Consider the following 553,188-nt stretch of genomic DNA (forward strand, 5'->3'; position numbering starts at 1 on the left):
GCAGTGGCATGACCTCAGTTCACTGCAACTTCCACCTCACGGGTTCAAGCGATTCTCTTGCCTTAGCCTCCTGAGTAGCTGGGACTACAGGCCTATGCCACCACACTTGGTTAATTTTTGCATTTTTAGTAGAGACAGCGTTTTGCCATGTTGGCCAGGCCGATGTGAAACTCTTGACCTCAAGTGATCCAACTACCTAGGCCTCCCAAAGTGCTAGGATTATAAGCATGAGCCACCGCACCTAGCCTTTTATTGATAATTTTTTAATTACTATTTCAATCTCACTGCTTATTATTGGTCTGTTCAGGGTGTCTAATTCTTCCGGATTTAAGCTAGGAAGGTTGTATTTTTTCAGGAATTTATCCATCTCCTCTAGATTTTCTAGTTTATGTGCATAAAGGTGTTCATAGTAACCTTGAATAATTTTTTATATTTCAGTGGTGCCAGTTTTAATATCTCCTGTTTCATTTCTCAGTGATGTTATTTAGATTTTCTCTCTTCTTTTCTTGGTTAATCTTGCTAATAGCCTATCAATCATATTTAGCTTTTTAAAGAACCAGCTTTTCGTTTCATTTATCTTTTGTGATTTCTCTGTTTCAATTTATTAATTCTGCTCTGATCTTGGTTATATCCTTTCTTCTGCTGGGTTTGGGTTTGGTTCTTGTTTCTCTAGATCCTTGAGGTGGGAACTTAGATTGTCTGTGCTTCTTCCAACTTTTCGATGTAGGCATTTACAGCTATGAACTTTCCTCTTAGCAAGCCTTAGCTGTATCCCAGCAGTTTTGATGGGTTATTTATTGTCATTCAGTTCGAAGAATTTTTTAATTTCCATCTTGATTTTGTTTTTGATCCAATGATCATTCAGGAGCAAGTTATTTAATTTCCATGTATTTGCATGGTTTTGAAAGTTCCTTTTGGAATTGATTTCCAGTTTTATTCCACTGTGGTCTAATAAATTACTTAATTTCAATTTTCTTAAATGTATTGAGGCCCATTTTATGGCCTATCATGTGGTCTATCTTGTAGAAAGTTCCACGCACTGTTGAATAGAATGTGTATTCTGCGGATGTTAGATGAAATATTCTGTATATATCTGTTAAGTCCATTTGTTCTAGGGTATAGTTAAAATCCATTGTTTCTTTGTTGACTTCCTGTCTTGATGACCTCTCTGGTGCTATTAGTGGAGTATTGAAAGTCCCCTGCTATTATGGTGTTGCTGTCTATCTCATTTATTAGGTTTATTAGTAATTATTTTATAAATTCGGGAGCTCTCCAGTGTTAGGTGCATATTTGTTTAGGAAGTGCAGCATTTAGGAAATTTACATTCAGTGTTAGTATTGAAATGTGAAGTACCATTGCATTCATATTCTTTGTTGCCTGTGTATTTTTGTTTGTTTTTGTTTTGTTTTTTAACTTGTATTTTTATTATCTAGGTCTTGTGTGATTTATGCTTTAATGAGATTTTTTTAAATGTGTTTCCAGGATTTGTCTCAACATTTAGAGCTCCTTTTAGCAGTTCTTGTAGTGGTGGCTTGGTAATGGCAAATTCTCTCAGCATTTGTTTGTTTGAAAATGGCTGTATCTTTCCTTCATATATGATTCTTAGGTTTGCTGGATGCAAAATTCTTGGCTGATACAAGTTTTGTTTGAGGAGATTGAAGATAGGACCCCCCATCCCTTCTAGCTTGTAGGGTTTCTGTGGAGAAGTGTGCTGTTAATCTGACAGGTTTCCCTCTATAGGTTACCTGGTCCTCTGTCTCACAGGTCTTAAGAATCTTTCCTTCATCTTAACTTTGGATAACCTGATGACAGTGTGCCTAGGCAAAGATCTTTTTGTGAAGAATTTCCCAGGTGTTCATTGTACTTCTTGTATTTGCATGTGTAGGTCTCCAGCAAGGCCAGGGAAGTTTTCCTGGATTATTCCCCCAAATATGTTTTCCAAGCTTTTATAATTGTCTTCTTCCTCAGGAACACTGATTATTCTTAAGTTTGGTCATTTAACATAATCCCAGACTTCTTGGAGGCTTTGTTCATATTTTGTTATTTTTTCTTTGTCTCCATTGGATTGGGTTAATCAGAAGGCCTTGTCTTCGAGCTCTGAATTTCTTTATTCTACTTGATCAATTCTATCGCTGAAACTTTCCAGAGCATTTTGCATTTCTAAAAGTGTGTCCAAAGTTTCCTGAAATTTTTATTGTTTTTTTCTTTAAGCTATCTATTTCATTGAATATTTCTCCCTTCACTTTTTGTATCATTTTTTGGATTTCCTTGCATTGGGCTTCACCTTTCTCTGGTCCCTCCTGATTAGCTTAATAACTAACCTCCTGAATTCTTTTTCAGGTAAATCAGGGATTTCTTCTTGGTTTGGATCCATTGCGGTGAACTAACGTGATTTTTGGGAGGGGTGCTGACAAGCCTTGTTCTGTCATATTACCAGGGTTGTTTTTTTAGTTCCTTCTTATTTGGGTAGGCTCTGTCAGAGGGAAGTTCTAGGGCTGAAGGCTATTGTTCAAATTTTTTGTCCCTCAGGGTGTTCCCCTGATGTAGTACTCTCCCCCTTTTGCTATGGATGTGGCCTCCTGTGAGCCTATCTGCAGTGATTGTTGTCTCTCTTCTGGGTCTAGCCACCCAGTCAGTCTACCTGGATCCGGGCTGGTACTGGGGGTTTCTGCACAGAGTCCTGTGATGTGAACTGTCTATGGGTCTCTCAGCCATGGATACCACCACTTGTTCTGGTGGAGGTGGCAGAGGGTACAATAGACTCTGGGGGGTCCTTAGGTTTGGTGGTTTAATGCTCTATTTTTGTGCTGGTTGGCCTCCTGCCAGAAGGTGGCACTTTTCCGAAAGCACCAGCTATAGTAGTGTGGAGAGGAACTGGCAGTGGCAGTGGCCATGGCCCTACAACTCAAAAGATTATGTCCTTTGTCTTCCACTACCAGGGTGGTTAGGGAAGGACCATCAGGTGGGGGCGGGGCTAGGTGTGTCTAAGCTCAGACTCTGCTTGGGCGGGTCTTGCTTGTGGTGGAGGGGGTGAGATTCCTATGTCACTGGAGTTGTGTACCTAGGAGGATTATGGCTGCCTCTGCTGAGTGATGCAGGTTGTCAGGGAAGTGAGGGAAAGTTGGTAGTCGTTGGCCTCACCCAGCTCCCACACAAACCAAAAGGCCATTCTTACTCCCACCATACCCCCCACCAACAGCCCCAAGTCTGTTTCCAGGTGGAGGGCAAGTCAGGCTTGAAAACTTGACCAAGGCTTTTGGCCTCCCAGCTGCAAAAGAAAAGGGCTTTAGTTCTTTCCTTGCCTGTGAAGTGTGCAAGCCGTATTCACGCCCTCCCCCGAGTTCTGGCAAGGAGGCTTCTGGCCCCATTCAAATTGTTACAAAGTTCAGCTAGAGAAGTCCTTCACCCTGTGGAGTCTTACCCCCTGCTCCTCTGGCTTCCCTCCTGATGGAACCCTGTGGTGCCAGGCAGGAATGGGCTGCTTGGGGATCCAGTGTGCCCCCAGTGCCTTTCTGCTGCTTCCTCTATCCCTGTATTTCGCTCGGCTCAGCCCTCTAACTTGACTCAGTTCCAGGCAAGGTCAGGAACTTCTCCCACAAACAGACCTTCAGCTTCTCCCAGTGGGGGGAAGGGGGTGTCCAGGAGAGAATGGTCTCCCTTTCCCACTTCTGAGGTTGGGGCACTCACAGTATTTGCAGTGTCTCTTGGGTCCTGCAGGAGCAGTCTGCTTCCTTCTGAGGACCTCAGGATTGCTGGTCTGTTCTTACAGTCAATCTGGAGCTAAAACTCACAATGCACACCTTCGCATGCTGCTCTTCCATAGCTGCAATCTAGTCCTGCATGCTGGCCGCCATGATCCACCCACTGAGTCCGTATATTTTAAATGGAAGATTTAATCCATTTATATTCTCGGTTATTATTGACAGGTGAGGACTTACTCCTGTCATTTTATTGATTGTTTTCCGGTTGTTTTGTATATGCTTTGTCCCTTACTTCCTCTTATTTACTTTTGTGGGTAGGTGGTTTTCTATAGTAATAAGGTTTGATTCCTTTTTCTTTTCTGTGTATTGGCTCTACTGATGAGTTTGCTAGTTTTGCATGTTTTTATTTTTTTTCCTGTAAAAAAAATAAAATGACTATTTGTTCACTTAATGGTATTCTGTAAATCCTATAGGCTTTCTTCATTCTTTTTTGTCTGCCTGTATTATTTCAAAATACTTGTCTTGAAGTTTAGAAATTCTTTAATTCTTCTGCTTGGTTTAGTCTGTTGTTGCAGCTCTCAATTGCATCTTTATTTCATTCATTGACTCCTTCAGCTGCAGGATTCATTTGATTCTATACCTCTTCGTTGGATTTCTCAAATCATGAATTGTTTTCCTGATTTTGTTGAATTATCTGTCTGTATTCTCTTGAAGCTGAGTTTCCTTAGGATTATTATTTTGATTTTGTTTGGCATTTCCTATATTTTGTTATAATTGGGGTTGGTTACTGGAGAATTGTTTTCCTTTGAAGGTGTCATGTTTCCTTGCTTTTTCACATTTGATATGTCCCTACATTGATTTCTATGCATCTGGTGGAAAAGTCAGCTCTTCTATCAGATGCATAGTAATTTTATGGAATAGGGTTCATAGGGAAAGACTTATTTGTATGAATGAGTTGTGGGGTGTCAGTTCAGTGGAGTGCATTTGCCTTAGTTCCAGCTGGATGGAGTAGTGTACTATCTATAACGTTTCTTCAGCTGCAATCCACATTAGTGATGTTTCTCAGGAGCCTAGGCTGAGAGTTTGTGGTGATTGGAGTGGGCTCACCAGGCTATTTTGCAAGTTGAGGCCAGATGCATGCACACGGTTAATTAGCCAGCTTGGAGTCTGGCTTGCTGGAGTTGGAACCACAGAGCTTTTACTTAGCTAGGAACACGGGCATGTGGTTGTTCAGTCAGCCAAGGGATGTGTCTGCCAGGGGCAGCCCATGGGGCTGTTTCTCAGAACTAGAATGCAGGCACAAGGCTGTATAGCTGGCCTGGGGGCACATTTGCTGAGAGTGGCCCACAGGGCTGTTTATCAGGCCTAGGGCACAGGTGCAAGTCTGCTTGGCAGGCCTGGATGTGTGCCTATGAGGGGTAGCCCATGGGGCTGTTTTTCAAGCATGGTATGCAGACCCACAGCTGCTCAGCTGTCCTGGAGTCATGTTGGGTAGGGCCAACTCCTAGGGCTGTTTGTTTCTCAGGCCTGGGACATGGTCACACAGCATCTCAGCTGGCCTGGGTATGTGTCTGCTGCAGGTGGTTCCACGGGACTGTTTCTCTGGCTCAGGACACAGGCACATAGCTCCTCAGCCTGCCTGGGGACAAACCATTGCGCTCCTTCTCAAGCCCAGGATGTGGGTGCAAGGCTACTCAGCTAACCTGGGATCATGTGTATTAGAGGTAGCCCATGGGGCTATTTCTCAGGTCCAGTTCATGGGCACACAGCTGCTCAGCCAGCTTGGGGGTATATTATTTGCCAGGGGTGGGCACAGGACTATTTCTCAAGCCCATGATGTCGCTGCCTATTTAGCTGAACCAGGGGTGTTTCTGGAGGGAAGGGGGTCAAAGTATCTTTATTTCCTACTGGTAGCTGTTAGGAATTTTATTTCCCAACTCTGGGAGTGAGAAATATTCTATCTCTTTATTTTACTAAACATCTGCTCCAAGTCCCAATCCTGCCAGATTCAAAACTCTATCAGTCCTAAATCTAACCTGATTGCTTGGTGAGTCATTATAAAGCAATTACTTGGGAGTGCCTTTGATAATAATACTACATACTTAACACAGTTGCTGTACTGTAGGTATTAGTAACCTCATTAGGGATTCAAAAATACACACATAGGAAGTTTGAACAACCTAAGAATGGAAAAATATCACAAAGGGAGGGATGCATAAATATTACAATGCATGCTACTGGCTCAGAAGGAAGATGGCACCATATGCTAGAATGGCCTGGATGGCAGTCAGAACTGTTTATCTGACCCTTAAGCGTGAATGAGATTTTGACATAGAAGAGGGAATCGAGGTCTTAGGAGGGAAATAACCTAACCAAGGCTTGGAACTAAGACAAGAATTGTGTTCAAGGCCCAGATAACTGGCCTGGCTAGAAGAAAATGTTCATATTGTACAGGGCAGGAATTTGGGACTTCAGAGGTGATTATCTGGTAATTTACTCTAGGTAGTGAATAGTGAACTGCTAATGTTAAGGAGTTTGAATTTTATCCTATAATGAATGGGAAGTTATTGAAGGATTATGAGCAGAGTGACCAGATCAAACTAGTGTTTATCTCAAGTATGTTTCAGATAAATTTAGACCTTAGGGAGCAACTAAAACAATCCAGGTATGCAAAGAAATGAATGAAAGCAGGGATTGAAAGATAATGACCTTATCAAGAGAAAGAATCAGGATTGCATTGATTTGGCGCCAAGATTTTGAGTATTGATGGCCATGAAGTATTTGACCAAAAAGGGTAATTAATTCATTCTATGGCCGGGTGTGGTGGCTCACGCCTGTAATTTCAGTACTTTGGGAGGCTGAGGATCACCAGGTCAAGGGATTGAGACCATCCTGGCCAACATGGTAAAACCCTGTCTCTACTAAAAATTCAAAAATTAGCTGGGTATAGTGGCGCAACCCTGTAGTCCCAGCTACTCGGGAGGCTGAGGCAGAAGAATTGCTTGAACCTGGGAGGCAGAGGTTGCAGTGAGCCGAGATTGTACCACTGCACTCCAGCCTGTCGACAAAGCAAGACTCTGTCTCAAAAAAAAAAAAAAAAAAAAAGACGGGGAGGGGGGCGTAAATTCTGTAAGAGAGGACAATTAATGATGATTTTTTAGACAGGAAGTTGAATGATCATACCAGCTAATGATATTTATAATCATTAAAATCTCACGAGTTCAGTCTGAAGACAGAAAAGCAAAGGGTTGTGGGCTGACCTTGGGCTGCAACTCTATTATTTTATGGGTCAGAATGAAATCACTATAGAGAAGCGGAAGAAAAGTGTTCATTGATTGATTCATGATTCTTGGCTTTCATAAAAAGACTACATTCAAAAAATGGAAAGTCAGGCCAAAACTTTGTTTTCAGGTTTTTTAATGACAAAATATTCCTAAATCAAACTTTTATAAATATAAAAAAATTAAATACATTTCATCTGAATACACAAAGACAAACCCTGCTGTAAATACTACGTACAAATTATTCTGTGCTGGACATGGTAAATTTATTTAGCACAAATTCAGTTTTTAAAAGGAACCTCTTTCTAAATAGTGTTCTTACGCAACATTTAATTTTTCTGCTTATTATTTCAATGACACACCTAGCTTTTGCTTTTCTAAGCACTGTTCCCTACATTTTTAAAGCATATTTTATTTCAGAGTAGGAAGAGCATCGTTGATGCCACTGTATGCCTGCTTAGGCCATTTATCATTTCTCTACACTTGATTGCTCAATGGCTATTCAAAATTGGAACGTGGTACAGCAGTTACAGTTCTGTCTCAACAAGAACCAAACTGAAAATCAGATGGCTAAATAATTTCTTATTTTTGTTACCAATTTTAAATATTGCTAAAGAATTCTCTATAGGAGTAAGGTTAATGAGCAAGATTAAATAGCAGCAGCAGATCCAATTGCATTTTCTTTTTCATAAGCCTAAAAGCATTGTGGTGTGTTTCAGAGCTGCTTCCTCTACAAATTTTGCATCCACATTGTCCTGTTGTTCAAAAGGATACAGGGCTGGAAAAAAATAGGGAGGGGGCAGGGAAAAAGGGTTACTACCGAGCCATGAAACATTTATAACTTTGTACTCACAGCTTATTAAAATCTTAATTATATTTTAGTAAAATGATTTTCTTTGAGAATGTGTTCTTAAAATTAAATTTCAGCACCAAGAACATGTGCATCACCCAAATGGGCTTTAAACCTCTTAACTCTTAAAACTTCGGAGGTGATTATTTGGTAATTTAGGTAGTAAACTGTGTGCTGCTAATGTAAACCAATTGCTATAAGGACCTACTTGTATGTTAAAAGGATTTTGGGAAGAAAACAGTTTACAGAAGTGAATAGGGAAGGAAGGACTGATGATGTCAAGACAAAAGTGGGAGGACCCTGAGAACAGTGGGGTAAATTACCTTGATTGGTGGACTCTATATCTGTTAGAATTTCAATGAAGTAGTTCAGAGGCAGAAATTCTATACTGAACGATGATTTGTCAATCATAGAATTCCGAGGCTAAAAGGGAAACCACTTCTGGTTTAAGCTGATTCTCCACAATAAGCACAGTTTTATAATAAAGTGTAAGAATTATAATTTTTGTCCATATAGATATGTTGTCGCGGGCAAATAGGATCCTAAAAAACATTTACTTGGCTGTGCTTTCAGAGAAACTCACCTGTTTCTTATAGTTCTGAAGCAGTCGCATCACATGGTTCCGTGAAATGATGTTAGAACTCATAGGATGATCCCAAAGTCTACAAATCTTCTGACCAATAAGCTATTATGCAAATTGAAAAATATGTAGAAAATATACTGAATGCTGCATTAAGTAAGCGTAAGCATACTTGTATCTATTCATAATTTTGAAAGTATTATTCCAAAGTAGCTGGTTAGTCTAAAAGACAGGCACTTAAGGACCCCTGGAGAAATGCCATGTTCCTATGAAGTTTCTAGGAGCAAATACTCCCTCAAATGCTACAATGAGGAAAGTGGTTATATATTGATGTTGCCAAACCCTTTTACTGAAATGGAGTTTGTCCACTGCCCTTCAAAACCGGAGATGGGCATGCAAACTCCGTGCTGTTTTCACAGGAAACCAAAGGGTGGAGGCATGTTTATATCAACTTCTCTGCCATTGTCTTGCCTAGAAAATTTCAGTTCCCAAGAGTGTTGGGGAAATAATCAAATTGGGAGACCCAACTAAATATTCAGCGATGTTCCCCAGAGAGATCTAGCTATGGAAAATATGCTTTGTTTTCTATTCTTGCCTTTGCTTCAGTAAGCCTGTGAGGGGGAAGGGCTATTACAGAGCAGGGTGATTAGGTCCAGAAAGGCAACAAGATCTCTGTGGTGAGAGGACCGTGCCAGAGGTGCAAATGAGCAAGGCGTGTAAACAGCAGATGGAGCTGGCTGAGGCTATTCAGGTCAGGAAATTTGCAGAGTTAGAGGCTTGGAAGATCTTGCTGTGGAATTTCATATTTTCATCATATCTCTGACTCTGAGAGTTAATATTCCCTCACACACACACACAAAGTGAGTGCCTTTAAAACTCTTTCCCTCCTGTTTCTCATTCTTCCTTTGACCTAGGAATGTTTTTCTACTATAGTAGAAATGCAGTAAGGGGAAATACAGTTCTAGAACCTTCTTTCCTCACCTGTATTCAAATGTATCTGTTTAAATGCCAACAGCATGTTTCCCCTCTCCCTCCTCTGAGACTTAGATGTAAATATTAGTGTGGTTTCCTAAGAAGCGAAAATGGCTTAATGTTCTTACTGGACTGTGCCAAGGCAGTGCAGAGCCAGAGGAGCAAGTGTTTTGTAGGCCCAGTGGGAACCAGCTGACAGAGTGCTGGGGACGGGTGGGATTCCTTGGAAGCATTGAAAAGTCAAACGATTCAACTGACTTTAACCCAAAGTAAGTAAATGCTCTTCTTGCAAGAAGGAATTGAAGGAAGGTCATGCCAAAGCTTAGGGAAAAACTAAAATCTAATTCAGGATTACCGGAGGAAGCCGCATAATGATACTGAATTTCAGTTTTTCATTTTTCTCTGTATTGTCCAGATCTACAAGAAAGTTAGAGATTGGCAAATTAAACAAATACCCATTTTGATACTTCAGCAAGTTAATACTTGAGTGGTTCATCTTGACACAATATATATCCCAACTTTGTAGCCTCAAGCTAATCTAACAACATTTTGGAAATTTTACTCTGTGACTCTCTGAATAAAAATAGATTTTTCTGTAACAGGCTGCCGGGTGCAAAGCAATTTTATTGACTAACAACAGAAGGTACCTTGAGGAATGACAAATGCTTTCAAATATTAAGAAAAATCATCTGAAAATATCATAATTGAATAATTTGAATGATTATACTACAGAACTTAAAGTTCAAATTCATATAAGCATTGCTTCTCTCAACAATTTTCTTGCATTTCTAGTCTAACCTTGAGATGACAGAGTTAATCAGCTGAAAGTAACCCATTTCATGACATTTTCTTGAGAAATGAACCTGCGGAGGCTCCTAACCTCAAGTGCCCTCTTGCACAGAAAAGGAATCTAATAGTTATATGTTGATGGAAAAGTCCCTTGGGACCTCTTGAAGGGCTAAGACACTTTAAATTGGCCCAAAGAAATATTACTAAGAATTTCAAGATGTAATACAGCATTAAACTGAGCAGGAGATTCTTCTGAGTACAGTCGGGCTCTTTGTGACCGCACAGGTTGCACACCCAAGAAGCTAGCCTTGGTGGTGCACAAACTGGAACTAACACTCTGGCAAACTCAGGGCCTCTTACCTTTTTTTTTTTTTTTTTGAAAACCAAGGTTTTAAATAGAAGATGGTAACAGAAAGTTATATCTATTTCATATTTTATTTTTTTTAAAAAGAAAGCAAAAAAGAAAAGAAGAGGAAGAAAAAGGAAGAGAAAGAGAGAGAGAGAATGGGAGTATTGCTTTCTTGCCCAGGCTAGAATGCAATTTAGTAATGGGTATTGAAAACCACTTTTATACCAATAATTATACTTAATGATGTAGACAGGAAGGAATAAGGGAAGAAAATAACAAACAAGCAGCCAACCAATATTTCATTTAAACCTGTGAAATGCTATGCGATTACTGAGGAGTGATTTACTTCCAATTATGTAGTCACTTTTGGAATAGGTGTGAGGTGGTAATGTATGTTATGTGTATTTGGAGAGTTCTGTAAATGTTTATTAAGTTTACTTGTTCCGGGTCTGAGTTCAAGTCCTGGATGTCCTTGTTAATTTTCTGTCTGGTTGATCTATAGAATCGTTAGCTCTTCTTGTTACATTGATCCTTATGCCATTATGTAATGTCCTTCTTTGCCTCTTTTGATCTTTGTTGCTTTAAAGTCTACTTTATCAGAGGCGAGAATTGCTTCTCCTGCTTTTTGTTTATTTGTTTATTTTTACTCTCTGTTTGGATGGCAAATCTTCCTCCTTCTCTTTGTTTTGAGTCTTTGTGTATTGTTGTATGTGAGATGGGTCTGGATGCAGCATACCGATGGGTTTTGGCTTTTTATCCAATTAGAATATATGTAAGTTTAATACTGCAATTTGATGCTAGCTGGCTGTTTTGCCCATTAGTTGGTGTACATTTTTCATTGTGTTAATGCTCTTTGCTTTTTGATATATTTTTGGAAAGGCTGATATTGGTTGTTCCTTTTTATGTATAGCGCTTCTTTCAGAAGCTCTTGTAAAGCAGGCCTGGTGGAGGTGAAGTCTAGAGCCTCTTACCTTTCATGAGCCTTGTGACCGCTGTTTCGGTGAGAAGCAGCACTCCACTGTCAATGCAATGCAGCAGGTTATGCAAAGGGAGACAGTGGACCCCGAGGATGGTGTGCAGAGTATTAAAACCTAGGATGAGAGATCCGGAGGGTAAATGCAGTCAGCCAACATCTCCAGCAGCCCCCAGGGAATGGATTAGATCATGTTAATAAAGCACTTAGTTCAGTGCTTGGTGCCTGGAACCAACTAAATTTCTTGAAAACAAGGTCCAAGTTTCATTCTCTGTATTATTCATAACTAAATATCGTGCTGGGTCTATAGAAAGTTTCTGGTACGTGTATATTCCCTTCTTCTTGGGTCCCTTCCTATGCAAAAAGAGAGCAAGGCCTGCTCAGTGAAAAATGGTTTTAGAGGTTGATATGTTTGTGATTCTACAGTAAGATAGCAAAAGAGTACAGAAGCACTTCAGACTTCATAGGTCCAGACTAAAAGGTTGTTGAGATGAGGACCATTTTGCTGAAGGGAAACAAATTTGGACCAGAAGGGAATTAGTTCATATGGCTGATCTCTGGGTATAGAGAAAGGCTTTTAGAGTCTACTTGGACTAAAGTATAGAAAAGAAATAATTAAAACAATATGGCCAAATAGCAAATTTATAGGAATTCAGTTGAAAGGTAGGCACTCTCTCAAGCCTGTCTCATGGGCAGAGCTACCCACACAGACCCTGATTTCTAAGTGTACTACTACTGACAAAAACAGCATGCATGGGAGACAGTATCAGACCAGGAGAGAATCAGAACAGCTCTTTTGGAAGTGATGGCATTTGTGGGGAGTTTCAAAGGATAGATGCAATTCTTATGAGTGGGGACAGCAGAAAAAGCCAGGTTTGGCATGAGCAGCCCTAGGCCAGAATCCTGCTGTATTACTCACCAGCTGCAGGCAGCTCAGCCTTTCTGAGCCTCCATTGCTTCATCTCTAAAATGAAACCCCCGGTACCTTTCTCACAGGATACTCTCTAGTTCTCATATTCCTTTGAGAACTAGAGCCAAGTCTGTGAAGAGCCTAGCATGCAATGTAACAATAGCAACCCATACTGGACATGTACTAAGGCTTTCAAGCTGTGTGCTGGCTCATTTGATCCTCATACAAAACTACAGAGTGGAAATTATCAGATTCCCATTTCATAAATGGAAAAGCCAAAAGCCAAGATTCACAGGAGCTAAGAAAGTTGCCCAGGATCATATAAATAGTAAGTTATTATAGATTGAAATTTGCATCAATTGTATGATCATAGTGCAGGCTTTTAACCATAACATCACTGTTAATAATTCACAGCTATATTAATAGAACATGAACAGATGCCCAAAGATGAGAAAGCATAGGGCACATTCAAAAAACAGTAAATGATCTAGTTGGGCTGGAATCATATTAGAGGAGAATGATTAAGAGGTAAGATTGGAAATGCTAATTTACTCAGCACATCCCTTCCACACACCTGGCAAGGGGCTGGGAGTACAAAAATAAGCAAAATAGGCACAAGTGCTGCTTCTGTACACCTTGCAGTCTGGTGGGGGAGGCAGATAATTATAAAAAACAAATACACATTTTTAAAAATGTGACTAGTTGTATGCTATGAGTTCAGGTGACAGGGTTTGAATGCTTAATGACAGGAATCTTAATTTGAGAGACTTTAGGGAGGCAATAGAAGTTTTTAAGCAGGACAGAAAGAAGATTTATCATTGGGAAATTAATACGGCAACAGGCAGAGAATGAGCTGGAGTAACAATTTGCTACAGAGGTATGAAGAACTATAGAGAAGCTATTGCCTGAACATGTATAAGAGGTAATGGAGGCACTGAATCAGGAGACCTGGTAACATGTACAGGCTTTGCAACTGATTGAATGTGGGAATGACAGAAGAATCATAGCCTACTTTTGGGAAGATACATGACAGAAGGATGATGCCCAATGAGCAGGGCTTGGATTCAGAGAAATCATGGGATTTACTCTAAACACATGAATCACAAGCCATGGGGCACAGTCCTAAGTCCTTGTAACATCAAGGGTCAGATGAAGTACAGGCTCTGCCCACAAGCATGTGTTAATGGGCTGACAACAGGATGAGTGCACTAGCTTCCCTGAGTCCAAAAAAACTCCACTATTTTACTAGTTAATTAACAACATGATTTTTCAAATGGATTTAGAAATTCTTCACAAAACTATTAGTAAAACAAAGTTACAAAATTATTTCTGAAGAAAAGTTTATACTAGATTATTGATCCTATTAATTTTCTGGATTCAAATTTCCCTCTCCAGCCCTGTGTTCATATCCTAAAGATCCCTGATGACTCTTCATCCTCTATCCCCAGGGCACAGTCTCAAGTTCAGGGACCCGTTCTTGGCCTCTGTACATCAGCGCTGAGCAACTGAGCAAATTGGCTATAATTAGTCATCAGCTCCACCCAACTTTAGTCCTCATCTTCCAGGGCTCCTGGCCTCCTCTAGCCAGCAGGTGCAATACAGTTCCTTTTTTTAAAAAGCAAATGCCCTAGCTCTAAACCATGACATCCTTCTTATGGTCCTCTTAACTTTAACCAATTCACGTTACAAGCCTCTGACACTTGTAACTCAAATAGTCCTCATTAGTCCAATAGGCCTGGAAAGCAAGCACACTTACACATGTGCATGTAGAAACACCCTAAATTCATACGCACAGGCATGCACATGCACACACATGATCCAGTGTCACTTCCCCCCTGTATTTCCATGTCACATAATGGAAATAAATATTTAAGAGCAAAGGAGAGAGAAACAGCTTTTCCTTACCTGATCCACAGACACGAACCCTAAGTCTACTTACAATAATTCTCAATCACTATGGATAACATTTTTCTATGTTTTCCTTCCTTATCCCTGTGAAGGAATGTGAGCTGGGTAGGAAGTGGATTTTATGATCTCCAGGCATAAAAATGTCCACAGTAAGTCAGTTTCATTTATTTTCAAAAGGAGCTTGAATACCCATAATGAACAAATCTGAAACTGTCCATCCATTTCCCTACCAACTTTTTTGTGTTAACAACAATTAAGAATTTAAGCCACAAAAGTAGTTTTCCTAAAATCCTTCACTCTTTCTAGGGTATATTTTATAACTCATATTCCACTGGGATAATTTTAAACCATCCATTCTCCTCATGAATGGTCACTTTCAACTCCTTTTGTACTGCCGCTACAGAGAGACATTAAATAAGGTGATAGATGGAGGAAGAAAGAAGGATTCCAAATCGTATCAGATATATCATAAATACAGAAAAGCATACGCTGTAGGGATTCTTTGGCCCATAAATAGCCCATATTTCAACATCAACTAATTCAACTGGAATATAAAATTCAAGAAGCAGCATGGATTTTGGAGTCAGACTGCCTGGATTTGAATATCAGCTCTGTCACTTAATAGCCATGTGACTTTAGGCAAATTACTTAATCTTTCTGGCCTCAGTTTCACCATCTATAAAATGGGAATAATGTTAAGTTGAACTACATGTGCCATTTTTGCTGGCTAAAAAATGGTGAGATACTGACAATTTAATGCGGTCCAATTTGTTTCTACCAGTTATGAATGTTATGAAAATTAAGTGTGCGAATTTGTGTGTACTTTGAACAGTACCTGGCACAAAATGGTTATCATATATATGTTGGCCTAAAATGAATGAACTAATGATGAATGGATGGATATATATGAAGTAACTAAAAATCAGCTGATATGTAATTACAGCAATCAAAGTTTAACATTCATTAGAACTTATATGCAATAATACACCCATTCATATATAGGCAGCTAATCTTCAAAAGCACCAAGAACACATAATGGGGAAAGGATCACGTCTCTGATAAATGGTGTTGGAAAAGCTGACTATCCACATGCAAAAGAATGAAATGGGACCTTTATCTTAACGATAAACAAAATTCAACTCAAAATGCACTATAATGTTAAACATAAGACCCAAAGCTGAGAAACCCCCTAGAAGAAACATAGAGGGAAATCTTGACACTGGTCTTGGCAATGATTCCTTGAATATGACATCCAAAGCACAAACAATGAAAGCAAAAATATGTAAGTGGGACTACACCAAACAAAACACTTATATGAAAATATGCTCAACGTCACTAATCATCGGGGAAATGCAAATCAAAACCACAGTGAGATGTCACCTCAGATTGGCTATTAGCAAAAACCCACAATCTAAGTGTTGTCAAGAATGTAGAGAAATCGGACCCTTATACACTATTGGTGGGAATATAAAGTGGTATAGCCACTGTGGCAAATGGTACAGAGGTTCCTCAAAAAAATCCAAAAAAAAATAATATATGATCCAGTAATCTCATTTCTGGGTAAATATCCATAAGAACTGAAATCAGGATCCTGAAGGGATATGTATATACTCCCATGTTTATCACAACATTATTCACAATAGCCAAGATAGGGAAACAACCTAAATGTCCACTGACAGATGAAGAAAATGTAGAATATACAATGGACTATTACTCAACCTTAAACAATGAAATCCTGCTCCATGTGACAACATGGATGAAGCTGCAGGTCATTATGCTCAGTGAAGCAAGCCAGTCACAAAAGGGCAAATACTGCATGATTCCACTTACATATGGTATCTAAAGTAGTCAGACTCTTAGACACAGAGGGTAGAACAGTGCTTGCCAAGTAGCTGGGGTATAGGGGGACAGGGAATTGCTGTTCAACAGGTATAAAGTTTCAGCTGTCAAAGATGAGTAAGTTCTAAAGATCTGCTCTACAATGTTGTACCTATATTTAACAATACTGTATTGTGCATTTAAAAATTTGTTAAGAGGGTAGGTCTCATGTTAAGTGTTGTTACACAATAAAAACTGAACTGATACATAATGAGCACAAGATAGTTTACAGCTAATGAGCTTATTTCTCATAATGGATACTGATTTCTATGTACATCCCAACTAGTCTCTTCCTAATCTTTGTGCTCTAATTTCTAGCACATTACCTCTCGTGTCATAGTTGCTCAACAAATGTTTGTTGACTAAATGAACACATGACCAATTGAATGAATGCATATACATCTCCCAAGGATGTTTTGTGGCCTGACTTGATCCTATTTAAAAATTCTAAGGGGAAATTTTTACCTTCCAAATGCATAAGAATCAGTTCAATTCTTGGCATCGAGCCAGACCCACTTCCTAGTGTTCACCTTCAGATATCTCAATCAGATAACCTAGGCCTGGAGACATCAGAGATAGAGCTCTATAAATTAGTTCTGCCAGTTCAGAATATCCTAGAAAGCTGCATGGTGTTAAGCCTAGGTTCCCTAAAGTTAGTAATAAGCTACAGCACAGTGTAGTAGTCAGAGGCGCTCTGGTCAGCAGAGACCAACCTAAGGGCCCATCACTCACAGCGATAGCAGACACACAATTTCTCATATACAAGTCTCATCATCAAACTTATAATGTACCAAGGACAAGGGCCCATATGAAGAAGAAATAAATTTATTACACCAAAGGACAAAAGAGCCAACACTTACCAGGAGGCAGAGGTAAAAACAAACTGTTTGTAGCTTCCAAAATCCTGGTCATGATATGAAAAACTGCAAATTCAGCAGCACTGCCACGACTATTGTTGGGTTTAAAAAAAAAAAAAAAAAAAAGTAACAAGCATGTCAGCCAAGGAGGTCATCTGTGACACCCCAAGCAGTGGCTTTGAGCACTTCACAAGGGTTTACGCTAATCACGAAATGCTACGCCCTGCAGATAGCCCCATAAATGACTGTGACCATCAGCCTAATGCCTAGAATTTAACAAGAGAGTAGGCACATATGTTATATACACTGTACCAAGTGTACAACTGCCTTCTTGGCAGTATTGGGCTCATTTGTCCCTCTCTCATCACCAAGCATGTGCCAGGGAAAGACGATGGGTAGAGTAACAGGGGCATACTTTTAATTTTTATTGGACATTAAAGGGTACACATGCAAGGGGGCATAACTTTAAGTGCTGAGTATAAAATTAAGCTAGATGGTGTTGAAGCTGGTGAGAACTGATTTGAGCTAGTACATTTCAAAAGGGTTTTACTAAAACAGAGTTGTTTCCACTCTTTGTACACCATGATAAAAGCGAGAAATACTTGCGTACAAGTGGAGAAGCGAGGAATGAAGATTATGTTTCCTCCAACTGGCTTCTAGGATGTGGCAAATGAGATCCAGCTGGAGGGTGAAGACAGTCCATTAACCATTACTTCATTCCTTCCCTCACAGCTAGGCCTCCACAGCTCAGATAAGCATTCAGGGCAGCTGGCATTCAGGCTGTGCCCAGAAACACAACTAGCCTTTCTGAGGTCAATTCTGAAGCACTGAACCCCAAATGGAAAGACTGAAAATGTGCACCAGAATGTAACAGAGCATCCTCTGTCTGTGCGGCCAGTGCCCTGGCTCAGCCTCCCCAGCCCAGCTAACTGGCCCCACCACTCACACTTACAGACCCTCATCCATCAGTGAAGGTCAATGCCACAGGGTTTGCTCTAGGCCTGTCACAATGCAAGGGCCAACAGCGGACAGCAGAAAAGAGACACAGAATGGAAGTCATGAGCGTGAACTGTGGAGTAAAACTGATATCAAGTCCAGATTCTATATGTTCCTAGTTGTGTAACCCTATGCAAGTTACACACTCTCTCCAAATTGCAGTGTCCTCAACGTGTAAAATGAGGGGAAATATTTAGTAGGATTGTTGTAAGAATTGGTTAGCACACTGACTAAAACTAATCAACCAAAGTAGGTAGCCTTCTTCGTCTTAGAGCTTTATCCAAAAACCCATTCTAACTCTGCAACACGTTTGCCAGCAGAAGAGTAATCCCCATGGAGCTGTTATCAGCCATGAATCCACACATTGTGTGGGCCAAGAACAGGGGGCAAAGCAGAAGGCTCTCCATAGACTCACGGGCAAATGCTATCCTCATTGATACAGATCCTTAGTTTCTCTTTGGCTGAAATCAAGTAAGTTAACATGTAACCAATATAATCAGGTTCTGCAGCAACTTCCTTGGATATGTTTTAGAAGGGATATCCGCCACTCTCCTTAGAGGGAAACAAAAGGCATGACTAGTGGCTGCTGGGGAGGGACAGGGAGATGTGGCCTTAATCAGTGACTGCTGAGTCAAAGTCGGGGACATGAGTTTTCTGAAACTTCATATGTATCATTCTGGGCCTATTAGTTCTACAGGCTATTAACACAAACTAGTGTTAAAACTTAAGTGATTATGGAGAAAAATAAGGCTTGAATGGAAACCCTTCTTAGCACTATAGGAAGTAAGATTTCAAGTCAACCTAAATAAAGGTGACAGGTAGATGTGTTAAATTACTGTGTGTTGTGAGTTTAAAAAAAAATAAAGCAAGTTAATGTCAACATGGGGAGGATCAGTAACACATTCATAAAGTGAGCTCCTTGGTACAGTTCTATTGAGGAGACTTAAAGATTCAATGTCCTGATGATAAATGTAAGTACATGAGAATACTAACCTCTCCTAATATATTAAAAACTATGAAACTCAAACATTAGTATAGAAATTCAAATTTATCGTGTAGAAGAAACACTAATGAATGCAATAAAGGCAGAAAACTTGAAAATTAAACCTGAAATAATTAACAAATCTTCCAGAGTTCAATGGAAAAATGTATGTTCACACCCTGGTTTATCTGCATGCTGGTCTTACACACATTGGGAGAAATAAGGGAGTGTTCTTTCTTTCTGTGCAAATGTTTTTTGGATTTGTTCAACATTATTTCTAGATTCTGAGCAACTCTATATGCTTTTTGAAAGACTCAAGACAGCCTCAAAATTCAATCTAGTCATACCACTGCTATTTACACACAGAGTGGCGTTACTAATCTGAGTCACAAAATTTCAGTGAGTGGCTACCAGGTAAGGAACTGCCAATCTCGGTCTCATGTGGTAGTATTCATAGAAGTGAGCTAGAATCTGGCCTAGTTGGGCCACTGGAACTAATTAAGATTTGAGGTTCAAGTTCTCTCATGTCTGCATAAACCTCCATGTAGAGAAATCATCACTTACTGTTTAATAAGGAGCTGGAAGTTGCCAAGATGAGATATCAGCATCTGGCAACCACACTAAATTCACTGTCCTATGCTTCCATGCGTGTATAATCATTGTTTGAAGGGAGGGCAGTAAACCACTTTCCAAACCAAATGCTCTTTGCTTATGGTCCTTATTTCTCTTTTGTCAAATCCATAGCACCAAATACTGGTTTAAGAACAGGAGATCTCCAAAAATCTAGTTTGAAAAACACACAAATGGGTTCACTGAACCACAACTTGACAACTATATGGGGAGTGGGGTGAGGGGGGGTACAAGGAGAACAAAAAGCAAGACCAACCAGTTTTGAAATGTAGTCCAAAACCATCTGTTCAATTTTCTTCTTTTCTACACCCTGTAGGTGTCTCAAAAAATGGTCTTTTAGCTCAGACACCATCTGAAAACAGCATATGCATTAGATAAGTCACAGCCTATCCATTCATACCTGCTTGGTTTGAATTAGATCCACTTCTTAACATTCCTGATCAATATAAAAATATTGGATCTGAAGGTCCCAGCAACAGAAATGCATAACTCTCAATAGTTCTCTGGTGAGCATAAAAAAGTGGTCCCCAACATTTGCCCCAAAAAAGTATTACTTATGATTCACCCGAAGCCCAGTGAGCAACTGTGAGTAAGGCTCTAACTCTGATGACAATCCTCCAAAGACAACAGTGAAAGTCACCAACTTAGAAGTCACAGGCTTTGGGATCTACCAAAGGATTGAAGTCTACTGCTCCTGGAGCCCTTGGGGATTAACAGAAACAACTCTATACACAGAATGACGGAGCCAATGTGGGCAACAGTTTTGGGTGTTTGGAAGGACAGAGGCATGAGTAAACGGGAAATAATCAGGTACTTCCCTCTACACAGTGGCCACAGACCCTCAACACAGCCCTTGCCTCCAAATAGGCTTGTTTCTATACTCACTTTGACCATCCTTAGGCCTCCCCACTAGGCCAACCATTAGCATTCCCAGCCCTCCCCACCTTTGCTTTTCTCCCTCCTCTTCTCTCTTTTGCCTAGACATCGTATTCAGCAAGAGCAAGATGCCAGGGCAATGTTTGTGCCAATAAACATCCCAAGGGAGTTGTACAGCTTCTATCATCCATGCACACATCTTCTATTTTAGCAGATTCACATCACAGTACCCCAAGTAAAAACTAGTCTACAACCTTCAGGGCCAAGACACAGTGGTACCTTATTTCAATTCACTCTCATGCATGTGCCAATTAATTTGCCTTTAAATAAAAGATGTTTTTTGTATAATAAATAATGCATACTTTGTGCTTTTCAATTTTTCCATGAAGATAAAAATTAAAATCACCCATAATCCTACCACCCACATTAATAATTAGGGATTATTTTTTTCTTTTTCCTGGTATGCACACCCATTCTAATGTTGTATGTTTGTCATATAAACATTGTTTTCCATACTTTTTTTTTTTTTTGACAGTCTTGCTCTGTCGCCCAGGCTGGAGTGCAGTGGTGTGATATCAGCTCACTGCAACCTCCGCCTCCTGAGTTCAAGGGATTCTCATGCCTCAGCCTCCCAAGTAGCTGGGATTATAGGTGCATGCTACCACACCCAGCTAATTTTTATATTTTTAGTAGAGATGGGGTTTCACCATGTTGGCCAGGCTGGTCTTGAACTCCTGACCTCAAGTGATACACCCAACCTCAGCCTCCCAAGGTGCTGGGATTACAGGCATGAGCCACTGTGCCTGGCCTGTTCTGTTGTATTTTAAACCCCAAATACAAATGCCACAAAGATGCAACTCTTTCCTTTTTTAAAGCACTCTCAATGGTATACACTCCTTATAATGGTTTGTAAATTACATATGTACTGGTATGATTCATGTGTGTCTTCTCCCTTGACTACATGTTCCAAGAGGGCAAAAATCGTATGGGTTGCTTACCACTGGACACACAGGGTCCATAATGCTGGCAAAAAGTATTTGTTTAAAGAATAAAGAATAAGATTAGAATGAGAAGCCCACTTTAGCCTTTTCCCCTCATCTTAGGGTCCCTTGTTTGCCAGCCCCTAAAAAACCCACATATTACTTACCAGCCCCATGAGCAGCCGCTGGTGGCTGTCCTCCTCCTGCAGGAGGGGCGTCAGTCTTGGCTCTGAAAGGAAACAGAGCAACAGTCAGGCTCCCAGCGTTTTTCAGGAGATGGATTAGGACAGAGAAGAATCAGCCTGGGTTTCCCTTCTCTGAGTCATTGGGAAAACACACTTCCCTGACAGGATGAAAAGTTTTTATCACCTAAGTGTGACCTAGAACTTATCACTGAGGTGACACAGAAAGGAATGTGAACACATGAGGAAGGACCAAGAAAACAACACATTCCTCAACCCACCCCAATAGGCTCTAACTTTGCTTTTTGTTCAACACTAAAACTCACTGCTAAGAACCTCTGCTCCACTGGAAACAGAGGGACTTGGGCCTTCTCTTAACCCTTCTGGGGTCATAAACTGAGAGATCGGGGCTCGGTGGAAGGGAGTTGCATGGCTCCCTTCTACTTTATGACCCCTGTAGTTCAGTGGCTTTGGGAGTTACTGAGCTGAGGGGACCAGTCAATTAACTGTGGCAAATAATACTAACTGGTACAAGTTTTCAGACTGCAAAGGTAGCTAGGACACAGTGGAAAAGTAATAAGTTAAATCAAATCGTACTTTCTCCACCATGATTTGCAATGCATGAGCAATCCACAATAGAGTGTAGTAGCCCCAGGGGCAGGTAAACCCAGTCTTGCTGGAAAATCTACCCCAAAGTGCTTCTAACATCTTCGTATTCAATTCTTTTCTCCTTAAATACTTGAGATCCAGTGCCAGGCAAGAGGGCAGAGCCGCCCTGCTCAGTGGGCTGGCAACTCCTTCTGGGAGGGCGTGGATTATCTCCTGACCACCTGTAATAAATCCTCCCTGCATCCCACACAACCCTCATGATTGATATGAAACGATTTAAAATGTGACTCCAACAGCCCTGCATGTGACAGAACGTTCTGTTTCAGGCAGTGACGTTCTTCACGGGGAACTAGTACAAACAAAGCACGTGTAAGGAAAGGGAAGAGTTTTCCTAAAGTGCGTTAAGAGAGACTGATTAGTTAACAGAATGCAAATGGCCCTGACACACAGAGTAACTCCATAAGCAGGGCAGGAACCTCGACCAGACCAGCAACATTCCCTGTGTTGCAAAACCCCCAGCAATGCAAGGACAGTAAGTCTGAATCACATGCATGCATGCCCTGAGCTTCAGTCATTGATGGCCTGGTAAGGCAGAGGCTGATTCCTCCCGGGCTGCTCAGTGAGCCCAGATTCTGTCAGCCTGAGCTGGATGACAGGTGCACTGTCACAGTTCACTGGGCTGCGTGCACAGCTGCAGGATGTGCAACAATGCACTGTATAAACTAGTTTCCATTACAGTCACCCAACATCCAAGCCCATAAAACATGAGTGGGATATAAAAACAACAGCTTATTTAATGAAGGCTGACCTTCAGGAGGCATGAAAGTGTTCTTCCGGCAACTACAAATAAGCCTGTGCCTGAATATGCTCAGCATTCTCCTCCCCTGGTTTCACCTGGCCAAGTCCTCCTAGTTTATCAAGACTTAATTCACGTCACCCCTGTGGGGAGCCTCTTCCAACCTCCCTCCCTCCTCCAGCCATCCCTGCTCCTGACCTATCCTCACTCCCTGATACACGGGTCACATAATACCTGTCACTTGGTGTAGAAGCCACACATTAACATTTCTTCCTTGCACACTAAGGATAAAGCAGCCACCTCAGAAACCTGCATGCACTAAGCACTGTGCTAGGTGCTATCTGCATTACCCAGTTAGTATCATTTTCTCCTCACTCCCCTGAGCAGGACGGTGCACAAAATGGATGAGTGACTTGCCCAGGAGCACATGGTTCTTATGTGGTCATGCTGGAATCTAAGTCCAGCTCTGTCTAGCTCTCAAGACTGTGCTCTTTCTCCAGAACCACATTTTTATGCCTCTAGAACCTGTGTGCCCAATTTTTGACCAAAATGAGAGGCACATACAAGGCAAGACCCAGTAGGATCAGACAGCTGGAAAGCAAGCAGCGCCAAGCCAAGGGAATTGCTAAAATGCATCCTGTGGGCACAGCCAGAGGGCAATAAAGAGAACCACAGGGCCATCACCCAGGGACTCCCACAGCAAAAGCACATTCAGCAACTGTCCCCGGAGGTCCTGGTGCCCAGACAGACATGGGAAGAGCTGTGTGGCCACTCTAAGAGGAAGAAATTAAAGAAAATCACTTCCACACTACTGGAAGTGATTTTCTTGCCAATCCACAGTGGTAGGAAGAACAGCACTACAAACAAAACACTGACTGAAACCCAGAAGGCTTTATTACAGATCTTTTCTTACCCAAATTTCTTGCTTCTAGGTTAGAAATCACCCTACAAAGAAATTAGCCATGTTATTCACAGAGCATTGCTTTTAAAAAATTTAAAGCCACATCGTACAAAGATATCCTCCTTTAAAATTTCATAAAAACCACTGTGAAAACTATTCTCAGGCTGTTGAAACCTCAAAAACTTTGATCAATGTATTGAAAACCACATTAGGCAATTATAAAATCTCAAAACCCTTTAGTGCCAACAACGGCAATAATTTAGAACAATTGTAGCTCTCAGTTACTGAAAATAATGGGGAGAGAAAACAGAACACAGGTTGGAATGGAGCCTATACTTTTAGCATTCTGAAATGACTCATATATCCTGAAAATGGGCTTTCAAAATAAGAGCAAGCTCACTAACCCACTGACACTTCAAAAAAAAAAAAAAAACAACAACCTATTTTCCTTTCTCTCCTAAAACACTCACTAACAGGAAATTTACCACTTATCCATTGTAAACATCTATCCACAGGTTACAAGTCTACAAGGTTTAATATATAAGCTTTTCCCACTAGAAATTCCAGCACCAAATTCCAGAATAGGATCCAAGTGGCTGCATGCATGAAGCTGAAAAAATCATTTTTCTGGGGATATGCAACAAAGCAAGCTATTTCTATAAAAGGTAGTCAACAAAATAAAGTAATTCTAACTGTTAATCATCTTACAGATAGTGTACCATCTAATTTCACTTACTTTATAGCATTATCAAGAATATTCCTCACATATGCCGTGGACCTTCTTTTTCCTGTTTTCTATGAGTGAGAATACATCAGGAATGGGGAAGGTAAAGGTTTTAATGGGTGACTTTTCACATCAAAGATATAATGCAATACAGTTAAGAACATCAAAGAGAAGAAATATATTTTCCAGACAATCGGAACACCTAGATTTTTAAAAATATTTTTAAGAAACTTTTTATTCTGAAACAATTACAGATTCACAGGAAACTGTGAGTCAGCTATACACTATAGACAACACTAATCTACATTCAGCGATACTACAGAGAGAGATCCAACGTACCCTCCATCCGGTCTCCTTCAGTGCTTCTATTTTACATAACTAGAGCACAGTATCAAAAGCAAAAATTGACATTGGCACAATGTATGTGTGTCATTCTATGTCATTTTATCATGTTTAGATTCATGTCCCAACATACCACCACAATCAAGATACAGAATTCTTTGATCACCCCCAAAGATTTCCATGTCACCCCTGGATAGTGAGTCACATCCACTGTTCTCCCTCCAACTACCCCCAACCCCTAACAACCACTAATTTGGGAACATCTAGATTTTTTTAAATCAAATTTTAACTACTTAAGTAATCTGGGAACACAGCTGAGAGGTGGATATTAATCGTACTTCTACTATGAATGCGCGGTGTGTCCCTTAACCCTTCTGCCCTTCAGTTTCCTCCCTGGGAGAACAGAGATTGTAGAAACACCTCCACCTATTGAGATCAGTAATGACAATGTTCAAGTCCCTGGCAACTGGGAAGAGGGCTGCACATGGAAGCCAGTCTTATGATTTAAGGGCATCGCCTGGATCCAGCCCCCTATGCCTGGCTGCTGGCTTTGTTCTCACTGACCCACTCATACCTCTTCAGAGATCAGGTTGTGCCACTCTCTCCTGACCACACTGTTGTTATAGTGGAAGTGTGGCTTGGCATACTTCACATATTCTAGGTTGGAGTTCAATTTTTCCCAGTAGCCCTTAAAGCTGTGCACCTGTAGGAGACAAAAACATCAGTGGTCTTCAGAAGCAGGCCTGGTTGTCCAAACTACCCAGTGAGTATCACACAAGGCTTATTTCCCCAGCTCTCAAGGCCCACATTTCTAAGTGAATACTTTCAACAGAGGATGGCATTCTAGACCCAATAGGGATTCTAAAATAGACTTAAAGAATCTTGTTTTCCCACTTTATTTTCTGTCTTTTTTGTATGGTCTTTTTAAACCACTTAGAGAAATGCTGCTCACTTCCCAAAACCAACAGGACTTCCCTGAGTTGAAGCTTAGCGGGGAAACCTGTATTAAACTATCGAGTCATTTCCTCCCTAGAGACCCATTTTTGTGACTTAGGTGGTGTCAACAGTGCCATATTCACTAAAAGAAAGTTCATAACATTTGGATAAGTGGAGTAGGTGCACTTTCCTGCTAAACTTATTTACTCCCAAGGACATTTTTCAAAACCTAAGAATCAAAAAAGGATGAAATAAACTAATTTACATTCGGTTGTCACATACTCCAAAACAGAATTAGTCAGCATTCTATCTAGGTTTTTGAATTATTGATATAATTGCACTACCCCGAAGCAAGAATGTATCCATTATATTCATTTTTAAATAATAAAATGCAATGTTAATACATTCTTAGTGTTGAAGGATATACTGACACAAATTGGTTTTAAACCAATAGACTTTTGATACTTTTTGCCAAAATATCTACATTTACAAATGATGTGACTGGGGCCAGAGATGTAATGTGTGGTCATGAAACCAAGTGAGCTACTGCCTGCCAAAGTGACAGACTTGGCTGAACTGCAAGAAAAAATAGGAAAACTTTAAAAACTACACCTTGACCAAGAAAAATGCCCTGATGTTAAATTATAGCACATTATTAACATTTTTATTCAAAGGATAGTCATAATTGGCTTGAAATGTATTTTGTAATATCAGTAAGGTGAGCAACATAATATTAAAACTTGTTCATTCAGAGGCCTGAAATACCTATCCAGCCAACATCCCTCCTCCCAGAGACAGAAAAACTCTTCCCAAGAAAGTCTCACTTCCAGGAGAAAACACGAATTAGATCCCACTCCTCACTTGACCCCCCTCACTTGTCTTTTCTTTTTCTTTCCATTTATTTATAATGAATGTATGCTTATCCACCCTTTGGGTCTTCTTTGTATTTAAGGAAAAAAAAAAAAGAAAGACAAGACAAATCCTGCAGACGTTTGGCAGAATTAGGTCCCTGACTGGAAGTCACTACAGCTTTCCTGCTGTCCTAATCTGGGCTCAGGCACAGGAGTGCCAAAAGTCAGAAAACTAATTGGCGTTGCGCTGACATCTAGTGGTCAAGTGAGCTATTAACTCCACCTGCTTAGCAACAGGAATCCCACCAGTCAGTTCACCCACAACTTTGTCCAGGACAGGATAAGGGAGGGGAGAAACTCAGGTGCCCTCTACCTGTCATCTGGCCCCATCCCCTCAAGTCAATTGCTATCCTGTTGTTAGAAGGCGCCACTCACACTGCAGCTCCTAAGAAAAGATCTCTCCCACATTACCTTCCTTCTCACTCCATTTAAAAAATCCCTTTCCTCATAACATTCTGGGGAGGTAGGCACATTTCTCATAGGTGTTTTATTTAAAATTAACAAATAATAATTGTATATATTTATATATTTATGGGTTGCAATGTGGTGTTTTAATACATGCATACCTTGTGGAATTATCGAATCAGGCTAATTAGCATAGCCATCTGTCTGCTAAGAAGAAACAGATCAAACAGAGCTCACCACATGTCTGTGGACAGGCTTTAGAGGGGTTCCAGCACCCACTGCCTGAATGTAAAATAGAGCATGTGTTTGTATAAGCACCCTTCTGAGGAGATGGTCTGTAGCTTGCACCAGATTTCCAATGAAATCCATGGTCTAAAATAGACTAGAGTTAAAAGCAAAAGGATCTGAATTTAAAACAAAAATTAAAACTTACATTTAAGTAACAAATACTGTTAGCCAAACATGCCAAAAATATTTTCACATGAAGTTACATGTTTTTCAGTGAGGTCACTGGCCTATTTATTATAGACATTAAATATATCTATACTATCTTACAGATATTAAGATGATAACAGAAAAAAACTACATATGTCACTATTTGGTATCCACTAGAAAAGTGCTATATATTTTTGTCAGTTAAGAAATGCACAGAAATCATTCTAAATTGGAAAGTCTATTTGGAAACCTGGCAAACAGACATGGCACAGGGGAGGGAAATGGATTTGAGTCACTGAAGGACAAGGAAAGGATGTTCTAGGTGGGACTCATAGTGTGTGAGCAAAGACAGAGACTAGATCATGGAATTGGGGCTCATATCTGAGGCAGAGCATTAGAGACAACAGCACATCACTCTCTGTGGTGAACACAACAACCTCCAACGTGTGCCACGCCCAGCCTCTGCTGCCCATTGGAACTACCTGGGTCCCATCCCCAATTTGATTTAGTTGGCCTGAGGTATGCCTGAGCCTTATGAGTTTTACAAGCTCCCCCAAGTGATCCTAATGTTCAGCCAGGACTGAGAACACTGTTTGAACATGTTCAAGTAATCCCTGGCACCCCACCCTCAAATACTTTACTAAATCTATATACCTTTGGCTTAAAGGCTATATAAATCACCAACTGTCTAAAGACTTGTGATTGTGTGGTTTTAAAATAGGAGATATAAAGAGGTAGTTAGGGCCAAATCTTTGAGGGATTCTAAATGCCAAGGTAACACCGGCATGCTCATTATCCCAGAGAATAAAAGGATCTCCCACATAACATTTTAGATGTTGTAACCCAGAATGGAGGGGAGGGAAAGGGAGAGTCGAATCTGCACAATCCCATGCTAAGAGCCAAGACACACCATCACACCGCTATGCTCTAGGATGAGCCTGGTCAAGAAACAAGAGATGCTGGTGAGGCTGTGGAGAAACAGAAATGCTTTTACACTGTTGGTAGGAATGTAAATTAGTTCGACCATTCAACCATTGTGGAAGACAGTATGGAGATTCCGCAAAGACCTAGAACCAGAAGTATTATACCGTTTGACCTAGCAATCCCAACACTGGGTATATGCTCAAAGGAATATAAATCCTTCTATTATAAAGCTACAGGCACGTGTATGTTCTCTGCAGCACTATTCACAATAACAAAGACAGAATCAACCCAAATGCCCATTAATGATAGACTGGATAAAGAAAATGTGGTACATATATATCATGGAATACTATGCAGCCATAAAAAGGAACAAGATCATGTCCTTTGCAGGGACATGGATGGAGCTGGAAGCCATTATCCTTAGCAAACTAACACAGGAAGGGAAAACCAAACACTATATGTTCTCACTCAGAAGTGGGAGCTGAACGATGAGAGCACATGGTCACAGGGAGGAGAACAACATACACCGGGGCCTGTTGGCAGCAGTGGGGAAGGATACCATCAGGACAAATAGCTAATGCATGCTGGCCTTAATACCTAGGTGATGGGTTGACAGATGCAGCAAACCAACATGCCACATGTTTACCTATGTAACAGACCTGTATGTCCTGCACACGTATCCTGGAACTTAAATTTAAAAAGAAAAAAAAAAAACGGCCGAGAGATCCAAGATGGCCGATGACTAGCAGCTCGGGCATGTACCTCCCAGTGAAAGTGCAAAGAACAAGAGGACATCACACTTTCAGACGAATATTTGTTGCTCACGGACCAGGAGATTCCCAGTGGAGGAGCCCCACGGGTCGCCATGGCGACTCTTGTGGCCGGCGCGGCAGTTTTGCTGGTGCCTCAGCGTGCCAATTCTAGGTGCAGAGTCCGGAGATTCCCGGGCAGAAAAGCACCATCAATCTTAACACCGCTGTTTTGGCCGGCGCAGTGGATTGCTCAGATTTCGGCGCTGTGAATCAACAAGTTGGACGTCAGAGACCTAGTTAGAAAGTCGGCAATTACAAAGACGACAGACGGATAAATATATAATGAAGGGAAGAAACCAGCGTAAAAAGGTAGAGAACACTCAAAATCAGAATGCCTCTCCCTCTACAGGGGATTGCAATTCCCCATCAGTAATGGAACAAGGCTTAATAGATTACACGTGTGTTCTAATAACAGAAGCAGGCTTCAAAACGTGGGTGATAAGAAACTTCTGTGAATTAAAAGAACTTGTTCTAACCCAATGCAAAGAAACTAAGAACCTTGAAAAAAGGTTTGACGAAATGTTAACGAGAATGGACAAGATAGAGAAGAATATAAGTGAATTGATGGAGCTGAAAAACACAACACGAGAACTTCGCGAAGCATGCACAAGTTTAAACAGTCGAATTGATCAAGCAGAAGAAAGGATATCAGAAGTCGAGGACCAGCTCAGTGAAATGAAACGAGAAGACAAGAATGGAGAAAAAAGGATGAAAAGGAATGAGCAAAGTCTCCAGGAAATATGGGACTATGTGAAAAGACCTAATCTACGTTTGATAGGTGTACCTGAATGTGATGAAGAGAATGAATCCAAGTTGGAAAATACTCTTCAGGATATCATTCAGGAAAACTTTCCCAATCTGGCAAGGAAGGGTGATATTCAACTCCAGGTAATACAGAGAACACCACAAAGATATTCTTCAAGAAGACCAACCCCAAGGCACATAATCGCCAGATTTATTAGGGTTGAAATGAAGGAGAAAATACTAAGGGCAGCCAGAGAGAAAGGTCAGGTTACCCATAAAGGGAAATCTATCAGACTTACAGCAGATCTCTCAGCAGAAACCCTACAAGCCAGAAAAGAGTGGGGATCAATATTTAACATCCTTAAAGAAAAGAACTTTCAACCCAGAATTTCCTATCCAGCCAAACTAAGCTTTATGAGCGAAGGAAAAATTAAATCTTTTGCGAACAAACAAGTACTTAGAGACTTCACCACCACCAGGCCTGCTTTACAAGAGCTTCTGAAAGAAGCACTATACATATAAAGGAACAACCAGTATCAGCCTTTCCAAAAATATATCAAAAAGCAAAGAACATTAACATAATGAAAAATTTACATCAACTAATGGGCAAAACAGCCAGCTAGCATCAAACGCCAGTATTAAACTTATATATATTTTAATTGGATAAAAAGCCAAAACCCATTGGTATGCTGCATCCAGACCCATCTTACATGCAACAATACACAAAGACACAGAGAGGAGGAGGAAGATTTACCAACCAAACAGAGAGTAAAAATAAACTAATAAACAAAAAGCAGGAGATGCAATTCTCGCCTCTGATAAAGTAGACTTTAAAGCAACAAAGATCAAAAGAGGCAAAGAAGGATATTACATAATGGTAAAAGGATCAATGTAACAAGAAGAGCTAACGATTCTATAGATCAACGAGATAGAAAATTAACAAGGACATCCAGGACTTGAACTCAGACCCGGAACAAGTAAACTTAATAAACATATATAGAACTCTCCACTTCAAATACACAAAACATACATTACCACCTCACACCTATTAGAAAAGTGACTATATAATTGGAAGTAAATCACTCCTCAGTAATCGCACAGCATTTCATAGGTTTAAATGAAATATTGGTTGGCTGTTTGTTATCTTCTTCCCTTATTCCTTCCTGATTACATCATTAAGTATAATTACAGGTGTGAGCCACCTTTATAAAAGAGGTTTTTAATAACCATTACTAAATTGCGTTCTAGCCTGGGCAAGAAAGCAATACTCCCAGTCTCTCTCCCTCTTTCTTTTCCTTTTTCCTCCTCCCCATTCTCTCTCTCTCTTTCTCTTCCTTTTTCCACCTCCCCATTCTCTCTCTCTCTTTCTTTTTTCTTCCTCCTTTTCAAAAAAAAAAAAAAACCATGAGGCTGGGTGTGGTGGCTCACACCTGTAATCCCAGCACTTTGGGAGGCTAAGGTAGGCGGATCACGAGGTCAGGAGATAAAGACCATTCGGGCCAACATGGTGAAACCCTGTCTCCACTAAAAATACAAAAAAAATTAGCTGGGTGTGGCAGTGCACACCTGTAGTCCCAGCTACTCGGGAGGCTGAGGCAGGATAATTGCTTGAACCCAGGAGGCAGAGATTGCAGTAAGCCGAGGTTGTGCCACTGCACTACAGCCTGGGTGACAATGTGAGACTCTGTCTCAAAAAAAAAAAAAAAAAAAAAGGATGAACCTGGAGCACAGGAAATCACTGTTTGTCAGCTAGCACTTATTCAACAAGGCAAATACTGTCCTCATCCAGAACAATAGCACCACAAAATGAAAGTCACAACTGCCCAGGAAGCCCATCAACAGCTACTTGCAAAGAGCTAATAAAGCTTTAAAAATAATACACAAAAAAATGCTGTATAAGTAACTTAACATGTCGGGTACAGTGGCTCACACCTGCAATCCCAGCACTTTGGGAGGCCGAGATGGGTGGATCACTTGAGCTCAGGAGTTCGAGACCAGCCTGGGCAACATGACAAAACCCCGGCTCTACTTAGAAATGTAAAAAGTTAGCTGGGCGTGGTGGCATGCGCCTGAAGTCCCATCTACTCCGAAGGCTGGATGGGAGGACTGCTTGAACCTGGGAAGGTGGAGACTGCAGTAAGCCAAGATCATGCCAATGCATTCCAGCCTGGATGACAGAGTGAGACACTATCTCAAAAAAAGAAAAGAAAAATATCCCTGAATTAGAGACAATGTTAGAAGCAATCAGATCCTCAAGAAACGACCTGGAAGCATTTTCCTACATAAAGGGGAGTTTTTTTTTCTCTTACGATGACCTGAAATAATTGCCAAACACAGCCCATCACTATTCATTGAACAAAAGAACCAGTGGGTTACATTAAGGAACTGTTTCCCATTTATGATTTGGATTGCCCGTTGATTCAAAAACAAACAAACAAAAAAAGCCCTGGGGTACTGGCTCATCTGCAAATTACTGTGAGAAAAACACATCTGCCTTTCATTTCTAAAAGGCCCTCTGGCTTTGGTCCTACTTCTGCTGATTAACCAGCATCTTCTTACAGAGGAGGCAGCCAACTCAAAGAGAACCCTTTCCTCTGTGTGCCAGGACTCAACTAGCACAGCTAAGGCATCATCCAATTTAGCTCTTCAGTGGATCCCATCTCAGTATCAGCTTTTACTTATAGCCCAGAGAAACACTGTGACCCATTACCTCTAAGCATTGACAGAATAAAGAGAAAAAGTCTGTGTGTACATAAAGCTATGAAGGCACTAAACTAAGATACTCTAAACAGGAACACTCATTCACAGGGCAAGTGACCAGAAATCCTGAGGCTGCCCACTTAGGGAGACGCATGCTGCAAGTTCAAGGTCTTCTAAATATAAATGGGTTTGCTCCATCTTCCCCCATATCTAGCAAAAATTTCTACTTAACTGCCCAGGTGGGTAGTTCTATTAGCCATTTTTAACAGGTTTAATTTTTTTCTAAAAATGGAATCACTAAATATGGCTTTAAACTATCCCATCTCACGGTCAACTTATGCCCTGAGAAAGTCAATGCTAATAAGCTCTTTCCCTCCTCTCAGTCTTGAGAATTAAAAACATTATGTCTCCAACCAAAACTGAGTAAGAGCAGCACAGCATAGTGGGTGGTAGAAGAGGAAAACAAGAATCCTCCATTCTGGGTCTGTTCCTCAACTTCGTCATCTAAGAAGTAACGTGAAGACACCCCCATTGCTACAGAAACGACAGGAATCACTAGCCTCAAGCTTTTTTTCTTTTTCTTAAGACGGAGTCTCTGTCTCCCAGGCTGGAGTGCAATGGCACAATCTTGGCTCACTCAACATTTGCCTCCTAGGTTCAAGCGATTCTCCTGCCTCAGCCTCCCAAGTAGCTGAGATTACAGGTGCCACCACCATACCCAACTAATTTTTGTATTTTTAGTAGAGATGGGTTTCACCATGTTGGCCAGGCTGGTCTTGAACTCCTGATCTCAGGTGATCCACCCTCCTCAGCCTCCCAAGTGATGGGATTACAGGCATGAGCCACCATGCCCGGAAATGCTGTTTCTAATTAATATTTCTTTGTTGCATCATAAAATTAAGGTTTATGGTATCCACTGGCCTCACTATAACTAACTGTCCTAGAAAATATGTGCAAACTGAACTTTGGGAAATTAGTATTTCCCACATAACCAACAAACACTGCTATTGATACATCTTTGTCAAAGCAACAATTCTTATTTTTAAAAATTGTAAACTATTACATTGTAATTGTACTAATACTTCAGATCTCTAAAAAACTTTATTTAAGTGATCCTGGTTGTCTCTACTGTGGGGATCAAGGAGAAAAGTATCTTTTGTGCTTCACTAAGCAATTAATTACATTCATGCTCTGCCCAATTAAAACTTTGTGTGTGTTTGTTTTGTCTTGTTGAGGTGGAGTCTTGCTTTGTCACCCAGGCTGGAGTGCAGTGGTGCAATCTTACTCACTGCAACCTCCACCCCCCAGGTTCAAGTGATTCTCTTTCCTCAGCCTCCTGAGCAGCTGGGGTTACAGGCATTCACCACCACGCCTGGCTAATTTTTGTATTTTTTGTACAGACAGGGTTTCACCATGCTTGCCAGGCTGGTCTCGAACTCCTGGCCTCAAGTGATCCACCCACCTCTGCCTCCCAAAGTACTAGGATTATAGGTGTAAGCCACCACACCCAGCCTAAAACATATTAAGACCAGTGAAGAGGCAGATAAGTCTCTAAATAAAGAGAGCCCAGATGTAAACTAGTCTTCTCCCAGTTGCTCAGGGACATCAGACCACAGATAGACATTGGCACACCCTCGTATCTGAGTGGCCATAAGTAGAAAGTATGAAAAACATACAAAGAAAAACATACAAAATATGTTTTTGTTCTTCTCAGTCTCTGAGTCAGGTAATTAACAATCTCTAAAATGATTAAATACATTACAGATGTCCGACTTAAAGACTGTGGTAAAATATCTTATTTCTCCCTTTGTAGCATGCTCATCTTTTATCTTTATGCTTATGTTCCACTTTTAAAACTCCATACATGCTTCCTGTGGTTGAATAGTTTTAATGATTTCTCTTCTCATAAAATCAAGGGCAGGCCAGGTGTGGTGGCTCATGTGTGTAATGCCAGCATTTTGGAAGCTGAGGTGGGATAATCCCTCGAGGCCAGGAGTTTGAGACTAGACTCAGCAACATACCAAGACCCTGTCTCTACATAAAAAAAAAAAAATTAGCCAGGCTTGGTGGCATGTGCCTGTGGTCCCAAATACTTGGGAGTCTGAGGTGGGAAGATCGCTTAAGCCCAGGAGGTCGAGGCTGCAGGTAGCCACTATGGCACCACTGCACTCCATCCTGGGTGACAGAAGGAGACCCTATCTCAATCAATCAAAATTAAAAAATAAAAATAAAGGGCAATTTTAACCTTTTTTGAAAGTTGTCATTTGCCTAGAGCAATCTGTAGTTTACAAAGGGATAAAATCATTCTTAGGAAGGATACTCTTAATGGCATTCCTTTTAAGGCAAGCACCTTGTTTCAATATATTTCCTGTTTAGTGTTTTTAAAATGACTTTGAGAACTATTTATAAGATGAGGAAGCCTTTTGTCTCTCAGGATGATTTTCTGATTTAACTGGTTTATCCTGTCCAACATGCTCATATAGGTCTTAGTCTGTTATAGCAGCTATACCAAAATATCATGAACTGGTATTTTGTATCAACAAATTTATTTCTTCAGACTGGACTTCTCAAAGTCAGGGTGTGGGCAAATGTGGTGTCTGATGAGGGCCCACTTCTAGACTGACATGTGTTCACTGTAACCTCATGTGGCGGGAGGGACAAGTTGGCTCTGTGGGGTCTCTTTTATGAGGACACTAATCGCAATCACCAGGGCTCTGCCCTCACGAACTAATCACCTCCCAAAGGCACCACCACCACCTAAAACCATCACCTTGGAGGTCAGGACTTCAACACATAAATTCTGAAGGGATGTAAACATTCAGACCATAGCAATATATTAAACATTTTTATAATGTTCAACTTTACACTAAAAGGAAGTGCTTCAGAATGCAGAGAGAACAGGAGGAAAGTACATATCTCATTCCCACACACACACACACACCCCCTTCCTCCTTATCAGAGCACTCATCTACCAAGAATTGAAATAAATGTGGTCGGAGTAAATAGGGGTCCCTTGGGCCTCAAAGAAAGAATGTGGTAGCAAGCACAAACTAACGTAATTTGTGATTCAGGTCATGAGTGTCCAGAGCCACCTCCTATCGGGGAGGTATGGCAAGAACAGTCACATAACTGAGACTAGGGAGAGAGGAGCAGAGGGTGGGACACACTCCTGCAACCAGCTCCATCCCTCTATAATTAAATTGGGACTTGGAGTAAAAGAAATAGGTTAAAGGTGAAGACAGCAGCTTGGTGTGAGTGAGCGGTATTACGCAAGCAGAGATGAGGAAACAAATGAGAGATAGAGGACCAGGTGTACTGGGAATGAGAATCTCCTGAATAGAGTCTCCCATGCTGAGCATTTGGGGTGGGACGAGTTGGTCAAACCAAACCCAATACTATCTTCTCCCAAGTCCAAGGCCAGTCCCAGCGATACACCTCTGCCTTCCCTGATGGATCATGGCTGTGTGCAGAGGGTTGTAGAGAGATCTACAATGCCTCAAACTTGCCCTAGGTATTAATAACTACCAGCAGAGGAATACACGTGGAACCAAAAGAGCTCCCAAGCATCTATGGGAATGGTGAATGGGAAACAACTGTCTGCAGAGCCAAATGGGGAAGCTATGGGGAGAGGAGAAAAATGTAAGGAGAAAGAGGGAATGTAAAAGGAGGACATAAACACACGGAGGACATAAAATAACCCATTTTACACACACCCACACACGGAAAACAAGCCAATGCAAAAAGAAGCAACTTTGTTCCTAAGCAAAGCTAAATCATATTCTACGAAAACCTAACAGGTAAAAGTTAATAGGACCTTTCCATGACTCTTTTATACTTTTTTAAAATGAAAATACTCAATGTTGGTAAGGTTATAGTAAAACTGGTAAACTCATAAATCCCTGAAAATGTAAATTATTCCTGGTTGAATATCAATTTATCATAAGAATCAAAAGCTATAGAAATTCTCATAGCCTTTCACTCAATATTACTTCTGGGCTCTTAGGGGAATAAAACTCAAGAAAAACTGTTTATATAAAAATACTCACTTTGGGAGGCCAAGACAGGCGGATCACCTGAGGTCAGGAGTTAGACACCAGCCTGGCCAACATGGTGAAACCAAGTCTCTATTAAAACTACAAAAATTACCCAAGCTACTCAGGAGGCTGAAGCAGGAGAACTGCTTGAACCTGGGAGGCAGAGGTTGCGGTGAGTCAAGATGGTACCACTGCATGGCAAAAAAAAAAAAACAAACATTTTTCACTGGTGGCTTGGGACAAACTAAACGTTCAAAAAAAAAAAAAAAAAAACAACAGAAGAACAACTGAGTTAGGGCACTGCAACCCAGCAGGGCATGGTGCCTCATGCCTGTAATACCAACACTTTGGGAGGCTGAGTTGGGAGAAAAGCTTTAGCTTAGGAGTTTGAAACTAGCTTGGGCAACATAGTAAGACCCTGTCTTTACAAAAAAAAAAATTGTTTTAATTAACCAGACATGACATGCACCTGTAGTTCTAGCTACTCAGGAGGCTGAAGCAGGAGGACCACTTGAGCCCAGGAGTTCAAGGCTGCAGTGAGCCATGACACTGTCACTGTACTCCAGCCTGGGCAACAGAGTGAGACTCTGCCAAACACACAAAAAAAGTATGACATATTTAGTGTGGTATTTCATATGCATTAATTTTCATCCACCCATTCCTGGTTCATAATGCCCATAGACTTTGTTACAGCCTGCTGTTATAATACTGGGTGTTTTAGGCTTAGGGGCGGGGGCTGGTCTCAGGAAACACTCTCTCCTGCCTTCATTTCATCTGCCCTAAGGCAGGACTCTACTCCAACCCTTCCCCCCGACCAACACCCCCCACACCGTCCCCCTGCCTTTCTGATTGTGGATCTTAAGAATGTACCTGAGAGGGTCCACCTCATACCCTGGAGGGAAGGAATGCTTCCATAAAAACCCCAGAAGACTGCGTTGGGAAAGTTTCCCCATAGCTGAACAGGTGGAGGTTCCTGGAGGGTGGTGAGTTTAAGGAGGGCATGGAAGCTCCACGCCCCTTCCCCCACACCTCACCCTATGTGTCTCTTCATCTGTATCATTTGCAATAGCCTTTATAATAGGCCAGTAAACATGTTTCTCTGAGTTCTGTGAGCCACTCCAGCAAATTAATCAAACCTAAAGAGCTGTCATTGGAACCCCAACTTGAAGCCAGCTGGTCAGAATTTCCACAGGTCTGGACTTTCAACTGGTGTCTGGGGGAGTGGAGGGTAGTCTTGAGGACTGTGCCCCTCAATCTGTGGAATCTGACGCTCTCTGGGTAGGTAGTGTCAGAAATGAATTAGAGGACGCCCAGCTGGTGTGTGCTGCTTGGTGCACGGGGAAAGAATTCCCACACATTTGGTAACTGTTTTTATATTGTTTTTCTGTGTTGGTGATTATTGTTGCAGTGTGAGAGAGAGGGAAAACATACTTTGGATAGTTTTTCCTCAGACACTTTTTAATTTAAAATAATAAAAATAAAAATAAGACACTGCCACCCAGTGGAATCCTATGGAGTCATTAGAAATTATAATTAAGTTTACGTAGCAACATGAAAAAATATTTGCAATAACAATTTCTAATATTCATCAAATATCTCTAGATCATAATTACAACTGGGTAAAATACGCATACCTATAACAAAAGCCAAGAGGAAATGGGGTAGAAGAGACAGTTGATATGTTAGGAACTGTAGAATTGTGGGTGATATTTCTTTCAAAATTTTTCTTCACTGATTTGTGGTCCATTAAAAAAATTATGAGGTCCGGCATGGTGGCTCGCACCTAGAAACCTAGCACTCCAAGAGGCTAAGGCAGGATGATGACTGGAGGCCAGGAGATTGAGATCAGCCTGGCAACATGATGAGACCCCATCTCTCCAAAAAAAAAAATAAGGAATTGGATGGGCAGGGTGGTTCCTGACTGTACTACCAGCTACTCAGGAGGCTGAGGTGGGAGGATTACTTGAGCCCATGAATCAGAGGTTACAGTGAGCTATGATCATGCCACTGCACTACAGCCTGGGCAACAAAGAGAAACCCCATCTCTACAAATAAAACAAAATAAACACACATTATGGATTTGCTAAGACTAGTGGAAAAGGCAGAAACAAAAATAAATAAAATGAAAGGGTGGAATCTCTTTAAACCTCTTTTAAACAATTAATAAAACCTTTCTTTTCTCTTCATCTTCCTACATTACTAGGACTTCACAGCAGTCCCACGCTTCTGCCTGGAAACACAGCCCATCAGTTTATTTTTAAGGTATACTTCTTAGGACCAAAACCTAGAACCACTAACTTGGCCCCCAATCTGCCCTCTTGCTCCCAGTGAATAACTGTGACCTTAAACACGACAGCCTTTCCCCAGCTACCCAGGCCTGGCCTGCCCTTCACAGATACAAAAGAATCAAATGGAAATTAAAGGTGGCAGCACCTTCATCTCCCTGCTGCTGGAAGCTGAGATTTCCCAGTCTACACCAAGCTATGATTAACAGGCAGCAATGCCAAAAACAACAAAGGAGCTTCAAGGAAACTGTGCTAAAATATTCCCCCCAGTTTTAACTACATACATACTCTTTTCTACTCACCCCACCCCATTCTCCCTTTGTACTCCAAAACTCTTCTGAAGCTACCAGGTTGCATAAAGACACTAACAGCTACAGCTTAATGTTCAGAGGTTAATGGAGACCACAGAGTGGGCCAATACAGATCACTCTTCAGAAACAAAAAAGCTGTTTTCAGAACCAGAAGGAAATTAGATAATCCCAGCTCACATTACTTAATGGTTTTAAGACTGGAAATTCTGTGTGTGTGTGTATGTGTGCTCATTTTGAGTGATAGTGCAAAAAAAGTAAAAGCAGCTCTCAGCCTCTCTAAAGATCATCTGCAAGACCTCCCCCAGTGCAGCCTGCTCTGAGGCACAGCGCCAAGTGCTAGTTCTGGGAGGTTTAAGTTGAGCACCGTAACTCTCTCCTATCTTCAGGTAACTTCCTTCTTCAAAGAGCATTCCTTAGAATTGCCATAGTATCATACTCAGTGATCACTTACCCATGTAGGAAAGATTCTCCAGTAAACCCACCCTACTGCCTTGCCCTCCCCTCCCCTCCCCTGCCAATTTGCAATCCCTTTTGGAACCACCGTAATGCTTGGGCAGCAGATCTTTAGTCATGTGTCTGTGCTTTTGTTTCTCACTGTAAAGGACTTACCTTCATAAGAGGCAATGGAGTGTCTTCTGTTATAAGAGTTATTCCAGGAATTTCCTATAGTGGGGAAAACACACACACAGCTGCTTAATGTGTGAACTACCACTAGCTCAAGCTTTCAGGAAGTGTTTTCTGCACAGACAGAAGCTGAGGGCAGCTTCCAGTTTCTAACCTCTACTTTAAATAAACCTTGGAGCACACAAATAACAGTGAATATAGCCTATCTCTTGCCTCAGGAAGGGACATATTCTTTAAAGTCACAATAGTTGACAGGGTCTCTAAAGGAAAGGAGAAGACTATTATGAAGAAATAGAGAGCCATAGGGTACTTTTATTCATTTCTATTAAAGAACAAATGAGGCAAATTATGTTTGTACCAAATGTGATAAAGGGGAAAAGTTTCATTATCAATATCCTTCCTCTCTCTTCTTTCACTTAAATGTATTATAGTTAGCCCCTACCTCACTAGAAGGAACCAAGACTAACTGGATTCTTGCATGACTTGACTGGATAATTTTTCTGTACCTCATTGTCCTCTGTAATTTCAGAGGTAAGAGCTCCCTATAAAAAGTTTCTGCAACAGCTAGGTGCAGTGGCTCATGCCTGTTATCGCAGCACTTTGGGAAGCCAAGGCTGGCAGATCACTTTAGATCAGGAGTTCAAGACCAGCCTGGCCAACATGGTGAAACCCCATCTCTACTAAAAAAACAAAAAAATTAGCCAGGCATGGTGGTGGGTGCCTGTATTTCCAGCTACTAAGGAGGCTGAAGCAGGAAAATCACTAGAACCTGGCAGGCGGAGGTTGCAGTGAACTGAGATTGCACCATTGCACTCCAGCCTGGACGACAGAGTGAGACTCTGTCTCCAAAGGAAAAAAAAATTTCTGCAGCACTATCATCATAGCAAATCTGAAAGGTGAACAATTCATTTCAGGAAGGGCAAATGATAGCATTCTGCTAACTAGTGAGCATTAAAACAGAAATTTAATAAAAATAAAAAACTAATAAATGTTCAAGATGGCCCTTTATTCACTATTTCGAAAATTTATCTGTATGTTAATTATGTAATTAGCTTCTCATCTGGTCAAATCAGCTTTCATTTCCTTAAAAAAAAGTAGGTAATGTGTAAGAAAATATTTCAGGAGATGTAATGAAGAAATAAAAATTAGTATTTGTCTAGAACTTAAATGACCTGGATTTTACTGATATAGAATATTCCTGCGAAAAATGGTATCATAGTGACAGAGAAAAATGTTCAGAACATGCAAACAACTGAGTTCTTCACTGTGACAGTAGAAAACTGTGATATGAATCTATTGTGAGCTTCATTTATCATTACGGAGGATACCTCAAAAAAATTAAAATTTATTATGGTTTTAGGTTATAAATAGCATTTTAAATGCGGTAGTATAGTTGTTTGCAAAACATAATTCAAGATTATCTATGTGTAAGGGCATCATATTTTCTACTATCTTAAAAAATCCAGTTGTCTCCTACAAAAGTGTAAAATCCATGTTTTCTCCTGTGGCAACTTTTTATTAAGGCTGTAGCATTAAGAACATTTGCAGATTAGATTAAGAGAAAAATAAATTATACCATAGCTGATGATAAGAATAGACTCAGATTTTCAAGATTACAAGAGACCTTTAAGGTAACCTAGTCCAACCACTACAAGAAGTTTAAAGCAACATGGCAAACCTCAAGATTAGTTCAGTACAGGGAGGTTATAACCGCAGGTTTATGTCGCACTTCCTGTGGGACTTCCTAATGTCACCCTGTGCCTGTTCATGACAGCTGCTCCGCCCTGCAGAATCTTGAGAAGTGCAAAAGGGAAGCATTGCCCTCAGGGTGATATTCTCACAACACATCCAATTAACATGTGGCTCAATCTTTTAACACAACCCTGGGAACTAGTAGTCCCAGGTGCCTCCTGGACACTTTGAACACAGGACATAACAGCAGGGGGTTGGCAGGGGAGGGAGCGGAGATGTGCATTTCCTGACTCCAGGGTGGTGTAACCTGCAGACTTCCTGCCATGACCACAGGGTCTGAATGTCTATTCTCATGTGCTCTGAAAGAAAAATGGGGGTGCCTAGAGAGGAAACAAGCTCAGGCCTTTCCCTTAGAATTCTAAGGTGAGGCATAAAAATCTAATAACCATGACAGTAAAAAACAAAGAAAGGGCCTTTAGGAAAGCACTGCCACTGTGCATACCAAAAATTTAGAAATCAGTCAAACACATTTGATACATCTTTTTTAAGGACTATATTTAGACAGTCTAAACATAAAAGCCATCATTTATCCTAGTACATAGTTTCCTATGATTGTGTTATTTAAATTCAATTTATTTTTCTAAATACCTTTTTGATATAAACTTCTGCCTCAAAAGCAAGCATGTAGTTCTAGTATCTAAGTAAGAAACAAGAGGCACAACTTTTTCAGGTACAGCCTATGCATAGTTTTCACTTGCTGGGCCAGCAAAGGTCTGCCTACTGCATCACACTCAAGAGAAAATGAGCAGTGTTTTAGGTCAGCACGTCCTCATTTAAAAGGAGGCAGTCCAAACAGACAGGAAGGAAAGGTCAAATGATGTTAGTGTGCCTAAGATTGCTGACTTTTACTGATCCTGAAACTCTAGAGTTATTACAGATTTTTAATGGGGCTGAAAAGAGGGTTCATGAAGGTCGTTATCTACCAAATATAATAGCAGCGATCCAGCCATTCCTCACATATATAAACTAGTACATATTTCAATCCAGTCTAGTCACTTAGAAAATAAAAATACCACAATAGAGGTTTAGTTCTGCCTGGTAGTAGAAAGAATAATAAATACCCTGTGTGCCTGCTCCTTCGGTTTTACTGTTTTTATACAAATGCTCTTGGCCAATGGCAGGGATTCGCTATTACTTTTATGCCAAAAAAAAATCCAACTCAGTTCTTTATCGGTGAAAACAGTAGTGAAATCATGACCTTGATGACTATAAGGATGTCCAACAACTAACCCACAATTGTGAATTGATTTTATTTGCAGATAGCATACACAGTGTTAACTTACTGTATTCCAAGTGAGCACTGAGGAATGTGGCAATAGTTTGTCCACGTTACTTGTCTCTGAATATACACTCCAATATGAAGAAGCTGCATAGATTTTTAAAAAGGGAGGGGGGAGATATGGTTTAATATGACAAAGACAGTCAGCATTGTAATTCAACCAAAACAAGCAAACCAACCAAGTTTTCATTGTCTTATCCCTCATCCTCAAAAAGGTAACCATTATGATTTTAGCTACTGACTAAAATGTTCGGGTTCTGCTTTTTACAATGAGAACAATAATTTAGTACTATATCTAATCAAATGACATTGTATCACTTCATACAAAACCAGCCAACACAAAACTGGGCTAAGAAAGTCACATCTTACTGGAAAAAAAAAAATCACTAATAAGGTTATAGAATCGAGATCCTATTTTGTATCTCATCAATCTCTGTACAGCCATAGCTTCTTAGAAAACCACAAGAGAATGAAATTTAATTAGCTGCTGACTGCAATAGCATTTAAAAAAAAAATGTTCTCCTAAGCAGCATTTGGACAGGTTGAGGCATTCATTATCAATTTACTGCTTTCCCTCAAGCAAAAAGGTCAACTATTCAACTTAAGGTGCAACATCAGCAACACTTACCAATTATAAATTCCTGAATGAGGTCAAATGAATGGCAGGCAGAGACATTCTCAGAAATCCATTGAATAATCTTTAAAAAGTCAGACAGAACTCTGTTGGTATTTAAATCTGCTCTCTGCCTCCACTACCAAAGAAGTACAAATATATATGAATCTTTTGCATTCTATATCTATTTTGGAATTGCCTAAGAATACACTCACTTCTACACTATCTTCAAGATACATAATGCAATCCTGGGTAGAAAAACAGTATGTAAGTGAGATCCTTTTTATACATCTTTTTAATAAATGTCCTTGGCGGGGATCCAAATAAACGTTCTTCAACCTAATGCTTGTATTAGAATAGGTCATGTTATACCAAATCACTAGTGGAAAGAGCTGTGGGATACAGGAAAAAAGGGCAAAACAAAACCACTAGGCTTGGAAGCAGCAGAGCTGGGTGTGATTTCCAGCTGGGCCCTCCGTTATGAATAGGGACACAGCAGTTAACCTTTGTGAGCATGGCTGTACTGCCTCCTGAGGGAGGGATAACCTCTGCTATACCATCAACTCTCTCATCTCCATAATCATCCTCACCTGCTAGAGGAATGTTTGCCATCTCAGAACTGACAGATATTATAAGGCACGCCAAGTCATGGTGCATACTTGCACTTCTGCTACTACCAGTAAGCTGTTTTATTCAAAACCTATTTATGTTTTTGTACTTATTTTCAAAATTAGGTAATTTAATACGATATTACTATAGACAAGTAAAATGTGGATGCAGAGAGTATTGTTGGGTCAGTAAAAGTTGAATGCTTTGGAAAGACTCAAAGGCATGTCTCTAAAACACTAAAAAATTAGGTCTAGGGGAAACAATTATAAAAGATTGTTTAAAAAAAAAATGCCTGATACACAGATTGCCTTGTAAGGGTCTTTAAATTACTATATCCTTAGAAATAAAAAATTTTAAAAAGTAACAGGAAGTTAGAGATAACTCATTACTAATGCTTTTATGCAAAAAAAAAAAAAAAAAAAAAAAAAAAGATGCTGAACTTCAATTAGCAGATGCCCAAAGAAAGGCTTGAGTCAAAACCTGAGTGAATAATGTGCATTTTTATGTTTTAGGTTAAAATAAAACATCTAATGTCTTTTTTAATTTTTTTGTAGTTAACCAGCTTCTCATTGATCTTAACCACATCTGATAAGGTAATCTCTCTGACTTCACAGGATAGCTGTAAAATAAAATAACACAGAATGTGCGTGGAGGTACTTAATAAACTCTAATGTGAAATACAAATGTAAGCTATCTTTATCAAAAATGTAATAAATATCTGCCACCAGATTTTAGTCCTTTTGATAATTATAGATCAAATACAGACCAGAAGAAAAAGTAGATATTTAAGAAACTCATTATTTACTGAGCTCTTCATTGGAATGTTACTGATACAGCTAAACATTTATTGCCAATACGGAAAAGGGAGTACCCAAAAGAACAGAAACACCCTAAGTCTGAGACCTGGTAGGGATCTGTTACAAAGCAGCACAAAAGACAACGATGTTCAAGTCAGCAGAAAGGCCATACACTTCAATTATTACTAAATAAAAATAACTCCTGACCATTTTCAACCACAAAATAAGTATGTTCAGTGTTGTCTATCTGCCCATTTTGAAACACGAACTATCTTCTCACCTGGCCTTCCAGGAACTGCGCGCCTTGACCACAGGAGAGCGCACAGTGCAACGTGGCCATCTTCTCACAGTCTAAGCGGGTGTTCTGCAGGAGCTGTAATAAAGACGACTGGCTGAGCATCACTCTATACAGCTTTCCAGAACAACAATCCAGTACCAGGGACCCTGACAGTGACTGTAAAGGGCTATGAGGTAGCATATCAATCATTTCATTATTTCCTGGCAAAGAAAAAAAAAGTAGATCAGCAAATAAAGAAACTCCTTTCACCCAAACATAGATATTAAAGTCAAAACAAATTCAAATAGGCCACCTCTACAAGAGAAAAACTACAGCCATACCTGTCAGAAAGAGATTGTGGCAGATCAGGTCTGGATGTTGAACATTAAGTAGGTGGAAGAAATGACCAGGTAAGTAAACAGCCACATAATAGTCTATAGAAGAGAAAGATTTAAGTCATCTACATGTGGTAAGAGCTGCACAGGTACAGAACGTCACATTATCTCTACTTTTCTCTGAGTATCTCAAAAGACAAAAGTTTTACCAGTGTAATAACAAGTTATCTAATGACAGTCCATTTCTTTTTTTTTCCTTTTCTTTCTTTTCGAGACAGGGGTCCCACTCTGTCACCCAGGCTGGAGTGCAGTAGAGTGATCTCGGTTCACTGCAGCCTCAAACTCCTGGGCTCAAGTGATCCTCTCCACCTCAGCCTCTCAAATAGCTGGAACTACAGGCATGCATCCACAACACCCCACTAATATATTTTATTTTTATAGAGCTGGAGTCTCGCCATGTTGCCCAGGCTGGTCTTGAACTCCTGGGCTCAAGCAATCCTCCTGCCTCGGCCTCCCAAAGTGCTGGGACTGCAGGCATGAGTCACCATGCCCAGCCACATCTCTCTTACTAGCCAAGCCTCATTTATTCCTATCTATGGCTAATTTTCTTCAGATATTTAGCTATGGTTATCTTAATTTATACCTGCAGTTTTGTTTCTAAGTGTTTTGTGGCTTTATGTGAATCTAAATGATCTCAGAGCAAATTAGAATAAAAAACATTAAGTAACACGAATTACTCCTTAATCTGATAGGCTGGAAATAGCTTATATTGGGAATTTTCTTCATAATTTCTGCCAGTTTGGAGAAGCTCTAAAATTTGGTTGCCCATGTTCATCCACTGATCATCATCGTCATCAGTTGCAGGAGCATTTTGTTTAGAGAAACTTAAAATCGATATTCATCAGAACAATCTCTGCAGACACACTGACACTTGGTAAAGTACTAATTTATTTCCTTGCATATCAAGCTGACTAGAATTCACACCTTCAGTCCCTGCACTAGATATTTTTGTACCAAGAACATTTGCACTCAGATGGAGACAAGGTATAAAAAATAGGTTTCTGGAGAATGGAAGGGTAGAAGTATCCCTTGCCAATACTTTTTCTAGGATCTTAAAAAAACAGAAATTCACACAGTAGTAATTTTATATATGAGACATTTAGATTATAAGTGAGCTAGCTAGACTGCTTTTCCTAAGAAGTAAAAGAACACATGCTAATCATTTGCATAGAAGGCGTTCTGTGGAAAGAAAAGGAAAGAGGATATAAAACTCAAACCAGTTGACTTATAAGTGTCCTTTCAGTCAACGTGGATTAAATGATGCTAAAGTGCTTAGCCCAAATTCATCTTATTATGGAAACACTTTACTAGAGAAACACAAACACCAATACGGTGGGACATAGAAAGGGTGTCAGCATCAGATAACCTAGTTAACGCCTCACGGTACCACTTAACCAGTTAATTAGGATGGCACTATGTCCCTGGCAAGGTGGCATTTGGAAATACATGACAGTGATTTGGGTCGTCACATCATTAAGCAAGGGATGGGGAGATTCCTACTTGGCATTTGGTGAGTGGGCTCCAGGGATGGATGTTCAGTCCCTCAATGAGCAGGGAATTATTGTCTCACCAAAAGGGTCAATAGTATCTGTGGCAAGCTGAATGATGGCGCCTGAAGATATTCATGGGCTAATACCCAGAGCCTGTGAACAGGGTAAGAGAGACCTTGAAGATGTGACTAGGATCTTGAGATGGGGAGACTATTCTGAAATATCCAGGCAGACCCAGGTAGGCAAAAAAGTCCTGATGAGAGAGATTTGTCTAGAGAAGAGAAGACAACCAACCGTGCGATGAGGACAGTAGTTGGAATGAAGTGGCCACAAGTCAAGAAATACTAGCCTCTAGTCAGGGATGTCCAACCTTTTGGCTTCTCTGAGCCACAATGGGAAGAAGAAAAATTATCTTAGGCCACACGTAAAATACACTAATGACAGCTGATTAGCTTAAAAACAATAAATGTTCTACAACAGTTTACAGATTTGTGTTGGGCCACATTCAAAGCCATCCTGGGCCATATGCAGCTCACGGACCACAGGTTGGACAAGCTTGCTCTAGAGGCTAGAGGGAGGATGCAGGGAACAAATTCTTTCCTGGAGCCTCCAGAAGGCACCAGTCCTGCCCACACTTTGGTTTAGCCCTTTCAAGACTCATTTCAAACTTCCGACTTTACAGAACTGTAAGAGAACGTTTGTGGTGTTTGAAGCTCCAAGTTTGCAGTAATTTGTTACAGCAGCAATAATAAACTAATAAAGGATATGCTAACTAGCCAGATTGATCATTCCACAATGTATATAGGTATCAAAACACCACATTTTACTCCATAAATATATACAATTACTATGTGTCACTTAAAAACAAAATAAGGTGGGGTATTGCTTATTGACTGTGTGCGGTGGCTCATGCCTGTAATCCTTGCACTTTCGGAGACTGAGGCAGGGGGATCACCTGACATCAAGAGTTAGAGACCAGCCTGGCCAACATGGCAAAACCCCATCTCCACGAAAACCATAAGAAATTAGCTGGGCGTGGTGGCATGCGCCTATAATCCCAGCTACTCGGAGACTGAGGTGGGGGGATAGTTTCATTCCAGGAGGCAGAGGTTGCAGTAAGCCAAGATCATACCACTGCCTCCAGCCTGGGCGACAGAGAAAGATTCTGTCTCAAACAAACAAACAAACAAACAAACAAAGTTTGCTAGGAAGATTTGATGAAAGAACTCCATATAAATTTGTTATATTTTATTTGCTGACTTTTCTAATAAAGATCTTATATGGAGAAGAAAAGGTACTACACATAAGCAGAGGCTATAGGTACAGTCATACACATGTAAAATGGATATTTTAATTCTTATAATTTCAAGAAAATACTTTAGTCACCCATATTTAGTTAAAACTTTAATGTTTTAAAACATTTAGACTGAAGCTTTATATTTTAAAAATATAGGACTACTGAATCAAAAAATGCTATAAGATAAAAATCAAATTCTATGAATAAATATTTTTAAATTACATACTCTAGGATTGTACCACTGACAACACTAATTATCTTTTCTAGTTTGAGCAGTTATGTAGCATACCATTTGGGTGACTTACAGGATCATTTCACTTCATTTTCTCTCAGTTTATTCTGGACTGCATTAGAGAAAAATACTAAAACAACACCTCTAAACAAAATACTTGATGAAGTTTTAGTTGAAATAAAATGCTAAGAAAACAAAATAACAAAATGTTTAAAGAAACTATTAATAATCTAGTGTCCCTGATAAAAGACACTGAAATACACCTGAGCACACAGCTCACTCTGAGCCTCCGTATCATTATCTGTAAAATGGGGATAACATCACCAATCAGAATTGCTGTAGGGAGCAAAATAACAAGTAAAATATACTTAACATATAGTATTCATTAAATAAATAGTAGCTTATTTATAAATGTATCTTTTAATCAAAGTGCTTGGGGTTCATGAAAAAATTCAAAAAATTTTTCTTTAATATTTTAATCAATATAAACCCATTTTAATAGAATGACAGTCTATGGAAATTGCATGTAATTAATATCAAAAAATGTATTACTGAAAAAGCAATACTGTTATCATAAAAACTACCTGTAGAACAGCTTTAAACTGGGGTATGATTTTCTGTCTATAAAATATGCTTAAGAAGGAAAGACAACGTATGTAAGACAGCCTATCTTTATAAACCTTGTATTACTGGCCTCTCCACATGCTGAAGACCACAGATTAAATCTTTCCTGCCCTTTGCAAGTCATTCCCAGGGGTAAAAAAAGGAAGGATACCTTTGCCCTCACAAAACACTGTTTTCTTAGTGGAAAGTTTCCCATATCACTCTTGAGATGGGATGTTGATAAAGCATTGCTGATAAGAATCAAGTCCCAGACCCAGGAAACCTTCTATAATATTTATCTCTCTTATCACAGGAAGCAGTGGAACCAGGCTTCCCTAAGGCAATTTCCCACAGATTCAGAGATCATGTTAAAATCTGCCCATTACTAGCCCACTCAGCCTAAGTATCCAACATCATCAATAGTATCATTCAAAATAAAAATCACTTTGCTCAGTTTCCTCACATTGTACTCTCCCAAACCTGGGTCATGACAGTGGATGGACTATGGAATAGGGGTGGAAAAAGATATCAAAGAATTTTGTGCTCTAAACCCAAAGCTCCTTTTTTAAAGGAAATGTTCCATATACCATGTTCCATATGTAAGCAAGTAAACAATTACTTAGTCTTGTGCTAAACTGTTTGTGCCCCACATCCCAACTGGCATGGAAAAGCAGCTTTCAGGAGGGAGATACAAAAAAACCCTTTCTTTATTTCTTCATTATCCTCAGGTTCCCTTCGCCATATTTACTGAATGAAAACAACTCACTCAAGCTGATCCATAAATCATTAATGGGATTTGGAAGCATTTCAAGATTAGCAACAAGAAATAGACAATTTCCCAGAGGCCCCTGTCCACAACATGATATATTATTTCTCATGGGCTATTCGGGAATATCTCATACAAGTCATTTTTATGCTAACAAGTGACTTTTTAGACTGCTACCGAAAACATAAGAAAGCTCACAGCCTAGGTTCTCTAAAAAGGGAAGACACCTCCCCCAATCCTTTCAAGCAAAAGACTAAGGAGTACAGAGGGAAGGGTGTGTTCCAGAGAAAATCTCTGGTAAGACTTCAAGTGGGTCATTGATTGTCATCACAATCCAAGTCTCAAAGAGGCATGAGAAATGGGATAGCATAGAAGGCTGAGGTATACCATACCCAGGAAGAAGGGTTCAGAGCAGAGGGTGTGATCTCTCCATCACTCACCAAGGTTGAGAAAAGTAATGCCCTTTGTCATGTGTGAGCCAACATTCTTGAGAGAAGTGGTGAAGGTCTTGGTATGTCCTGCAGAGAGAACATGAAGCCAGAGAATGTTAAACAAAGAACTGGAACTCCACCTAAGGCAGTGACTATGTAACACTCTATAAATTTTCAGCGACCATGAAACTGGTAAGCAGGCATCTTCTGACTTCTAGATATCATGGTTCCCCTCACTCTCCAAAAACCAGCATTGAAGGCAGATCATCTGAGTGCAGTCAAACTCCAGTAGTTGTTCTGGGCTTATTATAATCTTAGACCATGACAGGTGAATTTGTTCAGGGAGCAGAGGATCTGAAGGAATTTACTTAAGGATCCAAGAGATAGAGATGACCAGATGGCTCATTGGCCATCATTCCTCAAGGCTCACTGTCACACACATGCAGTCATTAAGACCCTCTGAGGCTTCTCCAAATCATTTACAAATCCCACTTTTAGGTAGGAAGGGAATTAGTCGAGCTAATAACCTCAGTGTATTGGGCTTTCTTCTCTACTTTTCTAACTCTTACTCTTCAGAAAAGTTTTATTTTATTTACTGCCTTTGATCACTAGATTAACCATTAGAAAAATGTGTGAAAATTTTCCACAAAAACCTCAAACTTAGACAATTTAAGTATGAGTAGTATATATGTTAGTTCTAAAGTTACTTTAAAACTTTTTTACCTTGATCTCCAACCTTGGGAGGCAATATTAGGTCCATCTATAGAATAAGCAGCTCTGATATGGCTTGGCATTTTTTTTTAATATTGAAAATTTTTCAACTTAAAAATATTTAAATACACCCACAGTATGTACTACACACACTCACTTTAAATAACTAAACAAACAAAACAACTACTCCTTAGCATTGTTCAAACTAAAACTATTACAGGGCACACTGTGCTCAACTACAGAATCAGGCGATATTAGGCATCTGACTGCTGCTCCACAGACTGTTTATCAGTATCTTGGGCTATAGATGTGTGAAATGGAATAAATGTAACTTAGATCTAAAACCTGTTGAGGTCTGAGATCATGGACACCTTTAACTAAAACCGTACATAACTCTGTAAGTTAAATCTATAGCTACTTTCCAATAAGCAGTAACTAAAAAGAAAACACATTTTTGGCAAATACCTCCCTTAGGATTGGTCCACAAGCCCAGAAAAAGATATAGGCCAGGATAAAAATATATGATATATAAAAATAACTAGCTAACTTGATATCCACCATTGGTGACTTTCTTTAGGAAACATGTATTCTATAAGTATACAGGTATAGAATGAACTGATAAAAATTGATTAAAAGGTAATAATACTCTCAGCTGGGCATGGTGGCTCATGCCTGTAATCACCACACTTTGGGAAGCTGAGGCGGGTGGATCACTTGAGCTCAGAAGTTCAAGACCAGCCTGGGAAACATGGTGAAACCCCATTTCTACAAAAAGTACAAAAATCAGCTAGGCATGATGGTACATGCCTGTAGTCCCAGCTACTTCATGGGCTGAGGAGGGAGGATCAGCTGAAACCTTGAGGTCAAGGGTACAGTGAGCAGTGTTCATGCCACTACATTCCAGCCTGGGTGACAAAGGGAGACCCTGTCTCCAAAAAATTACTAATAACATCACTGTTAAGAGCTATCTAACTTGCTATTTGGAAAAAGTTATCATGTAAAAGTAACAAAGAAGACATGAAAAGTACCTTTGTGAATGTAAAATACTGAATACGTGATTTGTTCCCAAGCAGCACACTTCGGGCTGTAACATACACACAAACTTCCTAGAAGAAAGAAGGTATTTAGTAGAGTTTAACAGAATCTATGTCACAAATAGTTTCCTAAACCACTTAGCCTTACTTCTCTTCCTTTAGATGTCCTGCCTCATCCTACCTCATAGATTATTCCCAAATCCTAGAAGTGGTCTGTTAACAAGTTGCTAAGAAATTTAAAAGCAGTAATTCTTTAGTGCACACTATAAGCAATGTATTGTGACAGGCTATTGAAGGATAAGAAAATAAACAGAGATACACTCCTGCATATATGAAATCATAGGATTCTAGACAGTTTCCAAAGCTTCATGAGATTCTCCTAGTATGCGTGTATCGTCCTGCCTTCTTATCCAGCTTGTCACCTTCAAATTATTACTAACGGCTATGAACACCAGTGTATCAAAAATGTGTTCTCTTCACAGAAAGTTTCCAGTCTCTAGTTTAGCTTGATTGAAAGGCAAAATATGATCTATATTATGGGTCAGTGAGAACAAATGTGGTGAGTCCGTATCCATCCATAATTGAGTTACTGAAGGCATTGGCCCCAGGCCAAAGGAGAGCTCTTGGTATAGAGTGGCCTTTCCAGGTGAGTCTTGACCCCCTTCACTTACCCCATCACTCCAGAACACCCTCAGCCTTCCCTACCTCTCTCAATGCGTGAAACTGTACATTATCTCTAGCAGCTGCTGCTGTATGGATAGACTAATGTCCATCAGTGACCTACATATAGATGAGGGACATTATGCTTAAACAGATACGTCTATTCTAATGCATTTATGTGATTAACTGAAATAGGAGATTGCCAGGTAGAAAGTAACTTAACAAGGAGTCAGGAAACCTGAGTTCTAGTCCCAGAGCTAATGTTAACTAGCTGTGTGAATTCAATTGCCACTATACTTCAGGGGATTTCAACATTTCCTCTACTTTACTCCATTAGCTTCTTTATCAAAGAATCATGGTAGAAAAAAAGAAGTCAATTTCCCCTAAGAGGGCTATTCAAGGACATTTATAAGCATTCTGTTGTAATACTTATCAATTGTGACTATTTTTAATGACATTTAACACTGCAATATATTGCCATCAGTACATTTTATTGAAATATCCTAAACACAAAACAGCAGAAAAGAATAACTTCATCAGATAACATGGTAACAATTCTATTAGATGTAAAATGACTGTTATGGTTACTGAGCACACAATAACAACTTTTCTTTACAATTACAGCTAGCTTATTGAGAATAAAAGTAATCTATCACTAAACCATAAACAAAATAGTAAAAGTTACAAAAGTCTCATATACTACTTGGACTGCTTTCATACAGTAAACATTATCTGTAAAAAACTACTGGTTTATCCATTCTGTTATGAACTATAATCACAAGGAACATGAATTGTTTTTTTAAAAAGACACACTTTAGACTCTCTAGTAATAAATAAAAGTTAAAACAAAGCACCATAATTTTCCTTTAAAAGTAGTTTTTTAAATAATGAATACTGTCAAGGGAACATGTTCTTCTTACACAATTCTCAAATAGTAGTGATTAAGTCAACTAATTTCACAGAGGGTTAAATATATTCATACTTATTCACCCACTAATTCTTTTAGGATTTTATCCTGGGAAATGAACATGACAACATAGATCATAACCTCCATTCTAGCAAATTATCTGCACACCACCCTTTAGAGAATAAAAGTTGTTTTTTCTCATTTTGAAAACAGTGAGATGTAGAATAAATGTACCTAATTACATATTTTAAGAACCATAACCAGAACTTATAAGCAAGTATTTCCAAATTGTTATGCTTAGTTGCGCCACTCAATCCCAAAGGGAAAAAAAGACACAGCAAGGTGAAATGGTATGTACACAGGCTCTCTGAAGCTATCCAAAAGAACTTGCTTTGACAATGGAAATGTTCTATACCTGGTAAAGTCCAACATGGTGGCAACTAGCCACATGCAGTTACTGAGCACTCAAAATGTAGATAGTATGACTGACATACTATTTATTTATTTGAGACAGAGTCTCACTCTGTTGTCCAGGCTGGAGTTCAGTGGTGCAGATATGGCTCACTGCACCCTTGACGTCCCAGGCTCAAGTAATCCTCCCATCTCAGCCTTCCAAATAGCTGGGACCACAGTCGTGCATCACCTTGCCTGGCTAATTTTTTTATTTTATTTTTTTAGAGTTGGAGTCTCACTGTGTTGCCCAGGGTGATCTTGAATTCCTGGGCTCAAGTGATCCTACTTTGGCCTCCCAAAAAGCTGGTATTACAGGATTTTTTTAAATTTTAGGTTCAGGGGTACATGTGAAGGTTTGTTATATGGATAAACTCATCATCACAGGGGTTTACATATTTATTTATTTATTTATTTATTTTGAGACAGAGTCTTGCTCTGTCCCCAGTCTGGAGTGCAGTAGCGCGATCTCAGCTCAATGCAACCTTTGCTTCCCGGGTTCAAACAATTCTCGTGCCTCAGCCTCCCGAGTAAACTGGGACTACAGGCATGTGCCACCACGCCCAGCTAATGTTGTATTTTTAGTAGAGATGGGGTTTCACCATGTTGGCCAGGCTGGTCTCAAACTCCAGACCTCAGGTGATCCACTCGCCTTGGCCTCCCAAAGTGCTAACAGGCATGAGCCACCGTACCTGGCCCACAGGGGTTTATTTTTACAGATACTTTCATCATCCAGGAATTAAGCCTGATACCCAATAGTTATTTTTTCTGCTCCACTTCCTCCTCCCACCCTCCATCCTCAAGAAGATCCCAGTGTTTGTTGTTCCCTTGTGCTCTTGAGTTCTCATCACTTAGCTCCTATTTTTAAGTGAGAACATGAGATATTTCATTTTACTGTTCCTGCGTTAGTCTGCTAAGGATAACAGCTTCTACTCCATCCATGTTCCCACAAAAGACATGATCTCACTCCTTTTTATGGCTGCACAGTATTCCATGGTATATATGTACCTTTTCTTTATCCAATCTGTCACTGATGGGCATTTAGGTTGATTCCACGTCTTTGCTATTGAGTCATGCTGCAATGGACATTTAGGTACATATGTCTTTATGGTAGAATGATTTTTATTCCTCTAGGTATAGACCCTGTAATCAGTTTGCTGGACCCAGTGGTAGTTCTGCTGTTAGCCTTTGAGGAATCTCCATACTGCTTTCCACAATGGTTGAACTAATTTACACTCCCATCAAAAGTGTATGTCTTCCCTTTTCTCTGCAACCTTGTGGCATCTGTTATTTTCTTTTTACTTTTTAATAATAGCCATTCTGACTGGTATGAGATGGTATCTCATTGTGGTTTCGATTTGTATTTCTCTAATCCTCAGTGATGCTGAGTTTTTCATATGCTTGCTAGCCGCATGTCTTTTTTTTCATGCCCTTTGCCCACTTTTTAATGGAGTTGTTTTTGTCTTATAATGTAAGTATACCTTGCAGATGCTTGATATGCCTTTGTCAGATGCATAGTTTGCAATTATTTTCTCCCAATTCTGTAGGTCTTTTGGTTTACTCCATTAGTTTGTTTTGCTGTGCAGAAGCTCTCAAGTTTAATTAGATTCCATTTGTCAGTTTTTGCTTCTGTTGGGATTACTTTTGATGTCTTTGTTATGAAATCTTTGCCCATTCCTATGTCTAGGATGGTATTGCCTAGGTTTTCTTCTAGAATTTTTATGAATTTTGGGTTTTACATTTAAGTCTTTAATCCATCTTGAGTTGATTTTTGTGTATGCTGTAAGGAAGGGGTCCAGTTTCAATTTTCTACACATGGCTAGCCAGTTATCCCATCACCATTTATTGAATAGTGAATCTTTTCCCCATTGCTTTTGTCAGCTTTGTTGAAGATCAGGTATTCATAGGTGTGCATCCTTATTTTTGAGTTCTCTGTTCTATTGGTCTATGTGCCTGTTTTTGTACCAGTATCAGACTGTTTTGGTTACTGTAGCTCAGCAGTATAGTTTGAAGTTGGGTAACGTGATATCTCCAGCTTTGTTCTTTTTGCTTAGGACTTCCTTGGCTACTCAGGTTTTTTGGTTCCATATGAATTTTAAGATAGTTTTTTCTAGTTCTGTGAAAAATGTTGTTGGTAGTTTGATAGGAATAGCATTCAATCTGCAAATTGCTTTGGACAGTATGGCTATTTTAATGATACTGATTCTTCCTATCCATGACCATGTTTTTCTGTTTGTTTTTATCTTCTGATTTCTTTGATTGGTGTTTTGTAATTCTCATTGCAGAAATCTTTCACTTCCCCTCCCTGGTTAGCTGTATTCCTAGGTATTTTATTCTTTCTGTGGCAATTGTGAATGGGATTGCCTTTCTAATTTGGCTCTTATTGGTATAAAGAAATGCTAGTGCTTTCTGTACACTGATTTTGTATCCTGAAAGTCTGCTGATATTATCAGTTGAAGGAGCTTCTGGGCCGAGACTATGGAGTTTTCTATAGAATCATGTTATCTGCAAACAGGGATAGAATGACTTCCTCTCTTCCTATTTGGGATGCTCTTTCTCTTGCCTGATTACTTTGGCTAGGACTTCCAATACTATATTGGATAGGAGTGGTAAAAGACAGCATCCTTGTCTTGTGCCAGTTTTCAAGGGAAATACTACCAGCTTTTGCCCATTCAGTATGATGTTGACTGTGGGTTTGTCGTAGATGGCTCTTATTATTTTGAAGTTTTCCTTCAATATCTAGTATATTTAGAGTTTTTAACATCAAGGGGTATTGAGTTTGCATCAATTGAGATAAACATGTGGTTTTTGTCTTTAATTCTGTTTATATGATGAGTCACATTTATTGATTTGCATATGTTGAACCAACCTTGCATCCCAGGGATGAAGCCTACTTGGTTGTGGTAGATTAGCTTTTTGACATGCTATTGGATTTGGTTTCCATGTATTTTGGTGATTTTTGCATCAATGTTCATCAAGAATATTGGCCTGAAGTTTTCTTTTGTTCCTATGTCTCTGACAGGTTTTTAGTATCAAGATGATGCTGGCCTCACAGAATGAATTGGGGAAGAGTTCCTCCTCAATGTTTTGAAAGGGTTTCAGTAGGAACGGTACCAGCTCTTTGTATATCCAGTAGAATTCAGTTGTGAATCCATCAGGTACTGAGCTTTTTTCAGTTGGTAGGCTATATATTACTGATTCAATATGGGAGATTATTGGCCAGTTCCGGGAATCAGTTTCTTCCTGGTTCAGCTTTGGGAGGCTGTATGCGTCCAGGAATTTGTCTTTTCTAGGTTTCCAGTTTGTGTATAGAGATGTTCTTAGTAGTTTCTGATGTTTATTTTTATTTCTGTGGGGTCAGTGGTAACATCCCATTTGTCGTTTCTAATTGTGCTTATTTGGAACTTCTCTCTTTTCTTCTTTATTAGTCAAGCATGGGTTTCTGGGGTCACACATTTACTCACCACTTCCCTGGGCAGCAGAGGTTCCTCTGACTCTGTGTCACTCCTGGGTGGGCTGTTATCCTGCCTTGCTTTATGCCATTCTCCATGGGTCAAGTTGTTTCCTTGATTAGTCCCAATGTGAACACCTGAATGATTCAGTTGAAGGTGCTGTATTTACTGGCCACTTTTGTTCTTCCCTGTGATAGTGGCTCACATTAGCGTCTTCTAGTCAGCCCAGGTTTTTAAAATTTTAATTCATTTAAATTTAAATAGCCGCATGTGGCTAGTGGCTACCATACTGGACAACACAGCTTTAGATCACTGGTTCTTAACCCCGACAGCATATTAAACTTAGTTGGGATCAAAGATACTGAGGCTCCACCTCAGAACAATTAAGCCAGAATCTCTGGGGGTGAGACTCAAACATTTGTATTTTTTAAAGCTCACTAAATGATTCTAATGTGAACCCAGGTTGAGAACCACTTTTGAAATCAGCAGATTTGGATGTGAATCCTGCTTTTGGCTAAGTATATTGCCTCAGGCAAGTTAATTAAATTACCTAAGCCTCAATTTCCTCATCTGTAAATAAAGAAAATATAGAACCTACTTCATAGGGTTCTTATGAGATAACCAAATAAGATATTGTGTATAAAGAGATTGTTAGATTGTTCATTGCAAAGAAGTTATACCTGGCTACAAAGGTTAGCTGGTATACTATTATTCCATAACAATCTTGCTGCTATTTACAAGCTGGGGGAAGTCACAGTTTGAAAAAAATAAAGGATGCTCTTAAGAGTGTAACCAGATATTCATCAATGATGAAGATAACATCTCAACATTGGCTAGCCTTGGGGAAACCATTTGGACAATGAAAACTACTGTGGACAAAGTTTTCCAAGGGAAATTATCTCACTGGAGCAATTATTGAAAAGCTCTATAAAGTGCTAAAACATAGGCCTAATTCAGGAACTTGTGAAGAGCAACTCTTGCAGTAATATGAATAGGAAGGAGAATTTACACACTTCCCTACTCACTACCTCCCAGTAGGTGGTGCACAAGAAAGAATTACAGCCACTGACTTAAAACACACAAGAGCACTACAGTTTCAGAGTTGACTATCAGACAGGGAAATAGTAAGATATGCTTTCAATGCTTAGAAAGTCTGATTTATCCGTTTTATTAGAAAAATCTATATAAACTTATAATGTCAAATAATACACAAGTGGCCTGACAGCAGCAGTGACAGCAGCACTTTTGCCCACCACCAATCTCATGAGCATGCCCCTCACCCAGATTGTAACCTCTAGTTCCTTGGAAGACAGCTGTCTTTACTTCTTAGGGCAGGGAAATTCAGGACAAATGCTTTCAAGAATATAAAATGTAATGCTGAAAGGACAAAATAGTTTCTGATTACCATAATGTGATAGTGAAATGTCAAACATTATCACATCATCATCATTAATGGAAATAGTTGAAGTAAGTTTGTATAAGGGCCTAAGTCTATCAGCATTCCTTTCATGAACCACAGTTTCTGGCCTCCATGCCAGTGGAGGATTCAGCTTTCTAGTATAGAGGGAGTCACATTTAAATTAGACTCTTTGTTTCCTTCTCCAGTCCTATTTTGTTGGAGTCGATTTTAACAACAAAGGTAAAAAACCACTTTTGAAGACTATTATGGGAAACACATGAACAATTTATTATTCAAAAACCAAAAGCTTGCTTCTCTGGCTTGTTTCATCTTAAACCTGGAAGCATCTCATTTGAAACGGGTTTTTTTTCAAAGCCGATTGTGAAGAGTGAAGCTTATTGTCTACCCTTCCAGACACTGCTGAGAAGGGGAAAAACAGATTTTTCCACATTTTTTGTCAGATAAACCTAACATTTTATTAAATATGTCATAACTAGCCCCATTTATAACTTACAACTAGTAATGGTCATGAAAAATTCCTGTGAAAATATAAAAAGGAATAAAAAGTTTCACAAGATTAAAGCCTAAGGTGATTGTTCATATGCAACAGATTTAAAGCAAAGTACCAGGGGCCAGGTGTGGTGGCTGATGCCTGTAATCCCAGAACTTTGGGAGGCTGAGGCGGGTGGACTACCTCAGGTCAGGAGTTCGAGACCAGCTTGGCTAACATGGCGAAACCCCATCTCTACTAAAAATACAAAAAAAAAATTAGCCAGGCATGGTGGTGTGTGCCTGTAATCCCAACTACTTGGGCAGCTGAGGCAAGAGAATTGCTTGAACTCAAGGAGGCAGAGGTTGCAGGGAGCCAAGATCGTGCCACTGTACTCCAGCCAGGGCGACAAAGCAGAGCAGGACTCCGTCTCATTCACAAATAAATTAATAAAGCAAAGTAATAGGGATGAACCTACCCTGCTCCCTCCATGTGAGCTCTGGATCCCATCCTGCCTTCTAAGCAAATTCACTGTACCAGTTATTCCTTTCTGCCAAGTACTGTCCTGTTTCCTCTCCACTAAATATACGCTGTAAGCATTCAAACATCCTAGAGTCTCTACTGTCTTAAAATATTCCCTAAATCCTATTTCCCTTTCCAGATGGTCCCTCTCTCATGTCTACACATGCTGCTATGATTTTTCAATTTCCATATGCCACTTAACCCAGCATAGTCAAGATTTCACCTCAGTTCCCCAACACAAACAGCTCCCAGTAATCTTCATGCTACTAGACACAGCAGACTCTACCTCTTACTATCTATTCAGTCAATTCTTTGTGAAAGTACCCTGTGCCTTCAGCTACTGTAATACCATACTTGTTCTGATTTTCTTTCTTTCTTTCTCTCTCTCTCCAGATATTCTTTTTTCCTTTTCCTTTGGATGTTCAGCCTAACCTTTATATATTTATGTTCCCAGATCTTATTAGCGTCTTCCCTCCTGACCAGATACTCCCCCATGGCTTCAAATGCCAGCTATGGCCTTACAACTTCCACATTTATTCACTGTCAGTTCTGAACCCTCTTCTAAGCTCCAGATCTTTTAGTCAAAATGTCCAAAACAAAACTCACAATCTTACTAAGCTCCACCAAAACCCCTATACCTCAGTAAATGGCACCACTGTTCACTCATTTGCTGATGCCAGAAACCTGAGAACCACTCCTCTTCAATGTAAATTATAGCAAATTATCTCAATTTCGTCTCTAAAATGCATCTCAAACCCATCTAGTTCTCTCTACCTGTACTGCCTATCCTAGTTCACCCTTATTTCAAATGCAGAACTAGACTTCATCTTAACTGTTCATCTTCCCACTTTTTCTCTTGCCTCCTCCAATCCGTCCTCCATACAGCAGCCACAGTGATCATTTGAAAATACACATCCAATCACATGACTGCCTGCATAGACACTTCAGTGAAGGAGTATCAGTGAATCTTCAAACTGACAGGTGAAAAGCTGTTAGAGAATAGAATAGTCACATGGTGACAAAGCACTGTCCTACAAATTACTAATTCAGAGGTTAAAATGTGCCTTCACAAGGAAGACATACAGTGGCTACCACTTAACCAAATGACCAGACTTAGCATCACTAACAGTAGGACATCCTGACATTACAGACCCCTGATCTGATAAAAAACGAAGTTTACAACATCACCTATGAAGTATTCTCACTAAAAACACTTAACATGTCTAACTATGCTGTTGCTCAGTTGCATGTAGCTTCCACTTTACAGGAAATGTATAGAGGAAAAAGTTAAATGTTTATGTAAGTAAACAATTAGATAAATCCAGAATGTGGATCATTCCTTAAGACAAATGGCCTGGACTCTTCAATATGTCAATGAAAAGAAAAGAAAGGCAGGGAAGACATGAAAATTGCTGTACATTAACAGAGACTACGAAGATTTAAATGACCAAATGTAATGCATTAATCTTGATGGAATCCTGACTTTACAGTTATATACATATATATTTATTTATATATACACACACATTTTTGAAAAAATTATGAAAATATGAATAAAGTTTATTGATTAATGTGATTAATTTATTTCAGTAATGAGGGAACAGAGATTATGTAGAAGAGTGTCCTTAGTCAAAGGAGGTATGTGCTGAATTACCTAGTGGTTAGGTGTTATGATGTCTGCAACCTATTTTGAATGACTTTGTCAAAAAAGAAGAAAATGATACCTATATAAAGTGAGAATGATAAAGTAAATACCATAAATGATATGATTGTTTGAGTAAAAAGTACATGGATGTTTATTGTATTTTTGAACTTTTCAGTGAGCTTGCATATTCTCAAAATAAATTGTACAGTAACAAAAAATATCTTTCAATGAGTTCTCATCACTCTTAGGATAAAGTCTAAAATCCTCCCATGATCCACAAGGTCCTACATAGCCTGGCCCCTGCCTACCTTTCCAGCTTTCTCTATCTCTCACTCACTTTACTGCAGTGACATGCTCTTAGCTTATATACATCCTTCAAGTCTCCACTGAAATACCACTCTCTTGAGTGCCCCAGGACTAGTATATGAAGGGATGAGTACAGCTGAGGGAGACCTGGGGGGACAGTCCTGGAGGGACAAAAAGGGGAACGGATTATGTAGGAGTGAAGTGGAAAGGGGGCAATTTTTAGGACTAAGAACGGGATGGGATGGAGTATATTGGAGGTGTAAGGCCGGCTGCCTCGCTAAAGAGCCAAATGGACACACTTATCTCTCTGTACTGGCTCCCCACACCTGCTCCTATCTGGTTTCTCCATGCAGGCTCCACACGCCCACTCCTGCATTCCTCACTCAACCCTTTCAAAATTTAAAAAGCCCGCGGAAAATTTGTCCAATGGCAGTTTAACATTAACCTCCCCAGCCAGTCAGCCTACCAATGAAACTGTCTGCTCTTTGTTTCCCTAACAATCAATCAAATCTCCTTACCAATGAAATTGTCTGCTCTTTGTTTCCCAATGACCAATCAACTACCTCCACTTCTTATAAAACCCCATGCCCTGAGAAGCCCATTGCGACTTCTCTGGCCCCTTCCTGGACCACAGAACCTCGCCCAGGAGCTGAATAAATTGGATTCTCATTTTTTCTCGCTGGCCTCAGTTTCCTCATTTTAACTCGGCAATATACCTTACAGGAGGGAGGCAGAAATGAGGATGAACTGGCTGAATTAGAACATGGTTGAAGATATTAGTATCTTCTATTAAACCTCCATTGTAAGTTTTCATTTCTTCCTATAATTTAGCTCATTCATAATATGATTCCATTTAAATATTATGTGTGCACCTATGTAATGTATAAAATCTGCACCAAATAGTAACTTTTATGATAATAAAGATTAGGGCAGTTTTACTTATCATCACATCCCCAACACCTAGCAAACAGTAAGTGCTGGATAAAGGTTGGCCTAATGGGTGAATAACCTGTAATAATTTGGCTTCAAAGGAATACAATTTTAGTCCAAATGCTACTTAACTCGAGTAAATGTCCACTAAAGTTGAGATATTAAAAATGGCTATTATATGTCGTTATAGAGCTGATTATTTAGATGACTAAGGTTAATGAGCATTTTTTTCACCAGATTTATTGAATGTAATCATATTCATCTCTCATTTTTAGGTATTCTTCACCTCTGTATTTTTCTATCTATAAAAACTAAAATTAAGGAACAAAATATTTCACATTACTAACTTAATGTCAAGCTCTAATTGTTACATCGGTAGGCTGCAGCATGGCTCTTAAAGCTAGGTACATAAGTTTAGAACCAAACACGTCAGGAATCCTGACACAGAAAGCATAGCCTTTGCTGGTTGCCATTTGTTAAAAGATGGAGCAGGTGAGAAAATGTAGACTGATTAAATACAAATCCATCTCCTCTATTAAAATCATACAAATAATAACTACTAGTAGAATAACTCTGCTGTTAAGAATAACTGTGGCAGCTGGGCGCGGTGGCTCATGCCTGTAATCCCAGAACTTTGGAAGGCCAAAGCGGGTGGATCACGAGGTCAGGAGATCGAGACCATCCTGGCCAACATGGTGAAACACTGTCTCTACTAAAAATACAAAAATTAGCTAGGCGTGGTGGCAGGCACCTGTAATACCACTACCTGGGAGGCTGAAGCAGGAGAATCGCTCAAACCTGGGAGGCAGAGGTTGCAGTGAGCTGAGATCGCACTACTGCACTCCAACCTGACAAAAGAGCCAGATTTTGTCTCAAAAAAAATAAAATAAAATAACTATGGCTATCTTGATACAGACAGTGTATATTTAAAATTAATAAAGAAGATGACTTGTTATTTGACAATCCATATGATCACCAATATAAAAATGTAGCTCTATTATATTTTCAGACTACATACAGCTAAATGATAAGTAAATTTTGTCTAGAACTCAAGGACAATCGAATAAACTGATAAATACAACCATAGTTTACCTGTATGGTTGGTAAAAACACACAGACTTAGGTGTTTGGATAATTTTTCTCGGTCTTGATGATAATCACATCCAAAGTTGACAAGTCTAAGAACATAGAATGAGAAGTTCATTTAAAAATACATCCCTTCATAAAGGATGTGAGTAACCACTAAATAATATACCCAGAGAAGCAGAAACACATTCCCCAGAAATTTAAGTAGATAACTTTTTTTTGGTTAATAAATTCTGTAGTTTTTTTCAAAATACATGGTATATAATATGACATCAGCCTGGTAATAAGTAAAAAATATTACTTTCATCTTACATTTTTATAAATTTTCTGATATAAAGTAATGCATATACTAGTTTGAAAATAAGCACAACTAAATGTTCATATATGATAAAGTAAAGCTAGTGAAATACTTAACAGTTCAGGATTATCATTACTCTAATTTAGAAAGATTTTCATTTCTTCTGCATATTGATGGACTTATGCTTATTTTTTCAGAAGTGTCTCATGTTTTTACTACATGTAAAATAGAGTGGAAAAAGGAAAAAACCTTGTCTTTTGTGCAAAAAGGAGAACAGAAAAAAGCCAACTCAGCTGAGCTACAAGTAGATTGAGCTCTGACATCCTCTTTGATGGCAACAAAAAGTGTTTTGATGTTTGCTTCTCAATGTAACTCTCTCTGACCCAATGAATCCTTCTATTTAATCATAGGGAGAAGAGTATATCCATACATCAAAATAAATGGAGATGCGCTACAGAAATAAATGGCTAAGAAAATCAATACAATTGACTTTATATGTAAAATTCTGGGTTCATGTTTGATAAAGTTGTTTATATTTGCTATGGAGAATGGGAATACAAAAAAAGGATGTACACAGAGTATCAAACTCTTATCTGCATAGAATAAAGTAGGAATAAATATAATCATTTTGCCCACAAGTATCTATAAAAATTAGTAACACCCTATGAATAACTTACTTAAATCCTGAGTTGCTTAATGATATGTCCAAGGGTACTTCGAACTGTCAAAAAAAAAAAATCAGAAGAAAATGAACCCAAAATGACAGTAAGTGATGACAGTTCTGAAAACCAGAGCAGACCCAAGTAAACCAGAAAAATACTGTGCTTACCTAATAATAGAAAGCCCATTTAACCATTATTATCTTCAGAGGTTACATTCCAAATCCATTGGACAGAAAGTCCACTAAGAATACTCTGAAGTTTACATACAATTATGAGCTTGATGTATATTTATTTCCTAAAGGGCTAATGCTCGACAAACTTTGTCTTAGATTTGAATATCAAAAACAGGTTGTACATAGGCCAATTGGAAGCAACCACCTTTTACAAGACACAGATGACAGTGTAAGGAAGGAAGGATTGTGTGTCCTTAGATGTCCTTAGAAGGAGAGCAGATGAGCCAACAGAAGGGGCAGGAGGGGTAAGTGCAATTCTTCCAATGGCGTAACAGTCTGTATTAGATAGCAACATTGGTCCTGGTCAAGAAGAATAGGCCAGGCACTGTGGCTCATACTTTGGGATGTCAAAGTGGGTGGTCTGCTTGAGGTCAGGAGTTTGAGACCAGCCTGGCTAACATGGTAAAACTCTGTCTCTACTAAAACACAAAAATTAATTGGGTGTGGAAGCGGGCACCTGTAATCCCAGCTACTAGGGAGGCTGACGCAGAGGAATTGCTTGAACCTAGGAAGCGGAGGTTGCAATGAGCAGAGACCATGCCACTGCACTCCAGCCTGGGCAACAGAGTGAGACTCCATCTCAAAAGAAACAAAAACAAACAAAACAAACAAAAAAAAAAAGTACTGTCCATTGCAAAGATATTAATGACTCTGCACCACAATGCTATCTTTTTTTTAATTTTTATTTTTTAAAATTCAAATTCTTAAAATTTAAGTTTTCCTATTTTTAAAAGTTTTTCTTCACTGATGCAACACAATGCTAACATTCTAAATAGCTTTTTCAGGGGTAATACTAGATTTTGGTTAAACTATATGTTGTCATTGACTTTTCTCTATATTCTCAAATCCACCATCCTCACAAGTCCTTTTGGGTCAAATAAAGTGCAACCCCTTAAAGCTATCGCTTACAGACCACACCAATTATTAGATTGGTGCAAAAGTAATTGTAGTTCTTCCCATTATTTTGAATGATTAAAAATCGCAATTACTTTTGCACCAACCTAGTATCTTCTACTAATCCCCACTCATGTGTGTTTCTTTGATGTAGAGCATTCAGCTAGCGGACGTTTCTGGTGTTGAAGCCTGAAAACGGCAAGAACTATTTTACTTGCTCATACAAGTGACTAACACAACCATCAAGAATGCTAAAGTGTTGTTTATGATAACAAAAGAGTAATGCATCATAAAATTTCCTGTAGTGTGATCATTTTCTGAACTTACCATTAAGTTGTAGCTCTCATCAGCATAAAACTGGATACATTTTAAGATACTCTTTGATTTCTAAAACAGTAAACAGAATGACATATTAAAAAACACTAGGAGAAAAAAAGGAAGCAGTCAAGAAGCAAACAATAATGAAAATCTTTTCATTATATTTAAAACTTAATTGACAATTTCCATCAATGAAAATGTAGTGATTAATGAACGACAGTAATGATAATGTCAAAATCAAATCATTCTTATAAAAAGGTGCTGGGGCCACGCACTATGACTCATGCCTGTAATCTATGTTTTAGGAGCCTGAGGCAGGAGGATCACTTGATCCCAGGAATTCAAGGCTGCAGTGAGCTATGATCACACCACTGCACTCCAGCCTCAGCAACAGAGCAAGACCCTATCTCTAAAAAAAATATAATTTTTGAAAAAAAAAAAAGAGTGGCCACAAACTAGTTTTTTTACCTTCAGGTCAATGAAGTATAATCTCTGTTCTGACATATCCCACTGAGCCCAAATGAAATCCTCAGCTATTCTGTCTCTTGGAAGATGGCCAGAATTTTTAATCACCTAAAAATGCAACAACAACAAAAAAAATGAATTAATAACTTTTAAAGGACAACATATCTGGAATTCATAATTATTTTCCATGTCTACCTTTATGATACATGTAAATATTTCCACAGTTCACGGTTAGAAGCTCCCCACCCCTAGCACACAGTCTTTCCAGAAATGTTTTAAGACATCATTTCATTGCCTCCTCCTCTTCCCACCCTATAACATATAATTTTATTCTTGTTCTTAGTTTAGCAGACAGGCTGAGGCTGTTGAAGGCAAGACCATACCTCCCACAAATCAATAGCTGCATTAATAGAAGATTCAGAACTTACTGTTCTATACCTAACTCTCTCAAGTCAAGCCTCTGCAGACAAGAAGCCTCCACTACCAAAGATAGAGGCTGTGATGCCAAGAAAAAGCTCAGGCCTGGCAGTGGGAAGTAATAGACAATGACCCCAGTTTGGCCATAAACCAACCATGCAGCTTTGGGCATGCCTCTCACCTTTATGTCTTCCATGATGAGTATGATGTTATTGCCCATCTCTCAGCAATACTTAACTACTCATTCGTCAAGACCTGACTTACACATTGTGTTCCACACAAAGCCTTCCCTCCCATCCCCCAGATGTAGTACAATCCTCACCTGTTTTCCTATGGTGCACTGGCATACTTCTATGACAATTACATTTTAATTAATGAGCATGCACTCTTCTACAACACGTTTCTATTACCAATTCCCTGATTATTTCTAGCATGTAACAGTGCTCAAGGAATGTTTTTTCAGAAGGCAGAAAATGGGCCAGGCATGGCTCACACCTGTAATCCCAACACTTTGGGAGGCCGAGGCAGGTGGATCACCTGAGGTCAGGAGTTTGAGACCAGCCTGGCCAACATGGTGAAACCCCTTCTCTACTAAAAAAAAAACCACAAAAATTAGCCAGGCATGGTGGCACACACCTGTAATCCCAGCTACTTGGGAGGCTGAGGCAGGAGAATCACTTGAACCTGGGAGGCAGAGGTTGCAGTGAGCCGAGATCACGCCACTGCACTCCAGCCTGGGTGACAGAGCAAGCCTCCATCTCAAAAAAAAAAAAGAGGCAGAAAATGAAATAAGGTGTGCAAGAGAAAATTGCCAAAGATATTACAGGTATAAAACATCTGTTTACTAAGTAACAAAGTCAGAACTATGGAACTTTAAAATAAGGAGATTCTAGAAACCATCCAATTCAATCCCATAACAGGTAAGAAAACTGAGGCCCAGAGCAGTTAGATTAGGCTGCATAGTTAGTTCAGCAAGGTCTGGAATCCATGTCCTGGAATCCTCTCATTGCCCTTTCAGTCCATCAGCTGACCTCAAAATAATTTAACAGAAGCAGTTAAGAATTAATGTTCTTCAAAATGCTTATTAACCAAAAGTAACCCACATTGAGATAGATGAGTAAAGAATAAAGACAGGTTGGGGTAGAAGAAGTGAGGAAAAAAAGGAAACACCAGAATGGTCCATATTCATGCCTAAACTCTCCCTAATCCTAACAGGGATTTTTCCACCCAGGCTAACCTGCAACTTAAGGGAGCCATGTGGCATAAAGAGATGTAAACCACTATTTCCTGCCTGCCCTGTCCATTATAGTCAGACAAAAGGAAAGTGATGCCAGAGAAAAGATCCAAGAGGACCTGTCTGTCTCTAAACCTTGGGCAATCATTTTTTTGAAATTTGTTGAGCTGGAGTAGATTTGAGAACCGTTCCAGATAAAGGTATGCACTAACAAGAACATGAATGTCCGACTGTGGCATAAACAGGTTCAAATCTCAATTTTGTTCCTCTCTAGAGTCACCTCATCTCTGTGAATCCTGGTTGCTATCTTCTCTGTAAAAATAGGGATAAGCATAATACCATCTCTATCATGCAGGGATGTTGTGAAGAATATGTGGAATTGCATATACTTCGTAACATCCCTGCATCATAGAGATGTTATCATACTTATGCTGTATGAAGCTGTCCTCTAAGTCTTTAAGAATGAGGGCAGAAGTACTTCTTGGAAGAACACATTTGAATTAAGGAATGCTAAAGCTGCACCATCCTGAATGGCAGAATCTTTTCTGGGCTGCTGACAGATGTCCCCTTCATTGCCAGTGTGTGTCTGTTTCTGCCCTCTCCCCTCTCAAGCCCTCTTCTCATCAGCCAGTCCCCTGATCTATGCTCATTCCCAGTTACTGACCCCAACTTGCTTATTTAACTCTTCTCAACTCTGATCACTGGCTTTGGGATTCAGCCTTTATCTTTCCTCTGAAGCTTGACTCTCTTCTGACCCCTGGCCCATGTCTGTCATTGTGCTCCCATCCACTTAGCCCCTGCGGGACAATGGTAGCCCAGAGCTCTAGCGACACACTTTCTCCTGGCAATTTTCCAGGCAGGCTTCTTGATTTGAGTCTTTCAATAGCTGATACACAATTAGTAAGTGCCATTTTCTGTTTCAATTGTTCATTTAACTTTACAATCTTTAGAGAAATGTTAAGATCTTCAGAGACAATTTTGATGCAGACTAAATATTGAAGAAAATCATTTTTAATATCAATAACGTATTAAGATCCTATGCAAATTATCAAGAAAAAGACAATCCAGTAGGAAAATAGATAAGGATACAACTAAACAATTTTCAAAAAAGCAAATCAAATAGCCACAAGCTTTGGAGAAGATGCTGAAATACATTAATATTAAGGGAGATACAGACTAAGATAATAAGCTATCAACTTACACTCATCAAATTGGAAATTTTTTAAAAGGTAAATATACCTTTTCATGATAAGAATTGAGGGAACACGTACTCTTAAATTTTGCTTATAAAACTGTCAATTGGGGCCAGGTGCGGTGGCTCACGCCTGTAATCCCAGCACTTTGGGAGGCCGAGGCGGGTGGATCACGAGGTCAAGAGATCAAGACCATCCTGGTCAACACGGTGAAACCCCGTCTCTACTAAAAATACAAAAAATTAGCTGGGCATAGTGGCGCATGCCTGTAATCCCAGCTACTCAGGAGGCTGAGGCAGGAGAATTGCCTGAACCCAGGAGGCAGACGTTGCGGCAAGCCGAGATCGCACCATTGCACTCCAGCCTGGGTAACAAGAGCGAAACTCTGTCTCAAAAAAAAAAAAAAAAAAAAAAACTGTCAATTGTTAGAGGTTTTTTAGAAAGCAATCTGGAAAAAATCTGTTGGAATTTATTAAATGTACCTATCAAACCAACAATCCATCCCTGAAATATAGCTCAAAGAAATATATGTACCAGTACATAAAGCTATAGGAATAAAAAAGTTTGAGATGATTTATAATTCAAAAACAAAAACAAAAAATTGGCAATTTAGTGAATGTCTATCCACACCAGGGACTATTATCTACTTCTAAAGAGACTGAATTGGAGCTATTCTAGTTTACTGGTAGGTAATTCCACAAAGCTGAATGAGTAAGAAATGAATAATAAAACCCTGGGTGGGTCAGAGGTGGGGGTAGGAGATGACTATTAGTGTGGAGAAAAGGATGCAAGGATACATACCAGGTTTAAAAAAAGATTTTTTTAAAAAGTACTTGTGGAAGACAAGAAAAAATAATTACACTCAATGAAACCCATTTATGGTATGATATACAGTATGATTTTATACATGGTATAAATATATGGTATGATCCCATTATAATGTGTGTGTGTGTGTGTGTGTGTGTGTGTGTGTGTATATATATATAAATTAGAATAAATAACCAGTTAGTTATATCTCTATTTTAGTAACCCATAGGGATACTCCTGATCTCTTTTTACCTGCTAAGCAAAAGCAAACATAAAAGCAGTAGGTAAATGTATTATGATGCTACTTTAATAAAAACAATTAAATCCCCACATACATGCATCTAACCTTGCATAGGTTTGCATGAGCAAGGTAAAAGCTGTGGGAAGACTCATACAGGCTGTTATTAGCTACCTCAGGATACTGAGATTGAGGGTTGAGGTAGAGAAAAGGGATAATTAACTTCATGTATATTTGTAGCATTTTACACATTAAAACAAAAAGACTATACTTCAAAAGACATCAAATAAAGAAAAAATCATGTATCAGTAACATTATCTTTAACAATCTAGGAATGTAGTTCTTTGTGGAAAAAACTATGAAGCAAAAAGGTTTTCAAATCTTTACCACTCTATTTCCATCTTCTTGGGCGACACGGACACGAAATTTTTCAATATCTTTAAAAAAAAAAAAAGATAATTTAACCTTAAGGAAATATGAGTACTATTTTTACATAACACTTGTAAAAACATTGTTATAAAAGCAATGCAGGGCTGGGCGCAGTGGCTCATGCCTGTAATCCCAGCACTTTTGGAGGCTGAGGTGGGCGAATCACGAGGTCAGGAGATCGAGACCATTCTGGTCATGGTGAAACCCCATCTCTATTAAAATACAAAAAATTAGCTGGGCATGGTGGCGCGTGCCTGTAGTCCCAGCTGCTCAGGAAGTTGAGGCAGGGGAATCATTTGAACCCGGGAGACAGAGGTTGTAGTGAGCCGAGATTGTGCCACTGCACGCCAGCCTGGCGACAGAGCAAGACTCCGTCTCAAAAAAAAAGCAATGCAAATTGAACAACTGGCCACAAAACAATATTATTACAAACTGTAATCTCACAATAGAGGTTCAAAAACTTTTTAAAACCCACTTTTCTCCATCCTCCCTTTACAGTTAATTTCAAGTCCTGCATTTATTCTGTTCCTCAATATCAACAACACATGAAGCATTTAGCTCTCCTGCTTCCCTGGGTTCCCTCAACAAGTACTTGACTCCCCTATACCATCAGTCTTGTATAGAGCTAACAAGGGCTTACTTGGCAGAGTTTATCTTCAATTTCCAAATCCCAAACACTTGTTTGTATGAACATACCAGACAGAAAACTCATCATACGAGACATTCTGGGGAAGCATTTTAATAGGGGTCAATTTCACATGAACAAAACCCTGAACACTAAAGTCGATCTGTGTAGATGGTCCCTTTCTAACAGTAACAATTTAAATTCAGCCATATTTACCTTCTGCTGATTCAAGTTACAAAACTGAACAAGAGCTTAGAGACCGAACACAGCCTTACCCCTCAAGCCTGTCCTTCCAACTACAAACACTATAAACTAGCAGTTTCATCTTGTAATGTGAAAGACCGCTTACTAGATAAGTTCCATCAGTAAATTTTGTCCTTCCTCCCCCTCTCCTAACTTGAAATCATCATGGAAGGAAGGACATAACCTTTTACGCCCTAAACTTATTTGCCTCTACCTGAATTTGTCTAAGTTAGTGTGCATCCTCAAGTTCTGCCATGGGATTCTTCTAGCTACTTCCCCTCTCTCCATCCAAACATCTCTTTTATAGTATAGTTATCCATTGTGACAGACATCCAAAAGACAAATGAACTAAAGAAGACAAAAATGACCTGTGCAACTGTTCTACAAACATTCTACCAGAGGACAAAATTGCAAATCCATGTATGCAAGAGTCCATCATTCCCAGGATGAGAAAGCTGAGCAGAACTAAGGGAAACAACACTTGGGGGGCAAAGGAAAAGCCCTTCCCAAGGAATTCCAGGTCTCATATGGACAGCAAAGGTCAGTGGACCCTTGACAATGGCAGATGGATATCTAGAAGATTCAATCATGTCCCATGCTAGGAGGCCATATGCCATTCATGAAATCCACACATTCCAACTAAAGATACACTTACATTTCTCTTCTGAAATCAGTAACAGATGGTTCTCTGGAAGAGGATGACTTTCAACATGTGGGTACAGAAACTGTAAAAAAGAAATTAATCATAATTATAATTAAGTATCTTGCTCGAACAAGTATTTCCAAAGTTGTGTTTGATGACTGTACTATTACATTCCATTGAAGAAACTGGGAATCACAGAAGAGTTTAGGGGAATCACCTATACACACACATATCACAAGCCAAAGCAAGCAAGAAAAGGAAACACCTTCAGGACCTCAGTTTTCCAGAGGGAAATTGATTTCAAGTACAACACTATCCTCACTTATTTAAATAGTAAGGCTCCTGGCTAGGCACAGTGACTCACACCTGTAACTCCAACACTTTGGAGAAGTCAAGACAGGTGAATCGCTTCACCTCAGGAGTTCAAGACCAGCCTGGGCAACAATGGCAAGATCCCGTCTCTACAAAAAAATACAAAAGCTTAGCCAAGTGTGGTGGCACGTGCCTGTAGTCCCAGATACTCAGGAGGTTGAGGTGGGAGTATCACTTGAGCCTAGGAGGTGGAAGTTGCAGTGAGCCAAGATCGTGCCACTACACTGTAGCCTGGGTGAAAGAGTGAGACTCTGTCTAAAAACAAATAAAGTAAAATAAACAGTGACGCTAAAGTTGAAGTTATTTCTAGGGATGGTATTTCCTATTTGGAATATATGATTCTGAAACCAATCAAAAACAATGCAAACAACATTTATACAGAATGTTCTATTTCACACACACACACACACACACACACACACACAGAGCAGTCAATATAGTTGTGCAACTCAACCTAGTATATAACTTGAGAGCCAAGTCAACATATTCCCCACAAGAACTTCCAAAGTCCCACATCCAAGAGACAAAGCGCAATATAACCAGAACATGTCAAGAAAGAACACTGAGTCATGGTGTCACATGGGTTGATGATTTACAAGCCTGAAAGCATAGAATGACTGTCACTGGGAAGAAAAGGCTTAAATCCACCCCATTTCTCTTTCTCCATGCTCTCCCATATGAACCCACCACTATGTGTCTATCTACAGGACAAAGCAGGCTGCCAGCAACCAAGTCCTGACCTGTCAGCTGTGACAATGAGGAAAAATTGGTCACAGGATGACTCAAAAGGGAAACTGTAAATAAGCTGTTTTATTTGTGGCATGAAAGACCAGAGAATTTTGCTATTTTCCTTACCCAAAGCTTGAAAGTAATATGAAAGGGCCTAACTTTTGTGTCCCAATCTCCCAATCATTAGTCTCACTAAAATTTAGGATGATTTTTTATTACTTCCTAGTGTCCTAACTTTTCATAATATCAGAATAAAAATAGGACTAGGCAACTTTTGGAACATGTATAGTTGAGTTCTCTTTTAGAAATGAAAAGCAAAACACATGCATCACAGCAATAAAGTCAAAATTATAAAATAGCAATGAAAAATTCAGCTACAAAAATAATACAATAATTGTCTCATGATTTGTAAAATGTCACACATCAAACAAGATACTTTGTATACTAGCGTTGAGGAAAAGCAGAGATGAATGACACTACATATATGACAGAAGAAAAAATGTTCAGTGCCTCAAATATGGAGATGCTCCTACTCCAGGTCTACAGAGGTGTCCAGGGCATGCCTGCTTAGGAACGTGACATGGACTGAGGTGCTGAAGAGGTGTAACTGCCAACCTCTAAACCTTTACCTAGTCTTCCTGTAACAATCAGGGAGAATGTTATTTTAAAAGTCCCATTTAGGTAGGGGTTTTTTTTTTCTTTCTATTGTAAGGTGGTCCTAGAGTAAGGCCTAGATGCCAACAACAGACAGGCTTCAGACACAGCTCTACAAAAGCATTCAAGGTGGCTTTTTGTATTTTAACTAGGACTCTATGGAGATTATATTTCCTTAGGAAAATTTATCTTCACAAATATGGAGCTAGACTTCGAATGAATATTGGTCTTTGGAAATGTGTAGTCTAGGTGTGTAGAGGGTGTGTAATTACCCACTGGAACTGTCTGGAAGACACACCTCATGGTGGAAGGGAACACCCAAAGGGTCCCGGATTGGGATCCAAGCCCCACCCGCCACTGTCCTGCTGAAGCTCCTCTGTGTAGGTGGTCAAGACTACACATGCAGTTAGAGAAATGTGCTACTGGAGATCACCATGGATGTTTTTGTAAGAAAAAGGAAATAGATTCCAGGGCAAGACCAACTCAATGGACAGTAAATGTTATTTCTCCAGAGGGCAAAGATGGGGATTTGCCACTGAGGTTTGGAGGAATTTCTCTCTCCAGAGGCATAGACATGGGAGCAGGAGGCAGGGTTAGGAACTGAAATAGGTCCAAAGAATGGGTACAGGTTTTACTTTGTTTGAGTGGGGACTTTTTCTTTGGCCTATAGATGCTGTCCTGTTCCACATACTTTTAACTCTTTTTTTTTGACTTGGAGTTTCACTCTGTTGCCCAGGCTGGCATGCAATGGCATGATCTTGACTTACTGCAACCTCCACCTCCCGGGTTTCAAGTAATTCTCCTACCTCAGACTCTTGAGAAGCTGGGATTACATCACCATGCATGGCTAATTTTTATATTTTAAGTAGAGATGGGGTTTCGCCATGCTGGCCAGGCTGGTCTCGAACTCCTGAGCTCAGGCAATTCAACCACCTTGGCCTCCCAAAGTGCTAAGATTACAGGCATGAGCCACTGCACCCAGCCATTTTTAACTTGTAAAAATTGAGTTCACATAAAATTTAACATTTTAACCATTTTTATATATATATATGTAGTTTTTAATATATTCACAATGTATACAACCAGTTGCTTTTAAAAACTTTTCCCCTTTCTATGCTCCAATTGCCTTTAGTTACCCCAATCCTTCAGTCATGTCTCCAGCATCTATACAGCCCTAACTAGAGATGCTGAGGAAGTCAAAGAGCAGAACAGAAAAGGAAAGTGTGCTCTGTCCCTCAGCTGCCCCCACACTGATGACAGTGTAGACAGAGTAGCTTCCTGAGGTAGCAGAATGTACCTTGGGAGCTTCAGGCCAGGCCCCTGTCTGGAATTGAGAAGTGACCCACAGTGCAATCAGGAATGGTGGGGAAACGCGCAGCTGAAAGGACTGGCTGACAGTGGCGGACCCTGAGCAGAGAGAGACAACCCTCTCTTCTAACACACCAGAATAGGGAGGCCCATAGGCTGGAGGCTGGTAGTAGCTTGGGAGACAAAGAGGTAGATACTTTGGGTGGTGCAAATTGACTCCAGCTAGACCAAAAGAAATATTTTGACCCTGTAATAAAATGTAAAATTAGATGAAATTCTGCTGCAGCACTGCATGAACATATACTTTAGATTCAATGTATTTTCAGTAGTTAAGTTTTGTAAAGTCACCACAAATGTTGTATACTGAATACTGAACCATCATTCCCAGGGAAGATACAAAGGGAGTTGATCATAATCCTGAAAGACAGAATCCCCAATGCCATAATCCTAAATACTGAAATCCCAAAAGATCAAAATCCCAAAAATTTAATTCTAGAAGAAAATAATTTTTAAAAATATTTAAAGCTGTATTGACATTTTTAGAAGGAGAATTATCTGAGAAGCAAAACACAAAAGCACACTTCATAGTCCACTTTATACAATAGGCAAATAATAACATAAACAGTTTTGAAAGTATAGACACTCGTGTATACTAACTATCCTGTGATCGTGACTTTTGGGACTTTAGACATTAGGGATTTTGACCTTTCAGGATTTCGACATTCATGATTATGGTGTTCGGGATTGTCTTTTCAGATTACGATCCAAACTCATACAAGGATAAATTCTTTTAAGCCTCTACTCACATGTTTGTCAACAGATCAGTATATAACCTTGTTTTGTGTGTTTCTATTTAAAGACACTCCTTAAACTTGTGGCTTAGTAACTCATGCCTAAATGAAGCTTATCTGAAACACATGTTTTCTCTGTAAGGCATCTGACAGCCTTCTTGCACTTAGGAACACTGGACAGTGCCTCAGAGCTATGCCTGGAGGCCCTTTAAACAGTGAAATTGCCAGGAAAAGGCACAAAAATTTGAAAGATGAAAACAACAGTCGTTTTAGTATGAGAGCTAAAACAAAAAAGGCAGGGCATCACCGTATTCAACCTCAATTGTGAATGTGCATGTTGGGTGACAAATTCTTTCACCACTCAGCATACATCTGCAAATAACTAACCAAGTACTATGAGTGTATGATTTAAGGGTTACAAACAAATTTTAGGAGTAGGAGAATTTGCAAATACGAACTCTGCAAATAATGAGTACTGACTAGTCCACATTATACATGCAGTTTCTGCATCAACTCATGAAGTTGATAAATTCAGGGATTAAATCATTTAATCATAGATATTTAATCTGTCAACCACATAAATACATTACATAGACCATTTAAACCTTACTTTAAATGTGTGGGGGTTTTTTTTTTGTTTTGTTTTGTTTTGAAATGGAGTGGTGGGGAAATGTGCAGCTGAAAGGACTGGCTGACAATGGAGAACCTCTCTCTTGCTCTGTCTCCCTGTCACTAGGCTGGAGTACAGTGGCATGATCTAGGCTCACTGCAACCTCCGCCTCCTGGGTTCAAGCAATTCTCCTGCCTCAGCCCGCCCCCATGCCCCCAAGTAGCTGGGATTACAGGCATACGTGACCACACCCAGCTAATTTTTGTATTTTTAGTAGAGATGGGGTTTTACCATGTTGGCCAGGATGGTTTTAATCTCCTGACTTCGTGATCTGCCCACCTCAGCTTCCCGAAGTGCTGGAAATACAGGCGTGACCTACCCCACCCTGGCCTTAAATGTGCTTTAATATTTGAAATTTTATCATGAGAAATTACATCACTATGAAACAAATGATAGTTTAACAGAGTCAGAGGAGCTAGCTTTGAGTTAATTTCCATGCTTGCAAAGAAAGAACGGAAGATACTTCCAGCTGTAGTAGTCTACAAGATTGCTCTGAGGATTAAATATGATAATGATAGTGTGAAAGCACTTTGTAAACACCAATTCGCCTAGGTTGCATGTCTTTTGATTAATGAGTAAGTGATGATTGTATGCTTACTTACCTGAACCCAAATATAGCCATCCACAGCTTTCAGAACCTTCACATTGTTAACAGGGTGGATTTCAACCAACAAAGTTAAGCACTTTGATCCTACAGAGAAAGGTGGCTTTTAGTAACAAAGCTTAGAATATCACATATTATTTTTTCCAAAGCAAGGAGGAAGAGTAATTTCTGGTAAATCCTACAACAACGACTATAAACTAACAAAACAATTCTACCATCATAAGGTCCCGCAAGAAGACTTAAACTGTACATTTGTTTCCAGTTCCACTCTCTAGGATGTATGGTGGCTCCAGGACCCCAAAAGAGCAATCAGCCCAGCAAAGGACCTGCCTTCCACACCCTCAGGAGCCCTGAAGAAGCTGCATTTTATTATGAAAACCACAGGATACTCAAGAAATGCAAATATGAAAAGGGAAGTCTTTGAAAAGCCCCGGAAACAACAGTAGATACAAGGGAGACAAATTTCAGATTATAATAATTCTGTATTTGTAAAAAAGCATCACATTAAAAACAAGTGGCTTCTGAAATAGGAGATTCCTGTAAATCACTTTGCACTCTCATCAGCAACATATGAGAGGGTCTGACAAACTGGGTTCTACTGGGTATCAATTTTTCCAATTATCACAGTTCTATCATTTGCTAAAGCAGACATATCTGAACTTTCTGAAAATATAAATATACTACTGTATTAGTTATTCTACAGGGGGGTAAAAGGTAATTTTCTTAAAGTTTAACACTTTAAAGTTTGACTTTGACCCTTCTACAAATCCAAGAGGGATTCAGAAAACATCCCAAGAGAGAAATCAATGTGCTGGGAGTGAGGAAGTTGTTCGCACTCACTCCATGCCATTTTTTTTTTTAATAATTTCACTTAATGTTTACCCAATCTCCACTTTTTTCATAAGTTAATACCTATGAAATTTATGTAATCTGTTTACTCTAGCTTACTGATAACCTAATATTCAATGAACTTCCTGACATTTGTGTTCTAATTTGGGTCATACCAGAAAGCTCTACACGTGCAGGTATTCAAATATTGTAAAACTTTGGTGCATTGTTATTTAGTAGCTGTGATCAGTAATTTTAGATTTTCACTGTATATCATGGTATCTTAATGATGTATATAATTGCCCTCAATCCCCTTCTCACCCCACCCTCTGCACCTCCCCAACCAGCAACAGGGGCTTATTTCAGTTGAGTAAAGCATGGTGCTAAAGGACCAGGGTCACAGTTTCAAAACTTGAACAATCCAGTTAGTATCACAGAGAAAGAAATTCTTCCACATTTGCTCATTGCACCAGTAACTCCAGTTAGTAATTTTGCTGGGTGCCTGCCGTTAGCCCTGACAGGAGGCACAGCAGCCAGCAGCTAGGGGAGAGCATGACTTTCAGTAAACTGAACTGGGCCAACTGCACATCCACAGAGAAAACATGATCCCTGACTCAAACCTCAGCGCTGATGCAGATAAATCTAGGCCGGCCACGTGGACAAAGCCTTTGCAGGGCAGAGCTGTGAGGCCCAGTGGTTGAAGTAAGAGCCGGCGCCATGTCCAGAGTGCCCAGGCCGAGCTGTAGGAGGGAGAGAAGGACGCGCCACACTGGTCCACTGGAAGCACAGCCACACTCCAAGACATTTTTAGCCTAACTTCACAAGCCTTCTAGACTTTTAAGTCTAAACAAACACAATTCAATTCTATGTCACTCCAGTTCTGCAGGACTATGGCAAATACTGTTTGTGTAGGAAAATAAGATATTTCTGATACATGAACATGTTAAGGCTGACAGTACTTATCAGTAGGACACAGACTGGGTTTCCCTCAGGGAAAGTAGTACAGCACTGATAATGACCCACTTATTTCGTTAGTGTCACAGCTGAGCAAATATCATAGAAGACAGCAATTAGGAGGAAGTCCATGGATACAGGCTAGAATGGAGTTACCACAGATATCTAAATTTAGGTCAAAGATCCCCTCACCCAAGATTAACCTTAGAAAAGAAGGACTGGCCTTATATTTGAGCTCTTACAGAGACTCGATCCAATGCCTCTCAGTGACTTTACTGTGAAAAATAATGTATAATTTGGGGATGGTACAGATGCATGAAATTTAATATGTACTACAGAACAAATGAAAATCCAAAGTTTGGTAAATGGGTACTTGTGGCTTAGGATGAAAACACTAGTGACAGGATCTTACAACCAAGGTAAGGGTGAGGTACTTTAGGAATCTGCTTGATGACTCAAAAAATGGCTTCAGGAATAAGGAAGACATTGGTGTCAAATATATTTATGAAGAAAAATAGAATAGAAATGCTCTGTGAGGGGAAAAAATCAATTTTTCTTATTGTTATTTTAAATATGTGTGACTATATTAGTATAATAGTACAAGCTGACTTTTTTGTCCTAAAAGCTTATATATGTAAGCTTAGATGTGTGTATATATATATATATATATATATATATATATATATATATACACATACATACACATATCTGGCCAAAAAAGTCCTTTTGGGGGAGAGAGGGAAATTTTTCTCATTAGAAAAATAATCACAGCCAGGCACGGTAGCTCACATCTGTAATCCCAGCACTTTGGGAGGCTGAGGCAGGTGGGTCATGAAGTCAGGAAATCAAGTCCATCCTAAACGAACACAGTGAAACCCTATCTCTACTAAAAATATAAAAAAAATAGCTAGGTGTGGTGGCATGCACCTGTAGTCCAAGCTACTGAGGAGGCTGAGGCAGGAGAATCGCTTGAACCTGGGAGGTGGAGGTTGCAGTGAGCTGAGATTGCACTACTGCACACCAGCCTGGGCAACAGAGTGAGCCTCCGTTTCAAAAAATAAAGAAAGAAAGAAAAATAATCACCATATATTTGGCCTTTTTTAAAGCAGGAATTACCCAAATGAGATAGCCAGCTGACATGTCAGCTAGATTTTCTCACCTTTAAAATGGGAAGATCTTTAAAGGCAGAAAACATCTTTCTACATTAATTTTTCCTTCTGGAGTGCAACCCAGACATTTGACTAATATTACTAGCATAATGACAAGAGTAAACCTTTGCAAATTGTAATTTCTCGCAGTAATATACCATGTGCTTTCACAGTGAATAAGGAAGCATTCTGAATTAAGATTCTAGAGACATCAGTTCCAGTTTCAATTCTGTCATTATCAAGGTATTTATTTCTCAGAAAATCACTCAGCTTTCCTAGGCCTCAATGCTTCATTATTAAACATAATAAAACGTGCAGGGCAAGGTGCTCATGCCTGTAATCCTAACACTTTTGGAGGCCAAGACAGGAGGATCACTTGAGTCCAGGAGTTTGAGACCAGCCTGGGCAACATAGTGAAACCCTGTCTCTACAAAATAAAATGAAAAAAATATTAAGAACTAGCTGGGCATGGTGGTGTGTGCCTACAGTCCCAGGTACTCAGGACGTTGAAGTGAGAAGATCACTTGGGCTGGGGGGGGGTCAAGGCTGCAGGGAGCCATGTTAATATCAGTGCACTCCATCCTAGGCAAGAGAGCAAGACCCTGTTTCAAAAATAATAATCATAATAAAATGAAAGACTAAAGAACCAGATTATTTCTACAATCCCTTTCAGCCATAAAATCCCAGTGTTCCATGAAGTGCTAAACTAAGAATTTTGATGGCTGGGTGCAGTGGCTCATGCCTGTAATCCTAACACCTTAGGTGGCTGAGGCAGATGGAACAACTGAGGTCGGGAGTTCAAGACCAGCTGGCCAACATGGGGAAACCCCATCTCTACTAAAAATACAAAAATTAGCCAGGCATGGTGGCAGTGCCGGTAGTCCCAGTTACTAGGGAGGCTGAGGAAGGGGAATCGCTTGAACCTGGGAGGCAGAGATTACAGTGAGCCAAGATCACACCACTGCACTCCAGCCTGGGCAACAGAGCAAGACTCTGTCTTGGGGAAAAAAAAAAAAAAAGAACTTTGAGAATCAAGTTATCAGTGGAGACCAGACACAGTGGATCATGCCTGTAATCCTAACACTTTGGGAGGCTGAAGTGGGTGGATTGCCTGAGCTCAGCAATTCGAGACCAGCCTGGACAACATGACTAAACTCCCTTACTACTAAAAATACAAAAAATTAGCCAGGTGTGGCTTTGCACACTTGTAATCCCAGCTACTCAGGAGACTGAGGCAGGAGAAACACTTGAACCCAGGAGGCCGAAGTTGCAGTGAGCCAAGATCACACCACTGCACTCCAGCCTGGGTGACAGAGCAAGACACTGTCTCAAAAAGATTATCAGTGTTATCAGTGGAGACTGGGAGACCATCACTGAAGGGTAAGACAGGTTCTGGATACCACAAGAAGGAGAGAGGAGAGACAGCAGGATCAAGCAGAGGGATAGATATGACATAAGGAGAATGGAGGTGGGCAAAAGAATGTGGTGTGATGCAGGCACATGCTGTGAAATGGTGACAAGGATGGGGGAGTTCAATATGGCCTGATTCTGAAGGAGCTCTGGTTATTTGAGCTCTTCAGCCGAATCACAGCTTTGCAGAGCATCTGTGACACTTGAATGTCTATGATGATAGGAGGGCTCTGGAGAATCTCAGTGGCAATGGGGCCCCCAAACCATGTGGTCACCCCAAATGCTGCCCCGTGGGAATCTGTGGTGACTTGTGGCAAATGCAACTCCACAGGGGAGGATAAAGGGAGCAGCCAGAGCCTGGTTTCCTATGGAAGGCCATTTTCTCAGTAAAACATTTACTCTGCCATCTCTACAGCCAAGAATAGGAGCACTATTGATTAAAAAAAAAAAAAAATTGTAAAATATGTGGATCAAAGAACCTTGGTTTGTTTACATAAAAGATGGTACAATTTGTCTCATCTACAGTGGAAAAATCTCATTTTAAGCAACAGTGTTATGTACCACGAGAGAAAAACCACATCTTGTAATCAAATGGCTTGTAAGGCCATTTCATGGACCAACAAAATAAACCTTTCCAAAATATTCGTTCGAATAAAACATTCCAATAAATCCTATAGTGCTTTCTGGTTACAGCATCTGAAATCTTTACCAAACAAAATGAAACCCTCCCATGATGAGCAATAACTTTCATAAACTGATGACTCCTGAATGCGTCTCTCCAACCCCGACCATTACCTGGACTTCTAACTCATCTCCAAACTCCTACCTCACATCTCCATCGGGATGTCTATTAGGCATGTCAAACTGATCAAGTCCAAAATCAAACTCTTCTTTCCTGCCCCTCCCATACACATACACCCACACACACGCGCTTCTACCTGTTCTGGCCAAAAAACCTTAGAGTGAGTCACTCTTGACTTATCTCTTTTTCTCACATTCCCATCAAATCCAGCAGCCAATCTTTTTTTTTCTCTTTTTTTAGATGGAGTCTCACTCTGTCGCCCAGGCTGGAGTGCAGTGGCGCAATCTCGGCTCACTGCAACCTCTATTTCCATTTCCCCGGTTCAAGCAATTTTCTTGCCTCAGCCTCCCAAGTAGCTGGAATTACAGGCATGTGCAGTCACATCCAGCTAATTTTTGTATTTTTAGTAGAGACAGGGTTTCACCATGTTGGCCAGGCTGGTCTCGAACTCCTAACCTCAGGTGATCCACCTGCCTCAGTCTCCCAAAATGCTAGGATTACAGGCATGAGCCACCGCACCCAGCCAAGCAGCCAATCTTAACAAGTCGATCTTTTGAATACATCCAAACACAGCTACCTAGCCCTTGCTCCACTTCACCAGCCCAAGCCACTAGTCTATAATAGCTGTCCAACCAGCTCTCCCCTTGCCCTCCTATAGTCCATTGTCCACAGAGCAGCTACAGCAATCCTTTTATGGAGCAAGTCAGATCACGCCCCTGCTCAAAATCTGTATCACTTCCCATTTTACTAGGAGTGAGGGCCACACCTTTACAATGGCCTCCTTGGGTCTGTGTGATCTGTCTGCATCTCACTTCCTTTTTCCCTTTGCCCTCAGTTCCTACCACTCTGCCCCTTGTTCACTCCACTTGTCTCACTGATCTCCTCACTCTCCTTGAACAGCAAGTCTACCAAGTACAGTCCTATGCTGACTGATCTGTCAGAAATGTGCTCTCCCCATAGCTTCATGCTTGTTCCCTCCCTACCTTCAGGTCTCTGTTTAAACATTCCCCTAATGGCCTTTCCTAGTATCATTCCCCAAATAAATTAACTGCACTCAAACCCTGCTTCAGGCACTAGTTATGGGGAAATTCACACTAAGACAAGAACTTATCTCAGGAAACAACATTACTCTAGGATCACTCTAGCCAGGGTTGGCGAAAGGGACTGAGAAGAGTGAAATAGGAAAGAAAAATACACCAGTAAATGGGGTATTATCAAATTAGTGACCACCCTGGATTTTAAGCTGCTTAGAGTACACCTCACAATTACCCACTTTAAAGACGGAAAGGAAGACCATTTATCTTTCAGCTCCTTGCCGTCATTGGTCACAGGTTATTCTCCTGGGCATCATGCCCAATCATACTTCCAAGCTGTACATGTGCAGGGAGTAAACAGATTTTCCCAATGGCCCTGGGCAGAAGGCAAGAAGCACGTTGGGCAGCTGAGATGAGGCACTGTCAAATTACAGCTGGGCAGAGCTGGTTCTCGCCACAGTGCCTGGCTTCAAAGGTAAGCTGTGAGGTATCCAATACAGTAACTAATAATGTTCATTCCAATGTTTTTAAAGATGCAAGTAGATAATCTCACTACAAGTGCATCAAACTAACAAGACTGAGCAAGCATCCCTGAATAGACTTTAATGTTGTAATCAAATAAAGTTTAAAGTTGGCCTGAAAGTAAATTTTATAATCTATGTATGACTACTTCTGTGTGACAGTCAAGCATAGATGGTGAATAAACAGATGTAAAAAAACATAGTTACTACTGAGTTTCCCAACATAATAAAGAATTTTTAAGGCTAAAAAAATAAGGTACAAGAAGAACTGGGAGGCACAGGAGCCAACCCAAGGTTCTATACAGATGCCCACCCTCACCATCTCCTGAAACACAGCAGCTAGGCCGTTCCTCTTAGAGAAAGGGGTCTATTAGCTGAAAGGTTGGGGCCATATCGTGGGGTTTTACCCACACCCTTGTTTTAAGGGTCAGGACACCTATGTCCCAGATCATATTTCACTCAAGCTATTCCAGTTCCATCTCCTCTGAAGCAAGCCTTGCATCTAATTCTAAAAAGAGCAGAGACTGATGATGGTACTGGGAAAAGGAGGATACGGCATAGAAGAACGAAGGTGTTGTTGTTCTCAGTATATCATGGCAGGGGAAGGTAGGAATGAGCATTACAAATGATGAGATTTCAGGTGAGCCTCCTGCCCACCAAATCACCCATAAACAATTTTACTGAGGCTCCCAAGAATGTCCCATCCAGACTTGGCTCTGGAGAAATGTGTATCATGAGAAGTCTGGGAGTGCCTCACAAGCCTCATGTGGAAAGTAAGTATAAAGGGTTTTTCCACCACATGCAACTGCAGGAAAATACATGTGAGTGGGAACTATGCTAACAAAAGAAGGAATTTAAGTGTCAGATAAACAGAACGGGTGGAAAGTACCCGGAAGCAGAATAGTAAGAGACTGATAGGAGACTCACTAGGCCAGAAGTTGAAAAATGGTAGTCACAGGCTGGCTCCAGCCCACAGGTGGTTATTATTGCCCCAAGTAGGATTTTAATATAGTCAAGACAACATTTACAAATTCGATCTTTACAAAAAACTCTAGACTTCCCTTGATAAATTGAAATGCCAGTTCCGCTGAACTTGCTAGTGACAAAAAGCTAGGGCTCAGTAGTAACTTCTCCTCTTGAAAGTCTCCCATAGGGCACCCCCACCCCACTACTAGTCCCTACAGCTCTTGAATTTTTTTCTTTTCACTAAAGAAAAAATGATATTTATTGGTTTCTATGTTAAAAATGGAGAAAAACAAAGACATTCTGTCGGTCACTAGATTTTTTTCTTACACTCAATCTGCTTCACTTATTTATATGGTCTCTCTGGCCAATGTATACATTTGCAATTGAAACCCAGGACTAGACTGAAAGCTCCAAGAGGATAGATGCTATACCTCTCTTACACACCACTGTATCCCCAGCACCATGCATAGTGCTTGACCCACAGCAGGCACTCAATACCGTTGAGTTATAGACAGAGGGATGACTTACAACACTTTAAAAAGTGCTGAGGAGGGGCAAGGGAGCATCCCATAGCTGTAAAACTATAAAGTCAAGGCCTTGGTAAATGAGTAGAATTATATTTAGTATTAGTGTACCACTTACAATGTGTATTAATTAATCAATAGTTAACCAGATATAAGAAAAGATACATTCTTGACTTTCCCAATCTTTTACACCAACATCTGACTATAGGTTTCTACTTCAGCATTTATTTAGCCTACAGGTATTAATTACCATCTTAACAATTCTGCTAGTCACTGTTAGATCACTGTCTGTACTTATCTGTTTGCTTGAAAAAAATACTTTTTAAAAGTCTTGTTCATACTTGACATGACCTTTGCCTTTTATTCTGAGATACAATAAGGCTATTTCTAAAGATGCTTGAAATTTTATTTAGTGGTACAAAAAAATCATCTACCAATAACCTTCATCTACCCATAAATACCAAAAAGTATAATTTCATTACCTGGTTGAAGTTCATTCCTTTTTCCTTCTTTAGTAGACTGAATTAAACTTGCAGCTAATGGAAAAAAAAAAAAATCCATTAGCAATTGATCCATGTGGTGGCTTATTAAAGTTTACCATTTTACACCTGAAATAGATGGGGGCCCAAAGGATATATCAATGGAAGATTAGGGCAGAACACAAAGCATTCTTTTTTGTAGGTATGCTCCCATATTCTTTATTTCAAACTTAACTTCCCAAGAACATTTCTTTCTTAGAAAATCATTGTTATAGAGTAATTTAATACTGCAAAAACCTAATACTTTGAAACTCTTAAAAGATGTAGTTCAGTTCTTGACATGCAGCAATAAGAGTTCAACTTACCAAGCAAAGTTCTTTCACTGTTGACAGAGCAACTGAAAACTTCCAAGTCTTTCTCAAAGGCATACAGAAGCTATTAAAACAAAAGTATTTTTTAATTTAGAGTTTCACATATTACATAATAATTGTATTAATGTAAATTCCCATTAAGCTCTGTGCTAAGTACTACTGGAGCAAAATACTTTAGTAAAGAATCAAACTAGTTTAGCTGTGCTGACAGACCACTCTTTACCAAAACCAGGCCACTCTTAGCAAAAAAAACTTTGCTATCATAAGCCATGTTTGGCACTGGTATTTAGCCATGAGACAATCAAGTATAGTGGTTAAGAGCATAGATGTTAGAGCCCTGCTGGACTCAGGTTCAAATCCTGACTCTGTCACTTACTAGCTGTGTGACCTTGGATAAATTATTCAGCTTCTCTTTCCCCTCATCAGTAAAATAGCAATCATAACATCTACTCATGGGATTGTTAGGAGGATCAAGCGAGATAATCTATATGAAGCACTTAGTGCAATAAGCACTCAAATATTAGCTATTGTAATTACTGAGGTAATTAATTACAAAATAATCATTAGTTATCTTAGCCACTGTCACAAGTACATCTCCCATAGGGCTTTCATCTTTAGAGAACTGGGAAGGTAGTCTTCTATCTTTAATTTTTTTGTTGTTGTTGCTGTTTAAAATGTTCAAAATGTTGCAAGATTCCATTTCCTTGAATATTAAAGAAAATGAAAATGCCCATGCAGTAAGATGTGACATGGAGATTGAGGAACTAGAGGACACCAGTTCTATTACGCAGTCTCTCTTAAAGAACACCCAAGGGATAAGTGAAACAGACTGTCTTAGACCTCAGAAGAGAACAGACTAAGTCAAACAGTAAATAGCTTAAGTATTAAGAAGGTTACTGGTATCTGTACACTAAAAAATATCAAGAACACACCAGATCCCTATAGCTAGAAGTCAATGGGAAAAGCTGGGGAAGTTAGGGAACAACTGAGTACAGAAAGGGAATTTTCAGTTAATAAGGTACTGAATTCATGTGAGAATTTTCCATTTCCTTTGACTGTTGCTCTAACTGAGGAATTCTAAATTATTATTAAGAAGAATCTAATTCTAAATTATTACTAAGAAGAATCTAATTCCAAATTATAACTAAGAAGAATGGGAACATATACTTAATTTTTAATGTATTATGTTTTAATTATAAAATAATGTAAATATAGTCTGTGTTTAAAAATGCAAACACTATGGCCAGGTGCGGTGGCTCACGTGTGTAATCCCAGCACTTTGGGAGGCCAAGGTGGGTGGATCACAACGTCAAGAGATTGAGACTATCCTGGTCAACATGGTGAAATTCCATCTTCACTAAAACTACAAAAATCAGCTGGGCATGGTGGCACACACCTGTAGTCCCAGCTACTTGGGAGGCTGAGGCAGGAGAATCACTTGAACCCCGGAAGCCGAGGTTGCAGTGAGCCGAGATTATGCCACTGCACTCCAGCCTGACAACAGAGTGAGACTCCGTCTCAAAAAAAAAAAAAAAAGCAAACACTATCAGATAAAAAGTCAAAGCCAGCCTGGATAACATGACAAAATCCTGTCTTTCCACAAGTTTTTTTTAAAAATTAGGCAGGAGTGGTGGCATGCCTATAGTCCTAGCTACTTGGGAGGCTGAGATGGAAGGATTACTTGAGCCCAGGAGGTCAAGACTGCTGTGAACTGTAATTGTGCCACCGCACTCCAGCCCAAGTGACAGAGCAAGACTCCATCTCAAACAATAAAAAAGGTCAAAAGATATAAACAGTCCATTATACTCAGCCAATCCCAACCTCCTTCCAAAAGGAAGCATGTTTACAAATTTTCTGTAGTTATGTACTTACATTAGAGTGACAGTGCAAGTTTTTTCAAAACATAACTGCCATGTATTATTCTGACAACTTGCTTTTTTCATGTAACAATGTTTTGAAGAGCCTTCTGTACCAGTACATTTATAGACTTCTTAATCCTTTAATAGCTATATCGATTTCCAAAAACTTACTGATGGGCTTTTAGTTTGCCTCCTACATTTAGGTAGTATAATAATCCAATGAACTTCCTTTTACATACACCTATGTGAATTTGTACAGATATTTCTGTAGAATCAAAACCTCAAAGTGGAATTTCTAAGTCAATAGGTATACAAGTATCAGAAGTCTTTAACTGCAAGCATCAAAAAATCTTCCCCAAACTAGCTTAGACAAAAAGACAATTAGTGGCTCATGAAATTGAACAGAACAGGGTGTTACTTCAGTATTGGCTTGACCCAGAGCTGGAAATACCCACTCTCCTAGCTTTCCAGGTTCAATATATTTGTTAGCCTCCACACAATAGAACTCTAAGCTCTAGTCCCCAAAGCCACAGCAGTTCCAACCCACTGAATTCACTTATTACCAAGCCCAGTGGAAAAGAGAAGAGTCCATGTCCCAAATTCCCAGCCAAGTATTCACTTGTATGCAACCAGTTTAGTTCATGTCCACTCTTGTATGCACTACCAGGGAAGGCCTACATGACAGGAGGTGGGAGAAAGAGGTGGAAGAGGTGAGGAAGGAAACATTGGGAGTGTACCTAATTGTGCATAAGTAATACACTGCTTCCCATTTGGATATTGCAGGGTATGACCATTCACTTAAAACTTGAGAGGAAGGGGCAAAGTGTAGTCAACTCACTTGTCCCTACTGCTCCTGCCAAGTACAGTTTTAAAACCCTGGACATGTATTTTTTAAAAAACCAAAGATAACTGAAATGCAGAGAGAAGGCAGGGGATTCTTTAGGGACCTCAGGTCCTGATGAATGACATAGTAGTGAGTTCCCTGGGTTTTCCTTTTGGGTCATATAGCCTACATTCAGAGCTAAAGAGGAGAAAACAACAGAAATACTGATGGAAGCAGACAAAAACGAACACACACCCATTCTCTCTAGCCAAAGGAGCTGGAAAGGGGAAACATAGCAAGAGAGAAACTTTTTTTTTTTTTTACTATAACCACCCTAACTCCAGCCAAACACCACAAAAGAAAATGCAACCCCACTCCCTCCTCTACCAGCAAAGGCTGTATGGGGAGCTTAGACTCCCACCTTTGCCCAGCTATAACAAGGCACCCTTCCCCCTTCTGTGAGAAGAGTATCAAAGAAGACCAAGTAGGGCCGGGCGCGGTGGCTCACGCCTGTAATCCCAGCACTTTGGGAGGCCAAGGCGGGTGGATCACGAGGTCAAGAGAACGAGACCATCCTGGTCAACATGGTGAAACCCCGTCTCTACTAAAAATACAAAAAATTAGCTGGGCATGGTGGTGCGTGTCTGTAATCCCAGCTACTCAGGAGGCTGAGGCAGGAGAATTGCCTGAACCCAGGAGGCGGAGGTTGCAATGAGCCAAGATCGCGCCATTGCACTCCAGCCTGGGTAACAAGAGCGAAACTCCGTCTCAACAACAACAAAAAAGACCAAGTAGGAAATCAAGACTTTCATCCATTCCCAGTGGTAATGAGCTTTCCCCACCAAGAATGCCAGCAAAGTCACGTGGATCTTGGACTCCGACCCAGACCCAGCAGTAAAGAGGTCCCCTTCCACCTCCTCACTGGGATGGTGTCTGAGGTGGCTGAATGGGAAGCCAGAACTTTCACTACCACCAGATGATAATGAGGCCTTCATCTACCTTTCTCCCATCCTGTTCCTCTGCTGTGGTATCGGCGGAGGCCAAGTGGGGAGAGTGAAATCCTACCTCTGTCTACCCGCAACAAGGCACTTCTCCCCACTGGGGTGTCCAAGTAGGCCAAGTGGGAAACCTGGACCTTCCCCCCACCACAACCTAGCAATAGTGAGGTTGTACCCCCACCCTGCTAATTCCCCAACAGGTATATTATCAGAGGAGGCATGCTAAAGAGAAGACTTAAATAAGATCCAGAGTTTCCTAATGTAGTACTTGAAATGTCTGACATACAATAGAAAATCTCACATCATACCAAGAACCAGGAAGATCTCAAGCTGAACAAGAAAATAATAGGCACAAGCACTGAGATAATGCAGATACTGGAATTTTCTGACAAAGATTTTAAAACCATCACCATAAAAATGCTTCAACAGGTCGGGGGCAGTGGCTCATGCCTGTAATCCCAGCACTTTGGGAGGCTGAGGCAGGCGGATCACAAGGTCAAGAGATCGAGACCATCCTGGTCAACACGGTGAAACCCCGTCTCTACTAAAAATACAAAAATTAGCTGGGCGTGGTGGTGTGCACCCGTAGTCCCAGCTACTTGGGAGACTGAAGCAGGAGAATCACTTGAACCTGGGAGGTGAAAGTTGCAGTAAGCCGAGATTGCATCATCATATTTCAACCTGGGCAACAAGAGCGAAACTCCATCTTAAAAAAAAAAAAGTTTCAATAAGTAATTACAAGCATCCTTGAAACAAATGAAAATCTCAGCAAGCTATAGAATATATAAAGAGAAATACTGATGGAAATGTCACAACTGAAAAATCACCAATTTTTTTTTTAACAAAACCTCTATGGGTAGGCTCAACAATATAGTGGAGAGGACAGAAGAATCAGTGAACTTGAAAACAATAGAAGTTGCCTAATTTAAAACATAGACAGAAATCCAAGAAATAAAGGAAACAGGGCCAGACACCGTGACTCACACCTGTAATTCCAGCACTGTGGCAGGCTGAGGCGGGCAGATCACAAAGTCAGGAGATTGAAACCATCCTGGCCAACATGGTGAAACCCTGTCTCTACTAAAAATACAAAAAAATTAGCTGGGAGTCGTAGCTAATGCCTGTAGTCCCAGCTACTTGGGAGGCTGAGGCAGGAGAATTACTTGAACCCAGGAGGCGGAGATTGCAGTGAGCCAAGACTGCACCACTGCACTACAGGCCGGGTGACAGTGTGAGACTCCGCCTCAGGAAAAAAAAGGAAACAGAACCTCAGAGATCTGTGAGACTGTAACAAAAGATCTACCATTTGTGTAAGCAGAGTCCATAAAAAGAGAAGAGAAACAGAGAGGAATTTTAAGTAAAGTATTGGAAGAAATACTAGTTAATGACTAAAAATGTTCCAAATTTGGCAAGAGACTACAGATTCAGTAAGCTGAGTAAACCCCAAACAGGGAAAATCCAAACAAATCCACACCAAGACACAGTATAATCAAACTTCAGAAAACTAAGGAGAAAGAAAAAAGTTTTTTCAAAAAACAGCAAAAAAAAAAAGTGACATCTTACCTATATAGGGAACGAACAATTCAGAAAACAGCAGATTTCTCACGAGAAACCAGAGAGCCCAGAAGAAATGGCACGTTTTTCAAGAGAGGAACAAAAAGAACTATGAGTCCTGAATTCTATACTTGGCAAAATTATCCTTCAGGAATGAAAGGAAAAAAACACATTCTCAGATGAAGAAACTATGAGAATTTGTCATCAGCATACCTACCTTAAAAAAATGGCTTAAAAAAGTTCTTGAAAGAGAAAGGAAATGATAAAAGAGGAATCTTAGAAGATCAGAAAGCCAGAAAGAACCATAGAAAGAGCAAATATACAGGTAAACACAATAGACTTTCCTTCTCCTTTCGTGTTTTCTCAATTACATTCAACAATCGGGGCCAAGAGTATAACACCGCCTGAGAACGTATAGGAAATATCAAAGACAATCAAAACACAGAAAGGTAAAGAGACTTAAAAGGAGGTAAGAGTTCTACACTTCGTTGAACTAGTAAAATTCCAACAAAGTAGATCTTGTGGTGATGGAATAATTCTTTTTCTTTATTGCAGTGGTAATTACAGGAATCTACACAAGTGATGAAATAGCATAGAACTATATGCACACATTCTACCGACATTAATTTATTGGTTTTAATATATTATCCTATAGTTACACAAGACGTAACAATTGAGAGAAACTGAGTGAAGAGTACACAGGACATTGCTGTACTAGTTTTTCAAATTAAAAAAATAAAAACTTGGGGCCGGGTGCGGTGGCTCACGCCTGTAATCCCAGCACTTTGGGAGGCCGAGGCGGGGGGATCACGAGGTCAAGAAATCGAGACCATCCTGGTCAACATGGTGAAACCCCGTCTCTACTAAAAATACAAAAAATTAGCTGGGCATGGTGGCGCGTGCCTGTAGTCCCAGCTACTCGGGAGGCTGGGGCAGGAGAATTGCCTGAACCCAGGAGGCGGAGGTTGCGGTGAGCCGAGATCGCGCCATTGCACTCCAGCCTGGGTAACAAGAGCGAAACTCCGTCTCGGAAAAAAATAAATAAATAAATAAAAATAAAAAATAAAAAAATAAAAATAAAAACTTGGCCAGGCACGGTGGCTCACGCCTGTAATCCCAGCACTTTGGGAGGCCGAGGCGGGCAGATCACGAGGTTGAGAGATCGAGACCATCCTGACCAACGTGGTGAAACCCCGTCTCTACTAAAACATACAAAAATTGGCTGGGCATGGTGGTGCGCACCTGTAGTCCCAGCTACCTGGGAGGCTGAGGCAGGAGAATTGCTTGAACCCAGGAGGCAGAGGTTGCAGTGAACCAAGATCGTGGTACTGCACTCCAGCCTGGCGCCTGGCGACAGAGCGATACTCCGTCTCAAAAAAAATAAAATGAAATCAATAAATAAAATAAATAAAAACTTTGAGAGAAGGATGGGTAAGCATTAAGACTCAGACACCATTATCCCACCCTGAAGCTCAGTTACCAAGAAAAAGATTTTTTTCTCTTGATGGCACCATCTTTCTCTGGTGGCACCCTTCCAAGGAAAAATACGGTACTTGAAAAGAATTTTTAAAGCCTATCTAGATTTCGCATACAAATCCATTCCTTCAGTAAAACATCAATAGGTCAGTCCAAAAAAAAAAAAAAAAGAAAAAAAGGAAACAACTTATGGGCTGTAAGGGTTGTGCTTATGTGGAAAAGAGATGGGATAGGGGAGGGTTTGTTTAGTGACTATGGTTCAGAAGCAAAATTTGCCTGTTTACAAAGCTAGTTTGAATTTCTGACTAATTCATCCTTTCTGCCATTTTTTTTTCTGGACTAATTTTCACATTTTGGAATTCAAAGCAGCTTTGTCACTGGAAAATTTTTGAAAAACAGCCACTCTGGAGGGAACCTATCACTATGGATCCATTGAAAAACTTTACTGCACTCCTATCACTTACAGGCTTGGTAAGCTAAAGGTTACAGAGATAAAACACATTTGGATGCAAAATGCTCCTTCCTGTCAAGTGCTCACAGTCTTGGGAAAGAGGAATGTAACCACAAAAGATAGCAGCAGTCACCACAAATGGATTGACAGAAGACAGACTGATGTCTCCTCTCAACCCATCTTTTTAGAATACATGCCACACAGAAACTAAGCTGAGGATTGCACTGAAAACTGGAGATTTTATTGTCTGTCTCTAGACAGCATATTGTGAGTTTATGTTGATCATCACTGTGTCCCTAGCACCTGACAGGGAAAACACTCAATCCTTATTTGTTCAATCAATGAATGAGTGAGTGAGTGAGTGAATGAAGGAAAAAAAGGTGAAAGGGGTACACGAAGGGAAAAGAGAATTAACCAAGCAGCATACTGGAACCCTGAAGACTAAGGTGACCTGTGAGAAATTTGTAATGGATAAAGGACATTTAAGTTCAATGATGTGTCTAATATTCAATTCTAAATTATTTTTACACAGGCACAAAATGACTCCCTCCCATTTGCCCTCAGAATTAGACAAAACCTGTCACATCAACCAACACCTTATGTGAGTAATTTGGGGGAAAAACAAGGAAAGAGAGCTGAGTTCCATGTCTAGATCATTAAGAAATAATGAGAAACAAGACACATGAAGGTTAAGCAGAAGTAGAAAGAACCAGAGGTCATTATATGATCACCTGGGAGTACACAAATCTTGAGGAGGGCAATGGACCTCCTTCTTTCTTACAGGATACCGGATAATTTATTTAAGCCTACTTTACTTAAATCTAAAAGGTCTAAGAGACTTCACCTCACTTTTTGGTCCAATAGTCCGTGCATTTTTTGTTTAAGACAATAGGACCAAGAGATAGTTAAGGGACAAGAAAAGGAAAGCAAAGAAATATAAATTTTTAGAAAATAAAGTTGGTATTTCCACTCCTAGATATGCACACAAAAGAATTAAAAAACAAATCGCTATGTATACAACAGTGTTCATAATAGACAATTATTACAAATAAGTGCCCATCAACAAATAAACTGTTGCATATACTGTGAAAACTGATTACATGAATTGGAGTTATTGTCATACTCAATTCAGTTAAATCAAGAGATCAGGAGCGGAAAAGAGAAGCACATGGGGCACAAGTGCCTGCCCAGGTATTATCCTGCAAGCCAGCTGCCAAAATGACCAAATGCCATAAACTTAAAGAACAGCTTTACCTAGTAGCTGCTGTAACAAACTGCCATGGCTCTAAAACTAGTTTTACCTACTGCTATCACACACCAATTAGATCTTGCCAGCCCCTGGAAACTTTCCTATTGCCAATTAGTGTTCTTTCAAAGCCATATGCAACATTTCTCTTTCTGATAAAACCCCCAACCTTTCTTTGTTCTTTGGACATACCAAAGACTACCCTGGTCTGTGTATATGCCTCAAATTGCAATTCTGTTTTTTCAAATAAAATGTTTAGAAAAAGGAGAAAATTAAGTTATAATTTATATCTAGAAAAAGGAGGTGACAAATAAAAAAACTCTAAAGGCAGTAAAGTAATCAATGAGTAATCTATGATTTATGGTGATTTTTACCTCATTTTGTCTGGTTTGGCAATCGTATAATCCAAAGACGACATTTCCCTTATCATCCTAAAAAAAATTAACCAGATGTTTATTAAATGTCATTGTTTAGGAAGTTAGAATGTTACTAGTTTTCAAACCAACCTGCAATAACTCAATCTTAGCAGTAAGCAGTCTAAAAGATGCTTTCTGTACCTGTCAGAGGGGGACTGAATCCGATTCAGGTAGTCATTTGGGCTCAAAGAATGAAACAGATCAAAACAGCATAGAGCTCAGTGAGTTTGGGGAACTGTTTAGTAGGACTGAGCATGGTGAAGGAGTAAATCTTTATAGCCTTCCATTTATGTCTCTGAAAATACACACATGATAGATAATAGGGATGACTAGGACAAGTTCATAATGCTCTTATAAGTAAAACACAGTGACTCACACAATTCCTTAAAGGTAACATTCTAAGACACAACTTACAGTAATTATTTTTACTATAAAAAAGTACAGTGATATAACTGTGCAAAGCAAACTGGCTGTTTGAATTATTCATGTGTACTTACTAAAGTTAAATTTTTATTAGAACACTGACATTGAAAACACACTGCTAAATAACAATGCTACATGTGCCTGTAGTCCTAGCAGCTGGGGAGGTTGAGGCAGGAGCTCAAGGAACCCACTTGAGCCCAGGAGTTTGAGACTGCAGTGAGCCATGACTGTGCCACTACACCCCAGCCTGGGTGACAGAGCAATACCCTGTTTCTAAAAATAATGCTTCAAAAGTCCTAACATATCTACATCTGAAGAGAGTAATCATATTTAATATTTTCTCCAAGGATAAAATTTTAACATATTAATTAGGTTTAAACATCTTGTACTTGGTATTTTTTGTCTGGAAAATGAAATTATTCATTGATTCAAAAACTTTGAGGATGATGTCAGATGTGCTTGTTTAGTTTTATTTAAAAATGAAGCAACATTTAATAATACTAAATCTCTTTTTTTTTTTTTTTAAACAGGATCTCGCTCTGTCACCCAGGCTGGATGCAATGCAGTGGTACAATCTTGGCTCGCTGCGACCTCCACCTCCTGGGTTCAGTCTTGTATCTCAGCCTCCTAAGTAGCGGGAATCACCATCCCCAGCTTATTTTTGTATTTTTTGGTAGAAATGGGGTTTTGTTATATTGGCAAGGCCAGTCTTGAACTCGTGAACTCAAATGATCTGCCCGCTTCAGTCTTCCAAATTGTTAGGATTACAGTTGTGAGCTATCATGCCAAGCCTAATACTACCAAATTTCAATCACTTTATTCAATCTCACACAAAGTCATATGTTAAGATTAAAAGCCAACAAGTTTATTCATTACCCCTCAATAAGACACAGTATAGAATTCTGTAAAAAGAGAAAATAAATGATTAAAAACAGTAAATTTACATTTTATCACAATAAAAAAATACAGACATACCTTATAGGTATATATGATATTTCCATTTCTTTCCATGTTTAATACACGTAAGCTCTCATAATCATTTTCTAAAACATCTGAAATGGTAACAGTAGGTTAATACTCAGCAGCAGATGGTTAGAAACATATTTAACCAATATATTAGTGAAGGAAGCCAAATATATACTAGTAATTCTATTATATAAAATTTAAAAACAGGCAAAACTAATTTATTTCATTAGAGGCACAAACAGTAGTGACCTTTAAGGAAGGGGAAAGCCATAGTGATTGAGAAGTATCTCAAGTGAGCCTTCTTAGGTGTTGGTAATGTTAAATGTCTTAGGTATACTGATATACTCTGTAATAACGCATGGAGATGTACTCTTCTCTGTGTGAATGTTATACAATAAATTTCAAGTATCAGTTTTTGCTTTATGCATTTTGAGGCTACATCACTAAGGGCATATGAATTTGGAATTGTTATAGCCTCCAGGAGTATTAACCACTGTTAGGCTCTAAGCTGAGCTGCCAGATGTCTGAGTAGTCAATTAAAACAGTAAGATTTAAAAGTTAATATTAACTTTTTAACAGTCAAGCTTTTAATCACTTATTGTGATGCTATAAAGCAAGAGGCTAAACAAGAGTAAGTGCTAATGTCCCTGTTCCATTTTCTCCTCATGAAATGGTGCTATTGGCCAAGGGTCAGGTCAATCAGCAAAATATGGTGCTCTCTTCACTATCAAGGGAGCTTCCCAAAAAGGTTCCTGCAGTATCATGGATCCAGTAGCCAAGGGTAAGTAGGAGAAGAAGAGCTAGGAGTGGGAAAGTATTTTGCTGGAGAAAAAGCAGTCTTCAAAGCTCCCCTCGTACCCCTGCTGAGGTGGTTTTAGTGGTTTAGAGGCACCTGAGAAAGGTCTCTGCTGAAGGCCTCCAAATGAAGAACCTGGGCTAGGAATGCAGCTATCTATAAGGGTGTGGCTGGCCAGTCGGACCTGAGTCACAACCACTACTCATTTCCAGGACTACAGTGCACTGGCCATACACCAAGTTAGATTGAGGGAGGGCAGCTTTCTCAAGTTAGGCCTGTCAGATAAAGCCTTTGTAACTGCATATGGTTGGGTCTGAAAAATTACACATAAGGTTTTAAACTAGGAGCTGGACTAGCAACCCTTTATTCATTAAACAATATCCTTTATTTCTAATAATTATTTTTACTTTATGTCTTTGTCTGATGTTAATGTAACTACATGAGCTGGGTTAGTGCTTGCATGATACAGCTTGTTATTATTAATCTGCTTGTGTCCTTATATTGAAGATATGTTTTATAAGCAGTATCTACTTGAGATTTTCTTCCCCAATCTGACATTCTTAATCTTTTAATTGGGGTATGTAGTCTATTTACATTTAATGCAATTACTAACATATTAGGTTGATATTTATCATAGTATCACCTGTTTTACTATTCTTCTGGACTAAGTTTATTTCATTCTATTACCTACTAACTTGTCAGTTATATGTTTTTGCTATTCTTTTATTAGTTATACTAAAAGTTATAACGTGCATCCTTGACTTACTAAGTTTTAGTATTATGTGATGCCAAAAAATGTAAAGCAACTGAAACGCTCATGCATTGTTAATGGGAGTATAATTCAGAAAACTGGCAGTATCTAATGAAGCTGAACACATGACTCGGCAATTGCACTTGTACATACATCCTCAAGAGAAATATATACATATATTTAGCAAGGGACACATAAGAATGTCTATAGTACTATAGTACAGTATTGCCCAACCCAGAAACCCAAACTATCCATTAAGTAAAGAATGAATAAATTGTGTTATATCCAAACAATGGAATAGTACAAAACAATAAATTAACATTCCACAATAACACACATGAAACTGAGCAAAAAGCTGGGCATGGTGGCACATGCCTGTGATCTCAACACTTTGGGAGGTCAAGGCAGGTGGATCATCAGGTCAGGAGTTCCAGACAAGCCTGGCCAAGATGTTGAAACCCCATCTCTACTAAAACTACAAAAATTAGCCAGGTGTGGTGGCAGGCGCCTGTAATCCCAGCTACTCAGGAGGCTGAGGTAGGGAACTGCTTGAACCTGGGAGGCAAAGGCTGCAGTGAGCCAAGATGGCACCAATGCACTACAACCTGGGTGACAGAGTAAGACTCTGCCTCAAAAAAAAAAAAGAAAGAAAAAAACTGAGCAAAAGAACGTCCCTCGCCACCAAAAAAAGGTAACAAATTGTATGTTTCAATTCACATACAAGTTTTCAGTAACACATACAACTAATCTACAGTGTTAGATAAGTGACTGCTAGAAAGGATCATGAAGGACTTCAGAGGGTTTATTAATGTTTTCCTTCCTGTTCTGAGTCTTAGTTGCATTAGTGTGTTCCACCTTGTGAAAATTAACGGAGCTGGGAACTTGTAATTTGTGTGCTTATCTGTATGAAAGCCATATTTTGCTGAAGGACATATAGACTCTTTACACAAAACGTTTAACTTATAAGTTAACTGACCATCTTCCTTCTAAAATTTTAGGGTATTTCTCCTAATTCTACAGATAAAGGATTTGAACATTGGTAGATACAGCATTGTAATCATTACTAATTGAGCAGAAGTGTGTATTTTCCTAACTTCCTCAAAAGTTATCCAAAATTATGGTACAATGGCTCATGCCTGTAATCCCAGCACTTTGGAAGACTGAGACAGGCAGATCACTTAAGGCCAGGAGTTCAAGTCCAGCCTGACCAACATGGTGAAACCCAATCTCTACTAAAAAATACAGAAAATTAGCTGGGCATGGTGGCATGGACCCATAATCCCAGCTACTCAGGAGGCTGAGACAGGAGAATCGCTTCAGCCCAGGAGGTAGAGGTTGCAGTGAGCAGAGATTGAGCCATTGCATTTCAGAGCAAGACTCTGTCTCAAAAAAACAAAAAGATAAATTGCTTAAATTTGACTCATTTTTTCCCATACAGAAACAGTTTATGTGTTAATTACATTGATTATGACAAATTTTAATATTCAGACAAAACATATGCAAAATAGCTAAAACTCAACAAATTTTCATTTGTATTCCTAATAAAAAAAGACAAGACAAGGTAAAAAATAAGGGCAATTGTTGAGCTAGACACCTGCACTGGAGCTGGAGGTGGGAAACATTCAAAGAGAAGAAGAGCAGGTTTCACTGAGAACTTAGACATCATCCTGAGATCTCTCTTCCCCACCCCTCACAAGAAACAGCTTCCAGATCTCCCAGGGGCAGGGCAAAGGGACAGGGCAAAGTGTTTTCTATACATGGGTATATATGTTTGTCAATAGATAGACATGTATACGGAGCTGTCAGACTCACTTCACATTGAAGGATAATAAGGATAATAATTTGGCCTCTTAGGAGACTAGGATTTAATCAGTTTATGAGCCAAGCATTATGGCTCTTGCCTGTAATCCCAGCAATTTGGGAGGTTGAGGTAGAAGGATGGCTTGAGCTCAGGAGTTCAAGACCAACCTGGGCAACACAGCAAGACCCTGTCTCATAATAATAATAATAAGCTTATAGTTAAGTAGCACTTCACAATTTAGAGAGTTCTCATTTCTATCTCATCTGCATTGTATAAGGTATTCCAGGCTTACTATACTTTTCAATGAAATAATGATACCTGACCAATTTGCAGTGAAAAGGTGGCATAAACTGATCTCAAACCTAGAAAAAGGTAAACAGAACAATGGGCTGAGTGTCCTGTATGAAGCTTACAACGACAAAATGGGTAATTACTGAAAAGCCCTTTGAAAGGTAGATATTGTAGACATCTAAAGATAATTTCAGTGAGTTTTTCATCCTGTACATGACTCAAAACTTCTGGAATGCAATGTGTCAATATTTTGAGAAGTATTTTTTTCTTTCAAGATTATAAGTATGCTAGGAGAGACTGCTGCAAAAGTACATTTAAAAGGTTTCGGCTGGCTGGGCACAATGGCTCACGCCTGTAATCCCAGGACTTTGTGAGGCCGAGGCGGGTGGATCATGAGGTCAGGAGTTCTAGACTAGCTTGGCCATCATGGTGAAACCCTGTCTCCACTAAAAATACAAAAAATTAGCCGGGCATGGTGGTGCACACCTGTAATCCCAGCTACTTGGGAGGCTGAGGCAGGAGAATTGCTTGAACTGGGGAGGTGGAGGTTGCAGTGAGCTGAGATAACATCACTGCATTCCAGCCTCAGTGACAGAGCGAGACATCGTCTCAAAAAAAAAAAAAAAAGAAAAGAAAAAAGGTTTTGGCTGAGATAAGAAACTCCTTTACAAGAAATCTTGCTAAATCCAATTTGCTTGCAAAACCGTATCTATTTTCAGATTACTATAATATGAAGAGAAAAAAATTCTCCAACAAATGCACATTGCAAGAACTGGTACATGCTTATCCCATTAAACTAGTGGTTCTCAACTCTGGCTGTTTTAGAATCCATAGGGGAGCTTTTTAAAAGAACACCGATGCCCCAAGTCATACCCAAGATACTCTGATTTTACTGAGCTGTTGTGGAGCCCACTCTCTGGTGTATATGTATGTGTTTTAAGTTCCCTGGATGACTCTAATGTGCAGCCAGGGTTGAGAACCACTGAACTACAAATTTACATTACATATTACGCAATATTCATTACAGGGCATAACTTGGACCATCTTATAATGTAATCATGGTAAACAGAGTTAAAAGAAATAAAAATAATGCTTTCATGGGAACATTATGTAATAACTGCAGGGCTGAATAACACTGCAGTTAAGTACATGGTTCACACTTCAAGGACATTTGAAACACACAAATTTGGTAATGTTGGAAATCCAGAAGCCAATGTCTCACCGCACGCTATTAAGCCATTGGCTCTTCCTCCCTGGACTAGTTGCCCATGTCTTAACAAACCTTTATAAAAGAAGTATTCAGTAACCTCTTTGCTTAATCATTCTGACTTTTCTCCCAGTAGTTCATCACTGGAAAGTCCAGAGGAAGAAGTTTAGCAATTTCAAATGAGGAAATGTTTAATTTTGTAGTTTAGTATACTCAGTGCTCATGAAGAGAACAACGTAGCATTTTGATAGATAAGATACTTGCATAGGTAAACCTACAAAAGAGAGTACCTAGATATTAAAGGTATTGTCAAGTCATAGCTGTTATAAAACAAAAGGTAGTTGGCCAGATATTCTCATTCATTTCAATCTATTCTTTGCCAAACAAAAGTGATTTCACTTTACAGGAAGAGGTTTGTCAAATGTTTTCATTTTATCCCAAACTGCTATGAGACAAAAAAATCAAAGTATTTGTCTTTCTAATGACCATACTTAAGGAGAAAAATGTCATGCAGCCTTATACAAAAATTTGAACTAGTTCCTAATACATACATCAAGAGGTGATCAAATATGACTATACCTATAACATGACTATTCTACAAATAAGTCATATAAATCCTTAGGCTTAAGATGATAAGTTACAATTCCTAAACCTATGAAGTAAACATGATGTGATTCACATTTCATATTCTGAGTAAAATAAGAAGCAAGAGAGAGATGAGAATTAGAAAAGAAGACTAAGAATTAGCAGAAAGAAAAGTAAAAAGGAAAGATAGTGGCAAGAAAATAGTTTAAAGAAAAAAAAACAGTGAAAACAAAGTGACTAAGGTGACCCTCTGGCCCCCAAATCAATCCAGGAATACATAGGAGGCAACAACAAAAAAAGGCATTACACTTGAATCAGTCATTTGGTAAAATATACAACTTCCCTGGCAAAGATTACAACACATGAAAGACAAGTCAATCTGGTGTATCACAAATCCAAGACTAATAAAAGCAGACAAGAAAATCTACATCCTTTTCAGTCTTAAATATTGACATTTAAATGTTAGAAAACTTACATATTGCAGATCTCATTTTCTTGAAGATGTGATCAATCCCAACAAGGAATTAAGCACTGGATACAAAAATCAACATGTAAGATCTATTGTGGGCTGGGTGCAGTGGCTCACATCTGTAATCCCAACACTTTGGGAGCCCAAGGCGGGGGGAACACGAGGTCAGGAGTTCAAGACCAGCCTGGCCAACATGGTGAAACCCCGTTTCTACTAAAAACACACAAAAAATTAGCCAGGCATTGTGGCGTATGCCTGTAATCCCAGCTATTTAGGAGGCTGAGGCAGGAGAATTGCTTGAACCTAGGAGGCGGAGGTCACAGTGAGCCAAGATTGCGCCATTGCACTTCAGCCTGGGCGACAGAGCAAGACTCCATCTCAAGAGGGGGAAAAAAAAAAAAACTGTTACAGTGCTATATTCCGCCAATAGTTAGAATATGTCATGTTTTTAAGTGTGCTAGTTATGAGATCAACAAAAAAAAGCCTACAATGAAATCAAGCAAAACGTGCAGAACCTTAATGGAGAAAATTCTAAGACTTATTGAGAGTCATTAAAAAGGATCTAAATAAATAACAAGCTATACCTTGTTCATAGTTGGGAAGATCTAGTATTGTAAAGATACCTATTCTCCCCAAGCTGATCTATAGAGGCAATGCAACTACAGGAAATCCAAATCAACTTTCTGGTGAAATCTGACAGGCAGATTGAAAAATATATATGAAAAAGCAAAGGGCATACAATAGCTAAGACACTCATGAAGAATACTAAGTAAGGGGACTTACCTACCAGTTATCAATACTTATCATAAAGCATAGTTATTAAGATATTATTGTCACGTCAAGGTGAGATAATGGAACAAAATGAACTCAGAAAAGGAGACCTGCATAAAGAAGCTTGATATGACAGAACTAGCTTTGTTGTGGGAACTGAAACGACTAAAATAACCAATATTATTTGGTTAATAAAATTGAAACAACTAGCTATTAATTTTTTCAAAAAATTTGGACTCCTATATATCACATAAAAATAAATTCTAGGTGGATTAAAATAAAAATGTGAAAAAGAAACCCACAAAGCTTCTAAAAGTAAATATTAAAAATGTCTTCATGACTTCAAAATAGGGAGGATTTCTTTAAGATACCTAAAAGGGCACAAACTATAAAGAAAAACCCGTAATTTAGACTACATTAAAATTAAGAACTCTTGTTTATCAAAGGCACCATCACAAAGTGAAACAAAATGACAGATTGAGAGAAGAATATTTGCAACACACGATAAAGAACTAGGATCCCAAAAACATAACCCCTAAAAAAAAAAATCAATTAAAAAACTAGGAAAGTGGAAAAAAGGGTGAATAGACATTTCACAGACAGGGAAATTCGAATTGTCAGTAAATATACAGAGATGCTCAACCTCAGACCACAAAGAAATAATTAGTCCCACCAGTTCGACCAAAAAAATTTAAAATCTTGAACTGTCAAGGGCTTGTGAGGATAGAGAGTATCAGAAATGTTTCCACATCACATACAGAGGTGTTAATAAGAACAACACTTTGGAAAACAATTTGGCACTGCCCAGGAAAGATGAAGATGTGCACAGTCTATGACTCAGCAACTCCACTTTTAGACATACATTCTAGAGAAACCTATGCCTGTGCGCCAGGTGGTTAGAGTATTGACCGTATAGGAATACTCTAACAAAAAGTATTGACAAAAGTCACCTACTGGAAAAATAAATTGGGTTCCTTAGGAAGCACTCTGAGACAGAGTTTAGTACCCAGTATGTTCATCAGGGAGTGCTCAGGAAAGTGGGATTAACACCTGTAAAAGGAATGAGAAAGGGCAGGGCTCTGTGACTCACACCTGTAATCCCAGCACTTTGGGAGGCCAAGATCGGAGGATCACCTGAGGTCAAGAGTTCGAGACCAGCCTGGCCAACATGGTGAAACCCTGTCTCTACTAAAAATAAAAAAGTAGCTGGGTGTGGTGGCATGCACCTATAGTCCCAGCTACTGGAGGCTGAGGCAGAAGAATCACTTGAACCTGGGAGGCGGAGGTTGCAGTAGGCCAAGATTGCACCACTGCACTCCAGCCTGGGCAACAGAGTGAGACTCCGTGCACACCACCCAAAAAAAAGAGGAAGGAAAAGGAAATAAGCCCTGGTAGGGTGAGAAGCCCAGCAGCAATGCAGGCCAAATATCCTTGGGTGACCTTAGGTCCCCCACAGAGGAAGCTTCAGAACTGAAATGGAATTGTCCCATGTTAATTCAAAATGGTCAGGCCTTTAAAGCCCCTCCATCTCATGTGGGCCACACCCAAAAGGAAGTGAAGTAGGGTAGGGCAGCCCTCTGCCAGGCAATCCCTGAAGGGGCTGACAGCTGAAGACTGCCTCCCAAGTATACTACAGCACCTGGGACAAGATCTTCTTTGAAAGAATAATCCAAGCAGTGCATCTCCATGTCCACCATCTTGTTGAATTCGCATGATGGAACACTATACAGCAGTGAAAATTAATGACCTGTAGCTAGCCAGTCAACATGGATAAGTCTCACAATATTGAGAAAAAAATAATAAAAAAGAATACATACAGTATGCTTTCATTTACTTAAAGTTCACAGCCAAGCAAAATATTTTGCCTAGGGAGATATATATATGGGTTAAAACTACAAATAAAGTCACAGTACTGTTAGTATAAAAATGTAAATGGTTGCTAACCTAGGAAGTGAGGATGAGAGAAAAATAGAATCAGAAAGGGCACATAAGAGCCTTCAAGAGTCTTGACATTGCTCTATTTCTAAGCTGGGGAGTGGGTATGTGGTTGTGCTTTATTATTTACAGCTACATGTTAAAATATTATTTTATGTAGTTGTTCTGATTTTTAACAAATATAGTCTTTTATTTCAGGAGAAACCATTTGTTCAACCCCAGAACCAGAAGCAAATGCAGTAGCCAAATCTGTTCTCCTTCCTCCTTGACCCCTTGTTAACCAAAATGTTATATTGTAGGCACAGAATTTCCACAGCTGACTTAGCTCAGCTCTGTTTTGCCAAGAATGTGTCATACATATTTCATGAGAGTTACTTAGCACCTCTAAGAAAACTTCAATTGTATTTGTTGATGTAAAAATATTAAGGCTTCAAATTTAGAAAGCAAGTATGCATAGAGGCGGCATTACAATGGTATAATTATTCATAATTTACATTTGAAAAGCTAGAACTTTGAAAGGATAATCAATTGCACAAATGTGTGTAACTGCTGTGCTAGAAATGAGACAGAATTCCAGATTTCCCTGCCACTGCTATAAATTACAGTAGAACAGGAATTAATTTGTGTGGGGTATTTTTGAGCTACCACCCACTGGTGATAATCAGAGGTAATAATTCTCTTAGTATAACAGGGCTAATATCTTGCCAAGATATTTTCACTGAAAGAGCAAAATACTACCAACATCAGAAAAGTTAGTATTTCCAGAAAGTTTACCTCCTGAGGACCCAGGGCTACCTGCTGTTTAGTGGAACAAAATTATATTTTGTCAATACACAAATTTATATTTCTTCAGAGATGAGCGAAAGATACAAGGAAACGAAGTCCAAGTGGGTCACAGACAGCTTTGCAAGTGCAACACACATTACTGAAACATAAGACTGTGGCATTTCACACTTCATCTAACTTTTCATTTGCAGACAACTGCCATTGAGCAAAATAAAGTGGGAGTTCAGAAAAAGGAGTACCTTGTGGTACAAGACAGAGCTGTTTCAAAAAGTTAAGCCTCTAAAAACTTTTCAGACATTTTAGCGACTTTTTTTTTTTGTTACAGAGTCTCATTCTGTTCCCCAAGCTGGAGGGCAGTGGCGCAATCTCGGCTCACCGCAGCCTCCACCTCCCAGGTTCAAGCGATTCTCCTGCCTCAGCCTCCCGAGTAGCTAAGATTACAGACAGGCATGTGCCACCGCACCTAGCTAATTTCTGTATAAAATCCTTGACCACCATCCCCCACCTCGAAAAAAAGTAAAAGCCTTACTAATCATGACACTAATGCAAACTCAATGAATATGCTACACAAGCATACAACTCCTTTTTGGAACTAATAATTAACATTCCAAGCCAAGAAAACCTCAAATAATTCCGCTATAGTCACAGGAGAATGTGAAGATACAAGATAGCAACTTGATATATAACTTACATCAAGAAAACTTTCACCAGCATTTAGGGGAAAGGAGCTGTAGATGTAGGTAATTTAATACCCACTTCGGATAAACGTCCTCCAAAGTCTACAGTTAAAGGAAAACGAAAGGGGAAAAGGGGGGAAACTCACTGAGATGGACAGCGCTCTATGAACAAGGTGAGACCCACAGGCATCATTGCTTTGAAGATGCATTTAAGCTCTGAGGCGCCAACATTTACAGAAAACTTTAAAAACTTGGTGAGAAATGACAAAGTTCCCTTCTTTAAAGGAGATCAGTGCTGGGAAGTCTCAAAAGTCACTTTCGTTCCCTCACCGAATCATCAGAACGCCACCGCTGCGGGCAGTGGATTCCCATTCGCCCCGAGTCGGCGGGGCCGGGAGCCGAGCAACAAGCGCGCAGCCGCAGCCTGCACAGGTGCGGAGCTCTGGGCGGCTGGGGGCTCTCGCTCCGTCGCGCGCAGCCTGCCGGCGGCCCCTGTCGCACCTCACCGCCGGGCTGCGTGTCCCCTGAGCCACGGACACGGTTTGCAGAAACACGTCTCGCACATGTGGGGACACACTGCTTCACTGATAGGTATAGGTGATTTGCTTGATGGCTACAGATTCTTTCTCAAAACGCGAATCTTCCAGGAGTCCACCCCACCCCCGCCCGCCTTGGCAGAGCCCTGTACCGCCGATGAACCCTCCAGGAGGCAGGAGGCGACTGCTGACAAGAGCACGACCTTCTACCCTCGCCATGAGTTGATGCTGAGGGAACCAACAGCGTCCCGGCCTTTCTACCAAGGGCGAATTCCCGCGGGCTGGCAGCGAGCCAGGCGTCTCGGGCTTCCCCCGCGGCTGGGTGAGGGTGGCAAAGTCAAAACAGCCCTTTGAGGAGGCGAGCGGCACCCTCGCACCAGCCTTCCCAGGGCGGCGGGGCCCAGGCTGCTCCCTGCCAGGTCCGAGCCCCCGGGGGTATGAGGGACTCCCACTCCCCGCCCCCACCGCGCCCCGGGCACCTGCACCGCCGCCTCCGGCCCCGGGGGCCTCGGACGCCGCCCTCTGCGCCCGCAGCCACGGGAGCACGTCCTTCCCGAGCTCGAAGTCGGCGACCAGGCGGAGAGCCATCGCCCGGACGCAGCCACCGGGTGGCTCTGAGGCCCCGCGCTGCGGGCATTCCCGGGCCCGCGTGGCCGCCTCGCCCTCGCGTCCCCGCGCCCGCCCCCTCCTTCCTCTCCCCCGCCCCCCGCTGCTTTCGGTTCTGCGGCGCCCTGGCCTGAGAAGCCCCGGCACCGCCTCCTCCCGGCCCGCGGCCCTCAGCCGGTACCTGCGCCCGAGCCAGGCACAGTGGGTAGGGGCGGGGCGGGGAGGACCGGGCGCCAGGACCAGGCCGCCAGGGCGGGAGGCCTCCGCGAGCACCCTCGGGCTGAGGACTAAGCGCGCAGGGACGTGGGCGCTTCAGGGCCCTGGCGAGGCGGCTAGCTCAGCGGCTTCCAAACCTGGAGAGTAGGCCTATTTTCTTTATTCCCCAAGTGACTCCACTGTGCAGCAAAGTGTGGAAACCGACTTTCCTTGACAGAGCTGGGCCTCCTGGAGAGGTTCGGGGTCACCACAGAAGTAGGCCGTCTTTTGGGCGTTTTCGCCCCAGCTTTGAGGTGGTGGTGCTTTTAGTGTTAAGGTAATAAGTTGCAGCTGGGAGCGTGTGACGACGGTGATTCCACTGTAAGAGAAACATTAAAAAGGGTTAATCCGCTTCGTTAAACAGCTTCCTCTTTGCCTTTTAATTCCCTGCACTGGTTCCAGGAAGCTGAATTACGTAGGATTCCCTCCGCGGAGATGTCTTTAAAAAGTGCTCTCATCTTCCAAGGGCAGCTGTCATCTTGGGTGCCTTCTCACCTCCTTCCTTCTCCCTACAAATGAGTTCAGTATTTTCATAATCTCGCCACTCCTCAGCGTTCTCTTCGTTCAAGTGCACACCACTGGTAACACTGGTCGCCATGCCTTTGCAACTGCCAGATCCAATTCATCCTTAACATCAACGCCAGGTTATTACTCTCCCCCAAACCGAGCTTCCTCCTCTCTCTATGCAGATCTAGAGTAACAGCTCACTGCCTCGAGATAATGTGTCTCCTCTTTACCAGAGCCTTCACTTCTTTTCATTTAGAAGTTCAAGTCTAGGCTGACTTGGCTTAAGCAACTCTTGACTCCAGCCTCCTTCCTTCTAGAAAAACCTCCAGGTCCTTCTAGCCTAGCTCCACAGAGCCTTCTCCTCCCAACTGCAGCCCACAGGGACCCCCCTTCAACCCTAAACTTCTAGGGTAACGTTGCTAGTGCACCTCATTTGATACTACTGCCTTAAGACATGAAAACTGAATCTTGAGTCTCCACACAAACCCTCTGTCCTTTGCCTCCCACCAAGGGCTAACAGCACTCTGGAAGGTGCTCGACAATTACTGAAGAGTGAATACAGTAATAATGAATGCTTTTTCACGTTTCTCGAAGTTAAGGTCTGAAAACTACTTGCATTGACATCATCTGGGGCACTTTTTACAATCCAGACCCTCGGTCTCTAGTCTAAACCTGGGCAAGACCCAGGAATATGCATTTTACCCCATGCCTCGGGTGATTTTTAGGCTAAGTTTGAAAACTACTCCAACTAAATGTCAAAGAAAGTCTTGATTTTTTTTCCCTCTAGAGACATGTTTCTCCAACTGATGTAGTGGATGACTTCAGGTAGAACTCCATTACTCACCACCATATACAGATGAAAGTCCTTCCACCTGGGAAGTGCATGCAGATATAGGATAAATGCCTAATGAAGTTGCTAATACTGTCAGTGAATAAAAGGAAGGCCACTGGAGCCCCCCGAGGAGCTACTGAAACTAATATTTCATATCAAATAAGCTTGTTGCCTTTGTCATACAAAAACATTGTTTGCCAATTTTTAAAATTCAGTAAGTTTCCATTGTTTTTATTTTTGCAGTTCTATTTTTGCCAGGCAGGACTGATTTTATAGTCAAGCAGTGATGATATAAAAAATTCTCTTCAAATTAGTGAAAAAGCCAATGTAGAGGTGAGAAATAATAAGATAATAATAGAAAGATGTGGCCAAAATCATGAGGGTGCTATATGAAGACACGTGTATCCGTCAGGATTAGATTCACCAGAAGTTAATAAGAACTCAGATTAACAGTAAATTAAACACACAGATTCTATTCTGTCACCTGTCTGGAGGTAGGCAGAATAAGGCTCTTATGGCAGGTTCCTGAATTTATCAGGGACCCAGGCTCCTTCCAGTTCTTTGCTCCACCTGATCTTGAGTGTACCCTTGTTCTCATGATCCAAGAGGATTGCAGAAGCTTAAGCCATCATGTTTACATTCCAGAAATCAGAATGGGAGAAGAGGAATAAAAAGAGAATGCTACCTCTTTTAAGGATACTTCCCAGAAGTTCTACACAACATTTCTACGTATGTTTCACTCACCAGAATTTAGTCACCTGACCAAATGTAGCTTTCAAGGGAGGCAAGGAAATACACCTGGCCAGTGATGTGCCCAGATAAAAACCAGGAGAGTATTACTAAAGAAGGTGGGGAAATTGGATATTCAAAAGCAATTAGAGATCTCTGTCAGAGTGTGATACCCAATTCTGGCCACTGAGTTGTAAGGAAACCTCTGCTACGACAGATTTTTCTATTCTTAAAACAAGAGACATGGGAAAAGATGGTCCCTTTCAGTCTTTAGGTATTTTGAGGTCTGGATATGATTGCTGGAATTTTAGCCATCTAACTAGCACACTTAAAATGGAGCCGTTGGAGTCAGGGAGAGTCCAGAGGACTGCAGAGAAGAGGAACCTTGGTATATTATTTTTGGAGCCATCCTCTGCCCTTTCTGGTATTAGAGATGATAAATTTCCTATAGTTTAAATGATATTGAGTCAGACCTTTACTTGCAACCAAGGATTTCAATTTTAAGGACTGATATTTCAAAATTTAGGACACAGGCCAAAGAGCACTATGATAATATGTTTTTGTTTGAACACTTATTAGAACACATTCTATATTTTGTATTGTTTTATTAACATAAAATGAAGTTATGTTGAAGGAGTAGGCTTACAGGAAAAAGTTCAGGTAAGCAAAAAGAGTTGGTTCCAGAGCCCTGATAACCTAAGGGCCTCTGGATTAGATCACCTGAAAGTCATTCTATGTATTATGTAGGCCAGTTTGAGTTGGGGTTTCTGTTATTTGTGTTAAAAGCTTCCTAAATCAGGGATTTTAGAACTTTTTTTTTTAAGACTGAATCTTGCTGTCGCCCAGGCTGGAGTCCAGTGGCACAATCTCGGCTCACTGCAACCTCTGCCTCCCTGGTTCAAGCAATTTTCCTGCCTCAGCCTCCTGAGTAACTGGGATTACAGGCGTGCACCACCACACCCAACTAATTTTTGTATTTTTAGTAGAGATGGGGTTTCACCAGATTGGTCAGGCCCACCTCAAACTCCTGACCTCGCGATCCGCCCACCTTGACCTCCCAAAGTGCTGGGATTACAGGTGTGAGCCACCACGACTGGCCCATGATTTTCAAACTTTAATGAGCATTCAAATCACCTAAAGATCTTGATAAAAGTTAGATTCCAATTCAGCAGGGTGAGGTGGTGCTGAAGAGTCTACATTTTATCAAGTTTCCAGGTCATGCCAAGGCTGCTGGTCCACAGATGACATTTTGAATGGAACATTCTGCTACTGAAAGTGAGGCTCTTTCCATCTTTATATTGCTGCCTTACCGTCCACCATAGAGAGGGCCAGGTGAGGATATGCATGGAAGGGCTAGCTTTGAAGATATACCAGAGCTGAAGGGCTCTATCTGGAGAGAAATCTAAAATGGAGGTGAATACTGATTTTAGAAATTTGAACCATGCCATGGGTCCCAAGTTCTAGTAGCAAACCACAGAGAACCAGTAAACTAAAGGGAGGAGATAAAGGTGCTTACACTATGGTAGAGATGCGAGCACAAGGCAAGAAAAGAGATGAAGTAATGCAGTGAGTCAGAATCTGCAAGATGATGATTCTTGTGCACATTGCAGTTTAGGAAGCACTGGTCTAGCTATCTGGTGCTTTAAATGGGGGGTATTTTCTTTCTTTCTCTTTGTGACTGGATTACTGAGTTTTAAGCCTGTGTTGATTTGCTCCAGAGACCTCAAGATGCAATAGGGAAGAGGGTTAAGGAATATGAGTCCTCCAAAACATACCTACTGTGTGCACAGCACAACACAGTTATCCTAATAAATAGGCATCCTAAATCAAGATGCTCAACTTTATGTATGTTTGCTAATTTTTCAGTGTTTTACTTAGTATAATTTCAGGAATAGTATTAAAGAATTTTTAAAACTCCATAGGATGTTCAAGATGAATAATTCCTGAATCGCCAATTCCAAGTGCCGTTATAATAAAGATGTCTTTGCAGTCATTTCATAGTCGTTTTTAATTCCATCCTAAAAATGAAACACATTGAAACCCTACATATTTTCTTCATCTAACAGTTTTATTTAGATATGTTTTAAAATAGAAGACATAGTCCTATTTCTACTTTTTTTTTTCTTTTTCCTTCTTCCTGGACATCTTGGTATATGTGACATAGTCCTATTTCTTACCAGTTACGAATGGAATTCCAAAGACTATCCCAACTCCCAACTGTTACCAATAGTTTTCTGTGGGAAATGTAACTCAGTGAAGGTTGTTTTTGTTTTGTTTAACCTTAGGCACATGTTAGTTTTCAATTTTAAAAGCTAGCTTAATTTTTAAAAATGTATCTTCACTCTGATTTTGACTATAAAATTATTGTTCAGTCTTTAAGGGACCATCTTCCTGACAACTTATGCTAATTTTTGTCCTGTGTAGTTACATAGATGGCTACATGCTCAGGGCCATCATATATTGTTGGTTTTTGTTTTTTGTTTTTTTGAGACAGGGTCTCACTCAGTCACCCAGGCTTGAGTGCAGTGGCATGATCTCAGCTCACTGTAACCTCCGCCTCCTAGGTTCAAGTGATTCTCCTGCATCAGTGACCTGAGTACCTGGGATTACAGGTGCACACCACCATGCCCAGTTAATTTTTGTATTTTTTAGTAGAGACAGAGTTTCGCCATTTTGGTCAGGCTGGTCATGAAGTAATATATTGTTTTTATTTTTTTTCTTATAAAGCTGACACTGAGTTTAGCAATGATTAATAGAATAACTCTTTAAATCTGCTTGGTTACTATTATATAAGAGTGATAGCACTCATCCTGAAATTTGAAAAGAAGACTGGCACATATTTTTTTAAGGAAATGTTCTATGGAATTATAGCCCTATGACTTGGCAGGAAAGAAGGAACTGCCATTTAACAAGATGAGCTAGACAACAATTCAGATATTCTAAAGGAACTATATCTGATTTAATCAAAGGAACAGGGAATAATGGAGGCGAAAATAGAGTACTAAACACTTCTGAGAGCAAGAATGCTTTACCAAGTTCCTTTTAAAATTTTGTTGATGAACAAATAATATTAATTGTGTGGAATTACTGCATCTCAAATGGAACAATGGAATATAAATCATCTGAGAAATACATAATCATATGAAAGTTATGTTGCCATCTATGATAACTCATAGGATAAATGAATACATGGATTTTAATATTATTTGTAATGATCAAGAAAGAAAGGATGTTACATTCTCTATCAATCAAAAAACACTCCATTTTAAGTGGCTTCTTTGACTCTTCTCTTATTAAAACTGTATCATTTTCAAACAGAAACTTAATCTTGTGATTTCCAAATGTTCTTCCCCTTTCCTCCTTCTCCTTCCTACTTTTCACCCTTTATTCCCTCCCCCTCCCCTTCTAAATGATTCCATCCTAAAACTACCAGATTAGACAAAGAAAAGCAAGCCTCTGCACAGGGGGTTGGAGCAAGGTGTTGACCAAAATTTGGATGTCAGAACTCAAGCAAGAAAAAGGGGTTAACCTTGGGGGATGGTGTGGAGACCAGGGAATGGTCACCTAGCATGAGATGTCAGAGTCTAAGTAGGGTGAGAAGGACAGCTGTGTGGGCCATGTGGGTGGATGGATGGGCAAGGAGTGGTTGTCCAGCCTGGGGTATCAGATTTCAAGTGGCTTAGAGAGGGCATCTGCACAGGGATGTGAGTGGCAGTTAAGACAAGACTGAATTATTTAAGTGAATATATTAAGAATAATGTGAGCCATGTCTCTCACTGGCAGGCAAAAGAGTCACAAAAAAAAAAAAAAGCTAAAACTCTGTAGTGTTGGATTGGAATTGTAAGTATTGAGGTGAACATAGTTTTTAATACACAGATGATAAGGAGACAAAGGGGTAGATATCATAATATATATGCAAATGTGTATATACACATATACACAAATATTCTCTAGTTCTGTCCACTGAACATCTGGGAGCAGCAATGCCCCTATATCAATCAACACACCTGGCACAAAGAAAGATGAACCTGGAACACCTTGTAGTGCCAGAAAGCAAGAACATGCTCAAAGAACCATGAGGACATGTCAGAAGGACACAGGAGCCAGTGTGAATGAAACCCCTGTTGCAAAATTTATAACAGTGAGAAAATTATGACAGTGAAAGAGATCTGACCTAACCAACTCCATCTTGTTTCAAACCTCCAAGCTGTCCTTGTTCATTCCTGGATGTAGGACGAACTAACTTTGGGAAGAACTTATCTAACTTTGAAACAAAGATGATAACAGCCTTTTCCCAAAACAAACCCCCTTCTTGTCTAGGGACCAGATTGCCTTTGTAGGACTAACAAGATAGATACAAGATCAGAAATTATGGTTTAAGAGTCATGTCCTAGAGACCCCAAGATCACTAACCTCCCCAATTGCTCCTATAGATAATGTTAGTATTATAAAACCCAATATTGGTGTTTGAGGTCTTTTTCAGACCTTGTACTCCATGGATCAGCTGGTCCCACCCAGATCAATAAACTGACTCATCTGGTTTTGTGGCCCCCACCCAGGAACTGACTCTGCACCAGAGGACTCCCTATGACTTCATCCAACTTGACCAAGCAGCACACCCCACTCCCTGTCCCCCTACCTACCAAATTATCCCTAAAAAACTCAAGTCCCTGAATTTTCAGGGAGACTGATTGAATAATAATAAAACTCTGGTTTTCTGTTCAGCAGGCTCTACATGAGTTAAATTCTTTATTGCAATTCCTCTCTCTTGATAAATTGGCTCTATCTGGGCAGGGCAAAATGAACCCATTGGGCAGTTACATGAGGGAGCTTCCAGCTGGCCAAATCTGGGACAACTTGAACATCAAAATACACAATGATTAAATAAAGTAGTATAACCTATTAAGATAGAAAATGAATCCATAGGAATATAGATACATATATATGTATATGCATATATCTGTACATATACAGATATGTATTAAAATACATGTAATATATGTATTAAAAATACATGTAAACATACATTGAAACTTTGAGGAACAGGATATCTAGTTTCCGAATACTATCCCACAAAATACTTATTAGCCTGCTACATATCTTTTTTTTTTGAGACAGTCTCACTCTGTCTCTCAGGCTGGAGTGCAGTGGCATGATCTCGGCTCACTTCAACCTCTACCTCCTGGGTACAAGCAATTCTCCTCCCTCAGCCTCCTGAGTAGCTGGGATGATAGGCGCATGCCACCATGCCTGGCTAATTGTTTGTATTTCTAGTAGAGACGGTGTTTCACCATATCAGTCAGGATGGTCTTGATCTCCTGACTTCATGATCCACCCACCTCGACCTCCTAAAGTGCTGGGATGACAGGCATGAGCCACCGCACCCGGCCTGCTATATACCTCTTTAATTAAGTGAACATTATCAGTAATAGGACAAATGGAAATCATAGGATACAACCAATTCCACTTAATCTAATCATGAGGAAACAGCAGACAAAGCCAATTGAAGGACACTCTACAAAATAACTCAACTGTAATCTCTGAAAGTGTCAAGGTCATGAAAGCCACTGAAAGACTGAAGAACCATTCCAGAAAGGAGACTAAGGGACATGGCAGCCAAATGTTCCACATTTTCCTGTCCTGGGTTCTTTTCCCAAAAGGGAAGGGGTCTGAGGATTAGGTGCTAGTACTGAATCAAGGTTCATTCCCTGATTTTGATGTTTGTACTGTGGTTATATAGGAGGACTGTGGAGGGAAATTTACAAAGAATTTTTTTAATAGTTTTTCATGTCAGATGGGTAATGTCCCAACGTTGTACCAAGATTCGAGGGTGGCACATGTCATACATGAGCACATGAACACCCAATCATCACACTTATGAACTACAAAAGGATTGGAGAATGTTCCTGTTTGTACAAAATACATCCTAAAGTATCTGGGAGTAATGGGACATCAGATCAGCAATTACTCTAAAATAGTTCAGAAAAAAATGTTGGCTCTATCAAACTCCCAACTTTTCTGTAAGTTCGTGATTGTTTCAAAATAAAAAAGAAAAAATGTTTAAGACAGGGTCTCTTTTTGTGCAATGGCACAATCACAGCTAACTGCAACCTCCACCTCCTGGGCTCAAGCAATTCTCCCACCTCAGCCTCCAGAGTAGCTGGGGCTACAGGTGTGTACCACCACACTCAGCTAATTTTTTAATCTTTTTGTAGAGACAGGGTGTCAATATCTTGGCAGGCTAGTGTTGAATTCCTGGGCTCAACTGATCTTCCCACCAGGGCCTCCCAAAGTGTTGGAATTACAGGCATGAGCCACTGTGCCTGGCCCCCCAAAATTTTTTTTAATCATAAATGTTATCAGAAGGACTGGTATTTCCAAAGCCTCATAAAGTTCCCCCCAGCCCGCCAACATAAGGAACTATCATATCCAATTGTGCTGTAGGCAAACTTGAGTGACATGGGTAAGTTTGATTTAAAACACTGAATTAGAAGATGCAAAGGCTTTAAATTAGATTGCATTTTCCCCACTGTACTACAAACCCCTAATGAAATTAACTGCACTTATTGGCCTTGTGCTGCATGAATTTAATTCTGCAAAACTGGCTGAATTAAGCCATAGTCAAATAACAGGAGAAGCTTAATGAAAAATGTTATTTTTACCTTTTAAGTGACTGTCCTTTTCTCTACAATAAGAAACTTCCATTAACTGGTTTCAGGAAAAAAGATTACTAAAATTAAACTTGTTTTTTTTGTTTTTTGCAAAACAATCATATGACTTAATTTCACAAGGAAATTAATGACAAAAAAATACTATCTGTTACAGAAATATTTTCATTAAAATATACACACTGACTTTCTGAAATTCTTTGTGAATTTCATGAGTAGCACTGAGCCATTTTAAAAGAAATGTATGACAGATATTTGTGTATGTGGCAGATTTTTAATGTCCAACTACCATGTGTTCTGTGCATAGATTTTTTTCCCTCAAATTTCTAAACACAGTGGAAGCCACTAGAGAGAATATCTGAAGCAATTCATTAAAATCTTGGCAGCCAGACGCCAGCTCCCACTTTCCCTGAAAACTGCCTTGACTGAAGGTGAACACTGTCCCAGCAATTCCCTCCACAGAAGACTATCACCACCTCTGGAGGGGCAATTCCTGGAGGAACCAAGTCAGCTATTCGAGGGTCCTGAATAAGCAAAAACTAAGTACATAAATTACCATCTTGAAAGTGATGGGTTAGTGTGCTCTTTTGAATGCCCCCTAGGAAAATAAATTTGATTAAAACTAAATATTTTGTTGTAAGATATAATGCTCAAATTCAGGAGATTCTGGTGTCCCTCTGGAGAGTGTCAGTTGTGGGGGGAGGAGGGAAATGCCAGCTGTCCTATGGCTGTTAAATCCAAAGAACTTATTTTCTTTGTTAGGATTTTACTTTGAAAATATATTGTAGGTGATCATACGTGAAGGATGTGTCTCCTTCCTAAGAACATTACATTTTCTGCATTTTTCACCTTTTTGTGGCTCTGCATCTTGCCTTTTTTCACTGCTGTTCCCTCCAGCCGGCTTCGATAATGAGGGCTGGGAAATTTTTCCTGATTCCAGTGCTCCATGGGAGCCTCTTCCCTCCTTCCAGCCTCTGCCCAGTGGCTATCTCTTTGGTGTCTTTGTTCTCAGCACAAAATAGTCCCTGCTAGCATTGATCAAAGTTCTGTGAATACACACTGACTCATTAGCTACTTAAAGATCTTCTTTAAGCAGCTTCTTTTTAAAAATTTCAATCATGGTTTATTTTTTATTTATCTTACCATGAATCACAATATACAAAAGAAGCATGACTTAACATGAGGTATAAAAGAATTACCATATGATAGAAAATTGTTTTGAAAAAGATTATACTGTGCCCCCTGGAAAAAAAATTAAACCTCTGAACCTTTCTTTACATGAATGCTAATAATATAGATGAATTTGGAGAAACTGAAACTAGCCCCTTTTGATCCAAGCAGTTCATTACCAAAATTGCCATGGCATAGTACTCTTAAAACCCGTTATTTTCTGTGGAAATATTGAGATTCATAGGTAATCTTTTTTTTTTTTGAGACAGAATCTCACTCTGTCACCCAGGCTGCAGTGCAGTGGCACAATCTCAGCTCACTGCAACCTTCGCCCCCCCCAAGGTTCAAGTGATTCTCCTGCCTCAGCCTCCCTCCCCAGTAGCTGGGACTACACACATGCACCACCACGCCCGGATAGTTTTGGATTTTTAGTAGAGACAGGGTTTCACCAACTTGGCCAGGCTGGTCTTGAACTCCTGACCTCGTGATTCACCTGCCTCGGCCTCCCAAAGTGCTGGGATTACAGACATGAGCCACGACGCCTGTAGGTAATCTTTTAAGGATTTTATGAAGGATTCCATTAGTTTCCCTCTTATGTTTAATTTTTTGAACTATGTTTAATTTAAACCCTCTTCAGTCTCAAAAATCTACATCTATTCCAGATTTTAAAAGAGACTACCTCCTCCACCACAGAATTTTTCTTTAAAAAGACAATCAGCATGGCTGTCTTTTTTTTTTTTTTTTTTGAGACAGAGTTTCGCTCTTGTTACCCAGGCTGGAGTGCAATGGCGCGATCTCGGCTCACCGCAACCTCCGCCTCCTGGGTTCAGGCAATTCTCCTGCCTCAGCCTCCTGAGTAGCTGGGATTACAGGCACGCGCCACCATGCCCAGCTAATTTTTTGTATTTTTAGTAGAGACGGGGTTTCACCATGTTGACCAGGATGGTCTCGATCTCTTGACCTCGTGATCCACCCGCCTCGGCCTCCCAAAGTGCTGGGATTACAGGCTTGAGCCACCGCGCCCAGCCATGGCTGTCTTTTTAGTCAATATCCATCTCTGGGTCTGCTAGAAGAGAGACTATGAGACAAATTAGAGCCCCATGGGAAAGTGATACCTCTATCCCCTGAGTGGAAGCAGCATGCCATCAGAATGCTTAGTGTTAATGGCAACCTGAACCCTTCTCTTTCTCTTTCTCTTTCTCTTTCTCTTTCTCTTCAGGGCCTCCTGTGTCACCTTTCTCTTCAGGGCCTCCAGTTTTCCAAATGTCCATCTAATCTGTGTCCACCCCTGGGAGCAGACAGTACAGTTTCCTGTCCGGGTGTTCTTTGATAGTATCAAAACTTTGTCACTTAAGAGAAAAGCCTGATATTTACAGCCAGTTGGCCAAATGCTATGCTCAGTCTCAAGAGGGTAAAGAATTTCAGACATTAAGAAAAAAGAAAGAAAGAAAGAAAAAAGGCCAGCAAGAGTCATGTATTTAGTACTTGACTCAGAGTTAAGAGGCCTGGATTCTTGAGGCAGCTCTGGCATCAACTGGCTCTGTGACTTTAGGCAAATTGCTTACCTTTCTGGACTTAGTTTTCTCATTTGTAAAATAAAAGAAATTGAACTATGATTCCCTAAGTCCCCTTTTGCTTATCAACAGTGCTGATTCTTAACTATAGTAGCAATAAGATCATCAAAAAAATTCATTTCCTAATCCCTGTCATCAAGTTCATATGCGGAGAGAGAGAGGCTTAGGAGAAAACTGCAACCTAGTAACCAAGGAAACATGAAAATTTTGACAGTAAAAGACATCCTGTGTGGCAAATTCTACAAACCAGGAAAATATAATTAAGGATTAAGAAATGGTAGGGAGTTTTCAGAAACCCTCTTCTACTCCCCAACTCACCCTTGAAAATCAAATTGTAGGTTTTCCCATAGATCATTGGAAAAATGCTTGATAGTTCTCTGGGGTAAACTCTTCTATTCAATCTAAAATTCAGGTAATGTTAACTTTTGCTTCAAATGCCTTAGTCAAGATTTCTTTTAGTGTTAGAAAAGTCCTAACTCCTTACATACAGATTATACGCAATCTAGACAAGCCAAGCCTTCCGCCCTCTATCTGCCATTCAGAAGTCTCTTTCATGTATGTAACTAAAGAGTAATCTCATAAATCAATATTGGAATGAATAAAGACCCAGATGTCTCAGGTTGTTCCATCCACTCAATTTCCTCTTTCTCCTTCATATATTTACATATTAATTTTAAGTCACAGGTGAAAATTAAAGCCTGCTCTCTCCCAGTCTCCCTTTGATATTGCAAAGAAACATTACAAAGCTTCCTAAGGGAAGGTTTCTTGCAGGAAATAGTGACTCCAAGTATCATTAGTCCCCAAATCTGCCTGCTAGGCTGAGTGAGGAGGACTGAAATGCTCTGTGGGTCACAAGGTCATAAACCTCAGGAAGTTGGCTATACTGTCAGGCACTGTCCCCGCCAAAGACTAGGGGATGTGGGTTCCTATCAGAAGCCAGGTCACCACTAGCTGAAATTGAAACATACATCATAGTCACATCCTGTTTAAGTGAAAGCCAACTTCTGTTTCCTGGAATTGCTTTTTGTCTGAGGAGAAGGAGTGATTGGGGTGTAGTTAAGGGTAGCTAAGATGCAACTCATCCCTTGGAATGGGGAGCATGCAGGTTACTGGGGGATGTGGGGGACTGCCCTGGAGCATCCTGTCTCTCAGCCATCTCTAGCACATTTCTCACCCTCCCTTGTTCACCTCTCCCAAGTTCACAAGTGAGCATTCTGGGCACAGGGAGGTCAGGAGGAAAAGCGGAGAAAGTAGTGGGAAGAGTAGGTGAGATGACAGATGGTAACAGGGATCAAATCCTTTTTAGGCCTCCTGTTCCTTGTTTCTCCATCTTGGAGAGAAGCTCAAGCTCCAAAATGGAGGGCTACAAGAGCAATAGAGAGCAGCTTTGTTTTCATGGCTGGCACAGAGTATGAACCACAAGTTAGAATATCTCCTATCTGAGCACTTTATCTAGAATGAGCTCTGAATCCCAGAGGAGGAGTTCTTCCTCCAAAATACAAGTTCTGAGCTAGATCAGAAGAGGAGCACCCTCTAATGAGTTGGAGGGATAAGCTTTGCGCTCTTCGTGATCAATGACTCCCCATACTGCCCGTAGTCTGGCCTGCCCGTCCCTCACCTTGCTATCACCCTGCGAAATGCCAATTCTAAGAGGCACATGTGCAGAGGGCTTGTTAAAACACAGATTGCTGGGCTCCACCCCACAGCTTCTGATTTGCATCTCTAACAAGTTCCCAGGTGATGCTGATGTTGCTGGTCTGGGGAACCACACTTGAGAACCACTATCGCAGCACATAAGTAGGCATTTAACAAACATCTGTTATTCATTTTCATAATGGGATGTCAGGGATGAGTGTTGTGGAACAGAAGAAAATAGGAATCATCTCATTCTGGATCTCTAAGTTTATAAGTATTTGTTGTATGTTTCCTGTTTCCTACACTGTTCATGCAATTTTAGCAATTTTCAGGAAACAGCTGTTGCTCTCCACCTTGAAAGACAATGAAAGGTTGATAACAGATAAAATGATATTTTGGAAGAAACTAATGTACCTTATATATCTGGGACAACCTTGCCTCTTACATAATTGACAGTAGAACTGTAGGGATTATGTAAATTGACTTGATTTTCTTTTAAATCTTTAGGAAAAGACATCATTTAAAGAGGTCTAAGTGATTTGCCAAGCTTTACACAAAAACTTTTTTTTTTTTGTCAAAAACATTTCTGACCTGAAAATTTTTTTTCTGACTCAAGTAATCACTTTTGGATCATGAGTCAGAAAAATATTGAGGCAATGTGGAGTTTAGGATTGCTGCTTACTCATGTCATTTCTTCAGCTCATCTCGTTTAGCTTCAAGTCTAAACGTAAATTAGTTAAAAGGGAATGGATTACTTAAAACTTACATTTGTGGCTCATTTTCTATTCTCCAAATTCTCTCCTCCTTCCTCTTAGACAGGCGCACTTTGGGAAAACCTCACAAAGCATGAAGAGCCAGCTTTTTTTTTTTTTTTTTTTTGACACAGTCTTGTTCTGTCACCAGGCCAGAGTGCAGTGGCAGGATCTCAGCTCACTGCAACCTCCGCCTCTCAGGTTCAAATGATTCTTGTGCCTCAGCCTCCCCAGTAGCTGGGATTACGGGCACACCCCACCACATCTGGCTAATTTTTGTATTTTTAGTAGAGATGAGGTTTTGCCATGTTGGCCAGGCTGATCTCAAACTCCTATAGCCTCAAGTGGTCTGCCTGCCTCAGCCTCCCAAAGTGCTGGGATTACAGGCCTAAGCCACCATGCCCAGCTTTTATTTAATGAAACTGAATAATGCATATTCATCAAAACAGCAATGACTGGAATTAATATATCCAAGGACCACTGAAACAACAAAATATATTCTTGGAATTATACTTCTCCATGCTCAAAAAGCTTTATAGACTTTCAAAATGAATGTCTGTAACATCCCTCTGAAGTAAATGAGGAACAGGTGTAATTATCTTCTCTTCACAGATGGACAGGCAGACACAAAGGAATGGACTGAATCAGCCAGGAAGGGAATCAAGCTAAGGACCCAAATAACTCTAATACAATCTGTCTGTCCTGTCAGTGCTGTTTGCCTTTGATGCATGAAAATCTGTGTTGTGGGAAACTCTGAAGGCATTGTTTTTGTATTCTTTAGTGATGTAAGAAACAAAACTCTGTACAGACATCTAAAGAGAGGAAGTCATGGGACTGGTAAATATGGGTGGCAGCAGGGCAGGTCTATAAAAACCAAAGTTAATTTTGCTGGATAATATAATCAAGACCCTTCAATGCTGGATTCCATCAGCATCTGATCAGCCAGCAGCATGCTGTTATTTACATAAAAGCAGGCAGAGGAGGGGTAATATTAAACTAATAGACGTTATTGCATGGCTACAAACCTCTAAAAGTATTCAACATTTGGGAAGTACTAAGCAACTGGAAATTTTTTCAGTGACAATAGATTTCAGTGCAACAGGCTTAGAAATCTGCTGTCTCTGGCCCGAAGCCAGATTGCTGACACAAAACAGCAGAACCACAGACCCCAGGGAGAGGAGACTAACAGCAGACCCAAAACTGGTACTACTAACCGTTCCTGTTTCATATTATGCTGTTTTGTGAAGAAGAAATTCATGCTACAAAAACAGGGTTGTTTAGGAATTATAAGTTTTAGTAATCTTACCTTTTAAGCAATGGACACATTGACAGGATCATCAACCAGAAGGCATGGAAGAGTCTCCACGCTGCTGCCTTCCGTGAGTCCCCTCCACAACCCCCAGCATCTGAGGTCGTCTGGCAGCAAAAGCCCCAGCTCAGCAGAGACCTCATTATTCCTGTCCCTCAGAAAGAGTAACCTCCTCAAGGCCAGCAACCTCCCTGAAAGCTCTCCTGCCCAGATGCCTCCATCCCAGAGATCCTGAGACTGCAGGAAATGAAAGGCTGCAGCAGGGAGAGGCCTCAAACTACAATGGTTTGAGGTCTTCCTTTTCTATAACACTGTTCTTTACCAAGTAGAGTACATTTTGAAGTGCAGAATTCAATTCAAGGATAGGGCAGAAATACATACAGTTCTCAAGAGAGGAAGAGATTATAATATGAGTAAACTGCTATTCTAAAAGGTATTAGGGGCCAGGTGTGGTGGCTTATGCCTGTAATCCCAACACTTTAGGAGGCCAAGGTGGGTGGATCACTTGAATCCAGGAGTTTGAGACCAGCCTGGGCAATATAGAGACCATCTCTGTAAAAATACAATAAATGAAGCTGGTGAGGTGGTGCACACCTATAATCTCAGCTACTCGGGAGGCTGAGGTGGGAGGATCGCTTGAGCCTGGGAGACAGAGGTGGCAGTGAGCCCAGATCATGCCACTGCACTCTAGCCTGGGCAAAAGAATGAGACCTTGTCTCAAAAATTAAACATTAAAAAAATAATGAAAGGTATTAGCCTTAAAATTCAAACAATAAATAAAGGAAGGTCCTTATCTATGCAGTTCCTTCTAACATTTTGAGGTGGAGAAGGTAACATAATACATATACAACTACCTATGAAGACTGATTATGTAAAGATATAAATACATATTTAGAGGAAGGAAAGTTACTGTCCTAATAAAACAAAACTTACAGCTTAATCAGATACATCTGATGTTATATTTAGTTCTTTGTGTTACATGATAATAAAATACAGCAGTAAGGAGATCACGGAAATGACTATAATTAGGGCTATTTCACACTGCCTTAAGTTTTTTCAGGGGTTTTGTTGTTGTTACGTTGATAGTTGAGAATCTTTACACCACCAATATTATTCATCCATCAATCAATAATACCAGTTTTCCATAATACCATAAGTGTTTTTGATTATCATCATTCACATAGATACATTCACATGGTGGTAGGGGAAACAGGGTTGGATCCAATTCCTTTTCACCCAGAGATTTCCTTGTTCCTCCCCCACAACTTCTGTCCATGTGCCTCATGTGTCTTCACTCTGCCAGCTCTATGTACATTAGCAATTTTTCTTAAAGTTGTCAGGTCAAAAAAAAAAAATCTGAAGAAAAAACAAACAACTTTCAGGGCCATTCAATTAGCTAAATCAGAATCTTCAATAGAAAGTCTTAGAAAATCTGTATATTTAAAGAACAGCACAGGTAATTTTTATTAAGTGAGTTTGGGCAATATTCTACTATAGGGTCCATATTTTCCAAGTCAAAATCAGAGCTGATGGATTTTTTTTAACTGGTTAGTGAACTTATTTACAAAACAATGTCTTAAGATATACTTACCTCAAACACTTTTATAAATGAGATGGAATACAAATAAATGGTTTAAAGATGATAGACATTAAATTGCATTTTGGCATATTTTATAAAATTTCTTTTTTCCCCCCAAAAGTAGAAGATGGCTCTACCTGAAATGAGAACCATCTTGATTGTATGGCCCCTTTCTGGCCAGGAGTTCTGAAGCAGCAGGGATCAATGCTCAGAATTCCCCAGGGGAGCTGGGTACTAGTAGGTGAGACAGTCAATCCTGAGCAAGTGGGTGTGGGGCTGGGGGTGTCACGGGAAAGAGCAGGCCAGAACGGTGGCACAGAAACAAGGAAAGGGAATGAAAACAGATTGGATCCCAGGCATGTGAGAGAGAAAGGAATAAAACATGTCAAAATTAAGGAAAGGGCTAAGAATATGTTGGTGGTGGTGCAATCACCATTGGGTATTCACCACCTTCCACAGAATATGCCTCTGAAGCTGTGTCTACTGTCATTTATCCAGTATACCTTTTGGATACAGAATAGAGTTAGAGAAGACAAACACCATGTCTGCAGTTTCTTCCTTCCCTAAAAACAACCAAAGCATATTTATTTTCAGAGCCACCTAAGACATAATTGGCTATCAAAACAGCAAGATGGACTATGCCCAAAGAAATGTACATTCCCCTAGGAAGGAAGAAAATATTATTTATTATGTACTTGTTCTATGTCAAGTACTGTGGAAGGTACTCTGATGTGTGGGTCTGATATTCGTTCACTCATTCATTCATTCATTCATTCATTCATTCATTTAGAGACGGAGTCCTGCTTTGTCGTCCAGGCTGGAGTGCAGTGGCTTAATCTCGGCTCACTGGATCGTCAGCCTCCCAGGTTCAAGTAATTCTCTTGCCTCAGCTTCCCGAGTAGCTAGGACTACAGGTGCCTCGGCCTCCCAAAGTACCCTGATTACAGGTGTGAGCCACTGGCGCCCGGCCAACTCAGCCTCTTTCACTATAAAAACATAAGTATTCAAAGTTCTCCTCCTCCTTCTGTTTCCCTTTTTTGTGAAGATGGCCCAATTTCCCCCAGAAAGCCTCTATCATCAGGGCACAAGGGGCTTCTATGGTGTGGTTGTCCACTTGGCCCTTGCTGGATCACATACGTGCATCAGCTGAGGTGCAGTTTATCACAAGTGGTATCTGGCATCCGCTGCTGGTATCCATGGTCCCTGCCATTGCGTCCAGCCTCAAGGGCCACACATGCAGTCTTTCCTGGTTCCATGAACACCTCAGCATTCTTCCACTACCCTCAAATCTCTCAGGGGCTCAGAACCTTTCAACACTTTCCTCACACTATCCAGGAATGTGCAGAGTTCTGTAACGCTGTCCTCAGCCATCTGCCAGAATTCTCCCAGTCCTTACAGCCCAGATGTCCTATTGGCTGGGTACTAATTCAAACTTGAGATGCTCCTAAATAATTGTGGATATTACAGTTACCTTTTTGCCCCAGCAGGAAACAGGGTGCCAGGGGCTTCTCTCTATTATCTACTAACATTTATACTCTCACCTCTTCTGAATCTCTTCTTATCTCTTTGGAGGACTGACCACAGTGTTAATACAACAAGATTATGAAATGAAGAAATAGCCCCAGCCTCACTTAAGGATGAGAATCAAGTAAAGAATGGCATACATATGGGATAACCCTGGCCCAGGAACTTAGTTCTTCATCCCAGGGGTGGAGAAAAGGAGAAAGAAGAATTGAATTTGACTTAGTGCTTAATCACAACAGAAAAAGCTCTCATATGGAAATGAGTATCACAAATTGTCAAATATATATTTTCCTATTCCCAGCTGGAAACCATGGCTTGTGGTGTTATACAGAACTCCCTTATGCATAAACTTACATTCATGCACTCCTGACTTTTCTGACTATAAAAATGTCAAAGTTGGCTATAGTTACAAATTCTGAAAATTGCTGGGAAGGAAAAGTAGAGGATATTATGAAAAAATATAGCAAGAGGTCCAATTTAGATTAGAGAACAGGAAGGGACTGGGGCAAGAGAGACAACATTTCTCAGGCTGATAGCAGCTAACCCAGTCACAGCACCCACAGGCAGCTGGGATCCACCAGAAATGCTGGTTTCTCTGACTTCCAGTTATCATTAGTGTCCAAAATTAACTAGCAAAATTAAGTGAAATCTGATAATAATATGCATGAACATTTCCTTTAATGTTTCAAGCTGGCTTGTAACTACACCATGGGCATGAAAGCAGCAAATTCAGACTGCAAGGAAAGCTACAGATCAAAAATCTATTTTCTTCAACAAATCAATTACAAGGAGAATAGAGAAAGAAGTAACATGTAGACCAAGGAGAAATCATCCCAATGTGTGGCACTGGAGCCTGATTTTCTTTAAAGTAACTTTAAAAGTTGGTGTTTTTAAAACAATGGGAAAATTAAATACTGATGGCCTATTTGATGATGGTATGGAATTTGCATTACAATTTTAGGTATGATAATTAATCTTGTGGTTATGTTTTTTAATCTTCTAGAGAAAGATGCTTAAATGACCAGGCATGGTAGCTCACACCTGTAATCCCAGCACTTTGGGAAGCTGAGGCGGGCAGATCGCTTGAGCTCAGGGGTTCGAGACCAGCCTGGCCAACACGGTGAAACCCCGTCTCTACTAAAAATACAAATGCTAGCCTGGCATGGTGGCAGGTGCCTGTAATCCCAGCTACTGAGGAAGCTGAAGCAAGAAAATCGCTCAGACCTGGGAGGCGGAGGTTGCAGTGTGCGAAGATCGGCCGAGATCATATCACTGCACTCCAGCCTGTCTCAAAAAAAAAAAAAAATAGAGAGAGGGAGAGAGAGAGAAAGAAATATGCTTCAAATATGTAAACATGAAAGGATATGATGTCTGTCAGTTGCATCAAAATAATACCAATAATGGAGTGGATGAGGGGAGGAATAAGAGAGGATTGGACTCAGGTTGATGGGGCTGAGTGGTGGCTACACAGGAATTAATAATGTTAGTCTGTTTACTTTTCTGTGTATTTGAAATCCTCCACAATTAAAAATTAAAAAACAAAAAAGTCAAAAATAGAATCTGCCCTGTAATTCTACCCTTCACACATGACTACATGAATAGACAATTACCACTAGGCATGTTATGCCAGTGGAAAATAGCTGTCATTTTTCTTTATGACTATGTATTAATATATACCCACATATGCATTTAGCCTCACATACACTTACTGCCTGCCATCAGTCCAGTGTCATTAAACGGACCTAGATTCTGGGCTTTGCTTTACTGCTTCCGTATTTGTGTGTCTTCAAGCATGTAGTTCATGTTTCTCACTTTTAACTCCAAATGGTGACATTGTCTACTTTTAGGGTGGTATTGGGAAAACTGGTGATGAAACATTTAAAATAGTTTAGCATTATGCAGTATAATGGAAGGATGTTAGGGACCAGGGCTGGTTTCAGATCTGTTATTAGACCTGGCTCAGCCACTGGTTGGTCATGTGAAGGTGCAAGTTGGACAGCTCCTTTCACTTGCTTAGTTCTCAGTTTCTTTACCTGTAAATGAAGAGCTGAGCCTGCTCTCCAAGGTCCTTTAAGCTCCAGTACTCCATGATTCATTAAATTTTATTATAGAATGCTGTAAAAGCTTATCATATAAAATATATTGCTTTTTCTGCTCATAAAGGAGATCATGATATATATAGATAGCCTGAACAGCATAGGTTAAATATATGCTTTTTTTGTTTTGGTTTTGGTAGAAAGTGATTCTTAGTCTTCTATAAATAAAGAAAACAGAATAAATAATATTTAACAATAACTTACAGTAAAAGTTAAGTTTATATCACACTGTAAGCTAATCAGACTTATGACGGGTTTTGAGACTATAAAATTATAAGGGAACACAGAAATTAAATTATTCATATTAATCTCCATAAACACTAGAAAAAAGTAAAGGAAACATTTTTAAAAATAAAACAACATAATTGGTTAAAACTGAAAGAAGTGATGATAGCAGCATTAATAATAATTGTGGTAGCAAATTTTTATTTCACTCTTGCAGTAATATAGCAAGCACTATTTTAAGCAGTTTGCATGCATTCAACTTGTTTAATTTTCATAACGATCTTAGGAGTGGTTATTATCTTCCTCATCTCTAAAGGGAGGACCCTTGCCCAAAGTCAGAATCGGTTTACCTGCAGGGTGTTTTGTGACTATCAGATAATATTTGTGAAATACTGTATATGAACATGCTTTATAAGCTGGGCATGGTGGCACATGCCTGTAGTCCCAGCTACTCGGGAGGCTAAGACAGGAGCATCACTTGAGGCCAGGAGTTTGAGGCCATCACGAGCTATGATAAAATCTGTGAATAGCCACTGCAATCCAGCCTAGGCAACACAGCAAGACTATGTCCCTTAAAAAAAAATGCTTTGTAAGGTGTTACATGCCAAACCAGATGTTAATTACCATTAACAGAATTAGGGGGAAGTTTAAATGTTTTAAATATGTTTAATAACATATGATAAAAAAACTTTAAAACATTGGAAGATCTCATTGCAAAAAGAGATAAGACATGCCTAATGAAATAATAGACTAGGTAATGATCATCAATGGCAGCCAAGACAACCAGGTGAAAAGACAAAGGAAACTTTATAATGAATGCATCAGGGTGAAAACTCTTAAACCCACTGATAAATGTTAACATCAAAAGGAGAGATAACCAGACATTATGCCTTCTGATGGAGATACGCAACCACACCCTTTGATGAAAAACCAAAACCTGAATCTGATCAAGATCCTAGACCTACCTCTAGTTTGCAGGAAATACTGGGGGCAGAAGTATACGAAACTGTCACACAAACCAGAAGAACAGAATCAGCCAAATCCAGAATATGAGAAACATTACAGGACAAATGTCCTGGTTTCTTCAACAAATAAATTCCGAGGGGAGAAAAGCCTTGTTGTTTTAAAAATATTTAAGAGGTATGTGTAAAATAGCCCTTATGTGGATCTTTTCAGTTTTAAGTTTTTATTTGTTTGTTTGTTTTGTTTTGTTTTGTTTGAGACAGAGTCTCACTCTGTTGCCCAGACTGGAGTACAGTGGCAGGATCTCAGCTCATTGCAACCCCCGCCTTCCAGGTTCAAGCAATTCTTTGCCTTACCCTTTCGGGTAGCTGGGATTGCTAGTGCCCGCCACCAGGTCTGGCTAATTTTCTTTCTTTTTTTTTTTTGAGATGGAGTTTTGCTCTTGCTGCCCAGGCTAGAGTGCAATGGCACGACCTTGGCTAACTGCAACCTCCGCTTCCCGGGTTCAAGCAATTCTCCTGCCTCAGCCTCCCGAATAGCTGGGATTACAGGCATGAGCCACCACACCTGGTTAATTTTGTATTTTTAGTAGAGACGGAGTTTCTCGATGTTGGTCAGGTTGGTCTCGAACTCCTGACCTCAGGTGATCCACCTGCCTCGGCCTCCCAAAGTGCTAGGATTACAGGTGTGAGCCACCACACCCAGCCCATTTTTAAGTTTGTTAATGGTGTTTTCTGAGTATTGTAAACCACTTCATTGGGGGTATGATTGGCATATAAAATACTGTACACAATTAATGTATACAGCTTGATGAGCGTGGAGATAAGTATATACCTGTGAAACCATCACCACAATCTAGGCCATACACATATCCATCACCTCCAAAAGTTTCCTGCTGCCTTCTTTATTGTGTGTGTGTGTGTGTGTGTGTGTGTGATAAAAACACTTAGACCTCATTTGGATCTTGATTTGAACAAACCAACTGTTTACAAAACCATGGGAAATTTAAATACTAACTGGATTATTTGGTGATACTAAGGAATTATTGTTATTTTAAAATGAGTTATAGTATTGTAGTGCATTTTGAGGCAGGGCCTTACCTATTGGTGTTACAGACATATGTACATATAAAATAATATGTTTATTTTAGCTTCAAGAAATATAGTGTGGGAGGGAGATAAGTATATGGATTTTTAAAGACTAGGCATGAGTCAATTATTGTTGAAGCTAGGTAATATGTGCATGAGATTTCATTATAATAGCCTGTTCATTTTCATATATATATTAATTTTTCTATAATAAAAAGACAAAAATAAAAAGAGAAACAAGATGAAATGGTTAAAAATAGTCCATAGAAGCAGAAATGAACATTATTATTTTGAAATTGAAGATGCTGCAGCTGAATTTCACTTTCTGTATGTGAAGTGGGAAACTGCATTGCAAAGTACTCTTTAAAAAAAGACAGAACCGTTAGGGATTTGTCAATTTTGTTTCCCTTTCTTTGTTTAATTTAGGAATTGAGAATTTTTTTAAAAGACTACATAAATCTATTATTTAAAGACATTCCCTGAGCACACACTAAATGCCAGACTCTTGTCTTACTGTATATAGTTGAGGAGTTTTAGTTACAGTGTGAAATCCAGCTGGGGATGCCAAGACAACACCCACAAAGCAATTAGAAATCAGTACAGGACAACATTGTAACAAAGACAGCTAGCTACTGCCCAGATTTGTGCTTCCCTTCCATAGACAAGAGTAGTTCCAGGGATACAGACACACAGCTGGGGGGTACATTTCCCAGCACAAGGTGGAGCCCTGTGCCTAGTTCTCACCAGCAGAAGGGTTATGACATGTCACTTCTGGACTAAGGTGGCAAAAAGCAGATAGACTCTCCTTCTTTCCAGCTTCCAGCAAACACCAATGCCTGGGGCGACTCTGGGAGCTTGAAGATGGCAGAGCCTCCATCACCCTGAGTCTCCAAATGGCTGCAAAAAACACAGTGCTCCTTTTCCCCATCCCTGCCCCCAATGCACCATTACTTATAAACTCTCACCAGTGAACAGCAAGCATAACTTCTATGGTGTTAAGCCACTGAGATTTTGGGTTTTTATCTCATATGGAGGTTAGTTCATGTATCAATTGCTAAGTGGGATGCTGCAGCGTATATATGGAGAATAAGAAATCACTGTAGTTGGCTGGGTACGGTGGCTCACGCCTGTAATCCCAACACTTTGGGAGGCCGAGGCGGGTGGATCACGAAGTTAGGAGTTCAAGACCAGCCTGGCCAATATAGTGAAACCCCATCTCTACTAAATACAAAATTAGCTGAGCGTGTTGGCACACGCCTACAGTGCCAGCTGCTCAGGAGGCTGAGGCGGGAAAATTGCCCGAACCCGAGAGGCAGAGGTTACAGTGAGACAAGATCATGCCATTGCACTCCAGCCTGGGTGACAGAGGGAGACTCTGTGTCAAAAAAAAAAAAAAAAAAAAGAAATCACTGTAGTTGAAAAGATAATTAAAAAATGTTTCATGGAGAAGGTGGTGCTTGAGGTGGATTTTTGTTGTTGTTGAGACAGGGTCTTGCTCTGTCGCTCAGGCTGGAGTGCAGTGGTGCGATCTCAGCTCAGCTCACTGCAGCCTCTGCCTCCCAGGTTCAAGTAATTCTTGTGCCTCAGCCTCCTGAGTAGATGGGACTACAGGCATGCACTACCACACCCAGGTAAGTTTTGTATTTTTAGTAGAGATGGGGTTTCACCATGTTGCCCAGGCTGGTCTCAAACTCTGGATCTCAAGTGATCTGCCTCCCAAAGTGCTGGGATTACAGGCATGAGCTGCTAGGCCCGGCCTTGAGCTGGATTTTCAACAATGAGTTGAAAGTGACTAAATGGAGTGGGCGGGTACCAGGATAAGGAACCAACTTAGGAACTACAGCAGTAATTCACATGCAGCTAGAGGAGAGTGAGACCATCTTGATGAGCAGGTACAGTTGGGAAACAAGAGAAATAGGATGAAGAGGCAGGATGGAATCAGAGCATGGAGATCCTTGAGAATTCAGGACCTAATTCAATGACGACCACTTCTGGAATAAAAGGATGATTTATGAAAGGTCTATATTAGCAAAATTAGTGACACAAAATAAAGTAGATGGATCTGAGAGAAAAAAGATTAGGCTAGATGACTAGGTAAAAGGATGTTGCAACAATCCAGTTCTGATACAATTAGAGACCATATTGGCAAACTCAGTAGAAAGGAAGGGTGAATGTAATCATCATCTTAACGAACAGATCCACAGGGATCGACAACAGAGGAAAAAACATGAACTCAAACATTTATTCAACCAGAACTGTGTCTAGTTCTAACACCCAAAATTGTGAGTTCTATTATTTTGGTTATTATTTAATCTCATTGAGTTTGTGTCTTCTGTCAAATGAGGAAAGAACCAAATGATCCCAAAGTTCTTTTCACCTGTAGAAGCTTATGGCTATAAAGTCATGAGTTAAAAAGAATAAATAAATAAACGTAAATGACATATTCAGTAGGAGAAGGCAAAGAAGGGGGAGTATACCGATGTATGACTGAAACATAATTTATTTGAGCTGGAACTGGTCCTCTATTGTGGATGTTTGAATTGTTGCCAATCTTTTGTATTACAAACAGTGTAGCAATGAATGATGCAAAAGAACTTTAACTCTCCTAGATTTTCAATTACTCTTTGGTTTTAAGAACTAAGCCCTGGGCTGGGCAAGGTGGCTCACATGTGTAATCCCAGCACTTTGGCAGATCAAGGAAGATTGCTTGAGCCCAGGAGTTAGAGGCCAGCCCGTTAATACGGCAAAACCCCATCTCTACAAAAAGTACAAAAAATTGGCTAGGCATGGTGGCGTGTGCCTGCAGCCCCAGCTACCCGGCAGGCTGAGATGGGAGGATCACCTGAGCCTGGGAGGTCAAGCCTGCAGTGAACTGTGATCTGTGGGTGACACAGTGAGACCCTGTCTCAAAACAAAAACTAAAACTAAAAACTAAACCCTGAATATGATAACTTGCCGCAACAGTTACACTAGATGCAGCATTAATTCCCTCTTAGAGATGAAGATAACTAAAGTTTACTTCCTAATTATAAGGATAAAAAAATGTATAAGGATAAAAAAAGTATTTGGGGAAAAAAATGAAGACCACAAATGTAAAGTATTGACATCAACTTTGTTATTACCATAAAGCACAGATAACACTAGCTACTTTTTTCCCTAGACAACTATGTATAAAGTAGCACTAAAAAGTGTTTTGGGGTTGGCACAGTGGCTCATGGCTATAATCCCAGCACTTTGGGAGGCCAAGGCAAGCAGATCACTTGAGCCCAGGAGTTTGAGATCAGCATGTGCAACATATCAAAACCCTGTCTCTACCAAAAAAATGCACAGATTAGCCGAGCATGGTGGCATGCACCTGTAGTCCCAGCTACTCAGAAGGCTGAGGTGGGAGGATCGCTTGACCCCAGGAGGATGGGGCTGCGGTGAGCTGAGATCACACCACTGCACTTCAGCCTGGGTGACAGCAAGACCCTGTCTCAAAAAAAAAAGTTTTAGTTTTCTTTTTCACAATTACTCTTAGACTTGTTTCATTTTGTATTATTTTATAAACAGACCCCTAGAGGAAACTGTTTTTAAAAGTAAACTAAGACAGTGAGCACTACTTTCCATCCTGAAAATAACAACTGATAAGAACAAATAGAAAGTACAGTCCCTGACACTCAACAGTTTTCTGGCACTCCACCATTGCCTTGCTGTGTATCAGAGAAAGATACCACCTAGCAGGTATGTATTTCACAAACTTGTAAGGATCTTGAGACAAGCTATATAAACAGTGCTAGACAAGGGTTCGATTTTACTACAGAATGAAGGCTGAGATGGATGAAATCAAAGAAGAAATTGGTTCACAAACATATATTGGACAAGAGACTGGTATCTAGGGTACATAAAAAACTTCTCTAACTCAATAACAAAAACGTAAAGCATCCACTACAAAGTGGGCAAATATTTTGAACAGACACTTCACAAAGAATGGCCGATAAGCGTATGAAAAGTGCTCCACATCATTATTCATCAGGAAACGCCAATTAATACCACAATGAGATACCATCATGCACCCACCAAAACAGTGAAAATTCAAGACTGACAGCACCAAATGTTGGCAAGAATGTGAAGCAACCAGAATGTTCAGACATTGCTGGCAGAAGTGTAAAGTGGCATACCCATTTTGGAGACAGGCCTGGTAGCTTCTTATAATATTAAGCACACACATATTCTATGACCCAGCAATTTCACTCCTAAATATTCAAGAGAAATAAAAAAATACTTGTATGATAATGCTCTCAGAAGCTTCATGCATCACAGCCAAGATCCAGAAACCACTCAGGTGTTCAACAACAGGAAGATGGACAAACCAACTGTGGTATAGTCAGATAACAGAATATTACTCAACAACAAAAAGGAACCATTGATGCATACAAAAACATGGATGGACTGTAAAAACATTATGCTGAATGAACGAAGTCTTACCCATAAAAGCACATACTTTATGATTCAAATTATATGAAATTCTATAACAGGCACAACTAATCTATCATGGGAAAAAATTAGAACACTGTTTGCCTGGGGTTAGGGGAGGGTAAGAGAGGATTAACTGCAAAGGGGCAGGGGAAACTTTCTGAAGTGCTAGTAACATTCTATGTCTTGAGAGGGTGTTAGGATACACAGGTGTATACATTTATCAAAACTTGGCCAGGCACAGTGGCTCATGCCTGTAATCCCAGCACTTTCAGAGGCAGAGGTGGGAGGATCACTTGAGCCCAGGAGTTTGAGACCAACCTGGGCAACATAGTGAGATCTCTACTCTACAAAACTTTAAAAAATTAGCCAGGGGTGGTGGCACATGCCTATAGTCCCAGCTACTCAGGAGGCTGAGTTGGGGAGGATCACTTGAGCCCAGAAGGTCAAGGTTGCAGTGAGCTGTGATTGTACTACTGCACTCCAGCCTGTGAAACCTTGTCTCAAAACAAAAACAAAAACAAAAATAAAACAAAATCGGTGACTAGTAAGCTTAATATTTATACAGATCATATTACTTGAAGATAAAAAAAAGAGAACTATAAAGCAATACAAAAATCTAGTTAATACACATACTGAATGCTTTGTAGATTAAGTATACCACTATCCACAACTTACTGCATCAAAAAATTAAAATGGATTGAAGGATGGATAAATTAGTATCTGGGTAATAAAACAAATACAGCAAAATGCTCACTGTAGAATATGTATGGGTGGGTATGTAGATGTTCACTGTACAATGATTTCAACTTTTCTGTATGTTTGAAATTTATCAAAATAAAATGTTGGTAAGTGAAAGAAAAAAATGGGCTATCTTCAGTTGTATTTCTTATGATGCTTGATCAGAAGATAACAATTAAAACAAATGTTAAAACAACGGGAAAAGAGGGATTTGGAAATAAAATAAGGTTAGCTGACATTTATTAAGCTTCTGATTCCCTAAGGTGTACCTGGCTTTTAGTCAAAAATATTAAATTTAATAAAGGTGTTAAAATTTGGACACTGATATCAGATATCCATCATTCAAGGGATTTGTCAAAAGAAACAGTGGGGGTGGGTGGAGAAAACTAACAAAAAGAACAAAGGAAATAAAACTCAATTAAAAATAATAGAGAAATAGAGAATGAGTAGAACAAAATGTATATTTTCATTTTGACCAATTTCTTAAGAAACCAGAATGGCCAATTTTGAACTTCATAGAATCATAGGAGTGATGTTTTTGTTCACACATTTCTGGTTCCTAGTTACGTGTTTCAGTGAAGTGTACTATTTGGTTCAACTCCTGGCCTCAAAGCGATCCTCCCACCTTGGCCTCCCAAAGTGCTATGATTACAGGCCTGAACCACCACGCCAGGCCTGAGATGTACTATTTGAATACTTCTAACCAAAATGTTGCAATAGACAAATAAGCACATTGATCCTTATTTTTAGTATCTGTTCAAACAGTAAGCAAGATAAACAGACCATATCAAAACAAATGGGAGGAAATTTTTTCTTTTTTTTTGAGATGGAGTATCTCTCTTGTTGCCCAGGCTTGAGTGCAATGGCATGATCTCTGCTCACTGCAACCTCAGCCTCCTGGTTCAAGTGATTCTCCAGGCTCAGCCTCCTGAGTAGCTGGGATTACAGGCGCCCACCACCATGCCTTGCTAATTTTTGTATTTTTAGTAGAGATGGGGTTTCACCATGTTGGCCAGGCTGGTCTCAAACTCCTGACCTCAGGTGATCTGCTCACCTCAGCCTCCCAAAGTGCTGGGATTACAGGTGTGAGCCACCAAGCCTGGCTGAGGGGAGGAAAGTTTTAAAAACTCCGTTGGTAGGATCGAGGTTGGTAGAGAAAAAAGGTGTTATTGGGTAATAGCAATAATGCCTCTGAGACTAAGGATAAAGATACCATCATTAGTGGGATATATAACTGTCCATAATGAAGTATTTGTCTCATACATTTCTCAGAATAGATTTTCTTTGAGCCTTAAACCCTGAACTGTGCTATGTCCCTTAGGATATCAGAGAATGGCCTATTTTTACTAGTTAATCCCAGACCCAAATACTAATCTTTTCTCTCACCTGTTAGAGGATAATATAAATTAGCTTTATTGATTGCAGAACTAGACATGTATTAATATGTCTTTTATTGCCCCTGACATAGCAGAGCATGAGAAGTATCTGAAGTATGAAATAAATGCAGACTGCCACTGGTAAAAGGTTTAAACCACAAGTGTAAGTTTGGTTTAGTTTCTATTTTGTAGTTTCTGTTAATTCTACAAAGAAAATGACTGCAATATTGAATCACAATTGTCTGCAGTCTGTAAACATAAGGAATTTTAAATCAAAGGACTTACTCAATTCAGTACATTTCCATTTCTTTTTCGAGATGGAAATTCAATATCCCACCGTTACAATTACTTGACTGCAGTCTTGACATACAGGCTGCAATCTTTTAAAAGGCAATGCTACAATTTCACCTAGTTAACCTCATTTTGAATGTATTTAAATTTTTTAATTTCTGAATTAATTGGTTTTCATGTTATTAAAAATTGTCGGCCAGGCGCGGTGGTTCACGCCTGTAATCCCAGAGCTTTGGGAGGACGAGGCAGATCACTTGAGGTCAGGAGTTCAAAACCAGCCTGACCAACAAAGTGAAACCCCGTCTCTACTAAAAAAACAAAAATTAGCTGGGTGTGGTGGCACGTGCCTGTAATCCCAGCTACTCGGGAAGCTGAGGTAGAAGAATGGCTTGAACTCGGGAGGCGGAGGTTGCGACGAGCGGAGATCGCGCCGCTGCACTCCAGCCTGGGCGATAGAGCGAGACTCTGTCTCAAAAACAACAAAAACAACAAAAATTGTCAAAATATGAAACAAAATTCTGCAAAAAAAAATCTTTAATCCAGAAAAGCGTCGGACATGAGGATCTGAAAAATGATTTTACTTACCACATAAAGCATGAATATAACTTGCCTTCTGCAGTCTCACTGGGCTGGACTGGCCCAGACTGGCCCTACACGGTGACCCGGACCTGGAGTCGGCGTGGGGAGCTGGAAGGTAACCGGGCCTGCCTGTGGGTGGCGCACAGGCTCTGTGCACGTGCGCCTGCGCGTGCGGTCTGACTGCTCAGGGGCTTCCGCGGGATACGCCTCAGACCCGCGTCCAGACGCTTCAAACATCTAGGAGAACAGCGGATGGCTTTCTCCCTACTCCTCTACCCTTAGAGTATGCAGTGGAATGAATTACTGGGCCACTTGGTATCAGGGAGTGGGTATAGGAAGGAAGACGATATTTCCAAACACAGAATGAAAACATCTTCTCTTTCAGTTACTAATGGCGTTGGTCTGGCTTTACCTGGTCACCCAGGCTGTAGTGAGAGCTGCACAAAAAATGGATTTTTTCCTAGTAAAGGGGATGGGGGCAGGAAAGGCGTAAGAGGACAGAGGCCTCAAGCCACGTAGGAGGTACAGGACCACCGGAATGAGATAACAGCTATTAGGAAGGGCACTGTTAAATACACATACACCTCAACAGTCACAACCACTTTATGAAGTAGTTATTTTTATTACCTCTTTTGCACAGATAAGGAAGTTGAATGTTGGTTAACCTTTGCCTAAGACCACCAGGAAGTCAGTAGTGGAACCTGGACTCAAACTCAAGACCACAAACCCCTGCATTTAGCCTTTACAGTACAGAAATGAGCCTGAGTGCCTAGGAAAACGTCCCAGAGGAATTAGAACTTAGGATGGGTAGTAAAAGATTGGATAAACACGCAGAAAAGGGGAGACCTTTCTAAAAAGGGAAGAACAGAAGCAAACGGACAGGAGGAATGCTTGGTAGAACAGTAAGAGAACAGACCTGACTGGGTTAACAGATTTATTCTATGATGAATAACACCACAGAACTTAAAGCCCATTCGTATACTGCTCATGGGTGATCAGAATAATCCTTTTAATAAGAGAGAAGGTATTATAATGCTTCTTTGCACATGCAGAAATTAAAGATCTAATATGATAAGTGATACCTCCCTCACATGTACCTCCCAGAACGAGGCCTTTAAACATATTGCGCCTTCTCCCTTGAAAGCACTTCCTCTCCTCTTCAGCGTCTTAAATACTGCCTATCCATCAGCTTTGACCTGCTAAGAGAGCCTTAGCTGAATTTGCTTCTCTGGACAAAATCCCTACCTAGTGTATGCACTCACTAAACCATGCACCTCTCCATTGTAGCATGTATTATCATGATTGTATTATTCTAATTATTAGTGGGAATAAGTCAAGAATAATAAATAATTGAATAAACAAATGAACAGAACCCAGATTTGCCTAGGGCTGTTGCTCATGTTTTCCACAAGAATATACTATCGTCAAAAGGTACAGTTGAAAGATCTGAGGCTATATTACCTGGAAAAAGAAAAATTAGGGAAGAAGATATGACAGCTGTCTTTAAATATTTGAAAACCTGTCAAGTTGAAGAAGGATTAGACATATTCTGCATAGCTCCAGAGAGCCAAAGACAGTGAAAGTCCAGGGAGGCATATTTCATTGCAGTATAAAGAAGTGAAATATGTAACAATAAGACCTGTCCAATATGGAGTGGCCTGTCTGTTAAGGAGGTGAGCAAACAAAAGCCGGAGGAACACCTGTCAGAAGTGTCGTAGAGGAAATTCCTATTCTGATCAGGAAATTGTTAGCCACTTAGGCCTTTCCAAGCCTAATTGGCTCCTCTAGCTCTGGGAGGGACTTGAAAACAAAAATTAATTTGATTTGAAGTGACTTGAAGGAGAGAGAGCTGCAATGAATAATTGTTCTTATGATGCCCAATATCACTGGGCTCTCTAAAAAATGTGCCTGCATTTGTGGGTGTCCACTTCTGTGCCTGATGATGAGGTCTCTGAGAGGCAGCATTTAAATGGAGTTAGGGCTGTGCAGCTGCCACTGTGACTAAACAGCAGAGAACACTGCAACGTACAAGGGAGCAATTTCAGGCTCATTCCGCCCCTCCAAGCAGAATCTTTCCCATTCCCCAACCCCAAGCCAACCTCCAGTACACATAAACACAAACACATTTGTACACTGGGAGCTACTACTGTGTGCTGAGATCTCAGTGTGTGCTGAAAGATGTCCTTCCATACTGCAATTGAAAGCTGTCGCATTTCCCAGCTACTAAAGGCTACCCCTTACGCTGAGCACAACTTCACAGTAATATTTCTCTCTTCTCATAACAAAATGTCAGATAACCAAAAAGACATTGAAAGAGAAGAAAACTAAAAATTGTCTTTTTAATACATTATTTCTACCTTAAACTCACAAAAATAAAACCCTTAAAAATTATGCGAAGACTGAAAACTAGGGATCCTGATCTGGAAACTGAGGTCTAACGTTGCCAATATTTGGAGATGAGCTTGCACAAGATCTATAAATTGTTACTTTTAGCAGGTGCAGGCCTGAACCAATAATGACAGTTTTTCTATGGAGAAATATAACCTGATTGTCAAATTACCAGTTTGCAAATTTTGGAATACAACCCATTTGTGAGCACTCTAATTCAATAAATTGTAAAGTTAAAATTACAAGATAGATTATCATTTATATTTCAAACCAGTGTCCATTTTGCTGTATATTTGGCAAACTAATCATTAAATGTTTGTTGAGCATTTACTATGTGTCAAGCACTATGCTAGGCACTAGGTATAGGGAAGTAAACAAAATGGACATGATCTCTTATGTTATAGGATTTATTATCTAATCTAGATAAAATAAACACCAAATTAATACATAATTAGAAATTCTGACAACTGATAATGAAGGGAAAGGGTCAATAAGAGAGACTCCTAAAATCATAGCAGACTTTTCTGAGACATTTAGCTGAGAAATTAAGAATAAATGAGAATTAACCTCATCAAGGGTTAGGGAAAAGACATTCCTAACAAAGGGCATTTCCCAAAGCCTTGGAGTAGGAAAGAATGCCGTTCCTTCAAGAACTGAAAGAAAGCCAATCTAAGCCAAGGGGAGAAGCCCAAGATGATGTTGGGGGAAAAAGCAGGGACAGACTCTACAGAGCTATGGAGAACATGTGAAGGAAACTGCAGGTTCTAATAAATGAGATGGGAAGACCAAAAAGAGGGAGTAATGTCATTTACATTCTTAAAGCCATCTTTCAAAAGGCTGGACATGGAGAATGGATTAAATGGAGAAAGAGAATCATGTCTCTTTCTCTGTAAGCTCCCCATTCAGAAAAATGACAACTTCCAATTTACAACCATGTTAAAGTAGCATACTTAAAGTTATTTCTTTTAAATAATTATAAAAATTTAACATCCCACACATTTTTTGCTTACTAGGCAACTCACTACCAAGGAAATACACTACCACTAAATGAGTGAAAACTGAAATCTTTTATATTTGGGCAATATAAATTCTAATATACATTGAGAATGAAGATAAATTACCATTTTCAAGGCAGAGGAAGAGGTACAAATAAATGCCTTTTTATGTGACATTACATTCAGAATATTATCTCTATTTTATAATCAGAGAAAACTCTGCATTTCATTGAAGGTACTGGGATAGAAACAGCCAGAATTACATATTCTAGATTCTTGACTTTATTCAGTTTTTGTTGCCCAGTACCATTTCTTCCTGTGGAGCATATAGGAGCAGCAGCCAGTCCTTTTCATCATTCTCATCAAATTTGAATGTAGACTCCTGGCAAAGTGAGGATATGTGTAACTGGGTAATATAATACTTTTTTTTTCCATTTTGTGGAGAACGGGATCTTAATATATTGCCCAGGCAGGTTTCGAACTCCTGGGCTTAAGCTATCCTGCCTCTGCCTCCCTAAGACCTGGGATTACAGGCATGAGCCACCATGCTCGGCTTCCAATACTTTGAAAATAATATGGTCTCCTCTTACTGCTCTGAGAACAAGCTCCTTGACATGCTATTCATTTTGGGGGAGGGGACTGAAAATAATCATATCTTAAGAAATACAAAGACAAAAGAAATACTCAACTTCTTGCATTCAAAATAGGATCATGTAACAATCTAGGCTATTTTCCAAATACCTTATTTCCTCCCCTCTCCCTGACCAAACCCACAAGGCTCATTCTCACTGCTTTTTTGTTTGTTGACTTGTTTTGTCTGATGTTGATATAAGGGTTCATGCTTTATGGAAGTATCACACTAGTTTAGGGGAAGCAAAAGAAAAGCTTGCTCCTCTCGAGTCCCAGGAAATTGTGAAAAGAAGAAAGAAAAATAGCAAGAGAGCAAAAGAAAGGAAGAGTTAGTCAGACACATATTCTGATTTCACCTAAATCAGGGGTGGATTATTCATGTCTCACCTTTTTAGACCACGTAGGGTAACTTCCTGATGTTGCCATGGCATTTGTAAACCCTCATGGTGGGAGTATAGCAGAGAGGATGAGCAGAGGTCACTCTCATGGCCATCTTGGTTTTGGTTGGTTTTAGCTGGCTTCTTTATTGTAACCTGTTTTATCAGGAAGGTCTTTATGACCTGTATCTTGTGCCAACCTCCTATCTCATCCTATGACTTAGAATGCCTGACCATCTGGAAATGCAGCCCAGTAGGTTTCAGCCTTATTTTACCCAGCCCTGATTCAAGATGGGGTTGTTCTTGTTCAAATGCCTCTGACAAATCCAGTTGACATAGTAGTGAGCCATTTTGAGCAGTGTGGATGATGAAGACAACACCTTCCAAATGGTAACACCACACTTAGAAGGAGCCTTGAGTCCAGAATGTGCCAAACCACCTTCCAGACCTTGGACTTTTACTTGTTTAAGTCATTGTATGTTGGTCCTATTTGATACAGCAGTGTAATCTGTATCTCAGTCAGATCAAATGGAATGAGAGGCATAACATATGAAACTAATGCGTGAAGTCATTGCAGTGCTTAAGATTATAACACCCTTTTCCTATGTTATACTCTTTTCCTTTTTTTTTTTTTTTTTTTTTTTTTGAGATAGAGTCTCACTGTGTCACCCAGGTTGGAGTGAAGTGGCACAATCTCAACTCACTGCAGCCTCTGCCTCCCGGCCGGGTTCAAGCATTTCTCCTGCCTCAGCTTCCTGAGTAGCTGGGATTACAGGCGTGTGCCACCATGCCCAGCTAATTTTTGTATTTTTAGTAGAAACAGGGTCTCACTATGTTGGCCAGGCTGGTCTCGAACTCCTGACCTCAGGTGATCCGCCCACCTCGACCTACCAAAGTGCTGGGATTACCGGTGTGAGCCCCTGTGCCCAGCCTTACTATGTCATACTGTTATTCACTGAATCTCTCCAGGGCTTCAGATCCATCCTTTGATATTTCACTCTTCTTCTCATTTCCAATTATTCTTCCTTTTCTTTCTTGACTACTGTTAGTCTATCATCATTGCATTTTCTTGGATCTAGTGATCTGTATAATTTTACCTCATGTTTTAATAGCATTTCTTCTACAACTGACTTAAGAGTTGTTTCAAATAGCTTAGGCATTTTTTTTACAGCTGTTAATACTTTGGAATATCAGAAATAATAATCAAAATAGTACACTTTTTAAAGATTTTCATTATCAACCTTTCACTTATAAGTTAACATTTATGAATTAGCAGGTATGATTTGATTAAGATAATAATGCAAAAATTATATCCATAGAATCTTGAGCCAACATACCAAAGAATAAATAAATAAGTAGATTTGTGTATGTGTGTATATACCTGAAATTTTAATTTATATTTGTATACATATATATATAATAGACACAGGTGATTTTTATTGAATAAAAAATCTCATATAATAGATACAGGCTCACATTCTTATGCATTTAGTTCTCAAATATTTTAATCAAGTTGGTTCCTTTGTGAACTCAATATGCAGTCATATTATGTTAAATATTCTCAAAATTTCTATTTGTTTTCCAAAATAAAGTATTCTTTGTAATGAAAATTACCTCCCAGACGTTGGCACTATATAGGACAATATATCAATGCTAAGATTCAGTTCCGAATAAATGCCAATTTTGAAATATTTTTTACTGAACAAGTCACATCTTTCAGAATATGTCACCAGTAAGTGCTCCAAATTCCTTTCTGAACTGTCACATCGCTGATTTAGTTAGGCCAAGAATAAAACAATTTGAGAAACAAATATACATCATGTTTTATCTCCTCCCTCAGCCAAAAATGTAATATGGTTTTCGTATCTCCTTCCATTCAAAGCACTAATAGCCAGAGAGTCCTCTTTCCAAAAGAACATACAAACAAATACAGCTTTAAAAGTAAAATAAGTACTTATAGCATCATCAGTACAAAATCATAAAAACAGAGCAAATTTCATTTCAAACATTTTAGAGTGCTTTTAAATAGTGTTTCAGAAGAAGGAAATAAGTGTATGTATTCTACTAAGCTCTAGTGCTTCAGGAACCCACAAAATAATTATTTTATCACCCTAGCCGGCTACTGATCATAGAGATGGGATCAGAAGCCATGATAGAGACCAAAACAATGAACCACCTTTGTGGCCAGCTACAGGACTAAGCAAACCCAGAGACATTGACATTGCCTGGAAACCAGTGCTCAAGACAGAGCCAGTAGTTAGAAGCCAAAAGAGCCTTCATGAGTTATGGAACACACACATCTAGGAGTTCAGAGCAAATCTTGAATTACATGGATAACAAAGACCAAAACAAAGCATAGAATCAAAACAAGAAGGGCCGGGTGTGGTGGCTCACACCTGTAATCCCAGCACTTTGAGAGGCCAGATAGGTGAATCACGAGGTCAGGAGTTCGAGACCAGCCTGGCCAACATGGTGAAACCCCATCTCTACTTAAAATATAAAAAATTAGCTGGGCATGGTGGCAGACGCCTGTAATCCCAGCTACTTGGGAGACTGAGGCAGGAGAATCACTTGAACCCCCGTGAGGCAGAGGTTGCAGTGAGCGGAGATCACGCCACTGCACTCCAGCCTGGGCAAGTGTCGCAGACTCTGTCTCACAAAAAAAAAAAAAAAAAGACAAGAATTCAGAACCATACATATGAAGCCCTACACTGACTGTCCTGTCCATTAGTCATTTGAGTGAATATAGCTGCAGCAAGAATAGTATGTGTTAGCTGCAGATAAATTAGTCCCAGCCATTCCTTCCATCCTAGTGGTCTTCCCAGACATTGGGAACTACATATGCCATTTATTTTTCCCACTATCCACAGTTAAGAATTCAGGAGGAAAGCCAGATTGGTTATAATCTAAATAAAGAATTTATATTTTATCTTCATGTCTAAGTTGCAGTGTGAGTCAAATTCTCACCCTGATACATTAGCTATTAGCTGGACTTCAAATAGAATCAAAGGACAAAGTAAGTCTGAAATTTGGCATGGGAATCTCCAGCTAGCCAGAAAAGTACCAGGAGACAAAATTACATATAAAGAATATTCCCATCCTTTTAATTTTTTACAGCTTTATTGCAATATAATTCACAGACTCTACAATTCACCCACTTAAAGTGTACAACTTGATGGCCTTTAGTATATTCACAGGTTTATACATCTATCACCACAATCAATTTTACAACATTTTCATTACCCCAGAAAGAAGCTCCACTTCCCCCACCATCATTGCAGGCAACTGCTAATCTATTTTCTGTCTGTATAGAGTTACCTATATGGGCACTTCTTATAAACAGAATCACACAACATATAGTCCTTTGTGACTAGTTTCTTTTACTTAACTTGTTTTCAAGGTTCATCTATATTGTAGCATTTATCAGCATTTCATTTCTTTTAATTCATGAATAATATTCTATTTTATGGACATACAACATCCATCCATCCAGTTGATGGAAATTTAGGTTGCTTACTCTTTGGCTACTATGAATATCACTACTATGAGCATTCATGTACAAACTCTTGTATGGACATATGTTTTAATTTCTCTGGAGTATACCTAAGAATGGAATTGCTTGATCGTATGGCAACTCTATGTTTAACTATTTGAAGAACTGCCAGACTGTTTTCCAAAGTGGCTGCACCATTTTTCACCCTACCAGCAGTGTATGAGGGTTCCAGTTTCTCCACATTCTCATCAAAATTTGTTATAATCTGTCTTTTAAATTGGTCATTGAACTAGTTTCCTTGTTAGAAAAGCCCACTTAGAAAAGTCAAAATACTGAGCACATTCTTGCCTAATGCACAAGCAGGAAAGAAAAGGCCAGAGCTGGCAAAATGTCTGGGGGAAAAAAGGGGATGAAGAATACATAAAGCAACACCCAGTTGCCTCTGAATATAAACACAAAAGAGGCCTGGCATTGCAGCTGCTTCTACCTGAACTCATTCCAGGAATAGCTAGGGCAGGATATGTAGGTAAGAAAAGATGAGCAAGAGTTGGAACATCACTCAAATTAACTGGAGAGGGAATATGGAGCCAACGTTAAGCTCAAACTATTACTATTCTCTCCCCAACTCCTATTTGGTATTTTTTCACCAAAGAGCACATACTGAAACGTTTGGGGGTCTCTCCTACCTTTAAAGTTCAATAATTTCATAATTTTTTTCCTGTAAGTATACTTTAAGTTAATTATGCAGTGTACCCCTTATATTCCGTTTAGGAGACTGTCTCAATAAGATTCCATTTAAATGTTTTTAATGAATTTTTAAAAATATTTTTTACTTTTAATGTTTCCTGAAGCTTGTTGTAATACTGTAACTCTGTCTGTAGCACTGGTATTTCCCAGAGGTCACTAAAAGTTCCTGAATGTCCAACTGACAGAAAAGATGGATTTGATCAAAAGGAAAAAATACAGAAGACAGTCCTTGGAAAGTATGCTGATTCATTATTTAGCCAGTTAGAGAACTGTGCTGTTTTGCTCTTGAGAATTGTACCATGGAATAAAATAATTTTGTTGAATTACAATATAATTACAACATCTGAAAATATAGGAAAAGATGAATTAGAAAGATGGAGGTTCAAAATAAGGAGGATCGATTCCAAACAAAATACCAAGCAATCAAATTAGAAGATATTAGAAGGTGTTACATACACTCTTCCTGATTTAATGTGGAAGGAAATTGCAAGTAGTATTGCACTAATAAGGCACTTCATGGGCCCTAAAGTTACCAGTTCTTCAATTCAACAAATATTTTTTGTGCAACCACTATAAGCCGGGAACTTTGCTTGTCTCTGAGGCTACCAAAATAAATAAGACAGTCTCTGCCAGAGAAGAGCAACAGAGGGCCCACCCTCTGCCAGGCAAATGAAAACTTGTTATCCAGCTGTAAATACCCTGAGCTCATTCTACAGCTATGATAGGAAAGAATGAGAGTTGAAATTGTGAAAAGGAATGATCTATAGTTACCTAAGCTGGGAGTGAGAGGAGGACCTGGAGAGGGGTGGCAAGGGAATTGGAGGGAGAGGACCTGATTCATGAACTCCACCTTGTAAAGAACTAGCAGGATTTCACCCAGCAGAGACAGGCAACAGGCATTTGTGGAAAGCATTGTAGTGTCACAGCAAAGGTTTTGGAGATTTATAAGTTCACCATATGAAACTATCAATAACCAACAATTTTTTGGCCTGCAAAAATAGCACATTCATATGGTTCAATGTAATACAAAATAATCCCCTTGAGTTGCCAAGTGAATGTTTAGAACCTGTAGGAGAATTAGTTAGAAAAGTAGTTGGAGTCAGAGTCAGAAGAGTCTTGAATTGAAGTTTTCACCTTTATCCTATAGGTGATGGAGAAGGCAATTCACAAAATAACTTTTAACAAATAACCAATAAATGTATGTTTAAATGGTTAAATAATTTCAAGTTTAAGAGAAAACTATGTATCATTTTCAGTGCCATAAAGGAAAACAATTTAATGTTAACATGCAATGTTAATAAGGACTCAATAAAACAGGGTGTTTCCATCCATGGCTAGATGTGTAAATTGGAATAAACTTTCAGGAAGGCAATTTGAATATACTGTGACCTAGCATTCCACTTTGAAGACTTTATCCCAGAGAAAAAGTCATAGATGTTAAAAAAGAAAAAGAAAAAAAGAAAGAAAGAAAGAGAAAGAAAAACTTGGAGGCTGAGGCAGGTGTATCTCTCGAGGTCAGGAGTTCAAGACAAGCTGGCCCAAAATGGCAAAACCTGATTGCTACTAAAAATACAAAAGTTAGCTGGGTGTGGTGGCATGCACCTGTAGCCTCAGCTACTCAGGAGGCTGTGGCAGGAGAATTGCTTGAATTTGAGAGGCAGAGGTTGCAGTGAGCCAAAATCATACCACTGCACTCCAGCCTGAGCAACAGAGCAAGATTCCGTCTCAAAAAAAGTTTAGCCACCAGGATGTCCTTACTACAGTAGAGAGTTATGTAAACAAATCTTTAATCATCCTTATAACTGAACATTACACAGCTACTTTAAATGCTTAAATAAATGTTTAATGATATGGAAATGCTCATGGAATTTTGTTACATGAAAAAATTAGGTTGCCAAACAGTACATGAATCAGTCAAGACTTTTAAGAACTAGATCAGACTGACTAGGTTTGAGTTTCAGAGGTACCATTTATAGTCATGGGACCTTGGAGAAGTAACATAATCTCTCTATAACTCAGTTTTATCTGTAAAAGGGGGATAACACCACTCCATACCTCATTGGAGTTTTGTAAAAGATTAAATGAGTTAATATACATAAAATACTTAGAAATTTGCCTGGCACTACATAAAAGTCAGTTATTGTTAATATCATTAGTATTTGTTACCAGTGTATTAAGTCAACTTTGAAGCTAATGTAAGAAGCAAAGGTGGGAAGAGAACCATCAAGGCAAGAACCATACCCAAAGCATTCTGCAGAGCTGATCCATGAAGTCACCACTCAATCTGCCAAGCACTGACCCATGGCTTGCACTGCCAAGTCTTTGGGAGCTGGACACTGCACATTGCCTCAGAACAGCTGTGTCGGCTGCCACTGGAAACCGGATGCAGCTGCTATTGCTGCTGTAGCCCTGGCCAGAGCGGATTCTGCATCATCCCTGCTGCTTTGAGTCACCAGCCCATGAATCAAAGTCAACAGAGGATTCATCTGTTTGGCTGCACCAAGTCCCCAAGCAGCCAAGGAGGTTGAGAAAAAACAGCATTGGGTGTTTTTATTCTACAGAAAAGTCAAATTCTGGCTAGGCATAGTGTTTCATGCCTGAATTCCTAGCACACTGGGAGGCTGAGGCAGGCTTGAGCTCAGGAGTTCAAGACAGCCTGGGAAACATGGTGAAGCTCCATCTCTAAAAAATACAAAACTTAGCTGGGTGCGATGGTGCACACATGTAGTCCCAGCTACTCAGGAGGCTGAGGTGGGGGGATTGCTTGAGCCTGAGAGGTTGAGGCTGCAGTGAACCATGATTGCACCACTGCACACCAGCCTGGGAAACAGTGAGACCCTCTCTTAAAAAAAAAAAAAAGAAAGAAAGAAAGAAAGAAAAGAAAAGGCAGATTTTACTTTGTAAGATGGGGAAGTCAACAAACTTAGAAAGCAAATTTATGAATTGGATAATAAAAAAGATAAATTATCCCTTTTTGGTTTTCAAAGTACAGATATAACGTGAATGTGTATTTTCATGCAAATAAAGAAAGGACTAAAAACATAGACATCAAACTGCTCATGATTAATTCTGAATTGACCATTATGGCTGATTTGAATGTTTCATCTTGTCTCTAACTTTCCAAATCTTTTGTGACATACAAAAAAACAAGACTGAGCAATATCAGATCTCTGTTTTTGAAAGAGAATTGAGTCTTTCTTAGATATAGTTGTGGAATAGAAAGTGGAAGACTAGGTTCAGATGGACATTGTTATCTTAGAGCAGGACCTTGCTCCTCCAAGTTTAGTCAAGGGACCAGAAACATTAGCTTGACACAGAAACATATTAAAAATGCAGAATCTCAGGCCCTGTCACAAATCTACTGAAAGCAAAGAAGTAAATGAATCAGCAGATATTCGAGAAGTATAAACAACAAGGCTCGACAATGTGAAGAAACTCATAAAAGATTACAAGCCTTAAAAACATGTCCAAATTTAGAAGAAGGCAGGGTCATTAACAGAAACGAATTACTGGAACAGAAGCCAGTGTTTTGTTTTTGTTTTTGTTTTTGAGACAAGATCTCAGTCTGTCTCCCATCTGGAATGCCATGGCACAATCACAATCACAGCTCACTGAGGCCTCGACCTCCAGGGCTCAAGAGACCCTCCTACCTCAGCCTCCTGAGTAGCTGAGGCCATAGGCATGTACCACCACGCCCAGATGATTTTTCAATTTTTTGTAGAGACGGGGTCTTCCTATATTGCCCAGGCTGGTCTCGAACTCCTGAGCTCAAATGATCTTCCCAAAGTGCTGGGATTACAGCTGTGAGCCACTGTGCACAGTTGGTTTAGACATAAAAGGTTTGAGAACTCAAAAGATGGCCCAGCCAGGGAAACATAAAATCGGGGCCAATAAGAAATGTCAAAATTAGGCTTATAAATATGAGTATAATCTAAGACATAATAGTGGATATGATTTCTGACGGAGAACATGCAAAACAAGGTAAGAAATCCAAGCAAGATCCTTTGGTAATATGTATATTTTGGAGGTGGGGGAGAAAGAGAAGTCAGAAAATGAATGACCAAAACTAAGATCAAGAGATTAAAGTGTCAAAGAAAACAAAGGACAAATATTTCATTATTATTCAATTCTTTCCTCCTTTCATGACAAATTATGAGTGGTTTACACAATTATACTTACACTAAAAAGGACAATAATGGATTAAAAGAGATCTCAATTCTAGAAACATAGAATGGCCAAAATATTTGGGAGGGGGAGGATATGGAAGAGAAGGACACTAATACACTGGATGTTATAATAGGTCTCATCATCGGAAGATATCAAAAATGTCAAAGCTTTTTTTTGTTTTGATGAAAATTTCACTATTTTTCAATGTTGCAAATCAAATAAGACCATGACTTACCTTTGTTTCATTCATTCATTCATTCAGCTAACATTTATCGAACACTTGCTATAAGCCAGGCACTCTTTGGGGTGCTGAGGATACAGCAGTTAACAAAACAGGTAAGACCCCTTGCCCTCATGGGCTTACATTCTAGAGGGGCAGACAGACAATAAACAAAAGAAATAAGTAAACATATTGTGTGTCGGATGGTAATAAGCACCATAGAGGAAGGGATAAAAGGTGGAGTGAGAGCTGCCATTTTAAAAGATGGGACAGAGAAGACCACTGAGGAGATGAATAGACTTGAAGGAGCTGAAGATGCCATTCATGCACCTATCTGAGGGCAGAGCATTTCGCAGCAAGCCTCCGAGGCTGACGTGGCCCTGATGTGGTCAAGGATGCCAGTATGGCTGGACTGAAGGAGTGAGGGGTGGGCAGGAAAAGAGGATAGAGGAGAAAAGGCCTTTGGAGATTTTTGAGCAGATATGGATTTTATCATTCTGGCTGAATCTATTCATCTATCTATCTATCTGTCTATCTATCTGTATCTATGAATGATACATCTATATCTATATTGATATAGATTTAGATGTGTTTTCTTGAGACAGAGTCTTACTCTGTTGTGCAGTGGGGTAATCTTGGCTTACTGTAGCCTCAACCTCCCAGGCTCAAATGATCCTCCCACCTCAGCCTCCCAAGTAGCTGGGACTACAGGCACATACCACCACACTCAGCTAATTTTTTTTTTCTTATAGAGACAGGGTCTTACTATGTTGCCCACACTGGTCTCAAACTCCTGAACTCAAGCGATCCTCCCACCTCAGCCTCCCAAAGTACTGGGATTGCAGGTGTGAGCCACCATGCCCATTGGTTGCTATTTTAAGAAAGATTGAAGTAGAAAAACCAGATAGGAGACTGTTGTAAATATATAGCCAAGAGTAATGGTGACTTGGACCAGGTACCTTTGATAGTTTTATCTTTTTCAGATAGGTACCTCTTTTTGTTTTTCCTCTAGTATATCCTAAGAAAGTGGGATGGGAAGAGGGATGAGAGATTGTGTGTAGCAAAGACAGGAGTGCAGAACTCTCAGCTCTTCTAGTTACATAATTCTATGTATTTTGCAATTATCCTCAGCCATACAGAATAAAATGTATAAGTAATTTAAACATTTAATATGCCTAAATATTTAAATCTTCTACATTATCACAGCTTAAAGGAAATGTTAAAAACAAAAACTAAAAGCCATCATCATCACTATGTCAATAAATGTATAGTTAGGCCAAGGTAACAATAAAAGAACCTGATCATTTATTTTAAAGACATGAGCAATATATCTGAAATGTAGAGTCACTGAATAATGAGTAGTTCTGAAAGGTGTAATTTTAAACCTTCCACTCTTTCAATGTTATAATTAAACAAAAATGAAAGCAAAATCTAGAGAGTCCACACACAGACTTGGATTACATCAGGAGATAGAATTTGCTTTTTCTGTGGATCCGAGACCAAAGGCTTCATTTATTTGCTAAAGATTAAAAGGATAAACCATTATTTCTCATTCTAAAGTACACAGACAACCAAGTCAAGTTAAATGTTGATTCAGAGAAGAGTTGTCAACACTGTATTAATATTACCCTAGTTCTGTAGGGTGCTTTATTGTTTACAAAGCACTTTACCATTATCTCATTTGAACCTCACAATAGACGCATTAATATCATAATTTTTAATGTACAGATGAAGAAACCCAGTCTCAGGAAGGTTAAGAGACTTACCCAAGGGCATCCAAGTCACTAGCAAGAGCCAGAGCTGGAAACAGAACCCTCACTTCCTAGTCCACTGCTTTTTATACTGTACCAACCTGCATTCTTTTCCAGATACAGAAGAGGCTACAGTAGGAGAATGGTTTTCTTTGTGTGGGAATTAGCCAGGTCTGCAAGACCAAAGGTAGAGAGCAGTACCTATGGAAAGGTAACAGGTTGGGAATGATGGTCTTACGGTAAATACTGTTGTGTCCGTTTAATATTGGAAAAAACAAGGAACAGAGGTTTGTTCTAGGTAAACAGTGGCTCTTCAATTATTTAGGAGTGGTTTGCCATTTATACTTACCTTGATCTTTTTCACTATTCTCCTTTATGGCTCTTGCTTGTCTCCTGGCCTGCTCGTTAGCACCTCCACCAGAGGGCAGGCAGAGCAGGAAGAGCAGCATTTGTAACCTGTTTGATCAAAGAGTTGCAAGAAGAAAACTTACGTCATTATTTTAATTCAGGCTTTGGAGTCTTTCTAGATTTCAGTTACTAACGTGACCTTTGCCAACATTGTCCTAGATAAATCTAGAATAAACAATGCAGTAAAATGATTTCCTATAAATAAAAATCAACCACTTCTAATTATATTGTTGAATACAATATTACATATATTGAACCTTATAGAACATTTAAATTTATTTAGAACTCATTACATGCACTAACTTTCTATAACATTTTAAACTTGTTTGGAATTGGTGTGAATGTCTCCAAAGACATATCAAATGCTCTGGAGCTTAGAAAATAAAATCTATCCTGGCCAGGTATGGTGGCTCACGCCTGTAATCACAGCACTTTGGGAAGCTAAGGCAGGTGGATCACCAAAGCCTGGCCAATATGGTGAAATCCTTGTCTCTACTAAAAACACAAACATTAGCAGTGGAGTGGCACTTGGACCCAGGAGGCAGAGGTTGCAGTGAGCCAAGATTGCGCCACTGCCCTCCAGCCTGGGCGACAGAGTCAGACTTTGTCTCAAAAATAAAAAAATAAAAAGAAAGAAAGAAAAAGAAGAAAAGTCTCTTCCACAGCAACTTCCTCAGCATTTCAAACAGCAATCAGGGACTTTTTGTTGTTGTTGTTAAGAGTGGTCTTCTAGGCTTCAAGCAGCAACAGATTTTCTCTTCTTTATGACTTTGAAGGTTGTCAGTTTGCATTTATCAGAAGTGCAAAGGTATACTGAAATGAAAAACAGCACATTTAGAATTAAGGAAAGTCTGGATCATTTAGTGCTCTGATTCCAGGTGACATCCTGCACCCATTACAAGTGCCACTTATGCTGTCAGGTATCTTAAAGGTACCAGGTATCCAACAATAATATGTTCCCTGGGGCTTTTTAAACATCCAGCTCAGATCTGCAGGCTCCTGCACACCCTGGAAGATGGGAAGAGGAGAGGTGTAACAGACAAGGGTACCTGTGCTTTACTCTGCATGGAGAGAAAGTGCTGGAGTGAAAGTCTGGCCCTGGAGGTGCAAGAAGGTGCCCTACTGTGCTGCTTCTGCCTGACAGAGGCTTTAGGGGCCAAGGGTGTGGTTTTTGCATCCCTGTGGAGTTGATTCAGGCTGACCTCAATTGCGTGAAGTACCTCTACACAATGAGTACAGACTGGAGTACTTGATAAATCTTTGTGGTATGGATTTTGCTATTCAAACCAACCTGGAAATTGTCAAGAAGCTCACGTTATTAATGGGTGGAAACAACCTGGAAACTGAGAGGATGCTAGTCAGTAAGGAAGAAAGGTAGAAAAGGGGGTATGCAGTTATTAATGGAAAGCTGACAAACATGGGGACTGTGAAGATGTGTCCTTCACTAGAAACACCTCTTTTTTCAGGCAGTGCCTATTTTCTGGTCAGTAGGGAGGACGTGGGGTATATGCTAGATGATGAAAACATTTAAAAGTTTATGGAGTGGGCCCAAGACACATACAACAAGTACCTCTGGGCCACTGTCCCAAGGATTCCTGAAGTCCCCAGCTCATTCTCCTGAAGCCATAAGTACAACTTGTCTGATATGCACGCAGTTTCTACGTTTGTCAATGGCAGTACCTTGAGGCACTCCTTACCCACCTGCCAAAGGGTCCATGTGCTCTCAGTGTGCATTTTCAGAGCTGGCACCTTGAACTGGATGCTGCGCAAGCACTACTTGTTTGCCAATAAGCGTGACACGGACATTGACCTCTTTGCCATCTAGTGTTTAGATAAGCATCTGAGACATAAAGCTTTGGAGGCTTTAAAACACTGGCCACTACAGGCAATTTTAAGAAGAAGAAGAAGAATGCACAAAATTGACACTATCTGGTTCCTCTTCCTTGTCGATAAACATCAGGAAAATTGTATAGGGCCCTCTTTGGAGCAAGGACCCTAAGTCTTCATGTCAGAGAAGCTGCCTGGTTTCTGCAGAGCACAATTGGCTAGAAAGGTTAGAGCATTAAATGTTCATCTAGAGTTAATGTGAGGGGGAAGTATAATAAAAGTAGTTGTGAAGCCAGGGCAGGTAGCAAGGCATTCTGAAGAGAACAGGCTGAGGCAGCTAGAGAAGAGGCTGACACAAAACAATCAACCTGTGGAAGGAGCTCAGGGGCTGGATGCAGTGGCTCACCCTTGCAATATCAGCACTTTGGGAGGCTGAGGCAGGAGGACTGCTTGCCCCCAGGAGTTCTAGACCAGCCTGGGCAACATAGGGAGACCCTATCTCTACAAAAAATAATTGTAAAAAATTAACCGGGCATGGTGATGCATGCCTGTAGTCCCAGCTACTCAGGAGGCTGAGGTGAGAGGATCACTTGAGCCCAGCAGGTTGAGGTATCAGTGAGCAGTGATCATGCCATGGCACTCCAGCCTGGGTAACAGAGACCCTGTCTTAAAAAAGAAAAGAAAAATAAAAAGAGCTCAGGGACTTAACAAAATTAGAAGATTTCACCTGTGCCAAAATTATTTAGATAATTTTAAATATGACAATTTTCCTGGTATGAATAAATTTATAGCAACAAATAATCATAAAGATACAATTCATTTCATATATTTGTTAAAATGGAGATTTGATTTTACTCTAAATAATCCTTTTAAATAATTTCTTTTCTGCTAAAACAGTGTGCTATGTAGTGTGTCTCTGTATGTGACCTTATAAAGCTTAAAATGGGCTTGATTTAACAGTAAGGAATTTTTTAATTAAAAAAAATTTGAACTAACAATTGTCATGACTAATCTCATTTTAAAGTTAGTTCATGTTGAACTTTTCTGGACTATTTATGCATTGATTGTTTTAGCATGCATTTACAGAACGCCTACCGTGTGCTGGCATTATAGGAAGTGCTGAGGGAAAAAGATAAGGAAGACACAGACCTTCCCTCTAGAAGGTCTCAGTCTAGAGAAAGACAGACAATTGCATTACAGAGCAGTGATGAAGTAAGATTTAGAGTAAGACGAAGAATGCAATGGTGTATGCATCAGAATATGCAACAGACATATTGGCTTAACACCAAACTGGAGGAGTGGGTACAAATCAAGAAAGGAGATGGTGGCTGAGTAACGGATGAATAAGAGTTTCCCACATGAAGAACTCAGGAAAGTCAGTCCAAGAAAGAGGTGCAGTAAGTATCTGCAGAGTTATGAAAGTGTGATGACAAAGCGGGGTGAGTTTAGGGAAGTAAAACTGGTTCTGCATGATGAAGAAGTTATATTGGGCCAGCACAGTGGCTCATGCCTATAATCCCAGCACTTTGGGAGGCCGAGGCAGGCAGATCACCCGAGGTCAGAAGTTTGAAACCAGCCTGGGCCACATAGTGAAACTCAGTCTCTACCAAAAATACAAAAATTATTCCTGTGTGGTGATGAACAATTGTCTCAGCTATTTGGGAGGCTAAGGCACAAGACTTGCTTGAACCCAGGAGGCAGAGGTTGCAGTGAGCTGAGATCACACCACTGCACTCCATCCTGGACGAAAGAGTGAGACTCCATCTCACTCAAAAAAAAAAAAAAAAAAATTACATTGGAGCAAGGAAGCATGCTGGCAGATAAGGCTGAACAGAAGGGCAGATGTCAGATGATAAAGAACCTTTTATGTCATGCTAAAGGTTTGAATTTTGTTCTGAAGGCAATGGGAATTCACTGAAGGTGTTTTAACAGAAGAAGGCCATGATCAGATTTGTGTTTTAGAAGGTCAATTTGTTGGCAGACTAGAGAATCAATATTGGAAACAGGGAAACTAGTTAACAAGCTGGTGCAGAAACAGGTAAGAAATCACAATGGCCAGGACTTTCTGGTCATGGTCATTATAAATGCTTGTGAAAATGTTTAATCTCCTTCACTGGAGTAAAATTCAGATTAAAATAAATAATACTTATTCTTATTTTTGAGTCCTAACATTTTAAGTTGAACTCTTCCCACCCTTTTGAAAGAAAAAGATTCTGATAGTCTCATCTCAATATTCAGCACATCTTATTCCGAATCATAAAACCACCATTTGTTAAGAAGGTAACAAAAAAAATGGGGATGTGGTTCTTTAAAATTACAGCAATTTCACATATCTGCACCACAATTTACTACACCTGTTCATACACCCACCTCCTGTCATTATTAATAGTCTTTTGCTTTTTCAATTTTCCATCCAAACCTGATTTTTTTTAAAAAAAGGTGACCACCAAATTGGATGAGTCACTTTTACAGTCAATTCTTATGGTTGGTAGAATTTCAGTTCTCAGTTTTATTTTTAAATAGTACGAGTTATCCTAAGGGTCCAAAAATGTAGTTGAGTAGTATCATCAACCTTCTTAAGCATATCAGAAGAAGGCCAGGGAATTTTAATGCAGTATGAATTCAAATTTAGGACTTGAGTTGTATACTCCGATAGGTGTGATTTGAAGTAAAATGTACTCATGAATGTCAATTCGCATAAGTTTGAATCAAATGGGAAAGGCACAACTCAACAGACTGTATGAAGAGAAGTTGTAAAACGATACTGGATTAGTGGGATACTTCTGCAAGTTTATGAAGTTCCTTATCAAGATATGTTTAGGCATGCTTTTAACTTAAACCTTTAGTTTTCTCCATATGCCTTGAATTTAATGCTAAATTACTGTTGTCATAATAAATATTTATAAGTCTATTACCAGTGGCACTTCATGGTAAAACTAAGAAATGATGAGAAATAGAGTTTGGGAAATACCTCACTCCACTAACTTCATAAGGAGAGATTCAGAATTTCCAAGACAGAAATTTGGGCCTTGGTTTATATAATAGATGAGTTCCTGTAATTTGAATATACAGAAAAACCCCTGGAGATTATTTTGCTCAACTCCCTAATATTGAGGAAGTGAGGATTAGAGAATTCTCTGATGCAATCAGTGTAACAAAACTTTTTGGTAACTCCCTAGAATTGAGGACAGAGGTCTTCCCAAGCACCCCTGCCTATTTTTTCCATGATCTTATATCACCAACCAAGTTAAATCAGAGAATTCCTCCTAAAGAAAGAATTTTGTTTTTAAAGTTAATAATCAGCCTCTAAATTATACTATATTTTATATAAATTGTGACAATAATACCTCTATTTAGGATACCCATGAGAAAATGTATTCAAGCAATTTACTCGCCAAATTTGAAATAAAAAGGTTTGGAGGTTGTGTGGAGACATAACTTGATCGATCAAAAGAGTTAAACTAAAAACAATTCGGAAGAATTTTTTTTTTTTTTTTTGTGAATAGCAATGAGACTAAGCTTATCATGTCTCATTCATAGACATTAGAGATGCCATTTTAATAACTGAATGGGGGTAATGGGTAATCAATCAGACGTCTAAGCTGAGTTGTTCTATTTTGCCCTGCCTCAAAAGGGTCTAAAGCCCAGTCACTTCTAATTTGTGATTTTGGAAGTTCTAATTTGGTATTACTTTAATTATTAAAAATTTCCAGCAAAGGTAAAGTGGAGGCCTCACAGTAAACTGCACCAGAGGCTTCCAGTGGAGCCCCGAACAGGAACATTCTCTGTCTCATCTTCTTCCATCATCATGGACTGTAAAAAGAAGTGGGGAGATCATCATGCTAAGGACATGACATACAAGAGTCCTCGGGCTTATTCAGAGTCTTGGTCTCCACACACAATATTCAATTAAAATAGGAAACATTTGGCTGCTCAGTGGCATTCATTTTCATATGGGCTGGGTGGGGCCCCTCATGCCAAGGGAAGTCTAAGCCATAAAACAATTACTCACCCCCTTGTGGGTAAGCCATTATTATCCAAGAATCAGGCTATTCATTAAAGAAAAACTGCCTTCTGAGTCCTAGTCACACTAAAAATCCCTTTCATTAAAGTGGTGGCGACTCCTCAACAATAAGGGAAGGGAACTGACATTTGCACACCTGCAATATGTTTTACATGTTTCCTCATTCTCACAATAGCGCTGTCAGACATGTGTTACCAAACTTGGCAAATGAAAAAACAAATTCTGAGAAAGGAAGAAAGTGACTCCAGGTCACTTTCATAAGACTGAACTGTCTGAACTCTAGATCAGAAGATTGATCTGTCTGAACTCAGAGTTCAAGTCCATTCCACCATGCTCTGCTCTTTACCTGATCTAACAAGAGCCAGAGAATCCCAAAACCTCCATTCAGAGTGAAGATACATTGTAAAATCCCATATCCTTTAGGTGTGAAGACAGTTGACCTTGCTATGATGCCATATTATACCCTGTGCTTTTTTTTCTGCAAAATTTGCTGGCTATCTTGACTTCAAAGAGCCAGAATACATTTCCAGCTATGATTAACTCACTCTAGGGTGGGTGCTTAAGAAATACAATTTGATAATGCCGGGAACATTTGTTTCACAGCCATCCAACCAAACCTAACCCCAGCTTCATTGTATTAAGATTGTCAGGTGCCAAAAGTAGTGATGACAAGGGGTCAAGGCAGATGTTATAACAAATTAACAAGGGATTTGCAGGCCAGGAAAGAGTTGTAAGTGTTTGAGGCATATGTTCAAGTTATCTAACCTTGTTTACTAAAAACAGGCTGTCCAAAAGTAAAAAGCCACAGAGACAAGACAGCTGAGCTCCCAGCAGTATCTGGCTTTATCATCAGCATCTTCACGGCTGTCTGGCTAAGCATTTGGGCTGGCTTTCCCATGCAATAGAATCATGTAAGATGGAACATTAGGTCATGCCCAGTTTATTAGAGCCAGTCAAGTGTGTTCTACATTTAGAAAAAGAGGATCTCTGGGCCCCGCCCCCTTAAAAGACCACAGAACAGCCCTCCTAGGGTCAATTAGAATGACAATGTCTTGTTTTTGTTTACCCTACATACACCAGAAAACTGTCTCTAGCACTACATAGGCTTACAGGCTTATTTTTATATTACTCAACTTGGAATAATAACAATAGTAGGGTATTTTTTCATCATATTCACAAAGATAAATATTACAGACCTGTGTAATTCATATACATTAGGTACATTTTATCAGAGGGGATTACCTCCAAAATATGCCTACTATGATGTAATGGTGTATTAAAGGGTCTTCTGAATAAATGTGTTAAGATATAAATATGTAAAAACTGAGAAACTTTTACTAAAAACCAAGGGATGTGCAAACAGCATTCTTAGATGGAAAAAAAAATGTTCACCATCACATTGATTAAAAAAAAAATGTGCAAAACAAAATTTCAATGAGGTCTTTTTTTTTTTTTTTGCTTCTAATATTTAGAAAATTACAGTATTCAAAGCAAGAAATAGTATGATGAGAACAGGCTTTCTTATACTCAACTAATAAAAATATAAATTGCTGGCCGGGCACTGTGGCTCACGCCTGTAATCCCAGCACTTTGGGAGGCCAAGGCGGGTGGATCACGAGGTCAAAAGATAGAGACCATCCTGGCCAACATGGTGAAACCCTGTCTCTACTAAAAAAAAAAAAATACAAAAACTAGCTGGGTGTAGTGGTGCACACCTGTAGTCCCAGCTACTCGAGAGGCTGAGGCAGGAAAATTGTTTGAACCTGTAGGCAGAGGTTCCAGTGAGCCTAGTTCGCGCCACTGCACTCCAGCCTGGTGCCTAGCGACACAGCGAGACTGTCTCAAAAAAAAAGAAAAAATATATATATATACATATATACACACAAATATACATATATAAATTGCCATGAGCTCTCCAGAAAGAAATTTACCAGTATATTTCAAAAGCCTTAAAATGTTCATACTGCCTCTGAAAGTACAATAATATTAGAAACTCTGGGGTGGGTCCAAGCAACGTGTGTTTTAACAAACTATCCAAGTGATTTTGTTGCACATTTGGTTTGAGAATGATTGCTCTAGGACTCTTACCCAGTCCCATGGCTTAATGGCTATCTGCTACAGATTGAATGTTTATGTCCCCCAAAAATTTATATATTGAAACCTAATCCGCAACGTGATGTTTTTAGACATGGGGACTTTAGGAGGTGATTAGGTCATCATGGTGGAGCACTCATGGCACTAATCTCTTATAAAAGGGACCTCAGAAATGGGAGATTACAGTGAGAAAGCACAGTCTATGAACCAGGAGGCGGGCCCTCACTAGACACCAAATCTGCTGGTGCCTTGATCTTGGACTTCTCAGTCTCCAGAACAGCGAGAAATAGATTTCTGTTGATTATAAGCCAGGCAGTCTATGGTATTCTTTTACAGCAGCATGAACAGACTAAGATATCTCTAGGTCGAAGGATCCTAAATCAACATCTGTACCTCATATATTTTTTCTGAATTCCAGGCCCAAATAACCAATTACCCACTTAATATTTCCATTTTGATATGTAACAAATACTTCAAAATAAACATGTTTAACATTAAGTTCAGATATTTCTCCCTAAAATCTTCTATACCTCCAGTGATCCCAGTCTCCACAAATGGCACTATCAATTCTGCTTAAGTCAGAAACCTCGGTGTTATCCTTGACTCATCTCTCTTTTCTTTCACCTCATCCCTATATCCAATCAAGCACAGTCTCCTAAAGATTATATAGACCAAACTGTGTTGTCCCAAAATTCATATATTGAAGCCCTAAGCCCTAATATAACCCTATCAGTCATCTTTAGGATATCATATAATCAGGTCAAAGGGTGGGGCCCTAATCCCATAGGACTATGACCTTATAAGAGGAAGAGATCTCTCTCTCTCTCTCTTTTGCTTTCTCCCTGCCATGTGTAGACACAGCAAGAAGACATCTGAAAGCCAAGAAGAGAGCCCTCATCAAAGACTGACCCTGCCAGATGTTAATCTGGGACTTCCAGACTGGGAGAAAATGAATTTCTATTGTTTTGCCACCAGTCTATGGTATTTATTATGGTAGCCTAAGAAGACAAAGACAGATATCTATAAGCTGTCCATTTCTGTTCATCTCTACTGCTACCATCCTATAGATGGAAACTTCATAGTTTCCTCTAGATCAGTCTCACACTCTTCAAATCATTCTCTATACCCAGCTAGAGGGATATCAAGTCGGGTTTCTGTTTAAAATCCTCCAGTGGCTTTCCATTGTGTTTCAAATACAGACAAATACTTAACATAGATATGTCAGGATGATATAAGAAATATTAAGTGGTGGTCCCCAACCCCACTGTAGTACACACTGATCCCTTATCTCTCCTCCTCTAAACACTTGCTGCTCTTGATATTTGTATCACTTCATCAGCACCATCTTGGTCAGCCTGCTCTTAGTTGGAAAATATATGGCTGCTCTCCCCAGCCCACCTGGGATCATCTTTATCTGTGAGACTATGCTCAGGTCCAACTCTCAGGCACCTATGCAGGTCCTGTACTATAATGTTACTCAGTGAGTATACTGTCAAAATTTTTCAAATGTCTAGCTTGTTAATTTGGCTTAAACTTAAAAGCTAAGAATTTTAAGTTTTTGTTCTTGGCTTTCTTTGCAACACTTTCTTTGCCTCTTAGGGAAAAATACCCCTTGGCTTATAGCCCAAGTGGTGAAGGGTTGAAAGTTTAAAAAGTTCTGGGATTAAAAACACATCACTTAGGGCTGGGCACAGTGACTCATGCCTGTAATACCAGTGCTTTGGGAGGCTGAGGCAGGAGGATCACTTGAGGCCAGGAGTTCAAGACCAGCTTGAGCAACATAACAAGACTCTGTATCTACAAAAAATTTAAAAATTAACTATTCACAGTAGCAAAGACAGGGAATCAATCTTGGTGCCCATCCATAGTGGACTGAAGGATAAAAAATGTGGTACATATATACTGTGGAGTACTATACAGCCGTAAAAACATGCACACACCATTGGCTGGGTGCAGGGGCTCACATCTGTAATCCTAGCACTTTGGGAGGCTGAAGCGGATGGATCACTTGAGGTCAGGAGTTCAAGACCAGCTTGGTCAACATGGTGAAACCCCATTTCTGCTAAAAATACAAAAATTAGCCAGGCATGGTGGTGCATGCCTGTAATCCCAGCTACTTGGGAGGCTGAGGCAGAAGAATCGCTTGAACCCAGGAGGTGGAGGTTGCAGTGAAGCAAGATTGTGCCACTACACTCCAGCCTAGGTGACAGAGCAAGACTCTATGTCAAAAGAAAAGAAAAAAAAGGACAAAATCATGTTCTTTGCAGCAACATAGATTCAGTTGGAGGCCATTATCCTAAGCGAATTAATGCAGAAACAGAAAACTAAATACCATACGTTCTCATATGTGAGAGCTAGACATTGGGTGTATATGGACATAAAGAGGGAAACAACAGACACTGGGGACTACAAGAGTGGGGAGGAAATGGAGCAAGGGCTGAGAAACTACCTGTTGGGTACTATACTCACTACCTAGGTGATGTGTTCAATCATACCCCAAACTTCAGCATCATGCAATATACTCTTGTAACAAACCTGTGCATGTACCCCTTGAACCTAAAAGTTGTAAAAAAAAAAAAAAAAAGAAGAAGTACAAAAAAATTAGTTGGTCATGGTGATAGCCTGTAGTCTGAGCTACTTGGGAGGCTGAAGTGAGAGGATTGCTTGAGCCTAGAAATGTGAGGCTGCAATGAGCTATGCAGGGAGCCACTGCACTTTAGCCTGGGCGATAGAGTGAGATTCAGTCTCTTAAAAAAACCTGTCAGTTAGCACTCTACAAATTACCTTAATGCATTGACTAAAATATCCTATACTATTTGACCTCTATGCACAGCTCACCACTCTCTTCAGCTTTACTGGGGGAAAGCCATGTGGACTTTTACTTCCTCGATTAGACTGTGCTCTCTCCCACTTTTTGGCCTTCACACATACTGACCATCTACCTGGAATACGTTTTTCCCCTTATCTCTGCCGGTTTACTTTCCACGTCTCCATCTAAATATCATTTCCTTAGGAAGAACATCTTTGACCACATATATATAAGATTAGGTCCCCTGTCAAACATTCCCAGGATACTTACAATTTCTTTCAACCTGCAGTTTATGCACTTATTATTACTTACAATTATTTGTAAGTAATAATATTTAATGTCTATCTGCCTATGTTTAATGGAACTTAAGCTAGAAATTCCATGTGTCTGTTTTGTTCTCTAATATAATTTCGGTGTCTAAAATATACTAAGTGTTCAGTGAATATCTATGAGTAACACCAAGGTTAAATTATTTTTGCATAGATTTCAGAATTAGGGTTCTCATACCATATCTGTTTATCTGCAGAATCCTAAGATTGAAAAATAAGTTGTTTAAAAAAAAGTTGCATTTGCAACTACTTTGCAAATGCAAAGTGTCCTGAATGGATCAGAATTTTATCAATATCATGCAACCAACACAAATTGAAAACAAATGTTTGCTTACATATATTACCCACATACCCTAGTTTTACACTTTCATCTACGTCAAAATAATCTTGTTGTTCTCATGGAACTCAGGCAACAACTTTAGAATAAGTAAATGGTGTATATATTTGAACTTGATCAAGTACAGGTACAGTAATAAAATACTATTTCTGCATAAGATTTTACTTGAAAAGAGAGCTTGAAAGGTACTTTAAACAGTGGCTTTAACTCCTAGAGAAAGCAGAAACAGGACCTTTACAATAAGGTTGGAAGAAGAGTATAGAGTTCTCCTTTACACAAAGACCTGTGAGACATCTACAGGAGCATCATTATTTTACCTGAGCTGGTTTGTGGCCAGCTGACACATTTACAATAATATTCCTAGTCTTAGTTTTTATTCTTCTCTAATTACTCTTATTCTATATAATCTTTCCTTCTCCAATTTACACAACCAAGATACATTTCTTAGTGGGCTGGAGGAAAGGAGAGGAAGGAATAAGGGAGAGGGGAAGGAGAGCCCTAAGGGAAAGGGCTGGGCCACAAGCATCTCCCAGCAACCTATAACACGGATTTTCCTGCCACCAGTCTTTTCACTCTTCCGCTTTACAACCCAGTAAGAAATATAAAATATATTTGATTCCATGTCATATTGGAAATGATACTAGGTTGGTTTGTTTGTTTTTCGAGACAGAGTCTTGCTCTGTCACCGAGGCTAGAGAGCAGTGGTGCGATCTTGGCTCATTGCAACCTCTGCCTCCTGGGTTCAAGCAGTTCTCCTGCCTCAGCCTCCTGAGTAGCTGGGATTACAGGTACAGGCCACAATGCCCGGTTAATTTTTGTATTTTTAGTAAAGACAGGGTTTCACCATGTTGGCCAGGCTGGTCTTGAACTCTTGGCATGATCCCCTCACCGCAGCTTCCCAAAGTGCTGGGATTACAGGCGTGAACCACCGCACCCAGCCATGATACTAGATTTATATCATCTTCAGGACAACCATGGTTTGTATCACATTAATGAAACAATTTAGCTACAGCAGTGATTCTCTGAAGTCTCAACAGAGAATCCATCACTAATCAACTTCCAGGCTTGAGTCATCAAATCCATTACAGCTGCCAACAGTATAACATCTTCACTTGGCTATCAAATCCAACCTGTCTCAAATGGAACTCATTATCTTACTCCACAGACTGGTTTCCCTTTTTAATTTCTCCCTGTGTGAACCAGTGCTATGGTCATTATCCCAGTCAGGCAAGCTTACAACCTAGGAGCTATTTTTAACCTCTCTCTTTTCCCATTCTCACAGTACAGGGAAGAGGGAGGGATGGAATTAGGAACTGCTGTCTGTTCCACCCACTAACACGGGCTAGACACTGACATCAGAGAGTTGTCAAGGTGTAGTCCAAGGTCTTTGTGGGTCAGAATGCCCTGTGGCACTTGTTAAAAATGTGGACTTCCCACCACACCTCAAACCCACTCAATCAGGGTTGGGTGGGGGAATTGACATTTTAAATTAGACTCCCAGGAAACTTTTAAGGCCAACTAAAGAGATTCAGTGCTCTAGAGGAAATGACCCAGTTACAGAGAGACACATGTGGAGGAGCAGCAACGTGAATAAAGCACCCTGTCCAAAGGGCACAATAGAGATTCAAGGGGAAGCCATCGCGTCCCAAGCAGATGGTGAAACATAGAAGCAGAAAATTGGTGGGTAAGAGGTCAGTACTTCTAAGCTCACATTTACATCTGTTTGTGAATAGCCTTTGCCAAGATAGGGCAGGAGAGATTCTAGTTCTCCAAAAGTTGGAGCAGTCAGAACAAGTCATGCCAGAGCCTAGTTCTGAGCATTAAAGCACACAGGGGAGTAACAGGAGCAACTCAAGTAACCCTGGCACTCCAGGGTTATCACTGGCTGGTTGGATCCCAGCTCTCTTTGACAAGAAAGAGACTTAGGGAATAATACAGGAGGCAGGAGGTTCGAAGGAATCATTGAGGGTTTCATCTGTATCAGCCAGGATTTGGTTGCCAATAAAAGAAACCATTTTAGCTACTTTAAACTTACAGGGATTTAATATAATGAATTAGGAGCTTTCAAAATTATTGGAAAGGCTGGGGAAACAGGCTCCAGGCTGAGCTTCCATGAATAATTGCCAGAAGTGCCTACCGCGGTAGCTCTTTCTCAGAAAACTGCCATCCTCAGAAAACTGAGGACTGATCAGAAAGCTGGGGAATAAGGAGACAGCTGCCCCCACTGCTGGCACACTGCCTCAGTCCAGATCTAAGCAAGCAAAATGGATATCCTTGGCATCCACAGAAGTAGGCAGCCAGGCCTCTGCCACATTGCCATATAAAAACTTGGAGCCTCCACATTACAGCTTGCTAGTGGAAACATCAGAAATGGTGTTACTGGAAAGAGGTCCAATCCAGACCACAGGAGAGGGTTCTTGGACTTCACACTAGAAAAAATTCAGGGCAAGTCCATAAAATGAAAGGAAGTTTATTAAGAAAGTAAGGCCCAGGACCAGACGGGTCATAGCCAAATTCTACCACAGGTACAAAGAGGAGCTGGTATCACTCCTTCTAAAACTATTCCAAACAATACAAAAAGAGGGAATCCTCCTTAACTCATTTTATGAGACCAACATCATCCTGACACCAAAACCTGGCAGAGACACAACTAAAAAAGAAAATTTTAGGCCAATATTTATGATGAACATTAATGCAAAAATCCTCAATAAAATACTGGCAAATCAAATCCAATAGCACATGAAAAAGCTTACCTATCACAATCAAGTCAGCCTCATCCCTGGGATGCAAGGCTGGTTCAACATACACAAGTCTATAATCCATCACATAAACAGAACCAAAGACAAAAACCACATGATTATCTCAATAGATGCAGAGAAGGCCTTAGGCAAAATTCAACAGCCTTTTATGCTAAAAACTCTCAATAAACTAGGTATCAATGAAAAGTATCTCAAAATAGTAAGAGCTATTTATGACAAACCCATAGCCAATATCATACTGAATGGGGAAAACTGGAAGCATTCCCTTTGAAAACTGGCACAAGACAAGGATGCCCTCTCTCACCACTCCTATCCAACATAGTATTAGTTGACAGGTTGCCCTGTCCAGAGCTTCTTTTCAGTTAGGAAAAAAGGAAGTCAAATTGTCTCTATTTGCAGATGACAGGATTGTATATTTAGAAGACCCCATCGTCTCAGCCCAAAATCTCCTTAAGCAGATAAGCAACTTCAGCAAAGTCTCAGGATACAAAATCAATGTGCAAAAATCACAAGCATTCCTATACACCAATAACAGACACACAGAGAGCCAAATCATGAGTGAACTCCCATTCACAATTGCTACAAAGAGAATAAAATACCTGGGAATATAACTAACAAGGAATGTGAAGAACCTCTTCAAGGAGAACTACAAAGCACTGCTCAAGGAAATAAGAGAGGACACAAACAGATGGAAAAATGTTCCATACTCATGGTTAGGAAGAATCAATATCGTGAAAATGACCATACTGCCCAAAGTAATTTATTGATTCAATGCTATTCCATCAAGCTACCATTCACCTTCTTCACAGAATTGGAAAAAAACCACCTTACACTTCATATGGAACAAAAAAACAGCCTGCATACCCAAGACAATCCTAAGCAAAAACAAAACAAAAAAACAAAAACAAAAACACAAAGCTGGAGGCATCACACTACCTGACTTCAAACTATACTACAAGGCTACAGTAATCAAAACAGCATGATACTGGTATCAAAACAGAGATATAGACCAATGGAACAGAACAGAAGCCTCAGAAATAACACCACACATCAACAACTATCTGATCTTTGACAAATCTAACAAAAACGAGCAATGGGAAAAGGATTCCCTATTTAATAAAAGGTGTTGGGATAACTGGCTACCCATATGCAGAAAGCCGAAACTGGATCCCTTCCTTACACCTTATACAAAAATTAACTCCAGATGAATTCAAGATCTAAATATAAGACCTAACACCATAAAAACTCTAGAAGAAAACGTAGGCAATATCATTCAGGATGTAGGCATAGGCAAGGACTTCATGACTAAAATACCAAAAGCAATGGCAACAAAAGCCAAAATAGACAAACAGGATCTAATTAAACTCCAGAGCTTCTGCACAGCAAAATAAACTATCATTAGAGTGAACCAGCAACCAACAGAATGGGAAAAAAATTTTGTAATCTACACATCTGACAAAGGACTAATATCCAGAATCTACAAAGAACATAAGCAAATGTACAAGAAAAAAACAACCCCATCAAAAAGTGGGCAAAGGATATGAACAGGCACTTCTCAAAGAAGACATTTATGCAGCCAACAAACATGAAAAAAAGCTCATCATCACAGGTCATTAGAGAAATGCAAATCAAAACCACGCTGAGGTTCCATCTCATGCCAGTTAGAATGGCAATCATTAAAAAATCAGGAAAAAACAGATGCTGGAGAGGATGTGGAGAAATAGGAATGCTTTTACACTGTTGGTGGGAATGTAAATTAGTTCAACCGTTGTGGAAGACAGTGTGGCCATTCCTCAAGAATCTAGAAGTAAAAATACCATTTGACCCAGCAATCCCATTACTGGGCATATACCCAAAGAATTATAAATCATTCTATTATAAAGACACAGGCGTATGTATGTTTATTGTGGCACTGTTCACAATGGCAAAGACTTGGAACCAACCCAAATGCCCATCAATGATAGACTGGAAAAAGAAAATGTGGCACATATACACCATGGAATACTATGCAGCCATAAAAAAGGATGAGTTCATGTCTTTTGCAGGGATGTAAATGAAGCTGGAAGCCATCGTCTTCAGCAAACTAACACAATAACAGAAAACCAAACACTGTATGTTATCACTCATAAGTGGATATTGAGCAATGAGAACACATGGACACGAGGAGGGGAACATTACACGCCAGGGCATGTTGGGGGGATGGGGAGCTAGGGGAGGGATAGCATTAGGAGAAATACCTAATGTAGATGACGGGGTGATGAATGCAGCAAACCACTATGGCACATTTATACCTATGTAGCAAACCTGCATGTTCTGCACATGTACCTGAGAACTTAGAATATATATAAAAAAAGAAAGTAAAGAAATAAAAGAATGCCTACTCTATAGACAGAGCAGCAGCATGGGCTGCTTGACAAGAGTATACTTATAGTTATCTCTTGAATATATGCTAAAAAAGGGGTGGGTTATTCATGAGTTTTCCAGGAAAGGGGTGGAGATTTCCCAGAACTGAGGGTCCCTCCCCTTTTTAGACTATATAGGGTAACTTCTAGATGTTGCCATGGCATTTGTAAATTGTCATGGCGCTGGACATGCAATTATAACATAATGCATTATAACATAATGAGCAGCAAGGACGACCAGAGGTCACTTTCCTTACCATCTTGGTTTCGGTGGACCTAGGCTTCCCAAAGTGTTGGGATTACATCTCATTTTATCAGCAGGGTCTTTGTGACCTCTATCTTGTGCTGACCTCCTATCTCATCCTCTAACTAAGAATGCCTAAACTCTTGGAATGCAGCCAGTAGGTCTCAGCTTTATTTTACCCAGCCTCTCTTCAAGATGGAGTTCCTCTGGTTCAAACAACTCTCACAGTGTCACCTTTGTATTACTTTACTTGTCCAAATATCAATTTCATACATCTGTTTGGCAAAGGCTAGGTCACATATGGAATCTGATGGAGTCTGAGAAATGAAGGCTGCAACTCTGTCCTGTAGCACGCTACAAAGGGGAGAGGGGTAGAGTTGTATAGGCCCTATATGATATCTCTCTAGGCATCTAGTCGGCTGTAAGCTTCTCCACTAGAATGAAAGTTATCAGAAGCCAGGGATCTATTGTTTACCATTTCAGGGGCCCCAGCACTTCACAAAATGTCCGACGAATAGTCGGGGTGTTGTGGGGGTGGAGAAGGAAAGAAGGAAGCAAGGAAGGAAAGAAGTTCAAGACTAGGTCAAGGCAGAGTCTACAGGCAGAAAACAGGAAACTCAGTTTTAATGGTATTTAAAACCTAAAATGAAGCAGGGACGGATACTAATAATTATTATTTCCTAGTAGTGTTTGCTTTTAGTCTATTTCTCTTCATTTCCATGCTGATGAACTTAATACAGTTGACATTCCTTAAGTCTGGAAAAAATCAATTGTCTCCTAACTGGTACCTTGCCCAATTTATTCCCAGTCTTTCCCATGCTAATATATGCTGCACGCCAATCTCTGGACTAGGTTTACTAAAACATGGTCTTCCAACTTTTTACTTGCAAACACTTCCAAAAGAATTTCTTAAAGCTTGTATCCTCTTGCACATTTTTAAGCTGACATCTAAAATTCTTCATTCCATGTTAAAATAGTTGCAAAGGATGTAACTTCCAATGTTCTGTAAATATTGTCATTTTAAAATAAAAATATTATCACACTTTAAAAAATATATCTAATAGAATCTAAATACCACATCATCCATTTTTTTAAAAATACATGAACAAGCTATTCTTTAATAATCAGAAATTTTGTATTTTTCCTTTTTCTCCTTGAACTCATATTTCTGTTCTGCTTCCACCAAAGAATTGTATCCTAATATGACATATTTATTCCTAAAAGTCTTTTTATCAATTACCTTAATTACCACAATAAAAGTATATATGTTGAAATTACTTCCTGTAACCATGAAGTTATCTTTAAGAATTATTCTGGATTGAATTATCATCTCAATTATTATTATAATACTATTGACAAAACAACATGAATATATTACAACTTCTGATAAGTAATTATTAAACAGAAAAAGTAAATTTTTAAAAATTATTATTATTATTTTTTTGAGATGAAATCTCCCTCTGTCACCAAGCTGGAGTGCAGTGGCACGGCTCACTGCAACCTCCACCTCCCGGGTTCAAGAGATTCTCCTGCCTGAGCCTCCCGAGTAGCTGGAACTACAGGCATGTACCATCAAGCCCAGCTAATTTTTGTATTTTTAATAGAGACGTGGTTTCACTATGTTGGCTGGGCTGCTCTTGTACTCCTGACCTTGTGATCCAGCTGCCTCAGCCTTCCAAAGTATTAAGGGCATGAGCCACCGAGTAAATTTTTATTTAAATCTATCTCTTAACTAGCTGGATGGAGCCTGGTTGGTTTTGCTAAAATTAGGTCAGGTATCATGGATAATAATTACTTAGTGGGGCCAGGCCTGGTGGCTCGCACCTGTAATCTCAGCACTTTGGGAGGCCGAGACTGGCAGATCACTTCAAATCAGGAGTTCTAGACCAGCCTGACCAACATGGAGAAACTCCATCTCTACTCAAAATACAAAATTAGCCAGGCATGGTTGTGCATGCCTGTAACCCCAGCTACTCGGGAGGCTGAGGCAGGAGAATTGCTTGAATCTGGGAGGCAGAGGTTGTGGTGAGCCAAGATTACACCATTGCACTCCAGCCTGGGCAAAAAGAACGAAACTCCGTCTCAAAAAAAAAAAAATTACTTATTGCTATATTAAGACATGGTTCAATCTGTTTCATTCCCCCTACCTTTTTCTGTTTTATTATTAATGTAAATGCTGAGAAAAGTTATTTGTATAAATAAATCGGTAGGAATAGAAACAATGCTCTCAATTCTTTGCAGTCTGTCAGAATCATGTCAAAAATCTTGGGGCAATCTAACTTCAAAAATTATTTTTTAATGATCTATCAGGTGACAACTCAATTGCAGACCTTCCTACAAAGATCTATAAATTGCTTATTAATAGCAAACTAGGAAACCATCTAATTGCAAAAGAATTTGTTAGGCATTTATTAATGTGACACCAAACATGGATGGAACTGGAAGCAATTATCCTAAGTGAAATAACTCGGAAACAGAAAATTAAATATTCATGTTCTCAGTTACAAGTGCAAGCTAAATAGTGGGTACACATGGACATATGGTGTGGAATAATAGACACTGGAGACTACAAAAGTGGGAGGGTGGGAGGAGGATAAGGCTTATTACCTATTGGTAATAACCAATGGGTAAATGAGGTACACATCACTTCAAGTTTTATCCTTTCTTTGTGTTGCAAACATTCCAATTACACTCTTTTAGTTATTTTTAAATGTACATTAAATTATGGTTGACTGTAGTCACCCTGTTGTGCTAACAAATACCAGATATTCATTCTATCTAACTATATTTTTGTACTCATTAACCACCTCCATTTCCCCACCCCCTGCAACTCCCACTACCCTTCCCAATCTCTGGTAACCATCATTCTACTCTCTATCTCCATGAGTTCAATTGTTTTAATTTTAAGCTCCCACAATTGAATGAGAACATGCAAAGTTGGTCTTTCTGTGCCTGGTTTATTTCACTTAACATAATTACCTCCAGTTCCATCCACGTTGTTGCAAATGACAGAATCTCAAGGAATCTACTTTTTAACAAGCACTCCAACTGATTCAGATGCAGGTGGTCCTTAGGTTCTACCTGGGAAACATTCACCTAAAGGGGAAGCATCCTGGAAAATGTATAAGGTGAAATTTGCAGAGGTGATTTATAAAATGAAAAAATTAACAACTAGGGTGTATTAATTAAGCTGGATTTGGGGCAAGGAGAACCATTACAAAGTGTATATGTATGAATTCAGTGTCGACTTAAACAGAAGCACAACCTTGCCTATGGTAATTATTCATCTCCAAGGGATCTCTGAGGTCCAAAGGTGAGCTCACCCTATGCTCTTGAGTCTGTGTGCTCTCGAGGGGAAAAAGAGGACCCACTGAGTCACCTTACATTCTTGTAACAAAACATTTTATAAGCTGAGGAAGGGCTGAAGACATCACACTATATAAGCTACTTTACAGGCCAAACAATTTGAATTAAAGACAAACCTGATTTTAGCAAGATCTTTACTGTCCCAGAATGCCTGGAATTCTTAAAAAATAATTTTTTTTTTAACAGGAGGAGTGGGGGTGCTATAAAGAAAATGAATCAATATTAAGTGATACATTGTAACAGAGAGGAAAACATTTCTACATTTACATTTGTTAGTATTTATTCTTTTGCTTTTTGAGGGGTGGTGGGATGGAGTCTCACTCTCTCACCCAGGTTGGAGTGCAGTGGCGTGATCTTGGCTGACTGCAACCTCCATCTCCTGGGTTCAAGCAATCCTACTGCCTCAGCCTCCCAAGTAGCTGGGATTACAGGTGTGCACCAGCATGCCCAGCTAAGTTTTATATTTTAGTAGAGATGGGGTTTCACCATGTTGACCAGGCTGGTCTTGAACTCCTGACCTCAGGTCATCTGCCTGCCTCGGCCTTGAAAAGTGCTGAGATTACAGGGGTGAGCCACCATGCCTGGCCACATTTGGTAGTATTTATTCACTAGTGTTCGTAATAAAGTTGTGCTGTAAAATAAAAAACAGTAACAGGCTGAAATAAGAAGTGATAAACTCTTTCGGGGTTAAAGAATTTCTGGTAAACATTAACTTATTAGATTTGTAGTATATGTTTAGTTGTCTACTTACCTTTAGAATTCCCAAAATATTATTTATCTACATATGAATATATATTAAAATTTTTTTACAGGAAAGGTATAAGGTCTTTATAAACCATTCAAATTCCCCTAACCTATGGAGGGGATAATAAACTGATTATTTTTTGTTTTGTTTTGTTTTTCAGAGCTGGGGTCTTGCTGTGTTGCCCAGGCTAGAGTGCAGTGGCATGATCATGGCCTCAGTCTCCTGAGTAGCTGGGACTACAGGCATGTGCCACTAAGTCTAGCTAATTTGAACATCTCACTAAGTTGCCCAGGTTGGTCTTGAACTTCTGGGCTCAAGTGATCCTTCCACCTAGGCCTTCCAAAGTGTTGGCATTACATGTATGAGCCACTGCATCCGGCCTAGGTGATTTTTTTAAAACTTTTTGTCATTAAACATTTCAAACATATGCAAAAATATACTAATACAATGAAACTGCTCTGGTTTTCAATTCTCTATTTCTTCTGACACTGGGGATTTTTTTTCTTTTTTTTTTCCAAATTCAGCTGTGTATACATTTTTGTTTGTTATATTTTATCCAACATTTCTAGCTATATGCTGGGAAGTCTATCTATATATGTCTAATATTATTTTATCTGCACTCCCCCCATTGCCCTCTCCTCCCCTCACTGGATTATGTTAAAGCAAGTCTCTCATCATTTTATCCTTATTATTTTCGTATATATCTCCAAAAGGTGACTTTCTAAAAAACATAACCACAGCATCATTATCATACCTAAAAAATTAACAATATGTGACTATTTAAAAATATCTTAGAGCTGGCCAGGTGCAGTGGCTCATGCCTGTAATCCCAGCACCTTGGGAGGCCAAGGTGGGTGGATCATGAAGTCAGGAGATAGAGACCATCCTGGCCAACATGGTGAAACCCCATCTCTAAAATAAATAAATAAATAAATAAAATAAAAAATAAAAAATAAAAAAAATGCCTTAGAGCTTGCACATCCAAAGGAAGAGGGTTCTCTTCAAAGGATCATCTTAAAAGGCTATAATTTCTCAAGGCATTTTTGGATACCTCTCAGGATTACTTTCAGGACTAGTAATATATTCTTTTAAGTATTCCAAATGGTGACAAATCTTCACTCTTCAAGGATAGATTTGACTTGAAAATAGCCAAAAGTCTTTAGGAATAAACCTTTATAAATGTTTAGAGTAATAAGACTGGTTTTGCTAGAACGTAATATACACAGAGGCACAAGATGTGTCCATTTCATGGAAGAAGTCTGATGCTTGTAAACTAGCTCAGAAATTACCTACTGGATGACCAGAGATGTTAGGTGAGAGAAAGAGTCCTATTGCATCAGGAGCTGAGGCAGGAGTGGATCCTAAGAGGAGAATGTGAGAGGCAGCTGAGAGCCAGCCAACTGGCAAGAGGGAGTTATGCTTAATCTTTATACCCTAAATTCCAGTGATTCCAGGCCACTTTCTGGGTTTATCATGCATTTCAGACCTCCATACTTTTGCAAACAATGTTCCCTGTGATTGGAATGCCTACTCCCACTGAATAAACCCACTGGATGAATCTCTAGTCATCCTTTAAGGTCTTGATCAAATATTACCACATTATTTGACTCTCTCTGGCAAAATTAGTTGTTCCATTTTCTGGCCCAGTTGTACTGTAGGTGTCTATTTTAATATCTCTGTGACTGTTTTATATTATTGAGATATGTATATATACCCCCAATAAGACTAGGAGTTTCATTTTTTTATCTTTGGCATATATACAGTGACTGGGACATAGTGGGCCTTCAGTAATCATTTGTTTATTACATAGATATGATTAATAATCTGTATATCTTTATTTTTTTTGAGACAGTCTTGCTCTGTTGCCCAGGCTGTAGTGCAGTGGCACAATTTCAACTCACGGCATCCTCCACCAGGTTCAAGTGATTCTCCTGCCTCAGCCTCCTGAGTAGCTGGGACTACAGGTGCGCACCACCACGCCCAGCTAATTTTTTTGTATTTTAGTAGAGACAGGGTTTCACCATGTTGGTCAGGATGGTCTCAATCGCCTGACCTAGTGATCTGCCTGCCTTGGCCTCCCAAAGTGCTAGGATTACAGGCATGAGCCACCACGCCTGATCAATCTGTGTATCTTTATATGGGTTAGATCCTGAAATATCCTCATAACAAAGCAGTTGCAGGCTATGAACATTATAGCCTGAGATATCCAAGATGGCTGATCACTAGCAGCTGGGGATTGTAGCTCTCAGTGAAAGTGCAGAGAATGAGAGGATGCCACACTTTCAGACGAATTTCTGTTGCTCACGGACCAGGAGATTCCCAGCGGAGGAACCCCAGGGGTCACCAGCGCGACTCTTGTGGCTGGCGCAGCGGTTCTTGTTGCAGAGTCAATGGGACTGGGTCCCCTTTTGGCCGATGTTTGGAGCTCCGGGAAGGCAGAGTCGCCTATTCAGCTGATTGAAGGACAGACTCAAGAAGGGAGCCAGATGGGAGATTCCCAGGCAGAAAAGCACCATCAATCTTAACACCGCTGTTTTGGCCAGCGCAATGGATTGCTGAGATTTTGGCGCTGGGAATCAACAAGTTGGATGTCCACTCAGAGACCTAATTAGAAAGTCGGTAATTACAAAGATGACAGATGAATAAATTTATAATGAAGGGAAGAAACCAGCCTAAAAAGGCAGAGAATATTCAAAATCAGAACGCCTCTCCCTCTATAGGGGATCACCGTTCCTCATCAGCAATGGAACAAGGCCTGATGGAGAACGAGTGTGTTCCATTAACAGAAGTAGGCTTCAAAAGGTGGATGATAAGAAACTTCTGTGAATTAAAAGAACAAGTTCTAACCCAATGCAAAGAAACTAAGAACTTTGAAAAAAGGTTTGATGAAATGCTAACGAGAATAGACAATTTAGAAAGGAATATAAGTGAATTAATGGAGCTGAAAAACACAATACGAGAACTTCGCAAAGCATGCACAAGTTTTAACAGTCGAATTGATCAAGCAGAAGAAAGGATATCAGAGGTCGAAGACCAACTTAATGAAATAAAACAAGAAGACAAGATTAGAGAAAAAAGGATAAAAAGGAATGAGGAAAGTCTCCAAGAAAAATGGGACTATGTGAAAAGACCTAATCTACGTTTGATAGGTGTACCTGAATGTGATGAAGAGAATGAATCCAAGTTGGAAAATACTCTTCAGGATATTATTCAGGAAAACTTTCCCAACCTAGTAAGGCAGGACAATATTCAACTCCAGGTAATACAGAGAACACCACAAAGATATTCCTCAAGAAGACCAAACTCAAGGCACATAATCATCAGATTCATTAGGGTTGAAATGAAGGAGAAAATACTAAGGGCAGCCAGAGAGAAAGGTCAGGTTACCCACAAAGGGAAGCCTATCAGACTTACAGCAGATCTCTCAGCAGAAACCCTACAAGCCAGAAAAGAGTGGGGGCCAATATTCAACATCCTTAAAGTAAAGAACTTTCAACCCATAATTTCATATCCAGCCAAACTAAGCTTAACAAGTGAAGGAAAAATAAAATCTTTTGTGAACAAGCAAGTACTTAGAGATGTCAGCACCACCAGGTCTGCTTTACAAGAGCTTCTGAAAGAAGCACTACACATATAAAGGAACAACCAGTATCAGCCTTTCCAAAAATATACCAAAAAGTAAACAGCATCAACATAACAAAGAATTTACAGCAACTAATGGGCAAAACAGCCAGCTAGCATCAAATGGCAGTATTAAACTCACATATATTATTATTAATCCTAAATTTAAATCAACTACATCCCCCAATCAAAAGATACAGACAGGCAAATTGGATAAAAAGCCAAAACTCATCAGCATGCTGCATCCAGACCCATCTCACATGCAATGATACACAAAGAGTCAAAACAAAGGGATGGAGGAAGATTTACCAACCAAACCGAGAGCAAAAATAAATAAATAAATAAAAAGCAGGAGTTGCAATTCTTGCCTCTGATAAAATAGACTTTAAAGCAACAAAGATCAAAAGAGGCAAAGAAGGACATTACATAATGGTAAAAGGATCAATGCAACAAGAAGAGCTAACGATCCTAAATATATATGCACCAAATACAGGAGCACCCAGATACATAAGAAAAGTTCTTAATGACTTATAAAGAGACTTAGACTCCCACACAATAATAGTGGGAGTGGGAGACTGCAACATCACATTGTCAATATTAGACAGATCAATGAGACAGAAAATTAACAAGGATATCTAGGACTTGAACTCAGATCCTGAACAAGTAAACTTAATAAATATTTATAGAACTCTCCACTTCAAATACATAAAACATACATTCTTATCAGTACCACATCACACCTATTCCAAAAGTGACTACATAATTGGTAGTAAATCACTCCTCAGTAATTGCATAGCATTTCATAGGTTTAAATGAAATATTGGTTGACTGTTGTTTGTTATTTTCTTCCCTTATTCCTTCCTGTCTCCATTGTTAAGCACAATTATTGGCATAAAAGAGGTTTTCAATACCCATTTCTAGACTGCATTCTAGCCTGGGCAGTAAAGCAATACTCCTGTTCTCTCTCCCTCTTTCTCTTCCTTTTTCTTCCTCTCCTTCATTCTTTTTTTTTCTTTCTTTCTTTCTTCCTTAAAAAAAAAAATTTATAAAAGGTAGAGGTTTAATAGACTTACAGCTCCACATGGCTGGGGAAGCTTCACTATCATGACAGAAGTTGAAGAAGGAACAGTCACATCTCACATGGTGACAGGCAGAGAGTGTGTACAAGGGAACTCCCCTATATAAATCTATTAGATCTTGTGAGACTTACTCGTGATCACAAGAACAGCATGTGAAAGACCTGTCCCCATGATTCAATTACCTCCCACTAGGTCCCTCCTAGACATAAGGGAATTACAGGAGCTAAAATTCAAGATGAGATTTGGGTGGGGACACAGCCAAACCATATCACCAAGATTACACAATCTCTCTAAGAACTTGCCACTTTCTAGAAGGAAGCAGGGAGTCTATCTTTCCCTCCTATCTCTCTGACCTCTTAAGTCTCTTTTTCGCTCTTCTCATTTTCTATGTTGATTTTGACATTCCTTATGATTTTGTCTTTTTGGCCCTCATCCCATGCTGTACAATCTCCTTAAGGTCATTCTGACTCATGGCTACATGCTAATGAACTCTTATCCAGGATGTACCACACACACCTCAAACTCAAAAGGTTCCCAACTGAACTTCTCAACCCAAACGGGTTCTTCCTTTGTTTAAAAAAAAAAAATTATAGAACAAAGCAAAGAAGAAATACCTTATGCAAGAGCAGTTTTTGCAACAGAATCCCTAGAAATTTCAGATCTTGACAGTGGAAAATTATAGCATGGAACTGCCCAAAGATATGTTGACAATTTCTTTCCCTCTCTTTTTAAAAATACATTTTCCAAATCATTTTCTTTAGATCAGACTCATTTTATTTTTCTTCGAGAGGTTAATATTTGAAAAGCTAGTGAATTAAGACTGGGCACAGTGGCTTGCACCTGTAATCCCAGCACTTTGTGAGGCCGAGGTGGGCGGATCACAAGGTCAGTAGTTTGAGGCCAATCTGGCCAACATGAAGAAACCCCATTTCGACTAAAAATACAAAAATTAGCGGGAAATGGTGGTGGGCATCTGTAATCCCAGCTACTCAGGAGGCTGAGGAAGGAGAATGGCTTGAACCTGGGAGGTAAAGGTTGCAGTGAGCCGAGATGGTGCCATTGCACTGTAGCCTGGGTGACAAAAGTGAAACTTCGCCTCAAAAAAATAAAAATAAAGGCCTGGTGTTGTGGCTCACGCCTGTATTCCCAGCACTTTGGTAGGCCAAGGCAGGCAGATCACGAGGTCAAGAAATCGAGACCATCCTGGCCAACATTGTGAAACCCTGTCTCTACTAAAAAATACAAAAATTAGCTGGGTGTGGTGGTGCACGCCTGTAGTCCCAGCTACTTGGGAGCCTGAGGCAGGAGAATTGCTGGAACCAGGAGGCGAAGGTTGCAGTGAGCCGAGATCAAACCACTGCACTCCAGCCTAGTGACAGAACAAGATTCGGTATCAAAAATAAATAAATAAATTAAAATAAATAAATAAAAATTAAAAAAGAAAAGTTAGTGAATTAAGTACAAATTAAAATTGAGTTTGAACTTAGTTGATTCACATTTTTCTCAAAATAGATTTAGAAGGCAGAACACAAAGCATAAAAATGAATCATCTACTTCAGAGGAAACAGATGACTATCAGTCATTGTGTAAAAACTACAGAAACTTGATACAGTTCAAGCTAACACTTAATATGCCCTCCTGTCAGGACCATTCATATACTCCTCTTTCTCTCCCATCTTCTGCCCCAGATGAAGAACAACCTCATTCACTCCTAATCAAATGACCAACTTGGCCTTTGGCCTTAGTAGGAAGTAAAAGCACCTCTTCCAGCATTGTATCAGCAGTATGTGACACATCTACCAGACCTGCAGCATAGTCTTAGAATGAGGAAGAAGTTTGTGGGTAGCCCAGGTGGGTAGAAAGGAGACAGAGAGAGCCACCTGTAAAGAACAATTGCATCTGATGTCACCTGTTCTTGGCTGAACCTGAATTTTATCAAGATCATAAAGTCCTCTGAGCCCTAGCTGGCTCACAACATATTTTCAAACTGGTTTGTTTTTCTTTAATCACTAAGTCCACAAAAATTTTTACAACCCTTCTTGTCTGGTGGTAAATATTCTGTTAAACAATGTTTGTATGGAAATAACCTAATTTGGACATAGAAGAAACAGAACTGAATTAGTTGAACAACAGGTTTGCTTGGTTCTCACGGTTGCATTGCACAACTTGGGCAAGGCATATCATGACATAAAAGATTGTTATAATTCTACCCGGAAACCCGGCTAGACCACCTAGGTACTTACAAAAGAAGTTCAGCCTCTACAACATAGGAATGATTTCTCTGACTTCAGGACACATGGCCTCTTGGATTCCATAACCATTTCTCAACTGGAGAATATATTAAATAAATTAGCACTTGCTTTTTGGTAGTTTTATAAAGAAAATTTATTGTTTTTTAAATAAAACAGAGTCCAAAATCATAGCTTAAAAAGAATGCATGCACACAAAGTTGAGAACACAGAAATGATCCAACAAGTAACAGTATCATTTGTATTTTGTTTGAAAAATAGCATATTTTAATTATTACATATAAAAATTTTACATTCCTAATAGAGTAAAAGTGAAACATTCAAGACCTCCTTTTACCTTTTTTTTTTCTTTTTGAGACAGGTTCTCTCACTCTGTCACACAGACTGGAGTGCAGTAGCATGATCACAGCTCACTGAGACCCCACCTCCCAGACTCAAGCAATCCTCTCATCTCAGCCTCCCAAGTAGCGGGAACTACAGTCAGGTCCCACCATATCTGAGTAATTTTTAAATTTTTTTGAGACGGAGTTTCATTCTCGTTGTCCAGGCTGGAGTGCAAAGACACTGTCTCAGCTTACTGCAACTTCTGCCTCCAGAGTTCAAGTGATTCTCGTCTATGTCTCCCAAGTAGCTGGGATTTCAGGCACCCGCCACCACATCCAGCTAATTTTTTTGTATTTTTAGAAGAGACAGTTTTTCACCATGTTGGCCAGGCTACCCTTGAACTCCTGATCTCAGGTGATCTGCCTGCCTCGGCCTCCCAAAGTCCTGGGATTACAGGTATGAGACACCACGCCCGGCCTGTGAAACCCCTTCTCTACTAAAAATACAAAAATTAGCTGAGAGTGGTGGCTCACCTTCATAGTCCCAGCTACTCAGGAGGCTGAGGCAGGAGAACCACTGGAACCAGAATCTCAGAGTGAGCCATCACACCACTGCACTCCAGCCTGGGAGACAGTGAGACTCCATCTCAAACAAAACAAAACAAAACAAAACAAAAACAGAAATGAAATGAGTCAGGAAAGTAGCATATTTAAAAATGAGTCTAACATTGTTATATAGGAATAATATAAAATTTACTAATCATGAGGTTATCTTTCCTCGGTTCTCAGTATTTGTTAAGATTTAGTTGTAGCAATGTTTCTACTTTGACTTTTCACATTTAAAAATACACACATTTCACAGAAATATAAGAAAAATAAAAGCTTATAGATACAGTACAAATTAATCGGAGATTCCAGGAAAAAGCAACCAAAATCTTTAAAGGACATATAATCAGACCTATAAGAACAAATTTTAAAAACTGAGCTTACTGTTCTACTCTGCATTTCAGAACTATTAGCATGAACTGTAATAAAACAGAAAACTTTTCAGATGAAGCCATGCAAATATTGTTTATATAATCAAAGATAATTTGCACTATAGTATCTAATGCTAAAATATCTAATACTAATAATAGATAGAATTTGCTTTATGAATATAATCTGCTAAACCCTTTATTATTACTTCTAAATTTATTTCCTTTGTTTTGTTAGTTTTTCAAAATTTACTTTAGATTCAGGGGGTACATGTGCAGGTTGGTTCCTGGATATATTGCATGATGCTGAGGTTTGGGGAACGAATGATCCCATCACCCAGGAACCTCCACCTCCAGAGTTCCAGCAATTCTTCTGCCTCAGCCTCCTGAGTAGCTGGGACTACAGGCACGTGTCACCATGCCTGGCTATTTTTGTATTTTTACAAAATACAAAATTTCACCATATTGGCCAGGCTGGTCTCAAACTCCTGACCTTGTGATCCACCAGCCTCGGCCTCCCAAAGTGCTGGGACTGCAGTATGTGGTTTTCTACTCCTGTATTAATTTGCTTAGGATGATCTCCGGTTCCACTCATGTTGCTGCAAAGGACATGATGTTGTTCTTTTTAATTGCACTGTAGTATTCCACAATGTATATGTACATTTTCTTTCTCCAATTCACTGTGGATGAGCACCTAGAATGATTTCATGTCTTTGATATTGTGAATAGTGCTGTGATGAACAAGTGAGACACATTGTATACAATGATTTGTTTTCTTTTGGATATATGACCAGTAAAGGAATTGCTGGGTTGAGTGTTAATTCACTTTTGAGTTCTTTGAGAATTCTCCAAACTGCTTTCCACAGTGGCTGAACTAATTTACATACCCACCAAAAGTGTATAAGCATTCCCTTTTCTCCACAGCCTCACCAGCATCTGTTACCTTTTTAACTTTTTAATAACAGCCATTCTGATTGGTGTGAGATGGTATCTCATTGTGGTTTTTGTGTGTGTCTGTGTATTTGAGATAGTTTCACTCTGTCACTCAAGCTGAAGTACGGTGGCACAGTCTTGGCTCACTGCAACCTCCTCCTCCTGAGTTCAAGCAATTCTCCTGCCTCAACCTCCTAAGTAGGTGGGATTACAGGCACACACCACCACACTGGGCTAATTTTTTTGTATTTTTAGTAGAGATGGGGTTTTATTTATTTATTTATTTATTTATTTTTTCACATTTAAATGAGGGTTTAATACTCTTAATTTTCTACCAGAAGTAGATTACGATGCATGAAGATCTCATAAAATGAACTTCATTTCTCAGCATCACAAACATTTGGAATACAAAAAGTCCAGGGATGGATATTAGAAGAAAGATACAAAAGAAGTTTGCTTAAAAATAACAAAAAATTTAAAAAACTGATTCCCTGCTCCCCCAAATCCAAATAATCATGGTCTAGGTAACCATCAGGGTAAATGCTTCATTTGCTCACTCTTGTAATAAGAATGAGCTCACATAGAACTGTATGTCCAAGTGTATATACCAGAGACACTCACATGCATCATACACACAAGCACATACACCCACAGGGGCAGACGCACAGCCAGGTTTTGGTTGTTCTATGCACTTCATATCCACATTCTTAAGTCTGCCACCTTCCCATTACATTTGACAAGTTACTTCTTTGGTGGCAGGATGTTTTCTTCAAAGAAGCCCTGGTTGACAACATTCCCTGCTGGGAAGTATCTAGCCAACACAAAGGAGGACCCATCACTTGCGGATGCCTTCCCCACTCCCATCTTCTTTGTGTTCTTCCATACTGTGGCCATGAAGTGTCCAGTCCCCAAGGTGAAGCCAGGCTGCTGGAAGTTATAGTTCTTGATTTCACTGTACCATCTATCAGCCACCTCCTTTCCTGCCTGATCGTAGGATGCCCATGCAAGGTTCTCCCCACACTGGCCACGGCTGGACTCTGGGCTATGCTTGAGGATCCTCGTACTGGCCAGGGCCTCAGAATACTGTTGAGCCTCCCGGTTGAGCTTCTTGCAGAGCTTCAGTTGGGAGGGACGCGGTGCTTCTGCCGGTACTCATTGTGGGCCTTCAGGACTCATTATGAAACTGTTTGGAAACTGACTTGCCCATGGCCAGCTCTGCGCGCTCCTCACTCCCAGCACAAGATGGGGTTTTAACATGTTGGTCAGGCTAGTCTCAAACTCCTGACCTCAGATGATCCACCTACCTTGGCCTCCCAAAGTGCTTTGGTATTACAGGCAGAACCACCATGCCCGGCCCTCACTGTGGTTTTGATTTGCATTTCTCTAATGATCAGTGACGTGGAACATTTTTTCATGTTTGTTGGCCACTTGTCTGTCTTCTTTTAGATGTGTCTGCTCATGTCTTTTGCCCATTTTTCAATAAGGTTTTTTGTTTGTTAAGTTCCTTACAGATTCTGGATATTAGAACTTTGTTGGATGCATAATTTGTGAATTATGCCTGTTTACTCTGGTGTTGTTTCTTTTGCTGTGCATAATAAGCTCTTTAGTTTAATTAGATCCCACTTGTCAATTTTTTTGTTGCAAGTGCTTTTGAGGACTTAATCATAAGTTCTTTCCCAAGATCTATGTCCAGAATAGACATTATAAACTATTTTATAATAGTTGTTTCTATTTCTGTGAAAAATGACATTGGTAGTTTCACAGGAATAGCATTGAATCTACAGATTGTTTTGGGCAGTATGGCCATTTAAATGATATTAACGCTTCTAATCCATGAGCATGAATTGTCATTTCCATTTGTTTGTGTGTGACCTGTGATTTCTCTCTTTCTTTCTTTCTCTCTTTCTTTTTTTTTTTTTTTTTTTTTGAGATGGAGTCTTGCTCTGTTGCCCAGGCTGGAGTGCAATGGTGTGATCTCAGATCACTGCAACCTCCACCTCCCGAGTTCAAGCTATTCTCCTGCCTCAGCCTCCAGAGTAGCTGGGACTATAGGTGCACACCACCACGCCTGGCTACTTTTTGTATTTTTTAAGTAGAGATGGGGTTTCACCATGTTGGCCAGGCTGTTCTCAAACTCCTGACCTCAGGTGATCCGCCTGCCTTGGCCTCCCAAAATGCTGGGATTACAGGCGTGAGCCACCGCATCTGGCCCTGTGATTTCTTGCAGCAGAGTTTTGTAGCTCTCCTTGCAGAGACCGTTCACCTCCTTGGGTGTACTCTGAGGTATTTTATTCTTTTGTGGATATTGTAAATGGGATTTTACTCTTGAGTTGGCACTAATTTTGAACATAATAGTTGTATAGAAATGCTACTGATTTTTGTACATTTAATCTTATATCCTGAAACTTTACTAAAGCAATTTTTCCAGGGGACTTTTAGCAGAGTCTTTAGGGTTTTCTAGGTATAGAATCATATCATCTGCAAAGTGAGATAGTTTGACTTTTTCTTTTCCTATCTGGATGTCTTTTCTTTCTTTCTCTTGCCTGACTGCTCTGGCTAGCATTTCCAGTATTATGCTGAATAGGAGTGGTGAGAGTGGGTATCTTTGTCTTGTTCTAGTTCTCAAGGGGAATGCTTCCAGCTTTTGCCTGTTCAGCATGATGTTGGCTGTGGGTGTCTCAGAGATGGTTCATTACTTTAATGTATGTTCCTTTGGTGCCTCTAGTCTGTTGAGGGTTTTTTTCTTTTTTTATCATGAAAGGCTGTTAGATTTTATCAAAGTTTTTCCATGTCTAATGAGATGATCATATGGTTTTTGTTTTCAATTCTGTTTATGTGGTGAATCACATTTATTGATCTGTGTATATTGAGCCAACCATGCATCACAGGAATGAAGCCTACTTGATCATGGTGAATTAACTTTTTGATGTGGTATTGGATTTGGTTGCTAGTATTTTGTTGAGGATTTTTGCGTCTATGTTTATTAGGAATACTGGCCTGTAGTTTTCTTGTTTCCTTATGTTTTTGCCAGGTTTTGGTATCAAGGTGGTGCTGGTTTCATAGAATGTGTTAGGAGGGAGTCCCTCCTCCTCAATTATTTGTAATACTTTCAGTAGAATTCATAATAAGCCCTTCTTTGTACATCTGGAGAATTCAGCTGTGAATCCATCTGGTCCTGGGCTTTTTGTTGATTGGTAGACTTTTTATTACTGTTTCAATATTGAAACTCAATATTGATCTGTTTGGGGTTTCAATTTCTTCCTGATTCAATCTTGGGAGGTTGTGTGTTCCAAGAATTTATCAATTTCTTCTAGATTTTCTAGTTTATGTGAGTAGAGCTGTTCACAGGAGTCTCTGAGAATCTTTTGTATTTCTTTGGGATCAGTTGTAATGGCACCTTATAGTTTCTGATTATGCTCATTCTAAACTTATTTCTAAACAGGCCTGAAAGGAGGCAATATTAGCCCCAACTGCTAATACTGTTCAGTAAAAAGCATTTTATTCTTTAATCAGTAGGTGCTTACTTTAAAAAGTAAATACTTGAGAAAAAAGTCTTTTTAAAATTATTCATACTTAAATGAAAAATATTTAATTAGATAATCACTTTTCTCCACTCTTAATAGCTAATAAGTAGTTATTTTGATGGGGAATGTGAGGAAGAGGGATAAAATAAATTGGGAGTACTAAAATTTCCAGGAGTGGCCAGCCTGAGCTGGGCATCAGAGTGGGATTACTGTCACTTAAAGGGCATGGTGGGCACATTACAATTTGTTCTGGCACTTCACATGGCAGTAGCCATTCCCTTGACAGTTTGGTAAGGCTCCCTAGTAACTGAAATTTGTCTAGCCTGTCCCAGTGGCACAGCAGGCAGAGCCAGGAGAAATATAATAGGATTATACATGGTAAATGCAGAGATGAACTTCCTGATTATAAGGATGAGAAACACTGAAACCAGCTCCTTACAGAGAGGGAGTTTGTGGAATCTGCAACCTGAAAGAGCCTCTCTCATAGGAAAAGTTCTCTGATAGAAGGCAGCTTTGTGGAGTGTGTACACTTAACTGGACATGGCTGAAGACAGTAGGGGAGAATGAGCTTTGCTTTGAATGAGAGGCAAAGGAGTTGTCTTTTTAAAAATTAAATACCGGGCCGGGAGCAGTGGCTCAAGCCTGTAATCCCAGCACTTTGGGAGGCCGAGGCGGGTGGATCACGAGGTCAAGAGATCGAGACCATCCTGGTCAACATGGTGAAACCCCGTCTCCACTAAAAATACAAAAAAAAAATTAGCTGGCCATGGTGGCGCGTGCCTGTAATCCCAGCTACTCAGGAGGCTGAGGCAGGAGAATTGCCTGAACCCAGGAGGCGGAGGTTGCGGTGAGCCGAGATCGCGCCATTGCACTCCAGCCTGGGTAACAAGAAGGAAATTCCGTCTCAATAAATAAATAAATAAATACATAAATACCATGAGTAAAGTATTCATTTCTGTCCAAAGCAAAAAAAGACTCTATGACATTACAAATGGTTTTTATTCTGCAAGAGATCTAGTAAACAGACCATCTAGAGAACCTTACAGTTCAGGCTTACAGATCTATTGATATTTCCTTTTAATGAGCAACTTCTTGTAATTGTTTTAGATAACAAAAGTACTTCCAAATGGAAACTGGTAAAGAATAGGCTAATTTTGGGGAACTTCATACTCTTAAGATATACCTTTATGATTTCTCTAAACTCCCAGGGTGCCCTCAACAGTTTTTAAGCATATAAAAATAGGGGAACAGAGAGAGATGTGGGTGGGGAGCCCAGGAAAGCACAAACACCTGGATCTTGTTTACTTTATTCACTGATGATTAGCCCACTGCCAGCGACATCCTTCTCTCCAGGCATTACCACAGCACCCTCTCCTTTACTTACTAAAATGTGAATGCCTACAACACACTCAGCAAAAAATTCAATTCAACTAATAATTTCACATCTTATCCTCATTTGAAAGCACATTAATATTATTGTACTTCACCATCAAGGCATGTGTATACCTATGTAACAATCCTGCACAATCTGCACATGTACCCCAGAACTTAAAGTATAATTAAAAAAAATTACTGTACTTCAGTTTCTACATCTGTAAAATTGGTGTGCTGGAGTAGTTGAACAAACTAGATGATCTGTGAAGTCTATTTCAATTCTAAGATTAGAAGTTTCTGTGGTCTCTCCAGGCTGACAGTGCTGCTTTTGGACTACGGAGTTAGATCCTGGCTCTGCCACTTTCCTAGTGAGCGACTTTGGGGAGGTTGCCTAACTCCCTTTGGAAACAGCTTCCTCATGTCATTGCTATCATTACCACACTCACTTGGTGCACTTTGTTGGCCAAGTTACTTGAGTCTGTTTCCTCACATATGAGGTGCTGTGAATGGGATTAAGAACACATAAAGATTCAGCATCCCTAATTTGAAATCCAAAATGCTCCAAAGTTTGAAACACCTGACCCCAAGTGATGAACTGCAGTAAAAATTCAGGCATATAAGGCAGAGTTTATTCAGCATCTCCAGGGGGAAAAAAGACCCTTCCCTCCCACTTCAGCTGCAATATATATTTTCTGTGCATGCCCAAATTCCTCCATGAAAGCACATCCATAAAATGTAATAAAATGACACGTGTAGGCTGGATGTGCCAATAGCAGTTTCCCCAAAATGCTCTACATGTGGTAAAGATCTATCTGCATTACTCCCTGTGTTTTCTTGCTTAGTCTCTATTCTGTGGTGTAAAGATATTGTTGAAAAGTGTTCAAAAGGCCTGCAGATACCAGAAAAAGAGGAAGCATTTATGTTTATAGTATAGCACAGAAAGTCAAGCTGTTGGAGAAACTTGACAGTGGTGCAGATGTGAAACATCGTGTGCTAGAAGAGTAAGGTGTTAGAATGACCACCATATATGACCTGAAACAACAGAAGGATAAACTATTGGAGTTCTATGCTAAAAATGATGATTAAAAATTGGCAAAAAACAGAAAACCACTGCATAAAACTAATGATTTTGATCGTGTATTGAAAGATTGGATCCATCAGCAATGCAGTGAACACTTGCCACTTAAAATGTCATGTGATCATGTAAAATTGAAGGGAACTGTGAATATTCAATGTATCTGGCTGCATTCACTTAAGAAAAGATACATTAATTTTTTTACAATTCGAGGTGATAAAGCATCTGCTGATCATAAAGCAGCAATGATTGATGAGCGTGCCAAAGTTATTGCTGATGAAAATCTGACACCAGAACAAGTCTATAAGGTTTATAAAACATCACTGTTTTGTGTTACTGCCCCAGGAAGACACTGACTACAGCTGATGAGATGACCCCTGTAGGAATTAAGGATGCCAAAGACAGAATAACTGTGCTGGGATGTCCTAATGCAGCATGCACACACATTGTAAACTTGCTGTGACAGGCAAAAGTTTGTGTCCCTCCTACTTTAAAGGAGTGGATTTCCTAACAGATCATTACGCTAACTGAAGTGCACAGATCACGAGGGACATATTTTCCGATTGGTTTCCCAACGTTTTGTACCAGAGACTCAAGCTTTCTTCAGGGAAGCTGAACTAGATGATGACCACAAGATTTTGTTATTCATGACAACTGTTCTATTCATCCTCGTGCTGAAATTCTCATCAAAAATGTTTATGCCATCTACGATCCTCAACATGTGACTATTAATTCAGCCATGTGGCCAGGGTATCCTTAGATCAACAAAGAGTAAATATGAAAACACCTTCCTGAACAGTATTCTAGCAGCAGTGAAGACAGAGATGTGTGGGTGTGGAAGGTTTGCAAAACGAGTTTAGCATGAAAGATTCCATACATGCTATTGCCAATGCTTGGAAGACAGTGACTAAAGATACAGTTTTGCAGGAGAAGATCCAAGATGGCCACTTAGGAGCAGCTCAGGATTGCAGCTCCCAGTGAAAACACAGAGGGTGAGTGGACACCGCATTTCCAGATGGATTTTTATTGCCCACAGACCAGGAGAATCCCAGGCGGAGGAGCCCCATGGGTCACCAGCTTGGCTGTTTTGGCCCATGCGGCTGTTTTGGCCGGCTTAGCTGTTTTGCCGGCGCTCCGGCAAGGCAGTTCTCCATACAAAACACACTGATCTGGGTCTGGCAAGTGGAGGTCCGGGAAGCCACAGTTGCCCATTCATCTGATTAAAAAAGGGGACTGAAACAGGGAGCCAGGCCAGGAGATTCCCAGGCGAAAAAAAAAAGCACCACGAATCTCAGCGCTCCTGTTTCAGCCAGCTCAGTGAGTCGCCGCACAGGAAAGCACACAGATCCCGGCACCTTTTCAGCAGGCGAGAGTTGACTGTTCAACTAAAAGACAAAAAAAGGCTCTGAGACAGGGAGCCAGGTGATCAGGCTCAGCTGGTCCCATCCCCCAGCTACACACACACACAAAACAGCAATTGGAAACACTCTGGGTTAAGAGCTTCACAGCAAGCACAACTGAACCTGGGACGGTCCAGCTCTGTGGGGGAGGGGCGTACACCATTACCGAGGTACTCCACCACTACGGAGGAGTCTGACTTTGCTGAGGCAGCCTGCCATTGCCGAGGCAACCCACCATTACAGAGAGAGTACACCATTACAGAGGTGGGCCACCATTGCCAAGGCAGTTCTAACTACACCCATATAAACGGGACTGCAGGGAAGTTCACATGGCAGCTGGGCGGAGCCCACAGCAGCTCAGCAAAGCCTCTGCAGGCAGACAGTGACTAGCCTGCCTCCTTGCTGGGCAGGGCAGCCCTGAAAAAAAGGCAGCAGAATAACGGAAATTCCTAAATAAAGCCCTAACTCCCCAGGACAGAGCACCTGGGGGAAAAAAAAGGGGTGTATGAGTTCAGCTGCAGCAGACTTAAACGTACCTGCCCAGCAGCTCTGAATGAACAATGGAGCTCACAGCTCAGTGTCTGAGCCCCTATAAAGGACAGTCTGTCTCCTCAAACAGCTCCCTGACTCCCGTATATACAAAGAGTCACCTCACAAAGGAGAGATCAGACTGACATTTGGCGGGCATCCTTCTGGGAGAAAGATAGCAGAAGAAGAAACTGGTAGCAACCCTTACTGTTCTGCAGCTGCTGCAGATGACCCCAGGCAAGCAGGGCCTGGAGTGAACCTCAGCAGTCCTACAGCAGAGGGGCCAGACTATTAGAAGGAAAATTAAGCAACAGAAATAACTTCATCATCAGCAAACTAGACGTCCACTCAGAGACCCAATCTAAAAGTCAGCAATGACAAAGACCACAGGTGGATAAATCCACAAACATGGGAAGAAACCAGTGCAAAAAGGATGAAAACACCCAAAACCAGAACAGCTCTTCTTCTACAAAGGATCACAACTCCTCGCCAGCAAGAGAACAAGGCTGGATGGAGAAAGAGTGTGATGAAATGACAGAATCAGGCTTCAGAAGGTGGGTAATAAGAAACTTCTGTGAGCTAAAAGAACATGTTCTAACCCAATGCAAAGAAATCAAGAACGTTGAAAAAGATTTGAGGAAATGCTAATGAGAATGGACAACTTAGAGAGGAATATAAATGAATTGATGGAGCTGAAAAACACAACATGAGAACTTCGCGAAGCATGTACAAGTTTCAACAGCCGAATCGACCAAGCAGAAGAAAGGATAATAGAGGTCGAAGATCAACTCAATGAAATAAAACGAGAAGGCAAGATTAGAGAAAACAGGGTAAAAAGGAATGAACAAAGTCAACAAGAAATATGGGACTATGTGAAAAGACCTAATCTACGTTGGATAGGTGTACCTGAATGTGACGAAGAGAAAGAATCCAAGCTGGAAAATACTCTTCAGGATTTTATCCTGAAGATAACTTCAGGAAGTTATCCAGGAAAACTTCCCCAACCTAGAAAGGCAGGCCAATATTCAAGTCCAGGAAATACAGAGAACACCACAAAGATATTCCTCAAGAAGAGCAACCCCAAGGAACATAATCGTCAGATTCACCAGGGTTGAAATGAAGGAGAAAATGCTAAGGGGAGCCAGAGAGAAAGGTCAGGTTACGCACAAAGGGAAGCCCATCAGACTCACAGCAGATCTCTCAGCAGAAACCCTACAAGCCAGAAGACAGTGGGGGCCAATATTCAACATCCTTAAAGAAAAGAACTTTCAACCCATAATTTCATATCCAGCCAAACTAAGCTCCATAAGTGAAGAAGAAATAAAATCCTTTGCGAACAAGCAAATACTCAGAGATTTCACCACCACCAGGCCTGCTTTACAAGAGCTCCTGAAAGAGGCACTACACATAGAAAAGAACAACCAGTACCAGCCACTCCAAAAACATACCAAATGGTAAAGAGCACCAATACAATGAAGAATCTGCATCAACTAACGGGCAAAACAGCCAGCTAGCATCAAAATGGCAGTATTAAATTCACACATAACAATATTAACCCTAAATGTAAATGGACTAAATGCCCCAATCAAAAGACACAGAATGGCAAATTGGATAAAAAGCCAAAACCCATCGGTGTGCTGTATCATGGAAACGCATCTCACATGCAAGGATACACAAAGGCTCAAAATAAAGGGATAGAGAAAGATTTACCAAGCAAACGGAGAGCAAAAGAAAAGCAGGAGTTGCAATTCTCATCCCTGATAAAACAGACTTTAAAGCAACAAAGATCAAAAGAGACAAAGAAGGACATTACATAATGGTAAAAGGATCAATGCAACAAGAAGAGCTAACCATCCAAAATATATATGCACCTAATACAGGAGCACCCAGATACATAAGGCAAGTTCTAAATGACTTACAAAGAGACTTAGACTCCCACACAATAACAATGGGAGACTTTAACATCGCATTGTCAATATTAGACAGATCAACGAGACAGAAAATTAACAAGGATATCCAGGACTTGAACTCAGACCTGGACCAAGCAAACCTAATAGACATTTACAGAACTCTCCACCCCAAATCCACAGAATATACATTCTTCTCAGCACCACATCACACCTACTCTAAAATTGACCACATAATTCAAAGTAAATCACTCCTCAGCAAATGCAAAATAATGGAAATCATAACAAACAGTCTCTCAGACCACAGTGCAATCAAGTTAGAACTCAGAATTCAGAAACTAACTCAGAACTGCACAGCTTCATGGAAACTGAACAACTGGCTCTTGAATGTTGACTGGATAAACAATGAAATGAAGGCAGAAATAAAGATGTTCTTCAAAACCAACGAGAACAAAGACACAACATACCAGAATCTCTGGGACACATTTAAAGCAGTCTCTAGAGGAAAATATATAGCACTAAGTGCCCACAAGAGAAGCAAGGAGAGATCTAAAATTGACACCCTATCAGCAAAATTGAAAGAACTAGAGGAGCAAGATCAAAAAAACTCAAAACGTAGCAGAAGAGAAGAAATAACTAAGATCAGAGCAGAACTGAAGGAGACAGAGACACAAAATACCCTTCAAAAAATCAATAAATCCAGGAGCTGGTTTTTTGAAAAGGCCAACAAAATAGACCACTAACCAGATTAATAAAAAAGAAAGAGAGAATAATCAAATAGGTACAATAAAAAACGATAAAGGGGATATCACCACAGATTCCACAGAAATTCAAACCATCATCAGAGATTATTACAAGCAACTCTATGTGCATAAACTAGTAAACCTGGAAGAAATGGATAAATTCCTGGACACTTGCCTTCTCCCAAGCCTAAACCAGCAAGACGCCGAAACCCTGAATAGACCAATAACAAGGTCTGAAGTTGAGGCAGCAATTAAGAGCCTACCATCCAAAAAAAGCCCAGTTCCAGATGGGCTCACAGCCAAATTCTACCAGACATACAAAGAGGAGCTGGTACCATTCCTTCTGAAACTATTCCAAATAATCCAAAAAGAGGGAGTCCTTCCCAAATCATTTTATAAGACCAACATCATCCTGATACCAAAACCCAGCAGAGACTCAACAAGAAAAGAAAACTTCAGGCCAATATCCATGAACATAGATGCAAAAATCTTCAATAAAATACTGGCAAGCCGATTGCAACAGCACATCAAAAAGCTTATCCACCACGATCAAGTAGGATTCTTCATCCCGGGGATGCAAGGCTGGTTCAACATACACAAGTCTATAAACGTAATTCACCACATAAACAGAATCAAAGACAAAAACCACATGATTATCTCAATTGATGCAGAGAAGACCTTTGACAAAATTCAACAGCACTTTATGCTAATAACCCTCAATAAACTAGTTATTGATGGAACGTATCTCAAAATAATAAAAGCTATTTACAACAAAGCAACAGCCAATATCATACTGAATGGGCAAAAACTGGAAGCGTTCCCTTTGAAATCTGGCACTAGACAAGGATGCCCTCTCTCACCACTCCTATTCAATATAGTACTGGAAGTTCTAGCCAGAGCAATCAGGCAAGAAAAAGAAATAAAGCGTATTCGATTAGGAAAGGAGGAAGTCAAATTGTCTCTATTTGCAGACGACATGATTGTATATCTAGAAGACCCCATTGTCTCAGCCCAAAATCTCCTGAAACTGATAAGCAACTTCAGCAAAGTCTCAGGATACAAAATCAATGTGCAAAAATCACAAGCATTCCTATACACCAATAACAGACTTAAAGAGAGCCAAATCAAGAACCAACTGCCATTCACAATTGCTACAAAGAGTATAAAATACCTAAAAATACAACTAACATGGAACATAAAGGACCTCTTCAAGGAGAACTACAAACCACTGCTCAACGAAATAAGAGAGGACACAAACAGATGGAGAATCATTGTTTGGAAGGTATAACCAAGCAGCTCATGGTTAGGAAGAATCATTATCATGAAAATGGCCATACTGCCCAAAGTAATTTACAGATTCAACGCTATCCCCATCAAGCTACCAATGATCTTCTTCACAGAACTGGAAAAAACCACCTTAAACTTCATATGGAACCAAAAGGGAGCCTGCACAGCCAAGTCAATTCTAAGCAAAAAGAACAAAGTGGGAGGCATCACACTACCGGACTTCAAACTATACTACAAGGCTACAGTAATCAAAACAGCATGGCACTGGTACCAAAACAGAGATATAGATCAATGTAACAGAACAGAGGCCTCGGAGGCAACACAACATATCTACAACCATCCGATCTTTGACAAACCTGACAAAAACAAGCAGTGGGGAAAGGATTCCCTGTTAAATAAATGGTGTTGGGAAAACTGGCTAGCCATGTGCAGAAAGCAGAAATTGGACCCCTTCCTGACACCTTACACTAACATTAACTCCAGATGGATTAAAGACTGAAACATAAGACCTAACACCATAAAAACCCTAGAAGAAAATCTAGGCAAAACCATTCAGGACATAGGCGTAGGCAAGGACTTCATGACCAAAACACCGAAAGCATTGACAACAAAAGCCAAAATAGACAAATGGGACCCGATCAAACTCCACAGCTTCTGCATGGCAAAAGAAACAGTCATTAGAGTGAATTGGCAAACAACAGAATGGGAAAAAATTTTCGCAGTTTACCCATCTGACAAAGGACTGATATCCAGAATTTACCACGAACTAAAGCAGATTTACAAGACAAAAACAAACAAGCCCATTCAAAAGTGTGTGAAGGATATGAACAGACACTTTACAAAAGAAGACATACATGAGGCCAACAAGCATATGAAAAAATGCTCATCATCACTGGTCATTAGAGAAATGCAAATCAAAACTACATTGAGATACTATCTCATGCCAGTTAGAATGGCGATCATTAAAAAATCTGGAGACAACAGATGCTGGAGAGGATGTGGAGAAATAGGAACACTTTTACACTGTTGGTGGGAGTGTAAATTAGTTCAACCACTGTGGAAGACAGTGTGGCGATTCCTCAAGGACCTAGAAATAGAAATTCCATTTGACCCAGCAATTCCATTACTGGGTATATATCCAAAGGATTATAAATCATTCTACTATAAGGACACATGCACACGAATGTTCATTGCAGCACAGTTTACAATAGCAAAGACCTGGAACCAACCCAAATGCCCATCTATGATAGACTGGACAGGGAAAATGTGGCACATATACACCATGGAATACTATGCAGTCATAAAAAACGATGAGTTCATGTCCTTTGTAGGGACATGGATGAAGCTGGAAACCATCATTCTCAGCAAACTGACACAAGAACACAAAATCAAACACCGCATGTTCTCACTCATAGGCGGGTGTTGAACAATCAGAACACATGGACACAGGGAGGGGAGCACTACACACTGGGGTCTGTTGGGGGAAATAGGGGAGGGGACAGCGGGGGGGTGGGGAGTAGGGGAGAGATATCATGGAGAAAAATGCCAGATATAGGTGAAGGGGAGGAAGGCAGCAAATCACAGTGCCACATGTGTACCTATGCAACAATCTTGCATGTTCTTCACATGTACCCCAAAACCTAAAATACAATAAAAAAAAAAAGATACAATTTTGCATGCCTGCAATCTCTAACCTGTGACTATATGCAGTGAAGATGATGAACAAAGTAGTTACTTTGAGGGATTTCATATGTCAAGTTAGGACAAAATGGATGTCTGACCTCCTTATGTATGCAAAATAATATACCTTCAGAATTCATCAGCAAGCTGAGAGAAGTAGATATCAAAGAAGCTTTTAACATTGACAGTGAGCCTCCAGTTGTTCACTGACCAATGTTGAAATAGCTGAAATGGTTCTGGATCAAGATGATCACAGTAATAGTGATGATGAAGATGATGTCATTAACGCCAAAGAAAAGATGCCTATAGAAGGCATAGTTAAAATGTATGATGGATTATTGAAGGACTAGAGCAGTATACATTCATAATTGAACAAGAAGTCATATCAGTTTATAAAATGAAAGAGAAAATTCTAAGACAAAAACCATTGTTTATGAGGCAGATAACTCTGGAGGAAATTTTTTAAAAAGCCATTTAGCAGATTACCTAATCATCCCTAGAGCACCCACTTCCTGGTCCTTCAGGTGCTTCTAATGTTTCTTCTCACCTAAAAAAATAAAATGAAATACAGTGTACAGTCACCTTTTAATCAAAACACAGCATCATAGATGGAGATGGTAAGCCTGCTGTTGCTTGTGGTTGCTGTTATTTAGCAGCCAGTACAGGTATTCTGGTGATACTACTGTGCTGCTTAGTCATCCTGAACACATTATTTTACTGTATTAATGGCAGGTCATATATTTTTACTGTTAAGCATTTACATGTGGATAAGTGTAAGAAAATGATGGCTCTTTGGTAGCAAATACATTCAGAGTCAGGAATGCTGGTGATGACAAACAACCACATATTTCCACATGAGTGGCTGAGATAGTGACACCTTTACTTTCTCATGGTTCAATGTATACTAACTTTGTTCATGCACAAAACTATTTAAAATACTGTATAAAATTACCTTTAGGCTATATATATATATATAAGGTGTATATGAAACATAAATGAATTTCGTGTTTACACTGGGTCCTATCCCCAAAATATCCCAATTATGTATATGCAAGTATTTAGAAATCTGAAAAAATTCAAAATCGGAAACATTTCTGGTCCTAAGCATTTTGGATAAGGGATATTCAACATGTAAAATCTATTACAAATGTCCACATAATGCCTCATACTGTCTCTCATAGGAGAGCCTCTATAAAGTTAATGTCATCCTTTTTGCTTACTGTCTTTGGAGAGGTTCCTTATATATTTCAAACTAATATCACACAAAGTTTCCCACTAAAACAAAGGACAGGAGTTGAGAAAATAGTTAGGTTTATGCTTTGGAGTTAAATATAGGTCTTGCATTTCAACATTTTACTTTTCATTTTTTTTACCCATTATGATTAAAACCACCTGGCACATATGTTAGCTGTCTGGGCTCCCAAAGCCAATGTTCAAAATAAATACATATTAACTTGACCAGAAACACCTGCTTTTATCAGAAATACAAATGGCTGGTTTAAATAGCCAGATAAATTTTATAAGAGTCTGAAACTTTTTCTAGATATTTTAAATTCCTTGACTATTAACAATATAAAATGTTTGTATTACTAGAAATATAAAATGTTCTTCTAAAACTAGACTCATGTAGTTTTCCTTTTATTTAGACAACAAATATTTATTGAACAACTATAGTATGAAAACAATGACAATAAACATGCACATGAAGACCTCATTATGAACAAGCATGCAAAAAAAGGAAAGATCATTTTGTGACCAATTATTGTGGTCACAAAATAACTGTGACCAATTATTGTAGGCACAAAATAGTTGTAACCAGTTATGTTATTGTGATCAATTATTTTGGAATTAGGATGTGTATTTAAAGAAATAAAATGTGTGTGAATAATTCTGAGATGAGAAGTTAGGGAAAATGTGACTATAATTCATACCTATAACTTTACAAACTGCATTATTCCTGTTGCCTCTTAAAATGAATGCTGTGCACTTATTTCCATCTGACAGGCATGGATGGATACTGGCCAAACATGCATTCACTCCAAATATAGCTTGCTAGTTACAAAAATAATTTTAAAGAATAATTTAGAAAACATACAAGTACTATACTTCACAAAAAATCTTTCTCAATGAGTATTTGAATAAATAGTAAAAAAAAATCTGCCCCAAAGTTAATTATGTTTTCAAAACAAAAAAATAATGTTTTAAAATGCTAGAGCAAAGAGGAAAAGAAGGGCCTTCATGGAGCTCTCAAGCTCTCTATTAGAGTCTCTCTGCAGGAAGAGCCATTCTACTAAAATGGCAGCCTAAACCATTCCACAAAATTCTCATTTTCACTACCATGTTTTAATTTTCTCCATAAAATTTATCACAGCTGGCATAATATATATGGTAGCTGATATGGTTTGGCTGTGCACCCACCCAAATCTCATCCTGAACTGTAATTCCCACAATTCCAATGTGTCTTGGTAGGACCCCGGTGGGAAGTAATTGAATTATAGGGCGGGTCTTTCCTGTGCTGTTCTCATAATAGTGAGTAAGTCTCACAAGATCTGTTGGCTTTAAAAACAAAGCTTTGCTCGCACAAGTTCTCTCTTTGCCTGCTGCCATCCATGTAAGATGTGACTTGCTCCTCCTTGCCTTCCACTATGGTTGTGAGGCATCCCCAGCCATGTGGAACTCTAAGTCCAATAAACCTCTTTCTTTTGTAAATTGCCCAGTCTCGGTATGTCTTTATCAGCAGCATGAAAATGGAGTAATAAGGTAAATTGATACCAATAGAGTGGGGTGCTACTGAAAAGATACCAGAAAATGTGGAAGCAACTTTGGAACTGGGTGATAGGCAGAGGTTGGAACAGCTTGGAGGGCTCAGAATAAGACAGGAAAATGTGGGAAAGTTTGGAACTCCCTAGAGACTTGTTGAATGGCTTTGACCAAAATGCTGATAATGATATGGACAATAAAATCCAGGCTGAGGTGGTCTTAGATGGAGGTGAGGAACTTGTTGGGTACTGGAGCAAAGGTGACTCTTGATGTTTTGGCAAAGAGACTGGCAGCATTTTGCCCCTGCCCTAGAGATTTGTGGAGCTTTGAACTTGAGAGAGATGATTTAGGGTATCTGGCAGAAGAAATTTCTAAGCAGCAAAGCATTCATGATGTGACTTGGGTGCTGTTAAAGGCATTCAGTTTTATAAGGGAAGCAGAGCATAAAAGTTTGGAAAATTTGCAGGCTGACAATATGATAGAAAGGAAAATCCCATTTTCGGAGGAGAAATTCAAGCCAGGTGCAGAAATTAGAGGGTTCAAGCAGATAAATGAAGTTATGTGACTTATAAAAGGATCATTGGACACTCTGTGGCGAATAGATAGTACTGAGGCAAAGGTAGAATGAGAAGACCAAGCAAAAAATGGTATAATCAAGAGGTGATGATTATTTGAAGCTGGCAGTGGAAGTGGAAGTAGCAGGCAGTGGATTTCAATCTTTAGCATCTGAGGCAAAGACAACAGACAGCATTATAGAGAATGTTCAACCAGCTCCCACAATTACAGAAAGTCAGATCCCTGTAACAAATCCCTTTCTTAATAAATAGAAGGAGAGAGTAGTGCGGGGGGACAGGAATAGAATATGGGGAGGGAGAGGGAATATTTATAATACACATTATATGTATTATGTATGTATCTCTCCTCATAGTTCTACTCTCTGATTGGATCCTGAATGATACAGGAAGTGAGGTAATAAAATAAAGATAATCTAATCACTGACTTGCTGGGAGTAGAGAAGTCTAAAGGAGATGGAAGAACTAAGCATGACTGGATTGGATGACTGGATGGATGATGGTGGCATTCATGACTCATGTAGTTTTGTTGAAGCTTTTTACTTTTTAACTGCATATCTTCACCTTGCTATAGGTAAAAATTATCTATAGATTTCATGAAAATTTTAGTTGAATATAGAATTTAATATGTATATACTCAGAGGGTTAATTAATAGTAAGTATAACCCTTCCTTAGGTGGATATTCACATTATATATAAACACTTAGGGATCATCTAAAGATGCAATAAATTCATGAAAATTCTAGGGCATGTACAGAATAGGCATATATGTCATAACATCAGTAAATACTTGCTGAATAAATGAAAATCAGAGATTTCAGAAGGTTTGTGAGTCTTAAAAATGTGTTGCATTCAATATTTTTGTTTGTTTACTATGTGGGATACTTTAAGAGGCACAGAAATTACTAAGTCTATTACTAGTCACATTACCATTACCCCAAAATGACAAAGTCCATTTACATTTCTTCAGCTTTCATAGAAATCTATTGAACATTATGTTCTCAAACTTTTGCCAAAAGCCTATGTGGAAATGACCAAGTAAGGAATGTTTTGGTATTTTTTATTAAATTGCAATTTGATAATTGTGTTTGTTCAATGTCCTTAACAGGATCTGTGTGGTAAATCGTTCTTAAACTTCAATGCTAGGCAATATTTATTTCTTCTTATCAATTAGTATGTTTCATTTTAGTAGTTGATAAGAACTATGCAATTTAAATTTATCTTTTTACCAGAAGTTAAGAGTTAAGTATGCTACAATTTTTTTTTTAGCTGAAGTCTCGCTTTGTCACCCAGGCTGGAGTACAATGGTGTAATCTCGGCTGACTGCAATCTTCGCCTCCTGGATTCAAGCGATTCTTCCTGCCTCAGCCTCCCAAGTAGATGGGATTACAGGCACCCGCCACCACACCTGGCTAATTTTTGAATTTTTGGTACAGATGGGGTTTCACCATGTTGGCCAGGCTGGTCTTGAACTCCTGACCTCAGGTGATCCACCCGCCTTGGCCTCCCAAGGTTTTCTACTAAATTTTAACAGCTATTCATGCTTAAGATTTCAGGTTAGTAATTCACTATCCCTACACCTTCCAGTTCCACCATTCCATTCATAAACTAAATGTTGTTCTTTTCCCATTTTTTTTTAAAAACATACATCTCTATACTTCATTATAAACTACTTCAAATCTTTTTAGAATGAATACAGATAAATAATTACAGATTGTGAAACTTAATCTAAATTAAAATTTTCTTAATTTAGCAATTTAGTAATAAAAGCTAAAATGTCTGGGTACATAATGTCAAAGCTTGAATATGAAGAAAACTCTTGATAAACAATACTCTAACAGAAGAGGTAAATGCTAGGAATGTGTGTTTATTTAATAATCTACTGTCACACTGTAGTGGGAGCATAATGGTTATTAACTTCAAACATGTCAAACAACTCCAAATGGAAATATGTACACCATTAATTAATAGGATGCCATGTATTCCAAATACTCAAGAAAATTTCTTTAGTTATTACTATGAATCATTTTGTTTTACACCAAACTTTTCAAAAATCTTATTTTTTCCCTGGATTTATAATAGAAAAAAAATAAATCTGATGTATTTCTGGGTGTGGTCTCTGAAATTTTTATCTGGATGTAGTCTTGTGAGTTTGATTTTGATTAACTGAATATTTGAAGCCATCTTGAAATATGATCCTTCTCTGTCCAAGAGCTATATTTTTGTTGTCCTTGAGAAAACCCTAATGATCACTTTATTGGAGCATTCTCCTCAACTCAGCATAGTGACATGCATGTGTCAGAAGGGCTTTAGGTACAGAAGACACTGTATAAGAATCAGAGCACCTTTGTAGCCACACATAGACATTTCCATGATACTCTTTGGTTCTAATAAAGTTAGAAGCCAAATCTTCTAATCACATCATCTGTGAACTCTGAACTGGCTACATATGAGTAAGAGAATATCAAGCATTAATATCAATGGTGGAACATATAAATGCAAGAAGAAAAATGAGAAGACAGTGCCTTCTGAGTGCTGACACCAGATCATTTTTGGCCTCTCTTAAATTAGCTAAGCCTCTTCCCGGTCAGTTCCAAGTACACCATGAAAGAAGGCCAATGAATACTCTGCTGATCATTTAATCATTTCATAAAAATTGAATCAAGTGATTGAAAATAAATGAATTACCTTCTTTTTCTCTTTGGCTTTCTATTCAGGAACCCATGTTATTTAAGCAACTCTATTCTTGCAAAAGGAAGTCAATCATACCCCTGACTTATAAAGTAATTTAAACATGTATATGTGCTGAGAGAAGCAAGCTGGTGAGGAATATCTGAAGGACATGATATCAATTCATTCCTTTAGATAAGCAGTCACAGACATGGATCAGTTTAGCCCATGGAATTATTTTGTTTGACCCACAGAGTATTTAAAAAAATTTTAGCCAACACTGAAAAATTGAGATGTCAGACGTAGAAGATCTGGCAACATTGTACTGGTATCCCCATATGGCAACATCTGCTAGGGCTGAAAAATGGCTGCTGCTCCATTTAACTAGGGCTGGGGTTTTCCAGTGGTCATAGTCCACACACACAAACACACATACAAACACACACACACACTCTCTCTCTCTCTCTCATTTGCACATGTACACCATCATCTCATAGACACAGGCTTTGCTCATTAAATTACCTGCCTGGCCCCTGTAGTCATCTGCATTTATGATTCCAACAAATATCCTAGTCAGTCAGACCAGCAGAGGACTTCATGCCAGGATCATATCATGCTGTTGTCATTTGTGTATTATTTTTACTGATTTCACCCTGGTGGTTTTCATCAGCTTATATTTAGGTATATTAGAAAACCTTAAAAACCCTGTATTCAGCTATAGATAGCGTAGATGGCATGTTCTTTATAAAGCAGTATCTTCTGTGAGAACCCTTCTGTGAGAACCTTTAGAAGAAATTTTCTTCTGGCTTTATTAAGACTACTAGCTACGCTTGTCCAAAGCAATTTGTTTGCTTTTCTCTCATAAAATGTGTATCTTGCGTATCTCAACACCTTAGTCTCTTCTAACAGATTACTACAAAGTCCAGAGGCAAATTTGCAGCCCATTCTTAGCAAGTGTATAGTGCTCAATGGTATATGTGCACTCTTGGCTGCATTTTATAATAACTGTTATTCTTCACTTCAGTCTTTTCTCTTACTATATTTAGAAAGTAACATCATATTTTAATAGAGGAAAATAAAAAGAAAAAAAAAGAGAAAAACCTAGGTAATTCCTTTTACTATTTAGTTTTTAAAGAAAAGTAATACATAGCAATAGTTAGAAGATTCAAATAGTATAGAGAATAAATTAAAAATCTTTCCCCTCCCCTCCGTTCCTTTTTCACAAAGGTAACCACTTGCAGGCAGACACACACACACACACACACACACACACACACACTTATATTTACATATCAAAGTATAGATACATCATCAAAGGAGCAAAAGAAGTTCTCTTTCACATTTTTAGCATTATATGAGAAATAGTTTAGGTATATTTTTAGAAATACTATTTTCTTGCTGTGAATACCATATTTTCTAATAATTCACAGTACTAGATTTTTTTTCAAGTGAAAGATTTCACAAAAATACTATTTATAGGACAATTAGGAAAATATGAATATTTGATAATACTAAAAAGTTACTCTTGTTTTTTGGATCTACAAAATGACACTATGATTATGTTTCAACAGCAGAGTCCTTATCTTTTAGATAAATGTAATAAACATTTTCAGATAAAATATGCTACTTAGGACTCAAATAATCTGAAGTACAGCAAAAACAAAATTAGTTGATAATTGTTGAAGCAGAACAATATATGTATGGGCTTTATTATACTATTGTAGCAGAGTATATGTTTGAAATCTTCCACAATAAAAAGCTTAAAAACTTCATAGGTATGTTAAATTTATTTGAAATGTGATAAAATTGAGTTCTTAAAATATCATCTATAACTTCTCTGAATATATATTTTTCACACCACCCAAGAAAAAAAGTTTTTCAAATTATAGAAGGTACTAGTTTACAATCCCAGAATACATTTTTTAAATAACTGTTTTGTTGAACTATAACTCACATACCATGAAAAATGCACCCTTTCAAAGTGTATCTCCAGTGGTTTTTAGTATTTACAGAGTTATGCAACCATCACCACAATTTAATTTTAGAGTATTTTCATCAAACCAGAAAGAAACCCCATGCCCATTGGTAGCCAGCACTGCAATTTAATTGCAATGTCACTGCACTGTCATCTGACTTTTTTTTTTCAAGTGGCAATACAAATAAAGCCTCTACTCTTCCGCACTGATATCTAATTATCTTTAAAGCACTTGTCCTATCAGAAGAGTAAGATCTCAACTGTGGCAATTCCTTTCTTCTTACCTCCTCATCACACCCACAACATAAGAAATACAGTCACCTATAGTAGGCTGCAGTGAGTGCTTCCAAGTATAGGCTTCCTAAAAGAGGATTATGTAGGGTGTGGCCCTATGTCATGCACTGGCCCGTAGAGTGTGAGCAGACATGATACACAACATGTCTGAGCAGTAGTTTTATAAGACATTGTGAGTTTTTACTAGCCCTCTTACTTTCATTTGGTTAAAATGTCAACCTTAATTTCACTTGTGAACGTGGTTATCCATTGGTGGCAGCCTGGTTATTCAGTTGCTTGATTTTTTGGGTGGGAAAGGAATAGGAGTGTGAGGTGAGGGTGTCTGCTATGCTTTTCTCATTGAAAAAATAAAGGAAGTCATGCTTTTATCCTGGTCCCACTTTCTGTTTATAGGCTAAAGATGAAATTGTCACTATGCTGTGGAAATGCTTATATATTCTTTTCCTTCCACTCTTTCATGAACAGCATATGTCATAGAGGGATTTTTGCTTAGTTCTGGGATGTTAGAATGTTTACATATGAACAACTATAATCAAAACTGAATTTCAGGGTAAGCTGGTATGGCTTTTGTGGAAGGCAATTTGGTAGTATTTAAAAAAAAAATTTAAGTTATTCTTTAACATAAATTATAGAAATTTATTCTATAGAAACTTTTACATTTATTCAAACATCTATAAATAAGAATATTCACCAAAATGAAAAGATTTAAATGTCTTTCAATAAGGGTATGGTTGAATAAGTTATGGTACATTCATATTGTGAAATACTGTATGGTCTATTATTTTGAAAAAGACATAGATTTATATATGCTGAAACATTTTTCAAACCCTGTATCATTTTCATATATTTACACAAATATGTGTTCACATATATATACATATGTGTGCATGTGCATATATATGTAGAGAGAGACATATATATAACATTTATAAATGTCATTTTGAAAACTGATTAAAAAGTATCTGGAAAAATCATATTAAAGCAGAATTGGGCCAGGTATGGTGGCTCACACCTGTAATCCCAGAACTCTGGAGGCTGAGGCGGGCAGATCACCTGAGGTGGGCAGATCACCTGAGGTCAGTAGTTCAAGACCAGCCTGGCCAACATGGTGAAACCCTGTCAGTACTAAAAATACAAAAATTAGTCAGGTGTGGTGGCAGGCACCTATAATCCCAGCTAGCTGGGAGGCTGAAGCAGAAGAATCTCTTGAATCTGGGAGGCAAAGGTTGCAGTGAGCCAAGATAGCACCACTGCACTCTAGCCTAGGATACAGAGTGAGACCCCGTCTCAAATACAAAACAAAACAAAACAAAATTGAAGGAGAGGTTAAGAGAGATTTTCACGTTTGTGTATTTTATTTATTTATTTTTAAGACAGGGTCTCACTCTGTTGCCCAGGCTGGAGTGCAGTCGTCCAAACACACCTCACTGTAGCCTCGACCTCCTAGGCTCAAGCGATCCTCCCACCTCAGCCTCTCAAGTAGCTGGCACTATAGGTGTGTGCCACCATGCCTGGCTACTTTTTTTAAAAAATTATTTTTTGTAGAGGCGGGGTTTCCCTATTTTGCCCACGATGGTTTCAAATTCCTGGGCTCATGCGATCCTCCTTCCTTACCCTTCCAAAGTGTTGGCATTACAGGCATTAATCACCATGCTCAGCCTTTACATTCTTTAAAAAACTATTTATGGCCGGGTGCAGTGGCTCAAGCCTGTAATCCCAGCACTTTGGGAGGCCGAGGTGGGAGGATCACGAGGTCAAGAGATGGAGACCAACCTAGTCAACATGGTGAAACCCTGTTTCTACGAAAAATACAAAAAAATTAGCTGGGCGTGGTGGCACGCACCTGTGGTCCCAGCTATTCGGGAGGCTGAGGCAGAAGAATCGCTTGAACCCAGGAGGCGGAGGTTGCAGTGAGCCAAGATCGCGCCATTGCACTCCAGCCTGGGTAACAAGAGCGAAACTCTGTCTCAAAAAAAAGGAAAAAAAACCAAAAAACAAAAAACTATAATGAGTGTATTTTACTTAATTTTGTTCATTGAAAATACATGTAGAAAGTGAATGACCACTGGCATGATCTGAGTGGGCTAAAAGCTCTAAAGAAGAATTCTTTTGTCTAAAGCAAAAGAGTTAATTATAAATCAAGAAGCTATATAGAATGCAAGAAATTCTGAGGACAGAGTCTTAAGATTTTTTTCCTGGAAAGAACTATGAATGTTATATTGTAAGAGGTATTTGTATGGAGGTTAAGAGCACCAGTTGTGAACCCCAACTGCCAGTTTGAATTTCCACCTTTGCCACTTAAAACACGTATTATCAGCCAGGCTTGGTTACTCAGGCCTGTAATCTCAGCACTTCAAGAGGCCGGGGAGGGCAGATCACAATGTCAGGAGATAGAGTCCATCCTGGCCAACATGGTGAAAACCTGTCTCTACTAAAAACACAAAACTTAGCTGGGCGTGGTGGTGTCCACCTGTAGTCCCAGTTACTCAGGAGGCTGAGGCAGGAGAATTACTTAAACCCGGGAGGCAGAGGTTGCAGTAAGCCGAGATGGCACCACTGCACTCCAGCCTGGCAATGGAGGCAGACTCTGCCTCAAAAAACAAACAAAACAAAACCAAAAAACATGTATTATCTTGACTTCTCTGTGCCTCAGACACAGAGATGATATCATCTCTAAAAGGGAGATGATAATAGTAGTACCTATCTCATAGAGTTCTTGGGAAGATTAAATAAGTTAACACAATAAAGTACTTAACACAGCCCTTGGTCAAGCTATGTTTTGTATATAATATATATACATATGTGTGTTATACATTGTAAGTAGCATTTATAATATTTATAATTATATATTATAGAACAATATACATATTATAATAAGTATGTTGTAAGTGGACTCAGTACAAACACTGTAAGGAAATTGTACTCAAAGTCAGCTGGCTCTGACATAGTGATGACTCCAGAATTTACGTAGAAGAGAGAGACATAAAAACAGCAATATGGGCTGGGCACGGTGGCTCGACCCCTGTAATCCCAGCATTTTGGGAGGCCAAGATGGGTGCATCACCTGAGGTCAGGAGTTTGAGACCACCCTGACCAATACAGAGAAACCCTGTCTCAACTAAAATCACAAAAATTAGCCGAGCGTGGTGGTGTGTGACTGTAGTTCGTGCTACTCAGGAGGCTGAGACAGGAGAATTGCTTGAACCTGGGAGGCAGAGGTTCCAGTGGGCTGAGGTCGCTCCATTGCACTCCAGCCTGGGTGACAGAGCGAGACTCCATCTAAACAACAACAACAACAACAACAAAAACAGTAACATGATTCTATGATTGCACACAAACACACTGTTTTTATCTAAGTAAATCTGAAATGATTAAGTGATCTGGGGGGATTCTAATAGATTTTAGGGTCTTCAAGTTTTATTACATAGCAAGCTCATTTCTATTTAGATAGTATGTTTACTTCTATTTTTTTTTTTTTTTTTTGAGACGGTGTTTCGCTCTTGTTACCCAGGCTGGAGTGCAATGGCACGATCTCGGCTCACCGCAACCTCCGCCTCCTGGGTTCAGGCAATTCTCCTGCCTCAGCCTCCTGAGTAGCTGGGATTACAGGCACGCGCCACCATGCCCAGCTAATTTTTTGTATTTTTAGTAGAGACGAGGTTTCACTATGTTGATCAGGATGGTCTCGATCTCTTGACCTCGTGATCCACCCGCCTCGGCCTCCCAAAGTGCTGGGATTACAGGCATGAGCCACTGCGCCCGGCAGTATGTTTACTTCTTTAGACAGTATTATGTTTAATATGGCTGGGTGAGGGCTGGCAGTAGGAAGGCCTCCTCCAGCCACTCCTTGGCACTACCTTGTCACATTGGGCAAATTATTTTAATTTCCTGAAGCCTCAGTTTCCTCATCTGTAAAACGATGTTGGACTATATAATTTTAAGAAGTTTCATCCAGCTTTCAGATTCTATAATTCTGGTATTTTGTGACATCCAAAACTCAAATGAGAAAAACATTAGTTAGAGGGGCATGGTTATTAATTATGATTTGTAAATGCAATACATATAAATTCTGGATTTTAAAGATGCTATTAATTTTACCTTTCCATTAATAGAAGGGAATAGTATTGTGAATCATCCAGAAAAGCATATTTTAAAAGTCATTTATACTTAGCTTTAGACTATCTTAAAGTATCAGATAATTTCTGAGCAAATATAATTTTTATTATCTTTTATTTCAATATTAAAATGATTCTCCATTCTCTAAGTGACATTGCAGGCAATATGATAAACCTGTAAGTGTTTTGCATAAAATAAAAAAATGTAGAAAGCTAAAAGTTGACTTAACCTAGAAATTACCAAAATTGCAAATATCTTGTTCATTGTTGAAAAATAACCATGAATATACAGGCAGCACTTCATGGTGATTAACAGCATCAATTTTACTGTCAGGCAAACCTGAAGTTACCTTGTGTAAGTTATTTAAGTTCTTTGAATTTCAGTTGCCATATCTATAAAATGGGACTGAAAAATCAAACCTATTTCGTAGGAGGTGATTTGTAAGGTGATTTGAAAATTAAATGAGATAATAAGACTGGGTGCAGTGGCTCACCCCTGTAACCCCAGTACTTTGGGAGGCCAAGGTGGGTCAATCACCTGAGGTTGGGAGCTGGAGACCAGTCTGGCCAACATGATGAAACCCTGTCTCTACTAAAACTACAGAAAGTAGCCAGGCACAGTGGCACGCACCTGTAGTCCCAGCTACTTGGGAGGCTGAGGCAGAAGAATCGCTTGAACCTGGGAGGTGGAGGCTGCAGTCAACTGACATCCTATCACTTCACTCCAGCCTGGGCAACAGAGTAAGACTCTGCCTCAAATAATAAATCAATGAGCTAATATAAGGAAAGCACGCAGCAGTGTCTGGCATATAGTGTTTGCTCAAAACAGCTGATTTCTTTTTCTTTTTTTTGTCCTTAAACACAATATTTACTTGACGCTTCACTTACAAATAATATACTGGTATATTATTTAGTATATGTTGTAAATTGAAGGTGTCATAGGCTTATGATTAAGAATTCAGTTCATTGCGGCACTGTTTACAATAGCAAAGACCTGGAACCAACCCACATGTCCATCAACGATAGACTGGATGAAGAAAATGCGGCACATATACACCATGGGATACTACGCAGCCATAAAAAACGATGAGTTTGTGTCCTTCATAGGGACATGGATGAATCTGGAAACCATCATACTCAGCAAGCTGACACAAGAAGAAAACCGAACACCGCATGTTATCACTCATAGGCGGGTGTTGAACAATTAGAACACGTGGACACAGGAAGGGGAGCATCACATACTGGCATCAGTCGGGGTGGCTAGGTGAGGGACAGCAGGGGGTGGGGAGCATGGGGAGGGATAACAAGGGGAGAAATACCAGATATAGGTGATGGGGGGATAAAGGAGCAAACCACCTTGCCATGTGTGTACCTATGCAACAATCCTGCATCATCTGCACATGTACCCCAGAACCTAAGGTACAATCCAAAAAAAAAAAAAAGAGTTCAGATTCTAAAATTTAAATGCCTGTGTTCAAATGTCAACTCTGCCACTTACATGCTATGTGACCTTGGGTATTTGTAAATTAGAATGAATAGCTAATTCATAGAGTTGTTATATGCATTAATTCAAATGAAATAATGCATATAAAGGATCAAAAATGTTAACTACTATTACCATTCATTAACTATAAAACTCAATCATCTAACATTGCATTTAGTGGCAGACCAAAATAAAAGAGGCATTGTTCTCTTTCTACTTCTTCATCACTCCTGCCTTATTTTAATTGGTCTGCAAAATATCCTAAGGTGGAGGTACATCTTCATTAGGCCATGTATATCAAATACAGAATAATCTATTCATTCATTATTCTTTTCTTATAACCTGTATTATGTTAATAGATTCCTACCCATTCTTCAAAGCACAGCTAAGATATTATCCCCCCTCTGAGACTGGCACCAATATTTCTTCCATTTCCCAGAAAGAACCAGTCTCTCCCTCCATTTTTACTTAAATAGTAACTCAGAATTAGCAGTATTTATTTATACAGGACTTAACATCAACAATCATTTCCTTGTTTGTTTGTTTTCTCCTGTTGGGATAGAGCTTACAAAGGATGTCTTATTCTGCAGCATATTCTCTGTATTTAGTTTTGGTCCAACTGACTTCTATTTTGTGCTTGGCCTGCCCTCTTTTGTGGAGTCCACGCTTTTCTCATTTGGGATATCTTTCACTATTTTGAAAGAAAGATTGAACCTACAACTTGGCTTCTTGACTCTGTCAATTACATAGCTTATTCATTTTCTAAACTCATCTTGCTTCTTAGCACACACTTATTTTACATGGTGACTTTTTTTTTTTTTTTTGAGACAGGGTCTTGTTCTGTTGCCCAGGCTGGAGTGCAGTGGTGTCACAGCTCACTGCAGCCCCGACCTCCTGGGCTCAAGCAATCTTTCCACCTCAGCCTTTTTGAGTAGCTAGGACTACAGGTGTATACCATCATACCTGGCTAATTTTTTTATTTTTATTTTTGTAGAGATGGGTTTTACTCTGTTGCCCAGACTGTTCTCAAATTCCTGGGCTCAAGCAACCCACCCACCTCAGCCTCCCAAAGTTCTGGGATTACAAGTGTGAGCCACCACGCCTGGCCTGATGGTGACATTTTTTTTTTTTTTTTTTTTGAGACGGAGTCTCATTCTGTCGCTAGGCTGGAGTACAGTGGTGTGATCTTGGCTCACTACAACCTCTGGTTCCCTGGTTCAAGCCATTCTCCTACCTCGGCCTCCCGAGTAGCTGGGACTACAGATGTGGGCCACCATGCCCAACTAATTTTTGTATTTTTTTAGTAGAGTCGGGATTTCACCATGTTGGCCAGCATGGTCTCCATATCTTGACCTCGTAATTTGCCCACCTTGGCCTCCCAAAGTGCTGGGATTACAGGCATGAGCTGCCGCACCCAGCCAATGGTGACATTTTTAAAGGCCTCTTGGCTTTAGTTTGGAGATTGAGGAAGAAATGGTTAGTTGACTCTTATTCTCCCTCCCTCCCATGACAACAGAAACCCCAATTTTCAGTGAGCACATGATGACCCAAGTTAAAGACTACTTTTCTCAGCAACTCCTGCAAATGAGTATGACCCTATAGTTAATTTATTACCAATGATAGATGTGTGTCAATGCCCTCCACCCAAAACCACAGGAGTATGCTAGTGGTTAAATAAGGTGGGTTTACTGCTTGGAGAGAACACATACCATGGGGAACTATGGGTGTCTCCGTAAAGAGAGTACAAGAAAGGCTTTACATAACATTTGCCTTGCTTTAGGTGATTTTAGGAAGGGCTGAAGGAACCACAGCTTTACTCTGGATTGGATGCCATCAGGAGGCAAGGGCAATTCCATGATTGGATATGTTAAATATTATCAGGGAAATGAAACACAGTTAAAGCTATAATTGGTAACAAACCATATTAGGTAAAATACGGAGATGTTTGGTCACTTTGCAGTTTGGACGATGTTCATGTTTTTGTCTGTATGCAGGCATAATTATGGTATAGTTTTGTGTTTATATTGATCCACTATGGTCACAGAATGGCTTTGTCAAATGTTGGTATTCTTTGCAATTGCATATATTTAATAGGAAAACACCAAGTTTTACTGTGACTGCTAGGGCAGCTCTTAGATGTCAGGTGCTGTTTCTCTTTTTTTCTTCTTTCTTTCTTTTTTTGAGATACAGTCTTGTTCTGTTGCCCAGGCTATAGTGCAGTGGCACGATCTTGGCTCACGGCATCCCCCACCACCTAGGTTCAAGTGATTCCCCTGCCTCAGCCTCCTGAGCACCTCGGACTACAGGTACATACCACCATGCCTGGCTAATTATTTTGTATTTTAGTGGAGACAGAGTTTCACTATGTTGGCCAGGCTGGTCTCAAACTCCTGACCTCATGACCTGCTCGCCTCAGCCTTGCAAAGTGCTGGAATTATAGGCGTGAGCCACCGTGCCCAGTAGAGAAAAGCAAATCAAAATCCAGACCACCGTGAGATACCATCTCACACCAGTCAAAATGGCTATTTTTTTTTGAGATGGAATGTTACTCTATCAATAGGCTGGAATGCAGTGGTGTGATCTCAGCTCACTGCAACCTCTGCCTCCCAAGTTCAAGCAATTCTCCTGCCTCAGCCTTCCAGGTAGCTGGGACTACAGGCACGTGCCACCACGCCTGGCTAATTTTTTGTATTTTTAGTAGAGACGGAGTTTCACTGTGTTAGCCAGGATGGTCTTGATCTACAGACCTCGTGATCCGCCTGCTTCGTTCCCCCAAAGTGCTGGGATTACAGGAGTGAGCCACCGTGTCTGGCCCAAAATGGCTATTTTTAAAAAGTCAAAAAATAACATGTTGGTGAGATTGTCAAGAATAGAGAATGCTTATACATTGCTGGTGGGAATGTAAAATGAGTTCTGCCACTATGGAAAGTAGTTTGGAGATTTCTCAAAGAACTTAAAACAGAACTACCATTCAAACCAGCAATCACATTGCTGGGTATATATCCAAAGGAATATAAATTATTCTACCATAAAGACACATTCCCTATCTCAAAACAACAACAACAACAACAACAACAAAGAGACATGCATTCACATATACTTTGCAGCAATTTTCACAATAGCTAAGATATGGAATCAACCTAGATGCCCATCGACAGTGGACTGGATTAAAAAAATGTGGTATGCATACACCATGGAACACTACACAGCCATAAGAAAGAATGAAATCATGTTCCTTGCAGCATGGATGCAAGTGGAGGCCATTATCCTAAGCAAATTAATGCAGGAACAGAAAACCAAACCTCAAATGTTCTCACTTATAAGTGGGAGCTAAACAATGAGTATACATGGACACAAAGAGGGAGAAAATAAGACACTGGGGTTTACCTAAGAGTGAAGGATGGGAGGAGGGTGAGAAGTGAAAAACTACCTATCAGATACTATGCTCACCACTTGGGTGAGGAAATTATTTGTACCCCAAACCCCAGTGACACACAATTTACCCATGTAACAAACCTCCATGTGTACCCCCTGCACCTGAAAGAAAAGTCTGAAGAAAAAAAATTTGCTCTTGCATTGTAAGCCTTGAAATATTTCCTTTACTTATTTTTATTCCTTTCTGTGCTTATATTTTAGAGGTCAAGCTTCTTTCATTATATTGAAAATGTCAATTTTTTGTGAAATTTTTTCTTATCTATCTCTAATAAATTCATAGATATGAGAAAAAAACTGTTGTTTGACATCACATAGTAGCTTATCTTTTTCATGAATGTGCCTTATTTCTTCTATTAAGTATTAAACGCCTGAAGGAAATCATGTCTTATACATCTTTGTATTCTACATAGTATCCCACTCAATATTTTTGGGTTAATTGTGTTTCCAAAGTTTTGTGAAACTTTGTGACAATTATTTCAAGCATTAAATCAATTTATCAAGCACTGTAAAAAATGTAACACATTAGTATGTATGGAATAACAGGAAGACATTGCCACGCTGTGGTTTTCCTTCTTATATGTACTCTTTACTTCGATGCTAGATACTTTACAGATTGCAGAGCTGATTTTCCTGAAGCTTTGATTATTCAGTGCCTGAGTATACAATTTGAAGACTACCTATATTTCTCCTGTTTCCTGTCTTTTTAATATTATATTTCCCATTAATACCTCCAGTGAATGTCAGCTGGGAAAATGAGAGGAAACTCAAGTCAGTTGATGGAGGCCTCCTATTAACAGCTCTGTAGAAAAGTATGGTAGGAAGTTTGAAATTATTATTAAAGATGAAAATAATGAAATAACCTATAGATTGATTAGCTGTACCTGAGACATGTTTATTTAAACATGCACATCCTAACGATAGTATTTTTATTCAGAGAGATCTTTGATTAAAGATAACCCAGATGAGATAACAAAGTAATTTTTATATCCAGTGACCATACACTCCAGATTTTTCAGAACAGTTCCCATTTTTTTTTTTTTTAAAGAGAAAGAGAGAGAGAATGGGGAGGAGGAAAAAGGAAGAGAAAGAGAGAGAGAGAATGGGGAGGAGGAAAAAGGAAAAGAAAGAGGGACAGAGAATGGGAATATTGCTTTCTTGTCCAAGCTAGAATGCAATTTAGTAATGGGTATTGAAAACCTCTTGTATACTGATAATTATACTTAATGATGTAGTCAGGAAGGAATAAGGGAAGAAGATAACAAACAAACAGCCAACCAATATTTCATTTAAACCTATGAAATGCTATGCGATTACTGAGGAGTGATTTACTTCCAATTATATAGTCACTTTTGGAATAGGTGTGAGGTGGTAATGTATGTTTTGTGTATTTGAAGTGGAGAGTTCTATAAATGTTTATTAAGTTTACTTGTTCCGGGTCTGAGTTCAAGTCCTGAATATCCTTGTTAATTTTCTATCTCGTTGATCTATAGAATCGTTAGCTATTCTTGTTACATTGATCCTTTTACCATTATGTAATGTCCTTCTTTGCCTCTTTTGATCTTTGTTGCTTTAAAGTCTACTTTATCAGAGGCGAGAATTGCATCTCCTGCTTTTTGTTTATTTGTTTATTTTTACTCTCTGGTTGGTAAATCTTCCTCCTTCTCTTTGAGTCTTTGTGTATTGTTGCATGTAAGATGGGTCTGGATGCAACATACCGATGGGTTTTGGCTTTTTATCCAATTGAAATATATATAAGTTTAATACTGGCGTTTGATGCTAGCTGGCTGTTTTGCCCATTAGTTGATGTAAATTTTTCATTGTATTAATGTTCTTTGCTTTTTGATATATTTTTGGAAAGACTGATATTGGTTGTTCCTTTATATGTATAGTGCTTCTTTCAGAAGCTCTTGTAAAGCAGGCCTGGTGGTGGTGAACTCTCTAAGTACTTGTTTGTTCACAAAAAATTTAATTTTTCCTTCGCTCATAAAGCTTAGTTTGGCTGGATAGGAAATTCTGGGTTGAAAGTTCTTTTCTTTAATGATGTTAAATATTGGTCCCCACTCTTTTCTGGCTTGTAGGGTTTCTGCTGAGAGATCTGCTGTGAGTCTGATAGATTTCCCTTTGTGGGTAACCTGACCTTTCTCTCTGGCTGCCCTTAGTATTTTCTCCTTCATTTCAACCCTAATAAATCTGGCGATTATGTGCCTTGGGGTTGGTCTTCTTGAAGAATATCTTTGTGGTGTTCTCTGTATTACCTGGAGTTGAATATTACCTTGCCTTGCTAGGTTGGGAAAGTTTTCCTGAATGATATCCTGAAGAGTATTTTCCAACTTGGATTCATTCTCTTCATCACATTCAGGTACACCTATCAAACGTAGATTAGGTCTTTTCACATAGTCCCATATTTCTTGGAGACTTTGCTCATTCCTTTTTATCCTTTTTTCTCCAATCTTGTCTTCTCGTTTCATTTCACTGAGCTGGTCCTCGACTTCTGATATCCTTTCTTCCGCTTGATCAATTCGACTGCTTAAGCTTGTGCGTGCTTCGCGAAGTTCTCGTGTTGTGCTTTTCAGCTCCATCAATTCACTTATATTCCTCTCTAAATTGTCCATTCTCGTTAGCATTTCGTCAAACCTTTTTTTAAGGTTCTTAGTTTCTTTGCATTGGGTTAGAACAAGTTCTTTTAATTCACAGAAGTTTCTCATCACCCACATTTTGAAACCTGCTTCTGTTATTGGAACACACTCGTTCTCCATTAAGCCTTGTTCCGTTACTGATGAGGAATTGCGATCCCCTGTAGAGGGAGAGGCATTCTGATTTTGAGTATTCTCTGCCTTTTTAGGCTGCTTTCTTCCCTTGATTATATATTTATCCATCTGTCGTCTTTGTAATTACCGACTTTCTAACTAGGTCTCTGAGCGGACGTCCAACTTTTTGATTCCCAGCGCCGAAATCTGAGCAATCCACTGCGCCGGCCAAGACAGAGGTGTTAAGGTTGATGGTGCCTTTCTGCCCAGGAATCTCTGGACTCTGCACCAAGAACTGCCGCTTTAAGGCGCCAGCAAAACCGCCGCGCCGGCCACAAGAGTCGTTCTGGCGACCCGTGGAGCTCGTCCGCTGGGAATCTCCTGGTCCATGAGCTACAAATATTCGTCTGAAAGTGTGGCGTCCTCTCGTTCTCTGCGCTTTCACTGGGAGCTACGTGCCTGAGCTGTTAGTGATCAGCCATCTTGGCTCTCTCTCCCCTATTTTAAATATTATGTCTTACTGTTATCATCAATGCCCAACAGGTCCTACCATGTATCCTGATTCATGACACAACTATGTCACAATATTTATAGGAACATTTAAGACACTTTTGAAGTCTCCTGGTGAACTTCATCTAGGTACTTCCAATAGACATTAAGCAGACTTTAGCAATTGCTCCACAATCCTTCCCAAGAAATTTTAAAACTTCATATAAACTCCCACCTCTATCCCCACCCCACCCCCATCCCCATCTCTCATAAGACTGCTATCCTGGTGACTATAACATATTATTATATCTACTTGTTACTTATTTATAGTCCTATTAAATCAAAAATTCCTTAAAATTAGTGGCTATCCCTTATATATCCTTGTATTTCTAGATCCATGCTTAGTGCATATAGCTGCTTAATAAATATTGGCTGAATAAATTAAGGATTACTTCTAATGATTACCTGCAAGTCGCTTGTTCTCTTAAATATGTTGATCATCTTTATGTAATCATATTTATATCACCGATCTGCTTTTATTCAGGGATTCTACAAAAGTAAACATTTAGCTCAGTTCAAGCAAATTAACTCAATTTTTGAAACAGGAGTTCAAATCAATGACATGAATTTGTAATAATAATGTTTCCTCAGTTTTATTCTTAGAAATATATCATATATTGCCCCTAATACCTGGGGGCAATATGATAATTTTATAATTTAGGCTATTATACCAAATGTAGGAGACATATCAGTGTGACTTATGGGTATGGCTTATAAATAACCTCTTAATGAAGAAAAGAATATAATAGAACTAGGCTGGGTGCGATGGCTCATGCCTGTAATCCCAGCACTTTGGGAGCCTGAGGCGGGCAGATCACCTGAGGCTATTTCGTAACCAGCCTAGCCAACCTGGTGAAACCCCGTCTCTACTAAAAATATAATAATTAGCCAGGTGTGGTGGTGCATGCCTATAATCGGAGCTACTTGGGAGACTGAGGCAGGAGAATTGCTTGAACCTCCAAAGTGGAGGTTGTAGTGAGCCGAGATTGTGCCACTGCACTCCAGCCTGGCCTGGGCAATAGAGTGAGACTCAAAAAAAAAAAAAAAAAGAATACAATGGAAACTTTAAATAACCAATCATGAATCAACCAACTTTTACAGCGTAAGAAAGAGTAAACGGCACTTCTCCAAATAATACACTTTGTATTATTCTCTGGAAAACCACAGTAATATAAAGTCAAAGGAATTTAAATCTTCAAACTTTCAGATTAAATCACATACCAAAAAAAAACGCTCTTGGGAGTTTTAAAGATACTTATTCATTAATAAAAATATATTAAGTACCTAATATGTGCTAGGCACTGTTTTAAACTCTAGGGATGCTACTGCCTTTTTAAACAGGCTGAAGAGATAAGGGAAGCCAGTACAATATACCAGGCTGGAAAACATGAAAGGGAGACCAGGGTTGATTATGTAGCATGTCAAAACAAATGTCATGGCCAGGTGCTGTGGCTCATGCCTGTAATCCCAGCCCTTTGGGAGGCCGAGGTGAGTGGATTATGAGGTCAGGAGTTCGAGACCAGCCTGACCAACATGGTGAAACCCTGTCTCTACTAAAAATACAAAAATTAGCCAGGTGTGGTGGCATGTGCCTATAATCCCAGCTACTCAGGAGGCTGAGGCAGGAGAACTGCTTGAACCCAGAAGGCAAAAGTTGCAGTGAGCCAATATCCTGCCATTGCACTCCAGCCTGGGCAACAGACTAAAACTCCATCTCAAAACAAACAAACAAACAAAAACAAATGTCATTTTGCTGAGGAATTGGACAATTTTTTTTCACAAGTACCAACCCATATGTGGCAGCCCTGTTCATGAAGTTTAAATTTTAGTGTGTCTGTAGAGGTGAGGTAAAGGGCAGATCAACAGGCAACCAAAAAATAAGCAGCTGTCCAGGGATCAGTGAGTTCCCTGAGAAAAATAAGACGGGGAAGAGATATGAGGAGTACTGCGGAACAGAGGTACAATTTGAAATTGGGTGGTTAGGTAAAGCCTCACTGAGCAGGTGGCATTTAAGCAAAGAGCTGAAGTAGGGGAGGGAGTGAGCATGTGGACACCTCACAGAAGAGTGTTCCACAGAGAAAACAAGCAGCAGATGCAAACAGAGGTCGTGGGATGGGCTCCAGCAAGGGGAGAATATCAAGAAGGAATGGTATTCACTGAAGAGGGTCAAATGCTGCAAAAGGGTTAAGAACGATATAAACTAAGAGGTCATGAGATCTGGGAAGTAGGAGGTCCTTTAGGAGAAATATGCCAATAGTCAGACTGTTGTGGGTTGCATGAGACGGGCAGTAGTTTGTGGGAGTCGAGCATTTTGTAGGATAAGGAGAGTCACTGAAAGGGAAAAGACTGATGATAAAGTAGAGGAGATATTTGTAAATCAAGAGCAGGAAGAGACAGAAGAGGGTAGAGAGGGTCAACAGAATCCCAATAGTGGAGAGAAACGAGTAAGTTATAGGGGTAAATTTGTGATTTCCCAATTTCAATTGCAAAGAAGAAACTGAGTTAAAACTTGATAACTCCTATTTTTTCTAAGCATGAAGAGGCAGGGTGTAGGGCTTGAAGAGAGTGGTGAAGCCATGGGAGTAGACCAAAAATGAATAAAAGGGCTGTCTGAGCAGCTTTGAGGGCTTTACTAGAAACCATAAATATCTCCCTCACACACACAAACCCACAATTAAAAAGTTCAACTGTTAAAGGTATTGCATGATTAATAGTATGTCTCACAAATTGCTCATTAAAAAAAAAAAAAAACCACTGCCTACACTCATCTGTATGACACATGATACTGGATTTGTGAAATATTATTAATATACTTAAAACAGTATTTATGTAACACATCACAGAAAGATCAGTCAGTGAGAACTACAGAAAGAGAGCAAATTGGAATCTACTGAAGAAACATTAAATACAAAACACTCAGCTAGAAAAAGAAATGAAAAATCTCTAGGAGACAAGTTACTACTGAAGAAAGATATAAGTAAATATTTCGCCAGAATTTTGAAATAATGGTATTTAAAAATTGCCAAAGAGGGCAGTTAATGATTGTCTTGATAAATTACATAGCTAATTATTTTTTAAAAAAAGGATATATCTAAAGTTTAAAATAAACTTTTAAAAGTATATTTTGAAAAAGCAACCGGTAGAGCATATTAAATGGAAATTTAAAGTAAGTTTAAACCATAAAATGCTTGCTAATTGAAAACTAAGACTAATGAGTAGAACTAGCCATTAATAGTAAATAACTTTTAACAAATTTTCAACTACTGAGCTAGGTGCTGTGGCTCATGCCTGTAATCCTAGCACTTTGAGAGGCCTATGCAGGCGGATTGCTTGAGCTCAGGAGTCTGAAACCAGCCTGGGCCACATGGTGAAACTCTTTGCAAAAAATACAAAAATTAGCTGGGTGTGGTGGTGTGCACCTGTGGTCTTGGCTACTTGGGAGGCTGAGGTGTGTGGATCACTTGAGCCCAGGAGGTCAAGGCTGCAGTGGGCCATAACTGTGCCCCTGCATTCCAACCTGGGTGACAGAGTGAGACCCTGTCTTAAAACAAAACAAAAAACAAATTTTCAACTACTGTATGAACTTGAATATGACTAAAAAATAGGCATCTTGAAACATAACATTAACTAAGAAGGTGAGGTAACCATCAAATGATTTCACTGAATAGAACATAATATGAACATTAGGTGCCTCGTAGAATTCTATGGGCATTAGAAGATTTTTGCATAATATTATAGTGAATCTTGGAAATGAAATTTCCCTCTACAGATTTTAGTTTAGACTCGTATAGCTCCTAAGACCAATTATTTGTTTGACTATAGGTTAAATAACAGAGTTGAAAGAAATCTCTGCTAGTTACCAACACAGAAACATGAAGTGCAAGGTTTTCACAGAATAGTGAATATGATAAAAATATAAAATCATATTGGAACTTTAAATACAATTTTTTAACTGCAGTACAATATACCTAACATAAAATTTATCATTTTAACCACTTTTAAGTGGTTAAAAACAATTTTATAGTTCAGTAACATTAAGTACATTAACATTGTTGTGCACCGTTACCACTACCATTTTTTTAAATCATTTCAAACTATATATTTTGTTTATTTATATTGTGGTGAAAAACACATAGATGTGCCATCTTAACCATTTTTAAGTGCACAGTTTAATAAAGTATACTTGTATTCACATTGTTGTGAAACAGATCTCCAGAACCTTTTCATCTTGCAAATCTGAAAATCGTATCCATTAAACTCCTTTTCCCTCTGGCCCCTGGCCCCTGGTAACCACCATTCTATTTTGTTTCTATGAATTTAACCACTTTAGATACCTCAAATAAGTGGAATCATACACACATATATATTTTTTTAATTTAAAATATTAGTGGTCACTGAAGAAAAGGGATTTTTTGCTTGTTTGGTTTTGCTGATAGTTTGGCCTGACCTCAATCAATAAAGTGAATGAATTTTATATGGCACAGTCATATTTCATAAGCCTCGTTAATGATCCCTTCCTGAATACAGAAACCAATGTCTTCATGTTGAAAAACCACTAATTAGATGCTCAGGTAGTATTTGGCTTTGAAGTTATTTATACAATTTTAATTTTTCTTTGAATGTTAAATGAAACAGCACAGGAAGTATGAGAAGAAAAGTTAGAGAACAGGGTGGATTTAATAACTGTATTCTCTTGCAGTTAGCATTTATTATTACTGTATGTAGCCTTTGTTGTGTAACACTCTTAAGTTTTCATTGAGTGGGGAATCACCTGGGTTTTGGTTCTAGTTCTGCCATCTATGTGACCTTGGGCAAATACTTTAATTTCTCTAAAGTTATGCATTATTATCCTTAATAGTATTCTAATGCATATATGAAGAATATAGGGTCGAGTGCGGTGGCTCATGCCTGTAATCCCAACATTTTGGGAGGCTGAGGCAGGAGACTTACTTGAATCCTGGAGGTGGAGGTTGTGGTGAGCCGAATTTACACCACTGCACTCCAGCCTGGGGGACAAAGGGAGACTCCTTCTCAAAAAAAAAAAAAAAAAGAATATAATAATACCTGACCTACTTATGAGGAAGTAATATATGAAAAAGCTCTGAAATATTAAGGTTTGAATCTATATCAAATATTAGAGAAATTTCATTTCTTCCAAACTTCTCTCCATTTTTATGTGTCTTCTGAAAATTTTATGCTACCCTAGGAGACTAAAAAGTTATACTCCCTTATTGCCAGTTTCCTATTTATTAAATGGCACATTTCAACAAAAAACTCAGATTAAAAAATGGTCAGCATTTGCTGTGACTAGGGCTAGAAAGAAGGAATAAAAAGGATACCAGGATAAACAAGAATTTTCCTAACTTCTCTTTCATTCTCTCCTAAATTCCTACCCAAAAGTCCATCTTAAATATAGTTTAAGAGTATGGAGAGGACTGAGGGATGTAGAATGAAAGGACAGGTTAATATTAGAAATGCCACTGTGGGAGACTCTCAGGAAAGGTTTCAATCTTCACCTGCAGTTTCACTTAAATCACACCAGGTAAAGAATAATTGTGACTCAGTGGTTTATGCAACAATCTGGAAACTCAGGACCTGTAAGCTTTGGCCATATGTCTGACATTTGTTTTCCACAAGTGAGCTAATTATGTTCACTCACTGTTCTTTATTTAGCTTTCATCTATTAATGAAGAAAATGACATGAAATTACTTCCCAGGCTTGTGGGGGAAAAAAAAAAAGAACAGAACTCACAAAGAGCTATATAAAATGCTGTGAAAGCCATAACAAAGGTAGCTTTTATGAGTATAGATGTGAACATACCCCAAAAGTTAAAATTTCCACACATATTTAAAGCATTAATTTTACCTGAGCTAAAGGGAAATAAGGTACTATGAACATGAAATAAGCAGATCACCCTGAAAACTCTTTTGGATTATTAGTTTTAAATTCCTTTCTACTCATATTTTCACAAAAGTAGTTAGAGAGATTTTTAAAAGAATGAAATTTAGCTTTCTTCTCATTCCTCCTTTACTTACCCAGAGTGATGTAGTTAGTGAGTAGAAAAAAGGCCTAAAGAGATGAAGCAGGAGGTAAAAAAGTACAATACCCAGAAATCATTAACTCTATTTAACTAGTTATTTTGTGTTTTGTTTTTCTTCTTTTTGAGACAGAATCTTGCTTAATGTTGCCCAGGGTGGAATGCAGTGGCATCAGGGCTCATTGCAGCTTCAACCTCCCAGGTTCAAGCAATCCTCCCACCTCAGCCTCCCAAGTAGCTGGGACTACAGGTGTGCAACACCACACCTGGGTAATTTTCAAAATTTTTTTTGTAGAGATTGGGTCTCACCATGTTGCCCAGGTTGGTCTCAAACTCCTGGTCTCAAGCAATTCTCCTGTCTCAGCTTCCCACAGTGCTGGGACTGCAGGTGTGAGCCACTGTGCCTGGGCTATTTTGTGTTTTTTATGAGCAAGTATATCGTACACCACTGCTGAAACATTATCTCATTAAGCTAGCAACAAGTGGCTTTCCTAGAAGAGGAAACTGATGCTTAAACAGGTTAAGTAACTTAACCTGAACAAGAAATGGAGCAGGTTTTTAAACCTTCATTTCTCTGACTTCAGAGCCCATGCTCTTTATTACTACTGTATTCTGTTTCAAGAAAAGCAGAGTTGGCCGGGTATGGTGGCTCACACCTATAATCCCAGCACTTTGGGACGCCAAGGCAGGCAGATCACAAGATCAAGAAATACAGACCATCCCGGCCAACATGGTAAAACCCCATCTCTACTAAAAATACGAAAATTAGCTGGGCGTGGTGGCACACACCTGTAGTTCCAGCTATTTGGGAGGCTGAGGCAGGAGGATCGCTTGAACGTGGAAGGCAGAGGTTGCAGTGGGCTGAGATCACACCATTGCACTCCAGCCTGGTGACAGAGCAAGATTTCATCTCTAAATAAATAAATGAATAGAAAGAAAGAAAGAAAGAAAGAAAGAAAGAGCAGAATTTACTTATGGAATAACTGTCAACTGAACCTCTCCTGAAAGTTTATCAGAAGTCAGGTTACTCTGGAGATTCTCCCCATTTCCCCCATTGCTATATGGGTTATGTTGTGACATATCCACATATTGCTGCCTGTCTGCTTAATGTTCTTTTCTTTCCTTTAAAATAATTTTTTTTTAATTTCATAGATATGGGGTTTTGCCATGTTGGCCAGGCTGCTCTTGAACTCCTGGCCTTAAGTGACCCGACCGCCTCAGCCTCCCAAAGTGCTGGGCTTACAGGCATGAGCCACTGAGCCCATTCCAATGTTCCTTTCTTGACCAATCAGATCTTTACACTTTCTACTCTCTCTCAAGGCTTCAAATAGCTAATTCTACTCCATGGCATACATTCAGCTTTTGCCCTTGCTCCATAATAACTTACTATTTCTAGGTTTCCAAATTCAGATTCCTAGGAGTGCGAAATGATTGGCCCAGGCCATCTTCTTATACCAGGATATAGATTGCTGGCCACCCTGTATGGACTGATTAACTTAATTGCCCAAACACTTGGCTGTGACAGACGATGGGCAGAGCAGTAAATTTCCCTGAGAACTAAGGTGTAGGTAGGTGAGCTTTCTATAGTTTGACCTACCATGTGCCATTAAAAAAAAATATCCCAAACAAGATCTGCCTCCTTCCCCCTAGCTTTTTTTTTTTTTTCTCTCTGAGATAGGTCTTGCTCTGTTGCCCAAGGTAGAGTGCAGTGGTACAATCATGGCTCACTGCAACTTGGAACTCCTGGGCTTAAGCAATCCTCCCCACTCAACCTTCTGAGTAGCTGGGACTACAGGTGCATCCCACCACACCTGGCTAATTATTTTATTTCATAGAAACGGAGTCTCACTATGTTGCACAGTCTAATCTTGAACTCCCAGGCTCAAGTAATCCTCCAGCCTTGGCCTCCAAAAGAGCTGGAATTACAGGTGTGAGCCACTGCACCTGGCCTCCTTTTCCTTTGATTTGCCTGTTTCTATTAAAGATATTGCCATTCTTCCCACAACCTCAGTTGAAATTCTAAAATAATTTTTAAATTCAGTAGATTTAATTTTGTGGAAAAAGTAATGCATGCACATGGTAAAATATTCATAATATAAGAGTATACAGGTTAGAAATTGTCTCCTTTCTACCAAAGATTCTGAAGACTCTCCTGGAGGCAACCATAGCTAAGTTTTTAAAGTACTCTTCAGAAAAATTCTATGTATGTTCAATTTAAATTATTCTCATTTAAATATTATATAACTGGAAGAATAATATAAACACAATGTGTGCCTTGCTTTTCTCATTTACAATATCTTTGGTCCTAGTCCATGTTAGCATATATAGATTTTTCCTCCTTTTTTTTTTTTTTGAGACAGGGTCTCTCTCTGTCACCCAGGCTGGAATGTAGTGGTGTGATCATGGATCACTGCAGCCTTGAACTCCTTGGCTCAAGTGATCCTCCCACCCCAACCTCCCAAGCAGCTGGGACCACAGGCACATGCCACCTTGCCCAGCTATTTTCTTTTTATTTTTGTAGAGATGAGGTCTCGCTATGTTGCCCAGGCTGGTTTCAAATTCCTGGGCTCAAGTGATCCTCCTGCCTCAGCCTCCCAAAGTGTTGGGTTTACAGGTATGAACCACGGTGTCTGGCCTTCAACCTTCTTTCCTATTCTGTTAGAAAGTCACCCTCCAGTTCTATGAGTTCTTTCAAAGTCTCACTCACTTCCATCTGTGTCTTTGTATTTGCATTTGTTACTTTTTTTTTTTTTTTTTTTTGAGAGAGTCTTGCTCTGATGCCTAGGCTGGAGTGCAGTGGTGCAATCTCGGCTCACTGCAACCTCTGTCTCCCAGGTTAAAGTGATTCTCCTGCCTCAGTCTCCCAAGTAGCTGGGATTACAGGCGCCTGTCACCACTCCTGGATAATTTTTGTATTTTTAGTAGAGATGGGGTTTCACCATATTGGCCAAGATTGGTCTCGAACTCCTGACCTGAAGTGATCTGCCTGCCTTGGCCTCCCAAAGTGCTGGGATTATAGGTGTGAGCCAGGGCACCTGGCCTGCACTTCTTACTTTTATTTTTGTTGCTCCATGTATTGGCTCCTGATATCTCTCATTCCCTTCTCTCTCCTTATTAATTTACAATTTATCAAAAAAGTACCAGATTAATATTTTCCTCATTTCCATAATTTTGCTCCTATCCTCAGAAACCTCTTGTGGCTCCCATGCCTACAGTCTCAACATTCTCCAGGCCCTAGTCTACTTTGGAGCTTGCACATCTATACAAATGTTCTACTTCAAACTTCTGCTTTGCCAACTTACATGCTTTTTTATCAATTCTCTTGCCTGAGCTTTCGACTTCCTGTTCAAACTTCTGTGACCATGTCATGCTGACAGCCCAGTCCACAATTCCCTCTCCTCAGAATTGTTAAACTACTCATTATCTGTATCACTCTTTGACATTTGTTAACTTAAAGTAACTAAGAATTTATTGTTTATCCTGTCTCCTGAACTAAATGTTCATGCCTTAGGAGAATGATCTATCTCTAAAACATTTTTGTATCTAACACACATAGCATAAACCCTCATATGCTGATATGTTCAAAAACCATCTCTAGATTAAAACAAGACCTAAATGTAAGAAAAAGAAGAAAAAGCTAGCCAGATGCCAAGGAAAGCACTGCTAAACCTTTCCAAAGAGTTGAAAACCTGGCCTGGAGCAGTGGCTCACCCCTGCAATCCCAGAACTTTGGGAGGCCCAGGTGGGTGAATCATTTGAGGTCAGGGATTCGAGATTAGCCTGTCCAACATGGTGAAACCCCGTATCTACTAAAAATTCAAAAAAATTAGCTGGGCATAGTGGTGGGGGCCTGTAATCCCAGTAATGGGAGGCTGAGGCAGGAGAATCGCTTGAACCCAAGAGGCGGAGACTGCAGTGAACCGAGATCAAGCCACTGCACTGCAGCCCGGGCAATTGAGCGAGACTCCGTCTCAAAAAAAAAAAAAAAAAAAAGAAATTCCTGGAGATACTTTACATAAATTTTCCCAAACCTAGCAGCAGATGCCAAAGGTAGCTGGTGATAACTCAAGAAACTCTCAAATGTTGCAAGAAAGAGAGAGAAGCTTGCCAATAAGAGGAAACATTTTAAAAAAGACTAAAAACACCAGCCAAAATAGGACTCAATACCTTAAACAAGTAACACTTCTCATCCAACATTATAGCACACCATACTAGACTGCTACACAACTTGTCCAGCATATAATCTTTACCGATCACTGTCTGGTTGGTACATTCTTTTGACCTATCAAAAGTGGAGGCACTCCTGATCATCTATTCATTTATCTTCCTACAGTTGAATTTCTCTTACATTTCTGAGGGTCATTACAGTGAGCATGATCAAGCCCTGATTCTGGCCTTTTCTCACATCCCATGAAACTTGAGTCTCAGTATCTAGTTAAAGTAAAACACGCAGACCCTTTTTTCAAATAAAGTTTACCTTAGAAATTAAACTATTCCTCTAAGTGAATTTTTGAAATACAGAGCAAAACTGTATCTTTTTGCATGCACACACACATATAAAGGCATAGGAAAAGATTTGGAAAGGCATAACTTGAAGTGCTTCTTTTCTTTCTTTCTTTCATTTAAAGTGCTTATTTCTTTTTTTCTCTCTCTTTTTTTTTTTTTTTTGAGATGGAGTTTCGCTCTTGTTGCCCAGGCTGGAGGGCAACAGTGCGATCTCGGCTCAATGCAACCTCCGTCTCCCGAGTTTAAGCGATTCTCCTGCTTTAGCCTCCCGAGTAGCTGGGATTACAGGCATGCACCACCATGCCAGGCTAATTTTTTGTATTTTTAGTTGAAACGGGGTTTCACCATGATGGCCAGGCTGGTCTCGAACTCCTGACCTCTCAGGTGATCTGCCCGCCTCAGCTTCCCAAAGTGCTGGGATTAACAGGCGTGAGCCATAGTGCCCGGCCTTTTTAGACGGAGTCTCGCTTCGTTGCCCAGGCTGGAGTGCAGCGGCGCTATCTCGGCTCACTGAAATCTCTTATTTCCATTTCCCCGGTTCAAGCAATTCTGCCTCAGCCTCCGGAGTAGCTGGGACTACAGGAATGTCCCATCACACCCACCTATTTCTTGTATTTTTAGTAGAGACAGGGTCTGAAGGGCATAGTTCTGGGATGGATACATTAGTTGGATTACTTTAAGAGAAATATATTTTTTTTTTAAGAAGTAAATAAATAGTATCCTGTTACTCACACCTATTTTCTTTTCTTTTTTTTTTTTTTGAGACAGGCCTCACTCCTGTCTCCCAGATTGGATCACCATCACGGCTCACTGCAGCCTCTGCCCCCAGGTTCAGATGATCCTCACATCTCAGCCTTCCAAAGTCCTGGAATTACAGGTGTGAGCCACCACGCCCGGCCTACACCTATTTTCTTCAAGGAGTTTTTCATTAAATTCCATGGTGTTCCTATCTTTCATCTGAGAAAGTATTCTACTACTGATATTTCCTATTATAACCAAATTCCCTGACCATTGTGCTCTGTAAAAAAAAGTTTGTGGGTATAAATAACCCGTCAGTTCACAGATCAAAACTTTCAGTTGTCACACTGTGAGAGGTCACTGTTGTTAAAGTAAAATAACTTGTGTTCTAGTTACGGCTCAGCTAAGAATATGCTGGGGGATGTCAGGAAGCCATTTTATTTGTAAAATGATGAGTTAGACCAGAATATATTCTCTGACAGAAGTTTACAAGGATGAATAAAGATTTATAGGCCAGGCGCAGCGGCTCACGCCTATAATCCCAACAATTTCAGAAGTCGAAGGGTGAGGATCCCTTGAGCACAGGAGTTCGACAACATTCTGGGCAACCTAGTGAGATCCCCTTCTCTACCAAAAATAAAAATATAAATTTTAAAAATATATTAGCTGGACTTGGTTATGTACTGAGGCAGGAGGATCCCTTGAGCCCAGGTGTTCAAGGATGCAGGGAGCCGTGATCATAGCACTGCACTTCAGCCTGGGCGACAGAGCAAGACCTTGGCTGGCTCTAAAAAAAAAAAAAAAAAAAGAAAGAAAAAGAAAAAGATTTATAAAGATTTAATGGATTTACAAAGTCTATTCTACGGGGGAAAGTTTCCCATTCAGTTCTGAACTGCTGTGAACCTAAAGGCAGTTCTGAACTGCTGTGAACCTAAAAGGGACCAGTTCGGCAAACACGGAGTTCTCACTACCGCATCGTCTGTGAAGAAGGCACTCCGAACCTCAGGCGCTCAGACGCCAGGTTTTAGAGAATGCGCAGAGTAAAAGTGTTTCACCCAGGAAGCGTTTCGCTTCCCTTCGCTGGAGCCACGCTCAAGGTGCCAAAGCCTAATTGCTGTCCACTCTCAGCAATCTGTTAGCAAAATGAGCACCTACCTGCTGCGAACGTGGCGGAGACACTACTACAGTTCCCAGCCTGCCTCCTGCCCGCCCCGCTTCCGTCCCTGCTCCCGGACGCCACAGGCCGCGACTTGTAGTCCCAGCCTACGGCTGGCGGCGGCGAGGGACTCCTGAAAACTGCCTTTCCTCCTTAGTAGGCGGTGAGACCGCAAATTCCAGCAGAATCCTACTCTGACAGACTAAGGCTTGCCCCGCTCAGAGTCGCATTCCCTTCTCTGGGGGAACCATCTCACCTCCCAACGATACTCCGACTTCTGAGCACCCCGAACGGGGCCACGCCCCGGAAATGGAGTCAGGTCTCCAGGCTGCCCGCAGAAGCGCCTTCCAGCCACTCCAAGCGGGGCTGGGGCCCGCGGGGTGGGGTTGGGGGCGTGGCCGGGAGGCAGGCAGGGGTGGATCGGCGGGCGCAGCGCTTGGGGCGGAGCCGCAGCGCGAGCCCGCGCATCTGGGTGGCGGCGGGGACGCGCCCGTGGGGAGAGGCGGCTGCGGCTGCGGCTGCGGCTGCTGGCGGGGGGTGGGGGGGAGGAAGAACCGGGAAGGGGGGGCAGGGCGAGCGGAGAGCTGTGTTCCTGAGGTGGCGGCGGCGGCGTCTCCGACGGAGGAGGAGGAGGGCGGGGAAGGAGGATGGAGCAAACTGGGGGTTGGGGTTGGCGCTAGCCGCAGCGGCTTGTCTCGTACTGTGGGAGAGCGGCGGCTGCTTCTGGAAGTTGTGGTGTCGGGAGCCCAGCCGGTGCCGCCGCAGCCGCCGCCTAGGGCGGTGGGAAGGAGGAGGGAGCCGCGGGGCTTGGCGGGGGTCGGGAGGGAGGGACGTGCTGGGGGAGCGAGCTGGGGAAGGCGGAGCGGGCTCTGCGCCGGGCGGGCGGGCGGCGGGGGGGCCAGCGACCGCAACCGGGGGGACGCGGGAGGATGGAGCAAGTGGAGATCCTGAGGAAATTCATCCAGAGGGTCCAGGCCATGAAGAGTCCCGACCACAATGGGGAGGACAACTTCGCTCGGGACTTCATGGTGAGTCTCTCCCCTCGCTGTCGTCTTGTCTCGCCGGCGCCGGAGCCCATCGCCGCCTCTCCCAGCCGGGCCGCCAGTGCTTTGTGTACCTCTGTGAGGAGAGGGGCGGAGGGGGCGCGCACCAACCCGGCGGTACGGGTGGACTCGGAAGCCGGCGGGAGGCGAGACCTCCTGTTTCCCTCGGCCTCCTTTCTTCTCCCGTGTTCGCGACCCACGCGCGGGCGCCCGGGACGCGAAGGGAGCGGCCGCGCGGCCGAGCCCGCAGCCTGCGCCGCGGCTCGCGACCACCTATTGTTTACCCGGTCGGGAGCCGGAGGCTAGTGAGGTGCAGGCCGGCGGGGCGGAGGGGGCTAGCGTTTCTACACCTCTTCGCTCAGTCCGCTCCTCCCTGGAGGGTCGAGGCAGGGTATCTGGCTGTGACCCGGAGGAGTGCAGATCGCGGCTGACAGAGGAACGGGGGACGGGGGGGATTGAGGTTAGCACTATCTCCTGGGGTCCCTTTGCTGCAGCTGGTCTCAAAGCGGGCGAGGTAGGATTTCTGCCGTTTCTGGGGGTGCAGTCAGGATCTCCAACGCTTGGGAAAGGATTGTCCATAAGGAATCTCATGGGTTTACCTAATTTGCATTTACCCGCGTCTCCTCTCCTGAGACCCAGGTTTGAAGTAGCCTTGGGGTCCGTGTGACTATAGGTTCGGGGGTAAGTGTGGGTGGGGGGATTATCCTGAAGGAAGCTGACTTCGGACTCCCCAGGGGATGTTGCCGAAGGCGGAGGGGATGTGACTATCACTTCCTATCCGGGGTGGGGGTGGGGAACTTGGGAACAATAGTCCTGGTGGGGCGGAGGCAACGCTACGGGCCGAAGCCCTGAACTGGGAGATAACCTTCCCGGGGCCCCCCCTCCACTCCCCGCCCCTCACTTTCCGCCCTCTGCTTGTGCAAGCAGGCTTGAGAGGAGGTGAAGGTTAAAAATCTTATTCGGTCTAGATAAAGCTATTGCTCCAACTCACTATGAAGGGGTCAGATCCGAAGGCGTGGGACCAGAAGTCGACTTCCTACATTACCGACCCCCCACCCCCGCCTCTTTTATTTTTCTGCTGGACAATGTTCCCTCTAGGGTTGTTTCCCGGCTTAGGAGGCGGTGGTTGCGGCTGCTGCTCCTACGGATATTGCGCAAGACTGGGGCGTTGGAAACCCTGTAGGTCTGGGGAATGGAAAAGGAAGTGGGACTTTGGGAAGTGGTTGTTCCTTAGCCTTGGTGGGGGTTGGGAATGGGAAAACAGCTAGGGAAAATTTTTATTCTGGGTAAGGTAAACCTCCAAGAATAATGACTTAACTCTGAAATTTGATTATGAAAAGGATACACAGTTAATATCTATAAAATGTATGGGCAGCAAACATTGGCTAGTTTTTATTTAAAAGTACAGTAGTTTTTATGGTGCAGCTGATATGACTTAGTAGTGAAATACTTTTTCACGTTTTAAAGAGATTTCGGTCTAGTAAAGCTTTAGCGTTAAATTTTTAACAGCTTATAAAATAGGTCCTTGACCTTACACTATATTATAGTAGTATCGTTGAGCTTTGTGATTCCTGCCTCCCTAGACCAATAATATAGGATGGAAGTAAAGTTCTCTCAGTATCTTTTGAAGATTGAAAATATAACTTAAATAATCTGACTTATTCCTTATTAAAAATAAAAATATTCCTTATATTTAAACATTTGCTGTTGATATTTACCGTATTTTTGAAAAATTACTTTTTGATCTGAAAGGGTTAAGAGGGCATTTTCCCTTTTTACTATTGAGAGTTTTTATTGCGTTGATATCTTTTGAATGGTGTCATTTATGGTAATTGGATGGCGTCTCCTTTTTACCACTTTCTAGCAAAAGTAGAAGAAAATAGTTTGAGCATTTAAGACTTTTAAAACTAGTTTTTGTTGTTTTTTTGAGAGGGGGTCTCATTCTGCGCTCTGCCACTCAGGCTGGTGTGCAGTGGTACAATCCCAGCTCACTGCAACCTCCGCCTCCCAGGTTCAAGCATTCTCCTGCCTCAGCCTCCCAGGTAGCTGGGATTACAGGTGGCAAGTTACCATGCCTCGCTAATTTTTGTATTTTTAGTAGAGATGGGGTTTTGCCATATTGGCCAGGCTGGTCTGGAACTCCTGATCTCAAGTGATCCACCTGCCTTGGCCATCCAAAGTGCTTGGATTTACAGGCATGAGCAACCACACCTGGCCTAAAACTAGTTTTTTACCATCTTATTTTGGTTATGGAAGAAGAGATGATGTGGTCCCTGGTCATTTCTTGTTTGCATGCTAGTTATCTTGTTATCCCTAGGCATATCCTATCAGGAAGGAGCATTGTTTGGTGATGCAGGCCATCAGGACAGGTGCCCAACCTCTGAACTCCTGTACTGGGGAAGTAGCCTTAGGGTTCATGCTTTGTGGATGAGTCAGGGATTCCTATTGGAGAGTTCATTTCTTTTTTTTTTTTTTTTTTGAGAAGGAGTCTCACACTGTGTCACCCAGGCTGGAGTGCAGTGGTGCAACCTCGGCTTGTCTGCCTCCTAGGTTCAAGGGATTCTCCTGCCTCAGCTTCCTAAGTAGCTGAGATTACGCACTTGCCACCATGCCTGGCTAATTTTTGTATTTTTAGGGGAGATGGGATTTCGCCATATTGGCTAGGCTGGTCTCGAACTCCTGAACTCGTGATCCGCCCTCTTTGGCCTCCCAAATTGCTAGGATTACAGGCCACCACTCCCGGCCGAGAGTTCATTTCTCAAAGACTAAATGAGTTTCTTTTTTTTCCTGTAATACCTAGGTATAGCTAGGTGATTCTGCATTGGAGATTTGATGACTAAAGCTATTCTTTTATAGGGCTTTTTTTTTTTTTTTAAATTTTCTGGCTTGATAAGCAATAGCTGTAATTAAGGCTGCCAGTGGTTGGTGCTGCTTTTTCCCCTGACTGGAAGGCTAGAGAGGAACTATGTTCCTCTGGCATGGAAAGAGAAAAAAAAGATCAGCTGATAGATTCTAACTATTCTTAAATTCTGATGTGGACTAGAAATGCATTTTAAAATCTTGACATTTTACGACTGAGCTTTAGAGATAATGTAGCTGATATACCTGTTCCATTTATAAAGTAATAATGTTTATTCCAAATTTGGAAATTAATAGAATACTAATAATGCCTATGCTTAGACCACAGTTCTAATGAACACTCCACTTTCCTGACTCCAGTAACGATGCTCTTTACACTCTATCTAGCCGTCCTATGGTGTCATCATTCAAAGACTACCTCTTAATTTTTTGTTGTTGTTGTTTTGTTTTTGAGATGGGGTCTCACTCTGTTACTCAGGCTGGAGTGCATTACTACGGTCCTGCCTGACTGCAGTGTCAGCCTCCCTGGGCTCAGGTGATCCTCTCACCTCAGTCTCCAGAGTAGCTGGGTCTACAAGCCCCCATCACCAAGCCCACCTAATTTTTGTGTTTTTTGTAGAGACAGGGTTTTTCTCTATGTTGCCCATGCTGGTCTTGAACTCCTGGGCTCAAGCAATCCATCTGCCTTAGCCTCAAAGTGCTGGAGTTACAGGTGTGAGCCACCATGGCCGGCCTACTACCTGGTGACTATTTTATATCTTAATTCTGTTTCTTTATGGTTGAGTATTTAGGCCATTTTACTTTCCGTTGTTACATATAATAATTCTGTGATTAACATTTATGCTGAAACTTTTACGTTTTTCACTGTTGTGTAAGATAGCTTCCCAGTATTACTAGGTAGAAGTATATAAACATTTAATATATGTTCATAAACTTGAAAAAGTTTTGTCAATTTATACAAGTCAGTAATGTATGAACGTTCGTATAATTATCTTGATCTTTATTTGATGGTTGAAAACTGGTATCTTGTTTTAATTTGAATTTCTTGATTACTATTGAAATAGGATAGAAATTTTCCACTTGCCATTAACTACTCTATGAGTGTCTACTCCTGGCCTTGGTTGTGCCCCATACTGTGAAAGAGGAGACAATAAGGTACCCAGATTGTGTAAAACTGTGTTGGCCAGATGGTTGTTTGCATGTTGAAAACATGCTAATTTGTGGCTGATCCAGAACTTGATTTTAATTATCTCTACTTTTAGTATTTGCAAAATGAGAGATAAATGTATAAAGTAGGGTGTTGTACATTCATGTTTGACAGACACCTAGGTTTTATTCCACCAGACTCCCTCTGATGGCTGGGGGTTGGGGAGGTGGTCCTGGACCATATTTTGAGAACCAGTGGGCTAATACGTAGTAAATGATAAAGGTGATACTGGGAAAGTTAGGTAGAGGTCTTTTTGTGAATGATCTTACATCTATGCTATATGTAGATTTTATTCTACAGACCGATCGGCATTGTAACTCCTAGAGTCATGGAGAAACTAAGGCGGTGTTAAGAAAATAGACACGGTGGCCCACTCCAGAGTCATTCCCCCACTCTCACCTTCTCCAGCCTGCTCCTTGAGTTGTACTCTGAACCTTCACTTAATCACAAATGTTCTGGTAGAAAATGTAAGAATCATTGGTCTGGGTATTCTGGAGCACTGCTCAGTCTTTTAAGAAAGGTAAACAGTCATTTGTGTTTTACAAAGTTGATTCTGATGGCAGTATGAAGGGTGGCATTTTGGAAGCTGTTGAAATATAAGAAATGAGATAGGGAAATACAGATACAACATATCTGATAAGAATTAAGAAAAGAGTTTTAATGATTCATTAGATGTGGGTAGTAAAGAAGAAAAGAGTATGGTATTACGACTCCCAAAATGTCTAGTTTGGTCTCTGTCACCCAAGCTAAAGAATACTATTTGGTAGAGTAAGGAGTGAGGGAGGAGACAAAAGTAGAGGAGACCAAACAATGTTGTAGGAGGAAGTTTCAAGGGAGAAGAGGATAAATTTAATTTTCGACATGTTAAAACTGAGGTGCCTATGAGACATGCAGTAGAAATGTAGAGCTCAAGATTTCTGACAGGATGGAGTTAAAGATGTAGGCATCATCATATAAGCATGTAAGAAGAGAGAGTTGACAGCATGGGAGTGAGTGAGGTTATTCCAACAAACTTGTAGAGTGACCAGCTGTAGGTTGAAGAACATCAGTTTTAAAAGAACAGCCAAAAGAAGGATGTACTAGTGTTCGTTCCTGAAAAATGTGGTCAAGGAGGAGGCAGGAGAACCAAAGATGTCAGAAAAGCCAAGGAGAGTCTCAAGAAAGGAGTTAGTACCAGAGTCAAATAATTCTGGGAGGACCGGTAAGGTGAGGTTGAGAAAGTACCCTTTCCATTTGGCACGTAGGAGTGCTTTGGTGACTGGAAAAAGCAGTATGGTTTGGGGTATGGGAAGAAGCCAGATTACAGTGGCTTGAGAAGACAATAGGTGAAGGGTGGGTTTAGTGTCTTTCTGTTTCTTTTAACATTTTGAAAGTAGATGGTGGGAGCTGGAGGAAGACCGAAGGAGAGTGCCCCTCGCACTGCCTTTTTTTTTGTTTTAAAGAGAGAAATAGAGAGTATTTTTAATATTATTTCTTGTCTATGTGTATATCCTCTTGTCTTTTTTTTTTTTTTTTTTTTTTTTTTGAGACAGAGTCTTGTTGTGTCACCAGGCGCCAGGCTGGAGTGCAGTGGCGTGATCTCAACTCACTGCAACCTCCACCTCCTGGGTTCAAGCAAGTCTCCTGCCTCAGCCTCCCGGGTAGCTGGGACTAGAGGTGCACACCACCACGCCCAGCTAATAGTAGAGATGGGGTTTCACCATGTTTGCCAGGATGGTCTCAATCTCTTGACTTTGTGATCCCCCCACCTCGGTCTCCCAAAGTGCTGGGATTACAGGCTTGAGCCACCGTGCCCAGCGATGTGTATACCCTCTTTAGCTTGAAAAGATCTTATGCTACAGTCTGGATAAGTATAAACATTTTTTTCATTGTTTGTTTAACTATTCAGTGTTGTGGCTTGTAGGTTTAAAAAAATTATTAACAGCTTTACTGAGATATAAGTACCTACCATAAGATTTATTCATTTAAAGTATATTATTCATTAGTTTTTTATTATATTGATGAAGTTATGTAACAATCACCACAATCAATTTTAGGACATTTTCTTCACTTTCTGTACCCATTAACAATCCCTCCCCACCTTCCCACCAGCCCCAGGCAACCACAAATCTACCTTCTGTTTCCATAGATTTAAGTATTTGGGACATTTTATATAAATGGAATCATATAATATGTGCTATTTTGTGACTGACTCCACCTAACATGATGATTTCAAGTTTCATCTATGTAGTAGTATTGATCAGTAGTACTTTTGGCCTTTTTATGGCTGAATAATATTCTATGGTATAGATACCACATTTTGTTTATCCATTCATCATGTTGATGGGCATTTGAGTTGTTTCTACTTTTTGGCTAATATGAATAATGCTACTGTGAATATTTGTGTACAAGTTTCTGTGTGGACATGTTTTCCGTTATCTTGGGTATATATCTAAGTGTGGAATTGCTGAGTCACGTGATAATTCTATGTTTAACATTTTGAGGAACTACCAGACTGTTATCCAAAGCTGCTACACATTTTACATTCCAACTAGGAGTGTATGAGGGTTCCAGTTTCTCTATATCTTCACCAATACTTGTTACTTTATATTATAGGCATCCTACTGGGTGTGAAGTGGTATCTTCTTGTGATTAGCTTATAAGATTTTGTATGTGTTAATTTGTCTTTCAAAGCTAGAGTGATAGGAAATATTTTCCAGTCCTTGCATTTGAGCCGATCTTAGTGCTTTCCTGGTGCCACTGGTTTAGTTATGGTTTTCTTATCCATCCTTTGATGAATATTCACCTAAACATATTTATATTTTAACTAACTTATTACTTTATATTATAGGCATCCTACTGGGTGTGAAGTGGTATCTTCTTGTGATTAGCTTATAAGATTTTGTATGTGTTAATTTGTCTTTCAAAGCTAGAGTGATAGGAAGTATTTTCCAGTCCTTGCATTTGAGCCGATCTTAGTGCTTTCCTGGTGCCACTGGTTTAGTTATGGTTTTCTTATCCATCCTTTGATGAATATTCACCTAAACATATTTATATTTTAACTAACATCAGAAGTGGAAGTGAACTTTTAAGTAACTCTCCAGACATGGTTCACTGAGACAGTAAACTAAAAATTTACTTTGAGCGTTCTCAAGAAAGTTTTACTGTGTTTACTTTCAAAATATATTAGCTTTTTTCCATCGATATTTGACATTTAGCTTGGAAAAAGAATTTTTAAAGGATGAAATTGAAAGTAAGACATTAACATTTAGATGTAGGTTTTTTGTTCGTATGTTAAATACTTCTGTGTTTTTATAGTGCTCAGTTCATTAGATTCATAAATATTTACATTTCTGTCTTCCCCAGACTGAAAACCTCCAAGGCTAGAGACTGGGACTTAATTATTTCTCTATCCCCATTGCTTAATATAGTGCTTGGCATTTAATAGGCACTAATGTCCATTGCATGTACAGAAATTGTAGACGAGCTTAATGCTGTAAGACAGATTTATTATTCAGGTGAATTCTTCAGTGGTTCAAGGGTTTGTCTTTTGGACCAGCATGAAAGCTGCTTCTCCCCCTCCTACACAGATGTGTTCATGTAACTCTAGTTGTATTTTCAGTATCTACTGAAAAAGAAAATATATTATAAGAGCTACATTGAATTAAAATATTTAAAATAAATACTATTTTATTAGCTGCAGTTTCTTAAGGTAGCTTCTCTACTTGTGCATCCCACACCCCCTGAATCATACTTCGTTGACATTATCTTAGGGTATTAATTTCAACACAATGTCTAATTTTAAACTTTTGGCTTTGGACTTAATAAAATCAGATATTGTGTCATTGGTATCTCTTCAGAAATAGTGAATTTGTGAGTATTTAGACAGTGACTACAAGTGATACCTGTTTTCTCTCCTTGCCTCTGGTTTCTTTCCTCATCCAGTCCATTCCACATATCATACTCACTTTCCTAAAATACTGCTTTCAAGTAGTGGCATCAGGAGATGTGGGCTGCACTGGAAGCATGATTTAATTTTTATTATAAAAAATAAAAGTTAAAAAAACGCATTGCTCCCTTTGATGACCATTACAATTATTGGACATTTTAAATGTGTGTTTTGAAAGTCAATTCAAAGCATCTGATCCAAGTGCTGCTTTTTTTTCAAACTGTAATTATATGTCTCTCTTTCTAATTTTGATTCCCTGATTTTTCCCTTCTCAGCTCCCCCCAGTTATATATATTACATATATTTTTAATAATAATAAAAAAAACTTCACCTGGAAGCTTCCCCCAATTTTGTAATTTTGCTCCTAGTTGAGAATCACCAGGCCTGTAGGATAAAGTCTTTACTTTTTAGTTTGGCATTGCAGAGCCTTCTTTTTCGTTGTTGTTTATTTTTATTTTATTTTTTCTTCCAGAGCCTTCTTAACATGTCACATTACCTTCCCAGTGTTAAACTCCTATACTCTGTGGTATGTATCCTCTCTTCCCTTTGAAGTAAGCTATTCTTGGTCCTTGAGCATACCTACTAAATGAATGAAATCTTGCTTATCTTTGGTTGTACTATTGAACATACTTTTTCCCTTAGAAGGCTTCCTTTTTATTTTATAAACCAGTACTTGGAAGATGAGAAAGCTAAAAATTTAAAATGACTTTACCATGTTCACCAAAAACTCAGAAGCAAAAATGTGATTCTTACTTTTTAGAATAAATATTTTAGTGCAGTTTATCTTAAAGCACTTGTTCTTCTTTGTAAAATTTGATCTTTAATACCATAAGAAAAAAAGCCTTTCATTAGATTTGAATTGAAAACTTGAAAAGGTAAATCAGGTGATACGCAATTTCTAAACCACTAGTCTTTTCCAAATATGAGTTGAACAGCATTTTTTATTTCCTGTCGTATTTAAGTTTTTTTTGGATTCGTGCGGTCAGACCTTGACAATTATCTCCTTCCTTCTGAAATCACGCAAAAATCTTATTTTCATTTGTATGGTATTGTAGGGTCTGTGGCTGGCTTATGGCAGATAAAAGAAACAAGAAACAAACAGTAGTTGCTCCCTAAAAGTTTATTTTGAAGAAAGTGGAATGTGGACTGTATTAGTCCATTTTCACACTGCTATGAAGAACTGGCTGAGACTGGATAATTTATAAAGGAAAGAGGTTTAATTAACTTACAGTTCATCATGGCTGGTGAGGCCTCAGGAAACTTACAATCATGGTAGAAGACGAAGGGAAAGCAAGACACCTTTCATCACAAGGCAGCAGGAAGGAGAATGAACGCAGGGGGAACTATCAAACACTTAAAAAAAACCATTAGATCTCGTGGGAACTCACTGTCATGAGAACAACATGGGTGATTATAATTCAAGATGAGATGTGAGGATACAGAGTCTAATCATATCATGGACCATATTAATCTCAGAGGCTTTGGAAAGTGTGCTAATACCTACATTTCCTGTAATTGTTTTTTAGATTTAATTGGCATTTAAAAAGCTATTTTAACAACATTTGTGTGACTACCCTGATAGGCTCTGAAGGAATGCAAAGATTTGTCTCTGTTGTCACAGACTTGTGAGAAGCAGCAAGGACTTTTTCTGGGGGCAGGGGGTAGGCTTCGGGGGAATCCTTGAACCCTTTTAAATTATATATAATATTTTGTATGTGTAAGCCCATTTTGGGGGAAGAAAGTTCATAGCTCTTAGTTTCTCAAGGGGTTTGGGTACCAAAAGCCTTAGAACGTATAGACTTGTGGGAAGATATAGGAGCTATACAGGCATTAATTTCTATCCTGGTCCTGCTGTGATTCTGAGCAGATTACCTAGAGAAGTTGGAGCTCTAATACATACCTGGAAGACCAAGATAATACATGTAAAGTTTCTAGCATAGTACATAGAAGTTAGTCGAAGGAATTAGAGATGTAATATTGCTCCATTGGAAGTATATTCAGAATTTAAACCAGAGAGACAGGAGAGCCTAAATCTGCCTGAATAGATCATGGATAATTTCCACAAAGATGCCACATTTGAGCTGGTTTTTGAGGGAAGAGTTTGTTAGGTGAACTAGGTGAGTAAGAGGCAGCAGCACTTTCAAAGACCTGGAGATAAATGGAGATAATAACTGTGAGTTTTAGATGGGAAGAACAGGGTGAATGTTTATAAAATAAGCAAAGCTCATGTACCCAAATAATTGGATTTCCAAAGGAATATCAACTTCAGTGCTGAGTTTAATATGAAATTGGCCTCTGTGTTCCTGAGTGTTTTGATGAGGAGTGCTTGAATGTTCCATTATTATGGCACAGTTTTTTAATCTTACTGTAGGACCTTTTTAAGATTGAGTCTTTGTCACATGGTCAGTGTTCTTAAATCTGGTAATTTTACTTTATCTCAGGTATGTAAAGTAGTACTCTGTTTACATAGTTCTTAGATGACTAGATTAGTGTTTTTCATTGGTGTCTATCAAATCTGTTAAAAGTGCCCTGTAGAAAGAAATTATATTTAAAAAGCATTGAGGACTAAGACAGCTTATTTATGATGGTGAGTCTCTTGCTTAGTTTGGATTCCTCAGCAAATTGAGTTTTCCATAAGATCACTCTGAAGAGGTTTTGAGACCAAGCATTTGTGACTAGAACCAACGTGAAAAGGGAGTTCTAGGTCACATGTTACAAAAACAGGAAGAATAGCTTTTCTAGACACCTTCTTTCCCATTGTGTATGTTAGTTTTACTCCTGACATAACATCTTAGTGTTAGAAGGAACATTAAAAACTGTTTAGAAATTAAGGAACTTGTTACTGGTCTTGCTGTTAGAAAGGTGGCAGAACTGGGTTTGACCCCAGTTAGGAAAGCAGATGCTTTTTCTATGACATGGTGCTGCTTAGGCCAACATTTGGATTCATAGTTAGAGAAAAAGTCAATAAAGCCCTACCCCTGCCCTCCTAGAGTAGAGCATAAATATCCTGAACATTTTTAAAAGTTTTCTGTCAGTATAGATTTTTTGTTGCAGCTTACTTCCAAAGCAGCTTAAGTGAAGAAAGAATTTATTGCAATGGAATACTGCCCTTGAGCAGGTTGAAGCATAAGAACCAAGAAGTAGAGAACCTGGGTGATTCTTCTCTCCATGCCAGTCTCTGTGTCTTTCTATGGTTTTCTAGTTTCTCTTTCTCTGGGCTGCTTGGATACTTCTCTTTGCTTCTGTGCTGCACACCTGCTTTACTCTTACCTCTCTCTGCATTTTGACTTTCACTGTTTTGGTGTTTTGGCCTTCACGTGCTGAATAAAGAGATCCCTTATGGTAATCTAACCTGTCCCATTCACTTTTATCTCAGATTACGGGAAGAGCTCAGAATGACTAGAATTGCTGCATCTTGTTTTCAGCTTCCTGAAGAAAATAACCAACTTGCCAGTGAGATTGGTGTTGTATAAGGTTGTGAGCTTATTCATATGTGTATAGAAGGAAGGAACTTTTTTTAGAGAAAGGAAGGGATGGCTTGATAACTAGGCAGGCAGCCCAAAGAGTGTCTAGTAGACAATCCTTCAAGCAAAATTGAAAAAAAATTTACTATTTTAAGGTTTCAGCTCCATATGAACTCCACCCACCTTCTTTCAGAGAAGGAAAAAGAAGCACAAAGAGTCCTTGTGACTTGAGAGAACATTTTGTTGGCTCTGGCAGAGCATGATTTCACATTTACAGTTAGACATTAAACAGGCAAAATTTTAAGGTTTCTGCGTAGCAAACTAAAATTAAGATTATCTATAAGCTGCTTATTTATGGTACCTAAGATTTAAATTATAATTTTTCCAACATTAAAATATGAAACCTTCTTGCAAGACAATACTGTTTTAAAGTTTGGGGTTTTGTTTTTGTTTTTATCTTAAAAGATAGGGTCCTGCTTTGTCACATAGGCTGGAGTGCAGTAGTGTAATCATAGCTCACTGCAACCTTGACCTCCTGGGCTCAAGTGGTCCTCTCGTCTAACCCCTGAGTAGCTAGGACTACAGGCATGCGCCACCATACCCTACTATTTTTTTTACCTCTTTTATAGAGATAAAGTCTTACTCTGTTGCCCCGGCTGGTCTCAAACTCGTGTCCTAAAGTGATCGTTCCATCTTGGCTCCCAAAGTGCTGGGATTATAGGTGTAAGCCACTGCTCCTGGCCCTAAAGATCATTTTTATCAAAGTAGTCACTATGATTTACTCCCTGAACATATATCAGAAATATATCAATATCTGAAAAACTAACATATTTTCTTCACTATAGATTTTGCATTATTAACATTAACCTAACTATAGTTCTTTTAGTTCATGAATTATCTAAAATTTATGTGTTATAATATTCATTATGTTTGCCTGGCTATTAGTGTGCCTGTCTTTGTGCCTGTGTATCTATCTGCCTGCCTGCCTGCCTTTGTGCCTCCCTTTGAAATTTTATTTGCCTACTCACCTTTCTGTACCTACTCTGTCAGTTGGTTGTCTGTGCCTAAGATTTATTAATGTGTGTTAAAAATGGATAGTAGAGATAGACTGGAAGGTACTTTGTAGTTTAGAAATGTCCTGTAATTTACACCTAGTTGTTTGTAATTCATCTAATACAGTAAATAGATTATACAAGGGGACTTCAAAAAGCTCATGGAAAACTGGAATTAAATAAATAACTTATTTCTAAATAAGTTTATAAATAGATAAAAATTAAAAATATAAAATTTACTTCTCAGCATAAACTCCATCAAGATACTTTTCTAAGTCATGATACACTAACCATTTAGTTTATCCCTAAGAACTAAGGGTCCTGTGTAAAAAACTCCCATGTCAATGCAGTTTTTTACATTATTAACTGAAGAGTAATGAGTACCCTTTAAAGACTTTTTGAGATTAGGAAACAAAAAGAAAGCAGAAGAAGCCAAATCAGGACTGTAAGGTGGATACCTGATGATTTCCCGTCTGAACTCTCACAAAATTGCCCTTGTTTGATCAGAGGAATGAGCAAGAGGCATTGTTGTGGGTAGAGAAGGACTCTAATGATGCTTTCTGAGGTGTTTTTTTGCTAAAGCTTTGGCTGACTTTCTTGAAACACTCTCATAATAAGCAGATGTTGTTATTCCTTGGCCCTCCAGAAAATCAACATGCAAAATGCCTTGAGCATCCCCAAAAACTTACCATGACCTTTGCTCTTGACTAGTCCACTTTTGCTTTGACTAGACCACTGTAATCTCTTGGTAGTCATTGCTTTGATTGAATATGTCTTCAGGGTTATACTGGTAAAGCCATGTTTCATCTTCTGTTACAGTCCTTTTTGTGAATGCTTCAGGATCTTGATCCTACTTGTTTGTTTATTTTTTATCATTCATGCTGGAGTGCGTGAATGATCGGCTCACTGCAACTTCCACTTCCTGGGTTCAGGTGATTCTCCTGCCTCAGCCTCCTGAGTAGCTGGGATTATAGGTGCATGCCACCACTCCTGGCTAATTTTTCTATTTTTAGTAGAGATAGGCTTTCGCCATCTTGGCCAGGCTGGTCTTGGACTCCTGACCTCAGGTGATCCACCCACCTTGGCCTCCCAAAGTTCTGGGATTATAGGCGTGATTGTTTAAAACTTCTGTTGAAAGCTCTGCTCTTGCCTGTAGCTGATCTGGGTGCAATGGTTTTGGCACGGATTAAGTGGAAAGTTTGTTCAACTTTTAATTTTTCAGTCAGAATAGCGTAAGCTGAACAACTTAAGATGTCTATGGGCCGGGCGCGGTGGCTCACGCCTGTAATCCCAGCACTTTGGGAGACCGAGGCGGGTGGATCACGAGGTCAAGAGATCGAGACCATCCTGGTCAACATGGTGAAACCCCGTCTCTACTAAAAATACAAAAAATTAGCTGGGCATGGTGGCGCGTGCCTGTAATCCCAGCTACTCAGGAGGCTGAGGCAGGAGAATTGCCTGAACCCAGGAGGCGGAGGTGGCGGTGAGCCGAGATAGCGCCATTGCACTCCAGCCTGGGTAACAAAAGCGAAACTCCGTCTCAAAAAAAAAAAAAAAAAAAAAAAAGATGTCTATGGTGTTGACTATTGTTTGTGCTGTTAATTGCAGGTTCTCTTCAGTTATGGCACAAACAAGATGAATTTTTCCTCAAAAATCAATATGGATGGTCTGCTGCTACAGCTTCATCTTCAGTATCACCTTGTTCTTTCTTAAAAAGAGGCATCCATTTGTAAACTGCTGATATTTGGGGCATTCTTCCCATAAACTTTGTTTCACCATTCTTCCATCCAAGCTTCACCATAAATTTGATGTTTTGTTGTTGATTCAGTTTTTTAGCAGAATTCATGTTGCTCTGATAGGGGCTCTTTTCAGACTGATATCTTAATACTTCTTAGTTCAAATGAGATCCTGGTCATCAGACATGTTATAACAAGGTAGTATGAGTTTATGTTGGTGCAAAAAAATTGAAATCCATGCATATTTTTTTCATGATACATATTGTCCATGAACTTTTTGAAGACCCCTTATATGAATGTCCAGGAGTAACATGGGGTAGGTGGATATCAGTAATAGTATTTTGCGACTGGAATCATTAAACATGTTCAAATATTTATCTCCACACCCATTCACTGACATTATTCGATGGTGCATAAAAGTAAAAAGTTTAGTTTTTAAAATTACTTTATAATTTAGATAGAAGATTATTAAAATTTATTTTAAAGAGAACTTAATTTAAAGAGAGTGCAGTGGCACAATCACAACTTACTGTAGCCTCAAACTCCTGGGTTCAGTGGATCCTCCTGCCTTAGCCTCCTTAGTAGATAGGACTATAAGTATGTGCCACCATGTCTGGCTTTTTTATTTTTATTTTTTGGTAGAGACAGGGTCTTGCCATGTTTTCCCACCTGGTCCTGAATTCCTGGACTCAACTGATTCTCCTGCCTCAGCTTCTCAAAGTGCTTGGGATTGCCGGTATGAGCCACTGCTCCCTGGTAAATTACTTTTAAAGTTTTTTTTTTTTTTTTTGAAAATGGAACTTAATCTAAACTAGAAGTACAAGATAAATATTTAACCAATACATTTAAATTCTTGCCATTTCTTTATTATATGCTGTTTTTGTATTGTTTACAAGGTCTCAGCATCATATGTATGATATTTTCAAATATGTTCTAAAATGACCTCATCATTTATTTCTGTAGTTGTTAGAGAAGGCATAGAGGTTTTATTTTATTTTTTTTAAATAGGGTGTAGGTTGAATTAGATCTATAAATTATTATTTTACCTTTAAAAAAGGTTGTAGATAGAAGAGGGAAAGCTAATCTAGTGATAATACTGGGCAGGAATCTCAATTATTTATAGAGGGTGTAAAGGAAGGAATGTATAGATAGGCAGGAAAGAAAAGACTTGATAGAAGTAACATGTCTTTGTCATGTTTGATTTTAGGAATTCGAGTGCCTAGCATTATAGTGGACAGTCTAATGGTATGGGTCACATACATATGTATTAGACCTGGCCATTACTTAACTGTAACATTGAGTAAGTATAAGTGATTTGAACCACTCTCAATCTTAGCTCCTTATCTTTAAAACAAGCAGTTTGTAATGTTAGAATTCATAATAGTAGGAATAAAGGACGCAGTGTCAGATGTTGTTGTAAATGATAGGAAGGAAGCATGATTAGGGCGTTAAGTGAGAAGTTAAATAAATGGGAGGGGGAAAAAAGCAACCCCTTGATCTTTTTCTGTTTTGGACCTTTTTGGTGACAGAGACAAAAAGAATGTGTCTAGTGTATTTAATTATTTGAAAATACAGAGTTGAGCACCCCTAATCTGAAGTTTGAAATGCCCCTAAATCCAAAATTTTTTCAGTGCCGACATAACACCGCAAGTAGAAAATTTCACACCTGATTTCACGTGATAGGTCACAATCGAAACTTTGCTTCATGCACAAAATTAAAAAAAAATCTTATTACGTTCAGGCTATATGTATAAGGTATATATGAAACATATGAATTTTGTGTTTAGACATGGGTCCCATCCCCAAGATACCTCATGTATGTGTAAATATTTGAAAATCCTAAATGTGAACCACTTCTGATGGGTTCCAAGTATTTTGGATAAGGGATACTCAACTTGTATAATTGGCGGTAGGTACGTATGCCCAAGCAAGTTTTCAGTTTTTGACCTCAACCCTATTTAAGAAATACATTGTGTATGGTGATTTAGAAATACACATAGTGAAACAAAAGCTTCATCTAACAGTTCTTACCTTAACTCCTTGCAGTGTGCTCCTATTTTCTATTCTCATTAATTAAAAGAAAATGTTTATTGCTGTATCCTAAATTAATTTCACTGCCCACTAATGGATCACATGGTTTGAAAACATTGCTTTAACTTACCATGTTGCTCTGATAGCAACGTAAGAAGATTTGTGTGGCACTATTAGGAGAGCAGTAGTAACGGGATTGTTATTTTAATATTTAGGAAGCTTTGACTAATACATTATTAAAGTGACAATCAATTTAATCAATACCTTAGCAGCTTCAGTTTGCTATGGTATATGCAGAGATAACTTAAAAGATCTAGACTGACCTTAAGTGGTTTCTCATTGGGTTTTGAGGATTAAATGAGGTAATGTTCATGATGCTGATGTTAAATGGAAATATGATATAAACCCAAATATATAATGTTAGTAAATAGCAACACTGTAGTAGTTATTTATAACTATAACTAACAGTTCCAGTTAGTGCCTTAAAATGACAGTGATTTGTTATTTCTCACAATTCTGTGGGTTGACTGGATGGGTGCTTATGTTTGTCTTGCCCTGGACTCTGGCATCATGCAGCTACTTTTAGTTCGAGGCTGAATATTCTGTAATGACTTCGCTCATGTATCTGGGGCTTCCGCTAGAATGGCTAGGACCTCTAGCCTCTAGTCCTTTCTGTATTTGTTCTTCCACATCAGGTTTTTCATAGCTTGGTAGTCTCAGAGGTCTAAGAAATTGCCGAGTCTCTTAGAGGCCTACACTCTATAACCCACATGGTGTCACTTCTTTAGCATTCTACTGGACAAAGCATGTCACAAGGCTAGCCCAGATTTAAGAGCTTCCTAGCACTTTCATAATTTGTAATTACATATACTTTGTTTATTTTACTTGTAGTGCTTGTCTCTCACACAGTTACTTCCTTGAACAAATAAATTAATATTTTAAAATACTGGCTGGACACAGTGGCTTATACCTGTAATACTAGCAGTTTGGGAGGCCAAGGTGGGCCTGAGGTCAGGGGTTCGAGACCAGCCTGGCCAACATGGTAAAACCCTGTGTCTACTAAAAATAAAAAATTAGGTGTGATGGTACATGCCTATAACTCAGCTACTCGGGAGGCTGAGGGAGGAGAATCCAGGAGGCAGAGGTTGTAATGAGCCAAGATTGCATCATTGCACTTCAGCCTGGGCGACAAGAATAAGACTCTGTCTCTAAAAATAAAATAAAATAAAATAAAATCAAAGACTAGAAATAAACTTATATATCTTGTGGTATAATGATTACCTTTTTTCCCCCTTGAGGCAGGGTCTTAGTCTTAAGCCGAGTCTGGAGTATGGTGGTACAATCAGTCATGGATCACTGCATCATTGAACTCCTGGGCTCAAGTAATCCTCCTCCCTCAGCCTCCCAGAAGCTGGGACTACAGATGCACACCTCCACACCCACCTACTTTTTAATTTTTTGTAGAGACAGAGTCTCGCTTTGTTGCCCAGGCTGGTCTTGAACTATTAGTTTCAAGCAATGCTCCCACCTCAGCCTCCTACAGCACAGAGATTACAGGAGTGAGCCACTGTGTCTGGCCATATTGACCTTTTAATGTTGGATTTCTGGATAATTTTTCTGTACAGTTTTTTTTTCTGTTTGTATAGTGAACATGCTTTGTTTTAGAAATTGGGAGGAAATTTTCAGTGAATCTTTCCTTTTCAAAAAAGATGTAAAAATGCCTACTTCAGAGTAGAGACATAGCAATGTAGTTTGCCCTCCTCCATCTTGTTAACTTGGCTGTTCTTTGAAATAGAGTAACTTGAAAATAATTATCGATAATACGTTTCTTATACCAAATATTTTCAGTACCCTACACCATTTCTCATATGACAGATCAAACACTTTCTAATTTTTTACTGTCCCTTAAACTATGTCATCTAAAAATTTAGAGTACTAGTTGAGATCTTACATCTAAAGAAGTATACTGGTTGTGATCTGAAAAAAAGAATATGTCTTCTGTTTTTGTTTGTTTTTTTTTTTTTTTTTGAGATGGAGTTTCGCTCTTGTTGCCCAGGCTGGAGTGTGATGGTGCAATCTCGGCTCACCGCAACCTCTGTCTCCCGGGTTCAGGCAATTCTCCTGCCTCAGCCTCCCTGGTAGCAGGGACTACAGGTGTGTGCCACCATGCCCAGCTAATTTTTGTATTTTTAGTAGAGACGAGGTTTCACCATGTTGACCAGGATGGTCTCAATCTCTTGACCTTGTGATACACCAACCTCAGCCTCCCAAAGTGCTGGGATTACAGGCGTGAGCCACCGTGTCTGGCCTGATATTTTTTAAAATAATATTTTTGCTTTTGGCTTACAATAAGTTTATTATTCTATAATAGTTTAAAGTTTTAGAGTTCTGACATTTTAAATTAATTTTATTAGCAAGTAACCCTGTGAAGAATAAGTGCTGTTGATTTTATTTTATAATTTGGGAACATGCTGAAAGAGGATCCCATCAGGTAGTGAAGTTGGGGCTTGATCCTCAAACCCATGCTTTTTCATCTACTCTACTTAGAAACTTGTCAAGTTACTTTTTATGAAGGAAAGTTATTGTTAGTTTCAGAGGGCAGAATGGGATCAAGGTTAAAAGAAGAAAGCAGAGCAAGGCTCGGTGGCTAATGCCTATAATCCCAGCACTTTGGGAGGCTGAGGTAGGAGGATGACTTGAGCACAGGAGTTCAAGACTAGCTTGAGTAACATAGGGACACCCCACCTCGACAAAAAAATTTCTTTAAAAATTAAGTGGGCATGGTGATATACTCCTGTTGTCCCAGCTACTTGGGAGGCTGAGATGGGAGGATTGCTGGATCCCAGGAGGTCAAGGCTGTAGTGAGCTGTGATCGTGCCAGTGCACTCTAGTCTGGACACAGAGTGACACCATGTCTTTAAAAAAAATTAAAAAGAAGAAAGCAGATTCACTATGAGGAATAATTTGCTGAGAAGACTAGAGAAAAGGAGAGAAGAAAGCTCATATTTTTTAAGCATGTAGTATGTGTTTTACATAGTTGTTAACATTTTCTTTTACCCCTCCAAATTTTATTAGAAAGCACAAGAAATTGTCTGACTTTTTCCAGCTCCCCCCCGAAATTCCTCTAGCATATTTAAAGTAATTCATAAACATTATTTTCAGAAGGTCCTATCTGTAACATGAAGCAGGACGTAACTGTTCCTTTTGGATTTATTAAGTAATATTCAAAGTCACCATTAAAAAACAATTGTTGCCTGGTTCAGCGGCTCATGCCTGTAATCCCAGCACTTTGGGAGACCGAGGCAAGCAGATCACTTGAGGCCAGAGGATCACTTGAACCCAGGAGGTGGAGCTTGCAGTGAGCTGAGATCACAAGACTCAGCCTAAAAAAAAAAAAACTTTGGAGAGGTACAAGAGAAAGGGAATAAAGATGCTAACTATGTAAAACACCTACATACTGTGTGCTTAATAAATGTGAGCTTTCTTCTTTCCTTTTCTTTATTCTTTTCAGCAAGTTCTTCCTCATGGTGAATCATAAACTGCTTTCATCTTTTAACTCTTGATCGCATTCTGCCCTCTGAAACTAATAGTAGGTGTTTTCTGGGCAGTCAGTACTTTTTTAAAATTCTAAGCAATTATTGTGGTTGCAGTATTCTTGTTATCATTCTGTCACAAGTATTTATTAAGTGCTTCTTATATGCTAGATATTCTTTTAGAATACTGAGAATATTTTAGTGAATTAAATAGAGTATTGCACTCATGGTATAGTTGATTTAGTAAGAGTTTGGGAGGAGAGAGAAATGGATTTATGCAAACAGTTACGGTAAGTGACGTTGGAAATACTAAGGTAATACTTCTTGGCCACTTATGTACTAGACGATATACTGAACACTTTGCTTTAATTATGTCAAACAGTCCTCACAAAGACTGCATAAAATATTCTTATTTTACTAGTTAAAGATAGGGAGAAAAGTACATGCTAGACCAAAAATCTTGACAAACATATCCCTTTTGATTGGGGCCCATGCTCTTTTAAAACATGGAAAGTACAAGCAATGTATAAAAAATACTGTTTTATTTTGGGAAAGGTTGTGTGCTTTGACTATAAGTGTATGTAACATGATCTGCATAGCATGTTTTCCTACATTATTACCCTTAAGTATTGGCTTTAGCTTAAAGTAACTGTTCATTCCAGATCCATGATTTGTATCTCCCACCCATTAGAGAGTGCTAAGTTCAGAATGTCAGGTACATTCTTCTGCCTCTTGGCTTTGAGATTATTAGTTTCTTTTCTCTCCCAGCTTTCTCTTTTATTAATTACTAATAGAAGTCCTGACAGAGAAAGTATGTCATTGAGAGTTGTTATAAACACCTGTGTTTTTTAGTTAGTTTTTGTTTTTTGTGCTTTTTTTAAAGACAGGGTCTCACTCTGTTGCTGAGGCTGGTGTGCAGTGGCATGATCTCAGCTCACTTGCAACCTCCACCTCCCACGCTCAAGTGATTCTCCTGTCTCAGCCTCGTGAGTAGCTGGGACTGCAAGTGCATGCCACCATGCCTGGCTAAATTTTATTTATTTATTTATTTATTTATTTATTTATTTAGAGACGGGGTTTTTCCATATTGCCCAGGCTGGTCTCAAGCAATCTGCCTGCCTCAGCCTTCCAAACTGCTGAGATTACAGGCGTGAGCCATTGCGCCCAGCCATCATGCTCATTTTTATTCAGTCAATTGAATGCCTTCTACGTGTTAGGTACCATCATAGACCTTGAATAATACAACTCCTTATGGAGCTTACATTCTATTGACAAGAGTCATAATCTAATAAACAAGTAAATATGTGTATCATAGAACAATAAAGCAGAATAGGGAGGAAAGTGAGTACAATGTATCAGTTATCTATTGCCACAATAATGTTACAACAGTCATAAAACCTAAGTAGCATACAGTAACAAATACTTTTACATATTGTGGATAGTCAGCTAGGTAGCTTTGCCTATATTGACTGGGTTCATTCACTTTTCTGGGGACTGGCTAGCCATCAGCAGATCTAGCCCAGCTGCGACTGGGATGACTGGAGTTACTTGGCAGTCCCTGCTTCACATGTTTCTCATTCCCCATTAAACTAACCCAGGAACTCTCATGGCTGTAGCAGAAGTGCAAAAGCAAGTGACGGGAAATATATAAGGCCTGTCTAGGCTTGGAACTGGCATATTGTCACTTCTGTTGCATTCTGTTCGTCAAAGCAAGTTATAATGCCAGCCCAACTTCAAGGGCTAGGGAAGTAGTTTCTACATTTTAAGTCAGAAGAACTGCAGAGGCACATGTGGCTTTCATATAAGGAGGATTGAAAAATAGGCTATTACTATGATTAATCTACCATATGTCAGGGATAGGAGATATTATTACATTGGGTGGTTAGAACACTGAACCTAGACTTGAGAGAGTGAGGCATGCGTTTATTATGTATAGGAAGAGCATTCCAAAAAAAGAATAATGAGTGCCCAAAAACGTGAGGTTCTGAAGGAATATCAGGGAAGTCAGTGTGCTTGAGCAGAATGAGCAAGGAAGAGAACAGTAGATTTGTGGTGTGGTTTGTTGTGGCAGACATTCTAGGTTCTTGTAGGCCATCCTAAGGACTTAGTGAGATGAGGACATTTTGGGTTTATTCTGAGCTATGATGTTGTCTTACTTTTATTTTAACAGGAACACCCTGACTGCCCTGTAGAGAACAGACTGGAGGGGTATGGACAGAAGCACAGACCACTTAGAAACCTATTCCAATAGTTTCACCAGGAGGGTCTAAAGGCAATGACAAGTGAATATGAAGAAAAGGGGTGAATTTTGAAAGCATTTCTGAGATAGCATTAACAACACTTGGTGATAATTGAGTGTGAGGACAAACTTATCCAAGCTGACTTGGACACTTAATGGTAATGATAAGATAGGGAATAGAGGAGGAAAGATGAGTTTGAGAAATTAAGTAATTAATTATAGAGGTCTTGAGTTTGAGTTCTCTGGAAGAGAGTGAGAAGGAGATATTGAGGCGGTAGTAATGAATTTAGCTCTCCAATGAATTTAGTGTCAGGATTGTCCCTATAGTTCTAGAATTTTTTGTGATCATCTTAGATTCATGGAAGGTGAGATTTGTGAGATAAAGAACATATACTGAGAAAAACAGAGAGAAACGCAGAACCTATCAGGGATATTTAAGGTTCTGGCTGAGGATGATACTGCTCTCAGTGCTGAAGAGTTAGGAGCAGAACCTGGAGGTAGTATAGAGGCCAAGTGGATTGAGCTGGAAAGAGAATTTGGATTTAAACCAGAATTTGACAGCTAGAAGGTGTCAAAAGCACTGAGAAATGGGTAGGGCAATTGTTATGTTTTTGTTTTCAGAAAAACAAAAGTCTTTTCTTGAAAATAGGAAGATATTATTACTAAGAGAACTTGGAGTGGTTTGGAGGTGAGAATGGGTTTTTGAAATTTATTTATGTATTTAAAAGTAGTGGGAGAATTGCCCTTCTCATGAAATCCTGTCACATATATGAGTTGTCCTGAAAGGTAACCTGCTGTAGTAGTTTTAGAGAATAGAGAAGCTGGAAAGTGGCAAGGGGACTGGTCAAAAAGCTGGTCTGTTTTAGTTTATTGTGTAAACCAAAAGGTATCTGAGATAGGTCTCAACAATTTAGAAAGTTTATTTTTCCCGGGTTAAAGATGCTTCTGTGACACAGCCTCAGGAAGTCCTGATAACATGTGCTCAAGGTGGTCGTGGTACAGCTTTCTTTTATACATTTTGGTGAGACCAGAGACATAATTTAGGCCAACCTTAGGTGGGGCTTCTAGGTCATAAGTAGATAAGAGACAAAAGGTTACTTACTTTGTTTTGATAGCCTTTCACTGAATACACAATTTAAAATGGCTCTGTGAATCTGCATTTTTAAATAAACAATAGGACAGGAAATAATTAGATACACATTTGTCTCAGTTGAGCCTTAGAGGAATGGCTTTGAGTTCTGTCTGTCCTTTGTCCACAAGGAATTTCCTGGTGGGCAAATTGTTAGGGAGGTATATAGCTCTTTATCTTTGTAGCTATCTTATTATTAATAAAATGGGAGGCAGGTTTGCCTGACATAGTTCCCAGCTTGACTTTTCCCTCGGCTTAGTGATTTGGGGGTTCTGAGATTTATTTTCTTTCACAATTGTCATTCTCTCCTTTTCTTTTGGCCCTAGATCTCTTCTCTCATTTCTCTATGATCTGTGCTGCCACCCTTATACTACTGGTGTATCATAAGCATATGCTTTTGGGCAGGGTGAGTGTGGAATCATTAAATGATAACATATGATATGGCAGAAAACTGTTGATTAAATAAATTAGGATTGACAGAGTAAAGATACTACATATCTTTTCTCCTTTTTTGAAAACTGTCTCTATTGTATTTACCATATCATATTGTAGTTATATATTTTTCTGTGTCTTGTACTAGGTTGTGAGGTTTTTAGTGCCCAGGACCGGGTCTTACTTGTCTTTATAAATTGAGTGCTTATCCAGTGGTCACATGATAGGTGCTTTGTGAAAATTTTTTTTTTTTTTTTGAGACAGGATCACACCCTGTTGCCCAGACTGTAGTACAATAGTGCAATCTCGACTTACTGCAGCTTCAGCCTCCCAGGCTCAAGTAGTCTTCCCACCACGACCTCCTGAGTAATAGGTAATACAGGCATGCTCCACATCACCTGGCTAATTTTTGTATTTTTTTGTAGAGACAGGGTTCTGCCATATTGCCCAGGCTGGTCTTGAACTCCTGGGCTCAAGTGATCTCCCTGCCTCAATTTCCCAAAGTGCTGAGACTGTGAACGTGAGTCACCACACCAAGATCTTCTTTTCTAATGTATATATTCAGTACTGTTAATTTCCCTTTAAGCAGTGCTTTCCCACAAATTTTGGAAAGTTGTAGTTTGGAATTTTCCAGCTTTCTGTTACTGATGGCGAGTTTAATTCCATTACCGTCTTACAGCAAACACTTTGTATGGTTGCTGTTTTAAATTTGTTGAAGTGTGTTTTATGGCCCAGAATTTAGTCTCTCTTGGTGAATGTTTCGTGTAAACTTGAGAAGAATATGTATTCTGTGATTGTTGTTTTAGTCTGTAGATGTGCATTATATATCCAGTTGATTGATGGTACTGGTAAGTTCAACTGTGTCCTTACTCATTTCCTGCTTGCTTCATCTGTCCCTTTCTGATAGAGGGGTATGGAAGTCTCCAACTATAATAGTGGATTCAAATGTTTCTCCTTGCAGTCCTGTCGGTTTTGCCCACATGTTTTTATGCACAGTTGTTAGACACATACAAATTAAGGATTATATAATGTCTTCTTGAAGAATTGACCCCTTTATCATGACGTAAAGCCACCCTATTCCTGATAACTTTACTTGCCATGAAATCTGCTTTATCTGAAATTAATAATATAACTACTTTCACTTTCTTTTTGTGTTATATATATTTTTTCCACCCATTTTCTTTTAATCTATATATGTCTGTATATTTAAAGTGGATCTTTTGTAAACAACATATAGATTTGGGTCTTGTTTTTTTTTTTTTTTTTTTTTTTTTTTTTTTTTTTTTTTCCACAAAAGTATACGTGTTCACCATAGAAAGTTAGAAAATATAAACAAAGGTGAAGATGAAAATATAAAATCACTCATAATTTCACCACCTGGTGCTAATTCTTTTTTTTTTTTTTTTTTTTTCTTTGAGAGGAAAATAGGGAGGAGGAAAAAGGAAGAGAAAGAGAGAGACAGAATGGGGAGGAGGGAGAAGGAAAAGAAAGAGGGAGAGAGAATGGGAGTATTGATTTCTTGCCCAGGCTAGAATGCAATTTAGTAATGGGTATTGAAAACCTCTTTTATACTGATAATTATACTTAATGATGTAGTCAGGAAGGAATAAGGGAAGAAGATAACAAACAGCCAACCAATATTTAATTTAAACCTATGAAATGCTATGCGATTACTGAGGAGTGATTTACTTCCAATTATATAGTCACCTTTGGAATAGGTGTGAGGTGGTAATGTATGTTTTGTGTATTTGAAGGGTCTTGGTTTTTAATCTGTTCTGATAGTCTTTTAGTTGGTATATTTAGACCATTGACATTCAAAGTGATTATTGATGGCACTGGATTAATATCTACCATATTTGCTACTATTTTCTATTCTTTGTTTTTTTTGTTTGTTTGTTTGTTTGTTTTTTTGGTCCGCCACTCTTTTTCTGCCTTTTACAGTTTTAATTCAACATATTATATGACTGTCCTTTCTTAGCATATCAGTTTTACTTTTGTTGTTGTTGTTGTTTTTCAAAAGAGACAAGGTGTTGCTTAGTTGCCTAGGCTGGAGTGCAATGGCATGATCATAGCCCACTGCAACCTCAAACTCTTGGGCTCACGTGATCTTCCTGCCTTAGCCTCCCAAGTAGCCAGTATTTACAAGTGTGTGCCACCAACCCTCAACTAATGTTTTTTATTTTTTGTAAAGGCAAGGTCTTACGATGTTGCCCAGGCTGTCTCAACTCCTGGCCTCAAGCAATCCTCCTGCCTTGGCTTCCCAAAATATTGGGATTGTAGGTATGAGCCACTGTGCCCAGCTACTTTTTTTTAACTTTTTAAAATGGTTGCTCTGGCATTTGCAGTCTATGTTTCCAGCAAATCCAAGTCCATTTCAGATAACATTGTACCACTTTATGGATGATGAGATTTTGCTGAACTAGTTACTGAACTATGTCTTGGAACCTCACCAGGATTCAAGCCAGGAAGGCTTCAATGACCTATATTTGGGTATTTCACTTACCTCAGTTCAATAAGGCTGTGCTAAAACCCCAGCAGGTTAGGTTCAGGTTAAATTGTTTCTTCATAGGGCAACCCTGTTAAGAAGAATGGAGTATTCTGGTGTGTTGCATAATGGCTCCCCTTTCTCCCCCGCTGCTGGAAGCATGAAGGGATTTTTCTCTGATACTTACTGTGAGGACCTGGTAGAGCTCCTGGAGGCAAAACTCACAGAAGTGTGGGGGCCTCTCTCTGATTGGGTCCACTTGGAGGTTTTTTGTTTGTTTTTTAAGAGAGGTCTTGCTGTTGTCTAGGTTGGAGTGCAGTAGCACAACCTTGGCACACTGCAGCTACAACCTCCTTGGCTCATGTGATCCTCCCACTTCAGCCTCCCTCGTAGCTGGGACTGCAGATGTACGCCACCACACCTAGCTAATTTTTAAACTTTTTGTAGAGGTGAGGTCTCACTGTGTTTGCCTAGACTGGTCTTGAACCCCTGGGCTCAAGAGTTCCTCCCGCTTCCACCTCCCAAAGTACTTGGATTACAAGTATGAGCCATTGCACCCAGCCTCCTCTGGAGATTTTAACCCTCACTGTTGTTCACATGGAGCCTCTAGCAATTCATCATTTATAGTTCAGGTTTCTTATGGAGGTTTGCTGTGTGAGTGTTTCTGCTCTGATTAGTTGTGATTCTCTGTATTCACCTTCTGTCTCTACAGTTTGGGGGCAACCGTTTCACCTGTGACTTAACTTGTCTTATGCATCTGAGAAAAAGTTGTTGACTTTTCAGTTTGTTTAGCTTCTTACTTGTTCTTAAGATGGAGTGACAAATTTTTTTGCACCTTTGTTTTATTGTGATAGAATGTATTAATACAAAACATTTATCACTTAAGTGTATAGTTCTGTGGCATTAGGTACATTCACAATGGGCAATTAGGAATCTTAAAAGAGAAAAGTCATATACTGTTAGAAGGGCAATTAGGAATCTTAAAAGGGAAAAGTCATATACTGTTAGAAGGTTCATACAGGCTTTATAGAAAGGATTTTTAAGATGAGCTTCTATATAGCAATTAAAAGAGCATTTCAGTAGAAACATGGGCATATGATACGATAATTACTAGAAGAAAAAAGCAAATAAGTGTTGAACACAGGAAAAAAAATCACCAACCTCTCCAATAATGAGAAAAATTGAAGTTAATCAACATTAACTTTTGGGGGAATATCTACCAGATTTGCTAAAAACTCAAAAATTACATTAATTCAGAAGTTGAGAATAGTGGCCAGGCACAGTGGCTCACACCTGTAATCCCAGCATTTTGGGAGGCTGAGGCGGGTAGATCCCCTGAGCCTCAGGAGTTTGAGACCAGCCTGGCCAACATGGTGAAACCTCATCTTTACTAAAAATAAAAAAATTAGCCAGGACTGGTGGTGGATGCTTGTAATTCCAGCTACTTGGGAAGCTGAGGTAGGAGAATAGCTTGACCCCATGAGGTGGAGGTTGTAGCACAGCCGAGATCACACCACTGCACTCCAACCTGGGCAGCAGAGCAAGACTCCATCTCAGGAAACAAAAAAAAGAAATAGAGAATAGCAAATGTTGGTAAGGATATAGAGACTAGAGTTTCTGGGTCTGTTAAGGGGAGGGTAAACTGGTGAAGCCAGTTTGAAAGGCAGTTTGGCCACTTCTAATAGAAGTGATAATGTACATACATCTTTACCCAGTATGTCGACTTAAGGGATCCTTCCTAAAAAATACTTGCATATGTGCATAAAATAGTTATGTCCAAGTATACAAAAATTTTTGTGAGACAATCTAAAATAGCTATTAGTAAGAAGAATTAACATAACTGGCCACCTAAAAGGAAATGGATGTGAATGGGGGGGAGAGAGAGAGAAGTTTTGCTTTTTCATCTTATACCTGTATGCAGAAAAGAGTAACATAGCAGGCTTAAGACTGCTATCCTTAAAAAGGTCTGGTTACAAGGTTATCTCTTGGCTGGTGTTTGGGAACTTAGACTTTTGGGAGGATTTATCATTTATCACTCTCGTCAGGGGATAATCCTGATAAGAGTGGTTCACTGTTACCAAATTGTACAAACAATGTGGTTTATGGGCTGGGCCTATGGCTCAATCATGTAATCTCAGTGCTTTGGGAGGCCAAGGCAGGAGGATTCCTTGAGCCTAGGAGTTTGAGACTAGCTTGTGCCACATAGTGAGACCTCATCTCTACAAAATATTTTGTTGCGGTGAGCTGTGATCATGCCATTGCACTCCAGCACAGGTAACAGAACAAGACTCTTTCTCTGAAACACAAAAATAAAAAATAATATGGTTTGTGTTGATTGAACATCTACTTTTTTTCTGGGAGTCTGGAATTTTAGTATATCATTAGGCAGAGTGCCTGTGTAACCAGCTTCCAATGAAAGCCCTAGGCACTTTTGTTCGAATGCACTTCCCTTGTGGACAATGTTTCACACATGTTGTCACAACTTATTTCTGCAGGAATTAAGTGGGTCCTGTGTAATTTCATCAGAAGAGAATTTTTGAAAGCTTATGCCTAGTTTCTTCTGGACTTTACCTCCTTTTTTTTTTTTTGAGATGGACTTTCGCTCTTGTTACCCAGGCTGGAGTGCAATGGCGCAATCTCAGCTCACCGCAACCTCTGCCTCCTGGGTTCAGGCAATTCTCCTGCCTCAGCCTCCCGAGTAGCTGGGATTACATGCACGCGCCACCATGCCCAGCTAATTTTTGTATTTTTTAGTAGAGACAGGGTTTCACCATGTTGACCAGGATGGTCTCGATCTCTTGACCTCATGATCCACCCGCCTCGGCCTCCCAAAGTGCTGGGATTATAGGCGTGAGCCACCGTGCCCGGCCCTGGACTTTACCTCTTATACCTTTCTCTTTGCTTTCATTTTGTATCCTTTAGCAGCAATAAGTCCGAGCTCTGTGTATGGTTATATGCAATACGTTGGATCACTTGACATGTTGAGTTTTTTATAGGTGTGTATTATCTGACCCCTTTATTGTGCACATTTTCCCTTGATGGTAAAAGACTGAAAGCGTTCCTTGATAACATTGTAGATGATATAATAAAGAAGTGAATCAAAAAGTAAGTGTCTTTAGGTATGTTATTTAGGACAAGGAGATACTACTTTAGGTAAATTATTTTAAGTTACACTTTGGTTTTTTATTACCTTCATATGTCAATATGATTGTTACCCACAGATATTAAATTTCAAATAGCGTTTTAAGTTTATGTTCTCTAGTTTTACAAATTATATTACATAAACTTATTGAACTGAATGTGAAAATAGGGTGCCACTTCACTATGTGGGGTTCTGAATGGGTTATCAGTGCCTATTATGTCTAACAGACTTGCCCTGCTTTATTGAATATATATTTGGAAGACACTAGGCTCTGTGGGGGAAGAAAAAGAAATAGATTATTGTCTGTGAGGCAGTGAATTATAATCTCGGGCAGTAGCAGCATTAGCAGTGATGGGATAAAATGTGTAAACTTGATGGATATAAAAGGCAAGAATGACAAGTACTATATGACTAGGATTTATTTTTGGAATATATGCCACATTAGAGCAGGGGCTTTGTCCTATTCACCTCTGTATCGGTAGCACCTAAAACAGTCCCTGGGCATAGGATAGGTTAGAAGTTGATGTGAATCCAGTCATCATAAAAGTGGTAATTGAGTCTGAAGAGGAAGCTTTTTTTATTATAAATTTCTGAATCCAATATGTCAGCAAATTTAAAAGTATTTTTTGGGAAAATCATAAGTTAATTCATGAGTTGGTCAGGGCTTTCTAATGTTGTATGAATATTATGTGACCTGGTCGTCTGAGATACTTTAATGTCACTTGCCTGCAACTAGCTGTTCTTTTTGATACTGGATAGGATATTTAATTGTATACCAACAACTACAAAGGATTTCTTTCCCTTTCAAAAAATCTTTTTTTAAAATTGTGGTAAAATACATGTAACATAAAGCCTATCATCTAAACGATTTTTAAGTGTACAGTTCAGTAGTGTTAAGTACGTTTACATTGTTATATAACCAATCTCTAGAACTCTTCTCATCTTGCGGAGCTAAAACTCTGTTCCATTAAACCAACCTCTTTATTCCAAACTTATTCTTCTCCTTCCCCCATCCCCTAGCACCATTCTATTACACTTTCTGTCTATATGGATTTGACAATTATAGATACCTCATATAATTAGGATTATATAATACTATCTTTTGTGACTGGTGTATTTCAGTTAGTATAATGTCCTCTTGGTTCATCCAGGTTGTAGTATGTGTCAAAATCTTCCTTTTTAAAGGGTTGAATAATACTGCATTGTATGTATATGCTACATTTTGTTTATACATTTGCTCATTGCATGACACTTGGGTTGCTTCCACCTTTTGGCTATTGTGAATGATGCTGCTATGAACATGGGTGTACAAATATCTGTTCGAGACCCTGCTTTCCGTTATTTGAGGTATGTACCCAAAAGTGGAATTGCTGAATCATCTGGTAATTCTACTTTTACTTTTTGAGGAGCCACCATACTATTTCCTATAGTAACTGCATCATTTTACAACAGAGCACAAGGGTTCCAGTTTCTCCACATCCTTGCCAATACCCATTATTCTGGCTTGTTTTTTGTTTGTTTTGTTTTTATAGAGATGAGGTTTTGCCATGTTGCCCAGGCTGGTCTTGAAGTCCCCAAGTGGCTCCTCAAGCTGCTGAAATGATCCTCCTGCCACGGCCTCCCAAAGTGCTTGGGTTATAGGTGTGAGCCACTGTGCCCAGCCTATTCTGGCTTGTTGATAGTAGTCATCACAGTGGTTCAAGTAGATTAAGTAATATAGGAATATAAAACTGTGTGCTGTTGGTGGGACTGTTGAATCATCTATGTGAAATACTTCCTAGGAATTGAAGCTATTAAGATTTTGATGCCTGTTAGGGATGATTATTCATTCCCTAAAAGTAATTTTAGTAGAGCAATAAAGGAAAAAATGAAATTTTCAGAGGGTTCAGGAGTTAGAGGTTCACCAGGAAGTGTTGTTTCTTTTTAGAAAGTTTGGTCAGCTGACCACAGCTTTCCGGCAGTTTCTGGCCTTGCAAAAAATAACTTTTTTCCATATATTGGTTGAGCTGTCTTAAACTAAGCAAGTGACTCTTTTCCTGTACTGTATTTGTTTTTGCAGAGAAAAGTGTGAATTCTGCACCTCTGTTACTCTGTTACTAATTTGAGAGTCTTTGTTTTATTTTTGTAATTGGAGGTAAAGAGAATTAATGTTATTCTGGCTTAATATGTTAACACTGGAACTTACTATTCTCAGTTTTACTGTATGTTTTTATTTTGTTTTATTTATTTATTTATTTATTTTGAGACTGAGTCTTGTTCTGTCATGCAATGGCATGATCTCGGCCCACTGCAACCTCCACCTCCTGGGTTCAAGTGATTTTCCTGCCTTAGCCTCCCAAGTAGCTGGGATTATTAGTGCACACCACTGCATCCAGCTAATTTTTGTATTTTTAGTAGAGATGGGTATCACCACTTTGAACAGGCTGGTCTCGAACTGCTGATCTCAGGTGATCTGTCTATCTGGGCCTTCCAAAGTGCTGAGATTACAGGTGTCAGCCACTGTGCCTGGCTTACTGTATGTTTTTATTATATTTTATGGGATAATGAGATTAGTGATGGATTGCTTTGTAATACTTTGGGAGTCTGGGTTTGGCAGAGTTTGCCCCTATGAAGATTAAGTGGGACTATGGTGATTGTGTTTTCTTAAATCATAACCAGATGAAGGAGGACATAGTTGGGAGCTATAGTTTTAATATCTAGGTTTTGGAATTTTAGGGTAATTTACTGTTGGGACAAAGTGTTTGAAATTGGGATTGATGGAACCTCAATGGAACCAGTGACTGCCTAAGTTAAATATGTAGAGGAACATTAGATAACAGATGATGAGGAAATGGGTAAAAGAAGGTTAGGGCCTTGTGAGTTGAAACAAAAATAATCAAACCTGGAACACTTTCCATTTACTGTATTAGATATTTTCATTTCAATAAAATTAATATATATGACAAAATTTTATTTTCCTCCTAATTCAAGTGGGATTCTACTTTTATTTCCATAAAAATACACTTTGAGGGTAGGTAAGGGGTGGACTTGCTTTAAAAGTTTGTATTTTCTCACCAAGAGTCAAGAGAAAAGAAAAAATATATAATTTGCTTATTGTCTAGGCTATGCCAAAAAAATGAACAGACTTTTTTTATTATATTTTTTCATTTAATTTATTATTTACTATATTTATTATTTTAAAACGTAAAGTCTATAGTACAAGGTTTTATTTTAAAACATTCTCAAAATTAAAGACTGTTGCTACACCCATTCAGGGAAGATTATCTAGCTGTATTGGAGAGATCTCCTTTGCTAGTAGTTGATGGAACCTAGGAATTGAACCTCAGCTTCTCTAACTTAAAGCTGCCCTATTGTGAAGTAGAAATGAAGTGTAAGCAATATATTCTTAAGTATACTGTTCAATTCTGATTTACATAGAAGATCTAAACAGTTTATTTACTCCCTACTGTTTGTTATGGGATTATGCTGATAGTAGCTAGTACTAACAGAATAAAAAGGTACTGTCTAAATCTGGGAATTCATGTTCTTCCTGGGATGGTGTATGTGCGTATCTAAATAATTACTGTACATTGGGATATGCTCTAGATAAGAGGGGTATATAAAGTGGATAGAGATGAGGAAGTAGATGATGGGCCTGTATGCCAGTACTACTATCAGGAAAAATTTCGTGAAGATGATTTCTGTATTGGGCTAGTAGAAAGCAGGGAGTTTGCTTGGCAGACAAATAGGGGAATAAGTGAAGCATAGATTTTGACATGAGCAAAGCACAAAATCATTTTATAACCCCAAGATTCATAGGACTGGCCCTATTTACTTACAAGTTATTTTCTTTATTATCAATCCTGAGTTAGCTTCAAATGAGGAGGCATAGCCGTACATTTCTGAAAAAGAATGAGAGAGAATTAGTCTGGTATGCAGCAGTGGGTGAACAGTAAGCAAAGATCGTAAGATAAATTTTGAAAGGCAAAGTTACATATTTTGCAACTAAAGGTATACATTGCAATTGTATAGTTGAAAGACCCTTTGGTTATTTTAGCTGCTTGGAATCATTGTTAGTAATATGCATGTTTTTCTTTTTGTTAGTTTTTTTTTTTTTTTTTGAAACAGAGCTCTTGTCTCCCAGGCTGGAGTGCAGTGGCATGATCTCCACTCACTGCATGAAAAGGCTACTCAGCCCCTGAATAGCTGGGACTGCAGGTTCATGCCACCATGCCTGGCTAATTTTTGCATTTTTAGTAGAGATGGGGTTTCACCATGTTGGCCAGGCTGGTCTTGAGCTCCTGACCTCAAGTGATCTGCCCACCTCTGCCTCCTAAAGTGCTAGGATTACAGGCATGAGCCACCATGCCTGGCCAGTATGAACATTTTTATATAAGTATATTAGTAAAGTTAGAGATAAAATAGTGATAAGGTAGTGTTACTTTGAGATAGTATAGTGTGGAAATTATACTCCTGAGTTTATACAATTGTATTTGGGGTTTTAAGAATTATTTTGGCTTAGTTATCATGCAACTTGTATTGGAGGGTTAAATTAATACTAATAAGATGGTTGTGGTTTTTCTGACTCAGTACAGTTAAAATTTTCAAATATAAAGCCAGATTAATTTATTTTCTTAACAATGGTTATTGAATGCCATCTATGTCCCAAACCTGCTACCTTTGAAAATTTAGGTGAATTCTCCAGTAATTGCCTCAGAAATTTTTCAGAGCAATTAGGTAAAAGGAGTATGATTTTATGGTTTAGGTAGTCTTAATATTTTGCTACAATATAACTCTTAAGTGTAAAGTAATTACATTTTTATTTATGTAAGGTATAGTTTTAATATTTGTATATTATGTGCATATTTACTAAAAGTTGTGTCTTAAGAAATTCATGTTGTTTTAAGTGTTACAACATTGAGGAATTTGGGGCAGTGGTGTGTGGTCTAATAACAGAACATGAGGGATCTTCAGCTTTGATATTTAATTTCTTTATATCCCATCTTATCCCAAAAGGAATTTCAGTTAGCTTAATTTCCATTTTAGTTCTGTTTTTTTTTGTGCTAATTTATTGTTTTCTTATTTGTCCTGATTTAAAATCCAACCAAAAAATTAAATTTGATACTTGTCTGTCTAAATGTATTTTTACTTCAAAGTCTGTTCAGTAAATATAAAGAGAATTAGCTATATTTTAGAAATGGTGGTAACAAGACTTGCTGATGAGGTGAAGAGTGAGATAAAGGAACAAATCAAGGATGAGTGTTAGGTTTTGGCTTGAGCTGCTGTTGAATGGTGGTGCTATTTAGGCATGTTTGTGATGCCCATTACACATCCAGTGGACAAGCTAGTAGATGGCTCTTTGAATCTGGAGAGATTTAACAAACTTTAAACATTCTTGGGAGCTTAGATGAACTGTTCTACCCTTTTAAGAACTTGAATCTTGACACACAAATGGATATCTTAAAGTCACATTGCATGTGATTTTTGGAGACTTTTGAGAATCCGTTTATTGATTTAGGATTAGGGGAATACAAGTTTAATGTTTTAAGAAATAAAATAAAAACTCTTTAAAACAAAGGAATATTAAACTCGAATTTTGTTTGCATCAAAAATTTTAAGTATTAAAAATGTTTCTCTGACTTGTCTGAGAGGCTTAATAAATCTTCAATGCAATTTTTAATGAGAGTTTTGCTTTGCATTAGGTATTAGTCTATAAAGTCCAATAAGATAGTCTAATCTCTGCCTTCAGTTTTATAGATTAGAGGACGAGACAGACAAATACTGAAATACTTATGAAATACTTTTCACAAGTGGCAATAGAACAATGTATTACGGACTCATTGCAGAGGGCTGAGGAGCAGTAAAGGAGGGAAGGGTCAAGAAAGCCTTTACAAAGGAAATAACACTTCAGCCAGAACCCTAGTCACCAGTAAAAGCAAAAATTGTGCAACTTTGATGTTTAAGAAGTGGAGGGTTGCTGCTAGTAGTAGTGGGGGTAATTCTATATGACTGAAGCATCACACTCTAGTAAGAGAGATTATAAGAAGAGGCTAGGAAATTGGACAGACAACATTCAACATATTTTATAATCAAAGATTTGGTAGTTTTTGTTAGAGGGTGATAGACATATGGAAGAATTTTTAAATGGGACTAAAATGGTCAGACTTGCCATTGTAGAACAGTAATAAAGGAATACAGTTATTTTTGGAATTCATTTATGTGACTTTTTTTTTTTTTTTTTTTTTTTTTTTTGAGATAGAGTCTTGCTCTGTCGCCCAGGCTAGAGTGCCGTGGCGCAATCTCGGCTCACTGCAACCTCCGCCACCCAGGTTCAAGCAATTCTCCTGTCTCAGTCTGCCAAGTAGCTGGGATTACAGGCGCCCACCATCATGCCTGGCTAATTTTTGTTGTTTTAGTAGAGACGGGGCTTCACCATCTTGGCCAGGCCAAGAGTTTAGAGCAGTAATAAAGAAGTACAGTTATTTTTGGAATTCATATTTGAAGTCCTGACCTCGTGATCCATCGGCTGGGCCGCTCAAAGTGCTGGGATTACAGGCGTGAGCCACTGCACCCATTAGTATGACTTTTTATAGATTTCTGGGGTAGACTGGTGTGGTGACTCACGCCTGTAATCCCAGCACTTTGGGAGGCTAAGGTGGGCAGATTGCTTCTGTCCAGGAGTTTGAGACCAGCCTGGACAACACGGCGAAACTCCATCTCTACAAAAAATACAAAAAGTTAGCCAGGGTGGTGGTGTGTGCCTGTAGTCCCAGCTACTCGCTGAGGGATGCTGAGATGGGGGAATCACCTGAGCCCAGGAGTTCAAGGCTGCAGTGATCTGTGATCACACCACTGCACTCCAGCCAGGGCAGCAGTTGAGACCCTGTTTCAGTAAAGATCTTCAGGGGTAGACTTAATTGCAAATATCTTTTTTAAAGGATTTATTTGCTTACCTTTTTTTTAAAAGTCACACATGATAAAGGATGTGGTGGGTACCTATTACTTAATATATATACCATTAAGCTATATTTTTGCCCAGTTAAGACAGTAAATGATTAAAAATTCTATCTTGCTTTAGGATTTTATTAATTGTATTACATAATAAATGAATCATTTTATTAGTGTTTAGTGCTGTTCTCATAGTATATGAATAAGGTTTCTTAGTATATTATGTCACATTTCTCAATAATACAGAATTTTTTTCTGTTTCTTTCCTAGTAACAGCTTCATCAAAGACAATAGAATGGTGGTCAGGAAGTTAAAATGAAATTATATGTGTAGATACTTTGTTTCATAGAGTTTAAATGAACTTTGGTGCTACTTCTATTCAAGAACTATTTGGACATTAATGTTGATGTGGTGTTTAAAAAAAAAACTGCTCTAGGTCAAATCACATCTTAATCTGGCAGTATTTTGTACTCGCAGAGTTTATAGTTTAATGGTACGTAAAATGTATTCTCTTTATATATTTATCATAAGAGTAAGAAACGTTAAGTGTTCTGAGAGTACATATAAAGGTAAAAGAACTCAGAGGGAAGGATTACGTCTGGATGAAGGGCATCAGAAACTGTAGGAGCTAGGGCTTAAAATTAAAAGAGGTAAGATTTGGAGGTGTGCAAGTGGGGAGACCACCAAGAAGCAAAGAAGAAGCATACACAAAGACAGAGAAAGATGATTATCATGGGAGTTTTTTTAAGTAGAATCTTAGAGAGCAACTTTTAAAAATGCACATTATCAGGTTCTACCTCAGACCTACTGAATCAGAAACTGTAGGGGTGAGACCTAGCAAATGTCCTCCAGGTGATTCTGAAGCACACCCAAATTTGACAGGCAGATACATTGGCCTGGACTATGCAACTCTTTTTGATCTTTGATCTAGGAAAGGTTTTAAAGAAACAAATCTGAAGTAACAACATTTAAAGAGTTCCAGTAATTAGCTCAATAATAATAGTTAACATTTATTGAGCCATTTTATTTTTTTGAGTGGAGGTTATTATCTCCATTACTAGGCTTTTTGTTGAGTGGAGGTTATTATCTCCATTACTAGGCTTTTTGTTGAGTGGAGGTTATTATCTCCATTTTATAGATGAGACAGCTGGGGGGTTAAATATGTTAATTGTCACAAAGCTAGAAAGTACCAGATCCAGAATTTTAATTTATGTAGCTTACTATAAAGCTGACATTTTTTTTGGTATGAAATAAGTTCCAACTTGAAGATACCTTTTAAAAGTACAAATAAGTATTTGGACACTAAAGTTCTCAAGGTTCATTATATGACAAATGTAAAGTTAGTTTACATATAAGCTTTGTTTTGCACATTTCTCAATAATATAATTTGTCATGTAAAAGAAGAAAAGTTTGGAGTGGGCCGGGCCTGGTAGCTCACGCTTGTATTCCCAGCACTTTGGGATGTTGAGGCAGGAGGATTGCTGGAACCCAGGAGTTCAAGACCAGCCTCTGCAATATATATGAAGAGACTCCCAACCCTACAAAAAAAAATAATAATATATTAGCTGGGTGTAGTGACATGAGCCTGTGGTTTCAGCTACTTTGGAGGCTGAGGCAGGAGGATCATTTGAACATGGGAGTTTGAAGCTGTGGTGAGCCATAATCATGGCACTGCACTCCAGTTTGGACAACAGAGTGAGTCCCCATCTGTGAATGAATGAATGAATGAATGAACAAAAGAAAGAAAGAAAGAAAAAAGAACAGCTTAGAGTGATTGTACCAGGTATTCCTGAGGTACATTCACATTTTATAATAAAACTCAGCCACTCTTTGTACTTATATTTCTTCTCATTGACACTGACCTAAGATGTATTCCTTTCCCCTCTGTTTCTGCAACTATTTAAGTTGATATCCTTCTGTATGTCAGATTCAAATATAATATTTTGAAATGCACTAATACTGTAAATATTGAAAAATACATCTTTTCAGATACTTGATTTTTGAGCAGAGAAAATACAAAAGTTCTAATTAAATATGCAAGATATGTAATAAGGATCTTTGTTAATATGGAATAATGATATCATAAACAGTCTTTTCTACTTCCCTTTTTTATTTATGTGCGGTGTTTTTGAGCAGGCAGTATAGTATTACAACCCGAAAGGTATAAAAAGACAAATAGTAATGCCTCCTTCCCATCTATTTCCCGTAGGTACCCGTTTTCCTTCCCCACAGACACATACTTTGTCAATAGTTTTTCTTCCTGAGATGATATGTGCATATGTACAAGCAAAATACAAATAGGTTTTTATTTCCCTTTAACACCAATAGTAGTATATTACATATATACATACTACCCTGTGTATATAATGTACACTATTGTTTCCTGCTTTTTACACATAATATGTATTTTTCAGATGTTGTCATCTCACTGTATATAAAAAGCTTACTCATTTGTTTTTCAGCTCTCTCATATTTAATGGTATGAATAAAACAAATTACGCCAGTCTTAGAGGTTTCTTTGTTTGTAGTTTTTTGCTATTATTAGCAATGCTGCAGTGGTTGGGTGGGTGGATCACCTAAGGTCAGGAGTTTGAGACCAGCCTGGCCAACATGGTGAAACCCTGTCTCTACAAAAAATACAAAAATAAGCCAGGTATGGTGGCACGTGCCTATAGTCCCAGCTACTCAGGAGGCTGAGACACAAGAATTGCTTGAACCCAGGAGGCAGAGGTTGCAGTGAGTTGAGATAGTGCCACTGCACTCCAGCCTAGGTGACAGATCCTTTATCTGGGCATGCTGGCATGCTTCTGTAATTCCAGCTACTCAGGAGGCTGAGGCACAAGAATCCCTTGAACTCAGGAGGCAGATGTTGCAGTGAACCGAGATCCACCACTGCACTCCAGCCTAGGTGACAGTGAAATCCTGTCTCAAAAACACACACACACACACACACAAAACAAAAACAGTGCTGCGGTATATAACTTTGTATATAAGTCATGTCATGTATGTCCCATTTTTATCTGGAGGACAAAGTTGTGGAAGTACTTTGGATTCTTGGATTGAGGAGTTATGTGCATTTGTAATTGCCAAATTACCCTCCTTAGGGGTTGATTGGAGTTGGGTTTAATGTTCCTTTCCACCAACATTGTATTGAAGTTACGATTTCCCCATACTATCATCAATAACCCATTTACTTTATTTTTTTAGTTTTTGTAAAGACAAGGTCTTGCCTTGTTAACCATGTTGGTCTTGAACTCCTCCTGGCTTCAGGCAGTCCTCCTACTTTGGCCTCCCAAAGTGCTTAGGACTACAAGTGTGAGCCACAATACTCGGCTCCCACTTACTTTTGAATACAGTTTTTCCCCTGACACATGTATATATATTTGGAGAACTCTTATTACCACAGAAAATGACAAGAAATAGCATCATAAACGTGGGGAATTTTACTTTGACATTGTGCCAGTGCAGAATAAGATTCTAGTATAATCTTCATCATTAAGAAAAAAATGTATTCCTGTTGTAGGTCTCTAGTATTGTGATGATAAAATTTAGTAGTTTTTCAAAGAAAAAAAGTTTACCATTCTTAATGCAAGTGGCTATTTGTTATTTTAAGTGCTTTATGTCTAAGAAGATCATAACAATAAGGCAAGAATCTTATATTAGAACTCTATCTAGGATTTCTTGAAAAGTGGGAAAGAGATAAGAGGGAAGAGGTGCTTTAAAAGAGTTATCGTGGAAGAAGAAAATTTCAAAAATATTTCTTAAAATATAGTCAGTTTTAGTTCCTTAAATATCAGCATCACAAATAGCAAAAATAATATAGTGAGACAGTTAAATTTTACCAGACTTACTTTTCATTTTACTTCTCTTTAATAATTTGTTGAATGGTAAAACCAGAATGCTTTCAATATGTCTTGAGGACTGAAAGAAAGTAGGTTCCTTTGAAATTAAATTTCAGCAGTGTAGTTGTGTAGAATTTAAACAATTCACAATACCGACTTTCAGTGCTTCTGAAAGCAGGAAGTGTATTACTGGCACACAGAAATATTCTAGCCCAAAGAACATCCCTACTGCCATATGTGGTAAGAATTTGTCACTAACCCACAAACTACTTCTGTAATGCAGTGAATAAGCAGAATTGGTCTTCTGTTGGACATTTCCAATTCAATATGAAAGAACTTTGTTTTGCAGTTTCTTATAAGTAATTATTAGCTTATGCCTTGGGAGAAAGCCTGGCATATCATGGGTGCTCATGGTTTATTGAGAGAAGTAGTAAAGAAACCTGTACATAATTCTTTTAGGCATGATTTTAAAACTTGGTTGTTGTGACCCTTAGTTAAAACACTGAAATTACTCCAGTGTGTTAAAGACTGAGTTAAATATTCTGACTCAGCTATTTTATCTTACTTTTATTCTATTTGCCTTCTTTGCTGCTCATGTGAAGTAAATATGAATCTTATGTTTGCACTTAGGCTATAAAAGAAATTATCCTTTGGGTTAATTATTAAGGGATGGGGAAATTAAGAGCTCAGAGACAGGAAAATGAGTTGTGAGGAATTGAGGTCAGCAAATTTTATTAAAAATTTTAAAATAACTGTTTCTCTAAACTTTAATTTTTATTTTTTGTATTTTAAGCGGTTAAGAAGATTGTCTACCAAATATAGAACAGAAAAGATATATCCCACAGCCACTGGAGAAAAAGAAGAAAATGTTAAAAAGAACAGATATAAGGACATACTGCCATGTAAGTTTGAAATGCCCTTGATAGAACACATAGAAATGCTAATTAGCCTTTTGTAACCTACCTAGCTTCATTCTTCCTGACTTTGATTGTTAAGGAAGTACGAATTAGCCTATCTTTCAAAGTACACTAAAAGATAATAATAATTCGTAATTGTGCTTCTTGTTTTTCCTTCTGATCGTAATTTTTAATTTTTTTCCTTTAAGTATCATAGTTGCTCTAATACTAAATTGCTTTTAAATACTGTAAATCTGAGTGAAAATATCTTTTGTGAACTCTGTTCAAAGACATAATTTCATTAAAATAATAGACAACTAAATATATTTTCTAAAATGCTAACAATATTCTTTCTTGTATATCCACAAGAACCTTAACTGATTAATTATGCATGAAAAAATGAACCATAGGATGACTCAAACATCTGTGTGTCTGCTATTCTCAGCAGTCTTGAATATGTATCTCTAAGCATATGTCTTAGATTGATAGCATTACATTCTAATAATAATTTAATTAATTAATTAATTTATTTAAATAGAAGTGAAGGGGTCTCACTCTGTTGCCCAGGCTGGTCTCAAGTTTCTAAGCTCATGTGATCCTCCCACCTTAGCCTCCCAAAGTGTTGAGGTAACAGGTATATGCCACTGCACCTGGCCTGTATTCTTAAATAGCATATTTTTCTGGCAAAATAACTTTAACTCTGAAAGTATACTTAAAGTATGCCCTCACTTATCCAATAAAAGCTATACGTCATACTTGCTATCTTTTAAAGCTGCCAGTAAGTCTTTCTTTCTTCAAGTATCTTGAAATATCTATATTCCGTTACATCATTTCCTCAGTTCTCATATATTCTTAAAGCTTGTTCTCTCTAAAATGTCCTTAAAGTTCTGGGTGAATTTTTTTTTTTTTTTTTGGAGACTGAGTCTTGCTCTGTCGCCCAGGCCAGAGTGCAGTGGCATGGTCTTGGCTCACTGCGACCTCTGCCTCCCAGGTTCAAGTGATTCTTGTGCTTCAACCTCCTGAATAGCTAGGTCTACAGGCACCTGGCACTACGTCCGGCTAATGTTTTGTATTTTAGTAGAGACAGGGTTTCACCATGTTGCCCAGGGCCCAGTGAATTTTTAATTGCCAGATTCGGTGGTCTTTTTTTATTCTTTATTCTAACAGAAAGAATAGTGATTATTCAAGAATATTGAACTGTTTTGATGCCATTGATACATCCCTATTTTTGAAATGTTCTTCTTCCATGATAACTCTTTTAAAGCACCCCTTCTTTTATCTCTTTCCTTCTTTTCTCCACTAACTTCTTTGCCTCAATTTAATCCTTCATCTTTTTGTTGTTCTACATTATTATCAGCTGTGGGATGTATGGATAGCCTGTGTTGGCAGAATTAACAAGTGGCAACATATAGCATAATGGTAAAGCATTCTGATTCTGGAAGTTGAAATCCTGACTTCACCACTTGATAGCTCTATGGCCTTGGACCTTGACCAAAACTAAGGATGCCTTGGTTTTGTCATCCTTAAAATGAAGATTATATTAATACTATTTAGGATTATTTATGCAATAGGTTAATATTAATGCTTAAAAGTGTACCTAGCACATAGTAACCTCTCATTAAGCTTTTGCAAAGTACACTCCACTTTTCTCACCCATTGTCTTAGTCGATTCAGGCTGCTATTACAGAAATACCATGAACAGGGTGGCTTATTAAAGCAGACATTTATTTCTTAAAGTTCTGGAGACTGAGAAGTCCAAGATGAAGGCACCAGCAGATTTGCTGTCTGGTGAAGGTTCACTGTGGTTCATAGATGGTGCCTTCTCTCTGCACCTCACAAGGTGGAAGGGGCAAACAAGCTCCCTCGGGCCTTTTCAGTAAAGGCCAGTAATCCTATTCACAAGACATGACCTAATCATCTCCTAAAGGCCCCATTAATACTGTTGCATTGGAATTTAGGTTTTAACGTAAGAATTTGGGAGGGACACAAACATTGACACCACAGCACCAGTCTGCTTCAGAATAGGGGATGACATGGCTTTCTGGATACTTTGTATTAAACAAAATAATCTTAAGATGATTTTACATTGCTCTGGAATTATTAATGCACACATTCAAAGAATTAGTCTATCCAATTCCTTTTTCTGTCATCTAGGGAAATCTTAAACAGCCTTGTTTCTGTTTTCTTTTGTTGTTTCATTTCTTTTTTTGTTTGTTTGTTTTGTTTTGTTTTTATGAGACGGAGTCTCACTCTGTCCCCTAGGCTGGAGTGCAAGGGCACAATGTTGGCTCACTACAACCTCCACCTCCCGGGTTCAAGCTGTTCTCCTGCCTCAGCTTCCTGAGTAGCTGGGATTACAGGCACCCACCACCACACCTTGCTAATTTTTTTTTTTTTTGTAGAAATGGGGTTTCCCCATGTTGGCCAGGCTAGTCTCGAACTCCTGACTTCAGGTCATCTGCCTACCTTGGCGTTTACTCATTTTACAGAAAGCTTTGAGCATATACTATATGCTGGCACTGCAACAAAAAAAAACTGGCAAAAATCTCTGCCCTTGTGGAGCTTATGTGTTAGTCAAGGTGATAGACAATACGAATTAACATATATGGTCTGCCATGTGGTAATTAGTGTTATTGAGAATATAGTTGGAATGAGGGGTACAAAGAAAGCAGAGGATAGAAGGGGAAGTTTACAGTTTTGGCTGTCACAACTGGGGTATGGGAGTGGACAGGCTGCTAATGGCATCTAACAGGTAGATACTAGGAATACTGCTACACATCCTGCAATGCACAGGATGCAGCCCCCACCCCCAAACAAAGACTTCTCCGGGCCAAATGTCAATAGTGCCAGTGTTGAGAGACCTTGTCCAAGAGCCTGAGCTCTTAACCACTGTGCAGTATTCAGAGTGACAGTGCCTTTTTTCCTTTAAGTTATCTAAGGTTTAATAAGTAGGTCTCCAGTAAATTTCTAGTTATTTTGATTCTGATTTTTTTTTTTTGAGACATAATCTCACTCTGTTGCCCAGGCTGGAGTGCAGTGGTGGGATCTCTGCTCACTGCAACTTCTGCCTCTCAGGTGCCAATAATTCTTGTGCCTCGGTCTCCCAAGTAGCTGGGATTACAGGCGTACATAACTATGCACAGCTAAATTTTTGCATTTTTAGTAGAGATGGGGTTTTCCTATGTTGGTCAGGGTGGTCTCTAATTCCTGACCTCAGGTGGTCCACCCGCCTTGGCCTCCCAAAGTACTAGGATTACAGGTGTGAGCCACTGCACCCAGCCTAGAAATTTATATTGAAAGTAATTGTACTGAGAGATATGTGCTTTTTTACTGTTAGATAATTATTTAATTTGTTGCCTGGGCAAAGTGGCTCACATGTAATCCCAGCACTTGAGGGGGCCAAGCTGGGCTTGAGCTCAGGAGTTTGAGACCAGCCTGGGCAACATAGCAAAACCCAGTCTAAACACACACACACACACACACACACACACACACACACACACACACACACACACACGCACTTGCATAGCAAAACCCAGTCTCCACACACAAACAGACACACATACACACAAAGATTGGTGCATACCTGTGTTCCCAGCTACTCAGGAGGCTGATGTGGGAGGATCACTTGAGCCCAGGAGGGCAAGGCTTCAGTGAGCCGTGGTTGAAACACTGCACTCCATCCCTGGTAACACCCTGTCTCAAAAAATAAGAAGGAGAAGAATTTTTTTTTTTTTTTTTTTTTTTTTTTTGAGACGGAGTTTCGCTCTTGATACCCAGGCTGGAGCGCAATGGCGTGATCTCGGCTCACCGCAATCTCCGCTTCCTGGGTTCAGGCAATTCTCCTGCCTCAGCCTCCTGAGTAGCTGGGATTACAGGCACGCGCCACTGTGCCCAGCTAATTTTTTGTATTAGTAGAGACGGGGTTTCACCATGTTGACCAGGATGGTCTCGATCTGTTGACCTCGTGATCCACCCGCCTCGTCCTCCCAAAGTGCTGGGATTACAGGCTTGAGCCACCGCGCCCGGCCGAAGGAGAAGAATTTAATTCATTAACTTTCTTTGCACGTTTAATATGTGCAGTGCTTGCAGATATAGTATTCTTAAAACAGCTTTGAGGTATGATTTACATAGCCATGAAATTTATCCATTTTAAATGTGCAATGCAATGATTTTTTTTTTTTAAAGTAATTTTATAGAGTTTTATAACAGTTAAACTAGTTTTAGGACTTTTTCATCATACCCAAAAGATCTGAGTCGTCAGCCCTGGGCAACTGTTAATCAGCTTTCTGTCTGTATAGATTTTTCTTTTCTGTGAATTTAACATTAATGTAGTCAGACTATATAGTCTTTTGTGTCCGACTCTTTAACACATTTTAAAGATTCATTTATGATGTAACATGCATCAATAGTTCATTCCTTTTTGTTGTTGAATAATATTCCATTGTATGGATGATGAACATCATGAATAATGCTGCTATGAACATGTCATACAACTCTATGTGTGGATCTATGATTTTGTTTTTCTTGGATGGATAGCAAGCAAAACCGTAGAGAGGAATAGTTGTTTTCATTCTTTTGATCTTTAGATTCTTTATAAATTGGTTAATAAGAGTACCAAGCTGGCCGGACGTGGTGGCTCACACCTGTAATCCTAGCACTTTCAGAGGCTGAGGTGGGCGGATCCCTTGAGGTCAGGAGTTCGAGACCAGCCTGGCCAGTATGGTGAAACCCCGACTCTACTAAAAATACAAAAATTAGCCGGGTGTGGTGGCACACGCCTGTAGTCCCAACTACTCGGGTGGCTGAGGCAGGAGAACCACTTGAACCTGGGAGGCAGAGATTCAGTGAGCCAAGTTGGTGCACTGTAGTCCAGCCTGGGTGACAGAGCTAGACACTGTCTCAAAGAAAAAAGAGCACCAATGAAGAATATTAAAATAGCCACCCAGGTTCTTCCTCGCTACTTCTAGTTCCCGGCGCTTTGCTGGGTTTTAATGGTGGCCAACATCATGGGTGCTGTGGCTTTCTCCATATGGTGTCACAGGAGCTAAGGGTGCTGCTTAAGGAACTGCAGAAAATTCAGACAGGACACTCAGTCTGCTGTGGCAGTGGAATGTGACAGAAAAGCCAGCCAGGAGGGCAGGGAGCAATCCTCAAGGTCCTGGCTGACCCACCATTGAACAGGGCTTGGTGTGTCATTGCTTCTAGGCATTTTTAGTGGACAGAACTGGGATGGATATACACTTGTTTATTTGAAATTATGCATTTGTTCCATATTCCAATTCCAGCCCACCCCTTCTTTGCCCAAGTTGCTCTATGGTCAAGTGAGTGAGAATAGGTGGCTACATTTACAGCCTTGTTGCTCACTGCTTCCTTCTTCCAGTAGTCCCATGGTGCTTCACACCTCTTCAGTAAATGTACTGATTTGAACCCAGAGCCTTGGCTTTGAAATCAGACAGCCCCAGTTTCAAATGTGGTGCTGCCACTTGACTTTTGTGATTTGGGTATACTCCTATCTGTGCATAGCGATATAAAATTCTGTGCTTAGAGGAAACATTCATTTCGTGATAGCTATTTCTTATTAATTCTATACTTTTGAACCTGAGATGCTATCTATAATGCCCTGTTTTTATTTCTTTTTAATCAGTTGGCAAACTTTTCATTCCCTGAGACCCAGCTTGTTACATCTCTGAAGACTGTTGATATCCTCAAGATGTTCCTTACTCCCTTTCTTTGCTTTTACTTTACTATGGATATATGGACAACATTATTGTGCTTATTACGTGCAACAAATATTTATTGAATGAATCATATTAAAATTCACATATAAAGTGCCAAAAAAATCAAAATACACGTTATGCTGCGTAAGTAGCATAATGTTGATTTTTAAATTCTCTTTAATATGCTATGAGTACATAGTAGAAAGCAGTGACTACCAAATTTGCCTGTGTTTTAGAATTTAATGGGAAGTTTTAAAAAGGGCATTTCTGAATTTTCTAAATCCCATTTTGAATTTGCTAAATTAAACTTACTGCAAGATATAGTACTCCAGAAATCTTGGATTTTAATTTGCTTTCCCCAGCTGTTGAATGACTGGGGGTAGATGAAATAAGATTCGAAAAATGTTGGTAATTATTGAAGCTGGGTAATAAGTATACAAAGATTCATTATACTGTTCTATTTTGGTGTATGCTTAAAATTTTCCATCTTAGAAAATTTTTTTAAAAAGAAAATTACCAGCCTGCATGTAGCCAGCCTGGCACTAGTCTCAACTATCATTTGGGAGCCACTATTCTCATTTGGATTTACAGTCACCAGAAACATTTACTGAGGAACCAGTGGTAAACCAGCTATTGTATTCTGCCTTTGAGATACTTTGAATAGAGGCTAATATGCCATATGAATAAGGGTAATTAGCTGAGACCCCTTATTACTGGCAAACATGGTAAGAGGAAGTTCCCTGTAGTTATTCAACCAACATTATCCTAACTGAATATTCTATTCTCATTTTCCAGAAGCATAGTTTTTTTTTTTTTTTGTATGTGTATTTCCTATCCCAAATGACATATAAAAGGGGGAATGGAACATGTAAGGTGGCATGACAAAGTATTGACAAACATTAACAGAGTATTGACAAAGTTTGTAAATATTGTTTCTTAGAATATAGTGAGGAGATGAATAATTTTCACCAGAAGCCAGTATGTCTTCCTTATATGTCTCTTCCTACAAATTTCTAAAAAAAACCTCTTTAAAAAATAAATTTATTAATTAAATTAGCAGAACTGGGCCTTAGTACTCTGTATAAACTTTGAGCCTATGAAAAATAAATTAGTTACTATTATTTGTTCTTTAAAACTTTGCTAAGAAGTTTATTCATGTCTGTTAACATTTCAGTATTTCCTTTTGTATTTTAACTGCCTTTAATACTCATTCATGGATTAGAAGGGATTCTAATGTGATAATAATGCATTTTTACATATTGTCCCTTCTAATCTAGAGACAACAAATATTAAGCAATTCTACTTCTTTAGAATTTCATAATCTCAAAGCATCTAACCTAAAATATTTATTAACTACAAAAGGGGAAGGCAGTAACATTCCCTTCTGATAACCAAGGAATACCGTATTAACCAAGTGGCCGTGGTTAGCATCACAAGTACTAAGGCATATGTGTATCGTGTATCCCCTGATGTGTTGTACTGAGAGGGACACAACATCATTCTGTGATATTACCAAAAATCCCCAACTTCTTTCCCATCATTTTTAAACAAATCAATTGGAGAAACTTTTTTAGATTGAAGGAGATGAAGGAGAAATAAAAATTATTATTATTTTGAGATGGAGTCTCACTCTGTCACCCAGGCTGGAGTATAGTGGTGCAATCTCAGATCAGTGCAACCTCCCACTTCCTTGGTTCAAGCAATTCTCCTGCCTCAGCCTCCCAAGTAGCTGAGATTACAGGCATGTGCCACAATGCCCTGCTAATTTTTTTTGTATTTTTAGTAGAGATGGGGTTTCACCATGTTGGCCAGGCTGGTCTCAAACTCTTGACCTCATGTGATCCACCTGCCTTGGCCTCCCAAAGTGCTGGGATTACAGGTGTGAGCCACTACGTCCGGCCACTAAAAATTAAATTTGAGATCCTTGAAAGAGATAAAAGATTAGAAAACACTGGTTTTGCATAGTCTTGTTTAATTAATAGTTTTATAACTTAATTTTGTGGTATTGATCATTGTCTTATGGTTATATAAGATGTTGCTATTAGAGGAAGCTCAGTGAGAGGTATATGGAAATTCCGTGTACTATTTTTGCAGTTTTACTATAAATCTAAAATTAGTTCTAAATAAAAAGTTTTAAACATCAGCACAAACTGGAAAAAACTATTTGTACCTCTTGTGACAGAGGGTTCATTTTTTCTTTTTACATAGATTTTATAAAAAATCAGTAGGACAAAACAGACATGGAAAAATGGGAAAAGTGTATAAACAAGTGGTTTATGGAAAAAAAGTACACATAACAAATATTTCAAAACATACACTCTTTGCATAATTCAAGAGATGGACATTAAAACAAGATCTTTTTACTTTTTGGTTTGTCAGTGATGAAAAGTTAATACCCAGTCACCCTTATTAAATAACACTTGAATAAATTGTTACATACCTTTTAGAAGGCAAGTAGCAATTCCTCTGTTAGGAATTTATCCTACGACGACACTGGTAACAGCTATATATACACGTTAGTGTTCATTGTAGTAATGTTTTTAATAGGAAAAAAAAATGGCTCATCAGTAGAGTATCCGGTTAAATAAAGAATGAAACATTCACATGATGGAATTCTCTGTTAAACTAAAAAGAGTAAGATAGCCAAGTGCAGTGGTTCACACCTGTAATTCCCATACTTTGGGAGCCTGAGGCAGGAAGAACTCTAGCTCAGAAGTTTTAGGTTATAACGAGCTGTGATCGCATCACTGTACTTCAGCCTGCGTGACAGAACGAGACCTTATCTCTATATTTTAAAATAATAAGGTAAATCTTTTTGTGCTTTGGAAAGAGTTCCACAATATACGGTAAGCTGAAAACGATACAAAACAGCATGTATAGGATGCTTGCATTTGTGTAGTAGTTTTTCAAAGTATATAGCTGTATGTCTACACAAAGTATGTTTGGAAGGGGAAAAGAAACTTTAATATAGTATCTGGTTGGGAGAGAGAGCCCTGGAATTGAAGGGCAGGGGTGGCTTACTTTTCATTTTATACCTTTCTTTAAGGTCTAATTAAAAAAAATTATATATATATACTTTTTTAAAAATAAGTAAATCAGTAAAAAATGAAAAGAAAAATATTATTTATAAAATTTTTTGTAAAGATTTTTTACTCTAAGCTACATTACCTAATAATACATATTTTTAGCCAAGAGCAGTGTTGAGCACTTTTTATATAATCTCAATTCATTAATTTGTTATAATTTAGTTTTTATGGTTTCTTGTGAAATATGAAAGTTAGATTTTCTAATAAGAATTTTAGCATATGGGCTTGTATATCACTGCAATCTGATATGTTTAGTATTCATCAGCAACCTGGTATGTTTGTTAAAAGCTGCAGGGGCTGAAACCCTAGACTCTGCTCTAGTAAATCAGGGATAATGCCCTGGAATTTGAATTTTAAAAGAGTGCCAGAGATTATTCTTATTGCAACTTTAATACACTGCTTTATACCACTGGTGGTGGTGGTGATTGGTTTGTTTGTTTTGAGACAGGATCTTACTCTGTCGCCCAGGCTGGAGTACAGTGGCTCAATCTTGGCTCACTGTAACCTCCACCTCCCAGGTTCAAGCAATTCTCCTGCTTCAGCCTCCCAAGTCACTAGGATTACAGGTGCCCACCAGGTCGTGATTGTTTTAAAATTTATTTTTTTTCCCTTCAATGTAATATTAGAAATTACCCTGCTGGTACCTAGAGTGCATTTTCATTCATTGTTTTTTAAAGTAAATGTTCTTAAGCTGTCTATTTAACCTTACTTAGACTTTGTTAGAAAATACCTGTGTGTTAACCATGCATATTTTATGAATTTTTTTTTCTTGTAGTTGATCACAGCCGAGTTAAATTGACATTAAAGACTCCTTCACAAGATTCAGACTATATCAATGCAAATTTTATAAAGGTATGTACTTACTTTAAATGGTGTTTCTCTGCCGTAGTAATGTCTTTCTACATACTAGTTTTGTAAAAACTTTTTGAATTGCTCAAACATACCAACAGCAAGAGAAATAAAAATAAAACCACTCTCCTGGCACATTGTTTTTATATGCTTTCTATTCATATAGATAAATAGTTCGTGCTTAGTTTTGTGATAGCAGAGATAACATTTTCTTTTTTATTTCTTCTTTCCCGTGGAAGTCTTACATATTACTAAAAATCTTCTCAGTCATCCCTTTGGGTTTGTATGCACAAATGAACATGATCATTCCCTGTTGCTGACCCATATAGGCTGTTTCCAATGTTTTAAAATAATAATATTGCAGTAAACATCTTTGTTCTTTTGAATAATTTCTTGGGATAAATTACTAGGGGTAGAATTGCTGGATAATATTGATTTAAAATTCTGGAACATAGCCTTAAATATAAAACTTTTGGCAGTTGTCACTGTTTCAGGTGGCAACCCAAAATCCAAGATTAAATAGTCTGTTTTGTATAACCTTTGTTTGGATACTCTTTGATGAAAAGCATTCAAGTTCTTTAGGTTATCAATATCGATAGATGCAAACTGCCACTTGATTCAGTTTAAATAAAAGGCTTTTTTTCCCATCAGCTAATCTGTGTTTTTAAATCTGTCAGGTGATACGATAATATAATTTTCACTTATATATGGTGTTTATACATATTTGCATATGATGTTTTTGTTGATAAAAATGTTAACTGATAAAAGTTTATGTGAGGCTGGGCACAGTGGCTCATGCCTATAATCCCAGCACTTTGGGAGACAGAGGCAGGTGGATCACCTGAGGTCAGGAGTTTGAGACCAGCCTGGCCAACATGGTGAAACCCTGTCTCTACTAAAAATATAAAAATTAGCCAGGTATGGTGGTGCATGCCTGTAATCCCAGCTACTCGGGAGGCTGAGGCAGGAGAATCACCGGAACCCGGGAGGTGGAGGTTGCAGTGAGCCAAGATCACTCCACTGCACTCCAGCCTGGGCTACAGAGTGAGACTCTGTCTCAAAAAAAAAGTTGATGTGGTAAAATTAATATCTGTGCCAACATTCAGCAGTCGTGGTTTTAAATAAAAATTTCTTGTTTTAAGAAAGTTAAAAACCAAAATCAATACATTAAGTAAAAACTAATAAATTGATGGTTTGCTATTTCAGATGTTGTCCATGTTCATATTCTTTTATAAGGGTGTTTGTTAAAAGTTACAGTTTTTAATTATGCTTAATGACACTGATAAGTTGTATGAGTCAGTTATGTGTCAGTTTAGTATTTTAGTCAATAACCCTGTTTGGTATATTCTTATGTTCATTATTAAAAACCTGTATAGTAGATGTTTGATAAACTTTTAAGCTGAATAGATAATGGAAGATAGCTATGGAAGAAACTAAGAAAGAACTGTTTACTAGTTTTGGTATTGTTTTAGAATCAGAGCATGCTTTATATTTCTCCTACAGTTAGCCTTGTTGAGTAGGTATTAGGGCTTTTGTTTTTAATGCCTAGATAAGTAATAATTTTTAATTAGCATAAGGCAGTTCTTAATTACCTATTCCTTGCACCATATCCAGTAAACACACAGAAGTAGTAACAGTCATCAAAAGTGAATTGAATATATTTTGCCATGCTTTATTTAATGTACTATAAAAGATATGTTGTTTGGAAATGGTTTAAGTTAAAACAACAATATTACTAATAAAATTTGAAACCTTATATTTTAGGTAATGAAATATTTCTGATAATCAAAATAAATGTGAAATTTGCTTTTAACCATTTTTAGGGTGTCTATGGGCCAAAAGCATATGTAGCAACTCAAGGACCTTTAGCAAATACAGTAATAGATTTTTGGAGGATGATATGGGAATACAATGTTGTGGTAAGTAATTTACTTTTTACAATAATTTTGAGAAATATATATGTAATGACATAGGATGTTTTACTGAATAAGGAATGAGAGTTAGTTTTTTTTTAATCCATAATGATATGTTTACTTATTGCTGATGTTTACTAAAAAGATGGACACTGATTTTTAGGATGTCTCATTAAATTTTTACAAACTAGGCTAAATATTTTAACAAGGTATGATAATAATTTAAATGTTGTCCTAAGTCAATAACTAATGATACAACTATCAACTTATAAAAAAGCAGAAAAGGATCAGTGCTCTAATAGGTCAATAAAATACTTGATAATACAGCTATACTTATTTGAGTCCCTCTTCTTAGGAAAATATATGTAAACACCTAACTATAAACAATTATATACGGTATAAGGGAGTTTGTTTCATCTGCCCTTTTGTTCTTTTGGATGAAGGGAATAATGTGCCCTTAGATTTGGAAGCAGGGAAATGAGTTGGAATACTGCAAAGAGCTACCCTGTACTGCTGTGTATTACTCTTGAAATCTAAGCATGTGCATTGACGCTTTCCATTGTGTGGGTGTAGAAAATCAGTAATGTGAAACTTTCATTTTTTTCTTAAGACTTTTTTATGGAATTGTAATGATCTAAAGCATTGACATCCTCTGGTCTTTGAAAGATTAATGAAAGGAGGGGAATTTTCCAGTTATTTGTATTTGCTGTACTTCACTTTAAAAACTAGATGTGCTCGTGGATTGACTGAGAAGAGCATGAAGAAAGTTTCTGGATGATGGGAAGATCCTATATATTGATAAAATTTGTGTTGCACAGATGTATGCGTTTGTTCAAACTCAGAGAATGTTCACTTTAGGATTTGTACATTTCATTGTATGTAAAATTTACCTCAAGGGAAAAATACTGGAAACAATATTAAAAATTACTGTGTTCTAGATAATAATATGCATGCTGAAGTATTTTGTGGAGAGTGTACTGATGTTCAAAACTTAATTTGAAATGCATTTTTAAGGCCGGGCATGGTGGCTCATGTCTGTAATCCCAGCACTTTGGGAGGCCAACGCAGGCAGATCACCTCAGGTCAGGGGTTTGAGACCCTGACCTGGCCAACATGGTGAAACCCCTTCTCTACTAAAAATACAAAAAAATTGGCTGGACATGGTGGTGGGCGCCTGTAATCCTAGCTACTTTGGGAGGCTGAGGCAGGAGAATTACTTGAACCTAGGAGGCAGAGATCACGCCAGTGCACTCCAGCCTGGGCAACAGAGCTAGACCCCTTCTCAAGAAAAAAAAAAGAAATGCATTTTTAAAATAAGATGGATTGATAGAGGGATAGCTATGTGATAAAATTTGGTTAAATGTGAATGATAGAATATAGGTGATGGCTATACAGTGTTAACTGTAAAATTCTTTCAACTATGCTGTGTGTTTGAAAGTTTACATTATAAAATGGGGAAAAGCAGATGTAATCACTTTTAAAAATGGTGTTAAATGCATTCAATATTTCAGTAATTCTAAATGTATTTTTAATTAACAGTGCTATTTATAATTAGGTAAATATCCTAAAAGTGGTATTTTAATATAATTTCAGAAGAATAATGTAATTTTTTATATTATTTTATATTATATTTTTATTATATAATATATTATATATTAACATATATTATATAATATAATTATATATTATATATAATTTCAGAATAATAATTAATAATTATATTAATATAATTAATTTCAGAAGAATAATATAAGATTCATATAATTTAATTCAAATCAAATAAATCATGTTAACTAGAACCAATTTAATTTGTTGCTATATAGTTAGCCCTTGTTTGGAAAGCCTAATTTTGATAATTTCTTTAACTTACACATTCAATATTGAAACAAGGTTTTTAGGCAAGCCAGTTAGAATTCTCAGGGTACAAAGTAATTCTTGAAATTTGTATTTTATTAAAAAGTAAAATTGTGTTTGACTGATACATTCTTCATCTCACTCCCCACCATCACTTTTTAGATCATTGTAATGGCGTGCCGAGAATTTGAGATGGGAAGGGTATGTATAACCTATTCCTCTTATTATTTCATTTTAGGGATAAATATTCTTGGTCTTTTATTAATATCATAGTCTGAACATAGGCAGTTAATGGTTCGGCTGATGCTTTTATTTCATACGAGGAACAAAATAATCTCTCAAGCATGTTTTCTTTTATACAATTTTGTAAGTATATTTTATTATACACAGGCATACCTCAGAGATATTATAGATTTAGTTCCAACCACCATAGTAAATCAAATTTTTTGGTTCTTCAGTGAATATAAGTTATATTTTTATGGTATTATAGTCTGTTAAATGTTCAGTAGCATTATATGTATAAAACACTTCATGCCTTAATTTTTTTTTTTTTTTCTTTGAGACAGAGTCTTGCTCTGTCACCCAGGATGGAGTGCAGTGGTACAATCTCAGCTCACTGCAGCCTCCGCCTCCCGGGTTCAAGTGATTCTCCTGCCTCAGCCCCTCGAGTAGCTGGGATTGCAGGCACCCACCACCACACCCAGCCAATTTTTGTAGTTTTAGTAGAGATGAGGTTTCATCATGCTGGCCAGGCTGGTCTCGAACTCCTGACCTCAGGTGATACATCTGCCTCAGCCTCCCAGACTACTAGGCTTACAGACATGAGCCACTTCACCCAGCCTTCCATGCCTTAATTTAAAAATACTTTGTTACTAAAAAAACATAATGATCATCTTAGCCTTCATCTAGTTGTCATCTTTATGCTGGTGAAGGGTCTTGTTGATGTTGATGGCTGCTGACTGATCAAGGTGTTGTTTGCTGAAGGTTGGAGTAACTGTGGCAATTTTTGATAAAATAAGACAGGGCCAGGCATGGTAGTTCACACTTGTAATCCCAGCACTTTGGGAGGCTGAGGTGGGAGGATCACTTGAGCCCAGAAGGTGGAAGCTGCCATGAGCTATGATTAGGCTACCGTACTCCAGCCTGGGCAGAGGGAGACCCCACCTCTAAAAAAGCAAAATAAGAAAATATTGAAGTTTGCCACATTCATTGTCTCTTCTTTCATGTAAGATTACTCTGTAGCATGCCGTGCTGTTTAATAGCATTTTACCTATAGTAGAACTACTTTCAAAATTGGAGTCTGTCGTTTCAAACTCTTGCACTGCTTTATCAACTAAGTTGATGGTTATCAACTAAATCCTTTGTTGTCATTTCAACAGTGTTCACAGCATCTTCACCAAAACTAGATTCCTTCTCAAGAAACCACTTTTTTTCTCATCCATAAGAAGCAACTCCTCATCTATTCCAGGTTTTATCATGAGATTGTCGCAATTCAGTTCCATCTTCAGGCCCCACTTCTAATTCTCTTGCTGTTTCTACCACATTTGCAGTTACTTCCTCTACTAAAGTCTTAAACTCCCCCTCAGAGTTATCACGAGGGTTGGAATCAACTTTTTCCAAACTTGTGTGAATGTTGATATTTTGACCTCCTCCCATGAATCATGAATATAATTAATAGCATCTAGAATGCTGAATCCTTTGCAGGTTTTTTAGTTCACTTTCCCTAGATCCTTCAGAGTAATCATTATCTATGGCAGCTTTAGCTTTACAAAATATGTTTCTAAATAATAAGACTTGAAATTTGAAATTATTCCTTGATCCATAGGCTGCAGAATGGATGTTGTATTAGCAGGCATTAATCTCCATGTATATGTCCATCAGAGTTTTTAGGTGCTTTGTAAACAGTAATATTTTGAAAGGAATCTTTTTTTTTCCAAGCAGTAGTCCCCAGTAGTGAGCTTAAAATATTAAACTGTGCTGTAGGGATGGGCTGGGGGTGGGGTTGAAAAAAAAAAACATGCTGTAAACAGATGTGCTGACATCCAGGCCTTATTCTATTTATAGAGCACAGACAGAGTACATTTTGCATGATTTTAGAGCCCCTAGGATTTTCAGAATGGTAAATGAGCATTGGCTTCAACTTAATGTCACCAGCTGCATTAACCCCTAACAAGAGAGTCAGCATGTCCTTTGAAGCTTTGAAGCTAGACATTGACTTTTCTGTAGCTCCGAAAGTCCTAGATGGCATCTTCTTTCAATATAAGGCTGTTTCATCTACACTGAAAATATGTCGTTTAGTATAGCTTGGTTCATCGGTGCTCTTAGCTTAGATCTTTGGATAACTTTCTGCAGTTTCTGCGTCATAATTTGATGCTTCATCTTTCACTTTTATGTTATGGGAGCAGCTTCTGTCTTAAAACTCATGAACTAGTCTTTGCTAGCTTCTAACTTTCCTTCTACAGCTTCCTCATACTTCATAGAAATGAAGGGAGTTAGTGCTTTGCTCTGGATTAGGCTTTGGCTGGTAGGAATGTTGTAGCTGGTTTGATCTTCTATCTAGACTACTAAAGCTTCTCCATGTAAGTAATAAGCTGTTTGACCTACTCAATTGTTTGTGTATTTCCCAGAGTAGCTTTTTAATGTCCTTCAAAAGCTTTTCCTTTGCATTCTAAACTTGGCTAGTACAAGAAGCCTACCTTTCTTCCTGTGTCAGTTTTTGACATGCCTTCCTCACTAAGCTTAATCATTTTTAGATTTTTTATTTAAAGTGAAAAGTATGTGACTCTTTTCACTTGAACACTTTGAGGCCATTGTGGGGTTATTAGTCTTATTTCAGTACTGTGTCTCAGGAAATAGGAAAGCCCAAGGAGAGGAAGAGAGACGGTACAAAAACTTGTCAATGGAACAGTGATAACGCTCACAACATCTGTTGATTAAGTTTGCCACTTTATATGGGAGCAATTTGTGGCACCCCAGAACAATTAGAGTAGTAGCTTCAGACATCACTGATCAGATTACAATAACAGATACCATCATAATAAAAAGGTTTGGAGTACTGCAAGTGTTACCAACATGTGGCACAGACCTGAATGAGCACATGCTGTTGAAAAAAGGATACCAATATACTTGCTTGGTGCAGGGTTGCCTCAAAACTTCAATTTGTAAAATATGCAATGTCTGAGAAACACAGTAAAATGAGGCATGCCTGTACTTACAATAATTAATTATGTATTATTACTTAGTAATCTTCAAATATTTAGTGGTGGTGTAAGTAGAATGCCATCTATGGACTAAAATAGAGAGGTATTTTTAAATAGGAATAATATTGAGCAAGTGAAAATACATGAAATAAAATCTGGTTATCGTTAATATGTAGTTTGAATTTTTGTTTGTTTTGAGACAGTGAGACAGAGTCCTGCCCTGTCGCCCAAACTGGAGTGCAGTGGTGCGATCTCTGCTCACTGCAACCTCCCATTTCCCAGGTTCAGGTGATTGTCCTGCCTCAGCCTCCCAAGTAGTTGGGATTACAGGTACCTGCCACCACAGCCCAGCTAATTTTTGTAGTTTTAGTAGAGACGGGGTTTCAGCATGTTGGCCAGTCTGGTCTTGAACTCCTGACCTTGGGTGATCACCCGCCTCTGTCTCCCAAAGTGCTGCGATTACAGGCATGAGCCACCACACCTGGCGTGAATATTTCGATTAGTCTATTTGCTAATACCACAATATATTTTGCTTGTTTCCTGTCTTCAAAGCTGAGAGAAGATAATTTCTTACCCTGATTTTCTAACATTGTTATTTTTATGCTGTGTAGAAGTAAAATTCATTTATTCTGTGTCTTTAATTTATAAATATGTTAATTTTTTCAGTAAGAAATATATTACAAAAGATAGATCTTTCAGTTATGTTACATAAATAATTGGGAAGCCTTAGTTGATTCTATTACTCCCAACTATTTCCTTTATCAGTATCAAGTAATGTTGGACAGAAAGTGAATAAAATTAGAAAATATAAAAACAGAAATTATTATGTAATCAAATTATCTATTTAAGTGTTGTCAGTATGTACATTAATATTATTAATCAGTTGTCTTAGAGAGTTTAAATGTCATTCACCTAATGTTTTAAGTTGCTGTTAAGACTTAGGATTTATTTTTCTTTTCATTATATTAACAAGCTCATATTGTGTATCAGTGGTAGTTACTGATGAAAAATTAAGTTGTATTGGGTGCAGAATTTTTTTGAAGCTGAAGGTTTTTGTGATTCATTGTGTCCTAATAGTAATAGATTATGAGTGAGTTAGGACCTATGAAGTTATTCAATAACCTTGACTTTGATCTTGACTTTGAATGTGACCTAGTGGAAAAAGCACAGATAATTAAATCTGACAGACCTACCTTTTACAAGCATTTTGACCATGGTGCAGTAGTTTATTCTGAGCTTCAGTTTCCTCATGTTTGAAAGGAAATAATACCCACTTTGTAGTGTTAGAGATTGTGCATATATGATATTTAATACATAGTTTTTAATATCATTATTAGTTTTATACCAGGAATATAAATACCAATATAATCTTATTACTGCTCATCTGAGTTGGGGGGCATTGTTAGTCACACCACTTTCTGTTCTTACCTAAATTAATCTCCTACAACTTGTTTTCTTTTTCTTCCTTTTTTTTTTTTTGAGACAGAGTCTCGCATTGTCGCACAGGCTGGAGTGCAATGGCACCATCTTGGCTTACTGCAACCTCCGCTTCCCAGGTTCATGCGATTATCCTGTCTCAGCCTCCCGAGTAGCTGGCGTTACAGGAGCATACCACTACACCTGGCTAATATTCTGTATTGTTAGTAGAGACGGGGTTTCACTGTGTTAGCCAGACTGGTCTCAAACTCCTGACCTCGTGATCTGCCCTCCTTGGCCTCCCGAAGTGCTGGGATTACAGGCGTGAACCACAATGCCCAGCTTTACAACTTGTTTTGTATCTGTTACAAGGTATTAAAGTTTTGTCAGGTAAAAGATTTAAAAATACAAAATTTTTAAAAACTCTCAAAAAGAATTTAAGGTCCAGGTACAGTGGCTCGTACCTGTAATATCAGCTACTTGGAAGGCTAGGGTAGGAGAATTGCTTGAGCCCATGAGTTTGAGACCAGCTTTGGCAACATGGCAAGACCCATCTCTATTTTTTTTTTTAATCTTTTTTTGGTGGGAGAGACACAGTCTCACTCTGTCGCCCAGGCTGCAGTGCAGTGGTGTGATCTCAGCTGTTTCCAACCTCTACCTCCCAGGTTCAAACAATTCTCATGCCTGAGCCTTCTGAGTAGCTGGGATTAAAGGCTTGTGCCACCATACCTGGCTAATTTTTTGTATTTTTGAGTAGAGACAAGGTTTTGCCATGTTGGCCAGTCTGATCTTTGAACTCCTTACCTTAAATGATCTGCCCACATTGGCCTCCCAAAGTACTGGGATTATAGGCATGAGCCACTGTACCTGGCATCAATCTCTTTTAAAAAAAAAAAAGAATTAGCCAGGTGTGGTGGCACACACCTGTGGTCCCAGCTACTCAGGAGGCTGAGGTGGGAGGATCACTTGAGCCCAGAAGGTAGAGGCTGCAGTGAGCCATGATTGTACCATTACACACTCCCGTCTGGATGACAAAGCAAGACCCTATCTGAAAAAAAAAGAATTTTTATCATGTTCTATAAACATCTCTTGGAAAAAAAGATTTGGAAGTTACTAGTGGTTTTAAACCTCTAAAATAATAGCTAACCTAACATACCAGACAGTTTTACTTTGTTTCCTTGTGAGCATTACTGTCAACTTATAGTTCATTCAGCCTAGCCGTAATAACTCCATTTACTATATTTGCAGAAATTTGGAGACATTATACTACACTTTCTGTAATCTCAAATAAAATTGGATAGTTAAAATAATACATCATGTTTCTGTAGGGGTTTTACCATCTATAATGCATTTAAAATACACTCTTTTTTTTTTTTTTTTTGTCGAGGCAGGTGGATCACTTGAGCTCAGGAGTTCGAGACCATAAAATACACTCTTATTTAATAAACTTGCAACAACTCTGTAAGATAAGAATTATTTCTATTTTTACAGATAAAGAAACTAAAGGTCAATAAAGCAGTAGAATTAGTACTTGCAAAATTCTTCTGATTCCAAGTAGACTACTCTTTCCACTTCATCACATATTTTACATTTAATGAGAATTCAGACAGATATTTATATTGTCATGTTATGAGCAATAAAACTTGCCTAGCAACCTTTATACTAAATGAAACTCCTTGTACCAGATACTTTTATAAAATTAGTTTTTCTGTCTACAAGAGAATCTTTGGTCTACTTTGTAGACCTGGCAGATAGCAATGAACAGTTACGCACTTAAGTCAGTAAGGTTTTTATGACTATTCTTGGAGAAGACACAGTAGCATATCTTTAAAAATAATTGGGTAAATCTAAGCTCTCATAGCTCATTGCCTGCTAATGTGAGTTTTCTGTTTTGGGGAAGTAGAAGCAAGCAGAACCCCAGTACACAAAAATATAATTTATAACAGTTTAATAAAAACTTATACGAATTACTAATTTTTCTTTGTATGACAGAAAAAATGTGAGCGCTATTGGCCTTTGTATGGAGAAGACCCCATAACATTTGCACCATTTAAAATTTCTTGTGTAAGTATCAATTTTTTAAAACTTTTTTTCAGAAAATTGGCAAGCTAAACTGATGAATAATTGTAATGTGGTATGAACCCAGGTTTATAGACACCAAGGACTCACAAATCTATGCTTACATTTTAAAAAAATTATTTGTTTATATACTGCTTTTAATTTGGACACTTTTGGGATGACTTCATAAATGTATACTCTTCTTATATCTTACTATATTAATTTTGTGTTAGTCTTTGTATATCAATTGATAGTGTTAAATGAAGCAACTGTGCTTTTAGTATTTGGAAATAGCATATTCATTTCAAATTGATTAAATGGGAAAGAGTTGATAACTAGAGTATAGTGTATCATATTAACCCTTCATATCTGTATTGTGCTCTCAAAAATTGTTATAATTATGTATAAAGATAAGTTTAAGAACTGCATCCTGGAAGTAAAGATTGATCCTTTTTGGCAGATTATTTGATATGAAACTTAAAATGTTTTCTTACTATGTAATGACCTTTGGAAATGAATTGAATTCAAGCTCAAAAGCTAACACAGCAAAAATCTGAGAAAATGAACCAAAAAACAAAAACAGTGAAGGAAATAAGAGGAATAGAAAAAATAAAAGACATGGACAAAAAGAAGAAAAATGTCAGTGAATTTTAAAATAGAACCAACAGTTTTCTTTAGGTGCCATAAAAAGAGTGTAATTGAACATAACATAAAAATTAATTAATCTAGGCCAGGCACAGTGACTCATGCCTGTAATTCCAGCACTTTGAGAGGCTGAGGCGGATAGATCACTTGAGGCCAGGAGTTTGAGACCAGCCTGGCTAACATGGCAAAACCTCATCTCTACTAAAAATACAAAAATTAAAGACCAGGCCCAGTGGTTCACACCTGTAATCCCAGCACTTTGGGAGGCTGAGGCGGGCAGGTCACCTGAGGTCAGGAGTTTGAGACCGGCCTGACCAACATGGGGAAACCCTGTCTCTACTAAAAATACAAAATTAACTGGGCATGGGGATGCATGCCTGTAATTCCAGCTACTCGGGAGGCTGAAGCAGGAGAATCACTTGAACCCGGAGGCAGAGGTTGCAATGAGCCAAGATTGCACCATTGCACTCCAGCCTGGGCAACAAGAGCAAAACTCCATCTCAAAAAAAATAAAATACAAAACTTTAATCCCAGCTACTCAGGAGGCTGAGGCACAAGAATTGCTTGAACCTGGGAGGTGGAGGTTGCAATGAGCTGAGATCATACCACTGCACTACAGCTTGGGTGTCAAGAGCAAAACTCCATCTCAAAAATTTTTTTTTAAATTAATTTGCCCATATTAGGGTTCTCCAGAGAAACAGAACCAAAAGAATAAGAGTGTGTGCGCACACATCTGTGTGCATGTATAATACATTTAAAGAGATTTATCTTGAATTGGCTCAGGCAGTTATAGAGGCTGGCAAGTCCAAAATCTGTAGGGTAGGCTGGAGATCCAAGAGAGCCAATGCTGCAGTTCCAGTCTGAATGATAATAAGCTGGAGACCCAGGAGAGCTGATGTTTAGTTCTAGTTTGAAAAGTCTGTTGTAGAACCAAGATGAGCCAATGTTGCAGATGAAGACAGCCTGCTGGAGAATTCTATCTTGCTTCAGGAGACTGATCCCTTTTGTTGTATTCAGGCCTTCAACAGATTGGATGAGGCTCACCAACATTATGGAGAACAGTTTGCTTTACTCAGAGACTACCAATTTAAATGTTAATCTGTCCAAAAACAGTCTCACAGAAATAACTAGAATAATGTTTGACCAAATATTCTGGGCACACTGTGACCCAGCCAAATTGACAGATAAAATTATCACATTCCCTATCTCAGATTTTTTTATTTTTGACTTTGTTTTCCATGATTAAATGAAATACAATTTCTGTGGTTTTACTTGTCATTGCTGAGTTCAAGAACTCCATAATTTTATGACTTAGTTGTACTTAAGAGATTTCTCTCACACATACCCAACGGTTAGTGCTTTCTAGGTTGACGTAGAAAGGGACAGAACTGAATCTGTATTATGCTGTCTACTTTATGAATCAATATTGTTTCTGTAATATTAACTGTAACTCACAATTGAACTTTTTGGATATAATATTCAGTCAGAATTCTTAAGGTGCTGATTAGAATTAACTATTTGTGGGTAAGTGTAAAACTTTTAGGTCAGGCACCGTGGCTCACGCCTGTCATCCCAGCATTTTGGGAGGCTAAGGTGGGGAGGATTGCTTGAGCCCAGGAGATTGAGACTAGCCTGGGCGAAATAGACATCTTTAACATTTTTAAAAATGTTACACATCCTGCTGCATTTTATTTTATTTGGCATGAATAATATCCAATACACACCACACTGTCTACTTCAGTGAAGAAACGCCAACCCTCCTTCACCAATCCAGAAAGAATTCTGTAATATTAGATTCCGCAACAGTGTAGAAACCTAGTTCTGTGTAGTATGGTTGTTTTGACATTTGTAAATTTATTTATTTTTAAAGTTTTATTTATTTATATCTTTTTGAGACAAGATTTTGCTCTGTCACCCAGGTTGGAATGCAGTGGCATGATCATGGCCCACTGCAGCCTCAGTCCCCCAGGCTCAAGTGATTCTCCTACCTCAGCCTCCCAAGTAGCTGAGGCTACTGGCACGAGCTAAAACTAATTTTTGTATTTTTTGTAGAGACGGGGTCTCCCTATGTTTCCCAGGCTGGTCTTGAACTCCTGAGCTCAAGCAGTTGGCCCACTTTGGCCTCCAAAAGTACTAGGACTGCAGGCACGAGCCACCACATCCAGCCAAACATTTGTAAATTTAGATGTAATAGGATAACTATAGTGAATATTGCAATTCAAGTGAAAATACAGTACTTAACATTCAGCAACAAACCAGCTTGAAATTTTTGAACATTTGGGAGTCAAGAATGTTCAGCAATTTACAATAATGGATATAGGGAAGAATGCAATAGTTTTATAACTTAGAAAATGAATTGATTCTTGAGGGGATGGTTTTTCAATTAAACTAAAAGATATATCTCTATAAATGGTTCAAAAAGAAAAAAATGGAGAAAGATTTATTAAAAAGAAAAAAGTAGATAACTTCTAAGGTCTCTAAGATAAGTGGTTTGACTTGATTAGTAATGACTGGTTTAATTTGTCAGCCAGGGTTGACTCATACTGAAGAAATATTTTCTTTGATAATTTAAAATTGGAAGGTAATTTGTTGCCTTGTAATTGTTTCAGACAACTCAGGATTTGTTATCATGGACTTAGTTGCAAACAAAAATCAAATTTATAAATAGAAAGCATGTTGGTAAAAATAATCATAGTAAGTCACTTGACTACTTGGCAGGCAGTTTGAGACTGAGAAATGACAGTGTTTTCTGGAACTCTATTGATGTGGGATGAGGACAAGGGTAAAGTGGTATTGTAAGGGTGAAGACTGCTTAGCAGGAGCTCAATCACATGTTGCCGCATGTAGCCACTTAGATTAGATATCAGCACACTACCTAAGAGTCACATCTAGCCCACTGCCTGTTTTGTAAATAAAGTTTTATTAGAACACATCTTTGCCCATTAATTTATGGATTTGTCTATCACAATAGCAAAGTTGGATAGACAAAGACTTTTATGGTCCAAAAAAGCCAAAAACATTTACTCTATGGTCCTTTACAGAAATATTATTTGAAGAAGTTCAAATATTATGTGAAAAGTTCAAAGTAAATTACTGTGATTTCAAAAAGTAGCTGGGCATGGTGGTGCATGCCTGTAGTCCCAGCTGCTTAGGAGGCTAAGGCAGGAGAATTGCTTGAACCAGGGAGTCAGAGGTTGCAGTGAACCAAGATCGTGTGCCTGTACTCCAGCCTGGCGACAGAGTGAGAGTCTGTCTAAAAAAAAGGCAGGTATAATAGTGAGTATTATTTTTATTAATAAAACAACATACACTATTGTTCTTCATGATCTGTTCTAAACTATCTGTGGTTTTAACCAATAAGGCAAAAATATTAATTTGCTTAGTGATAGACTGGTATAGATTAATACTTTGATTAAATCACAGTAAGAAACCTTTAAAGTGGCTATGTTATCGTCAATCACAACAATAATAATTTGGAGTATTCTTCCCCCTTCCTTCTTCAGTTGCTATCTAGTTAATTGAAACTTGAATGTTAGGGAAAATCATGCATTATGGAAAGGTAAAATGGTTGAAGATGGGATATGGTGGTTGATAATGAGGAATGACATTCTATTTGTATTATTTTTGTTACATGATTCTGGGGGTGGTTACTACTTTGCAAATATTTTATTGGATAATAGATGCCTAATTGTTTAGACACTTATTTTTTCTAGGTATAAGTAAAACTCACATAAGCAAACTGATTTTTTTTTTAACTGTACATACAAATTTGTTTGTTTGTTTTTGAGACAGAGTCTCACTCTGTCGCCCAGGCTGGCATAATCATACCTTCCTGCAACCTCTGCCTCCTGGGTTCAAATGATTCTTCTGCCTCAGCCTCCTGAGTAGCTGAATAGCCATCACGTCCAGCTAATTTTTGTATTTTTAGTAGAGATGGGGTTTCACTATGTTGCCTAGGCTGATTTCGAACTCCTGACCTCAAATGATCCACCTGCCTTGGCCTTCCAGAGTGCTGGGATTACAGGCATGAGCCACCACACCTGGCCTATATAAGTTTTTTAGCTCCATTCTCAAATTCACTTTGCTTATTTGTACATATTGTTTGGGTCTGTCTGATAGAAGATTTTTCTGGTAGGATACTTTGTTTTGTTTAAGGTTTTCTTCAGTTTTTTGTTTTGAGACAGTCTCATTATGTCACCTAGACTGGAATGCATCGGTGTGGTCACAGCTCACTGTAGCCTCGGCCTCACTGCTGGACTCAGTGTTCCTCCCACCTCAACCTCCCAAGTAGCTGAGCCCACAAGCCTGTGCCTCAGTCCTCAGCTAATTTTTGTGGGTTTTTTTTTTTGTAGAGACAAGTGTTTTGCCATGTTGTTTAGGCTGGTTTTGAACTCCTAGGCTAAAGCAATCCGCCTACCTCAGCCTCCCAAAGTACTCATATTACAGGCACGAGCCACCGCCTCCAGCGTTTTTTACAACAGTTTTAGGTTCACAGCAAAATTGAGAGGAAGGTAGAGAGATTTTTCTATATATACCCCGCCCCCCACACATATAGCCCTTTCATGATCAACATTCCCTACCAGAGCAGTCCCTTTGTTACAGTTCACAAACCTACATTGACAAGTCATTATCAGCAAGAGTTAACAGTTTACTTTAGGGTTCATTCTTGTTGTTATAGTTATACTTTCTGTGTGTTTGGACAAATATATGATGACATGTATCCACCATTGTAGTATCATACAGAATAATGTCATTGCTCTCAAAGTCCTGTGCTCCACCTGTTCATTCATTCCTCTCACCCTTTTCCCAAACCTAGGTAGTCACTATTTTTACTGTCTCCATAGTTTTGCCTTTTCCAGAAGTCACATAGTTTGTTTTTGTTTGTTTGTTTTGAGATGGAGTCTCCCTGTATCACCCAGGCTGGAGTGCAGTGGCAATATCTCAGGTCACTGTAACCTCCGCCTCCTGGGTTCAAGTGATTCTCCTACCTCAGCCTCCTTGAGTAGCTGGGATTACTGGTGTGTCCCACCATGTCCAGCTAATTTTTGTATTTTGGTAGAGATGGAGTTTTACCATGTTGGCCAGACTGGTCTCAAACTCCTGAACTCAAGTGATCCACTTACTTTGGCCTCCCAAAGTGCTGGGATTATAGGTACGAGCCATTGCTCCCAGCACAGAGGTCATATAGTTTGAATCATACAGTATGTAGTCTTTACAGATAGGTTTCTTTCACTTAGTAATGTGCATTTAGGGTTCACCCATGTCTTTTCATGGCTTACTAGCTCTTTTTTTCCCTTTATTATTATTTTTAATTGACTTATAATATCTATACTTACTAATGGGGTACAGTGTGATTTTGGTACATATATGTATAATTTACAACGTGGAATGATCAAATCAGGATAATTAGCATGTCTGTCACCTCAAACATCTACAAATTGATGACTTTTAGAATTTTTTAAATAATTGTCAGGTACATCTGGAATTTTAAAGGTTAATTTTATATTGTGGACTTTAATACACATATTTTATTTGTTTTGATGTGTCTTTTTGTTTTGATGTTTTCACTGACTTATAAATGTTTCTCTTTATTTAGGAGGATGAACAAGCAAGAACAGACTACTTCATTAGGACACTCTTACTTGAATTTCAAAATGTAGGTACTTTCTATTTATAGACTGTCTCTAAGAATAGTTTCCAGGCCGGGGGCAGTGGCTCATGCCTGTATTCCCAACACTTTGGGAGACTGAAGCTGGAGGGTGACTTGAGTCCAGGGGTTCAAGACTAGTCTGGGCAACATAGTGAGATCTTCTCTCCACAAAAAGGAAAAAGTCAGCCAGGCATGGTGGCATGTGTCCGTAGTCCCACTCACTCAGAAGGCTAAGCCCAGGAGATTGAGGCTGCAGTGAGCCTTAATTGTGCCACTGCATTCCAGCCTGGGCAACAGAACAAGACTCTTTCTCAAAAATAGTTTTGAGAATAGTTTGAGAATAGAGAATAGTTTTCAAAGAGAAGATATAGAGAGGGAGGGGAGCATGGGCTGAAAAACCACATATTGGGTAGTATGCCCAATACCTGGGTGATAGGATCATTTGTATCCCAGACCTCAATGTTACACAATATACCCATGTGACCTGCATATGTACCCCTTAATCTGAAATAAAAGTTGAGGCCAATTGTGGTGGCTCACGCCTGAAATCCCCAGCACTTTGGGAGGCTGAGGTGGTCAGATCACTTGAGGCCGTGAGTTCAAGATCAGTCTGACCAACATGGCAAAGCCCCATCTCTACTAAAAAAATAACAAAATAACCGGGCATGGTGGTGCACACCTATGATCCCAGCTACTCAGAAGGCTGAGGCAGGAGAATTGTTTGAGCCTGGGACATGGTGCAGTGGTGCAGTCTTGGCTTACTGCAACCTGTCTCCGTGTGCCACTGCACTCCACCCTGGGCAACAGAGCAAGACTCTGTCTCAAAAAATAAAATAAATTTTAAAAAATAAAATGGAAACCATAATTCTTACTACTGCCTAAATGTTTTATTTGGTAAAATGGGTTTACTAGAAAATTGTTTTGCTTTATATCTGCATTGTAGGTTTTTTGTAAGTAAAAAAAGTATCAGGAATTTTTATTTTTAAACCACGTTTTTGCAAACTAATAAACTTTTGGCTACCAAAAAAATAAAGAAGCTATATAAATAGCATACCATGTTATTTAACATAGTTAAGGAAATTTGCTGATTTTTTAGTTATGAAGATGAAAATGGGAGTGTAATGATTTTATTTAGTATCTTGACATTTCTGCTTATCACATTACATAATAAAGTAATGTTAATTATAGCATTCCCTAAATTTATTAAATTTGGAGTAGTTATGCCTTCTTTGCTGCAAATATTTTTCCTCTATTACAGTAAGCAGATTATTGCATTGTTTATATAATTATTACCCTGTTTTACTAGTTTACAATCTGTTAAAGTCACCATCAAAGCTAAGTGTTCTTTTAGATATATATTCTTTTTAGTTGAGGCTCAGTGCTCTGCCTACCCCTGCCTTTTTTTTTTTTTTTTTTTTTTTTTTTTTTTGTTTAATGCAGCAAAGTCTCATTATATATTGCCCAGGCTGGACTTGAACTTCTGAACTCAAGCAGTCCTCCCACCTCAGCCTTCTGAGTATATGAGACTGCAGGCATGAGCCACCAAACCCAGCTAAATTTTTTATAGTTTATAGAGATGGAGTCTTGCTGTGTTGCTTAGGCTGCTGTCAAACTTCTGGCTGTAAGTGATCTTCTTGCCTCTTGCGTTGGCCTCCCAAAGTGTTGGGATTACAGGTGTGAGCCACTGAGTCTGGCCTGGTTGCTAATTTTTTAATCTACAGTAGTAATAATAAGTATTTTTTTATTAATAAGTAGTAATAATAATTTTTGAATTTCTGTAGTAGATCAAACATCTCAATTCTCCTAACTGCATATTATCCAGATACTGTTATGTCCATGGCACATAGATGAAGATACAGAAGCTTTTATGTAGAATTTGAGTATGGTTTTGCTTAGATTCTGAGTATTGCTCTTAGATTCCGAATATTGCTCTACAATAACCATTCTCAAAAAACATTTGACGTCAGTACTCCTTTACATTCTTCAGAGTTATTGAGGATCCTAAAGAGTTTTTGTTTCTGTGGGTTGTATCTTTCAGTATGTACTAGATTTGAAATTGAGAAATTTTTTAAAAACATGAATATATAAGCAGATATTGTACTGCCCATTAAAGAATAAGGCAAGTAACATTTTAGTATTATTCTGAAAATTCTTGAAAGCTCATAGACCCCCTAAAAAGTGTGGGGGGTTACGCAAACCATACATTGAGAACCACTAATCTGTAAGAAGACAAGTGAGTTTAGGATTGGACAAATTCATCTCTCAGTTCTTTTTGAGTTTATGTTCTATTAGTCTTCTAATTACAATGGATATTACTCTAACATAGTGGTTGTGGTATATTGCTCATCCATTTAATAGTGTGGATTAGTTAAATAGTATATATAGTGTAATGTTTAAAGTACATGCTCTGGAAGTAGAACTGCCTGGTTTAGAGCCCACATTTGTCATTTCTTACGAAACTTTGGGCACGTTATTTTATCTGTATGTCTCAGTTATAAAATAAGGATAGTATTAACAGTATTTTCCTCATGGAAATTAAATAAATTGTTACATGTGAAGTCCTTAGATACTTGGCATGTGGTAAATAGTCAATAAGTGTCAGCTGTTATTTATTTGGGTTTTTTAAAAAAGCAATGCTAAATGTCACACAAATTTCTTAGAAATGGCAGTTAAATGAGAGGTGCAGCTTTAAATTTTGCAAAATATTTTACTAATTGTTGACTTTCTGTTTTTCTCGAAGGAATCTCGTAGGCTGTATCAGTTTCATTATGTGAACTGGCCAGACCATGATGTTCCTTCATCATTTGATTCTATTCTGGACATGATAAGCTTAATGAGGAAATATCAAGAACATGAAGATGTTCCTATTTGTATTCATTGCAGGTACAGAAGAATTTCCCAAGTTTATAAATAACAATATTTTGATTTAAGTTTGATGTTACATAAGGTTTTATTTCTGTATTAATATTATAGTAATCTTGAATTTCTCCTAGCCTTGATATAACGTTTGGGACTAGGGCCTTGTAAATTAACGTGGTCTAATCTGGTTGACAGACTGTTTATTGTTGCATTAAAACAGGATCATCTATCTGAAAATAGTATTCACATGGTGGAAAGCTATAGAACATATTCTTTTTACTGCTCACTGATTAGAGTGTATAATCTCAGATGCTCATCATACTCTACTTTTTAAAGTCAATATAGTAGTATTTTCTTTTAATCAATTTCCCTGAAACAATGACCAAGCAGTTTTCATTCCTGATAAACACTGACATGAGATTTTTAAAAACAGGATATCGCTCTGATGTTCAAGCTAGAGTGGAGTGGTACAATCATAATTCACTGTAAACTCGAACTCTTGGCCTTAAGTGATCCTTTTGCCTTAGCTTCCCAAGTAGCTAGGACTACAGGTGTGTGCTACCACACTGAACTAATTTTTTTTTTTTGAGAGAACAGGTCTTGCTGTGATCCTAACTCCTGTCCTCAAGTGATTGATTCTTCTTTGCTCTCCCAGAGCTTTGGGATTATAGGCATAAGCCACTATGCCTGGCAACATGACTTTCTTTTTTTTTTTTTGAAACAGAGTCTTGCTCTGTTGCCCAGGCTGGAGTGCAGTGGCACCATCTCAGCTCAATGCAACCTCCACCTCCTGGGTTCAAACAATTCTTCTGCCTCAGCCTCCCAAGTACTTAGGATTATAGGCACATACTACCACACTTGGATAATTTTTGTATTTTTAGTTGAGTTGGGGTTTCACCATATTGGCCAGACTGGTCTCGAACTCCTGACCTCATGATCCACCCACCTTGGCCTCCCACAGTGCTTGGATTACAGATGTGAGCCACCGTGCCTGGCCAGCCAGGATTTTTATAGTAAAGTAGTATAAACTGTTGATACACATTTACTAGATAATTTTTATTAAGTTTTATAGTGGATTACTTCATTATAAGCATTACATTAAAATTCAATGATTACTGACCTTGTTAAGTAAGCTACCTCTGAATATGAAAGTACAAGTATAGGTGTGTCTACTTTAAATTGCTCAATAGAAATCTTTTCGTATATTCAAATAATATTTGAAGTTCAATTAGGTTTTGCAAAATTACTCATTTAGATGGGTTGAGAAATTATGTCAACTCTGCCTTTGACTTTTAGGGGAATGAACATGAAATTATTTATTCTTGGGGGGCAGTTAATTTAGTATTCTAGAAGGGAGTTAATTCTAATATAATTTTATCTAAGAGAAATCAGTTTAAGATAACCAATTTTTCTTGATCTAACATTTTGGCTTATTTCTGTCATCTGGTCATTCTCATGATACAAATAATACAAAGCTAAATATGTAATATGTAGCTAATACATTAATATGTAATACAAAGCTAAATATACCTAATAGATATATACACATATAGGTATATGTATATATTATGTACAGTACATAATGCAAAGATAAATTTGTGTTGTGGATTTAGGAATGTAATGGAAAATACCCTTTTAAAAGGAAAAGCACAAAATTGAATTAGTCGAGAAAATATTAAATATTTGCAATAGGTGTCATGGCTGGGTGTAGTGGCTTAGTGCTTTGGGAGGCTCAGGCAGGAGGATTGCTTAAACCCAGAAGTTTGAGGCTGCAGTAAGCTATGATTGCACTACTGTACTCCAGCCTGGGTGACATAGTAGACCCTATCTCCTAAAAAAAAGAAATAGGTATCATTATGATATGGGTGATACAGGGTATTTTGAAACCTAATTTTTGTTATTTTATTATATAGGTATGGGTTTCTACCTAGTAGAAGCTACTTGAATCCTTAGTCAGTTTTTCTACTCTGAATTTTTAGTTTACATTAGATTCTTCTAAAAGCCTTATAGTCATAGTACTTATTTCATAAGACTGCTATCAATTTATTTCTCTAAGGCACTTGTTATCTGCATTCACATTTGTTATAAAAAGTAAATGAGATTTTTCAAACTTAGAGGTTTGTTTTTGATTATTTACATAGTTAAAATATTTTTTCAGTGGGTGTTGAAGCACTGAAGATAGTTTTCTTATTCACTTGGTCTGATTGTAATGCTTATAATTAATGAAGTAATAGGGCTGCTTTTTATTTATGGACCTGGAAAGTAACTTGCTGGTAGAGATCTGGGAATCAGTTAACAACTTGGTTCATTAAAACAACATTTTTCTGACCAGGCGCAGTGGCTCGCACCTGTAATCCCAGCACTTTGGGAGGCCAAAGTGGGTGGTGGATCATGAGGTCAAGAGACAGAGACCATCCTAGTCAACATGGTGAAACCTCTTCTCTAGTAAAAATTCAAAAATTAGCTGGGTGAGGTGGTATGCACCTGTAGTTCCAGCTACTCAGGAGGCTGAGGCAGGAGAATCACTTGAACCTGGGAGGTGGAGGCTGCAGTGAGCTGAGATCACACCACTGCACTCCAGACTGGGCAACAGTGAGACTTCGTCTCAAAAAAAACAATACACACAATTTTTTTCTGTGGTTAATTCAGGGGTTAGTTGACCATTTAATTAAGTAGGATTGACTAGTTAAAAATAATATGTTTAATTATAGAATTAAAAGATAAAGAAATTGCTTTCACTTCTTACAAGTTAGTTAAAGTTATTTCCTGTTCAATCATAAATCTATTTGTATAGGAAGGCTTTTCATCAAAAAATAAATTGACCGTTAAATATTTTTAAACAATCAAAACAACTTGTTAACTGTAATGACTTAGAAAACACATCCATAAAAGGAAGGAAATTCTTTTTCTTTCCACTAGTTCCACTGGAGATAACCATTGTTAAAACTCAAGAATGTGTCCTTTCAGTGTGTGTATGTTGCGCTCTTGTTGCCCAGGCTGGAGTGCAGTGGCATAATCTCGGCTCACTGCAACCTCTGCCTTCTGGGTTCAAGTGATTCTCCTGCCTCTGCCTCCTGAGTAGGTGGGATTACAGGCGTATGCCACCACATCCAGCTAATTGTTGTATTTTTAGTAGAGATAGGGTTTCACTATGTTGGCCAGGCTGGTATCGAACTCCTGACCTCAGGTGATGCACCCTCCTCGGCCTCCCAAAGTGCTAGGATAACAGGCATGATCCATTACTCCTGGTCTGTATATATAGTATTGTTTTAAAAGAATGTTTCCCCATTCAGTGTGTCATGTACATTTTTCTGGATCATATAAATATTCTTCTACAGTATGCTATAACTGCACTATATATTTAACCTTTATTCTTTGCCATTTAATTTATTACCCTTCTCTCCATTCTTTTTCATCTATTTTAAACAACAGTTTAAGTGCTCATTGGCCACTCTCTTTTTTGTTTTTAATTTGCTTTACTGGCCAGTCTTGTTAAATCTTTGAGCACATCTGCAATTATTAGGATAAATTTATTATTGGATAAATATCCAGAAGTGAGATTTCTTGGTTAAAGGATATAAACTTTTAAAGTATTTTAATGAGTATTTTTTAATGTGCTATCTAGAAAATTGATGCCACTTAATTCTACTACTGGCAGTATGTGGGAGTACCTGTTTCCTATACCTCCCCCAATACTGTGTGTTATCTTTTTGTTTGCCCCTTTTTTTTTTTTTTTTTTTTGAGATGGAATCTTGCTTTGTTGCTTGGGCTCGAGTGCAGTGGCATGATCTTGGCTCACTGTAACCTCCACCTTCCGGGTTCACGCTATTCTCCTGCCTCAGCTTCCCAGGTAGCTGGGATTACAGATGCACCACCACGCCCAGCTAATTTTTTGTATTTTTAGTAGAGATGGGGTTTCTCTACCTTGACCAGACTGGTCTTGAACTTCTGACCTCATGATCTGCCTGCCTTGGCCTTCCATATGCTGGGATTACAGGTGTGAGCCACCATGCCTGGCCTTTTTTTTCTCTTTAAATGCCTGTGTGAAAGGCAAGGGTTTTTTTTTTTCTTCCTTGTTTATATTCTTCTGTGAATTACTTGTTTGTATGCTTTGCCTACTATTATATAGCAGACATTCATCTTTATTATTATTATTATTATTATTATTATTTTGAGCCAGAATTTTACTCTCTTTGCTTAGGCTGGAGTGCAGTGGCATGATCTTGGGTCACCACAACCTCTGCCTCCCGGGTTCAAGTTATTCTCCTGCCTCAGCCTCCTAAGTAGCTGAGATTACAGGCATGAGCCACCATGCCCGGCTAATTTTGTATTTTTCAGTAAAGATGGGGTTTCTCCATGTCGATCAGGCTGGTCTTGAACTCCCAACCTCAGGTGATCCACCCGCCTTGGCCTCCCAAAGTGTTGGGATTATAGGCATGAGCCACTGCGCCCAGCCTCATCTTTTAATAATTATACAAATTCTTTATATATTGAGGATATTAACTTTTAGTCATGTTGTAAGTAACATGGTTTTTCCTGTCTGCTGCCTGTTTGACATACATTAAGTTTTACGTTGTCATGTCAGCATTTTGAATGATTTTTGTCTGTTGAGATATATTTACAGGTTTTGTCCAATGAGGTATACATAGAAAGTCTTTCCCTAACACAATAGTTTATATATTTTGCATATATTTTTAATACTTTCATATATTTACTTTTTAACATTTTTATCCATCTGGAATTTTTTTATAGTTAAGGCATGTGATCAGAATTTAATTTTTGCTCTTCATTGATAGCTAACTATTCCTGTGCCACTTATCAAATGGTCTAATCTCCTCTGGAGAATTCACCATTATGTAAGAAATATTACATGTACTTAGATCTGTTCCTGAACTTTCTTTTTTTTTTTTTTTTTTTTTTTTTTGAGGCGGAGTTTCGCTCGTTACCCAGGCTGGAGTGCAATGGCGCGATCTCGGCTCACCGCAACCTCCGCCTCCTGGGTTCAGGCAATTCTCCTGCCTCAGCCTCCTGAGTAGCTGGGATTACAGGCACGCGCCACCATGCCCAGCTAATTTTTTGTATTAGTAGAGACGGGGTTTCACCATGTTGACCAGGACGGTCTCGATCTCTTGACCTCGTGATCCACCCGTCTCGGCCTCCCAAAGTGCTGGGATTACAGGCTTGAGCCACCGCGCCCGGCCTGTTCCTGAACTTTCTATTGTGTTTCATTGATCTGGTTATCTGTATCTTTATATTATCATACAAGTTTAGATATATATAATTTATCCCTACTAACTCAACTAAAATTCTGTGTTTTGATGCACAGAATTCACAAATGTATCAACAACTAAAAATTAATATAATTGGTGTTTATTATTAAGAGTTTTTAAAAATCATCCTAGGTTGCTGATAGTGTACTTTTATCAGGAATTTTTAGGTTACATGTTTAACAAACTACTAATAGGTATGTTTCAAAATAGGCATTAAAATGCTACACAACTTTGTGGAGTTTTTTGCCAAAGATTATTCCAGTGATGTCAGTAACATCATTATTCATAGTGATTTTCAATTCTAAGGAGCATAAGCCTTTTTTGAGTTGAGAAGCAGTTGCTTTCAAATATTTTTGTCATGTGTTTCTTTCTTTCTTTCTTTTTTTTTTTTTTTGAGACGGAGTCTTACTCTGTTGCCCAAGTTGGAGTGCAATGGCATGATCTTGGCTCACTACAACCTCTGCCTCCCAGGTTCAGGTGATTCTCCTGCCTCAGCCTCCCAAGTAGCTGGGATTACAGGTTCCCACCACCATGCCTGGCTAATTTTTTTTGTATCTTTAGTAGAGACAAGGTTTACCATGTTGGCCAGGCTGGTCTCGAGCTCCTGACCTCCAGTGATCCACCCACCTTGGCCTCTAAAGTGCTGGGATTACAGTTGTGAGCAACCGCACCCAGCCCGTCATGTTTTAAAATAAAAAACCTATGGTATGTTACTCTACATTCCCCAGCTCCCATTAGTTTTTTGGGATATGAGAGCATATCATTGTCTTGTTTTTTTGATGAAATCACTGCTGTTGCTCAGTCTATTTTCTAGGGCTTGTAGCATTCTGCACCTTTCCTATACCTTCTATAGATTGAAATGATGACGATATTTCCTTCTGTACTCTAAAACAATAACATCTTTTTTTTTTCTTTTGAGATGGAGTTTTGCTCTTGTCACCCAGGCTGAAGTGCAATAGTGTGATCTTGGACCACTGCAACCACCATCTCCCAGATTCAAACTATTCTCCTGGCTCGGCCTCCCAAATACCTGGGATTACATGTGCCTGCCACCCACCCAACCTACTATATGTTTTTTAGTAGTGATAGGGTTTCACCATGTTGGCCAGGCTGGTCTCAAATTCCTGACCTCAAGTGATCCACCCACCTAGGCCTCCCAAAGTGCTGGAATTACAGGCATGAGCTGCTGCGCCCAGCCACAAGAGCCATCTTGAACATAGAATAAATATGTCTCTGCAAGGGTGTTGTCAGCTAGTCACGTTTTCTGATGTAGCATTAGACTTCCAGAGTCATGGCTTAGTAGCTATTCTGAGTCACTTACTCTTGGAAGTTCTTAAATTAATTTTTTTTTCTTTCTGAGATGGAGTCGCACTGTTAGCCAGGCTGGCACTGGTGCCATCATGGCTCACTGCAGCCGCGACCTCCCAGGCTATCCTCCTGCCTTCACCTCCTAAAGTGCTGGGACAACAGGCATAAACCCCTGTGCCCAGCCCCTTAAATGAAATGTTTAAAAGATAGACAATAGGCCCTCCATATTCATGACTTCAATTTCTTCAGTCTCAGTTACTCATAATCCAAAAATATCAAATGGAAAATTTCAAAGGTAAACAATTTGTAAGTTTTAGATGCCGCACCATTCTAAGAAGCTTGGGGAAGTATGTCCTGCCTGAGAGATAAATCATCCCATAGTCCACTAGTCCACTGTAGACTCTACCAGCCCATTAGTCACACAGTAGGCATTGCAGTTATCAAATGGATGGTCATGATGTCCTAATGCTTATGATCAGGTGACCCTTATTTTACTTATAATGGCCCAAACCTCAAGAGAAGTGATACTGACAGATTGTTATAATTGTTCTAGTTTGTTACTAGTTATTGTTGTTAATCTCTTGTTGTGCCTGATTTATAAATTAAACTTCATCATAGGTATGCACGTATAGGAAAAATCATAGTGTTTATGTGTACTATGTTACAGATCTTGCCATGAACATACTTTAAGTTGTATTTTGTTTACTAAGTAGAATTTTGTCAAACTTCTTAAATGATTTTTTTTGTTTCTGAATATTAACATATCCATCCACATTTATTTTATAGTTCTTTTGTCACAAAAATCAAATTATTTTTTTCAAACTTTGTATCCTTAGTGCAGGCTGTGGAAGAACAGGTGCCATTTGTGCCATAGATTATACGTGGAATTTACTAAAAGCTGGGGTAAGAATAATTTTTTGTAGCATTATATCCAATTGATCTATTATAGTTTTCATACTTAATCATTAATTGCAGTAAATTATAGTGTATATTTTGTTATATATGTTATTTTTTCTGAAGTAGTTTTATTAAGTAAGAAATAAAGATAGTGAACGCCAGGCTCAGTGGCTTACGTCTGTTATCCCAGAACTTTGGGAGGCCAAGGTGGGAGGATTGCTTGAGCCCAGGAGCTCAAGACCAGCCTGGGCAACATAGGTAGACCGCTGTCTCTAAAAATAATTAAGAAATAAAAATGATTAAAAAAAGAAAGATAGAGAAAAGGTATAATTGCTGCATATTGCCTTGAGATAATGCATTGGGCAACAGCGTAAGAATGTTCTAAGTGAGTGAATATTTGCATTAGGATATAAACTGTTACTGAGTTTTCCAATACTGAATTTCATTGCCTTTTTAGAGACAGAGTTTCACTGTTGTTGCCAAGGCTAGAGTGCAATGGCTCGATCTCAGCTCATTGCAACCTTCGCTTCCTGGGTTCAAGCAATTCTCTTGCCTCATCCTCCCTAGTAGCTGGGATTACAGGTGCCTGCCACCACGCTCGGCTAATTTTTTTGTATTTTTAGTAGAGATGGGGTTTCACCATTTTGGCCAGGCTGATCTCAAGTTGCTGACCTCAGGTGATCCACCCACCTCAGCATTCCAAAGTGCTGGGATTATAGGTGTGAGCCAGTGCACCCGGCCTATTGCCTTTTATATTTATTCTAGGTATAAGTGTATTTCATTCAGTACATATTTATGCCTGCTGGAGACGTTATAGTATTGTGGTCTATGAATGCTGACTGGAGCCAAAATGCTGAGATGATAATTCTGGCTTCCTCCTTTACTAGCTGTGGGATGTTGGTCAAAATACTAATCCCATTGTGTCTCTATTTGTTCATCAGAAAATAGGGATCATAATAGTAAAATGCGTAAGAATTAGTAAATTAACCTTGATAAAGGTCTTCAGAACTGTGTGTGCTAAATAGCAAGTACCTAGTTTATTGTTAGTGTTTATTACTGTTGCTGTTGTGATTGTTGTTCCTACCACTGCTTTTTCCAAGATAGTGTTTGATACTGTAGAAGATAGATAAATAAAATACAGACTTCATTATAGATTTGAAAAACAAGTCTCTTCACTTTGTATACCTTTGGTTCTTTTGCTGATTTCATAATGTGTTCATTTCTAGGGAGGTGCTTTTAATCCTTCTAACTTTATAGTTTTTATGAATTGTCCATCTTTGTCTTGTAGAATTAATAAAATGTTTCTTTTTTCTTTTTCTTTCTTCTTCCTTTTATTTCTCTTTTTTCCCTGCCATCTCTCCTTTTTTTTTGGCAAGGAAATGTTTACATGTTAAATAGTTCCTTAAAAAGCCCTCTGGGGTTAAGTATTTTTTTCCTCAACAACTATAATCATCTAATACTCAAAAATTCTTAAGTGAACTAAACTAGGATTCTGTTGCATTTTAACATAAAAGTCAAAGATTAAAATTGGAATGGAAAGGGACACTTAAATGAATGCCAGCAAACAAAACAAACATCTGGTCATTTTAAAAGTTGTATACTTTGGCTGAGTGCGGTGGCTCATGCCATAATCTCCAGCACTTTGGGAGGCTAAGGTGGGCGAGTCACCTGAGGTTAGGAGTTTGAGACCAGCCTGGCCAATATGGTGAAATTCCATCTCTACTAAAAATACAAAAATTAGCCAGGCATGGTGGTGGGCGCCCAGCTACCTGGAAGGCTGAGGCAGGAGAATTGCTTGAACCTGGGAGGCAGAGGTTGCAGTGACCTGAGCGCACCACTGCATCCAGCCTCGGTGACAGAACGAGACTCTGTCTCAAAAATAAAAATTGTGTATTTTGAATATAGACCTCATTTGATTCACTTTGGCTTACCATAATTAATCTTAAAACTTAGGTTATAAGTCTTTTTTTTTTTTTTTTGAGTCGGAGTCTCAACTCAAGTTAGAGAACTTGAACCTCCCAAGTTCAAGTGATTCTCCTGCCTCAGCCTCCCAAGTAGCTGGGTTTACAGATGCCCGCCACAACACCTGGCTATATTTTTGTATTTGTAGTAGAGACAGGGTTTTACTATGTTGGCCAGGCTGGTCTTGAACTCCCGACCTCATAATCTGTCTGCTCTTGCCTCCCAAAGTGCTGGGATTACAGGCATGAGCCACCGATGACTGGCCTGGGTCTTTTTTGTTTGTTTGTTTGTTTGAGATGAAGTCTCGCTCTGTCACCCAGGCTGGAGTGCAGTGGTGTGATCTCGGCTCACTACAACCTCTGCTTCCCAGGTTCAAGCGATTCTTCTACCTTAGTCTTCCAAGTAGCTTGGATTACATGCACGTGCCACCACGCCTGGCTAATTTTTGTATTTTTAGTAGAGATGATGTTTCACCGTGTTGGCCAAGTAGGTCTGAAACTCCTGACCTCAGGTGGTCCACCTGCCTTGGCCTCCCAAAGTGCTGGAATTGCAGATGTGAGCCACCGTGCCCGGCCTAGGTTAAGTCTTGATGTAAACATCTTATAATGTATATAAAGGACTCCCAAACAGCAGACCTGGAAATCATCTCTAACTCTTCCATCGTAATCACTCCAAAATAGTCTTGTTCATAACAGGTCTGATAGTTTTGCTTCTGTAAACCTCCAACAGTTTCTCACCCTTTCAGACTATCATCTTTCCTGATATAAAAAATTACGTGACTATCAGATCTTCCATGTCAACATTGCCTATTGTAGTAGTTCCAATTCCATATACACAAAAGAATTGTCTAGGTTGTTTCATAATTAGCTCCCCAAGATGGAGCCAAGGGATCTATATTTTTGCCTAGGTCTTTTCGCTGGTCCTCATATAGCCAGTGCAGAAGATACTGGCCTATAGAATAAGTTCAGTCTCTTTATTATGTTCACAGTCTGATCCCAAATATCCTTACCTTCTCTCCTCCTTTGAGTACGTTCTCCTTCTTTTAGTCTTAGGCTCTATCTACATCAAACTTCTGCATTCCCCAGATAGATTATACATTCAATCTGCTATGCTTATGCATATTTCCTTCACTTCTTATGGGTTAACCTTCTTTTAATATCCAACTATATTGTCACTCCACACACTCAGCAGTTAGATGCAGCCTCTTTATTCCTGCTACACTGCAGCCATGCTTTGGCTGGACATAACTGGCTCCCCAGCTTGAATGCTGAGGGTCAAGAACAGTTTTGTTTCCACAGTGCCAAGCACAGTGTCTGAGATACAATAGGTGGTGTTCAATAAATGTTTGCAGTAAACCAGCATTTATTCAAGTTTTATGTGAAAAGCTAAAGACTATTTTACTATTTTCTGAATAGATATACGAAGTTTATGTATTAAATTTTCCGTTTTAGAAAATACCAGAGGAATTTAATGTATTTAATTTAATACAAGAAATGAGAACACAAAGGCATTCTGCAGTACAAACAAAGGTATAGTTGTTTTCCTTTATAAACTGTATTTTATAAATGCTTTCTTCTTTTTTAAAATTTTTTTTTTGTTGTTTTTTAAATCATCTTTCTCCCTCATAGGAGCAATATGAGCTTGTTCATAGAGCTATTGCCCAACTGTTTGAAAAACAGCTACAACTATATGAAATTCGTGGAGCTCAGGAAGTTAATGATGGAGTGGTAAGTAAGTGTTCTTGGCCTATTAATTTTAGGAAACTTTTACTTTTTGTTAAGATATAATACTTAGCTTTTACTTGTCATCTTGTGTTTTGTCTGACACACGAATGTCCAGGACATTTATTATTTTTACTTAACATGGATTTTGTTACACTCATTTCCTTCTTATCTGTATCTCTATTATGAATGATATTTAATGACTCCAATATAAGGTAAATAATGTTCTAAATAAAGTTAGAAGAGATCTTATGTCAAAAATCATATACATCGTTAATGTTTTACTTTTTTAAAAAATAGTTGCATTGTTTCCTTTACTCTTCCCTTCCACCCCCACCTAAGTAATTCTGCATTGATTGTACTTGAATTTTATTTTGTATAAAGTGTTTTAGTTATTTGTGTATATGCTTTTCAATTAAGCAAAATTATAGAGCCATAATTAACTCCTTTTTGCCATGTTGTAATTCAGTGTTAATTTAGCCTTATAACATCTTATTGGATATTCAACTTTTAGACCTGAGAAAAATACTGTTTTCTCATAGTGTTCTCATTTCTGCCCTTGTTTTCTAACCAATTGTCTTGTTTCCTTTCTGTATATAACCACCTTGTTCCTGAAGGTGCTGAACTTTTTTTTGTGTATGTAGAATTTTTCTTTACATCTTTGTCATTGAGTCTATGATAACTATTACATTGTTAAACCAAGTATGAAGAAATGAGTTACAAAATTTATAATCTTTGTTTTTCTTTTCTGCCTTTAAATGGTTTCGTCAGTTCCCAGAATATTTGTTTGAACTTTCTTAGTTTTCCAAATGAGAGATTTATTACCAAATGGTGATCTCAATTTGTTAAGATAAATCTAATATTGGTCCATGAGTTTTAGGAAATATGTGTTTCTTTTATTAGCCAAGTGCCAATTTCAAGTTTTTAAGTTTTATGTGATCTCATTCTTATTCTTCTTCATTAACATAGGAATTATTGTCCAAGAAAACCTCCTACAATGCCTTTAGCTTAATTAAATGCTGTTATGACATGTTCTGAATCTAGCCAAATATTTTATAATGTAGAATCAAATGTGTGTTTTTTTGTTTGTATTTGCATTTTTTTTATGTGATGGAGTCTCACTCTGTCACTTAGGGCTGGAGTGCAGTGACAACGATCTCTGCTTACAGCAACCTCTGTCTCCTAGGTTTAAGCCGATTCTCGTGCCTCATCCTCCCGAATAGCTGGATTTATAGGCATGTGCCACCATGCCTAGCTAATTTTTGTATTTTTAGTAGAGATGGGGTTTTGCCGTGTTAGACAGGTTCGTCTCAAACCTCTGATCTCAGGTGATCAGCATGCCTCAACCTCCCAAAGTGCTAGGATTATAAATGTGAGCCACTGTGCCCAGACAAATGTTTAAATTATTTTGTATAATTTTATCTAAGTTGAGATATTTAATATTTCAAAAAACTGCATAGGCTATAAACACTTTTTTTTTTTTCTTTTGAGACCAAGTCTCACTGTGTCGCCAAGCTGGAGTGCAGTGGCATGATCTCGGCTCACTGCAACCTCCACCTCCTCGGGTCAAGTGATTCCCCTTCCTCAGCCTCCTGAGTAGCTGGGACTATAGGCGCACACCACCAAGCCTGGTTAATATATATATATATATATTTTTGTATTTCAGTAGAGATACTGAAATACATGTTTCACCATGTTGGCCAGGATGATCTCGATCTCCTGACCTTGTGATCCACCCGCCTCAACCTCCCAAACTGCTGGGATTATAGGCGTGAGCCACTGTGTCCAGCCACACTTACTACTTTTCTGACAATTTAATTAATAGGTAAAAGGTTTTTTAAAATGTTCTGTGTTCCAGAATTGTTTTTGTAGAAATTTTAGTTTGATATACTACTTGGTAATTTTAAACTTTAAAATAAATAGTATTTTGGGGGGAGGTATTTACAACTAAAGTGAATTCCTGAAGTGAGAGATCTATAGAGAAAACTTACTCTGTAAGCCTATATCATATTGACCAAGCTATAGAAATACCTTAATAAGCAAACATCTGTTTATTTGTGCATCGTGCCATTTTATCTTGTTTATAAAAGACACCATCACTAGTACTGTCAACACCAGTATTTCAGTTCTAGAATGATTAAGTAATAGCAATAATAGTTGGTATTATGGTCCTTTTTTTGTGTTTGTGTAGTATATTTTAGATGTGATAATGAATTCTGGATTTTTTTCCTAAAATAAAATTTTTTAAAAAATTTTAAAGCACCCTGATTTATTATTTATTTTTTCTGTAGCTGATAATATTCTTAAATATTAGATAATTTGTTTCTTAATTTTTTGTCGCCTTTCATATAGCTGTTATTTATTTATTTTCTTTTTCTCTGAATGCATCCAGATTTTTTTTTTTTTGAGATGGAGTCTCACTATGTCACCCAGGCTGGAGTGCAGTGGCACAGTCTCGGCTCACTACAGCCTCCGCCTCCTGGGTTCAAGCGATTCTTCTACCTCAGTCTTCCGAGTAGCTGGGACTACAGGTACCCAACACCAAGCCTGGCTAATTTTTATATTTTTAGTAGAGATGGGGTTGGCCAGGCTGGTCTCGAACTCCTGACTTCCTGATCCACCTGCCTTGGCCTCCCAAAGTGCTGGGATTACAGGCGTGAGCTACCACGCTCAGCCCTGTTAAATGGAAAATAATAATACACAAGATAACTTTAGAAAGTTCTGCTTAAAACAAGAGAACACAGGCTAGGTGCCATGGCTCATTTCATACCTGTAATCCCAGCTCTTTAGGTTGCCAGGCAAGGAGAATTGCTTGAGACCAGGAGTTTGAGATCTTCTAGGGTGACATAGCAATACTCCATCTCTACAAAAAAAAATTTCATTACCCAGGTATGTTAGCATGTGCCTGTAATCCTAGCTATGGGGGAGGCTGAAGTAGAACAGTTACTTGAGCCCAGGAGTTCAAGGCTGTAGAGCTATAATCGTGCCACTGCACTAGATTATTTAATTCCTAAAATTCTTATCCATTTCAAAAGTTGGTGATTGCTTCAGCAAGCTGTATACTTGACAAATGTGAACTCAAAAATTGTAGGTAATAAAAGAGAATCAGAAGATTTAGGTGTATAGCAGACATTAACTAGAAAATCCAAGAAGAGCATTGTTTATAAAGTCCAGTGACCAGGAGGCTTTGTTCATGCTGCTTAGGTAGTGGCTCTCCATTGAGTTGCAGTTCTGCATTGCCACATTGATTTCTTTAATCAGAGGAAACTCAGTATGTTCTGAAAGCTAATCTCCACCAGAAGTTCTCTTTTGGCTCTTCCTGTTAATGGCTTTGTCATGCTCTTATTTACCCAGAATAAGGAATCCCTCATGAAACCTTTACTTTGTCACATGTAGTGTTTACCTAAAATGTCCTTACTATCTCATATTCTCTTTACCCTTCCACCTGCTTTCTCTCTTCCAATCCTCATTCTTTTTTTGTCAAAATCTTACCTAGCCATCAGTGCAATTCTACATTTTACCTTAATATTGTCAATTTATTTTTTCTCAATTGCATTCTTAATATTCTCAACTATAACAACTTCTTGTTCTGAGTTCATAGTTTCATAGTACTGATTATGCCACTTTGGGGCTGTAGTATTACCCTTCTACTTTTTTTTTGGCAGTTTTACCAGATTATACATTTTGAAGTTAAATATAATACCACGTCCTTTTTACATTTTAGTATCCTCTGCAGTGCTGACTTTGTTCAGTGCATTTCACATAGATGTCCACAGTGCCTTACCTGCAGTTCCAAAATCCAAAGAAAACATCGTTTTGTTTTATTTGCTTGTTTTTGTGAGTTTGATATTGCACTCACTTGGCAACAAAAGATTTCATTGACATGACATGAGTCTGTTTATGTTGTGCTACAAAAAAAAATGCTGTTTTGTAGGTTACAAACAGTTGAAATTAGAAGGCGTTTCATATGGTTTGCTTTTATTTTTTATTTAACCTACTTAGTGTATACTTTGGTACAAAATACCAAATGTTATTATAGAATTATTATATCTATAATGGAAATCATAAGTAGATGATTAATAATGTGTTGGGGTATTTTCTTTTTCGAGACAGAGTCTTGCTCTGTCGCCCAGGCTGGAGTGCAGTGACATGATCTCGGCTCATTGCAACCTCCGCCTCCCAGATTCAAGTGATTCTCTTGCCTTAGCCTTCCAGGTAGCTGGAGTTATAGATGTACACCACCACGCCCAGCAAATTTTTATATTGTGGTAGAGAGACAGGGTTTCCCCATGTTGGCCAGGCTGGTGTCAAACTCCTGACCTCAAGTGATTCACCTATGTCAGCCTCCCAAAGTGCCAGGATTACAGGTGTGAGCCACCACACCCGGCCTAGGGGTACCTTTTTGATGCAGGGTCTCTAAATTCTGGTGGTATCTGAGGATCTGAAACTTTGGCGACCAAAAGTCCTGATTTGCCTAAGGCACACCAGTTTACACTAGTTTTCTAGGTATCATAATTAATAATGCTCCTTTTTCATTCTCTAAAGAGCCCTGATTTGGACAATAAATTATATGGTCACCCTACCTATAGCCAGATACTTCTGCACCAATGCCTCAATATTGGTGGGTGGATTTAATTAAGGATGACTGCTTTAAGTCTTACGATGTAACTATTTTTCTGGTCAGGTAGTGAGATGTGTAAAACCTCTAATTCATCAGATTATATATAAGGAGATAGGGCGCACTTAAAATTGCTAGGAAGTTGAAATCTCTGTTGTTTTAGTTGGAAATAATTGAAGTAAGTTATAAACACAAGCTGTCATGATGGACATAGCAGAAGTGCCTTTTAATTAAAAACAACAATAACAATAAAACAAAGTGCAACATGCAGTTTCAGATTTCCTTAGTTGATAGTATATGTAAAGATGGCTGCTTTCTAAAATTATCTGAGATGTTGGCAAGGGTGAAAATCATTCCTGTCTCCTGGATATAACATACCCTAGAATTAAAATACTCTAGCTAGATAAATATATGTTGACAGTGAAACCAATTCAAGGCAGTATTTTAATTTCATAGCTCCTCTATTTACAATTCTAAACCTAAGGTTCTTATATGTGTATTGACTCTGAAACATCAATGTTAATGAAGTCATTGGTCCTTGTGACCAGGAAGAACCAAGGATATTCCTGGGATGGGCTCTATCTACCTTTTTGAGGTCCATTTGGTTAGCTAGTGATATAGGAGCTGTATTCCCTAATGGATTAGGGCACTCCACGTAGTGACAGAGTGAGAGTAAGGCAAGAAATGGTTAAAATGAATCCTGGGACCAATTTAAAAGTACTAGGTAGTAATGGGGAGTCAAAAATAGATACTCCATTACTCCATAAATGATATAAACCTTATTCGTTGACTTTTCTTCTCTCCGCATAGATTAAGCTTCTAGTGGTAGTGATGGGGGACGCGGGAGGATACTATGTTCTTTGATCCATGTTACCTTGGGAAACCCATGTTTTTATGGTATCCTTTGAGATGTGTTAAAATGCTACTGTATACCTTGATCTTTCAGTAACTGTGATGTGTTGTTTTTTTTGATACAATTTCTCCCATTGAAGTCTGGTCCTTCAGGCTAAAATATAGAACCAGAATATAAGACTCTTTTTTTTTTTTTTAGTTTAACTTGGCAAAATTGGCATTGTTTTAAGTATTGAAAAGCACAGAAACAATTTAGTTGAAACATGAAGAGGAAAAATTATTTTTCTTCTAACCTTAGTGAAGCATTTTTTCCCTTGGCAGAATGAAATTAACACTGAAAACATGGTCAGCTCCACAGATGCTGAAAAACAAGATTCTCCTCCTCCAAAACCACCAAGGACCCGCAGGTATTATATGTCTTTGAGCATTTTCTTTAAAAGCGTACTTGTTTTTACTCACTGTTAATTAAAATGACAAAATCTGAATATTTCTAAATTTTATAACTTTTATTATCATTATTTTGTTAGGCTGTAGCATACATGATAAAACATAACAAAACAGCTAATTTGTTAAAGTTCACTAAAAATTTGGTTTCATTTTGGGTAAAATTTCAATAATACACTGTAGTAGAATGTAGACACTACCATGAATTGACTGTAGTTTGTTTTGATATATAAATTTTATATATCAAATTATATGTGATATAATTAAAATTTTAGTTATTTGAAAGATTTTCATTGTTTTCCTTGGTGACTGAATATGCTTGCCAAAAATTATATGCATGTTGAAGAAGTTATGTTATATTTAATAACGTTACTAGCAAAGATTAGTTTATTTCTTTAGTTTTTCTTGCTTTTCTACCAAGCTGATTTATAGTAGTTAAAATCGTATATATTTGTCTTTTCCTTCCCTTCTTGTTCAGGGTAGCTGCTAGGTCAGTGACATAGTAGTATGGAAAGAACACAGAGTCAGAAGGTGGTAGTTTCAACTCCTTTTCCACCATTTAGCTCTGGGATCTAGAATTAGTTTATTTAATCCTGGGGAGAGGGAGTTTTTTTAAGTATTGTCCTAAGGATTAAATTTAAAAAACTATTAGAATATTTTATAGTGTCTTTCTTGCACATAGATCTGCCCAAACTGACCTCCCATCAAAATAATTTTTTTTATACAGGATACACCAATTCTTTCTATCTTAAAACTTTGGTGAAAGTTGGATAAAATGGCCAGGGTCATGTCTTGACATTGAGTTGCTAATTCCAAGAAATCATCCTAATAAAATTGTCTCTCTTAACAAAAGAAAAAAGCCTGCAGCTTCCCCCAGTAACTGAAGGTTTGGTTAGAATCCCTGCATACCACAGGAGCAATTTACTCTCATTTTGACCATGCAAGATTCTAACTGCCTGGAAAGGAAGCTCCTGGGTACAAAAAGAGGTAGTATACTCTGGTATAAAGAGGATTTTTAATGTAAATAGGTCTCATTTCAAATTTTAACTTAAGCATTTCCCACTAAATGAACTTGGACAAGCTACTTCTCTGAAAATTCTTTACTTCATTGTGCTGAGATATAGTACTAGTATTTTGCATTGTTAAGAATTAGTGATAAATATGTAGTTACATGCCCGGTCTATAGTAGCAGATTTTTTAAGTGTGGTAGTTGTTACAGTCTCTGGAATACCTTTGCGTAATTCTCTAAGGAATCTCAGGAAGCCTACATATAGATGAGGTTAGGTCTCAACATTTAAATGTTTAAGATGTTAACTGTGTGCTGACAAAACTTACTAGTAGTTCTTTCCTTTTTTATTTCCACTTTGGTATCTACCAAAACTGGTTGGCATTTTAGCCATCTGTGGAAGGTAGCCAGTTGAAACCTATAAACCGTTAGTTGTTTAACTTCTCTGTTCCACATATGAGCCCTAGTAGTTTCCTTTAGGAAAAGGAAACTGCTGGCCCTAAAAAATGTAACATTTTTGCTACTCTGTCTTTTGATTTGATTTTTTAGATTAAGCCAGTATAGAGGTTTTCAAAGTCTACACTGATATTTATGATGTGACTGTTCTTCTGCCTCTAACTACATATAGCAGCAGTCGCCTCTTAATTTTACAAGGAAAAAAAAAGAATAGAATATCTGAATTTTAAGCCTTTTTCCTATACCTGTTCAAAAGTTTGACTTCTGTTACTCTTCAAAAAAGATAGTAAAGAAATAGCAAATGAGTATTAATAAAAATATTAAACTCAAGACTTTTTTTTTTGTTTCAGATGTCTTCTCCGTCTCCTAGGCTAGAGTGCAGTGGCACGATCTCAGCTCTCTACAACCTATGCCTCCTGGGTTCAAGCAGTTCTCTTGCCTCAGCCTCCCTAGTAGGTGGGACTGCAGGCACCTGCCACCACACCTGGCTAATTTTTGTACTTTTAGTAGAGATGGGGTTTCACCTTGTTGGTCAGGCTGGTCTTGAACTCCGGACCTCAGATGATCCACCCACCTCGGTCTCCCGTAGTGCTGGGATTACAGACGTGAGCCATCGCATCCGGCTCTTAAGACAGATTTTTATTAGGCATACATCCTAAAAGTTTTCAGTGTTTGATTTTATATTATCTGCATAGGTCATCTTTTTTCTTCTTCATGTAATGGAGTCAAATGCCAGCATATCATTGTTTTTGACAAAGAGAATCTTGTGGCTTGTAAGTTGGGATGAATTTTAGAATTATTATAAATTGTTTCAACATAACTGAAAATAAAATCAGAAAATCATAAGGTTAATAATAAGTAAAATAGTATAGTTTGTTTTTCAGTATGGCTACAGTAAACAAATTAATTCTTTAAAGTACATGATGGAGCCAGGCACGGTGGCTCATGCCTGTAATCCCAACACTTTGGGAGCCGAGGTAGGCGGATCACGAGGTCAGGAATTCAAGACCAGCCTGACCAGTATGGTGATGAAACCCTGACTCTACTAAAAATACAAAAACTAGCCAGGCATGGTGGCGTATGCCTGCAGTCCCAGTTACTTGGGAGGCTAAGGCAGGGGAGTTGCTTGAACTCGGGAGGTGGAGGTTGCAGTGAGCTGAGATTGTGCCACTGCACTCTAGCCTGGGTGACAGAGCAAGACTCCGTCAGCAGGGAGGAATACTAGTATCATTTTCAGTATTAGCTGGGTGTAGTGGTGGGCACCTGCAGTCCTAGCTACTCAGGAGGCTGAGGCTGGAGAATCGCTTGAACCTGGGAGATGAAGGTTGTAGTGAGCCAAGATCGCGCCACTGCACTCTAGCCTGGCTGACAAAGCATGATTTTACATGTCTTCCAGTCATTTTTAATATTCCAGTTCTTTTCTTTTTCTTCTTTTCTTTGACAGAGTCTTGCTTTGTTGCCCAGACTGGCGTGCAGTGGTGTGATTATGGCTCACTGCAGCCTTGACCTCCCAGGCTCAATTGAACCTCCCACCCTAGCCTCCCAACTAGCTGGAACTGTAGACATACACCACCATGCCTGGCTAATTTCTATATTTTTTGTAGAGATGGATTTTCTCCCTATTGCCTAGGCCAGTTTTAAACACTTGGGCTTAAGGGATCCACCCATTTTGGCCTCTCAAAGTGCTGAGATTGTAGTTGTGAGTTACCATGCCCAGCCAGTATTCCAGTTCTTCCAATTCTTAAAAGTGAACAGAACTGGAATGATTGGGCATTTGACAGAAGCCTCTTATGTGAAAGACAGGAAACGGAGATAATACAGAGTAAAATTAAAAAGATGAGAGGAAAAAAGAAACCACTGTCCACTTTTCTCAGTCATCGGGAAATGCTGCAACCGTGAAGAATTGTGGATAATAAGTAAGAAGCTCTTAGAAATTAAAAATACAGTCTGGGTGTGGTGTCTCATGCCTGTAATCCTAGCACTTTGGGAGGCCAAGGCGGGCAGATCACGAGGTCAAGAGTTCAAGACCAGCCTGACAAACATAGTGAACCCCCTCCTCTACTAAAAATGCAAAAATTAGCCAAGCGTGGTGGTGCGCACCTGTAATCTCAGCTACTCAGGAGGCTCAGGCAGGAGAATTGCTTGAATCCGGGAAGCAGAGGTAGCAGTGAGCCGAGATCACGCCACTGCACTCCAGCCTGGGCGACAGAGCAAGACCCCGTCTCAAAAAAAAAAAATTAAAATATAATACCATAAATTTAAAAATTAAGCAGAAGTTTGGAAAACAGTCAAGGAACTATTTCAAGAAAATGAATACATAAAGAGAAAGTAGGAGAGAATAGATAAGGAAATTAGAGAGCCAGACTAGAATGTCTGTCACTGAACTAATTGTCTGTAAGGAGAGTAGGGAAGAAGGAATTAGCAAAAAAAAGAAAGAAAGAAAATATATTAGAATTAAATGGCATAAATTTTCATATAGAGGGTATACACCAAGTTCCTAATATAATGCATAAAAATAGAATTGTTAAATAAATTTTTTTAAGTTACCTTATGAAATTGTAGACCGTCTAATATAAGAACCTTGTTGAGGTTTAGAGTAAGATAAAAATAATGCTGAAGTTTGGAGTAAGATTTTTAAAAAATTAAAAACTTTGAAAATAATTAACAAACCCATAGATCATACTCAGTATCTGTCAAGCACTGTTCTAAATGTTGTTAGATGTTAACTCATATAACTCTCATAACTACCCTGTGAGAAATGTACTGTTAAGGATGTATTGGGTTTGTTAATCAAGTAAATCTCTAACATACTGATCATGAGGCTGGACATAGTGGTTCTCACCTGTAATCCCAGCACTTTGAGAGGCCAAGGAGGGCGGATCACTTGAGGTCAGAAGTTGAAGACCAGCCTGGCCAACATGGGGAAAACCCCCTCTCTACCAAAAATACAAAAATCAGTTTCATGGCGCATGCCTGTAATCCTAACTACTTGTGAGACTGAGACAGGAGAATTGCTTGAACCTGGGAGGTGGAGGTTGCAGTGAGCCGAGATCACATCACTGCACTCCAGCCTGAGCGACAGAGTAAGACTCTGTATCAATAAAAATAATAAAATACTGATTGTGGAAAAGTGGTCTCATGTACATATAGGGAAAATAATAAACCTCAATTTATATCAAAATTTTATTTTGTCCTTTTAAAACTCATATTTTCTATTTGTGTTATGTGTTCTTAGGATAACCTATTGATCTTTGTGTATGCTTTATAAACCGTAGGAGGTGTCTGCAATTATTTTTTGTTTTAGATCACAAAAATTCGATAGCTACTCTTTTCAGATTAAGAACCTGCTTATAGGCCAGGTGCGGTGGCTTACACCTGCAGTCTCAGCTCTTTGGAAGGATATGGCAGGTGGATTGCTTGAGTTTAAGAGTTTGAGATCAGCCTGCTCAACATATACATAGCAAAACCACATCTCTACAAAAAATACAAAACTTAGCCAGGTGTGGTGGTGCACACCTGTAGTCCCAGCTACTTAGGAGGCTAACTGGGAGGATGGCTTGAGCCCTGGAGGCAGAGGTTGCAGTGAACCAAGATTGTGCTATTGTATTTTAGCCCAGATAGCAGAGCCAGGACCCTGTCTCAAAAAAAAAAAAAAAAAAATTTACTTGTAAAACTTAAACAGATATAGGAACATCTTATGGGAGTATAGCTGTTGTTTTAATATGATCAGTATTCTGGAGATACTCATTTAACTTCCCATGTCCTATTCTAGGAGTGTGTCTAGAGAATCTGAACTTCAGAGTCTCTTTTAAGGGGAAACCTGGTGTACCATGTGATTACTGCCAATTCTGGTTGGATAATAAAAAGGTTGATCACCTTGAAGAAAAAAAAAGCAAAAACTCTGATGTGGGGCCCAGTGACTGACCCCTGTAATCCCAGCACTTTGGGAGCGGAAGGCAGGAAGACCACTTGAGGCCAGGAGTTTGAGACCAGCCTTGCCAACATTGCAAAACCCCGTCTCTACTAAAAATATAACAATTAGCCAGGCATGGTGGCATGTGCCTGTAGTCCCAGTTACTCAGGAGGCTCAGTCATGAGAATTGCTTGAACCCAGGAGGTGGAGGTTGCAGTGAGCTGAGATGGTGCCACTGCACTCCAGCCTGGGCAACAGAACGAGACTATCTAAAAAAAAAAAGAAAAAGAAAATCAAAAGAACTCAGATATACAAGCCCTCAAGAAGTTTGCTTCATATAAAGTTCTTAAAAAGCAACAAAGCCTGGGCAACATAGTAAACCCTATCTTTTTTTTTTTTTAGACAGGCTCTCACTCTGTCACCCAGGCTGGAGTACAGTAGCATGATCATAGCTCACTGCAGCCTCGACCCCCTCAGGCTCAGGTGATCCTTCCACTTACACATGCACTGCCACACCCGGCTAATTTTTTTGTATTTGTTGAAGGCACAAGGTTTTGCCATATTGCCCAGGCTGGTCTTGAACTCCCAGGCTCAAGCAATCCAACTGCCTTGGCCTCCCAAAGTGGTAGGATTTATAGACGTAAGCCACTGTGCCCAGCCCCCATCTTTTTTTTTTTTTTTTTGAGACAGTGTCTCTCTGTTGCCCAGGCTGGAATGCAGTAGTGCGATCTCAGCTCATTGCCATCTCCACCTCCCAGGCTCAAGCAGTTCTCCTGCCTCAGCCTCCCGAGTAGCTGGGACTACAGGCATGCACCACCTCACCTGGCTAATTTTTGTATTATTAGTAGAGATGGGATTTTACCATGTTGCTCAGACTGGTCTTGAACTCCTGAGCGAAAGCAATCTGCCCACCTTGGCCTCCCAAAGTGCTGGGACTAAAGGTGTGAGCCACGGCGCCTGGCCCCATCTCTTTAAGAAAAAAAATAAAGGCAACTAGAGGATATAACCCACCCAAACAAAGGTGTATACCCAGAAACAGGAAGATGTGACCTGGGGAAACAGGAGAATCTGAAACCAGGGAGAACATTAGCTCTGTGGTGGACTAGGGAACCAGTGGTTCACACTGGAGCAGAAGGCCAAAGGTTACTAAGAAGGATGTCTGTGGTATTGTTAGTTACCAGGTATGCTTGTTATTACTGAGAGGAGGTATACCAGTCTGCAGGAAAGTTACAAGAAAAGGTGAGTAACTGAAGATGGATAGAGAGCTAAGCCATCAGAAACCCAAGGCAGTCATTAGGGGAAAACAAGACATTATAGAAGAAAAGACATAAAATCATGGCAACAAAAAATTACATTATAACAGTATTAGAAAGATGGAAAAGAAGGACACTAACACAGTAGCAAGTCAATAGAAAACGTGTGAAATAAAGGTTAAGAAATAACTTTTGAAATAGTCTGAAATACAGAGGTAAATTTTAGAAGCAACTGTAAAAAAAAGTTGAAAGTGGATGCCTCTGGCTAACTGGAGGGCTATGGGGCGGGGAGGAATATGATTTTTATTAAAAGTCTTGTATTTGACTTTTTAAATAGTATATGTGTATTACCTTGATGAACATTAAATTTTCTTAGTCTGAAAAATTATAATTTGTATTAATAACTAGATTGTAATAGCTCTTAATATACTAGTCTTAGCTACATAATTCTCATGTATCAACATGTTTAACAGTCTTAAAATGCTCTTTTTAAATGTTTTTCAGTTGCCTTGTTGAAGGAGATGCTAAAGAAGAAATATTGCAGCCACCAGAACCTCATCCAGTGCCACCCATCTTGACACCTTCTCCCCCTTCAGCTTTCCCAACAGTCACTACTGTGTGGCAGGATAATGATAGATACCATCCAAAGCCAGTGTTGCATATGGTTTCATCAGAACAACATTCAGCAGACCTCAACAGGAACTATAGTAAATCAACAGACCTGCCAGGGAAAAATGAATCAACAATTGAACAAATAGATAAAAAATTGGAACGAAATTTAAGTTTTGAGATTAAGAAGGTCCCTCTCCAAGAGGGACCAAAAAGTTTTGATGGGAACACTCTTTTGAATAGGGGACATGCAATTAAAATTAAATCTGCTTCACCTTGTATAACTGATAAAATCTCTAAACAACAGGAATTAAGTTCAGATCTAAATGTTGATGATTTTTCTCAGAAATCTTGTGTGGACTGCAGTGCAACACAATCAAACAAAGTTCCAGTTACTCCACCAGAAGAATCACAGAATTCAGACACACCTCCAAGGCCAGACCGCTTGCCTCTTGATGAAAAAGGACATGTAATGTGGTCATTTCATGGACCTGAAAATGTCATACCCATACCTGATTTATCTGAAGGCAATTCCTCAGATACCTACTATCAAACTATGAAAACTGTGAGTTTAACACCAAGTCCTACAACACGAGTTGAAACCCATGATCTTGTGGATCATAACACTTCACCTCTCTTCAGAACACCCCTCAGTTTTACTAATCCACTTCACTCTGATGACTCGGACTCAGATGAAAGAAACTCTGATGGTGCTGTGACCCAGAATAAAACTAATATTTCAACAGCAAGTGCCACAGTTTCTGCTGCCACTAGCACTGAAAGTATTTCTACTAGGAAAGTATTGCCAATGTCCATTGCTAGACATGATATACCAGGAACAATACATTCAGGTGCTGAAAAAGGTAATAATATAATGTCTAATACTTAATTGTCTTTACTATGTGCCAGTCACTGTTTTAAACACTTCAGCTGTAGTAATTTATTATGTTTTATTTCACACCGTACTATAGAACCTACAGCAGAATTTGTCTTAGAGATATTAATTTTTTGATACAAGTTTTTAATTTACTGTTAACAATTTGATCACATTACATTACTGGGTTTTGTGTTTCTAAAATATTTTAGTAGTTATAACTGGATAATTTATTTCTTCTGTATTGTAGGTCTTAGTGTTTTTGTATTGGTCAAAAATTTATCTAATTGAAGAATTAGAAATAGTGTAGGGAAGAATCACTTAAAATAACAGTGGCAGAAATACTGTAAAATGTTTTGGTTGGCGGTATAATGTCACCCATGTTTCTCATAAATATTTAGTCATCTTTTTGCTGTTTCTTTACGGATAACCTTTTGGGTTTTTTGTTTGTTTTTACTGATTTCACAAATGCTTGCAAATAAGGCTGCTTCCAACCCTGAGTTTAACCCAAGAACAATACTGCAAACTACTCAATAGAATATGGGCAGTTTAATGCATTCAGTAGTGAGTGGGCTATCTGCATAGCTAGTCATCAAAGCTATTATTTAATGAATTATTCTTTTTTAAGCACTCTTAGCATTTCAGGATAATACATGCACTCAATTCCCAAAGTGTATTATTGCTTCTAGAACCTCCTCTTTGATCTGCTAAAAGTAATGATGACTGCCATCTTAAACAGACTCTAAAGTTAAGAGTAAACATATAAGTTTGAAAGCTATTTATTGATACATTGATTATCAGTGGTCATTTACCATCAGTGATCTTTGATAGTGACACATACATACTGGTATTTATAATGTGCAGGCAAAATAAGTACTGTGACCTTGAAAGATTATTTTGTTGGTGGTGGTTTTTGTTTTTTTTTGTTTTGTTTTTTTGAGACGGAGTCTCACTCTGTCACCCAGGCTGGAGTGCATTGTCGTGATCTTGGCTCACTACGTGCAACCTCCGTCTCCTGGGCTCAAACAATCCTTCCACCTCAACCTCCTGAGTAACTGGGATTACAGGCGCACGCCACCACTCCTGGCTACTTTTTGTGTTTTTAGTAGAGACGGGGTTTCATTATGTTTGTTAGGGTGGCCTCAAACTTCTGGCTTCAAGTGATCTGCCTGCATTGGCCTCCCAACATGTTGGGATTACAGGCGTGAGCCACCACACCTGGCCTTGAAAGATTATTTTTTGTTTCTGACCTATTATACCACCCATACAGTAGTACTTTTATTTTCTCTAACTCACACATACTGTATTTTTTAACTTGAGAGAGTGTTTTTGGTAGAATAGATGACAGTCTTAAGCTAATTGCTTAAATTACAGAATACTCTTAACTTGATTTGTCTTTGTTTTATTTGAAGGATCTTCAGAAGATAATGGTTAGCATAATAGATACTACTTTACCAGTTTACCATAATTTTAAGTTGCTTAATGTCTTTTCTTCCTCAACTTCAGAGTTTGAAATATAACTGCCCAGCTATAACTATGTAAGAAAATATGTAGATAAGAAATTTCCTTTTTGGGCTTTTTTAGTATATCAAGCATGTGGTATTGTACCTAGGAGGTTTTATTGTTCTTTTAAAACCATTACTGAAAATAGAATTTGATGAGGGCCAGAAGGATGCATGATACAATATGCTCATTAAAAGTTACTGCCACATGACCAGTCTGTTGGTAGCTCACACCTGTAATCCCAGCACTTTGGGAGACTGAGGCAGGAAGATCACTTGAGTCCAGGAGTTCATGACCAGTCTGGGCGACATGGTGACACCTCATCTCTGCAAAATGATGAAAAACTAGCCAGGCATGGTGGTGTGCACTCTTGTGGTCAAGCGGCTGAGGTGGGAGGATCACTTGAGCCTAGGAGCTTGAGGCTACAGTGAGCCATAATTGCATCACTGCACTCTGCCTGGGCAACAGAGGGAGGCCCTGTCTCCCAAAAAAAAAGAGTAGATCTGGGCCTGTTTCTCATGTCTGTAATCCCAGCACTTTGGGAAGCCAAAGCAGGTGGATCACAAGTTCAGGAGATTGAGACCATCCTGGCTAACACGGTGAACCCCATCTCTACTAAAAATACAAAATATTAGCTGGGTGTGCTGGTGCACGCCTGTAGTCCCAGCTACTTGGGAGGCTGAGGCAGAAGAATAGCTTGAAACCCAGAAAGTGAAAGTTGTAATGAGCCGAGATGGAGCCACTGCATTTTCCAGACTGGGACACAGAGCAAGACTCCATCTCAAAAAAAAAAAGTGTAAGACATGCTGTACGGAAACACTCTACTATGTGCCAGCCCATTTCTGTTCATTTGGTTTTGTATTTCAAAGCAAAAACCACTATAAACGTGATTTTTGGGGTTTTTTTTCCCCCACTCTACCTTAACTATGTTATTGGTTTGATATTAACTAAAGATTTTTCTTTGTGTAAATGTTCTTTGTTGCAGCATACCTTCAAGAAGTCCTATTTTTAATGTGTTGCCAAATATTTACCATATAGATTATTTATTTACCTTATAAATTATTTTCTTTGTAGATTATTATCTTATTGAACTGCTGGCACCAAAATTAAGAGGTTTGTTTGTTTTTTTTTTTTTTTTTTTTTGGTCCTAGAACTTGTTAGTGAATTACAGTCATACATTGGATTTCTTAATGGCAGGGATTTTTTTTGAGAGGGAGTCTTGCTCTGTCACCCAGGCTGGAGTGCAGTGGCACAATCTCGGCTCACTGCAACCTCCACTTCATAGATTCTGGCGATTCTCCTGTCTCAGCCTCCCAGGTAGCTGGGACTGCAGGCACACGCCATCATGCCCAGCTAATTTTTTACTTTTAGTAGAGACAAGGTTTCATCATGTTGGCCAGGGTGGTCTCAAACTCCTGACCTCAGGTAATGTGCCTGCCTTGGCCTCCCAGAGTGCTGGGATTACAGGTGTGAGCCTGTAATCTAAGAAAAGTATGTCATTAGGCAACTTTGTCATTGTGTGAATGTCATAGAATGTATTTACACAAACCTAGATGGTATAATGTACTACACATCTGGGCCATATGGTGTAGCATATTGTTCCTAGGTTACAAACCTGTATAGCATATTACTATACTGAACAATTGTAACACAATGGTAAGTATTTGTGTATCTAAACATAGAAAAGGTACAGTAAAAATGTGGTATCATAATCTTACAGGACCACTGTTTATGTAATCTTGTTATTGACGAAAACGTTATTATGTAGTGCATGACTGTAATGGAATGATTTTGTATTGATACCTAAAATAACCTTTTGCATAAGTTTCTGCCTGAGTTATGATTTCAGTCTTGACTTAGGCCTCCTGAAAGATTTCTCAAATTCAGCTACAGAAGGCCTCATACAGTGTATGATTTGCAAAAGCCTATGTAAAATGTGCAGTCTCTGGTTGGATAACCTCTAAAACAGAAGTTTGTAACAGGAAAGGCAATCCAGAGTTCCAGGGAGAAGCATGCATTTGCAAAGCAAGGGCCACACTTAGAAAATAAAAGTCCTTAAGGGTGAGAAATGTCATGAGAGAAAAAGCTCAGAGTTTCTGAAAGATAACTGATAGAAAAAGGGCTGAACAGCCCTTTTTGTTTAGTTCATTTATGAAATGTTACCCGAATGCCAAGATTATGTGTCACTTCCTTCCAACAGCCATCTCATAGTTACTAACTGTGCGCTGTTAGTAACAAGAGGGCAAGGAGAAATATGGTAATGACTCAGACTACCACTACTGGATAAGGTAGATAGTTCTTCAGTGGCAAGAGAAAGTTCTTGTACTCTTAGTAAACGTATCAAGTATTGGACCAGAACTCTTGTTTCAGCTGGACCCAGAGGCTGTATATTCTTGTGTCTCCAGCTAAGTAAATGTAGGGAGGGGCAAGAGCAATCATATTCACCTCATGCGTGTTGAAAATTGAAAAGATGTATGCATAGCCCATAAGGTGTGGTAAAACAGCAGAGTATCATGGCAAAACTCTGTGTTCATTTAAGAACAATGGGCAAAGCACAAGACAAAATAATATAGGACTGTCACATTTCCTTTTCTTTGTCCCACCCTCCCCAACCTGAGAGTTCACACACACAATTGTATCCTCATATTTTCTTTCTGTGCCTCCAGTGAAAACTCAGACATCAAATACACTCATTTAACTTAAGCCATAATAAAGCTAACCAGGGAGGCTTACTTAATGCACTGTCTTTTCCAAGAGCTAATTTTGTCTTTACTAGTAAAAAACCTGTATATAGGTTCAGTCAGCGTTCTCAAAAGTACAGCCATGTGCCACTGTGCACAAAATTTTTAGCAATAAATAAAGATTTTTTTTAAACTTTAGTAGCTATATATTTGTATTGGAAAAATTACTATTTCAAATGTTATTTCAGTTATTGCTGTTTAAGACATGACTGAGGTACACAGTTAAGTTTAAAATGAGTCAGATTTTAAAAGTGAATAGTACAGATGGTGCATAGTATGGCAAAAATCATGAAAGGTGTTAAGCGATTGAATGCCATTTAGGAAAAACTTGCTTAGGCGTTTCATAACTCAAATGACCAAAGCTTTCCTTTTTGAACACAAAGTATCATCAGTAAGCTCAGTAGAGAAGTCACTTGACTGCTGACGTCTCTACTGAAGATTCCCGTCAGGCTTGGAAAACTGAATGATGTCTGTAGAGTGGCAGGAAAGTCATGAGAGAGAGTCGTTTTCTGTATGCAGTATCTTTGCTCAATAAGCATCATAATTCTTGATAATGAGTTGAGTGGAAAAGGTTTCTTGCTTTTTTTAAAACTGATCTAGATACTTGTGACAGGAATTTTTAGAATATCAAGAAAGTTCTCTGATTCTGTTTAGATGACATTTTAATGTTTAATAATTTGTCTAAATTTTGTGTGTTTAATTTAGATGTTGATGTTAGTGAAGATTCACCTCCTCCCCTACCTGAAAGAACTCCTGAATCTTTTTTGTTAGCAAGTGAACATAGTGAGTGTCTCTTTTGCTTTTACATTTAGTTCATATTCTAATAGTAAACTCTGGAAAACATGCCTGATTTTAATCTATTAGCTATTGTGCTGCATAGTTAAATTCGATATCAAGTGAGTTGATACTGACATACTTTTAATTAGTTGTGTGAAAAATGCTTTTAAATATTTTTTACTTGCTAAGATCGATAGAAATTATTGCATTTATGTTAGATATCAGAATTCATTTAAATACAATTATAGGCCAGGCACGGTTGCTCAAGCCTGTAATCCCAGCACTTTGGGAGGCTGAGACGGGTGGATCACCTGAGGTCAGGAGTTCGAGACCAGCCTGGCCAACATGGTGAAACTCCGCATCTATTAAAAATACAAAAATTACCTTGGTGTGGTGGCAGGCGCCTGTAATCCCAGCTACTCAGAAGGCTGAGGCACGAGAATCACTTGAACCCGGGAGACCAAGGTTGCAGTGAGCTGAGATCAAACCATTGTACTCCAGCCTGGATGAAGAGCAAGACTCCATCTCAATCAATGCAATTATAAGGCCGGGCTTGGTGACTCATGCCTGTAATCCCAGCAGTTTGGGAGGCTGAGGCGGGAGGATCACCTGAGGTCAAAAGTTCAAGACCACCCTGACCAACATGGAGAAACCCCGTCTCTACTGAAAATACAAAATTAACTGGACATGGTTGCACATGCCTGTAATCCCAGCTACTCGGGAGGCTGAGGCAGGAGATTCTCTTGAACTTGGGAGGTAGAGGTTGCAGTGAGCTGAGATCGCATCATTGCACTCTAGCCTGGACAACAAGAGCAAAACTCTGCCTCAGAAAAAAAGTAAAAATTAAAACATAAATGCAATTATAAGTGTATTTGCAATCTGGTGTATTTTTATTGATTAAAAGTAGCACTTATTTACGAAGCCTCATTAATTGCTTCCCTTAAAGGTTTAGGTAAGTAAACATTTCTGTTGGGTATGGTTGGGCATCACTGGATTGGTGTTAACTGAAAGACACCTAAGACCACTGAAGTAGACTGGGCATATTCGCTCATACTTGTAATCCCAGCACTTTGGGAGTCCAAGGTGTGAGGATTGCTTGAGCCCAAGAGTTTGAGACCAGCCTGGGCAACATAGTGCTATCTCATCTCTACTAAAAATTAAAAAATTAGCTAGTCATGGTGGTGGGTACCTATAATCCCAGCTGCTTGGGAGGCTGAGGCAGGAGAATTGCTTGAACCCAGGAGGCAGAGGTTGCAGTGAGCCAAGACTGCACCATTGCACTCCAGCCTGGTCTACAAGAGCAAAAACTCCATCTTAAAAAAAAAAAAAACCAGGCATGGTGGCATGTGCCTGTAGTCCTTGCTACTCAGGAAGCTGAAGAAGAAGGATTGCTTGATCCCTGGAGTTAGAGGCTGTGGTGAGCCATGATTGCGGCACTGCACTCCAGTTGGGTAACAAAGTGAGACACTGTCTGGGGAAGTAAAAAAAAAAAAAGACCACTGGAGTATCAGAACTGGGAGAAAGTGATCATACTTCACAACATTTTGATAATGTACTTCACCCTATTATTCCTCTAAAAAAAGAGTACAGAAACAACTTGATTGTATTTATAGTGTCTCATGCTCAGTGGAGGTGCTCACTAGTCTATTATAATTACATTTTACCAATACATTAATTTTGACTAATTTTTTTTTTTTTTTAGTTTTGTGAGATGGATTCCCACCCTATCACCCAGGCTGGAGTGCTGAGGTGCGATCTTGGCTCAGTGCAACCTCTACCTCCTGGGCCCAAGCTATTCTCCTGCATCAGCCACCTGAGTAACTGCGATTAGAGGCATGCACTGTTGCTCCTGGCTAATTTTTTTTGTATTTTTTGGTAGAGACAGGGTCTCACCATGTTGGCCAGGCTGGTCTTTTAACTCCTAACCTCAAGTGATCCACCTGCCTTGGCCTCCCGAAGTGAATTTTGACTGACTTTAAGATAAATGTTGAAGAGCCAGGCACACTGGCTTATGCCTGTGGTCCTAGCACTTTGGGAGGTTAAGGCAGGTGGATCTCTGTTCCATATTGCCTTAGGAGTTCAAGACCAGCATTGGCAACATGGCAAACCCTGTCTGTACAAAATCAAAAACCAGCCAGGCGAGGTACTGTGCACCTATAGTCCCAGCTACTCAAGAGGCTGAGATGGGAAGATTGCCTGAAGGTTGAAGTTAGAGTGAGCCAAGATGGAGCCTGGTCAACAGAGTGAGACCCTGTCTCAACAACAACTAAAAAGAATGTTGGAAACCATAAAGCAGTTTACCTCATTTGTCTAAGTTTGTCACATTATCTATAGATTATAATAAACTCTGATGACTGAATTCATTTAGTTAGGTTTTGAAGGAAGGAAACATAAAGGAATTTTCTTGAATTAATAGAAATTACAATTTTTTTAAAGAAACTTCAGAAATATGCTTACCCAGAAACTACAAAATTTTTGTGGAAGTGATAGTTTCTAAAATCTTTAGGATCTGTTTTTTATATTACTTTAGTTCAAAGAAATTTCAAAAATTAAAGATGTTAATAATGATAAGATTTCATTTTTCTCAGATACACCTGTAAGATCTGAATGGAGTGAACTTCAAAGTCAGGAACGAGCTGAACAAAAAAAGTCTGAAGTGAGTCCTTTTGGAATTGGAACAGTTACAGCTTAACATTTTTACTCTTTCATTATCTTGCACTTGTTGAAATAGCTGTCATCTTAAGATCGTTAAATATAGTTTACAATTTTTGGCCAGCATTTCTTAGGCTAAGATTTCAGATGAAAAGCCCATATAAAAGGTAGGATCTGAAATTTTTTTAAAGGGTAACATGATCTACATACAACCATCACTTTAAAGTACTGTTTTCTCAAGCTGTTTTTGAAATTTGTAAATTATGTCATGTTTCAAATAATTTTGAAGTTATTAATGAAACAAGAGTTACTGTTTTCAGGGTCCTAATACCTTCTTACATTTCTACATGCTTCCCATTATAACACTAGACACTTAGTCATTTCTTTTGTGTTTTTTCTGGCTACCTGGCATTTCTATGACATTTGAGAAACATTTTGGCAATTAAATGTTTCGAGGGCCTGGCAAGTTGGCTCACACCTGTAATCGCAGCACTTTTGAGAGCCAAGTGGAAGGATCACTTGAGTCCAGGAGTTCAAGACCATCCTGGGCAACATAGGGAGACCTTATCTCTACAAAAATTTTTAAAATTAGCCAGGCGTGATGGCGCATGTCTGTGGTCCCAGCTTCTTGGGAGGCTGAGATGGGAGGATTGCTTGGGCCTCTAGAGGTAGAGGCTGCAATAAGCCTTGATCACGCTACTGTACTCCAAGCTGAGTGACAGAATGAGACCCTGTCTCAACAACAACAACAACAAATTTGTCCATGGGAGATAATCATTTTTTATTAACATTAGTACTTTTTATGTTTTCTCCCATATTTTAGTATCTCTGAAATTGGGCTACATAAAATCAAATCATATTTGATTTTAAGACGTGATGTAGTTTAATTGGCACATAAACTACAATAATGATGTAATCAATAATAGTGGCTGGCAAAATACAGCTATATGTTCATGTAGTAGCTCATGCTTTTTCAGTGCTCATTGAGAAACATTTACTCCAAGTAGAAACAGCATAACATTTTAAAATTTTAAGCCTAATTAAAAACACAATTGTTTGCTTTTCCTCTGATGCTGAAAATGATAGGCCTTGATTTATTGGGATATATACCCATAACAGATCCAGCTTTTTATTATTTGTATATAAAATGAATGTATTGTAATAGGTATTAAATGTCTTCCTCATAGGGCTTGATAACCCCTGAAAATGAGAAATGTGGTAAGTTGTTAGAATTTTTTTTCCTTTCTACTATAGATTTTATAGGTTAATTTCTACAGAATAACATGCCTCATAGTTCATGGTATTTAGTTATTTCTGTATGTGAAAATGTCTAAGACAATTCTTCTAGAAGCTTAATATTGTACTATAATTCTTCCAAATTAATTACTGCCACCAGATAGTATTATCGATCTGGAAAATCATGGGAGCATTTATTATCAATAGTTGCAGGCTAATGGGAAAGAGATTTTTAAAAAATCTTTTCCTGTTTTTTGTTGTCTGTTTTTAAAAACACCTAGAAGCTAGATCCTGACTTAAATAAAAGCCCAAAGTTTACCTACATGATGGAATTGGCACTATAGAAATCTATTGTTTTAGGAATCATCCTTTTAGTACTTTTACATTTATTTGTGAGGACCAGTAAAATTATATAGCTCAAACCAATGTTATAATGCCCAGTTTGAATTTTTTCTACCATATTCCTTTTACTGTCATATCATACTAAAATAGATCAAGTTATTATTAAAGTCAGTGACCATATAAGTAACTCATCAAACATCCCAGCCTGTACAGTGTTTTCAATTCACCTGTTGTGTCTGCCCCTACCCTCCATTTTTCTGCAGTTCTTCTCTCTCAATATTATACTCTGAATATTGGCCTAATGAGTCTGTTCCATCTTATAAATGTTATTTCTATAATTTTTTATAATGAAAATAGCAAGACTGGATGTAGTGGCCTGCACCTGTAATCCCAGCACTTTGGGAGGCCAAGACAGATGGATCACTTGAGGTCAGGAGGTTAAGACCAGCCTGGCCAACATGGTGAAATCCCATCTTTACTAAAAATACAAAAATTAGCCAGCCGTGGTGGTGTATACCTGTAATCCCAGCTGCTCCAGAGGCTGAGGCAGGAGAATCACTTGAACCTGGGAGGCGGAGGCCACAGTGAGCCAAGATTGTGTCACTGCACTCCAGCCTGGGCAACAGAGCGAGCCTCTGCCTCAAAACAAGAAAATAGCAGAAGCTTTAGAGCCAAGCCAGCCTGGATTGGAATCCATCTGACTCTTAGATGACCTTTACTTCACTGAGAAATTAGAGGCCTTTAGACCAGGATCATCATTTCCTCCTAGAACATGACCCTGAGTATCTCACCACCACTAGTCTCATATAGCTGCCTCTCCTCTTTGTCTCCATTGCACATTGTGCATACTTTTATTTAAAAACTTAGACAATATGATAATTAATGTATCTCTCTGTGTCTCTTATTAGACCAGGGTTTGGCATTGTATAGCCTACAGGCCTAATGTTTGCTATAACCTTGAGCTAAACAAATGGCTTTCATGTTTTTAAAGAGTTTTTTTAAAAAGAAAACACTGAGCTGGGCACGGTGGCTCACTCCTGTAATCCCAACACTTTGGGAGGCTGAGGTGGGTGGATGACAAGACCAGGAATTCGAGACCAGCCTGACCAACATGGTGAAACCCTGATTCTAAAAAAAAAATTAAAAAAAAAAACAATGAAACTAAGAAAAGCAAAGAAGAATATGACAGTGATCTTATGTGGCTTACAAGGCCTAAACTACTTATTTTCTAGTTTTTTGTTCTCTAGCTTTATTTTCTTTAAGAAGTTTGTGGGCTCCATTCTAGACTGTAAGCATCTTGAGGATGGGGCTCATCTATTATTTTACTTATATTCCAAGTTTCCAGTAAGGTTCCTTACTGAAGTATGGGGTATGTGATCAAGATTGTGAAAGAATGAATGAATTATAGTAGTTAATTTCTTTTGTTACTAGTCTTAAACATTGGTAATTAAAGAATAAACTACAATCTAAACAACATAAAACTTTAAAAGTAGAGTTATTATTTTGGGGTACAAATAGTTCATTAGTTAACCCTGACATTGTTGATTTCTATACAAAGGCATTTCCGTTGCAATTATTCCCTTAGAACATAGGCATGTAGTATAGCTACCTTAAGGAATATAGTATGTCAAGTCCTAGATTTATGAAATAAGAATGATGAGAATCTTCACATTGCAGAAGCACTCACTGCAGATTTCTGTATGACCACAATAATGCCTAACATGACTTCATGTGCTCACTACACTTGCATTTATATTGATCTTGATCTATAAAATTATGGTGCCCAGTAGATAAAATTTTCTCTTTTCATGCATCCCAACATTTAAAAAATTAAGAAGTTCTCTATATGAGGCTACAAAGGGTAGTGATTAACAAAGTCTTTGTGTTGCATTTTAGATCATCCAGTGGGGGGTATTCACTCAGAGATGGGTATAGAACGTCCACCTACTTTCAGTGACAAGAGAGAACAAATATTGGAAAGTCCGACAGATGCCACAGATATTGGTAAGTTGTTTAAACTTTAAGTAGTTAACACTGGCAAGAATGAGAAAAGCTCATTTGCCATTGTGAAATGACACTTGCCAAGAATAAAATGTATGATTTTCCAAAGTTGCTTGGACTAATCATGAAATAAATGAAATACTTAATTTTATTTCACATTGAGATTAAAAACCAAAATAAAAAACTGCAGTACATAACAAATCTTTTGTGTTGGAAAGACTAAATTATCTTAGATGTTTTTCTTACATTGTGATAAAATTGGTTTTATTTTTAGCATAAGATGTTTAAAAGAAGCAATTATTTTTAGTTACCCCAAATCAATTTACAGTTGTTTGGCACTTACAAAATTTTGTTTGATTTAAATTCTAAATTCCCTTGTGGAAATTTATTTGTTCCAGAAAATGAGAATGTCTGTGGACATGGTTTTTAGTAGTTTAAAAGTAAATTTGAACACTGACTAGTTACTGTGGTGTTTTCACTATAGGTTTTGGTAATCGCTGTGGAAAACCCAAAGGACCAAGAGATCCACCTTCAGAATGGACATGATTCAGGGAGCTAAAAGACACTTTAAATTATACTGGAAAATTCAAGTGCCACTGAAAGCCAGATTTATTGTATTCCATCTTTAATATGTGGGACTAACAGCAGTGTAGATTGTTACCTTAATATTTTTTGCTGGGACCATCTACCTGCCTTATAGGAAAAAGTATTACGTATGGTTTATTTTGAAACTTCAAGTATTATTGCCTTAATGTCTCTTAATCCTGTTACACGCTGCTTGTAGACATGTTAATATAGTAATACTTTTATGATATACTGAATTTAAGGACTACTCTTTTTCTGTTTTATCATGTATGCATTATTTTGTATATGTACAGGGCAAGTAGGTATATAATTTGATAAAGTTGCAATCATAAAATATTAACAGAAGATGTAAGAAGTTTCTGCATGGTCTAAATCTTTGTGTACTTTATTTGTAAATTATTTGCCCTGGAGTTTTAGAAAATAGTTTCTGAATTTTAAAATTGCTGGATTCATGCAGCCAGCCTTGCAGGTTATCAGAGATCAAAGATTGTAATAATAATACATTTTGTAAATTGTAAGCAAAAAGTTATTTTTATATTATATACAGTCTAATTGTTCATCCTCATTGTTCTTGTTTTCATCTAGTCAGAGATTCAGTAAGTGCCTTGGAACAATATTGAATTCTCTTAGCTTGTGTGTGTTTCTTCAATATTTGAACTCAACTGGGATAAGAAGACTATCAAAATACATGTATGTTTCAGGATATTTGACCTGCCATTAAAAAAAAAAACCATTTTACAGTGCCTACTTGTTGCTTTGCCTTTTCATTTCTCATTCCTAGGAAATTGGACTTAACTATCTGCCTTCTTGCTTGCTTAGTCTTGGTGTGAAATGACTGTGAAAGGGGTTTAATCTGTTTTTTATTTTTAGACAGAGCCTTGCTCTGTCATCCACTTGAGTGCCGTCACTCACTACAACTTCTGCTTCCTGGGTTCAAGTGATTCTTCTGCCTCAGCCTCCCGAGTAGCTGGGATTACCGGTGCTCACCACCATACCCGGCTAATTTTTGTATTTTTGGTAGAGACAGGGTTTCATTATGTTGGCCAGGCTGGTCTCAAACTCCTGAAATCAGGTGATCCACCCACCTTGGCCTCCCAAAGTGCTGGGATTATAGGCGTGAGCCACCATGCCAGGCCTAATCTCTTGATTAAGGAATATCGAGTACCTTCTGCAAAAAACATGGTTCTGCCGATTCTAAATACTTATCCTTGAGTATTTAGAATGAGGAATCCCCTAGGCATTCCTCATCATTATTAGCCTACCAGAGTCCTAGTAGAAAACCAAACAGAGGGGTCCAGGCGGGGTGGCTCATGACTCTATTTCCAGCACTAAGAAAAGAGAAAACCAAACAGGGGAGGTTGGGAACAGGAACTGGTTTCTTCTCATCCCATGACTGGAGCACAGATTACATTTGTGAATACAAAGTCCGAATTTTGACAACCGTGGATTGGAATTGTTGGATATCTGTATTTTGCCTCTGCATACAAAAGAATGACGAAATTATGAAACTAAAGTACATGGAAAACTTTATATAATAGAAGGGGGATTATTGAGGAGAAAGTAATACTATAATTTCATGTCAAATTTGTTTTAAACACTAACTGGTCTTCATGTTGACCCCTTAGAAATTTGTTTTGAGATGGAGTTTAGCTCTTGTCCCCTGCCCCCAGGCTGGAGTGCAATGGTGTGATCTCGGCTCACTGTAATCTCTGCCTCTTGGGTTCAAGCAATTCTGCCTCATCCTCCTGAGTAGCTGGGCTTCCAGGTGCCCACCACCACGCCTGGCTAATTATTTTTGTATTTTTAGTGGAGATGGAGTTTTGCCATGTTGGCCAGGTTAGTCTCAAACTCCTGACCTCAGCAGCCTCCGAAAGTGCCAGGATTACAGGCGTGAGCCACCATGCCTGGACAATCCCTTAGAATTTGAAAAGTTTCTGTATGCTTCCGTAATAAGGAGGTGGTAATACAGTGGATGCTTGACATTCTCAAGACACAGCCACTCCTATAATACATCTTTTCCTAATACAATGTAAACTGAAATAAAGCATAACTGAAAAAAATTTTAGCCCCTTCACATACTTGATGAGTTATCCTAAGTACTAAAATCATAAGGATTTTTGCTGTTGGAATGGGGTTTCTTGGAATACCTTCACTGAAGTATACATGTATTCAGAAGTATGCAAAAATCATATTAATCATCATTAAGAATACCACCTATGTGAGTGTGACCGCCACCTAGGTCAAGCAGTGGAACAGTATCAGCAACTGGGAAGCTACCCCCTTTGGCTTCTGAGGTTTGTTCATTTTCATATAGGTATCCATTATATGTTCTTTGGTTTTTGAGATGGTGTCTCGTTCTGTCACCCTGGCTGGAGTTCAGTGGTGTAAGCTCAGTGCATCCTTGACCACCTGGGCTCAAGTGATCCTCCCATGTCAGCCTCCCAAGTACCTGGGACTACAAGCACATACCATTACGCCTGGCTAATTTTGTTTATTTTTTGTAGAAAATAGAAGTCTCACTATGTTGCCCAGACTAGTCTCAAACTCCTGGCCTTAAGTGATTCTCTTGCCTCAGCCTCAATCTGAGCCACTGAGTCAGCCATGCATGTATCTTTTGGCACACACCTGTACTTATATCTGTTGGATATATATTAAGGAGTGGAATTTTGATATCACAGTGTTTGCATATATATTTCAGCTTTAGTACATACTGCCAGTTTTCTAAATTGATTTTTCTAATTATTACAAATTCTTGCTAACACTTCATATGGTCAGTACTTTTCATTTTAGCCATTCTAAAGGGTATGTAGTGGTATTGCCTTATCTGAATGTCTATTTCTTTGATGATTAGTGAGGTTGAACAGCTTTTCACATGCATGTGACCATGTGGATATCCTCTTCTATGAACTACCTGTTCAAGTCTGAAGCAGATACTACTTGGTAGTATCAGCTGAAACTGAATATACATGTGCCCTATAATTTAGCAATTTTGCACCAGTTTGTTTCTTTTGTGTTGTCTTTTTCTTATCGATTTCTTGGAATTGTTTGTATATTCTACATTTTAATCCTTACAGGTTTGCCTGTGGTTTGTCTTCTCACTCTATTAATGGTGTTTTTTAGTCCAAGTTACCAGTCTTTTCTAATTAATGCGTGTTCTTGTTCTCTTTTAGGAATATTTGGCTATCCCAAAGTAATGAGCTACAGTTTTTCTAGAAGCTCTATTCTTTAGCTTTTTTAAAATCTAAATCTAAAGAATTGTGTATGGCATGAGATGGAGTTTTTTAAATTGACCAACCACCAATTACTGAGAAAACTGTCCCTCCTCCACTGAGTTTTCTCATAAATTTGGGGTTTATTGTTCTGAGAATCAGTTTCTGAATTTTTTTTTTCTGCTATTCTGTTGCCTATTCTTACATTATTTTAAACTCTGCCTTTTTCCAGCTTTAGCTTTCTCCCATTAATTAATTGTCAGCTTCTGGGCTGGGGCACTTACAGGCTGCTTGGTGCCAGGGGGCTGCCCGCCATTAATTTTTCTGCTGCCTGGAACACTTGATAAAAGCCACTTCTATTTTTCTGTGTTGTAAAGCATATGGTGAGCTCATTTGTATCTAATATTCCACTGCCAAATTCATCCTGCCAGTTTCCAAACCTCAACCTTGTAACTAGCCTACAAAGACCTTTAAATTTCTCTTTCCATCCTAAGTACTATCAGTTAGCTTTCTTTTGGAAGCCATTTTTCACGAACAGTGTTTTTTGCTTTATGGACATTTTCCCATACATTAATGAGCAGAAAGTAATAAAGCCATAGTTATTTGTAAGTACTGAGCTAGACTCAGTCACTAGGTAACTGACTTGCTCACATGTAACAACCTCATGGATATGTGGTGCAGATTTTTGCCTGAACAAAATGCTGTAGCTATGTTCTAAACCCTTGGGGTCACTTAAAATAGTAGTAACTATGAATGTTAAATTCTTGAATGTGAAGAGTATACTGTATTTCAGTTTGCCTTTTTTTTTTTGAAACGGAGTTTCGCTCTTGTTACCCAGGCTGGAGCAATGGCGCGATCTCGGCTCACCGCAACCTCCGCCTCCTGGGTTCAAGCCATTCTCCTGCCTCAGCCTCCCGAGTAGCTGGGACTACAAGCGCGCACCACCATGCCCAGCTAATTTTTGTATTTTTAGTAGAAACGGGGTTTCACCTTGTTGACCAGGATGGTCTCGATCTCTTGACCTCATGATCCACCCGCCTTGGCCTCCCAAAGTGCTGGGATTATAGGCGTGAGCCACCGCGCCCGGCCTCAGTTTGCCTTTTTATATTCTGAAATTGGATTTACTATAGGTAGAAAGTTAAGAATTCCTACTTATATTTAGCTAATTAAATGGATATGAAAGAAAGGGCAGGTGTCTTAGTTCCCAAGATTCTGGCTTGGAAAGGAAAAAATGTCAACTTTGGATATGTTGAGTTTTAGGTAGCCAATACATTCAGCATCAGAGAAGTGACGTCCGGTTCACAGGTGGAAACAAGTTTGAAGTTCAGAAGGAAGGTCCACATTGAAGATCAAGATTAGGGCATTAATACTGAGATGAATGAAACCACGAGTGTGCCCAAAACCCCAGGGAGGATAAATGAACAATTTGATGTTTAAATGAATTTTTGCAGTTATATGCTAAATCTTCACGTGTCTATTTGTCAAAACATGATTTGGGTTAAACATGGGCACTATCTCCATGCCAGTCATCTGAATCACTTTGTACTCTAGTTTCTGATCTCTTCAATCCATTCACCTTCCTCACTACCACCAGGCTGATGTTGCTAGAAGGTCAACCAGGATCTGCTCTTGACTTCTCCCTAAAAAATATTTAATGGTTCTTTATTGCATGTAGTAATGTTTCATCAAAACATTAAAAACCTGGCCGTGAGCGGTGGTGGCTCATGCCTGTAATCCCTGCACTTTGAGGGGCTGAGGCAGGCAGATGACTTGAGGTCAGGAGTTCGAGACCAGCCTGGCCAACATGGTGAAATGTTGTCTCTACTAAAAATACAAAAATTAGCTGGGCCCGGTGGCAGGCGCCTATAATCTCAGTTACTTGGGAGGTTGCAGCAAGAGAATCACTTGAACCCAGGAGGTGGAGGTTGCAGTAAGCCAAGACCATGCCATTGCACTCCGGCCTGGGTGACAGAGACTTCGTCTCCAAAAAAAAAAATAAATAAAATTCAAAACTTGGCCCAGGTTCTCCTGCACTAGAATTTAGGGAGTGTTCTTAAAATTCAGGTTCCAAGGTCCTACTCTGGGCCTGAATTAGAGTGGAGCCAAAGAATGTGTATTTTAGACAAGCAGCATAGGTTATCACCTAGGTGATTCTGTTGCAATAATAAAATTGGAGAACAAGACCTACAGGATCAAGTCCAGACTTGTTCAAGATCTTTCTGCTGCTGATCTCTCAGGCCTTTTCTCTGGTCACATCTGTGCTCCAAATATGAACTACTTACAGTTTCCAGAGCTTCCCACCCCCGCTAGTCATCCTATACCTTCCCTCTTCAATGTTCTTCATCCTGTTCTGGTGAGCCCTACTCATCTAACAAGATTAGTTCAAGTGTCATTTCCTGTGTTAAACTTACCTTGTCCTGTCTCCTACCAAGTCAGATCAACCATTTCCTCTTTCTGCTCTACTAAACTAGCTTCTTTGAGAGAAATGACCATTAAATTTAGTGGAAATATTGCCATATATAGAGTCAAGTAGCTAAGTGTTCAAAGTAGGACTAATTTTGAATATCAGTATTTTCTTTGTTTTTTGTTTTTGTTTTTGTTTTCTGAGAGAAAGAAAGAGAAAGAAAAAGAGGGAGAGAGAACAGGATTCTTGCTCTATTGCCCAGGGTGGAATGCAATCTAGAAATAGGTATTAAAAACCTCCTTTATGCCGATAATTGTGCTTAACAGCGGAGACAGGAAGGAATAAGGGAAGAAAATAACAAGCAAACAGCCAACCAATATTTCATTTAAGTCTGTGAAATGCTATGCAAATGCTGAAGAGTGATTTACTTCCAATTATGTAGTCACTTTCAAAATAGGTGTAGTATGATACTGAGAAAAATGTATGTTCTGTGGACCTGGGGTGGAGAATTCTATAAATATTCACTAAGTTTACTTATTCCAGGTCTAAGTTAAAATCATACATGTCCCTATTAATTTTCTATGTCGTTGATCCGTTGAATATTAACAATGTGGTGTCAAAATCTCCCGCTATTACTGTGCGGGAGTCCAGGTCTCTTTATAAGTCATTAAGAACTTGTCTTGGCCGGGCGCGGTGGCTCACGCCTGTAATTCCAGCACTTTGGGAGGCCGAGGCGGGTGGATCACGAGGTCAAGAGATCGAGACCATCCTGGTCAACATGGTGAAACCCCGTCTCTACTAAAAATACAAAAAATTAGCTGTGCATGGTGGTGCGTGCCTGTAATCCCAGCTACTCAGGAGGCTGAGGCAGGAGAATTGCCTGAACCCAGGAGGCGGAGGTTGCGGTGAGCCGAGATCGCGCCATTGCACTACAGCCTGGGTAAGAAAAGCGAAACTCCGTCTCAAAAAAAAAAAAAAAAAAAGAACTATCTTATGTATCTGGGTGCTCCTGTATTGGGTGCATATATATTTGTAATCATTAACTCCTGTTGTTGCATTGATCTTTTTACCATTATGTAATGTCCTTCTTTGTTTATTTTAGTCTTTGTTATATTAAAGTCTATTTTGTGAAAGACGAAAGTTATAACTCCTGTTTTTTGTTTTTTTGTTTTTTGCTCTCCATTTAATTGGTGAATCTTCCTCCATCCCTTTGTTTTGAGTCTTTGTATATCGTTGCTTGTGAAAATAGATCTAGATGGAGCGTACCGATGGATTTTGACTTTTTATTCAATATACCTGTCTGTGTCTTTGATTGGGGCATTTAATCCATTTAAATTTAGAATTAATATTAATATTCGTGAGTTCAATATTGTCATTTAATGCTAGCTGGCTATTTTGCCCATTAGTTGATGTAGATTCTTCATTACAGAGATACTCTTTACGTTTTGGTAAGTTTTTGGGATGACTGATACTGGTTGTTCATTTCTGTTTGTAGTGCTTCTTTCAGAAGCTCTTGTAAAGCAAGCCTGGTGGTGATGAAATCTCTGAGTGCTTGCTTGTTAGTGAAAAATTTTCTTTTTCCTTTGCTTATGAAGCTTAGTTTGGCGGGATATGAGATTCTGGGTTGAAAATTCTTTTCTTTGAGGATATTGAATATTGACCCCCACTCTCTTCTAGTTTGTAGGGTTTCTGGTGAGAGGTCTGTGAGTCTGATAGGCTTCCCTTTATGGGTAACGTGACCTTTCTCTCTAGCTGCCCTTAGAATTTTCTCCTTTATTTCAACCCTAGTAAATCTAGAGATTATGTGTCTTGGAGTTGCTCTACTTGATGAATATCTTTGTGGTGTTCTCTGTATTACCTGGAGTTGAGTATTGTCCTGCCTTACTAGATTAGGAAAGTTTTCCTGATAATATCCTGAAGAATATTTTCCAACTTGGATTCATTCTCTTCATGACATTCAGGTACACCTATCAATCGTAAATTAGGTCTTTTCACATAGTCCCATATTTCTTGGAGACTTTGCTCATTCCTTTTTACTCTTTCTTCTCTAATTTTGTCTTCTCGTTTCATTGCATTAAGTTGGTCTTCAGCCTCTGATATCCTTTCTTCTGCTTGATCAATTCGACTGTTAAAACCTGTGCATACTTCGTGAAGTTCTCGTATTGTGTTCTTCAGTTCCATTAATTCACTTATATTCCTCTCTAAGTTGTCAATTCCCGTTAGCATTTCGTCAAACCTTTTTTCAAAGTTCTTAGTTTCTTTACATTGGGCTAGAACATGTTCTTTTAGCTCACTAAAGTTCCTTATTATCCACTTTCTGAAGCCTAAATCTATTATTGGAAGCACTCGTTCTCCATCAGGCCTTGTTCTCTTGTTGATGTGGAACTGTGATCACCTGTAGAAGGAGAGGCATTCTGATCTTGGGTATTCTCAGCCTTTTTACACTGGTTTCTTCCCATCATTGTAAGTTCATCCACCTGTCATCTTTGTAATTGCCTACTTTCAAATTAGGTCTCTGAGTGGACGTCCAACTTGTTGATTCCCAGCGCCGAAATCTGAGCAACCCACTGTGCCAGCCAAAACAGTGGCATTAAGATTTGTGGTGCTTTTCTGCCCGGGAATCTCTGGTCCAGCTTCCCTCTTGAGTCCCTTCTTCAATCAGGTAAATGGGTGACTCTGCCTTCCCGGAGCTCCAAACATCGATCAAAAGGGGACCCAGTCCCGTTTACTCTGCACCAAGAACCTCCGCGCCAGGGCGTCGGCAAAACCATGACACCGGCCGTAAAAGTCACCCTGGTGACCCATGGGGCTCCTCTGCTGGGAATCTTCCTGTCCGTGGGTAACAAAAATTCTTCTGAAAGTGTGGCATCCTCTCGTTCTGTGTGCTTTCTCTAGGAGCTACAATCCCGAGCTGCTAGTGATCAGCCATCTTGGATCCAGTATTTTCTCTTTTTTTTGAGACAGAGTCTCACTCTGTCGCCAGGCCAGAGTGCAGTGGCACAGTCTCGGCTCACTGCAACCTCCTCCTCCTGGGTTCAAGTGATTCTCCTGCTTCAGCCCTCAAGTAGCTGGGCTTACAGGCACCCACCACCACACCCACCTAAATTTTATATTTTTTAGTGGAGACAGGGTTTTGCCATGTTGGGCAGGCTGGTCTTGCACTCCTGACCTCAGGTGATCCACCTGCCTCAGCTTCCCAAAATGCTGGGATTATAGGCTTGAGCCACCATGCCTGGCCCTTTTTTTTTTCCCCGAAACAGAGTCTCACTCTGTCGCCCAGGCTGGAGTGCCATGGCTTGATCTTAGCTCACTGCAACCTTTGGCCCCCAAGTTCAAGCGATTTTCATGCCTCAGCCTCCCAAGTAGCTGGGATTACAGGAATGCATACCACACCTGGCTAGTTTTTAAATTTTTTAGTAGAGGTGGGGTTTTGCCATGTTGGCCAGGCTGATCTCGAACTCCTGGCCTCAAGAAATCTGCCCACCTCAAAAGTGCTGGGATTGCAGGTGTAGCATGAATATAAGTATTTTCTTAAATGTGGTCCTGAGCCCAGGTATGGTGGCTCATACCTGTAACCCCAACACCTTGGGAGGCAGAGACAGGATTGCTTGAGGATAGGAGTTGAAGGTTGCAGTGAGCTATGATCGCACCACTGCACTCCAGTCTGGGCAAAATGAGACTCCATCCCTTTTTCTTTTTTTGAGACACAATCTTACTCTGTCACCCATTCTGGAGTACAGTGGCACAGTCACAGTTCACTGCCCCTTTGACCTCCTAGGCTCAAGCGATCCTCCCACCTCAGACTCTGAGTAGCTGGGACTACAGGTGAATGCCACCATGCTTGATTAATTGTTGATGTTTTGTAGAGATAGGGTCTTGCTGTGTTGCCCAGGCTGGTCTCCTGGATGCAGGTGATCCTCCTGCCCCAACTTCCCAAAGTGAGACTCCATCTGTAAAAGAAAAGTATTGGCCGGGCGTGGTGGCTCACACCTGTAATCCTAACAATTTGGGAGGCTGAGGTGAGTGGATTACCTGAGGTGGGGAGTTTGAGACCAGCCTGACCAACATGAAGAAACCCTGTCTCTACTTAAAAAATACAAAATTAGCCGGGTGTGGTGGCGCATGCCTGTAATCCCAACTACTTGGGAGGCTGAGGCAGGGGAATCGCTTGAACCCAAGAGGTAGAAATTGTAGTGAGCCAGGATGGCACCATCGCACTCCAGCCTGGGCAACAAGAGCAAAACTCCCTCTGGAAAAAAAAGAAAAAATGCCCGGGAGGGATAGCATTAGGAGAAATACCTAGTGTAGATGATGGGTTGATGGGTGCAGCAAACCACCATGGCATGTGTATACCTATGTAACAAACCTGCACTTTTTGCACATGTACCCCAGAATTGAAAGTATAATAAAAAAAAAAAAAGAAAGAGACCATTTTTCAGAAAAAGGAAAAAAAGTATTGTCCTGACATAGAATTAAAAATAAATGTCTAATGAATAGATGACTTAAATCCAAGACCATAGTACATGTTAAGATAGCTAAGCCATACCTGGTTTCAATTTATATTCCCAATAGAAGTCTGTTAATAGACTCCTATTAAAAAGTCTGTATTTTCGGCTGGGTGTGGTGGCTCACACCTGTAATCCTAGCACTTTGGGAGGCCAAGGTGGGTGGATCACCTGAAGTCAGGAGTTCAAGACCAGCCTGGCCAAAATGGTGAAACCCCATCTTAAAAAAATAAATAAAAGTAAAAAAATAAAAGATAAAAAATCTGTATTTTCAAACTTAATACCTCTTGACATATTTAAAACACGTAAAGATGCCCATGAAATAAAGCTTAATGTAGAGGTTGTTTACACTCTTGTCCCTGCTCCTGGAGCCAGTTCATAAGCAGAGTGATTAAAAACATCACAGCTGGGTGTGGTGGCTCACAACTGTAATCCCAGCATTTTGGGAGGCCCAGGCAGGCATATCACGAGGTCAGGAGTTCGAGACCAGCCTGACTAACATGGTGAAACCCTGTCTCTACTAAAAATACAAAAATTAACCGGGTGTGGTGGCATGTGCCTGAAATCCCAGCTACTCAGGAGGCTGAGGCGGGAGAACCCAGGAGGCGGAGGTTGCAGTGAGCCAAGATGGCACCACTGCATTCCAGCCTGGGTGACAGAGTGAGATTCTGTCTCAAAAAACAAACAAAAACCAAAAACAAACCAAAAAAATCATCCACTAACATGAGTTATATGCCAGGAATATACCTATAGTCTCCAAACTTTATATTTGACTCTTTTCTCAAAACATCTATACTTGTTTTCTGAAAACATCTATATGTGTTTATATCTATGAACACACACATTAAATTTTGGTTTAATATTAAACTAAAATTATTTCATAGATTACAAGGCCGGTGCAGTGTTCACACCTGTAATCTCAGCACTTTGGGAGGCTGAGGCAGAAGGATTTCTTGAGCCTAGAAGTTAAGAGACCAGCCTGGGCAACATGGTGAAATCTCATCTCTACCAAAAATAAAAAAATTAGGCTAAGTGCGTTGCTAAAACGCCTGTCATCCCAGAACTTTGGGAGGCCGTGGTAGGTGGATCACTTGAGGTCAGGAGTTTAAGACCAGCCTGGGCAACTTGGTGAAACCCTGTCTCTACTAAAAATACAAAAATTAGCCAGGTGTGGTGGTGCATGCCTGTAATCCCAGCTACTCTGGAGGCCGAGGTGGGAGAATCCCTTGAACCTGGGAGGCAGAGGTTGCAGTGAGCCAAGATTGTGCCACTGCACTGCAGCCTGGGTGACAGAGCGAGACTCCTTCACAAACTAAAAAAAGAAAATTAGCCAATTGTGGTGCTCACCTGTAGTCCCAGCTACTCAGGAGGCCAAGGCAGGAGGATCACTTGAACCTGGGAGTTCAAGATTATAGAGATCAAGAGCTATGATTCCACCACTGCACTCCAGGCTGAGTGCCAGAATAGGACCCTCTCTCAAAAAGGAAAAAGAAAAAGAAAAAAACATTTTCAGACTTAAACTAAAAAGAGACAATTTGTGCTTAATGTAAAGGGGAGCAATAAAATGAATTAATGCAATCTGAAGCTTTTGAGAGAAATTCCAGTGAAAAATGACATCTTCATTATATTTAGCCTTAAAACGTTTTCTGATTGTAATATTTTTGTTGATATATATTTGGTACTCTTTTTTTTCTTTCTTTTTTTTTGAGACTAGTCTCGCACTGTTGCCCCGGGTAGAGTGCAGTGCCACAATCTCGGCTCACTGCAACCTCCGCCTCCTGGGTTCAAGTAATTCTCCTGCCTCAGCCTCCCAAGTAACTGGGATTACAGGCGCCCGCCACCATGCCCAGCTAGTTTTTTTGTATTTTTAGTAGAGACAGGGTTTCACCATGTTGGTCAGGCTTGTCTCGAACTCCTGACCTTGTGATTACCCTGCCTCAGCCTCCCAAAGTGCTTGGATTACAGGTGTCAGCCACCATGCCCGCTTCTTTTTTTTTTTTTTTTGAGACAGGGTCCCACTCTGTTACCAAGGCTGGAGTGGAGGAGCACCATCTTGGCTCACTGCAACCTCCACCGCCTGGGGTCAAGCAGTTCTCCCACCTTAGCCTCCGGGGTAGCTGGGACTGCAGGCGCACACAAGCATGCCTGGCTAAGTTTTGTATTTTTTGTAGAGATGGGGTTTCACCATGTTGCCCAGGCTGGTTTCAAACTTCTGGACTCAAGTGATCTGGCAGCCTTGGCCTCCCAAAGTGCTGGAATTACAGGCGTGAACCACTGCACCAGCCTGTATTTGGTACTCTATTGCAATCTGTGAAATAATTTTGGTTTAATATTAAATACAGGACTAAATTGAATTAGCTCATTGTTGTGCTGGTTTTAGTAAAATTCTTGTTGCTTTTGTCCTTCTACAAAGATATTTACTAATTGCCTGCTTTTAGTGGTTAGTCTAGATATCCAAAATTCAGATTCTATTAATTGCTTTCTAAATAATAACATGTAATTTAATTTCAGTTTTTTAGTAATTTATTCTCCAATTCTGGGTCCTCGTTACACAGCCTTAAAGGCCAGAAGCCCATGTTTTCATTCCGGCAAATAAAGAATGGCAAAGGCTTTAACCCAGATTTTGGCATATTTCCACTCAATAAGCATCCCTTGCGTATTGTACTAAACATGGAAAGTAGGTCTAGTTTTGTACATAAATTGTATTTTTAGCAGATTTGCTGCAACCTGTTCCCTTTGTCTCCAAGGTGCATAATTCCTATAAAATATGCAAATGACCAATATTTAGATTGTAAGTAATTTGACCAGTAAAAGCAGCAATGCTTGGGTAGCTCAAGGAGATAGAGCTCTCTGTTCTAAAGTACAACAAATCTGAGCTTTGTTGAACTAGTGGGGGAAGGGAATTCCAAAGATTCCAGCCATTTTACATTTTGTAGAGATAATGTGGCATATGTGCTATTATCATGACTTAATGTAATAGTATTTGTAACTTTTAGAGCTCTTGCCAATAATTCAAAACGAACATTTTTTTTTTTTTGCTTCTACAGATTTATACCCAAATAGCCAATATGAAGTAAACAAGAAAATAATGTAAATTTCTCTTTAAAATATGTTTTTCTGGAAATCAAGGACCAAGGAAATATTTTTCTGATCACAAAATTCTGCAGCCGGATTAACAGTTTAATGAAAATTCAAATGTACAAATTTTCTGCACATTTTCTTCTACAGTTTAGCTTTGTCTATATAAAACCTAGAATACTTCTTTTTCTTTTTGGGACAGGATCTCCCTCTGTCATCCAGGCTGGAGTGTACAGTGGTACAGTTACAGCTTACAGCAGGCTTGACCTCCCAGACTCAAGCAGTCCTCCCACCTCAGCTTCCTGAATAGCTGGGACCACAGGCGCATGCCACCATGCCCAGTTAATTTTTGTATTTTTCAGTAGAGATGGGTTTTCGCCATGTTGCCCAGGCTGAACTACTGGGCTCAAGTGATCCTCCTGCCTTGACCTGCCAAAGTGCTGGGATTACAGGCATGAGACACCATGCCTGGCCTAGAATATTTCCAATATCTTCTAAAACAATGTGAAAATAGTTTAAGTGATTTAAATAATTTTCTGTTTTAGGCTAAATATTTAACTTTCTCATTGTATTTGCAGGAAGAACACAAATGTTTTGCATGCAGTTTCTGTGCTAAAATTTTTAAATACCAGGATAATATATAGGTCTTACAGTTTGGAAGATACAGAGATCAACTGATATTAATGTTAGGAAAAAAGTTTGTTTCTTTTCTTTTTTTTTTCTTTTTTTTTTTAGATAGAGTCTAGCTCTGTTGCCCAGGCTAGAGTGCAGTGGCACGATCTCGGCTCACCACAATCTCTGTCTCCCGGGTTCAATCTATTCTCCTGCCTCAGCCTCCCAAGTAGCTGGCACCCGCCACCATGCCCAGCTAATTTTTGTATTTTTTAGTAGAGACGGGATTTCACTATGTTGGCCAGGGTGGTCTCGAACTCCTGACCTCGTGATCTGCCCGCCTTGGCCTCCCAAAGTGCTGGGATTGCTGGGATGAGCCACCGCACCAGCCTAGGCAAAAAGTTTTTTTAAATTAAGACTCTATATGTACATATTTTATTGTTTCAGAAAAGTGAAATTCGGTTTATAGGGAATTTTCTGTTGCCAGCCATTCAGAATAACAAAATATTCTTAGCTCTTTCAAACTAAAATTCATAGTCCGTTTTAATAATTAATATTCTACCTACCAATCTCGCTTTCCATGTAATAGAAATAAATGGAAATTCATACGTAGAAGTTTTACTCTTAGACTTTATTTTCATTTGAATTCACATGAATGTAATGCTGGAGATTTTTGAAAGTTGGATTCTTTGACTAAGGATTCAAAATATTGATAGCTTTTAGTAGTTTGAGTGGCAGTAGGGATTGGAACGTCACCTAACTCTTCTGCCATTCCACCAGAAGGGGGCAGCAAAGCAAATAAAGAGGAAATCTATGGATCAAAAGAATCTAGAAAAGTCACTCAAAATTCACAGAGCTGAGTACAAAAATTTGTTTGGGTGGCTTCAGTGTTTGAAAGTGTATATGAAGTCCCTAGTGCCAAATGCCCCATTAGATCATTTTGCAAGAGGCTTGAGCAAATTTTAAAGCTTCAATATATGTTCTTGCAGATTGAGGCCTATCAAATAAAAATCATTGCCAGGTGCAGTGCCTCATGCCTGTAATCCCAACACTTTGGGAGGCCAAGGCAGGTGGATCACCTGAGGTTGGAATTTTGAGACCAGTCTAACCAACATGGAGAAACCTCATCTCTACTAAAAATACAAAATTAGCTGGGTGTGGTGGCAGGCTCCTGTAATCCTAGCTACATGGGAGGCTGAGGCAGGAGAATCACTTGAACCCAGGAAGCAGAGGATGCAGTGAGACGAGATCTCGCCATTGCACTCCAGCCTGGGCAACAGAGCGAGACTGTCTCAAAAAACAAAACAAAACAAAACATACGTCTTGAGGCCGGGCTATCGTCCCAGGTACTCAGAAAGCTGAAGTGGGAGGAGTGTTTGAGCCCAAAAATTAAGGCCACAGTGTGCTATCACCTGTGAATAGCCACTGCAGTCCAACCTGGGCATTGTAGCAAGAACCTGTCTCTACAAAAACAAAAAAACAACAACAAAAAAAACCTTGAAAACTGATGATGGCTACTCACATGTATTTTCTTACTCTCTCTGTCTACTTCCTAATCTGCGGATCTGCAAAATGGGATAAACTTCTGATAGAAGTCAGAATCTGGAATTTTTACCAACTTTGTCCAATTTAGTTTTACAGTCAACTTGGTCAGCTCCTGAGGTATGCTGGAAATCATAGCCACAATATTTTGCACTTCTCCCATCAAGGTAGTGTTTGTTTTCCCAGACCTAGTATTTGGTCTGGTCTTGTGCCTTGCTTTAACCAATGAGATGAGCGGGTGGGTTTCTGGGCTGATTCTGGGTCTAGACCTTAAGATACTTTCTGCTTCAGTCTCTTGGGGTCCTGCTGGTGTGTAAAGAAGCTCAGGCTAAGCCATGGACTGATGAGAGACCATGTGGGGAGATTCACAACAAGTCCCAGCCCACATCACATGGAAGAAAGTCATCCAGCAGCGCCCTCCTGCACAACGGTGAGAAATCATTAAGTGTTGTTTTAATGTTATGTTTTATAGTAGGTTTTTAATTTATTTTTTATTTTTTATTTTTTTAAATATAGAGACAGGGTCTTGCTACGTTGCCCAGGTCTGTCTTGAACTCCTGGCCTCAAGCAATGTTCCCATTTCACCCTCCCAATGTGCTAGGATTATAGGCATGCAGTAGTTTATTATGCACCAATGTATGACAGAAACAATTACAATAGGCAGGGAGCGGTGGCTCTCGCCTGTAATCCCAGAACTTGGGGAGGCCGAGGCGGGTGAATCACGAGGTCAGGAGATCGAGACCAGCCTGTCCAATATGGTGAAACCCCATTTCTACTAAAAAATACAAAAATTAGCCGGGCAGAGTGGGACACGCCTGTAGTCCCAGCTACTTGGGAGGTTGAGGCAAGAGAATTGCTTGAACCTGGGAGGCGAAGGTTGCAGTGAGCTGAGATGGTGCCATTGCACCCTAGCCTGTGTAATAGAGTGAGACCCCATCTCAAAGAAAAAAAATTACAGTAATGGAGAACAGAATGTAAGTTAAATCTGTAAATGTTTCATGTAGATTCTACTTTTTTCCTTTACACTATCACTTTTGCACTCTTTGTAGGTATATAAAATGACCTTGTGTGTCCCTTCTCTTTTCCTTTCCACAGCACAGAATTGGTAATGAACAGTGAAAATGTCAAAAGGCTGTAGCTAAAAACCAAAGAATTTCCAAAATCTTAAGCCTTAAATAATCGGAAATGTGCCTGGATGTTTGATAAAACTCTCTAAGAAGCTCCTAAGTCTGGGAAAGCATTTACTCAGTCTCTAAAATAGAAAAGCATTCTAGTAGTCCTTTTAGCAATTATGTTTTTTAATGCTAGAATGATATATACACATCATGATTTGTATTGTGAAAGTCTTAAGCCCATGATTGGGAGTTAGCACAAGTCTAAAAATCCTTCTCTTTTTTTTTTTTTTTTTGTTTTTTTTGAGACCAGGTCTCACTCTGTCACCCAGGCTGGAGTGCAGTGGCACAATCTCAGCTTACTGCAACCTCTGCCTCCTGGGTTCAAGTGATTCTCCTGTCTCAGTTGCCCACCACCACACCTGGCTAATTTTTGTATTTTTATGGGATTTCACCATATTGGCCAGGCTGGTCTTGAACTCCTGAACTTGTGATCTGCCTGCCTCAATCTCCCAAAGTGCTGGGACTACAGGCGTGAGCCACTGCACCCAGCCAACAATCATTTCTTCATAGGATCAATTATCTGAATTTTCTTAAGAGTCACTTTAAAAAAAATTTTTTTTAAGAGACAAGGTTTGCTTTGTCGCCTAGACTGCTGTGCAGTGGCATGATAATAGCTCACTGCAGGCTTGAACTCCTGCGCTCAAGCAATCCTGCTACCTCAGCCTCCTGAGTAGCTGGGACCACAGGTGTGTGCCACCATGCCCAGCTAATTTATTATTTTTTGTAGAAATGGGGTCAGCTATGTTGCCAGGCTAGTCTTGAACTCCTAGGCTCAAGTGATCCTCTCACCTTGGCCTCCCAAAGTGTTGGGATTACAGGCATGAGCCATTGTGCTCCACCATGAAATGTTTTTGACAATTGGTTTGTTTGAATCAAGATCCATACATGGTTCACTCACTGCATTTATTTTATATGTCTCTGAAATCTCTTAATTTAGGTTCTCCTACCTTTTTACCCCTTGCTATTTATTTGTTGAAGAAACTGTGCCATTTGTCATATGATGTTTCTCACTTTCTGGATTTTGCAGATTGCATGCCTGTGGTGGTGTTAGAATGTGTCTCTATTTCTTTTTTTTTCTTTTTCTTTTTTTTGAGACGGAGTCTTGCTCTATCACCCAGGCTGGAGTACAATGGTGCAATCTTGGCTCACTGCAACTCCCACCTCCCAGGTTCAAGCAGTTCTCCTGCTCAACCTCCTGAGTAGCTGGGAGAATTGCGTGCCATCACACCCAGCTAATTTTTGTATTTTTAGTAGAGATGGGGTTTCAGCATGTTGGTCACGATGGTCTCGAACTCCTGACCTCGTGATCCGCCTGCCTTAGCCTCCCAAAGTGCTGGGATTACAGGCATGAGTCACCGCACCCAGCCTGTGTCTATTTGTTGTAAACTTGATGGTTACATCTAGAGGCTTTCTTCGATTCAGATTTAATGTTTTTGGCAAGAATACATCATAGGTGTTGCCATTCACTTCCTTTTGCACCCATGGAGACCTTGCTTTCATTATATCTAGTAGTCCCAGTGGTAATATTGATCATTGTGTTCGAATGCTGTCAGCCTGATATGTTCATTAAAAAGTACTCAGCAGCCTTTCATCAAATGCCATTATCCTCTTAACATGCTTTCCTGGGCTTTAGTGTCTGAAGAATAAAAATGTTGTTTTGTTTTTTTTTTGAGATGGAGTCTAGCTCTGTCACCCAGGCTGGAGTGCGGTGGCACAATCTCAGCTCACTGCAACTCCACCTCCCGAGTTCAAGCGATTCTCTTGCCTCAGCCTCCCAAGTAGCTGGGATTACAGGTGTCTGCCACCATGTCCAGCTAATTTTTTTTTATTTTATTTTTAGTAGAGACAGAGTTTCACTGTATTGGCCAGGCTGGTCTCGATCTTCTAACCTTGTGATCTGCTCACCTCGACCTCCCAAAGTGCTGGGATTACAGGCATGAGCCACTGTGCCAAGCCATAAAAATGTATTTCTCAGACTTACTTGCAGCTAGGATGATGGATGTGGTTTAAATTACACCATTATCCCAGTGCTTTGGGAGGATAGGTGGGAAGACCACTTAAGGCCAGGAGTTGGAGACCATCCTGTCACTACAAAAAATAAAAATAAAAATGAATTAGCTGGGCATGGTGGTTCAACTGTAGTCCTAGTTACTCAGGCTGAAGCAAGAGGATCGCTTCAGGTTACAGTGAGCTATGATTGAGCCGCAGCACTCCAGCCTGGGCAACAGAGCAAGACCCTCTCTCAAAAACATACAATCAGGCTGAGTGTGTTGACTCACGCCTGTAATTCCAACACTTTGGGCAGCTGAGGAGGGAGGATCACTTGAACCCAGGAATTCGAGACCAGACTGGGCAAAATATCAAGACTTCATCTCTGAAAAAAAAAAAAAAAAATTAGTGAGACATGGTGGCATGTAGCTGTAGTCACAACTAATCAGGAGGCTTAATCAAGATAATCAAGATTATTATCTTAATCAAGATAATCACTTGAGCCCAGGAGGTCAAGGATGCAGGGAGTCATGATTGTGTCACTGCAGTCCAGCCTAAGCAACAGAATGAGACCCTATCTCAAAACAAACAAACAAACCACCGCCAGAAGCACTTGAATATAGTGAAGAGTTCAAAATTGAGTGGCAGAGAGACAGATTATGAGGCATTTTTCTTGATGGTGTGTTTTATAGGAAAGGTAACGTATCTCTGGAACTAGGGGCTCTAGGGCTGGCTTCTGGATCCTGGTGTGAACAGCGTGTTTGACAGCCCAGGTCTATAGAGTGGATTTGTGAGTCACTTCTGAAGCTCAGCCTATACACTGTTTCTTTAACCTGACAACGTTTATAATATAACATGTAATAAGTCCCTTTTGGCTTAAACCAGCTAAGGGTAGGTTTTGCCTGTGCATTGAACCTAAACGAATGCATCTACTCTAAGAAAAATTATTGCCAATAATTCTCAATTGTCTCTTTAATTTAAAAAGCAAAGTAAATTCAGTTAACTTGTTAACAATTTCCTAAGTTCATAAATAGATATTCTAGGAAGATAAATTAACATTTATATGTCTAAACTTTCTAAAAATAAGTGTTTTTCAGGTGTTTAAAAATTAATTCAGGTAGGATGCAGTGGCTCATGCCTATAATCCCAGCACTTTGGGAGTCTGGGGCAGGAGGATTGCTTGAGTCCAGGAGTTCAAGACCAGCCTGGGTAACATAGCAAGATCCTGTCTCTACGAAAACATTTTTAAGGCCAGGGCAGTGATTGAGGCCTGTAATCCCAGCACTCTGAGAGGCCGAAGTGGGCAGATCACTTAAGGTCAGCCTGGCCAACATGGCAAAACCCTGTGTCTATAGAAAATACAAAAGTTAGCCGGGCATGGTGGCACACACCTGTAATCCCAGCTACTAGGGAGGCTGAGGCAAGAGAATCGCTTGAACCCAGGAGGCAGAGGTTGCAGTGAGCCAAGATCACACCACTGCACTCCACTCCAGACTGGACAACTGAGCAACACTCCATCTCAGAAAAAATTTTTTTTGTTTAATTAGCTGTGTTAATTTTTTAATTAATCTGTAGTTTCAGCTACTTGGAGGGCTGAGATGGGAGGATCTCTTGAGCTTGGAAGGTCAAGGCTGCAGTGAGCCATGATCATGCCACTGCATTCCAGCCTAGGTGACAGAGTAACACCTTGTCTCAAAAATAAAAATGAAGGCCGGGTGTGGTGGGTCACACCTGTAATCCCAGCACTTTGGTAGGCCAAGGAGCGGGGGATCATGAGGTCAAGAGATTGAGACCATCCTGGCCAATATGGTGAAACCTCATCTCTACGAAAATACAAAATTTAGCTGGTCATGGTGACATGCACCTGTAGTCCCAGTTACTCAGGAGGCTGAGGCGGGAGAATTGCTTGAATCCGGGAGGTGGAGGTTTCAGTGAGCCAAGATTGAGCCACTGCACTCCAGCCTGGCGCCTTGCAATAGAACAAGGCTCTGTCTCAACATAAATAAATACATAAAAATAAATGAATAAATAAAAATTAATCCATGTTAATTAATTAAGACAATTTTCAAAATAATTTTTGAAAGGTAATTTACATGTTATCTCAGCAAAATTTTCAACAATGTGAACTAAAAGGCATAAATCTTTAGCAAAGAGATTTTTATTCAATATTTTATTATGAAATGTTCAAGCAGAAAAGTTGAAAGAATTATACAGTGAGCCATATAATATACTCATCATCTAGATTCTACAATTAACATTACTTTGATCACATGTCTAATGACTTATGCATCACTCTGTTCATCCATTAATCCTTTTTTTTTTTTTTTTTTGAGATGGAGCCTTGCTCTGTTGCTCAGGCTGGAGTGCAATGGCACAATCTTGGCTCACTGCAACCTCCTGGGTTCAGGCAATTCTCTTGCCTCCGCCTCCCAAGTAGCTGGGACTACAGGCATGTGCCGCCACACCCAGCTAATTTTTTGTATTTTGTTAATAGAGATGGGATTTCACCGTGTTGCCCAGGCTGGTGGAGAACTCCTGAGCTCAGGCAGTCCGCCCACCTTGGCCTCCCAAAGTGCTGACATTACAGGCGTGAGCCACTGGACTCGGCTATTTTTTGATATATTTCAAAGTAAACTGCAAACATGAGTACACATCACACCTCAACACTTTAGCATAGCAAAAGGATTTTTTTCAGGTGTAGTATTTGGCCACTGGAGGGCGTCCAAATGCCATAAAATGCATTAGGAAATAAGTTCGTCTGTAGTCCCCAAGAACTGGAGAGGGTCTAGGGAAGGAGATGCATGGAGTATAAATTGCATCAGTTAGGGTGAGAGACTCAATCTGAAATCCAGAAAGAAGACTTCATTTTCTATCTTTACCCTCAGAATTTCTCTTCCTCTTTTTACAGCTACTTTCATTATAAAGGAGAAAACATCACTGGCCCCCATCCTCAACATATGATTTGAGCTCCTGAAGGTAGCAGTTCTTTAGACAGGAAAGTCAGAAAACTTGAAGTCAAGGTGTTATTCTATTTGTGGAAATAAGTTGATGACATGAATTAAATGTTTGTGAATTTGTTGACCGTTAACTCCCCACGAGGACAGGGATTTAGTTATCTCTTGTCCCCAGAATGTAGATAGACACTCCCTGGAACATACTAGTACTCAGTAAATATTTACTGAAGAAATGAGTGAATCCAAGTGCTTTATTCCAAATATAATCTTCACACATTTAATGTCATTACTGATCAAAGTCAAGACAATTAGCCTACTTTTGAGTGTAATAGGGCTCAAAATAGCTATGTAATATAATGCATACCATTACATTCCAAAAAGGAAAACAATCTAAAACTCATTTTTCCAAAAACATGAAGAAATCTTGAGGATTCCCGTAGGAAGTTACCTTTAAAAAGGAAAAACGGGGAGCTGGACACAGTGGCTTACTCCTGTAATCCCAACACTTTGGGATGCGGGGAAAGGAGAATTGCTTGAGCCCAAGAGTTTCAGACCAGTTTAGGCAACCCAGGGAGAAGCTGTCTCTACAAAAAATAAAATTTAAAAAATTAGCCAGGCTTAGTGGTGCATGCATGTGGTCTTAGCTACTTGGGAGGCTGAGGTGGGAGGATCACCTGAGTTGGGGAGGTCAAAGCTACAAGTGAACCATGATCATGCCACTGCACTCCAGCCTGAGCAACAGAGAAAGACTGTCTCAAAAAAACACCCACAAAATATAGATATAGATTTATTATCGTAGATCTGGAGCTGTAACTTCAGAAATAACCATTTTTTCCTATGGGCAGCAGAGGAGACAGGTTAAGCCTCCCCAGCCCCTCCGGGGCTCAGCTGACACTGGTGGGGCAGGTGCTGCAGAGGCTTGTGTCGCTGGGTGGAAGTAGCGCTGCCTTCTGGTGGGGGCCACAGGGAAACTTTCCAGAATGGGCTTCCCAGAAGCAAATGTGAAGTTTTGAAATGGGGCTGAACTTCTTTTGTGAATCCATGGGAACAAGAGCCAGTGGAATTTGAATCATTAATGTTACTCTCCTTTTGTACCCATAGACAGGTGATAGCTGAGGGAATTCAAGTACATTCCAATTTATTAATTAATTTTTTATTTTTTGAGACGTCTTGCTCTATCATCCAGACTGGAGTGAAGTGGTGTGATCTCAGCTCACTGCAACCTCTGCCTCCCAGGCTCAAGCAATTCTCCTGCCTCAGCCACCCGAGTAGCTGGGATTACAGGTGCATACCACCACACCTGGCTAATTTTTGTATTTTTTGTAGAGACAGGGTTTCACCATGTTGGCCAGGCTGGTCTTGAACTTCTAGGCTCATGCAATCCTCCCACCACAGCCTCCCACACACTGGGATTACAGGAATGAGCCAGCCTTTAAATTAACTTTTTAAGGTGATCATTTTCTTTGATACTTCTTTGGCCTAGAAAAGCATCTCTGTATTCAGCACAAATTCACCAAAGTAATATATATCTCAAACAGCTATCAGGGGCTGGGCTCATACCTGTAATCCTAGTATTATGGGAGGCCGAGGTGGGCAGATCACCTGAGGTCAGGAGTTTGAGACCAGCCTGGCCAACATGGTGAAACCCTGTGGTAAACCCTAAAAATACAAAAATTAGCCAGGTGTGGTTGTGGGTACCTGTAATCCCAGCTACTCGGGAGGCTGAGGCAGGAGAATCACTTGAATCTGGGAGGCGGAGGTTGCAGTGAGCCAAGATCACACTACTACACTCCAGCCTGGGCAACAGACTGAGACACTGTTTCCAGGAAAAAAAAAAAAATGGTGGGTGCAGTGGCTCGTGCCTGTAAATCTTAGCACTTTGGGAGGTGAAGGCAGGCAGATCACGTGAAGTCAGGAGTTGAAGACCAGCCTGGCTAACATGGTGAAACCCCGTCTCTACTAAAAATACAAAACTTAGCCAGGCATGGTGGCGCACCCCTATAGTCCCAGCTACTCGGGAGGCTGAGGCACGAGAATCACTTGAGCCTGGGAAGTGGAGGTTGCAGAGAGCAAGAGACTGCACCACTGTACTCCTGCCTGGGTGACAGAGTGAGACTCTCTCTTGAAAAGAAAGAAAGAAAGAAGAAAAGAAAGAAAGAAAAAGGAAGGAAGAAAGGAGTGAAAGAAAGAAATTCCATGTTAGTTTCCACAATTATTTTGGAAATTTTGCTGTACATAAAATTCCAATGTCTAGAATGTCTAAAGAGTATCTCCCAGAGTAAGTTTTTATAATGCAAAAGATAAATACATTAAAATCATCAATAATTTTAAAAATTCATTTTTCTTATGCAGGTACTAGGCAGGAAACTGAACGAAATTGATTGGTGGAACAGGAATGTCTCATTTTTAGCCCCTGCAAAGTATCTCAGATTCTCCTGTGGGATGTACTAAAGTTAACTAGTAAAAGGTAGCTTTTTGGTGTAAATGTAAGGGTACAAGCGCAGTTTTGTGGTGTGAATATATTGTAGTGGTGAGGTCTGGGCTTTTAGTGTAACCGTCACACAAATAATGTGTATTGTACCCATTAAATAATTTCTCACTCCTCATCCCCCTCCCACTTGCCCGCCCTTCCAAATCTCCAGTGTCTATTGGTCCACACTCTATGTCCATGTGTACACGTTATTTAGCTCCCATGTATAAGTGAGAACATGTGATATTTAACTTCCTGTTTCTGAGTTGTTTCATTGAAGACAATGGCCTCCAGTTCCACCACGTTGCTACAAAAGATAAAATTTCATTTTTTATGGCTAAATAGTATTCCATTGTAATATATGTGTATATATATGGGCGGGGCATGGTGGCTCACACCTGTAATTCCAGCACTTTGAGAGGCCACACACAGCAGGCAGATCACCAGTGGTCAGGAGTTTGAGACCAGCCTGACCAACATAGAGAAACCCTGACTCAACTAAAGATACAAAATTAGCTGGGAGTGGTGGCGCATGCCTGTAATCCCAGCTACTTGGGAGGCTGAGGCAGGAGAATTGCTTGAACCTGGGAGGCAGAGGTTGTGGTGAGCCAAGATAGCTCCATTGCAGTCCAGCCTGCACAACAGAGAGAAACTCCGTCTCTCTCTTCTCTCTCTGTCTCTCTGTCTTTCTCTCTCTCTCTCTCTCTCTCTCTCTCTCTCTCTCTCTATATATATATATATATATATATATATATATATATATATATGTAGCTCACCAGTACCATGTCCACATTCCAGCCCCGAGTATATTCTATATGCATACCACGCCAGGTGCAGTGGCTCACGCCTGTAATCCCAGAACGTTAGGAGGCTGAGGCGGGCGGATTGCTGCAGCTTATGATTTTGAGAACAGCCTGGGCAATATGGTGAGATCTTGTTGCTAATTTTTTTTTTTGACATGGACTCTCACTCCATTTCCCCAGGCTGGAGTGAGGTGGTGTGATCTCTGCTCACTGCCACCTCTGCCTCCCAGGTTCCAGCGATTCTCCTGCCTCAGTCTCCCTAGTAGCTGGGACTACAGGTGCGTGCCACCATGCCCGGCTGAGTTTTGCATTTTTAAAATTTTTTAATTTTTTAAATGTATTTTATTTATTTATTAGAGATGGGGTCTCACTATGTTGCCCAGGCTGGAATGCAGTGGTTGTTCACAGGAACGATCCCACTACCGATCAGCACGGGAGTTTTGACCTGCTCTGTTTCTGACCTGGGTCGGTTCACCCCTCCTTAGGCGACCTGGTGGTCCCACACTCCCGGGAGGTCATCATACTGATGCCGAACTTAGTGTGGACACTCCATTGGCATAGTGCACTACAGCCCAGAATTTCTGGGCTCAAGCGATCCTTCCACTTCAGCCTGCCAAGTAGCTGGGACTGCAGGCACTCGGCACTGCGCTGGGCAGTTTTGTATTTTTAGTAGAGCCGGGGTTTCACTATGTTTGCCAGGCAGGTCTCAAACTCTTGACCTCAGGTGATCTGCCTGCCTCAGCCTCCCAAAGTGCTGGAATTATAGGCGTGAGCCACTGCACCCAGCCCAAAACCTCGTTTCTACAAAAAATACAAAAATTAGCCGAGTGTGGTGGCCCACATCTGTAGTCCCAGCTACTGAGAAGGCTGAGGTGGGAGGATGGCTTGAGCCCAGGAGGCAGAGGTTGCAGTGAGCCGAGATAGTGCCACTATACGCTACCCTGGGTGATAGAGCCAGACCTTGTCTCAAAAAAAAAAACAGAGAGAGAGAGAGAGAAAGAAATATATATATATATGTAAACATACACACACATCACCTTTTCTGTATCCAATTATTTGTTAATGGACACCGCTTAGGTTGATTCCTTATCTTTGCTATTGTGCATGGTGCTGTGATAAACATATGAGTGCAGGCATCTTTTTTTCTTTTTTATGTAGTGATTGCTTTTCCTTTGAGTAGATACCCACTAGTGGGATTGCTCAATCAAATGGTAGTTCCAGTTTTAGTTCTTTGAGAAATCTCCAAACTGTTTGCTGTAGAGGTTTTACTAATTTACATTTCCACCAACAGTGTATAAGTGTTCTCTAAAAAGTAGTTTTTGAAGGCAACTGCCTAAGTTTACTTCCTAGCTCTATCCTCTGCTGGCTGCGTTATCTTGGTCAAATTAGTGAAGCCACTCTGTGCCTCAACTTCTTCCTTGATAGAACAGGGTTAATAACAGCATTGAGATTACAGGGCTGTTGGGAGGGTTAAAGCAGATAATCAATATAGAAGCTGAATACACTGCCTGACACAAAAGTACTAATTCACTGCTGGCTGTAATAGTTAATGTTGAGGCTAACTTGCTCTAATAACATTGTTTTAAATAAAACTGTTTATTTCTCCCTTGTAACAGTTGTGAAGATAGACATCAGTTCATCCAGGGACCCAGCTGGCCATGTCTCTACTTGCCTCTGCATGTAGATTCCATAGCTGAGTAACAGGAAGTTATCTTCAATGACATGGAGTTGAAATCACTCACCAGTACCATGTCCACACACATTCCAGCCCTGAGTAAGGCAATGTGTGGAGAGTAGTCAAGTTCATTCTTTTTTGTTGTTGTTGTTGAGACGGAGTCTTGCCCTGTTGCCCAGGCTGGAGTGCAATGGCGCGATCCTTGGATCCCTGCAACCTCTGCCTCCCAGGTTCAAGCGATTCTCCTGCCTCAGTCTCCTGAGTAGCTGGGATTATAGGCATGTGCCACCACACCCAGCTAATTTTTGAATTTGTAGTAGAGATGGGGTTTCACCATGTTGGCCAGGCTGGTATTGAACTCCTAACCTAGTGATCCAACCGCCTTGGTCTCCCAAATGCTGGGATTACAGGCCACTGCGCCACTGAGCCACTGCGCCCAGCCAGGCAAGTTCATTCTTGAGGTCATTAAAGCAGAATGCTGATCACTTCCACTCATATTTCATTAGTCAAAACCTAGTTCAAATGGCCATGCTGATTTGCAAGGGAAGCTGGAAAGTGTCTCCAGCTGGGAAGTCGTGTGCCCACTCATCATTTTGAGTGGAGAGGGGATCTATTATTTATTTTAATTTTTTTTTGAGACAGAGTTTTGCTCTTGTTACCCAGGCTGGAGTGCAATGGCACGATCTCGGCTCACTGCAACCTCTGCTTCCCTGGTTCAAGCGATTCCCTGTGCCCAGCCAGGGATCCATTATTAAAAGGGAAAAGGAGGCCCACCCTAATGACTTCATTTCACTCTGATTACCTATCTAAAGATCCTATGTCCAAATGCACTCCCATTCTGAGGTATTTAAGGTTAGGACTTCAACATACGAATTTTTGAGGAGACATAATTGGGCACATAGCATGGGTTAAAGAAAGTAGAAATTGTATCCTTTGACTTTTATACAGCTTCCTGTATAAGAAGAAAAGGATATCTTTTGGAAAAAAGATGGAGAAGAAAATGCCCAGGAATGTGTAGGAGCAAGGATCCTGAGTTGCTCTTCAGGTAAGAAGAAAATGAAGGGGATAAAATGGGTCTCTGGGGTGCATTGTTTTTAGCTCCAAAAATGGAAATGGGCTCCTAGGCTCCTTCTGTTACAAGCTCACGTTCTTAATCCTAATGACAAGAATGCCATTAGGGTTATTAGTAAAAAGATGTTTTCATTTTACGTTTAGCTCTGAACTTAGTAAATTTCCATTTTAAACCAGGAAATAAACTCAGTCATCACCTTTATTTATGTTATTTTAATGTTTTGAGAGAGTCTCCCTCTGTTGCCTAGGCTGGAATGCAGTGGTGTGAGCTCAACTCACTGCAACCTCCACCTCCTGGGTTCAAGCGATTCTCCTGCCTCAGCCTCCTGAGTAGCTGGGACTACAGGCGTGCACCACCATGCCCGGCTAATTTTATTTATATTTTTGTATTTCTAGTAGAGACAGGGTTTCACCAGGTTGGCCAGGCTGGTTTTGAACTCCTGACTTCAAGTGACCCATGTGCCTCGGGCTCCCAAAGTGCTGGGATTACAGGCGTGAGCCACCACACCTTGCCAGTCAGCACATATATATATTTATTTTTGAGACAGAGTTTTACTCTTGTCACTGAGGCTGGAGTGCAATGGCATATATATATATAAAATTAGCTGTGAGAATAAAATGATAAGCAAACCAAGTAATGAATGTGTTCATTACTTTAATTTTTGGTCATTAGCCAGTATTTAATCTTTAATTATAAGCTGAGTTTCTGTTGCATACAATTGAAAAAGATCTAACACAGGTAGAGTAACTGAAAACTTCATGGAAGCCGTGAAATAGAAAGCGGCAGAATAGAGGCGGAGTATATTTCAAGGGTGAGGGCCTCCATAGTTATGACATAGGCATCGTACTGAGCACAGTGAGAAGTCTGCCTTTGGATAATGACAGTAATTTACACTGGCATAGTTGTGTAGCAGGCATCCTGATTTGAGTCTAAGCTCTGTTCACTCTAGGACTCAGCCATCTGGAATATGATGGAGCGTCCATCTGGAATACTGATGGAGCTAATCCACCTGAGGATCTATTCACGTAAGGGACAAAAAAGCCTTTAGGGAGTCAGAGCTTGTGCATTTGGTTTAAGGCAATGTGAAAAACTGTAAGCAATCTCAGATTTCACCTGACTTATAAGCTAAAAAGTTCGCCTGGCACATGGATGCTGGCAGAAGATATTAGAGTCCCGAGCCTGAATTGAAGAATGTGTTACTCACAGCAATAGCAATAGCCAGAATATCCATTTTTTGGTTTGTTTTTGGCATTAGTTTGCAGAGTCCCAATTTCCACAGGGAGAGGGAAAGAAGGCCAGATGGCATCCACCCTTGCAGTGGGCTGCATTACAGAAGAGAAACCTTCAGCTTCAGGAGCCTGAATCTTTTATAATGGCAATCAGCTTGCTTGCCCTTTGCTCTGGAAAACATTATTCCTATCCTCTAAGACTGTTCGCTATACTAACATCCTTGAAGAGAGTCCTGAATGAAGGGCAGTCAGTGCTTCCCTTGCTGGATGTGCAGAGATGCAAAATCCACGCAGAATGATCTCTGACCAGGCCAGTGTCTGAGCAAAAGGATAATTCCGAGGGTCTGTCATGGTAACCTCTCACCCATTCTAGCTTGTACAGATTCACACCAGAGTTCTAATTTAAGGTGGCTGTAATTTAAAGGGGCTGTGATAAAAGAGTAAAAACTACAGGGACTATTTCACGGAAATCCTGTTATGCCACTGAGAGTGTAAGAAATCAGTGTCACTGATATCATTTACTTTGACGAAGCTGATGAATTTGGCTTTGGTACCAAGAGTCGGCATTACTACATCTAAAAATACATTATCACAGTGGCCTGAAGAGGAGGAGAGTAGAAGATACCACCTTATACTTAAAATGGTATGTTCATGGATGCTTATGGTATTCCAACATTCGTCTGAATTTTAAGTTTCCAAGAAATAATTTTAAGTTTCTAAGAAATTTAGAATGATAAAGTTCCATCAGTATTTGATAATTTTTTTTTTTTTTTTTAAAGATGGGGTTTCACCCTTATGGCCAGGCTGGTCTTGAACTCCTGACCTCAGGTGATCCACCCACCTCGGCCTCCCAAAGTGCTGGGATTACAGGCCTGAGCCACCGCGCCCGGCCTAATATTTGATAATTTTTGGGCTGTCTTCCAAAAGCCCAATAAAATTTCCATCAAGTTAGTGATTTCTGAACTATTTCCAAAGACACTGGAAGCATTAAAGGGTAGTTTCTTAATCTTTTTTTTTCCACATTATCACAAAGAATTGATGAAGTTTATCTGTGGTGTATTTCCATGGATGTACTCAAATTTGAGGAAAAAAGGGGAAAAAAATCCACAACAATTTGATTAGTAAATGAAGAAAATAACACTACAAAATTATTTTGTTAAATATTCACTTAAGGCTGGGCATCATCGTGGCTCATGCCTATAATCCCAGCACTTTGAGAGGGCGAGGCAGGAGGATCACTTGAGCCCAGAAGTTCGAGACCAGACTGGGCAACATAATGAGACCCCCCCATGTCTACAAACATTTTTTAAAAATTAGTCTTGTGTAATGGTGAGTGCCTGTAGTTCCAGCTACTAGGGAGGCTCAGGTGGGAGGATGCTTGAGCCCAGGAAGTCACGGCTGCAGTGAACTGTGATGGTGCCACTGCACTCCAGTCTGGACAACAGAGTGAGACTCTGCTTCAAAAAAAAGATAAACAAGCATTGGGCCCAGTGGCTCACACCTATAATCCCAACTCTTTGGGAGGCCAAGGTGGGAGGACCACTTAAACCCAGGAGTTCAAGATCAGCTTAGGCAACAAATGAGAGACTGCCTCTATAAAACATAAAAGATTAACAACTGAGCACAGTGGCATACACCTGTAGTCCTAGTTACTCAGGAAGCTGAGATGGGAAGGGAGGATCACTTGAGCCCAGGATGCTAAGGCTGCAGTGAGCTGTGTTCACACCACTGCACTTCAACCAGGATGACAGAGTGAGACCCTGTCTGTCAAACAAAACAAAAAACAAAAACAAAACGTGTTCACTTAATAATGTTAAGAATTAAACAATAATGAAATTATGTAAGAATCACCAAAATGTAGCCTATCTAATTTTTAAATATGATTTCTCTCCCAATCTCTACTCACAATACCAATATAACAAGTACGCACTATTTGAAAAGGCATAACATTTATTGTTAAAAACATAAAATTGGTAGATTCCCTCCATGTTATTAATATAAGGAAGACTTTCATACTCTTTTGAGAGCGTTCATTTGGCTATCGTAACTGCTAGGACTACTAACAATGTTCAGAGACTACTGTTTTTGTGTACTGTAGATGTTGGTGCACTCATTTATAATTTTCCCTTCTATGGGCATAGGTGAAGTTTCCTTTATTTATTAATTGTTTTAGAGATAGGGGTCTCACTTTGTTGCCCATGCTAGAGTGTACTGGCATGATCATACCTCACTGCTGTGCCCAATTCCTGGGCTCAAGCAATCCTCCCATCCCATAGGTGAAGTTTTAAAAAGTGAATTTGAAACACAAAAGTAATTCAAGTCCAGGTGGTGTGGCTCACGCCCCAGCACTCTGGGAGGCTGAAGTGGGCGGATCACCTGAGGTTGGGAGTTCGAGACCAGCCTAACCAACATGGAGAAACCCCGTCTCTACTAAAAATACAAAATTAGTTGTGTTTTTACATGCCTGTAATCCCAGCTACTCGGGAGGGTGAGGCAGGAGAATTGCTTGAACCCGGAAGGTGGAGATTGTGGTGAGCTGAGATCATGCCTTTGCACTCCCGCCTGGCAACAAGAGTAAAAAAAGTAATTCGAAATGGCCATAAAAATAGGCTGTGGTTTATGTATAACTCCCTGCATGCTACTCTTTTCTGTCTCAGGGAATTATATTGGAATGCATGTGAGAAATTGATTTCTAAAATTTCTCATAATGGTCTGTGTGTGTATACATACATATACATAGATAAATAATTCAAAAGTTTGGTACCTTATTATAGATGTTTGTTTATTTTTGTTTATTTGTTCCTTGAACATCTTACATACCAGGATAAATTATTTTGGATCACCTAACATCAAAATGTGACATACCCAAACCAAACCAAAACAAAAAACCAAAATGTGGCCAGGCATGATAGCTGATACCTGTAATCCCAGCACGTTTGGAGGCTGAGGTGGGAGAATCACTTGAGCTTAGGAGTTCAAGACCAGCCTGAGCAACACAGCAAGACCTCATCTCTGCTAAAGAAAAAAAAAGGTGGGGGCCGGGTACGGTGGCTCACACCTGTAATCCTGGCACTTTGGGAGACCAAGACTGGTGGACCACTTGAGGTCAGGAGTTCAAGACCAGCCCGACCAACATGGTGAAACCAAGTCTCTAGTAAAAAAATACAAAATTAGCCAGGCATGGTGGCACATGCCTGTAATCCCAGCTACTTGGGAGGCTCAGGCAGCAGAATTGCTTGAACCCAGGAGGTGGAGGTTGGTGGAGGTTGCAGTGAGCCCAACATTGCACCATTGCACTCCAGCCTGGACAACAAGAGCAAAACCCATCTCAAAAAAAAAAAGATGAAAGAAACAAAAAAGTGACATACCAATGTCTGATTTCACTGATGTTACAAGTGCTGAGCAAGAGGCCATCTGAGCAGATGATGTTGATGAGATATCCTCTGAAAGTGAGATTTCCTAGGACGAAGGTAAAGCAAGCATGAAGGGGACTTGTAGATGGGTTAGGGCACTTCTCTAGTATCTGGGTGGAGAAGTTCAATGAGAAAATATTTGAGTGGTTGTTAAAGCTAGTCTAAATGCACCTAACGGCAACCATAGTTACCATGAGAGTTACTGGGAACATCTATTTCTCTGTAACCAGGAGACAATTGGGAGCTTTGGCTTTTAGCACATTTTACTTTTAAAAAAAAATTAATTAGTTATTATTTTTTCACTAAAGACGGGGTTTTGCCATATTTTCCAGGCTGGTCTCGAACTCTTAGGCTCAAATGATCTGCCCTCTTTGGTCTCCCAAGGTGCTGGGATTCCAGATGTAAGCCTGCATGCGTGGCCCCATTTTACTTTTCTTAGAGCATATTTAACACTTGGATTTATATTTCATTATTTGTGTATCTCTTTCTCTCCTTCCTATATTGTAACATCCTGAAGGGCACTGGTTTTGTATTTTTACTCTTAGATTCCCCCACAGTGCCTCACATCCAGTGTCCAGGGTTGTTTAGAACTCGGAACTGGGTGAGAAACAAGGAACAGTCCCCAAAGATGGACATTAATGCTTTTTTTTTTTTATTTAAGAGCCAAGGTCTCACACTGATGTCCAAGCTGGAGTGCAGTGGTGTAATCAGATCTCACTGCAGCCTTGGGCTCAACTCCTGGGCTCAAGTGATCCACCTCTCTCAGTCTCCCGAGTAGCTGGGATTATAGGAGTGTGCCACCATGCCTGGCTTATTTTTTAAACTGATTTTTTGTAGAAACAGGGTCTCACTCTGTTGCCTAGGCTGATGTTCAACCCTTGGCCTCAAGCAACCCTCCCACTTCTAGCCTCCCAAAGCTGAGATGTGGCTGTGAACCACCACACCTGGCCCTCTTTTTCTATGAAGCATGGCTGAGATTCCAGCTTTTGGGAGCTTTTTTTTTTTTTTTTTTTGAGACGGAGTTTCGCTCTTGTTACCCAGGCTGGAGTGCAATGGCACGATCTCGGCTCACTGCAGCCTCCGCCTCCTGGGTTCAAGCAATTCTTCCGCCTCAGCCTCCCGAGTAGCTGGGACTACAGGCGTGCGCCACCATGCCCAGCTATGGGAGCGTTTTTGGTGTTCGGTAGTTTCTAAGCATGATTCTCCAGCCAACTGAAAATCCTTTGATATAGTTCCAACAAATTCCCCTTTGCTTAAGTTAGTTGAAATTGGTTTCTCTTGCTTACAAACAAAGAACTGCGACAGGAGAAAACAAAGGCAGTTGGCCAGGAGCAGTGGCTCACACTTACAATCCCACCACTTTGGGAGTCCAAGGTGGGCAGATCACCTGAGGTCAGGAGTTTGAAACCAGCCTGGCCAACATGGTAAAACCCCTTCTCTACTAAAAATACTACAACTCTTAGTGGTGGAAAGAAAAAAAATTGAATAAAAATACATAATTAGCCGGGTGTAGTGGCATGTGCCTGTAGTCCCAGCTACTCGGGAGGGTAAGGCAGGATAATTGTTTGAACCCAGGAGGCAGAGGTTGCAGTGAGCCAAGATCACAACACTGCACTCTAGCTTGGGCCACAAGAGTGAAACTCCACCTCAAAAAACAAAAACAAAACAAAAAGAAAACTAAAGGCAACCATCTTCCTCCAGTTTTCAGCAATCTCTCCTGGTACCTCTCCTTCTAAATCTATCTTCCCAGTTCCCACCACAAAGTTCTTGGAATTGTTCAAGCTTTAATTCTTGAGGCCTCAAGCACTACATTCACATTGTTTGTGGGGCGATTTTTTTTTTTTTTTTTTTGAGATGGACTCTAGCTCTGTTGCCCAGGCTGGAGTGCAGTGGCGCGATCTCAGCTTACTGCAACCTATACCTCCTGGGTTCAAGCGATTCTCCTGCCTCAGTTTAGTAGAGATGGGGTTTCACTATGTTGGCCAGGCTGGTCTTGAACTCCTGACCTTGTGATATGCTCCCCACAGCCTCCCCAAGTGCTGGGTTTATGGTGTGAGCCACTGCGCCTGGCCAAGGGGCAATTTTTAAATGAAAAAAAAGTGTGAAATAAATCCTCTTAGAAATTTAACATATAACTTTTAACATGCTACTGAATTGCAGCGAACATGTGGAAATACTGGCTAAGACAGCTGTAGATGAAACAGCCAAGGGAGAACCAACAATTATGGTTGGTGTTAAGTTGGATGAGTTGAAATAAGAGACAAATACTTCATAGGATTGTATTGAGGCATATGCATGAAAAAGGAGGCAAGCAATTATTTTTGCTTTATTTGGCACTGGGCAGGCTTCAGTTGGAACAAATTATATTTAATTTTACATGGCATCCTATACAAAGAGAAAAAACTTGGAGAGTGTTCAGAGAACAGCAACTGATTAAAGGTTTGTGAAATTAGAGCTATGAGAAATTGTGAAAAGAACTGGGCACGTTCAGTCAAATGCAAGACATCGGGTGCGATGAATGATGAACTATTAACTGTAAGTATGTGAAGAGATGGTTACGAAGTCTCAGGTTTAGGTGAAACAGAAAGGTAAATCATGGGATAAAAAACCAAACAGGCCAAGTGTGGTGGCTCATACCTGCAGTCCCAGCACTTTGAGAGGCCGAGGTGGAAGGACTGTTTGAGACCAGGGGTTTGAGACCAGCCTGGGCAACAAAGTGAGACCCTATCTCTACAAAAAATAGAAAAAATTAGGTGGTCACGGTGCTGCATGCCTGCGGTCCCAGCTACTTGAGAGGCTGAGGCGAGATAGGTGCTTGGGCCTAGGATGTCGACAGGGCAGTAAGCTATGACTGCACCACTACACTCCAGCGAGACACCTTGCTTCAACAAACAAATCGCAAAGCAATCCAAGTAGAGACTGCATATTGTGAGAAGGTTAAACTAAAAAGCTTTCAAGAAATAGATGGAGTTATAATTTTGAATTCTGTATATACTATTATTGAAACAATTAAATTCAATTTTATACTTAATTAATTAGAAGCAACTTAGAAGAAAAAGTTTTTGATGGATTGCATTTTTTTTGAGAAGGAATTTTGCTCTTTCACCCTGGCTAGAATGCAATGGCACAATCCAGCTCGCTGCAACATCTGTCTCCCGGGTTCTAGTGATTCTCATGCCTCAGCCTCCCTAGTAGCTGGGATTACAGGCACACACCACCATGCCTGGCTAATTTTTTGTACTTTTAGTAGAGACAGGTTTTTGCCATGTTGGCCAGGCTGGTCTTGAACTCCTGACTCGTGATCCGCCTGCCTCGGCCTCCCAAAGTGCTGGGATTACAGGCGTGAGCCACCATACCTGGCTGCATTTTTTTTTCTTAAACAGAGTTTTGCACTTTCGCCCAGGCTGGAGTATAATGGCGCAGTCTAGGCTTGCTGCAACCTCTGCCTCCCAGGTTCTAGTGATTCTCCCGCCTCAGCCTCCTGAGTTGCTGGGATTATAGGCATCTGCCCCCATGCCAAGCTAATTTTTGTATTTTCAGTAGAGACCAGGTTTCACCATGTTGGCCAGGCTGGTCTTGAACTCCCGACCCCAGGTGGTCCGCCCACTTCCGCCTCCCAAAGTGCTGGGATTACAAGTGTGAGCCACTGCACCCAGCCTGTATCTTTTTTTTTTTGAGACTGAGTCTAAGTCTGTTGCCCAGGGTGGAGTGCAGTGGCATGATCTAAGCTCACTGCAACCTCTGCCTCCTGAGTTTGAGTGATTCTCGTGCCTTAGCCTCCCGAGTAGCTGGGACTACAGGTGTGAGCCACCATTCTCAGCTAATGTTTGTATTTTTAGTAGAGATGGGGTTTCACCATGTTGGCCAGGCTGGTCTCGAACTCCTGACCTCAGGTGATCCACCTGCCTCGGCCTCCCAAAGTGCTGGGATTACAGGCATAAGCCACCGCATCCGGCCTCCATTTGTTCTTTATAGTATTTTAAAAATGATTTTTCCATGCTTTGCTTTTGCTTTGGCAATAGATAGATAACCAGATCATTTCTCTGCCATTCCTCTGCCAAATCCTACTGATTTTTTAAAAACAAGATCGAGTCAGTCATCTTGTAGAATAATCCACATTCTCAATTTTCCTTTTAACTTCACTTAAGATGGTCACTCCCTTAATTACACAAAGATTCAGGAGAAACTTTGAAATTACTTTTTTCAAGGGCTTGATTAAATTCCTAGCCAAATGCTATTTTCTTTCCAGGCTTGATTTAGGGGTTGAGGAGTTACGAAATTATTGGGAGTACAAAGATAAACTGGATACTGTCACTATGCTCAGCTGCTGAGGCAGTGAAAGGGGCAGAAAGTTAAACCATTGATGTTGGCTCTAACAGTCAGTTATTTAGTGATTTCTTGTGATCCACATCTCCATCTTCACTGCGTCATCTATCTGTTTACCTTCTTCCATTTTTGCTTCCCAACAAATAATTCTTCAACAGTTGTGAGTAATCTTCATAAAATGTAAATTATATTCTATTACTTATCCTCTGATTAAACCCTTTACTGGCTTCCCAGGACACTTAGACTTAGTCTTCCAGTTTTTAAAAGAGCTTGGCAGAGTCTGGTCCTTGCCTACTTCTCCAAATCAACCGTATTCACTAAATTCTAGGTGTACAGGCCAGGTGCAGTGGCTCATGCCTGTAAACTCAGCACTTTGGGAGGCCACAGTGGGAGGATGGCTTCAAGTCAGGAGTTTGAGACCAGTCTGGGCAACATACCAAGACCCCATCCCTACAAAAAGTAAAAAATTAGTTGTACCTGTAGTCCCAGGTACCTGAGAGGCTAAGGTGGGATGGTCACTTGAGCTCATGAGTGTGAAGTTACAGTGAGCTACAATCACACCACTGCACTCCAGCAAGACTCTTGGTCTCTTAAAAAAACAAAAAGAATTCTAAGTGTACATTCATCCAGCCACACACAATATTTCTGTACTATTATGTAACATACACTGTTCTAAAGAAAAGCGAAAAATTTGTCCTCATGCAACTTAAGGTCTTGTTCTTTAAATTGTCTCAGCTCTTTCCTATCCCAGGGCCTTTGCAGAAAATAATCTCTTTGCTTAGAATGCTATTATAAAGCAGTTCTTGTTTTTGTTTTTGTTTTTTTTTAGATGAAGCCTCGCTCTGTCACCCAGGCTGGAGTGCAGTGGTGTGATCTCAGCTCACTGCAGCCTCTGCCTCCTGGTTCAAGCAATTCTCTGCCTCAGCCTCCCAATAAGCTGGGATTACAGGTGCGTGCCACCATGCCTGGCTAATTGTTTTTGTATTTTTAGTAGAGACGGGGTTTCACCATCTTGACTGGTCTTGAACTGCTGACCTCGTGATCCATGCACCGCAGTCTTCCAAAGTGCTGGGATTACAGGCTTGAGCCACCATGCCTGGCCTATAATGCAGTTTTTATTTTTATTTGTGTGTGTGTGTGTGTGTGTGTGTTTTGAGATGAGAGTCTCACTATGTTGTCTAGGCTAGACTTGAACTCCTGAGATCATGGGGTCCTCCTGCCTCAGCCTCCGGAGTACCTGGGGCTACAGGTGCATGCCACGGCATCCAGCTAGAATGCTGGAATTCCTTTCACTCTCATTCCTTTTCTGTTTATTTAGAGTGGCTTCTTTTATTCTCTCTGTAGAGGCCCGTTTATTTCCTTCGTAATTGGTATGGAGATTTTATACATGTATGAATGTATATGCATATAATTTTTTGGCATGATTTCTCTATCCCATGAGGCCTGGGTTATGTTCATTTAAGTTATATGTAAAATTTTTCTTTTCGGTGCTGCAAAGAAACATTAGTACTGGAACAAAGGCTCTCTTAGCAAAGCAATTCTTTTTACTTCCTGCAGAACGGGTACCCCCGTTAGCAATCTTACCACGAGAGTACAACGAACATAAAGCAGACATATTTATTCCTTACGCATTTGGGGTCGTCCTTACTGCTGTGTCTGATTTCCACTGGCTGGAGCCAGACCTCACGATTTAAACTAAAACCCTTTTGGCTAATAACTTGAAACTTTTCTAAACAGGTAAAAGCAATGGAGAGCAAAGAAAGGAAGTCCAAATAAGGAAGGGGCATAGGCTGCGAGCTGGGACATGCCTGTGAGCACGTCCAGCATAGTTATCTTGGTTAAAGTACAAGGACATAGAATGTACTACGTGCCTGTAAGCATGTCTAACAGCTACATAGGATAGGGCTTAACAAAGAGCTGCTAGCAAAAAGCAAGAAGGCTTTTAAAGAAAGTGTTTAAAACAAACTATTATTTCTAACAATTTAGTTTGCTATTGTATACTTAAAACAGCATAATGACTGCTAGCACATAGTAGGAGCTCAATAAACATTTGCTAAAAGAAGGAAGCCTCTGGGTATATTTTCATTGAAATGATTCACTGATACCAAACTATCCAAATGGTTTGTTATTTATATCTTTTTATACGTACCCTTTAGAAAAAGGTAAAAACATCCCTGAGTTATGGCTTAGGGGCTGTCAGACTGGCCACTTGACATAGCTGATCTTGGAAAAATGAGCTATCTGAAAATACCACAAATATAAAAACCCTAATTCTGAAAGACTCCACTGCTATCCCTAACATCCCCATGTGATCCTAGCTTTTATGAGCATTTTAGCATATAGAGGCTGGGCATGGTGGCTCGTGCCTGTAATCCCTGCACTTTCGGAGGCCGAGACGGGTGGATCACCTGAGGTCAGGAGTTCGAAACCAGCATGGCCAATATGGTGAAACCCATATTGCCTCTATTAAAAATACAAAAATTAGCCAGGTGTGGTGGCGGGTGCCTGTAATACCAGCTACTCAGTAGACTGAGGCAGGAGAATCACTTGAACTTGGGAGGCAGAGGTTGCAATGAGCTGAGATCATGCCACTGCACTCCAGCCTGGGTAACAGAGTGAGACTGTCTCAAAAGTCAACAAACAAATAAAATATAGATCCTGAAACTACTTGCAAAAAGAAAAAAAGTTTTAAAAATAAACATATAAAAGGTATATGTAGTTCTAAATACTTACCATTTTACAGTAATATGATTGTAAGTCACAGGTGAGGGAATAAAACAAACATATACTAAACTGGACAAACAGGTTTTGACTCTATTAGAGTCCAAAGGTGGCAAAGCTGTAGTTAAATGAAGACTGCACAAACAAGTTGTTAAAAGAACAGTGATGAAAGGAGAGGAAGGGGAGTCACTGAGAAATATATTTTTGTGAGTAGTAGATATATTCTTGACCAGTGGCTGTAGGACAAAGATTGCTGTGTGGGCACAAAGGGGACTAAAGTAAAGAGGATAGATGGATCCTTCTAAATCCAATCCCATTACTGAAAAGCAACTCCGAGCATAGGCCCTATGATAATAGGTCAGCAGCATCTTTATCATCCCCGTCCATGTAAATTCCTTTCCATTTTGCTAACACATTATACAATAAACACAGAATACATATCCACAAAACGTGGAACTTCAAGACTAAATACAAGAAACAAAGATTTAAAACAAGGGTATATTTTTTACCAATAGCCAGTCCTCTGTGACTACCTAACATATTGCTGCAAATTGGACTTCTACCTAAGATTTAATTTGAAGAATGGCTTCATTACTTTAAAAAATCTTAAAACTACTTGCCTAAAAAATGGCAAAACTATTACAAATACATGTGGATTCAGGCTGGGTGTGGTGGCTCACACTTGTAATCCTAGCACTGTTGAGAAGTCGAGGAGGGTAGATCACTTGAGCCCAGGAGTTCGAGACCAGCCTGGGCAACATGGTGAGACTCTGTCTCTACTAAAATACAAAAGGGAGATGGGTGTGGTGGTGAGCACCTGTAATCCCAGGTGCTCAGGAGGCTGAGGTGGGAGGATCACCTGAGCCCAGGAGGTTGAGGCTACAGTGAGCCATGATTGTGCCATTGCACTCCAGCCTGGGTGACAGAGTAAGACCTTGTCTCAAACAGCAACAAAAACAAAAACCCACAAATACATGTGGATAAAAAAAAAAAACGCAGCATTTCAAAATGCTTTGGTTGACTTACCTAAGTAAAGCCAAAAATCATCAAATATTCCATGGTACACAAAGATCTAAAATGAAGAAAATATAAGGCATAAAAATATTTTTTGTATGAACACATTAACATATTGTTGAGTTCTGGATTTTGCTGACTTATGAACAGGCACCCAAGAAGTACACCTGAGTTTCAGGGGTATCCCTATCCCTGAAAACTCAGTGTTTTGGAATCTCAGGCATAAGTCTAATGTATGACTTGTATATAAAAAACAGGTTGTCCTTAATACTTGAAGATTAAGTAGCTAGACTAGCGCATGCTTTGCCTATAGCCCTCCCCATGCTGATGAGATGCTATTACACGGTTCACAGCTATGACTTTGCTTGGTAGGATTCCATCTTAGTCAGTTTGGGCTGGTATAACAAAGTACCATAAACCGGATGGTTTAAAGACAATTTATTTCTCACAGCTCTGTGGGCTCAAAGTCCAAGATCAGAGTGCCCATGTAGGGTTCTGGTGAGGGCTCTTTTCCAGGCCTACTTCTTGTATCCTCATATGGCAGAAAGGGAGGGAGCTAGCTCTCTGGACTTTTCTTATATGCACTAATGCGATCCATGAGGGTCCCACCTCCCAAAGACCCCATCTCTAAAACCCATCACATTGGGAATTAGGTTTCAACATATGAACAGGAAGGGAAATACACGTCCGTAACCAGCCCTATTTTTGCTTTTGGCTCCACTTCTGCCTAATGAGATTAAATGATACTTTTTTTCTTAAATGTAGATATTTTTTCCCTAAAACTGTTGCGTATCACCATCCTGTTTTGAGCTAAAGATCAAAGATTTCCCAATTTCTTCTACCTTTAACATAAACTACACCATAAATGTAAACAAATTGTTTCCCCACCATAATGGCTTTAAAAAGTAGAATAAATACTGAGCAGTCAAGATACCGCTTATAGTTAAATTATTTTTTTGTTTGTTTTTTCGAGACAGGGCCTTGCTCTGTTGTCCAGGCTGGAGTGCAGTGGTATGATCATGGCTCACTGCAGCCTCAACCTCCTGGGCTCAAGCAATCCACCCACCTCAGCATCCCAAGTAGCCAGGACTACAGACATATACTACCATGCCAGTCTAATTTTTAAATTTAAATTTTTAGTAAAGACAAGGTGATATGATTTGGCTTTGTCCCCACTTAAATCTCATCTGGAATTGTAGCTCCCAGAATTCCCATGTGTGGTGGGATGGAGCCGGTGGGAGAGAATTGAATCATGGGGGCAGTTTCCTCATACTGTTTTCGTGGTAGTGAATAAGTCTCACAAGATCTGATGATTTTATAAGGTGTTTTCGCTTGTCTCTCATTTGTTTTGTCTGCCACCACCTAAGACATCTTTGACCTTCTGCCATGATTGTGCGGCCTCCCCATCCTCACTTTAATGGAACTCTGAGTCCATTAAACCTCTTTTTCTTGGCCGGGCTACAAGTCCAAGATCAAGGTGTCAGCAGGACTGATCCCTTCTGAGGGTTGTGAGGAGAATCTGTCCCAGGACCTTCCCCTAGCTTTTGACAGTTTGCTGGCTACCTTTGGAGTTCCTTGGCTTATAACAGTATTACCCCAATGTCTGCCTTCACCTTCAAAAGGCATAGGCATTCTTCCCGTTTGTGTGTGTGTTCAAATTTCATGTTCTTGGAAGGACATTAGTCATACTAGATTAGGGATTGGGGGTCCACCCTATTGCTTCTTCTTTTTGTTTGAGATAGAGTCTTGCTCTGTCTCCTAGGCTGCAGTGCAGTGGCATGATCTTGGCTCACTGCAACCTCCACCTCCTGGGTTCAAGTGATTCTCCCGCCTCAGCCTACTGAATAGCTGGGATTACTGGTGCCCGCTATCACACCTGGGTAATTTTTTTTTGTATTTTTAGGAGAGATGGGGTTTCACTATGTTAGCCAGACTGGTCTCAAACTCCTGGCCTCAGGTGATCTGCCCGCCTCGGCCTCCCAAATTGCTGGGATTACAGGTGTGAGCCAGGATGCTCGGCCTAATTTTTGTATTTTTAGTAAAGACGGGGATTCACCATGTTGCCCAGGTTGGTGTTGAACTCCCGACCTCAGGTGATCTGCCCACCTTGGCCTCCCAAAGTGCTGGGATTACAGGCATGAACCACCACACCTGGCCTCCTATTGCTTCTAAACTTGTCCTCATTAACTATTGCATCTGCAATGGTTCTTATTTCCAAATAAGGTCACAGTTTGAGATAATGGAAGGTAGGATTTAAGAATTTTTGAGGTACACAATTTAACCTGCAATATACCATATTATGAGTATATTTATTTATTTATAAATTATTTAGATCCAGGACTATAACAACAATTATACATATTGTAACTCCTATACAATTTGAGATTTTAAAGTTAAGACAAAAGTATGCATAGAAGCAGTACGTTTTTTGAACCCTTATAGATTGTCTTGCACACTCCTGGATTACACACATCTCATCAATCTCAAAAATAAAATCAAGCTCTTTGGCTTGACAACCTTCTACAGTCTGCCCTGTTTTTTGGCCAGCCTCATCTCCTGTCATTTCCAACATTTCCAGCATTCCAACCAGTCCGAACTTTTGCAGTTTCCCATGTGTGCTAGGCTGTTTCTTCATTCAACAACTCTATGCTTGCTGTCTCCTACTACTGGAACGCCCTCATTCTCTTTGCTTCCTGGGAACACATGGTAGACTCCAATCATCTTCTGAAACTCGGCTCAAATGCCGTCTCCCCTGGGGAGACTTCACGGACTGTTGTAGGCAGTATGCGGCGTTTTTTCAGTGCCCGGAGCACCTTCGTCGTATCTTCATTATTGCAAATTTCTGTTTACATATATAATGTCAGGTTGAACTGATAGCTGGCCTACAAAAACAATGCAATTTCAGGTGGTTCCACTTAACATTCCCTAGACAACAAGTCCGCTGAGAGCAGGGACTGTGTTTTAGTAATTTTATATTTCCAGTCACTAAAATGGGGTTTGGCATAAAGTAAATGCTTTATACAGGCTTTCTGAAATTAAGGAAAAGCCTACTCTAATACCAGAACAGTCTACTTTCAGATTTTCCTTTTCGAGAATGGGGTACTAACTTGATCTCTTCTATAACAATAACTAGTAACTATTACTTAAATTTTCTTTGGCTTTATTTGGCTTAACATTATTTTAAATGTTTCCTCCCTCTCTTTGTTTGCTTCTGTATATGTGGTAAAATATCTTCAAAAACTATACTCTTCTTTTTTTGTTAGTTTGTTTTTATTTGAGGAGTAGGGTTTCACCATGTTGCCCAGGTTGGGGTCAAGAGATCCTCTTGCTTCAGTCTATGGGGTAGCTGGGAATGTAAGCGTTTGCCACTCTGCCTGGCCTTATTTTTTAAAAATACAGAACAATCAGAAAGGAGGTATCTAAGTACTGTTTTGTAACCAACACCAAAGTATTTTACAGTTTTACTGTCTTACTTTCAAATACTTTAATGCTTTCAGATGAGAATTACAAGTAATCATTAGTAGGAATATAAATAGGAAAGTTAAAGAGATTAGTTGTGTAAAATGAATGTGACGTTTAAAATTCTGACAATTATTTAGTAACAGCAAAGGTAAATCTAATTCCCAAATTTCAAGTTTCCCTAATACTATTTGGTTTTTGAAGAAAAGCTGTGATAACGGCAACAGTGTTTAAGTATTACATGGATAGTTAAAAGGTAAATTGGTATTGTGTGACACGTGGAACTGGCCAGCTAAAGTTAGAAAGCAGTACCTGGTGAAGTCTGTGAGCAATTAGCAGGAAGTGAAAATGGTTATGTGAACATTTTTCACTCTTCCTTATTAAAGCCCTTAAGTTAACAAAACGTATTAACTGACTCTTCAGCATGCCAAGGCAGTCAAGAGCAACACTTTACACAATCTGGCTCTCAACCATTTTAGAGACCCCCTCTCCTTTTATTGTCCTTCGTGTCCCTTATCCTTGAACCACCATGAACTTCTCACAAAGAATACCACATTGAACGTGTCATTACTCTCAATCTTTTCCCAAGCGCTCGTTCCTCAGCCTGGAAAGTCTTTCCCCATCTTCTTTGCCTACTAATCTCATTATATTGTTAATTACATTGTCACACAGTGCTGGGCACATTGTAGATAGTTAATACTGTTTGATTGTTGTCAGTAATAAATGAGATCACAGTCTTGAACAACAGCTTATTTGGAAACAGATCTTGTGATTAAAGTTAACTCCATGAGGACAGAGACCACATCTGCCTTGTCTCTTGCTATATTCTAGCACTTAGCCTAGTGCCTGGCAACAGGTAGGTGTAACTATTTACTGACTAAATACTTAATATATGTGGAAAATAAGAAAACGGAGATTTTTTTTTTGAGATGGAGTCTTGCACTGTCACCCAGGCTGGAGTGCAATGGCATGATCACAGCTCACTGAAACCTCCACCTCCCAGGTTCACGTGATTCTCCTGCCTCAGCCTCCTGAGTAGCTGGGATTACAGGCGCACACCACCACACCCAGCTAATTTTTTTTTTTTTTTTTTTTTGTATTTTTAGTAGAGATGGGATTTCACTATGTTGGCCAAGCTGGTCTTGAACTCCTGACCTCGTGATCCACCCACCTCGGCCTCCCAAAGTGTTACAATTATAGGCATGAGCCACCAAGCCGGGTCAAAAGCAGACTATTTAATAATCACTTGACAATAAACTGAAGAAGTGAATCCATAAATGGATGGTAAAGGAAGATAGCATAAGTGGTAGTATACCAAGGAATAAAGAAACTGTAGAAAATAATGTCATCGACTAGCAAAAGCAAGCAAACAAAACACACACAAAAAACTATTAAAATGTTACTATAAACATAGATTATGGGGGAGAGAGGCAATATATATGTAAACATGATTTATGCTTTCAATTGTCATAAGTGGTCAGAGACATTAGTCTGCTGACAGAAATAAAAATACTACTACTTTTCACATCTTCAAAAAAAAAAATCATTTCCCACTAATATATTTGGGTTTTTCTGTTTGACACCTCGATTTGGAACATCAAAAATGGTATTTAGGCCGGGTGCCATGGCTCACGCCTGTAATTGCAGCACTTTAGGAGGCTGAGGTAGGTGAATCACTGGAGGTCAGGAGTTCAAGACCAGCCTGCCCAACGTGGTGAAACCCCATCTCTACAAAAACTACAAAATTAGCCAGGTATGGTGGCATGTGACTATAGTCCCAGCTACTCAGGAAGCTGAGACACAAGAATTGCTTGAACCCAGGAGGCAGAGGTTGCAGTGAGCTGAGATAGTGCCACTGCACTCCAGCCTGGGTGACAGAGCGAGGCCCTGTCTCAAAAAAGAAAAAAAAAGAAAAAAGAAAAAGATGTTTGATCCCCAAACATTTATTCATTTACAAACAACCTATATTATACTGTATGTTTGCAGTTTATATTGGTGCTGCATTATTTTAGGTGTCTTTCCCTATAATCATTGAATCACTTCACTTGGCATCATCATCAAACATCTTTATTTTTTTGAGCCAAAGTCTTGCTCTTTTGCCCAGGCTAAAGTGCAGTGGTGTGATCTCAGCTCACTGCAATCTCTGCCCCCAGAGTTCAAGTGATTCTCCTGCCTCAGCCTCCCAAGGAGATGGGATTACAGGCACATGCCATCAGGCCTGGCTAATTTTTGTATTTTTAGTAGAGACAGGGTTTCGCCAAGTTGGCCATGGTGGTCTCGAACTCCTGACCTCAAGTAACCTACTCACCTTGGCCTCCCGAAGTGCTAGGATTACAGGCTACTGAGCCCGGCCCTTCAAATAACTTTTAAGAGAAACTGTGTGCCTCTAGGATCTATGCCACATACTGACAGTTCACTGTAAGGAAGCCAAAGTAACTGGGTGTCCAGACTATTCACACATTTGACCTAGATGAAGGTGATGAGTAAGGCATACTGGCAGTATTTGTTAGCTCAGATGGCCAGATTAAGATTTCAGGACAAACCCCACCTAATGTTAAAAGAACTTTACGGCCGGGTGTGGTGGCTCACGCCTGTAATCCAAGCACTTTGGAGGCCAAGGCGGGCGGATCACCAGAGGTTGGGAGTTCGAGACCAGCATGGCCAACTTGGCGAAACCCCGTCTTAAAAAATAATAATAATAATAACTTTACAACTAGAAGGGATACCATCTTTACCTTGCATTTGCACTTGTCCATCTATGTTGTCAAAGTTGGGTTTGGCAAACCTTTACTTCAGGTTTCAGGCTTTGATATTCAAGGTTTCCTCAGATCTGATTTGTACCTCCTCATTCTACAGTTTCACTAGCAGAAAACTCCCAGTGACATTAGAACTTAGTATTTTCCACCCATTGAAATCAAATATAGGGATTACATAGGGAAAAGATTAGGATTAAAATCCTTCAAACAGGCATTCCATGTAAAGAGACTTATTGGGTTAGCTTTAAACATTAACTAAAAAAGTGGTTATTTCCTTGCTGGGTCTTTAGCTGTTTTAATTATTCATCTATTTTCAAACTACTAATACAGAAGTAGTTATCAACTTGAGAGGAATCAACAAGAGCCCAGCACTTGAATCCGGCGCAAAATATGTATTAGGATATCATCATATTGTTACCTCAAGGCACCGTACATAAATCACACAGACAAGCTTTTCAAAGCAGAATCTGCAAAATTCCAATAATGAAATGATAACTTTGTGACAGTCACAGTTTTGTAATTTGTTGGCTGTACTGGCATGTGCAGTATTTCTACAAAACTGCACTCTTCAGGGTTCGGTTATCAAGAACCCACTCCTGTAAAAACTAATCTCCTCCTGGATAATGGCATTAATCCTTTCATGAAAGCAGAGCCCTCATAACCTAATAACCTTTTAAAAGTCCCACCTCTCAACACAGTTGCATTAGGGATTAAGTCACTAATCCATGAACTCTGGGGGACACACAACTTTCAGGGACACATTCAAACCTATTCTTTTCTATGAGACAAAAGCACTGGCATCTACTAGCACCCTAACAAACATGGCATCTTTTTTGAATGTCTGTTTCCTGAATATAAAACTTTAATTAACTTAAACATCTACAGAGGCTTGAACGATGTCTGGATTTAATATTTTGATGTTTTAGACTTCTGCTTCCTCCTGCAAAATAGGGCATATTAGAAAAAAAACTGGTGTAGAGTCAGAATAAACATGGAATTCCAGCTCAGTTTTGAAAAATGCCTTGGAAAACTTTGTAGAGTTGGGATGATGCAAAACACACACAAACATAAGGCATATACAAGGCACTCAGGAAACACTATCCTCTTATCCACAAGTGGTCTAACAGTGTGGCTGAAACTATGAAGCCAAGAATGGTTATTCTGGAGGTTATTCACTGTTCAAACAGAAACTAAAGGATAGTAAAGAAAATTAACAAATTGGGTACAGGGCTGTATTTGTAATTCAGACATTCTATGAGTCTATCATTTTTCTTTACACTTCTTTGCCACATGTAGGCTTTGAGGTATGGATAAATATACTTTACTCTGTACCTACCAGTTCTTACCTAAAACAGCTTCCTCTTCCTGGAGAATTGACTAGACCACAAACCTTTTTTTTAAACAACCACAAAACTTAAGCTTTTCTTTTCAGAGATTTATATCATTGAATAAGGTTCCTGTTACACATTTTATAGACCTCCTATCCCTTTCTTAAAATAAGAATCAAAATGAGCTGATGTTCTTCCATATGAAAATTCTGGCAGCATAATTAACCCCAGGAGAGACATTTATGGATAGCTTCTATTTACTCTATAAGGCCCCTTTTACTCTTTCTACCTTCTGCTTCCTGCTGTGTGGTTGCTAATGACTCTTGAGTGAAGCCTTTAAGCAGTGGCTGATCCCTCACCTACAATTTTCAACTTTATTTTTCCCCAGTTTGCTCTTCTTAAGTACATATTCAAACTGGAAAGAAGACTGTGGTTGAGCAAGTGGTTAGGCCATATTTGTTGTAAGACAATTTTCTGGTTAAGAGGTGAGAATTTGGCTGGGCATGGTGGCTGATGCCTGTAATCCCAGCACTCTGGGAGGCCAAAGCAGGTAGATCGATCACTTGAGGCCAGGAGTTCAAGACCAGCCTAGCCAACATGGTGAAACCCTGTCTCTACTAAAAATACAAAAATTAGCCCAGCGTGGTGGTGCGCACCTGTAATTCCAGCTACTTGGGATGGGAGGCTGAGGTGGGAGAATCACTTGAACCCAGGAGGCAGGGGCTGCAGAAAGCTGAAATTGCACCACTGCATTCCAGCCTGGGCAACAGAATGAGACTTAGTCTCAAAAAAGTAAAGAGTTGAGAATTCAATTTACCTGAATTACTTGAAATGTTGAATAAACAAAATATGAGCTGAAAGCTTACGATTTTCATAGTTACTGCCCCTCCTCGCCTTCTCCAAGTTTTAGGAAAGAAAGAAAGGGGTTTCCTCTCCTCTTCATCCAGAAGCTTCCCCTGAAAGCCTCACCCAAAGATTTTCCCTGACATCTTATTGCCATTCCTAAGAGAAAAAAGGATAAGCAACTTTTTTTCCCCTTAGCTACTTTGCAATCTCAGTGAATTAAGGGATCAGGTAATAAGGGAGAAGGGGTAAACAGATACTTGGCAGGAAATGAGCAGTCTCTGCCATAGATATGTTGAGTTTGAAGTGCTGACATATGCATGGAAGATGTGGAGCAGTTAGGTCACAAACACAGAGAAGCAGTCAGGTTTAGAGATATAAACTGGAGAGTCATTAACACAAAAACAATTTATTGAATACATAGATTAGCCGGGTGTGGTGGCAGGCGCCTGTAATCCCAGGGAGGCTGAGGCAGGAGAATCCCTTGAACCTGGGAGGCAGAGGTTGCAGTGAGCTGAGATTGCGCCACTGCACTCCAGCTTGGGGGACAGAGCAAGACTGTCTCAAAAAACAGAAAAAAAAAACAACAAAACTAAACTAAAACCAGAATTCATAGGAGCCAGCAAACTATGACCTACAGGCTAAATCCATCCTGTCTCCTATTTCCATAAAGTTCTATTGGAACACAGCCATGCCCATTCGTTTATATCTTGTCTATGGCTGCATTTGTGCCATTAGCAGCAGTTGCCACAGAGACCACAAAGCCTAAAATATTTACTATCTGGGTGTTTATAGAAAAAGTTTGCTGGCTCCTGTACAAGAGTATGAACTACACTAGAACTGACAGCATGAAAGTTGAAAAGGGCAGGTTTTCTTAAAGCAGAGTACAAGCCTTTACAACTGGCCAGTGATTGATTCAAATGAGAAAGACACATAAAGATGAGCAGGTCAATGTGGTGAAGGTAGAGCTTTGAGATGTTTATGCCATAAGGGCAGAAGAAATGTCTTTAAGGTTAGTACATGGCTGCATAAAGTAAAAGGGCCAAATAGAGAAGATAACTGCTTTCTTCATACAAGAGGGTCAGGAATCTGGACAGGGATGCAGGATAGTACATATGCAGAGTGAAAATACAGTTCAGCTCAGAAAGGTAGGAGGAAGTAATGTGCAGAGAAACCAGATTCTAAGTAGTACAGAGGACAGGTCTAAGCACTGCTAACACACATTTGTTATGGCTGGAATTGAATATATTTGGTTAGCAACTATCCAGCAATGGACAAAGGCAGGGTTGTGAATTAAAAGAAATGAAACTCTCAAAACTACCTTAACAAAACGAAGCTACTCTTTTCTAGACCAGAAGTCAGACTGCTAATCTGTAGGTTATATCTGACTGAGAGATGTTTTGTTTGGCTTGTGTGGTGTTTAGGAAATTCCCATTAAAAAATCTATATATTTAGCAAGTAGGACCACTGTTTCCATAAGGGAATGATCAGCAATAGCTGAGAAGCACAAGTGTACATTGTAGAAAACGCATTATATTCCTAGTTTCCTATAGTCCCGTCCACTTCCTATGATCTCACACTCAACCTAACTCTGACTTATTTTTTACCTATTGCTATGGTTTCAATGTATCCCCTCCAAAACTCAGGTGTTGAAAATTAATGGCCAATGTAATAGTATTAAGATGTGGGGTTTTAAAGAGGTGTTTAGGCCAGAAGGGTTGCTCTCTTGTGAATGAGGTTTATGTGCTTAGAAGAGGCTTCATGGGCAGGTGGATCGCTTGAGCCCAGGAGTTTGCAACCAGCCTGGGTAACATAGTGAGACCCCATCTCTAAGAAAAATAAACAAATATCAGCTGGGAGTTGTGGTGAGTGCCTGTAGTCCTAGCTATTCAGGAGGCTGAGGTGGCAGATTACTTTAGCCCAGGAGGTCAGGGCTACAGTTGCGCCACTGCGCTCCAGCCTGGGGGACAGACCAAGATTCTGTCTCAAAATAAGTAAGATAAAAGAGGCCTCATGAAGCCTTCAGCCTGCTTACCTTCTGCCTTCTACCATGTGAAGCCAAAGTGTTCCTCTCCTCAGGAGGATGTGGCCCATACCAAACAAATGAACCTGCCAGTGCTGCGATCTTGGACTCCCAGCCCCAAGAATTGTGAGAAAATAAATTGCTATTCTTTATAAAAGATCCAGTTTTGGCCAAGCATGCTGGCTCATGCCTGTAACCCTAGCAATTTGTGAGGCTGTGGTGGTGGAGTTTGAGACCAGCCTGGGCAATGACATGGTGAAACCCTGTCTCTACAAAAATACAAAAATTAGCTGGGTGTGGTGGTGCATGCCCTAGTCCCAGTTACTCAGGAGGCTGAGGTCGGGGGAATGTTTGAACCTAGGAGGTCAAGGCTGCAGTGAGCTGTGAACCTGCCACTGCACTCTAGCCTGGGTGACAGAGCTGAGACCCGACCTCAGAAACAATAAAAAAAAAAAAAAAATGGTGGAGAAGCAGGGTATAGGGTAGGTAGGGTAGTATGCTTTTGGTAGAGCTGTTATAGAGAATGAAATGGAAAGGGAGGCCAGAGATAACCAGTGAGTCAACAACACCAACAACCAAAAAGCAAAAAGGAATGGAGATGCGAAAAGGCACTTCATGTTCAACAGGTCCAAAGTCCAAGAGTACCTGAAACTTGTCACTCTTCCAGTGTTTCTTGGCTCAGGGAATGGTACCACTGTCCAAGTTTTGGTGGTTAGAAATATAGAAGGCATTCATGGTATCTGCCTTCCCGATGTTCGTTATCCAAATCTTCAAATAGGCAACAGCCACAGGAAAAAGCATGGCAATTAGAGGGAACCACAAATCCAATGCTCCTATGTTGAAAGAAAACATGGTGCATTCCAGAGAGTAAAGACCTTTTAGTTCAAAATAGAACAAGGGGCTACATCATGAACGGTCTTACAGGACACATTAAAGATTTTGTTCTTTGTCCTGAGAGCAACGAAAGCCATTGACTTAAGGTCTGAAGCAAGGTAAGAGATGATCAGATCTAGGTTTTTTGTTTTGAGACAGTCTCACTCTGTCGCCCAGGCTGGAGTGTAGTGTCGTGATCTTGGCTTGCAGCAACCTCCATTTCCCAGATTCAAGGGATTCTCCCAATTCAGCCTCCTGGGCCTACAAGTGCATGCCACCACACCTAGCTAATTTTTGTATTTTCAGTAGAGATGAGCTTTCACCACATTGGCCAGGCTGATCTCAAACTCCCAACCTCAGGTGATCTGCCCACCTTGGCCTCCCAAAATGCTGGGATTACAGGCATGAGCCACTGTGCCCCACCAAGGTTTTGACAAGAGCTTTCTAGCTGTAGAATGGAAAACCTATAGAGATTATAAAGAGATTATGCCAAAAGAAATTGGTGATAGTGGTAGAAAATCTCTCAGTTAAACATTGACAGAAATAATCTAGTTGAAAGGAAATGGCTGATTATACAGAAGAGAAAATAGATAGTTGAGCATGTTTTATAACAGACAAGTACTGTCTTTAGACTTGGGTAAGGGATCTCTGTTTCCTTGGCCCTCCTCTTGCTGTAAAGGACAAGGAGTCCATGAGGTCAGGGGCCATGCCTGCTTGGAGCTTGCGCTCCTCTTTTAGACTGACTAGATCTGAGGGCAGAGCTGCTGATTGTACATCACCATTTGCAGGGGGAGGGGGATGTGGATGTACGCCTGGACGTGTTAGATGCATGTATGGCCCCTTTTGGTGTGGCAGGTGAAGAAGTTGGGGATGGGAGAATGGGAGGAGAATGGGGTCAGTCCGGGGACTCTGAGAACTCTAAATTCAAACGTGGACTTCCAGATCACATGAAAGCAGATCTGTCAAGGTAGTAGAATACAATAATGTCATGTAATGCCGGGAGTAACAAATGCATGCAGGCAAGGGTATAGCTTAACTGGGCCCTTAAGAAGTCAGATATGCATGCTAGAGATCAGAGAATGAGTGGTGCAAGTTTCCAGGCACTACATAAATGTATGTTAGAGACACTTTTCTAGAACACGAGGGTTAAAAATTAAAAAATGAATTTAATTGTAATAGTTTCAGTGTGATTTTGAAAAGCTTCTTGATGTGGCATAAGTTGAGTGTGGAAGGGACCTTAGTAATCATGTAATCAAATTTACTCACTTAACAGGTAAGAAAACAGAGGTCCTGACAAGTGAAGCAGTCTAAGGTTACAAAACTAGTGTGTTAGCAGATGATTTCCAGCCTAATCAGTCTACTCTCTCACCAATGCTACTTTTCTTGAAGACATCTGCTGCCAGTCAATTCCAATTAGAGAGTTTTCACTGTTACATATTAAATACTTTTATTACTTAAAAAATTTTGAGGCACCTAAAAATAAGTCCATTCTTGAAGACATCTGCTGCCAGTCAGTTCCAATTAGAAAGTTTTCACTGTTACATATTAAAACACTTTTATTACTTAGAAAATTTTGAGGCATCTAAAAATAAGTCCATAAACCAGTATTAAATGTTGACTGCAAAACATTCCTTTTTTTTTGAGATGGAGTCTCACTCTGTCGCCCAAGCTGGAGTAAAGTGGTGCGATCTTGGCTCACTGCAACCTCCTGCGGTCAAGCGATTCTCTTGCCTCAGCCTCCCGAGTAGCTGGGACTACAGGCATGCACCACCACACCTGGCTAATTTTTTTGTATTTTTAGTAGAGACAGGGTTTCACCATGTTGGTCAGGCTGGTTTCAAAATCCGGACCTCAGGTGAGCCATTCACCACAGCCTCCCAAAGTGCTGGGATTACAGGTGTGAGCCTGTAAAACGTGTCCGGCAAAAAAGAAAAAAATCTTTAAAAAATAAATAAATAAAAGGGAAACAAAAATTTCCACCTTCCTGAGGTCACAAAAATGGATATTCCTGAAAGGTTACTTTTAAATGTTTCCAGAAAGTAACAGGCAATTTAGGACTGGGCAAGGCCTGATAACAGTGCATTATAGTGTAATAAGTGCAAGGAGTACAAATTCATTTCTGAGTCTTAGGACTTACATCCTCTCACTGGTCATCTCCGGACTTGACTACTTTTATTTTTCCATCTATTTCTTTGACTTTCTGATTTCATGTGAGATCTATGAGTTAAATTAGAATTATGTTCTTTGCTGTGGTTACAACTGTAATCCATTTCCTTACATTCCTTGTCTTCTAAGCTAAAACCTATCTCCCCAAATTGCTTATCTTCGAAGCAAAAATCAAAGCACATGGTTACAAAACATCAAAAACGCAGTGTGCTTACTAAATGCCAAAATACAGAAACCTAACAAAAATTCTTGCTTTTCAAACATCTATAAATAATTGCCAACGAATTTTTCTTGGCAAGTCTAAGTTATAATAATTATAATAAAATTTAAATCTTAAGGCAGGGCATGGTGGCTCACGCCTGTAATCCCAGCACTTTGGGAAGCCGAGGCGGGCGGATTACCTGAGGTCAGGAGTTCGGGTCCAGCCTGGCCAACATGATGAAACCTCAACTCTACAAAAAATACAAAAATTAGCCGGGCATGGTGTCGGGCGCCTGTAGTCCCTTGTTACTCAGGAGGCTGAGACAGGAGAAACACTTGAGTCAGGAGGCGGAGGTTGCAGTGAGCCGAGATTGCGCCACTGCACTCCAGCCTGGATGACAGAGCGAAACTCTGTCTCAATAAATACATAAATAAAAATTAAAATCTTAAGGATCTAGTCACAACAGTTCAAAAAGTATCCGAACCCAGTGAGACTCTTACCTTCAAGCTCGGAAGTAATCCCAAAGTTCTAGACTTGCCGGAAATTATCTCCCACAAGGGATTAGAGGACATGATCTAGCAATAGTAACATACCTTGTCACTACACCAAATGATTTTGAGTACCTCCCATCAATCGACTACCGACTAACAAAACGAAGGACTTGATTCCCGTCATATTTTTCTCTTCTGAACTGAGCATCCCTGAAATCCAGCTTTCCGAACGCGTAGATGCAGGGTGAGAGGCACCCCAGGAAAAATGGAAGGGAAAGTGCTACAGGTTAAAACAGTCTTCGTGGCAGCAGAGACGATCGCTACCGCTTCCAAGGCAGATTTGGGGGTCCGGGGCGGGAGTTCTTCCTTGATATCCGCGGGGCACCCGAGTTCACACTGGCGACAGTGGAAAGTCCTCCCCGCGCAGTGCTCCACCACTAGCCGCACCCCGCCGAGCTCTGACCTCCAAAGAGGGTCCGTTTGGCAATCCCGCCCCTCCGTCTGATGTTTGTGCCTTTGATTGGCTCTTACGTGGATCCCTCAGCGTGGTTCGCCCAATGAAGGTCTCGGCCGGTGGCCCGACCGCTCCGCCCCTTCCCTACCCCTCGCGGAGGGCCCGCCCCCTGCCCCGCGCCGGCGAGCGGAGGAGAGTAAATACAACAGGAGCGCAAAATGGCGGAACCGCCGAACCCCGTTCAGGGTGTCGCTGCCACCGCCCCCACCGCCACCGTCTCGGAGAAAGAACCGTTCGGCAAGCTGCAGCCCTCCTCCCGGGACCCTCCGGGTCCTCTGTCCACCAAGAAGGTCCGGACCGAGGAGAAGAAGGCACCGCGGAGAGTCAACGGAGAAGGGGGCAGCGGCGGGAACAGCAGGCAGCTGCAGCCACCGGCTGCACCTTCGCCTCAGAGCTATGGCAGCCCAGCGTCTTGGAGCTTTGCCGCTCTCTCTGCTGCTCCCTCCCCATCCTCTTCTCGGAGCAGTTTCTCTTTCTCCGCTGGCACGGCGGTTCCCTCAGCCTCCGCTTCCTTGTCTCAGCCGGTGCCGCGCAAACTGCTGGTCCCTCCTACGCTGCTGCACGCTCAGCCTCACCATCTCCTCCTGCCCGCCGCCGCCGCCGCCGCCTCGGCCAACGCCAAGTCGCGCAGACCTAAGGAGAAGCGGGAGAAGGAGAAGAGGAGGCACGGGGTCGGCGGGGCCGGAGAGGCCGGCGGGACCGCCCGGGAGGAGAACGGGGAGGTGAAGCCGCTGCCGCGAGGTGGGTGCCGGACGGGGAGGGGGAGGGGAGAGCGCCGCGGGTCCCCGCCGCCCCCTGGCGCCCGCGGGGCCCGGGAAGGGGGAGTGCGGCGGCCGCGTGCGCCAGCCTGGACCGGGTGGGAGGCGTTCGGTTTTCGGGAGAGGATTTTGCGGTTCCCAAGGGGACAGGAAATGGAGCCTGTAATTTCGGTTGCAGGAAGGGGGATGGCCGATACTTTTATTATCTGTGTCGTTTCTTCCTCCCAGTTAGTGCGCTGCAGGATTTGTAAAAATCGATCTTGAGGAGTCCCCTCTGTGTGTTTGGCTAGGGAGGGAGGATGGAGGGAACGGGATGGGGGAAGGGTTTGGTCTTGTAAAAGATGCTTGATTGATTGATAGACCATTTAGACGTGGTCGCTGGAATTCGTATTTGTGACACAGCCTTCAACTCCAGATAATCCTGTCAAAAAAGGGGTGTGGAGGGCATTGGCGTCAGCTGGAAGTTACCAGAGGCCTGAGCATTTCATCCCTATTAGGGAAACGAGGTAGTGTGCAGGACCCGAAGTGCGCTGTTTCGTAAGGTACCCTCCCTGCACCCTACTCTCCGCTGCGTATTCTTAAGTGTTTTGGGTGGTCCTGTTTGAAATACCACCTTTCAGAAAGATTTTTCAGCCATATTCTTCTTTTCCTGCAGCAAATCATAAAACCAGGAGCTTTGACGATTTTTGCCTACATCAAGCGGCTGCAGAATGTTTGAACATTAGAAAAAGGCAAATTCTTAAGACTTCTTGACAAATAGGGTCAGCTAGTCGTATAATTTTTCAGATAGTGTTTCTTTAAAACAGGTGTTTCTACCACTTCAGCTACGGATACAAATGATCTGACAATAGTACAACATGCAGACGGGTTGAAAATCAAATCTTTACGTGATCGCAAGCTTAAAGCGCATAACCTTTATTATAAAAGTGCACTGCTACACAGTGTTGTCAAATAAACTTTTTTTTAGAAAAAAATGAAATGTCAAGCAGTGTTAGGATTGCTGATCTAACAGTAGCTTAGATCATGAAAAATTTTCTGTTAGAATTAGAATGGTTTGTTTTCACAACTTAAAATATGCCGCATATGCATGTAGCAATAGTGCCACTTCTTCCTTGATGTTTTTTGCCTGTAGCAAAGCTTTGACATCTAAGCATAGCCATCAGGGACTCTGGTGCAATGTAAAGATCTCTCTGCTTTTGCGAGTGTTGCTTGTACGAAAGTGACTTTGAGGATGGGATTTTTGGTACTTTTATTCAGGAAATTTAGGTGGTTAGTATTTTAAAACTATTTTGTCTTAACGATTATATGTAATATTTAGGGTATAAGTGCCTGGAAGTCCATCCATATGCAGCTTGGCATCATCAGTACTATTCGTGGTGTGTAAACTGTACATTTGCTTTAAGTTCTCTGAAAGAGGAAGTGAATATGAATATTACATAGTTGGAGGAATGGAATAGCTGAGAAGAAATAAGTAAGCATTCTTTTGCACATTTTGACTTAAAATGTGGAATACACAAATGGTCCTTAAAGAGAAATTTTTATAGTTTTTTCAATTACATTTAGAATCCTTCTTTTGAGGGTTAACACTAATATTATTAATCCAGAATATAAACAGTGATAGCTTTTACATTAAGATTTGGGAATGATCTTTTCCCATGACCTGTGTGGGTTTTTTGGAGTAGTGACAAGATATCAGCACTACTGTAAGATTTTCATTTTTTCAGACAGGAATGCTATCTCATTGAGGAAAAACTATCAGAGAAACAGATTGCTCTTCAGTGTCTTGGTGGTAAATTTAATGGTGAAAATTTTTCCCTTGTAACTTGGGGAATACTTATATCTTTCTAAAGTTTAGATTTAACTGAATTTGAGGTTCTGTTTTAACCAATTAAGATTCTTAAAGAGTGGTATTAACAAGTGGTATAGCAAGAATACATAAATGCCTTTATTATAGATATAACTGCAAATATAAAAGTGCAAATTTGTAATACAATGCTAATTTCTCTGTGCTTTTTGTAAAAATCTTAGTGAATGGGTGACCAAGTGTCTGTTTAGGTATATACGTCTTTTTAGTGTTGCTATAAGTTGGCTGTGCATAGTTTAGTAACCTCTCAATTATCGACAGCTGGCTGCTTGAACAGCCTAAGTCAGAACCAGAAGTTAGCTATAAAGACACCTAAACAAGGAAAAAAAATTCTCCCTCAACGAAACAAAACTGAACCACACACACCTGAATGACCTAGCCTGTACCCCAACTTGATTAAACAATTAAACTCCTGTATTTATTTATAATAGGACTTTTTAAAAAGTCCTAAGTCAGAACTGCTTTATTTTTACATTGGTGACCATTCTAACAATGTATTTGGATTAAATGAAAGCATGTATATGAAAGGGCCTAGCAGGGCCTTTAGTAAATGTTATTTGAGTCTGAAACAAAGTTAATAGTATTTTTAATCCTATAACTAATTAAAAGATGGGTGAATCCTGATAGAGGAAGGATCATTGACAGATTTGAAAGTTAAGTATGATAAACAAGAGAATTATGAAAGTTTACTAGTATAGACCCATTTTGTACCAGGGCTTGATGCCTTATACACCCACAGTCTCTAAGGCCATCTAGTCGTAATGCCGTAGCTGACTTGCATGATAGCTTGACTCACCAAGTAAAAGTTAAATTTCTATATAAAAAAGGAAAACTGCAAAGCATTCTAGATTTTTAAAACCAGAAAATAACCTGATTTTAGTGCTTATAGAGGTAATTTACTGAAGATTTAGCAATAAATTTTCCTGTAAGACTGAATAAATTATGGAATTGGTAAGTGTAGAAAGTAAAAGTAGACATATACTGAGGGTACCCAAAATTGAGAGTTATTTTATGACAAACAACACAACAAATGTTTCGTTAGATATCAATGTGCCTTCACCGATTCCAGTAGCCAATAAAATCTGTATAGACTTTTTAACTTTTGTTAGTATTGTTGCTTTGTATTTGTTAACTTACTTTTCTTCCTTAAAATGACCCTGTGAAGTATTTCAAGACAAAAACAGAACATTTTACTGAATTTTTGCCTTGAAAGTGTAGTTGCAGAATTTAACTGTAATGAAAATAGTAGCTTTTCTTAGAATCAAATAATTTGAGGTATATATATATATATGAGTGATTTCAAAGGGATGGGTGTCTGAAGATTTTTCTAAATATACTCTCCTCCAGTATTGTTACTGTACAATTTTAGGTTAAATTCATATTCAAAGTTTTTATCATATGACTAAATATTTGTCTCTGCTGAGGGAATAATTTACTATGATTTTATTTTCTTGTGTAACCTTTTGTTTTTCATGTCTCATTTTTTTTGTTTGCTTAGTTTTCTCTGGCAAAGTCTTTCTGAACCCTGCAGCAGCTCCATGAAATGCTTCTCAGTACAATTTCCCACATGGGCAAATCTATCAGATAAACTTACCTGTTCCATTTGTTCCTGTAGACATCCCTTTTGGGGCGGGGTGCTGTGGGTCATACCTGTAATCCCGGCACTTGGGAGGCAGAGGTGGGCGGATCACCTGAGCTCAGGAGTTCAAGACCAGCCTGGCCAACAAGGTGAAACCCTGTCTCTACTAAAGATGTAAAAAATTAGCTGGGCATGGCAGCATGCGCCTGTAGTCCTAGCTACTCAGGAGGCTGAGGCAGGAGAATCGCTTGAACCTGGGAGGCGGAGGTTGCAGTGAGCCAAGACTGTGTCACTGCACTCCAGCTTGGGTGACAGAGAGAGACTCCGGCTCAAAAACAACAACAACAAACCAAGACATCCCTTTTGTAGCTGTCCTTACTGCTTCAGTCTAGGTTTCTTCACCTTCAGACTTTACTTAGCTGACATTCTGGGAATTTTTTAAACTTGTGTTGTATTTCATTTTTCCGGGATCTCATGCCTTCCTTTTGGTTTCTTCCTTCATTTTGGTTTCCTCTACTACTAGTACTACATAAGGATTTGTGGGAAGTATACGTTTTTTGGATTTTATTTTTATCCTTTTACTTGACTGGCAGTCGAGAGATTTCTGCATTGGAAATAATTTTCCCTCAAAAGTTTGAAGGTAGTGTTCCATTATTGCCTGGTTCTCAAAGTAGATGTTATGAAGTCTGATCTCCAAAAAGTTGTCTATTCTATCTGGAGAATTTCAATCCTTTCACTGAATTTTATAATTGGTATATTTTTTCTTTTTCTTCGCATCTCAGTCTTCTAAACTTTCATTGAGTTTTATTTTATTTTATTTTTTGAGATAGAGTTTCGCTCTTGTTGTTCAGGCTGGAGAGCAATGGCACAATCTCGGCTCACCACAACCTCTACCTTCCGAGTTCAAGCGATTCTCCTGCCTCAGCCTCCTGAGTAGCTGGGATTACAGGCGTGTACCACCCCACCCGGCTAATTTTTGTATTTTTAGTAGAGGTGCAGTTTCTCCATGCTGGTCAGGCTGGTCTTGAACTCTCGACCTCAGATGATCGACCTACCTCGGCCTCCCAAAGTGCTGGGATTATAGGTGTGAGCCACCGCGCCAGGCTATTTTATTTTATTTTATCTTATTTTTTTGAGACAGAGTCTTGTTCTGTCACTCAGGCTGGAGTGCAATGGCACGATCTCAGCATGCTGTAGCCTCCGCCTCCCGGGTTCAAGCAGTTCTCCTGCCTCAGCCTCCCGAGTAGCTGGCTTTACAGGCAGGCACCCACCACGTGTGGCTAATTTTTTGTATTTTTAGTAGAGATGGGTTTTTGCCATGTTGGCCAGGCTGGTCTCAAACTCCTGGTCTCAGGTGATCTGCCCACCTCGGCCTCCCAAAGTGCTGGGATTACAGGTGTGAGCCACTGCGCCCGGCCTTCGCTGAATTTTCAAGTTTCAGTTTTTAATAAAAGATTTTAAGAACTCTTGTTCTTTCAGTATTATAGTATTTTGCTCCTTTTCCATGGGTGCAACATTTTCTGTTACCTCTTCAAGGATATTAATTACAGCTTCTTTGAGGTGTTTTTCTGTTCCCCCTATTATTTTTGGTTCTTTTAACTTCTGTTATTTCTGTTTGTTTTGATCTCTTTCTTTGGAGTTGGAAAGAAAGTTGGAGGCTTTGTTCAGATCTTTGTGATCATGAGCAAGGTTAATGACTAATGGACTGCCATGTTTTTAATCTTCATTTCTTTTCTCTGGGTGGTGGGTAAGAAGGCTTTCAGTTTCTTCAGATAGAGGTCCTTTATTTTTCCTATCTCTATGTGGGTGGAATGATGGAGAGAGGAAGGGACTCTTAGTCACTTGGGCTGCTATAATAAAATACTATAGACTGGTGACTTAACAGAAATTAGTTGTTTTATAATTCTGATGGCTGGAAGCCTGAGATCAGCATGCCATCATGGCCAGGTTTTGGTTAGGGCTCTTTTCCTGGTCTGCAGATGATGGTCTTCTACCTTTGTGTTCACATGACTTTTCCTATAATAGAAAGAAAAATCTCTTCCTTTTATAAAGCTACCAATTTTATTGGATTGGGACTGTGCCCTTGTGACCTCATTTAATCTTAGTTACCTCCTAAAAGCCTTATATTCAGATACAGTCACATTGGGCATTAGGGCTTCAACATATGGATTTTGGGGAGGCACAATTCAGTCCATAGTGAAGGGCTTGGCAGAGGTAGTGAGTTTGCATGACAGGGTTCTAGTGCTTCACGAGGGAAGAAAGCTATAAGTCTTGTCTTTCAGTTCATAAGTTTTCACCTGGTCTCCCTGTTTTCATACCAGCATTTCACTTCTCTTTCTGTGAGGGATCTCCCTCATCCTGGAGCCACTCTGATTCAGTTTTGCCGAGGACCATACCTCTTTTGTTCCCTAGAAGTGTGTGTTTGTGGGTATTCTGCCCTGTTTCCCAGCGCTCTCCAATTTCTGAGCTTTTCTGGGGTATTGCAGGGTAAAGAAGATTGTTTGTCATTACCTCTCCCAGTATGCCAAGGCATTTACCATTCTGTCATCAGCTTTTTGTCTTTATACATTGTATTTCAGGTAATAGTTATAGTATCTCCTAGTTATGTCAGAAGTGGAGTATGTGTTTTGTTGTCTGTTTGGGTTTTTTTTTTTTTTTTTGAGAAGTCTCACTCTTTTACCCAGGCTGGAGTGCAGTGGCATGATCTCGGCTCGCTGCAACCTCTGCCTCTCAGGTTCAAGTGATTCTCCTGCTCAGCTTCCCAAGTAGCTGGGACGATAGGTGTCCGCCACCACGCCAAGCTAATTTTTGTAGAGATGGGGTTTCGCTGTGTTGGCCACGCTGGTATTGAACTCCTGATCTCAGGTGATCTTCCTGCCTCGGCCTCCCAAAGTGCTGGGATTATAGACATGTGCCACTTCGCCTGGCCTGTTTGGGTATATTTTTAAGAGGCAGGGGTCTTGCTCTGTTGCCCAGGTTGGAATGAGGTGGTGCTGTCATAACTCACTTTAACCTTGAACTGCTGAGCTCAAAGGATCCTCCTGCTTCACCCTCCCCAGTAGCTAGGACTACAGGTGTGCTACCATGCCCCCATACACTTACTGTTTTTGAGTGGTACACATCTGTTATATAGGGATGATATTTTTCACAGGGTGATTGTTAGAATTATGCAAACATGGTATTGTAGAACCTGGCATATTGTCAGGCATTCATGAGGGATTCTAGTTCCTGACCTTTCTTTCACACTTAGCACATTGGGAGCATTTAATTTCACTGAATTCACAGATAAGTATACTTTGTCTAATTTTCCCGTGGTGTCCTGGTTTCTGAGACCACCTGATTTGTGTTAGAATGATCCATATTAACTTTTTGAAAGAAGTTTATATTTCAGAAGTTTTAAGTTGATTAAGTTGATTATAATCTCATTAATTTTTCACCAATCTCAAGTGAATTAAACTTTCAAGTTATGAATAAACTACCTAAAATAGGATATGGAAAAATAATGATAAACTTTTAACTTCAAAACATTTTCATTATTGAGTATACGTTCAACTTTGTGTTGTGTATTTTATTTTTTCTTGAATTAAAGATTGAAAATTTTAACTTTTTAATCATAAAAATTTTAATTAATACAAAAGAAACCAGTTTACATTGAATTCTGGATATACCCATAATGCTACTTCAACAGTTTTTTTCACCTCCCGTTCTCCACTTATTTATATATTTTTGGCTCTAGCATTTTAAAGCATATTCCAGACATAAATAATTTCATTAAGAAACAATTAGGACTGATTTTTTTTTTTCTCCATTACATAACTAATAGTGCTTATAAGGTTTAAATTGTGGCCAGGCATGGTGGCTCACGCCTGTACTCCCAGCACTTTGGAAGGCTGAGGCGGGTGGATCACCTTAGGCTAGGAGTTTGAGACCAGCCTGGTCAACATGGTGAAACCCCATCTCTACCAAAAATACAAAAATTAGCTGGGCGTAGTGGTGGGCACCGGTAATCCCAGCCACTTGGGAGGCTGAGGCACGAGAATCACTTGAATCTGGGAGGGGAGTCTTGCTCTGTCACCCAGGCTGGAGTGGAATGGCTTGATATTGGCTCACTGCAGCCTCTGCCTCCCAGGTTCCAGTGAACTTCTGACCCCAGGTGATCTACCCACCTTGGCCTCCAAAGTGCTGGGATTACAGATGTGAGCCACCACGCCTGGCCTGTGATGGTTCATTTTTATATTTGCATTTAGCTTGTAATCTGTGGGGTGATGTCTTGTGAATATCCAATTCCTTCCCTAACTATCTTTTACTTAATAACATTCTTTTTTTTCCCTTTTTTTTCTGAGATGAAGTCTCACTTTGTCGCCCAGGCTTGAGTGTACTGGTGTGCAAGAGATTCTTCTGCCTCAGCCTCTTGAGTAGCTGGGACTATAGGTGCATGACACCATGCCTGGCTAATTTTTGTATTTTTAGTAGAGACAGGGTTTCACCTCAAACTCCTGACCTCAGGTGATCCACCTACCTTAGCCTCCCAAAGTGCTGGGATTACAGGCATGAACCACTGGGCCTGGCCTTAATGGCATTATATTGGCAATGATCTCAGCCTAACCGTTTCATTGGGGGTTAAAGAATGATGCCAAATGATTCCTAAATACAAAATGAATTATTTTGGGGGGTGGGGAATTCAGTATAAATTGCTGCTCCTATGTCTAATTTAAAATTTGTCAATCTATTTTGATTTTGGGTACCAGAGTAAATATTTGTAAGTTTATTGTTACCCGTTTGATCAAAATCTTATGGTAAACACTTTTATTGAATTCTAATTCACCGTAGTTTGAATTTTGGAAGGCCACTTGCACAGTGCTTGCAGATAAAGATTGATTGTAGTAGTCCATTATATTTGGTAATCTATTGCAGTATTGGTAATATGGTCAAGAATAAAAATGCCCTGCCTGTTTTTAAATATAGCAAATATATATTGATGATATTGTATATAATTTAAAATTGTATTCTCTACTCCATAATGTCCTCTATTGGCTAATATAAATTAACTATATACTCATATAAATTCCCATTAAACTGGTTTTTTTTTTTTTTTTTGAGACTGAGTCTCACTCTGTTGCCCAGGCTGGAATGCAGTGGCACGATCTCAGCTTATTGCAACCTCTGGCTCCCAGGTTCAAGTGATTCTCATTCCTCAGCCACCCAAGTAGCTGGAATTACAGGTGTGCGCCACCGCGCCCAGCTAATTTTTGTATTTTTAGTAGAGACAGGGTTTTGTCATGTTGACCCCGCTGGTCTTGAATGCCCAACCTCAAGTAATCCACCTCCCTCGGCCTCCCAAAGTCCTGGGATTACAGGCTTGAGCAATTGTGTCTGGTCCTAGATTTTATGAAGTCCTTCAGAGCAGGTATTGTTTTAATGATCATTTATGACCTTTCTCTTACACTTAATGATTAATCTAAGAAAAACATATAGTTTTTTCATCAAGAAATTAATTTTATCTACTATCTTTACATTGCATATTTAAGTAGCTACTTTTATTAACCTTTTTTATAGGAATGGTGTATATTTTCTGTAGATATTTAATTCAGAGCCACTTTCACTGGTTTGTCATTAGAGCAATATATGGAAAGCAGATGTCCTGGGATCATATTCTGGTTGGATCACTGATGAATTTTGTATCTTAAGGGAATAAATATTCAGTATTACTCAGTTTTCTCATTTGAAGATAATGAAAGTACCAAAATTTGTAAATTTTGTCAAGCACTTCTCTCTTTTTTAAATTATAGACTAGCATCTATATCAAGCACTTTTGAGATAGGTCAGAAGCTGATGCAGTGAATGCTTGATGCACTATGAGCTGGGATATGAGATCTTTGAGGATAGAAACAATAATAATAATAATAATAGCTAAAATTTATAGACCTGTACTCAGCACTTTACATATACTGTGGTTTTATATAGTTTTCACAAGTCCTTTAAAGTTTAATTAGGTATTAGTCTTTCATAAACAGTGTATGGAAGTTCAGAAAATTTATTTATTTAATTTTTTTCCCCCACTATCTCCAGTAATGGCTATAAGCAACAGAAAATTTAAATATAAAATAAGTAGTAAATCTAGGTTTCATATCTTTAGATAGTATGATTTCAGAGCCCCAGCTCTCAACTACTATGCAAATTTTGTTAGTTTTGGTTTTAAATCTCCTTCATCCAGAATTATACCTTGTGTTGTGAGACTACCAAATGAATGAACTGGATTTTGGAGGAAGAGTATAGTTTAAGTAAGTGGAGATGATGGAGACAGGCTTATTTGGGGTAGGAGGGTGGGCTGGTGTGAATAAGATTGTAGAGGCGGGAGGGTGTGTGGCATGTTCAGTGGTCATGTGATTAGAACCATTTGGCTGAGATTGATGCTTTTGTACAAAGTTGGAAGTTAAGATGGCCTGGCAGTTGAAAGTCTGCCACAATGTGCTTTCTTTTTGCCAGGATGAGGAGTTCAGACTATTTTGTGGGCAACAGCAAGACACAGCCCTTTACTGTTGAATTTTTTTTCTTTCAAAGCTGTCATTAGTTCATGAACATTATTTAAGGGGATATGCTTGATCTTCTTTTCATACAGAGGTTTTAGGTTTTTATGTACTCTAATTAATAATTCAATTTTTTGGCTTTTATTTCTCTTTCTCTCTCTTTTTTTTTTTTAAATAGAGCTGTGGTCTCGCCGTATTGCCGAGGCTGATCTCAAACTCCTGTCCTCAAGCAGTCCTCATGCTTGGCCTCCCAGTGTTGGGATTATAGGTGTGAGCCACCTTGCCTGGCTGTTCTGGCTTTTATTTCTTAGAAACGTTCTTTCTTTTTTTTTTTTTTGAAACGGAGTTTCGCTCTTGTTACCCAGGCTGGAGTGCAATGGCGCGATCTCAGCTCACCGCAACCTCCGCCTCCTGGGTTCAGGCAATTCTCCTGCCTCAGCCTCCTGAGTAGCTGGGATTACAGGCACGCGCCACCGTGCCCAGCTAATTTTTTGTATTTTTTTTTAGTAGAGATGGGGTTTCACCATGTTGACCAGGATGGTCTCGATCTCTTGACCTCATGATCCACCCGTCTCGGCCTCCCAAAGTGCTGGGATTACAGGCGTGAGCCACCGTGCCCGGCCCAGAAACGTTATTTCTACCTCTAGTTTTTAAAAAACATTTTCTTAAATAGCCTATTAATATTTTGTATGACATTATTGATTAAAATCTTTGCTCTATGTAGAATTTATTTGGACACAGAATTAGGAATCCAAATTAATTTGGTTCCAATAATTAGTTTTTTTAACATCATTTATTGAATAGTCCTTTCTTTCCACAAAGATGTAGAATGCTAATGTTTATCATACTAAAATCACATGTGTAGTTGGGTCTGTTTTCAGATTTGCAGTTTTTTACATCTACCTCTATAAGTTTGTTTCTGCTCAGCTAACACCCTCATTACTCTATCTTTAGGATAGATTTGGTATCTATAGGGCAAAAATCCCCATATTCTTACTCAAAATTTTCCTGGCTTTTTGGAACATTAAACTTATTGAAGTGTAATTTACATAAAATAGATTTGCCCTTTTTAGGTATATAGTTTTGTGAGTTTTGATGAATATATACAGTTGGTAGCCACCAGTAGAGTAATGACATAGCAGATTTTTATCACCTCAGAAAGTTCCCTCTTGCTACTCATTGCTCTCCCATCATCTCTAATCCAAGGGTGATCTGTTTTCTGTCTCAATAGTTTTGCCTTTTTCAGAATGTTGTATAAGTTGAATCATACACTAGCTTTTTCTGTCTAGCTTTTTTTACTTGTTATGTTGCTTTTGAGATCCATACTACAGTTGCATGAATTAGTTCATTTCTTTTTATTTCTGAGTAGTAATTCCTTTTGGGAAGATAGCTCAGTTTGTTGCTGTAAGTTGGTGGGCATTTAGATTGTTTCTAGTGTTTGAAGATTATGGGTAAGCCTGCCCTAAACATTCACATAGAAATCTTGGAGTGGACTGGGCGTGGTGACTCACCCCTGTAATCCTAGCACTTTGGGAGGCTGAGGCAGGCAGATCACTTGAGGTCAGGAGTTTTGAGACCAGCCTGGCCAGCATAGTGAAAACTCATCTGTACTAAAAATAAAAAAATTAGTCGGGTGTGGTGGCATGTGCCTGTAATCTCAGCTACTTTGGAGACTGAGGCATGAGAATCACTTGAACTTGGGAGGCGGAGGTTGCAGTGAGCCGAGATGGCACAACTGTACTCCAACCTGGGCAACAGAGTAAGACTATGTCTCAAAAAAATAAAAACAAAAAAAACAAAATCTTGGAGTGGATATATGTTTTTGTTTTTCTTGGGTAAATACCTAGCAGTGGATTATTATTATTATTATTGTTATTATTATTATTATTATTATTTGTGACAGAGTCTTAGTCTGTTGCCCAGGCTGGAGTGTAGTGGTATAATCTCGGCTAGGTGGTTCTTGTGCCTCAGCCTCCCAGGTAGCTGAGATTACAGGTGCCCGCCACCACACTCAGCTAATTGTTTTTGTATTTTTAGTTGAGATGGGGATCTCACCATGTGGGCCAGGATGGTGTCGAACTCCTGGCCTCAAGTGATTCGCCTGCTGCAACCTCTCAAAGTGCTAGAATTACAGGCATGAGATGCTGTGCCTGGCCCTAGCAGTGGACTTGTTGGGCTATTTCCTAAGTGTATGTTTAAGTTCACAAGAAACTGCCAAATTGTTTTCCAAAGTGGTTGTATTTTTCATTTCTGCCAACTCTTTTTTTTCCCTTATTCAGAGCTCCCCTCAAGAAAGACTGCCAACTCTTGATATTGCCAGTTTAGAAATCTTCAGCCATTCTAGTAGATGCATAGTAGTATTTCATTGTGGTTTTAATTTGCATTACCCTAATGAATAGTGATGTTGAGCATCTTTTCATGTACTTATTTTCTATACTTATCTCTGGTGAGTTGTCTGTTCAAAGTGTCTATTACTGGGTTGTTTTCTTATTATCAAATTGTGAAAGTTGTTTACATGTTGTGGGTACAAGTCCAGAGTGCAATGATATGATCTCAGCTCACTGCAGCCTCTGCCTCCTGAGCTCAAGTGATTCTTCTGCCTCAGCCTCTTAAGTAGCTAGGATTACAGGCGCCCACCACCACGCCCAGCTAATTTTTTGTTTTTTTTTTTAGTAGATATGGGGTTTCACCATGTTGGCCAGGCTGGTTTTTGAACTCTTGACCTCAAATGATTCCCCCACCTCGGCCTCCCAAAGTGCTGGGATTACAGGTGTGAGTCACTGCACCAGGCTGCAAATGTTTTCTATCATTCTCTTTTTAGTTGAGATGGAGGCTCACCATGTTGGCCAGGATGGTCTTGAACTCCTGGCCTCAGTTCTCTCCTGACCCCATTCTCTGTGTCTTTTCATTCTCTTAATATTGTCTTTCACAGTTTTTCTTTCTTTTTTTTTTTTTAATTAAAAATTTTTTTTTTTTTTTTTAACGAATGAGAGGTTCTCATGTTGCCCAGGCTGGCCTTGAATGCATAACCTCACTTCCTTAAGTGCCAGGACAACTGACCTGAGCCACTGTGGCTCCCTGTCTTTCATAGTTTTTCACAGCAGAAATTTATAAATTAATGAAGCCCACTTTGTACTTTAATTTTTTTTATGATTTGCATTTTTTTTTCTTTTTCTTTCTTTTTTTTTAATTGAGACAGAGTTTTGCTCTTGTTGCCTGGGCTGGAGTGCAATGGTACTAACTCAGCTCACCGCAACCTCTACCTGCCAGGTTCAAGTGACTCTCCTGCTTCAGCCTCCTAAGTAGTTGGGATTACAGGCATATGCCACCACGCCCAGCTAACTTTTGTACTTGTAGTAGAGATGGGGTTTCACCATGTTGGTCAGGCTAGTCTTGAACTCTCAACCTTAGGTGATCCACCCGCCTCAGCCTCCCAAAGTGCTGGAATTACAGGCGTGAGCTACCACACCCGGCCGTATCTTTTGTTTCTTAACTTAAAAAGGATTGCCTAACCACCTAACCATAGGTCACAGGATTTTGTCTTATGTTTTCTCTAGGCATTTTATGGTTTTAGGTTTATGTTTAGGTCCATTTTGAAAACTTCTGTTTGTAAGATTTGGGTCAAGATTGCCAAGATTCCCTTTCTCTTTTTTTTTGACACAGGCTCTCACTTTGTCACCCAGGCTGTGGAGTATAGTGGTATGATCATGGCTCACTGCAGCCTTGAACACTTAGGCTCAAATGATCCTCCTGCCTCAGCTGCCTGGCTCCTTTTATTTTTTTCTTCCCCCTTTTTGATTAACTTGAGAATTACTTTGTAAAGTTCTTCTACCCCCTATAATGCTATAGATATTTTCATTTAATTTATTGATTAAATTAGGAGAAAATTGTAGTCATGACAGAATTATCTTTGTACTTAAAAGCTGCATGTGTATCTTCATCTATTTTTTTTTTTTTTTAGACAGTGTCTCGCTCTGTTGCCCAGGCTGGAGTATAGTGGTTTGATCTTGACTCACTGCAACCTACACCTCCCAGGTTCAAGTGATTCTCCTGCCTCAGCCTCCGGAATAGCTGGGATTACAGGTGCACGCCACCATGCCCAGCTATTTTTTGTATTTTTAGTAAAGACAGGTTTTGCCATGTTGACCAGGCTGGTCTTGAACTCCTGACTTCAGGTGATCCATTTGCCTTGGCCTCCCAAAGTGCTGGGGTTACAGGCACAAGCCACCGTGCCTGGCCCATCTATTCTTACATTCTTTTTTTTTTTTTCAAAGGAGACAGGGTCTTCCTTTGTTGTCCAGGCTGGAGTGCGGTGGCATGATCATAGCTTATTGCAGTCTGGAACTCCTGGCCTTAAGCTATCTTCCTATCTTAGCTTCCTGAGTAGCTGGGACTACAAGTGAGTGACACCACTCCCAGCTGTTTTTTTATTTCATTTTTTGTAGAGATAGTCGCATTACGTTACCTGGCCTCAAGGAATCCTCTCTCCTTGGCCTCCCAAAGTGTTTGGATTACAGGTGTCAGCCACTGTGCCTGGCTATAGTCTTATTTTATATTGCCATAGAGATTTATTGGTATTTAATACAGATTGTAAGTTTTCTTCTAGTATTTTGTTTTGTTTTTATGATTGGGAGTTTTTTCCAGTATATTTCAGTGAGATTATTACTAGTATATAAAAAAGATTTTGTTTTTTATACATATAGTTGATATACATATAGTTGATAATTGGATATATAATTTTATAACAGTGAAAGGCTATACAGTTGTAATCGGAGACAGAATGAATTATAGTAAAATACTTTGTGGTACTAAAAGGATTGTTTTTGTCTTTGAAATCTAAGATCTCTTTTAACAAAGGTAAACATTTTTGGAACTTAGATGCTGTGCCAAAGTGTTAAGAAAAATGGCAGAATCAGTAAATACCATCTCTGTCTCCAAGTAGCTTAAGCAATGCAGCAGAATACTTACAATATGTAGTGCATTAAGTTAAATACCACAAATAGAAAGTTGTGGTGGTGGGAGTGAGGGGAGGCAGATGTTAATAAAGGCAGTTAAGAAGGGGAGAAGGGGCTGAGCTTTGTGTCTCACACCTGTAATCCAAGCACTTTGGGAGGCCGAGGCAGGTGGATCACCTGAGGTCAGGAGTTTGAGACCAGCCTGGCCAACATGGTGAAACTCTGTTTTTACTAAAAATACAAAAATTAGTTGGGCTTGGTGGCATGTGCCTGTAGTCTCAGCTGCCCCGGAGGCTGAGGTAGGAGAATCGCTGGAACCCGGGAGCGGACGCTGCAGTGAGCTGAGATCCATGCCATTGTACTCCACTCCGGGTGACAGAGCAGCACTCTGTCTCAGGAAAAAAACAAAAAAAAGGGAGAAAGGATGTAGGAGAAGAAACTTTGAAAGGACAATATGGTAGGATTTTAGCAAGGAGACAGAGATAAAGGAGTTGTATGGAGAGAGAAATTATATGAAGTGACATTCATGGGAACTAGATAGGAAAAGTGAGCTATACCTTGTCACAGAAGTTAAGGGAGAAAGTAATTTCAAGGTGTTTGATTCTGTTTATAGCTCTGACATTATATATTATTAAGCATTTTTTTTTCTTATAGCCCTTCACTCCTTGATTTTAATATATCAGTGCATTTTGTTTTGTATTTTTTGAGACTGAGTCTCATTGTTGCCTAGGCTGTTGAGCATTGGTGTAATCACGGCTTCAACTTCCTGGGCTCAGGTTATCCTCCCAACTCAGTTTCTCTAGTAACTGGGACTACAGGCGTGTGACCACACCTGACTAATTTTTTGTAGTTTTTACAGAGATGAGGTTTCATCATGTTACCCAGGCTGGTCTCAAACTCCTGGGTTCAAGCAATCTGCCCACCTCAGCCTCTCAAAGTGCTAGGATAACAGGTGTGAGCCACTGTACCTGGCCCATCCGTGTATTTTGTAAGATAATTTTCTACTTTAACATTTTTCTAGAGTCAGTACATGTCTTGTATATACTTAAACAAGACAACTTTTTCATTATCTGTAATAAGACTTTGTGAAGGCTGAATTATCTCTTAATGCATAACAAACTGTCCTAAAATTTTCTGGTTTGAAACAATAACCATTTTATTATATCAGATGGTTTTGTAGATTAGGAATTCTGGCAGGATTGGCTGGGTGATTTCCTTTGCTTCACGCAGTGTTGCCTGGGGTTGCTCATTGGTGTTGTATTGGTGGCTGGTCTGGCTTGGAAGGTCCAAGATGACTTTACTCACGTGCCTGTTGCTATGTTAGGGATGGCTAGATAGGAGCTGAGTGAACCCTTCTATTTCTTCAAGTTGTTTCAGGGCCATTCCACATGGTCTGTTAATTAGGAAGTTGGATTTCTTATGTGGCAGCTCAGGACCCCAAGAGTCTTGATACCCAGAGACATAGGTAGAAACAGCAAGTCTTCTTATGACTTAGCCTTGGAAGTCTGAACCAGTTTCTCACTGCACATATATTAGGGCACAGAATGTATGTGTATTTTGGAAAATTTCATTTAGAGCACATTCTAATTGAATTAAGATCGATAAAGCATCTGTAGGTGAGTTATTTAATAATGTTAACTGTACAAGTTTCTTCAGATTTAGAATTTTAATTGGTTGTGTGAAAAAGCATAACTAAGAGTATATAACAAATATAACAAGAGTATGGTTCCCATAGTTATATATGCCCATACATATTGTTATCATTAAGAACTATGAACGTGATTTACCATTGGCATTACAGACTATAAATTATAATAAATAATGTAATTGTATAATGTGGACTTAGAGGAAAACCTAAACTAAAATTTTTCACAGGCCACTTTATCATGTTATGCCTGGCTTGGTTTTTATCTATATATGTATTTTAAAATTTTTTTTTCTGTAAAGAGAAGGTCTTACTCTGTTGCTCAGGTTGGAGTGCAGTGGTGTGATCACGGCTCACTGCAGCCTCAAACTCCTGGACCCAAGTGATCCTTCTGTCTCAGCTTTCTGAGTAGCCAGTACTGTAGGTGCGCACCACTATGCTTGGCTAGTCACTGTGTTTTCTGTAAAGAAAGGGTCTCACCATGTTGCCCAGGCTGGTCTCGAACTCCTGGCCTTAAGCCATCCTCCCACCTTGTCCTCCAAAGTGCTGGGATTGTGGGTATGAGCCACTGTGCCCATCTGTATGTGTCTTTTTTATTTTCCTCTTACTCTGTGTGTTCTTGTGACTATTGTTATGTAGTATTTTTGTCACTGTCTGTGACTGGGTGCTTTTATAATAAAATTATATTTGTATTTAAAAATAGCTATATTTGTCAAGTGCTTAAGATTAGGTATTGAGCATAGTGTTGGAAATAATGCATATGTTGCCTTGTTATAAAAATTGTAAAAGACAAGTGCTATTATCTATACAGATGAGAATACTGAGGCACAACACAGTTAAGTAACTTGCTTTGTGTCACTAGGTCAGTTATTGGCAGAGCTAGAATTTGAGCTTAATTTGTATAATTACTGAGCCTGAATTATTTCCATTATATTACAATACATTTAGGGTGTCTTTTTGGAGACAAAGTCTGAATCTGTCACCCAGGCTGCAGTGCAGTGGCATAATCCCAGCTCACCACGACGTCTCCCTCCTGAGTTTAAGTGATTCTCATCCCTCAGCCTCCTGAGTAGCTGGAATTACAGTCATGGGCCACCATGCCCGGCTACATTTTGTATTTTTAGTAGAGATGGGTTTTCACTGTTTTGGTCGAGTGACTTCAAATGATCTGCCCACCTTGGCCTCCCAAAGTGCTGGGATTACAGGCGTGAGCCGCTGCGGCTGTCCCATTTAGGATTTTTTAATCACAGCTGTCTTAAAGTATCCTATTAATACTTTCAAAATTCTGTTTCCTGGTTTTGTTTTGTTTTGGTCTGTAATATGTCAACCCGAAAACCTGCCTTTCCCTGAATAGTGAGAGAGGAGTATTCTACAATTTGAATTTTTTCATAATGTCTTCAGACAGAAACATTTTATGCATTACTGTATAAAACACAGGATAGTGTTTCTGTATGAGTCATTATACTAAATTTTTCTTTTTTTTTTTGGAGACAGAATTTCGCTCTTGTTGCCCAGGCTGGAGTGCAGTGGTGTGATTTCGGCTCACCGCAACCTCTGCCTTCCTGGTTCAAGCAGTTCTCCTGCCTCAGTCTCCCGAGTAGCTGTATCACAGCCATGCGCCACCACACCTGGCTAATTGTGTGTTTTTAGTAGAGACGGAGTTTCACCATGTTGCCGAGGCTGGTCTGGAACTCCTGACCTCAGGTGATCTGCCTGCCTTGGCCTCCCAAAGTACTGGAATTACAGGAGTGAGCCACTGCACCCGGCCAAATTTTTCTCTTTATAAGAAAATAGAAACATAGAATCACAGAATATTAGAAAAGGAGGGGTCTTCAAAGATCAGTTAGTACAAACCCTTGATTTTATAAGTACAAGCAACAGAAGCTCCACAGTTCTTCCTCAGTTTAGCAGTTCTCAAGTCCTGTGTTTTTAGTTGACTGGATCTGTACAAGTCCTTCAAATCTCCGGATTCTTAACATGTATCAGTTTTTAACAGTTAAAAGTTGATGCAAAATGGCAAAAACCGCAATTACTTTTGTACCAACCTAATAGGTACACTAGTACCATTCATCCTGGTAGCAATTTCCATCAGTATGAATGGGCAGACCACTCTAGAGGAGGAAGAGTCAGGTGTTTTAATAAATGCTGTCTTCCTGAAGCCTGTTACATCTCAGAAGGGTTTTCTTCTTTTCCTTTTAAGTTTCTGGAACCCATTTCTACATTTCTTACCCTACTATATATTTGCTGGGGAAGATTGGGTGCAGAAAAAGAGCCACAAATAGTGTTTATGTGTGCAGGTTATAAGGAACTATCTCCCATTAGCTAAATACCATAAAATATTTGTAGTACAAAGAATTCTCATTATGTTTATTGATTTTCATTTCTAAAGCTTGGTATAAGAAGTTTTGACTAGAAACTAGGAGACCTGATTAGAAGTTGTCCTACTTTTGCCACTTACTCAGTCTCTGTCTCTGGAAAATCGTTTAAATTCTCTGAGCCTCAACCTTTTTTCGTCTGTCACATGAGGGGTTTTCCTCTGTAAATTGAGATCTCTAAGTTGTTTTCCATGAAAAAACAAATTTTGTGGAAACTTTTCTGACAGCTGCCCCACTCAAGCACTATGTTGCCCATTCTTGTCATACTTCCACCATATTCTATTTATTCCTAGAATTTTATGAGGGCATATACTTTCTTATATTACATCATTATGTAATGATGAGATTTCTCTCATTTGTCCTTCTTCGCTGCTTTCTTTCTTATGTGGATTTAACAAACATTTATTGCCTGCTTTGTGCTTGGGTGGGGTTGGAAGAAGGGGAGATACAAAGAGGAGAGCTTTATATTTCTTTTCTTTAGAGAATTTTTAATTTAATTGGAGAGATAATTAGCTGCAATGTAAAAGACACTGCTGATTGTTGGTCATTTTTTTTCTGCATATTGCTTTTTTGTCTTCTGTGATTGCCTTCAAATGCTTATCATTAGTAATTTATTTTTTATTTTAATCTTTTGCCCCTGGAGACTTCATTCACTTTGAGCATCACTTATATGCAGAGCACCATTCTAGGTTCTACAGAAGGTAGCAAAGAAGAATAGGATATGATAATTGCAAAGGAGCTTAGAAACCAGGAGGGCAGACAGAGCAGTTATAGAAAGAATCAGAATTCAAATTATGAAAAAGGGAGGAGGAGGGTATGATCATTTCTGGTTGTGGACATCAAGGAGTCCCAATGGAAGAAGCTAACTTTCAACTAGATCTTGCAGGATGTGTAGGGTTTTGGCATGTGGAATTGGAATGGGCAACGCCATTTTACTTAAGTGATACTAGTAAAAATATTGGAGTAAGACATTTGAGTAATGATGAACCAAGTAATCTGGAATCTTGTTATATGTGTAGGTGAATAGTTGAAGAAAAGGCTAAAAGAAGGTAAGTCTTGACTGCTAAGATTCTTAAATGACATATTGTGGGAGCTTTCTGTTTTTAGATAGGCAGAGGCAAGCTGGGTTTGTTTGTTCATTTGTTTTAAGCAGAAGAGAGTGACATGGTAAACAGTACATTTAAGGAATCCTTTTGGTCACTGTGCTTACTGGGTTGGTGGAAAAGAAAGAAACTGTAGGTATGGAAGTCCTTTCTTTCAAAAGCTAGTGAGTATCCACTAGGTGGTGACTGTGGAAAGGGAAAAAAAGGATGGAAATGTTTTAACAGAATGATGAACTAAACTGGTCAAGTGATTTACTGTCGGGAAAATTGAAGAAGGAAGTAGTATTAATGTTAACTGAAAATTTTTTGTATTTGGATGTTGGACGAGGATGTGCCATTAAAATAGAGAATTGGAAGGAGAACTTGAACCTTTTTTATATTAGAGAAATGATATTTTGGTGTTAAATATATCTTGTGGAGATGAAGGTGTGGACTTTGGCAGTGGGGTTGGATTGGGAGATTAATTTGGAGATTAGTTTGCCACAAGGTTATAGTTTACGTCATGGGAGTGCATTTTTAGAGGCAGTATAGAAAAGAGAGAATGCCTAGGAAAGATCCTAGGTAAATGTGTGGGTTTGGATGGTAGGATTATGAGAATGAGAGAGTAGTCAGGTAGGATAGTACAGTTTGATTGACACTTAGGAAGAAATTTTGAGGAGGAATTAATACTGTTATGTTGCAATGAGGTCCACGGAAAAAGGGCTAAGAAGCCATTGGACTTGTTAGTCTTCATTAGCTGTGTTAGGGAGGTGGTATGATAAATCACTTCTTTCCCATTTACTATTTATGAAGTCCTTTCTCTTTTTACTGTATCCTTCATCTCCTTCATTTTTTATTTTTCTGTTTATGTTCTAATATTTTGATTAGAACATAATCCTGCTCCTGCTTGTTCTTTCATCTGTTTCTAGCCATACATTATTCCTGGCAGGATGTAGGAGAGGGAAGTCGGGGATGTCATTGTTGTTGCTCAGTTTAATTGATTTCATAGACTGCGTTATTGTGGTGTGAATTATGGCTTATATTCAGGGCAGGCAAAACTGTGATAGCCTGAAGCCTATTTGATGTTTGTGCAGCAAGAATATATTGTGACTGAAAGCTGTAGTATGAAATTCTAACATTTCTTTTTTTTTTTTTTCGAGATTAAGTCTCGATCTGTCACCAGGCTGGAGTTCAATGGTGTGATCTCGGCTCACTGCAACCTCTGACTCCCTGGTTCAAGTGATTATCCTGCCTCAGCCTCCCAAGTAGCTGGGATTACAGGCAAGCGCCACCACTCCCAGCTAATTTTTGTATTTTAGTAGAGACGAGATTTTACCACTTTGGCCAGGATGGTCTTGATCTCCTGACCTTGTGATCTGCCCGCCTTTGCCTCCCAAAGTGCTGGGATTACAGGTATGAGTCACCATGCCCGGCTTTTTTTTTTCTTTTTTTTTTTTAAGATGGAATTTTGCTTTGTTGCCCAGGCTGGAGTACAGTGGTGCAATCTCTGCTCACTGCAACCTCCGCCTCTTGGGTTCAATCAGTTCTTGTGTCTCAGCCTCCCGAGTAGCTGGGATTACAGGCATGCGCCACCACACCTGGCTAATTTTTTATTTTTAGTAGAGATGGGGTTTTACTGTGTTGGCCAGGCTGGTCTCAAACTCCTGACCTCAAGTGATCCGTATGCCTTGGCCTCCCAACGTGCTGGAATTACAGGCATGAGCCATTGTGCCTGGCCAACATTTCTTAAGAACTTCCAGTGTGGATTTTTATGACTCGCAATTTTTTAAAAAATTAATGCACCTATATAAAGAACTTCCTGTACATCAAAATCTGTGGTTTGATGGGTAAAAGTATGGCTTCTTTTTCTTAAAAACTGTTAAACCTAATAAATATATATGTGTGTATGCATGTTCAGAATACATATATAATTGTTTATTTTTTCATTCTTATTTTAAGTTTTTGAGATAGGGTCTTACTCCTAGCCCAGACTGGAGTGCAGTGGCATGATCACAGCTTACTGCAGCCATGACCTTCTGGATTTAAGCGATCCTCCCACCTCAGTCTCCCAACTAGCTGGGACTGCAGGCATGTACCATCATGCCCAGTTAATTAAAAAAATTTTTTTTGGCCTGGCATGGTGGCTTACGCCTGTGATCCTAGCACTTTGGGAGACTGAGGCAGGTGGATCATGAGGTCAGGAGTCATGACCAGCCTGGCCAGCACGGTGAAACCCCATCTCTACTAAAAATACAAAAATTAGCTGGGTGTGGTGGTTTGCGCCTGTAGTCCCAGCTACTCAGGAGGCTGAGGCAGGAGAATTGCTTGAACCCGGGAGGTGGAGGTTGCAGTGAACCAAAATCCGGCCACTGCACCCCAGCCTGGTGACAGAGCAAGACTCTGTCTCAAAAAAAAAAAAAAAAAATTTTTTTTTTTTTTGTAGGAACAGAGTCTGTGTTGCCCAGGCTGGTCTTGAATTCCTGGGCTTGAGCTGTCCACTCACCTTGGCCTCCCAAAGTGCTAGGATTACAGGCATGAATCTCTGTGCCAGCCTGTAATTATTTCTAATTTTCTCCCTTTTTTTCTTCTTGGTTATAACATAACATTGAGATAATGTATATCAATTGAAGTAGAACAGCACTTCAACAGTTTTAATGGAGGGAGACCTTTGGAAACATTTATTTATTTACTTATTTGTTTAGAGATGGGAGTTTCACTCTTGTTGCCCAGTCTAGAGTGCAATGGCGTGATCTTGGCTCATTGCAACTTCTGCCTTCCGGGTTCAAGTGATTCTCCTGCCTCGGCCTCCCTTGTAGCTGGGATTACAGATGTGCGTCACCACTCCCAGCTAATTTTTGTAGTTTTTTAGTAGAGAGAGGGTTTCACCATTTTGGCCAGGCTCGTCTCGAACTCCTGACCTCGGGTGATGCGCCCACCTTGGCCTCCAAAAGTTCTGGGATTACAGGCGTGAGCCATTGAGCCCAGCCATGGGTAAGCCCTTTTTAATATTTACCCTTACAGATCTTTTTCTGTGCATTTACATATGTACATATGTAAACACACTCACAGAAGAGATTATGTAGTTTATTTATTTATTGAGATGGAGTTTCGCTTCCGTTGCCCAGGCTGGAGTGTGGTGGCGTGATCTTGGCTCACCACAACCTCCGCCTCCTGGGTTCAAGCGATTCTCCTGCCTCAGTCTTCCAAGTAGGTGGGATTATAGGCATGTGCCACCACATCGACCTCTTTTTATATTTTTAGTAGAGATGGGGTTTCTCCATGTTGGACAAGCTGGTCTTGAACTCTTGACCTCAGGTGATTTGCCTCCCCTAGGCCTCCCAAAGTGCTGAGATTACAGGTGTGAGCCACCTGTGCCTGGCCAAGATTATGTAGTTTATTTTTAAAAGCCTAAATATACTATATATATGTTTATTTCTGTAATCTGCTTTTTTTTTTAAGTTAACAGTGTGTCTTGGAGCTCCTCTGTTATATATTGTTAAATTTTTATCTGTATTTCTTTTAATTAAGTTTTGCCTTTGTAAGTTTTTTAGTAAGCATTTTATTTTAGTTGTAGATTTGCAGAAAAGTTTCAAAGGTAGTACAGAATTCTCATACACCATTATTAATATCTTACATTTATTTAGTATGTTTATCATAGTTAATGAACCAGTAGTGATGCATTATTATTAACTAAAGTTCATACTTTATTCAGAATTTCCTTAGTATTTTGTCTTATATCCTTTTTCTGTTCAAGGATTTCATCCAGTATACTATATTATATTTAATCACTGTGTCTCCATACACTCCTTTTGGCTGAGACAGTATTCAGACTTCCATTGCTTTTGATGACCTTTATTGTTTGAGGAGTACCAGTTAGGTATTTTGTGGAATGTCTCCCAATTGGGATTTGTCTGATGTTGTTCTTATGATTAGACTGGAGTTTAGGGTTTTGGGGAGAAAGACAATAATTGTAAATTTTAAAATAAAATGTAAAAATATTGAAAAATTTATAATAAGATATGTCCCTAGCTTTCCCTATCCATGTTACTCAGCTTGTTTAGTATCCCATCTGCTTTTAATTCCAAATTTCTGAATAAAATGCTCATACTACTTTTAAAAATTAGTTTTAGACATACAGTGCATTCTTGTTATGTTATATAAGAATTACCACTTTTATTATTTATTTTTAGTGTTATTTTTCAAGACAGACTCGCTTTGTCACCTAGGTTGGAGTGCAAGTGGCTCAGTCATGACTCACTGCAGCCTTGATGTCCTGGGCTTAAGCGATCCTCCTGCTGCAGCTTACTGAGTAGCAGTAAGGCCTGTGCCACCACGCTCAACTAACTAAAAAAAAATTTCTTTTTCTGTAGAGACAAGGCCTCACTTTCTTCCCCAGGCTGATCTTGCCCTCCTGGCATCAAGTGAACCTCCTGCCTTAGCCTCTCAGAGTGTTGGGATTACAGGCATAAGCCACTGTGCCTGGCCAGAATGACTACTTTTATAACCTAGCTTCTTTCCCTTTTTAATAATTCCACATACCTTAGTTAAAACAATAATCAGTGCTTATAATGACTCTGCAAATGCTGCTTAATGCAGATCAGAGAGAGATCCTTTTTGTATGGCTTTCTTCATTTTTTTTGTGCAGATTGCCTCTCTTTCATTTACATATGTATCTATTGCTTCATTTTCTACTCTCTTCTCTGTGTTCTGTGATAAGAGATAATTTCCCAGGTCCCCCTTTGTTTCTAGAGGTCTTGTTTTTAAGAGCTCCATTCTTGTACTTCAGCCTGAACTAGTTATCCTATGAGCCATCTGCACAGTGTTTATTCTAGTACATTTTCTTCTGCTCTTTTATGCTGGGTCCCTGATCTCACATTGTCTTCCTTTGTTTACTGCTCGTTAATTTACTTGAGCACACCCTCAAGTAACTTCCTGTGACAGCATGCATGTGTGGTAATTTTTTCTTTGAATTTTTGCTTGTCTGAATATGCCTCCCCTCATACTTGATTGATAGTTTGGTAGATTATAAAATTGTAGGTTAAAAATGATTTTCACTCGCAATTTTGAAGGCACTGCTGTATTGCTTTCTAGCATCTATGTACTGTTACTGTTGAAGAGTTCATTTCCATAGTTAACTGATCTTTTATGTGATCTGTTTATTTTTTACTTTCCTCTCAACGGTTTTACGATCTTTTATCTCCAGTGTACTGAAATTTCATAATTGTGTGTGTAAGTGTGTGTGTTAGGAGGGGACCATGGTGGTGGATTCCATTCTTTTAATCATCCCTTATGAAATCTTTCATCTGGAGACTGATCTTTTTTGGGGAAAATTTATCATATTATTTATTTGATATTTTTCTTTCCTATGCAATTCTGAACCTTTTCCCCTTGAAATTTCTGTTAACTTGTTATTGGATCTCCTAAATAGATCCTTTTAGGTCACCTTATTTTGCTGCTGTTTTCTGTTTTTTTGCCTTGTTGTTGAGCTTTTTGGGAGATTATTTCAATTTTATATTCTAACCTTTTAAGTTTTTCAGTTTTGCTATTGTATTTTAATTTTCCAGATCTCCTTTCTAAATGTAGTTCAGTTTAAGTGTTTTAGGGAAGTACAGCCAGCTTGTTTTTAGATACATCCTTTGCCTTAACTGGTGTGCCTGAGTCTTGAAGCCTAATTGGCTTCTTCAAAAATGAAAATTCAGTGTTTTCCTTAAGGGATGAGAGTGAAATAATCTCTCAACTATTTGGTGTGGGAGGATTGAGAAGTTTGACTTTTCTTTTTATAAACTTTTAATCAATTTTCCTTGTTTTAAGATAGCGTATCTGTATATGTATGTGCAAACACATATATGCATGTATGTATATGTACACATGTATATACACATGTATTCATACACATGTATATATGATAGTTTTGGGATCCTTTTGTGGATTTTTGACTCTTACTTTAAACATGATTATTAATGGCTTCATAATTTTTCATTGTATGAGTATACCCAACTTTATTTAATCAATTTTCCATGATTAAAATATAAGTTATTGGCCAGTTGTGATGGCTCAAATCTGTAATTTCAGGACTTTGGGAGGCTGAAGTGGTCAGTGTTCGAGACCAGTCTGGGCAACATGGTGAAACCTCATCTCTTCAAAAAATATAAAAAACTAGCCTGGGCATGGTGGCATGTGCCTGTGGTTCCAGCTACTAGGGAAACTGAGGTGGGAGGATCACTTGAGTTGGGCAAGTCAAGACTGTAGTGAGCCATGTTTCAGCCACTGTATTCTAGCCTGGGTGACAGAGTGAGACCCTATCTCAAAAAAATTTTTTTTAAGTTATTTATAGTTACTTACTATTATAAAGGGGGGTGAGGACCCTTGTATAGCTAGCTGTACAGTCGGCCCTCTGCATCTCTGGGTTCTATATCTGTGTATGCAACCAACCATCGATTAAAGTATTTGGAAAAAGGCAATGAAAGATAACAATACAACATTAAAAATGATACATATTAAACAACTCAGTCTTAACGACTATTTACATAGTATTTAAATTATATTAGGCATTATAAGTAATCCAGAGATGATTTAATATGTGTGGGAGAATGTGCATAGATTATATATACAAATACTATGTAATTTTATATAAGCAACTTGAGCATCCACAAGTTGTGGTACGTGGATTTAGGTATTTATGGGGGTTCTGGGAGCTAACCCCCCATGGATGATGGACAAATGTATTTGTGCAGGTTTGCTTCCTTTTTATTAAATTCTAGCTGTGGAATTATGGAATCAAAGGATTGGTCAGTTTTAAAGCTTGTTATATGTATTGTTAAATTGCCCTCCAATAAGACTGTCAGTTTACACTTACTGTGTAGAAGTGCTTAAATGGTTTGCTACTGTTGTGATTTGTATCTCTTTGAATACTGGTAAGATTGAACTTGTTTCTATGTTTATTTAATGTTAACATTATTTGAAACTTGCTGTTTTATGTCCTTTGTTTCTTTTTCTGTTTTACTATTTTTAAAAGTTAATTTTTTTAGTTTTTTTTTGGTATTGTAAGAGTTCTTTTGTAAAGAACTTTGGTATTGTAAAATCTCTACAGATGGTGAGGATGTGGAGAAAGTGAACACTTGCACACTATTAGTAGGAATGTAAATTAGTACAGCTACTATGGAAAATAGTATAGCGATTCCTCAGAAAATTAAAAATAGAACTACCGTATGATCCGGTAGTCCTCCTGCTGAGTATATACCCAAAAGAAAGGAAATTACTATGCTCCCATGTCCGTTACAGCATTATTTACAATAGCCAAGATAGAGAGTCAAGCTAAGTTTCCATCAAGAGATGCATGGATAAAGAAAATGTTCATATATATACTTAGTGGATATATTATTCAGCCGTAAGAAAGAAGGAAGTCCACCAAGCAGGAACCCACATCCAGGAACAGAGCACTTTGGTCCTCCGTCAGAATGAATGGAGACCAGAAATCAGATGTTTATGCCCAAGAAAAGCAGGATTTCATTAAACACTTCTCCTGGATTGTCAGGGTGCTGACTGAGAATGAGATGGGGCACCCAGAGACAAGAGATGCTATTGCCTGACTCAAGGAGGTCCTGGAGTGCAATGCCATTGGAGGCAAGTATCACCAGGGTTTGATGGTGCTGGTAACATTCTGGGAGCTGGTGGAGCCAAGGAAACAGGCTGCTGATAGTCTTGAGTGGACCCTGACTGTGGGCTGGTGTGTGGAACTGCTGCAAGCATTCTTCCTGGTGGCAGATGACATCATGGATTTATCCTCACCTGCCGGGGGCAGATTGGCTGGTATCAGAAGGCAGGCATAGATTTGGATACCATCAATGATGGTGTGCTTCTGGAAGCATGTATCTACCGCCTGCTGAGATACATATTCTGTTGCATGGAGCAGCCCTATTACCTGAACCTGATTGAACTCCTCCTGTAGAGTTCCCATCAGACTGAGATTGGGCAGACTCTGGACTTCATCACAGCATGTCCCGCTGCCCCCAGGCAGGGTAGATCTTGGCAGATTCACTGAAAAGAGGTATAAATCTGTTGTCTAGTACAATTGATTCCTGTACCTGCAGCCATGTATATGGTGGGCTTCAATGGCAAGAAGGAGTACACCAACTTCAGGAAGATCCTGCTGGAGATGGGAGAGTTCTTTCAGATTCAGGATGATTACCTTGACCTCTTTGGGGATCCCAGTGTGACTGGCAAGATTGGCACTGACATCCAGGACAACAAATGCAGCTGGTTGGTGGTTCAGTGTCTGCAGCAAGCCACTCCAGAACAGATCCCGCAGGAGAATTATGGGCAGAAGGAGGCTGAGAAGGTTGACCCGGTGAAGGCACTATACAAGTACCTGGATCCACCAGCTGTGTTCTTGCAGTCTGAGGAAGACGGATCCACCTTATGGGTCTCATCAAGGAATACGCAGTGCCCTTGTCTCCAGCCATCTTCCAGGGGCTAGCGCACAAAGTCTATGAGCGGAACAGGTGACTGATAGATGGCAAGGGTGGGGAGAGGAGGCTATCAATAAATTATTGTGTAACCCTTTTTTTTTTTTAAAAAAAAAAAAAGGAAATCCTGTCATTTCATTTGCAACAACATAGATGAATTTGGAGGACATTGTACTAAATAAGCCAGGCACAGAAGAACAAATGCCTCATGATCTCATTTATATGTGAAGTATAAATGAGTCAAATTCATAGAAAAAGTGTATAAAATGGTAGTTACCAGAGGGTGGGGGATTGGGGAGATATTCAAAGGATACGCAGTTTCAGTTAGGAGAAATAAGTTGAAGAGATCTATTGTATATCATAGTGACTACAGTTAATATGTTGTAGATGTGAAAATTGCTAAGTAGATGTGAAAAATAGTGTTGTAGATGTGAAAATTGCTAAGTGTTCTCACTACACACAAAAAAGGTAAGTATGTGAGGTAATGCATATATTTGTTAAATAGCTTGGTTTAACCATTCTACAATGTATTCGTATATCAGAACATCTTGTACACCATAAATATATGCAATCTGTATTTGTCAGTTGAAGAAAAAAAAAGCTCTACATAAGAAGGAAATTAGGCCATCATCTTTTGGGGAAAATTGTCCGTCCTTATTTATACTTACACTCAGAAAAATTGTGGATCCCTAATGTTAGGGAGGAGTAATTTCATTCAGTCATAGAACTTACTGTAGAAAATGACTAGGCCAGTTAGATAAGGGGACTAAATTTGAGAAGCTATTTCTGGAAGACTTTAAGGACTAAGAATTCCTTTCTCTGCTGTAGCATAGCAAAGAGAAAGAAGGAAGGATTAACAAAGTTGAACCAAGAGCACCTTATAAAGGAGAAAGCCATTGATTTACTGCAGAAAATAATGCAATAATTTCTTACTTTGTCACAGAGCCTGTTTCATGCATAAAACACACGTTTATTGAAAGAAAAGCCTTCTCTACTCTCATGGAGTTGACGCAGGTGGGATGAGGATCTTAAGACAGTTGTTTGTAACTAACCAGAATACAGTGTGAAATTTACTGTAATACAGATAGATAACCTGATTACTCTAAAGAATAGTACTAATGGACCTTGTTTCTTAGCACAGAAAAAATGAGAATGGGCCTGTTGGTGACTGCCAAAAGTTAGAGCTGTTACCTCTCATTGCTCTAGTGATAAATGACATCTGAGAATTAAGAGACATCCAGGACAACAAATGCAATAAAATGAAATGACTCTCAACAACAAATTCTTAGTTTTGAATAATTTTTAAAATTTTTTTCTGTTTTTGGGGTTATCAATATGAGAATGATGAGCGTTAAAATTTTTTGTCATAATGATATTTTTCTTATATTTTAGGAAGCAGGGAAGTATGTAGTATATTTTAAAAAGTCATGAGAATGGTTAAAAAATGGCAGTCTTCTGTTATCTGGGAGATAATTCTGAAGTTTCCAGCTAAATGGATTGTTGACATATTTATTCTAGTTTTTCTTGTAGAGATAGGGTATTGCTCTGTCACCCAGGCAGGAGTGCCATGACACTATGGTAGATCACTGCAGCCCCCTGAGTAGCTAGAACTACAGGTGTGTACAACCATGCCTGGGTAATTTTTTTTTTTTTTAGGTTTTTGTAGAGACAGGATCTTGCTATGTTTCTCAGGCTTGTTTTTTGATATTTATTTTAGAGACAGAGTCTTACTCTGTCCTCCAGGCTGGAATGCAGTGGCATGGCTATAGCTCACTGCAGCCTCAAATTCCTGGGCTCAAGTGATCCTCCCATTGGGTTTATTTTTATTTTTTTAGAGATGGGGTCTTATTCTGTCAACCAAGCTAGAGTTGCAGTACAGGGTCATAGCTCGCTTCATCCTTGAACTCGTGGACTCAAGGGATCCACTTGAGTAGTTTGGACTTTAGGCATGTGCCATCATACCCAGCTAATTAAAAAAAAAAGAGCCGAACATTTTTAAAGAGATGTGGATGTCATGATGTTACTCAGGCTGTTGGGAAACTCCTGGCCTCAAGTGATTCTCATACCTCAGCCTCCTGAGTAGCTGGGATTACTTGTGTATGAGCCTGGCTCCTGTAACTGTATTTTTTACTTATTAATCAACCCGTCTTCATCCTTCCCTTCCTCCTGCCCTTCCTAGCTGCTGGTAACCACTAATCAACTCTCTACCTTCATTAGATCCACTTTTTAAGCTCTTGCATATGAGTAAAAACGTGTAGAATTTCTGTGCCTGCCTTATTTCATTTTACATAGTGCCCAATGGTTCCATTCACATTGCTGCAAATGATGGGATTTCCTTCTCTTTTTAGGCTGAATAATATTCCATTGTGTATATGTATCACATTTTCTTTATCCATTCATTTGTTGATGAAACCTTAGGTTGATTCCCTGTCTTGGCTATTGTAAATAGTGGAATAAACATGGAAGTGCAGATATCTCTTTGCTATACTGATTTCCTTTCTTTTGGGTATATACTCAACAGTAGGATTACTGGATCATATGGTAGTTATTTTTTGAGGAACCTACATACTGTTTTCCATATTGGTTGTACTAGTTTGCATTTCCAACAACAATGTGCAAGTGTTCTCCTTTTTCTGCATCCTTGCCAGCATCCGTTATTTTTTTGTCATTTTGATAAAAGCCATTCTAACTTCAGTGAGATGATATCTCATGGTTTTAATTTGCATTTTCCTGATGATTAGTGATGTCTAAAGGTGCGTGCCACCATGCCTGGCTAATTTTTTCTTTTTCTTTTTTTTTTTTTAGATTGGGTTTCACTATGTCACCCTGGCTGGAGTGCAGTGGTGCCATCTCGGCTCACTGTAACCTATGCCTGAGGGGCTCAGGTGGTCCTCCCACCTCAGCCTACCTACTAGCTGGGACTACAAGCATGTACCACCTTGCCCGGCTGATTTTTGTATTTTTTATAGAGACGGGAGTCTAACTATGTTGCCAGACTGGTCTTGAGCGCCTGGGCTCAAACATTCTGCTTGTCTTGGCCTCCCAACAATTTTGTCTTTTAATTAAATAGTTTCGTCTATTTTTGTTCAATGTTTATTTCAGTAGATAAGGACTTGCCACTGACATTTCATTGCTTGTTTTCTGGTGTTTTCCTCTCTTCTTTCTTACTGTTTTTCTTTGTGTTTAAGTGATTTTTCTCTAGTAGTGTTTTAATTCATTGTTTTTTTTTTTTTTTAAAGAGTATCTATGATAGGTTTTTGCTTTGTGGTTACTGTGGGGGCTTGCAAAAACATCTAGAAATAACAAGTTTTTTTTTTTTTTTTTTTTTAGAGGGTGTCTCACTCTGTCACCAGGCTGGAGTGCAGCGGCGTGATCTTGGCTCACTGCAACCTCCACCTTCTGTGTTTAAGCTATTCTCCTGCCTCAGCCTCCCTAGTAGCTGGGACTACAGACACGCGGCACTGTGTCCAGTTAATTTTTGTATTTTTAGTAGAGACAGGGTTTCACCATGTTGTCTAGGATGGTCTTGATCTCTTGACCTTGTGATCCACCTGCCTCAGTCTCCCAAAGTGCTGGGATTATAGGCATGAGCCACCATGCCTAGCCTTTTCTCCTTTTTTTTTCTTTTTTGAGATACAGTTTTGCTCTTGTTGCCCAGGCTAGAGTACAATAGTGCCATCTTGGCTCACCGCAACCTCCACTTCCTGAGTTGAATTGATTCTCCTGCCTCAGCCTCCCAAGTAGCTGGGATTACAGGCATGTGTCACCATGCCTGGCTAATTTTGTATTTTTAATAGAGATGGGTTTCTCCGTGTTGGTCAGGCTGGTCACCCGACCGCAGGTGATCTGCTCCCCTCAGCCTCCCAAAGTGCTGGGATTATAGGCGTGAGCCACTGTGCCTGGCCTCAAGTTATTTTAAACAGATGTCAACCAACTTTGATCAGAAGGAAACTAAGGAAAAACTAAAAGCAAAACAAAACAACAACAAAAATCTTTAACTCAGTTGCCATCACATTTTGACTTTTTCTTCTCTTAATGTTGATCTTTTCATATTACCCATGTCTTTTTTTTTTAATTTTACTTTTATTTATTTTATTTTTATTTATTTTTTGTTTTGAGACGGAGTCTCATTCTGTTACCCAGGCTGGAGTGCAATGGTGTGATCTCAGCTCATTGCAACCTCTACCCCATCGGATTCAAGCAATTCTCCTGCCTCAGCCTCCTGAGTATCTGGGATTACAGGCGCCTGCCACTGCGCTGGCTAATATTTGTATTTCTAGTAGAGATGGGGTTTCACCATCTTGGCCAGGCTGGTCTTGAACTTCTGAACTCATGATCCACCCGCCTGGGCCTCTCAAAGTGCTGAGATGACAGGCGTGAGCCACTGGGCCTAGCCATATTGCCCATCTCTGAACAGGTTGCCATGGTTATTTCTGATTTATATGTTATTGTTATTATTTTTTGAGACGGAGTCTTACTCTGTTTCCCAGACTGGAGTGCAGTGGTGCAGTCTCAGCTCACTGCAGCCTCCTTCTCCTGTGTTCAAACAATTCTCCTGCCTCAGCCTCCCAAGTAGCTGGGATTACAGGCGCACGCTACCATGCCTGGCTAATTTTTTTATTTTTAGTAGAGACAGGGTTTCGCCATCTTGACCACACTGGTCTCAAACTACTGACCTCAAGTATTCTGCCCACTTCGGCCTTCCAAAGTGCTGGGATTATAGGCACAAGCTACTGTCCCCAGCCAATTTACTTATTATTCTTCATGAGTGGATTACACACCACAGTTACAGTGTTCTGAATTTGTGTCCTTTTACCCATGAGTTGTATACCTTCAATCTTTTTTTGTAAGCACCCTGTTGTTTCAGATCGAAGAGCTTCTGAATATGTTTTCCTACTCCCTCCATGTATGGTTGTTGTTGAGAAGTTTATTGTCAGACTAATTGGAGCTTTTTATATATTTGCTTCTTTTCACTTACTGCTTTTAAAAATCCTCTCTTTGTCCTTTCTCTGAGAATTTGATATTCCTTGGGGTAGTCTTATTTTGGTTGAATATGTTTGGTGATCTCTGACCTTCCTGTGTCTGGACACTTGTATCTTTCTCTAGATTTAGAAGGTTTTCTGGGATTAGGTTTTATTTTTTATTTTCCAGAAAAATTTAACAGGTTTCTTTTTAATTATTATAAAGTTGAACTGCTGAAACTTGTACACTGAAACATTTTGACTTGCATTAATGTTTTACGTGGCTGCATTTGTATTAATTCAAATACAAATGAAAATGGAAAAACTGCCAGTACCTGATTTCTGTCATCTGTTTTTCTACATACGATCATATACTTAAGTACCTTTTGACCCCATGAGTGGGGGAAAAAGTAACTTTCAGACCTACCTATAACAGGAAGAAGAGATTTTTTTTTTTTTTTTTTTTGAGAATGAAATGTTTCCCATCATAGTGAAGTCTCAAGCATATTCTCCATTAATATGGTTTGGCTCTGTGTCCCCACCCAAATCTCATCTTGAATTGTAATCCACACCTTTTGAGGGATGGACCTTGTGAGAGGTGATTGCATTATGGGGGCAGTTTCCTCCATGCTGTTCGAGTTCTCACGAGGTCTGATGGTTTAGAAGTGTCTGACAGTTCCCCCTTCACTCTCTCCTGGCACCTTGTGAAGAAGGTGCTTACTTCTCCTCCTTCCCCCATGATAGTAGGTTTCCTGAGGCCTTCCAAGCCATGTGGAACTGTGAGTCAGTTAAGCCTTTTTTCTTTATAAATTGCCCAATCTCAGGTAATTCTTTATAGCAGTGTGAGTATGCATAGTACATCCACGTATTAGCAGTGTGCTAGCTGGATGTCTTTTGGCATACTTTTTTTTTTTTTTTGAGACAGAGTTTTGCTCTTGTTGCCCAAGCTGGAGTGCAGTTGTGTGATCTCAAATCACTGCAACCTCTGCCTTCCGAGTTCAAGCAATTCTCCTTCCTCAGCCTCCTGAGTAGCTGAGTTACAGGTGCGCACCACCACATCCGGCTAATTTTTTGTGTTTTTAGTGGAAACTGGGTTTCATCATGTTAGCAAGGCTGGTCTTGAGCTCCTAACCTCAGATGATCCACCTGCCTCGGCCTCCCAAAGTGCTGGGATTACAGGCATGAGCCATCGCGCCCACTCCTTTTGGCATAATTGTTACACATTTTGCATGGATAGCACACAGGTTGGTGTCTTCAAAAAGGCCAACCAATTCAGCCTCACTTGCCTCCTGGAAAGCACCAATAACTGCACTGTGGAAGCATAGATCTGTTTTAAAGTCCTAAGCAATTTCTTGCAGCAGATGCTGGAAGGGAAGTTTGCGAATCACTGGTTCCGTGGACTTTTGATAACGTAATTTCATGGAGTACCAAGGCCTGTGATGATGATGTTTCTTCACCCTTCCAGTAGATGGCAAACTCTAGTGAGCGACCTCCTGGCTGCTTTACCACCCGGTTGATTTGGAGGCAGTCGGCTTTGTAGGCACCATGGTATAGAGACCCCCTTACTTACCTTTTCCTTAGGCTGGAGCTCTGTGAGCTAGAGGTGATGTTGGCCTTAGAGAGTGACACTGGTGTGGCGGTGGCTGCAAACACAGTTGAAAAGGATTATTATTATTATTATTATTTTTTTTTTTGAGACGGAGTTTCGCTCGTTACCCAGGCTGGAGTGCAATGGCGCGATCTCGGCTCACCGCAACCTCCGCCTCCTGGGTTCAGGCAATTCTCCTGCCTCAGCCTCCTGAGTAGCTGGGATTACAGGCACGCGCCACCATGCCCAGCTAGTTTTTTTTTGTATTAGTAGAGACGGGGTTTCACCATGTTGACCAGGATGGTCTCGATCCTTGACCTCGTGATCCACCCGCCTCGGCCTCCCAAAGTGCTGGGATTACATGCTTGAGCCACCGCGTCCAGCCGAAAAGGATTATTTTTTAAAACAAGCTTTCTGCCCCTTCTTATTTCTCCACTCCTTGAAACTATTCTTAGATTTGTTTTGAGGTTATTTGCTATATCTTGTAGGCATGCTTTGTTCCTTTCATTCTTTTCTTTTTTCTCTTCTGTGTCTTGTCTTTTCTTTTTTTGAGACGGAGTCTCACTCTTTCACCAGGCTGGAGTGCAGTGGCACAGTCTCAGCTCACTGCAACCTCTGCCTCCTGGGTTCAAGCGATTCCCCTGCCTCAGCCTCCTGAGTAGCTGGAACTACGGGCACCTAACACAGCACTCGGCTAATTTTTGTATTTTTAGTAGAGATGGGGTTTCATCATGTTAGTTAGCCAAGATGGTCTCGATCTCTTGACATCATGATCCGCCCGCCTCAGCCCTTCAAAGTGCTGAGATTACAGGTCTGAGCCACCGTGCCCAGCCCTCTTCTGTGTGTTTTTAAATAGTTTATCTTTGAGTTCACTGATTCTTTCTTCTGCTTTATCCTTTCTGCTAATCAGAGTCTGTAGTGCATTTTTCATTTCAGCAAATGTATTTCTCACTTCAAGGATTTTTTGATTTTTTTTTCATTATTTCAATATCTTTGTTAAATTTCTCTGATAAACTCCTAAATTGCTTTTCTGTGTTATCTTGGAGTTGTCTGAGTTTCCTTAAAACTGCTATTTTGAAGTTTTGATCTGAGAGCTTACCTGTTGCCGTCTTGTTAGGGTTGGTCCCTGGCTTCTTGCTTTGTCTGTCTGGGGAGGTGATGGCTGCCTGTTTGCTCTTGTGTCTTGTGGTCTTATGTGTGTGGTTTTGCACTGAAGGATTAGTTATGTATTCTAGTCTTCAGTGTCTGGCTTCTGGCTTGTTTTGGTCCTTCTAGAGTATGTTTGCTGAGTAGTTTTGTGCAGTTGCCTGTTCAATCTTCAATGTCAGATTGCTGCCTCTTTTTCACCACTAGATGGCGCGGTAAGCCCAAATTTGCTTCAGCTGGGGCAACTGTTCAGCGGACTGCCTATCCCCAGTGGCGGGTGGGGGCAGGACGCGGGGCGGGGTGTTAGTCCTAAAGAGGATATTCAGGCTGTGTGGAAGGGCTGGCCACAGGTTGGTGCCCAGAAGACCCGTGGAGCTTGCCTCCTATGGTGTGGTGCTGCTTAACAGCCACCCTGATTTGGCATCGTTTTTGGCTGAGATAAACAGCAGAGTTTCCTGGGGGTTTCTATTCCTGCCTTCCTCTCTTTGTCTCTAGCTGCTCTCAGGACTTTTTCTCGCTGCAGGCACTTGCAGTGCTTCTTGTGGATTAAGGCAGGAATGGTTTTCCTGCAGGAGAACCGAAGATAGTGAAGAAGCTGGCTGTCTGCCTCATTCTTACTTTTTCCAATATAAAACATGGAGTCTTAGGGGATTTTTCCATGGGGTGCCTCGCAGATTTGGGGAGGGGAATCACAGAAGTCGGTCTCTCTTACCATCTGTTTGGAGTTTTAAATTTCCCTGTGATCCTGGGGATCATCTATACCTCAGGTTTGAGTTCTGAGGTATTGCTAGTGATAGTCTTGATCCTGGATATTTGTTCTTGATTTACTTTGGGGGAGAGTGAAGCCAGATGACTTCTGTTCTGCCATTTTGATGATGCCACTTTCCTGATGTATTATTTTTTTAGCATGTTGAAAATATTCTGCAGGCTTCTATTGTGGCTGCTGAGAAGTCAAAAAACAGACTCTTGCTGTTTTAAATATAGTCTGTTTTTTCCTTCTTCTTTTATAGTCTTCTCTTTGTTTTTAGCTGTTTTGCAGCTTCCATTGTGGTGTTTTTATGTGTGGAATTCTTTTTATTTATTCCATGTAAGAGTTACCAGCTTTCTTGAATCTGATTTTCTGCCCTCATTTTTGGGTCTATATGGCTGCAGTTGGGAGGAGGTGGTGAACAATGATTTCTCTAAGGTTCCTGGGGGCCCCATAGCTGCAAGGTGAGAACACAAGTGAAGGCAGTGTCTACCACCGACTTACCTTGGGAGCCCTCATGACTTTAATAATAGTAGAGACTAATGAATTTTATGAAAACCAGATGAAACAGATTATTTTTGTTAGTAAGAACTGGTGTTCCAAAGTGGTAGTTACAATAAGAATCAACTGGCATTTGTTGACTGTAAGATTCTTAGTGCAGTATTATTATTCATCTTTATTTCCTAAACACATACATGCTTAATAGAATGTATTGGGTGAATGAAATACATGTTATACTGAAGCATATGTGGCTTATACTGCTAAATCAGAAGTTCACCATATGTCTGAAGTTCCCATTTATGTTTTGTTTAAAATTACTTTAGGCTGGGTGCAGTGGCTCACCCCTGTAATTGCAGCCCTTTGGGAGGCTGAGGTAGGTGGGTTGCTTGAGCACAGGAGTTCGAGACCAGCCTGGGCAACACAGTGAGACCCTGTCTCTACAAAAATTTTAAAAAATTAGCTGGGTGCAATGGTGTGCGCCTCTGGTCCCAGCTACTTGAGGGACTGAAGTGGGAGGATTGCTTGAGCTTGAGAGGTCAAGGCTGTGGTGAGCTGTGATCATCCACTGCACTCCAGCCCAGGTGACACAGCAAGACCCTGTCTCAAACAAACAAAATTATTTTAATGAGTTTCTTTTTATATCTTAACCTTTATGTGTGGGCTAAACACACACTTTATATGCATTTAAAAAGTATGTATTTAGCCCATGTTTATTTTTCCACATACATCATTTCTTTTTTGTTTTGGCTTGATAGTAACTTAGTCATTTATTTCTCCTCCTTTCTTCCATTCTTATATTCCTTTTGGCTGTTTGTGTTTAAACTATATCATAGGTCTCTTTGCATCTGTTCCCCCCACTCCACTTTGTAATTATTTCTTTATGCCTTTAAAAATTAACTTCATTTTTTAGAGCAACTTTAGGTTCACAGCAAACCTGAGCAGAAGGTACAGACTTCTCATATACCCTCTCCCTCCACACATGCATAGCCTTTCCCCATTGTTAACATTCCCTACCACAGTGGTACATTTGTTCCAACTGATGAGCCTACATTCACACATCGTTACTACCCCGAAGTCTGTAGTTTACATTAGGGGTCACTCTTGATGTTATAAATTTTCATGGGTTTGGACAAATGTATAATGACATGTATCCACCATAATATCGTACAGAGGATTTTAACTGTCCGAAAAATCCTCTGTGCTTTGCCTATTTATCCCTCCCTCCCCCCATGCCCTGGCAACAACTGATCTTTTTATTTAAAGTCTCCATAGTTTTGTCTTTTCCAGACTGTCACATGGTTAGAAGCATATATTATGTAGCCTTTTCACACTGTTTCTTTTTTTTTTTTTTTAATGCATTTTAGGTTTTGGGGTACATGTGAAGAACATGCAAGATTGTTGCATAGGTACACACTTGGCAGTGTGATTTGCTGCCTTTCTCCCCTTCACCTATATCTGGCATTTCTCCCCATGCTATCTCTCCCCAACTCCCCACCCCCCGCTGTCCCTCCCCTATTTGCCCCCAACAGACCCCAGTGTGTAGTGCTCCCCTCCCTGTGTCCATGTGTTCTCATTGTTCAACACCTGCCTATGAGTGAGAACATGCGGTGTTTGATTTTGTGTTCTTGTGTCAGTTTGCTGAGAATGATGGTTTCCAGGTTCATCCATGTCCTTACAAAGGACGTGAACTCATCGTTTTTGACGGCAGCATAATATTCCATGGTGTATATGTGCCACATTTTCCCTGTCCAGTCTATCATCAATGGGCATTTGGGTTGGTTCCAGGTCTTTGCTATTGTAAACTGTGCTGCAATGAACATTCGTGTGCATGTGTCCTTATAGTAGGACGATTTATAATCCTTTGGCTATATACCCAGTAATGGGATTGCTGGGTCAAATGGAGTTTCTGTTTCTAGGTCCTTGAGGAATCACCACACTGTCTTCCACAATGGTTGAACTAATTTACACTCCCACCAACAGTGTAAAAATGTTCCTATTTCTCCACATCCTCTCCAGCATCTGTTGTCTCTAGATTTTTTAATGATCGCCATTCTAACTGGCGTGAGATGGTATCTCAATGTAGTTTTGATTTACATTTCTCTAATGACCAGTGATGATGAGCATTTTTTCATATGTTTGTTGGCCTCATGTATGTCTTCTTTTGTAAAGTGTCTGTTCATATACTTTGCCCACTTTAGAATGGGCTTGTTTGTTTTTTTTCTTGTAAATCTGCTTTAGTTCTTTGTAAATTCTGGATATCAGCCCTTTGTCAGATGGGTAAACTGCAAAAATTTTTTCTCATTCTGTTGGTTGCTGATTCACTCTAATGACTGTTTCTTTTGCCATGCAGAAGCTGTGGAGTTTGATTAGGTCCCATTTGTCCATTTTGGCTTTTGTTACCAATGCTTTTGATGTTTTGGTCATGAAGTCCTTGCCTACGCCTATGTCCTGAATGGTTTTGCCTAGATTTTCTTCTAGAATTTTTATGGTGTTAGGTCTTATGTTTAAGTCTTTAATCCATCTGGAGTTAATTTTAGTGTAAGGTGTCAGGAAGGGGTCCAGTTTCTGCTTTCTGCACATGGCTAGCCAGTTTTCCCAACACCACTTATTAAACAGGGAATCCTTTCCCCATTGCTTGTTTTTGTCAGGTTTGTCAAAGATCGGATGGTTGTAGATATGTTGTGTTGCCTTCGAGGCCTCTGTTCTGTTCCATTGGTCTATATATCTGTTTTGGTACCAGTACCAAGCTGTTTTGATTACTGTAGCATTGTAGTATAGTTTGATGTCTGGTAGTGTGATGCCTCCCGCTTTGTTTTTTTGCTTAGAATTGACTTGGCTATGCGGGCTCTCTTTTGGTTCCATATGAAGTTTAAGGTGGTTTTTTCCAGTTCTGTGAAGAAGGTCATTGGTAGCTTGATGGGGATAGCATTGAATCTGTAAATTACTTTGGGCAATATGGCCATTTTCACAATATTGATTCTTCCTAACCATGAGCATGGAATGTTTCTCCATCTGTTTGTGTCCTCTTTTATTTCGTTGGGCAGTGGTTTGTAGTTCTCCTTGAAGAGGTCCTTTACGTTCCTTGTTAGTTGTATTCCTAGGTATTTTATTCTCTTTGTAGCAATTGTGAATGGCAGTTCGTTTTTGATTTGGTGCTCGTTAAGTCTGTTACTGGTGTATAGGAATGCTTGTGATTTTTGCACATTGATTTTGTATCCTGAGACTTTGCTGAAGTTGCTTATCAGTTTCAGGAGATTTTGGGCTGAGACGATGGGGTCTTCTAGATATACAATCATGTCATCTGCAAATAGATACAATTTGACTTCCTCCTTTCCTATTTGAATACCTTTATTTCTTTTTCTTGCCTGATTGCTCTGGCTAGAACTTCCAATACTATATTGAATAGGAGTGGTGAGAGAGGGCATCCTTGTCTAGTGCCAGATTTCAAAGGGAATGCTTCCAGTTTTTGTCCATTCAGTATGATATTAGCTGTTGGTTTGTCGTAAATAACTTTTGTTATTTTTAGATATGTTCCATCAATACCTAGTTTATTGAGGGTTTTTGGCATACATGGCTGTTGAATTTTGTCAAAGGCCTTCTCTGCATCAATTGAGATAATCATGTGGTTTTTTTCTTTGGTTGTTTATGTGGTGAATTACGTTTATAGACTTGCGTATGTTGAACCAGTCTTGCATCCCCGGGATGAATCCTACTTGATCATGGTGGATAAGCTTTTTGATGTGCTGTTGCAATCAGCTTGCCAGTATTTTATTGAAGATTTTTCCATTTGTGTTCATCATGGATATTGGCCTGTAGTTTTCTTTTCTTGCTGAGTCTCTGCCGAGTTTTGGTATCAGGATGATGTTGGTCTCATAAAATGATTTGGGAAGGATTCCCTCTTTTTGGATTGTTTGGAATAGTTTCAGAAGGAATGGTACCAGTCCTCTTTGTATGTCTGGTAGAATTCGGCTGTGAACCCATCTGGACCTGGGCTTTTTTTGGATGGTAGACTATTAATTGCTGCCTTGATTTCAGACCTTGTTATTGGTCTATTCAGAGTTTCGATTTCTTCCTGGTTTAGGCTTGGGAGGAGGCAGGTGTCCAGGAATTTATCCATTTCTTCCAGGTTTACTAGTTTATGTTCATAGAGTTGTTTGTAATAATCTCTGATGATGGTTTGTATTTCTGTGGAATCTGTGGTGATATCCCCTTTATCATTTTTTATTGCATCTATTTGATTATTCTCTCTTTTCTTTTTTATTAATCTGGCTAGTGGTCTATTTTGTTGATCTTTTTGAAAAACCAGCTCCTGGATTTATTGATTTTTTTTTGAAGGTTTTTTGGTGTCTCCGTCTCCTTCAGTTCTGCTCTGATCTTAGTTATTTCATGTCTTCTGCTAGGTTTTGAGTTTTTTTTTAATCTTGCTCCTCTCGTTCTTTCAATTTTGACAATAGGGTGTCGATTTTAGATCTCTCCTTGCTTCTCATGTGGGCATTTATTGCTATATATTTTCCTGTAGATATTGCTTTAAATGTGTCCCAGAAATTCTGGTATGTTGTGTCTTCATTCTCGTTGGTTTCGAAGAGCATCTTTATTTCTGCCTTCATTTCATTGTTTATCCAGTCAACATTCAAAAGCCAGTTGCTCAGTTTCCATGAAGCTGTGCTGTTCTGAGTTAGTTTCTGAATTCTGAGTTCTAACTTGATTGCACTGTGGTCTGAGAGACTGTTTGTTATGATTTCTGTTCTTTTGCATTTGTTGAGGAGTGATTTACTTCAAATTATGTGGTCAGTTTTAGCGTAGGTGTGATGTGGTGCTGAGAAGAATGTATATTCTGTGGATTTGGGGTGGAGAGTTCTGTAAATGTCTATTAGGTTTGCTTGTTCCAGGTCTGAGTTCAAGTCCTGGATATCCTTGTTAATTTTCTGTCTCGTTGATCTGTCTAATATTGACAATGGGGTGTGAAAGTCTCCCACTATTATTGTGTGGGAGTCTAAGTCTCTTTGTAAGTCATTAAGAACTTGCTTTATGTATCTGGGTGCTCCTGTATTGGATGCGTATATATTTAGGATCGTTAGCTCTTCTTGTTGCATTGATCCTTTTACCATTATGTAATGTCCTTCTTTGTCTCTTTAGATCTTTGTTGGATTAAAGTCTATTTTATCAGAGATGAGAATTACAACTCCTGGTTTTTTTGCTCTCCATTTGCTTGATAAATCTTCCTCCATCCCTTTATTTTGAGCCTTTGTGTATCCTTGCATGTGAGATGGGTTTCCTGGATACAGCACACTGATGGGTTTTGGCTTTTTATCCAATTTGCCGGTCTGTGTCTTTTAATTGGGGCATTTAGTCCATTTACAGTTAGGGTCAATATTGTTATGTGTGAATTTGATCCTGCCATTTTGATGCTAGCTCGCTGTTTTGCCCTTTAGTTGATGCAGTTTCTTCATTGTGTCGATGTTCTTTACCATTTGGTATGTTTTTGGAGTGGCTGGTACTGGTTGTTCCTTTCTACGTTTAGTGCTTCTCTCAGGAGCTCTTGTAAAGCAGGCCTGGTGGTGATGAAATCTCTGAGTACTTGCTTGTTCGCAAAGGATTTTATTTCTCCTTCACTTATGAAGCTTAGTTTGGCTGGATATGAAATTCTGGGTTGAAATTTCCTTCTTTAAGGATGTTGAATATTGGCCCCCACTGTCTTCTGGCTTGTAGGGTTTCTGCTGAGAGATCTGCTGTGAGTCTAATGGGCTTCCCTTTGTGGGTAACCTGACCTTTCTCTCTGGCCACCCTTAGCATTTTCTCCTTGATTTCAACCCTGGTGAATCTGACAATTATGTGCCTTGGGGTTGCTCTTCTTGAGGAATATCTTGGTGGCGTTCTCTGTATTTCCTGGATTTGAATATTGGCCTGCCTTGCTAGGCTGGGGAAGTTTTCCTGGATAATATCCTGAAGAGTATTTTCCAGCCTGGATTCATTCTCTTCGTCACATTCAGGTACACCTGTCAAACGTAGATTAGGTCTTTTCACATGGTCCCATATTTCTTGGAGACTTTGTTCATTCCTTTTTACCCTTTTTTCTCTAATATTGCCTTCTCGTTTTATTTCATTGAGTTGATCTTCGGCCTCTGATATCCTTTCTTCTGCTTGGTCAATTTGGCTGTTGAAACTTGTGCATGCTTCGCGAAGTTCTTGTGTTGTGGTTTTCAGCTCCATCAATTCACTTATATTCCTAAGTTGTTTATTCTCATTAGCATTTCGTCAAATCTTTTTTCAAGGTTTTAGTTTCTTTGCATTGGGTTAGAACATGTTCTTTTAGCTCACAGAAGTTTCTTATTACCCATCTTCTGAAGCCTGATTCTGTCAATTCATCACACTCATTCTCCTTCCAGCCTTGTTCCCTTTGCTGGTGAAGAGTTGTGATCCCTTGTAGGAGGAGAGGTGTTCTGGTTTCGGGTGTTTTCATCCTTTTTGTACTGGTTTCTTCCCATCTTTGTGGATTTATCCACCTGTCGTCTTTGTAGTTGCTTACTTTCAGATTGGGTCTCTGAGTGGACGTCCTGTTTGTTGATGATGAAGTCATTTCTCTTTCTTAGTTTTCCTTCTAACAGTCTGGCCCCTCTGCTGTAGGACTGCTGAGGTCCTCTCCAGGCCCTGCTTGGCTGGGGATCACCTGCAGCAGCTGCACAACAGTAAGGATTGCTACCAGTTTCTTCTTCTGATATCTTTGTCCCAGAAGGATACCTGCCAAATGTCAGTCTGAGCTCTCCTTTATGAGGTGACTCTTTGGATATATGGGGGTCAGGGAGCTGCTTGAGGAGATAGTCTGTCCTTTATAGTAGCTCAAGTGCTTAGCTGTGAGCTCTGTTGTTCATTCAGAGCTGCTGGGCAGGTACATTTACGTCTGCTGCAGCAGAACTCATAAACCCCTTTTTTTTCCCCAGGTGTTCTGTCCCAGGGAGTTAGGGCTTTATTTATGAGTTTCCATTGTGCTGCTGCCTTTTTTTTTTCAGGGCTGCCTTGCCCAGCAAGGAGGCAGCCTAGTCACTGTCTGCCTGCAGAGGCTTTGCTGAGCTGCTGTGGGCTCTGCCCAGCTGCTGTGTGAACTTCTCTGCAGTGCTGTTTATATGGGTATAGTTAGAACTGCCTTGGCAATGGTGGCCCACCTCTGTAATGGCGGACTCTCTCTTTAATGGCGGGTTGCCTCGGCAATGGCAGGCTGCCTCAGCAATGGCGGACTGCCTCCATAGTGGTGGAGTGCCTCAGTAATGGTGGACGCCCCTCCCCCACAGAGCTGGACCATCCAGGGTTCAGCTGTGCTTGCTGTGAAACTCTCAACCCAGAGCGTTTCCAATTGCTGTTTTTTTGTGTTTTTTTTTTTGTGAGGGTGGGACCAGCTGAGCCTGATCATCTGGCTCCCTGCCTCAGAGCCTTTTTTTTTTTTTTTTTTAGTTGAACAGTTGACTCTCTCCCAGGTGTTCCAGTTGCCTGTTGAAAAGGCGCCTGGATCTGTGTGATTTCCCGTGTGGCAATCCACTGCACTGGCTGAAACAGCGGCGCTACCCAGGCTGGAGTACAATGGCGCGATCTTGGCTCACCGCAACCTCCGCCTCCTGGGTTCAGGCAATTCTCCTGCCTCAGCCTCCTGATCAGTCCCCTTTTTTTCAATCAGTTGAATGGGCGACTCTGCCTTCCTGGAGCTCCCCTCGCCCCTAGAAGGGGACCCAGTCCCATTTACTCAGCACTGGGAGCCACCATGCCAGGGCGCTGGCAAAACAGCCATGCTGGCCAAAACAGCTGCTTTGGCGACCTGTGGGGCTCCTTCACCTGGGATTCTCCTGATTTGTGGGCAATAAAAATCCGTCTGGAAATGCGACGTCCACTCACCCTCTGCACTTTAACTGGGAGCTGCAGTCCTGAGGTGCTCCTAACCGGCCATCTTGGATCTTCCCCTCCCACACTGTTTCTTTTACTTGGTATGCGTTTACATTTCTTCCATGTCTTTGCATGGCTTGATAGCTCATTTCTTTTTAGTGCTGGAGAATATTCCATTGTCTGAATGTACCAGTTTGTTTACCTACCTAAAGGACATCATGGTTGCTTCCAGGTTTTGTGAACTATGAGTAAACCTGCTATAAATATTGTTGTAAAGATTTTTGTGTAGAAATAAGTTTTCAGCTCCTTTAGATAAATACCAAAGACTGTGATCGCTGGAACATATGATAAGAGTATGTTTAGTTTTGTAATAAACTGCTAGATAGCCTTCCAGAGCGGCTATACCATTTTACATTCCCACCAGCAGCAAGTGATAGTTACTCTTGCACTGTATATTTGTGCATTTGGTGTTGTCAGTGTTCTGGATTTTGGTAATTCTAATAAGTGTGTAGTGGTATCTCATTGTTGTTTTCATTTGTGTTTCCCTGATGACCTCAGGTGTGGAGCATCTTGTAATATGCTTATTTGCCACCTGTGTATCTTCTTTGGTGAGGTGTCTGTTAAGGTCTTTGGTACTTATGTGGGGGAGGGGGACAGGGTCTCATTTGTTCATCCAGGCTTGAGTGCAGTGGCACAATCTTGGCTCCCAGCAACCTCTGCCTTCCGGCTCAAGTGATTCTCCCACCTAAACCTCCCACCTCAACCTCCTGAGTAGCTAGGATTATAGGCATGCCCCCACTGTGCCCAGCTAATTTTTGTACTTGTAGTAGAGATGAGGTTTTGTCGTGTTGCCCAGGCTGGTCTTGAGCTCCTGAGCTCCAGCAGTCCACCTGCCTCAGTCTTCCAAAGTGCTGGGATTACAGGCTTGAGCCACTGTGCCCAGCCTGGTCCATTTTTAATTATTTGTTTTCTTATTAGTGAGTTTTAAGAGTTATCTTTTTTTGGATAATAACCCTTTATTAGATACATCTTTAATCTGTTGTGCCTTTGGTGCTGAATCTAAAAAGTCATTGCCAAAATCCTTGGTCATCTAGATTTTCTTCTGTGTTATTTTCTAGCACGTACCACCTGTCCTAATTTAGATTTTTTTTTTGTAGGTGGATATCCAGTTGTTCCATTACCATTTGTTGAACAGACTGTTTTATCTCCATTATATAGCCATTATTCCTTTGTCAAAGATAAGTTGATTGTATTTAAGTGGATCTATTTATGGACTCCCTATTTTGTTCATTGATCTATTTGTGTATTCTTTTTGCCAATAACACAGTCATGATTTCTCTTTTTATTTTCAAATAAAATGTGTAATCCTTATATTTAGTTTGACTTTTCAAACAGATGGTTTCTTGCTTTTATGGTAGCAGAATCTTTTATTCTGAGAATTGTGATGAGGTCAGTTATGAATTTTTTCTAAGCCTGAGATTAGACTATGAAGGATAAAACTATACAAATTCTTGGTCACAGAGAGAAATTAAAAACTGAATAAGAATTCTAGTCTGTTAGGAGTAATATATTATAGTAAACAGTGATGCTAGGGCACTGTTTTCCATCTTCTATGTGTAAAGATAGAAAACAGTGATGCTAGGGCACTGTTTTCCATCTTCTGTGTGTAAAGATCTAGAACTGGCTTCTTCTTTTCGTTTTCGTTTGTTTGTTTTTGAGACAGAGTCTCACTCTTGTCACCCAGGCTAGAGTGCAGTGGTGCCATCTCGGGTCCCTGCATCCTTCGCCTCCTGGGTTCCAGCAATTCCTCTACTTCAGCCTCCTGGGTAGCTGGCACTATAGGCGCCCACCACCATGCCTGGCAAATTTTTTGTATTTTTAGTAGAAAGGGGGTTTAACCATGTTGTCCAGGCTGGTTTCAAACTTGTGACCTCATGATCCATCCTCCCTGGCCTCCCAAAGTGCTGGGATTACAGGCATGAGCCACCACCTCTGGCCTAGAAGTGGCTTTTATTATTACTATTATTTTTTGAGACAGAGTGTTGCCCTGTTGCCCATGCTGGAGTGCAGTGACGCGATCTCTGCTCACTGCAGTCTCCGCCTCCTGGGTTCAAGTGATTCTCCTGCCTCAGCCTACCGAGTAGCTGGGATTACAGGCGCATGCCACCACGCCTGGCTAATTTTTGTGTTTTTTATAGAAATGGTGTTTCACCATGTTGTACATACTGGTCTGGAACTTCTGACCTCAGATAATCTACTTGCCTTGACCTCCCATAGTGTTGAGATTACAGGTGTGAGGCACCATGCCCGGCCAGAAGTGGCATTTAAAACGCATATACTATGATACGTTACTGTCAGATTTGATTTTATATACGGTGGTCTGAATTATGGCCAGAATTTCTTTTTTTTGGTATTATGGGTACCAATATTATAGGTAAATAGGCATAGATGATATTCTACATTTGTAAGGCTTGTATCTTTACAAACTGCTTTGGTATGTATTTTCTATTTAATCTTTATACAAACTCCGTTTTACAGCTGCATCTGGAGATCTAAAAGTTTATCATTTATCAAGGTTGCAGAGCATAATCTTGAACCTAGGTCTCCTGAGTTTGTAGGCATCTCACTTTATCTTAGCTGTGCCATGTAACATGATTACAGGAAGTTTAATGGAGGCATTTAAGGTTAGATTTTGGGGTGGGCATGATGGCTTATGCCTATAATCCCAGCACTTTGAGAGGCCAAGGCAGGAGGATTGTTTGAGCCCAGGAGTTCGAGACTAACTTAAGCAACATAGTGAGACCCTGTCTCAATTAAGGAAGAAATAAAGAAGAAAATGATTAGAATTTGAAAAAGGATAGGCTCTGCCAAAAAGTAGAAAAATTCTAAGAAGGGTGAAAGGTAGGTTGAAAGGATGAGAGGTTCTGAGAGCAAGACAGGTGTGTGGGTCAAGGAAAGAAGTGATGTCAAAAAATGCCCTTTGTTTATATATAGATAGGATTATTTGTGTTTTTGAGGATGTTTTGATGTTGAGAGGGATAACTGCGGTTATGCTGTCCATAACTCTCCTGTCTTGACTCTGCCATTATTTCTATAGATGTTTTTCATATAATGACTTCATACCTGCACCTGTGCTTGAATTATTTAATATACCTGAGTGCATATTCCAAGATTCCTTTTCCTGTGTTACGAAACTAATATGTTTCCATTGCAGAATCTTAGAAAATTTCCACCTTAAATAGTGGAATTTTAAATGTTAAATAAATTAAATATATTCAGTATTTAATTAAATAATTAAATAATTTTAAACAATGTCTTTTAATACTTTGGGTTATCTTTCAGTTTGTTTTTATAATGCATGTATATTTCTAAAGTTTAAAAATAATTGAGTCATAGTGTATGATAATTTTATTTCCCTAGAAGCTAGTTTAATTTTATTCTGAAAAATATTTATGTTTTGTGATTGTGGTAGGCTTATATTGTGAATATATGCCATTAAAAGTTTATAGTTGTTGGCTGAGTTTGGTGGCTCACGCCTGTAATCCCAGCACTTTGGGATACCAGGGTGTGCAGATCACTTGAGATCAGGAGTTCAAGACCAGCCTGGCCAACGTGGTGAAACCTCATCTCTACTAAAAATACAAAAATTAGCCAAGTGCGATGGCGTGCACATGGTGGCTCAGCTACATGGTGGCTCAGACAGGAGAATTGCTTGAACCCAGTAGGTGAAGGTTGCAATAAGCTGAGATTGTGCCACTGCACTCCAGCCTGGGCCACAGAACAAGACTCTGTCTGAAAAGAAAAAAAAAAAAAGTTAATAGTTATTTTAACCTGTATGGTTACAAGTCAGGATCATGAGTACCTTTCGGGATGCCGTATAAAGACTGGAAGAGAACACAGAACGATTTTGGAGTGCTGTTTCACAAGTATCGTCATTTTACTGCGTTAATATTATACTTTAATAAAGTTTAGTAGTTATTAAAATACTTTCAAGTTGATAAGATTAACATGAATGGTTGGAAAAAGAAATATGGAGACATTTTAGGTGACTGTTTTCTTCAGTTGTAATTTTAAGTGATATATAAATAGTTCATTTTGTTAAAAGTTTTGTTGCTTAGGAAATATTATCTTATATAATGTGTCTAAGCTCCAGCTATTTGGAGTAACTTTTATTTTTTTCCCTGAAGACCATGTCTCACTCTGCCACCCAGGCTGGGGTGCAGTGGCACGATCTCAGCTCACTGCAACTGTGCCTTCCGGGTTCAAGCGATTCTCCTGCCTCAGCCTCCCAAGTAGCTGGGATTACAGTCACCCGCCAACACGCCCAGCTAATTTTTATATTTTTAGTAGAGATGAGGTTTCCCCATGTTGGCCAGGCTGGTCTTGACGTCCTGACCTGAGGTGATCCACGTACCTCGGCTTCCCAAAGTGCTGGGATTACAGATGTCAGCCACTGCGCCTGGCCTGGAGTAACATTGTATAGCTAGATGGCAGCCTGCGACAGGATTTCAAGGATTTTAACATCAGAAAATAGAGTAACAAACCAGTCAGAAATGTGGGAACACTTTAATCTATTCCAGAAGTTAAGTTAAATGGGAACAGATAAGGACTTCAGTTTATTCACCCCATATTCCTAACATTTTTCTTAGGCTACATATTTGTTGAGTCAATGAATTCCTGTTTGTGTTTGCTGTGCTCTCATATGCTTGGAGTGTTTTCACTTAAAAAAACAAAACAAAACAAAAACACTTTGTCAGTTTTATAGGTGAAAATATTGTCTTTTAATTTGTATATTATTATTAATGGATGAAGTTTAAAAACGTTTATTAATCACATGGATTTAATTTTTTGAAAATTTATTTCAGTAGTCTAGACCTGTGCTATTCAGTATGGTAGCCACTAGTTTCGTGTGACTATTAAACACTTAAAGTGAAACTAGTTTCAAATTGAGATATGTCATAAATGTAAATACACATTAGATTTTGAAATCTTAGGAAAAAATATAAAATATCTCACAATTTAAAACTATCAGTTCTATGTTGAAACTATAATGTTTCAGACCTTTTGGGTTAAGTAAAGGTTTTATTAAAATTAATAAAATTGTTTATCAATTCAGATTTAGTTTATTGTCTAGATCGGGACAGTATTTTTTATATGACAGTAATCTAATCATTACATGATTAGAACCTGGATTATGGTAGTATTTATAGAGAGGAAAGTAATGAGTGATTTTTAAGAGACTATGCAGTATGCATATATATACTGTATAATCTCTACTATATTCCCGGATATTTCACAGTTCTTGTGTACTTCCATCTTGGTTTTGTAATCAATAATAAGCTTTTTGAGGGCAAAGGTTTATGTTACTATTTTTATATCCTTCTCTATATTTTGACCTTTGCTGGGTGCATAGGAAGTCATTTGAACAAAGAATAATTTAACAGGATATCAGATATTTTGCTTGAATTTTTAGAATGCAACTGAATGATCCCTAGAGTTACTAAACCCTTTATTTAAATATTACAGTATCACCAAGTAGTCATATTGAGTCATACTGTTTTTGAAAGGAGCCAAGGGTAAGGGAACCAATGTCTAGTCTTGTATATACGTAGTCATTTTACATCTTTTTTCATTTAATCCACGTAGTACCATATGAGGAAGGTATCAATTACCATCTTACAGATTAGGTAACTGAGATCAAGTAGTTTTTCTGTTACATTACTCATCCATAGATGCTCAATTTCAACAGTAGCACTTTCCCACTGTAGCTGTCGCTTCAACTAAAGTTAGTTATTTTAAGTGATTTGAGATAAATTTAATATTTTTGTTGACATGAAGTAAATGAAGAATACTTAGATTGAAATGTATAATGATAAATTTTCACAATAGGTATTTCATATTCAGTAAGGAAGGAAATTTAGAAATATTCCTCAAAACCTGAGAGGAAAAAGAAAAGGCATATTTGTTCCTCATTCTGATTTTATTTGTGCATTGTAATTCTAGATTTTTACCTATAGTTTGTGCAGATTTAAAAAATTGTAATTTTTTTGTTTTAAATATTTCCTTTGTCTTCCAGATAAAATCAAAGACAAAATTAAAGAGAGAGACAAAGAAAAAGAGAGAAAGAAACATAAAGTAATGAATGAGATCAAGAAAGAGAATGGAGAAGTAAAGATTTTGCTGAAAAGTAAGTTTTATTCAGTGATTTTAATTTTACTTCATTGTACTGTTCAGTGTCTGTATTGGCTAAGTGAATAAAATAAGAAATGTTATTTGGTGCTGAATTTTGTGGAGAATAAACAATAATGAGGAAATGAAAAGTAAATGTAACAATGGAGCATTCTAATCTGTATGGTAACATGTCTTATAGTATATTTAGTGAGCCATTAAAAAATTATTAAGTTTTATTAATTTCTTAAATTATTTAAAAATAAGTTATCTAATTCTATGTTTGCGTTACTGGTTTTACTCATATTTAGATACCTAAATTAAAAGGAAGAAATTAAGAAAACTCACCAAAGCAATTTTTAGTATGATAAGGGATGGTGAAGGAAGTGATTTTCTTAAAAATATTTGACTATGATCACCATATCATAGTCTAGGATTTAGAGGGAACATTTTGCTCTGAGCTAAATCAGAAGGGATATGTTTCTTGTATGTTTAAGAATATCTCTGTTTTGTTTTATTTTCTTTTTCTCTGTTGTCTGTTACAATTGCATTCATTTGCTGTTTATATATGAGGGTGGGTGGGGAGAAGAATTTTGGGGATAGGTGATTGGGTAATAAGTATACTACAAATCCTGTCAATAAGCCTCAACTTGTAAAGAGAGAATTTGCGGTAGAATAGACGTAAGGATAGTCTTAAATTCACTCAGATGTCAAGGTAAGAAGAATCAGTGGAATTTGATTGCTAGACGATTAGCAGATTCACTGGCTAGCAAGTTCACTAGTCCTATCAAGTTGACATTTGATGATCAGAACATGGTGACCTTGATTAATTTCATAATGAATTAAATTATTGATAAGACTTTATATTTGCTTAGGTGGGGAAAGACCACAACACTACATATGTAACAAAATAACTGGTAGTTTATATTCTTTAGGTTAAAGAGTATTAGATTCTGTATTTTCATTTCATGCTTTGTCATGTTTTCAGATGCTCATTGTCTATTTTCTACATGTGAGAACTTTATTTTCTATGATATTCTTTCAACCTTGAAGAAATACATCAGAGCTTAAGTTGATGGCTACTTAGTTAATGCTCATGATCCTTTTGTTCTGTTTCTTTTGCCAGTGTATTCTATCTGTGTTGTCTAGTTAGATTGTAAGCCTTTGGGGCAGGAATTGAATATAATCACACTAGTTCTGTACAGCAGCTAGTGAGGAATGCTTGAAAAGTCTACTTAAGTCCAGATGTGGTGGCTAACTCCTGTAATCCCAGCATTTTGGGAGGCCGAGGTGGGCAGATCACTTAAGGTCAGGAGTTTGAGACCAGCCTGACCAACATGGTGAAACCCTGTCTCTACTAAAATATAAAAATTAGCCGGGGATGGTGGTGGGTACCTATAATACCAGCTACTTGGGAGGCTGAGGCACAAGAATCGCTTGAACCTGGGAGGCGGCGGTTGCAGTGAGCTGAGATCATGACACTGCACTCTAGCCTGGGCGATAGAGCAAGACTCAGTCTCAATTAAAAAAGAAAAAAGTCTACTTAACTTTAACCTTGGTTTAGTCAAGTAGCCCTTTTTTCCCCTGGTTTAATCAAATAGTTGTTTTCTTATTCATTTGAAAATACGATGCTATAAATTCTGTCGCTGAGAAGGAATGTATTTTAGAAGTATTTTATGAAAGCCTCATACATTCTTGATTGAATACTGGATTCCTAACATAATGTGAATAATGTGGATCCAGAGATTATACATGGAAATAAAATTTAAAACAGGCTAAAATTTGAGACTTTTTTTTCAAAGTATTAACTTTGAAGTAGACAAAAATTTAGGTGATATTTTGAACTGAGTTAAACTGAAACTATTGATGATTAGGGTAAAAGAATGAGATAGATGTGGAAATTAATTTGTGACTTCTGGGATGACCATGGAAAAATTTAGGGAAAATGTATTCTTAATGGAGGTAAGTAACAATTTAATTACTTCCTTAAACAGTGTTACCAAGATTAAGTGAGGGAAAGTATGAGATAAGTGCCAAGTATAGTATCTGGCTCACAGGTACGGTACGCAGTAAGTAGATATGAATCTTTCTTGTAACCATGTATGAGAGACTAACTTTGTGATTAAAAAGCAACAAAACAAACTATCTCATCTCCTCAGTGTGTAGTACATAGATAATTAAGTGAATAAACACATGATTCATTTGGAAAACAGTGCTTGTCTCATTGAAAGCATTGAGTGTTATCTGTTGTTACTATCTACCAAAAAGAATTTGCTTAGTATGTGGGGCCATTTCCCAAGTGAGCCTGTGGTGATGGTGGGGAAAGGCATCTTTTTTTGTTGGTGACTTGGAGCAACAAATCATTTAGTTTGCTGGGGGCAAATATACTTGCATCTACTACTGTGTTCCACTTTTTTCTTTGTGGCCTCCAACTTTTATTCTATCCTTATAATTTTTTTCTTCTGATAAAAAGAATGTTGCAAGCTGTGGTATACACAGGTATTGATGGATGATGGCATTTGAATCTAAAATAGATGCTAACTATTCCATACCAATTCATTTCCTCCAAGTTTTTCTTAAAAATTGTGTCAGGTAGGCCGGGTGTGGTCGCTCACGCCTTTAACCCCAGCACTTTGGGAGGCCGAGTTGGGTGGGTCACTTCAGGCCAGGAGTTTGAGACCAGCCTGGCCAACCTAGTGAAACCGCATCTCTACTAAAAATACAAAAATTTGCGAGGCATGGTGGCGCTCACCTGTAATCTCAGCTACTTGCAAGGCAGAGGTAGGAGAATCGCCTGAACCCAGGAGGCAGAAGCTGTAGCTGAGATTGCACCACTGCACTCCAGCCTGGATGACAGAGCGAGACTTGGACTTAAAAAAAAAAAATTGTGTCAAGTTTTTTTGACTAGAAATATATACAAAATCATATACACAATAAAATGTTTTTTGTTAATGTAAAAATCTTACAAAGGTTTATTCGCTAAGAAAGTTGGATTATTTTCTGTTTTCAAAATAGTTTAAAGGAACAAATAAGTTTGAAATAAAGCTTATTTAGTGGGTTTCATCATTTTATACTAAAGTTCACCAACTGCTTTTTCTGATCATATGTAATATGTTCCAGGCATTTTTGTGTTATTAATGATAAAGTGTGAGAATATGTGTTATGATTATAGTATTTTTGAGAATAAATGTTTATAGCATTTTAAAGAAGTTTGCTGGTGAGTAGTTAGAATGGGGGTTAAAAGAAGTCAGTGTTCAAAGTTATTGGTAGTGTACTAAAGATCACAGGTAGGTAAATCATGGCTGGAAGAGTGACAGCATTGCAGTGCAAAAGAAGCAAAGTCATTCCCCAGAGACCAATTAGTACTTTTTTTTCCTATACATAATAATGGAGGAGGGAGAGAAAGATAGATACAAATTTTATGAATATAAATTCTATAATAAATATATAAAATTCATATATATATATAAATTCCCATATCAGATAGGAAATCAGATCCAATTTTTCTGAGTAACTTTTGTTTTTCACTTTATTAATACAGAAAGTATACGAAAGTTAGTGGTAGAATCAAGCCAGTGAATTTATGATTTTAAAAGGTTTTGGTTTTTTTTCCCGTAATTAGCCATTAACAACTCATGCTGTCTTTGTTTCTGTGTGTGCTTCTTGCTGTCTCTGTGAGTATATTTTTTTCTCTGGCTGTAAGTATATCTGCATCTCTGTTTCTGATTCCTTCATTCCCAGTCTGGCACTCTCTGTCTGGCTCTGACTCTATACATGTGTACATCTGTGGTGTTCTTTGTGTGCGGTGTGCCATGTGCATTTGTCTGTGACTTTGGGGAGGGTCTCCCATCAACATTTTAGTTTACTTTTTTTTTTTGAGTTGGAGTTTTACTGTGACACCAAGTCTGGAGTGCAGTGGCACAGTCTGGGCTCACTGCAACCTCTGCTTCCTGAGTTCAAACAATTCTCCTGCCTCAGCCTCCTGAGTAGCTGGGACTACAGGGACACGCAACCATGCCCAGCTAATTTTGTTTTTAAGATATTAATTAACCTAAATATGATGTTTTGATAGTTCATACCTAGGCAGCAAGTCTGATTTTGATAACATTCAAATATATGTCAGCTGCTTATAGATAGACTCTTTGGAGAATTGACACTTTGCCTTTTATGACTTCATATACCTATGTAATGAATAACATTGACACGTTTCTGTTTTTGGTTCTTATGATACTAAATTGTTCTTCATTGCATACTTACAAATTATCACTTATGAATTACAGATAATTTCTTAACATTAAACTTCACTTTTACAGAATGCTATCAACTTGAGATAGTTTTTGTTGTTTTCAGGGCTGGAATTTAGTGGTAGTCATGTGCAAAAACTTGACTGAAAGGAAGATAAGGGAAAAAACTATAAGCCTTATGTAGTCTGTTAGTGAGTTAGATTTTTTTATTCATACTTTAAGTGTTCTTGTTTAGCAATATGCTAGATACTATCAGGGGTATAATGATGGAAAAAGAGGTATCATTTCACTCTCAATTAATACAAAGGTTATTTGTTTCACTCATACAGTGTTGACAGACATATGGTATATAAGTATCCTATGAGTGAAACACATAACTTTTATAATATATAAGTTAGGAGTGAAGAACTTGAGAAATGAGGGAAAGCAACATGAAGGAAAGGATGTAAGAGTTGTCTTTAATGCAGTGGTCCCAAACCTTAGTGATACCGGTAACCAATTTTATGGAAGACATTTTTCCATGGATGGACGGGATGGTTTGGGGCTGATTCAAGGGCATTACATTTATTGTACACTTTATTTCTATTTTTATTTCTATTACATTATAATATGTAATGAAATAATTCTATAACTCACCATAATGTAGAATCATTGGGACCCCTGAGCTTGTTAATCTATATTTGCAGCAGCTCCCAGCACTATATCATTGCCTTGGCTCCGTCTCAGATCATCAGGCATTAGATTCTCATAAGGAGAATGCAACCTATATCCCTTGCATGCATAGTTCACAGTAGGGTTTACCCTCCTATGAGAATCTGATGTCGACAGGAAGTAGAGCTCAGGCAGTAATGTGAGTGATGGGGAATGGCTGTAAATACAGATGAAACTTTTCTGGCTCACCTCCTGCTGTGCAGCCCAGTTCTGACAGGATATAAACCAGTACCGGTCTGTGGCCCAGTGGGTGGGGACCCCTGCTTTAATGGATGGTATATCAGTCCATTCTCATACTTCTCTAAAGAAATACCTGAGACTGGGTAATTTATAAAGAAATGGTGTTTAATTGGCTTATGGTTCTGCAGGCTGTACAGGAAGCATGATGCTGGCATCTGCTCAACTTTGGGGAGGCCTCAGGAAATTTTCAATTATGGTGGAAGGTGAAGGGAAAGCAGGCACACTGTACATGGCCAGAGCAGGAGAGAGGTGGTGATAGGGGAGCTGCTGCACACTTAACCAGATGTCACTCACTATGGTGACACAGCACCAAGGGGGAAATCCACCCCCATGATTCAGTTACCTCTCACCAGGCCCCATCTTCAACTGTAATTGGGGATCACAGTTCAACATGAAATTTGGGAGGGGACACAGATCCAAACCATATCATTTCATCCCTCGCCCCTCCCAAATCTCATGTCCTTCTCACATTGCAAAATTCAGTCATGCCTTCCCAACAGTCCCCCTAAATCTTAACTCATTCCAGCATTAACCCAAAAGATCAAAGTCCAGAGTCTCATCTGAGACAAGGCCAAGTCTCTTCCACCTTTGAGCCTATAAAATAAAAGACAACAAGTTAGTTACTTCCAAGATAGAGTTGGGGTATAGGCATTGAGTAAATACTCCTGTTTCAAAAGGGAGAAACTGGCCAAAAGAAAGGGGCTACAGGCCTCGTGCAAGTCTGAAACCCAGCAGGGCAGTCGTTAAATCTTAAAGTTCCCAAGTAATCCCCTTTGACTCCATGCCCCACATCCAGGACACTCTCATGCAAGAGGTGGGCTCCCAGTGCCTTGGGTAGCCCCACCCCCTGTGGCTATGCAGGGTTCAGCCCCTGTGACTGCTCTCAAGGGCTGGTATTGAGTGCTTGAGCTTGAGGCTATTCCAGGTGCACGGTGCAAGCTTTTGGTGGATCTACCATTTCAGGGACTGGAGGACAATGGCCTTCTTCTCATAGCTCCACTAGGTAGTGCCCCAGAGGAGACTCAGTGTAGGGGCTCCAACCCCACATTTCCCCACATTACCTTTTCCAAACCTTTATGGTTTGGAAAATTTGCAGTCTGGTCATGTGGTAGAAAAGAAAAGCCAATTGTCAGGGAAGGAGTTTGAGCAGGCTACAGAAATTTGCATAAATAAAATGAAAGAGCCAACTGCTAATAGCCAAGACAATGGGGAAAAGTCCTAGAAGGCATTTCAGAAAACCTCATGGCAGCTTCTCCCATCACAGGCCTGGAAGCCTAGGAGGACTGAATGGTTTCCTGGTCCAGGCCCGGGTCCTGCTGCTCTGCACAGCCTCAGGATACTGCTCACTGCTCCCCAGCCACCCCAACTCCAGCTGTGGCTCAAAGGGGCCCAGGTACAGCTTGAGCCACTATTTCAAGGGTGCCAGCCATAAGACTTCTGTGTGGTGTTAAGCCTGCCAGTACACAGAATGCAAGACTTGTGGCTTGGGAGCTTCCACCTAGATTTTGGAGGATGTATGGAAACACCTGGATATTCAGGCAGAAGCCTGCTATAGGGATGGAACTGTCATGGAGAATCTCTCTACTAGGGGAGACACTTCCACATTGTCAGATATCTTTATAGCAATGCCTCGTGCCTCAGCACCAATTTTCTGTATTAGTCCATTGTTGTACTCCTATAAATAAATACCTGAGACTGGGTAATTTATAAAGAAAAGAAGTTTAATTGGCTCATGGTTCTGCAGGCTGTACAGGAAGCATGATGCTGGCATCTGCTCAGCTTCGGGGGAGGCCTCAGGAAACTTTCAGTCATATCAAATGTATAGGAAAGAGTTCAGTGGTAAGTAATGAGCAAGACAAGGGTATTTTAAGGAGAGGAAATGCTTTTGCCAGTAGAGATACGTTTTGTAAGAAATTGTAAATAAGTAGTGCAGTTTGACCAGAGCATGAGGTACTTGAGGGCACTGTCTTAGGATTCCAGACTGATAGGTAGACATTGAGAGCTCTTGAAAGCAGTTTAGCTAAAGAATGAATATGATAAAAGAATATATAAAAACTACAGAAAGGTTAATATGGCTCTAGCATTCAGGATGAGAGACCGTTACGTGGCTGTTAGACCAAAATTTGAGACAGTGGCATCAAGGAATTCAGAAGTAATCAAGGATGAGCTGGATAATTCTGTCAAATCATGGAGAGACTAGAAAAAATGATTTGAGTAAATATGACTGATTTTGATATTTCAACATTCTGGGAAAGCAAATTTAATCAGATTGAAAGCAGAAGCAGAATTTAAACAGTAAGAATGGTAAGGTGATAAAGGAAAGAAAGACACTGGGCAAGATGATTCTTTTTTTTTATTCTCTTTGAGATGGAGTTTCACGGTCACCCAGGCTGGAGTGCAGTGGCACGATCTCAGCTCACTGCAATCTCTGCCTCCCTGTTAAAGCAGTTCTTCTGCTTCAGTCTCCTGAGTAGCTGGGATTACAGTTGCACGCCACCACACCCAGCTAATTTTCGTGTTTTTAGTAGAGACAGGGTTTCAATCTGTTGGCCAGGCTGCTCTTGAACTTCTGACCTCAAGCAATCTGCCCACCTTGGCCTCCCAAAGTGCTGGGATTACAGGCATGAGCCAACACACCTGGCCTGATTTTTTTTTTTTAATTTAAAAAAATTAAATTAAAATTTATTTCTTCTTCATTTTCCTTTTTTAACCACTCAGGGCATAGATTATTTATGAAAAATTTGGTGGTCAAATACTACTAAACAAGGGTTATTGGAGTTGGTGGGAGGGACTTATTTTTGAAAATAGGCAAAACGTCTCATTTACTGGAAGCAGAAAGGAAAAAAGATACGGGAAGATGGAAATATTTAGGTAAAGAAGCAGATTGGAAGAATTTCATTCATGGCAGGTTTTCTGTGAAACTGAGGTAAAAGGTGGAAACAGTGAATGCCTTTTCTCAGCCCTTAGTTTGGTTTTACATTATCTCTCTCATGAGGATATTTACTTGTTTCTATTTTTCTTATATAGAAATGAATACAATGTGATAATATTAAGTGTTTATATGTATACGTAGATTCTATAGCTGTGGATTAATCTTTTATTCTTTCGATTTCTACATTTCTGAGCCCAGAATCTATGTACTTTTGTTCACAAAAGCCCTTTAATATACAAGCTACCTTTTTATTCATCTCTTTACCAGTATTTGGGTATTATTTGAGCTTAGGAAATGCTTCTGATTTTTGTCATCTTTTTTGTAGTACCTGTCTGGGTTTTCACTGTAATTTTGTAAACTGTGGTGGACCTAAAGTAGACCATATTAGATGCAAGAGTAATTTACTAAGGAGGAAATATGGTAAAACGCTAAGGAATTGCTGTGTTTGTTGCTGTTATATTGTACAACAGTTTTCTCCCTTTACGATTTATAAATCTCCATGACACTTTGATGCAATATTTAAGACCTGAGGTAAAGTAAAATTGATAATATATATCAATGAGTAACATCTAGAGGACATTGTTTATATTGATCTTTTTTCATCTTTACATTTCTGATTTTCTACAACATTTGAAGATTGTTTTCTAAAATACTTATTCATCTCTTTATTTCAGTAAACCGTGCGCGTTTGCTTTGTGTCAGAAAGCACACACTGTAGATGTAACTTTGCTCTAAGCCTGTCTCTGTCTCTCTCTGTATAGATGAAGAGACTAAATATTGATTATCAATTCTGTAAAAAATGAGTCCTAAATATATAATTCTGAGTAAATTTTCAGAAGTAAACTTCTTATTTATCCAAAACTGTTCCTAAAGCATGGTTTTTAAAATAATTACAGAATTTCAAAAAACATTTTTTCCAACAGGTGGGAAGGAGAAACCAAAAACAAATATAGAAGACTTACAAATTAAAAAGGTAAAGAAGAAAAAGAAAAAGAAACACAAAGAGAATGAAAAACGGAAGCGTCCAAAAATGTATAGCAAATCTATTCAGACCATCTGTTCAGGATTGCTAATCGATGTTGAAGATCAAGAAGCCAAAGGCATTCTAAATGATAACATGAAAGATTACGCTGGAAAGAATTTGGATGCCAAGAACTATGATTCCAAAATTCCAGAGAACAGTGAGTTTCCATTTGTCTCATTAAAGGAGCCACGAGTTCAGAATAACCTCAAAAGGTTGGACACTTTGGAATTTAAACAACTCATTCATATAGAGCACCAGCCTAATGGAGGTGCATCAGTCATTCATGCCTACAGTAACGAACTCTCCCATCTGTCTCCTATGGAGATGGAGAGGTTTGCAGAAGAGTTTGTGGGTCTAGTGTTCAGTGAAAATGAAAACTCTGCAGCTTTCTATGTGATGGGTATTGTTCATGGGGCAGCTACTTATTTACCTGACTTTTTAGACTATTTTTCATTTAATTTTCCCAATTCTCCAGTGAAAATGGAGATATTGGGAAAGAAAGATATAGAGACAACGACTATGTCCAATTTTCATGCTCAGGTAAGAGGTTTTTAGTTTTATTTTATAAAATAACTTTTAATTATATATTTTTAAGATGAGTTTCTGTTCTTTGTTCCTGGTTTGAAATAAAAAGGTAAGAATATAATGAAACCATTTGGGAGTACTAAGAGTAAATTACTTTCTTGATGTGAGAATCAGGATTTAAAATTCAGTTTCCACTTACGTGTGTTTTTTTCTTAAAGATAATGAAATAAGATTCTGTTGTCCTTTTTTTGCCAGGAGGAATCTTAAACCTAAGAAAATGAATTTCACCATGTATTCTCCAGTCCTTAAATAGTTTTCTTACCTGAAAATCACCTAAAATTGTCTTCCACCTATATAATGTTTTAAGATACTTAGCACTAGGCGCATCACATGGAAGGTACTGAAGAAATGTTGGACATTAAAAATATTGTGGTACAGTCCGGGCACAGTGGCTCCTGCCTATAATCCCAGCACTTTGGGAGGCCGAGGCAGGCGGATCACCTGAAGTTGAGAGTTCAAGATCAGCCTGACCAACATGGAGAAACCCTGTCTCTACTAAAAATACAAAATTAGCCGGGTGTGGTGGCGCATTCCTGTAATCCCAGCTACCTGGGAGGCTGAGGCAGGAGAATCGCTAGAACCTGGGAGTCAGAGGTTGTGGTGAGCTGATATCACGCCATTGCACTCCAGCCTGGGCAACAAGAGCAAAACTCCATCTCAAAAAAATAAAAAATAAATACAATAATACTGTGGTACAAAGGAGTCATCAGTTATTGTGTAATTATGTGTAAAAAGTAGCAATCAGTATATATCGTGAGCTAATTTCCATTTCCTGCCCTTCTCTGTGGTGGAGAATATACATTATTCTGGAAAGCAGACAGAATAGAGTCTGCTGGTTCTTGAACATCTGTGTGGGTCCATCTGAAAGGCTGGTGCCATTGTTATCCATCCTCAGATTGGGACTGTTTATGCTAGGAGTTTGGCCAGTTCTCATATTTATTGATGCTGTAGTTTTTGGTTTTCTAGAAACAGTTTTGGTTTCTAGGGCAACATTCTAGTTTGGAAGGAGGAAAAAAGTAAAGGAAGTCTCAAATGGAGCTTAGCGATTATTTATCCCAACATTTCTCAATTACAAACAAGTAAACAGTCGTAGAAAGAGAGGAGTAACTTACTGTTTAAAGTTGTCAGCAGTATCAGGATTAGAACGAAGTCTTAATCTTCATCCAGGGCTACTTTCCTTATTCTGAATATATTTCTTTTTTGATGGGTGCTCAAATTACAGCTTCCACTTTAAATGGTAGTCTGGATGTTCAGTCATATCCACACGAGTGCCCCCAGTAGTAGGTTTGGTGTATAATGTGTAGTATATTGTAGTCGGGAAAATAATTTTTTTTTTTTCTTTGAGCTGGAGTCTCGCTCTTTTGCCCAGGCTGAAGTGCAGTGGAGCAATTTCAGCTCACTGCAACCTCCAGTGGATTCCAGGTTCAAGTGATTCTCCTGCTTCAGCCTTCCAAGTAGCTGGGATTACAGACGTGCACCACCACACCTGGCATTTTTTTTTTTTTTTTTTTTTTTTTTTTTTTTTGAGACGGAGTTTCGTTCTTGTTACCCAGGCTGGAGTGCAATGGCGTGATCTCGGCTCACTGCAACCTCTGCCTCCTGGGTTCAGACAATTCTCCTGCCTCAGCCTCCTGAGTAGCTGGGATTACAGGCACGCGCCACCGTGCCCAGCTAATTTTTTGTATTTTTAGTAGAGACGGGGTTTACACCGTGTTGACCAGGATGGTCTCGATCTCTTGACCTTGTGATCCACCCGCCTCGGCCTCCCAAAGTGCTGGGATTACAGGCGTGAGCCACCGCGCCCGGCCCTGGCTATTTTTTTATTTTATTTTTAGTAGAGACAGGGTTTCTCCATGTTGGTCAGTGTGATCTTGAACTCCTGACCTCAAATGATCTGCCTGCCTCAGCCTCCCAAAGTGCTGGGATTTATAGGCATAAGTCACCATGCCCGGCCTGGAAAATAATTATTAGTGTGCATGTCGAGGGGAATTATTCTCTAACATGTTTTAGAATTGAAATTTAAATATTTTTAAAGTGAATAGGGAGCTATAGAGCATCCATTACTAGCCCTGTCATTTTATAGAATTCCAAAATGGTGAATTACTTGTCTGAGGTTACACCTGCGTTTAATGGCAGAATCAAGACTGGCATCTAATAATAGTGTTTACTGTTTATTGAGTACTGATTGTGCCAAGGACTAGTTCTAAGTATTTTATATGTAGCAAGTCATTTAATCCTCATTATAATCTTATTTTAGCCATGAACAAACATCCAGTGAGAGAAGAAATAACATGTGCTCAAAGTCCCTTATCACTTTATCATTCATTTGTCATTTATTATATGTCTCCTAAATGCCAGGTTTTATAGTGGGCCTCTTGGCTCCCATTCCCGGTTGTTTCCACAATATCACAAACTATCTTGCTTTGATACAATGCAAGTTTGCTTCAGTCATCTTTTAAATGGGACAGTACACTGATGCGCATCACATTACCTGCTTTTCAAATGGTTTTTCAGATAAGGTTAGGAATTATTAATTTTATGCTAAATGATAAAAATTTTCATCTAAACTGTGTAATATGTACCCCATGAAAACTGTTTTTGTTACTAAATAAAATGAGATGCTGGACTTGCTAATCATGGCAGTGTGTGCCTGGGTTGTTGATCTCAAGTCCTTGATGAGCCACCAACCCTGGTTGTCACCATCTCTTCAGGCTTCTTGGGTAGTATATATTGCAAAGAGGAAATTCCAGGCAGATATATCCTCTTTGTTACCAGCTGTGGTTCTAGCCCCCTGTCTTTGTGATCTGCTACCCTGGTGACCTAAGCATGTCAGCTGCACGGACTGCTTTTGCTTCTTTAGCTTTAGACTTCAAGGCAAGAAACTGCATGTGCAAGGACCATATTCCTTTTATTGCAAGAGCCTTCAGATCTTATTCCTGTGAGTGGGAAAGTTGCTGTCTGCAGCAGATTGGAAGATAGCCTTCGGTTTGTCCTTAGGTACTGGCTTTATGAAACTGAATGGGATCCAGAAGAGACAGCAATAGGAGAAAAATGAGCATGCTTATTCTTGCACAGTTGGGTTTCTCATCCCTTGAGTCCTCCCAGTAAAAGCTCTGTCTCTTAGCCTACATTGAGGTGTCCCCCAGGAGCTGATTTTATTTAGTAAACTTTTTACTGAAATATAATCTATACACAGAATACATAATATACATATTATAAATGTATAGCTTGATGAATCTTCACAGAGAACACACCCATGGTTTAAAATTTAGAGCCAAATATTACTAGTAGCCAGAAACCTTCCCCAAACCCTTTTTTATCAATACTGTGCCAACCCCCCAATCCCACCACATGAACAAATACCCAGGAGATCACTGTCCTGACCTTGAACACCACTGATATATTTTGCTTCTTTTTGAACTTTAATGGAATCAGATAGTACGTACATGTTGTGTCTGGTCTCTTTCCTGCAGTATAATGTTTGTGAGGTTCATCCATCTTGTATGTAGTGGTTCTGCTGTATGGTATTCCATTGTGTTAATATGCCACAGTTTGTTGTTTATCTTGTTACCATATAGATGGACATTTGAGTTGTTTCCAGTTTGAGGCTGTTAGAACAGGGGCGCTATGAATATTTTTCATGTGTCTTGATGAGTATATACCTAATATTAGGATTTCAGGATCAAAACGTATGCAGATACTCAGTTTTGCTAGATACTGCCAGTGTTCCAAAGTTATTGTGCTGATTTACATTCCCACTAGCAGTGTTCCACATCCTTTGCCATGTTTAGTAGTGTCTTTTTCATTTAAGTCATTCTGGTGATTATGTAGTGGTAGCTCCCTGTGGTTTAATTTGTATTTCCCTGATACCTAAGGATGTCAAGTACTTTTTTATATGATTGTTATTTGGTTGAATTATCCTCTTTTGTAAAGTACCTGTCCACTCTGTCCATTTCTTATTTGTTTTTTTCTAGTTGATTTGTTGGACTATTATATATGTAGATAAGAATCTTTTGTCACCTAACTGTATTGCAAATATTTCTTCTCACTTGGTGTCTTACCATTTCATTCTTAGGTATCTTTTGATGACTAGAAGTTCCTAAGTTTAATGTAATCTAATTTATAGTTTGTAAACCATTTATGATTACTGTTTCTTTCTTTTTTTTTTTTTCCCTGTTTTTTTCTTGAGACAGAGTCTCACTCTGTTGCCCAGGCTGGAGTGCAGTGGTATGATCTTGGCTCACTGCAACCTCTACCTCCCAGGTTCAAGCGATTCTGCCTCAGCCTCTCAAGTAGCTGGGACTACAGGTGTACACCACCATACCTGGCTAATTTTTATATATTTAGTAAAAACGGGGTTTCACCTTATTGGTCAGGCTAGTCTTGAACTCCTGACTTTGTGATCAACCCGCCTTGGCCTCCCAAAGTGTTGGGATTACAGACGTGAGCCACTGCACGCAGCCTATGATTACTGTTTCTTATGTTCTGTTGTGGAAATCTTTGCCTACCACAAAGTCCTTAATATGTTCTGTGAAGTTTTCTTCTGGAAACTTTTATTGTTTTACCTTTCATGGTTAAATCTATAGTTAATAAAACAGCTAAAAGTATTGGAAAAATAGTTTATAGTTCTTCTGGAATTGATCTTTGTCTATGGCATGTGGTAAAGATCAAGGTTCATATTTTTCTGTATAAATATCCAAAGGACCAAGCAGCCTTTATGGAAAATATATCTCTTCCTCATTGCATTGTAGTGTCACATTAGTCATAAAACAGCTAATCATATGCATGGGTCTGTTTCTGGGCTCTCTCTGATTCCATTGTTTTGTGTAATTGTTATAGCTTTATAATAACTCTATTGATTGATTGATAGTTACAGGGTCTTGCTTTATCACTCTGGCTAGAGTGCTGTGGTACGATCACAGTGCTCTGTAGCCTCAAATTCCTGGGCTCAAGTGATCCTTGCACATCAGTCTCCTGGTAGCTGGGACTACAGGTGTGAGCCACTGTGCCCAATCTAGAATCGGTTTGCCAGATTTGTTCTTCAAGATTTCCTTGGCTTTTTACATTTCCATATAAACTTTTTAGAATCAGCTTTTCACATTTCACAGAATTATATGCTAGAATATTCCTTGGTATTACAAGAATCGTAGAAACAGCTACATAATTTGTCATCTTTTAGTTACTACAGAATTTAAAGCAAACTATTTTGTTTGCCCTGATTATAATTTAAGAACAAAAGATGTCAAGTACAAAACTTTTCTCTACATTTCTGCTTTCCTCCGCTCTGTAGAAAGCACTATCATCTCATAACAAAAGCAGGGTTCTATTGAACTGAACCTACTGAACTTAGTCAAGGTGGTCCTCGACTCAGATGGTTTGACTCATAATTTTTTGACTTTGCAATGGGTTTATCAGGTTGAAACCCCATAGTTAAATCAAGCAGCATCTGGACTTAAGATGGTTCAGCTTACTTACAATTTTTTTTCAGTGGGCTTATCAGAGTTATTTATTTCTTTGTTTGTTTTTTTGTTTGAGACAGAGTCTCTGTCACCCAAGCTGGAGTGCAATGGCACAATCTCAGCTTCACTGCAACCTGTGCCTCCCAGGTTCCAGCGATTCTCAAGGGATTACAGGTGCCTGCCACCACGCCTGGCTCATTTTTGTATTTTTAGTAGAGACAGGGTTTCACCACGTTAGCCAGGCTGGTCTCGAACTCCTGACCTCAGGTGATCCGCCCGCCTAAACCTCCCACAGTGCTAGAATTACAGGCATGAGCCACCACACCTGGCTGCTTATCAGAATTTTAAATGCAGTTGTTTTCTAACCACGCTTCTCCCACTTCCAAACTCTAAATCTTATTTTTATTTTATCCTGGTTCTAAGTTGTTTCTCAGGTGACTTATGTCAAAGTATTAACTGATGATGAAGGGTCTGCTATTTTAATAGTGAAACTTACTAAATCTGATCTGATCTGTTAGACCTGCTTCACTAGAATGGGGGCAGAATGCTAGCATTTGTTAAATTCATGCTGGGGTCATTCACTGTGTTAGGCTAGTAATAGCAGTTTGGTGTTTCATCTTTAAAACATTGCTTGCCTTTGTACTAAATTTTCATTTTGACGAGTTGTGCCTGCCCCATCCTTCTCAAATACTTTTGAACTGATCTGTACAAAATAATAACGCAGCAGAGACCACATGCTCTAATAATAAGAAAAGTTTTCCCCCATTATTGTACTACTTTTAAAATGGATAATAATTTTCGTTCAAATTTGGTTGCAGTTATATGGGTATTTTTGAAATGTTGGGTAATGGCTCCCCCTTGTGACACAGTCATTTATGTCATGTTTAGATTGCCTCAGAATGTCCTGCAGGCCTTGTTTTTTAAAATAAGGGACTCTTCTCCCCACACCCTAAAAAAAAAAAAAAAAACCTCAGCAGAATTGAACCAACAGCTTCTGTTCCCACCCCCTCAATTTTTTGGCTCTAATAATGATCCTGTTTTTGTATTTTCTTCACATTGGTGCTGATACAAGCTAAAAACATCTATTATATTTATTGTGAATCACTATGAAAGTATTCTGAGGAACTTTTAATATCTTGGAATGTTGATAGGTATACTAAAACACACACACACACACACACACACACACACACACACACACACACACACACACACACACAGGTTTCGAAGTCCAAAATAGTGTAATGCTGGACCAAGTAAGTAATATTTGTTTGCAGTGAGACTCTTCAGAAACTTTAATAGCTGGTGTGCGTGATGAGCCTCCTAAACAAGAAGGGTTTTCCAGACTTAGTAGACTGTAGAGCTCTCTCTTCAGGGAACGTGTTTTGAGAAACAGCAGGTTGTTTCAAGTGAGTCGTTTTTTAGGGCTTTAAAAAAATTACTTATTACTATGTTTGCCTTTTCCCCTGTTGCAGCAGTTTTCATAATTTACATAAGAGAAAACAGTAGTAAGTAACAAATCTTAAAGATTCGTTTTAGGCAACATATTTTCTGTTAAGACTAGGCTACTTTTTTCTCTTTGTAGCAAGCCAACCTCAGAATCCTAAGGTTTTTCTTTTTAAAGATGACATTATATGAGTAGATTATTAGTTTAAACAGTTACTTCATTTTCTGTTAACCAGAGCTGCTGAGATTTTGGTATTGACACTTACTGGCAGTGGGTATGATAGTTCTCCTACTTCTGCTTTCTTCTTTCCCTTCATAATATTTATAGAGAATTTATACAAGGGGGGAAGTGAAAATGTGGCCATGATGGTCATGGAGTTTTGTGGGGAGAGGTAGGAGATTTAGATTAAATATGTTATATTTCTTCTGAAGGCCATTATTTAAATATAAGCTTTTCCAAAAATATTAAGTATCATGCCTATCTTTAATTGTGTTCTGTTTGAGAGATCTATATAACTAGATTAAGAGGAACTATATGTATAATCTTTGTAATTCAGTGCATTTCTTTTTTTAGAAAGCAAATACATTTTATTATTTTTTATTTAATTTATTTTTTGAGACTGAGTCTTGCTTTATCACCCAGGCTGGGTGCAGTGGCACGCAGTGGTGCAGTCTTGGCCCACTGCAACTTCGGCCTCCCTGGTTCAAGCATTCTCATGCCTCAGCCTCCCGAATAGCTGGGGATTACAGGCATCTGCCACCATGCCTGATTAACTTTTGTATTTTTAGTAGAGTTGGGGTTTTGTCACATTGGCCAGGCTGATCTGGAACTCTTGACCTCAAGTGATCTGCCCGCCTGCACCTCCCAAAGTGCTGGGATTACAGGCATGAGCCACCACGTCTGGCCTATATTTTAAAGCAGTGATATGTTTTGACTTTCTTCAGGTTAATTTTTTAACTACATCAGAAAACTGGTTTGATTAATATTTACTGAAGTGAATAAAAGCAAATATAGTAAGCTCACATGGAGAGTCATCAGGGTGTGAGGTTTTCTAGATAAGCGATTTTTTTTTAGATAATGGAAATGTAGTTCTAAGTACCAAGATTTTTCTTCTTTACTAAACATATGCAACATAATGTAACTTTAGTTTCAGTATTCGTTTGTCATTATTACAATTCTCATGCCTTAGTGCAGCTGCAGCTGTACTTACCCTTTGCCCCTCCTTCCCCTTCTAAATTTGTGGTTTCTTTTCCTTTATGATTTCAGATAGTAGTTATAATAATTATGCCTAATATAGGAATGGATATGTAAGAAGAGGACCTTTTATGAGCCATGGTCTTTGTGACATTTACTTTGACTATTTAGGGATTCTTATCTGTTACCTCTCCCTCCTCTCTGCCCTTGAGTTCTTTGCAGTCTGGCAGTCTGGATAGGTGATTTATTGAGAATTGAGGCTTGATGTTTTTTAGTGTGTGTGATACTGTAGATTTAACTTTATTCTATGTAATAGGTGGATTGTGGATATTTGGTGTATAGTTTTGCAACAAAACAGGTGTCACCAAAATCAAGAATCATTTACATAATTGTGAAATGTGGATTTCATTCATTCATTCATTCATTCATGGAGTCTTGCTCTGTCGCCCAGACTGGAGTGCAGTGGCATGATCTCAGCTCACTGCAACCTCTGCCTCCTGGGTTCAAGCAATTCTCATGCCTCAGTCTCCTGAGTAGCTGGGACTACAGGTGCACACCGCCATGCCTGGCTAATATTTTGTATTTTAGTAGAGACAGGGTTTCACCATGTTGCTCAGGCTGGTCTCAAACTCCTGAGCTCAGACAATCTGTCCGCCTCGGCTTCCCAAAGTGCTGGGATTATAGGTGTGAGCCACCATGTCCGGCCTCTTACATTTTATTTTAACAGCTTAAGTACCATCATGTATTTTGTCAAGAGGTATATACTTTTTAAATTGGAAACATTGTTGTGTGTAATTTGCTGTAATAGCTACAAATGATGGATCTGAAATACTGGGTTATTAAACTAGAAATTTGTATGAAATGATACATAATTAAAAGTATATTACAATATATTTTAAATTGTAATACTTTTACAGATTAAGATTTTGATGACTTCAATTTAATTTTTAAAATTTGGTTTGAGTTTAAATATGTTTGTTCAGGTGGGTGATCATAGTTTTATCTTTACTATTGGAGAATAAATGTTTTGGAAGGTAATTGCTGTTTTGTTTTAAACGTGATAGCTAAGCGGTTTTTATAAAGGCCAATTTCCTACTAGAATTTATTTTTGGCTTTATTAGTGGGACAGTGGGATCTACTTTACAGTTTCTGTATATTTTGGTTAAAAGAGAGATTTATACTTTTGTTATAATAAGCTATTTGTGAAAGTAAATTTTACATATCATCTGTATGTTTTATATATATTTTGCCATGAGGTAGGAAGAACTAACTAAAAATTCAATTAGGATATTTAGCAATATAATCTGTATTACTTCACTTTAAAAATTCAGGGTCTCTAAAAAATCCTTTGAAATATTTATGAATTTTAATAGGACCATACTTAAAAATGATCAACAAAAGATACAGCCTTTTCTTAGGTAGTGCCCAAACTAGACATAGGATGGAAAAATCGTTTTTTGATTTATTCAGTCTATTATGTTAAAATTTTTTTTTTCAGACAGAGTTTCACTCTGCTGCCAGGTTGGAGTGCCAGTGGTGTGATCTCGGCTCACTGCAAGCTCCACCTCATGGGGTCAAGTGATTCGCCTGAGCCCCCAAGTAGCTGGGACTATAGGTGTGCACCACCACACCCAGCTAATTTTTGTATTTTTAGTAGAGATGGGGTCTCACCATGTTAACCAGGATGGTCTTGATCTCTTGACCTTGTGATCCACCCGCCTCGGCCTCCCAAAGTGTTGGGATTACAGGCATGAGCCACTGTACCCAGCGTATTATGTTAAAAATTTTAATGTTTAGGTCTATACTAATTGAGACATGTTTTGTTTTATTTTTAAATAAGCAATATTTGTAAACTTAGAAATTAACATAAATGTGTAATTTGAATGAAATGAGATTGTTAGGTCAGTAATACTTCTTCAGTCAATGAAATAATTATTCTAACCTGAAATAGCATCATCTGGTCAAATTAAAATTAGTAAAGTTTTTGAGTTATTACACAACATATGATTTGTCCGTATATTACCACCCACGTTTTACCCATTCTTTTCCTGTTAGTCTATGATATATGTTTTTACTCACATTTAAATAAATAAATTTTACACTACGAGGACTGAATGTTAAATTTGTTACCAATTAGTTCTGGTTTTATGATTATTGTATTTATCTCCTAATCTTTATAGTTTAATAATGTTATAGTTTTCTGGTTTTATCTTTCTTTGTAGAATGGAAGTAGTTATCTAAATTGCAAGATGAGGTAGAAGACAACTATTTCAATTATATTTGAGAAATGGATTATTTCATGTATAGTATGACTTTTTAAAACTACTAGATTAATTGAAAGTTTAGTTGTGCTTCACATTTTAGAAGAATTCACTTACTGAAAATTCTTTTCCTTTTCCACAGTCATCCCCTCCCACCAAGATAAACTGCCCAAATTCTTTAGCTGATTGTTGTTGATACTGTGATGTTGTAGAATGAACCAACTCAGCGGCACGGACTTATTTGATTCTGGCTTTGTTAGAACTAAGTTAGTGTCTTAGGTATCTGATTATAACAAAATATGGAAATTTATGCACAGAAAATTTACTTATTTGTATAAAGTGGAAATAGTACCTCTCTAATTTGACTTTTTTTGGGGTCTCGCGGTGTTTCTCAGGCTACTCTTGAACTCATGGGCTCAAGTGATCCTCCTGCCTCTGCCTTCTGGGTAGCTGGGATTACAGTTTCATGCTACCACCCCTAACGCTAATTTGACTTTTTAGATACATTTCAAAGCACTTGGAAAATCTGTGTTTTACAGTATCAGTTGTTGATTTCACTTTCTACATAGCTATGGTCTCTCAAAATTCCTTATGGCCATTTGCAGATCCAAAACTTAGAATCTCAGAATCACTTAACAGATTTGATGTCTTATATTCTGGTAAATGTGCTAGAGTTCAGATCGATACCTTTAGCTTCTTTGTTAGACTACATTACAGAAATGCATACTGATCACTGAATTTCTTATTGGAGTGCTACTAATGCCTCTAAACATCTAGAGCCTGAAGACTGTTGTAGAGTTAGGTTTTAACTTTTAGCTTTCTCAATATAGGACATGATAGGAATTTTTAGGAGACAGGAAAAAGATGAGACAATGAGTACGAGATGGGGGCACAAGTCCCAACTGTTCTTTTTTGTTTTTTGAGACAGAATCTTGCTCTTTTACCCAGGCTAGAGTGCAGTGGCATGATCACAGCTTACTGCAGCCTTGACTTCCCAGACTCAAGATAGCCTCCCGCCTCTCAAAGTGCTAGGATTATAGGCCCTTAATTTTCTAACTTATAGGAATGTTTTGTGGTTCTGAGAAGTCAGTTTGTAACAGTTTAGGAAAACGTAAGCTTGGAAATTTGGTGAATTTATTAAAGAATTAATGTCATTATTAAACCACTTTGCTGATTATAATAACAAATGAGATTCTTTGTCTTAAATGATTTTGTTATGAAAAGATGTGGGTTGGTGTTTACTTTGTTACATTGTGATACTCTTACCAGCCATAATTGTAAGGATTCAACTTTTAATGTGACTCTCTTTTATAATTTTAATGTGATTGTATTTTATAATCTGTGTCTATGATGTGATGAAAGTTGACCATTCATGTTTGCCTGAAATACAGGACTTACAGTTTTAAGACAGATAGTCCTGGGCAAACTGAGACAAACTGGTCTCCTAAATTTTGTGTCCACAAAGACTAATCCAGAGAAAGAGACAATTAGAATTTTGCTTATTATTTGGCTATCAGAAGGAGTTGTTTTGCTTGAAAACAGGCTCAACTTGTTTACTAGTGTTAGTATATGAAAATACATAGGTTTCTTTGTCAGGATTTAAATATGCTGGCAAAAATACAGTTATCAATGAATCTTGAGATAAAATGGCTTTGTTTTGGCTCTTTGAATGCCACCCATTTGCTAGCATTATGGCAGGTGAGTTTATATCATTATCAAGTTTTCTTCAGTAATCTGTTATAAAACATTCTAGTTAAGAAACCAAAGCTCAAGGAATATTAATGATTTCTGAAAGTCACATAGCTGATAGATAGCAAAGGCAGATTTGGATCTTAGGATTCCTGATTCTTAATTTCTAGTAGTTTCTCACCACAGTTAATAATGGATATATAAACTGGATCCTAGTTAATATGATAAGATCAGAAAAGAAGAGCATCCCTGGTGGCCTTTTAGACAGATAAGCCACTGGTGATGGTTAAATGTTTTCAGAGGGTCTAGTTTTGAAAATTTTGATTAAAAGATACGAACTTCATTTCACTTTAGAAAAATGCAGGTACACCAACTTTTGAATATTCAGATAATGAGTTCCTCTCTTCTAAGGAGATGTTGTCTAGAATTAATGATTGTCTTTACTGTGTTTTCATAAGCAGCATGTAGGAATAGAGAAGGTAAAATAGCTTGATTTAGTGCAAGTTCTATTTTTAAAATGCCTTATCTGTTACTGTTATTGAAGTTTTTTTTTTTTTTGCTTTCCTCATATTATGATACGATATTCTGAGATAATAATAATTTACTGTTACACAATGAATGATAGCAAACATTATCTTATGTGTAACTTTTAATTAAATCTATATTCTTCAGGTAAAAAGAACGTATTCTCATGGTACTTACAGAGCTGGCCCAATGCGACAGATAAGCTTGGTGGGAGCAGTTGATGAAGAAGTAGGAGATTACTTCCCTGAGTTCCTTGACATGTTGGAAGAGTCACCATTTTTAAAAGTAAGAGATAATCTGTCATGGGATTAGTGTTGTTTTGTTTTTGTTTTTAAAAAAGGCAAGAAAAACCAATATGAGTAATCTGACTTGGGAGTGTTTCTTTCATGCTACATGCAATATAAATGAATGGCTGTTTCAGAAATAGAAACATTTTGGTTTTATTTGAACTGGAGGGAAGGAGGGCAAGAGATAGGAAACTGAAGTAATTCTTGTATAGTGTGTACATGTGGTATCTCAGGTCCTAATTGTAATGGCAAAGCTAAGTTGTGGACCAATTAGTTTCCATGTGTTAATCAGCTCTTAGGAAGTACAGGAGGGATTCTACTAAAATGTTTAAGACGAAGGAATGGCAGTTTAGTATTGTGGAAAACTGGCCTGTGAAATTACACATCCATATTTTAGCCTTGGCTATACCTATCTGGGTTGGACAAGCCATTTAAGCTTTCTGGGCTTCAGTTTCATCATCCATAAAATGTTTAGGCAATGTAGGCAAAGACCCCTTTATTTTATTTATTTTTTTGAGACAGTTTCACTCTGTACCCAGGCTGGAGTGTAGTGGTGCACTGTGGAGCCGTGACCTCCCTGGGCTCAGGTGGTCCTCCCATCTCAGCCTTCCAAGTACCTGGGACTACAGGCACATGCCATCATGCCCAGCTAACTTCTGTATTTTTTTTTTTTTTTTTTTTTTTTTTTGTGGAAATAGGGTTTCACCATGTTGCTCAGGCTGGGCTTGAACTCTTAGGCTCAAGTGATCCTCCTGTGTTGGCCTCCCAAAGTTCTGGGATTACAGGTGTGAGCCACCATGCCCGCCCACCCACAGTCCCCTTTAAATTTGCAGCAAGATTCCTTTCTTTTCTTTTCTTCTTTTTTTTTTTTAAAAAAAACAGCTTATTCATTTTCAGAAAATATTTCTTATTGTGAGCTGCTGTGGCTATCCCACTGAGAGAGGGATCTCTGAACTGTGTAGTTAGGTTAATTATTTAATCAGTAACTCAAAGGTCAGTGCAAAACTACACTGAAATTCAGGGTCCAGGTGAGCAACAGAATGTGACAAGATTTCTAATACTCACCACATAATCTATTGGACATCTCTTCTTTCATCACTTCTGCTTGCTTGGTGTTTTTACTCTATATGTGCATATATCTTTTCTCTTCCCTTTGTCTTTAACCCTGTTCCATTCCCTTTTCCTTTTTAAACTTTTTGTTCCCTTTCTACTTCTCTCAGGTAGTCACATCATGGAATTAGGTTGCATTTATTATTGAATTATATTTAAAAAGTATCAAGTATTATTTAAATGGCTGCTTCAAATTTAATTTTCAAAGCACATGAACTTAAATCCATTATTTCTTTTTCTTTGTTCCTTTGTTTTTCTTTCTTTTTTTTTTTAAAGTAACGGAGTCCTGCTGGGTTGTACAGGCTAGTTTTGAAGTCCTGGACTCAAGCAGTCCTGCTTCAGTCTCCCAAAGTGCTGGGATTACAGACGTGAGCCACCTGCACCCAACCTAAATGCATTGTTTCTAAAGAAATTTGACAATCCTTTTTGAAAAGAGGGTGTGTGGTGAATTTTTTGTTTTTTATTTTGTTCTCAACATTCCATGAACAGTGGCCATCAGTTTCCTCCTCCTCTTTTTTTTTTTTGTTTGGGATGGGGTCTCGCTCTGTCATACAGGCTGCAGTGCAGTGGCATGATCTCAACTTACTGCACCCTCTGCCTCCCAGGTTCAAGCGATTCTCGTGCCTCAGCCTCTTGAGTAGCTGGGATTACAGACACGCACTACCACGTCTGGCTAATTTTTTGTATTTTTAATAGAGACGAGGCTTCTCCATGTTGCCCAAGCTGGTCTCAAACTCCTGAGCTCAGGTGATCTGCCTGCGTCAGCCTCCAAAAGTGCTGGGATTACAGGAGTGAGCCACCATCCCCTGCCGCCTTCTTCTCTTTTCTCTTTCCGCCTTCCCTTCTGTCTGTCTCTCTTTTTCTTTTTGTTTGTTTGTTTTTGAGACAGAGTCTCACTCTGTCACCAGGCTGGAGTGCAGTGGCACAATCTCGGCTTACTGCAACCTCCGCCTCCTGGGTTCAAGCTATTCTCCTGCCTCAGCCCCCACAAGTAGCTGGGAGTATAGGCACGTGCCACCACACCCTGTTAATTTTTGTATTTTTAGTAGAGACAGGGTTTCACCTTGTTGGTCACGATGGTCTCAATCTCTTGATCTCGTGATCTGCCTGACTTGGCCTCCCAAAGTGCTGGGATTACAGGCGTGAGCCACCTAGCCCAACCTTGTTCTTTCATTTTAAAATATTTTATTTCTGATTTAAGCCAATAACCTCTTCAAGAAACTACTAAACGAAATATGTTTTGATTTTGTTTTTGTTTTTATTTTGTTTTTAATAATCATTAAAGAGGTATCCAGTTTTTAAATTCAAATTTAATTGTTCATTTTTATAGATTATTATGAGAGCACTTGCTTATTTCATCTGTTAACATCATATGATCCATTTGGTAGATGGAAGAATAACAAATGATGAATATAGTGAATCATACCTTTAGCAGGGTAGAGGGACAGAACCATTGAAGCATAATTATTTTCTTGGTGTGTTTGAAACAGTTTTTTGAAGCAAAGTAAGTCAATATATAGGGATATATTCAATATTAGGTATTTCAAGTTGTTAAGTATAAATCTGTGTATGAAAGCATGTCAGGGGAACAATATTATTAATATATACTTGAAGATACATTTTGAAAATAATTGCTATCTACGTAATTATTTGTCTCCAGTGTACACTGCCATGGGGGACGCTATCTAGTTTAAAGTTACAGAGTCGAAAAGATAGTGATGATGGTCCCATCATGTGGGTTCGTCCAGGAGAACAAATGATCCCTGTGGCTGATATGCCAAAGTCACCTTTCAAAAGGAAAAGGTATGTTGTATACAAATTTTTATTGGAAGAGATGAGTGTTTGTATGTTGGAGTTTGTACGTTAGTTGAAAATTGGAGGAAGGAAGAAGGCAAAGTTTACAGCATAATTGAAATATAAATTTGAAAATAGCTATATATGCTAATATAATTTGTTATAAAATCTAAAATGTAAATAAGGCATGAGAAATGTAGGCAATGACAATAAACTGTAATGATGAATGGAAAAAATGTCATTTATAAGATATAAACTATTTTAGAATGAATTTAATAATATTCAGAACCTGTACTAAGAAGACTAAAATATTTTATGGAGAATATAAAATAAGATCAGAACAAATGGAAAACCCTACTGTGTTGTGGATTGGGTAAAAATGATAGTTCTTTAAAATTTTTTGCATTTCAGTTGAACTAACACTTCCAGTCCTGGATAAAATGATTTTAAAATTCATGAGGAAGTAAACTTTTCAGTGAAAGAGAAGATAAGTGAGAGGGAGCTTATGATACAGGATATTAAAAATTACTACAAAGTTTAAATAGATCATTGGAATAAGAGTCCAGAAATAGATCTGAATATATTGGGAACTTAATATATGAGATAGGTGGGAAGAGGAAGATGTATTTAATGAAGAATGCTGGCATAATTGGGAATCCATCTGAAATAAAACAAAGACAGAGCCCCTACCTTATACCAGAAGTAAATTAGAGAATTAAGCATCACAGATAAAGCAGTTAAAATATTAGAATAAAATTTTTTAAGCCTGGAAGAGACTTTCTTAAGCAAGACCAAACAGTGCAGTGGCAACAGTATTTAGGAGGGAAGCGACATCAGCAGTGAAGTTCAAAACTGTGACAGACTGGACTAAAACATTTGTAACTCATGACAGACCAAAGTTAATGTACAAAGAACATTCTCAAGTGTAAACAACCCAGTAGAAAAATAGACCTCAGGTAGTTAAGTTTATTTTAAAAGAACTATGAGATATTTTTATCTATTATATTGGCAAAAATTATTAACAAAGGAATAATACAGGCTGGTAGGCACGTGAAGAAACAGTTTTTAATATATTGTTGACTGGAGGGTGAGCTGCTGTAATTTTGTGAAAGTGATCTGGCAATAGCTCATAAAATTTAACATATAACTCTTTGATCTAGCACTTCTGCTTTCATCCCAAGAAATAAAAACTCTAAAGGTAAATAAATTTGTGGTAAGAAAAACATTTTAAAATGGTCTGAATGCCTTGCAACAGGGGAATGGTTGAATAGATTTCATACATTCTTATTAAAGAGTATAGTGAGGCTGAGTGCAGTGGCTCATGCCTGTAATCCCAGCACTTTGGTAGGCCGAGGCGGGTGGATTACCTGAGGTCAGGAGTTCGAGACCAGTCTGGCGAACATGGTGAAACCCCATCTCTACTAAAAATAAAAAATTAGCCAGGTGTGGTGCCACATGCCTGTAATCCCAGTTTCTCAGGAGGCTGAGGCAGGAGAATTGCTTGAGCCCAGGAGATGGAGGTTGCAGTGAGCTGAGATTGTGCCACTGTACTCCAGCCTGACTGACAGAGCAAGACTGTCTAAAAAAAAGAGTACAGTGAAATAAGCCAGGTGCAGCGGCTCATGCCTGTAGCCCTAGCATTTTGGGAGGCCGAGGTGGGATGATAACTCAAATCCCATGAGTTCAGGACCAGCCTGAGCAACGGAGTGAGACTCTCCCTCTAAAAAATAAAAATATTTAGCTCATGTGGTGGTACATGCCTGTATCCCTAACTACTCGGAAGGCTGAGTCAAGGACTGGTTGAGCCCAGGAGTTTGAGACTGTGGTGAGCTATGAATACATCACTGCACACTCCAGCCTGCGTGACAGAACCAGACCCTGTCTCTAAAAAAAAAGAATATGATGAAATAGTTAAAATTGAGTTTTAAAAAATATATTGCTCTGGATGGATATTCATGACATTTCAAAACAGCCAAATGTAATGTACCTAGTATGATTTTGTTTTTATCCAAAGAAATAAATAACAAAACCCTTCTATGTGTGATTGTGTATTTATGTGAGCACAGAGAAAAGTATGGAGAAAATATACATTAGGTTAACATTGATTGGAATGGATGGAGATGGTGCTAGGAGAGATTATAGCTTTTTCTTTAGATACTTAAAGGTGATTTTACTGGTTGCAGTGATTATTAAGTTAAAAAGAAAACAGGGGGAAAAGTGATTGAGTAAACTCTGGGTTGCATGATGTCAGGGACTCTATTAGGTTTTTTACTAATGTGTCTCTAGCACCTAAACACAGTGTGTGGTACTTAATATTTATTGGATGAATAAAATTTTAGTTTAATTTATAAATTAGTAGTAAATGGTAAAAATCGTTGTGTTCCTCAGTGATTCTTAATTTTTTTTTAAAGAATTTATGGATCATTTTGAGAATCTGAAAGTCTTTCCTCAGAACAATACAGATAAACACACACTTTTAGATGTAATTTAGGCGGATCACCACCACCTTGAGGAACTTCCATTCACTTTAGGGTATACAACCCATGGTGTATGCGATGATAATAATAGTCTGACAAAAACAGTGTGTCAGGTACTGTGCCAAGTGCTGTATATGTGTGAATTCATTAGAATGTAGTATTTATGAAACTAAATTTGTGGGTTTGAGAACTTGTTAGGTTTACACAGGAAGCAACATCATCTAGCATTCTGACACATGTAGAACATTAATCACAAAGGTCCAAAAAAAATTGTATGTTTATATGTAATAAGAGTGTAATGCAGGGTTGCACACAAAGCAGTTAAATAAAAGAGATTAAGGGTGGGAGAGTAGAGAGTCAGTAAGGAAGAATGATCCCTGTGAAGATAGACAAGGATGAGAGGAGACAATTGTGGGGGTAATCCAGAGTTGTGTCTAGAAGAAACAAAAACCATACAGGAAGATAAATAAAATGATGATTCTCAGCCAAAGAAACTCTTCTTAACTGTTTCCATGCTTACACCAAAATTGGAGAGGTTTCTGCAATGAGTAAGGCTAAGTAGGCAGCAACTTCTGCATACATATTCATTCTAGAAGGAAAATGGTGGAGGAGAGGGCCAGTGGGAAATGGCTGTCTTCAAGACAGAGCTAAGGATTTCCTTTTTACCTCCAATAAACCATGCATGTTTTGTGGAAGCACTTATTGCTGGGTGTTTTCTTGCTAAATCTATTTTTTTGATCCTTCTTTCACTAGACTATAAACTCCCACAAAAGTAGGGTCCTCATCTGTCGTATTCACTAGCACCAGTTCCTAGATAGTACCTACCACATAGTATGTGTCCTATAAATATTGAATTAATGCATTTTTAAAAGTTACCCATTTCAGATATTTATATATGATTATATATATTTATATATTCATAATATATAAATATATATTTTAAATATATATTTTTACATTATATATATAAAATATATATTTATATATAATATAAAATAAATATATATTTATATATAAATATATAAAAATATATAACTTATATATAATATAAAATAAATATATATTTATATATATTATAAATATAAATATATATTTATATATATATTAATATATGTATATATAAAAAATCTTGTGTTACCCAATTGATCTGAGTGAGGACATGGTACCCAACCCCAGGTAAAGATTCTGGGTATAGGGAAACATGGGTAAATACCACCATTTGTAATTTAATTTTTTTATCCATGTATTTCCTTACAGTTGTCACTTTTGTGAAGGTATATTAGAAAAATGAGGGTATCGTATGTGTGTTTTTGTTTGTTCTTGTTCATTTTAAAGATAGAATTTGACTTGAGAGCAGATTTCATACTTTTTTGTCTGAATTATATAATTATTGAATGATGGCAATTGTCATTATAGAAATGTAATTTGTTTTTTTTAAAAAAACAGAACTACCAATGAAATAAAAAATCTTCAGTACCTACCTCGAACAAGTGAACCCCGTGAGATGCTCTTCGAAGACAGGACAAGAGCTCATGCAGATCACATAGGACAAGGTTTTGAACGACAGACTACAGCTGCTGTTGGAGTGCTGAAGGCTGTGCACTGTGGAGAGTGGTATATATAACTACTGCTGTTTTAATGAAAGAATTTCTTGGCTTCTACAATTTTTCTTGGAAAGTCTTAGTAATTCCTCCTTACTATGAGAAAAAAACTTCAATTTTTACCTGTATTTGAATATCTTAATTGTATAATTGTTCTAAAGATTTTAAAATCCTAGAATCTAGGTTTAGTCATTTGGGTTAACTGGAATAATTAATTTCATGTGCTGACTAGATGTGAAAAAAATTAAGGCAAAAGAAAAACTAAGGCTTACCTGCTGCCTACTGTATGCCTTTTTACAAATGTTGTTAATTTATCTCAACTACTTTTTGCCCCATATTTATCATATAAGGAAACTGAGGCTCAGAGCTGTCAAATAATTTTTTTTACAGTCATATAGTTAATAAGTGGTAGAGCTGAGACTGATTTCAATCTGATTCCGTACTCTTTTGTTTTCTCTTCCTCCTGCTTTGCTATACCCTTATTTTTCTCTTTATTATATATTTGCTTTTCTGTATTTTTTCCTTTTTCAGTTTTGTTTACAAGTTTCACTTTGAATATTTTGACAGATTAAAAAATGGATTATTCTGTTTAATATACTTGAGGTGTCATCTCATACATTAAGTAACTTTCCATGTATTAAACTGATAAAAATACAAAGCAAAGTTATTGTAATTTTGCAGCCAGGCATGATGGCTCATGCCCGTAATCCCAGCACTTTGGGAGGCCGAGGCCGGTGGATCAGCTGAGGTCAGGAGTTCAAGACCAGCATGGACAACATGAAACCTTGTCTCTACTAAAAATACAAAAATTAGCCTGGAGTGGTGGTCCGCATCTGTAATCCCAGCTATAGGGAAGGCCTTGAGGCGGGAGAATTGCTTCAACCCAGAAGGCGGAGGTTCCAGTGAGCCACGATCACGCCATTGCACTTCAGCCTGGGCAACAAGGGCAAAACTCCGGCCCCCAACCAAAAAAAAAAAAAAAAAAGATTTTGCTTGCTTAGACTTTTGTTTTCCAAAATAAAGTACTGTTTGGGTATGAAACACGAGTTAGGATATGCTATTTTGCTTCTCAGGGACATTTAAATTTTTTTTTTAAATGAGACGGAAGGCCTTACTCTGTTGCCCAGGCTAGAGTGCAGTGGTACTGTCATGGCTAACAGCAGCCTTGACCACCCAGGTTCAAGCAAGACTCCTGCCTCAGCCTCCTGAGTAGCTAGGACTACAGATACACACCACTACATACAGTGAATATTTGTTTACTTTTACATTTTAAAAAAATTTTTATTACTCTTCCTTGCAGAGCAGGACTCATAGGCAGTATGTCTAGAGTTGGCCTATTTTTAAATTTTTTGTAGAGACAGGGTCTTGTTACATTGCCCAGGCTGGGATCTCAAAGTGCTGGGATTACAGGCAGGAAACACTGCACCTGGCCTTATTAGAGCAGTTGAATTTAAGGGAAAAAAAAGTAAAAACAGGCTGGGCGCAGTGGCTCACATCAGTAATCCCAGCAGTTTTGAAGGCCGAGGTGGGCAGATCACTTGAGGTCAGGAGTTCAAGACCAGCTTGGCCAACATGGTAAAGCCTCTCCTCTACTAAAAATACAACAATTAGCTGGGCATGCTGGTGCTCGTCTATAACCCCAGCTATTTGGGAGACTGAGGCATGAGAATCGCTTGAACCTGGGAGGTAGAGGTTGCAGTGAGCCAAGACCATGCTGCGTTTCACAAATTTTGCTATTGCATTTTCATTTCAGTTCAGGTTATCTCTAATTTCTCTTTGATTTCTTTTTTAACCCATGGTTATTGAGAAGTGTTGTTTAGTTTCCAATATTTGAGGATTTTTTTTCCAGATTTTTTGTTTTGTTGTTTTTCATTTCTAATTTAATTTCCTGTGGTCAGAGAACATATTCTTACAATTTTAGTCCTTCTGAATTTCTCTGGGTTTGTTTTCTGGACCATCTTGATGAATTTTTCTATGTCCACTTTAAAAAATGTGTATTTTGGCTAGGTGTGGTCACTCACCTCTGTAATCCCAGCACTTTGGGAGGCCAAGGTGGGTGGATCACCTGAGGTCAGGAGTTCCAGACCAGCCTGGGCAACATGGTGAAACCCATCTCTACTAAAAACACAAAAATTAGCTGGGCATGATGACACATGCCTATAATTGCAGCTCCTTGGGAGGCTGAGGCACAAGAATCACTTGAACCTGGGGAGGTGGAGGTTGCAATAAGCTGAGATTGCACCACTGCACTCCAGCCTGGGTGACTGAGTGAGACTGTCTCAAAAAAAAAAAAGTGTATTTTGCTGTTGTTTGGGATATAGTGCTCTATAAATTAAGAGCGATTAAGTCAACTCTGTTGATAATGAGTGTGGTTCATGTCTTTTATAGTCTCACTTATTTTTGTCTACTTGTTAATTCGTAACTTTAACATTGGATTTGTCTAATTTTCCTGTCAGTTTTTCTAGTTTTTGCTGTATTTTTTCTTTTGTGACAGCTTTATTAAGCCATAATCATATATCATAAAATTCACCCAATTAAAGTATACAAATGAATAGTTATATATTCACAGAGTTGTGGCAACTACCACTAAAATTATAGAGAACATTTTCATCACCTCAAAAAGAACTTACACCCTTTAGTTATTGCCTCCCCAATCCATCCTCCCAACCCCACACTAATATACTTTCTGTCTGTATATATATGTCAGTTAACATCTAATATAAATGGAATCATATAACATGTGGTCTTTTGTAATTAGCTTCCTTCACTTAGCACAGTGTTTTGAAGGTTGTCCATATATTTTGAAGTTGTGTTCTTAGGCAAGTACACATGTAGAATTGTTATTTCTTCTTGATGAATTGACCCAATTTTTCATCATAAAATGTCCTTCTTATCCTTGGTAATATTCCTTGTCTTGAAATTAACTTTGTTAATATAGCCAATTCAGTCTTCTTATGATTGTATTTACATACTGTATCTTTTCCCATTGTTTTTCTTTGAACTTATCTGTATGTCTACATTGTTGTTCCATGTAGATAGATATCATAGTTGGGTCTTTTTTTTTTTAACCCAGTGACAATCTCTGTCTTCTAATCGGAGTATTTAGATGATTTATATTTAATATTAGTAAATATTAGTAAATTTGGTTTTAAATTTACCATCCTGCTTTTTCCAATTTCCTTCTTTATTCTTTTTTTCCTCTTTTCTTGTCATTTTTAAGCATTCCATTTTACCTCCATAATTTGCTATGTAGCTTATAGCTCTGTGGGCTTTTTTTATTTCTTGTTTTCAACTTACTACAATCTACTTTCAGCTAATATTAGACTTGTTTATGTAATGTGTAAGAACCTTTCAGTAGTATGCTTCCATTCCCCCTCCCACCATTTCTGGCCTTTGGGCTAATTGTCATGTATTTTACTTTACATATGCCAGAAGCCCTACACTGTATGTTGTTACTTTTGCTTTAAAGAATTATTTCTAAAGAGATTCTTTAAGTGAGAATAAAATCTCTTTGATATTTATCATTAGGTGTGCTGTACATTCCTTTTCATAGATCTGCATTTTCATTTAAGGATCATTTTCCTTCAGCCTGAAGAAATTCTTTTAGCAGTCTTTGTTATGCTAGGTTTCTGGTGACAGATTCTGTCAGTTTTCGTTTATTTGAACATGTTTTTATTTCACACTTTTGGAGGATTTTTTGGTGGGTATAGAATTCTAGATTGACTTTTTCTTCCAATACTTTAAAAATAGTCCATTCTCTTCAGGCTTGCATTGTCTTTGGTAAGTCTGTGATCATTCTTATCCATCTTTCCCTGTATTATAATGTAATGCATGATTCTCAGATTTTCTCTTTTATCACTGGTTTTTAGAAATTTAGTTATGATTTGCCTTCATGTGAGTTTCTTTGTTTATGTTGTTGGGAATTTTATTCTAAAATCTACTTTTGAGCATCTTTGTAAAAATGTAATTCCCAATTGAATAATTTGAGAATTTTTTAGAATTATATTTAAAAACATGAGTAATCTCAGCAAACACCAACAGTTTATTGTTTTAGTACTTTTCTAATTGAGTCTCTTAATTTATAAAGAGTTATATAAGAGTTTTATGCATCAGTATAGTTTTATGTATCTTCTGTGGAAAGAAAACATTCCCTTTTCCTCATATTTACTTCTAATTTTTATATAGTATTTTCAGCTTTAGCATTTAAATTTATGAAGCATTGATCTTATTCTTCAGATAGAACACTTAATTTTCTTGGTTTGCATAATTTACTAATCCAGATCATTATAATTTTCCAAACTCTTGTGACAAATATCTATGCAAAAATGAAGTCAGTTTTTAATCTGTGTTTAGGTTGAAAGTCATGGTGTTGGCCCTTTCTTTAAATATGTGAAATGGTTTTCCAATTACAGTTTGAAAGACAGTACTATGGTATTGACCATAAACTGTTTTTGCTTTAAGTTTAATAAGGACTCAAGAGAGTGAAACATTTATGGCAGATTCTCACTATCTCATTTTCTTTTTTAGGCCTGATCAACCCCGTATAACCAAAGATGTAATTTGTTTTCATGCTGAAGATTTCTTAGAAGTGGTTCAACGAATGCAGTTGGATTTGCATGAACCTCCACTGTCTCAGGTGTTTTTAATATACTTATTGTCTTTTGTTTAGTTTTTATTATAAAGAGACTTATTTATATTTCTTCTTATTTTTTAGTGTGTCCAATGGGTTGATGATGCAAAACTGAATCAACTGAGGAGGGAAGGCATTCGCTATGCCAGGATTCAGCTATATGATAATGACATTTATTTTATTCCAAGGAATGTTGTTCATCAGTTCAAGACAGTTTCAGCTGTATGCAGTTTAGCATGGCATATTCGGCTCAAATTATATCACGCAGAGGAGGACACTTCTCAGAATATAGCTACTCATGAAACAGCCGCATCATCAGATTCCACATCATCTATTCTTGGACCTCACACTGACAACATTACTTGTGCTGTGAGCAAAGCCTCCTTGGATTCTGTTTTTTCAGATAAACTTCATTCTAAATATGAATTACAGCAGATTAAACATGAACCTATTGCATCTGTAAGAATCAAGGAAGAACCTGTGATTGTTAATATTCCTGAAAAGACTAGAGCAGTGAATATGGATGGCAAGAATGTTAAAGCAAAATTGGATCATGTTCAATTTACAGAATTTAAGATTGACATGGATTCTAAATTTGAAAATAGCAACAAAGATTTAAAGGAAGAATTGTGCCCTGGAAATCTAAGTCTAGTTGATACAAGGCCACACAGTTCAGCACATTCAAATCAAGATAAAAAAGACGATGACATTTTGTGCTAAATTTGCATATACCATCTAAAATCCTTTAAAAAATATTTAATTATGTAATAAAGATTCATGAATTCTGAAAGCAAGCCAAGGACTTGCTCCTATGTCTGTTACAAAACATAGTTTATGTAGCTTTGTAACATTCCTCAGTGCCTGTCCATAACTGTGAAGTATCAAGCACTTAGGGCCAGATGCACTGTAAACATTGCAGGTTTAAACATAAAGGAGTCTTTAAAAAAAATCATTTACGTTGTAATTTTAGGTTTTAGAATAGAGCTGACATTAACATATATATATATATATATAAATATATATATATATTTTGTAATATGAGCCAGAATTCTTTTTCAACAATTTAAGGCTTTTCCATAGAGCTTATTTATATCTTTTTTTTTTTCCCATTTTAAATGTGTCAGCACTGTAGTGTAAATACCTTTTAAAATATCTTCTTAGTGTGATTTATACTGAAATGTGAGCCACTTAATAAAGGTTCATATTAATAAATATGTTTTCTGTTGAGTCTGCAAAGACAAACTGACAATTCATTTAAGTCATTTGTTTGATACATTATGATTCTCTCTGCTGGTATATCAATTTAGCATGGTAATGGAGTGCAAATGTATGTAATTCAAATCTAGTAAATATTTAAATTCCCTACACAGTGCAGGCTTTTTTTTTTGAGATGGAGTCTCGCTCTGTCACCAGGCTGGAGTGCAGTGGTGCGATCTCAGCTTACTGCAACCTCCGCCTCCCGGGTTCAAGCGATTCTCCTGCCTCAGCCTCCCAAATAGCTTGGACTACAGGTGCACGCCACTACACCCAGCTAGTATTTGTATTTTTAGTAGAGACGGGGTTTCACCATGTTGGCCAGGAAGTTCTGTTATCTCTTGACCTTGTGATCCACTCGCCTTGGCCTCCCAGAGTGCTGGGATTACAGGCATGTGCCATAGTGCCCAGCCTGTGCAGGCCTTTTTAACAACCAAGACTCAAGAAAATGTGCATCTGTGTGTGTGTGAGTGTATATATGTATATCATATTTTGCATAATTTTCATAAATTGATGACTAAGATGAATATGTGAAATTTCTTAGCCCTACTCCCTGGAAATCATTGAAAAATTTTTATATTAAACTATTATTGAAAGCAGTAGGTGTAATAGAAACAGTTTTAGAAAGTTGGGAGAAACAAGGTATGTTAATGATAACAAAGCCTTCTAATTATGAAGTTACGTGGCCAGATTACATAGCCTACCATATTTTCTTTGTTGTGTATGGAATGATAAGTTTAGAGAATTTTCTTACTAATGAGTACCTTTACTAATTAATAGGTGAGTATAAAATCTTTAGTTACAGAAAGCTTAATTGTGAGCAATTAAAATCCTTTTACATTTTTCTTGCAGAGTGGGAGAAAAATATGGCAAATACAAAATTGTAAAATGGCAATGACACTGACTCAACTGCCATAAACAGAGATATATCTAACAAAATACTTTGTGGTACCTCATCTCTCTCAGGATCCCCTTCCTAACTTAGCAAAGGCAAACAACTTGGAGTACTTCCTTTTCAAAAGAAGTTCTAGAAATTTAATTAAGGTAGGAGACAGATTGCCAGTGCCTAACTAAAGATGAGTAAAACAAACCTCTTTAGTGATTGATAGACTATTTGACACTGCTTCCACTATTGTAATTAAAAGCCAGAGGTCTTTGATGTATGTGTTGCTGTAAGAAACTCTGCTCAGCGCAAATCTATTTTATTTTGTTTGTTTTTGGTATTATTCTGGCACATACTTTGGTTGATGACTTTCAGTTGGAGTTCTTTGTGCTGCCATTTGGGCTACTGTGGCTATTTCCATTTCTGGCCTAATATACCCATCCAAACTGCTCATATTTCTGGTTAGCAATAAGCCATTTAGGAAGAAGCATTATTTCACCAGAACAAATAAAAGTTAATTGCAGTAATGATGTCAGTTCTGCCTTCTACTTTAATAAAAGGATAGGCAAATATCATAGGAAATCTTCATGGTTTGTAGGAAATCAGTGTTTGCAACATAGGAAGTTTCATGGGATAGGGAAGGTATAAATCAAGATAAGGGTTTTGTTTTATATGTCATTGTCTTACCATGCTCCCAACCTATTTAATCTTCTGTTTTAAGCTAAATTTATGGATTTGCACCTACCTTTTTGAGTGACAAAAGTTCTTACCAAACCACTATTGAGAAATAAGAAGGGATGTGGTTAAAATGTTTTTCTGTTTATTTCTTTTGAAAGTTGAGGAATGATATATTTAACAAAATATGTGTTTTACTTCTAGTTTTCCAGATGCATTGAGGTCATACTGTGAGAAAATGTCTTTAGGGTATCCCTCCAAAATATGAGCCTTAAACTTTTTAACTTAAAGGAAGGCATATCTAAAAACAACCATAGTGGTTGCTTTTAAGTATATTTTCCTATATAACCTATAGTCAGACATATCTATAATTTGAAAATTTAATTGTTTTAAAAATGCATATATCTCTGAAGGTAAAGTATAGATCAGTGGGCTCAAGATTTCCAGGTACAGCCTTGTTAATTGCCTTCAATAATGCTTACGTTCCTTGTCTTACGGATTATAGTTTTCAAATCCTCTTCAGATACAATCTGAGAACTTATTGACTACCTTTGTTACATGCAAAAATTTTCTATTTTAATATTGCATTGTAGTAATGATTTTCTAGTTAGTATATTCCAGTTTTTTATCTGAATACAAGTTTTTTGTTTTTATTTCCAGTTTCTTGGACCAGAACAATAAAGTAATTAAGACACAGTTTCTATATGGTCATATACTATATAGAATAAAGAATTGTTATATAAATTATTAAATGGATATACAGACCTTTACATAAAAACTAAGGTACCTCAGTGGAATCTGCTATAGTGCTTCCCCCTCCCCAGCCCCCTGTTTTGTTTATACTCTTTTAGCTATCTAAGTAATACATATTCCATACTCAGGTTAGCTGGTTAGCTAGCAAAAGAACTAATATTTGTAGTATTTACTTGCAAACTTTATTGAAGCCATATTCGTTATCTTCCTTGTTACCAAGGCTGTTGACTTTAAATAAAAATTAAGTTGACCTTGCACAACACTGTATATGTGTGTGTGCATGTGCCTGTTCCTGTGTGTGTTAAGTTTGTGGGAAATAATTATGTTTGTTTCCACATGTATTCATTTTTAATCCATTCTGTAACTTCTCTGGAGGGGAGGTCATTGAGGGTAGGGAAAATTTTTTTTTTTGAGTTGTCATTAAGGTATTTTATTAGTGTTCCTGAGTGTAAAACAGTTTTTTCCCAAATACTTATGGCAGATAAGAGCATTTTTGTAAATAATAAATTAGCACCATTTGGGTAAATTTGCATTCATTTTTTTTTTGGACAGGTTCATTGTAATGTAAGGCAGTTATCTTAAAATTCATTTTACATTTAGTATAGGTGCAAAATTTGTTTTTGGAGTTTGAGAGATATTTTCCTTGTCTTCCATCTTTCAATAAATAAATACTAAAATTGATAACCATAATCTTTTTACTTTTGTAATTATTTTCACAAAATTGACATTTTCATCTTGTCAACTTTAAGTTCTTTTCTGTCTTCAATAGAAACCTTAAAATCTTGAAGTGATTCCAATTTGAAAATTATTTTTTACTCTTAAAGCTAGTTATCATCAAAAGTTGACTTATGCCAACAGAGACGAATATTGAGGATTATCTTAAACAAGGTCACTAAACTAGGTATGAGTACTTGGAATTGTATGATAAATAACTCTCCTGTCCCACTAGACATAATGATTTCTTTACTAGGAAGGGAAGAAATACTTTTAGGCTGCTAAAACATGACGTGTTTTAGGTCTTCAGTGTAGTAGAATAGATCTTACTCTTTCTGCGGCTTGATGTAACTACATTTATATATAAACAACAAAATTTTACTGGTTTTAGACTGCATTGAGTTATGTTTGATGTTTGGCACTGACTATACACTTCAGATATGATAATTAAGAGGACAATTCAGGAGAGCTTCTAAGTCCTTTTATCTTCTGTCCTGGCTTTTCTTTGCAGTTCTTTCTGTAACCCAGTACATACTGCAGATGGAAATGATTGCTTTTTAGAACATCAAGCACACAGAGCCTAAAAACAAACGTGTCTTTCTCTTGTAGCTCTATAGGCATTGTATAGCAGTCAGATCTCTGCTGAGAGAGCAAGGAAAGAAGGGGAAAACATCCTGCATTTCAGGTTATCTTCCCTTCTAGCTCTTCTTGGACTTCAGACCCAAGCAGGGAGTATGAATGAGCTGAAAACAAATATGGGCCGGGCGAATAGAATTTATGTTAACTAGAAATTAAAAATTTTAACTTGTATGTTTAATTACTATTATTATCTATCTGCCTACCAAGAACTGCACTGTGAACATATGAGAACTCCAGATCATTCTGTACATTTTGAAGTTTAGAATTTATGCATCTGTGTTGCCAGAATGTTAAATTTTTCCTATAAAGTTGTTTCCTATAAAATCTTTCCTATAAAACACTTCCCTATAAAGTTCACTGCTATTGTGCTACTTAAGATTATTAAGTGTGCAGACTCAAGGCAAGTTAATATTACAGTCACACAGCCTGGCCAACATGCTGAAACCCTGTCTCTGCTAAAAATATAAAATTTAACTGGGCGTGGTGGTGCATGCGTATAATCCCAGCTACTTGGGAGGCTGAGGCAGGAGAATCACTTGAACCCAGGTGGTGGAGGTTGTAGTGAGCTGAGATCTCGCCATTGCACTCCAGCCTGGGTGACAGGGTGAGACTTCGTCTCACACACACACAACCAAATAATAACATAGTCACAAATTCTTTCTGTAATAGAGTGTTGAGAAACTTATTTGGACACATAGTTTGATCCCCCTCCCCTGCCAACCCAAAGTTTTTTCTTGAAATTTTATTTTTCAACTAAACTGGATTTTTACGTGAAACATCTCAAATCTGTTGTCTTTAAAAATTCCTTTATCTTGAGTCTGGCTTTTGTTAATGCTCTTGTTCTGTCTTTCTTCCTAAGTTCTTGGAAATTTCTGTCTGCCTTCACTTCCTCATCTTCCATTTATTCCTCATTTCACCACAGTTCCATTTAAATCCTCACATGTATGCTGAAATGGTTTTCTTAAAGGTTACCTTTTGACTGCCATATCCAGTGGCTGTACTTCTTAGTATTTCTATTTGACCCTTGCAGCACTTATCATTTTACTCCTAAAACTCTTTATGACCTGTTCATGTTTTTAGTTTCTTCGGAAGGACTCTTTTGCCTGTCTACCACTATTTAAAGCAGTCTCCATGGTCTTTTTTTAAAAGCCTCTACGGTCTGTCCCTGAGCTACCTCCCTTCATGATCCAATTTCAGTCAGTCTGATTTTTCACTTTAGTTCTAGTGATCCATATGGTCAAATCTAAATTCTTTTTTGCCTTGTCCTCAAGCATTAGCTGTTTCTTTCCTCACAGTTTGGTTATTGTCATCACTGTTTTCCTACATAATCATCTTACAGTAATTTTATTTTTCTCTTTTCCTGTGTCCTTTGTTTTGTTTTCTTTTTCAAGACAGATTCTCTCTCTGTTGCCCAGGCTGGAGTGCAGTGGCACAATCTTGGTTCACTGCAACCTCTGCCTCCTGGGTTCAAGTGATTCTTGTGCATCAGCCTCATGAGTAGTTGGGATTACAGGTGTGCACCACCACACCCAGCTAATTTTTCTATTAGTAGAAATGGGATTTTGCTATATTGGCCAAGCTGGTTTTAAACTCCTGATCTCAAGTGATCTGCCTGCCTTAGCCTCCCCAAGTGCCAAGATTACAGGTGTAAGCCACCATACCCAGCCTCTTATGTCCAATTTGTTATGAGATTGAGTCAACCCCAGAAGTACTTACAATTCATCTGTTGCTCTTGTCACATCACAGTCATAGTAGATGCTCATCTCACCTGGACTCAAAATACCTAAAGTGTTTTAGGCTGCCTGCAGTCCTGTGTGCTCTCCCGCTTTATTCCATTCCATTCCTTGTGTTACCAACAGATTAACTTTTCTAAAACATACAGGATTATTACTCTTCTCTGTAGAAGTATCCCTTGGCTCCTCCTTCCTAAAAGAGTAAAGGTCAAATGCTTAGCATAGCACCGAAGAGCCTTTCCTTATATCTTATAGGCCCTTCCCTTACAGCTTCGTGTAACACAATCTGTTTGATATGACCAATTTTCCACTTTACCAGGAACTTTTAGAATTCTTTGCTTTTGCTGGGGAAATAAATGTCTGGAATAAAACATAGTGAAATCTTATTTCTCTTTTCAAAGCTCAGACATTATCTCCTGTACTGCCTTTACGTCAGTTGTCCCCAACCTTTATGGCACCAGGGACTGGTTTTGTGGAAGACCATTTTTCCACGGACAGGGGTTGGGTGGGGGATAGTTTCAGGATCAAACTGTTCTACCTTAGATCGTCGGGCATTAGATTTTCAGGAACATCAACCTAGATCTGAACTAAATGTGCAGTTCACAATAGGGTTCACGTTCCTATGAGAATTTAATGCTGCCGCTGATCTGATGGGAGATGGAGCTGAGGTGGTAATGCCCACTTGCACCCCACTCACCTACTGCTGTGTGGCCCAGTTCCTAACAGGCCATGGGCTGGTACCAGTCTATGGCCTAGGGTGTTGGGGACCCCTGCTTTACAGGGGACATCTCCAACTGTCTCCTCACCCAGTAGTTGGTATAGACCCAAATCTGTCTGCTGTCCTCTGCTCATAGAATTAAATGTACGTACTAAGTACGTCTAGGACTGTAGCTAAATTTTGAACTAGAAGTTAGGAATTTTATCACTTTGCATCCCCAGCACCTAATATGTAGTATACTTGGTGTTCAAAAAATATTCGAAGGAACATATTGTACATAAGGGGTGGAGGAAAATTAGGTAGGTTTCCTTTCTTCTTAAAGACAGTCTTGCTCTGTCACCTAAGCTGGAGTGCAGTGGCACGATCATGGCTCACTATAGCCTCAGACTTGTGGGCTCAGGTGATTCTCCTGCCTCATCCTTTTGAGTAGTTAGGACTCCAGGTACTCACCACCGTGCTTGGCTAAGTTTAAATTTTTTTTGTGTAGAAACAGGGTCTCACTATGTTGCCCAGGCTGGACTTTAACTCCTGGCCTCAAGTCATCCTCCCACCTCTGTAGGTTTGTATAATTTAAAGTCATTCTGACTTCATATTCAATTCTAGGATTGCAACAGAAAGAAAAGTGGAGACAAGTTAGATGAGAAGTTACTATAAAGAAACCACATTTCTTGTTTTGTACTGCAGTCTTACCAAAACTCTTTTAAGAAGGTAGCTATTAGATATCCAGGCCCATTGGGCAGCTTGGAGAGAGTCAGTATAGTATTAATAAACCTGTAGAATGTGTGAAACTTACTTACCCAATGTTTTTCCTTCAGCTGGTTTTTCTGGAGCTAACACTGAAAATTAATTACAAACTAAAGATAAATTTTATTCCTAAAATGATTTAAATGGCAAATACAAGAAGCACTTCTTTTTGGAGACAGTGTGTCCCTCTTTCACTCTAGCTACTTTATCTTTTTGAGACAGAGTCTAATTCTTTTGCCCAGGCTGGAGTGTGGCGTCACAATCTCAGCTCACTGTAGCTTCAACCTCCCAGTGAGTGTCAAGTGATCTTCCCAGCTCAGCCTCCTGAGTAGCTGGAACTACAGATGCATACACCATGCTCAGCTAATTTATATATATATTTTTAGAGATAGTATTTCACCATGTTGCCGAGATTTGTCTTGAATTCCTGGGCTCAAGCATTCCTCCCACCTCAGCCTACCAAAGTGCTGGGATGACAGGCATGAGCCACCATGCCTGGCTACATAAGAAGCAGCTTGATATCTCAGAGTCTGATGCAAAATTTCACATTTCTAAGTCTTAATTGGTGAATAAAGTCTGGTTATCAGACAGGCATTCTGTTTAAGCTTTTGTGGTTTTCTTTACTAATGTTAAAAAAAATACAAAAATTATAAATACAGATGACAGTGTGTCCTATTTTTTTCAGTCTATATCCATTCCACTGCAGGAATGGAACAAGGACATAAAGGTTACATGTTTTCACATAGTTAGTCCTTCTATAAAACCTGTAAAACCACTTTTTTATTTATTTAGAAACAGGGTCCCACTCTGTTGCCCAGGCTCACTGCATCCTTGACTTCCCTGGGCTCATATGACCCTCCCTCTCCTCAGTCTCCCAAGTAGCTGGGACTACAGGTGTGCACCACCATGCCCCACTAATTTTTTTTTTTTTTTTTTTGTAGAGAGAGTTTTGCTGTGTTTCCCAGGCTGGTCTTGAACTCCTGGGTTCAAGCGATCTGCCCACCTCAGCCTCCCAAAGTGCTGGGATTACAGGCATGAGTTGCTGCTTCCAGCCACGATCTTTGAGCATTTGTAGCAATATAGCTGAGGTTCATTAAAAGGGAGTAAGGCTGGGCATGGTGGCTACACCTGTAATCCCAGCATGTTGGGAGGCCCAGGTGGGAGAATTGATTGAGCGCAGAAGTTTGAGACCAGCCTGGGCCACACAGCAAGACTTCCCATCTCTAGGTAATAAAACAGCCAGGCACAGTGGCACACACCTGTAGTCCTAGCTACTCAATCAAGAGGCTGAGGTGGGAAGATGGTTTGAGCCCAGGAGCTAGAGGCTGCAGTGAGCTATGATCAAGCCACTGAACTCCAGCCCCAGTGAAAGCTGGCTCTCTCAAAAAAACAAAACAAAACTCCATCAAAACCACACTTGTATAACTTTGAGAAAATTACTTGACTTAGTCTGTATTTCTCATCCATCAGTGGGAGGATAATATCTGTTCTGTTAATTTGTGGTGAAAGTTAAGTGACAGAACATGCCAAATGTTTACTGAGCACATGCCTGACTTTACTCTAGATACTTGACATGTTAGCCTCTGCTTCTGGAATTAAAATAGTCCAAAGAATAGTTACAAGAGTTCTGTGCTGGGTCACTCATCATTTCACACCTTCCTCATTAATTATCTCCTCTTTGTATTCTTCTAATTTGGGGCAGAGGATAGGCATCTGTGAGGAGGAAAGCTTCATGAGGGGGTCAAGGCAAGGTATGGTGGAGGTAGGTGGACATCAAACACAAACTTACTCCTACTAAACTGTTTTTCCCAAGCTGGCATTTCAGAATCATGTCTTATACAGACTGCCTGTTCTTGATATAATTGAATTACAAATTTGTGACTGCCATTTATAGGTGATAGTGGTACACAGGCAAAAGGAGAGACAGATGACAGTTGCCTTATGGTGTAATACAGTATGACTGGCTGACTTGAATACAGGGCAATGCAAAATGAGAAACATGAAGTGTAAGGTAGGTTCCTCAGAAAAGCTTGTAACCTAGGGGTGTCTTCAGGGTTTGCTAACTGGTATCTTCCACTGATGCTTTTTATTTTCTTTTAACAGGAGACATATTTGTGTAAATAGCATTTGGAGTCCCACTCCTCCACTTATCCATGACCATAGGCTAATTTGTTTGGGCTTTAGTTTCTCCATCATTACAATGAAGAGATGTCCTGTCCTTTTCCACCCTGTTCTAAAATTGTGTAACTTTTTATTTTTTTAAGACAGAGTCTTACTCTGTCACCCAGACACAACCTCTGCTTCCTGGGTTCAAGTGATTCTCCTGTCTCAGCATCTGGAGTAGCTGGGACTACAGGGAGACCTGACCATGCCTGGCTGGTTTCTATTTTTAGTAGAGACGGGGTTTCACCATGTTGGCCAGGCTGGTCTTGAACTCCTGACCTAAAGTGATCCACCCGCTTCGGCCTCCCAAAGTGCTGGGATTACAGGTGTGAGCCACTGTGCCCGGCCATATATATATTTGATATTACTTGCCATATCATAGGAGGTGATATGGGTGTATATTTTAAAGAGATATTACTCCTAATGTCATTTTTGGTTGATATGGGTGTATATTTTAGAGATATTATTCCTAGTATCATAGTCAGTGTAGAGTATGTTTGAACACTTTGGGATATTGTTCATAATATTCAGCATATGACATTACTCGTAATATCAAAGTATGTGTACAGTATTTGGGTACACCCTGTGATAGTATTTGTAATATCTTAGGGAGAGATACTATGAATCACAGGTGTGGGCACCCCCCTGTGATATGGTTTGTAATATCCAGGGGCGGCCAGGGTGTTATTACTTACCATATTGCGGGGGTTGATATGGGTGTATATTTTAAAGAGATATTATCCTAATATCATAGTCGGTGTAGAGTATGTTTGAACACTTTGTGATATTATTTGTAATATCCACCATGTGACATTACTCATAATATCAAAGTATGTGTACAGTATTTGGGTACACCCTGTGATATTATTCATAATATCTTAGGGAGAGACATTACTTCTAATATCAAAGTGGCTGTACACCATGTGTGTACACTCTGATGCTATTGGTAATACCCTAAGAAGAGATGTCACTCCTAATGTCATGGTAGGTGTACACTATGTGTGTACATCTGTTGATATTACTTGTAACATCCTAAAGAGATATTACTCCTCATATCAAAGTGAATTTACATTCTGTAATATTATTCATAGTATCCTAGATATTACTCCTAATATCACAGTGAGTGTACACAATGAGTGTATACCATGTGTGTACACTCCATGATATTATTTGTAATATCATAGAGAGATATGACTTAATATCACAATAAATGTACACATTATGTGTACATTCTGGGATATTTTTAGTATATTAGGTAAATATTACTCCTAATATCAAAATGGGTATACACCATGTGTGTACATTTTGTGATATTATCCATAATATCCTAAGTAGATATTATTCTCATCGTGAAAGTAAGTGTACACTGTGATATTATTCGCAATATCCTAGAAAGATATTGCTCCTAAAGTCACGGTGGGTGTACACCATGTGATATTACTCATAATATCTCAGATATTACTCCTGATATCACAGTTGGTGTAAACTATGTGATACTATTTGTAATATCTTAGGGAGATATTACTCCTAATATCACAGTGGATGTATGCCATGTGATATTATTTGTAATACTCTAGAGAGGTATTACTTTTGATATCACAGTGGGTTTACATTCTGTAATAGTTTTTGTAATATTGTAGAAAGATACTACTGTAAATATCACAAAGGTTGTACACCCTGTGCATTATTTGTAATATCCTAGAACAATATTAATTTTAATATCACAGTTGATGTACATCCTGTGATATTATTTGTAACATTCTAAAGAAATATTACTCCTAATATTACAGTGGGTGTACACTATGTGATATTATTCAAAATATCCCAGGAAGATACTACTCCTAGTGTCACAATGGGTGTATACCATGTGTGTACACCCTGTGATATTATTTGTAATATCCTGGGAAGATATTTCTTCTAGTATTTCAGTGATGTACACCCTTTCAGATTCATATTTTAGAGAGACATTACTTGTAATATCACAGTGGGTGTATGCTCTGTGAAATTACTCATTATATCCTAGGAAAAGATATTACTTTTAATATTACTGTGGGTATATACCCTGTGTGTACACCCTGTGAGTTTATTCATAGTGTGGGTTACTAAGAATAATCTCAAACATTGTATACCCACTGTGATATAGAATAGGGAGATATTACTCCTAATATAACAGTGGGTTTACACATTGTGACATCATTCATAATATCCTACAAAGATATAAATATTATAAATATGAATGTTTTATAATATCAGTGTGTTAACACTACATATTATAAATATGGATATTTTATTAATATCTTAGTGTGTTAACTTGATATTATAAACATCATGGATATTTTATTAATATCATAGTGTTTTAATACCATGTGTTAACCCTGGATATTATACATATCATGAGTATTTTATTAATATCATAGTGTGTTAACACTGGTTATAAACATGGATATTTTATTAACATCATAGTGTGTTAACACTAGGTATTATAAATACCATGGATATTTCATGAATATCATTAACACTGGGTATTAACACTAGATATTATAAATATAATGTATGTTTTATTAATATTCATAGTGTGTTCACACTGTGTTAACACTACATATTATAAATATCAAAGATATTTTGTTAATATATTAGTGTGTTAACACTGGATTATCATAAATATCTAGATATTTTAATATCATAATGTGTTAACACTAGATGTTATAAATATCTTTTAAAAAATTATAGTGTGTTATCACTAGATATTATAAACAGATATTATAAACATCACAGATATTAATAACTGTTTAACACTTTGTGGTAATTCTAGATACTATAACTATCATAGATATTTCATTAATATTAAACTGCATTAATACTGTGTTAACATTAGGTATTATGAATATCATGGATATTTTATTAATATCAGTGTGTTAACACTAGATATAAATATCATTGATGTTTTATTAACATCATAGTGTGTTAACACTAGATATTTTGAATATCATAGATATTTTATTAATGTAATAGTTTTTTAACACTAGATATCACAAATATCAGATATTTTGTTAATATAGTGTATTAACACTAGATATAAATATATATTTTATTAATATTATAGTGGGTTAACACTGTTTTAACTCTAGAGATTATAAATATAATAGATATTTTATTAATATAGTGTTAATACCAGATATTTTAAATATGGATATTTTATTAATATAGTGTGTTAACACTAGATATTGTAAATATCATGGATGTTTCATTAATATCATAGTGTGTTAACACTAGATAATGTAATTAACATGTTTTTCTTAATATCATAGCATATCATCACTAGGTATTATAAATACCATGTTTTATTAATGTCTTAGTGTGTTAACACTAAATAACCTAGATTTTTAAATACTATGGATATTTCATTAATATCACAGTGTGTTAACACTAGATATTATGAATATCATGGATCCTTTTTAATGTCATAGTGTGCTAACCAGCCTGGGCAACAAAGCAACACCTCCTCTCTACAAAAATATTTTTCAAAATTTAATAAAATAAAATAAACATAGCTAGGCATGGTGATGTGTACTTGTAGTCTCAGCTATGCAGGAGGTTGTGGTGGGCAGATCTCTTGAGGTCAGGAGTTTGAGGCCAGCTTGGGCAACATAGCAAGACTCCTCACTCTATAAAAAATTTAAAAAAAAATAGCCAGGTATGGTGGCACTCAACTATAGTACCAGCACTAGGGGGCTGAGGCAGGTAGATGGTGTGAACCCAGGAGGTTGAGGCTGCAGTGAGCCATAAGTGCGCAACTGCACTCCAGCCTGGGTGACGGAGGAGGACTCTGTCTCACAATACAAATAGAAATACAAATAAAATAATGAAATCTCATCAGAGCCTTTTGGCTCTGCAGCCCTTGCAACTCTGGAGCCGTACACTGGGTGTTTTTCCACTGGAAATGAGGAGACTCCTGCCCAGCGTTGTTGCCTGACTAATCAGTGTTTTAAAAAATACATTAATTGGGCTGGGCATGGTGGCTTACACGTGCAATCCCAACACTTCGGGAGAATGAGGCAGGTGGATTACCTGAGGTCCGAAGTTCGAGACCAGCTTGGCCAACATGGTTGGCATCTCTACTAAAAAAATACAAAAATTAGCCAGATATGGTGGTGGGTGCCTGTAATCCAAACTACTTCAGAGGCTGAGGCAGGAGAATCATTTAAACCCAGGGAACAGAGGTTGCAGTGAGCTGAGATTGCACTGCTTCACTCCAGCCTCAGTGAAAGAGTGAGATTCTGTCTCAAAAACAAAAAATATTATATCAACATTTTATCATCATTATTATTTAAGATGGAGTTTCACTCTTGTTACCCAGGCTGGAGTGCAATGGTATGATCTCAGCTCACTGCAACCTCCGCCTCCCAGGTTTAAGCAATTCTTCTGCCTCAGCCTCCTGAGTAGCTGGCATTACAGGTGCTTGCCACCACACCTGGCTAATTTTGTATTTTTAGTAGAGACAGGGTTTTACCATGTTGGAGGGCTAGTCTCGAACTCCTGACCTCAGGTGATCTGCCCATGTCGGCCTCCCAAAGTGCTGGGATTATAGGCACGAGCCACCATGCCCAGCCAATTTTATTATTAATATGTAATGAATAATAATATTTTTTAATTTTTGTTTTGTATTAGTTATATCAACATGTAAAGGTTTTATTATTAAGTAATGAATAAAAATATTTTTAAAATTTTGTCTCATTTTTTAACTTTAATTATTTATATAAAGAAAAAATCTTAGAGATCTTATATAAAGTTAAAAAATGTAAAGGGATGCTAGACCCCAAAAGATTTAGAACTTCTGGTTTAGAAATATTCGGAGTAAGTCACATACAACTTGCTACTTACCTATTTTCTTTCTTTCTTTTTTATTTTAGGAGATGGGAACTTGCTCTGTCACCTAGGCTGGAGTACAGTTGTGCAATCACAGCTCACTTCAGGCTTGAACTCCTGGGCTAAGGATCCTCCTGCCTCAGCCTCCTAAGTAGCCGGGAGTGTAGGTATTCATGATGACACCTGATTAATTTTTAAATTTTTTCATAGACATGGGGTCTCACTTTATTGGTCAGGCTAGTGTCAAATTCCTGGCCTCAAGTGACCCTTCCACCCCCGCCTCCCATCCTAGAGGTATGATCCACTGCAACAAGCACTTGTTCAATTTTCTAAAAAAAAGAAAATTTCTAAAGTAAGGCCGTGGGATGATGGCAGGAAGATGAAAGTAAAAAAACAGAAGAATCAATTCTAATGATTTAATCCCACATATTCTTTTGACAGCAAGAAGAACTTTTAGTAGATACATTTTCTACAAACAAACAAAAGGCAAATAAACAATATTGTACGAGAACTTCAACACACACTGTAATAGTCCCACTTTTCTGACATCGGTTAGGGAGATTCTTCATGGTTTACTCAACTATTGCTATCAGTATTTTGATCCTCTGATTATTTTTAACAACTTACTCATCTGTTAACTTCTCTCCAAGGTATGTCATGTTGTGACATACTGCTACTGCACAAACATGACCAGGGTCATCCTATTATACACATAGAATGCTTTCCTAATTTCTTTTTTTATGCTCTGTCTCTATGTTTTGCATTTTTCTTACCTTTATTGTTAGAAACTCCAGAAAGTCAATTGTATTAATTTATCACCATTTGCTTCATTAATTTATATAGGGTCCAGCCCTACAGGGTTCTCTGAGCGACTCCTAGGTTGTGCAGAGGTGAGAAATTGTAGAAATAAAAGACACAAGAAACAGAGAAGAGAAAAAGAGAATTTGGGCCCAGGGGTCCACTGCTACCCAAATCACAGAGCACAGCAGTGGCCCCGAATGCCTGGATGTTCTCACTTTTATTGAGTTGCAAATCTGGGGGCAGGGTAGGTAGGGTGTGGCAGACCAGAGGCAAAGTAGGGTATGGCAGTGATAGGGTCAAGTACATCACGTGTCATTCAGGTAGGGGCTCAGGAATTTCTGGCACGTGAATTGAGGTAAGGAGCATAATGCATCAGCACATTTTTCATACTTATCAAGAAAAAACTAAAACATTTAAGATTTATATTACTATTACTGATTATCTTTTCTAAGACAAAAGGAACCAGGTGCAGAAGTAGAATATAAGAGTAGACATGGAACGTGACCACTGAAGCATAGCATCACATAGAGACAGTTAAGCCCCCAGATGTCTGTGGGCCTACCTGACAGCTATCAGGCCTTACCACAAGAGCTTGGAGAAGTGGAGTTTTCTCCAAACTTCTCCAGGAAGGAGACGTCTGAGCCATTTTGATGCTTTCACAGTGTTGGCACTGCCGCACAGCTGAGGCACCCTCCAGCAGCCCTTATGCGGGCAACAGAGGGTTTAGAGCATCTTGCCTTAGTGTCATTCATTTCACAATGTCACCCCAGGTTCACACTTCTGACCTGAGAGGCATTAGTAAAAGAATTAAGATCACCTATGAATAACTAAGATCACATATGAATAACTAATAACTACTACGGTTATATTTCTAGTTACTTTCTTCTTCGTTATTTATATGGAAATAGGCTGAGGCCTTTTGTTCCTGCTTTGGTGCTTATGGGATCTCCCCACTAAAAATTTATACTTTGCTTATGGAATTTTCCCCAATAGACCTCATTACAATTTCTAACCTTTTTTTTTTTTTTTCTGAGACAGGGTCTTGCTCTGTTGTCCAGGCTAGAGTGCAGTGGTGCTATCACAGCTTACTGCCGCCATAATCTCCCAGGTTCAAGTGACCCTCCAACCTCAGCTTCCCAAAAGGCTCAGACTATAGGTGTTTGCCAATATGCCCAACCAATATATGGACTTTTCCTATATGTGGGTTCCAGAGGACTGACTGTGAAACGTGAGTATGCAAAAGTATCAGCTGGCCAGATGTGGTGGCTCACACCAGTAATCACAACACTTCGGGAGCCTGAGGCAGGAGGATGGCCTGAGGCCAAGAGTCTGACACAGGCTGCAGTAATGAAGGGAGTCACCATCCCTATGGAAAAATACATCAATTAGCCTAGTGTGGTGTCATGTACCTGTAGTCCTAGCTACTTGGGTCGAGGGAGGCTGAGACTGCAGTGAATCATAATCAGGCCTTTGTACTCCAGCCTGGGTGACAAAGTGAGACCTTGTCTCAAAACAACAAAAAACTAGCACTAACATTAACTGATCTTTTACCAGGTGCCTATAAATACCAGTTTAATTTCTTATAACTGTTTCTTATTTCATTTAACTACTCTGTCTTAAATTACTCCCAGATTTGCACTGTGTTTGTGCAGATGGCCTTTTGTTTAGATTGAATTGTCTCCCAAAGTATTTCCAGAAGTGAGATTACTGTGAGTCATGGTCAATGGACATTCTCATTGCCCTTGATATAAACTGACAAGGTTTTGGGTGCCTCCCAGCTATAATCCCAGCACTAAAGCTAAGGAGAGAGGCTAAGGCAGGAGGGTTGCTTGAGGCCAGCAGTATGGTGAGACACTATTACTTTAAAAAATGTCTCTATTACTTTAAAAAATTGCCAAGCTTTACCTTGGAAGGCTTATATACAATTTAAACACTCCCCATAGTATAAGAAAGTGCCCATTTCTAGGACAGATCCAAGATGGCCAATTAGGAGCAGCTCAGGATTGCAGCTCCCAGCGAAAGCATGGAGGGTGAATGGACACCACATTTCCAGACAGATTTTTATTGCCCACAGACCAGGAGATTCCCAGGTGGAGGAGCCCCACAGGTTGCAAGCACGGCTGTTTTGGCCAGCATGGCTGTTTTGGCCAGCGCAGCAGGTCTCTGCACAAAATACATGGGTCTAGGTGCCATTTTAGCTGGTGATTGGAGCTCCTGGGAGACAGAGTCACCCATTCAACTGATTTTTTTTTTTTTTTTTTGAGACGGAGTTTCGCAATCTTGTTACCCAGGCTGGAGTGCAATGGCGCGATCTCGGCTCACCACAACCTCCGCCTCCTGGGTTCAGGCAATTCTCCTGCCTCAGTCTCCTGAGTAGCTGGGATTACAGGCACGTGCCACCATGCCCAGCTAATTTTTTTTTTTTTTCTGTATTAGTAGAGAGGGGGTTTCACCGTGTTGACCAGGATGGTCTCGATCTCTTGACCTCGTGATCCACCCGTCTCGGCCTCCCAAAGTGCTGGGATTACAGGCTTGAGCCACCGCGCCTGGCTCATTCAACTGATTTTAAAAAAAGGATTGAAACAGGGAGATTCCCAGGCAAATAAGCGCCACTAATCTCAGCGCAGCTGTTTCAGCCGGTGCAGTGGGACACTGCATGGGAAATCACACAGATCCCAGTGCCTTTTCAACAGGCAACTGGAACACCTGGGAGACAGAGTCACCCGTTCAACTGAAGAAAAAAAAAAAAGGGCTCTGAGGCAGGGAGCCAGGTGATCAGGTCCGCTGGTCCCACCCCCACAAAAAAACAGCAATCTGAAATGCTCTGGATTGAGAGTTTCACAGCAAGCACAGCTGAACCCAGGATGGTTCAGCTCTGTGGGGGAGGGGTGTCCGCCATTACTGAGGCACTCCACCACTACAGAGGTAGTCTGCCATTGCTGAGGCAGCCCGCCATTACAGAAAGAGTCCACCATTACAGAGGTGGGCTGCTATTGCTGAGGCAGTTCTAACTCTACCCATATAAACAGGACTGCAGGGAAGTTCACATGGCAGCTGGGCGGAGCCCACAGCAGTTCAGCAAAGCCTCTGCAGGCAGACAGTGACTAGGCTGCCGCCTCGCTGGGCAGGGCAGCCCTGAAAAAAGGCAGCAGCATGACAGAAACGTATAAATAAAGCCTTAACTCCCTGGGACAGAGCACCTGGGGAAAAAAAGGGGGGGTTTATGAGTTCTTCTGCAGCAGACTTAAACGTACCTGCCCAGCAGCTCTGAATGAACAATGGAGCTCACAGCTCAGCACTTGAGCTCCTATAAAGGACAGACTGTCTCCTCAAGCAGTTCCCTGACCCCAGTATATCCAAAGAGTCTTCTCATAAAGGAGAGCTCAGGCTGACAATTGGTGGGTATCCTTATGGGACAAAGATAGCAGAAGAAGAAACTGGCAGCAACCCTTACTGTTCTGCAGCCACTGCAGGTGATCCCCAGGCAAGCAGGGCCTGGAGTGGACCTCAGCAGTCCTACAGCAGAGGGGCCTGAATGTTAGAAGGAAAACTAAGAAACAGAAAGAAATAACTTCATCATCAACGAACTGGACATCCACTCAGAGACCCAATCTGAAAGTCAACGACTAAAAATGACAGGTGGATAAATCCACAAAGATGGGAAGAAACCAGCAAAAAAAGGATGAAAACACCCAAAACCAGAATGCCTCTCCTCCTACAAGGGATCACAACTCCTCACCAGCAAGGGAACAAGGCTGTATGAAGAAGGAGTGTGATGAATTGACAGAAATAGGCTTCAGAAGGTGGGTAATAACAAACTTCTCTGACCTAAAAGAACATGTTCTAACCCAATGCAAAGAAACTAAAACCTTGAAAAAAGATTTGACGAAATGCTAATGAGAATAAACAACTTAGGAATATAAGTGAATTGATGGAGCTGAAAACCACAACACAAGAACTTCGCGAAGCATGCACAAGTTTCAACAGCCAAATTGACCAAGCAGAAGAAAGGATATCAGAGGTCAAAGATCAACTCAATGAAATAAAATGAGAAAGCAAGATTAGAGAAAAAAGGGTAAAAAGGAATGCACAAAGTCTCCAAGAAATACGGGACCATGTGAAAAGACCTAATCTACGTTTGACAGGTGTACCAGAATGTGACGGAGAGAATGAATCCAGGCTGGAAAATACTCTTCAGGATATTATCCAGGAAAACTTCCCCAGCCTAGCAAGGCAGGCCAATATTCAAGTCCAGGAAATACAGAGAACACCACCAAGATATTCCTCAAGAAGAGCAACCCCAAGGCACATAATTGTCAGATTCACCAGGGTTGAAATCAAGGAGAAAATGCTAAGGGTGGCCAGAGAGAAAGGTCAGGTTACCCACAGAGGGAAGCCCATTAGACTCACAGCAGATCTCTCAGCAGAAACCCTACAAGCCAGAAGACAGTGGGGGCCAATATTCAACATCCTTAAAGAAGGAAATTTCAACCCAGAATTTCATATCCAGCCAAACTAAGCTTCATAAGTGAAGGAGAAATAAAATCCTTTGTGAACAAGCAAGTACTCAGAGATTTCATCACCACCAGGCCTGCTTTACAAGAGCTCCTGAGAGAAGCACTAAACGTAGAAAGGAACAACCAGTACCAGCCACTCCAAAAACATACCAAATGGTAAAGAGCATCGACACAATGAAGAAACTGCATCAACTAAAGGGCAAAACAGCGAGCTAGCATCAAAATGGCAGGATCAAATTCACACATAACAATATTGACCCTAACTGTAAATGGACTAAATGCCCCAATTAAAAGACACAGACCGGCAAATTGGATAAAAAGCCAAAACCCATCAGTGTGCTGTATCCAGGAAACCCATCTCACATGCAAGGATACACAAAGGCTCAAAATAAAGGGATGGAGGAAGATTTATCAAGCAAATGGAGAGCAAAAAAACCAGGAGTTGTAATTCTCATCTCTGATAAAATAGACTTTAATCCAACAAAGATCTAAAGAGACAAAGAAGGACATTACATAATGGTAAAAGGATCAATGCAACAAGAAGAGCTAACGATCCTAAATATATACGCATCCAATACAGGAGCACCCAGATACATAAAGCAAGTTCTTAATGACTTACAAAGAGACTTAGACTCCCACACAATAATAGTGGGAGACTTTCACACCCCATTGTCAATATTAGACAGATCAACGAGACAGAAAATTAACAAGGATATCCAGGACTTGAACTCAGACCTGGAACAAGCAAACCTAATAGACATTTACAGAACTCTCCACCCCAAATCCACAGAATATACATTCTTCTCAGCACCACATCACACCTACGCTAAAACTGACCACATAATTTGAAGTAAATCACTCCTCAACAAATGCAAAAGAACAGAAATCATAACAAACAGTCTCTCAGACCACAGTGCAATCAAGTTAGAACTCAGAATTCAGAAACTAACTCAGAACAGCACAGCTTCATGGAAACTGAGCAACTGGCTTTTGAATGTTGACTGGATAAACAATGAAATGAAGGCAGAAATAAAGATGCTCTTCGAAACCAACGAGAATGAAGACACAACATACCAGAATTTCTGGGACACATTTAAAGCAATATCTACAGGAAAATATATAGCAATAAATGCCCACATGAGAAGCAAGGAGAGATCTAAAATTGACACCCTATTGTCAAAATTGAAAGAACGAGAGGAGCAAGATAAAAAAAACCTCAAAACCTAGCAGAAGACAAGAAATAACTAAGATCAGAGCAGAACTGAAGGAGATGGAGACACAAAAAAACCTTCAAAAAAAAATCAATAAATCCAGGAGCTGGTTTTTCAAAAAGATCAACAAAATAGACCACTAGCCAGATTAATAAAAAAGAAAAGAGAGAATAATCAAATAGATGCAATAAAAAATGATAAAGGGGATATCACCACAGATTCCACAGAAATACAAACCATCATCAGAGATTATTACAAACAACTCTATGCACATAAACTAGTAAACCTGGAAGAAATGGATAAATTCCTGGACACCTGCCTCCTCCCAAGCCTAAACGAGGAAGAAGTCAAAACCCTGAATAGACCAATAATAAGGGCAGAAGTTGAGGCAGCAATTAATAGTCTACCATCCAAGAAAAGCCCAGGTCCAGATGGGTTCACAGCCGAATTCTACCGGACATACAAAGAGGAGCTGGTACCATTTCTTCTGAAACTATTCCAAACAATCCAAAAAGAGGGAATCCTTCCCAAATCATTTTATGAGACCAACATCATCCTGATACCAAAACTCGGCAGAGACTCAGCAAGAAAAGAAAACTTCAGGCCAATATCTATGATGAACATAGATGCAAATATCTTCAATAAAATACTGGCAAGCCGACTGTAACAGCACATCAAAAAGCTTATCCACCATGATCAAGTAGGCTTCATCCCGGGGATGCAAGGTTGGTTCAACATACACAAGTCTATAAACATAATTCACCACATAAACAGAACCAAAGACAAAAACCACATGATTATCTCAATTGACGCAGAGAAGGCCTTTGACAAAATTCAACAGCCATGTATGCCAAAAACTCTCAATAAACTAGGTATCGACGGAACGTATCTCAAAATAATAAAAGCTATTTAGGACAAACCAACAGCCAATATCATACTGAATGGACAAAAACTGGAAGCATTCCCTTTGAAATCTGGCACTAGACAAGGATGCCCTCTCTCACCACTCCTATTCAATATAATATTGCAAGTTCTAGCCAGAGCAATCAGGCAAGAAAAAGAAATAAAGGGTATTCAAATAGGAAAGGAGGAAGTTGAATTGTCTCTATTTGCAGATGACATGATTGTATATCTAGAAGACCCCATCGTCTCAGCCCAAAATCTCCTAAAACTGATAAGCAACTTCAGCAAAGTCTCAGGATACAAAATCAATGTGCAAAAATCACAAGCACTCCTATACACCAATAACAGACTTCAAGAGAGCCAAATCAAGAACGAACTGCCATTCACAATTGCTAAAAAGAAAAGAAAATACCTAGGAATACAACTAACAAGGAACATAAAGGACCTCTTCAAGGATAACTACAAACCTCTGCTCAATGAAATGAGAGAGGACACAAACAGATGGAGAAACATTCCATGCTCATGGTTAGGAAGAATCAATATTGTGAAAATGGCCATACTGCCCAAAGTAATTTACAGATTCAACGCTATCCCCATCAAGCTACCAATTACCTTCTTCACAGAACTGGAAAAAAAAACACCTTAAACTTCATATGGAACCAAAAGAGAGCCCACATAGCCAAGTCAATTCTAAGCAAAAAGAACAAAGCTGGAGTTATCACAGTACCGGACTTCAAACTGTACTACAAGGCTACAGTAATCAAAACAGCATGGTACTGGTACCAAAACAGAGATATAGACCAATGGAACAGAACAGAGGCGTCGGAGGTGATACAACATATCTACAACCACCCGATCTTTGACAAACCTGACAAAAACAAGCAATGGGGAAAGGATTCCCTGTTCAATAAATGGTGTTGGGAAAACTGGCTAGCCATGTGCAGAAAGCAGAAACTCGACCCCTTCCTGACACCTTACACTAAAATTGACTCCAGATGGATTAAAGACTTAAACATAAGACCTAACACCATAAAAACACTAGAAGAAAATCTAGGCAAAACCATTCAGGACATAGGCGTAGGCAAGGACTTCATGACCAAAACACCAAAAGCATTGGCAACAAAAGCCAAAATAGACAAATGGGACCTAATCAAACTCCACAGCTTCTGCACGGCAAAAGAAACAGTCATTAGAGTGAATCAGCAACCAACAGAATGAGAAAAAAAGTTTTGCAATTTACCCATCTGACAAAGGGCTGATATCCAGAATTTACAAAGAACTAAGACAGATTTAGAAGAAAAAAACAAGCCCATTCTAAAGTGGGCGAAGGATATGAACAGACACTTTACAAAAGACATATATGAGGCCAACAAACATATGAAAAAATGCTCATCATCACTGGTCATTAGAGAAATGCAAATCAAAACTACATTGAGATACCATCTCACGCCAGTTAGAATGGCAATCATTAAAAAATCTGGAGACAACAGATGCTGGAGAGGATGTGGAGAAATAGGAACACTTTTACACTGTTGGTGGGAGTGTAAATTAGTTCAACCATTGTGGAAGACAGTGTGGCGATTCCTCAGGGACCTAGAAATAGAAATTCCATTTGACCCAGCAATCCCATTACTGGGTATATAGCCAAAGGATTATAAACCATTCTCCTAAAAGGACACATGCACAGGAATGTTCGTTGCATTACTGTTTACAATAGCAAAGACCTGGAACCAACCCAAATGCCCATCGATGACAGACTGGACAGGGAAAATGTGGCACATATACAGCATGGAATACTATGCAGCCATAAAAAACGATGAGTTCATATCCTTGGTAGGAACATGGATGAACCTGGAAACCATCATTCTCAGCAAACTGACACAAGAACTGAAAATCAAACACTGCATGTTCTCACTCATAGGTGGGTGTTGAACAATGAGAACATATGGACACAGTGAGGGGAGCATCGCACACTGGGGTCTGTCGGGGGGAAATAGGGGAGGGACAGCAGGGGCTGGGGAGTTGGGGAGAGACACCATGGGGACAAATGCCAGATATAGGTAATGGGGAGGAAGGCAGCAAATCACACTGCCATGTGTGTACCTATGCAACAATCTTGCATGTTCTTCACATGTACCCCAAAACCTAAAATTCAATGAAATATATATATATGTGTGTATATATATATATATATATATATATATATACACACCTGTAAAATAAGCATTTGTGTTTTCTTCTGATACTTTTCTCACTTGCATATGTAAAAGTTTCAATCTGTGTTCCATCAGGCACTCATGTTTGTGATATAAAATTTCATTAGTTTTCTTCAAAGAGCAGAGATTTCTTCATTAATAAATCATCCTTTCCCATTCATATCTGTTAACATTATCAATCCTTACATATATCTTACATCATTTCAGCGATATCTTATATCGTTTCTGGATTTCCTATTCTGTTGCATGCATTTATCTGTATTTTCAGCTGTTAGTATACAATTAATTATAGAAATTAATAGCACATTTTAATATCTAGAGAAGCCAGTATTTTTTCAGTCCATTATAAAATTATTTAAAATGTCATCACAATAGTAAAAGACAGCAGATGTCGTGCAAAAATGTTAAAAACCTTGATATTTTCATTCGGTTTATTTAAAATTGATAAACACAGAAAGAGCTCACATTTTGAGAAAAATGTGTCTTCTCATTCAAGAACACAAAACCCACCTCCCCCTTCCAAGTTTCCCTCTTAGACCCTTCAGTAAAGAACTGACCTATGTAAAACCGGCAGTTTTATCTGATAAATTTTCGCCTACTGAAAATGACTCCCAGTATTTTTGATAGGGGAATGAGTTCTCAGTAGGGACCTCCTGTAATGTATAAAACACCATGTTTTAAACGTGAACGTTAAAAATAACGCTGTATATGCCTAACTTTGTGAGTTCAATCATTCACATTCTCCACCAAGTGCTCCAGCTGGGGAATTAGGGATAAAGCAGCTGAGGCTCATTTGGCTCCGCTGCTCCCACGGTGCCCGGCGCCCTCCAAGGCCCGTCCCAGGGAGGAAGCAGGGCCTAGGGAACCCTCCCACCCCGGGCTGAGCCCCGCTACCTGTGTGGCTTGTCCCGGGTGTCCAGGTCTCTCCGCTCCTGCGCGCCAGGCAGCTCCACCTCCGCAGCATCGCCCCTGACAGCCGCTCTGTGGATCTTCCGCGGTTCCGCGTCCCGGATTCGGTGCCCGGAAGTGGTGTAGACGTGGGTCTATGGAACTCGGGACCTGAGGTTCTGCTTTGCCTTGGCCCCTGGCTCCCAAAGCCGAGGAACTTCTTCAAGGTGGTGACTTCTTCTGAGATCCCCAACAACCAGCTCCTGAGCCGCGGCTCCTCCCACCTCCACCTGGCGCCAACCCCCAATCTGCGATCCCAAATCTGCTTTCTAGCCCAGAATCTGCGATCCAGCTGGGTCCACCACTGCCTTCAGTAGCAACACTTGCAGCCTCCGACCTCTCAGACCATGGGAGCCCCGCAAAGCCGTTAGGCGCACGCCTGCGCCAGTGGACGCCCAGCTCCCGGAAGCTGCTCCCAGGTGCGCGCAGGCAGGTGGGGCTGCAGCTCGGGGCAGGCATCGCTGGGTTCCAGGTTCTCCTGGGCTCGCCCGGGCTGCCGGAGGACCACAGGTGCAGGATCACAGGCGGGCATTTCATATCACAAACATGAGTTCCTGATGGAACATTATCAATCCTTACATATATCTCATATAATGGAGGAGGCCTGTCTGACCCTGCGGCTGCCCCACTCCTCCTCAAAGGGCGATCAGGTCTGGCATGGGCACTCCGTGGCACTGGAGCAGCTTCGCGGATGGCCTGGCTTCAGCCCTGAGACTCTGGCCCCGGGGTCTGCCTGGCAGGTGTCAGGGAGCAGGAGACACATGGAAAGCCAGGGGTTGCTCCTTCCCCAACCGGCCCCCACTGCTGCCCATGCCGGATGCGCAGTTTGCAGGTGCAGCTCTGGTACTGGTACGGGATGGCGGAACTTCCCTTGGGTGGCATCAGGGTCGCCGAGTGTACAGCCTATCTGGCCTGAGGGTCCGCTCCTCTTGGACACCTCTTTGGATCCTGGGCCCCTGAGCTGGGCACTCTGCATCCACACTGATGAGACTGAGCGGCTGCTGGTGGGGCTGACCGCCTGACTTTGCCGCCTGGGTCCCCAGCCTCAGGACTCCTGCTGCTGGGGGCATGGGCCTGGTCTGGGGTGTACAGCCACTTGCTGCTCCCATGCCACGTCTAGGCTGCAGGGGTGACTCGGTGAATGGGGGGCCGGGTACCTGATGTCCTCAGGGTCAAGTGCATTGCCTGCCCACCTGAGGGTCTGCTCTGCCTTGGCCTCCTCCAAGAGCGCAGGGGCCACACCAGGAGGCAATTTAGGGATGCTTAAATCGAAGGAAATATTCTTTCTCTCTCTCTGAGAAATAAGTGGTGATTTTGTTTTGTTTGGTTTTGACACTCAGCTACAGCACAAAACAAAGGCGATGAAAAGGTGAAGTTCCACTGCCAGTTCCTCTATCAATTACCTCCAGATACAAATGCTCAACATAACTGCTTTGGTTGTCACTTTCACCTCAACACTTACTTATGCCTACAGATCTGTTCAATCAAAACTGTTGGATTTAGAATTATTTAATACACAATTATTTCATATTTTAATACCCAAGCTACTTTTAGTAGTTTACCATCTCTGCAATCCTGAATTCATCTTTTCTTTGTTTATAAAACCATTGCTATAGTAAGATCAAAATCACAAAATTCACATTTCATTGGGTTAAAAAAATTAAAATATATTATACATAAAAGATGATAAAATGTATTTCTTTCATCATAAAAATTACGGGTTTGCAAATTTTTTATATGTTTAGCTACATTCCTATGATTCTTTAACTTTGTCCCTTCAAATCTTATGTCCTCACTTTTCAAAACCAATCATGCCTTCCCAACAGTCCCACAAGTCTTATTTCAACATTAACTCAAAAATCCACAGTCCATAGTCTCATCTGTGAAAAGGCAAGTCCATTCCACCTATGAAGCTGTAAAATCAAAAGCAAGCTAGTTACTTCCTAGACACAATGGGGATACAGGCATTGGGAAAAAACAGGTGTTCCAAATGAGAGAAATAAAGGAGTTACAGGTCCCATTCAAGACAGAAATCCAATAGGGCAGTCAAATTATAAAGTTCCAAAATAATCTCCTTTGACTCCAGGTCTCATATCCCTAACCCTAACCCTAACTCTAGCCCTAACCCATAACCCCTAACTTTAAGACTAACCACAAACTCTAAGCCTAACTCTGCCCTAAACTCTAACACTGATCCTCTAACTCTAACTGCTAAACCCTAAACTTAAACATAGCCCTAGCCTTAACCCTAACCCTAATGTTAAGCCTTGCCATAGGGCTAACTCTAACCCTAACTCTAGCCCTAATCCTAACCCTAACCCATAACCCTAATCCTCACACTAAGCCTAACCCTAAACCCTAAGCCCAAACCTAACACCTAACCCTAAAGCAACCAACCCTACCTCCAACCCTAATCCTAACTTTAACCCCCAAACCTATTTCTAAACCTAACAACCTGAACCGTAACCCTAAAACCCTAGTACTTACCCTAACCACTGCCCTAAACCCTAACCCTAATTCCCACTCTAAACTGTAAACCTTAACGCTAACCCTTAATCCTAATCCCTAACCCTAACCTTACTTCAATTAACCTTAACTCTAAATTTAACCTAAGCTTAACCTTCAATCATGAACTCTAATGTTACTTTTACCTACTTTAACCCTTACCTTAAGCTCAACCTACTCTAACATGTATATAACCGCAATCCAAAATCTCACTAAAACTTTCACCCTAACCCTTAACTGTAATTCTGACCTGTCAACCTAACCCTATTAATCAGCCTAATCTCTACCTCTAATCTCTACTATGGAGCTCTCAACCACCAACCTGAACCTTCTCTCTTGGAGCCCTTATACCATAATCTTTAACTGGTAAACTCTTAGCCTGTAAAGCCCTATGTCCTGATTGTGTAATACCCTTACACACTAACTCTGTAAATACTAACTGCAATCTATACCCAATCCCATCCTGATCCATCCTACACAGTGTCACGCCATTTCAAGGACTGAAATCTACAGATCTATAACCTCAGAAATGCAGACTTAGTAATCCTCAACAAAATAATAGTAAATTTAAGCCAACAGCATTTGGAAAGGATCAAACACCATGAACATTTTTTAATCTCAGAAAATCAACAGTGGTTCCACACACTAACAGCATCCACATAGCACACTGTATTATTAGAATGAATGGAAAACACCCCATAATTCTCTCAACTGATGCAGAAAGGGCTTCTAACAAAGTTCAACACCATGTTACGATAAAAAACACAAACCTAGAAATAGGACATTTCTTAAACATGAAAAAAGCAATTTTGTAAAACCAACAGTAAACATACTCAATTGTCATCACTGAAAGTTTTATTCCTAATAGAATAACAAGGCACAGACACCTACTTTCACTTGTGTATTCAATAGTATATTGGAAGGTACAGGTAGGGCAATTATGCAAGCAAATAAAATAACAACTATTTGAGGATCAATTATCACCTGATCTCATATGTAGAAATTCCTAAGGAATGTTTAAAAAATTATTAGAGATAGTAAACAAATTGGGTAAACATACAAGCACAATACCAATACAAAAATCCATTTCATTTTATTTATTATTATTACTCCTTTTTGAGATGGAGTTTTACTATTGTCACCCATGCTAGAGTACAATGGCATGATCTTGGCTCACTGCAACCTCCATCTCCCAGTTTCAAGCAATTCTTCTGCTTCAGCCTTCTGAGTATCTGGGATTACAGGCACGCACCACCACACCCAGATAATTTTTGTATTTATAGTAGTGATGGGTTTTGTCATGTCGCCCAGGCTGGTCTCATACTCCTGACCTCAAGTGATCTGCCTACTTTGGCTTCCCAAAGTGCTGGGATTACAGGTGTGAGCCACCGCACCTGGCAGAAAAATCCATTTTATATGTATATACTAACAATGAATAATCTGAAAAGGAAATTATAAAAATTTCATTTTAAGTAAGACCAATAATAATAAGGAATAAATGTAATCAAAGGGCAAGACTTAGATGGGAAAAATTATAAAACTTTGCTTAAGGAAATTAAACAAAGCCCAAATAAATGTAAAAACATGTTACAGTCATGGATTTGAAGACAGTATTTGTCAAGTTTGCCAAACTACACAAAGCAAATTACGAATTCAATGTTATTCCTACAAAAATCCCAAAGGTCTTAGGACAGAAATGGGAAAGCTAATCCCAATGTTCATATAGATTTTTAATTCACCCTGAGTAACCAAACCAATTCAGAAAAATAACCCCAAATTTGGAGGTTCACACATCCCAATTTCAAATCTTATTACAAAGCAACAGTAATCAAAACAGCATCATACTGGCACAAGAATAAATAGGAAGATCAATTGAATTGGATTGGAAGTCCAGACATAAAACAGTACCTCTATGTCCAAATGATTTTACACAAGATCCATAACCATTAAAGTGGGGAAAGAATGCTGTCCTCAACAAGTGATATAAGGCAACTTGCTATCCACATAAAGGGACATGAAATTGTATCCTTACCTCATATTACATTAACAAGTTAACTTAAAATGGATCAAAGACCTAAAGATGGGAAAACTAAAAACTCTAGTAGAAAACACACAGTTAAACCTTCATGACAAAAAAAAAAAAAAAAAAAACCTTCATGACATTGGATGTAGCAATGGTTTCTCAGATCTGACACCAAAAGCACAAACCACAAAAGGAAAACATAGGTAAGATGATTTCCTCAAAATTCAAAACTTTTATGCCTCAGAAGACATGATGAAAAAAGTTGAAAGACAAAATTGTTATAAAAGGAAAAACAACTATCTTCTCCTAATACACTCTCAACACTCAACACAGAACACTGCTGTTACCAGATGCATGGGCTTTTTTCCCACACAGATCAAATCCTGGGTACCAGCTGGGTGTCCTACAGTGCAATCCAATTCTGACACCACCGGGAGAAAGCATCAGACCCCACAGGCTATGTGCTCAGTCCTAGGAAAACAAGTCATGCAGCTTGTTGCTTGCAACACATGAGAGAATGCTAAACACAAGGATGATAATAAATAAAGTGACTTTATGCCAGAGCTTAGCTGAAGGGAATGTATAGGCTCCTGACTTAAGGGGACAGCATCCACTTTCAGGGCAGAAAGCAGGAGCTTTGAAAGGGAGACTTGGCAGAATGGCACGAAGGGGATGGAGTGAGGAGGTGCAGGGTCTATGGGACTTGCTCTGATGTTTTATCCATTAGGTGGTCTTGCTAGTACCATCATGGGCAAAGCTACATTGTAAATGGACTGCTGTACCCTGGCAATCTGGTAGGGGAGAGTTCCAGAGGTGCCTAGTTTGTTTCAAGTTTTGGTCCCTGGAACTTATAAGTAAACACACAGTTTAAAAAGCTTGTAGTGTAGGAAGTGTCTGGTCGAGAGAAGGTAAAGCCTATCATTGCATTCCTAAAAAGCTAAGTAGGAAGTGTGGGAAAAGGAAAGAGGTAAAAGTAATACATTTCTTCTTTAAGAAAGTAAGGGTACTCAGTTACAAGACTGTAACCACTTCAGATGCCAATCACAAACAGATTTCCAGATTAATTTCTGTTGACTTGGCTAGAGACTGGAGGCTCCCACAACACCCTTATTTTGTTCAGCAATTTGCTACAGCACATTACAGAACCCATGAAAACAGTGTACTTACTATAGCTGACTTATTACCAAGGATATTTTAAAGGCTACAAATAAACAGCCAGATGAAGAGATGCACAGCGTGAGGTGTGTGGAAGGGGTACAGGCCTCCCATGTCCTCTCCAGATATGATCCTCCCAGCATCTCCCCATGTTCAGCAACACAGATACTCTCCCAACCCTGTCCTTTATTACACAGGCAGATTGGTTATAACAGTGCCTTTAGGTATTCAACTCAACCATCAGCACCTCTACCTTTCACAGAGATGGGAGGGAGGCTGAAATTTCAAATCCTCTAATGACAAGGTTGGTTTCTTTGGCAACCAGCCCCTCTGAGGCTGTCCAGGTACCCCAAGCCATCAGTCATCTCATTAGCATATGAAAGACACATCACTTCATACATTCCAAAGGCTTAGTGCTCTGCCTCAGGACACTGGGGCAGAGACCACACATAAACTCTTATTATGTTCCACTAACCCACAGAATGGAAGAAAAAAATCTGCACAGTAGATACTTCATAAGTGTCTGTTATTCAGAATGTATAAATAACTTTTACAACTCAACAACAAAGACAATCCAATCTAAAAACTAATGAAGAACTTTAATACACACTTCACAAGTGTAACATCATTAGTCATAATTAAAACCATAAAGAGATACCCCTTAACTCACACTAGAATAGTTATACTGAAAAAAAAAAAAAGTGTTGACAAAGATGTGCAGAAATTTGAACTAAACACTGCTGTGACAATATGAAATGTTGCAGCATATGTGTAAAATAATTTGGAGTTTCTTCAAACAGTTACAAATAGATTTACCGTATAACTCAGTGATTCCATTCCTAGGTAAATACCCCAAAGACCTGAAAGCAGGTGTTCAAACAAAAACTTGTATGCTCTTTAAATGTGTCAAGATCATAAATATGCAGGAAAGTCTTGGGAACAGTGCCAAGAAAACTGGTTCAGAATGAAAAAACACATTATACTCCCAGGTGGGGCAAGAGGTAAAAGTGAAATGAGTTTGTGAACCGAATTATCACGTAGGAACCATACTGATTTTGTGATCTAGTGGTTACGTAGCTGGGAGAGTGTCCATGTTTTGGGTAAAATACACTGGAGTACTTTGTGGGATACTGCAAATCTGGCACAGCAATAACTGCTGGGGACTCTAAGAAAAGAAACAGGTTATATTTTGTACTGCTACTGGAAGTTTCCTAGAAGAATGACAGTATTAAAAAGTAAATTACTTTTTAAAATAACCATATCAATACTATTCCAGAAAAGCAGAGACATCATCAAAATCCACTATAGAGGTTACGCTTCATCCAAAGCTGTGAACCCTTATAAAAGCCTCAATGTCAACAGACTCCATTTAGTAGATATTATTCTATTTATTAGTATTAGAAGCTACTGTGTAGATACATTAGTGTTACAGCATGGTGTGGATATTAGTGTTAGAGCATGGTGTACATATTATATTGGTGTTCGAGGACAGTGTAGATATTATGTTAGCATTAGGGCACAGTGTGGATAGTATTACATTAGTAGCAGAAGCAATGGTGTGGATATTATACTGGTGTTAGGGCATGGTATGGATATAGTAATGTTAGGGCACGGTGCAATTATTACATTAGAGGCCACTGTGAGAATATATCTTAGCAGCCACTGTGTCTGGGACGTTGACAATGATATCCGGGTGTAGTCGTAAGGATGGGATTTGGGGATTTCATTTTTCTAGATGAGTTTCTTCCTTTGCTGAGTACTCTAAAGACTCTCTTCTCTGCACTCAGGGCTGTGGAAAGGAAGCTTTTTACTCACCAATGAACAATGCTTAGTTGACACGACCCTTGTGCTGCCCTGAGGAAGTCGAAGATCCTTGCTGCTTCTGGCACCTCAGAGGGAAGTTGGTCATGGGTGGGTTTGCACTCCCTCTGGTGGCACCAGAGCTCAGCACAGTCACTCTTGCTCAGTTTCTCGGCAGACATGCACCCCCACCTGGCTGTCCTGAAATACCTATAAAATTCAATATTCAGTTTATTCAGTGTAATAATTTTGGAAATTCAAACCAAAATGAAGCCCACTGTAGCCATATCCTTCCCAAAAATGGTGATGGAAGATTTTGCAAGCCATGTAGAATGAAATGAATATATACACAAATTAAGAAAAACAAAAACCTACTCAAAATAGTCCAGAGGCTGTAATTTGAAATGCAAAACTATACAAAATCTAAAAGAAAATCTATGTGACATTGAGTTTGGTGTTGAGTTTTAAAACACAACATCAAACACCAATTCATGAAAATATTGATAACACAGACTTTATAAAACTAAGTATTCTACTGTGAAAAACTCTATTCAGAGAACAAAAAGACAAGACAGACATGAGAAGATATATACAAAATACATATGTGATTTTAAAACTGAGTAAATATTTGAACAGATACCCAACCACAGCAAATATACCGACAGTAGGCTGGGCATGGTGGCTGCCTATCTCTACTAAAAATACAAAAATTACCTACCCAGGCGTGGTGGTGCATGCCTGTAATTCCAGCTACTCAGGAGGCTGAGGCTTGAACCTGGGAGGTGGAGGTTGTGGTGGGCCAAGATCATGCCATTCCTCTGCCGTACTGTATATGTAAAAATGCAGATTCACTGAACCAGACTAAATTGTATTCAGTGGAAGGCTGATCAAGGATTCAAAAGAATGCAACCTTTTGTTTTATCTACTTCTGACCTAGAAGCACCCCCACTACCTACTTCTAGTTGTTCCACCTTACTGGACCAAATGACTCTACATCTTACACATATTGATTGGTGTCTCATGTCTCTCTAAAATGTGTAAAAGCAAGCTCTACCATGACCACCTTGGGCCCATGTTGTCAGGACCTCCTGAGGCATTGTCATGGGCATGGTCTTAACCTTGGCAAAATAAACTTTCTAAATGGACTGAGACCTGACTCAGATATTTTGGGATCACAATCCACAGTCACCATGGTGTGACAGTTGACTACAGCATTCAGTACAGAGACGTGCTATACAGGTTTGTAGCCTGGGAGTAATAGGCTATACTATATACCTTACATGTGGAGTGGGCTACACCATCTAAGTTTTATAAGGACACTCTATGGTGTTCACACAAAGATGAAATCACTAAGGACAAATTTCTCAGAAAGTATCCACATTGTTAGGAGATGCCTGAGTGTATTTTAAATGGTTAAATGGAGAAAAAAAAAAAAGAAACTCCTCTTATGGTTTAATAATAAAGCTTAATAGAGTTAACATATTTTATCTCATCTAAGATGCTAACGATTAACAGACATTATTTTATGCACCATCACAATTAGGTTGCCAATTAAATCGACTTTCTGAATAACAACAAAAATGTGAATTTACTTCTATTAATGCCAGTAAAGTAAAATCAAAATGAATTATGGTTTCGACGTGTTAAAGCAAAAAAGGAGGAAGCCGTTAGCCTGAAGTCTTGCCTAAGCAAACGGAAACCGAACTTGGAGGCATTTAAACTGACTTAAAAATGTTAACCAACCAACCAGTCAATGACAAAAAGCCCAGCTGCCAGTTGGCTGTATGACTAGGGATGCTGAGGGAACCATCCCCACAACAGGCAGTCGCCTAACTGGAGCCAATGAGAAAACTTACTTAGCTGCCACCGCTAAGAGTTCAAAGCCCTAAGCCCTATTTTCCATTCTCGTGCTTCAGGTGTGATTCATGAATCATTCCTTTGCTCAAATAAACTGTTTATATTGCCTAAAATTCTTCTAACCCCTAAATCCTAACCCCTAACCGGTAACCCCCAACTCTAACCCTAAACCCCTAGCCCCAATCCTCACCCTAACCTGACCACACGTTAGTTTCTACATTTGCACTGATATGTCAGAGTTGATTATTAAAACTGCTGTATTGGCAAGGCTGCATGAGTAGTGCGGATTTTATAGTAACATTTTGGACTGAGGCCTTGCATTAGCATTACAGGTGTTTTCTACATGAGCACTGCAGGTGTTGTATTCGCATTTCGGATGTCATATCTGCCTTAGGAACGCTCTATTTGTGTTCTGAGGCTGCGGTGTTCACCTCGCACTGCAGCTGCCTGGCCTTGAGTGGGGAGAACCTAGGTGCGTAGGTTTCAGAGGGGCTTTTGGTGTCCGGTTTTCCACACTGAGATCTTCTTACTAGTCTCTGACCTTAAGCAGTTGGGCTGCAAACAGGAAGAATTTTACTCACCGTGGACACGGCCCACAGTTGTCCCAAAGTGAGGCTGTGCCCCCCAAGTCTCTACTGAGGAGAATGTAACACTGCAGACCGCGGAGACGCTACGCACGCCGGCGTCGAGACGCGACGCACACCGGCGCTGCGTCGCCATCTGAAAAGGTGCGCTCGGGCGCCCCCTGCTGGAAGCCAGGCAGTGCAGGATCCTCTTGCTCACAGTGTAGTGGTGGCATTCCCCCTGCTGGCAGCTGGGACACCACAGGGCCCTCTTGCTCCCAGTGTGATGGCTGGCGCCCCCTACTGGCCTCCTGCACCACTTAAAGTCAGAGCGGCAGTTATTCAGTATCCACAGTTTTAGAAATTTGAACTGAAATGGCGCTATTACTGGAAAGGGCTGATGTCCCAGTTCTTATCTAACTTGGAAGAAAAATTTTCACCAAGAGATAGTACAAAGATGGCAGATAACTTCATTGAAAATAAATACAGTGTAAAGAGCTTATTGTAGAAAAATAGGTAGGCCCCAAGGGAGGAGTTGGCTGATCATGCAGGAAAACAGCCCAAGAGTCCTGTGCAGGGAATTTTATTTTGGACTTCTTCACATTCCTGTCTCTGTCTCAAGTCTCCACCTGTTTTCTTTGTCTGGTTTTTCTGTTCCTACCTTAGGTCCCCAACTTGCCCCTCTTTGGCTTGTGGGACCTCCTTACCGTTGGTTAAGGCACATGTGTGGTGATTAATCCACATCCACTGATGGCGCTGGCTTCTTCCTGCCTCCCAGGAAGACCCTACAGTGGTCACATCTGTACTTCTCGTGCCTGCCTATCTCTTTTGAATGTCCTTCTCTGCCCTAATCTGTACTTACGGTGCCAGGTTTCTCTTAAGAATGTCCCCTTTGTCCTTATTAGCATGTAGCTGGCAATTTTCTGACATTTTAACTGTAGAGTGAATGATGATTGGGGCATCCTGAGAGGAGTTCTAGGGTGTTTCTTTCTGCATGGGTACCCTTATTCCTCATACCCACAACTGACAAGTGCCCAACCACTCCAGCATTAGAGATGCTACTAATATAAAAATTGTTGATGGTCCCTCCAGGTGAGCCTTCCCATCATGTTCATGTCTAGCTATCTACCTACTCTAACAGAGGCCACTGTCCTGTGTCTTTCCCAAAAGTAGGGAAGGAATGATTCATTGGAAACTATAGTAAATGAAATGAATGTAAATGAAAACTTTGCAACTTTTACAAATAATCACTCAAAATCATCCTTACACTAAAAATGCAAAACTCTACAATTTCTAGAAGAAAACATAGAATAAAAAGACATGTGCCCTTGGGTTTGGTAATGAATTTTAACAAACAACACAAAGTGTCATACACACAGAACAAAGAGTTAAGTGGATTTTTTAAATATTAAAAGTGTATACTCTGGAAAAGACCTTGTTGAGAGAATAAAAAGACAAGCCACATATTGAAAGAAAATATTTGCAAAATACAAATCTGAGAATTTGTATTCAATATACAAAAAAATCTTAACACTAAGTAAAATAGCCCAATTAAAGATGCACACAAATCTGAACAGACACCTCACTAAAGGATTTAAGAGAAACCAGCCCTTTCAAAAGACTCCACCACTGATATCAACCAACTGCCTAAAGCTGCCTCTCCTTTCTCGCCTGATAAGAGACCAGCTATGACAGAGAGGTTCTGGCCAGTATACAGAGGATGCACAGAGCATGTTTTTGTATCCTCTGCTTCACCTTTTAATGTCAGAGGGCTGAAAACTTCACCCTGGGATCATGCTAACACTGCCATTATTTGAACAGGGGACCCATGAAGGAGTAAGAAACTCAACTCTGATTGCACACATTTCCCCCTTCATAAATATTCATGACTCCTCCTAGAGCTTATTAAATATGTTTATTTGGCCATGCCACTCAGCATAAATTACTGTTTCCTTTATTTCTCCCTTAAGTGTCTGCTTCTGGTTCTTGGCTGGAGTCTATTCTTCCCAGCCTGTTAGAAGGACTACCCTGCAGGCTGCAACCCTTTATAGGAAATAAATCTCTCACTGGGTGCAGCGGCTCATGCCTGTAATCCCAGCAATTTGGGAAGCCAAGGTGGTTGGATTACCTGAGTTCAGGAGTTTAAGACCAGCCTGGCCGACATGGTGAAACCCTGTCTCTACTAAAAATACAAAAAAATTAGCCAGGCATGGTGGTGGACATCTGTAATCCCAGCTAATTGGGAGGCTGAGGCAGGAGAATTGCTTGAACCCAGGAGGCAGAGGTTGCAGTGAGCCAAGATCACACCATTGTACCTCAGCCTGGGCAACAAGAGTGAAACACCTTCTCAAAATAAATAAATAAAAATAAAGAAATCTCTCCTTTCCAAATTTATGAACCTCATCATTCTTCAGTTGACAGTGTTACAAAGTTCAAAAGACCTTCCATACTCTCCCACAGAAGTCCTAGATATTGTCACTTTGTTAATTATTTTAGAAGCCTGAGAACTTGTAATCAAATGAGTAGAAATGTTGAAATTGTGCTTTATCAGTTATGTATCTCTTAATCCAAGCAAGCAGATGTCTAAAATTAACCATGAGAATATGTATGCCTGATTTATGGCTAAAATTTTAGGATGAAAGCTATGAGATCTCTATTTGTGTTTTATGCCTATTAATGTGTGTTATGTATATGTGATATTTTCTTAACTCCAGATAGCAAAGCAAAATTCATTTATAAAATCCTCTAAAAGTGCTCTATTCTAACTTAGCTTGAAAAAAAAATAAGCATTTATAAATAAATATTCCTTAAACTTCTAGCAATGTAGGAACAGATTCAAATGTTTTTCAAGTCAACCCAATTTAGATAAAACATAGTTAAATAAGATCGATTTAATATTTTTGGTGTAATAAAATAACTATGTCTTCAGAGCTATCACTATTGAATATAAAACAAACATAAATTTCTATTCTTCTTGAGTTCTAGTCAAATAAGCTAATATTATACTTACTAGATACTTAAAATCTTAAAGCTTATAGATTTGATTCTCATTAAGTTGTTATTCTTATTAAAAACATTATTTCAATAATAATTTATTACAGCAAATCTGCCTAATAATAGTTTCCAAAATACTTTTGGTAATTTTTAACCTTAAAGTTAAGCTAACTAAAAGATTTGCATTAAATATCTAGATCATTTATAAATAAGATACAATATTAAACATTAATTATTGAACATAACTAATTCAACTTTATATACTTTTGGCCCCTATTTTTATGGAGAGAATAAAAATATTGTGGCCTGTTAATAAACATTTTTTTGTCTACCACACTGAGAAATTGTACTATGAGGAAACACATCCCTCTAGATGTTGGGAGATTGTACACTCATACATTTTCTAATCTAGTATAGAATGTTAGTATATGACAATTTAAAATTGTCTACTTCCAGTTTACTCTGGAAAACAAAGATTACTAAGTATTAAAAATATAATCAATATATATAAATACAATTACCAGAAATAATAGGATAACTAGAAACAACTCTATGCAAAGTATGCAAGAAAAGTAGGGCAAGTTTTGCAAATAAAGTAGGTTGTATTTTTATTAAAAAACTGTACAAAACATACAAATAAAAAGAGATACCTAAACTTCCCTGGGTTATATTTATATGGGTAAAATGTTATGTTTTCAGAAATTATATAAAATTCCTGGAAATTTGTCAATGTCCTTCTTATCCATGCTATGTGCCAGTATAGTGTTATGAGTCTTAATTTCAATTATTATTTTAAATGTTGTATGCCACAGACAAAATTGAATATCCTTGTCAGTTGTGGTATAATGAACTCTCATCAGGTCTTTCATCACAGCCATTTCATGCTCTTTGTCATTTAGATACTTTTTAGCCCTGATGCTTTCCTGAAAGCTCCTGCAATCAGCTACAGGTCAGAATGTTTGTCTCCAGTACAGGACACCCTCTGAGACTCACAGAAAACACTATGACAGGTACTCTGGTTATAGACTTCTGATGATATTGCTTAAATAACTTTAAGACCATACACTTGACTCAGTGAAGCTCTCCAGAAGTCTAGTTGAGAAACTGATGGGTTCATGACACTCCTAACCCAAGAGTCAGCAAGATTGGAATTGATTACATGGCACTGAATGAACTGATGAAAATTTATTATAATTTTATAGCTTTTTTTGAGCATTGCTGGTTCTTCAATGTTATAGTGTCTGGATTTAAGAAATCTCTTTCTCTTAAACTAATTATAACTCACAACAATTTAGTAGATTACACTTTTGTAAATAGAAATGAAGCATTTATCTTTTTTCCCAACTGATTATTCCAGAATTTTGAAATTCTTACCGAATACTCTTATTTTCATGACAATATAGTTGTTAGCAGAAGTCCAATGAGAATCTGTTCACCTTAGAACAGGACGTAACTGGAAACTTTGGTTATATTATCAAGGCTTTTACTGGAATATCATATTTAGGAATAGTGTACCTAAGATCAGTTATGACCAGTAATTTTAAGGAACTGAGGTTGAGTTTTATGGAGCCCATCCTTACAAAGCACTCTGAGAAAAGCCAGCCTGGTACTTAGATTACTGGGTTCACAACCTTACAGGTTAGTAAGAAAGGTCATTTTCTTGTAGGCCCAGGTTTTGGGGATAGTTTGGGGGACTCAAGAAGAGAGGAAGTCATCCAAAGCTGTTGAGACTGAGCTGAAATTTGATAGTATGTTCTGGGCTTGGCTTTTAGCTTCAATAAGGCCTTTAAAAGTCCAATCTCAGATTCTGTATGAAAACTTCCAGCAAAGAAGCTTGAAAGCACCTATGTGGTCAGCTGTTGTTCTTGCTGCACTTACATAATCAGGCAAAATATAACAAAACTAGACTTATTTTTGAAACAAGAATAATCTGACTTTTATCATCTATGATCAAAAATGATGGTTACTACAGAGAGAAATTTTATGTTTCAATGGAAAACTATAACTTGGCCAGGCACGGTGGCACATGCCTACACTTCCAGCACTTTGGGAGGCCAGAAGTTCAAGACCAGCCTGGGTAACATGGCAAAACCCTGTCTCTACTAAAAATACAAAAATTAGCTGGGCATGATGTTATGTGCCTGTAGTCCCAGCTAATCAGGAGGCTGAGGAGGGAGGCTTGCTTGTACCCAGGAGATAGAGGGTAAAGTGAGTTGAGCTTGCACCACTGCACTCCAGCCTCAGTGATAGAGCCAGACCCTGTCTCAAAAAATTTTTTTAAATAAGAGAACTATAGCCCTTGAGGGTTATCAGAGTCTAGTCTTGTTTCTTGCCTTTGGGCTATTTTTATCTCTTTGTAAACTGGATGCTGCCATCTGACGAATTTTGTCCCACGATGATACTTGTGGAACAAGAAGCCAAGTATTGTCTCCCCTACTAATGTATCTCTTGTCAATTAATTTGAAGGCCTCCAACCCTGGAACAAAAATAGAAGAGGAAGGTTTTGCTCCCCAGAATGCATAACCAAGTTGTGATACATTCATGCAATGGAATACTATGTAACCATAGAAAGGAACAAGCTATCAACTCACACGAAGACATGAATGAATCTTTGATGCACATTGCTAAGTGGAAGAAGACAGTCTCAGGAGAATCCATACAGTGTGACCTCATTTAATGAGATTCTGGAGAAGGAAAACTACACAGATGGGAAGGCTTTGGCTGCATCAGGTGGGGGTTTGAAGCATTCCATATGATACTTTAATAGTGGATATCTGCCACTATGCATTTGTCAAAACACACAGAATTTTACAGCTAAATGGGTAAACAAACTCTATTCTAATTAAATAGTATTATTCAGGATATGGAGTATCCCAGCACAGAATACATAGTGTGAAAAATAATTTATGCTACAAATTACTATGGTTTGAATGTGGTTTGTCCCTGCAAAAACTCATGTTGAAATTTGACCCCCAATGTGGCAGTGTGTGAAGGTGGGGCCTAGTGGAAGGTGTTTGGATTATGGCAGTTGATCCCTCATGAATAGACTAATGCCCTCCCATGGGGATGAGTTCTGTCTTCTCTCACAGGAATGGATTAATTCCTGCAAGAGTAGATAGTCAAAAAGAGTCTGGCTTCCTTGTCTTCCCTCTTGCTTTCACTCTTGCTGTGATCTCTGGTGTACCCCTTGCTCCCCTTCCACTTTCCACCAGGAGGTGAAAAAGACTGAAGCCCCACCAGATGCAACTGCCCAATCTCAGACATTCCAGCCACCAGCTTTGTGAGCCAAATGAAACTTTTTTACTTACAAATTACTCTGCCTCATGTATTCTGTTATGGAACACAAAATGCACTAAGACACAAATGTGGGAAAAAACTCATTGAAGGTGTAAGAAAAATGGTGGTGATGTAAGTCTCTTTGAAAATGAATAGAATCTGTAGGCTGAAGGCAAATGAACTATATTTCATCATTGGATTCCATTTTATAAAGTTCTTTCCAACAGGAGTAATTCTGAACAATTGTAAAACCACAGTATCTGTATCTGGAATAAAAAAATGAGTTACATAAGTCACAGATGGTAGGAACCAACTCTCTCACTGTTGAAGTAGGAGGTTACAAATTAGCAAGGGGAGAAGGGTAGAAAGATTCATGTGATAGTACAGCAGAGGTGAAGATATCAATGTAAACTTATGTTTAGTTTAATACAGATACATACAGTTCCACATCGAAACCTTTGTAATTGGGTGTGTATAGGCAGGTGACATACACACATATACTTCCTAGCACTGCTAATGAGGGACAAGACATAATGTGCTCATTCAGCAGCCAGATATAAGTTTTCCTACCATTCTGAAAGGAATCAGGCTCTTTGAAGAAATGTCTGATACTAGAACTGGGACAGTAAATACATGAGCCAGGATAATCTTGAAGTATCAGAAAGTAAGTACTAAAAAAAAAAATTGAAATATGTCAAAGAAAAATTCAGGCCAATAAAAAGAGCTACCAATGACCAACACAAGAATAAATTGTGCAACATAATGCTATAGTGTTTCATACCAACTAAAGCTTCAAGTAATTATCTAGGTGTCTGTATTTGTATATGTAAGTGAATAAGAAAATGGAGTTGAATAGAAATCTCCTTTGCAAAAGAATTCCAAATAATTGATGTAGACACTCAGCCATCAAGAAGGTGGAGCTAACTCCTTACTCTGTGAGTATGGGCTTTACATATGTGTAAACTTATTTATCATATTTTTTTTCTTGTGCTGTGGTTGTGTCCTGGGTTCCTTCTCTAAAATGCTGTTCACCTTAGACCAGGAAAAAAAAAAAAGGTAAGCTTACAGACTCTGTTTCAATTCATGGCTAAATATTTTAAAAAGAGTGTTTGTAAAAATATGTTCCAGGCTGGGTGCGGTGGCTCACGCCTGTAATCCCAGCACTTTGGGAGGCTGAGGTGGGTGGATCATGAGGTCAAGAGATCAAGATCATCCTAGTCAATACGGTGAAACCCCGTGTCTACTAAAAATACAAAAAATTAGCTGGGCACAGTGGCGCATGCCTATAATCCCAGCTACTCAGGAGGCTGAGGCAGGAAAATTGCCTGAACCCAGGAGGTGGAGGTTGCGGTGAGCCCAGATCACGCCATTGCACTCCAGCCTGGGTAACAAAAGCGAAACCCCATCTCAAAAAAAAAAAAAAAAAAAAATATATATATATATATATATATATATGTTCCAATGGCAAATTGATTCATTGTGACTGGATCACTTATTCAAAATACTTCTTGTCTTTATTTTGTTCCAGTGCCTACCTTTTAGCCATAGAACACCAGAATCAAATATTGGCCACTGGGAAAAATATTCAAAGAAAGAAAGAATGAACTGAACTTGCGACCATCATGATTCAATGTTTCACCACAATGCTTTCTAAAACAGAAGAGTTTAAAAGGATATTCAAAGTCAATTTCCTCAACAAGGCTTTGCAGAAAATGAGAAAACTAGAGAAACAAAAATGGCAGGACATTCTATGGGTGATTTTAGATGTTTCTATGTTTTATGGGGAAAAAAACACTTTACCTTTTAAAGAATCACAGAGAATTATTGGAAACCCAAACTCTGGAATGTTTCCAAATTTAGTTGAACTACTATGTAATTCTGTCTATATAGCTAGTCATGAATTTGATGACTTTTTAAAAATCTGTGCCTTATTTGTGTAACAAAATACACAATGAATAATTAACACTTGTAGGGAAACATGTTAGACTTTGTAAAAGGAAAATAAATCTTGGGGACCCAAAATCACTAAGCTAAAGGGAAAAGTCAAGCTGGGAACTGCTTAGGGCAAACTTGCCTCCCATTCTATCCAAAGCCAACTGTTTGCTCACCAAGATAAGTGCATATCTGATTGCCTCATTTGGAAAGAGTAATCAGCAACTCAAAAGAATGAAACCATTCATCTTTATCTACCCATGATCTGGAAGCCCCCATCTGGCCTTCTCTTCAAGTTGTCTCACCTTTCAGGACTGAACCAATGTACATCTTATACATAATCATCGATGTCCATGTGTTGCTGAAATGTGTAAAACCAAGCTGTGCCCCTACCACCTTGGGCACATGTTGTCAGGACCCCATGAGGATGCATCATGGGTGCAAACTTGGCAAAATTAACTCCCTAAAAAATCTAAGTTCAAATACTTTTCAAGACATAAGAATTTTGCAGGGTAACAGCACTGGGTTGTTAGGGATGCATGCAGGCATTCATGACAGTCATTGGCGCCGTTCTCCAAATATTTTCAGTGTGTTTTTTATGAACACATTCTGACTGTTCCATCCCACCTACTTAAATTTTTGCATGGCCTCATGTCATTTTTTTTTTTTTTTTTGGCCATTGGAGGAGAGAAGAAATAACATGTGACTTTTTCAGGAGAAATCTCCAAGAAACAGAGTTCTATCCAGCATGCTTTTTGTCTTTCCTATAGCAATGGGGATCTTATTGATGGTACCTCCTCCAGCCTGGATTCCTGTGTTAGGGTGAGACAGCACAGACCTACCTCTCGCCTGATTCATGATGAGATGCAAATAAATGAGGAAGAAGATTTTTGAGACACTAAAATTTGGTGGTTGTTTGTCACCATGGTTTAATGTAGCCCTCACTGACTGATGCAGGGCTGAAGAATGAGTCAGAACTGGATCTGGACCTGTGAAGGCTAAGTAAAATTCAAGTCTTGTTGCAAAGATAACAGTGAGCACGATGTGTTATTAGGGTGAGTGCAGGATAAATAAGGTATATCAAGTGAGAATAATGAGAAACTCAACTTTAAAAGACAGTGCTAATTTGGACTATTGAGAGATTCCAATGTCCTACTTAGCATTTGAGATTGTGATGGATGAACAAACTCATTAAGAATTCTAAGTGAAGACTTGGGGTAAATATCCAAGGGTGTCTAATATCCCAATTTTTCATCCTAGAATGGGCAGAGTCCTTAACCCCATTCTAGGGATACTTCCAAAAGAAAAAAGACCTGCATTTCTCCAACAACACACACTGAGAGACTTTCCTGCACTTTTGCCCTGTGGCTAACACTCCTCACCTTTCATTCTGTCCTCAGCATTTTGGGGAAACACCTTTAACTCTCTATGGCTTACTGGTCATTAAGTGGCCCTTATAATTCCCTCTAGAGATAGAAAAGACTAATGATGAGGGAGTCTGAGCTTACAGCAGCAAGTGGGCATGTGTGCTTAGCAGCCACATGGCTCATCTCCTAGGAGATTACTACATACAATGTTCTGCTACATTGCTTAACACAAGGGGACAGTCTCCTGACACAGAGGGTTTAATTGCTCACCTACTTCTTTTTCTGCCTTCTTGGGCTCCTAAAATGAAAAGAATCCTGGGGTGACAAAGTGAGTCAAAGGGGTGCCAACCATATCACAGCAAAATAAAGATCCCTAAAAAATCCCTGGCCTAAGATGATGGCCTTGGCTGGGTAAGTTTGAATGTGCTGACAGTGGACACAGGAGAGTGAAGGTGGTCAAAATGTTCACATTAAAGAACTTCCACACAGATTGCAAGAAAAGAGAGAGGAATGGAGATGGCAGCAGGGAGTCCCTACAATAAAAGCAGATGTTTTGAGATCAGTTATATTTATTCTGACAAAAGTTAGAGACAGAAACCAAAGTTTAGCCTGAGGTTACAGTTAGTTGGGCAATAAACCAGAGGAACATGTGGCATAGACAGATTTAAACATCTCTCCCTGATATTAATATAAATACTAATATAATACCATATAAATATAAATGCTTAGATCCACAGTAGTATTTATAGGAGAACTCACAAACAGGTTTGGCCTTTGAACTTTAGTACTGATGGTCTAGAGAATTCATTTTGTTCCAGAGAAAGAGAGGAATTTCTTGGGTCCCTTCAGGAATGCATCTGGCTTTGCCTCATCCTGAGCTATGCATATGGCAGAAGAAAACATGAGGATTTCACAGATTTAAGGTGTGAAAAGTCACCAGGTGCTTTAAGAAGGCTGGGAGTCTTCTGCTGGAAGAATAAGTTTATTGAGACAAAACAAGTTGGAGAAGGTTGTTATTGAAGTGAAGCAGAATTGCTTTTACTAATCTGCTTACTACCCTCACCCTCACCCCCACCTTAACCTCTAACCCTAAACCCTAACCCCCTGACCCTAACCCTAACCCTAACCAAATCCCAACCCCTAAACCTCCCTCACTGCTATCCCTAACCCTACCCTCTAGCCCTGACCCTTGACCCTTGACCCCAACCCCCAAACCCCAACACCAACCCTAACCTTAACCCCTAAACCCTAACTTTAACACCTAACCCTAACCCTACCCCTACCCCTAACCTTAACACTTTACATCTGCCCAGATTCTCCAGCAGAAGCAGGGATCCTTGGCTCCCAGCTGTGCACCACTGCATCTGGCACAAGACTCCATAGCAGTCCCCAAATAGGCTCCTGAATGCCCACTGTGCCAGCCATGCAGTGGAAGCCCAGGATGTATTCTCAGCTCCAGAACCAGGGCCCAGTGCCTGCATCAGGATGATCAGGGCTGAAGTGAGCTGGGGCACCCAAGATCTTCATAAGGCCAAGGCTATCTCATGCCTCCTATTAGAGAGCGAGACACGGACCCAGCATCACCACACTCCCACTCCTTCCCTCTGTGGCAGATTGCCAATCTTCCAAGTAAGGGGCCTTTCCCTGATGATACTCCAAGCACAAAGCACTGGACTTTCACACAGTGAGGCTGCACACATTATTCTGTTTAGATGCCCACCTAGGCCACTGGAGAAAGGGCGGTAGAGGGACCCTCATGTTGCCCTGTGGTATATATGCTCTGGTTTATATGACTGCAAACCATTTATGAGAAACTCAAGATGAAACACTACTTGTTTCCAACTTTTTGTCGGCAGAGGATTTACAATTCACATTCTCAAACAAGCTAGCCACACAGCACACTGACTACTTCCCCTCTTAAGTGGCTCTGAGGGCCTCCACATCAGTCCTAGAATTGGAAGATTGGTGGAGAAGAACTGGGATGTTGATGAGGTACTGGATACTTGCTGGACACTAACCTCCCCTTACCTAAGCTTACAGACAGCCCAGATCCCTCCTGACCAAATCAGACATTTTAACACACACAGCTCTCAATAGCAGGACTTACAGATGCAAAACTCTAAGGCAAAGGATTGTCTCAACTCCTTGGTGTCTCAAGGAACTAAAACACTGCCTAGCACAGGTGCACCATCAACCTTATCACTAAATAAACCTCTGTATATTTTATTCATCTTTGATTGTGTAAATGATGTGATAAACACATTGGACTAAAGACTTTTGAGATCTCTTCATGGGATTCTATCTGGTGGACCCCCAGATCTGCCAACACAGAGAAGGCCTCCATAAACATGTGCAGGACAGAGCCCAGACAAAACTGTCTCTCTCAGCCTCAAAGTGGCCTGGCAGTCACAGGAACAGCCATGTGGGGTCTGGCCTGTATGTGGAGTCAAGCTTTTGACTTGAGGCATCCCACTGCACCCACAAAACCAAGTTCTGCCTAACAAAGAATAATCAGCCAGCCTACTCTTCCTAATGAAAGATTCTCCCTGGGGCCTGAAAACTTGGGGGGATAACTCCTCCCTCCTCAGGCCCAGTTTCAAGGTGCAACATCACTTGCACCAGCAGCATGGGTCAGCAAGAGAGCAGAAGCCAGAAGAGGGCAGGCCGGACGATAAGTATACCCTGAAGATCAAGGGAGAGGCCATTTAGGTACCAGGTAGCAGTTACATCAGACTGGAACACTTCCCATTTACAGAAGACTAGAAAACCCCTGCCTTGCCCTCACTTGGGGCTGACACCATTTTAGATCTCAGCCCATCTACACCCAGGCACTTATTAAAACAGCATGTTGCTCCACACTGGCTCGAGTTGTTTGTTGGTGCTCTCAGGGTTTGATCAAATAATAGAACCTTGCACCTAATATACCAGGTGGTAATCCAAGAGCAATATCTGCTTGATACTCCTCCTCCTCCACCCTCCATATCCAAGCTATTACCAAGGATACAAGCCGGCCAGGCAAGGTAGCTCATGCCTGTAAGCCTAGTACTTTAGGAGGCCGAGGCATGTGGATCACCTGAAGTCAGGAGATTGAGACAGGTCTGGCCAACATTAGAAAACTCTGTCTCTACTAGAAATTCAAAAATTAGCCAGGTATGGTAGCAGGTGCCTGTAATCCCAGATACTCTGGAGGCTGACACGGGAGAATTGCTTGAACCTGGGAGGCATAGGAAGCAGTCAGCTGAGATCATGCCACTTCACTCCAACCTGGGCAACAGAGCAAGACTCTGTCTCAAAAAAAAAAAAAAGAAAATAATTAGTATAGTTTTGTCACCAGAAAACGGGTCTTGTCCCAGACCCCAACAATGGGTTTTTGGATCTCACACGAGATGGAGTTTATGGGGAGTCGCAGAGTCTAGTGACTTTAAGAGAGTTTATTAGCCACTACTCAGTTACAGAGCAGGGAGTCCTCAGAAAGCAAGAGGAGGAATGCACACATTTAAAGAAAAAAAATTTTTTTTTGATAAGGAGTTTTACTCTTGTCACAATGACATGATCTTGGCTCACTACAACCTCTGCTTCCTGGGTTTAAGGATTCTCCTGCCTCAACCTCCCAAGTAGCTGGGATTACAGGTGTGCACCACCATGCCTGGCTAATTTTTTTGTATTTCTTTTCCATTTTAATTTATTTTAATTTTTTTATTTAATTTTTAAAATTCAGTCCCTGTAGAGACTTCCAAAAATTGCCAATGCCTACTGTATTTCCAGTCATCATGGTGGAGTATTGGGAAAAGTTTTCAATTAGTAATAATTGTGCCTTGGATAAACATCATTGGCTATGATACTGCCACTGTGCAAAGCTATTTTTTTGTATTTTTAGTAGAGACTGGGTTTTACCATGTTGGTCATGCTGGTGTCCAACTTCTGGCCTCAAGTGATCAACCCTCCTCAGCCTCCAAAAGTGCTGGGATTACAGGTGTGGGCCACTGTGCCCAGCCTTAATGTTTGCTTATATAGGTTATTAGGAATAGTGTTGTCTCTTATAAAGGCCTGTGATCAGTTTGTATCAGGCTATTAGTATTGTTACTTTTCTACGTTACTATTGATTTTAACAATAATTTATAAGTGTACTATTATCTTTAAAGTAAAACATTTTTAAATTAAGAATGCCTTTTGCTTAAAGTACTGGTATATTTTAATAAGTTTTTGGTCTTTATTTAGTTATTAACTTGTTCCTGCAACCATAAGTATTTTATAACCAAAGGTGCTCAACCCCTAAATATATAATCCAACAAATTTAATGTGTGTGTGTGTGTGTGTGTGTGTGTGTGTGAGAGAGAGAGAGAGAGAGAGAGAGAGAGATAGGGTCTCACTCTGTCTCCCAGGCTTGAGTGCAGTGGTGTGATCATAGCTGGCTCACTGCAGCCTCAAACTCCCAGGCTCAAGCAATCCTCCTGCCTCAGCCTTCTGGGTAGCTGGAACCACAGGCATGCACCACCATGCCAGCTAATTTTTATATTTTTTGTAGACATGGGGGTCTCACTATCATCCCAGGCTGGTCTTGAACTCCTGATCTCAAGTGATCCTCCTTCCTTGGCCTTCCAGAGTGCTGGAATTACACTGGTGAGCCCTGCACCCTGCCCAGATTTAACTTTTTCTAAAGCTTTAATTTAAAATAAAGTCACTGTGGTTAAGATGCCTCTGACAGTTTTGTATTTTAAGTGTGAAAACTCTGTTGAATGAATTTTTCCATAAGTTGTAAAATGTGCATCCATGTTTATTTCATTCCTATGGTTTCCAATTAATTGTCCCTTCTTCCTTTTTAGAAACACATGGGCTAGTGGTCTCCATGTCAGTTTGCATTTCCAGAACTATGGCGCTGAACACTCTGCACTCCGACTTTAAGTGGTGCAGCGGGACGGCCACCAGAGGGTGTGCGTCTTCCTCTAGCAATCTATAGGAGGGCAATTAAGGTGGCACCCAGTCAGCCAGCTTTTACTTCCATTGAAATGCAGTGTGGAAGTCAAGGGGGAGGTGATCTTAGATGCTTGAGTCTTCTTCCTCACCAGGTCACCTCCTCCCTGCACATGGCCACTCTCCCACTTGGGCTACTTTCCAGTCTCACTCACAATGTCTCTGAGCAACTGTGGAAAGAAGACAGCTATGGAGCCTCTCCCTTGTCCAAGTCACTCTGCCGATAGACCTGCATAATTCATCTCACTGAACCCTGGACCACCCTGGGAAGAATACCTCTGCCCCTGTATTTCAGACAAAGACTATGAGTTGGTCAGGCACGGTGGCTCACACCTATAATCTCAGCACTCTGGGAGACTGAGGCAGGTGGATCATGAGGTCAGGAGTTCAAGACCAGCCTGGCCAAGATGGTGAAACCCCGTCTCTCCTAAAAACACAAAAATTAGCTGGGCATGGTGGTGGACACCTATAATCCCAGCTATTCGGGAGGCTGAGGAAGGGAATTGCTTGAACCTGGTGTCAGGTCTCCATATACAAGCCTTGAGTCTGAAAGTCTGAAGTCCTGCTTGTCTCCTGATCATCTTCCACTTCCCGCCTGCATTCACTATTGTCCCTGATTGCCCAGCCCAGCAGAGCTTCCCCGCACAAGCCCCTCACCCAACCCTGCCATCTTAACTGTTCTTATGATAATATGAATACCTCTCATCCATCCTGTCATCTTAAGTGCTCTTCTGCCTCACCCCCAGCTGCCATTGTAACTAAACTTATGGTAATGTATACTCCTTGCCCCTACCCTCACCACTGTAACTGATCTTACTCTCTAACTTTCCACTGCCCACCGCAAACCTATAAAAGCAACTCCTATCCCACTGCCCTTTGCTAATGCCCTTTTCAGTCTTAGCTGACCTGCACCCAGTAGAATAAAGAGCCATGTTGCTCACACAAAGCCTGTTTGGGGGGGTCTCTTCATTCAAAGCACACATTTTTAACACCTGGTAGGTGGAAGTTGCAGTGGGCCAAGATCGCACCACTGCACTCTAGCCTGGGCAACAGAGGGAGACTCAGTCTCAAAAATAAAAATAAAAATAAAAAACAGTAAAAAATTTAAAAAAAGAAAAATAACAATAAAAGAAAAATAAAAAATAAAAATAAAAAAACAAAAAACAAAGACTATGAGGCTAGCAGAGGCTGTGACCAAGCACATGACCCAAGCCCTGTTGGCAGTAGCTGGATTGGAACCAAGTTCTCACGTTCACAGCGTGCGATGAGGGCCTCCTAGTTACAAGATCCAAAGTGGGACCGGCACTTCCATTAACAGGTACATATATTTGTCTGTGAATCTATGTATGAGCAGTTTCATGCATCAAATTTTGCCAGGAGTCTCACATATTTTTATCATAGTCACAAAATTCTGTGTTCTTCAGTACAAATACTTGACTTTTTATAGTTGAAAGTTGGGGATGCAAGTGATTTCCCACACAGCCAGCAGCTAAAATATTCCAAATGTGGTTTTCACCGTGTGTTGGGATTTACCCAGGGTGGCTGGCAAATTATTTGGGAAATATTAGGGAAAGTTAGAAGATTACAGTCTCTATCCCAGAAATATATAAAATTAGCCATAAAAATTTGAAAAAGTCCAGTTTCTGTGTGAGATAACATTATAAAACATGTTATTTTTCATCAAAATTTGAAATAAGTTGGGAACCTCTGCAGCTCAGCCACTGGCTGATGCACTGTCACAAAGTTGCACTCCAACCTTATCACTTCTGTGTCCTAATTTCTTCCCAGGTGCTCCTGCTGGGTTTGAGCCTCAACAAGGAACTCAAGGAAGTGCCAACTAAAACACCGAATATCTTTGCCTGCCTGGTTTGCAAGATTAAAAGGATGGATAAAGTTTACTGTTGGTGAAAGCTATGGGCACTCTCTTGCTAACCCTAAACCCTGACAGACCCTGACCTCATGCCACTCTTCCCCACAATCCCTCAGGTATGTCTCATCTCTGCTAAATTTTATCCTCCAAACTTTAACCTTTAATACTCTAAATACAAAATAAACCTATAGGCAATCTCATCCCAATTTAATGCTAAATTACACTAGGAAATGAAATCACAAAAACAGAAAGGCATAGATCAATGTCTAGCATAATTAAACAATTAATAATGCTCAACAAAATAATCATAATTTGATACTAAGACATACTTGAAGGATTACAGACCATGATCACTTCATCCTTTTCTCAGAAAATCAAGCTGGTTTTGCATACTAAAGCCATCCCTGCAAATAAACATCAAAGAAACCCAGATACTCATCTCCGTAGATGCAGGAAGTACTTTCCACCAAGTCAACACCATTTCATCATAAAAACACCCAACAAACTAGAGATAGGAAATTTTGTTAACTCAGCAATCAGCCTCTACACCAAACCCATAACTAGAACTATTTCCATTGTTAGGGCCATATATGACAAAAACACAGCTAACATCATAAACAATGGGAAAAAGTTAAAAAGCTCTTCCTCTAAGATCTGGAACAAGTGTGGCTACTCTTACCACTTTTTTCATCATAGTACTGGAAGAGCAATTAGACAGGAGAATGCACTAAAAGGCACACAAATTGGAAAAAAGGAAGTCAAATTGTCTCTCTTTGCAGGTGAAATGATCACATACATATATAGAGAAAACCCTAAAGATTCTACAAAAAAACCTACTAGAAATAATAAATAATTATTAATAAATAAATAAATTGCTAAAGTTGAAAGACACAATATCAATATACAAAAATGAGTAGCACACCCATGCACCAATAGTGAAACACCTAAGAAAGAAATCAAGAAACCTGCTTCATTACAGTAGCTACTACCTCCACCACAAAATGACACCTAGAGATGAACTTAACCAAAAAGGTGAAAGATTCCACAATGAAAACTATAAAACATAGATAAAAGCTATTAAAGCAGACACATGTAAATGGAAAGATATCCCATGTCCAAGCACTAGAAGAATATTGTTAAAATATCTATATCACCCAGTGGGATCTATAGAATGAGCACAATCCTGTCATATTACAAAAGACATTCTTCATAGAAAGAGAAAAAAAAAATCCTAAAATTTACATAGACTTGTAAAATACCTCAGACAAAAGAATCTTGCATAAAAAGCTGGAAGCATCACATTACCTAATTTGAAAATATACTACAAACCTATAGTAAACAAAATAGCATGGAACTGGCACAAAAAAGGGGCAAGGGAGAGACAGAGATAGAGATAGATGAATGACAGACAGCCATAGACAAATGAAACAGAATAGAAAACTCAGAAATAAATTCACACATTTACCATCTACTGATTTTTATCAAAGGCACCAAGAAGACACCTTTGGGAAGGACAGTCTCTTCAATAAACTGCGCTAGGAAAACACAACACCCACATGTACAAGAATAAATCTAGACCATTATCTTACCATGTACAAAAATCTACTCAAAATAAAGATTTAAATGTGGGACCTGAAACTACAAAACTACCAGAGAAGAAAAAAATAGGATAAATGCTCAATGAAATTGGTTAGGACAATGGATTTTCAAATAGACATCAGAAGTACAAGCAACAAAAGCAAAAAGAGTCAAATGCAATTACATTAAACATAAAAGCTTCTGCAAAGTGGAGGAAGCAATCAGTAGCATGAAGAAACAATCCAGAAAATGGAAGAAAGTATTTGCAAACTATGCATGAGGCAAGGAGTTAACACAAAAAACATATAACAAACTCAAACTACTCAAAAGCAAAAATACAAATAGTCTGATTTAAAAATCAGAAAAAGGTATACCCAAAACCTTTGTTCCCCACCATTATTTCCCCATCTTCTTTTCCCAGCCGTCTTTGGCCTGCTCCCTCTCGCCACCCTTTTTCTTCCTTCATCTACCCCAAAACTTTTTCACCATTTTTCCCAACTGTTATTTCAAAAAGCTTTCTCTATTCTCCCACTCATGAATGTTTTTGCCATTCATCTACCTAAAAACCTTTCTTCACTGTTTTTCCCCACCATCTTTTCTCCCTTTCCCTGGCCACCTTCTTTTTCCCCCTCCTGCTCTCATTACCCTCTTTTGCTCCTTCATGTACCCAAAAAAATTTGCCCCATCTTTTCTCACAGCCTTCTCCCCACTCCTGCTGCTCACACCCTCTTTTATCCCTTCATATACCCAAAACTGTTTTCCCCATCATCTTTTCCCCCTCCCTCCTTGCCACCCTCTTTCCCTTCTACATCTACCCAAGAACATTTACCACCCTCTTCTCACAAACCCTTCTCCTTACTCCTGCTCACCACCCTCTTTTCCCCATCTACCCCCCAAATTTTTGCCCACCGTCTTTTCACAAAGCCTTCCCCTTTTCTTGCTAACCCTCTTCTTTCCCCTATCTTGCTTGCCACCATTTTTGTCCTCCAGATACCCCAAACTATTTTCCCCATCGTCTTTTCCCCAACCCTCTTTCCCCACTCCCGCTCGCCACCCTTATCCTTCTCCTGCTTGCCACCCTCTTTTCCCCCTCCATTTACTTAAAAACTTTCCTCCTCATCTTTTTGCAAAACCTTCTCTCCCTCCTGATCACCATTTTCTTCCCCTTGCACCCCTTTTTCTCCTCCTACTTGCCACCCTCTTTCCCTCCCACCTCCATCTACCAAAAATCATTTTACCCACCATCTTCTTTCCCTGTCTTTCTTTTCTTCCAACTGTGTTTTTGCAAATCTTCTCTCCTTCCTGCTCACCTCCTGTTTCCCCCTCACCACCCTCTTTTTCCTCCTCCCACTTGCCAGAGAGTGAGACTCCATTTCAAAAAAAACAAAAGGAGAGACTGCTAAATGTGCCTAGATATCTTCATAAGTCATCTATGTTCTGTTTTCTACATATCTTGAAAGGCAGTCCCGAATGATTGGTAATTATCCAGGTTGTACAAATAAAACATACTTCCTCTTCCCTTGAATATAAAACAGCATTGTGAGATTAGTGCTTTTTTCTTGGATCATTTTTCAGAAGGAGGGTCAGCCCCCAGACAACCACATTTTTACTGTTATGAATGGCAAGAGAAAATGTACAGCTCAATTTACCCAATGGACAAAAAGACTCAAATGATGGCACAACTTAGCAGCCAAATTCCTATCAAGCACAGACTTTGGACATACTGATCTCTCTCCCCCTGCAACCAGTAACAGGCACTTTGAGTGACATCATTTGAAATTACCCTGCCCAGACACACTTTTCTTTGATTCTCTGATGGACAGTTCCAACACATTCTCTGGGGCTTTCTCTGCATCATGAGAGGCAGTGCAGCTCTGCCCTTCACCTTCCTGCAGTTTTTCTCCTCTTTCCTATGATCGCAGAGGAACTTTATCTCAGGCTGACTGTTTGTTCCTTGGGCTCTTTCATTTCCCCTAAAAATCACTTACTCCCCCTCTAAGTTGCCTCCATCTCCATCTATCTCCCTCTCTCCTGAAAAGACAGCACTCTTTAAGCATCAACCATCTGACCCTTCTTGCAGTCTCATTTTTCAGCTGGCTCCCATGTTTATGCCTGTTCTATGCTTTTCTTCTGTTAAGCTGTCTGTTGTTAGTTCATTTCTGCAGTGAACCTTTAGAGAGGAAAGTGAAAGCTTTCCTTCCAGACGTACAATAGAATTATAAAGCAGAAAAGTTTAGACATAATTTTGTATTTAAGTGCCAAAACTTCATACTCCATTTCTGATAAAGAGCACAAAGGTTAAAAAAAAAACAACTTATTTTTGACCCAAAGCTCTGTTGACATTCTATTAAACAAACACCAACCTATTTAATTTTCATAATGTAAATGGCAGATATTTTTATAATTCTTATGCTGATAAATCATTTCCCTGATGTTTTTGGTAAAAACCCAATATTCATAATAAAGTCCAGAACCATGAATTGTTTTAAATAATTTCTTCTTATGTGTGATTACAAGTATACCTCTACAGGAAGTTAGTATACTCTCACAAAAGCTAATTTTTCAGAGGAAAAGGCCAACTGTAGAAACTCCCAGAAACACAATAGTGATAAGCATTCACAGAATGCCAAGAAAGTCATGACCAGGATACAAATAATCAGGTGGAAAATGGATCATCTGGAATAATAATAGTGGAAATAATGAAAAGGTCAATGACATTTACAATATTTCAGTAAAAAATGATAATCTTTAGAAACCATCAACCTCCTCCAAGAGGTAACCACACCCCTCAGATATCACCAGGGGATTCCACTGCTTCAAAAAAGACTGGAAGTTACCAGTCTCATGTTTTCTGTATGGCTGATAGTATTTTTAGGCATTCCAAATGTAGAGTGTCTTTTTTTTTTTTTTTTTTTTTTGTAAAGCAGGGATAGCCAATTTTTTGGCTTCCCTGGGCAATATTCAAAGAAGGAAACCTGTCCTAGGCCACACATAAAATACATTAACACAACAATAGCTGATTATCTAAAAAATATCACAAAAACACCAGGCACTGTAGCTCATGCCTGCAATCCCAGCACTTTGGGAGGCTGAGGCTAGCAGATCACCTGAGGTTTGGAGTTCCAGACCAGCCTGGCCAACATGGTGAAACCTCATCTCTACCAAAAATACAAAAATTAGTCAGGTGTAGTGGCAGGCACCTGGAATCCCAGCTACTCAGGAGGCTGAGGCAGAAGAATTGCTTGAACGAGGGAGGTGGAGGTTGCAGTGAGCCGAGATCAGGCCATTGCCCTCCAGCCTGGGAGGCAAGAGGGAGACTTTGTCTCAAAAAAAAAAAAAAAAAAAATCGCAAAAGATTCTTTTTTTTTTTTTTGAGACAGTCTCCTGCTCAGTCGCCCAGGCTAGAGTGCAGTGGTGCAATCTTGACTCACTGCAACCTCCACCACCTGGGTTCAAGCCATTCTCCTGCCTCAGCCTCCTGAGTAGCTGGTATTACAGGCGCCTGCCACTATGCCTGGCTATTTTGTATATTTTTAGTAGAGACAGCATTTTACTATGTTGGTCAGGCTGGTCTGGAACTCCTGACCTCAACCGATCTACTGGCCTCAGCCTCCCAATTACAGGCGTGAGCCACCACACCTGGCCTGTCATTTCTTTATATTTGGTAACATAAGGACTTTAAGACCCTTTCTCCTTTGGGTCAATCAATGATCTGCACCATACACATTTTACAAAACAAAGGACAATACAGTCCTGATTCACATCTTGGTCATGTCACTCCTAGTGACTCCCATATTGCAAGCCTCCCAGCAGGTGCAGCCCTTTCCTCTCCATCTGATGGGCTTCTCAGCTCCCATCACACTGACTGGACACAGACTCCCTAGAGGCAGCCCCCAAGAGCAGAAGACATGGTTGACTCAGAAGTTCCTAAAAAGTCATCAAACCAGATGACACAAAACTCATATGACATTTCACTTTGTTTTGGTTTATTCTGTTTGAGACAAGAGTGCAGTGGGCATCCAACTAATCTTTTTTTGGAATCTTTTCTGGAGATGGGATTTGGCTCTGATGTCCAGGCTAGTCTTAAACTCCTGGACTCAGGTGATCTGCCCACCTTAATGCCCAAAGCCCCAAAATTACAGACCTGCACTGTGTAAGTTGCCATGTGACACAGCCCAAGAACAAGGAAGAAACCCCACGAGTCCAGCGTCTACTCACATGGGTGGATTGATGGCTGGGAAACCTCAGCAGGAGGAGCCAAAAGAGCAGCCATGGCACCTGCATGTCCTGGTCCTCTCAGGGCACCCTCAGGTGGCCAGGACAGAGGTTGGGGTGGCTTAGGGCTGGGGGAGGGAGGGGATGGGGATGGGGTGGGATATGAGTTGGGGAGGGGGACAGGAGGGAAGGGGAGGGAGGGGAAGCAGGGATGTTGGGCACCTGGAGGAGGGGATCTGGGAAAGGATCTGGTTCAAACTTAATCTTCAAGGGTGAGTGGGAGGTTCCACCACAATTCAGGGAGAAAGTCTATCAGGGAAGCAATAGGACACGTGGGGCAAGAAAGCGGGAGGCTCAGGAGCAATTAGACAGAGACCAGGGCTCTGGTTTCCACCACACCTTCTCCTGTCTGGGCACTCCCTAAGCAACCATCAGGCTTTATACTCCCTCTCCATCAATCCCCTGCCCCGGAACGTGGTACCTCACAGTGGACATTCCATGGAGCACCCATGTCCTCCAATGCCCCTACCCCATCTCAGCCCCCCACGTGCCTCCCAAGGCTCTCTGGAACCTTCACAGACCTGATTTCTGGTCTTCCCCACCAGCTCCCTGTCCCTGCTTCTGGGAGGCTCCTTCCTTCCTGAGCTCCCAGGGTTTCTCATGGTCAGTCTTGGCTGCAAAACATAAGAAACAAATGATGGCAGGATGGCAGGAAGAACCTCACACACAAGCAGAGTGGGAGGCTCCAAAGCCCCATCTCAGTCATTCATATTCTGAGCAACAAAACATCAGAAGGATGCGGAAAGTCCCAATAGTAAACCATATCCATCACATCCATAGAGCCATCCATCCATCATGTATCTCGGGAACAAATGTTGGAGCTACACTGGTTTTAAGCATGCATGGTACATTTACAAAAATTAACCTGACTTATTTTGTTCATCAAGCAAATATCAATATATTTCAGACAAATCCAATCACACAACAGTTTTCTGATCACAGAATTGTGCTACAAGTCAATGATTAAAAGCTAACCAAAAATTATTATATGCTTGGAAATTCAAAGTGCCCTTTTAAGATATCAACAGAAGAAAGAACCCAAAGTGAAATGACTGCCTTTACCCTCAGTAAGAAGATCATAACATGGCAATCAAATGTCTCCCTCTGGCCTGGGAATTCCACTGTGTGGCACAAGGTTGTGTAGTCTCACATTACCCCTAAGCCCCCCAGACATGTTAACATCTGAAACAGGGTGATGGTATCACTTATCTATATTATCTTACTGTCTGTGAAGGTGGACTTTTAAATCTGAACCCTAATGAGGGGGAGAAAACCAAGTTGACTCTCATGGTTGAGCTCCCAAGGATGTCCAAGGAATCTGTGCATTTCAAGAGACAAAGTTCATCAGCCTCTCTCCTGGGGGATTTGGCTACAATACCCAGAGGGTTTGGCAGCATCACAAGTGATGGCTAGGGAGTGCCAAGCTGGTGGTCAGGACCCAAGGGTCTAGTGACCAGGTCAGACCCGCACTGTCCATTATCTTTCCTGGACCCATCCTCAGCTAAACCTCCCAAAGGCTTGCTTCTGCCTGATCACACAGAGTGTGCTCAAACGTACTCATGTCTCTCGCAGCTGAAAACCACTGCTTTAAATCTCCTTACAATTTACTATGACATAAAGTTATTGTAAACTGCAAATATTCTATTCATGCTACAAATGGAAAGCCATTGCCTTTACCATAAATAGAAAAACAACCCTGAGACACAAGGAAAGCAAAAACAAAACAGGGATAACACAGCTATGGCATTCAATTCTATTCGTATGCTGTCACCTGCATAAAGAGCTCCAGATTTGGGTTGTCTTGGTTGTAAAAGGAGAGACCAAGTAAGTGGGTGTTGAAGTCAGATTAGCCCAAAAGTGAATGGCAGAGAGTACCATCATGTCCATGAAGGGTTGCTGGGGTCACCTTGATTATAGCCCAAGCAGAGACGGGGCAAGGAAGGAGATGTGAGCAGAGTTTGGGGTCTCCAACTGGGGAGGTGATTCATGCAGCCCAGGAAAGGCTCCTCAAAGCCAGGGTCAACCTCCCTTGCAAGCAGGTCCCTCATGGAGGCAGGGCCAGCACCTTAGATTTGAGACCAGCTGTGCTACTGACCAGCTGTGTGACCCTGGGCTGCTTTCCTTCCACACAATGTGAGTGTCGATGGCTGTGTCAAAGACTGTCTGAGGATAGGAGGAAGCAACCTGCTGAGCACCTTTGTATCGAATGTCATCACCTCCCAAGGACATCTTTCCTTCCAGAGCTGGCACCTTGGAAGGTCCTTGGCCACTAAAGACAGTAATGATGATAACAGCAGCAAATCATCATTTACGGCTGTTGAGGGAGGGCCAGGGGGTAGGGCCCTAGGTCCTTGATAAGAATGAGGGTCTGTGGACTCCTGGGGACAGCTTAGTGAGTCCTGTAGGACTCCTGGGTCCCGAGGGGCCAGGTGTGTCTTCAGTGGCATTGGGCCTAGGCTGGGATGCAGGGGCAGCCACTGGAGCATCAGTAGTACAAACAGGCACAGAGGCAGTGGATCCATCAGAGGTGGCAGGTGTAGGATCATTTGTCCACCAAATAGAGTCACCAAGCCTGGCAGACCACTGTCTCCCACAGATGATGCCCTGTCCCTTGCCTCACACTTTGACAAGGCAGTGGCTGACACCTGGGGCCTCATGGAGCATCACTCTAAGACCCCTGAGTCCTGGTCATTGAATCGGCACTTGAGCCACCCACGGCCATTGGAACAAGGAGGAAGAATCAGGTCCCACGATATTTTGGGACAGTGTTTAGCACAGGAAAATGCACAGAATGCATGCATGACACAGGGGAACTGTTGGTGTGGGAGCCAATATTTTATGACCTCCAGCCCTAATCTGAGCACTCTCACCTGTGCAATCTGAAAGAAATGGGAGACTTGCAGGAAAGATAGTGCCTGGATTTAATTTAAAGGAACTAAAATGTTGAATGTTCACACTCCTGATATCCTTCCAAATCAACTCTCTCAATGCTCCCATCTTCACCACTTTCATATGGGGTAACTGAGGCTGTCAGAGATTTACTGACCCAGTGCCCCGCAGTTGACTTCTGAGTTCACTGCTGATCACATCTGAGCAAACTGCTTTTTTGAGCAGCTGTTCGATCATGCTGCTGATGATTTTGTGCAGCTCTGGGAAAACTCTACCTGGTAGAGGATAAAGCAAATGCACAGTGACTCAGCCCTGCTGTCATTTCCCATCAATTCCCCGCTCTCCTCCTCTGTCGCTCCACGGTCTCCCACACAAGCTGACACCATATGGTGGCCTTAATGGAGTCCACAGAATATTTCAGGTTCTCCTCTAGGCCTGCTGAAGGTAGAGGTAGTTATGGGATTTGCTTTGACTCAGGAGATGTGAGTGGAAATGAAGTGTGTCACCTCGAGGCAAAAGAGTTAGGAACCATTGAGACTGGCCACCCTTTCCTTCATCTCTTAGAGCCACTGAGCTCCCATATGGAGGATGCTCCTTTATTCTGGTGGCAGATGAGGGGATGTGGAGCACAGGGCCCAGGAGAGCCATGGAGGATGTGCAGCATGAGCAGACAAAGAGCCTTCAGTGTTGTACATTTCCATTGTTTGGGGCTGTTTATTACCTACAGTGATACCTAGTCCATCCTAGCAGGAACACACCATCTATTCCATGCTATGTGAAGCAGTCTAGCCTACTGTCAGAACGTGAACTGGTTGTCAGGCACAAGTAGGCTTCAGTTCCAGCTCTGCCTCTTATTAACTGCAACCTCAGGCATTTAACTTTCAGTCTCTGAGCCTCAGCTCCAACTCTCTAAAATGGGTTGGCTATATTATCTCAGGTTGTGGAGAGAATTAAATGAAATAAAAATGCATGTAAAGCATTGAGCCCAGGGCCTGGCACACACAGTGAGTACTCAACATTAGCCATGTAGCTTCAGAATGCATATTGATTGTCAATACCCAGACAATGCAGCAAAGTATTACAGAAAGAGAAATGTAAATTTATTTGCACATGTATTCTTTCAATCTTTATTTTTAAACAGATAGGATAAAACTATGGGTCAGGCACAGTGGCTCACGCCTGCAATCCCAGCACTTTGGGAGGCCATCGTGGGTGGATCACGAGGTCAGGAGTTCAAGATCAGTCTGGCCAATATGGTGAAATCCTGTCTCTACTAAAAACTACAAAAGTTAGCCAGGCATGGTGGTGTGCACCTGTAATGCCAGCTACTCAGGAGGCTGAGGCAGGAGAATCACTTGAACCCAGGGAGGCAAAGGTGGCAGTGAGCTGAGATCATAACACTGTACTTCAGCCTGAGTGACAGAGTGAGACTCTGTCTCAAAAAATAATAAACCATGTATATTCTTTCATAGCCAGTGTTTTTCTCTTAAATATTATATCCTTAAAATATTTTTAGCTCAAAAACAAAAGATCATTTTTGAGATTATCATTTTAAATGACAAGATAATGCTCAATTTAATGAGTAATTTAATTATTACTATTGGACTTTTTGTAGATTGCAAAGAGCATTCAAAACAAATGAAGTAGAATAAAAAATATGTATTACATATTGTAAATATGACTGTTAAGTCTTTTATTCAAAAATATAGAACATATATATGTAATATAGAATTTATTTATTATGAGTCATGTTAAAAAATAGTTTAGAAGCTAATGATTTGTTTCCTTTTCAAATTTTGCAGGATAATTTATTTGTTTTGACAGTCTTGCTCTGTGCCCAGGTTGGAGTGCAGTGGCACAATCTCAGCTCATTGGAACCTCCACCTCCTTGGTCCAAGCAATTTTCCTGTCTCTGCATCCTGACTAGCTGGGACTACAGGCATGCAGCACCATGCCTGGCTAATTTTTGTATTTTTATTAGAGACAAAGTTTCGCCATACTGGTCAGGCTGGTCTTGAACTCCTAACCTCAGGTGATCCACCCACCTCTGCCTCCCAATGTGCTGGGATTACAGGCATCAGCCACCACACCCAACAAGATAATAAATAACCTTTAGGTCAAGTGCAGTGGCTCACCCCTGTAATCCCAGACCTTTGGGAGGATGAGGCATGAGGATTGTCCGAGGTCAGGAGTTCAATACTGGCTTGGCTAACATGGCGAAACCCCATCTCTACTAAAAATACAAAAATTATCCAGGTGTGGTGGCACATGCTTATAGTTCTAGCTACTTGGGAGGCTGAGACAGGAGAATTGCTTCGACTCAGGAGGCAGAGGTTGCAGTGAGCCAAGATCGCACCATTGCACTTCAGTCTCGGCAAGAGAGCAAGACTCTGTCTCAAATAAATAAATAAATAACCTTTTTAAGTATCGTTGGGCACTTGTCTGGTTGTTTTTCTTTAGGTTAACTTGCCAGCAGTGATTCTTTTTGAGTTTCTGGCACAAGATAGCAGTTTTTAATCCAAATGAGTCAATTACTCTGCCCCATCCATGAGACACTGGTATGGAAGGAAAAAGGAGGAAAGAGCCAGTACTGTGACTGCCTATGCTTCCCCCAGCATGGCCCCCTGTGAGACATGGGGGAGCCGAGACAAGGAACTGTTCAAGGGTGCCAGGCCCCGTCTGTCTGCACTCACTCACCTTCCTCAGGTACTTGCATGGGGGAGGGCACTGACTTTACATGCTGCTGCAGCTCCTTGGTGAGCTGGCCCTGGTTATGGGACAGGAACTGTGGGGTCAGGACAATAGAGGGCTTCACCACCTGCAGAATGGGAACAGAAGCTCATGATGAGTGCCAATCTATTAGACAATTAAAAAAAAAAAAGTTTGTTGAATGAGTGGAAAAACAAGGTGATGCTTAAGTCTATAGTGGTCAAGAGCATGGGGGCCTCAGAAAAGTCAGAACCAAGTTCAAATTCCTGTATTTTGAATTTCTACTTCATGCCATGCAAAATCACTTTACCCCTCTTCACCTCAGTTTCCTTCTGTGTGAAATGGGAACAATAAATTTCATTCCTCATTCAGTTTCTGCGAGGATTCATGAGATAATACCTCTAAAACATCCAACTCATTTAAATGTATCATCATTTCTGTCATAACTAGTGGGATCAATTTCACTATTATTGCATATACTGTTCTGTGCCTGAAATCTACAAAAAAAAAAGAAAGAAAAAATCTTACCTCTAAAAAGTGTCAGTGATTTGTCATTTTTATATTATTAATCATAACCATATTTAATCACACAAGGCCTTGTACATGGTAGGTGCTTAATAAACCCTTGTGGAATCAATGCATGTGAGCTCTGCAGCCACATTGTTTAGGTCCTATTCAGCCTCCACCACTTATGAGTTGAGTGATCTGGGCAAGATAATTCACCTCTTTATGTCTCCATTTCCTTTGCTATAAAATATAGATAATAAGAATCCATAGCTCCTTAGGTTGCTGCCAGGGGTGAATGATTTGGCACATAGTAGGGGCTTTTTAAACATTAGCTGTGATGATCTCCTTCTGAATCTTCCTTTTCAGAGCCACAGATGAGGCCATAGTGCCACCTGGTGACCCTAGAGTGTAAGTACACATGATCGCCAATGTGCTCTCTCCCCACCACAGGTCCCAGACTGGCTAGTTACTGCCTGGAGGTTTCTGCTGCATCTGCCTTCTCAGGGCTCCCATAAAGTCTTTTGTATTTTCCTCCTCACATTCCTGCAGATGGGGTTCAGGTTGCCCGACACAGCTGGGTGATCCACAAAGCAGTGACTGCCTATGCCAGCCCTGTGAGGTAGCTGGAGAATGTTCCTTCCTTCTCAAGCTCTGGGCAGATGCCAGGGCTGGGGTGACCCATGCCCTCAAGTTTCTTGCTTTGGAGGGTCACATTTTCTGTTGGCAAGGAAAGCAAAGGTCACAGGAAGCCAGAGACTTGGGACCTCTCTATGCCATGGGCCCAAACAATAAAAACCTGAACACTCTACGCTAAAAGCCCAAGGCTCAGGTGCTCCCCAGGGCTTCATGAATACTATGTCCTACCAGAGCTTTGGGAGCTTGTAGCAAGTAGCCTCCCCAGCACAAAATCTCTTGGAAACCTCAAACTGTGTCTAAAACATTCATGCACATTTTGTATCCTATTTCCCATATGTAAGAATGTTTTAGGAAAAAAACCTCAATTTCCTAAATATGCAAGAGAAATGGATATTGTAGGATGATGTGGCTTTTTAAAACATGTTGTTATTTAGGCCGGGGATGGTGGCTCATGCCTGTGATCACAGCATTTTGGGAGGGTGAGGTGGGCAGATTACTTGAGGTCAGGAGTTCGAGACCAGCCTGACCAACAAGGAGAAACCCCATGTCTACTAAAATTACAAAATTAGCCAGGTGTGGTGGAGCAGCCCTCTAATCCCAGCTACTTGGGAGGCTGAAGCAGGATAATCGCTTAAACCTGGAAGGCAGAGGTTGTGGTGAGCCAAGATTGCACCATTGCATTCCAAGCTGGGAAACAAGAGCAAAACTCTCTCTCTCTCTCTCTTTCTATATATCTATCTATCTATCTATCTATATATATTTATTTATTTAAAAATCTTCCCCACCCCCTTTCAGAACTCCAAGAATGCCAAATACTTGTTCAACAAATATTAAATGCCTACTATGGGCCAGGTGCAGTGGCTCACATTTGTAATCCCAATACTTTGGGAGACCAAGGTGGGTAAATCACTTGAGGCAAGAGTCTGAGACCAGCCTGGCCAACATGGTGAAACCCCATTACTACTAAAAGTATAAATATTAGCCGAGCATGGTAGTGCACGCCTGTGATCCCAGCTACTAGGGAGGCTGAGGCAGGAGCCACTGTACTCCAGCCTGGGCAACAGAACAAGACTCCATCTCTAAATAAATAAATTAATCAATTAAATCAAATAAATAAATAAATAAATGCCTACTATATGCCAGCCACGATTCATGATCTTGGGCTGTAGCAGAGAACAAACTGACAGGGTTCCTCTCTCCTGTAACTTACATTCTTATACAATAATGATAAGAGTTAACATTAATAAGCTGTTACTACATGTTAGTTACAGAGCAAAGTCATTCCCACCCATTATTACACTTAAACCTGCTAGCAAGCTTACAAAGGACATAGTTATTTTACCCTGAAAAACTGAGTCTTGGACAGGCATGATGGCTCACCTTTGTAATCTCAGCACTTTGGGGGGCCAAGGAAGGTGGATCACCTGAGGTCAGGGGTTTGAGACCAGCCTGGCCAACATAGTGAATCCCCGTCTCTACTAAAAATACAAACATTAGCTGGGTGTAGTAACCGGCACCTGTAATCCCAGGACTCCAGTGGTTGAGGCAGGATAATCACTTGAACCCAGGAGGAGGAGGTTGTAGTGAGCCAAGATCGTGCCATTGCACTCCAGCCTGGGTGACAAGAGCAAAACTCTGTCTCAAAACAAACAAATGAAAAAAGTCAACAAAAAACTAAGTCTCAGAATGATGAAGCACTTTGTCTAATGTGACACAGCTAGTAAGTGTTGAGACCTCGCAGCCAATCAAAGCCTGTCTCATTCTAAACGCCATGCTATGTGTTCTCTAGCCCATGGAGAATAATTGTAACACAATTGATGACATTTCTACACAACAATATTCTTGTCTCAAGTCCCAGAGTGCCTCCTATACCGCCTATAACACTGGCTTTCCGGTCAGTAAAGATGCCATTCTAATGCATAATCAGGTGGCAAATGGAGATATGACCAAAGTCATCATGTGTGTACACCCATAACCTGTACCCACTCATCCTGTGTTTGATTAAATTCAAGTATTCTTTTTGATTACTGAGCAAAACTGAGCTTAAAAACGGGTTACATTTTTTTTTGTTTGTTTTTGAGACTGAGTCTCTCTCTGTTGCCCAGGTTGGAGTGCAGTGGCACCATCTTGGCTTACTGCAACCTCCACCTCCCAGATTCAAGCAATCCTTGCGCCTCAGCCTTCCTAGTAGCTGGGATTACAGGCATGTGCCACCATGCCTGGCAAATTTTTGTATTTTTAGTAGAGATGGGGTTTTGCCATGTTGGCCAGGCTAGTCTCTCAGGTGATCCATCCACCTCAGCCTCCCAAAGTGCTGGGATTACAGGCGCGAACCACTGCACCTGGCCTAAAGGGTTAAGGTTTTTATATCCACTTAACTTTCTGTATTGCTTTTGAAGTCTCTGGTTAAATGAACGTTCTTTATATTTATTTATTTTTGAGAATGAGTCTCACTCTGTTGCCCAGGCTGGAGTGCAGTGGCAAAATCTTGGCTCACTAAAACCTCCACCTCCTGGGTTCAAGCAATTCTCCTGCGTCAGTCTCCTGAGAAGCTGGGACTACAGGCACGTGTAACCATGCCCAGCTAATTTTCTGTATTTGTAGTAGAGACAGGGCTTCACCATGTTAGCCAAAATGCTCTCGATCTCCTGACCTCGTGATCCGCCCACAGTGTTCTCCTAAAGTGCTGGGATTACAGGCGTCAGCCACCATGCCTGGTCTGAATATTCTTTTAAAAGTGACCTGTGATTCTCTTCTGATCAAATGTTTTCAAACTTGATGTCTTTGATGGGTTTCATCAGCATCAAAATCCTAAATCAAGTATTTTTGGTTTAAAATTAACTTTGGGATTTTTCAGCTGGGTCCCTTGGGGAGTCTAAAGAATGTATCTCTGATCTTGTAGAGATATTAAATGATTAGATTTATTTGGCAGGTTGTATGGGCAGGCATTGTGAAATGTGTTGATACTGCATGAGAGGGCATTGTCAGACGAGGTGACAGTAGATCTCATCTCAGTTATATTTATGGGTATATTGTTGATATACATATTCCAAAAATTATATACATTTGTACAATTTTAATATGTTATGATTTGTAATTTTGATTGTTATGCTAAATATTTGCTAAAGTCATATATATATAAACATGTTATTAATGGCTTGGCATGGTTGCTCATGCCTATAATCCCAGCACTTTGGGAGACTGAGGCAGGTGGATTAACTGAGGTCAAGGAGTTCCAAGACCCACCTGATCAATATGGTGAAACCATGTCTCTACTAAAAATACAAAAATTAGCCAGACTACATGCCTGTAGTCCCAGCTACTTGGAAGGGTGAAGCAGGAGAATTGCTTGAATCAGGGAGGTGGAGGTTGCAGTGAGCGGAGATGGCACCACTGCACTCCAGCCTGGGTGACTGAGGAAGACTTCATCTCAAAAAAAAAAAAAAGTTATTAATGCATTCTGAAGATTTTATGAAATTTATAAAAGTCTGGTGTTCCGGCCAGGTGAGGTGGCTCATGCCTGTAATCCCAGCACTTTGGGAAGCTGAGGCAGGTGGATCACGAGGTCAGGAGTTCGAGACTAGCCTGGCCAACATGGTGAAACCCCGTCTCTACCAAAAATGCAAAAATTAGCTGGGCTTGGTGGTGCACACCTGTAATCTCAGCTACTCAGGAGGCTGAAGCAGGAGAATTGTTTGAACACAGGAAGAGGAGGTTCTGGTGAGCCGAGATTACTTCACTGCACTCCAGCCTGGGCAATAGAGCGAGACTCTGTCTCAAAAACAAACAAAAAATGGTCTGGTGGTCCTGATGTGATGCTGTCAGTCATGATTCCAGTTACTGCCTTAAAATGCTGCACATAAAATAAGAAATTAAATATTCTTGTGAATTGGGAACTTTCATCAATTCTCATCATAACTACTGTTTCCATCACCCGCAGTTACCATTTTGAATTCTACTCTAAAAATATTTATAATCAGCAATAATCCAAATTTTCTTTTTCTTTTTTTTCCTGTTTTTTTGAGCCAGAGTCTAACTCTGTCACCTAGGCTGGACACCTACTCTACTGCAACATCTGCCTCCTGGGTTCAAGCGATTCTTCTGCCTCAGCCTCCAAAGTAGCTGGGACTACAGGTGCCTGTCACCATGCCCAGCTAATTGGTGGCAGTATAGATGGGGTTTCACCATGTTGGCTGGGCTGGTCTTGAGCTCCTGACCTCACGATCCACCATCCTCAGCTTCCCAAAGTGCTGGGATTACGGCCATGAGCCACCAAGTCCTGCCCCCAAATTTGCCTTGTTGGAAAAAATTCTAAGGAACCATCTTGCACACAGGTTTCTGATAACTCACATCAATGAACTACTCAGGCTTCACCACTGTGTGACACAGGCATGTGAGAAATTTGCACTTATACCCCCTCAATACATTACAAATGAATATTTTTAAAAAAAATCAATGGGCTGGGTGCAGTGCCTCATGCCTGTAATCCCAGCACTTTGGGAGGCCAAGGCAGGTGAATCACTTGTGGTCAAGAGTTTGAGACCAGCCTGGCCAACACGGTGAAGCCCCGTGTCTACTAAAAATACAAAAATGAGCCAGGTGTGGTGGATCACGTCTGTAACCCAGCTACTCAGGAGGCTAAGGCATGACAATAGCTTGAATCTGGGATGTGGAGATTGCAGTGAGCCAAAATTGTGCCACTGCTCTCCAGCCTGGGCGAGAGAGTGAGACGCAGTCTCAAAAATAAAAATAAAAATCAATGAACTAAAAACCAATTTCTAGAACTCTAGTAAGGAAATCTAAGGGTTCAAAAAACTGATAAGCAAGATCAAGCAAAAAAAAATCTTTTAAAATAATGTTTTTATAACTTGTATTTAAAACATTTTTGATTTATTATTATTATTTTTTTTTTTTGAGACAGTCTCACTCTGTCGCCCAGGCTGGAGTGCAGTGGTGCAATCTTGGCTCCCCGCAACCTCCCTCTCCTGAGTTCAAGCGATTCTCCTGCCTCAGCCTCCCAAGTAGCTGGGACTGCAGGCACACGCCACTAAGCCGAGCTAATGTTTGTATTTTTAGTAGAGATAGGGTTTCACCATGTTGGTCAGGCTAGTCACAAACTTCTGATTTCAGGTGATCTCAGCCCCTTCTTCCCCTCCCTGTTTCCCCTCCCTCCTCCTGCCTGGGACTTCCAAAGTACTGGGATTACAGGTGTGAGCCCCGCGCCCGGCCCTTTACTTGTTTTGTTTTCTAGATTTAAGAAACGTATTTCTTAGAAGTCATCTATAATTTACACTGATTCGGTAAAACACAATTTTGTGAACAAAGATGGGTGGAAGCGTTTGTTTTTCCTCTCCCTTCTTGATCCCTCCAAAGTTTGGAAACTATTCATAAATATCCTTTTTTTTTTTTTTTTGAGACAGAATCTGGCTCTGTCGCCAGGCTGGAGGGCAGCAGTGGTGTGATCTAAGCTCACTGCAACCGCTGCCTCTGTGTTCAGGCGATTCTTCCACCTCAGCCTCCTGAGCAGCTGGGACTACAGGCACCTGCCACCACTCCCACCTAATTTTTGTGTTTTTTAGTAGAGACGCGGTTCACTATGTTGGCCAGGCTGGTCTTGAACTCCTGACCTTGTGATCTATTCGTCTCGGCCTCCCAAAGTGCTAGAATTACAGGTGTGAGCCACCGCCTCTGGCAAAAACTATTTATACATATTCTTATTTTTATGTTCATGTGTTCTCTGTACCAGCAGGTGATAATCAGAAAGAGTGGTTCTATCATCAACCACTTTGACTGAAGCATGCTATTTAAGAATATGCAGACAATACCTGGCCCCAAGTTTGCAGATTCATAGTGAGGAAGAAAGAGTCCCTCCCTGCAGGCCTGAGAGCCTTACAGCTTTTCTGGGAGCAACCTGGCAGGGAGGGTCCCGGCGGCTGCTGGCGGGCAGGAATCAGGGGGCGCAGCCCTGGGCGACCCTTGGCCAGCGGGAACCTTCCGCTTCCTGGCGTCTTTCTCTTCCGCCCTGCCTGCTGCTGGGGGAGCGGTGGCTGTCTCCTGTCTGAAGGTCCCTCCATCGCCTTCTTCTGCCGTGGGAAGGGAGAGGCGGTGGCTGGAGTGGGGTGAGCGGCCTAAGGCCAAAGCCCATCAGGACCGCGGGGAATATGGCGACCTGTGCGGCAGAAGCCCCCCAGGCTGCACTGCTGAGTTCTCAAGTGAAGGCGCCTTGGAAGAAGATGCCGCCAGCGGAACCCACCAACGAGCACTACACCAACCTCCAGGCGGCGCCACAGCAACCTCCAGGCAGCGCCCACACCAGCCTACAGGGGTCGCCGAGCTCTCAGCACCTGCCGCTGCCAATCCAGGGCGTGAACTACACTGTCGCCCGTCACACTGACCAGGGCGGCCCAGGCCTGCAGCAGCTGGAGGAGGAGCCCACAGCCACTGCCCTGGGGTGAGGAGGAGGAGCAGGACAGTGTCCTGGAAAAGGGCAAGAGCTCAGAGCTCGGGCCCCGTGCCAGGAAAGGCCAGTAGCAGAAGAAGAGAGATGGAGATGGAGAAGCAGCAGCGGGGAAGGAGTGGCGCTCCACCGGCGGGGTCAGCATCTGCTGGCGGGTTTAGAGGATGAAGAGGATGAAGCAGCAGAAAGAGCAGAAACTAGAAGGTGCAATGACACAGCGGAGCACAATGCAGAATCCAGGCCCATGACTCCAATCAATAAAGGCTAGCTTTAATTCCAGCTCACACCCCCACCCCAATCAGAGAGGATCAGGGGAGAGGGAGGACCCAAGGAACGCTAGAACCTGAAGGGCGGGAATCTGAAGCCAGAACTGATCTTGGGAAATGGTGGGATCAGGAAAGGAGAAAGTGAGGCAGAATGGGGGGATGGGGGTGGAGGGACAGTGAGCTGGGTTAGGAAGGATTAGAAATCAGAACCTTAGGAAGGATCCGGAAAGGAACTGTTCTTAAGAAGGTGCATGCTGCAGCTGGCGTAGCGGCTCATGCTTGTAATCCCAGCACTTTGGGAGGCGGAGGCCGGTGGATCACCTGAGGTCAGGAGTTGGAGACCAGCCTGGCCAACATGGTGAAACTCCCTCTCTACTAAAATTACAACAATTAGCCAGGCGTGATGCTGTGAGCCACTAATCCCAGCTACTTGGGTGGCTGAGGCAGGAGAGTCGCTTGAACCTGGGAGGTGGAAGTTGCGGTGAGCTTAGATTGCACCACAGCACTCCAGCCTGGACAAGAATGGGACTCTGACAAAAATAAAAGAAGGTGTGTACTGAAGATAAGGAAGGGGTTCTAAGACTCAGGGAGTAAGGGCAGGGGAGAGACAGGGGTTGGGGGTGCAGTGGGGTGCTAATGCAGCACCAGAGGAAGACTGGAGGAAAACAGAGCCCTTCTCCAACTCCAACTGCTCCTCTGAGTCCCAGGCCATCTGCTGTGATATCATTTCTAATATTCAGGGCAAAAGAGGATGATATTACTCCCAATATAACAGGGAATATACTCCTTCCCCATGATATTCTTTCTAATATCCATGGGGAGAGGGAGATGTTACTGACAAATATCACAGGGGGTGTAAACCTCCCTTGTGAAATTCTTTCTAACAAACGGGAGTGACGGGAGAAAATGATATTACTCCTAACATCACCGGGGATGTACACCCTTACTCTGATATTGTTTCTAATATTCAGGGAGGTGATATTACTCCCAATATTGCACGGCGTGTAACCCCCACCTCCCCGTGATATTGTTCCTAATATTTGGGGAAGAAGAGGAGGTTATTACTTTCAACATCAAAGGGAGTGTACACCCCCCAGTGATATTGTTCCTAATATCCAGGGGAAGAGAAAATGCTATTACTCCCAAAATCACAGACGGTGTACACCCCTCCTGTGGCATTATTCATTCAATACAGATGAAGTGTGATATTACTCGCCATATTGTGGGGGGTGGGGGCACCCCCCTGTGATGATTACAGTTCGTAATATATATATTATTTTAAATGTAGAGATGAGGTCTCAGTGTTGACCAGGCAGGCTGATTACAAGTGAGAGCCACTAAAACCAGCCCTCTGTATCATTAATATTATGCCATTAAGTAAAAGGACACCAATAATACTTTGAGCTCAGACTGATGCTTACTGTGGAAACATGACCAATCAACATTAAGGGAAACTCCTTTGGTAGTTGGGCTTGTTTATATAACAGCAAAAGGACTCTGATAATTTTCCTCTCAA

The 553,188-nt window shown here is 39.6% G+C and overlaps 3 protein-coding genes, 1 long non-coding RNA gene, 2 other non-coding genes and 3 pseudogenes across 17 annotated transcripts; 4 read left to right on the plus strand and 5 right to left on the minus strand.

The window, feature by feature from the left end:
* Nucleotides 1-7,410: 7,410 nt before the first annotated feature.
* Nucleotides 7,411-231,093, minus strand: GSAP (gamma-secretase activating protein). 8 transcript variants are annotated; one of them, XM_064374846.1, is made up of 33 exons: nucleotides 209,241-209,292; nucleotides 198,251-198,311; nucleotides 154,073-154,179; nucleotides 97,406-97,482; nucleotides 95,966-96,022; nucleotides 87,179-87,248; nucleotides 86,817-86,870; nucleotides 78,146-78,234; nucleotides 73,032-73,101; nucleotides 71,467-71,516; nucleotides 67,194-67,298; nucleotides 66,735-66,794; nucleotides 65,296-65,339; nucleotides 64,327-64,412; nucleotides 52,468-52,545; nucleotides 50,738-50,815; nucleotides 45,856-45,948; nucleotides 45,518-45,735; nucleotides 43,847-43,916; nucleotides 43,223-43,305; nucleotides 40,173-40,226; nucleotides 25,641-25,769; nucleotides 24,737-24,795; nucleotides 24,013-24,044; nucleotides 21,680-21,741; nucleotides 19,913-20,008; nucleotides 17,659-17,729; nucleotides 17,052-17,146; nucleotides 11,494-11,613; nucleotides 9,740-9,801; nucleotides 8,416-8,517; nucleotides 8,156-8,255; nucleotides 7,411-7,760 (listed from the first exon to the last, which is right to left on the minus strand). In XM_064374846.1, exons 2-33 carry the CDS (start codon nucleotides 198,256-198,258, stop codon nucleotides 7,669-7,671), a joined length of 2,571 nt encoding a protein of 856 aa, XP_064230916.1. In that variant the 5' UTR covers nucleotides 198,259-198,311; nucleotides 209,241-209,292; the 3' UTR covers nucleotides 7,411-7,668. The 8 variants fall into 8 exon arrangements, with proteins under 8 accessions (XP_064230916.1, XP_012321983.3, XP_021523540.2 ...); XM_064374836.1 differs by having other exon boundaries at nucleotides 7,667-8,255; nucleotides 209,241-209,298; XM_012466560.3 differs by lacking the exons at nucleotides 154,073-154,179; nucleotides 198,251-198,311; nucleotides 209,241-209,292 and adding an exon at nucleotides 108,481-108,589.
* On the minus strand, nucleotides 116,719-116,824 carry LOC135274541 (small nucleolar RNA U13). The gene has a single exon (XR_010342342.1). It is a non-coding gene; the product is annotated as a small nucleolar RNA U13 (small nucleolar RNA).
* LOC105726952 (beta-1,3-galactosyl-O-glycosyl-glycoprotein beta-1,6-N-acetylglucosaminyltransferase-like) lies at nucleotides 155,197-156,130 on the plus strand (annotated as a pseudogene).
* LOC135274240 (Golgi-associated plant pathogenesis-related protein 1-like) lies at nucleotides 182,134-231,092 on the minus strand (annotated as a pseudogene).
* Nucleotides 231,094-231,476: 383 nt separating the features above from the next.
* PTPN12 (protein tyrosine phosphatase non-receptor type 12) lies at nucleotides 231,477-339,764 on the plus strand. 5 transcript variants are annotated; one of them, XM_064374862.1, is made up of 19 exons: nucleotides 231,708-231,830; nucleotides 240,312-240,365; nucleotides 272,645-272,753; nucleotides 282,329-282,405; nucleotides 284,226-284,321; nucleotides 286,332-286,370; nucleotides 292,778-292,849; nucleotides 299,085-299,144; nucleotides 301,879-302,021; nucleotides 309,412-309,478; nucleotides 312,886-312,963; nucleotides 313,063-313,161; nucleotides 318,947-319,032; nucleotides 326,202-327,169; nucleotides 332,130-332,207; nucleotides 334,790-334,857; nucleotides 336,041-336,071; nucleotides 338,328-338,435; nucleotides 338,917-339,764. In XM_064374862.1, the coding sequence occupies exons 1-19, from the start codon at nucleotides 231,732-231,734 to the stop codon at nucleotides 338,976-338,978; spliced, it is 2,394 nt and encodes a 797-aa protein (XP_064230932.1). In that variant the 5' UTR covers nucleotides 231,708-231,731; the 3' UTR covers nucleotides 338,979-339,764. The 5 variants fall into 5 exon arrangements, 4 of the variants coding, with proteins under 4 accessions (XP_012321981.2, XP_064230932.1, XP_064230938.1 ...); XM_012466558.3 differs by lacking the exon at nucleotides 240,312-240,365 and having other exon boundaries at nucleotides 231,477-231,830; XR_010342046.1 differs by lacking the exon at nucleotides 336,041-336,071.
* A 41,720-nt stretch (nucleotides 339,765-381,484) lies between these two features.
* On the minus strand, nucleotides 381,485-393,926 carry LOC135274243 (uncharacterized). The gene is made up of 2 exons (XR_010342049.1): nucleotides 393,359-393,926; nucleotides 381,485-386,363 (listed from the first exon to the last, which is right to left on the minus strand). It is a non-coding gene; the product is annotated as an uncharacterized LOC135274243 (long non-coding RNA).
* Nucleotides 393,927-393,998: 72 nt separating this feature from the next.
* Nucleotides 393,999-484,559, plus strand: RSBN1L (round spermatid basic protein 1 like). Its single transcript, XM_012466556.3, has 8 exons — nucleotides 393,999-394,604; nucleotides 446,003-446,113; nucleotides 455,145-455,785; nucleotides 468,553-468,690; nucleotides 471,463-471,605; nucleotides 475,520-475,687; nucleotides 480,202-480,310; nucleotides 480,389-484,559. Exons 1-8 carry the CDS (start codon nucleotides 394,022-394,024, stop codon nucleotides 481,022-481,024), a joined length of 2,529 nt encoding a protein of 842 aa, XP_012321979.2. The 5' UTR covers nucleotides 393,999-394,021; the 3' UTR covers nucleotides 481,025-484,559.
* On the plus strand, nucleotides 420,627-426,385 carry LOC135270066 (farnesyl pyrophosphate synthase-like; annotated as a pseudogene).
* Nucleotides 484,560-529,232: 44,673 nt separating the features above from the next.
* On the minus strand, nucleotides 529,233-529,373 carry LOC135274596 (U4 spliceosomal RNA). The gene has a single exon (XR_010342385.1). It is a non-coding gene; the product is annotated as a U4 spliceosomal RNA (small nuclear RNA).
* Between the last annotated feature and the right edge of the window lie 23,815 nt (nucleotides 529,374-553,188).

This window comes from Aotus nancymaae, unplaced genomic scaffold, assembly GCF_030222135.1.
Source record: "Aotus nancymaae isolate 86718 unplaced genomic scaffold, 86718_ANA_hifiasm-v0.15.2.pri h1tg000002l, whole genome shotgun sequence".
NCBI classification, from domain to species: domain Eukaryota; kingdom Metazoa; phylum Chordata; class Mammalia; order Primates; family Aotidae; genus Aotus; species Aotus nancymaae.

Bases quoted from the DNA above. Each gene is read 5' to 3' on its own strand.
- PTPN12 (XM_064374862.1), top strand. From the start codon at position 231,732: ATGGAGCAAGTGGAGATCCTGAGGAAATTCATCCAGAGGGTCCAGGCC. The intron at 292,850-299,084 runs GTAAGTATCAAT...CTCTTTATTTAG, and splicing joins CACCATTTAAAATTTCTTGT to GAGGATGAACAAGCAAGAAC. The intron at 336,072-338,327 runs GTAAGTTGTTAG...GTTGCATTTTAG, and splicing joins CCCTGAAAATGAGAAATGTG to ATCATCCAGTGGGGGGTATT.
- RSBN1L (XM_012466556.3), top strand. From the start codon at position 394,022: ATGGCGGAACCGCCGAACCCCGTTCAGGGTGTCGCTGCCACCGCCCCC. The intron at 446,114-455,144 runs GTAAGTTTTATT...TTTTTCCAACAG, and splicing joins AGTAAAGATTTTGCTGAAAA to GTGGGAAGGAGAAACCAAAA. The intron at 468,691-471,462 runs GTAAGAGATAAT...ATTTGTCTCCAG, and splicing joins AAGAGTCACCATTTTTAAAA to TGTACACTGCCATGGGGGAC.
- GSAP (XM_012466559.3), bottom strand. From the start codon at position 108,589: ATGGCTCTCCGCCTGGTCGCCGACTTCGAGCTCGGGAAGGACGTGCTC. The intron at 21,742-24,012 runs GTAAGAAAAGAT...GTTTCCTTTCAG, and splicing joins CCTAGAAGCAAGAAATTTGG to AGCCAAGACTGACGCCCCTC. The intron at 8,518-9,739 runs GTAATCCTGAAT...TTTGCATAATAG, and splicing joins TCATTATGCGGCTTCCTCCG to CTTATTGGTCAGAAGATTTG.